The sequence below is a fragment of the Lampetra fluviatilis genome, chromosome 74 (genome assembly GCF_964198595.1).
Source record: "Lampetra fluviatilis chromosome 74, kcLamFluv1.1, whole genome shotgun sequence".
In the NCBI taxonomy this organism is placed as follows: Eukaryota; Metazoa; Chordata; class Hyperoartia; order Petromyzontiformes; family Petromyzontidae; genus Lampetra; species Lampetra fluviatilis.
The window spans coordinates 1,328,867-1,774,663 of record NC_136348.1 but is presented as its reverse complement, the minus strand read 5'-3'; the positions used below and the strand labels follow the sequence as shown (position 1 = coordinate 1,774,663).

The following is a 445,797-nucleotide window of genomic DNA, read 5'->3' as shown; positions in this document are numbered from 1 at the left end:
GTTTGTATGTATCTGTGTGTGTCTGTGTCTGTCTGTGTCTGTCTGTGGTGTATCTCTGTGTATGTCTGTGTGTGTATGTATCTCTGTGTGTGTCTGTGTGTGTCTGTGTGTGTGTGTGTAAGTGTGCGTGTCTGTGTGTCTCTGTGTGTCTGTGTGTGTATGTGTCTGTGTCTATCTGTGTCTGTCTGTATTTATGTCTGTATGTGCGTGTATGTATGTGTAATGTAGTAACTCGGCGGGAGACGACTTCACGGGTAGCACACTCTTTTATTTCACCAACTCTAGTTACACAGGTGACTAACACCAACTATCGTTACTCGGTTGACTAACACCCACTCAGTTACTCGGGTGACTAACACCCACTTAGTTCCTCGGGTGACTAACACCCCACTCAGTTACTCGGGTGACTAACACCCACTCAGTTACTCGGGTGACTAACACCCACTCAGTTACTCGGGTGACTAACACCCACTCAGTTACTCGGGTGACTAACACCCACTCAGTTACTCGGGTGACTAACACCCACTTAGTTCCTCGGGTGACTAACACCCACTCAGTTACTCGGGGTGACTAACACCCACTCAGTTACTCGGAACACACCCTGCCGGGGTGTCCGTCTCGACTATGGGTCCCACAGTCCCGACCCACGTGGGGCGTCGAACCACGGGTCCCCACAGTCTCGCCTCCGAGCCACACAGGGCCCCGGTCCCTACAAGGACAGCGGGACTAGGGGTCTCGGGGGCACTACGTCTTCAACTCCGTCTTCGATCTTCAACTGGTTAACAACCCCGAGTGCTCTCGCGCGTCACCCTTTATACCCCTCCTGCGGACGTCGCTGAGAGCACCCATCCTATTTGACCAATCACTGGGCGCTGGCTACGATCCTGTTTTCCCACATCTCAGCGCGCCTCACCACTCACGCCGCGCCGCCCCGTCATCTCTCACTCCCGGCGCGCGCGTCCACACCACGCCCACAACGCGTGCCCAACCCCGCACCCCGTGCCGCCCCGTAGATCCATCACTGTCGGCGCACGTCAACACCACCACTACATATGTATGTCTCTGTCTGTCTGTGTGTGTCTGTCTCTGTCTGTCTGTCTGTGTTGTCTGTCTCTGTGTGTGTCTGTCTGTGTGTGTGTGTCTGTGTGTGTTTCTGTGTGTCTGTGTGTCTGAGTGTGTGTCTGTCTGTGTGTGTCTGTGTGGTGTGTGTCTGTGTGTGTGAGTCTGTGTGTGTGTTTGTGTCTATATGTGTGTGCCTGTGTGTGTGTGTCTGTGTGTATGTGCGTTTCTGTCTATGTGTCTGTGCGTTTCTGTCTATGTGTCTGTGTGTGTGTCTGTGTGTATCTGTGTGTTTGTATGTTTGTATGTGTCTGTGTGTGTCTGTGTGTGTGTGTATCTCTGTGTGTGTCTGTGTGTGTGTGTGTAAGTGTGTGTGTCTGTGTGTGTGTAAGTGTGTGTGTCTGTGTGTTTGTGTGTCTGTGTGTGTATATGTCTGTTTGTATCTGTGTCTGTCTGTATGTATGTCTGTATGCGCGTGTATGTGTGTATGTCCTCTGTCTGTTTGTCTGTGTGTGTGTGTGTGTGTCTGTGTCTGTATGTATGTGTGTCCCCCCTGTGAGTCTGTGTGTGTGTGTTTGTGTCTGTGTGTGTGTGTGTCTGTGTGTGTCTGTGTCTGCCTGTGCGTGCATGTATGTGTCTGTATGTATGTCTTTATGTGCGTGTCTGTGTGTATGTCTCTGTCTGTCTGTGTGTGTGTCTGTGTGTGTTTCTGTGTGTGCGTCTGTGTGTGTCTATGTGTGTGTGTCTGTGTGTGTGTGAGTCGGTGTGTGTGTTTGTGTCTGTATGTGTGTGTCTGTGTGTCTGTGTGTGTCTGTGTGTCTGTGCGTTTCTGTCTATGTGTCTGTGTGCGTGTCTGTGTGTGTATGTGTGTGTATGTGTGTGTCTGTGTGTGTGTCTGTGTGTGTCTCTGTCTGTCGCACAGGGTTCCGGTATCGATACCCACGACCTCCTGCGTACCAGGCGAGGTAGTCAACATCGACTGATATCCCCCTGAGGCTCCGCCCCCCTCTCCGTGGCCCTGCCCCCTTTATTTCGCCACGCCCATCGCCACGCCCCACCCGCTTCAGCTTTACGATGGGTGGAGTAGACAAGGACCATCAGCCAATCGCATCGCTCGGATCCCCTGGGGGGCGTGGCGGTCCTTCCTATGAGGAGGGGCTCCGGTGAGTGAGTGGTTGAGTGGGTGGTTGAGTGGGTGAGTAGGAGGGTGGGTGAGTCGGTGGGTGGGTGAGTGTGTGAGTGGGTGGGTGAGTGGGTGGGTGGGTGGGTGAGTGGGTGGGTGGGTGAGTGGGTGAGTGGGTGGGTGGGTGGGTGAGTGGGTGGGCGGGTGGATGAGTGAGCGAGTGGGTGGGTGGGTGAGTGAGTGAGTGAGTGGGTGAGTGAGTGAGTGAGTGGATGGGTGGGTGGGTGAGTGAGTGAGTGAGTGGGTGGGTGGGTGGGTGGATGAGTGAGTGGGTGGGTGGGTGGGTGAGTGAGTGAGTGGGTGGGTGAGTAGGAGGATGGGTGAGTGGGTGAGTGAGTGGGTGGGTGATTGAGTGGGTGAGTGGGTGGGTGAGTGAGTGAGTGGGTGAGTTACCGAGTGAGTGAGTTCGACCTCACTATCCAATGACGCATTATCACAGCTGATCTCCGCTGATCACAGCTGATCTCCCCCCCCCCGTGTGAGTGATCTTCAGGGCCGGTATCTCCATCCTGGGTCTGCTCCTCGCCCTCTCGCTGTGTCTTCTCTTGTGCTGCTTCTTGAGGACGAGGAAGAGATGGTGGAGGAGGTCGTGGGTGGGTGGATACTCTGAGCTGATGGAGCAGCACCAGCTGGTGAGTCAGTCAGGGTGGGAGGGTGAGTGGGTGGGTGAGTGAGTTAGTAAGTGAGTCGGTGGGTGAGTGGGTGGGTGAGTGAGTGGGTAAGTGGGTGGGTGGATGATTGGGTGGGTGAGTGTGGTAGGTGGGGGGTGGTTAAGTGGGTGGGTGGTGGGTGAGTGAGTGAGTGGATAATCTGAGCTGATAGAGCAGCATCAGCTGTTGAGTCAGTCAGGGTGGGTGGGTGAGTTAGTAAGTGAGTCGGTTGGTGAGTGGATGGGTGGGTGCGTGAGTGGGTAAGTGGGTGGGTGGATGATTGGGTGGATGATTGGGTGGGTGAGTATGGTGGGTGAGTGGGTGGGTGAGTGGGTGGGAGGGTGAGTGGGTGGGTGAGTGTGTGGGTGAATGAGTGGTTGTGTGGGTGGGTGGGGTTCACGATGGGCGTGTCGCTGGCTCCGCTCCAATGGGCTGTCGTTCGCAGATGGGCGGCGTTCCTCCTGTAGACCAATCAGAGGCGGGGGGGCGTGGCATCGTGCCCACGGCCCCCGTCCACAAGGGGCGTGGCTTCGAGGCGACCAATGAGGTGCGTGTGCTGCTACTCGCTACTACTGACAGCACTTTCCCCTACAGCCTGCTAGAAGCAACACGGGGAAGCTTTGCATGTGTCTGTATGTAACAGCACTTACCCCTACAGACCTGCTAGAGGCTACTTGGGGGAGTTTTGCCTTTGTCTGTGTGTAACAGCTCGTGCCCCTGCAGCCCTGCTAGAGTCTACCTGGTAAAGCTTTGCCTTTGTCTGTGTGTAACAGCACTTGCCCCTACAGCCTGCTAGAGGCTACCTGGGGGAGCTTTGCATTGTCTGTGTGTAACAACACTTGCCCCTATATCCCTGCTAGAGGCTACCTGGTAAAGCTTTGCCTTTGTCTGTGTGTAACAGCACTTGCCCCTACATCCTGCTAGAGGCTACCTGGGGGAGCTTTGCATTGTCTGTGTGTAACAGCACTTGCCCCTATATCCCTGCTAGAGGCTACCTGGTAAAGCGTTGCCTTTGTCTGTGTGTAACAGCACTTGCCCCTACAGCCCTGCTAGAGGCTACCTGGTAAAGCTTTGCCTTTGTCTGTGTGTAACAGCACTTGCCCCTACATCCCTGCTAGAGGCTACCTTCGGGAACTTTGTCTGTGTCTGTGTGTAACAGCACTTGCCCCTGCAGCCTGCTAGAGGCTACCTTGGGGAACTTTGCATTTGTCTGTGTGTAACAGCACTTGCCCCTACATCCCTGCTAGAGGCTACCTGGTAAAGCTTTGCATTTGTCTGTGTGTAACAGCACTTGCCCCTGCAGCCCTGCTAGAGGCTACCTGGTAAAGCTTTGCCTTTGTCTGTGCGTCTGCAGATTTCACCTCCTCCATACGAGAAGACAGCTACCACTGGATGATTCCCCGCCGCCATATCCAGCTCACGACACAGACTAACCACCTGCGGTGCCACGCGACTCCCTCCCGGCCCCCGCAACTAAACACACAACCCGCACGCAGCGCACACACGTAGTGTCCTGGCCGGGGGTTGCCTGGCACATCGGGTTTTAATCCGAAGGGGCCCCTAGAGGGAGAGTCCCACGGTTTCCCGGTGCCAGGAGATTGACCAACCCTCACAGGACAGGTTACAATCCAGTGCCTCTAAATTGGCTTAAAATTGTATGGGCGCAAAAATAAAAAGGTGCCCTGGGCCAACAGCAATGAGTTACACACAACATTGTTTGGAGGACGGAGGGTGGAATAATAGGCGTAAAGACCCTAAGACGCGAACTTCTGGGCACGTGAGAACAATAGGAAAGGGGCGAAAAGAGCAAAACAAATCGAAGGCACGAACTAAGAAAACGATGGGTGGAGGTGGCTGCGCGACGCCCCCCCCCCCTCTCCCCCGGGCCTTTGAAGTTTAGAGTATAAAGGTGGGAGCCCCGGGATGATGTGGGCAGTTGTCTACAACCTTCGCGCCGTCACGATCCACTGCCTGCCTGCTGCCCTGCCTCCTCATGCCGCTCACAGCATCCGTGTGATGCCAGCGAGTGCTGCTGCGAGACAATGATTGGAACACGTTCTTTCGGAGTGGGCAGGTAGGAACTTGGTTGGACAGCGCATTCGTGCACGACAGACAGACAAATAATCCCTGGTGGGCAGTGTGGAACCTGTTGTTTCTACCTGTGTACAAGATAACTTGACTTGAGGTAGCCAGGCAGACAGCCCCCTTCACTATCGGCCCCTCCCCCTTGCTTAGGCACCTCCCCTTGCCCCCCCCCTCCCTTAGGCCCCTCCCATTACCCCCCTCCCTTAGGCCCCTCCCCTGACCAACCCCCCATATCCTTAGGCCCCTCCCCTGACCCTCCTCCCTCAGGCCTCTCCTCTGAACGCCCCCCCTCCTCAGGCCCCTCTCCTGACTCCCCCCTTCCTTAGGCCCCTCCCCTGACCCTCCTCCCTTAGGCACCTCCCCTCTCCGTACCCGGCAGTAGGTCTCCACCAATCAAAGAGCTGTTTGTAAGGTCTCCACCAATCAAAGAGCCGTGTGTATTATATATTTATTTATGCACGACAGACAGACAGACAGTCAGACAGACAGCTAAATAATCCCTGGTGGGCAGTGTGGAACATTGTTCCTCCCTGTATAAGTCTTCTCTCGTCCTTCTCCCTCCGACTCACTCAGCGTCCGTGGGATGCCGCGAGTCCAGTTTCGAGGTTCGTGGTAGGGCGTCTGAGTAGCTGGGTTCATAGGCAGAGTTACGCTAAGCTCGTCTCGCTTCATATTCTTCCTCCAGGTAATGCGTATTGGCGCCATTAATAAACTCTAGTACAGAATATTGGTTTATTGCGATTTATGTGTGTATGGGCAGAACTTCGGCATAGCGTCTATGATCTGTGTGTTGCGCGTTTGCGTGGAGAGACGGTGTGCCCGGTGTGAGCGCGAGCGCAGGGCTGCAGCGTGGGGGTGGTGTGAGTGATTGGAGTGTGCACGTGGGGGGCATGTACTGCAGCACACACGGCCGCCGTCGTTTACACGCGCTTGCGCTCGTGTGCGTGTTTACACAGCGCGCTTTACACAGCGAGTTTGCACCGCGTGTTTGCATTACGCTGCTGGGTCCTCCGGGGACCGTAGTGCTGACCGTTGAGGAACCACGCGCCTTCAGATATTCACACAGCCCTTTAGCATTAGCCTTTGTGTGCAAGCGGATTAGGGTTTAACCGCCGAAGGTGCACGCGCATTTTCATACTGCCGTTTTGATTAGCGCCAGCCTTTGTGAGGGAAATACGCGCCTGCAGGGGCGCGTATGTGCACGCCTCCGTATTCGTTTTTGTGTGGTGGGGGTACGTGTGCGTGTGGAAAATAACCCCGGGCGGTGGTGAGCCAGCGAGTGAGCGATGTCCGTCAGAGAGGGCGCTGGTGCGGGGGGGGCGATCACCCGACCGGCGGGGGCCTGGCGCGAGGCGGCGGAAGAGGAGGAGGTGGGAGTGGAGCTCACGGGGAGCAGAGAGTTGGACGTCGGCCTCCACATGTGCCGCACCCATTTTCACTGCTTGGTGCACAGAGGCAAGGGGATTTAAGATACTTAATCATTTGTTTCAACTGCTGCGGCAGATTGAGCAGAGGGGCAGTGGGGCAGAGGAGCAATTGGGCAGTGCAGCATTGGGGCAGAGGAGGGGCGGTTTGTTATGAAGAAGGCGAATCACATGAATATGTTTTCCCACCACCGCTTGTATGTATAATGACCATTTCCCAAAACGTCTCTTGTTGTCTATTGTCTTTGTACCGCCGCACACACAGCTGGGACACCGCACACACGAGCCAAGGCTCATTTAAAGAAACCCAGGCAGCACTCGCAAGCAATGCAACGTTATGTTGTATCCTCAAGGGTCGATTTCACGAAGTTTATAGTAACAACAACAACAACAATTATATTGATCATAATTCTTAACAGAGCATCCTTGAGACTTGACACTTGCAGGTTTTGTTAATTGTCTGCACCAGACCCCTCCAGCTCTCTCACCCTGGGTCAGCTGCCCCTTCCATGTCCTGGAAACCATGGCAAGGTCATCCCATGAGGACCGCCTGGATGAAAACCAGCATGGAAGGGGCCCAGTGTGGGGCCGGCTATGCTAATGACATAGTCCCGTGTGTGTGTGATGTGAGGTCTTCTGGCAGCAGTCATTCTCCGCTGTAGTCCTGGCATCTGCTGCTCAGCTTCATTTCCAGGCTGTGGTCCCAGTGGCACCGTCTCTCTGGGGACCCGTGTGGTGTGTGTAGCGAGTATCACGGGGTGGACGGGTAGTGTGGGGATAGTGGTCACGGTTGGCACCGATGCACGACCACCGCCACCACCCCTACTGGGCGGTGGACCTGCCACCACAAAGCAGCACGCGGCGGAGGAGTGAGGCGATCGCTCTCGCCACGCGAGCGAGGCCCCCTGGCTTCCTCTTCTTTTCGTGCATCTCCACCTGCACCTCTTCCATTAGCGGGAATTTTTTGCGTCTCGGTTAGACGCGAGTGTCGTTCTTGTTTTAGCAGTTAACAAAATCCAAAACTCAACGCTAAACACTTTAAATCGAGGCCGATTGCGTACTTTTGACTCGATAACACCGATGCTGTTACTACGCTCACATGGAGCAGAGACGCTCTCCACAGCCCCACGCACACGGAGGCAAGAAGCCATTCAATTGCTCTGTGTCCATATTACATACATACATTTAACATGCATACATGTTACATACAGACATATTACATTCATGCATATTACATACAGACATGTTACATACTCACGAGCATAGTGTGATTCTTAGAGGACCACGGTGTGAAGCTAAGAATTCGAATGAGATTCGAATATCACACTTCAATGTACGGTGTTCTAATCTGTAACACTAGTTTATGATGTTATTTTATAGCGTTATAATGTATCGATCATAGCTTATATTGTTAGAGTTCACAACATTATAGTTTACTATAACACTAGTTTGTAGTGTTATTTTAAAGCGTTACAATGTATAGCTCATAGTAAAAAGGTTATATTGTTAGAGTTTATAATGTTAGGGTATTCAATGTGAGTTTACAATTTGAGAGTTTATGGACGTGCCCTGTTCTCGTGGGACCCGACACGGATTTGGAAATAATTGCTATGATCATGTCCGAACTGGGATGAGCGACTAATATTTACTTTGTTTGATCATAACTGTGTGTAGGTTAGTGACATCGGTGCTAAGTGAATACTACTCGTGAATGAACTCATACTTCTTTCGGATAGACATTTTAAATTGTGTTGGTATAACAAGTCGCCTGCCTTTTCTAGACAAATTTGTTATCTTCATGTGTGTCCGTAAATATACTGCTAAAATATACAGCATAGGGAAGGCTGCCTTGTTGGGGAGATGTAGTTTGGCTAAGGCGCTGTGACCGGGTGATGACACGGATTCTGAAACAATGGAGTTAAACACTCGCTGCTTGGCCCCGTCGACAGCAGCGAAGGCTGTCATATACCGCCCCATTTACGAGTTGGCTGTATGATGTGTATAGTTGAAGGTGCTAGGTGTTGTCTTCTTCTAACAGCTACTAACGTGCGTGTGTTGTCTGTTTTTAGGATTTGCCTATTGATGTTGTTTTTTTTTATTGCGGCGTTTTTTGTTGAGTTCTGTCACTTGAGTGTTGCAGTTTGTTTAAGAATTCGTCACGTGAGCGTGGTGTTTTGCTTGTGGGAATTTCGCTTTGTCACAATTTGTGATTGTTATAATAATTGTAACGATTCATAATCTCATGAGTTTATGATGGGGTTGTGCGTGTATTTATATAAATATATTCCGTCATTTGTTATTCGATGACATCTAGCATAGTACCTTACCTCCGTTTATATGGTTATAAATTATAACACTAGTTTATAATCGTTTAATGTTTAGTGTTATCGTTTATAGTATTACAGTTTCCATGTTATAGTGTAGTTTATCCACGACATACTTCGGGATTAGGGACTGTTACGTTGATGAACGATTAACTACGGGGACCTTTCCCCTCAAGGAACACGTGTTAATCGGGTAGACAGCCAAGATGCTGCCGGTTAAGGGCACACTTGTGTGACGGAGATCCTCCACCTGAAACTCGCTTAACATGTTTTTGCGAGGAACATTATAACATAAAGACCGGACAAACATTTGTTAAAAATACGTTTTTATTCATCTGCAATCATTTTTACGTCAAAACTCGAAGGGAATATTTATTACATTTCCAGTGCAATGCAAACGATTTCCGTTCCAGGAATACCAAAGCGTTAAAGTATCATTCCCCATGATTTCCTTATTAGTTCACCACGTTTGTTCACTGTGCGTCTATGTTGAAGTAAAGGCCATATATCCAACGAACGCGTCATCAATGTACATCCTGAAATCGCTATCTAAAGTCGATTAATACCAATCAAAAAAAGCTATATACTTGAAAAAAAAACTTTTAAATGTTGAGTAAAGATGTACCTACATACGCATTCCAACTTTAGCTCAACAGGAACACTTAACGACTACAATTGAACCCTCTCACAACCAGTGCTCTTCACACCACTTCGGCAAGTAATCCAATAACATTACAAACCACCACTGTGCACGTCATTAAACTCTCACAAAAACTGTAAAACTAAAATGGTCAAAATAATAACCAAAAAGTACTCGATACGGATTAATAGGTATAACCACATGACTTAATATTTTTTCAGTCACCCAGAGCTCTCTGGTTGACTCTCGGGCCACTCCATTACATCCAGCCATCTCTCGGGATCCAACTGCATGGGATCGAAGGTGGAAACTTCTTCAGGACTCATTGCAGCACCTTGAATTTCAGCTTTTGATTTCAGTTTCCTATCATTGTGGACCTTCTGATGCCTGTTGATGTGTGACTTGTGTGCAAATGTCTTCCCACACACAGAGCACAGGAACGGCTTCTCGACTGTGTGTGTTTTCTTGTGACTCTGAAGATGTGATGACTGTGCAAATGTCTTCCCACACACAGGGCACAGGAATGGCTTCTCGCCCGTGTGTGTTCTCTGATGAGTTTGAAGAGTTGATGCCTGCGCAAATGTCTTCCCACACACAGGGCACAGGAATGGCTTCTCGCCTGTGTGTGTTCTCTGATGAGTATGTAATGAACGACTGGACCACGATGTCTGGCTCAGTGTCCTTTATTATTCGGTTCGTGCTGTACACCCACACGGCTGTCTTTACTCTGTAGCTTCTCCACGGTGCTGACTCCAATGTCGGCCCGATCCACAACAGCAGCTCCGCTGCTGTTTCTCTCAGCTTCTCCACGGTGCTGACTCCAATGTCGGCCCGATCCACAACAGCAGCTCCGCTGCTGTTTCTCTCACACAGCCTCCCTTGGCTGTACTCGCTGCTGCTCTTCTCCCTCCGCAGCTCTCACAGCTTCTTGCTCTCTCTCTCTCTCTCCGCAGCTCCCTCCTGGCAGCCACACCGCTGCCTCTAACAAGCAGCCCTCTCTCTCTCTCTCTCTCCGCAGCTCCTCCTGGCAGCCACACCGCTGCCTCTAACACGCAGCCCTCCTGGCTGTCTCCTCCGCAGCTGCACACCACTCCGCAGCTTCCTCTTATCTTCGGGGTTGGCTCCCGATGGCCGTCGGCGCCCCCCCTCTCCACACACGCCCGCGTGGCCTCACTCTTTTCCGCTCACACCCCGACTGCCTTCTCCTTCCGGTTTACCCGCTTAAGGACCCCCTACCTTTCACCCACGTCACCTGGCTCCACCTCCTCGTGACGTCACATCCGGAAGGTCGCTTTCGCCCGCATTACACCACCCTCCCCCATAGAAAAAACCCAGCCGACCTCGGCTGAACAACACCAAAGCGTAATGCGGTGAACCGACCTTCCCCCTTAAAGGACACTAAGCATGCAATATAACAACAAGAACAACACACAAGTAACATCGACGAACGTACGGAAGCATGCGATAAATACGACGGCAAGAACAAGAACAATAACAACATACAATCAACGAAACGTAAGCGATTTGGAACGAGTGCGGGTCGCCGGCCCGTCCCGGACGGTCGGCGGCCCGCTTGTAGAACGGGGACGCGATGGAACACGAGAAATGACAGGGGGTAATTCCCCTGCTGCGATTGGAAGTCCACCGACATCTCGTGTCCCTGACGAATCAGTCTTGGTCATATTCCGCGAATGCGCCTGCAGCGGGGTCGGAAGGGTCGCCGGGCTAGAAGGTCCCGCAGCCTTGGCAGGCGCCCTCCGAACAGGCCCACTCCTCCCCCGCGGTGTCACGGTCGGCCTGTCTGGAACAGGTACGACAGGCGCTCCAGCAAGATCAATGGACGCAGGCGGGGAAGAGTCAGAGTCAGCAGCAACAGACCCCGGCAAGGCAACATTGGGAGATGACGCATCACGTAGGGGAGCAACATATGGTTTCAACCGCGACGTATGAACAAACCAACGGCGAGAACCAAACTGAACGCGCGCCGACTGTGGATTGGGAACCTCAATGAGGCGCACAGGACCATGCCAAGGTTTGTGCAATTTAGGAGAGGTCCCCGGCCGCACCTGCGGGCAATGGAGCCAGGCCAGGTCTCCCACCTTCCAGGGGCACTCCCCCTCAGACCGCCGAGCATACCGCTCGTTCCGGGCCTGGGCTTTGGCCGTAGCCACGCGGGCGTTTTCCCGCGCCTCCGTAACCCGGCGAACCGTGTCCTGAATGTATTCAGGGAGTGGTTTACGAGGTCCCTTCACCCCAGTACCCAATTGCACATCCACCGGAGGCACGTTTTCCCGACCATACATAAGGTAAAACGGCGAATACCCTGTAGCCGCATGGGGCGTCATCCTGTACGCCGAAAGCACTCCGGGGATGTGCAGATCCCAATCCGATTGCTGTTCACTCACGGTATGGCAAAGCATGGCAGACAATGTCCTGTTCAGCCGCTCAACCATACCATCCGTCTGCGGATGGTATGGAGATGTCCGTATCTTCTTAGTCCCAAGGCCTGCGCACACTTCAGCCAATAATTTAGAAGAGAAATTTCGGCCCTGGTCCGTGAGGAGTCTCTCCGGCGCCCCCTTGTCCATAATGTACCCAAACAAAAAGGCGTCGGTGATGGCCGCGGCCGACTGATCGGGCAACGGCCAGGCCATCGGCCAACGGGAGAGATACTCAACCCCTACCAGCAAATATTTATTTCCCCTCGCCGATGGTGGGAAGGGTCCCAATATGTCCAGTGCCACCAATTCATTGACTCGAGACACCTGAATCGACTGGAGAGGCGGCACGTAAGGATGTTTAGGCGGCTTACGCCGGGCGCATTCAGGGCACGCGCGCACGTGCCCTACGACATCTGTCGCCATGCCGTGCCAAAAATAATGACGTTGTAACGTCAACAAGGTCTTCTGCACCCCTAAATGTAAGAGAGTGTCACAATGGAGGGTTCTAATCAACTCGAATCGCAAGGACGTTGGTACCACCAGGCGCCAACGTTCCTGGAACCCCTCCCGCCACATAAGCAGACCATCTCGGAGAGCGGTTTGCGGCCCCACAGCCGTACTCGGACTCCCATTGTCCTTAGCAGACCGCTTCCGCAAGGACACCAATGACTCATCCATCATCTGTTCCCGGATCCAGACAGACCGCGGCAGATTCAAAACCCCGTCAGCCGGTCCCGGTTCCATCGGAGTGTCCGACTTCTCGACGGCCAACGTAAGCGGCTGAGGGGGGTTTGGAATCGGCGAACACCTATGCGTCCCCGACTCACATTTACAAGGGGCGCGCCGCGGTAATCTGGAAAGTGCGTCAGCGTTCGCATGGCGCACTCCCTTCCGATGTTGAATTTGGAAGGAAAATTCCTGTAGCGTGTCCAACCAACGTGCCAACTGTCCGGATGGCTGGTCAATTTTAAGGGCATATTGCAAGGCCGCATGATCCGTACGCACAATAAAAGAACGACCGTAGAGGTATGGTCGAAATTGCCGTAGGAAAAAAACAACCGCCAATAATTCTCTGCGAGTGACACAGTAGCGGGTTTCCGCAGGAGACAAGACTCGGCTACCATACGCCACGACACGCTCTACACCCCCTTTAGACTGTGATAACACCGCCCCAATACCTGTGTCACTCGCGTCCGTATCAAGAATGAATGGGTGATCGAAATCGGGATAATCCAATGTTGGGGCCGTGGCCAATAGATCACGCAGACTCCGAAAGGCCGCCTCCTCCGGCTGTCCCCAAACAAACTTCCGTCCTTTACCCGTAAGGAGATGCAAAGGCCTCGCAATCGTCGCAAAACCCGGCACAAATCTTCGGTAATACGAGGCAAATCCCAAAAACCGCCGAACATCCCCCACGGTGGCCGGAGTCGGCCAATCCCGGACGCACGCCGTCTTTTCCGGATCCGTGGACACTCCCTCAGCGCTCACAATGTGCCCCAAATAGCGGACGGACCGTTGCAGTAGGTGACATTTCTTTGGTTTGAATTTCAATTTGGCAGAACGCATCCTCGTGAACACTGTCTCCAGCCGCGTCAAATGCTCATCAAATGTGCGGCTGAAGACAATGATATCGTCCAAATATATAAGACATGTCTCCCACTGCAACCCCGTCAAAACGAGCTCCATCAATCTTTGAAATGTAGCAGGGGCCGCATTCAATCCCATCGGGAGACAGTTGAATTGAAATAACCCCTGCGGCGTACGGAATGCGGTTTTCTCCCGTGAGGACTCGTCAAGGGGAAGCTGCCAAAATCCAGAAGAGAGGTCCAGTGTGGAAAAGAACTTAGCCCCCGACAATGCGTCGAGGGAGTCATCCATACGCGGCAGGGGGTACGCATCTGCCACCGATATCTTATTCAATTTGCGAAAATCAACACAAAATCGCAATTTGCCATCCTTCTTCTTAACCAAGACGACTGGAGCGCCCCATGGGCTGTTAGATGGCGATATAATGTCCGCAGCCAACATGTCTTCCACTGCCCCCCGTACGTGTTCTCGCTCCGCAGGACTCATCCGATGCGAATTTAATCGAATAGGGGCAGCATCGCCCGTCTCAATGTGATGGTAAAGCAAGGAAGTGCGGCCCAAATCCAAATCATCGGAGCTGAACACATCGGAATATGTCAACAACAATTTACGCAGCGCACCACGTTGCTCCATGGACAGGGAAGAATTTTCGTCACATAACTGAGCAACCCAACGATCATCCGAACTCCTTGGCTCGGAAACCCCAGCAACGACTCCCCGGCTATGTGGACAATCATGGGTCGCAAACGCCGTAGTGGCATGTGCCACAACCGTACCGGCCGGGACACGGACGTTTTCCCCCCCCGCATTAAGCACCTGTAAAAACGGTAATTGATCCGGCCGGACGATGGTCTGTGCCCCCACTAACGCCAACCCGGTTGTTATCGTGGCGGACGGTGACAACAAGACCCCTACTGCTCCTAGCCGATCAGGCAGGGGCTTCCGATACCGCAAGGGTATAAGCATCTGTGTACCAGGTGGGATGTCCACAGATGCGACGGACAGCGCCTGCACTTGTACGGCCGAAGCAGGTCGCCCCCAGGGCGACGGCAGAAACGAGATTTGACGGCCCCCCGGCAGTTCAATACAATTCTCATTGATTTTGATCAAAATGGGCATCTTAGCCAAAAAATCGGTGCCTAACAAACAAGGAACCGCCAAAGATCTCGATATCAACACAACACCCGAGGCCGACACATCCCCAATAGATATCTTAGCATCCACCTGACCCACGATACCCATGCTACCCCCGTTCGCAGCGACGCACGACCCATAAACCGGACGCACAGCCCCCGACGGAATGCCCAACAGATGGAAAATGACATCCGATATAATAGTCGCAGACGCCCCCGAGTCAACCAAAATGCGCACGTCCACACCTTGTATGGACCCCGGTACAGTGGACGAACCCGTAGCGGCCGCGACAACTCTCCGTGCCAATTTGCGCCACTGCGTAACTGAATGAAAAGGCCCCGTCGATGGCCTTTCTTTAACAACAACAATAGGATCGCGCAACACAGGTGGTGGGTGAGGTGGAAAGCCTTGCCGAGTGTCTGGTGCGTGCCGACATGCCTGTTTCGGAGGATCTTTAGCCGACTTGACCGGTGCCGAGGCCTCCTGCTGCGGCGGAGCCGGGAAGCGGGCCCAGCAGTCTCTGGCGTAGTGGCCCCTACGCCCGCAGCGGAAACATTCGGCCTCGTTGCGCCGAAGCGCAGGCCTCGCCTCCTGACGGCCCCGTCCTGGTAGCACCGCGCGCGGTCTCGGCCCGCCGCGTCCCGTCCATGGAGCGGAGGCGGCCGTCAGTTGTTGAGGGCCCCGGTCATCCGGAACATAGACGGCCTGCGCAGGGTTCCACCCCAGCGCCTCCCCTTCTTTGACGGGCCCCCCCGTCCACGCCGTCACTTGTTTCCAGCGACGGAGGTTGAATTGCGCATCAAGACACTTAGCAGCCATCCGGGAAGTTAGCTTCTCATGCCCACACACAGGCATGGGGATCCCTAGATCCCGAGACAGCTCCAACATTTTCCCTAATATGAGAGGCTCAAGCAGGTCCTGTGGCGTCTCAGGATAAGCTGCCATGGCCAGCTCCAGCACCGCACCCCTGAACGCCACGGGCGACTCCTCTGGTGCTCGTTGTCGTTGAGCGAATCGCCGATGCGCATCATCTGGTGGCTCATAAGCATCGGCCATTTCTTGAAAAACACCACATAAAGTTGCCTTCTTATCGGTCGCTATGGAACGGAAGAATCGGACAGATTCGTCGTCCAGGAGAGTCGGCAACACCTCCAAAGCCTCCGCATCGGTCCATCTTGCTGTGCGTACCGCCGCCAAGAAGCGGCAGGCGAACGCGCTCCAGTCCCCACCGACGGAAAATTCTTTAACCGTTGTAAGGTGGCGACTCCGACTCCTCTTCCCGCCGTCTTCCAATGGTGGTGGTTGTGATGGCAAATTCAAAATGGCGTCGGCCCGCGGCGTGGCCAAGATGGCGATTTGGCGCCACGGAGCGCGCAAAATGGCGGCCTCTTGCCGCGTGGGCAATGGCGGCGGCAGGACAGGCAACGTGGCGGCCCGCGGAGCACCACTTGCATCATCCATCGTCCCTGGCGCGACGAGATGGCATAGATGCGCCAGGACGTCCTTAAGTGCCTCCAGTTGTACCGCCATCGCTTGCCATCGTTGATCCGCGTCTGATGATGTCGACGGACCCGCCACCGCTCCAACATCCTCCACTCCCGTTCCCGTGGTCGCCTCAGCCGGGCTCTCCTCCACCACCCCAACAGGATCCGTGGTTGGAGGGAGTTCGTCGTCGTCGGACGAAGAAGCCGATGCAGGCGCCGGATTAACTTTCTTCCTCACTTGTTTCGACATGCCGTTGCACTTCCGACACCAGTGTAATGAACGACTGGACCACGATGTCTGGCTCAGTGTCCTTTATTATTCGGTTCGTGCTGTACACCCACACGGCTGTCTTTACTCTGTAGCTTCTCCACGGTGCTGACTCCAATGTCGGCCCGATCCACAACAGCAGCTCCGCTGCTGTTTCTCTCAGCTTCTCCACGGTGCTGACTCCAATGTCGGCCCGATCCACAACAGCAGCTCCGCTGCTGTTTCTCTCACACAGCCTCCCTTGGCTGTACTCGCTGCTGCTCTTCTCCCTCCGCAGCTCTCACAGCTTCTTGCTCTCTCTCTCTCTCCGCAGCTCCCTCCTGGCAGCCACACCGCTGCCTCTAACAAGCAGCCCTCTCTCTCTCTCTCCGCAGCTCCTCCTGGCAGCCACACCGCTGCCTCTAACACGCAGCCCTCCTGGCTGTCTCCTCCGCAGCTGCACACCACTCCGCAGCTTCCTCTTATCTTCGGGGTTGGCTCCCGATGGCCGTCGGCGCCCCCCCTCTCCACACACGCCCGCGTGGCCTCACTCTTTTCCGCTCACACCCCGACTGCCTTCTCCTTCCGGTTTACCCGCTTAAGGACCCCCTACCTTTCACCCACGTCACCTGGCTCCACCTCCTCGTGACGTCACATCCGGAAGGTCGCTTTCGCCCGCATTACAAGTATGAAGAGTTGATGAGTCTGCAAATGTCTTCCCACACACAGGGCACAGGAATGGCTTCTCGCCCGTGTGTGTTCTCTGGTGAGTTTGAAGATTTGATGCCTGTGCAAATGTCTTCCCACACACAGGGCACAGGAATGGCTTCTCGCCCGTGTGTGTTCTCTGATGACTCTGAAGATGTGATGAGTGTGCAAATGTTTTCCCACACACAGAGCACAGGAATGGCTTCTCACCCGTGTGTGTTCTCTGGTGTCTCTTAAGACTTGATGACCATGAAAATGCCTTCCCACACACAGAGCAATTGAATTGTTCCTTGCCCCCGTGTGCGTGGGGCTGTGGAGAGCGTTTTTGCTCCATGTGAGCGTAGTAACAATAGCGGTGTTATCGAGTCAAAAGTACGCTATCGGCCGCAAGGATGTTTAGCGTCGAGTTTTGGATTTTGTTAACTGCTAAAACAAGAACGACACTCGCGTCTAACCGAGACGCAAAAAAATCCCGTAAATTTGACGACGGTCACGTTTAAGATTTTATCCGCGAAAATAGATACTTACTTGGAGATTCACGATATATAAACCCGTCTGAAGATGTCGCCACGAACTCTCCGAACGAAGTCGCCTAACTGTCGACACAGCAATTCTGCTCGCCAGGCTGCGTTGTCTCGCGGTTGAAGGGCGATCAGCAGAGCGACGAGTCGAGCGTCCAACCTCATCAAGTTCCCTCTCTAAATGGCATTGAGCTCTGCTTCTGAGCCGCCTTATAACTCCCCCCCTAGGATCCAATCCTTTGTCTTTCAGGATATTTGCATTCGATTGTTAATTTTGGAAGGTACAATCCGCATGTATACTAACATATCGAAGGGTAATGTGCCCATTGTGCTTCATGCATGCATATGTAAGTGCATCTCAGTGTGTAATTATGCGCTTATTTTGAATAAATGGAAAAACACGTTCCCCATGCCCTCCATTGTCCTCGATTTGAAGTGAATGCAGCCCCGTGGCGTTGCCAAAAATCGCCGAGCTTCGGGAGTGAGCACGTACAGACGCGTAGTGACCACACTTGCAACACAATCACTCTAACATCAGTAACCAAAATCCGATCTGGTACATGGTCTCCGCTTGGTCTGGTTTGTATCGGTCATCATTCCGGAGACAAACAGCGAGGCATGGTTTGTCCAGCCACCACCTCGTTTGCCAAAGCGACTTTAATAGCTGCTCTCAAACAACACTATCACCAATGGTGGTTTACAGTCTAGGCTGTTAAGCGGACAATCAGTCGTTTTTGGCAAGGCGTATGGGAAAATACACACCTCTGTTATCCCATAAACATAATACACAGCATCGGTAAGGCTGCCTTGTTGGGGAGATGTAGTTTGGGTAAGGTGCTGTCACTGGAATTAGGCGATATGACTGGGTTATCACACGGATTCCGAAAAGCAGCTTAGACGATACGATCCACTGCGCTCCATCTCCCCACATGAACGACGACATTCTGAGTTTTAAAAAAGTGGAACATATATTTGTAAATACGTTTTTTAAATAATGTGTATTGTATCTATGTTACAATGTGTGATTGTTATACTCTTTATTTGTGTATACTGTATATACTTATATGGCTATTCGATTCCATTGATACGACACATTCATCCAACAGTGGAAAGTGTGATTCTAATACGAGTGGGATTCGAATAATTGTAATTCGATTCTAATCCTGCATATCCTACCCCCGGTTGGCATATTAACTTACCATACGTACAACCACAGTGTGATTCTAATTAGCTCAGTGCGATTCTAATGATTAATATGCGATTATAATCCCATACCTCCAATTATGTGGTTCTGCACTATAACAGTTAATCGCATTTTAAAGCGTAGCAATGGCTAGGTTGTAGTTCATAGGTTATAATATTATATTTCACTATGTTAGAGTTTAACATGTGAAAGTTTATAATGTCAGAGTTGATCAAGAGCGTCAATCTTGATCGACGCAGAAGAAAATACAGCAGCAGCAACATGACATGTCCTGTACAGCCCAAGTCTGGTGTGTCCAACGTGGTGGGGCACTCGGCAATGGAAACCGTACGCCAAATGAAATGTGTTGTGGCGCCCACAATTTCCGAGCCCCTGAGGCCCGGGGTGCCTCAAGGATCCGCCACGTGCGAAGATCCGGTGCCTGGAGTCTGGTCATATTCTTCAAAAGAAGCCAGGGACCTGCCTAATCCTTCAAGGCTGTGGTGCGAGCCCTTGACGCCCCGAAATGCACAAGAATCTACAATGGGCGCGGGACGGGCGTCGAGAACCAGGTCAAAATGCGCAAGGTTGCGCTTGTAGGCTCCACGCAAAATATCAATGCTGTATATTATTAACTAGCAGTAGTACCCGGCGTTGCCCGGGTGAAAAATATATTTCTTAATAACCTTACATATATACACACCCTCACCACTCAGCACTCACCCTCACCATTCACCCTCACCACTCTCCCTCACCACTCTCCCTCACCACTCATCCTCAGCAATCACACCCTCATGAATCACCACTCACCCTCAACACTCACCACTCACCACTCACCCTCACCATTCACCCTCACCACTCTCCCTCACCACTCTCCCTCACCACTCATTCTCACCAATCACACCCTCAACACTCACCCTCACCACTCACCACTCACCCTCACTATTCACCAGACAGATTTGCGATTTTATATATAAAGATTCTGACCTTACTCCCTCCCTTTGATGCTGCTAATCCTGCATAATGCATGGACATAATGACTTTGAAACCCCCCCGCCCACCTCCTACGCATTTCACAAGTAATGCAAATCACATATCTGCATTTCTCATAAATATGCTAAAATCCTATTGATATGCAAATTATTTTGTCAAGACGCTCTTCGCTCCTCCATCCCAGCATAAATAGTCGCTCCAAGCCTGGAGCGTGACATTCAGAGTCCGTCTACTTGACGGACCTGTTCTCCACCTGAGGACGGCTGCTTGCGTTGTGGCCGAAACGTCGTGAGAATTATTTTATTATGTTTTATTTTTATTATTTTATTACTTCTCTTCTACGTGACTTTACCGAAAGAACCAAGAAGATGTATATTGCTATTCGGTTCCATTGAGATGGAACATTCTACCAGCAGTTGGCAGCTTGATTCTAATACGACCATGGTGCTATTTTAATAATTTTGATGCGATTCTAAATCTGGCACCACCCAGGCCGCATTTACTACTCCCGATGTGCATCTACATTTAACATACATTCTAGCTCAGTGTTATTCTAATACGACCCTAGTGTTATTCTCGTCATTTTAATCCGATCATAATCCTGCACCCCCCCCCCCCGTTCGCATATCCGACCACCGGTTCGCATGTCCAAAGGCCATAGATGCATATTACATACGTTCATACGAGCACAGTTCGCTTGCACGTACACTATACATACATATGCGCAGAGTGTGATTCTAATACGATCACATTGTAATTCTAATACTTGTAAAGATGATAATACCGTACCTCTGTTTTTGGTGTTATAAATGGTTAATCTAGTTTATAGTATTTTAATGTTTCGTGTTATCGTTTATAGTGTTACAGTTCACTTGTCATAGCGTTCAGGATTCCCTGTATACTTGATGAATAGGGACCGTAACGTTGTGAATCGATTTATAATGGGGCCCTTTCCCCTCCAGGAACACATGATAATATGATGCCCGTTATGTGACAGAGATGCTCCACCTGAAAATCGGCTCCACACGTCTTTGCTATTAACATTTTAAAATTAAAACGGACAAGCAGTTGTTGAAAATAATGTCTTATTCATCTGCAAGAATATTTACAGTACTACAACTCGTATCGAAAGTTTATGATGTCCTATGTTCAAACAGTTACAGTACAATCTTGATTTGAAGCTTTCGTGACTGCAGGAATCCATACTTTTTGATTCTTTCGTTAAAGTCACGAAGGTCGAAAAATAATAGATCACATTATTGATCTATTATTATCTATTATTTTGTCTACCTATATGACGTTACCGAAAGAACCAAAGAGTATAGCTACAGTACAATGCAAATCAAGTCACTTCCAGGAATACCAAACCAAAGTATAATTCGCCATTGATCTCCTAATTAGTTCACCACATTTGTTCATTGTGCGTCTGTGTTTAAGTCCAAGCCAAACATGCAACAAACGCGTCATCAATGTACATCCTGAAATCGGTTATCTAAAGTCGCTTATTACCAACGAAGGGTAATGTGCCCATTGTGCTTCATGCATGAATATGTAAGTGCATCTCAGTGTGTAATTGTGCGCTTATTTTGAATAAATGGGTTTAGCGCTGGAAAAACACGATCTCCATGCCCTCCATTGTCCTCGATTTAAAGTGAATGCAGCCCCGTGGCGTTGCCAAAAACCACCGAGCTTCGGGAGTGAGCACGTACAGACGCGTAGTGACCACACTTGCAATTCAATCACTCTAACATCAGTAACCAAAATCCGATCTGGTACATGGTCTCCGCTTGGTCTGGTTTGTATCCGTCATCACTCTGGAGACAAACAGCGAGGAATGGTTTGGCCAGCCACCACTTCGTTTGCTAAAACGACTTTAATAGCTGCTCTGAAACAACACTGTCACCAATGGTGGTTTACAGGCTAGGCTGTTAAGCGGACAATCAGTCTTTTTGGGCAAGGCGTATGGGAAAATACACACCTCTGTTATCCCGTTAACATAATACACAGCATCGGTAAGGCTGCCTTGTTTGGGAGATGTAGTTTGGGTAATGTGCTGTCACTGGAGTTAGGCGATGTGACTGGGTTATCATAAGGATTCCGAAAAGCAGCTTAAACAATACAACGTGTTCGTCAATTCTTAGTGATTTGTTTGCGTCTCGGTTAGACACGAGTGTCGTTCTTGTTTTAGCAGTTAACAAATCCAAAACTCAACGCTAAACATCCTTCCGGCCGATAGCGTACATTTGACTCGATAGCACCGCTGCTGTTACTACGCTCACATGGAGCAGAGACGCTCTCCACAGCCCCACGCACACGGAGGCAAGAAGCCATTCAATTGCTCTGTGTGTGGGAAGTCCTTTTCACGGCCATCACATCTTCAGAGACACCAGAGAACACACACGGGCGAGAAGCCATTCCTGTGCTCTGCGTGTGGGAAGGCATTTGCACAATTGTCAACTCTTCAAACTCATCAGAGAACACACACGGGCGAGAAGTCATTCCAGTGCTCTGTGTGTGGGGAGGCATTTGCACACGCGTCAACTCTTCAAGACCATCAGAGAACACACACGGGCGAGAAGCCATTCCTGTGCCCTGTGTGTGGGAAGGCATTTGCACAGGCATCAACTCTTCAAAACCATCGGAGAACACACTCGGGCGACAAGCCGTTCCTGTGCTCTGTGTGTGGGAAGACATTTGCACAGGCATCAACTCTTCAAAACCATCGGAGAACACACTCGGGCGACAAGCCGTTCCTGTGCTCTGTGTGTGGGAAGACATTTGCACAATCGTCAACTCTTCAAGACCATCAGAGAACACACACGGGCGAGAAGCCATTCCTGTGCTCTGTGTGTGGGAAGACATTTGCACAGGCATCAACTCTTCAAAACCATCGGAGAACACACTCGGGCGACAAGCCGTTCCTGTGCTCTGTGTGTGGGAAGACATTTGCACAATCGTCAACTCTTCAAGACCATCAGAGAACACACACGGGCGAGAAGCCATTCCTGTGCTCTGTGTGTGGGAAGACATTTGCACAGGCATCAACTCTTCAAAACCATCGGAGAACACACACGGGGGAGAAGCCATTCCTGTGCACTGTGTGTGGGAAGACATTTGCACACTCATCAAAACGGAAGAAGCATCAGAAGGTCCACGATGATAGGAAGCTGAAATCAAAAGCTGAAATTCAAGGTGCCGCAATGAGTCCTGAAGATAATTCCACCTTCGATCCCATGCAGTTGGATCCCGAGAGATGGCTGGATGTAATGGAGTGGCTCGAGGATCAAACCGAGAGCTAGCGGTGACTGAAATATAATGTTGCATGCGGTTATACCTATTAAGCTGTCTTGAGTACTTTTGTGTGTAATTCTGACCCTTTGGTTTTGCAGTTCGTTTGAGAGTTTATTGACGTGCAGGTAGTGATTACTTGGTGAAGTGGTGTGATGAGCAGTGGTTGTGATATGGTTCAATTCCAGACAATATTGTTGTGTTTAAGTCTTCCTGTTGAGCTAAAGTTGGAATGCATCTGTAGTTAGATCTTTACTAAACATTTTTTTTACGTTTTTTTTTTCAAGTATAAAGCTTTTTTTGGTTGGTAATAATCGACTTTAGGATGTACATTGATGACGCGTTCGTTGGACTTCAACATAGACGAACAGTGAACAAACGTAGTGAACTAATAAGGAAATCATAAAAACGTATTTTAACAAATGTGTGTCCGTTTATTTATTTTATAATGTTTATAGCAAAAACGTGTTTTAAGCGAGTTTTAGGTGGAGGATCGTCGTCACACAAATCTGCCCTTAACCGGCAGCATCTTGGCTGTCTCTCCATTAACATGTGTCCCTGGAGGGGAAAGGTCCCCATTATAAATCTATTCGCAACGTTACGGCCCCTAATCATCAAGTATGACGTGTGAACTGTAACACTATCAACGATAACAAAAATAGTTAAAATAAATAATCTATTAACTAGTTTCATCATTTATAACACCAAAAACAGAGGTACGGTATTATTAGTTTTTAACAAAATAAATGTTAAGTGAATGCGAACCGGGGGTAGGATATGCAAGATTTGAACCTCATTACAATGATTAAAATCCCACTGTAGTCGTATTAGAATTAAACTGTCCACTGTTGGATGAATGTTATGTTAATTTAATCGAATAGCTATATACGCTATGTAAACATATAAAGTGTATAACAATCACATATTATAACATAATTGCATTTCATATGATTTGAAAAACATACGTTCATTTAAAAAAAAGAACTGAGAATTTCGTGTATAATAGTGTACGTGCAAGCGAACTGTGCTCGTATGTACGTATGTAATATGCATCTATGGCCTTTGGACATGCGAACCGGTGGTCGGATATGCGAACGGGGGGGGGGGGGTGCAGGATTATGATCGGATTAAAATTATTAGAATAACACTAGGGTCGTATTAGAATTACACTGAGCTACAATGTATGTTATATGTAGATGTACATCGGGAGTCGTAAATGCGGCCTGGGTGGTGCCAGATTTAGAATTGCATCAAAATTATTAAAATCGCACCATGGTCGTATTAGAATCAAGCTGCCCACTGCTGGTAGAATGTTCCATCTCAATGGAACCGAATAGCAATATACATCTTCTTGGTTCTTTCGGTAAAGTCACGTAGAAGGGAAGTAATAAAATAAAAAAAACAATATAAAATAATTCTCACGACGTTTCGGCCACAACGCAAGCAGCCGTCCTCAGGTGGAGAACAGGTCCGTCAAGTAGACGTAGTCTGTATGTCACGCTCCAGGCTTGGAGCGACTATTTATGCTGGGATGGAGGAGCGAAGAGCGTTTGACAAAATAATTTGCATATCAAGAGGATTTTAGCATATTTATGGGAAATGCAGATATGTGATTTGCATTACTTGTGAAATGCGTAGGAGGTGGGCGGGGGGGTTTCAAAGTCATTATGTCCATGCATTATGCAGGATTAGCAGCATCAAAGGGAGGGAGTAAGGTCAGAATCTATATATATAAATTCTAGATTTGAAGCTTTCGTGACTGCAATGATTCATATTCTCAGGTTTTTTCGGTAAAGTCACGTAGGTAAAACATTAAAAGTAATGAAAGTAAAATAAAACAAAACAAAAATAAAAATAAAATTCACGACGTTTCGGAGGCAACACAAGTCTCCGTCATCAGGTTGGCTGGCCTTCCTCAAGAGATGCCGCGATAACAAGGTAATACCCATCGCTTTCACACTCACATCCGCTGCTGTGTCCTCACCGAACTCCAAACAGATCTTATTTAAAGCTAGCCTATCACTAATCTCGGAGAGAATAAGGTTACTCCGATCTGAACTCGATAATTTAGACAAGACTCTCTTACAAACACATCTAATGTTAACACAAAAAATGTCACCTTCTGATTGGAACCACGTTGATAACATGACTTCTGCTTCTGCTGACTCAATGTCAGCCAAATGCAAAGCTAACCTGATTTCTAAATTCAACTTCCTATCTAAAAAGAAACCAGAGCCACACATCGCAAAGCTGGATGTTAACAAGACCGTGATTAATCAGAGTAACATTCCAATCTCTGACAATCTAAAAACGGTACTGGCCAAAGGACTAAATTTCGCCGTCACCCCTAAATATATACCAGTAGAGGATATGATTTCTCAGATTGATGTAGCCCTCAGAGGCATAGGACACATCCATGCTGATGTAGCAAGAGCTGAAATAGCTACTATTCTCAAGAATGCTAAGAAACCCACTAGTAACATCAGCAAAAACGAACGCTCTGAACTCGCGAATTTAAAAAAGAGAGATGATATAGTCATCCTCTCGGCAGACAAGGGCAATGCCACGGTCATCATGGATAAAGATTCATACAACAACAAAATCCTGGACCTTCTTAATGATGGGAGTTACTCCAAAATTAAAAACGATCCCACTAAAAGCCTAACGACAAAAACCAACAGTATCATCATGAGTTCGACTTCCCTAATCGAACCAAGCAAACGTCCCTCTCTAAAACCATCGGCGGCAAGACCTCCCAGACTCTATGGTCTTCCTAAAATCCATAAAGAAGGCACCCCGCTACGACCCATCGTGTCGACGATAAACTCTCCGACGTACAAACTAGCCCGTTTTCTATCAGATACTCTGCTCCCCTTCACAGGCAAGACCTCTTCGGCAGTACTCAACTCAACCCAATTAGTCTCTATGGTTAAGGACATGGTACTATCTCCTGATGACATTCTCGTCAGCTTTGATGTAGTATCTTTGTTTACCAAAGTCCCAGTACCGGACACCCTAACAATAATTGAGGACTTAGTCCAACAGGGATTGAATTCTGATGTACCTGCGCTGGTTAGGCATTGCCTCACCAACACCTATTTTACCTGGAATGGCACCTTCTACAAACAGAATGAGGGTACCCCTATGGGCTCCCCCTTGTCACCAGTTATAGCCAACATTTTCATGGAAAAGTTTGAATCAGACGCCATCCAGACATCCACCCTGCGTCCTTCCCTGTGGAAGAGATATGTGGATGACACTTTCGTCATCTGGCCACATGGCCTCCCAGCATTGAACCACTTCTTGGACCACATCAATTCTAGACACCCATCTATCAGATTCACCATGGAAGTGGAGAAAGACGGTAAACTACCATTCTTGGATATTCTGTTTAAGAGGAGGCTTGACGGATCCTTGGGACATTCTGTCTACAGGAAAGCCACCCACACAGATTCCTACCTGAAACCGGATTCCCACCACCACCCATCTCAAAAGAATTCTCTCATCAAAACGCTATACCACAGAGCCCATGGCATTTCTGACCAACACCACCTGACTGATGAATTAAGACATGTACATCGGGCCCTCAGGATGAACGGATACTCTGACCGTACTATCCGCCAAGCTGTCTCTCCCACCACACAGAAACAACCACATGAAACTCCGACCAAAACTATCACGTTACCATACATAGCAGGCGTGACCAAAAAGATCTCCAAAATTCTAAACAAACATAAGATCCAAGTCCGATTCAGCACAGTGCATAAAATCCGTGATCTGATTCCATCTGTGAAGGATGTCGTTCCTGACTTACAGTATCCTGGAGTCTACAAATTGAGTTGCATTTGTGGTGATTGCTACATTGGAGAAACAAAACGTCATGTTGCTGATCGTGTCCGCGAGCACAAGTCAGATCTGAAACACGGCAGAACTGATTCTTCGGCCGTTGCCGATCATTGCTACAACTCGGCGGGCTCTCATGATATTGTCTTTTCCGAGACCAAGGTTCTCTGCAAGCCTCCTGGCTACCATCAAAGGTTTGTACACGAAGCCATACAAATATACAAACACAGACATAATTTCAACCGTGATGATGGGTACAAACTCAGTAATCACTGGAAAGATGTTATTAACCACGCAAAAAAGACTTAATTACACTTTTTGGACCATCTTATCTGACAGGCACTATTTTAATTTACTTCACCGAGTGTTAACATCCCCAGTTATTTTTAACAGTACTCTCTTCATTTTTCAGCCTGCATTGGTATAAACATGGGCATTTTCGTTCCTTTGTTCTATCATGTGTATCAGACCTCCCCTCCCCCCTTTCTGCCCATTGTGTTGGCGTGCGCAGCAGCCGCGTCCAAGCCGTCGCCAAATGTTTTGTTGGCTCCCTCCCCCTCCCACCCCCCTCCCTCCCGATACGTTCCATTCATTGGCTACCACATTCTGATGAACTCCCCCCCCCTCTCCTCCCCCCCTTCAACTTGCTTATAAGGGATTACATTTTGAATCATTGCTTCACTTGATGCAGCTAATCTGGCTGTGACGGTCCCACCTGATGACGGAGACTTGTGTTGCCTCCGAAACGTCGTGAATTTTATTTTTATTTTTGTTTTGTTTTATTTTACTTTCATTACTTTTAATGTTTTACCTACGTGACTTTACCGAAAAAACCTGAGAATATATATATATATATAATCGCAAATCTGTCTGGTGAATGGTGAGGGTGAGTGGTGAGGGTGAGTGTTGAGGGTGAGTGGTGATTGGTGAGGGTGTGATTGGTGAGGATGAGTGGTGAGGGAGAGTGGTGAGGGAGAGTGGTGAGGGTGAATGGTGAGGGTGAGTGGTGAGTGGTGAGGGTGAGTGTTGAGGGTGAGTGGTGATTCGTGAGGGTGTGATTGCTGAGGATGAGTGGTGAGGGAGAGTGGTGAGGGTGTTATTGGTGAGGATGAGTGGTGAGGGAGAGTGGTGAGGGAGAGTGGTGAGGGTGAATGGTGAGGGTGAGTGCTGAGTGGTGAGGGTGTGTATATATGTAAGGTTATTAAGAAATATATTTTTCACCCGGGCAACGCCGGGTACTACTGCTAGCTAATAATATACAGCATTGATATTTTGCGTGGAGCCTACAAGCGCAACCTTGCGCATTTTGACCTGGTTCTCGACGCCCGTCCCGCGCCCATTGTAGATTCTTGTGCATTTCGGGGCGTCAAGGGCTCGCACCACAGCCTTGAAGGATTAGGCAGGTCCCTGGCTTCTTTTGAAGAATATGACCAGACTCCAGGCACCGGATCTTCGCACGTGGCGGATCCTTGAGGCACCCCGGGCCTCAGGGGCTCGGAAATTGTGGGCGCCACAACACATTTCATTTGGCGTACGGTTTCCATTGCCGAGTGCCCCACCACGTTGGACACACCAGACTTGGGCTGTACAGGACATGGGGATGAGCTGTCTGGGTGTGGACGGACATAACTACATGGGTACACACTGCGGCCATTTCACCTCTATGACTTCTACCTGTCGCCGCCGTGGGCGGAGCAACTTGGTGGACGTACCCGGTGTCACCTTTGGGCAATACAAACTGTCTACGACCGCCAATGGAAGCACGTGTTCCCGCCGCCCCGTGTTCTTTTAATTAGCGGCTTGCGCTCTGGCAGGGAAAGTTCCTCGTTATAAATCGTTTCACAACGTTCTGGTCCCGAAACCCGAAGTATACGGGGGATCACCTGTACTCTATAACATGTAAACTGATAACACTATGAACAATAACACTAAACATTAAACGACTTTAATTTTTTTTATAATAGATTCCACACTAAACGGAGTTACGGTATAATGTCATTAGAAGCATTTTGATCGCTCATATGTATGTAAAGTATACATTCAATCGAATCGGGGGACGGATATGCGAACTGGGGGTTTGCAGGGTTAGAATCGCATTAAAATTATTCTAGTAACAATATGTTCGTATGCGCATTTTACTGTGCTTGAATATATGTTATGTGCAAATGCGAATCGTTAGTCATAAATGCTAGACAGGGTTTAAAATGTGCATGTTTAATCCAGTGTTGACGTTAATCCAGTGTTAGCATTATATTTAAGGACAATATTGTTAATATCAATTCGTCTGGACATGGCACGTGCCTTGCTCGTCTCGATCAACCAAAATGAGTACAATGTCGATCATAAAGGTGTGCGAGTTCATTCATAAGCAGTATTCGCTGATCCCCGATGACACAGACCTACACACAAACAAAGTACTCTTTATTAAATTAATTCATCTCAATCATTTCCAAAGACGTGTGGGGTCCCGCGAGAGCAGGGCCTGGCAACAAATATCTGAGCAGCGGAAGCAGCAGAATCAGAAGTAGCTGCGTCGCCCTCGAAATGTGATGTTGCTGCTGCTGTATTTGCTTCTGCGTCGATCAAGATTGACGCTCTTGATCGTCGCATTTGATCAACTCTGACATTGTAAACTCTCACATGTTAAACTCTAACATAGTTAAATATAATATTATACGCTTTAAAATACGATTAACTGTTATAGTGCAGAACCACATAATTGGAGGTATGGGATTATAATCGCATAAGAATCATTAGATCGCACTGTGCTCATTAGAATCACACTGTGGTTGTACGTATGGTAAGTTAATATGCCAACCGGGGGTAGGATATGCAGGATTAGAATCGAATTACAATAATTCGAATCCCACTCGTCGTATTAGAATCACACTTTCCACTGTTGGATGAATGTGTCGTATCAATGGAATCGAATAACCATGTAAGTATATACAGTATACACAAATAAAGAGTATAACAATCACACATTGTAACATAGATACAATAAACATTATATAAAAAACGTATTTACAAATATATATTCCACTTTTTTAAAACTCAGAATGTCGTCGTTTATGTGGGGACATGGAGCGCAGTGGATCGTATTGTCTAAGCTGCTTTTCGGAATCCGTGTGATAACCCAGTCACATCGCCTAACTCCAGTGACAGCACCTTACCCAAACTACATCTCCCAAACAAGGCAGCCTTACCGATGCTGTGTATTATGTTTACGGGATAACAGAGGTGTGTATTTTCCCATACGCCTTGCCCAAAAAGACTGATTGTCCGCTTAACAGCCTAGCCTGTAAACCACCATTGGTGACAGTGTTGTTTCAGAGCAGCTATTAAAGTCGTTTTGGCAAACGAAGTGGTGGCTGGCCAAACCATTCCTCGCTGTTTGTCACCGGAGTGATGACGGATACAAACCAGACCAAGCGGAGACCATGTACCAGATCGGATTTTGGTTACTGATGTTAGAGTGATTGAATTGCAAGTGTGGTCACTACGCGTCTGTACGTGCTCACTCCCGAAGCTCGGTGGTTTTTGGCAACGCCACGGGGTTGCATTCACTTTAAATCGAGGACAATGGAGGGCATGGGGATCGTGTTTTTACAGCGCTAAACCCATTTATTCAAAATAAGCGCACAATTACACACTGAGATGCACTTACATATTCATGCATGAAGCACAATGGGCACATTACCCTTCGTTGGTAATAAGCGACTTTAGATAACCGATTTCAGGATGTGCATTGATGACGCGTTTGTTGCATGTTTGGCTTGGACTTAAACACAGACGCACAATGAACAAATGTGGTGAACTAATTAGGAGATCAATGGCGAATTATACTTTGGTTTGGTATTCCTGGAAGTGACTTGATTTGCATTGTACTGTAGCTATACTCTTTGGTTCTTTCGGTAACGTCATATAGGTAGACAAAATAATAGATAATAATAGATCAATAATGTGATCTATTATTTTTCGACCTTCGTGACTTTAACGAAAGAATCAAAGAGTATGGATTCCTGCAGTCACGAAAGCTTCAAATCAAGATTGTACTGTAACTGTTTGAACATAGGACATCATAAACTTTCGATACGAGTTGTAGTACTGTAAATATTCTTGCAGATGAATAAGACATTATTTTCAACAACTGCTTGTCCGTTTTAATTTTAAAATGTTAATAGCAAAGACGTGTGGAGCCGATTTTCAGGTGGAGCATCTCTGTCACACAACGGGCATCATATTAACATGTGTTTCTGGAGGGGAAAGGGGCCCATTATTTATCGATTCACAACGTTACGGTCCCTAATCATCAAGTATACAGGGAATCCTGTACGCTAAGACATGTGAACTGTAACACTAAAAACGATAACACAAAACATTAAACTACTATAAACTAGTTTCATCATTTATAACAGCAAAAACAGAGGTACGGTATTATAATCTCATTACAAGCAGTAGAATTTCAACGTGATCGTGTTAAAATCACACTCTGCGCATATGTATGTATAGCGTACGTGCAAGCGAACTGTGCTCGTATGCATGTAATATGCATCTATGGCCTTTGGACATGCGAACCGGTGGTCGGATATGCGAACGGGGGGGGGGGTGCAGGATCGGATTAAAATGACGAGAATAACACTAGGGTCGTATTAGAATAACACTGAGCTAGAATGTATGTTAAATGTAGATGCACATCGGGAGTAGTAAATGCGGCCTGGGTGGTGCCAGATTTAGAATCGCATCAAAATTATTAAAATAGCACCATGGTCGTATTAGAATCAAGCTGCCCACTGCTGGTAGAATGTTCCATCGCAATGGCACCGCCATGGGCGGAGCAACTTGGGGGATTTTCCCGGTGACACCTGTGGGCAATACAACCATGCCCTGTCACCGACCACTCATGGAAGCACGTGCTCCCGCCGGCCCGTGTTCTTTTCATTGGCGGCTTGCGCTCTGGTGGGGAAAGGTCCTCGTTATGAATCGTTTCGCAACGTTCAGGTCCAGAATACCGAAGTATACCGGGAATCACCTGTACTTAAAAACATGCAAATTGATAACACTATAAACAATACACTAAACATTAAACGACAACAAATTATAAACGGGTTTTATAATTTCTAGCACCATAAACGGAGGCTCGATATTTAAATCTCATTCTAAGTATTAAAATTGCACTCTACACATATGTAAATGATCTGTTCAATCGAACCGGGGGTCGGATATGTGAACTGTGGGGGGTAGAGGGCAAGAGTCGCATTCAAATTTTAGAATAACAATATGGTCGTATTAGCATTTTACTGTGCATGAATGTATGTTATGTGCAAATGCAAATCGTTAGTCCTAAATGCGAGGGAGGGGTTAAGAGGTGCACGTTTAATCCAGTGTTAACATTTATTTTAGCATCATACTTAAGGACACTGTTGTTGATAAGAATTCGTCTGGACATGTCATGTGACTTGTTCTACTCGATCAACCAAAATTATTACAATATCGGTCATACAGGAGTGTGATTTCATTCATGAGTAGTATTCACAGAGCCCCGATGACACTAACCTACCTAAAGTTATGGTTAAACAACGTAATCTTGAGTGACTTAATTCTCAGCTCAGACATGATCATCGCAATAATTTCCAAAGACGTGTGGGGTCCTGCGAGAGCAGGTCCCGACTACAAACAGCTGAGCAGCAGAATCGGAAGTAGCTGCGTCGCCCTGGAAATGTGATGTTGCTGCTGTTGTTGTCGCTGCTGTTGTTGCTGCTGTAGTTGCTTCTGTTGCTGTGATATAAGCAGGGAGGTGGTGTTCCGTGATGGGATGACGCATTTGATTAAAGCCTCTGATCAAACTCACCCGATTGACGCCCTTGATCGTCGCATTTGATCAACTCTGATATTGTCTACTCTCACATATTAAGCTCCATCATAGTGAAACATAATATTATAACCTATGAACTACAACCTATCCATTGTAACGCTGTAAAAGAATATTACTCATTGGGTTTCACTCCCTCGTCGAGAAGGCCGCTCTCTTCCTTTTCTAAAGTTACATGCTCATTTCTCTGCATTCACTTTAAATCGAGGACAAAGTTTTTCCATTTATTCAAAATAAGCGCACAATTACACACTGAGATGCACTTTCATATTCATGCATGAAGCACAATGGACACATTACCCTTCGATATGTTAATATACATGCATATTGTACCTTCCAAAATTAACAATCGAATGCAAATATCCTGAAAGACAAAGGATTGGATCCTAGGGGAGGAGTTATAAGGCGGCTCAGAAGCAGAGCTCAATGCCATTTCGATAGGGAACTTGATGAGGTTGGACGCTCGACTCGTCGCTCTGCTGATCGCCCTTCAACCACAAGATAACGACAGTTAGGCGACTTTGCGTCGGGAGAGTTCGTGGCGACATCTTCAGACGGGTTCCAGACATCGATATACCGTGAATCTCCAAGTAAGTGTCTATTGTCGCGGATAAACTCTTAAACGTGCTCGTCGTCAAATTAGCGGTATTTTTTTTGCGTCTCGGTTAGACGCGAGTGTCGTTCTTGTTTTAGCAGTTAACAAAATCCAAAACTCAACGCTAAACATCCTTGCGGCCGATTTTTGACTCGATAACACCACTGCTGTTACTACGCTCACATGGAGCAGAGACGCTCTCCACAGCCCCACGCACACGGAGGCAAGAAGCCATTCCTGAGCCCTGTGAGTGGGAAGGCATTTGCACAGTCATCACATCTTCAGAGTCATCAGAGAACACATACGGGCGAGAAGCCATTCCTGTGCCCGGTGTGTGGGAAGACATTTGCAGACTCATCAACTCTTCAAACTCATCAGAGAACACACACGGGCGAGAAGCCATTCCTGTGCCCTGTGTGTGGGAAGGCATTTGCAAAGTCATCACATCTTCATATTCACCAGAAAACACACACGGGCGAGAAGCCATTCCTGTGCCCTGTGTGTGGAAAGACATTTTCACAGTCATCACATCTTCAGAGTCATCAGAGAACACACACGGGCGAGAAGCCATTCCTGTGCTCTGTGTGTGGGAAGACATTTGCACACTCATCACATCTTCAGAGTCATCAGAGAACACATACGGGCGAGAAGCAATTCCTGTGCCCTGTGTGTGGGAAGACATTTGCAGACTCATCAACTCTTCAAACTCATCAGAGAACACATACGGGCGAGAAGCCATTCCTGTGCCCTGTGTGTGGGAAGACATTTGCACACTCATCAACTCTTCAAACTCATCAGAGAACACACACGGGCGAGAAGCCATTCCTGTGCCCTGTGTGTGGGAAGGCATTTTCACAGTCGTCAACTCTTAACAGGCATCAGAAGGTCCACAATGATAGGAAACTGAAATCAAAAGTTGAAATTCAAGGTGCTGCAATGAGTCCTGAAGATAATTCCACCTTCGATCCCATGCAGTTGGATCCCGAGAGATGGCTGGATGTAATGGAGTGGCTCGAGGATCAAACCGAGAGCTCGGGGTGACTGAAATATAATGTTGCATGCGGTTATACCTATTAAGCCGTATCGAGTACTTTTGTGTGTAATTTTGACCATTTTAGTTTTACAGTTTTTTTGAGAGTTTAATGACGTGCACAGTGGTGGTTTGTAATATTATCGGATTACTTGCCGAAGTGGTGTGATGAGCACTGGTTGTGAGAGGGTTCAATTGTAGTCGTTAAGTGTTCATGTTGAGCTAAAGTTGGAATGCGTCTGGAGGTATATCTTTACTCAACATTTTAAACGTTTTTTTTCAAGTTTATAGCTTTTTTCTTCTTGGTTCTTTCGGTAAAGTCACGTAGAAGGGAAGTAATAAAATAATAAAAATAAAACATAATAAAATTATTCTCACGACGTTTCGGCCACAACGCAAGCAGCTAATTTTATTATGTTTTATTTTTATTATTTTATTACTTCCCTTCTATGTGACTTTACCGAAAGAACCACGAAGATGAATCCCTGCAGTCACGAAAGCTTTAAATCGAAAAGTAAATAGCTTTTTTTGATTGGTATTAATCGACTTTAGATAGCCGATTTCAGGATGTACATTGATGACGCGTTCGTTGGATATATGGCCTTGACTTCAACATAGACGCACAGTGAACACATGTGGTGAACTAATAAGGAAATCATGGGGAATGATACTTTAACACTTTGTTATTCCTGGAAAGGAAATGGTTTGCATCCTACTGGAAATGTGTGAACCTAGGACATAATACATATTTCCTTCGAGTTTTGACATAAAAATTATTGCAGATTAATAAAAACGTATTTTTAACAAATGTTTGTCCGGTCTTTATTGTATAATGTTCCTAGCAAAAACATGTTCAGAGAATTTCAGGATCTCCGGCAGCATCTTGGCTGTCTACCCGATTAAACACGTGTTCATTGAGGGGAAAGGTCCCCGTAGTTAATCGTTCATCAACGTACCAATCCCGAAGTATGTCGGGGATAAACTGTTCTCTAAAACATGTAAACTGTAATACTATAAACGATAACACTAAACATTAAATTTCGATTTAAAGCTTTCGTGACTGCAGGGATTTATCTTCTTGGTTCTTTCGGTAATGTCACGTAGAAGGGAAGTAATAAAAGAATAAAAATAAAACACAATAAAATAATTCTCACGACGTTTCGGCCACAACGCAAGCAGCCGTCTTCAGGTGAAAACCAGGTCCGTCGAGGCGACAGAGTCTGAATGAAACAGCACACGTGCTTGGAGCATATATATAAGCTGGGAGCCTAGACAAAGGAATTTGCATATCAAGTGGAATTTAGCATATTTATGGAAAATGCAGGAATGTGATTAGTACTACATATGCATGTGCATTATGCAGGATTAACAGCATCAAAGGGAGCTGCAGTTGCTGCTGCAATTTCTGCTCCTGCAGAGTCTGCTGCAGCATCTGCCTGCAGCAGCAAGATGCTGCTGCAGCAAGATGCTGCTGCAGCAGCAGGCGGCCAGCTTATATATATGCTCCAAGCTCGTGTGCTGTTTCATTCAGACTCGGTCGCCTCGACGGACCTGGTTTTCACCTGAAGACGGCTGCTTGCGTTGTGGCCGAAACGTCGTGAGAATTATTTTATTGTGTTTTATTTGTATTCTTTTATTACTTCCATTTTACGTGACTTTACCGAAAGAACCAAGAAGACTAAACATTAAACCATTATAAACTAGTTTTTAATTTATAACCATATAAACGGAGGTAAGGTAATATTAGTAGAAGCATTAGAATCACAGTGTGGTCGTATAAGAATCGCACTCTGCTCATATGTATGTATAGTGTACGTGCAAGGATCGGATACAAATTATTACAATTACAACATGTTCATATTAAATCACGATTTTCACTGCTAGATGTCATCGAATAACAAATGACGGAATCTATATATATAAAATCGTGAATCTGTCTGTGTGTGTGTGTCGCCGGACCATACGCACTTTCATTGAACGGCGCTCTCTTCCTTTTCTAAAGTTACATGCTAATTTCTCACGTGAACATCACTAGTCCCGGCCACTTCTTTATGACCCGAGGTCTACACCCATTTGAAACGTTTTAAAACAGTCTGCCTCAGCAGCAGACCATGCTTTCTCACATGACGGACGCTTGTGTTGCGCACGAAATGTGATTTATTTTTTGCCTATGTGTATTTTACTGAAATAACCAAAGAGTATGTAATATTAAAAACTATGAACTATAACCTATCCATTTAAACGCTGTAAAATACTAATAATTGCAATAGTGTATGATCATATAAATGGAGCTAAGGGGTTATAATCGCATAAAAATGATTAGAATCGCACTGTGTTTATATTAGAATCACACTGGTCGTAAACTAGTGTTATAGCACACTCTAACAATATAACCTATAAGCTATACATTATAACGCTATACAATAACATTATTAACTAGTGTTATAAATTAGAATAACCTACACTGAAGTGTGATGTTCGAATCGCATTCGAATTATTCGAATCACTCTGTGGTCCTCTTCAAATCACACTACGGTCGTAAATATGTAACATGTATGTATGTAACATGTATGTATGTAACATGTCTGTTTGTAGTAAGTATGTATGTACCATGTATGCATGTATGTAATATGGACGTGCGAACCAAGGGTGGGATATATGAAACGGAAGGTGCAGGATCAGGATGGGATTCAAATTGTTTGAATAACACTTTGGTTGTATTAGGATCAAGCTGTCCACTGCTGGATGAATGTTCCATCTCAATGGTATCAAATAGCAATATTCAGTATGTATATATAAAATAATCGCACAAACCCAACATAAGCCCGTGCAATTATGAATCGTTACAATTGTAATGACTCGTTTGATAAAAGTATTTGATCAAAGTTTGTTATCCCATCACGGAACACCACTGGAACTGAAGCATATTAAGCAGCAACAACAGCAGCAACAGCAGCAGCAGCAACTGCAGCAGCTGCAGAAGCAGCAGCAACAGCAGCAGCAACTGCAGCAGCAGCTGCAGAAGCAGCAGCAACAGCAGCAGCAACAGCAGCAGCTGCAGAAGCAGCAACTGCAGCAGCAGCAACTGCAGCAGCAGCAACTGCAGCAGTTGCAGCAGCAGCAACAGCAGCAGCAGCAACTGCAGCAGCAGCAACTGCAGCAGCAGCAGCAACTGCAGCAGCAGCAACTGCAGCAGCAGCAACTGCAGCAGCAGCAACTGCAGCAGCAGCAACTGCAGCAGCAGCAGCAGCAACTGCAGCAACACAAGTCTGACCTTAACCGGCAACGTCTTGGCTGTCTCCACCATCAACATGTGTTCCTAGAGGGGAAAGGTCCCCGTTATAAATAGTTTAGCAACGTTCCTTTCCCTAATTCCGAAGTATACTGGAGATTACTTGTACTCTAAAACATGTAAACTGTAACGCTTTAAAGATAACATTAAATGAATATAAACTAGTTTTTTTATGTAATTTATAACACCGTAAACGGAGGGACAGTATTAGAATATCTACACTCTTTGGTTCTTTCGGTAAAGTCACGTAGGTATAAATAAAACAAAATAAATCACGACGTTTCGGACGCAACACAAGCGCCCGAAACGATGTCTGCCGCAGACATCGTGCTGCTCGCAGCAGACATCGCGGATATCGCGATTTTCACCTGAAGACGTGCGCTTGTGTTTCGTCCGAAACGTGATTTACTTTGTTTTATTTCTACCTACGTGACTTTACCGAAAGAACCAACGAGTATTAATTCCTGCAGTCACGAAAACTTCAAATCAATATCAGAATATCATTAGAAGTATTATAATCGCAATGTGATCGTATTCGAATCACACTGCACATATGTATGCATATTACATACATACATACTATGGTCGTATGTATGTAATATGTATGTCCGTTGGACATACGAACCGGGGGTCGGATATGCGAACTGGGGGATTAGGATCGGATTAAAATTATTAGAATTACACTATGGTCGTATTAAAATTACACTGAGCTAAAATGTATGTTATATGTAGATGCACATCGGGAGTCGTAAATGCAAAATGGGAGGTGCGCGGTTTTGATCGCATTAAAATTATTATAATAACAACGTGGTCCTATTAGAATCACGCTATCGACTGCTGTTGATGTTCGGGTGGCGGCTTCCGATTCGGGCTCAGCTCTTCCTTTACTCGCCTGGTTGGTGCCGCGGGACGCAACGTCTCATCCGACAGGCGTTGCAGCAGCTGAGTGGTGGCATCCGTGAGTTTGTCAACTTTCTCTTCAAGTTGAGGCCGTCTCCCTCGTGGTCTCCTCCCTCGTGCTGTGGGTTGCTCATTGCCGCGTTGGAACTGCGTGTTGAATTGGGTGTAGCCGTTATTTTAACAATATATTTAAGTACTGTGTTGTGTTTAGAATGCGTCTAGACAAGGAAGGTGACTTGTCCTACACGGGCAGCCAAAATGATTACAATTTCTGTCATCAAACAGTGTGAGTTCATTCATGAGTAGTATTCGATGAGTCATGATGACGCTAACCTACATAAAGTTATGGTTAAACAAAGTAATCTTAAGTCACTTAATTATCAGTTCAGACGTGATCATCGCAATCATTTCCAAAGACGTGTGGGGTCCCGCGAGAGCAGTGCCCGGCTACAAATAGCCGGGCAGCGGAAGCAGCAGAATCAGAAGTAGCTGCGTTGCCCTCGAAATGTGTTGTTGTTGCTGTTGTTGCTGCTGTAGTTGCTTATTTTGAAGTTATATACGCAGGGAGGTGGTGGTCCGTGATGGGATGACGCCTTTGATCAAAGACTCTGATCAAACTTAACCGATTAACGCCCTTGATCGTCGCATTTGATCAACTCTGATAGTTGTAAGCTCTCACATGTTAAGCTCTAACATAGTGAAACATAATATTATAACCTATGAACGCTGTGAAATACTATTAACTGTTATAGTGGGATTAAAATCGCATAAGAATAATTAGAATCGCACTGTGCTCAAATTATAATCACACTGTGGTCGTATGTATGGTAAGTGAATATGCGAACCGGGTATAGGATATGCAGGATTAGAATCGAATTACAATTATTCGAATCCAACTAGTCGTATTAGAATCACACTGTCCACTGTTGATGAATGTGTCGTATCAATGGAATCGAATAGCTCTATACAGTATATATGCTCGAATGTATGATATTTGTAAATGCGGATCGGGAGTCGCTAATGCGACTTTGGATATGCATGATTAGAATCCCATTACAACTATTACAATAGCACTATGGTCATATTAGGATCAGGATTGTGACTGCTAGATGAATGTTCCATCTCAATGACATCCAATAGCAATGTACACATATATATGTTTCAATAAACGCACAAAATCAATATATGCCCGTGAGATTATTGATCGTTGTAATGACTTCGGACTCAGACTGCAGAGGGTTATTTTATTTAGACTTTAACGAGGCTTAGGACCCAGGCGCCACGATATAGAAACGACGACGACGAGACGGCAACTAGTGTTCCTGTTGAGCTAAAGTTGAAATGCGTCTGTAGGTACATCTTTACTCAACATTTTAAACGTTTTAGTTTTCAAGTATATAGCTTTTTTTGATTGTTATTAATCGACTTTAGACGCACAGTGAACAAATGTGGTGAACTAATCAGGAAATCATGGGAAATGATACTTTAACGCTTTGGTATTCCTGGAACGGAAATGGTTTGCATTGTACTGGAAATGTGTGAACACAGGACATAATAAATATTCCCTTCGAGTTTTCACGTAAAAATGATTGCAGATGAATAGAATCACAGTGTGGTCGTATACGAATCGCTAATATGTATGTATAGTGTACGTGCAAGGATCGGATAAAAATTATTACAATTGCAACATGGTCATATTGCAATCACGATTTTCACTGCTAGATGTCATCGAATAACAAAAGACGGAATATATTTATATAAACACACGCACAAACCTAAAAAACAGACAACACACGCACGTTAGTAGCTGTTAGAAGAAGACAACACCTAGCACCTTCAACTATACACATTATACAGCCAACTCGTAAATGGGGCGGTATATGACAGCCTTCGCTGCTGTCGACGGGGCCAAGCAGCGAGTGATTAACTCAAATTGTTTCAGAATCCGTGTCATCACCCGGCCACAGCGCCTTACCCAAACTACATCTCCGTATATTTACGGACGCACTTGAAGATAACAATTCGTCTAGAAAAGGCAGGCGACTTTTTCTACCAACATGATTTCAATTTATATCCGAAAGAAGTATGAGTTCATTCATGAGTAGTATTCACTAAGCCCCGATGCGCTCTGGTGGTCCTCGTTATGAATCGTTTCGCAACGTTCAGGTCCAGAATACCGAAATATACCGGGAATCACCTGTTCTTAAAAAAAAACATGCAAATTGATAACACTATAAACAATAACACTAAACATTAAACGACTATAAACTATCAACTGGTTTTATAATTATACCACCATAAACGGAGGTACGGTATTTTAATCTTAGTAGAAGAATTATAATCGCACTCTGCTCATATGTATGTAAAATGTACTTTCAATCGAAGCGAGGGTTGGATATGCGAACTGTGGGGGGTGCAGGGCAAGAATCGCATTCAAATTTTAGAATAACAGTATTGTCGTATTAGCCTTTTACTGTGCTTGAATGTATGTTATGTGAAAATGCTAATCGTTAGTCGTAAATACGAGGGAGGGGTTAAGAGGTGCACGTTTAATCCAGTGTTAACATTTATTTTACCATCATAACACGGGCAACCAAAATTATTACAATTTCTGTCCTTAAACAGTGTGTGTTCAGTCATGAGTAGTATTCGCTGAGCCATGATGACACTAACCTACATACAGTTATGGTTAAACAAAGTAATCTTGAATGACTTAATGTCTCTGGAGTGATGACGGATACAAACCAGACCAAGCGGAGACCATGTACCAGATCGGATTTTGGTTACTGATGTTAGAGTGATTGTATTGCAAGTGTGGTCACTACGCGTCTGTATGTGCTCACTCCCGAAGCTCGGCGATTTTTGGCAACGCCACGGGGCTGCATTCACTTTAAATCGAGGACAATGGAGGGCATAATTACACACTGAGATGCACTTACATATTCATGCATGAAGCATAATGGACACATTACCCTTCGGTATGTTAAAAGACATGCGGATTGTGCCTTCAAAAATGTACAATCGAATGCAAATATCCTGAAAGACAAAGGATTGGATCCTAGGCGGGGAGTTATAAGGCGGCTCAGAAGCAGAGCTCAATGCCATTTCGAGAGGGAACTTGATGAGGTTGGACGCTCGACTCGTCGCTCTGCTGATCGCCCTTCAACCGCGAGACAACGCAGCATGGCCAGCACAATTGCTGTGTCGACAGTTAGGCGACTTTGCGTCGGGAGAGTTCGTGGCGACATCTTCAGACGTGATTCTCAAAGTAAGTGTCTATTTTCGCGGATATACTCGTTCTTGTTTTAGCAGTTAACAAAATCCAAAACTCAACGCTAAACATCCTTGCGGCCGATAGCGTACTTTTGACTCGATAACACCGCTGCTGTTACTGCGCTCACATGGAGCAGAGACGCTCTCCACAGCCCCACGCACACGGAGGCAAGAAGCCATTCAATTGCTCTGTGTGTGGGAAGTCATTTTCCCGGCCATCACATCTTCAGAGTCACCAGAGAACACACACGGGCGAGAAGCCGTTCCTGTGCTCTGTGTGTGGGAAGGCATTTGCACACTCATCAACTCTTCAAAACCATCAGAGAACACACGGGCGAGAAGCCATTCTTGTGCTCTGTGTGTGGAAAGGCATTTGCACAGGCATCAAATCTTCAAGATCATGAGAAAACACACAAGGGCGAGAAGCCATTCCTGTGCCCTGTGTGTGGGAAGACATTTGCACAATCATCAACTCTTCAAAACCATCAGAGAACACACACAGGCGAGAAGCCATTCCTGTGCCCTGTGTGTGGGAAGGCATTTGCACAGTCATCAACTCTTCAAACTCATCAGAGAACACACACGGGCGAGAAGCCATTCCTGTGCTCTATGTGTGGAAAGAAATTTGCACACTCATCAACCAGGAACGGGCATCAGAAGGTCCACAATGATAGGAAACGGAAATCAAAAGCTGAAATTCAAGGTGCTGCAATGAGTCCTGAAGAAGTTTCCACATTCGATCCCATGCAGATGGATCCCGAGAGATGGCTGGATGTAATGGAGTGGCTCGAGAGTCAAACAGAGAGCTCGGGGTGACTGAAAAAATATTACGTCACGTGGTTATACCTTTTAATCCGTATCGAGTACTTTTGTGTGTAATTTTGACCGTTTTAGTTTTCCAGTTTTTTTTAGAGTTTCGTGACGTGCACATTGGTGGTTTGTAATGTTATCGGATTACTTGCCGAAGTGGTGTGAAGAGGACTGGTTGTGAGAGGGTTCAATTGTAGTCGTTCAGTGTTCCTGTTGAGCTAAAGTTGAAATGCGTCTGTAGGTACATCTTTACTCAACATTTTAAACTTTTTTTTTCAAGTATGTCGCTTTTTTTGATTGGTATTAATCGACTTTAGATAGCCGATTTCAGGATGTACATTGATGACGTGTTCGTTGGATATATGGCCTTGACTTCAACATAGAAGCACAGTGAACAAACGTGTTGAACTAATAAGGAAATCATGGGGAATGAAACATTAACGCTTTGGTATTCCTGGAACGGAAATGCTTTGCATTGTACTGTAACTGTTTGAACATAGGATGTAATAAATATTCCCTTCGAGTTTTGACGTAAAAATGATTGCAGATGAATAAAAAGTATTCTTAACAAATGTTTGTCCGGTCTTTATTTTATAATGTTCCTACCAAAAATATGTTAAGAGAATTTCAGGTGGAGGATCTCCGTCACACAAGTGTGCCCTTAACCGGCAGCATCTTGGCTGTCTACCCGATTAACACGTGTTCCTTGAGGTGAAAGGTCCCCGAAGTTAATCGTTCATCAACGTACCAGTCCCTAATCCCGAAGTATGTCGGGGATAAACTGTACTCTATAACACCACGCTCACGTGACGAATTCTTAAACAAACTGCAACACTCAAGCGTTTTTTTGACTCGATAACACCGCTGCTGATACTACGCTCACATGGAGCAGAGACGCTTTCCACAGCCCCACGCACACGGAGACAAGAAGCCATTCAATTGCTCTGTGTGTGGGAAGTCCTTTTCACAGCCATCACATCTTCAGAGACACCAGAGAACACACACGGGCGAGAAACCATTCCTGTGTTCTGTGTGTGGGATAGCATTTTCACTTTCAGAAAACTGCCAACGCCATTAAAAATCACACACGGGCGAGAAGCCATTCCTATGCCATGTGTGTGGGAAGACATTTGCACAGTCATCACATCTTCAGAGTCACCAGAGAACACACACGGGCGAGAAGCCATTCCTGTGCCCTGTGTGTGGGAAGGCATTTGCAAGGTCATCAATACGGATCAGGCATCAGAAGGTCCACGATGATAGAAAGCTGAAATCAAAAGGAGTAATTCAAGGTGCTGCAATGATTCCTCAAGATTATTCCACCTTCGATCCCATGCAGTTGGATCCCGAGAGATGGCTGGATGTAATGGAGTGGCTCGAGGATCAACCCGAGAGCTAGCGGTGACTGAAATATAATGTTGCATGCGGTTATACCTATTAAGCTGTCTTGAGTACTTGTGTGTTTAACTCTGACCCTTTAGTTTTACAGTTCGTTTGAGAGTTTCTTGACGTGCAGGTGGTGAGTTTTGATGTTGTCGGATTACTTGGTGAAGTGGTGTGATGAGCAGTGGTTGTGAGATGATTACAGACAATATTGTCGTGTTTAAGTCTTCCTGTTGAGCTAAAGTTGGAATGCATCTGTAGTCAGATCTGTACTCAACATTTTAAACGGGGTTTTTTTCAAGCATAAAGCTTTTTTTGGTTGGTAATAATCGACTTTAGGATGTACATTGATGACGCGTTCGTTGGATATATGGCCTTGACTTCAACATAGACGAACAGTGAACAAACGTGGTGAACTAATAAGGAAATCATGGGGAATGATACTTTATCGCTTTGGTATTCCTGGAACGGATATGGTTTGCATTGTACTGTAACTGTTTGAGCATAGGACTTAATACATATTCGGTTGGAGTTTTAACGTAAAAATTATTGCAGATTAATAAAAGCGTATTTTTAACAAATGTTTGTCCGTTTATTTATTTTACAATGTTCATAGCAAAAACGTGTTTTAAGCGAGTTTCAGGTGGAGGATCTTCGTCACACAAATCAGGCCCTTAACCGGCAGCATCTTGGCTGTCTCTCCATTAACATGTGTCCTTGGAAGGGAAAGGTCCCCATTATAAATCTATTCGCAACGTTACGGTCCCTAATCATCAAGTATGACATGTGAACTGTAACACTATCAACTATAACCAGCCAACACAGCCCCAAACCTCGTTCCTCCCCCTCTCTCATTCTCGGCGTGAACCTCCGCCCACACTTGGTCTCGCCTTCCCTTCTCGAACTCTCTCTATCTTGTTGTCACCTCTTGTCCCTTAGTTGACGCACTGTCTTTACATCACCCACCTCTATGACCTCTACCTGACCCCGCCATGGGCGAAGCAACTTGGGGGATTTTCCCGGTGGCACCTGTGGGCAATACAACCATGCCCTGTCCCCCACTGCCCATGGAAGCACGTGTTCCCGCCGGCCCGTGTTCTTTTCATTGGCGGCTTGCGCTCTGGTGGGGAAAGGTCCTTGTTATGAATCATTTCGCAAAGTTCAGGTCCAGAATACCGAAGTATACCGGGAATCACCTGCACTTAAAAAACATGTAAATTGATAACACTATAAACAATAACACTAAACATTAAACGACAAAAAATTATCAACTGGTTTTATAATTTATAGCACCATAAACGGAGGAACGGTATATAAATCTCATTAGAAGTATTAAAATCGCACTCTACACATATGTATGTAAATTATCTGTTCGATCGAACCGGGGGTCGGATATGTGAACTGTGGGGGGTACAGGGCAAGAATCGCATTCAAATTTTAGAATAACAATATGGTCGTATTAGCATTTTACTGTGCTTGAATGTATGTTATGTGCAAATGCAAATCGTTAGTCGTAAATGCGAGGGAGGGATTACGATGTGCACGTTTAATCCAGTGTTAACATTTATTTTAGCATCATATTTAAGGACACTGTTGTTGATAAGAATTTGTCTACTCGATCAACAAAAATTAGTACAATGTCGGTCATACAGGAGTGTGATTTCATTCGTGAGTAGTATTCACACAGCCCCGATGACACTAACCTACCTAAAGTTATGGTTAAACAAAGTAATCTTGAGTGACTTAATTCTCAGCTCAGACATGATCATCGCAATCATTTCCAAAGACGTGTGGGGTCCTGCGAGAGCAGGTCCCGACTACAAACAGCTGGGCAGCAGAATCGGAAGTAGCTGCGTCGCCCTGGAAATGTGATGTTGCTGCTGTTGTTGTCGCTGCTGTTGTTGCTGCTGTAGTTGCTTCTGTTGCTGTGATATACGCAGGCAGGTGGTGTTCCGTGATGGGATGACGCTTTTGATTAAAGCATCTGACCAAACTCACCCTTGTTCGTCACATTTGATCCACTCTGATATTGTACACTCTCACATGTTAAACTCTAACATAGTGAAACATAATATTATAACCTATGAACTAAAACCTATCTATTGTAACGCTGTAAAAGAATATTACCCATTGGGTTTCACTCCCTCGTCGAGAAGGCCTCTCTCTCTTCTTTTTCTAAAGTTACATGCTAATTTTTCACGTGAACATCACTTGCCCCGGCCACTTCTTTATGACCCGAGGTCTACACCCGATTCAAACGTTTTAAAACAGTCTGCCTCAGCAGCAGACAATGCTTTCCCACATTACGGACGCTTGGGTTGTGCCCGAAACGTCGTGATTTATGTTATGCCTATGTGACTTTTAATTAAAGAACCAAAGAGTATGTAATATTTTAAATTATGAACTATAACCTATCCAATATAACGCTGTAAAATACTAATAATTGCAATAGTGTACAATCACATAAATGGAGCCAAGGGATTATAATCGCATAATAATCATTAGAATCGCAATGTATTTATATTAGAATCACACTGGTCGTAAACTACTGTTATAGTAAACTCTAACAATATAACCTATAAGCTATATATTATAACGCTATACAATAACATTATTAACTAGTGTTATAGATTAGAACAACCTACATTGAAGTGTGATATTCGAATCGCATTCAAATTATTCGAATCACTCCGTGGTCCTCTTCGAATCACACTACGGTCGTAAGTATGTAACATGCATGCATGTAACATGTCTGTATGTAGTAAGTATATGTGCATTTTATATGTCTGTTTGTAGTAAGTATATGTGCATGTAACATGTCTGTATGTAACATGTTTGTATGTAGTATGCATGCATGTAACATGTATGCATGTAACATGTATGTATGTAATATGGACATGCGAACCAATGGTGGGATATGTGAAACCGAAGGTGCAGGATCAGGATGGGATTAAAATTATTTATTAACACTTTGGTGGTATTAGGATCAAGCTGCCCACTGCTGGATGAATGTTAATCTCAATGGCATCAAATAGCAATATTCAGTATGTATATATAAAATAATCACACAAACTCAATACTACATACATACACGTTACATACATACATGTTACATGCACATATACTTACTACAAACAGACATATTACATACATACATGTTACATACTTACGACTGTAGTGTGATTCGAAGAGGATTACGGAGTGATTCGAATAATTCGAATGCGATTAGAATATCACACTTCAATGTAGGTTGTTATAATCTATAACACTAGTTAATAATGTTATTGTATAGTGTTATAATGTATAGCTTGAGGCCCGGCGTGCCTCAAGGATCCGCCACGTGCGCGGAACCGGTGCCTGGAGCCTGGTCAAATTCTTCAAAAGAAGCCAGAGGCCTGCCTAATCCTTCAAGGCTGTGGTGCGAACCCTTGACGCCCCGAAATGCACAAGATTCTACCATGGGCGAGGGACGGGCGTCGAGAACCAGGTCAAAATGCGCAAGGTTGCGCTTGAAGGCTCCACGCCCAATATCAATACTGTATAGTGCTATTCGGTGCCATTGCGATGTAACATTCTACCAGCAGTGGGCAGCTTGATTCTAATACGACCAATTATGAATCGTTACAATTGTAATGACTCGTTTGATAAAAGTATTTGAACAAAGTTTGTTAACCCATCACGGAACACCACTGGAACTGAAGCCTCATCATAATCCTGCACCCCCCAATTCTCATATCCGACCACCGGTTCGCATGTCCATAGATGCATATTACATACGTACATACGAGCACAGTTCGCTTGCACGTACGCTATTATACATTCATATGCGCAGAGTGTGATTCTAATACAATCACATTGTAATTCTAATACTTGAAATGAGATTATAATACCGTACCTCTGTTTTTGGTGTTATAAATTATTAAACTAATTTATAGTATTTTCATGTTTCGTGTTATCGTTTATAGTGTTACAGTTCACGTGTCATAGCGTACAGGATTCCCTGTATACTTGATGATTAGGGACCGTAACGTTGTGAATCGATTTATAATGGGGCCCTTTCCCCTCCAGGAACACATGTTAAATGGAGAGACAGCCAAGATGCTGCCGGTTAAGGGCAGATTTGTGACGAAGATCCTCCACCTGAAACTCGCTTAAAACACGTTTTTGCTATGAACATTGTAAAATAAATAAACGGACAAACATTTGTTTAAAAATACGTTTTTATTCATCTGCAATCATTTTTACGTCAAAACTCGAAGGGAATATTTATTATGTCCTATGTTCACACATTTCCAGTACCATGCAAACCATTTCCGTTCCAGGAATACCAAAACGTTAAAGTATCATTGATTTTCTTATTAATTTACCACATTTGTCGATTAATACCAATCAAAAAAAGCTATATACTTGACAAAAATCGTTTAAAATGTTGAGTAAAGATGTACCTACAGACGCATTCCAACTTTAGCTCAACAGGAACACATAACGACTACAACTGAACAGTCTCACAACCAGTGCTCATCACACCACTTCGGCAAGTAAACCCGTGTGAAGATGTCGCCACGAACTCTCCCGACGCAAAGTCGCCTAACTGTCGACACAGCAATTGTGCTCGCCAGGCTGCGTTGTCTCGCGGTTGAAGGGCGATCATCAGAGCGTCCAACCTCATCAAGTTTCTTCTCGAAATGGCATTGAGCTCTGCTTCTGAGCCGACTTATAACTCCCCCCCTAGAATCCAATCCTTTGTCTTTCAGGCTATTTACATTCGATTGTTAATTTTGGAAGGCACAATCCGCATGTCTATTAACATACCGAAGGGTAATGTGTCCATTGTGCTGCATGCATGAATATGTAAGTGCATCTCAGTGTGTAATTGTGCGCTTATTTTGAATAAATGGAAAAACACGTTCCCCATGCCCTCCATTGTCCTCTATTTAAAGTGAATGCAGCCCCGTGGTGTTGCCAAAAATCGCCGAGCTTCGGGAGTGAGCACATACAGACGCGTAGAGACCACACTTGCAATATAATCACTCTAACATCAGTAACCAAAATCCGATCTGGTACATGGTCTCCGCTTGGTCTGGATTGTATCTGTCATCACTCCGGAGACAAACACGAGGCATGGTTTGGCCAGCCACCACCTCGTTTGCCAAAACGACTTTAATAGCTGCTCTCAAACAACAATGTCACCAATAGTGGTTCATGGGCTAGGGTGTTAAGCGGACAATTAGTCGTTTTGGGCAAGGCGTATGGGATAATACACACCTCTGTTATCCCATGAACACAATACACAGCATCGGGAAGGCTGACTTGTTGCGGAGATGTAGTTTGGGGAAGGCGCTATGACTGGAGTTCGGCGATGTGACTGGGTGATCACACTGTGGTGCCACAGCGACGGGGCCGCTCGGCCGAGCCAGGGAGCCGCCCGGCTTCCACCGCCGCACTGCCCCCCATCACCACCCCCACATAAACACGCACCCGCACCCACGTAGGGCCTCGTGGTCGGGTCACCTACCCTGAGTTTTCACCCGAGGGCCCCCTAGGGAGGTTACCCCACGGTTTCTCAGGGCCAGGAAATTGGACAGGACCCTTCCCAGGCCAAGTAACACTGCGGCGCCGTGGGCGGATTTGAGATCGCACGACCACGGCGAGCTCAGAGAGCCCCGCAGTTAGAAACGCATACAAACACAAACACGGGTCAGCAGGGCAGATAGCTGGGATCCGAACCCGGGACGACTGATTGGTCGAAAGGTCAAAGGCCGGCGGGATCGCAAAAGAGCGGGAAATCCTAGGCTCAGGATTGGTCGAGAGACCAAGGCGGTCGGGACGGGGCGCCTAGCCTTTGATGCGAATAGTTTAAAAGAAAACGCAGGGGCAGTAGGGAACTCTCTTCTTCTGGGGTTTGGACACGGAGTCGGCGACGAAGGAGTCATCGGGCGAGCCGCTAGATCGTCTGCAGGACGATCTGAGCGCCGCAAGGTCACCAGGGACTACAGACGGTATCGTGTTGCGCGCCTTACAACACCTCAGAGCGGAGAGTAGGATCCGTAGGAGAGGATTAGTTCGGGGTAAGGACGAGTAGGAAAGCGGTTTAGCAGAGAGCGCAGCATAGAATAGGGCTACACGGCACCAGAGGGTGGGTTAGAAGCGCCTTGCTGGCCCGCACACACACACGGGTGGCTCGGTTGGTTAGCAAGGGCTAATAAAATCTCGAGCGTAGCAACGGAACCGTGTTGTTGGGTGTTTTTGAACGTGGTATTAGCGTGCACTGCATTCGCGGGTGTGTGGTCGTTGTGTGCATAAAGGCCGTGGTCTCTGTACGATTGTGCGGGTACGGAGGTGTGTGCGTTAACGCCCGGGGAGAGCACTTTTGTGTGTTGGCGTGACTACGCAGCCGTGTGAGAGGAGAATCGTCCTTGTACGATACTTGTGTTGACGTGCACGCGCGAGTGCGGGAGGGGACGAGTCGTTGTGTCGGCGTGTGCCCCGCTCGCGTGTGCTCGTGTGATCCTGTGGAGAGGTGTGTACGCGTGAAGCGCTGCGGCTCGCCTCGGGGGAGCGCTGCGCCGAGCGGCGCGAGAGTGGGTGTCGCGTGTAGAGCTGCGTGTGTGCGCGTGCGTTCGCTCCGTGTGCGATACAGGTGCGCGATCATAACGCGAGTATTCAGTGCGTGGGAGCGCTGCGTGAAGCCGTATGGGTAAGGGCGTCGTGTTCGAAGGCCGGCGAAACACTAGCGGGTGTTAGGGAGGTGGGGGAACAAACGGAATAGGGGATGATGGCGGGAGAGACCCCGGGGGCCAACGGCCCCCACAAATTGGTGTCGGAAGCGGTACGGACCCCCGCGTTACCTCACGCTAAAATAAGACTGATATTTACCGGCCGGGGGGCCCCTTCGTGGAAGGCATTCGCCCGCAATCTCTTAGGGGCCAAGGAAATTAATGGATGGACGGACGCGCAGGCAGTACGTCAACTTAATATGAATCTTGATGGGCGGGCAGCCGATTTTGTAGAAGCGTTACCCGCGAGCGCACAGACACAGCTAGAGGAGCTGATGCGCCGACTCGATCAGCGTTTTGGCACGCGTGACGAGGAGGAAGCAAAATCGGCCTTAGAGGCGCGCCGTCGCCAACCTGGCGAAGATCTACGTGATTACGCCGAGGATGTGCGCGAGTTAACAAAGATCGCACGCCCGGGGTACGCAACTAATGTTATTGAAGAACTGGCCGCCGAGAAAATCCAGCGGTACCTGTCTCGCACGGCGTGGTGGCAGCCAGACATGAGCTGCCCACGTCTTCCCTTTAACACCCTTGTCGAGCGCGCGCGTAAGTGTGAAATAATTCACAGCGAACGCGCGCAGCTCCGGGGGCTGGGACGAGAGCGCGCCATTGCGAGCCTGCTCTCGGAAGACGAGGAGGAGGAACAGGAGCTCGCGAGGACGGTAAGGGGCCGGGAAAGAGAGCCTCCAGTGTCCCGCGAGACAACCCCGGGATGGGTTGCCGGTATACAAACGGGTATAAAGGATGTCTCCGACCAGGTAACCCAAATAGACAACAAGGTAACCCAGGTAGGCGACAGGGTAACCCGGGCACACATGACTGCGCTGGAGACAATGGTAGAGACGGTCCAGGCCGAGGTAGGAGGATTAACTGGGAGAGTGGCTCGACTGGAGGCAGAGTCGGGGCAGCGGCGTGCCGGAGGGGGGTTAGGGAACGGACGGGGAGGCTCCTACGGGGCGGCCCCCCGTGCGTGTTACCTGTGTGACCGGCGAGGGCATCTCGTGAGAGACTGTCCGCAGATCGCCCGCGCTAGAAACGCGCCGGGGTTAAACCCCAAACGCCCCCTAGAGAGTGGACCATCTGGGGGTGCATTCGAAGCGGTCCCGATGCAAAAAGACGGTAATAATGGCGAGCGAGTGATCTCCACACAGGTTCCAACGACAACACCCAAGGGCGCGGGGACCTCGGGCGATTGGCTGCGGGAGCTGGTGGCAGGGATAACGGGAGCCACGTCGCTGGTGGAAGGCCAGGTGAACGGGCAGCGCACCCGGATCCTGCTGGACACGGGCGCCGTGGCCTCTCTCATGAGCGCCGCGCACTGCAGCATGCTCGGGGTGGACGTGGGCTGCCTGCAGGCGCCGGATCGCGCGCTGCACACTGCAAGCGGAGCCGGGATGGGGTTGCTGGGGAAGGTCTCCCTCGAGGTCCGTCTAGGAAACCAGGTGTGCACACAGGAATTCTACGTGTCGAGTGTGTTGTGCCACGAGTGCATTGCAGGAACGGACCTCCTGGAAAAGTTGGGACTTAACGTACAGCCCCGGCAACGATGCGCTACGGTGGAGGGCAGCGGGGAGCGGATTCCGTTCCTTGGACAGGAGCCGAATCGCCCACGCTTCACACCCGTGGCCGCTACGCTGGTGTCGGCCGTCACCATCGGGCCTCTCGCCGAGATGCTGGTGCCAGTGGCAACCCTCTCCACCGACCCAACCCATCGACCATCGGGCGAGGTAATGCTGACTCCTCACCCGGAGTTGGCATCGCGATACGGGGTGGTAGGGTCAGCTACACTGGTAAACGCAGATGGGGGCCGGCTGTTTATACGTGTGTTTAACCCACACAGTACCCCGGCAATGATACGACGACGCACCCCGGTAGCCACCGTACATCCCCTGCACGCTCGCCACTCGAACGACTCGGTGTTCGCACTCTGGGCGGAGGACCCTGGCCGCTCCGAGGACAGCCAGGATCTGGCCTGGCGGGTCGGCCCGACCCCCCGAGCCGAGATTGTTCCCCTGCAGGATGCGTTACATGTGCCTTGGGCAGCCTTACCTAAGGGGGAGGCCGATCAGCTGCGCGGGTTATTGCGGGAGTACGCCGACGTGTTCAGTGAGCACGATTCGGACGTGGGCCGGACCGACCTGGTCAAGCACCAAATTGACACAGGTGCAGCCCGACCCATCAAACTCCCCGCATACCGAGTGGGCGCGCCTGAACGGACCCAGATCAAAGAGGCAGTCACGGATATGCTACGCGATAACATAATCCAGCCCTCCGCGAGCCCTTGGTCTGCCCCGGTGGTACTGGTAACGAAAAAGGATGGGTCAACCCGGTTCTGCGTCGATTACCGTAAACTAAATGCAGTCACGCTCGGCGATGCCTTCCCCATACCCCGCATCGACGACACCTTCGACAGTTTCGCAGGAGCGCGGTATTTTTCCACCCTCGATCTCGCGTCCGGGTACTGGCAGGTGGAGATGGCGGAGGAGGATCGGCCGAAAACCGCATTCACCACCCCGATGGGACTATTCGAGTTTCGAGTACTCCCGTTCGGACTCACCAATGCGCCTGCGACGTTCCAGCGGCTGATGGAGTTGGTGATGCGGGGCTTGCAATGGGAACAGTGCCTGATTTACTTGGACGATGTGATAGTGTTCAGTAGATCTTTGTCTGAGCATTGGTCCAGGCTTCGAGAGGTGTTCCAGCGACTGCGAGCGGCTCATCTCAAGCTCAAGCCACGTAAGTGTTACATCGCACAACGCGAGGTGGGGTACCTCGGGCATCGCGTCAGCGAGGCAGGCGTGCACACCGATCCGGAGAAGGTACGCGCCGTAGTGGAGTGGCCACGGCCAAGGAATCTGACGGAGATCAGATCATTTTTGGGGCTCGCCACCTATTATCGTCGATTTGTAAAGGGATTCAGCGAGATTGCACGCCCTCTCACCCAACTCACCTCCCCTAAGCACCCCTACCAGTGGACGGGGGCCTGCCAGACGGCCTTCACCACTCTCAAAGATCACCTCACCCACGCCCCCACCCTCGCTTTCCCCGATTTTACCACCGATTTTATTTTGGACACCGACGCCTGCAGCAGCGGGCTGGGCGCGGTGTTGTCACAGGTACAGGATGGGACGGAACGAGTCATCGCGTACGCCAGCCGGACCTTGAGTGGGGCCGAGCTGAACTATTGCGTGACACGCCAAGAGTTGTACGCCGTGATTTTCGCATGCAAACAGTTCCGGCCGTATTTGTACGGCAGGAGATGTCGCGTACGCACTGACCATTATGCTCTGCAGTTTCTTCTTACATTCAAGGAGCCGCGGGGGCAGATGGCCCGGTGGTTGGCGCAGTTGCAGGAGTACAACCTGCAAATCGAGTATCGGGCTGGCCGGACGCATGCAAACGCGGACGCCTTGTCGAGGCGACCCACGGTGTACGCCGAGACGAGGGCAGAGGAGGCCTGTCCGTGTTTCACGGGGGGACGCTGCCGGCAGGCAACGGACCCCCGAGAGGCCGCGGCCACTGACCCCCCCCCAGCGAGAGAGAGTGCAGTGTGCGCCACAGAGATCCTCACAGGTGGCACTGAGGATCCCGTCGACCGCCCGGCAAGCACGGGACCCGCGGCTCGGGACCCGATCGGACGGATCCAGGAGGACGTCGGCTGCGCCTTCCCGGGCCTAAACGACGAGCAGCTGAGACAGACCCAGCAGCGAGATCCGGATCTGGCGGCGGTGGATGCGGCACTGCGAGAGAAGAAGGATGCACTACCAGGGCCCTGGAGCGGTTTGTATGCCCGGTTGTGTGTAGAAAACGGGGTGGTGAGGGAACTGGCCAACGCTGGGCGGCCGGGGTGCATCTGCGTTCCCGCCCATGTGCGACCCCAACTACTACGACTGGTACACGACCACCCGCTCGGGGGCCATGATGGGGAACGGCGCACCCGGGAGACTCTGCGTCGCCAGTATCTCTGGCCTAAATTGGCGCAAGATGTGGCCGCCTGGGTGCAGGGCTGCCGGGCCTGTCAGCAGTGCGGGCAAAAGCCGGCGAGGTACCAGGTACCCCTGAGGCCGTTCCGAGTCAGTCGGACGAATCAGTTGGTCGGAATCGACCTGCAGGGGCCCTTTCCACGATCCCACCGGGGCAACCGATATATTCTCGTAGCGGTGGAGTACTTCACCCGCTACCCCGTGGCGGTGGCTATCCCGGATAAAACAGCTCTCGTAGTGGCCCGGGCCTTCGTGGAAAACTACGTACTTAAGTGCGGGATCCCCGAACGAGTCATTACCGACCAGGGTAGTGAATTCGAGGCCGAACTATTCCAGGCGCTGTGCCGAGAGTTCGGGATCCAGAAGGACCGAACCACGGCGTATCACCCCCAGGCGAACGGGATGGTAGAGAGGATGAACCAAACTCTGGCCGGGAAGCTTAAACGCATGGCGGCCGCGAATCAACAGGACTGGGACGAACACCTCCCCTATGCCCTGTTCGCCTACACCACCGCCGTTCACACATCTACAGGACAGACCCCGTTCCTAATGATGTTTGGTCGCGAGTCTCGTCTGCCCGCAGATCTGCTGTTCGGTGTCCCTCCGCCGCAACGGGAGGAAGGGAGCCACCCCGTGGAGCACTTGCTGGAGACCCTGCGAGGGGCCAGGGGCCGAGCCTACCCGCACGGAGAGGCCGCGCACCAGCGGCAAGAGCAGGGCGCCCGACCCCGTATGGAGCCCCCCTTCTACACTGCGGGCTCCGAGGTGTGGCTGTACACTCCCCGCGTCGGTGCCGGACAGGTGGGGAAGCTGACCACCTACTGGCGAGGACCCTGGATTGTGAGACGGCAGATCTCACCATGGACGGTGCTGATTCAGGGAGGAGAGAGGGGCCGGGAGATGGTGGTCAACATCCGCCGACTGAAGCCGTGGCGAGCAGCCCCCGAGGGGGGGAGCCCCGCCGTCCAAGTACCCCGAAACCCCGGGGTCCCCCCACCCCCCGTGCCCGGGGGCCTCGCGCAGTATATGGGCCCCACAGAGCCCCGGGCTCCGAGGGGCCCCGGGCGGGGCCGGGGGCGACGAGGACGGCGACCCTTAAACCCCACCGCCTCTGAGTTTGTTCCCCAGCCCGCAGGTGCCAGAGACCGAGGGGAGCCATTGGAATGGAGGAGGAGACCACCGCCGGAGCCCCAGGAGACGGAGCCGCCACCCCCGAGGCCAGCCACAAGGGCCGGGCGAATCCCGCGGACCCCGCGGCGATACCTCGTGGGGGCAACCCAGGCGAGGTGCTCCAGTCAACCCGGGACGGGGACTGGCACCCCGGTGGGCTATGTGGTGCCACAGCGACGGGGCCGCTCGGCCGAGCCAGGGAGCCGCCCGGCTTCCACCGCCGCACTGCCCCCCATCACCACCCCCACATAAACACGCACCCGCACCCACGTAGGGCCTCGTGGTCGGGTCACCTACCCTGAGTTTTCACCCGAGGGCCCCCTAGGGAGGTTACCCCACGGTTTCTCAGGGCCAGGAAATTGGACAGGACCCTTCCCAGGCCAAGTAACACTGCGGCGCCGTGGGCGGATTTGAGATCGCACGACCACGGCGAGCTCAGAGAGCCCCGCAGTTAGAAACGCATACAAACACAAACACGGGTCAGCAGGGCAGATAGCTGGGATCCGAACCCGGGACGACTGATTGGTCGAAAGGTCAAAGGCCGGCGGGATCGCAAAAGAGCGGGAAATCCTAGGCTCAGGATTGGTCGAGAGACCAAGGCGGTCGGGACGGGGCGCCTAGCCTTTGATGCGAATAGTTTAAAAGAAAACGCAGGGGCAGTAGGGAACTCTCTTCTTCTGGGGTTTGGACACGGAGTCGGCGACGAAGGAGTCATCGGGCGAGCCGCTAGATCGTCTGCAGGACGATCTGAGCGCCGCAAGGTCACCAGGGACTACAGACGGTATCGTGTTGCGCGCCTTACAACACCTCAGAGCGGAGAGTAGGATCCGTAGGAGAGGATTAGTTCGGGGTAAGGACGAGTAGGAAAGCGGTTTAGCAGAGAGCGCAGCATAGAATAGGGCTACACGGCACCAGAGTGTGGGTTAGAAGCGCCTTGCTGGCCCGCACACACACACGGGTGGCTCGGTTGGTTAGCAAGGGCTAATAAAATCTCGAGCGTAGCAACGGAACCGTGTTGTTGGGTGTTTTTGAACGTGGTATTAGCGTGCACTGCATTCGCGGGTGTGTGGTCGTTGTGTGCATAAAGGCCGTGGTCTCTGTACGATTGTGCGGGTACGGAGGTGTGTGCGTTAACGCCCGGGGAGAGCACTTTTGTGTGTTGGCGTGACTACGCAGCCGTGTGAGAGGAGAATCGTCCTTGTACGATACTTGTGTTGACGTGCACGCGCGAGTGCGGGAGGGGACGAGTCGTCGTGTCGGCGTGCGCCCCGCTCGCGTGTGCGAAACCGCGGTGCACAGTGAAGCTGTTAGCTTTGTGCAAGCTTGCGTGTGCTCGTTACTTGCGTAAAGTGCGGCGCGGTGGTGGACCCCTGACCCCCAACCCCGCGGCTCGAGCGCGTAATCGGCTGCGCATTGTTGTACGGTTTATCTCGCGCGCACGGCGGCGGCAACTTGAGTCGTTGTGTCGGCGTGTGCCCCGCTTGCGTGTGCTCGTGTGATCTCGTGGAGTGGTGTGAACGCGTGAAGCGCTGCGGCTCGCCTCGGGGGAGCGCTGCGCCGGGCGGCGCGAGAGTGGGTGTCGCGTGTAGAGCTGCGTGTGTGCGCGTGCGTTCGCTCCGTGTGCGATACAGATGCGCGATCATAACGCGAGTATTCAGTGGTGAGTGAGTGCCGCGGGGAGCGGTGTGCGTGAGTGCGCATACAGCCGTTACGTGTCGGATACGGGTGCGCATTGGTAACGTGGGTATTCGACGTGGAGGCGAGGACCGCCCAGGGCTGTAGACGGGCGCACGCTCGCAGCGTGCGAGAGCTGTACGTAGCGGCGTAAAGAGGGGGAGGATGGCGTTTGATTGATTATGCCGTGCGCACGTATGCTTGCAGCGTGGGAGCGCGGCGTGAAGCCGTATGGGTAAGGGCGTCGTGTTCGAAGGCCGGCGAAACACTAGCGGGTATTAGGGAGGTGGGGGAACAAACGGAATAGGGGATGATGGCGGGAGAGACCCCGGGGGCCAACGGCCCCCACATTAGTAATGATCATGGGTGGTGGTAATGATTGGTGAGGTTACGATGATGGGTGGTGATGATGATGGGTTGTTGTGATTATGGGTGTTGATGATGTTTGATGATTGGTGGTGGTTATGATGAATGTTGGTTGTGATGGTTGGGTAGGGGTGGTGACGATGGTTGGTGATGGTGAGTTGATAGTGATAATGATGATTGGTGATGATAATGGTTGTTGATACTGATGATTTGTGTTGATGATTATGGGTGGTGATGAGTAAATGAGCCACCACCCGACACATAACAGCAACAGAAGGAACTACAGGAGCACCAATAACATCAGCGACAACAGCAGCAGCAACAACACATTTTGAGGGCGACGCGACTACTTCTGATTCTGCTGTTTCTGCTTCTTGGCTATTTGTAGTCAGGCCCTGCTCTCGCGGGACCAACCCACACGTCTTCGGAAATTATTGCGATGATCATGTCTGAGCTGAAAATTAAGTGAATAAACGTTACTTTGTTTAACCATAACTGTGTGTAGGTTAGTATCTGGGGGCTCAGCGAATATTACTCATGAAATAACTCGTACTCCTTTATGACCGACATTGTACTAATTTTGGTTGATCGAGACGAACACTGGATTAAAAACATGCACCTCTTAACCCCTGCCTCGCATTTACGACTAATAATTTGCATTTGCACTTAACATACAGTCAAGCATAGTAAAATGCTAATACGACAATATTGTTATTCTAGGAGTTTGAATTCGATTCTAACCCTGCACCCCACAGTTCGCATATCCAACCCCCGGGTCGATTGAACGTCAGGTTTCTTTTATATGAGCAGATTGCGATTTTAATACTTCTAATGAGATTCGAATACCGTATCCATACATTTCCTAAATATGAACATGTGTCATTAAACCCGCCACCACCCAACACACCCAATTAGTAAGGTTTGTCACGTAAACAGGACATGCTAATTCGTTACTAGTCCAGCACAATGGTGTGTTGGAGAGCCAATCCACAACATATACAATCTGAGTACGACGTTTCGCCAGTAATTACAACAATCTTCATTAGGCGACGGCCAGTTTTGTGGAGAAGTCCTCCTGTTTCGTTCCGTAAATAGAGAGGTAGATGTGATGACAAAACGTGTGTGCTCTTCTTGCGCGAAGTGGGGGAGGGCGGGGTGTTAATGGATACACATATATATATATGGCTATGGGTACCCATTGCCGTTTGGGTAATGTATATGGTAATCAACGTACATTAGGCATGCGAATTAAGTGAACCCATTGACCTTGTACTTCCTGTCGATTGTGTGTACTAAAATAGCCGTGCCAACGGTAATCCCAATTGAAGAATAGTGACCGGAATAAACATGCTTTACTAACGAATTGTCATGTTCTGTTTAAGTGACAACCCTTACTATTTTGATGTGTCAGGTGGTGGCGGGTTTAACAAAATATATTTTTTACTTACGCAATTTAACACAAAAACCTGTTCGATTGAACATATACTATACATATTTATTAGCAGAGTGCGATTCTAATACTTCAAATGAGATTTTAATACCGTACCTCCGTTAATGGTGTAATAAATTATTAAACAGTTTATAGTAGTTTAATGTTTAGTGTTATCGTTCATAATGTTGCAGTTGGCATGTTATAGAGTACAGGTGATCTCCAGTATACTTCGGGATTAGGGACCAGAATGCTGCGAAACGATTTATAACGGGACCATTCGCCTCTAGGAACATGTTAATGGGGAGACAGCCAATATGCTGCTCGTTAAGGGCAGACTTGTGTGACGGAGATTAGCGACTAATACTGAAGAATTATCTCACATTTATGATAGAATGTGTCATAATTTTGGTTGATTATGGAGAACAAGACACCTGCTATGTTGAAGAATTCTTAGTACATATAGTGTACTTACCTATATTGCTAAAATATCGTTAACACTAGAATAAACTTGAAGTTCTTAGCCATCTCATCACGTTGCTTCAAATATGCTCTAGGTTGAGTGTCCTGATGTGGTCTGAAGCATTTCCTGTGATTACATTGAAGCATTCAAAGCGGTCCACAACCCTGAATTGTGCAGCTTGGAATAATGGAGGAATTCGCATTAATTTTTTTTTTGTTTTTTTTTTAACCTGAGGCCATAATTAGGAGGTACATCACAAGCGAAAGCGATAGTATTTGCCAAAAATATCTTCATTAGTCGAGAACGAAAGTAGGAAGTTCGAATGGTGTCATATACCACCTAATTTTCGAGTTGGATCTTTGGGGCTGTATAATGTGTAAAGTTGAAGGTGCTAGGTGTTGTCTTCGTCTAACAGGTACTAACGTGCGTGTGGTCTGTTTTTAGGATTTGTCCATTGCTGTTGAACTTGTTGTCGTGCGCATTTCTTGTTGAGTTCTGCCACTTTAGTGTTGCAGTTTGTTAAAGAATCCGCCACGTGAGCGTGATATTTTGCTTAGTGGGAATTTCGCTTTGTTACAATTTGTGATTGTTATAATAATTGTAACGATTCATGAGCTCATGAGCTTATAATGTGTTTATGCGTTAATTTATGAATAGAAAACTGTCTATTGTTCTTCGATACCATTGAGATGTAACATTCATCCAGCAGTGAAAATCGTAATTCTATAACGACCGTAGTGTAATTGTAATGATTTTAATCCGATCCTTGCACGTACACTATACATACATATGAGCAAAGTGCTATTCTAATAAGACCACTGCTTATAATGAGATTCTAATACCTTACCTCCGTTCATATCGTTCTAAATTAAAACACTAGTTATAGTTGTTTTATGTTTAGTATCATCGTTTATAGTGTTACAGTTTACATGTTATAGAGTATAGTTTATCCCCGGCACACTTCGGGATTAAGGACTGGTACGTTGAGAAACGATTAACTACGGGGACCTTTCCCCTCCAGAAACACGTGTGAATCGGGTAGACATCCAAGATGCTGCCGGTTAAGGGCACACTTGTGTGACGGAGATCCTCCACCTGAAACTCGCTTAACATGTTTTTGCTAGGAACATTATAAAATAAAGAACGGACAAACATTTGTTAAAAATACGGTTTTATTCATCTGCAATCATTTTTACGTCAAAACTCGAACAGAATATTTATTACGTCCTATGTTCACACACTTCCAGTACAATGCAAACCATTTCCGTTCCAAAGCGTTAAAGTATCATTCCCCATGATTTCCTTACTAGTTCACCACATTTGTTCACTGTGCGTCTATGTTGAAGTCAAGGCCATATATCCAATGAACGCGTCATCAATGTGCATCCTGAAATCGGCTATCTAAAGTCGATTAATTCCAATCAAAAAAGCTATATACTTGAAAACGAAAACGTTTAAAATGTTGAGTAAAGATGTACCTACAGACGCATTCCAACTTTAGCTCAACTGGAACACTTAACGACTACAATTGATCCCTCTCACAACCAGTGCTCATCACACCACTTCGGCAAGTAATCCGATAACATTACAAACCATCACTGTTCACGTAATAAAAAAAACAGTAAAACTAAAATTGTCAAAATTATAACTAAAAAGTACTCGATACGGATTAAACGAATGTGGAACCTTTTTCAGGACTTTTTCAGGACTCATTGCAGCACCTTGAATTTCAGCTTTTGATTTCAGTTTCCTATCATTGTGGACCTTCTGATGCCTGTTCATGTTTGATGAGTGTGCAAATGCCTCCCCACACACAGGGCACAAGAATGGCTTCTCGCCCGTGTGTGTTCTCTGGTGACGCTGAAGATGTGATGAGTGTGCAAATGTCTTCCCACACACAGGGCACAGGAATGGCTTCTCGCCCGTGTGTGTTCTCTGGTGTCTCTGAAGATGTGATGGCCGTGAAAAGGACTTCCCACACACAGAGCAATTCAATGGCTTCTTGCCTCCGTGTGCGTGGGGCTGTGGAGAGCGTATCTGCTCCATGTGAGCGTAGTAACAGCAGCAGTGTTATCGAGTCAAAGTTCGCTATCGGCCGCAAGGATGTTTGGCGTTGAGTTTTAGATTTTGTTAACTGCTAAAACAAGAACGACACTCGCGTCTAACCGAGATGCAAAAAAATCTCGCTAATGTGACGGCGAACACGTTTAAGAGTTTAATCGCGAAAATAGACACTTACTTGGAGATTCACGGTATATCGATGTCTGGAACCCGTTTGAAGATGTCGCCACGAACTCTCCCGACGCAAAGTCGCCTAACTGTAATTGTGCTCGCCAGGCTGCGTTGTCTCGGGGTTGAAGGGCGAACAGCAGAGCGATGAGTCGAGCGTCCAACCTCATCAAGTTCCCTCTCGAAATGGCATTGAGCTCTGCTTCTGAGCCGCCTTATAACTCCCCCCCTAGGATCCAATTCTTTGTCTTTCAGGATATTTGCATTCGATTGTTAATTTTGGAACGTACAATCCGCATGTCTATTAACATACCGAAGGGTAATGTGCCCATTGTGCGTCATGCGTGAATATGTAAGTGCATCTCAGTGTGTAATTGTGCGCTTATTTTGAATAAATGGAAAAACTTTGTCCTCGATTTAAAGTGAATGCAGAGAAATTAGCATGTAACTTTAGAAAAGGAAGAGAGCTGCCTTCTCGACGAGGGAGTGAAACCAAATAGGTAATATTATTTTACAGCGTTACAATGGATAGGTTGTAGTTCATAGGTTATAATATTATGTTTCACTATGATAGCGCTTAATATGTGAGAGTATACAATATCAGAGTTGATCAAATGCGACGATCAAGGGCGTCAATCGGGTGAGTTTGACCAGAGGCTTAAATCAAAGGCGTCATTCCATCACGGAACACCACCTAACTGCGTTTATTAGAGCAACAGAAGCAACTACAGCAGCAACAACAGCAGCGACAACAACAGCAGCAACATCACATTTTGAGGGCGACACAGGTACTTCCGATTCCGAGTGGGGACCTGCTCTCGCAGGACCCCACATGTCTTTGGAAATGATTGCGATGATCATGTCTGATCTGAGAATTAAGTCACTCAAGATTACTTTGTTTAACCATAACTTTTGGTAGGTTAGTGTCATCGGGGCTGTGTGAATACTACTCATGAATGAAATCACACTCCTGTATGACCGACATTGTACTAATTTTGGTTGATCGTGCCATGTCCAGACGAATTCTTATCAACAACAGTGTCCTTAAATATGATGCTAAAATAAATGTTAACAGTGGATTAAACGTGCACCTCTTAACCCCTCCCTCGCATTTACGACTAACGATTTGCATTTGCACATAACATACATTGAAGCCCATTAAAATGCTAATACGACCATATTGTTATTCTAAAATTTGAATTCGATTCTTGGCATTTACCCCCCACAGTTCACATATCCGACCACCGGTTCGATTGAACAGATAATTTACATACATATGTGTAGAGTGCGATTTTAATACTTCTAATGAGATTTAAATACCGTACCTCCGTTTATGGTGCTATAAATGATAAAACCAGCTGATAAATGTTTTTGTCGTTTAATGTTTAGTGTTATTTTTATAGTGTTCATCTTCTTGATTCTTTCGGTAAAGTCACGTAGAATGGAAATAATAAAATAATAAAAATAAAACATAATAAAATTATTATCACGACTTTCGGCCACAACGCAAGCAGCCGTCCTCAGGTTGAGAGCACGTTTGTCGAGTAGACAGTCTGAATGACACACTCCAGGCTTGGAGCGACTATTTAAGCTGTTGGAGGGGGGAAGGGCGCCTTGACAAAATAATTTGCATATCAAGAGGAATTTAGCATATTTATAGAAAATGCAGATATGCGATTAGTACTACTTGTGAAATGCGTAGGAGGTTTGGCGGGGGGTTTAAAGTCATCATGCCCGTGCATTATGCAGGATTAGCAGCAACAAAGGGAGGGGGTAGGGGTAACATTATTAAAGGGATGGAATGTTAATATTATGTAGCTGCAGTTACTAGACCACCACGTAAACAACTAAAGTATAAACTACATATTTTTCGATTTAAAGCGTTCTACTATGTAGTTTATACTTTATATCAGTATACTAAATATACTGTTCAATAAGCTCAGCAACTAACAGTAAGTAATACATTACAATTCTACGTCGTAAAAAATATAATATGCTTCCAGCTACACTTTATTCTCTTACATCACACGAGTCTACACCGTACTATATACTACTTCGGTATTCTGGACCTGAACGTTGCGAAACGATTCATAACGAGCACCTTTCCCCACCAGAGCGCAATCCGCTAATGAAAAGAACTCGGAGCGGCGGGAACACGTGCTTCCATGGGCAGTGGGGGACAGGGCATGGTTGTATTGCCTACAGGTGCCACCAGGAAAATTCCCCAAGATGCTCCGCCCATGGCGGGGTCAGGTAGAGGTCACAGAGGTGGGTGATGTAAAGACAGTGCATCAACTAAGGGACAAGTGGTGACAACAAGATAGAGAGAGTTCGAGAAGGGAAGGCGAGACCAAGTGTAGGCGGAGGTTCACGCCGAGAATGAGAGAGGGGGAGGAACGAGGTTTGGGGCTGTGTTGGCTGGTTGCTGTCTCGTCGTCGTTGCTATATCGTGACGCCTGGGGTCTGAAACCGCGGTAAAGGCTAAATAAAAGAACCCTCTGCAGTGTGAGTCTTGAGTCATTACAATTGTAACGATTCATTATTTGGCGGGGGGTTATTTTACATATTCATACTGAATATTGCTATTTGATGCCATTGAGATTGAACATTCATCCAATAGTGGACAGCTTGATCCTTATACCACCAAAGTGTTATTCAAATAATTTTTATCCCATCCTGATCCTGCACCTTCCGTTTCACATATTCCACCCTTGGTTCGCACGTCCATATTACATATTTTACATGCATACATACTACATACAGACATATTACATTTATGCATATTACATACATACATGTTACATGCATACATGTTACATACAGACATTATATTCATGCATATTACATACAGACATGTTACATACTCACGAGCATAGTGTGATTCTTAGAGGACCACGGTGTGAAGCTAAGAATTCAAATGAGATTCGAATATCACACTTCAATGTACGGTGTTCTAATCTGTAACACTAGTTTATGATGTTGTTTTATAGCGTTATAATGTATCGATCATAGCTTATATTGTTAGAGTTCACAACATTATAGTTTACTATAACACTAGTTTGTAGTGTTATTTTAAAGCGTTACAATGTATAGCTCATAGTTTAAAGGTTATATTGTTAGAGTTTGTAATGTTAGGGTATACAATTTGAGAGTTTGTGGACGTGCCGTGCTCTCGTTGGACCCGACACGGATTTGGTAATAATTGCTATGATCATGTCTGAGCTGGAATGAGCGACTAATGTTTACTTTGTTTAATCATAACTGTGTGTAGGTTAGTGCAATCGGGGCTTAGTGAATACTACTCATGAATGAACTCATACTTCTTTCGGATAGAAATTTGAAATCGTGTTGGTAGAACAAGTCGCCTGCCTTTTCTAGACAAATTTGTTATCTTCATGTGTGTCCGTAAATATACTGCTAAAATACACATCATAGGGAAGGCTGCCTTGTTGGGGAGATATGACCAGAGGTCTACACCCATTTCAAACATTTTAAAACAGTCTGCCTCAGCAGCAGACCATGCTTTCCCACATGACGGACGCTTGTGTTGCGCCCGAAACGTCGTGATTTATTTTATGCCTATGTGTCTTTTACTGAAAGAACCAAAGAGTATATAATATTATAAACTATGAACTACAACCTATCGATTTTAACTCTGTAAAATACTATTAATTGTTATAGTGTATAATCACGTAAATGGAGGTATGGGATTATAATCTAGGACAATGGATGGCATGGGGAACGTGTTTTTTTCCAGCGCTAATTCCATTTATTCAAAATAAGCGCATAATTACACACTGAGATGCACTTACATATTCATGCTTGAAGCACAATGGGCACATTACCCTTCGGTATGTTAATAGACATGCGGATTGTACCTTCCAAAATTAACAATCGAATCCAAATATCCTGAAAGACAAAGGATTGGATCCTAGGGGGGGAGTTATAAGGCGGCTCAGAAGCAGAGCTCAATGCCATTTCGAGAGGGAACTTGATGAGGTTGGACGCTCGACTAGGGGTCGGCACGGTTTGGCTCAAACCACCAAACCGCGGTTTGAACCGAACCAAATCGGTTTGGTTTGGCTCTGTTTGAACTGGTTCGGTTTGGTTTGGGGCTACGAAAACCGACTCGGTTTGGCTCGGACAGGGTGGAACCGGCTCAAACTAGTTTGGTTCAAGCCAACTTAAGAGGTTTGGTTTAGCTTAGTTTGGTTTGGTTTTGGTTTGGTTTGGTTCAGTCGTCGCTGGTTTGGTTTGGATTGCTCAATTTGAAACCAGTTTGAGTCGGTTCAAACCGTGCCGACCCCTACGCTCGACTCGTCGCTCTGCTGATCGCCCTTCTACCGCGAGACAACGCAGCCTGGCGAGCACAATTGCTGTGTCAACAGTAAGGCGACTTTGCGTCGGGAGAGTTCGTGGCGACATCTTCAGACGGGTTACAGACATCGATATACCGTGAATCTCCAAGTAAGTGTCTATTTTCGCGGATGAACTCTTAAACGTTTTCGTCGCTAAATGAGCGGGATTTTTTTGCGTCTCGGTTAGACGCCAGTGTCGTTCTTGTTTTAGCAGTTAACAAAATCCAAAACTCAACGTTAAACATCATTGCGGCCGATAGCGTACTTTTGACTCAATAACACCGCTGCTGTTACTACGCTCACATGGAGCAGATACGCTCTCCACAGCCCCACGCACACGGAGGCAAGAAGCCATTCAATTGCTCTGTGTGTGAGAAGTCCTTTTCACGGCCATCACATCTTAAGAGACACCAGAGAACACACACGGGCGAGAAGCCGTTCCTGTGCTCTGTGTGCGGGAAGACATTTGCACACTCATCACATCTTCAGAGACACCAGAGAACACACACGGGCGAGAAGCGATTCCTATGCCCTGTGTGTGGGAAGGCATTTGCACAGTCATCACATCTTCAGAGTCATCAGAGAACACACACTGGTGAGAAGCCATTCCCGTGCTCTGTGTGTGGGAAGGCATTTGCACGGTTATCACATCTTCAAACTCATCAGAAAACACACACGGGCGAGAAGCCATTCCTGTGCCCTGTGTGTGGGAAGACATTTGCACAGTCATCAAACATGAACAGGCATCAGAAGGTCCACAGTGATAGGAAACTGAAATCAAAAGCTGAAATTCAAGGTGCTGCAATGAGCCCTGAAGAAGTTTCCACCTTCGATCCCATGCAGTGGCTCGAGGATCAAACCGAGAGCTAGCGGTGACTGAAATATAATGGTGCATGCGGTTATACCTTTTAAGCCGTATCGATAACTTTTGTGTGTAATTTTGACCATTTTAGTTTTACAGTTTTTGTGATAGTTTAATGACGTGCACAGTGGTGGTTTGTAATATTATCGGATTACTTGCCGAAGTGGTGTGAAAAGCACTGGTTGTGAGAGGGTTCAATTGTAGTCGTTAGGTGTTCCTGTTGAGCTAAAGTTGGAATGCGTCTGTAGGTACATCTTTACTCAACATTTTAAACGATTTTTTCAAGTACATAGCTTTTGTTTTATTGGTATTAATCGACTTTAGATAGCCGATTTCAGGATGTGCATTGATGACGCGTTCGTTGGATATATGGCCTTGACTTCAACATAGACGCACAGTGAACAAATGTGGTGAACTAATAAAGAAATCATGGGAATGATACTTTAACGCTTTGGTATTCCTGGAACGGAAATGGTTTGCATTGTACTGGAAATGTGTGAACATAGGACGTAATAAATATTCCCTTCGAGTTTTGACGTACACATTATTGCAGATTAATAAAAACGTATTTTTAACAAACGTTTGTCCGTTCTTTATTTTATAATGTTCCTAGCAAAAAATGCTAAGATAATTTCAGGTGGAGGATCTCCATCACACAAGCAGCATCTTGGCTGTCTACCCGATTAACACGCGTTCCTTGAGTGGAAAGGTCCCCGTAGTTAATCGTTCATTAACGTACCAGTCCCTAATCCCGAAGTATGTCGGGGATAAACTGTACTCTATAACATGTAAACTGTAATACTATAAAAGAAAACACTAAACATTAAACTATTATAAACTAGTGTTATAATTCATAACCATATAAACGGAGTTAAGGTATTATAATATCATTAGAATCACAGTGTGGTCGTATAAGAATCGCTAATCTTAAACAACTACGCTGGTTTGGTCGTCTGCGTGCGTATCTGGACGTTAATTTATTTACTTCCGGCAAAAAGCCACAGCTCACTTTGATTCGATAAAAATAAGTAATTAACACGCCCGGAAGAGAGCGATAGCATAGGTTTGGCAAGGTCTGCGCCGCAGTGCTGCAGTGCACTGTGGGCGCAGACCCTGCGCTGTGTGACTGTGGTGTGTATGCAAGTGTGCGAATGGTAGTTCCGCTAATATTACGTTTATTTATGTAAAAAATGGGTGCTGCGTTCTGCGATTAGTGGAGTCCCCAAACAACTTTACCTTACGAGTAGGCAGGGGTCGATATACATTAAGTCTTAGCGGACTGAGCTGGCAGCTTCACCTGCCGGGACCACGCCAGTTGCGTAGCGCACCCCTACAGTTTCGCCCATGGGTCAATACCCCCATGGGGCAACCCAGCTGACTGTTTGATGGGTACAATGGGTACTTTTCGGTTTATCCGGCTTATTACCATTATTATGTATTGACGTTGATCACGTCTCCATGGACGGCTTGCTGTCTACTTCGGTTGTGTAATTCAGATGTTGTGCATGCTGCTGCTGGTAAGGGCATGTGTTGCATAATATGCAGCATGTGTCCGCGTATCATGTTTGGCACGGATGCAGTTGGCGTTACTGTACATTTATCATGTTTTGGAGTGCCAATCCCATGCACTTTGAAATTTAATAAACTGTCAAAAAAGGTTGCAGCCCGCACCCGCCGCTGTCACTCTTTGGCCGTTGCACAAGCCATATCGGAATTTGCGACATGCTAAAACAATCAGTACAGTGTGACACCACCCGGGTAACTCCCGGGATCAAAATGGCCATTGGAAAGTGATCGCTTTATGGAGATGATTATGGTACTACCCAGAGGTGGGACAAAGTCATTGTTATGCAAGTCCAAGTCGAGTCGCAAGTCATCAAATTCATGACTCGAGTCTGACTCGAGTCCAAGTCACATGACTCGAGTCCACATCTCATAGGTGGGACAAAGTCATTGTTATGCAAGTCCAAGTCGAGTCGCAAGTCATCAAATTCATGACTCGAGTCTGACTCGAGTCCAAGTCACATGACTCGAGTCCACACCTCTGGTACTACCACAGGGTATTGTGAACGGTTCAGGAGGAGGAGAGGTCTGGATTTGTAAGTCTCACAGTACCGGTAAGAAGCGCCGGGTGGGGGATGCCCTCCACTGGGGTGCAAATTCTGTCATTATTAGTATACGATCATGCAATGTTTCTATCTGCAAGCTGCCATAACTTAAACGATCCCCGTTATTGTTCGATTGAGAAATGGAGTGACCCACACCTCTGATACCATATGTGACGAACCCAAAAATCTGATGCATGCGTAAAACACCCACAATGGGAATACGTAAACGTAAAAAAACCAACTAAATACATTTTAATATAATAAAAAATAGGTGGCCCCATAGCGGATCTGTCTGTGTGTGTACATACAGACGGAGGATGCAGGGGCCAACCTGTGTGCGATCGGAACGGTGCAATTGCTGACCAATGTCACTGTGGATGGCGCACACGCTGACGCACACCGGAGCTGTGTCTTTGCGATGCAAGGGCATGGTGGATGGTGGAGCGCATATGGATGGGGCGTTACAAATAAAATAAAACAAAACAAACCGCTGGAAGCAGCCATGTGAGCAGGCTACCTTGAGAGCGATCGCGAATGGGTTGCGTGTCTGGAAGAAGCCTCGCTCTTTCAGATGCCGTACCAGCTTCGTCAACTCTTCGCTACGATTCTGCTGTATTCCATGCCAGCAGATACGAAGGCTCTCTGGGATAAATTCTACGACGAATTGGCTCGCGATTACGAGTACCAGTACCGCCAGCTGACCAACAAAGAAGAAATGGTAAATCTTCTTGGTTCTTTCGGTAAAGTCACGTAGAAGGGAAGTAATAAAATAATAACAATAAAACATAATAACATAATTCTCAAGACGTTTTGGCAACAACGCAAGCAGCCGTCCTCAGGTGAAAAACAGGTCTGTCGAGGCGACAGCGTCTGAATGAAACAGCACACGTGCTTCGAGCATATATGTAATAATTCTCCGGAGACGGATTCGGAATCGGTCCTCTTTATTTTCACTTCACGGTACACTTGTTCCCACACGCTCCGTTGCTGGCAGACAACGTAGCGGCAGCGGACTCCCACCAGCTCCCACCGCGCACGTGGCACCCGGAGCCCCGTTCGCGCGTGGCTCTCGCCCCCGTTCAGTTCCCAGTCTCCTCTCGATCCTTCCACTCTCTCCCTCTTAATCCCTTCGTCACGTGGTCCTCCGAGCCAATCCTCCATGGGCAATCTCGACCGTTCTCGATGGTTCCCTGTCAATCCCGGGACCACGCCTCTTACCCGGATCCCCATTGGCTGGGGCCCCAAATGGCTGGGCCAATCACTCCTGATGACATGCCGTGATCACGCCGGCCCCACGCTCCCTATCTCGACCCTTATTGGCTACAAGCAGGACCGGCAAGCCAATCCCCCACGTGAACCCACCATAGCTGTTATTACATCACCCCCCCCCCCCCCCCCCGGTGAAAAAAACTAGCCGTCTCGGCTGGGAAAGGGTGATAAACCAATTCCGAAACATATTATTAGGGCACCAAGGTGCGTTTAACGATATGAGGGTGAACCGGCGTCCCTGCGCCTACAACATTTAAAAAAAGTCACCCATACAACAAAATCACGACATACATTAGGGCGCCCCTGCAGCGCAGTAACAACAGGGAATTAAACGAACGATCAAACGTTAACGAAACGGGAGAGATTTCGACCGCGTACGTGACGCGGGACCCCCTCCGCTTCCAGCGCCTGATCCCCTTGCTTCCGGATGGACAGGAGGTGGTAGGCTTGAAGAAGAAGTAGGTTGTGGATGCTTGGTCACGTCCAGGTCAGGTCTCATTGGAGGGGGGGCGGCTGGGGCCACCTCAGCCCTCAGAACCTGTTCATCTGTAGGAGGCACAACACAGTCCCCATTGGGATCAATGGGTGTGGCAATCGGCGTGGTCGGCTCGACGGAACCCGGCAGGTCAACTAATGGGGATGAAGGGCCGACACGCGCGTCAACATAGGGTTTAAGCCGTGAGGAGTGGACATACCACCGCCGATTTTCATACTGAACACGGATACTCTGCAAGTTGCAAACATCTATTAGTGTTACAGGCCCTCGCCACGGCCTGTGCAGTTTGGGGGATGTGCCCGCCGGTACCTGGGGGCATTGGAGCCACGCCCGGTCCCCCACTGACCAAGACATGTGAGTATGCGATCGACGCGCATAACGTTCGTTCCTTGCCTGAGCACGGGCTGTCGCACACCGGGCAGCCTCTCGCGCCTCCGTCACTCGTTCAAGCGAGTCACGCACGTGGTCAGGCAAGGAACGGGACGGTCGTTTGCTTGGCTCACCCAATTGCACGTCGATGGGTGGAACATTTTCCCGGCCATACATCAAAAAGAATGGTGAGTATCCCGTGGATGTGTGTGGAACCATGCGGTAAGCCGCTAAGACGCCTGGTATGTGCAGGTCCCAATCGGTTTGCTTTTCACTGACCGTGTGACAAAGCATAGCCAAGAGGGTGCGGTTGAATCGTTCCACCATACCATCTGTTTGTGGGTGGTAAGGAGAAGTGCAAATTTTCTTCGTACCCAACGCGTCACAAACTTCCTTAAGCAATTTGGAAGATAAATTCCGCCCCTGATCTGTGAGCAGCCTTTCAGGTGCCCCCTTGTCCATGACATACCCGTTCAAGAAAGCGTCGGTAATGGATGCTGCCGTCTGGTCGGGTAGGGGCCAGGCCATCGGCCATCGAGAAAAATATTCCACCCCGACGAGAAGGTATTTATTGCCCCTCGCCGACGGGGGAAACGGGCCCAGAATATCGAGAGCGACCAATTCGTTAATGCGGGACACCTCAATGGAACGTAACGGTGGTACATAGGGGTTCCGAGGCGGCTTCCTCTTTGCACAGTCCTGGCATGAGCGAATAAAGTCATTGACGTCCGCCGTCATACCGGCCCAAAAGAAATCCTTCTGCAGTGCGGCCAAAGTCTTTTGGACGCCGAGGTGCATCAATTTATCAGCGTGCAAAGCACGAAGCAGGTCGTAGCGAAGCGAAGTAGGCACCACCAAGCGTGGTCGGTCGGACAACCCGTCAGTACACATTAACAGTCCCGACTTGCCTCGGAACATCTGCCATTTCCAACCCGCCAATCGAGATTTTTGTTTCCCTATCAATTTCCGTAGTGGAGACAGCGAGGCATCAGCCTCCTGCTCACGTAGCCAGACCGCGTGCGGTAACCGTAAGATATCATCCGTGTCCACCGACCCTTGCTGGTCGTCCGCCTTCGCTTCCGCCCCTGCATCCTCATCCGCTATCGCCCCCATAACCGGACAAGGCGGAGCGGCCGGTGCCGCACAGCGGTGCGTGCCCGTCAGGCAAGTGCACGGAGGAAGGGGCGGCAGCCTTGAGAGCGCGTCAGCGTTTACGTGACGGGCCCCCTTTCTGTATGTAATATCAAAGGAAAATTCTTGTAACGATTCCAGCCACCTGGCCAATTGGCCAGACGGTTGATCTAATTTCAAGGAGTATTGTAAAGCCGCATGATCTGAGCGAACTAGGAATTTCCGTCCATACAGGTACGGCCGGTACAAACAGACAAAGTGAACAATTGCCAAAAGTTCCCGTCTTGTCACACAATAGCGTGTTTCCGCAGGGGACAAAACCCGGCTGCCGTACGCCACTACTCGCTCTACCCCGTCCTTACGTTGCGACAAAACGGCCCCAATGCCGATATCACTAGCGTCCGTATCGAGGATGAACGGCTGTGAGAAATCTGGGTAATCCAGCGTTGGCACCGTGGCGAGGTGGTTCCGAAGTGCCATAAAAGATTTTTCCTCTTCCGCTCCCCATTTAAACCTTTGATTTTTGCCAGTCAGAACGTGTAATGGCTTTGCCAACGTCGCAAAATTTTTAACGAAGCGACGATAATAGGAAGCGACCCCAATAAACCGCCGAACATCTCCCACCGAAGTGGGTGTGGGCCACTCTCGTACACATTTCGTTTTCAGAGGGTCAGTGGATACGCCGTCCGAACTGACGATATGACCCAAGTAGCGGACAGAGTGTTGCAGAAGGTGGCATTTTTTAGGTTTAAATTTAAGGTCAGCCGTACGCATTCTTTGAAAAACCGCCTCTAGACGTTGGAGGTGTTCTTCGAACGTGCGGCTGAAAACAATTATATCGTCAAGATATATGAGGCACGTTTCCCACTGCAGTCCAGTCAGCACCAATTCCATGAGCCGCTGAAACGTCGCCGGTGCCGCATTCAAGCCCATAGGCAACCGATTAAATTCAAAGAGACCTTGCGGCGTGCGGAATGCCGTTTTCGCCTTCGACTCATCGTCGAGGGGAAGCTGCCAGAACCCCGAGGACAGGTCAAGGGTAGAAAAAAACTTAGCACCCGATAAAGCGTCCAACGAATCATCCATCCTCGGTAAGGGGTATGCATCTGCCACCGAAATTTTGTTTAACCGGCGGAAATCAACACAAAATCTTGTACCGCCATCTTTCTTCTTTACCAGAACGACGGGCGCGGCCCAAGGGCTGTTGGACGGCGAAATGTCCGCCGCCAACAATTCATTTACCACTCCGCGCACGTGATCCCTTTCCGCCGGGCTCATGCGATGAGGGTGCATAGAGATGGGAGGCGTCGCACCGGTGTCAATATGGTGCGACAAAAGCGACGTGCGGCCGAGGTCCAAATCATTTTTACTGAAAACATCAGTGTACTGTATCAATAATGAACGCAGGGCGTTCCTTTGTTCGTTCGACAAGGAAGAATTTTCTCCGCACAAATCTGCGATCCAACGTTCTTGAGAGCGATCGTGTGGGGGCCTACCAGCGGGCATTCGTGCGCGCGGCGCTGCGTCGCAAGAGGCGAAGTCGGTAGTGGCGTGAGCCAACACCGACCCCTCTGGAACAATAACGCGGTCAGGTCCCCCATTTAACACCTGTATAAAAGGTGCTTGACCCGGTCGCACGATCGTTTGCGCCGCCGCTAAAGAAAATGATTTAGATGCCGAATTAGATGGGGATAGCAGCACGCCTTCTGCACCCTTCCCCATTCGAAGGGGTTTACGGTAACGCAACGGTATTAACATCTGTGCTCCCGGCGGTACTTCTACCGTAGCAGCAACAACGGCAGTGACTGCGTTACCTGTAGGCGCGCTGGCCAACAAGGAAGGCAGGAACGCCATACGACGACCCCCCGGCATTTATAAACAGTCCTGGTCGACTCGTATTTTCAGCGGCATCCGACGCAGGAAATCAGTACCGAGTAAGCATGGAACAGCTAGCGAGCGAGAGATTAACACAGGTCCTGCGGCGGTAATATTTCCGATAGCGATGCTCACATCCACCTGGCCACAGATACCCATGCTTCCCCCATTCGCGGCGACACACGCATCATTAACCCTACGTATCTGCGACGCAGGGATGGACAACAGATGGAAAATAACATCAGAAATGATGGTGGCCGACGCGCCCGTGTCCACCAAGATGCGCACATCAACGCCGTCGATGGTACCGCGTACCGTCGACGAGCCCGAAGCCGCAGCTACCACCCTGCGAGCCAATTTTTTCCACTGCGTAGCAGATCGCGTAACTGTAGCGGGGGAAGTAAATTTTTCCTGAGGAGTGTGAGAATGAGTGCGAATGGATGGGTGATGTGACAGGACCTGCCGGGTGTCCGATGTGTGCCGACTCGCCCGAGGTTGTTGCGGCTCCGCGGCAGGTGGAGGAGATGGAGGTTCCATCGTCGGAGGAGGCGACAGTAGAGGCCGACAGCGGCAGTCACGGGCGAAATGGCCCCGTCTGCCGCACTTGAAGCAAGCCGCTGACGTCGGCCGGCGGTCGGACAACCCAGCCCTTGCACGCGGACGGCCCATGTAGTTGCCACGCTGGTCGCGCAGCCGCCGTCCCGGAATCTCGTGCGAAACAGCAGCAGCCAGCATGTCGTCGTCGCCCGAGTCGTCGGAGCAGTGGACCACTAGTCGTGGAGACCACCCCAAAGGTGGCCCGTCGATCTCCGGTTTCCCCGTCCACGCCGCCATCTGGTCCCAACGCCTGATATTAAATTTTGCGTCCAGGCAGCGCGCCACCCATCGCGATGTAAGTGGTTCGTGGCCGCACACTGGCAGCAAAATCTTGAGTTCCTGAGCCAACTCCAGCATACGGGAGAGGATGAGAGGATCCAAATGGTCGGCCGTCGCGTCGGGGTAGGCAGCCATGGCCAGCGCCATCAATGCCCCACGATAGGCCAACGGCGATTCCTCCGATGCTCGGCGACGTAACATAAATTTTCTGGTGGCTGACGTCGGTGGGTCATAGAATTCCGCCATCTCCACGAACGCGTCCCGCAGTGTCTTCTTCTTGGCCGCCGGAATGGAACGGAAGACCCCCAGAGAAACATCGTCGAGCAGTGTGGGTAGCGCTCCCAGTGCTTCATCCTCCGTCCAATTGACGGATCTAAAAGCCGATTCAAAGCGCCATGTGAAAGCACTCCAATCACCCCCGGCGATGAATTATTTGATTTGTGGAAGGCGATGTCCGCGGTGGCAAGCGCGCGCCGCGGGCGTCTCCGACTGGCGTTCCCGCTCTCCACCCGTATCAGACAAAATGGCGGCCGGTGGCCGCGTGGCGGTAGGCGCGCCCAAAATGGCGGCCGACGGCTCCGGTGCAGCCGCTCCCCCCAGAATGACGGCGTCCTCTCGCGTAGCAGAAGGAATGGCGGACGCAGGTTCCTTGACCGGACTCCTTCCCGCGGCGTCCAGGTGGTCGGCAATCTGGCGGCCCGCGGCTGGTGAGGATGCCACCGCGGTCACCAGACTAAGCAGAATGGCGCGTAAAGACTCGATCTGCTCCGCCATCAGCCGCCACTCGCCTTTTGTTCCTGCAGCGGTCGCATCTTCCGTCGGTCGACGCTGAGAGACGTCGAGAAGTACTTCAGCAGGCGGCATAGGGGCAGTAGCTCCTAACAGCTCATCTTCATCCGTCTCGACCTCCTCCTCCGATAGAGGTACAGGTAGGTTCTTTTTTCTGGGGTGCTTGGACATCTTGACGATCGTCCAAACAGTCGCAGAAGTACTTCTGACACCAATGTAATAATTCTCCGGAGACGGATTCGGAATCGGTCCTCTTTATTTTCACTTCACGGTACACTTGTTCCCACACGCTCCGTTGCTGGCAGACAACGTAGCGGCAGCGGACTCCCACCAGCTCCCACCGCGCACGTGGCACCCGGAGCCCCGTTCGCGCGTGGCTCTCGCCCCCGTTCAGTTCCCAGTCTCCTCTCGATCCTTCCACTCTCTCCCTCTTAATCCCTTCGTCACGTGGTCCTCCGAGCCAATCCTCCATGGGCAATCTCGACCGTTCTCGATGGTTCCCTGTCAATCCCAGGACCACGCCTCTTACCCGGATCCCCATTGGCTGGGGCCCCAAATGGCTGGGCCAATCACTCCTGATGACATGCCGCGATCACGCCGGCCCCACGCTCCCTATCTCGACCCTTATTGGCTACAAGCAGGACCGGCAAGCCAATCCCCCACGTGAACCCACCATAGCTGTTATTACATATATATAAGCTGGGTTGGAAGGGGGAGAAAGGGAACCTTGACAAAAAATATTGCATATTAAGAGGAATTTAGCATATTATGGGAAATACTACTTATGCCCGTGTATTATGCATGATTAGCAGCATCAAAGGGAGGGGATATGGGAAATGCAGGTATGTCATTAGTACTACTTATGCCCGTGCATTATGCAGGATTAGCAGCATCAAAGGGAGGGGATATGGGAAATGCAGTTATGTGATTAGTACTACTTATACCCGTGCATTATGCTGGATTAGCAGCATCAAATAAAATAAAATAAATTGTAAAGTTCAAGACCCTTCACAGCCTCCACGTGGGATGGCTCTGTCGGACTTTGACGACCTCCCGCAGCTTTCTGAGTACCCACACTTGGTCTTGGACTCGCTGCTTGAGAACAACCATATCCGCCGCGAATTGGACACGAAGGACTTCCCATTTCGACTTCGGCGCAAACAGTTCCCCATTGTCCCAGCATTCGCGATGACCATCAACAAGGCGCAAGGGTAAACTGTTCACATCCTGGGATTATATCTACCAACGCCATGCTTGTCGCACGGCCAACTGTACGTGGCACTATCGCGAGTCACGGCAAGATCCAACATCAAGGCGCTTATTGAGGGACCTGACGACGAGGAGGAAGACGGAGTGTACACGAAGAATATCGTGTATCGCCAGATATTTCAATAAGTTGCATTGTATATTTTAATAAGTTGCATTATTGAATTTTGTCGATTGAGCGTCTCATTAAAATACATATAACCTCACAAAAATATACATAAAACAATCACCAAAACATGTCTATTGTATCCTGCCACTTTCAACTCCCCACCAACCAAGCACATACACACCACCCGCGAAGCGGGCGGCGACTGCTAGTACACACATATGAGCAAAGTGTGATATTAATATGACCACACTGTGATTCTAATGAGATTATAATACCTTACCTCCGTTTACATGGTTATATATTTAAACTCTACTTTATATTCGTTTAATGTTTAGTGTTATCGTTAATAGTGTTACAGTTTACATGTTATAGAGTATAGTTTATCCATGGCATGTTTCGGGATTAGAGACTGGTACGTTTAGAAACGATTAGCAACGGGGACCTTTCCCTTCAAGGAACATGATAATGGGGGAGTCAACCAAGATGCTGCCGATAAAGAGCAGACTTGTGTGACGGAGATCTTCCACCTGAAACTCGCTTAACACGTTTTTGCTATGAACATTGTAAAATAAATAAGGGACAAACGTTTATTAAAAATACTTTTATATTCATCTGCAATCATTTTTACGTTAAAACTCGAACCTAATGTTTAATATGTCCTATATTCAAACAGTTACAGTACAATGCAAACCATATCCGTTCCAGGAATACCAAAGCGTTAAAGTATTATTCCCCATGATTTCCTTATTAGTTCACCACGTTTGTTCACTGTGCGTCTATGTTGAAGTCAAGGCCATATATCCAACGAACTCGTCATCAATGTACATCCTGAAATCGGTTATCTAAAGTCGATCATTACCAACCAAAAAAGCTTTATACTTGAAAAAAACCGTTTAAAATGCTGAGTAAAGATCTAACTACAGATACATTTCAACTTTAGCTCAACAGGAACACTTAACGACTACAATTGAACCCTCTCACAACCATTGCTCAAAACATCACTTCAGCAAGTAATCCGATAACATTACCACCACTGTGCACGTCACGAAACTCTCACAAAAACTGTAAAACTAAAGGGTCAAAATTACTCAAAAAAGTACTCAAGACGGCTTAATCGGTAAACCACATACAACATAATTGTTCAGTCATCTCTGGCTCTCGGTTTGACGCTCGAGCCACTCCATTACATCCAGCCATCTCTCGGGATCCAACTGCATGGGATCGAAGGTGGAATTATCTTCAGGAATCATTGCAGCACCTTGAATTTCACCTTTTGATTTCAGTTTCCTATCATCGTGGATCTTCTGATGCCTCTTCCGTTTTTATTACTTTGCAAATGACTTTCCACACACAGTGCACAGGAATGGCTTCTCGACCGTGTGTGTTTGCATATGAGCTTGAAAATTAGACGACTGTGCAAATGTCTTCCCACACACAGGGCACAGGAATGGCTTCTCACCCGTGTGTATTCTCTGATGGTTTTGAAGAGTTGATGAGTGTGCAAATGTATTCCCACACACAGGGCATAGGAATGGCTTTTCACCAGTGTGTTCTCTGATGGTTTTGAAGATTTGATGAACGTGCAAATGCCTTCCCACACACAGGGCATAGGAATGGCTTCTCCCTAGTGTGTGTTCTCTGATGGTTTTGAAGAGTTAATGAGTGTGAAAATGTCTTCCCACACACAGGGCATAGGAATGGCTTCTCACCAGTGTGTGTTCTCTGATGGCTATGAAGATGTGATGAGTTTGCAAATTTCTTCCCACACACAGGGCATAGGAATGGATTCTCGCCCGTGTGTGTTCTCTGATGAATCTGAAGATGTGTTCTCTGATGTTCTTGAAGAGTTGACGAGTGTGCAAATGCCTTCCCACATACAGAACACAGGAATGGCTTCTTGCCCGTGTGCGTTTTTTTGTGTTCTTGAAGATATGATGACTGTGCAAATGCCTTCCCACATACAGAACACAGGAATGGCTTCTCGCCCGTGTGTGTTTTCTGATGGCGTTGGCAGTTTGCTGAAAGTGAAAATGCTATCCCACACACAGAACACAGGAATGGTTTCTCACTCGTGTGTGTTCTCTGGTGTCTCTGAAGATGTGATGGCCGTGAAAAGGACTTCCCACACACAGAGCAATTGAATGGCTTCTTGCCTCCGTGTGCGTGGGGCTGTGGAGATCGTCTCTGCTCCATGTGAGCGTCGTAACAGCAGCGGTGTTATTGAGTCAAAAGTACGCTATAGGCCGCAAGGATGTTTAGCGTTGAGTTTTAGATTTTGTTAACTGATAAAACAAGAACGACACTCGTGTCAAAGCGAGACGCAAAAAAATCCCGTAAATTTGACGACGAACACGTTTAAGATTTTATCCGCGAAAATAGACACTTACTTGTAGATTCACGGTATATCGATGTCTAGAACCCGTCTGAAAATGTCGCCACGAACTCTCCGGACGCAAAGTCGACACAGCAATTGTGCTCGCCAGGCTGCGTTGTCTCGCGGTTGAAGGGCGATCAGCAGAGCGACGAGTCGAGCGTTCAACCTCATCAAGTTCCCTCTCGAAATGGCATTGAGCTCTGCTTCTGAGCCGCCTTATAACTCCCCCCCTAGGATCCAATCCTTTGTCTTTCAGGATATTTGCATTCGATTGTTAATTTTGGAAGGCACAATCCGCATGTTTTTAACATACCGAAGGGTAATGTGCCCATTGTGCTCCATGCATGAATATGTAAGTGCATCTCAGTGTGTAATTGTGCGCTTATTTTGAATAAATGGAAAAACTTTGTCCTCGATTTATAGTGAATGTAGAGAAATTAGCATGTAACTTTAGAAAAGGAAGAGAGCGGCCTTCTCGACGAGGGAGGGAAACCCAATAGGTAATATTCTTTTACAGCGTTACAATGGATAGGTTGTAGTTCATAGGTTATAATATTATGTTTCACTATGATAGAGCTTAACATGTGAGAGTATACAATATCAGAGTTGATCAAATGCGACGATCAAGGGCGTCAATCGGGTGAGTTTGGTCAGAGGCTTTAATCAAAGGCGTCATCCCATCACGGAACACCACCTCCCTGCGTATATCACAGCAACAGAAGCAACTACAGCAGCAACAACAGCAGCGACAAAAACAGCAGCAACATCACATTTCGAGGGCGACGCAGCTACTTCCGATTCTGCTGCCCAGCTGTTTGTAGTCGGGACCTGCTCTCGCAGGACCCCACACGTCTTTGAAAATTATTGCGATGATCACTCAAGATTACTTTGTTTAACCATAACTTTAGGTAGGTTAGTGTCATCGGGGCTGTGTGAATACTGCTCATGAATGAAATCACACTCCTGTATGACCGACATTGTACTTATTTTGGTTGATCGAGTAGAACAAGGCACGTGCCATGTCCAGAGGATTTCTTTTCAGCAAGTGTCCTTAAAAATGATGCTAAAATAAATGTTAACTATGGATTAAACGTGCACCTCTTAACTCCTCCCTCGCATTTACGACTAACGATTTGCATTTGCACGTAATATACATTCAAGCACAGTAAAATGCTAATACGACCATATTGTTATTCTAAAATTTGAATGCGATTTTTGCCCTGTACCCCCCACAGTTCACATATCCGACCCCCGGTTCGATTGATCAGATAATTTACATACATATGTATAGAGTGCGATTGTAATACTTCTAATGATATTTAAATACCGTACCTCCGTTTATGGTGATATAAATTATAAAACCAGTTGGTATTTCTTTTTTGTCGTTTAATGTTTAGTGTTATTGTTTATAGTGTTATCAATTTACATGTTTTTAAGTACAGGTTATTCCCGGTATACTTCGGTATTCTGGACCTGAACGTTGCGAAACGAATCATAACGAGGACCTTTCCCCACCAAAGCGCAAGCCGCTAATGAAAAGAACTCGGGGCGGCGGGAACACGTGCTTCCATGGGCAGTGGGGGACAGGGCATGGTTGTATTGCCTACAGGTGCCACCGGGAAAATCCCCCAAGTTGCTCCGTCCATGGAGGGGTCACGTAGAGGTCATAGAGGTGGGTGATGTAAAAACAGTGCGTCAACTAAGGGACAATTGGTGACAACAAGATAAAGAGAGTTCGAGAAGGGAAGGCGGGACCATGTGTGGGCGGAAGTTCACGCCGAGAATGAGAGAGGGGGAGGAACGAGGTTTGGGGCTGTGTGGCTGGTTGCTGTCTCGTCGTCGTCGTTGCTATATCGTGACGCCTGGGGTCTGAAACCGCGTTAAAGGCTAAATAAAATAACCCTCTGCAGTCTGAGTCCGGAGTCATTACAATTGTAACGATTCATTATTTCACGGGCTAATATTGGGTTTGTGCGATTATTTTACATATTCATACTGAATATTGCTATTTGATGCCATTGAGATGGAATATTCATCCAATAGTGGACAGCTTGATCCTTATACCACCAAAGTGTTATTCAAATATTTGTAATCCCATCCTGATCCTGCACTTTACGTTTCACATATTCCACCCATGGTTCGCACGTACATATTACATACAGGCATGTTACATACGGACGAGCAAAGTGTGATTACTAGAGGACCACGGTGTGAATTCGAATATCACACTTCAATGTTCGGTGTTCTAATCTTTAACACCAGTTTATTGTTATTTTTTAGCGTTATAATGTATCGCTCATAGCTTATATGGTTAGAGTTCACAACATTATAGTTTACTATAACACTAGTTTGTAGTGTTATAGTAAAAATGTATATGTGAATGTTTTTAAGTTACCATTGTTGAAGTTCATAATGTTAAAGTTCACAGTGTGAGAATTTACAATGTGAGAGTATATCCAAGACAGTAACAGAAGCAACTACAGCAGCTACAAAACCATTCGTTGGCAAAGCAGCGACTTCTTCTTCAATTCTAGATTTGAAGCTTTCGTGACTGCAATGATTCATATTCTCAGGTTTTTTCCGGTAAAGTCACGTAGGTAAAACATTAAAAGTAATGAAAGTAAAATAAAACAAAACAAAAATAAAATTCACGACGTTTCGGAGGCAACACAAGTCTCCGTCATCAGGTGGGACCGTCACAGCCAGATTACCTGCATCAAGTGAAGCAATGATTCAAGATGTAATCCCTTATAAGCAAGTTGAAGGGGGGGAGGAGAGGGGGGGGGAGTTCATCAGAATGTGGTAGCCAATGAATGGAACGTATCGGGAGGGAGGGGGGTGGGAGGGGGAGGGAGCCAACAAAAAATTTGGCGACGGCTTGGACGCGGCTGCTGCGCACGCCGACACAATGGACAGAGAGGGGAGAGGGGAGGTCTGATACACATGATAGAACAAAGGAACCAAAATGCCCATGTTTATACCAATGCAGGCTGAAAAATGAAGAGAGTACTGTTAAAAATAACTGGGGATGTTAACACTCGGTGAAGTAAATTAAAATAGCGCCTGTCAGATAAGATCGTCCAAAAAGTGTAATTAAGTCTTTTTTGCGTGGTTAATAACATCTTTCCAGTGATTACTGAGTTTGTACCCATCATCACGGTTGAAATTATGTCTGTGTTTGTATATTTGTATGGCTTCGTGTACAAACCTTTGATGGTAGCCAGGAGGCTTGCAGAGAACCTTGGTCTCGGAAAAGACAATTTCATGAGAGCCCGCCGAGTTGTAGCAATGATCGGCAACGGCCGAAGAATCAGTTCTGCCGTGTTTCAGATCTGACTTGTGCTCGCGGACACGATCAGCAACATGACGTTTTGTTTCTCCAATGTAGCAATCACCACAAATGCAACTCAATTTGTAGACTCCAGGATACTGTAAGTCAGGAACGACATCCTTCACAGATGGAATCAGATCACGGATTTTATGCACTGTGCTGAATCGGACTTGGATCTTATGTTTGTTTAGAATTTTGGAGATCTTTTTGGTCACGCCTGCTATGTATGGTAACGTGATAGTTTTGGTCGGAGTTTCATGTGGTTGTTTCTGTGTGGTGGGAGAGACAGCTTGGCGGATAGTACGGTCAGAGTATCCGTTCATCCTGAGGGCCCGATGTACATGTCTTAATTCATCAGTCAGGTGGTGTTGGTCAGAAATGCCATGGGCTCTGTGGTATAGCGTTTTGATGAGAGAATTCTTTTGAGATGGGTGGTGGTGGGAATCCGGTTTCAGGTAGGAATCTGTGTGGGTGGCTTTCCTGTAGACAGAATGTCCCAAGGATCCGTCAAGCCTCCTCTTAAACAGAATATCCAAGAATGGTAGTTTGCCGTCTTTCTCCACTTCCATGGTGAATCTGATAGATGGGTGTCTAGAATTGATGTGGTCCAAGAAGTGGTTCAATGCTGGGAGGCCATGTGGCCAGATGACGAAAGTGTCATCCACATATCTCTTCCACAGGGAAGGACGCAGGGTGGATGTCTGGATGGCGTCTGATTCAAACTTTTCCATGAAAATGTTGGCTATAACTGGTGACAAGGGGGAGCCCATAGGGGTACCCTCATTCTGTTTGTAGAAGGTGCCATTCCAGGTAAAATAGCTGTTGGTGAGGCAATGCCTAACCAGCGCAGGTACATCAGAATTCAATCCCTGTTGGACTAAGTCCTCAATTATTGTTAGGGTGTCCGGTACTGGGACTTTGGTAAACAAAGATACTACATCAAAGCTGACGAGAATGTCATCAGGAGATAGTACCATGTCCTCAACCCAATTAGTCTCTCATTTCAACTTTAGCTCAACAGGGACACTTAACGACTACAATTGAACCCTCTCACAACCAGTGCTCATCACACCACTTCGGCAAGTAATCCGATAACATTACGAACCATCAATGTGCACGTTACGAAACTCTCAAAAAAACTGGAAAACTAAAACGGTCAAAATTACACACAAAAGTACTCGATACGGCTTAATAGTTATAACCACATGACGTAATATTTTTTCAGTCACCCCGAGCTCTGTGTTTGACCCTGGAGCCACTCCATTACATCCAGCCATCTCTCGGGATCCAACTGCATGGGATCGAAGGTGGAAACTTCTTCAGGACTCATTACAGCACCTTGAATTTCAGCTTTTGATTTCAGTTTCCTATCATTGTGGACCTTCTGATGCCTTTTAAGAGTTGACGACCGTGCAAATGTCTTCCCACACACAGAGCACAGGAATGGCTTTTCGCCCGTGTGTGTTCTCTGGTGACTCTGAAGATTTGATGAGTTTGCAAATTTCTTCCCACACACAGGGCACAGGAATGGCTTCTCGCCCGTGTGTGTTCTCTGGTGACTCTGAAGATGTGATGAGTTTGCAAATGCCTTCCCACACACAGGGCATAGGAATGGCTTCTCGCCCGTGTGTGTTCTCTGATGACTCTGAAGACTTGATGACCGTGCAAATGTCTTCCCACACACAGAGCACAGGAATGGCTTTTCGCCCGTGTGTGTTCTCTGGTGACTCTGAAGATGTGATGAGTTTGCAAATGCCTTCCCACACACAGAGCACGGGTATTGCTTCTCACCCGTGTGTGTTCTTTGGTGTCTCTGAAGATGTGATGGCCATGAAAAGGACTTCCCACACACAGAGCAATTAAATGGCTTCTTGCCTCCGTGTGCGTTGGGCTGTGTAGAGCGTCTCTGCTCTATGTGAGCGTAGTAACAGCAGCGGTGTTATCGAGTCAAAAGTACGCTATCGGCCGCAAGGATATTTAACGTTGAGTTTTGGATTTTGTTAACTGCTAAAACAAGAACGACACTCGCGTCTAACCCGAGACGCAAAAAAATCCCGTAAATGTGACGACAAACGCACAGACACAGCTAGACACTTACTTGGAGATTCACGGTATACCGATGTCTGTAACCCGTCTGAAGATGTCGCCACGACCTCTCCCGACGCAAAGTCGCCTAAATGTCGACACAGCAATTGTGCTCGCCAGGCTGCGTTGTCTCGCGGTTGAAGGGCGATCAGCAGAGCGACGAGTCCAGCGTCCAACCTCATCAAGTTCCCTCTCGAAATGGCATTGAGCTCTGCTTCTGAGCCGCCTTATAACTCCCCCCCTAGGATCCAATCCTTTGTCTTTCAGGATATTTGCATTCGATTGTTAATTTTGGAAGGTACAATCCGCATGCATATTAACATACCGAAGGGTAATGTTCCCATTGTGCTTCATGCATGAATATGTAAGTGCATCTCAGTGTGTAATTATGCGCTTATTTTGAATAAATGGAACAACACGTTCCCCATGTCCTCCATTGTCCTCGATTTGAAGTGAATGCAGCCCCGTGGCGTTGCCAAAAATCGCCGAGCTTCGGGAGTGAGCACGTACAGACGCGTAGTGACCAAACTTGCAATACAATCACTCTAACATCAGTAACCAAAATCCGATCTGGTACATGGTCTTCGCTTGGTCTGGTTGGTATCAGTCATCACTCCGGAGACAAACAGCGAGGCATGGGTTGGCCAGCCACCACCTCGTTTGTCGCAGCGACTTTAATAGCTGCTCTCAAACAACACTATCACCAATGGTTTACAGGCTAGGTTGTTAAGCGGACAATCAGTCGTTTTGGGCAAGGCGTATGGGAAAATACACACCTCTGTTATCCCATAAACATAATACACAGCATCGGTAAGGCTGCCTTGTTGGGGAGATGTAGCTTGGGTAAGGTGCTGTCACTGGAGTTAGGCGATGTGACTGGGTTATCACACGGATTCCTAAAAGCAGCTTAGACGATACGATCCACTGCGCTCCATCTCCCCACATGAGCGACGACATTCTGAGTTTTTAAAAAGTGGAATATATATTTGTAAATACGTTTTTAAATAATGTTTATTGTATCTATGTTACAATGTGTGATTGTTATACTCTTTATTTGTGTATACTGTATATACTTATATGGCTATTCGATTCCATTGATACGACACATTTATCCAACAGTGGAAAGTGTGATTCTAATACGAGTGGGATTCGAATAATTGTAATTCGATTCTAATCCTGCATATCCTACCCCCGGTTGGCATATTAACTTACCATACGTACAACCACAGTGTGATTCTAATTAGCTCAGTGCGATTCTAATGATTAGTATGCGATTATAATCCCATACCTCCAATTATGTGGTTCTGCACTATAAGAGTTAATCGTATTTTAAAGCGTAGCAATGGCTAGGTTGTAGTTCATAGGTTATAATATTATATTTCACTATGTTAGAGTTTAACATTTGAGAGTTTACAATGTCAGAGTTGATCAAGAGCGTCAATCTTGATCGACGCAGAAGCAAATACAGCAGCAGCAACATGACATGTCGAGGGCGACGCAGCTACTTCTGATTCTGCTGCTTCCGCTGCTCAGATATTTGTTGCCAGGCCCTGCTCTCCCAGGACCGCACACATCTTTGGAAATGATTGAGATGATGATGTCTGAGCTGATAATTAATTTAATAAAGAGTACTTTGTTTGTGTGTAGGTCTGTGTCATCAGGGATCAGCGAACACTGCTTATGAATGAACTCGCACACCTTTATGACCGACATTGTACTAATTTTCGTTGATCGAGACGAACAAGGCACGTGCCATGTCCAGACGAATTGATATTAACAATATTGTCCTTAATATAATGCTAACACTGGATTAACGTTAACACTGGATTAAACATGCACATTTTAAACCCTGCCTAGCATTTATGACTAACGATTCGCATTTGCACATAACATACATTCAATTAAAGCAAAATGCTCATACGACCATATTGTTATTCTAAGAATTGTAATGTGATGCTAACCCTTCACCCCCCACAGTTCGCATATCCGACCATCGGTGCGCATGTCCAAAGGCCATAGATACATATTACATACGTCCATACGAGCACAGTTCGCTTGCACGTACACTATACATACATATGCGCATAGTGTGATTTTAATACGATCGCGTTGTAATTCTAATACTTGTGTAGAGGAGTAGAGGAGAGTGGTGGCGTCGCGTGCGCTGTCCGGTGCGATGACATCACGGGACGTGGGGTCGCACGCGCTGGGCAGTGCACGTGACGTCACGCCTCCTAGGGTATTTAAGGGATACCCCGTGGCGTAGGCGGGGTCACTATAGGAATGGGGATAGTAAACAGGGTGAAGAGGGAACCAGTGGGTAGAGAGAGGGATCGAACAGGGAGTCTGGGGAGAAGCCGGTGGTAGCCGTAGATGTGCTTCTCTCTCCGGTCGGTGGAGTCGGTAGACTCCACGATCCGACACGAGAGAGAGAGACCGGAGCTAGCCGGCAGGGACCCGGACTCAGAGTAGGACCCCTAGCCCCTGGGAGTTGTGTACCCTGCTGTGTAGTATGGATAAGTGTTAATAAACCCTGGCGGAAGCCCCAAACTTACCTCCGTCTCCGAGTACGTCCGTCGGAACTACTCAATACTTGCAATTACATACATACGAGCACAGTTCGCTTGCACGTACCCTATTATACATACATATGCATAGAGTGTGATTCTAATACGATCACATTGTGATTATAATACTTCTAATGATATTCTAATATTGATTTGAAGCTTTCGTGACTGCAGGAATAAATACTCGTTGGTTCTTTCGGTAAAGTCACGTGGGTAGAAATCAAACAAAGTAAATCACGTTTCGGACGAAACACAAGCGCCCGTCTTCAGGTGAGAATCGCGATATGCGCGATGTCTGCTGCGAGCAGCACGATGTATGCTGCAGACATCGTTTCGGGCGCTTGTGTTGCGTCCGAAACGTCGTGATTTATTTTGTTTTATTTCTTCCTACGTGACTTTGCCGAAAGCACCAAAGAGTATAGATATTCTAATACTGTCCCTCCGTTTACGGTATTATAAATTACATAAAAAACTAGTTTATAGTCGTTTCATGTTTCATGTTATCTTTAAAGTGTTACAGTTTACGTGTGTTAGAGAACACGGGTGCCCGCTCCGTCTGTCGCCGTGGAGACTTGTGCGGTGTGAGGGCTCACACCCACCGTAAACACCCGTTCCGCGGTCCCTTTAAACGAACGTTATCACCCGCTCGCGGCGGTCGCGCGTGTGCGAGCAAAGTCATTCGCCCTCCGACCCCTGACCCCCGTTCAGAGCGTGTGATCGCTGCGCGGGGCTGTGTGAGGGGAGGCGTCGCATTTGATTGGCGGAGAGGCAACGATGTGTTTACAGGCGTACGGGAGCCGGCGACGAGCCATGCCCCTCTCGCGAACTCGCGGAGGTGCGAACCAGGGAGGTGAACCGTCGGGCGACAGTCCTTACCCCGCGAGCGATGAGCCCAGCGGGGGCAGCAGCTGTTCGCAGACCAGCGAGGGGTCGGGGAACGGCGGGACCCCTGCAGTCGGCGCCCAGCAGGGACAGACCTCGGGGGCCAGCGGCAAAGACAGGACCAAGGTGTGAAGCTAAGAATTCGAATGAGATTCGAATATCACACTTCAATGTACGGTGTTCTAATCTGTAACACTAGTTTATGATGTTATTTTATAGCGTTATAATGTATCGCTCATAGCTTATATTGCTAGAGTTCACAACATTATAGTTTACTATAACACTAGTTTGTAGTGTTATTTTTGAACGGTAAGGCGCTGTGACTGGAGTTAGGCGATGTGACTGGGTGATCACACGGATTCCGAAACACAGCGGAGACGATACATTCCACCGAGCTCCGTCCCCACATGGACAACCACATTCTCAGTTTTAAAAAATGAATAGAAATGTTCATATTTCTATTCATGTGTATTGTATATATGTTATAATGTGTGATTGTTATACTCTTTAAATGTGTGTATATACTGTAAATAGCTATTAAATTCCATTACCACACATTCATCTAACAGTGGAGAGTGTGATTCTAATACGACTATAGTGGGATTCGAATAATTGTAATTCGATTAGAACAACCTACATTGAAGTGTGATATTCGAATCGCATTCAAATTATTCGAATCACTCCGTGGTCCTCTAAGAATCACACTCCGGTCGTAAGTATGTAACATTCATGCATGTAACATGTCTGTATGTAGTAAGTATATGTGCATTTTATATGTCTGTTTGTAGTAAGTATATGTGCATGTAACATGTCTGTACGTAGTAAGTATGCATGTAGTATGTATGCATGTAGTATGTATGCATGTAACATGTATGCATGTAACATGTATGCATGTAACATGTATGTATGTATGTAATACGGACGTGCGAACCAATGGTGGGATATGTGAAACGGAACGTGCAGAATCAGGATGGGATTAAAATTATTTATTAACACTTTGGTGGTATTAGGATCAAGCTATCCACTGCTGGATGAATGTTAATCTCAATGGCATCAAATAGCAATATTCAGAATGTATATATAAAATAATCACACAAACCCAATATTACATACATACACGTTACATACATACATGCACATATACATATAATTTATAACACTAGTTAATAATGTTATTGTATAGCGTTATAATGTATAGCTTGAGGCACGGGGGTGCCTCAAGGATCCGCCACGTGCGATGAACCGGTGCCTGGAGCCTGGTCAAATTCTTCAAAAGAAGACAGGGACCTGCCTACAATACAATGCAAACCATATCCGTTCGAGGAATACCAAAGCGTTAAAGTATCTAAAGTCGATTAATACCAACCAAAAAAAGCTATATGCTTGAAAAAACCCGTTTAAAATGTTGAGAAAAGATCTAACTAAAGATGCATTCCAACTTTAGCTCAACAGGAAGACTTAAACACTACAATATTGTCCGGAATCACAACCACTGCTCATCACGCCACTTCGGCAAGTCATCCGATAACATTACAAACCACCATTGTGCACGTCATAAAACTCTCACAAAAACTGTAAAGGTATAACCACCTGACGCAATATTTGTTCAGTCATCCCTGACTCTCGGTTTGATCGTCGAGCCACTCCATTACATCCAGCCATCTCTCGTGATCCAACTGCATGGGATCGAAGGTGGAAAATTCTTCAGGACTCATTGCAGCACCTTGAACTTCAGCTTTTGATTTCAGGTTCCTATCATTGTGGACCTTTTGATGCGTGTTAAGATTTGACGACTGTGAAAATGCATTCCCACACACAGGGCACAGGAATGGCTTCTCGCCCGTGTGTGCTCTCTGATGAATCTGAAGATTTGACGACTGTGAAAATGCCTTCCCACACACAGAGCACAGGAATGGCTTCTTGCCCGTGTGTGTTCTCTGGTGACTCTGAAGATGTTATGGCCGTGAAAAGGACTTCCCACACACAGAGCAATTGAATGGCTTCTTGCCTCCGTGTGCGTGGGGCTGTGGAGAGCGTCTCTGCTCCATGTGAGCGTCGTAACAGTAGCGGTGTTATTGAGTCAAAAGTACGCTATCGGCCACAAGGATGTTTAGCGTTGAGTTTTGGATTTTGTTAACTGCTAAAACAAGATGCTGCCGGTTAAGGGCAGATGTGTGACGAAGATCCTCCACCTGAAACTCGCTTAAAACACGTTGTTGATATGAATAAATAAACGGACACACATTTGTTAAAAAAAACGTTTTTATTCATCTGCAATCATTTTTAAGTCAAAACTCGAACCGAATGTATTATGTCCTATGTTCAAACAGTTACAATACAATGCAAACCATATCCGTTCCAGGAATACCAACGCGCTAAAGTATCATTCCCCATTATGTCCTTATTAGTTCACCACATTTGTTCACTGTGCGTCTATGTTGAAGTCAAGGCCATATATCCAACGAACGCGTCATCAATGTACATCCTTAAATCGGTTATCTAAAGTCGATTAATACCAACCAAAAAAAGCTATATACTTGAAAAAACCCGTTTAAAATGTTGAGAAAAGATCTAACTAAAGATGCATTCCAACTTTAGCTCAACAGGAAGACTTAAACACTACAATATTGTCCGAAATTGAATCATATCACAACCACTGCTCATCACGCCACTTCGGCAAGTAATCCGATAACATTACAAACCACCATTGTGCACGTCATTAAACTCTCACAAAAACTGTAAAACTAACAAATATTACCTGACGTAATATTTGTTCAGTCATCCCTGACTCTCGGTTTGATCGTCGAGCCACTCCATTACATCCAGCCATCTCTCGGGATCCAACTGCATGGGATCGAAGGTGGAAACTTCTTCAGGACTCATTGCAGCACATTGAATTTCAGCTTTTGATTTCAGTTTCCTATCATTGTGGACCTTCTGATGCCTGTTCATGGTTGATGTCCGTGCAAATGCCTTGCCACACACAGAGCACAGGAACGGCTTCTCGCCCGTGTGTGTTCTCTGGTGTCTCTGAAGATGTGATGACTGTGCAAATGCCTTCCCACACACAGGGCACAGGAATGGCTTCTCTCCCGTGTGTGTTCTCTGATGGTCTTGAAGAGTTGCCGAGTGTGCAAATGCCTTCCCACACACAGAACACAGGAATGGCTTCTCACCCGTGTGTGTTCTCTGATGACTCTGAAGATGTGATGACTTTGCAAATGTCTTCCCACACACAGGGCACAGGAATGGCTTCTCGCCCGTGTGTGTTCTCTGATGAGTTTGAAGAGTTGATGTCCGTGCAAATGCCTTCCCACACACAGAGCACAGGAACGGCTTCTCGCCCGTGTGTGTTCTCTGGTGTCTCTGAAGATGTGATGACTGTGCAAATGCCTTCCCACACACAGGGCACAGGAATGGCTTCTCGCCCGTGTGTGTTCTCTGATGAGTTTGAAGAGTTGATGAGTCTGCAAATGTCTTCCCACACACAGGGCACAGGAATGGCTTCTCGCCCGTGTGTGTTCTCTGGTGAGTTTGACGAGTTGATGCCCGTGCAAATGCCTCCCCACACACAGAGCACAGGAATGGCTTCTCGCCCGTGTGTGTTCTCTGGTGACTCTGTAAATGTGATGATTGTGCAAATGTCTTCCCACACACAGGGCACAGGAATGGCTTCTCGCCCGTGTGTGTTCTCTGGTGACTCTGTAAATGTGATGAGTGTGCAAATGCCTTCCCACACACAGAGCAATTGAATGGCTTCTTGCATCCGTGTGCGTGGGGCTGTGGAGAGCGTCTCTGCTCCATGTGAGCGTAGTAACAGCAGCGGTGTTATCGAGTAAAAAGTACGCTATCGGCCGCAAGTGTGTTTAGCGTTGAGTTTTGGATTTTGTTAACTGCTAAAACAAGAACGACACTCTAACCGAGATGCAAAAAAATCTCGCTAATGTGACGGCGAACACGTTTAAGAGTTTATCCGCGAAAATAGACACTTACTTGGAGATTCACGGTATATCGATGTCTGGAACCCGTTTGAAGATGTCGCCACGAACTCTCCCGACGCAAAGTCGCCTCACTGTCGACGCAGCAATTGTGCTCGCCAGGCTGCGTTGTCTCGCGGTTGAAGGGCGATCAGCAGAGCGACGAGTCGAGCGTCCAACCTCATCAAGTTCCCTCTCGAAATGGCATTGAGCTCTGCTTCTGAGCCGCCTTATAACTCCCCCCCTCGGATCCAATCCTTTGTCTTTCAGGATATTTGCATTCGATTGTTAATTTTGGAAGGTACAATCCGCATGTATATTAACATACCGAAGGGTATTGTGCCCATTGTGCTTCATGCATGAATATGTAAGTGCATCTCAGTGTGTAATTGTGCTCTTATTTTGAATAAATGGAAAAACTTTGTCCTCGATTTAAAGTGAATGCAGAGAAATTAGCATGTAACTTTAGAAAAGGAAGAGAGCTGCCTTCTCGACGAGGGAGTGAAACCAAATAGGTAATATTCTTTTACAGCGTTACAATGGATAGGTTGTAGTTCATAGGTTATAATATTATTATGTTTCACTATGATAGAGCTTAACATGTGAGAGTCTACAATATCAGAGTTGATCAAATGCGACGATCATGGCGGGTTCAGGTACAGGTCATAGAGGTGGGAGATGTAAAGACAGTGCGTCAACTAAGGGACAAGTGGTGACAACAGGATAGAGAGAGTTTGAGAAGGGAAGGCGAGACCAAGTGTGGGCGGAGGTTCACGCCGAGAATGAGAGAGGGGGAGGAACGAGGTTCGGGGCTGTGTTGGCTGGTTGCTGTTTCGTCGTCGTCATTGCTATATCGTGACGCCTGGGTCCTACGCCACGTTAAATGCTAAATAAAATAACCCTCTGCAGTCTGAGTCCGTAGTCATTACAATTGCAATGATCACGGGCTTATATTGAGTTTGTGCGTTTATTGAAACATATGCAGATATTGTATATTGCTATTGGATGTCATTGAGATGGAACATTCATCTAGCAGTCACAATCCTGATTCTAATATGACCATAGTGATAATTAATTTAATAAAAAGTACTTTTCGATTTAAAGCTTTCGTGACTGCAGGGATTCATCTTCTTGGTTCTTTCGTTAAAGACACGTAGAAGGGAAGTAATAAAATAATAAAAAATAAAACATAATAAAATAATTATTATGTTAAAACATAATAAAATAATTATTATGTTTTATTTTTATTATTTTATTACTTCCCTTCTACGTGACTTTACCGAAAGAACCAAGAAGAAAAAAGAGTACTTTGTTTGTGTGTAGGTCTGTGTCATCGGGGATCAGCGAACACTGCTTGTGAATGAACTCGCACACCTTTATGACCGACATTGTACTAATTTTGGTTGATCGAGACGAACAAGGCACGTGCCATGTCCAGACGAATTGATATTAACAATATTGTCCTTAAATATAATGCTAACACTGGATTAACGTTAACACTGGATTAAACATGCACATTTTTAACCCTGCCTAGCATTTATGACTAACGATTCGCATTTGCACATAACATATATTCAAGCACAGTAAAATGCGCATACGAACATATTGTTACTAGAATAATTTTAATGCGATTCTAACCCTGCAAACCCCCACAGTTCGCATATCCGTCCCCCGATTCGATTGAACGTATACTTTACATACATATGAGCGATTAAAATGCTTCTAATGACATTCTCATACCGTAACTATTATACATACATATGCGCAGAGTGTGATTCTAATACGATCACATTGTAATTCTAATACTTAAAATGAGATTATAATACCGTACCTCTATTTTTGGTGTTATAAATAATTAAACTAATTTATAGTATTTTAATGTTTCGTGTTATCGTTTATAGTGTTACAGTTCACGTGTCATAGCGTACAGGATTCCATGTATACTTGATGATTAGGGACCGTAACGCTGTGAATCGATAAATAATGGGGCCCTTTCCCCTCCAGGAACACATGTTAATGGGGAGACAGCCAAGATGCTGCCGGTTAAGGGCAGATGTGTGACGAAGATCCTCAACCTGAAACTCGCTTAAAACACGTTGTTGATATGAATAAATAAACGGACACACATTTGTTAAAAAAAACGTTTTTATTCATCTGCAATCATTTTTAAGTCAAAACTCGAACCGAATGTATTATGTCCTATGTTCAAACAGTTACAATACAATGCAAACCATATCCGTTCCAGGAATACCAACGCGTTAAAGTATCATTCCCCATTATTTCCTTATTAGTTCACCACATTTGTTCACTGTGTGTCTATGTTGAAGTCAAGGCCATATATCCAACGAACGCGTCATCAATGTACATCCTTAAATCGGTTATCTAAAGTCGATTAATACCAACCAAAAAAAGCTATATACTTGAAAAAACCCGTTTAAAATGTTGAGAAAAGATCTAACTAAAGATTCATTCCAACTTTAGCTCAACAGGAAGACTTAAACACTACAATATTGTCCGGAATTGAATCATATCACAACCACTGCTCATCACGCCACTTCGGCAAGTAATCCGATAACATTACAAACCACCATTGTGCACGTCATTAAACTCTCACAAAAACTGTAAAACTAACAAATATTACCTGACTTAATATTTGTTCAGTCATCCCTGACTCTCGGTTTGATCGTCGAGCCACTCCATTACATCCAGCCATCTCTCGGGATCCAACTGCATGGGATCGAAGGTGGAAACTTCTTCAGGACTCATTGCAGCACATTGAATTTCAGCTTTTGATTTCAGTTTCCTATCATTGTGGACCTTCTGATGCCTGTTCATGGTTGATGTTCGTGCAAATGCCTTGCCACACACAGAGCACAGGAACGGCTTCTCGCCCGTGTGTGTTCTCTGATGGTCTTGAAGAGTTGCCGAGTGTGCAAATGCCTTCCCACACACAGAACACAGGAATGGCTTCTCACCCGTGTGTGTTCTCTGATGACTCTGAAGATGTGATGACTTTGCAAATGTCTTCCCACACACAGGGCACAGGAATGGCTTCTCGCCCGTGTGTGTTCTCTGATGAGTTTGAAGAGTTGATGTCAGTGCAAATGCCTTCCCACACACAGAGCACAGGAACGGCTTCTCGCCCGTGTGTGTTCTCTGGTGTCTCTGAAGATGTGATGACTGTGCAAATGCCTTCCCACACACAGGGCACAGGAATGGCTTCTCGCCCGTGTGTGTTCTCTGATGAGTTTGAAGAGTTGATGAGTCTGCAAATGTCTTCCCACACACAGGGCACAGGAATGGCTTCTCGCCCGTGTGTGTTCTCTGATGAGTTTGAAGAGTTGATGTCAGTGCAAATGCCTTCCCACACACAGAGCACAGGAACGGCTTCTCGCCCGTGTGTGTTCTCTGGTGTCTCTGAAGATGTGATGACTGTGCAAATGCCTTCCCACACACAGTGCACAGGAATGGCTTCTCGCCCGTGTGTGTTCTCTGATGAGTTTGAAGAGTTGATGAGTCTGAAAATGTCTTCCCACACACAGGGCACAGGAATGGCTTCTCGCCCGTGTGTGTTCTCTGGTGAGTTTGACGAGTTGATGCCCGTGCAAATGCCTCCCCACACACAGAGCACAGGAATGGCTTCTCGCCCGTGTGTGTTCTCTGGTGACTCTGTAAATGTGATGATTGTGCAAATGTCTTCCCACACACAGGGCACAGGAATGGCTTCTCGCCCGTGTGTGTTCTCTGGTGACTGTAAATGTGATGCCCGTGCAAATGCCTTCCCACACACAGAGCAATTGAATGGCTTCTTGCCTCCGTGTGCGTGGGGCTGTGGAGAGCGTCTCTGCTCCATGTGAGCGTAGTAACAGCAGCGGTGTTATCGAGTAAAAAGTACGCTATCGGCCGCAAGTATGTTTAGCGTTGAGTTTTGGATTTTGTTAACTGCTAAAACAAGAACGACACTCTAACCGAGATGCAAAAAAATCTCGCTAATGTGACGGCGAACACGTTTAAGAGTTTATCCGCGAAAATAGACACTTACTTGGAGATTCACGGTATATCGATGTCTGGAACCCGTCTGAAGATGTCGCCACGAACTCTCCCGACGCAAAGTCGCCTAACTGTCGACACAGCAATTGTGCTCGCCAGGCTGCGTTGTCTCGCGGTTGAAGGGCGATCAGCAGAGCGACGAGTCGAGCGTCCAACCTCATCAAGTTCCCTCTCGAAATGGCATTGAGCTTTGCTTCTGAGCCGCCTTATAACTCCCCCCCTAGGATCCAATCCTTTTGTCTTTCAGGATATTTGCATTCGATTGTTAATTTTGGAAGGTACAATATGCATGTATATTAACATACCGAAGGGTAATGTGCCCATTGTGCTTCATGCATGAATATGTAAGTGCATCTCAGTGTGTAATTGTGTGCTTATTTTGAATTAATGGAAAAACTTTGTCCTCGATTTAAAGTGAATGCAGAGAAATTAGCATGTAACTTTAGAAAAGGAAGAGAGCGGCCTTCTCCACGAGGGAGTGAAACCCAATAGGTAATATTCTTTTACAGCGTTACAATGGATAGGTTGTAGTTCATAGGTTATAATATTACGTTTCACTATGTTAGAGCTTAACATGTGAGAGTATACAATATCAGAGTTGATCAAATACGACGATCAAGGGCGTCAATCGGGTGAGTTTGATCAGAGGCTTTAATCAAAGGCGTCATCCCATCACGGAACACCACCTCCCTGCGTTTATCACAGCAACAGAAGCAACTACAACAGCAACAACAGCAGCGACAACAACAGCAGCAACATCACATTTCGAGGGCGACGCAGCTACTTCCGATTCTGCTGCCCAGCTGTTTGTAGTCGGGACCTGCTCTCGCATGACCCCACACGTCTTTGGAAATAATTGCGATGATCATGTCTGAGCTGAGAATTAAGTCACTCAAGATTACTTTGTTTAACCATAACTTTAGGTAGGTTAGTGTCATAGGGGCTCTGTGAATACTACTCATGAATGAAATCACACTCCTGTATGACCAACATTGTACTAAATTTGGTTGATCGAGTAGAACAAGGCACGTGCCACGTCCAGACGAATTATTATCAACAACAGTGTCCTTAAATATGATGCTAGATTAAACGTGCACCTCTTAACCCCTCCCTCGCATTTACGACTAATGATGTGCATTTGCACATAACATACATTCAAGCACAATAAAATGCTAATACGACCATGTCCTGGAAACCATGGCAAGGTCATTCCATGAGGACTGCCTGTATGAAAACCAGCATGGAAGGGGCCCAGTGTGGAGCCGGCTATGCTAAAGGCATAGTCCCGTGTGTGTGTGATGTGAGGTCTCCTGGCAGCAGTCATTCTCCGCTGTAGTCCTGGCATCTGCTGCTCAGCTTCATTCCCCAGCTGTGGTCCCAGTGGCACCGTCTCTCTGGGGAACCGTGTGGTGTGTGTAGCGAGTTTCACGGGGTGGGCGGGTAGTGTGGTGATAGCGGTCACGGTTGGCACCGATGCACGACCACCGCCACCACCCCTACTGGGCGGTGGACCTGTCACCACAAAGCAGCACGCGGCGGAGGAGTGAGGCGATCGCTCTCGCCACGCGAGCGAGGCCCCCTCGCTTCCTCTTCTTTTCGTGCATCTCCACCTGCACCTCTTCCGTTTTCTCCTCCGTCTCATCCTCCTCCATCCTCTCTTCTTCACCCTCCACCACCGTCTTCTCTTCCTCCTCCACCACCATTGTTTCCCCTTTGTCCGTCGTCTCCATGTCCTCCACCACGAACATCTGTTCATCCTTTGTTGTCTCCTTGTCCTCCATCTCCGTATTGTCTTTCTCCTCTCCCTCCGTGTTCTCCTCCAATGTCACCATCACAATCTCGTCCTCCTTTGCCTTCTCTTCCTCCGAGTTCTCCTCCTCCTCTGTCTCTACCTCATCCTCCATCATCTCCTTCACATCTTCCTTCGTCTCCTTCTCCATAACCTCTGTCTTCACTTCAAAGGCCTGGACGAGTGAGGAGGAGGGCTGAGCTGGCTCAGATCTGTGAAGAGACAACACGAAACCGTTCTAGATTTGAAGCTTTCGTGACTGCAATGATTCATATTCTTAGGTTTTTTTCGGTGAAGTCACGTAGGTAAAAAACATTAAAAAGTAAAATAAAATAAAAAATAAAAATCACGACGTTTCGGAGGCAACACAAGCTTCCGTCTTCAGGTGGTACCGTCACAGCCACGACAGCTGTATCAAGTAAATGAGAGATTGCAGAAGCTACCACTCCGTTTATATAATGGTTGGAGAAGGTGGTGGGGCAAGGGCCGCATACTTTTATTAATATGGTAAGGTGAGGCTTAAGACTAAGAATAGACTGCATAACAAAGGCTGAGCCTTTGTTATGGAGAGGTGCGGTTTGTGACTCAACCTGTAACAGGGAGACCACCACTAGACATGGTAAAACTGTGATGGTTGTCTGTCAAACACGACACCGTTCCACCTTCCTGCTACGGCAGACATCGCCATCTTCCCATCGTCCGTGGGTGGAATGTGTGGCGGATTAATTCGAGCTGATTAGAAACAGCAATAACGACATGGCCAGTGAGTGTGCTTAGTATTGGTGCTGTCATTCTCATGGCGCCAGGCTATCCTTGAGATAGGTGCAGCTGTGTCTCACACAGACTGCTGTAGTTTCACAGTAGTGGGTGGCGTTGCTGTGCAAATTTAGCTGAATAATTTGAAGTGACATTTTTTTGGTTCTTTCGGTAAAGTCACGTAGGTATAAAATAAATTAAATCACAACGTTTCGATTGCAACACAAGCAATCATCATGAGGTGAGAAACCCACAGCAAGAAACGTTCTTGCAATAACAACATGGCCATCGAAACGTCGTGATTTAATTTATTTTATTTCATACCTACGTGAATTTACCGATATAACAAAGAGTATGGATCCCTGTAGTCACGAAAACTTCAAATCTAGATTGAAACTTTCTATATGTATATTCTAATTGACCTCTTGCACATAATGTCCTAAGCATTTCAAATGGCATCGATAGAGATCCTGCACGTCCACTTTGACGGAATGGGTGTGGATCTGTGTGGTTAATGCAGCAGCAATAATAGCCAAGGCGGGAAGCAAGATCTGAACTGTAAGCGGTGAAGAATGAGTGCACGACAATTTGGTCGCTTCAACACATCCACGATTTCGAAAAAGTGTCCGACAGTAATTCGTGGTCGAGAGAGCCACCTCTTTTGACGTCGAAGGCATCTCAGAGTGCATTGCATGCGATGAGCTTCTCGCATCTCTCATCTCATCGCGTTTTAAATTGGACACCCCTCTCAGTGGTAGCTGTCGCTGTGCATTACGAGGCGACTTGGCAGCTGGCCTGGAAACAGTCGATAGAGAGCGAAAATCTCACGGTGGATGGAAGGTTACATGGTGAAGATATGCCCACTTCGTTATGTGGTCTAACCCAGAAACCAGTTATGAAAAATAAATCTGTCCACAGTATAGCGGAATGTACACGTGGGGTTTGCAGTGTCAGTGAATTTTGAGAGCGTGACAGGGCTTGAGCACCTGTGCGTCACAGCAACATTGACCTGGGTTTGATTTCCACGTTTGGCCACATTCTCCGTGTGGATTATGCAGCCCCCTGTTCTGGGAAGGTTCTGCAGCTTTCTCCCTGTTACTGAACCCACACAAGCAATGCAAATCGTTCAATTTGGATCGCAAACAGTAGCAACTTTCTTGCAAAATGCGAGCAAACTTGGCAGAATCCTCCTGAAAAAAAGTTTTGAGACCGAGTAAGGCTGATGCTGCGTGAGAAGCATGGCAATAAATAACAAAAATAAACACACAGGGCGCACACGCAGAGTGGTTTACCGTGGTTCAGCGACTCCGGAGTTTGCTTTATCTTCTTGGAAGCCCTCTTCTCCAAAGCTCGGAGCTATTGGGCCCCACACAGGATTGGAGGACGTGGTGGTGGTGGTGGCGGAGGTGGTGTCAGTGGTGGTGGTACTGCTGGAGGTAGCGGTCTGGAGCCATTGTCGCTCGATCTTGGCGAGGCGCTCTTCCTCCTCGAGGCTCTTTTGCTCCACAAGACGCTTCTCCTCCATCAAGTGCTCCTCCTCCTCCTCCTCTTGACGCTTCACCTCAACGAGGCGCTTCTCCTGCATGAGACGTTTCTCCTCGAGGAGCTTCACCTTGCGAAGGCGCCTCTCCTCAAGACGCTTCTTCTTCTTCTCGAGACGCTTCAGCTCTATGAGACGCTTCACCTCAAAGAGGCGATTCTCCTCCATGAGGCGCTTCTCTTCCTCGACCCGCTGCACCTCAATGAGGCGCTGCTCCTCGACAAGGCGCTTCTCTTCTTCCACCCGCTTCTCCTCCATGAGGCGCGTCTCTTCCTTGACCCGCTTCACATCTATGAGGCGCTTCTCTTCTTCCAGATGCTTCTCCTTGAGACGCTTCACCTCGCGAAGGCGCTTCTCCTCCATGAAGCGCGTTTCTTCAAGGAGGCGCTTTTCCATGACGCGTTTCACGTCGTTGAGGATATTGTTTCGAAGGCACTTCTGCTCCGTTTGGTGCTTCAACTTGGCGAGGCGCTTCACCTCATTGGGGCGCTTCTCTTCCATTGGGCATTTCTCCTTCGCAAGGCGCTTGTCCTCCTGGAGACGCTTCACTCCGCTGAAGTTCTTCACCTCCCCAATGCTCCTCTGTGCACGCGAAGATAAGCACATGACCATTCAGACATGTGCACTCAGGACAACATCCATTCTCGCAGGCACACAAACATGGACGGGCACATACACAAACAAAAATGCATACTGGCACATCTATGTACAGATGAAAACATGCACATTAACTCATGGTATGACGTGATGATGGAGGGATGGAGTGATGGTGTTGGGAGATGGTGTTGTGATATGGAGAGGTGAAATTGTGGAATGTTCTGGAGAGACGGTGCCTTGTGATGGTATTGACGCGTTATGAGGCTCTATGATATTGTATTGATTATCGATTTGAAGCTTTCGTGACTGCAAGGATTCATACTCACGTATGTGACTTCACCGAAAAAACCTAAGAAAGAGTCACATACGTGAATTTACCGAAAAAACTAAGAGTATATTGTATTGAGTTGGTGGTGGTGTGAAGAGATGGTGTGGTGATGTGAGGTGTAGTGATGTTTTGGTGCAATAGTGTGGGAGTGTGGAGAGAATGTGGTGTTTGACCCCCATAGACCCCCATACACACCTTTGGGGAGGGATGGTCGTAGCTTTGGCCTGGGAAAGGGTCCACTTCATCCATAATGTCCCCCCACGTGGTCGACTGGCGCCATGACTCCCGGGCTACGGAAATTAAAATTAAATCAAAAGACGAGTAATGTATTAGAGAACGAAGCACGTGGAGATTCACGGAACTAATTCTGAGATTCTTGTAATTACCTCTTAACACATACCATGACCTGCTGTTGAGAAACATTAGTCACATGGTAGTAAAACATTACAAGTCATATTTTTGTAAGCATGTTGAGATCATTAATTTCATAAAGTTGAGACCCCCGTTTAAACCAATATGGCTGAAACGCAGCTCTAAATCCATGCTGTCTGCCACCCTTGACCGTTTACCTTTTCCCATCAGGGAGCTGCCTCCTCTGCATAAAAGCAACGTGATGCAGGTAACTGGGACTTACCATCATAGTCATCCAAGATATCAGCCCACTTGCGTTGTCTGTCCATGTTTTGTGGTGAAGGAGTCGTTTCTGTTTGATGTTGGAGGGGCTGGAGAGGATGTAAAAACGCTCAGATTTATCAGCCTTTTGAATCACTCATCCTCACAATTATTCCATATTGACCACTCGCTGTACCAATCAAATCACTTTCGTGCCGTTTGTTTTACAAGTCCACTCACTCGCTTGTTTTCCAACTCACGCGTGCGTCAGATCACTCACTCATCCACCCACGCGAACATGTTTATTCCAACTGCCTATTGCATTAAACATAATCGCCAAACATAACCGTGATGTTTAACCTCTAATCCAGACAAGCATGTTGATGCACAGCCCATTTGTATTAATCTACTGCTTGATAAAGGCCCCCCTATGTCTTGTAGGTCATTGGGGTCAAATGACAATACTTAAATTATCTGTTATAACCCGAGAATGACGTCACTGGTCACGTGATGTCAGAGGTACCGCCCATGTGGCTGTGACGTCACAGATAGGAGACGTCTATGGCAGCAGCTAGGGTCTGAACTAAAAGGCAGACTCCTCCCCCGTGTTGGATAACATTCAAAACATGTAATGCAGGACACAATTATGCAGGCAATCAGAACACAATAATTATAGACATGTTAATCATATTATATGAGATTTAAACAGGTTAGTTATGAACGTTTTAAATGTTGACTTGCTTTGGGTCTAAACAATGACAGTAACAGCAACATATCAGAGCATGCCAAGTAACCTAACTAATAGTCCTAATTTGGTTGCAGAAAATCCAAATACCAACATACACAAAAATAATGAAGCTTTAGTTTGTAGTCAAAACGTGCAATAAAAATAAACAACACACATCGTCAACAGGGATGCTCTCACCTCGTTGAGAATTCGCTCTGCAAAGGCTTCTTCTGCTGCTCACTCGTGCGCATTCCTCTCGACTGCGGGTGGAGGCGTGGCTATGACGTAACAGAGGTGACGTCACTACAGCGAGGCTCCGCCCCCACGCGCTTGGCGGGCGCTCCACGTGGTGCAGTGCGGGTGTTGTGCGTCACCGGAAACAGCAGAGTCCTCGGTTCGACATTAAACATTTGCCCCCTCGCTTTGTGCTGTCTTTGATGTCGCCGTTACTGCGGCGAGGACTGAAGCGATGCCTGGCCATCAGGCCTGGCATATACCTAGGCCTCAGGCTTCATATTTGTTCGTAGTTATTTTTTGTTTAATTGGAATTATTCACTTGCATTTCATTAATTACATTTCAAGCGTATAAACACCATCCCATTGGTTTATTTAGTTTTAAATTCAGGTTTGTAGTATAGTTATTGATCTGTAGTTATATTTAAGTGAGTGAGGTGGTTGTACTAAGTGTGAATTTGAGTTACATGTAAATTATTATTGTGTAAAGGATTTGTCTGTGTGCAACTATCCTGGCAGTGGTAATATGGGCTTTTTATAATTAAGTTGTTAATGAGATTGTTTATTTGTATGTGTCTGTTATCTACCTCTGTGTCAGGTTACATATCTATGTTTGTAGCTGTGTGTGTTTGTTATTTATGATGGGTGGTGATGATGATGTTTCTTGATAATGGATGGTGGTTATGATGATGATGATGGGTGGTGATTATGAAGGGTTGTAATGATGATGGGTGGTGATGATGTGTAGTGATTATGATGGGTGGTAGTGATGATGATGGGTGGTGGTAATGATTGAGGAGGTTATGATGATGGGTGGTGATATTTATGGGTGGTGATGATGATGAGTTGTTGTGATTATGGGTGTTGATGATGATGGATGATTGGTGGTGGTTATGATGAAAGTTGGTTGTGATGGTTGGGTGGTGGTGGCGAGGATGGTTGATGATGGTGAGTTGATAGTGATAATGATGATAATGGGTGTTGATACTGATGATTTGTGTTGATAATTATGGGTGGTGATGAGTAAATGAGCAACCACCCGACACATAACAGCAACAGAAGTAACTAAAGCAGCACCAATAACAGCAGCGACAACAGCAGCAGCAACAACACATTTTGAGGGCGACGCAACTACTTCTGATTCTGCTGTTTCTGGTGCTCGACTAATTGTAGCCAGGCCCTGCTCTCGCGGGACCAACCCACACGTCTTCGGAAATTATTGCGATGATCATGTCTGAGCTGAAAATTAAGTGAATAAACGTTACTTTGTTTAACCATAACTGTGTGTAGGTTAGTATCTGGGGGCTCAGCGAATACTACTCATGAAATAACTCGTACTCCTTTATGACCGACATTGTACTAATTTTGGTTGATCGAGACGAACACTGGATTAAACATGCACATCTTAACCCCTGCCTCGCATTTACCACGAATAATTTGCATTTACACATACCATACAGTCAAGCACAGTAAAATGCTAATAAGACAATATTGTTATTCTAGGAATTTGAATTCGATTCTAACCCTGCACTCCCACAGTTCGCATATCCAACCCCCGGGTCGATTGAACGTCAGCTTTCTTTTATATGAGCAGATTGCGATTTTAATACTTCTAATGAGATTCGAATACCGTATCCATAAATCGCCTAAATATGAAAATGTGTCATTAAACCCGCCACCACCCACACACCCAATTAGTAAGGTTTGTCACGTGAACAGGACATGCTAATTCGTTACTAGTCCAGCACAATGGTGTGTTGGAGAGCCAAGCCACAACAATTTACAATCTGAGTACGACGTTTCGCCAGTAATTACAACTAGTTTCATTAGGCTACGACCAGTTTTTGTGGAGACGTCCTCCTGTTTCGTTCCGTAAATAGAGAGGTAGATGTGATGACAAAACGTGTGTGCTCTTCTTGCGCGAAGTGGGGAAGGGCGGGGTATTAATGGGTACATATATATATGGCTATGGGTACCCATTGCAGTATGGATTATGTATATGTTAATCAACGTACATTAGGCATGCGAATTAAGTGAACCCATTGACCTTGCACTTCCTGTCGATTGTGTGTACTAAAATAGCCGTGCCAACGGTAATCCCAATTGAAGAATAGTGACCGGAATAGACATGCTTTAGTAACGAATTGTCATGTTCTGTTTTATTGACAATCCTTACTATTTTCATGTGGCGGGTTTAACAAAATATATTTTTTACTTACGCAATTTAACCCAAAAACCTGTTCGATTGAACATATACTATACATATTTATTAGCAGAGTGCTATTCAATACTTCATATTTGCATAGACCACAATACCTGCAGTCATAATACAAACAAAAGACATAACTCTGATAATGTGCACTGTCCTTGAAGTTGATTGGTCCACACCCGAGACAGATTTCCTTAGAGCCTAGTCTCACATGGGTTGGACCAGATGACGCCAAAAGGCGCGTCCAACCCATGTGAGACTAGGCTCTAATGTATATCCTAAAGTCGATTAATACCAATCAAAAAAAGCTTTATACTTGAACAAAAACGTTAAAAATGTTGAGTAAAGATGTACCTACAGACGCATTCCAACTTTAGCTCAACAGGAACACTTAACGACTACAATTGAACCCTCTCACAACCAGTGCTCATCACACCACTTAGGAAAGTAATCCGATAACATTATAAACCACCACTGTGCACGTCACGAAACTCACAAAAACTGTAAAACTAAAATGGTCAAAATTACACACAAAAGTACTCGACACGGCTTAAAAGGTATAACCACATGACATAATTTATTTTCAGTCAACCCGAGCTCTCTGTTTGACTCTCGAGCCAATCCATTACATCCAGCCATCTCTCGGGATCCAACTGCATGGGATCGAAGGTGGAAACTTCTTCAGGACTCATTGCAGCACCTTGAATTTCAGCTTTTGATTTCAGTTTCCTATCATTGTGGACCTTCTGATGCGTGTTCATGTTTGATGAGCGTGCAAATGTCTTCCCACACACAGGGCACAGGAATGGCTTCTCACCCGTGTGTGTTCTCTGGTGTCTCTTAAGACTTGATGGCCATGAAAATGCCTTCCCACACACAGAGCAATTGAATTGTTCCTTGCCCCCGTGTGCGTGGGGCTTTGGAGAGCGTCTCTTGTCCATGTGAGCGTAGTAACAGTAGTGGTGTTATCGAGTCAAAAGTACGCTATCGGCCGCAAGGATGTTTAGCGTCGAGTTTTGGATTTTGTTAACTGCTAAAACAAGAACGACACTCGCGTCTAACCGAGACGCAAAAAATTCCCGTTAATTTGACGACAAACACGTTTAAGAGTTTATCCGCGAAAAAACACACTTACTTGGAGATTCACGGTATATCGATGTCTGTAACCCGTCTGAAGATGTCGCCACGAACTCTCCCGACGCAAAGTCGCCTCACTGTCGACACAGCAATTGTGCTCGCCAGGCTGCGTTGTCTCGCGGTTGAAGGGCGATCAGCAGAGCGACGAGTCGAGCGTCCAACCTCATCAAGTTCCCTCTCGAAATGGCATTGAGCTCTGCTTCTGAGCCACCTTATAACTCCCCCCCTAGGATCCAATCCTTTGTCTTTCAGGATATTTGCATTCGATTGTTAATTTTGGAAGGCACAATCCGCATGTCTATTAACATACCGAAGGGTAATGTGCCCATTGTGCTTCATGCATGAATATGTAAGTGCATCTCAGTGTGTAATTGTGCGCTTATTTTGAATAAATGGGATTAAAGTGAATGCAGCACTCCGGAGACAAACAGCGAGGCATGGTTTTGCCAGCCACCACCTCGTTTGCCGCAGCGACTTTAATAGCTGCTCTCAAACAACACTGTCACCAATAGTGGTTTATGGGCTAGGGTGTTAAGCGGACAATCAGTCGTTTTGGGAAAGGCGTATGGGATAATACACACCTCTGTTATCCCATAAACACAATACACAGCAGCGGGAAGGCTGCCTTGTTTGGGAGATGTAGTTTGGGTAAGGCGCTTTGACTGGAGTTCGGCGATGTGACTGGGTGATCACACGGATTCCGAAAAGCAGCTTAGACGATACGATCCACTGCGCTCCATCTCCCCACATGGACAACGACATTCTCAGTTTAAAAAAAATTACATTGATTCGACACATTCAGTGGACAGTGTGATTCTAATACGACTAGCGGGATTCGAATAATTGTAATTCGATTCTAATCCTGCACATCCTACCCCTGGTTGGCATATTCACGTATCATACGTACGACCACAGTGTGAGAGATTAGCATGATGTTAATGTAAGAAATAAGCATGTAACTGTAGAAAAGGAGGAGAGCGGCCTCCTCGACGAGGGAGTGCAACCCAACGGGTTTAATACAAAGGGCATGAGAGCATGATATATAATATTACATGTTTGAGTTTAACATGTGAGAGTTTACAATGTCTTAGTTGATCAAATGCGCCGATCAAGGACGTCAATCGGGTGCGATTGATCATAGTTTTTGATCAAAGGCATTATCCCATCACGGAACACCACATCCCTGCGTATATAACAGCAAATAAAGCAACTACAGCAGCAACAACGATATCAGCAACGACAACAGCAGCAACATCACATTTCGAGGGCAATGCAGCTACTTCTGATTCTGATTTTTCTGCTGCCCGGCAGGACCCCACACTTCTTTGTAAATGATTGCTATGATCATGTCTGAGCTGAGGTTTGAGCGAATAAAGTTTACTTTGTCTCACCATAACTGTGTGTGGGTTAGTGTCATAGGGGCTAGGCGAATACTACTCATTAATGAACTCGCACTCCTTTATGACCGACATTGTACTAATTTTGGTTGATCGAGTAGAACCAGGCACGTGCCATGTCCAGGCGAATGATTATAAACAATAGTGTCCTTAAATATAATGCTAAAATTAACGTTAACACTGGATTCAACGTGCACCTCTTAACAACTGCCTCGCATTTACGACAAATGATTGCATTTGCACATAACATACATTCAAGCACAGTAAAATGCTAATACTATTGTTATTCTAGGAATTCTAATGCGATTCTTACCCTGCACCTCCCACAATTCGCATATCCGATCCCCGGTTCGATTGAACGAACACTTTACATACATATGAGCAAAGTGCGAATATAATACTTCTAATGAGATGTGAATACCGTATCCATAAATTGCCTAAATATGAAAATGCGTCGTTAAGCCCGCCACCACCCAACACACCTAATTAGTAAGGGTTGTCACGTCCAGCACAATGGTGTGTTTGAGAGCCAAGGTCACAACATATACAATCTAAGTACGACGTTTCGCCAGTAATTACAACAATCTTCATTAGGCGACGGCCAGTTTTGTGGAGACGTCCTCCTGTTTCGTTCCGTAAATAGAGAGGTAGATGTGATGACAAAACGTGTGTGCTCTTCTTGCGCGAAGTGGGGAAGGGGGGGTGTTAATGGATACATATATATATATATATGGCTCTGGGTACCCATTGCCGTTTGGGTTTTTTATATGGTAATCAACGTACATTAGGCATGCGAATTAAGTTAACCCATTGACCTTGTACTTCCTGTCGATTGTGTGTACTAAGATAGGCTGCTAACGGTAATCCTAATTGAAGAATAGTGACCGGAATAGACATGCTTTAGTAACGAATTGTCATGTTCTGTTTAAGTGACAAACCTTACTATTTTGATGTGTCGGGTGGTGGCGGGTTTAACAATATATATTTTTTACTTACGCAATTTAACCCCAAAAACCTGTTCGATTGAACATACACTATACATATTTATGAGCAGAGTGCTATTCAAATACTACTAATGAGATTTTAATACCGTACCTCCGTTAATGGTGTAATACATTATTAAACCAGTTTATAGTAGTTTAATGTTTAGTGTTATCGTTTATAATGGTACAGTTGACATGTTATATAGTACAGTGGATCTCCAGTATACTTCGGGATTAGGGACCAGAATGCAGCGAAACGATTTATAACGGGGCCATTCGCCTCTAGGAACATGTTAATGGGGAGACAGCCAAGATGCTGCTCGTTAAGGGCAGACTTGTGTGACGGAGATTAGCGACTACTACCGAATAATTAGCTCACACTCATTTATGATAGAATTTGTCATAATTTTGGTTGATTACGGAGAACAAGACACCTGCTATGTTGACGAATTCTTAGTACATATATTGTACTTACCCATATTGCTAAAATATCGTTAACACTAGTGTAATAAACCTCCTTGAGACTGCTTCTGGAATCAGTCCTTTTTATTTTCAACTTCCACAGTTACACTTTACACACACTCCCCGTTGCTGGCAGACAACTGAGAGAGGGCAGACTTCTCGCAAAGTCCCCACCGCGCACGTGGCACCCAGAGCCCCGTACGCGCGTGACTCTTGCTCTTGTCGTCCCCAAGTCTGCTCACGACTGTCCTCTCTCCCTCTCTCTTAATCCCTTCGTCACGTGGTACCCCCCAGCCAATCATCTATAGACAGCGTTGACCGTTCCCGATGGTTCCCTGTCAATCCCTGGACCACGCCTCTGATCCGGCTCCCCATTAGCTGAGGCCCCGATTGGCCAGGCCAATGACCCCTGCTAACACGCCGCGATCACGCCAAGGCCATGCTCCCTGGCTCATCCCTTATTGGCTACAAAGCAGGACCGGCAAGCCAATCCCCACGTGAACCCTCTATGGCTGTTATTACACTAGAATAAGCTTGCAGTTCTTAGCCATCTCATCTCGTTGCTTCAAAGATGCTCGAAGTTGAGTGTCCTGATGTGGTCTGACGCATTTACTGTGATTAAATTGAAGAATTTAAAGCGGTCCACAACCCTGAATTGTGCAGCTTGGAATAATGGAGGAATTCGCATTTATTTTGTTGGTTTTTGGAACCGAGGCCATAATTAGGAGGTACATCACAAGCGAAAGCGATAGTATTTGCCAAGAATATCTTCATTAATCGAGAACGAAAGTAGGAAGTTCAAATGGTGTCATATACCGCCTAATTTTCGAGTTGGATATTTGGGGCTGTATAATGTGTAAAGTTGAACGTGCTAGGTGTTGTCTTCTTCTAACAGCTACTAACGTGCGTGTGGTCTGTTTTTAGGATTTGTCCATTGTTGTTGAACTTGCTGTCGTGCGCATTTCTTGTTGAGTTCTGCCACTTTAGTGTTGCAGTTTGTTAAATAATCCGCCACGTGAGCGTGATGTTTTGCTTAGTGGGAATTTCGCTTTGTTACAATTTGTGATTGCTATAAAAATTGTAACGATTCATAAGCTCATGAGCTTATAATGTGTTTGTGCGTTAATTTATGAATATAAAACTGTCTATTGTTCTTCGATACCATTGAGATGTAACATTCATCCAGCAGTGAAAATCGTGATTCTATAACGACCGTAGTGTAATTGTAATGATTTTAATCCGATCCTTGCACGTACACTATACATACATATGAGCAAAGTGCTATTCTAATAAGACCACACTGTGATTCTACTGCTTATAATGAGATTCTAATACCTTACCTCCGTTTAGATCGTTCTAAATTAAAACACTAGTTTATAGTCTTTTTATGTTTAGTATTATCGTTTATAGTGTTACAGTTTACATGTTATAGAGTACAGTGTATCCCCGGCATACTTCGGGATTAAGGACTGGTAGGTTGAGAAACGATTAACTACGGGGACCTTTCCCCTCAAGGAACACGTGTTAATCGGGTAGACAGCCAAGATGCTGCCGTTTAAGGGCACACTTGTGTGATAGAGATCCTCCTCCTGAAATAATCTTAACATGTTTTTGCTAGGAACATTATAAAATAAAGAACGGACAAACATGAGTTAATAATATGTTTTTATTCATCTGCAATCATTTTTACGTCAAAACTCGAATGGAATATTTATTATGTCCTATGTTCACACATTTCCAGTACAATGCAAACCATTTCCGTTCCAGGAATACCAAAGCGTTAAAGTATCATTCCCCATTATTTCCTTATTAGTTCATCACGTTTGTTCACCTGTGCGTCTATGTTGAAGTCAAGGCCATATATCCAACGAACGCGTCATCAATGTACATCCTGAAATCGACTATCTAAAGTCGATTATTACCAACCAAAAAAAACTTTATACTTGAAAAAAAACCTTTTGAAATGTTGAGTAAAGCTCTAACTACAGACGCATTCCAACTTTAGCTCAACAGGAACACTTAACGACTACAATTGAACCCTCTCACAACCAGTGCTCATCACACCACTTCGGCAAGTAATCCGATAACATTACAAACCACCACTGTGCACGTAATTAAACTCACAAAAACTGTAAAACAAAATTGGTCAAAATTATACACAAAAGTACTCGATACGGCTTAATAGGTATAGCCAAATGACATAATATTTGTTCAGTCACCCCGAGCTCTCTGGTTGACTCTCGAGCCACTCCATTACATCCAGCCATCTCTCGGGATCCAACTGCATGGGATCGAAGGTGGAAACTTCTTCAGGACTCATTGCAGCACCTTGAATTTCAGCTTTTGATTTCAGTTTCCTATCATTGTGGACCTTCTGATGCCTGTTCCTGGTTGATGAGTCTGCAAATGTCTTCCCACACACAGGGCACTGGAATGGCTTCTCGCCCGTGTGTGTTCTCTGATGATTATGAAGATTTGATGACTTTGAAAATGTCTTCCCACACACAGGGCAAAGGAATGGCTTCTCGCCCGTGTGTGTTCTCTGATGACTATGAAGCGTTGATGAGTCTGCAAATGTCTTCCCACACACAAAGTCGCCTAACTGTCGACTCAGCAATTGTGCTCGCCAGGCTGCGTTGTCTCGCGGTTGAAGGGCGATCAGCAGAGCGTCCAACCTCATCAAGTTCCCTCTCGAAATGGCATTGAGCTCTGCTTCTGAGCCGACTTATAACTCCCCCCCCCTAGAATCCAATCCTTTGTCTTTCAGGATATTTACATTCGATTGTTAATTTTGGAAGGCACAATCCGCATGTCTATTAACATACCGAAGGGTAATGTGTCCATTGTGCTGCATGCATGAATATGTAAGTGCATCTCAGTGTGTAATTGTGCGCTTATTTTGAATAAATGGAAAAACACGTTCCCCATGCCCTCCATTGTCCTCGATTTAAAGTGAATGCAGCCCCGTGGTGTTGCCAAAAATCGCCGAGCTTCGGGAGTGAGCACGTACAGACGCGTAGTGACCACACTTGCAATACAATCACTCTAACATCAGTTACCAAAATCCGATCTGGTACATGGTCTCCGCTTGGTCTGGTTTGTATCCGTCATCACTCTGGAGACAAACAGCGAGGCATGGTTTGGCCAGCCACCAGCAGCTATTAAAGTCGCCAAAGCGACTTTAATAGCTGCTCTCAAACAACACTATCACCAATGGTGGTTTACAGGCTAGGCTGTTAAGCGGACAATCAGTCTTTTTGGGCAAGGCGTATGGGAAAATACACACCTCTGTTATCCCATAAACATAATGCACAGCATCGGTAAGGCTGCCTTGTTGGGGAGATGTAGTTTGGGTAAGGTGCTGTCACTGGAGTTAGGCGATGTGACTGGGTTTTCACACGGATTCCTAAAAGCAGCTTAGACGATATGATCCATTGTGCTCCATCTCCCCACATGGACAACGACATTCTCAGTTTTAAAAAAATGAATAGAAATGTTTAAATACGTTTTTTTAATCATGTCTATTGTATAAATGTTATAATGAGTGATTGTTATACTCATTGATACGACACATTTATCCAACAGTGGACAGTGTGATTTTAACACGACTATTGGGATTCGAATAATTGTAATTCGATTCTAATCCTGCATATTCTACCCCCGTGTTCGCATATTAACTTATACGTACAACCACAGTGTGATTCTAATTAGCTCAGTGCGATTCTAATGATTAGTATGCGATTATAATCCCACACCTCCAATTATGTGGTTCTGCACTATGACAGTTAATCGTATTTTAAAGCGTAACAATGGATAGGTTGTAGTTCATAGGTTATACTATTATATTTCACTATGTTAGAGTTTAACATGTGAGAGTTTACAATGTCAGAGTTGATCAAATGCGACGATGAAGAGCGTCAATCTTGATCGACGCAAAAGCAAATACAGCAGCAGCAACATCACATTTCGAGGGCGACGCAGCTACTTCTGATTCTGCTGTTTCCGCTGCTCAGATATTTGTTGCCAGGCCCTGCTCTCGCGGGACCCCACACGTCTTTGGAAATGATTGAGATGAAGATGTCTGAGCTGATAATGAATTTAATAAAGAGTACTTTGTTTGTGTGTAGGTCTGTATCATCGGGGATCAGCGAATACTGCTAATGAATGAACTCGCACACCTTTATGACCGACATTGTACTAATTTTGGTTGATCGAGACGAACAAGGCACGTGCCATGTCCAGACGAATTGATATTAACAATATTGTCCTTAAATATAATGCTAACACTGGATTAACGTTAACACTGGATTAAACATGCACATTTTAAACCCTGCCTATAGCATTTATGACTACCGATTCGCATTTGCACGTAACATATATTCAAGCACAGTAAAATGCGCATACGAACATATTGTTACTAGAATAATTTGAATGCGATTCTAACCCTGCAAAACCCCCACAGTTCGCATATCCGTCCCCGGATTCGATTGAACGTATACTTTACATACATATGAGCGATTAAAATGCTTCTAATGACATTCTCATACCGTAACTCCGTTTATGGTGGAATCTATTATATAAAAAAATTAAAGTCGTTTAATGTTTAGGGTTATTGTTCATAGTGTTATCAGTTTACATGTTATAGAGTACAGGTGATCCCCCGTATATTTCGGGTTTCGGGACCAGAACGTTGTGAAACGATTTATAACGAGGAACTTTCCCTGCCAGAGCGCAAGTGGCGAATGAAAAGAACACGGGGCGGCGGGAACACGTGCTTCCATGGGCGGTCGTAGACAGGTTGTATTGCCCAAAGGTGACACCGGGTACGTCCACCAAGTTGCTCCGCCCACGGCGGCGACAGGTAGAAGTCATAGAGGTGAAATGGCCGCAGTGTGTACGCATGTAGTTATGTCCGTCCACACCCAGACAGCTCATCCCCATGTCCTGTACAGCCCAAGTCTGGTGTGTCCAACGTGGTGGGGCACTCGGCAACGGAAACCGTACTCCAAAGGAAATGTGTTGTGGCGCCCACAGTTTCTGAGCCCCTGAGGCCCGGGGTGCCTCAAGGATCCGCAACGTGCGAGGGACCGGTGCCTGGAGCCTGGTCAAATTATTCAAAAGAAGCCAGGGACCTGCCTAATCCTTCAAGGCTGTGGTGCGAACCCTTTACGCCCCGAAATGCACAAGATTCCACCATGGGCGTGGGACCGGCGTCGAGAACCAGGTCAAAATGCGCAAGGTTGCGCTTGTAGGCTCCACGCCCAATATCAATCCTGTATATATTCGGTGCCATTGCGATGGAACATTCTACCAGTAGTGGGCAGCTTGATTCTAATACGACGATGGTGCGATGTTAATAATTTAGGATCTAATCCTTTGTCTTTCTGGATATTTGCATTCAATTGTTACATTAGGAAGGTTAAATCCGAATATGTATTTACATACCGAAGGGAAATGTGCCTATTGTGCTTCATGCTTGAATATGTAAGTTCAAATTAGTTTGTAATTACATCTTTACTCAACAATTTTTTTAATTTTTTTCTTTTAAATAACCGACTGTAGATAACCTATTTCATTGATGACGCGCTTTTTTGGATTTATAGCTTGTACTTCACCACAGATGCACAGTGAACAGATGTGGTCAACTAATAAGGGAATCAATGGACCATCTGGAGAGATGGGGGGCAGTGGATCGGATCGTCCCCGCTGCTGTCGATGGGGCCAAGCAGCGAGTGTTTCGGAATCCGTGATATCACCCGGTCACAGCGTCTACCTCCTGAACAGCGTCTCACCCGAACTCCATCTCCCCAACAAGGCAGCCTTCCCTCTGCTGTGTGTTTTTGCAATATATTTACTGACGCTCTAGAATATAACAATTCGGCTAGAAAAGGCAGGTGATTTGTTCTACCACCATTATTAAAAAAATGTATCCTGAAGGATTATGAGTTAATTCATGAGTAGTTTTCACTAAGCCCCGATGGCACTAAACTACTCACAGTAATATTTTGATTTAAAGCTATTTTTCTAATTTTCTTGCTGTGGATTTCACACCTGATGACGATCGCTTGTATTGCAGTCGAAACGTCGTGATAATTTTTATTGTTTAATATTTATCTTATTTTATTATTTCACGTCTACGTGACTTTACCGAAAGAACCAATAATACTCACAGTTATGTTTAAACAAAGTAAACATTAGTCGCTCAAATCTCAGCTCATTCATGGTCATCGCAATTATTTCCAAATCCGTGTGGGGTCCTGCGAGAACAGGGCACGGCCACAAATTCTCACATCGTAAACTCTCATACTGTAAACTCTAACATTATAAACTCTATCTTGATTTGAAGCTTTCGTGACTGCAGGAACCCATACTCTTTGGTTATTTCGGTAAAGTCACGTGACTTTACCGAAAGAACCAAAGAGTATTATGAACTCTAACAATATTACCTTTAAACTATGACATATACATTGTAACGCTATAACAATAACATTGTAAACTAGTGTTAAAGTAAACTCTAATGTTGTGAACTCTAACAATATAAGCTATGAGCTATATATTACACGCTATTAAAATAACATTTTAAATTGAAATTTGATATTTGAATCGCATTCGAATAATTAGAATCACTCCATGGTCCTCTTATAATCACACTATGCTCGCAAGTATGTAACATGTTTGCATGTAACATGTATGCATGTAATATGGATGTATGTAATATGTATGCATGTAATATGGATGCATGTAATATGGATGCATGTAATATGCATGCATGTAATATGGATGCATGTAACATGTATGCATGTAATATGAACGTGCGAAAAAATGTGAAACAGAAGGTGCAGGGTAAGGATTGGATTAAAATTATGTGAATGACACTGTGCTCGAATCTATGTTATGTGTAAATTCGCATCGGGAGTCGTAAATGCGGCCCTGGGAGGTGCCAGGTTCATAATTGCATCAAAATCATTAGAATCACACCATGGTCATATTAGAATCAAGCTGCCCACTGCTGGATGAATGTTCTATCTCAGTGGCATCGAATAGCAATATACCAGTATGGTAATATATAAGTAATAATAATAAAACACAAAGCGCAACCTTGCGCATTTTGACCGGTTTCTCGACACTGGTCCCTCGCCTATGGTGGAATCTTGTGCCTTTCCGGGCGTCAAGGGTTCGCACCCCAGCCTTGAAGGGTTAGGCAGTTCCCTGGCTTCTTTTGAAGACTATGAAAGGGCTCCAGGCACCGGTCCCTCGCACGTGAACAAACCCAATATGAGCTCGTGAGATTTTGAATCGTTACAATTGTAATAACTCCAGAATCAGACTGTAGAGGGTTCTTTTATTTAGCCTTTAACACGGCTTAGGACCCCAGAATCACGATTTAGCAACGACAACGGGTGAGTGGGTGGGCAAGTGGGTTGGTGGGCGAGTGGCTGGGTGACTGAGCGGGTGGGTGGTTGAGTGGGTGAGAGAGTGGGTGGGTGAGTGAGTGAGTGAGTGAGTGAGTGAGTGAGTGAGTGGGTGGGTGGGTGAGTGGGTGAGTGGGTGGGTGGGTGAGTGTGTGGGTGGTTGAGTGGGTGGGTGAGTGTGTGGTGCCGAACGGGCAACTCTGTCATGGACAGTGCTGTGGGGGGAGGGCCTATGCCGATTGGCTTCTCCCATCATGGCGTCTATAACCACTACAGTGGCAATACGGGGGCTCTGGACGGGTGCGAGGGGCTGGTAACCCCTCCACCTTCAGTTAATTACCACTAAACCACGAATTAAATATGTAACGAATAAGCTTGTGCCGGAGGCCCCGGGGGACAGGCGTCTATGACGTCTCCTAGCCAAACCCAAATTGGCGGAGCCAGGAGATTTAATCTTTACTCTCGGGGCTTTTTCAGAAACAACGAAAAACCAATTCGTATGGCCACGTGAAATGTTCGAACGCTCACTGTGGAGGAGAGGCTGCCATTCCTCTGTCGGGAGCTGGACCGGTACCGTCTGGGTGTGGACCAACAACCATGCCCTGTCCCCGACCGCCCATGGAAGCACGTGTTCCTGCTGCCCCGTGTTCTTTTCATTAGCGGCTTTGCGCTCTGGCGGAGAAAAGTCCTCGTTATGAATCGTTTTGCAATGCTCCGGTCCCGAATCCCAATTGTACCGTGGATCACCTGCCCTCTATAACATGTAAACTAATAACACTAAAAACAATAACACTAAACGTTAAGCGACTATTAACTTTTTTCTATTTTTATAATTTATTCCACCATAAACAGAGGTACGGTTTGAGAACTTTATCAGAAGTATTATAATCGCACTCTGCTCATATGTATGTAAAGTGAACGTTCCATCGAATCGGTGGACGGATTTGCGAACTCTGGGGGTGCAGGGTTAGAATCGCATTCAAATTCCTAGAAACAATATGGTCTTATGAGCATTTTACAGTGCTTGAATGTATGTTATGGATGAGTGAGTGTGTGAGTGGGTGGGTGAGTGGGTGGGTGAGTGGGTGTTTGACTGGTTGAGTAGGTGAGTGGGTGGGTGAGTGAATGGGTGGGTGTGTGGGTGGGTGAGTGAGTGGGTGAGTGGATGGATGGGTGGGTGAGTGGGTGGGCGAGCGGGTGGGTGGGCGAGTGGGTGGGTGGGCGAGTGGGTGAGTGGGCGAGTGGGTAGGTGAGTGAGCGGGTGGGTGGTTGAGTGGGTGGGTGGGTGGGTGAGTGGGTGGGTGGGTGAATGAGTGAGTGAGTGTGTGGGTCGGTTGGTGAGTGGGTGGGTGGGTGAGTGTGTGGTGCCGGACGGGCAACTTTTTCGTGGACAGTGCTGTAGGAGGAGGGCTTCATGGCATCTATGACCACCACAGTGGCTTAACAGGGGCTCTGTACGGGTGCGAGGGGCTGGTAACCCCTCCACCTTCAATTAATTACCACTAGACCACAAATTAAATATGTAACTAATAAGCTTGTGCCGGAGGCCCTGGGGGGACAGGCTTCTATAACGTCTCCTGGCCAAACCCCAATTGGCGGAGCCAGGAGATTGAATCGACAGGGCTGTGTGCATATTCACACAGCCCTTTCGCATTTGCCTTTGCGTGCTTCTTGATAGCGCCGCCGTTTCTGTTGATTCGCGCCGGCCTCTGCGTAAAACACATGCGCCTGCAGGGGTGCGCGCGTGCACGCCACCACGTTCCTTTGGTGGTGGTGTACGTGGGGAGCGTGTGGGAGATAACCCCAGGCGGTGGTGAGCCAGCCACTTAGCCATGTGCCTCAGAGAGGGTGATGGCACGGGGGGGGCGATCACCCGATCGGACGGGGCCTGGCGAGAGGCGGCCGACAAGGAGGGGGGAGCGGGGAGTTGGACGTCGGCCTCCACATGTGCCACACCCATTTTTGACTGATTGGTGCACAGAGGCAAGGAGATTTATGATACTTAATCATTTGTTTCAACTGCTGAGGCAGATGGTGAAGCAGAGGGGCAGTGTGGCAGATTGGCAGTGGAGTTAAGGGGCAGTAGAGCATTGGGGCAAATGTGGGGCGGTTTGTTATGAAGAAGGCAAAACACCTAAATATGTTTTCCCAACACCGCTTGTAGAAGGACCATTTCCCAAAACCTTTCTTGTTGTCTATTTGTCTTTGTACCGCCGCACACACAGCTGGGATACCGCACACACGAGCCAAGACACATTTAACCAACACAGGCAGCACTCGCAAGCAATGCAACGTTACGTTGTGTCCTCATGGGTTGATTTCACGAAGTTTATAGTAACAACAACAACAATTATATTGATTCTAATTCTTAACACAGCATCCTTGAGACTTGGCACGTGCATGTTTTGTTAATTGTCTGCATCAGACCCCTCCAGCTCTCTCCCCCTGGGTCAGCTGCCCCTTCCATGTCCTTTAAACCATGGCAAGGTCATCCCATGAGTACTGCCTGGATGAAAACCAGCATGGAAGGGGCCCAGTGTGGGGCCGGCTATGCTAATGGAATAGTCCCGTGTGTGTGTGTGATGTGAGGTCTCCTGGCAGCAGTCATTCTCCGCTGTAGTCCTGGCATCTGCTGCTCAGCTTCATTCCCCAGCTGTGGTCCCGGTGGCACCGTCTCTCTGGGGAACCGTGTGGTGTGTGTAGCGAGTATCACGGGGTGGGTAGTGTGGTGATAGTGGTCACGGTTGGCACCGATGCACGACCACCGCCATCACCCTTACTGGGCGGTGGACCTGCCACCACAAAGCAGCACGCGGCGGAGGAGTGAGGCGATCGCTGTCGCCACTCGAGCGAGGCCCCCTCGCTTCCTCTTCTTTTCGTGCATCTCCACCTGCACCTCTTCCATTTTCTCCTCCGTCTCATCCTCATCCATCCCCTCTTCTTCATCCTCCACCACCATCTTCTCCTCTACCTCCTCCTCTTCCTGCGCCACCTCCATCTTCTCCATCTTCTTCTCCTCCGCTAGCACCATCTCTTCATCCTTCATCTCCTCCTCAACTTCTGGCACCACCATCTCCGACACCGTCTTCTCTTCCTCCTCTACCACCATTGTTGCCCCTTTGTCCGTCGTCTTCATGTCCTCCACCACGACCATCTGTTCATCCTTTGTTGTCTCCTTGTCCTCCATCTCCGTATTGTCTTTCTCCTCTCTCTCCGTGTTCTCCTCCATTGTCACCATCACAATCTCTTCCTCCTTTGCCTTCTCTTCCTCCGATTTCTCCTCCTCCTCTGTCTGTACCTCATCCTCCATCATCTCCTCCTTCACCTCTCCCTTCGTCTCCTTCTCCATAACCTCTGTCTTCACTTTAAAGGCCTGGACGAGTGAGGAGGAGGGCTGAGCTGGCACAGATCTGTGAACAGACAACACGACACCGTTCCACCTTGCTGCTACGGCAGACATGGCCATCTCCCCATCGTCCGTGGGTGGAATGTGTGGCGGATTAATTCGAGCTGAATAGAAACAGCAATCACGACATGGCCAGTGAGTGTGCTTAGTATTGGTGCTGTCATTCTCATGGCGCCAGGCTATCCTTGAGATAGGTGCAGCTGTGTCTCACACAGGCTGCTGTAGCTTCACAGTAGTGGGTGGCGTTGCTGTGCAAATTTAGCTGAATAATTTGAAGTGACATTTTTTTGGTTCTTTCAAAAAAGTCACGTAGGTATAAAATAAATCACAACGTTTCGATTGCAACACAAGCAATCATCATCAGGTGGGAAACCACAGCAATCCATTTTCTTGCAATAAAGACATGGCCATCGAAACGTCGTGATTTAATTTCATTTATTTGATTTCATACCTACGTGAATTTACCGATATAACCAAAGAGTATGGATCCCTGAAGTCACGAAAACTTAAAATCTAGATTGACATGTTTCTATATGTATATTCTAATTGACCCCTTGCACATAATGTCCTAAGCATTTCAAATGGCATCGATAGAGATCCTGAACGTCCACTGTGACGGAATGGGTGTGGATCTGTGTGGTCAATGCAGCAGCAATAATAGCCAAGGCGGGAAGCAAGATCTGAACTGTAAGCGGTGAGGAATGAGTGCACGACCATTTGGCCGCTTCAACACATCCATTGCATGTGATGAGCCTCTCGCATCTCTCATCTCATCGCGTTTTAAATTGGACACCCCTCTCAGTGGTAGCTGTCGCTGTGCATTACAAGGCGACTTGGCAGCTAGCCTGGAAATAGGCGATAGACAGCGAAAATCTCACGGTGGATGGAGGGTTACATGGTGAAGATATGCCCACTTTGTTACGTGGTCTAACCCAAAAACCAGTTATGAAAAATAAATCTGTCCTCAGTATAGCGGAATGTACACGTAGAGTTTGCAGTGTCTGTGAATTTTGAGAGCGCGACAGAGCTTGAGCACCTGTGCATCACAGCAACATTGACCTGGATTTGATTTCCACGTTTGGCCACATTCTCCGTGTGGATTATGCAGCCCCCTGTTCTGGGAATGTTCTGCAGCCTTCTCCCTGTTACTGAACCCACACAAGCAATGCAAATCGTTCAATTTGGATCGCAAACAGTAGCAACTTTCTTGCAAAATGCGAGCAAACTTGGCAGGATCCTCCTGAAAAAAAGTCTTGAGACCGAGTAAGGCTGATGCTGCGTGAGAAGCATGGCAATAAATAACAAAAATAACCACACAGGACGCACACGCAGACTGGTTTACCGTGGCTCAGCGATTCCGAAGTTTGCTTTATCTTCTTGGAAGCCCTCTTCTCCAAAGCTCGGAGCAAATGGGCTCAACACAGGATTGGAGGACGTGGCAGCGGTGGTGGTGGTGGCGGCGGTGGTGGTTGTGGCAGCGGCGGTGGCGGCGGTGGTGTCAGTGGTAGTGGTGCTGCTGCTGGTGGTATCGGTCTGGAGCCATTGTCGCTCGATCTTGGCGAGACGCTCCTCTTCCTCCTCGAGGCGCTTCTGCTCCACAAGACGCTTCTCCTCCATCAAGTGCTCCTCCTCCTCTTGACGCTTCACCTCAAGGAGGCGCTTCTCCTGCATGAGACGTTTCTCCTCGAGGAGCTTCACCTTGCGAAAGCGCCTCTCCTCAAGTCGCTTATTTTTTTTCTCAAGACGCTTCAGCTCTATGAGACGCTTCACCTCAAAGAGGCGATTCTCCTCCATGAGGTGCTTCTCTTCCTCGACCCGCTTCACATCTATGAGGCGCTTCTCTTCATCCAGATGCTTCTCCTTGAGACGCTTCACCTCGCGAAGGCGCTTTTCCTCCATGAAGCGCGTTTCTTCAAGGAGGCGCTTTTCCATGACGCGTTTCACGTCGTTGAGGATATTATTTCGAAGGCACTTCTGCTCCGTTTGGTGCTTCAACTTGGCGAGGCGCTTCACCTCATTGGGGCGCTTTTCTTCCATTGTGCATTTCTCCTTCGCAAGGCGCTTGTCCTCCTGGAGACGCTTCACTCCGCTGAAGTTCTTCACCTCCCCAATGCTCCTCTGTTCACGCGAAGATAAGCACATGACTATTCAGACATGTTCCCTCAGGACAAAATATATTCTCGCAGGCACACAAACATAGACGGGCACATAGACAAACAAAAATGCATACTGGCACATCTATGTACGGATGCAAACATGCACATTAACTCATGGCATGACGTGATGATGGAGGGATGGAGTGATGGTGTTGGGAGATTGTGTTGTGATATGGAGAGGTGAAATTGTGGAATGTTCTGGAGAGACGGTGCCTTGTGATGGTATTGACGCTTTATGAGGCTCTATGATATTGTATTGATTCTCGATTTGAAGCTTTCGTGACTGCAAGTATTCATACTCACGTATGTCACTTTACCGAAAAAACCTAAAAGTATATTGTATTGAGTTGGTGGTGGTGTGGTGTGATGAGAAAGGTGATGTGAAGAGATGGTGTGGTGATGTGAGATGCAGTGATGTTTTGGTGCAATTGTGTGGGAGTGTGGAGAGAATGTGGTGTTTGACTCCCATAGACCCCATACACACCTTTGGGGAACGATTTTCATAGCTTTGGCCTGGGAAAGGGTCCACTTCATCCATAATGTCCCCCCACGTGGTCGACTGGCGCCATGACTCCCGGGCTACGGAAAACAAAATTAATTCAAACGACGAGTAATGTCTTAGAGAACGAAGCACGTGGAGATTCACGGAACTAATTCTGAGATTCCTGCAATTACCTCTTAACACATAACATGACCTGCTGTTGAGAAATATTAGTCACATGGCAGTAAAACTTTACAAGTAAATATTTTTGTAAGCATGTTGAGACCATCAATTCCATGAACTTGAGACCCCCGTTTAAACAAAGATGCCTGAAACGCAGCTCTAAATCCATGCTGTCTGCCTCACTTGACCGTTACCTCTTTCCATTACCACCAAGCCACGTCCACTAAAAATAATTAATCAGGGAGCTGCCTCCTCTGCATAAAAGCCACGTGATGCAGGTAACTGGGACTTACCATCATAGTCCTCCAAGATGTCAGCCCACTTGCGTTGTCTGTCCATGTTGTTGGGAAGGAATAGTTTCTGTTTGATGTTGGAGGGCCTGGGGAGGTTGTAAAAACGCTCAGATTTAGCAACCTTTTGAATCACTCATCCTCTCAATTATTACATATTTGACCACCCACTGCATTAAATCGCCAGACATAACCGTGATGTTTAACCTCTAATCCAGACAAGCATGTTGATGCACAGCCCATTTGTATTAATCGACTGCTTGATAAAGGCCCCCCTATGTCTTGTAGGTCATTGGGGTCAAATGACCATACTTAAATTATTTGTTATGACCCGAGAATGACGTCGTAGGTCACGTGATGTCAGAAGTACCGCCCATGTGGCTGTGACGTCACAGATAGGAGACGTCTATGGCAGCAGCTTGGGTCTGAGCTAAAAGGCAGACTCCGCCCCCGTGTTGCATAACATTCAATACATGTAATGCAGGGCACAATTATGCAGGCAATCAGAACACAATCATTATAGACATGTTAATCATATTATATAAGATTTAAACAGGTTAGTTATGAACGTTTTAAATGTTAACTTGCTTTGGGTCTAAACAATGGCAGTAACAGTAACATATCAGAGCATGCCAAGTAACCTAACTAATAGTCCTAATTTGGTTTAAGAAAATCCAAATACCAACATATACAAAAATAAGGAAGCTTTAGTTTGTAGTCAAAACGTGCAATAAAAATAAACAACACACATCGTCAACAGGGACGCTCACCTCGTTGAGGATTCGCTCTGCAAATGCTTCTTCTGCTGCTGCTCACTCGTGCGCATTCCTCTCGACTGCGGGTGGAGGCGTGGCTATGACGTAACAGAGGTGACGTCACTACAGCGAGGCTCCGCCCCCACGCGCTTGGCGGGCGCACCACGTGGTGCAGTGCGGGTGTTGTGCGTCACCGGAAACAGCAGAGCCCTCGGTTCGACATTAAACATTTGCCCCCTCGCTTTGTGCTGTTTTTGATGTCGCCGTTACTGCGGCGAGGACTGAAGCGATGCCTGGCCATCAGGCCTGGCATATACCTAGGCCTCAGGCTTCATATTTGTTCGTAGTTATTTTTTGTTTAATTGGAATTATTAACTTGCATTTCATTCATTACATTTCAAGCGTATAAACACCATCCCATTGGTTTATTTACTTTTAAATTCAGGTTTGTATTATAGTTTTTGATCTGTAGTTAAATTTAAGTGAGTGAGGTGGTTGTACTAAGTGTGAATTTGAGTTACATGTAAATCTTAAACAACTACGCTGGTTTGGTCGTCTGCGTGCGTGTCTGGACTTTTATTTATTTATTTACGGCCCCACCCTGACAGCTCACTCTGATTCGATGAAAATAAAACAGCTGGCAAAAAGCCAAAGCTCACTTTGATTCGATAAAAATAAATGAATAAAACGCCCGGAAGAGAGCGATAGCATAGGTCTGGCAAGGTCTGCGCCGCAGTGCTGCAGTGCACTGTGGGCGCAGACCCTGCGCTGTGTGAGTGTGGTGTGTATGCAAGTGTGCGAATGGTAGTTACGCTAATATTACGTTTATTTATGTAAAAAATGGGTGCTGCGTGCTGCGATTAGTGGAGTCCCCAAACAACTTTACCTTACGAGTAGGCAGGGGTCGCTATACAGTAAGTCTTAGCGGACTGAGCTGGCAGCTTCACCTGCCGGGACCACGGCCAGTTGCGTAGCGCCCCCTACAGTTTCGCCCATGGGTCAATACCCCCATGGGGCAACCCAGCTGACTGTTTGATGGGTACAATTGGTACTTTTCGGTTTATCCGGCCTATTACCATTATTATGTATTGACGTTGATCAGGTCTCCATGGACGGCTTGCTGTCTACTTCGGTTGTGTAATTTAGATGTTGTGCATGCTGCTGCTGGTAAGGGCATGTGTTGCATAATATGCAGCATGTGTCCGCGTATCATGTTTGGCACGGATGCAGTTGGCGTTACTGTACATTTATCATGTTTTGGAGTGCCAATCCCATGCACTTTGAAATTTAATAAACTGTCAAAAAAGGTTGCAGCCCGGCTCCCGCCGCTGTCACTCTCTGCCCGTTGCACAAGCCATGTCGGAATTTGCGACATGCTAAAACAATCAGTACAGTGTGACACCACCCGGGTAACTCCCGGGATCAAAATGGCCATTGGAAAGTGATACATACATTTTACATGCATACATACTACATACAGACATATCACATGCATACAGTACATATTACATACAGGCATGTTACATACGGACGAGCAAAGTGTGATTACTAGAGGACCACGGTGTGAATTCGAATATCACACTTCAATGTTCGGTGTTCTAATCTTTAACACCAGTTTATTGTTATTTTATAGCGTTATAATGTATCGCTCATAGCTTATATTGTTAGAGTTCACAACATTATAGTTTACTATAACACTCGTTTGTAGTGTTATTTTAAAGCGTTACAATGTATAGCTCATAGTTTAAAGGTTATATTGTTAGAGTTTATAATGTTAGAGTATGCTATGTGAGTTTACAATTTGAGAGTTTGTGGACGTGCCCTGTTCTCGTGGGACCCGACACGGATTTGGAAATAATTGCTATGATCATGTCTGAGCTGGGATGAGCGACTAATGTTTACTTTGTTTAATCATAACTGTGTGTAGGTTAGTGCCATCGGGGTTTAGTGAATACTACTCATGAATGAACTCATACTTCTTTCGGATATAAATTTAAATCGTGTTGGTAGAACAAGTCGCCTGCCTTTTCTAGACGAATTGTTATCTTCAAGTGCGTCCGTAAATATACCGCTAAAATACACAGCATAGGGAAGGCTGCCTTGTTCGGGAGATGTAGTTTGGCTAAGGCGCTGTGGCCGGGTGATGACACGGATTCTGAAACAATGGAGTTAAACACTCGCTGCTTGGCCCCGTCGACGGCAGCGGAGGCTGTCATATACCGCCCCATTTACGAGTTGGCTGTATGATGTGTATAGTTGAAGGTGCTAGGTGTTGCCTTCTTCTAACAGCTACTAACGTGCGTGTGTTGTCTGTTTTTAGAATTTGCCCATTGATATTGTTCTTTTATTGCAGCGTTTTTTGTTGTTGAGTTCTGTCATTTGTTTAAGAATTCGTCACGTGAGCGTGGTGTTTTGCTTGTGGGAATTTCGCTTTTTCACAATTTGTGATTGTTATAATAATTGTAACGATTCATAATCTCATGAGTTTATAATGGGGTTGTGCGTGTATTTATATAAATATATTCCGTCATTTGTTATTCGATGACATCTAGCAGTGAAAATCGTGATTGTAATATGACCATGTTGTAATTGTGATCATTTTTATCCGATCCTTGCACGTACACTATACATACATATTAGCGATTCTTATACGACCACACTGTGATTCTAATGCTTCTAATTATATTATAATACCTTAACTCCGTTTATATGGTTATGAATTATAACACTAGTTTATAATAGTTTAATGTTTAGTGTTTTCGTTTATAGTATTACAGTTTACATGTTATAAAGTACAGTTTATCCCCGACATACTTCGCGGATTAGGGACTGTTACGTTAATGAACGATTAACTACGGGGACCTTTCCCCTCAAGGGTAGACAGCCAAGATGCTTCTGGGTAAGGGCATACTTGTGTGACGGAGATCCTCCACCTGAAATTATCTTAACATGTTTTTTCTAGGAACATTATAAAATAAAGACCGGACAAACATTTGTAAAAAATACGTTTTTATTCATCTGCAATAATTTTTACGTCAAAACTCGAAGGAATACCAAAGCGTTAAAGTATCATTCCCCATTATTTCCTTATTAGTTCACCACATTTGTTCACTGTGCGTCTATGTTGAAGTTAAGGCCATATATCCAACGAACGCGTCATCAATGTACATCCTGAAATCGCTATCTAAAGTCGATTAATACCAATCAAAAAAAAGCTATATACTTGAAAAAAAAACTTTTAAATGTTGAGTAAAGATGTACCTACATACGCATTCCAACTTTAGCTCAACAGGAACACTTAACGACTACAATTGAACCCTCTCACAACCAGTGCTCATCACACCACTTCGGCAAGTAATCCGATAACATTACAAACCACCACTGTGCACGTAATTAAACTAAAAAAACTGTAAAACTAAAATGGTCAAAATTATAACCAAAAAAGTACTCGATACGGATTAAAAGGTATAACCACATGACGTAATATTTTGTCAGTCACCCCGAGCTCTCTGGTTGACTCTCGAGCCACTCCATTACATCCAGCCATCTCTCGGGATCCAACTGCATGGGATCGAAGGTGGAAACTTCTTCAGGAATCATTGCGGCACCTTGAATTTCAGCTTTTGATTTCAGTTTTCTATCATTGTGGACCTTCTGATGCCTGTTCATGGTTGATGACCGTGCAAATGCCTTCCCACACACAGAGCACGGGAATGGCTTCTCACCAGTGTGTGTGCTCTGATGGTTTTGAAGAGTTGATGCCTGTGCAAATGTCTTCCCACACACAGGGCACAGGAATGGCTTCTCGCCCGTGTGTGTACTCTGGTGTCTCTGAAGATTTGACGACTGTGCAAATGTCTTCCCACACACAGAGCACAGGAATGGCTTCTCGCCCGTGTGTGTTCTCTGGTGTCTCTTAAGACTTGATTGCCGTGAAAATGCCTTCCCACACACAGAGCAATTTAATGTCTCCTTGCCCCCGTGTGCGTGGGGCTGTGGAGAGCGTCTCTGCTCCATGTGAGCGTAGTAACAGTAGCGGTGTTATTGAGTCAAAATTACGCTATCGGCCGCAATTATGTTTAGCGTTGAGTTTTGGATTTTGTTAACTGCTAAAACAATAACGACACTCGCGTCTAACAGTGACGCAAAAAAATCCCGCTAATTCAACGACGAAAACGTTTAAGAGTTTATCCGCGAAAATAGACACTTACTTGGAGATTCACGGTATATCGATGTCTGTAACCCGTCTGAAGATGTCGCCACGAACTCTCCCGACGCAAAGTCGCCTAACTGTCGACGCAGCAATTGTGCTCGCCAGGCTGCGTTGTCTCGCGGTTGAAGGGCGATCAGCAGAGCGACGAGTCGAGCGTCCAACCTCATCAAGTTCCCTCTCGAAATGGCATTGAGCTCTGCTTCTGAGCCGCCTTATAACTCCCCCCCTAGGATCCAATCCTTTGTCTTTCAGGATATTTGCATTCGATTGTTAATTTTGGAAGGCACAATCCGCATGTTTATTAACATACCGAAGGGTAATGTGCCCATTGTGCTTCATGCGTGAATATGTAAGTGCATCTCAGTGTGTAATTGTGCGCTTATTTTGAATAAATGGGATTAAAGTGAATGCAGCACTCCGGAGACAAACAGCGAGGCATGGTTTTGCCAGCCACCACCTCGTTTGCCGCAGCGACTTTAATAGCTGCTCTCAAACAACACTGTCACCAATAGTGGTTTATGGGCTAGGGTGTTAAGCGGACAATCAGTCGTTTTGGGCAAGGCGTATGGGATAATACACACCTCTGTTATCCCATAAACACAATACACAGCAGCGGGAAGGCTGCCTTGTTGGGGAGATGTAGTTTGGGTAAGGCGCTTTGACTGGAGTTCGGCGATGTGACTGGGTGATCACACGGATTCCGAAAAGCAGCTTAGACGATACGATCCACTGCGCTCCATCTCCCCACATGGACAACGACATTCTAGTTTAAAAAAAATTACATTGATTCGACACATTCAGTGGACAGTGTGATTCTAATACGACTAGCGGGATTCGAATAATTGTAATTAGATTCTAATCCTGCACATCCTACCCCTGGTTCGCATATTCACTTATCATACGTACGACCACAGTGTGAAAGATTAGCATGATGTTAATGTAAGAAATAAGCATGTAACCGTAGAAAAGGAGGAGAGCGGCCTCCTCGACGAGGAAGTGCAACCCAACGGGTGCAATCCAAAGGGCATGAGAGCATGATTTATAATATTATATGTTTGAGTTTAACATGTGAGAGTTTACAATGTCTGAGTTGATCAAATGCACCGATCAAGGGCGTCAATTCGGTGCGATTGATCATAGTTTTTGATCAAAGGCATTATCCCATCACGGAACACCACATCCCTGCGTATATAACAGCAAATAAAGCAACTACAGCAGCAACAACGATATCATCAACGACAACAGCAGCAACATCACATTTCGAGGGCAATGCAGCTACTTCTGATTCTGATTTTTCTGCTGCCCGGCAGGACCCCACACGTCTTTGTAAATGATTGCTATGATCATGTCTGAGCTGAGGTTTGAGCGAATAAAGTTTACTTTGTCTCACCATAACTGTGTGTGGGTTAGTGTCATAGGGGCTAGGCGAATACTACTCATTAATGAACTCGCACTCCTTTATGACCGACATTGTACTAATTTTGGTTGATCGAGTAGAACCAGGCACGTGCCATGTCCAGGCGAATGATTATAAACAATAGTGTCCTTAAATAAAATGCTAAAATTAACGTTAACACTGGATTCAACGTGCACCTCTTAACAACTGCCTCGCATTTACGACAAATGATTGCATTTGCACATAACATACATTCAAGCACAGTAAAATGCTAATACTATTGTTATTCTAGGAATTTTAATGCGATTCTTACCCTGCACCTCCCACAATTCGCATATCCGATCCCCGGTTCGATTGAACGAACACTTTACATACATATGAGCAAAGTGCGAATATAATACTTCTAATGAGATGTGAATACCGTATCCATAAATTGACTAAATATGAAAATGCGTCGTTAAGCCCGCCACCACCCAACACACCTAATTAGTAAGGGTTGTCACGTCCAGCACAATGGTGTGTTTGAGAGCCAAGGTCACAACATATACAATCTAAGTACGACGTTTCGCCAGTAATTACAACAATCTTCATTAGGCGACGGCCAGTTTTGTGGAGACGTCCTCCTGTTTCGTTCCGTAAATAGAGAGGTAGATGTGATGACAAAACGTGTGTGCTCTTCTTGCGCGAAGTGGGGAAGGGGGGGTGTTAATGGATACATATATATATATATATATGGCTCTGGGTACCCATTTCCGTTTGGGTTTTTTATATGGTAATCAACGTACATTAGGCATGCGAATTAAGTTAACCCATTGACCTTGTACTTCCTGTCGATTGGGTGTACTAAGATAGGCTGCTAACGGTAATCCTAATTGAAGAATAGTGACCGGAATAGACATGCTTTAGTAACGAATTGTCATGTTCTGTTTAAGTGACAAACCTTACTATTTTGATGTGTCGGGTGGTGGCGGGTTTAACAATATATATTTTTTACTTACGCAATTTAACCCCAAAAACCTGTTCGATTGAACATACACTATACATATTTATGAGCAGAGTGCTATTCAAATACTTCTAATGAGATTTTAATACCGTACCTCCGTTAATGGTGTAATACATTATTAAACCAGTTTATAGTAGTTTAATGTTTAGTGTTATCGTTTATAATGGTACAGTTGACATGTTATATAGTACAGTGGATCTCCAGTATACTTCGGGATTAGGGACCAGAATGCAGCGAAACGATTTATAACGGGGCCATTCGCCTCTAGGAACATGTTAATGGGGAGACAGCCAAGATGCTGCTCGTTAAGGGCAGACTTGTGTGACGGAGATTAGCGACTACTACCGAAAAATTAGCTCACACTCATTTATGATAGAATTTGTCATAATTTTGGTTGATTACGGAGAACAAGACACCTGCTATGTTGACGAATTCTTAGTACATATATTGTACTTACCCATATTGCTAAAATATCGTTAACACTAGTGTAATAAACCTCCTTGAGACTGCTTCTGGAATCAGTCCTTTTTATTTTCAACTTCCACAGTTACACTTTACACACACTCCCCGTTGCTGGCAGACAACTGAGAGAGGGCAGACTTCTCGCAAAGTCCCCACCGCGCACGTGGCACCCAGAGCCCCGTACGCGCGTGACTCTTGCTCTTGTCGTCCCCAAGTCTGCTCACGACTGTCCTCTCTCCCTCTCTCTTAATCCCTTCGTCACGTGGTACCCCCCAGCCAATCATCTATAGACAGCGTTGACCGTTCCCGATGGTTCCCTGTCAATCCCTGGACCACGCCTCTGATCCGGCTCCCCATTAGCTGAGGCCCCGATTGGCCAGGCCAATGACCCCTGCTAACTCGCCGCGATCACGCCAAGGCCATGCTCCCTGGCTCATCCCTTATTGGCTACAAAGCAGGACCGGCAAGCCAATCCCCACGTGAACCCTCTATGGCTGTTATTACACTAGAATAAGCTTGCAGTTCTTAGCCATCTCATCTCGTTGCTTCAAAGATGCTCGAAGTTGAGTGTCCTGATGTGGTCTGACGCATTTACTGTGATTAAATTGAAGAATTTAAAGCGGTCCACAACCCTGAATTGTGCAGCTTGGAATAATGGAGGAATTCGCATTTATTTTGTTGGTTTTTGGAACCGAGGCCATAATTAGGAGGTACATCACAAGCGAAAGCGATAGTATTTGCCAAGAATATCTTCATTAATCGAGAACGAAAGTAGGAAGTTCAAATGGTGTCATATACCGCCTAATTTTCGAGTTGGATATTTGGGGCTGTATAATGTGTAAAGTTGAACGTGCTAGGTGTTGTCTTCTTCTAACAGCTACTAACGTGCGTGTGGTCTGTTTTTAGGATTTGTCCATTGTTGTTGAACTTGCTGTCGTGCGCATTTCTTGTTGAGTTCTGCCACTTTAGTGTTGCAGTTTGTTAAATAATCCGCCACGTGAGCGTGATGTTTTGCTTAGTGGGAATTTCGCTTTGTTACAATTTGTGATTGCTATAAAAATTGTAACGATTCATAAGCTCATGAGCTTATAATGTGTTTGTGCGTTAATTTATGAATATAAAACTGTCTATTGTTCTTCGATACCATTGAGATGTAACATTCATCCAGCAGTGAAAATCGTGATTCTATAACGACCGTAGTGTAATTGTAATGATTTTAATCCGATCCTTGCACGTACACTATACATACATATGAGCAAAGTGCTATTCTAATAAGACCACACTGTGATTCTACTGCTTATAATGAGATTCTAATACCTTACCTCCGTTTAGATCGTTCTAAATTAAAACACTAGTTTATAGTCTTTTTATGTTTAGTATTATCGTTTATAGTGTTACAGTTTACATGTTATAGAGTACAGTGTATCCCCGGCATACTTCGGGATTAAGGACTGGTAGGTTGAGAAACGATTAACTACGGGGACCTTTCCCCTCAAGGAACACGTGTTAATCGGGTAGACAGCCAAGATGCTGCCGTTTAAGGGCACACTTGTGTGATAGAGATCCTCCTCCTGAAATAATCTTAAAATGTTTTTGCTAGGAACATTATAAAATAAAGAACGGACAAACATGAGTTAATAATACGTTTTTATTCATCTGCAATCATTTTTACGTCAAAACTCGAATGGAATATTTATTATGTCCTATGTTCACACATTTCCAGTACAATGCAAACCATTTCCGTTCCAGGAATACCAAAGCGTTAAAGTATCATTCCCCATTATTTCCTTATTAGTTCATCACGTTTGTTCACCTGTGCGTCTATGTTGAAGTCAAGGCCATATATCCAACGAACGCGTCATCAATGTACATCCTGAAATCGACTATCTAAAGTCGATTATTACCAACCAAAAAAAACTTTATACTTGAAAAAAAACCTTTTAAAATGTTGAGTAAAGCTCTAACTACAGACGCATTCCAACTTTAGCTCAACAGGAACACTTAACGACTACAATTGAACCCTCTCACAACCAGTGCTCATCACACCACTTCGGCAAGTAATCCGATAACATTACAAACCACCACTGTGCACGTAATTAAACTCACAAAAACTGTAAAACAAAAATGGTCAAAATTATACACAAAAGTACTCGATACGGCTTAATAGGTATAGCCAAATGACATAATATTTGTTCAGTCACCCCGAGCTCTCTGGTTGACTCTCGAGCCACTCCATTACATCCAGCCATCTCTCGGGATCCAACTGCATGGGATCGAAGGTGGAAACTTCTTCAGGACTCATTGCAGCACCTTGAATTTCAGCTTTTGATTTCAGTTTCCTATCATTGTGGACCTTCTGATGCCTGTTCCTGGTTGATGAGTCTGCAAATGTCTTCCCACACACAGGGCACTGGAATGGCTTCTCGCCCGTGTGTGTTCTCTGATGATTATGAAGATTTGATGACTTTGAAAATGTCTTCCCACACACAGGGCAAAGGAATGGCTTCTCGCCCGTGTGTGTTCTCTGATGACTATGAAGCGTTGATGAGTCTGCAAATGTCTTCCCACACACAGGGCACAGGAATGGCTTCTCGCCCGTGTGTGTTCTCTGATGACTATGAAGATTTGATGACTTTGAAAATGTCTTCCCACACACAGGGCACACGAATGGCTTCTCGCCCGTGTGTGTTCTCTGGTGTCTCTGAAGATGTGATGGCCATGAAAAGGACTTCCCACACACAGAGCAATTGAATGGCTTCTTGCCTCCGTGTACGTGGGGCTGTGGAGAGCGTCTCTGCTCCATGTGAGCGTAGTAATAGCAGCGGTGTTTTCGAGTCAAAAGTACGCTATCGGCCGCAAGGATGTTTAGCGTTTATCCGCGAAAATAGACACTTACTTGGAGATTCACGGTATTTCGATGTCTGGAACCCGTCTGAAGATGTCGCCACGACCTTTCCCGACGCAAAATCGCCTAACTGTCGACACAGCAATTGTGCTCGCCAGGCTGCGTTGTCTCGCGGTTGAAGGGCGATCAGCAGAGCGACGAGTCGAGCGTCCAACCTCATCAAGTTCCCTCTCGAAATGGCATTGAGCTCTGCTTCTGAGCCGCCTTATAACTCCCCCCCTAGGATCCAATCCTTTGTCTTTCAGGATATTCGCATTCGATTGTTAATTTTGGAAGGCACAATCCGCATGTCTATTAACATACCGAAGGGTAATGTGCACATTGTGCTTCATACATGAATATGTAAGTGCATCTCAGTGTGTTATTGTGCTCTTATTTTGAATAAATGGAAAAACACGTTCCCCATGCCCTCCATTGTCTTCGATTTAAAGTGAATGCTGCCCCGTTGCGTTCCCAAAAATCGCCGAGCTTCGGGAGTGAGCACGTACAGACGCGTAGTGACCACACTTGCAATACAATCACTCTAACATCAGTTACCAAAATCCGATCTGGTACATGGTCTCCGCTTGGTCTGGTTTGTATCCGTCATCACTCTGGAGACAAACAGCGAGGCATGGTTTGGCCAGCCACCAGCAGCTATTAAAGTCGCCAAAGCGACTTTAATAGCTGCTCTCAAACAACACTATCACCAATGGTGGTTTACAGGCTAGGCTGTTAAGCGGACAATCAGTCTTTTTGGGCAAGGCGTATGCGAAAATACACACCTCTGTTATCCCATAAACATAATGCACAGCATCGGTAAGGCTGCCTTGTTTGGGAGATGTAGTTTGGGTAAGGTGCTGTCACTGGAGTTAGGCGATGTTACTGGGTTTTCACACGGATTCCTAAAAGCAGCTTAGACGATATGATCCACTGTGCTCCATCTCCCCACATGGACAACGACATTCTCAGTTAAAAAAAAATGAATAGAAATGTTTAAATACGTTTTTTTAATCATGTGTATTGTATAAATGTTATAATGTGTGATTGGTATACTCATTGATACGACACATTCAACCAACAGTGGACAGTGTGATTTTAACACGACTATTGGGATTCGAATAATTGTAATTCGATTCTAATCCTGCATATCCTACCCCCGGTTGGCATATTAACTTACCATACGTACAACCACAGTGTGATTCTAATTAGCTCAGTGCGATTCTAATGATTAGTATGCGATTATTATCCCATACCTCCAATTATGTGGTTCTGCACTATAACAGTTAATCGTATTTTAAAGCGTAACAATGGATAGGTTGTAGTTCATAGGCTATAATATTATATTTCACTATGTTAGAGTTTAACATGTGAGAGTTTACAATGTCAGAGTTGATCAAATGCGACGATCAAGAGCGTCAATCTTAATCGACGCAGAAGCAAATACAGCAGCAGCAACATCACATTTCGAGGGCGACGCAGCTACTTCTGATTCTGCTGCTTCCGCTGCTCAGATATTTGTTGCCAGGCCCTGCTCTTGCGGGACCCCACACGTCTTTGGAAATGATTGAGATGATGATGTCTGAGCTGATAATAATTTAATAAAGAGTACTTTGTTTGTGTGTAGGTCTGTGTCATCGGGGATCAGCGAATACTGCTTATGAATGAACTCACACACCTTTATGACTGACATTGTACTAGTTTTGGTTGATCGAGACGAACAAGGCACGTGCCATGTCCAGACGAATTGATATTAACAATATTGCCCTTAAATATAATGCTAACACTGGATTAACGTTAATACTGGATTAAACATGCACATTTTAAACAGTGCCTCGCATTTATGACTAACGATTCGCATTTGCACATAACATATATTCAAGCACAGTAAAATGCGCATACGAACATATTGTTACTAGAATAATTTTAATGCGATTCTAACCCTGCAAACCCCCACAGTTCGCATATCCGTCCCCCGATTCGATTGAACGTATACTTTACAAACATATGAGCGATTAAAATGCTTCTAATGACATTCTCATACCGTAACTCCGTTTATGGTGGAATCTATTATATAAAAAAAAAATTAAAGTCGTTTAATGTTTAGTGTTATTGTTCATAGTGTTATCAGTTTACATGTTATAGAGTACAGGTGATCCCCATAAAAACTTCGGGTTTCGGGACCAGAACGTTGTGAAACGATTTACAACGAGGAACTTTCCCTGCCAGAGCGCAAGACGCTAATTAAAAGAACACGGGGTGGCGGGAACACGTGCTTCCATGGGCGGTCGTAGACAGGTTGTATTGCCCACAGGTGACACCGGGTACGTCCACCAAGTTGCTCCGCCCATGGCGGGGTCTTGTTGAAGTCATAGAGGTGAAATGGCCGCAGTGTGTACCCATGTAGTTATGTCCGTCCCCACCCAGACAGCTCATCCCCATGTCCTGTACAGCCCAAGTCTGGTGTGTCCGACGTGGTGGGGCACTCGGCAACGGAAACCGTACGCCAAAGGAAATGTGTTGTGGCGCCCACAGTTTCTGAGCCCCTGAGGCCCGGGGTGCCTCAAGGATCCGCCACGTGCGAGGAACCGGTGCCTGGAGCTCAGTCAAATTCTTCAAAAGTAGCCAGGGACCTGCCTAATCCTTCAAGGCTGTGGTGCGAGCCCTTGACTTACGACATTAGTGTGATTCTAAGAGGACCACGGAGTAATTCTAATAATTTGAATGCGAATCCAGTGTTAACGTTAATCCAGTGTTAGCATTATATTTAAGGACAAATTGTTGATAACAATTCGTCTCGACATGGCACGTGCCTTGTTCGTTTCGATAAACCAAAATTAGTACAATGTCGGTCATAATGGAGTACGAGTTATTTAATGAGTAGTATTCGCTGAGCCCCCAGATACTAACCTACACACAGTTATGATTAAACAAAGTAACGTTTAGTCTCTAAATTCTCAGCTCAGACATGATCATCGCAATCATGCTCCATGTGAGCGTAGTAACAGCAGCGGTGTTATCGAGTCAAAAGTACGCAATCGGCCTCGATTTAAAGTGTTTAGCGTTGAGTTTTGGATTTTGTTAACTGCTAAAACAAGAACGACACTCGCGTCTAACCGAGACGCAAAAAATTCCCGCTAATTTGACGACGAACACGTTTAAGAGTTTATCCACGAAAATAGACACTTACTTGGAGATTCACGGTATATCGGTGTCTGAAACCCGTCTGAAGATGTCGCCACGAACTCTCCGGACGCAAAGTCGCCTAACTGTCGACACAGCAATTGTGCTCGCCAGGCTGCGTTGTCTCGCGGTTGAAGGGCGATCAGCAGAGCGACGAGTCGAGCGTCCAACCTCATCAATTTCCCTCTCGAAATGGCATTGAGCTCTGCTTCTGAGCCGCCTTATAACTCCCCCCCTAGGATCCAATCCTTTGTCTTTCAGGATATTTGCATTCGATTGTTAATTTTGGAAGGTACAATCCGCATGTCTATTAACATACCGAAGGGTAATGTGCCCATAGTGCTTCATGCATGAATATGTAAGTGCATCTCAGTGTGTAATTGTGCGCCTATTTTGAATAAATCGAAAAGCTTTGTCCTCGATTTAAAGTGAATGCAGAGAAATTAGCATGTAACTTTAGAAAAGGAAGAGAGCGCCTTCTCGACGAGGGAGTGAACCCCAATAGGTAATATTATTTTACAGCGTTACAATGGATAGGTTGTAGTTCATAGGTTATAATATTATGTTTCACTATGATAGAGCTTAATATGTGAGAGTAGACAATATCAGAGTTGATCAAATGCGACGATCAAGGGCGTCAATCGGGTGAGTTTGATCAGAGGCTTGAATCAAAGGCGTCATCCCATCACGGAACATCACCACCCTGCGTATATCACAGCAACAGAAGCAACTACAGCAGCAACAACAGCAGCGACAACAACAGCAGCAACATCACATTTCGAGGGCGACGCAGCTACTTCCGATTCTGCTGCCCAGCTGTTTGTAGTCGGGACCTGCTCTCGCAGGACCCACACGTCTTTGGAAATGATTGCGATGATCATGTCTGAGCTGAGAATTAAGTAACTCAAGATTACTTTGTTTAACCATAACTTTAGGTAGGTTAGTGTCATCGGGGCTCTGTGAATACTACTCTTGAATGAAATCACACTCCTGAATAACCGACATTGTACTAATGTTGTACTAATTTTGGTTGATCTAGTAGAACAAGGCACGTGCCATGTCCAGACGAATTCTTATCAACAACAGTGTCCTTAAATATGATGCTAAAATAATTGTTAACGCTGGATTTAACGTGCACCTCTTAACCCCTCCCTCGCATTTACGACTAATGATTTGCATTTGCACGTAACATATATTAAAGTCCATTAAAATGCTAATACGACCATATTGTTATTCTAAAAATTGAATGCGATTCTTGCCCTGTATCCCCCCCCCACAGTTCACATATCCGACCCCCGGTTCGATTGGACAGATAATTTACATACATATCTGTATGTCCCCCAAGTTGCTCCGCCAATGGCGGGGTCAGGTAGAGGTCATAGAAGTGGGTGATCTAAAGACAGTGCATCAACTAAGGGACAAGAAAGAGAGAGTTCGAGAAGGGAAGTCGAGACCAAGTGTGGGCGAAGGTTCACGCCGAGAATGAGAGAGGGGGAGGAACGAGGTTTGGGGCTGTTTTGGCTGGTTGCTGTCTCGTCGTCGTCGTTGCTATATCGTGACGCCTGGGGTCTGAAACCGCGTTAAAGGCTAAATAAAATAACCCTCTGCAGTGTGAGTCCGGAGTCATTGCAATTGTAATGATTCATTATTTCACGGGCTAATATTGGGTTTGTGCGATTATTTTACATATTCATACCGAATATTGTTATTTGATTCCATTTAGATGAAACATTCATCCATTAGTGGACAGCTTGATATTAATACCACCAAAGGGTTATTCAAATAATTTTAATCCCATCCTGATCCTGCACCTTCCGTTTCACATATCCCACCCTTGGTTCGCACGTCCATATTACATGCATACATGTTACATACAGACATTACATTCATGCATATTACATACATGTTACATACTCACGAGTGTGAAGCTAAGAATTCGAATGAGATTCGAATATCACAATTCAATGTACGGTGTTCTAATCTGTAATACGAGTTCACAACATTATAGTTTACTATAACACTAGTTTGTAGTGTTATTTTAAAGCGTTGAAATGTATAGCTCATAGTTTAAATGTTATATTCTTAGAGGTTATAATGTTAGAGTATGCAATGTGAGTTTACAATTTGAGAGTTTGTGGACGTGCCCTATTCTCGTGGGACCCGACACGGATTTGGAAATAATTGGTATGATCATGTTTGAGCTGGGATGAGCGACTAATGTTTACTTTGATTAATCATAACTGTGTGTAGGTTAGTGCCATCGGGGCTTAGTGAATACTACTCATGAATGCACTCATACTTCTTTCGGATTTAAATTGAAATCCTGTTGGTAGAACAAGTCGCCTGCCTTTTCTAGACGAATTGTTATCTTCAAGTGCGTCCGTAAATATAGTGCTAAAATACACAGCATAGGGAAGGCTGCCTTGTTGGGGAGATGTAGTTTGGCTAAGTCGTTGTCGCCGGGTGATGACACGGATTCTGAAACAATGGAGTTAAACACTCGCTGCTTGGCCCCGTCGACAGCAGCGAAGGCTGTCATATACCGCCCCATTTACGAGTTGGCTGTATGATGTGTATAGTTGAAGGTGTTAGGTGTTGTCTTCTTCTAACAGCTATTAACGTGCCTGTGTTGTCTGTTTTTACGATTTGTCCATTGATGTTGTTTTTATTGCGGCGTTCTGTCACTTGAGTGTTGCAGTTTGTTTAAGAATTCGTCACGTGAGCGTGGTGTTTTGCTTGTGGGAATTTCGCTTTGTCACAATTTGTGATTGTCATAATAATTGTAACGATTCATAATGTCATGAGTTTATAATGGGTTTGTGCGTGTATTTATATAAATATATTCCGTCTTTTGTTTTTCGATGACATCTAGCAGTACACTATACATACATATGAGCAGAGTGCGATTCTTATACAACCAGTGTTCTTCTAATGATATTGTAATACCTTACCTACGTTTACATAGTTATAAATTAAACACTAGTTTATAATCGTTTAATGTTTAGTGTTATCGTTTATAGTATTACAGTTTACATGTTATAGAGTACAGTTTATCCCCGACATACTTCAGGATTAGGGACTGTTACGTTGATGAACGATTAACTACGGGGATCTTTCCCCTCAAGGAACACGTGTTAATCGTGTAGACAGCCAAGATGCTGCCAGTTAAGGGCACACTTGTGTGACGGAGATCCTCCACCTGAAATTCTCTTGACATAGGAACATTATAAAATAAAGACCGGACAAACATTTGTTAAAAATACGTTTTTATTCATCTGCAATCATTTTTACGTCAAAACTCGAAGGAGATATTTATTATGTCCTATGTTCACACATTTCCAGTACAATGCAAACCATATCCGTTCTAGGAATACCAAAGCGTTAAAGTATCATTCCCCATGATTTCCTTATTAGTTCACCACATTTGTTCACTGTGCGTCTATGTTGAAGTCAAGGCCATATATCCAACGAACGCGTCATCAATGTACATCCTGAAATCAGCTATCTAAAATCGATTAATACCAATCAAAAAAAGCTGTACACTTGACAAAAAAATCTTTAAAATATTGAGCAAAGATGTACCTACAGATGCATTCTAACTTTAGCACAACAGGAACACTTAACGACTACAATTGAACAATCTCACAACCAGTGCTCATTACACCACTTCGGCAAGCAATCCGATAACATTACAAACCACAACTGTGCACGTCATTAAACTCACAAAAACTGTAAAACTAAAATGGCTAAAATTACACACAAAAATACTCGATACGGATTAATAGGTATAACCACATGACATAATATTTTTTCAGTCACCCCGAGCTCTCTGGTTGACTCTCGAGCCACTCCATTACATCCAGCCATCTCTCGGGATCCAACTGCATGGGATCGAAGGTGGAAACTTCTTCAGGACTCATTGCAGCACCTTGAATTTCAGCTTTTGATTTCAGTTTCCTATCATTGTGGACCTTCTGATGCTTGTTCATGGTTGATGACCGTGCAAATGCCTTCCCACACACAGAGCACGGGAATGGCTTCTCACCAGTGTGTGTTCTCTGATGGTTTTGAAGAGTTGACGAGTGTGAAAATGCCTTCCCACACACAGGGCACAGGAATGGCTTCTCACCCGTGTGTGTTCTCTGATGACTCTGAAGATGTGATGACTGTGCAAATGCCTTCCCACACACAGGGCACAGGAATGGCTTCTCTCCCGTGTGTGTTCTCTGATGGTCTTGAAGAGTTGACGAGTGTGCAAATGCCTTCCCACACACAGGGCACAGGAATGGCATCTCACCCGTGTGTGTTCTCTGATGACTCTGAAGATGTGATGACTTTGTAAATGTCTTGCCACACACAGGGCACAGGAATGGCTTCTCGCCCGTGTGCGTTCTCTGATGGTCTTGAAGAGTTGATGAGTGTGCAAATGTCTTCCCACACACAGGGCACAGGAATGGCTTCTCGCCCTTGTGTGTTCTCTGGTGTCTCTAAAGAAGTGATGGTCGTGAAAAGGACTTCCCGCACACAGAGCAATTAAATGGCTTCTTGCCTCCGTGTACGTGGGGCTGTGGAGAGCGTCTCTGCTCCATGTGAGCGTAGTAACAGCAGCGGTGTTATCGAGTCAAAAGTACGCAATCGGCCTCGATTTAAAGTGTTTAGCGTTGAGTTTTGGATTTTGTTAACTGCTAAAACAAGAACGACACTCGCGTCTAACCGAGACGCAAAAAATTCCCGCTAATTTGACGACGAACACGTTTAAGAGTTTATCCACGAAAATAGACACTTACTAGGAGATTCACGGTATATCGATGTCTGGAACCCGTCTGAAGATGTCGCCACGAACTCTCCCGACGCAAAGTCGCCTAACTGTCGACACTGCAATTGTGCTCGCCAGGCTGCGTTGTCTGGCGGTTGAAGGGCGATCAGCAGAGCGACGAGTCGAGCGTCCAACCTCATCAAGTTCCCTCTGGAAATGGCATCGAGCTCTGCTTTTGAGCCGCCTTATAACTCCCCCCCCAGGATCCAATCCTTTGTCTTTCAGGATATTTGCATTCGATTGTTCATTTTGGAAGGTACAATCCGCATGTCTATTAACATACCGAATTGTAATGTGCCCATTGTGCTTCATGCATGAATATGTAAGTGCATCTCAGTGTGTAATTGTGCGCTTATTTTGAATAAATGGAAAAACATTGTCCTCGACTTAAAGTGAATGCAGAGAAATTAGCATGTAACTTTAGAAAAGGAAGAGAGCGGCCTTCTCGACGAGGGAGTGAAACCCAATGGGTAATATTCTTTTACAGCGTTACAATGGATAGGTTGTAGTTCATAGGTTATAATATTATGTTTCACTATGATAGCGCTTAAGATGTGAGAGTCTACAATATCAGAGTTGATCAAATGCGACGATCAAGGGCGTCAATTGGTTAAGTTTGATCAGTCTTTGATCAAAGGCGTCATCCCATCACGGAACACCACCTCCCTGCGTATATAACAGCAACAGAAACAACTACAGCAGCAACAACAGCAGCGACAACAACAGCAGCAACATCACATTTCGAGGGCGGCGCAGCTACTTCCGATTCTGCTGCCAAGCTGTTTGTAGTCGGGACCTGCTCTTGCAGGACCCCACACGTCTTTGGAAATGATTGCGATGATCATGTCTGAGTTGAGAATTAAGTCACTCAAGATTACTTTGTTTAACCATAACTTTAGGTAGGTTAGTGTCATCGGGGCTCTGTGAATACTACTCATGAATGAAATCACACTCCTGAATAACCGACATTGTACTAATGTTGTACTAATTTTGGTTGATCTAGTAGAACAAGGCACGTGCCATGTCCAGACGAATTCTTATCAACAACAGTGTCCTTAAATATGATGCTAAAATAAATGTTAACGCTGGATTTAACGTGCACCTCTTAACCCCTCCCTCGCATTTACGACTAACGATTTGCATTTGCACGTAACATATATTAAAGTCCATTAAAATGCTAATACGACCATATTGTTATTCTAAAAATTGAATGCGATTCTTGCCCTGTACCCCCCCCCCACAGTTCACATATCCGACCCCCGGTTCGATTGAACAGATAATTTACATACATATCTGTATGTCCCCCAAGTTGCTCCGCCCATGGCGGGGTCAGGTAGAGGTCATAGAGGTGGGTGATCTAAAGACAGTGCATCAACTAAGGGACAAGAAAGAGAGAGTTCGAGAAAGGAAGGCGAGACCAAGTGTTGGCGGAGGTTCACGCCGAGAATGAGAGAGGGGGAGGAACGAGGTTTGGGGCTGTTTTGGCTGGTTGCTGTCTCGTCGTCGTCGTTGCTATATCGTGACGCCTGGGGTCTGAAACCGCGTTAAAGGCTAAATAAAATAACCCTCTGCAGTGTGAGTCCGGAGTCATTGCAATTGTAATGATTAATTATTTCACGGGCTAATATTGGGTTTGTGCGATTATTTTACATATTCATACTGAATATTGTTATTTGATTCCATTTAGATGGAACATTCATCCATTAGTGGACAGCTTGATATTAATACCACCAAAGTGTTATTCAAATAATTTTAATCCCATCCTGATCCTGCACCTTCCGTTTCACATATCCCACCCTTGGTTCGCACGTCCATATTACATGCATACATGTTACATACAGACATTACATTCATGCATATTACATACATGTTACATACTCACGAGTGTGAAGCTAAGAATTCGAATGAGATTCGAATATCACAATTCAATGTACGGTGTTCTAATCTGTAATACGAGTTCACAACATTATAGTTTACTATGACACTAGTTTGTAGTGTTATTTTAAAGCGTTGAAATGTATAGCTCATAGTTTAAAGGTTATATTCTTAGAGGTTATAATGTTAGAGTATGCAATGTGAGTTTACAATTTGATAGTTTGTGGACGTGCCCTATTCTCGTGGGACCCGACACGGATTTGGAAATAATTGGTATGATCATGTTTGAGCTGGGATGAGCGACTAATGTTTACTTTGATTAATCATAACTGTGTGTAGGTTAGTGCAATCGGGGCTTAGTGAATACTACTCATGAATGAACTCATACTTCTTTTGGATAGAAATTTGAAATAGTGTTGGTAGAACAAGTCGCCTGCCTTTTCTAGACGAATTGTTATCTTCAAGTGCGTCCGTAAATATACTGCTAAAATACACAGCATAGGGAAAGCTGCCTTGTTTGGGAGATGTAGTTTGGCTAAGGCACTGTGGCCGGGTGATGACACGGATTCTCAAACAATGGAGTTAAACACTCGCTGCTTGGCCCCGTCGACAGCAGCGAAGGCTGTCATATACCGCCCCATTTACGAGTTTGCTCTTTGGGGCTGTATAATGTGTATAGTTGAAGGTGCTAGGTGTTGTCTTCTTCTAACAGCTACTAACGTGCGTGTGTTGTCTGTTTTTAGGATTTGTCCATTGATGTTTTTTTTTTATTGCGGCGTTTATTTGTTGAGTTCTGTCACTTGAGTGTTGCAGTTTGTTTAAGAATTCGTCACGTGAGCGTGGTGTTTTGCATGTGGGAATTTCGCTTTGTCACAATTTGTGATTGTTATAATAATTGTAACGATTCATAATCTCATGCGTTTATAATGGGTTTGTGCGTGATTCTTATACGACCACGCTGTGATTCTAATGATATTATAATACCTTACCTCCGTTTATATGGTTATAAATTAAACACTGGTTTATAATCGTTTAATGTTTAGTGTTATCGTTTTTAGTATTACAGTTTACATGTTATAGAGTACAGTTTATCCCCGACATACTTAGGGATTAGGGACTGGTACGTTGATGAACGATTAATAATGGGGCCCTTTCCCCTCCAGGAACACATGTTAATGGGGAGACAGCCAAGATGCTGCCGGTTAAGGGCAGATGTGTGACGAAGATCCTCCACATGAAACTCGCTTAAAACACGTTGTTGATATGAATAAATAAACGGACACACATTTGTTAAAAAACGTTTTTATTCATCTGCAATCATTTTTAAGTCAAAACTCGAACCGAATGTATTATGTCCTATGTTCAAACAGTTACAATACAACGCAAACCATATCCGTTCCAGGAATACCAAAGCGTTAAAGTATCATTCCCCATTATTTCCTTATTAGTTCACCACATTTGTTCACAGTGCGTCTATGTTGAAGTCAAGGTCATATATCCAACGAACGCGTCATCAATGTACATCCCTAAATCGGTTATCTAAAGTCGATTAATACCAACCAAAAAAAGCTATATTCTTGAAAAAACCCGTTTAAAATGTTGAGAAAAGATCTAACTAAAAATGCATTCCAACTTTAGCTCAACAGGAAGACTTAAACACTACAATATTGTCCGGAATTGAATCATATCACAACCACTGCTCATCACGCCACTTCGGCAAGTAATCCTATAACATTACAAACCACCATTGTGCACGTCATTAAACTCTCACAAAAACTGTAAAACTAACAAATATTACCTGACGTAATATTTGTTCAGTCATCCCTGACTCTCGGTTTGATCGTCGAGCCACTCCATTACATCCAGCCATCTCTCGTGATCCAACTGCATGGGATCGAAGGTGGAAATTCTTCAAGACTCATTGCAGCACCTTGAACTTCAGCTTTTGATTTCAGTTTCCTATCATTGTGGACCTTTTGATGCGTGTTAAGATTTGACGACTGTGAAAATGCCTTCCCACACACAGGGCACAGGAATGGCTTATCGCCCGTGTGTGCTCTCTGATGAATCTGAAGATGTGATGACTGTGCAAATGTCTTCCCACACACAGAGCACAGGAATGGCTTCTCGCCAGTGTGTGTTTTCTGGTGTCTCTTAAGATGTGATGGCCGTGAAAATGACTTCCCACACACAGAGCAATTGAATGGCTTCTTGCCTCCGTGTGCGTGGGGCTGTGGAGAGCGTCTCTGCTCCATGTGAGCGTAGTAACAGCAGCGGTGTTATTGAGTCAAAAGTACGCTATCGGCCGCAAGGATGTTTAGCGTTGAGTTTTAGATTTCGTTAACTGTTAAAACAAGAACGACACTCGCGTCTAACCGAGACGCAAAATAATCCCGCTAATTTGACGACGAGCACGTTTAAGAGTTTATCCGCGAAAATAGACACTTACTTGGAGATTCACGGTATATCGATGTCTGGAAGCAGTCTGAAGATGTCGCCACGAACTCTCCCGACGCAAAGTCGCCTGACTGTCGACACAGCAATTGTTCTCGCCAGGCTGCGTTGTCTCGCGGTTGAAGGGCGATCAGCAGAGCGACGAGTCGAGCGTCCAACCTCATCAAGTTCCCTCTCGAAATGGCATTGAGCTCTGCTTCTGAGCCGCCTTATAACTCCACCCCTAAGATCCAATCCTTTGTCTTTCAGGATATTTGCATTCGATTGTTAATTTTGGAAGGTACAATATGCATGTATATTAACATACCGGAGGGTAATGTGCCCATTGTGCTTCATGCATGAATATGTAAGAGCATCTCAGTGTGTAATTATGTGCTTATTTTGAATAAATGGAAAAACTTTGTCCTCGATATAAAGTGAATGCAGAGAAATTAGCATGTAACTTTAGAAAAGGAAGAGAGCGGCCTTCTCGACGAGGGAGTGAATCCCAATAGGTAATATTTTTTACAGCGTTACAATGGATAGGTTGTAGTTCATAGGTTATAATATTACGTTTCACTGTGATAGAGCTTAACATGTGAGAGTATACAATATCAGAGTTGATCAAATGCGACGATCAAGGGCGTCAATCGGGTGAGTTTGATCAGAGGCTTTAATCAAAGGCGTCATCCCATCACGGAACACCACCTCCCTACGTTTATCACAGCAACAGAAGCAACTACAACAGCAACAACAGCAGCGACAACAACAGCAGCAACATCACATTTCGAGGGCGACGCAGCTACTTCCGATTCTGCTGCCCAGCTGTTTGTAGTCGGGACCTGCTCTCGCAGGACCCCACACGTCTTTGGAAATAATTGCGATGATCATGTCTGAGCTGAGAATTAAGTCACTCAAAATTACTTTGTTTAACCATAACTTTAGGTAGGTTAGTGTCATAGGGGCTCTGTGAATACTACTCATGAATGAAATCACACTCCTGTATGACCAACATTGTACTAAATTTGGTTGATCGAATAGAACAAGGCACGTGCCACGTCCAGACGAATTCTTATCAACAACAGTGTCCTTAAATATGATGCTAAAATACATGCTAACACTGGATTAAACGTGCACCTCTTAACCCCTCCCTCGCATTTACGACTAATGATGTGCATTTGCACATAACATACATTCAAGCACAATAAAATGCTAATACGACCATGTCCTGGAAACCAATGCAATGTCAACCCATGAGGACTGTCTGGATGAAAACCAGCATGGAAGGGGCCCAGTGTGGGGCCGGCTATGCTAATGACATAGTCCCGTGTGTGTGTGTGTGTGATGTGAGGTCTCCTGGCAGCAGTCATTCTCAGCTGTAGTCCTGGCATCTGCTGCTCAGCTTCATTCCCCAGCTGTGGTCCCAGTGGCACCGTCTCTCTGGGGACCCGTGTGGTGTGTGTAGCGAGTATCACGGGGTGGGCGGGTAGTGTGGTGATAGTCACGGTTGGCACCGATGCACGACCACCGCAACCACCCCTACTGGGCGGTGGACCTGTCACCACAAAGCAGCACGCGGCGGAGGAGTGAGGCGATCGCTCTCGCCACGCGAGCGAGGCCCCCTCGCTTCCTCTTCTTTTCGTGCATCTCCACCTGCACCTCTTCCGTTTTCTCCTCCGTCTCATCCTCCTCCATCCCCTCTTCTTCATCCTCCGCCACCATCTTATCCTCCTCCTCTTCCTGCGCCACCTCCATCATCTCCATCTTCTTCTCCTCCGCTAGCACCATCTCTTTCTCCTTCATCTCCTCCTCAACTTCTGGCACCACCATCTCCGCCACCGTCTTCTCTTCCTCCTCTACCACCACTTTTGCCCCTTTGTCCGTCGTCTCCATGTCCTCCACCACGACCATCTGTTCATCCTTTGTTGTCTCCTTGTCCTCCATCTCCGTATTGTCTTTCTCCTCTCCCTCCATGTTCTCCTCCATTGTCACCATCACAATCTCGTCCTCCTTTGCCTTCTCTTCCTCCGATTTCTCCTCCTCTGTCTCTACCTCATACTCCATCATCTCCTTCACCTCTTCCTTCGTCTCCTTCTCCATAACCTCTGTCTTCACTTCAAAGGCCTGGACGAGTGAGGAAGAGGGCTGAGCTGGCTCAGATCTGTGAAGAGACAACACGACACCGTTCCACCTTGCTGCTACGGCAGACATGGCCATCTTCCCATCGTCCGTGGGTGGAATGTGTGGCGGATTAATTCGAGCTGAATAGAAACAGCAATACCGACATGGCCAGTGAGTGTGCTTAGTATTGGTGCTGTCATTCTCATGGCGCCAGGCTATCCTTGAGATAGGTGCAGCTGTGTCTCACACAGACTGCTGTAGTTTCACAGTAGTGGGTGGCGTTGCTGTGCAAATTCATCTGAATAATTTGAAGTGACATTTTTGGTTCTTTCGGTAAAGTCACGTTTCGATTGCAACACAAGCAATCATCATCAGGTGGGAAACCACAGAAATAAACTTTCTTGCAATAACGACAAGGCCATCGAAACGTGATTTAATTTATTTTATTTCATACCTATGTGAATTTACCGATATAACCAAAGAGTATGGATCCCTGCAGTCACGAAAAATGAAAATCTATATTGACATTTTTCTATATGTATATTCTAATTGACCCCTTGCACATAATGTCCTAAGCATTTCAAATGGCATCGATAGAGATCCTGAACGTCCACTGTGACGGAATGGGTGTGGATCTGTGTGGTCAATGCAGCAGCAATAATAGCCAAGGCGGGAAGCAAGATCTGAACTGTAAGCGGTGAAGAATGCGTGCACGACCATTTGGCCGCTTCAACACATCCATTGCATGCGATGAGCCTCTCGCATCTCTCATCTCATCGCGTTTTAAATTGGACACCCCTCTCAGTGGTAGCTGTCGCTGTGCATTACAAGGCGACTTGGCAGCTGGCCTAGAAACAGGCGATAGTCAGCGAAAATCTCACGGTGGATGGAGGGTTACATGGTGAAGATATGCCCACTTTGTTATGTGGTCTAACCCAGAAACCAGTTTTGAAAAATAAATCTGTCCACAGTATAGCGGAATGTACACGTGGGGTTTGCAGTGTCTGTGAATTTTGAGAGCGCGACAGGGCTTGAGCACCTGTGCGTCACAGCAACATTGACCTGGCTTTGATTTCCACGTTTGGCCACATTCTCCGTGTGGATTATGCAGCCACCTGTTCTGGGAAGGTTCTGCAGCTTTCTCCCTGTTACTGAACCCACACAAGCAATGCAAATCGTTCAATTTGGATCGCAAACAGTAGCAACTTTGTTGCAAAATGCGAGCAAACTTGGCAGGATCCTCCTGAAAAAAAGTTTCGTGACTGAGTAAGGCTGATGCTGCGTGAGAAGCATGGCAATAAATAACAAAAATAAACACACAGGGGATGCACAAGCAGACTGGTTTACCGTGGCTCAGCGACTCCGGAGTTTTCTTTATCTTCTTGGAAGCCCTCTTCTCCAAAGCTCTGAGCAATTGGGCCCCACACAGGATTGGAGTATGTGGCGGCGGTGGTGGTAGCGGTGGTGGCGGTGGCAGTGGTGGTGGTGCTGCTGGTGGTATCGGTCTGGAGCCATTGTCGCTCGATCTTGGCGAGACGCTCCTCCTCCTCCTCGAGGCGCTTTTGCTCCACAAGACGCTTCTCCTCCATCAAGTGCTCCTCCTCTTGACGCTTCACCTCAACGAGGCGCTTCTCCTGCATGAGACGTTTCTCCTCGAGGAGCTTCACCTTGCGAAAGCGCCTCTCCTCAAGACGCTTCTTCTTCTTCTTCTCGAGACGCTTCACCTCAAAGAGGCGATTCTCCTCCATGAGGCGATTCTCCTCCATGAGGTGCTTCTCTTCCTCGACCTGCTGCACTTCATTGAGGCGCTGCTCCTCGACAAGGCGCTTCTCTTCTTCCACCCGCTTCTCCTCCACGAGGCGCTTCTCTTCCTTGACCCGCTTCACATCGATGAGGCGCTTCTCTCCCTCCAGATGCTTCTCCTTGAGACGCTTCACCTCGCGAAGGCGCTTCTCCTCCATGAAGCACGTTTCTTCAAGGAGGCGCTTTTCCATGACGCGTTTGACGTCGTTGAGGATTTTGTTTCGAAGGCACTTCTGCTCCGTTTGGTGCTTCACCTTGGCGAGGTGCTTCACCTCATTGGGGCGCTTCTCTTCCATTGGGCATTTCTCCTTCGCAAGGCGCTTGTCCTCCTGGAGACGCTTCACTCCGCTGAAGTTCTTCACCTCCCCAATGCTCCTCTGTTCACGCGAAGATAAGCACATGACTATTCAGACATGTTCACTCAGGACAAAATATATTCTCGCAGGCACACAAACATAGACGGGCACATAGACAAACAAAAATGCATACTAGCACATCTATGTACGGATGAAAACATGCACATTAATTCATGGCATGACGTGATGATGGAGGGATGGAGTGATGGTGTTGAGAGATGGTGTTGTGATATGGAGAGGTGAAATTGTGGAATGTTCTGGAGAGACGGTGCCTTGTGATGGTATTGACACTTTATGAGGCTCTATGATATTGTATTGATTCGCGATTTGAAGCTTTCGTGACTGCAAGGATTCCAACTCACGTATGTGACTTTACCGAAAAAACTTAAGAAAGAGTCACATACGTGACTTTTCCGAAAAAACTAAGAGTATATTGTATTGAGTTGGTGGTGGTGTGGTGTGATGAGAAAGGTGATGTGAAGAGATGGTGTGGTGATGTGAGGTGTAGTGATGTTTTGGTGCAATGGTGTGGGAGTGTGGAGAGAATGTGGTGTTTGACCCCCATAGACCCCATACACACCTTTGGGGAGGAATGATCGTAGCTTTGGCCTGGGAAAGGGTCCACTTCATCCATAATGTCCCCCCACGTGGTCGACTGGCGCCATAACTCCCGGGCTACGGAAAACAAAATTAATTCAAAGGACGAGTAATGTATTAGAGAACGAAGCACGTGGATATTCACGCAACTAATTCTGAGATCCCTGTAATTACCTCTTAACACATAACATGACCTGCTGTTGAGAAACATTAGTTACATGACAGTAAAACTTTGCAAGTAATATTTTTGTAAGGATGTTGAGATCATCAATTTCATAAAGTTGAGACCCCAATTTAAACCAATATGGCTGAAACTCGGTTCTAAATCCATGCTGTCTGCACACTTGACCGTTACCTCTTCCCCTCACCACCAAGCCACGTCTACTAAAAATAATTAATCAGGGAGCTGCCTCCTCTGCATTAAAACCAAGTGCTGCAGGTATTTGGGACTTACCATCATAGTCCTCCAAGATGTCAGCCCACTTGCGTTGTCTGTCCATGTTTTGTGGTGAAGAAGTCGTTTCTGTTTGATGTTGGAGGGCCTGGGGAGGTTGTAAAAACCCTCAGATTTAGCAACCTTTTGAATCACTCATCCTCTCAATTATTACATATTTGACCACTCGCTGTACCAATCCAATCACTTTCGTGCCGTTTGTTTTACAAGTCCACTCACTCGCTTGTTTGCCCACTCACGCGTGCGTCAGATCACTCACTCATCCACCCACGCGAACATATTTATTCCAACTGCCTATTGCATTAAACATAATCGCCAGACATAACCGTGATGTTTAACCTCTAATCCAGACAAGCATGTTGATGCACAGCCCATTTGTATTAATCGACTGCTTGATAAAGGCCCCCCTATATCTTGTAGGTCATTGGGGTCAAATGACCATACGTACATCATTTGTTATAACCCGAGAATGACGTCGTAGGTCACGTGATGTCAGAGGTACCGCCCATGTGGCTGTGACATCACAGATAGGAGACGTCTATGGCAGCAGCTAGGGTCTGAACTAAAAGGCAGACTCCTCCCCCGTGTTGGATAACATTCAATACATGTAATGCAGGGCACAATTATGCAGGCAATCAGAACACAATCATTATAGACATGTTAATCATATTATATGACATTTAAACAGGTTAGTTATGAACGTACTTAAATGTTGACTTGCTTTGGGTCTAAACAATGACAGTAACAGCAACATATCAGAGCATGCCAAGTAATCAAACTAATAGTCCTAATTTGGTTGCAGAAAATCAAAATACCAACATATACAAAAATAATGAAGATTTAGTTTGTAGTCAAAACGTGCAATAAAAATAAACAACACGCATCGTCAACAGGGACGCTCACGATAATTGTTTTTTTACCCTTCTATCTGGCAACAAAACTGACACCTTTTTACAAGGAGTCATGTTTGCATAGACCGCAATAACTGCAGTCATAATACAAACAAAAGAACATAACTCTGATAATGTGCACTGTCCTTGAAGTTGATTGGTCCACATGTTGTATATGTTGGGTGTGAAAATTTTGATGTGTTGTATGCGTGCGTGGGTGAAATTATTATGTTGTATATGTGGGTTATGAATATTCAGTGAAAATAATAATAATCAATCGAAATTTGGCCAAAGGTGTAATTATCCGGAAATACTTTAATCCATGTAATTACGCACATTTAATTATGCCAATTCGAGAGGTAATTGTAGTAATTATGCGAGTGGGTGTAATTATGATAATGCAAGTCGTTATGATAACCAGACTCCGCCTCGGTGACGAGGGTGGGTTATCGATCGGAATAAGGCAATTAATCGTATGCAGTTATGCAGGTGTGGTGTAAGTATACAAGATTAACTTAGATTAACTCGGCCTCGTTGTCTAGGTTCGTCTCATTCTCGCTTATTTAGGTCCCCGGTTCGCCCCGTTATCGCTTTAACATTTACTGAGTATGTGTTAGTGTGTTTATTAAGGTCACCAAGTTCAGATCTCAACGCAGAAGCAGATCTTATGCATAGTTCAGGAAAGAATCACACAACCACTTCTGTATTAATCAATTTATTACTAATTCAACCTCAACTATGATATAGTATGCGAACTCTCAATCCCGGAACGTCAACACGGCATCAATACAGTATCATCAATGATTGTCTGATTTCACTTGACAACGGCACATGGATCCCTCGTAACGCGATGGTTGTTAGTGAGAGAGAGTCGTTAAAACATGCAAATACTATGCTAAGAAAACCTTAACGTTAATGAATGATTATACTTGAAAGATTATACGGCGATAAAACACAATCAAAAACAGTTATTATTCTTAAAGGCACCAATCTCAACAGATACATCGGCAGGTTATCTGACAACAGAATGCTCGGAGTAAAGGCCTGCAACGGCGCTCCTTTTCCGAAGATCTGCTGGGAATTTAAGCGATTAAGAGTACAGTCCACTAAATATTAAAGATAATACTCTTATAAATGACGGATGGCCATCACTCGGTCTCGAGTTTTTCTTCACAGCCACGGATGGCTTATGGGTTCGAGTGGGTTTGAGTGGTAAGAGTTGTCTTCAATAGTCAGTGTTCGGAGTCGGTTCTTTATGTCAAACAGACGCCAGGTGGTCGTGTGGTGAGGGGGCGGTGCGCGTCATACGTATTAGTCGCTCCTCTGTCGCCGTGGTGAATTTGGTTCGGATGTCCGTTGACACGCTGTCGTAATTCGGAACCCGGTCGGTAGGTGGCGCCCACAGCTCGCTCGCAGCGTCGTCGCCAAACCGCGATTCTCGCGGCAGCAGGGAAACCGCCGACTCGGCAGAGGTTGGCTGTCGCGGCCGAGTTGAGCTGTCAAGCGGGTCTTGCCCGCCTGCAGAGGAGATGGGGAGCCGCTTGAGTCGAGCCCCGAGAGCCGTCTGAACTCGGCTGAGTCCCAGAAGCTGAAGAGTCGAGCCGACCCGTTAGTCGCAGCTCGCCCTTGAGTCGACCCGCTCGGTCGAGCTGAAGATGAGTCGAGCCGACCCGCTCGGTCGAGCTCGCTCCGGAGCCGACCCACTGGTCGAACTCGTGATGAGTTGACTCCTGGTCGAACTGGTTTCCAATGCTCAGGGTCCTTTCTTTTATGCCGAAAAATCCCTTTGGGTCCTGCCCACAAGGCGGGGTTTTCTTTTGATTTACTGTGTCAGGATCTGCCCGTGTGTAGGTGTGTTCATGTGTGTGTCCGTACGTCCGTGTGTCCTTGTGTGCATCACCCATGGTATTTTCCGTTGTCATACTCCCTCCATAAAATCCATGAGCAAACAATCAGATGTTACAAATTGCCTCGAAGTCGTCTCTCTGTCTGGGTGCAATATTATCTCTTGTCTGGCCTCCTTCATGAACCAAAACACAGACGTTACAAATCGTCTCACCGGCGTTTCTGTCCGTGTTGCACGACCTGGAGGGAGGGGCACACTCCCTCCGACCCTCACAGACGCACACAGACATGGTTAAAAAGTTTTAAATTAACATTTGTCCCTTACCATTTCCCAGTTATGATTCTGTATGTAGCCTAAGGTGTGTCGTTTCCCATCGTGGTGCTTGACCCAAGTGGAGGTGCCTCCCCGAGCACATACACACTCCCATCCCGCGCTGCGGGGATACAAAGACGGCCGGGATCTCCCTTTCTCTCCGACCCTGGGTTTAACATCGCTATTTTATTATGTATTTTATTTCGACCTAGTGGTGATTTATCCCGCTATCCTGGCTTTTCATAAGTTTTACTTTTGTCTTTCATGCATAGGCTTATTATTATTAATTTCTTTCCGATATCTTAGGTTAAGGGGTAAGTTTCTTGATCCTAGGAATTCGTATTCCTTGGTGTCTGCATGGTTATATAAGCGGAATATAGTTGACGGTGAATAGCGTTAACATTGATGTTATGTACGATATTATGTATCGTGATGTTTTTAACTTAACTTGTTGGTCAGGCTTCACTGACATGAAGTTGTATTTCATAGCCTGGCAGTCTTTGCCTCACTCTGTCTCTGCTCGCCGGTGTTGTTGCTGTCCAGCTGACGCCGTTAACTCAAGGCCTCATTAATTTCCGTCACTTCTTGTAGGTGAGGGCGGTTGAACCTTGGAGTCAGTTCTGGTTTTTGTCTGCTTGCTTTTTCTGATGTCCCCTGACCCCGGGAGTTATCATTCCTACTTTATGGCCTGTCGCAGCCCGACTCGCTGTTGTTGGCTTGGTGTGTTGTTCCCGGCTTTTTGCTTACGTTTGCAGTTCGCCGTGCTCTTAATTTCCTTCCCTCTTCAACCTTATATCGACTATTCGCTCCTATCTGGGTGCGATTCAATTTTGACTTAGGAAGGTTCTGATTGTCATATGCTTCGGGTCGAGTTGTATATTAAAGTATGGAAATAACATTCATATTGACTTAATGATGGTGATGGTTCAGTAGGCGTAACTTGTGGCCTGGTTTAATTGGAGTGGGTGTGAATATCAATAACTTTAGCCTACCCTGTTGTTAAATTCTGATTTTAACGTTGCTTTAATAGCAATACAGAATAATTGAGCTTTTCGACTTAACTAGGCGAACACGAACTTTTGGTGACCTCCGCAGCCTTGTTATTCAGCTGAGTCTGCATCCTTGATATACAACGCTCTTATTCGTCTCACTGTGGTCATCCAACCTTCTGCTCTGGGAGTGTTATTCTTAATTTCAGGTCAAAGGCCCCCTCACGGTTCAGCCGGGCAGGGTTGTTAATCAGCTCCCTCCCCTGTGCACACAGCGTTGCTGACCCACTTCATTTGACCACTCACCCTGGATTTAATAATTTAATTCCTTAAAACCATGCAGGATGGTTGGCTTTTTGCCTTAATTATGTCTGGCTGACTCTCCCACTGTCTCTGCCGCCTGCACGGGTGACATATGCCCGTTCATCAGGCCCCCTCCTTCCTTGAAGCAAGGTTGCAAATTCTGTCATCCTAGCCCTCCTCCAGTCCATTACTTAACAACACCTGGTTTTTGCAGCCTGCTGCTTTTTGGGGTGTTTTCATTCATTATATATCAAGTAAAAAGATAATATATAAAAATATCAAGTTTGGAAGAAGGCTTAGGATACAACATTCCGCCCTTTTAAAAATGGCCAGTGGTCAAATGGCCACGGGTTATTTTTAAAAAAATGTATACCCTTCTTCCATCATGAACCATCGATTGTCCTCAAGTTTTGCTGCTATTTCCTTACAACGCGCGCGTACGTGTCACAACTTAACATGGTTATATGTGACAAAGAAAAAAATATTCTAAAGGAAGGTAAAACGATAAGGAAGGGAGAAATTATTCTATTGACTACGTGTTATAGGAGATATCGTTAAAAAGATAGTTTCTACGGTTATTCTTGGGTGGCATCATCAGGCCTTGGCTCCCTTCTAGCTTGGCAAGGTACGTTAGCAGGAGCGTGAGCAGGAGGGCTGCCATTTCCTGGAAAACATGTTACATATTATCGTAGTGTGATATGCCCATTAGTTTAGTTCCCCAGAGATTGGTGTTTTATTCTGAGTTAATTTTTTATGTCCTAAGGTTAAGTGTACTATGCACTTAAGCTTCCTGGAATTCGTATTCTTTAGTTTTTATTTTTTTTGGAAGGTCGTGTAGGTAGGAAACATATAATAATAGGAAAAAAAAAAATATTATTGTTTGTTGGTTAATTATCTTTGTTAAGTTTCTACTTTTCGGTACGGAAAACGTTAAGAAACGCGAAGTTTCAACCGTTATTTATTCTGCCCTTATCTGTATCTCTAGATGTCTTGGGAGGCTAGTCCATACATCTTTTGTCCATTTGGATGTCCATGACCTCTTTGTGACCGAACTCTCAACACTTTAACCGCCCTCCATGTTTCATGGATTCCTGGTGTTCTTGTGAGGAGAAGTGAGTTGTTTCATTAATTAATTAAAAAAAGGTATATATATATAAAAATTAAAAAAAAATTATTATATTTTTTTTTTGAATTGTTCTTAATAAAAAAAAAATAGACACAACAATCCGCCCGTTTGAAATTATCAGGGGTCGATTTGGCCACTGGCGAATTTCCAAACCAAGTAAATGCCCCTTTTTTGTGTTATGAATCTATAAGCCACCCTCACTCTCGGCGGTTATTTCTTACGACGCGCGCATATGTATCACAATCGTAACATGGTTACTTTTGAAATAAGCAAAAAAAAAATAAAACACCACGTTAAACATCGGTACTAATCCATAACGCATTCCTTCCAAAGCGCGCATGTATCACAATCTTAACAAGATTACATTTGAAATATCAAAAAAAAAAATACCACAAAACTTGAACATCGATATCACCAGTTACATGGTTCTCATCCCTCATAACTCCGACGGATATTAATTTTTCCCTGTTTTTGTTAAATCCTGGGAAACGCTATGTAGCGGTTTCGAACGCATTTTTGCGTTATTTCCCTCCTGTTACATCCTTGCAATCTTTTTACCAAGTTCTGAGTGTCTGGTTTACCACTTATCACTTTGATCATTCGATCACGGTTTTCCGGTTCGTTTTTGTAATTTCCCCTCTCACTCTCTCGCGTCGTGGGAGTGTGTGGTGTAAAATTGTGCTGCACATAATCAGAATTCGCGCACACAACCAACTTCTCTACTCCGTCATCACTGGCATTCGCTCTCTCTGCGATTACATGCACATTTGCCGAGTCAGTGTGTCGATTTAATTCTGTCCCTCGTAATGTTGCCCTCTTTGTTTTTACGAGTGTGTTGGATTCCAACACCATTCCCGATACGTCATGGACATTCGTCTCCATTTTAGCACTCCGATCCACATAAATTTTGGTTTCCCTTGGATATTTTCCATTCAAAGGCTCATGCCTGCGCTCCTCAGGGCGTGTCCCTGCTGTCGGTTTTGTACTGTCCGATCACGCTTCAATGCAACCCTGTCCTTGTATTCGATCCGCGCGTCATTTACGGGAGTACTGTCCACGCCTTTGCCCGCCCTGTCACCTGCAGCCTGCCCGTATTTCTCATTGAGTTTCGGGTTTAATATCTCGGCGGGTGGGGCGCGCGTTGGCCGCTCGCTCGCGCTCACTGTGGGTCGTTCATCATGTCTTTGGACCGCATCCTGTGTTATTCCTCTATTCCCTCCTGGTATAGCCGGTGGAGGAATTGGTCGGAATTGGATCAATTGTGTTTGACCTCCCATCCTGCGATTCCTCTGAATGTTCGCATCCATACCTCCGCGGTCTGTGTAACCCCTTCCCGCTGGATGGTTATCTCGCCATCTCTGTGCGTAATTTTGGCCTCGTGTGTGTCGTGGCATGGGGTGTTGATATGGTTCTGCTCTGAACCTCTCCCCCCTACGATTCTCCTGCATGTTCGCATCCATACCTCCGCAGTCTGTGTACCTTCCCGCTGGATGGTTATCTCGCCATCTCTGTGCGTAATTTGAACCTTGCGTGTGTCGTGGGATGGGGTGTTGATATGGTTCTGCTCTGAACCTCTCCCCCCTACGATTCTCCTGCATGTCCGGCTTTATGCCGCTCTCATTCTCGTGCCAACCTCTCTCTGGGTTATTTTGCCATGTGTGCGTGCGTGTTTGCTCCGCCCTGCATTGTGGGACTGCTCGGTGATTTTTATTCCTCTCTGAGAGGCTGGGTTCTTTATCCCTCTCCCTGTGTTCTGGATCCGAATTATGATTCTTAGCTCTGTATAACCATGCCATGTACGCCTTGCTCTCTATGCGGCGTAAGGATGCGGTTTCTGGATTCACAACCATTCTCACCCTTTCGGTAATCTCTGGGCTCAAGGATTCAAAAAACATAATTTTGAACATTTTATCTCCTTCGTGGTATTGATTCACATCGCCTGCGTAATACGCTCTTTTAAATTGTACGAGGTAGTCACGTGGATCTTGGTCCATGCCCTGGGTCATCGATTTTACAGCATAAAACCCCTCAGTGAGTGTCGAATATTCTCCAAACTTCCGAATCACTGCCAGGCTCAGTTGTTTAAAATCATTTCTAACCTTGTGTGGTAGTGACTTTACCCATGGGATAGAACCTTTATTTAAGCTTCGTTTCAACAAACTCGCTTTTTCATCCCGTCTCATCAACCCTCTAATCATTGCCTCCTCTTCCACTGTCGCGATATGTGTGTGGATATCCATAGTCTTATTGTGGGGGTCAAAATCGGGAATTCTGACTAGAGCCTTGTCCATCAATTTAAGGGTTTTACTGGTGAAAAAGTATTCCGAAAGTTGATCGCCGTCAGCGTCATCATCAAACAAGTTATCATCAGGCAATCTGTCACTTTTATCTGTTCTGTGTGGGGCGTGATTAAGCGGTGTGCATTTTCTGTGTGCGCGCCCAATGCCATGTCGCTCGTGTTGCCATTTCCCTTCAGTTTTTGCCTCTGCCCTTAGCGGAGCACGTCCCGTTAACTTTACTTTAACATTTTGCTTCCCTCTATCTGTGAAGTTGTCAATCTCACATGTTTTTGTTTGCATATGTATCTCTCCATCCCTTCTCTCGAATGAGTGTGATTTAATGTTACTTCCATATTTATTCTGTGGATCCACGTCTGTGAGTTCCGCTGGTGTCGCGAGCCCTGATTTCTCCTCCCTTACGATGGTGTGAGGACATTTTTCCTCGTTTATTAGAGACGATTTCTCTCCTGTTTCCTTTCCGAATTTTCCTTTATTCCACCATCCCTGACTGTATGCCTGTGTGAGGAGGAATGAGTCCTGTCCTGCCTTCTCTGCAGCTTTTGCATCGTGTTCGCCTTTGTTACATTTTATCCAGTCAATTAGTTTCCTCCGAGGTGTGTTCGTGTTATCGATACAGCTCCCTCCCCATATGTCTCTCTGACTGTACTGCTTTGTAACAGATTGGTCGGTACGTTTTAACACAAGTTCCCCATACCCCGTCACCCATTCAAAAATTATTCTTAATCCTATCATCTCAAGTGGCAGGAGTTACTCTAGAATTCCCCTTCAGAGCACTTATAAACAATTGTATCACAGAATGCGTCAGTTCAACTCGAGCAAATAATTTCAGCCCAGCTGTCTTTGTTATACTCTGCTACTCTGGTATTTCCCTTCAGAGCGCGTTTTGTTTTGTTTTACGCCCGTTTACAATCACAAGGCAACGTCAGTTCACAACACTTTGATTAACACAACAGTGATTCGTTCCTGAATTCATGCATAAACTGTCTGCGAGAAATCCCGGGCGACGCCCCCATTATGTTGTATATGTTGGGTGTGAAAATTTTGATGTGTTGTATGCGTGCGTGGGTGAAATTATTATGTTGTATATGTGGGTTATGAATATTCAGTGAAAATAATAATAATCAATCGAAATTTGGCCAAAGGTGTAATTATCGGAAATACTTTAATCCATGTAATTACGCACATTTAATTATGCCAATTCGAGAGGTAATTGTAGTAATTATGCGAGTGGGTGTAATTATGATAATGCAAGTCGTTATGATAACCAGACTCCGCCTCGGTGACGAGGGTGGGTTATCGATCGGAATAAGGCAATTAATCGTATGCAGTTATGCAGGTGTGGTGTAAGTATACAAGATTAACTTAGATTATCTCGGCCTCGTTGTCTAGGTTCGTCTCATTCTCGCTTATTTAGGTCCCCGGTTCGCCCCGTTATCGCTTTAACATTTACTGAGTATGTGTTAGTGTGTTTATTAAGGTCACCAAGTTCAGATCTCAACGCAGAAGCAGATCTTATGCATAGTTCAGGAAAGAATCACACAACCACTTCTGTATTAATCAATTTATTACTAATTCAACCTCAACTATGATATAGTATGCGAACTCTCAATCCCGGAACGTCAACACGGCATCAATACAGTATCATCAATGATTGTCTGATTTCACTTGACAACGGCACATGGATCCCTCGTAACGCGATGGTTGTTAGTGAGAGAGAGTCGTTAAAACATGCAAATACTATGCTAAGAAAACCTTAACGTTAATGAATGATTATACTTGAAAGATTATACGGCGATAAAACACAATCAAAAACAGTTATTATTCTTAAAGGCACCAATCTCAACAGATACATCGGCAGGTTATCTGACAACAGAATGCTCGGAGTAAAGGCCTGCAACGGCGCTCCTTTTCCGAAGATCTGCTGGGAATTTAAGCGATTAAGAGTACAGTCCACTAAATATTAAAGATAATACTCTTATAAATGACGGATGGCCATCACTCGGTCTCGAGTTTTTCTTCACAGCCACGGATGGCTTATGGGTTCGAGTGGGTTTGAGTGGTAAGAGTTGTCTTCAATAGTCAGTGTTCGGAGTCGGTTCTTTATGTCAAACAGACGCCAGGTGGTCGTGTGGTGAGGGGGCGGTGCGCGTCATACGTATTAGTCGCTCCTCTGTCGCCGTGGTGAATTTGGTTCGGATGTCCGTTGACACGCTGTCGTAATTCGGAACCCGGTCGGTAGGTGGCGCCCACAGCTCGCTCGCAGCGTCGTCGCCAAACCGCGATTCTCGCGGCAGCAGGGAAACCGCCGACTCGGCAGAGGTTGGCTGTCGCGGCCGAGTTGAGCTGTCAAGCGGGTCTTGCCCGCCTGCAGAGGAGATGGGGAGCCGCTTGAGTCGAGCCCCGAGAGCCGTCTGAACTCGGCTGAGTCCCAGAAGCTGAAGAGTCGAGCCGACCCGTTAGTCGCAGCTCGCCCTTGAGTCGACCCGCTCGGTCGAGCTGAAGATGAGTCGAGCCGACCCGCTCGGTCGAGCTCGCTCCGGAGCCGACCCACTGGTCGAACTCGTGATGAGTTGACTCCTGGTCGAACTGGTTTCCAATGCTCAGGGTCCTTTCTTTTATGCCGAAAAATCCCTTTGGGTCCTGCCCACAAGGCGGGGTTTTCTTTTGATTTACTGTGTCAGGATCTGCCCGTGTGTAGGTGTGTTCATGTGTGTGTCCGTACGTCCGTGTGTCCTTGTGTGCATCACCCATGGTATTTTCCGTTGTCATACTCCCTCCATAAAATCCATGAGCAAACAATCAGATGTTACAAATTGCCTCGAAGTCGTCTCTCTGTCTGGGTGCAATATTATCTCTTGTCTGGCCTCCTTCATGAACCAAAACACAGACGTTACAAATCGTCTCACCGGCGTTTCTGTCCGTGTTGCACGACCTGGAGGGAGGGGCACACTCCCTCCGACCCTCACAGACGCACACAGACATGGTTAAAAAGTTTTAAATTAACATTTGTCCCTTACCATTTCCCAGTTATGATTCTGTATGTAGCCTAAGGTGTGTCGTTTCCCATCGTGGTGCTTGACCCAAGTGGAGGTGCCTCCCCGAGCACATACACACTCCCATCCCGCGCTGCGGGGATACAAAGACGGCCGGGATCTCCCTTTCTCTCCGACCCTGGGTTTAACATCGCTATTTTATTATGTATTTTATTTCGACCTAGTGGTGATTTATCCCGCTATCCTGGCTTTTCATAAGTTTTACTTTTGTCTTTCATGCATAGGCTTATTATTATTAATTTCTTTCCGATATCTTAGGTTAAGGGGTAAGTTTCTTGATCCTAGGAATTCGTATTCCTTGGTGTCTGCATGGTTATATAAGCGGAATATAGTTGACGGTGAATAGCGTTAACATTGATGTTATGTACGATATTATGTATCGTGATGTTTTTAACTTAACTTGTTGGTCAGGCTTCACTGACATGAAGTTGTATTTCATAGCCTGGCAGTCTTTGCCTCACTCTGTCTCTGCTCGCCGGTGTTGTTGCTGTCCAGCTGACGCCGTTAACTCAAGGCCTCATTAATTTCCGTCACTTCTTGTAGGTGAGGGCGGTTGAACCTTGGAGTCAGTTCTGGTTTTTGTCTGCTTGCTTTTTCTGATGTCCCCTGACCCCGGGAGTTATCATTCCTACTTTATGGCCTGTCGCAGCCCGACTCGCTGTTGTTGGCTTGGTGTGTTGTTCCCGGCTTTTTGCTTACGTTTGCAGTTCGCCGTGCTCTTAATTTCCTTCCCTCTTCAACCTTATATCGACTATTCGCTCCTATCTGGGTGCGATTCAATTTTGACTTAGGAAGGTTCTGATTGTCATATGCTTCGGGTCGAGTTGTATATTAAAGTATGGAAATAACATTCATATTGACTTAATGATGGTGATGGTTCAGTAGGCGTAACTTGTGGCCTGGTTTAATTGGAGTGGGTGTGAATATCAATAACTTTAGCCTACCCTGTTGTTAAATTCTGATTTTAACGTTGCTTTAATAGCAATACAGAATAATTGAGCTTTTCGACTTAACTAGGCGAACACGAACTTTTGGTGACCTCCGCAGCCTTGTTATTCAGCTGAGTCTGCATCCTTGATATACAACGCTCTTATTCGTCTCACTGTGGTCATCCAACCTTCTGCTCTGGGAGTGTTATTCTTAATTTCAGGTCAAAGGCCCCCTCACGGTTCAGCCGGGCAGGGTTGTTAATCAGCTCCCTCCCCTGTGCACACAGCGTTGCTGACCCACTTCATTTGACCACTCACCCTGGATTTAATAATTTAATTCCTTAAAACCATGCAGGATGGTTGGCTTTTTGCCTTAATTATGTCTGGCTGACTCTCCCACTGTCTCTGCCGCCTGCACGGGTGACATATGCCCGTTCATCAGGCCCCCTCCTTCCTTGAAGCAAGGTTGCAAATTCTGTCATCCTAGCCCTCCTCCAGTCCATTACTTAACAACACCTGGTTTTTGCAGCCTGCTGCTTTTTGGGGTGTTTTCATTCATTATATATCAAGTAAAAAGATAATATATAAAAATATCAAGTTTGGAAGAAGGCTTAGGATACAACACACACCTGAGACAGCTTTCCTTAGAGCCTAGTCTCACATGGGTTGGACCTGATGATGCCAAAAGGCGCACTGTAAAAAGGTGTCAGTTTTGTTGCCAGATAGAAGGGTAAAAAAAAACAATTATCATATTTTTACTGGCAAATGAGGTTCCCATAGGGACGCTCACCTCGTTGACGATTCGCTCTGCAAAGGCTTCTTCGGCTGCTGCTCACTCGTGCGCATTCCTCTCGACTGCGGGTGGAGGCGTGGCTATGACGTAACAGAGGTGACGTCACTATAGCGAGGCTCCGCCCCCGCGCGCTTGGCGGGCGCACCACGTGGTGCAGTGCGGGTGGTGTGCGTCACCGGAAACAGCAGAGCCCTCTGTTCGACGTTAAACATTTGCCCCCTCGCTTTGTGCTGTCTTTGATGTCGCCGTTACTGCGGCGAGGACTGAAGCGATGCCTGGCCATCAGGCCTGGCATATACCTAGGCCTCAGGCTTCATATTTGTTCGTAGTTATTTTTTGTTTAATTGGATTATTAACTTGCATTTAATTAATTACATTTCAAGCATATAAACACCATCCCATTGGTTTATTTACTTTTAAATTCAGGTTTTTGTTAGAGTTTTTGATCTGTAGTTATATTTAAATGAGTGAGGTGGTTGTACTAAGTGTGAATTTGAGTTCCATGTAAACTATAATTGAATAAAGGATGTGTCTGTGTGCACCTATCCTGGCAGTAGTAATATGGGATTTTTATAATTAAGTTGTTAATGAGATTGTTTATTTGTGTGTGTCTGTTATCGATGTCTGTGTAAGGTTACATATCTATGTTTGTAGCTGTGTGTGTTTGTTAATTTATGATGGGTGGTGATGATGATGTTTCTTGATAATGGATGGTGGTGATGATGATGGGTGATGATTATGAAGGGTGGTAATGATGATGGTTGGTGATGATAATGTGTAGTGATTATGATGGGTGGTAGTAATGATCATGGGTGGTGGTAATGATTGGTGAGGTTATGATGATGGGTGGTGATGGTTATGGGTGGTGATGATGATGGGTTGTTGTGATTATGGGTGTTGATGATGATGGATGATTGGTGGTGGTTATGATGAATGTTGGTTGTGATGGTTGGTGATGGTGAGTTGATAGTGATAATGATGATTGGTGATGATAATGGATGTTGATGCTGATGATTTGTGTTGATGATTATGGGTGGTGATGAGTAAATGAGCCACCACCCAATACATAACAGCAACAGAAGTAACTACAGCAGCACCAATAACATCAGCGACAACAGCAGCAGCAACAACACATTTCGAGTGCGACGCAACTACTTCTGATTCTGCTGTTTCTGCTGCTCGACTATATGTAGCCAGGTCCTGCTCTTGCGGGACCCCACACGTCTTTGGAAATGAATGCGATGATCGTGTCTGAGCTGAAAATTATGTGACTAAACTTTACTTTGTCTAACCATAACTGTGTGTAGGTTAGTATCTGCATGGGGGCTCAGCGAATACTACTCATGAAATAACTCGCACTCCTTTATGACCGACATTCTACTAATTTTGGTTGATCGAGACGAACAAGGCACGTGCCATGTCCAGACGAATTTTTATTACTAATATTGTCCTTAAATATGATGCTAAAATAAACGTTAACACTGGATTAAACATGTACCTCTTAACCCCTGCCTCGCATTTACGACTAACAATTTGCATTTACACAAAACATACAGTCAAGCACAGTAAAATGCTAATACGACAGTATTGTTATTCTAGGAATTTGAATTCGATTCTAACCCTGCACCCCCACAGATAGCATATCCAACCCCCGGGTCGATTGAACGTAAACTTTCTTTTATATGAGCAGATTTCCATTATAATACTTTTAATGAGATTCGAATATCGTATCCACGAATCGCCTAAATATGAAAATGTGTCGTTAAACCCACCACCACCCACACACCCAATTAGTAAGGTTTGTCACGTAAACAGGACAGGCTAATTCGTTGCTAGTCCAGCACAATGGTGTGTTGGAGAGCCAAGCCACAACATTTACAATCTGAGTACGACTTTTCGCCAGTAATTACAACAATCTTCATTAGGCGACGGCCAGTTTTGTGGAGAAGTGCTCCTGTTTCGTTCCGTAAATAGAGAGGTAGATGTGATGACAAAACGTGTGTGCTCTTCTTGCGCGAAGTGGGGGAGGGGGGGTGTTAATGGATACATATATGGCGATGGGTACCCATTGCCGTTTGGGTAATTTATATGGTAATCAACGTACATTAGGCATGCGAATTAAGTGAACCCATTGTCCTTGTGCTTACTGTCGATTGTGTGTACTAAAATAGCCTGCCAACGGTAATCCCTATTGAAGAATAGTGACCGGAATAGACATGCTTTAGTAACGAATTGTCATGTTCTGTATTAGTGACAATCCTTACTATTTTCATGTGGCGGGTTTAACAAAATATATTTTTTACTTACGCAATTTAACCCCAAAAACATGTTCGATTGAACATATACTATACATATTTATGAGCAGAGTGCTATTCAATACTTCTAATGCGATTTTAATACCGTACCTCCGTTTATGGTGTAATAAATTATTAAACCAGTTTATAGTAGTTTAATGTTTAGTGCTATCGTTTATAATGTTACAGTTGACATGTTATAGAATACAGGTGATCTCCAGTATACTTCGGGATTAGGGACCAGAATGCTGCGAAACGATTTATAACGGGCACCATTCCCCTCTAGGAACATGTTAATGGGGAGACAGCCAAGATGCTGCTCGTTAAGGGCAGACTTGTGTGACGGTGATTAGCGAATACTACCGAATAATTAGCTCACACTCATTTATGACAATATTTGTCGTAATTTTGGTTGATTACGGAGAACAAGACACCTGCTATGTTGACGAATTCTTAGTACATATAGTGTACTTACCTATATTGCTAAAATATCGTTAACACTAGAATAAACTCTTAGCCATCCCATCACGTTGCTTCAAATATGCTCTAGGTTGAGTGTCCTGATGTGGTTTGAAGCATTTACTGTGATTACATTGAAGCATTCAAAGCGGTCCACAACCCTGAATTGTGCAGCTTGGAATAATGGAGGAATTCGCATTAATTTTTTTTTGTTTTTTTGAACCTGAGGCCATAATTTGGAGGTACATCACAAGCGAAAGCGATAGTATTTGCCAAGAATATCTTCATTAATCGAGAACGAAAGTAGGAAGTTCAAATGTTGTCATATACCGCCTAATTTTCGAGTTGGATCTTTGGGGCTGTATAATGTGTAAAGTTGAAGGTGCTAGGTGTTGTCTTCTTCTAACAGCTACTAACGTGCGTGTGGTCTGTTTTTAGGATTTGTCCATTGCTGTTGTTAGCTTTGTCGTGCGCATTTCTTGTTGAGTTCTGCAACTTGAGTGTTGCAGTTTGTTAAAGAATCCGCCACGTGAGCGTGATATTTTGCTTAGTGGGAATTTCGCTTTGTTACAATTTGTGATTGTTATAATAATTGTAACGATTCATGAGCTCATGAGCTTATAATGTGTTTGTGCGTTAATTTATGAATAGAAAACTGTCTATTGTTCTTCGATACCATTGAGATGTAACATTCATCCAGCAGTGAAAATCGTGATTCTATAACGACCGTAGTGTAATTTTAATGATTTTAATCCGATCCTTGCACGTACACTATGCATACATATGAGCAAAGTGCTATTCTAATAAGACCACACTGTGATTCTACTGCTTATAATGAGATTCCAATACCTTACCTCCGTTGGTACGTTGATGAACAATTAACTATGGGGACCTTTCCCCTCAAGGAACACGTGTTAATCGGGTAGACAGCCAAGATGCTGCCGGTTAAGGGCACACTTGTGTGACGGAGATCCTCCACCTGAAACTCGCTTAACATGTTTTTGCTAGGAACATTATAAAATAAAGAACGGACAAACATTTGTTAAAAATGCGGTTTTATTCATCTGCAATCATTTTTACGTCAAAACTCGAACAGAATATTTATTACGTCCTATGTTCACACATTTACAGTACAATGCAAACCATTTCCGTTCCAAAGCGTTAAAGTATCATTCACTGTGCGTCTATGTTGAAGTCAAGGCCATATATCCAATGAACGCGTCGTAAATGTACATCCTGAAATCGGCTATCTAAAGTCGATTAAAAAGCTATATACTTGAAAAAAAACGTTCAAAATGTTGAGAAAAGGTGTACCTACAGACGCATTCCAACTTTAGCTCAACAGGAACACCTAACGACTACAATTGAACCCTCTCACAACCAGTGCTCATCACACCACTTCGGCAAGTAATCCGATAACATTACAAACTACCACTGGGCACGTCATTAAACTCTCACAAATACTGTAAAACTAAAATGGTCAAAATTACACACAAAAGTACTCGATACGGATTAAAATGTATAACCACATGACATAATATTTTGTCAGTCACCCCGAGCTCTCTGGTTGACTCTCGAGCCACTCCATTACATCCAGCCATCTCTCGGGATCCAACTGCATGGGATCGAGGGTGGAAAATTCTTCAGGACTCAATGCAGCACCTTGAACTTCAGCTTTTGATTTCAGTTTCCTATCATGGTGGACCTTCTGATGCGTGTTAAGATTTGACGACTGTGAAAATGCCTTCCCACATACAGAGCACAGAAATGGCTTCTCACCCGTGTGTGTTCTCTGATGTCTATGAAGATGTGATGGCCGTGAAAAAGACTTCCCACACACAGAGCAATTGAATGGCTTCTTGCCTCCGTGTGCGTGGGGCTGTGGAGAGCGTCTCTGCTCCATGTGAGCGTCGTAACAGCAGCGGTGTTATCGAGTCAAAAGTACGCTATCGGCCGCAAGGATGTTTAGCGTTGAGTTTTAGATTTTGTTAACTGCTAAAACAAGAACGACACTCAAAATCCCGCTAATTTAACGACGAAAACGTTTAAGAGTTCATCCGCGAAAATAGACACTTACTTGGAGATTCACGGTATTTCGATGTCTGGAACCCGTCTGAAGATGTCGCCACGAACTCTCCCGACGCAAAGTCGCCTAACTGTCGACACAGCAATTGTGCTCGCCAGGCTGCGTTGTCTCGCGGTTGAAGGGCGATCAGCAGAACGACGAGTCGAGCGTCCAACCTCATCAAGTTCCCTCTCGAAATGGCATTGAGCTCTGCTTCTGAACCGCCTTATAACTCCCCCCCTAGGATCCAATCCTTTGTCTTTCAAGATATTTGCATTCGATTGTACATTTTTGAAGGCACAATCTTCATGTCTTTTAACATACCGAAGGGTAATGTGCCCATTGTGCTTCATGCATGAATATGTAAGTGCATCTCAGTGTGTAATTATGCACCTATTTTGAATAAATGGAAAAATACGTTCCCCATGCCCTCCATTGTCCTCGATTTGAAGTGAATGCTGCCCCGTGGCGTTGCCAAAAATCGCCGAGCTTCGGGAGTGAGCACGTACAGACGCGTAGTGACCACACTTGCAATACAATCACTGCAACATCAGTAACCAAAATCCGATCTGGTACATGGTCTCCGCTTGGTCTGGTTTGTATCCGTCATCACTCCGGAGACAAACAGCGAGGCATGGTTTGGCCAGCCACCACCTCGTTTGCCGCAGCGACTTTAATAGCTGCTCTCAAACAACACTATCACCAATGGTTGTCTACAGGATAGGCTGTTAAGCGGACAATCAGTCGTTTCGGGATTCGAAAATTTGTAATTCGATTCTTATCCTGCATATCCTACCTCTGGTTCGCATATTCACTTACCATACGTACGACCACAGTGTGAGAGATTAGCATGATGTTAATGTAAGAAATAAGCATGTAACCGTAGAATAGGAGGAGAGCGGCCTCCTCGACGAGGGAGTGCAACCCAACGGGTGCAATCCAAAGGGCATGAGAGCATGATATATAATATTATATGTTTGAGTTAAACATGTGAGAGTTTACAATGTCAGAGTTGATCAAATGCGACAATCAAGGGCGTCAATCGGGTGCGTTTGATCGGAGTATTTTATCAAAGGCGTCATCCCATCACGGACCACCACCTCCCTGCGTATATAACTTCAAAAGAAGCAACAACAGCAGCAACAACAGCAGCAACATCACATTTCGAGGGCGACGCTGCTACTTCTGATTCTGCTGCTTCTGCTGCCCGGCTATTTTGTAGCCGGGCACTGCTCTCGCGGGACCGCACACGTCTTTGAAAATGATTGCGATGATCATGTCTGAACTGAGAATTAAGTGACTAAATATTACTTTGTTTAACCATAACTGTATGTAGGTTAATGTCATCATGGCTCAGCGAATACTACTCATGTGATGAACTCACACTGTTTGATGACAGAAATTGTAATCATTTTGGCTGCCCGTGTAGGACAAGTCACCTTCCTTGTCTAGACGCATTCTAAACACAACACTGAATTAAACGTGCACCTCTTAACCCCTCCCTCGCATTTACGACTAACGATTTGCATTTGCACATAACATACATTAAAGCCCATTAAAATGCTAATACGACCATAGTGTTCTTCTAAAATTTGAATGCGATTCTTGCCCTGTACCCCCCACAATTCACATATCCCTCCCCCGGTTCGATTGAACAGATCATTTACATACATATGTGTAGAGTGCGATTTTAATACTTCTAATGAGATTTAAATACCGTACCTCTGTTTATGGTGGTATAATTATAAAACCAGTTGATAGTTTATAGTCGTTTAATGTTTAGTGTTATTGTTTATAGTGTTATCAATTTGCATGTTTTTTTTAAGAACAGGTGATTCCCGGTATATTTCGGTATTCTGGACCTGAACTTTGCGAAACGATTCATAACGAGGACCTTTCCCCACCAGAGCACAATCCGCTCATGAAAAGAACTCGGGGCGGCGGGAAAACGTGCTTCCATGGGCAGTGGGGGACAGGGCATGGTTGTATTGCCTACAGGTTCCACCGGGAAAATCCCCCAAGTTGCTCCGCCAATGGCGGGGTCAGGTAGAGGTCATAGAGGTGGGTGATGTAAAGACGGTGCATCAACTAAGGGACAAGTGGTGACAACAAGATAGAGAGAGTTCGAGAAGGGAAGGCGAGACCAAGTGTGGGCGGAGGTTCACGCCGAGAATGAGAGAGGGGGAGGAACGAGGTTTGTGGCTGTGTTGGCTGGTTGCTGTCTCGTCGTCGTCGTTGCTATATCGTGACGCCTGGGGTCTGAAACCGCGTTAAAGGCTAAAAAAAAGAACCCTCTGCAGTCAGAGTCTGGAGTCATTACAATTGTAACGATTCATTATTTCAATGGCTAATATTGGTTTGTGCGATTATTTTATACATTCATACTGGATATTGCTATTTGATGCAATTGAGATGGAACATTCATCCAATAGTGGACAGCTTGATCCTAATACCACCAAAGAGTTATTCAAATAATTTTAATCCCATCCTGATCCTGCACCTTCCGTTTCACATATTCCACAATTGGATCGCACGTCCATATTACATGCATACATGTTACATACAGACATATTACATTCTCACGAGCATAGTGTGATTCTTAGAGGACCACGGTGTGAAGCTAAGAATTCTAATGAGATTCGAATGTTACACTTCAATTTGTTCTAATCTGTAACACTAGTTTATGATGTTATTTTATAGTGTTATAATGTATCGCTCATAGCTTATATTGTTAGAGTTCACAACATTATAGTTTACTATAACACTAGTTTGTAGTGTTATTTTAAAGCGTTACAATGTGTAGCCCATAGTTTAAAGGTTATGTTGTTAGAGTTTATAATGTTAGAGTATACAATGTGAGTTTACAATTTGAAAGTTTGTGGACGTGCCCTGTTCTCGTGGGACCCGACACGGATTTGGAAATAATTGCTATGATCATGTCTGAGCTGGGATGAGCGTTTACTTTGTTTAATCATAACTGTGTGTAGGTTAGTGCACTCGGGGCTTAGTGAATACTACTCGTGAATGAAGCCAAACTAATTTCGGATATAAATTGAAATCATGTTGGTAGAACAAGTAGCCTGCCTTTTCTAGACGAATTGTTATCTTCAAGTGCGTCCGTAAATATACTGCTAAAATACACAACATAGTGAAGGCTGCCTTGTTGGGGAGATGTAGTTTGGCTAAGGCGCTGTGGCCGGGTGATGACACGGATTCTGAAACAATGGAGTTAAACACTCGCTGCTTGGCCCCGTCGACAGCAGCCAAGGCTGTCATATACCGCCCCATTTACGAGTTGGCTGTATGATGTGTATAGGTGAAGGTGCTAGGTGTTGTCTTCTTCTAACAGATACTAACGTGCGTGTGTTGTCTGTTTTTACGATTTGTCCCATTATGTGGTTCTTTTTATTGCGGCGTTTTTTGTTGAGTTCTGTCACTTGAGTGTTGCAGTTTGTTTAAGAATTCGTCACGTGAGCGTGGTGTTTTGCTTGTGGGAATTTCGCTTTGTAACAATTTGTTATTGTTATAATAATTGTAACGATTCATAATCTCACGCGTTTAAAATGGGTTTGTGCGTGATTCTAATGCTTCCAATGATATTATAATACCTTAGCTCCGTTTATATGGTTATAAATTAAAACACTAGTTTATAATCGTTAAATGTTTAGTGTTATAGTTTATAGTATTACAGTTTACATTTTGTGAAGTACAGTTTATCCCCCACATATTTCGGGATTAGGGACTGGTACGTTGATGAACGATTAACTACGGGGACCTTTCCCCTCAAGGAACACGTGTTAATCGGGTAGACAGCCAAGATGCTGCCGGTTAAGGGCACACTTGTGTAATGGGGATCCTCCACCTGAAATTCTCTGAACATGTTTTTGCTAGGAACAATATAAAATAAAGACCGGACAAACATTTGTTAAAAATACGTTTTAATTCATCTGCAATAATGTTTACGTTAAAATTCGAACCGAATATTTATTATGTCCTATATTCAAACAGTTACAGTACATTTCAAACTTTATCCGTTCCAGGAATACCAAAGCGTTAAAGTATCATTCCCCATGATTTCCTTAATAGTTCACCACATTTGTTCACTGTGCGTCTATGTTGAAGTCAAGGCCATATATCCAACGAACGCATCATCAACGTACATCCTGAAATCGGTTATCAAAGTCGATTAATACCAACCAAAAAAAGCTATATACTTGAAAACTAACTACAGACGCTTTCCAACTTTAGCTCAACAGGAACACTTAACGACTACAATTGAAGCCTCTCACAACCAGTACTCATCACACCACTTCAGCACGTAATCCGATAACATTACAAACCACCACTGTGCACGTCATTAAACTCTCAAAAATAACTGTAAAACTAAAATGGTCAAAATTACACACAAAAGTACTCGATACGGCTTAATAGGTATAACCGCATGCAACATTATATTTCAGTCACCCCGAGCTCTCGGTTTGATCCTCGAGCCACCCCATTACATCCAGCCATCTTTCGGGATCCAACTGCATGGGATCGAAGGTGGAATTATCTTCAGGACTCATTGCAGCACCTTGAATTTGAGCTTTTGATTTCAGTTTCCTATCATTGTGGACCTTCTGATGCCTGTTAAGAGTTGACGACTGTGAAAATGCCTTCCCACACTCAGGGCACAAGTATGGCTTCTCGCCGGTGTGTGTTCTCTGGTGAGTTTGAAGAGTTGATGAATGTGCAAATGCCTTCCCACACACAGGGCACAAGAACGGCTTCTCACCCGTGTGTGTTCTCTGGTGACTCTGAAGATGTGATGAATGTGCAAATGCCTTCCCACACACAGGGCACAGGAAAGGCTTCTCGCCCGTGTGTGTTTTCTGATGGCGTTGGCAGTTTTCTGAAAGTGAAAATGCTATCCCACACACAGAACACAGGAACGGCTTCTCACCCGTGTGTGTTCTCTGGTGGCTCTGAAGATGTGATGGCCGTGAAAAGGACTTACCACACACAGAGCAATTGAATGGCTTCTTGTCTCCGTGTGCGTGGGGCCGTGGAGAGCTTCTCTGCTCCATGTAAGCGTAGTAACGGCAGCGGTGTTATTGAGTCAAAAGTACGCTATCGGCCTCAAGGATGTTTAGCGTTGAGTTTTCGATTTGTTAACTGCTAAAACAAGAACGACATTCGTGTCTAACCGAGACGCAAACAAATCCCAAACACGTTTAAGAGTTTATCCGCGAAAATAGACACTTACTTGGAGATTCACGGTATATCGATGTCTAGAACCCGTCTGAAGATGTCGCAACGAACTTTCCCGACGCAAAGTCGCCTAACTGTCGACACAGCAATTGTGCTCGCCAGGCTGCGTTGTCTCGCGGTTGAAGGGCGATCAGCAGAGCGACGAGTCGAGCGTCCAACCTCATCAAGTTCTTTCTCGAAATGGCATTGAGCTCTGCTTCTGAGCCGACTTATAACTCCCCCCCCCCTAGAATCCAATCCTTTGTCTTTCAGGATATTTGCATTCGATTGTTAATTTTGGAAGGCACAATCCGCATGTCTATTAACATACCGAAGAGTTATGTGCCCATTGTGCTTCATGCATGAATATGTAAGTGCATCTCAGTGTGTAATTGTGCGCTTATTTTGAATAAATGGAAAAACTTTGTCCTCGATTTAAAGTGAATGAAGAGAAATTAGCATGTAACTTTAGAAAAGGAAGAGAGCTGCCTTCTCGACGAGGGAGTGAAACCCAATAAGTAATATTCTTTTACAGCGTTACAATGGATAGGTTGTAGTTCATAGGTTTGTAATATAATGTTTCACTATGATAGAGCTTAACATGTGAGACTCTACAATATCAGAGTTGATCAAATGCGACGATCAAGGGCGTCAATCGGGTGAGTTTGATCAGAGGCTTTAATCAAAGGCGTCATCCCATCACGGAACACCACCTCCCTGCGTTTATTACAGCAACAGAAGCAACTACAGCAACAACAACAACAGCAGCAACAACAGCAGCAACATCACATTTCGAGGGCGACGCAGCTACTTCCGATTCCGAGTGGGGTCCTGCTCTCGCAGGACCCCACACGTCTTTGGAAATGATTGCGATGATCATGTCTGAGCTGAGAATTAAGTCACTCAAGATTACTTTGTTTAACCATAACTTTAGGTAGGTTAGTGTCATCGGGGCTCTGTGAATACTACTCATGAATGAAATCACACTCCTGTATGACCGACATTGTACTAATTTGTGTTGATCGAGTAGAACAAGGCACGTGCCACGTCCGGACGAATTCTTATCAACAATAGCTTCCTTAAATAGTATGCTAAAGTAATTGTTAACACTGGATTAAACAAGGACCTCTTAACCCCTCCCTTGCATTTACGACTAACGATTTGCATTTGCACATAACATACATTCACGCACAGTAAAATGCTAATACGACCATATTGTTATTCTAAAATTTGAATGCGATTCTTGCCCTGTACCCCCCACAGTTCACATATCCGACCCCCGGTTCGATCGAACAGATAAGTTACATACATATGTGTAGAGTGCGATTTTAATACTTCTAATGAGATTTAAATACCGTACCTCCGTTTATGGTACTATTAATTATAAAACCAGTTGATATTTTTTTTTGTCGTTTAATGTTTAGTGTTATTGTTTATAGTGTTATCAATTTACATGTTTTTAAGTACAGGTGATTCCCGGTATATTTCGGTATTCTGAACCTGAACGTTGCGAAACGATTCATAACGAGGACCTTTCCCCACCAGAGCGCAATCCGCTAATGAAAAGAACACGGTGCGGCGGGAACACGTGCTTCCATGGGCAGTGGAGGACAGGGCATGGTTGTATTGCCTACAGGTGCCACCGGGAAAATCCCCCAAGTTGCTCCGCCCATGGCGGGGTCAGGTAGAGGTCATAGAGGTGGGTGATGTAAAGACAGTGCATCAACTAAGGGACAAGTGGTGACAACAAGATAGAGAGAGTTCGAGAAGGGAAGGCGAGACCAAGTGTGGGCGGAGGTTCACGCCGAGAAAAAGAGAGGGGGAGGAACGAGGTTTGGGGCTGTGTTGACTGGTTGCTGTCTCGTCGTCGTCGTTGCTATATCGTGACGCCTGGGGTCTGAAACCGCGTTAAAGGCTAAATAAAAGAACCCTCTGCAGTCTGAGTCCGGAGTCATTACAATAGTAACGATTCATTATTTCACGGGCTAATATTGGGTTTGTTCGAATATTTAACATTCACACTGAAAATTGCTATTTGATGCCATTGAGATGGAAAATTAATCCAATAGTGGACAGCTTGATCCTAATCCCACCAAAGTGTTATTCAAATAATTTTAATCCCATCCTGATCCTGCACCTTCCATTTCACATATTCCACCCTTGGTTCGCACGTCCGTATTACATACATACATGTTACATTCATGCATGTTACATACAGACATATTATATTCATGCATATTACATACAGACATGTTACATACTCACGAGCATAGTGTGATTCCTAGAGGACCACGGTGTGAAGCTAAGAATTTGAATGAGATTCGAATATCACACTTCAATGTACGGTGTTCTAATCTGTAACACTAGTTTATGATGTTATTTTATAGCGTTATAATGTATCGATCATAGCTTACATTGTTAGAGTTCACTACATTATAGTTTACTATAACACTAGTTTGTAGTGTTATTTTAAAGCGTTACAATGTCTAGCTCATAGTTTGAAGGTTATATTGTTAGAATTTATAATGTTAAAGTATGCAATGTGAGTTTACAATTCGAGAATATGTGGACGTGCACTGTTCTCGTGGGACCCGACACGGATTTGGAAATAATTGCTAAAATCATGTCTGAGCTGGAATGAGCGACGAATGTTTACTTTGTTTAATCATAACTGTGTGTAGGTTAGTGCCATCGGGGCTTAGTGAATACTACTCATGAATTAACCCATACTTCTTTCGGTAGAAATTTGAAATCGTGTTGGTAGAACAAGTCGCCTGCCTTTTCTAGACGAAATTGTTATCTTCAAGTGCTTCCGTAAATATACGGAGATGTAGTTTGGGTAAGGCGCTGTGGCCGGGTGATGACACGGATTCTGAAACAATTGAGTTAAACACTCGCTGCTTGGCCCCGTCGACAGCAGCGAAGGCTGTCATATACCGCCCCATTTACGAGTTGGCTGTATAATGTGTATAGTTGAAGGTGCTAGGTGTTGTCTTCTTCTAACAGCTACTAAGATGCGTGTGTTGTCTGTTTTTACGATTTGTCCATTGATGATGTTTTTTTTTGTTGCGGCGTTTATTTGTTGAGTTCTGTCACTTGAGTGTTGCAGTTTGTTTAAGAATTCGTCACGTGAGCGTGGTGTTTTGCTTGTGGGAATTTCGCTTTGTCACAATTTGTGATTGAGTTTAAAATGGGTTTGTGCGTGATTCTTATACGACCACACTGTGATTCTAATGCTTCTAATGATATTATAATACCTTACCTCCGTTTAAATGGTTATAAATTAAAACACTAGTTTATAATCGTTTAATGTTTAGTGTTATCGTTTATAGTATTACAGTTTACATGTTATAGAGAACAGTTTATCCCCGACATACTTAGGGATTAGGGACTGGTACATTGATGAACGATTAACTACGGTGACCTTTCCCCTCAAGGAACACGTGTTAATCGGGTAGACAGCCAAGATGCTGCCGGTTAAGGGCACACTTGTGTGATGGAGATCCTCAACCTGAAATTATTTTAACATTTTTTTTCTAGGAACATTATAAAATAAAGACCGTACAAACATTTGTTAAAAATACGTTTTTATTCATCTGCAATCATTTATACGTCAAAACTCGAAGGGAATATTTATTACGTCCTATGTTCACATATTTCCAGTACAATGCAAACCATTTCCGTTCCAGGAATACCAAAGCGTTAAAGTATCATTCCCCATGATTTGCTTATTAGTTCACCACATTTGTTCACTGTGCGTCTATGTTGTAGTCAAGGCCATATATCCAACGAACGCGTCATCAATGTACATCCTGAATACCAATAAAAAAGCTATATACTTGAAAAAAACCGTTTAAAATGTTGAGTAAAGATGTACCTACAGACGCATTCCAACTTTAGCTCAACAGGAACACTTAACGACAATTGAACCCTCTCACAACCAGTGCTCTTCACACCACTTCGGCAAGTAATCCGATAACATTACAAACCACCAATGTGCACGTTACGAAACTCTCAAAAAACTGTAAAACTAAAATTGTCAAAATTACACACAAAAGTACTCGATACGGCTTAATAGGTATAACCGCATGCCACATTATATTTCAGTCACCCCGAGCTCTCTGGTTGACTCTCGAGCCACTCCATTACATCCAGCCATCTCTCGGGATCCAACTGCATGGGAACGAAGGTGGAATTATCTTCAGGACTCATTGCAGCACCTTGAAGTTCAGCTTTTGATTTCAGTTTCCTATCGTTGTGGACCTTCTGATGCCTTTTAAGAGTTGACGACTGTGAAAATGCCTTCCCACAGACAGGGCACAAGAATGGCTTCTCACCCGTGTGTGTTTTCTTATGATTTTGAAGAGTTGATGACCGTACAAATGTCTTCCCACACACAGAGCAGAGGAATGGCTTCTCGCCTGTGTGTGTTCTCTGATGATTTTGAAGAGTTGATGACCGTACAAATGTCTTCCCACACACAGAGCACAGGAATGGCTTCTCGCCTGTGTGTGTTCTCTGATGGTTTTGAAGAGTTGATGAGTGTGCAAATATCTTCCCACACACAGGGCACAGGAATGGCTTCTCGCCCGTATGTGTTTTCTCATGATCTTGAAGATTTGATGCCTGTGCAAATGCCTTCACACACACAGAGCACAGGAACGGCTTCTCGCCCGTGTGTGTTCTCTGGTGACTCTGAAGATGTGATGGCCGGGAAAAGGACTTCCCACACACAGAGCAATTGAATGGCTTCTTGCCCCCGTGTGCGTGGGGCTGTGGAGAGCGTCTCTGCTCCATGTGAGCGTAGTAACAGCAGCGGTGTTATCGAGTCAAAAGTACGCTATCGGCCGCAAGGATGTTTAACGTTGAGTTTTGGATGTTGTTAACTGCTAAAACAAGAACGAGTATATCCGCGAAAATAGACACTTACTTTGAGAATCACGTCTGAAGATGTTGCCACGATCTTTCCCGACGCAAAGTCGCCTAACTGTCGACACAGCAATTGTGCTCGCCAGGCTGCGTTGTCTCGCGGTTGAAGGGCGATCAGCAGAGCGACGAGTCGAGCGTCCAACCTCATCAAGTTCCCTCTCGAAATGGCATTGAGCTCTGCTTCTGAGCCGCCGTATAACTCCCCCCCCCCCTAGAATCCAATCCTTTGTCTTTCAGGATATTTGCATTCGATTGTTAATTTTGGAAGGCACAATCCGCATGTCTATTAACATACCGAAGAGTTATGTGCCCATTGTGCTTCATGCATGAATATGTAAGTGCATCTCAGTGTGTAATTGTGCGCTTATTTTGAATAAATGGAAAAACTTTGTCCTCGATTTAAAGTGAATGAAGAGAAATTAGCATGTAACTTTAGAAAAGGAAGAGAGCTGCCTTCTCGACGAGGGAGTGAAACCCAATAAGTAATATTCTTTTACAGCGTTACAATGGATAGGTTGTAGTTCATAGGTTATAATATAATGTTTCACTATGATAGAGCTTAACATGTGAGACTCTACAATATCAGAGTTGATCAAATGCGACGATCAAGGGCGTCAATCGGGTGAGTTTGATCAGAGGCTTTAATCAAAGGCGTCATCCCATCACGGAACACCACCTCCCTGCGTTTATTACAGCAACAGAAGCAACTACAGCAACAACAACAACAGCAGCAACAACAGCAGCAACATCACATTTCGAGGGCGACGCAGCTACTTCCGATTCCGAGTGGGGTCCTGCTCTCGCAGGACCCCACACGTCTTTGGAAATGATTGCGATGATCATGTCTGAGCTGAGAATTAAGTCACTCAAGATTACTTTGTTTAACCATAACTTTAGGTAGGTTAGTGTCATCGGGGCTCTGTGAATACTACTCATGAATGAAATCACACTCCTGTATGACCGACATTGTACTAATTTGTGTTGATCGAGTAGAACAAGGCACGTGCCACGTCCGGACGAATTCTTATCAACAATAGCTTCCTTAAATAGTATGCTAAAGTAATTGTTAACACTGGATTAAACAAGGACCTCTTAACCCCTCCCTTGCATTTACGACTAACGATTTGCATTTGCACATAACATACATTCACGCACAGTAAAATGCTAATACGACCATATTGTTATTCTAAAATTTGAATGCGATTCTTGCCCTGTACCCCCCACAGTTCACATATCCGACCCCCGGTTCGATCGAACAGATAAGTTACATACATATGTGTAGAGTGCGATTTTAATACTTCTAATGAGATTTAAATACCGTACCTCCGTTTATGGTACTATTAATTATAAAACCAGTTGATATTTTTTTTTGTCGTTTAATGTTTAGTGTTATTGTTTATAGTGTTATCAATTTACATGTTTTTAAGTACAGGTGATTCCCGGTATATTTCGGTATTCTGAACCTGAACGTTGCGAAACGATTCATAACGAGGACCTTTCCCCACCAGAGCGCAATCCGCTAATGAAAAGAACACGGTGCGGCGGGAACACGTGCTTCCATGGGCAGTGGAGGACAGGGCATGGTTGTATTGCCTACAGGTGCCACCGGGAAAATCCCCCAAGTTGCTCCGCCCATGGCGGGGTCAGGTAGAGGTCATAGAGGTGGGTGATGTAAAGACAGTGCATCAACTAAGGGACAAGTGGTGACAACAAGATAGAGAGAGTTCGAGAAGGGAAGGCGAGACCAAGTGTGGGCGGAGGTTCACGCCGAGAAAAAGAGAGGGGGAGGAACGAGGTTTGGGGCTGTGTTGACTGGTTGCTGTCTCGTCGTCGTCGTTGCTATATCGTGACGCCTGGGGTCTGAAACCGCGTTAAAGGCTAAATAAAAGAACCCTCTGCAGTCTGAGTCCGGAGTCATTACAATTGTAACGATTCATTATTTCACGGGCTAATATTGGGTTTGTTCGAATATTTAACATTCACACTGAAAATTGCTATTTGATGCCATTGAGATGGAAAATTAATCCAATAGTGGACAGCTTGATCCTAATCCCACCAAAGTGTTATTCAAATAATTTTAATCCCATCCTGATCCTGCACCTTCCATTTCACATATTCCACCCTTGGTTCGCACGTCCGTATTACATACATACATGTTACATTCATGCATGTTACATACAGACATATTATATTCATGCATATTACATACAGACATGTTACATACTCACGAGCATAGTGTGATTCCTAGAGGACCACGGTGTGAAGCTAAGAATTTGAATGAGATTCGAATATCACACTTCAATGTACGGTGTTCTAATCTGTAACACTAGTTTATGATGTTATTTTATAGCGTTATAATGTATCGATCATAGCTTACATTGTTAGAGTTGACTACATTATAGTTTACTATAACACTAGTTTGTAGTGTTATTTTAAAGCGTTACAATGTCTAGCTCATAGTTTGAAGGTTATATTGTTAGAATTTATAATGTTAAAGTATGCAATGTGAGTTTACAATTCGAGAATATGTGGACGTGCACTGTTCTCGTGGGACCCGACACGGATTTGGAAATAATTGCTAAAATCATGTCTGAGCTGGAATGAGCGACGAATGTTTACTTTGTTTAATCATAACTGTGTGTAGGTTAGTGCCATCGGGGCTTAGTGAATACTACTCATGAATTAACTCATACTTCTTTCGGTAGAAATTTGAAATCGTGTTGGTAGAACAAGTCGCCTGCCTTTTCTAGACGAAATTGTTATCTTCAAGTGCTTCCGTAAATATACGGAGATGTAGTTTGGGTAAGGCGCTGTGGCCGGGTGATGACACGGATTCTGAAACAATTGAGTTAAACACTCGCTGCTTGGCCCCGTCGACAGCAGCGAAGGCTGTCATATACCGCCCCATTTACGAGTTGGCTGTATAATGTGTATAGTTGAAGGTGCTAGGTGTTGTCTTCTTCTAACAGCTACTAAGATGCGTGTGTTGTCTGTTTTTACGATTTGTCCATTGATGATGTTTTTTTTTGTTGCGGCGTTTATTTGTTGAGTTCTGTCACTTGAGTGTTGCAGTTTGTTTAAGAATTCGTCACGTGAGCGTGGTGTTTTGCTTGTGGGAATTTCGCTTTGTCACAATTTGTGATTGAGTTTAAAATGGGTTTGTGCGTGATTCGTATACGACCACACTGTGATTCTAATGCTTCTAATGATATTATAATACCTTACCTCCGTTTAAATGGTTATAAATTAAAACACTAGTTTATAATCGTTTAATGTTTAGTGTTATCGTTTATAGTATTACAGTTTACATGTTATAGAGAACAGTTTATCCCCGACATACTTAGGGATTAGGGACTGGTACATTGATGAACGATTAACTACGGTGACCTTTCCCCTCAAGGAACACGTGTTAATCGGGTAGACAGCCAAGATGCTGCCGGTTAAGGGCACACTTGTGTGACGGAGATCCTCAACCTGAAATTATTTTAACATTTTTTTTCTAGGAACATTATAAAATAAAGACCGTACAAACATTTGTTAAAAATACGTTTTTATTCATCTGCAATCATTTATACGTCAAAACTCGAAGGGAATATTTATTACGTCCTATGTTCACATATTTCCAGTACAATGCAAACCATTTCCGTTCCAGGAATACCAAAGCGTTAAAGTATCATTCCCCATGATTTGCTTATTAGTTCACCACATTTGTTCACTGTGCGTCTAAAGTCGATTAATAGCAATCAAAAAAAGCTATATACTTGAAAACTAAAACGTTTAAAATGTTGAGTAAAGATGTACCTACAGACGCATTTCAACTTTAGCTCAACAGGAACACTAGTTGCCGTCTCGTCGTCGTCGTTTCTATATCGTGGCGCCTGGGTCCTAAGCCTCGTTAAAGTCTAAATAAAATAACCCTCTGCAGTCTGAGTCCGAAGTCATTACAACCATCAATAATCTCACGGGCATATATTGATTTTGTGCGTTTATTGAAACATATATATGTGTACATTGCTATTGGATGTCATTGAGATTGAACATTCATCTAGCAGTCACAATCCTGATCCTAATATGACCATAGTGCTATTGTAATAGTTGTAATGGGATTCTAATCATGCATATCCAAAGTCGCATTAGCGACTCCCGATCTGCATTTACAAATATCATACATTCGAGCATATATACTGTATAGAGCTATTCGATTCCATTGATACGACACATTCATCCAACAGTGGACAATGTGATTCTAATACGACTAGTTGGATTCGAATAATTGTAATTCGATTCTAATCCTGCATATCCTATACCCGGTTCGCATATTCACTTACCATACATACGACCACAGTGTGATTCTAATTTGAGCACAGTGCGATTCTAATTATTCTTATGCGATTTTAATCCCACTATAACAGTTAATAGTATTTTACAGCGTTCATAGGTTATAATATTATGTTTCACTATGTTAGAGCTTAACATGTGAGAGCTTACAACTATCAGAGTTGATCAAATGCGACGATCAAGGGCGTTAATCGGTTAAGTTTGATCAGAGTCTTTGATCAAAGGCGTCATCCCATCACGGACCACCACCTCCCTGCGTATATAACTTCAAAATAAGCAACTACAGCAGCAACAACAGCAGCAACAACACATTTCGAGGGCAACGCAGCTACTTCTGATTCTGCTGCTTCCGCTGCCCGGCTATTTGTAGCCGGGCACTGCTCTCGCGGGACCGCACACGTCTTTGGAAATGATTGCGATGATCACGTCTGAACTGATAATTAAGTGACTTAAGATTACTTTGTTTAACCATACCTTTATGTAGGTTAGCGTCATCATGACTCATCGAATACTACTCATGAATGAACTCACACTGTTTGATGACAGAAATTGTAATCATTTTGGCTGCCCGTGTAGGACAAGTCACCTTCCTTGTCTAGACGCATTCTAAACACAACACTGACCTTTAATATGTTGCTAAAATAACGTCTACACCCTATTCAACATGAAGCCACATCACGCGCAGAGGGAGGAGACCACGAGGGAGACGGCCTCAATTTGAAGAGAAAGTTGACAAACTCACGGATGCCATCACCCAGCTGCTGCAACGCTTGTCGGATGAGACGCTGCGTCCCGCGGCACCAACCAGGCGAGTAAAGGAAGAGCTGAGCCCGAATCGGAGGTCGCCATCGAAACATCAGCAGCAGTCGATAGCGTGATTCTAATAGGACCACGTTGTTATTATAATTTTGATGCGAATCTAAACCGCGCACCTCCCAGGTTGCATTAACTCCCGATGTGCATCTACATATAACATACATTCTAGCTCAGTGTAATTCTAATACGACCATAGTGTTATTCAAATCATTTTAATCCGATCCTAATCCTGCACCCCCCGGTTCGCATGTCCAACGGACGTACATATTACATACATACGAGCACAGTTCGCTTTCACGTACCCTATTATACATACATATGCGCAGAGTGTGATTCTAAGACGATCACATTGTGATTCTAATACTTTTAATGATATTCTAATATTGATTTGAAGCTTTTATGACTGCAGCAATCCATACTTTTTGGTTCTTTCGATAAAGTCACGTAGGTAGAATTGAAGCAAAATAAATCACGACGTTTCGGAGGCAACACAAGCGCCTTCAGGTGAAAATCGCGATATCCGCGATGTCTGCTGCAGACATCGTTTCGGGTGCGCTTGTGTTGCGTCCGAGGCGTCGTGGTTTATTTTGTTTTATTTCTACCTATGTAGGGGTGTTACGGAGGGGCTGTTATAAAATGGGATCAGATAGGAAAAAAACACAGTGGGCGTGGCTATGTCGGTGCACGGGAAGGTGCTCCTAGCGACGTCCGCATCGGGCAGCCTGGGGGGCTGACTCGGAGCTGGGATCCCCCGGGGCCCCACCCCTCAGCGGGGGTTTTGGTATAAAAGGGAATGAGCTAGAGGGCTGAGGAAAAGATGTTGAAGCTAACCAGTGAAGGCTGAAGATCGTCGTAGATAGAGCCTTGGACTCCCCTGGATCGCCGCCCTTATCAGGGCCGAACAGGATCGAGCCAGCGGCGTGGTCCCGAGAGCCAGAGCCGGTGCTCTTGTAAGAGCTGGTCTGGGACTCCGGGTACCGTGAGCCCGACTTACCAGTGTCGGGCTAGCTAGCCTCCCCTAGCCCGTTAGTGGAGGACCCAGAGGTAGGCTAGGCGTAGCTAGAGAGTGTATCCCCAGTTAGACGGGTGAGGGGGCCGATACCCCCTCCAGTGTTGTATGTCAGTGTTGTGCTGTACCGACACGGAATAAATACGTGTGCCTCCAAACCCCGGCGTCCAGTCTCCTGGAACATTATTACACCTACGTGACTTTACCGAAAGAACCAAAGAGTATAAAATTTCTAATACTGTCCCTCCGTGTTAAAAATTACGTATTAAAAAACTATTTTATAGTCGTCTAATGTTGATTTTGCTTCTGGAGAATGTTATATTTGAATCTCATTCAAATTTTTGGCCAGCCACCACCTCGTTTGCCGCAGCGACTTTAATAGCTGCTCTCAAACAACACTGTCACCAATAGTGGTTTATGGGCTAGGGTGTTAAGCGGACAATCAGTCGTTTTGGGCAAGGCGTATGGGATAATACACACCTCTGTTATCCCATAAACACAATACACAGCAGCGGGAAGGCTGCCTTGTTGGGGAGATGTAGTTTGGGTAAGGCGCTTTGACTGGAGTTCGGCGATGTGACTGGGTGATCACACGGATTCCGAAAAGCAGCTTAGACGATACGATCCACTGCGCTCCATCTCGCCACATGGACAACGACATTCTAGTTTCAAAAAAATTACATTGATTCGACACATTCAGTGGACAGTGTGATTCTAATACGACTAGCGGGATTCGAATAATTGTAATTCGATTCTAATCCTGCACATCCTACCCCTGGTTCGCATATTCACTTATCATACGTACGACCACAGTGTGAGAGATTAGCATGATGTTAATGTAAGAAATAAGCATGTAACCGTAGAAAAGGAGGAGAGCTGCCTCCTCGACGAGGAAGTGCAACCCAACGGGTGCAATCCAAAGGGCATGAGAGCATGATTTATAATATTATATGTTTGAGTTTAACATGTGAGAGTTTACAATGTCTGAGTTGATCAAATGCGCCGATCAAGGGCGTCAATCGGGTGCGATTGATCATAGTTTTTGATCAAAGGCATTATCCCATCACGGAACACCACATCCCTGCGTATATAACAGCAAATAAAGCAACTACAGCAGCAACAACGATATCAGCAACGACAACAGGAGCAACATCACATTTCGAGGGCAATGCAGCTACTTCTGATTCTGATTTTTCTGCTGCCCGGCAGGACCCCACACGTCTTTGTAAATGATTGCTATGATCATGTCTGAGCTGAGGTTTGAGCGAATAAAGTTTACTTTGTCTCACCATAACTGTGTGTGGGTTAGTGTCATATGGGCTAGGCGAATACTACTCATTAATGAACTCGCACTCCTTTATGACCGACATTGTACTAATTTTGGTTGATCGAGTAGAACCAGGCACGTGCCATGTCCAGGCGAATGATTATAAACAATAGTGTCCTTAAATATAATGCTAAAATTAACGTTAACACTGGATTCAACGTGCACCTCTTAACAACTGCCTCGCATTTACGACAAATGATTGCATTTGCACATAACATACATTCAAGCACAGTAAAATGCTAATACTATTGTTATTCTAGGAATTCTAATGCGATTCTTACCCTGCACCTCCCACAATTCGCATATCCGATCCCCGGTTCGATTGAACGAACACTTTACATACATATGAGCAAAGTGCAAATATAATACTTCTAATGAGATGTGAATACCGTATCCATAAATTGCCTAAATATGAAAATGCGTCGTTAAACCCGCCACCACCCAACACACCTAATAAGTAAGGGTTGTCACGTCCAGCACAATGGTGTGTTTGAGAGCCAAGCCACAACATATACAATCTGAGTACGACGTTTCGCCAGTAATTACAACAATTTTCATTAGGCGACGGCCAGTTTTGTGGAGACGTCCTCCTGTTTTGTTCCGTAAATAGAGAGGTAGATGTGATGACAAAACGTGTGTGCTCTTCTTGCGCGAAGTGGGGGAGGGGGGGTGTTAATGGATACATATATATATATGGCTATGGGTACCCATTGCCGTTTGGGTAATGTATATGGTAATCAACGTACATTAGGCATGCGAATTAAGTGAACCCATTGACCTTGTACTTCCTGTCGATTGTGTGTACTAAAATAACCGTGCCAACGGTAATCCTAATTGAAGAATAGTGACTGGAATAGACATGCTTTAGTAACGAATTGTCATGTTCTGTTTAAGTGACAAACCTTACTATTTTCATGTGGCGGGTTTAACAAAATATATTTTTTACTTACGCAATTTAACCCAAAAACCTGTTCGATTTAACATATACTATACATATTTATGAGCAGAGTGCTATTCTAATACTTATAATGAGATTTTAATACCGTACCTCCGTTAATGGTGTAATAAATTATTAAACCAGTTTATAGTAGTTTAATGTTTAGTGCTATCGTTTATAATGTTACAGTTGACATGTTATAGAGTACAGGTGATCTCCAGTATACTTCGGGATTAGGGACCAGAATGCTGCGAAACGATTTATAACGGGGCCATTCGCGTCTAGGAACATGTTAATGGGGAGACAGCCAAGATGCTGCTCGTTAAGGGCAGACTTGTGTGACGGTGATTAGCGAATAGTACCGAATAATTAACTCACACTCATTTATGACAAGATTTGTCGTAATTTTGGTTCATTACGGAGAACAAGACACCTGCTATGTTGACGAATTCTTAGTACATATAGTGTACTTACCTATATTGCTCAAATATCGTTAACACTAGAATAAACTCTTAGCCATCCTATCACGTTGCTTCAAATATGCTCTAGGTTGAGTGTCCTGATGTGGTCTGAAGCATTTACTGTGATTAAATTGAAGCATTCAAAGCGGTCCACAACCCTGAATTGTGCAGCTTGGAATAATGGAGGAATTCGAATAATTTTTTTTTGTTTTTTTGAACCTGAGGCCATAATTAGGAGGTACATCACAAGCGAAAGCGATAGTATTTGCCAAGAATATCTTCATTAATCGAGAACGAAAGTAAGAAGTTCGAAGGCTGTCAAATACCGCACCATTTACGAGTTGGTTCTTTGGGGCTGTACAATGTGTCGAGTTGAAGGTGCTAGGTGTTTTCTTCTTCTAACAGCTACTAACGTGCGTGTGATGACTGTTTTTAGGATTTGTCCATTGTTGTTGTTTTTTTTTTTAGGCTTTTTTTCTTGAGTTCTGTCACTTGAGTGTTGCAGTTTGAGAATTCGTCTAGTGACAGTGGTGTTTTGCTAAGTATTACATATAAATATTCCGTATTTTGAAATATAATTTAATTTCGGGTTTGTCTATGGCAGTATATAGTGCGGGGTAGATCCGTGTGAGTTTAGCTGGAGGCATATTAAAAAAAGAAAAATTGCGGCCTAGAATTGTAATGTATGACTTACTGTTGGTAGCTCAGCTTATTGGAGAGTATATTTAGCATATTGATAATATTGATGTAGTTTATATTTTAGTTTTTTACGTGGTGGTATGGCAGCTGCAGCTCCTTATTATTTAAATTCCTTCCCTTTATTACTGCTAACCCCAATTCCTCCCTTACTTCCTGCTAATCCTACATAATGCACTGGCATAATATGACTTTGAGACCCCCCCCCACCTCCTACACATTCCACAAGTAGTGACTAATCCCCTATCTGCATTTGCCATAAATATTCTAAATTCATCTGTTGATATGCAAATTCCCTTGTCAAGGCGCCCTTCCCCCTCCAGCTTAAATATACGCTGCCAAGCTTGGTGGTGTTCATTCAGACGCTTTCCGACAGCCCTGTTCTTCACCTGAGGACGGCTGCCTGCGTTGTGGCCGAAACGTCGTGATAATTTTTTTATTCTGTTTTATTTGTATTATTTTATTATTTCCCTTCTACGTAACTTTACCGAAAGAACCAAGAAGATAACCTACACACAGTTATGGTTAAACAAAGTAATATTTAGTCACTTAATTCTCAGTTCAGACGTGATCATCGCAATCATTTCCAGCCCGGCCACAAACAGCCGGGAAGCAGAAGCAGCAGAATCAGAAGTAGCTGCGTCGCCCTCGAAATGTGATGTTGCTGCTTCTGTTGCTGTTATATACGCAGGGAGGTGGTGTTCCATGGTGGGATTACGCCTTTGATCAAAGACTCTGATCAAACGCTCTAACATAGTGAAACATAATATTATAACCTATGAACGCTGTAAAATACTTTTTACTGTTATAGTGGGATTATAATCGCATAAGAATAATTAGAAGCGCACTGTCCTAAAATTAGAATCACACTGGTGTCTTATGTATGGTAAGTGAATATGCGAACCGGGTATAGGATATGCAGGATTAGAATCGAATTACAATTATTCGAATCCCACTAGTCGTCAATTTGTGATTGTTATAATAATTGTAACGATTCATAATCTTATGAGTTTATAATGGGTTTGTGCATGATTCTTATACGACCACACTGTTATTCTAATGATATTATAATACCTTACCTCCGTGTTATCGTTTATAGTATTACAGTTTACATGTTATAGAGTACAGTTTATCCCCGGCACAATTCGGGATTAAGGACTGGTACGTTGAGAAACGATTAACTACGGGACCTTTCCCCTCAAGAAACACGTGTTAATCGGGTAGACAGCAAAGATGCTGCCGGTTAAGGGCACACTTGTGTGACGGAGATCCTCCACCTGAAACTCGCTTAACATGTTTTTGCCAGGAACATTATAAAATAAAGAACGGACAAACATTTGTTAAAAATACGTTTTTATTCATCTGCAATCATTTTTACTTCAAAACTCGAAGGGAATATTTATTATGTCCTATGTTCACACATTTCCAGTACAATGCAAACCATTTCCGTTCCAGGAATACCAAAGCGTTAAAGTATCATTCCCCATGATTTCCTTATTAGTTCACCACATTGGTTCACTGTGCGTCTATGTTGAAGTCAAGGCCATATATCCAACGAACGCGTCATCAATGTACATCCATAAATCGTATATCTAAAGTCGATTAATACCAACCAAAAAAAGCTATATACTTGAAAAAAACTTTAAAATGTTGAGTAAAGATATACTTCCAGACGCATTCCAACTTTAGCTCAACAGGAACACTTAACGACTACAATTGAACCCTCTCACAACCAGTGCTCATCACACCACTTCGGCAAGTAATCCGATAACATTACAAACCACCACTGGGCACGTCATTAAACTCTCATAAAAACTGTAAAACTAAAATGGTCAAAATTACCCACAAAAGTACTCGATACGGCTTAATAGGTATAACCACATTACATAATATTTTTTCAGTCACCCCGAGCTCTCTGGTTGACTCTCGAGCCACTCCATTACATCCAGCCATCTCTCGGGATCCAACTGCATGGGATCGAAGGTGGAAACTTCGTCAGGACTCATTGCAGCACCATGAATTTCAGCTTTTGATTTCATTTTCCTATCATTGTGGACCTTCTGATGCCTGTTCATGGTTGACGAGTGTGCAAATGCCTTCCCACACACAGAGCACAGGAATGGCTTCTCGCCCGTGTGTGTTCTCTGGTGACTCTGAAGATGTGATGAGTTTGTAAATGTCTTCCCACACACAGGGCACAGGAATGTCTTCTCGCCCGTGTGTGTTCTCTGATGAGTTTGAAGAGTTGATGCCTGCGCAAATGTCTTCCCACATACAGGGCACAGGAATGGCCTCTCGCCCAAGTGTGTTTTCTTATGATCTTTAAGAGTTGATGACCGTGCAAATGTCTGCCCACACACAGAGCAAAGGAATGGCTTCTCGCCCGTGTGTGTTCTCTGATGAGTTTGAAGAGTTGATGCCTGTGCAAATGTCTTCCCACATACAGGGCACAGGAATGGCTTCTCGCCCGTGTGTGTTTTCTGGTGACTCTGAAGATGTGATGAATGTGCAAATGTCTTCCCACACACAGAGCAATTGAATGGCTTCTTGCATCCGTGTGCGTGGGGCTGTGGAGAGCGTCTCTGCTCCATGTGAGCGTAGTAACAGCAGCGGTGTTATCGAGTCAAGGATGTTTAGCGTTGAGTTTTGGATTTTGTTGACTGCTAAAACAAGAACGAGTTTATCCGCGACAATAGACACTTACTTGGAGATTCACGGTATTTCGATGTCTGGAACCCGTCTGAAGATGTCGCCACGAACTCTCCCGACGCAAAGTCGCCTAACTGTCGACTCAGCAATTGTGCTCGCCAGGCTGCGTTGTCTCGCGGTTGAAGAGTGATCAGCAGAGCGACGAGTCGAGCGTCCAACCTCATCAAGTTTCCTCTCGAAATGGCATTGAGCTCTGCTTCTGAGCCGCCTTATAACTCCCCCCCTAGGATCCAATCCTTTGTCTTTCAGGATATTTGCATTCGAAAGTTAATTTTGGAATGCACAATCCGCATGCCTATTAACATACCGAAGGGTAATGTGCCCATTGTGCTTCATGTATGAATATGTAAGTGCATCTCAGTGTGTAATTGTGCGCTTATTTTGAATAAATGGAAAAACTTTGTCCTCGATTTAAAGTGAATGCAGAGAAATTAGCATGTAACTTTAGAAAAGGAAGAGAGCGGCCTTCTCGACGAGGGAGTGAAACCCAATAGGTAATATTCTTTTACAGCGTTACAATGGATAGGTTGTAGTTCATAGGTTATAATATTACGTTTCACTATGTTAGAGCTTAACATGTGAGAGTATACAATGTCAGATCAAATACGACGATCAAGGGCGTCAATCGGTTGAGTTTGATCAGAGGCTTTAATCAAAGGCGTCATCCCATCACGGGACACCACCTCCCTGCGTTTATCACAGCAACAGAAGCAACTACAACAGCAACAACAGCAGCGACAACAACAGCAGCAACATCACATTTCGAGGGCGACGCAGCTACTTCCGATTCTGCTGCCCAGCTGTTTGTAGTCGGGACCTGCTCTCGCAGGACCCCACACGTCTTTGGAAATGATTGCGATGATCATGTCTGAGCTGAGAATTAAGTCACTCAAGATTACTTTGTTTAACCATAACTTTAGGTAGGTTAGTGTCATAGGGGCTCTGTGAATACTACTCATGAATGAAATCACACTCCTGTATGACCAACATTGTACTAAATTTGGTTGATCGAGTAGAACAAGGCACGTGCCACGTCCAGACAAATTCCTATCAACAACAGTGTCCTTTAATATGATGCTAAAATAAATGTTAACACTGGATTAAACGTGCACCTCTTAACCCCTCCCTCGCATTTACGACTAATGATGTGCATTTGCACATAACATACATTCAAGCACAATAAAATGCTAATACGACCATGTCCTGGAAACCATGGCAAGGTCATCCCATGAGGACTGCCTGGATGAAAACCAGCATGGAAGGGGCCCATTGTGGGGCCAGCTATGCTAATGACATAGTCCCGTGTGTGTGTGATGTGAGGTCTCCTGGCAGCAGTCATTCTCCGCTGTAGTCCTGGCATCTGCTGCTCAGCTTCATTCCCCAGCTGTGGTCCCAGTGGCACCGTCTCTCTGGGGAACCGTGTGGTGTGTGTAGCGAGTATCACGGGGTGGGCGGGTAGTGTGGTGATAGTGGTCACGTTTGGCACCGATGCACGACCACCGCCACCACCCCTACTGGGCGGTGGACCTGCCACCACAAAGCATCACGCGGCGGAGGAGTGAGGCGATCGCTCTCGCCACTCGAGCGAGGCCCCCTCGCTTCCTCTTCTTTTCGTGCATCTCCACCTGCACCTCTTCCATCTTCTCCTCCGTCTCATCCTCCTCCATCCCCTCTTCTTCATCCTCCACCACCATCTTCTTCTCTACCTCCTCCTCTTCTTGCACTACCTCCATCCTCCTCGCCTTCTTCTTCTCCGCTAGCACCATCTCTTCCTCCTTCATCTCCTCCTCAACTTCTGGCACCACCATCTCCACCACCGTCTTCTCTTCCTCCTCCACCACCATTGTTTCCCCTTTGTCCGTCGTCTCCATTTCCTCCACCACGACCATCTGTTCATCCTTTGTTGTCTCCTTGTCCTCCATCTCCGTATTGTCTTTCTCCTCTCCCTCCGTGTTCTCCTCCATTGTCACCATCACAATCTCGTCCTCCTTTGCCTTCTCTTCCTCCGATTTCTCCTTCTTTGTCTCTACCTCATCCTCCATTATCTCCTCCTTCACCTCTTCCTTCGTCTCCTTCTCCATAACCTCTGTCTTCACTTCAAAGGCCTGGACGAGTGAGGAGGGCTGAGCTGGCTCAGATCTGTGAAGAGACAACATGACACCGTTCCACCTTCTTGCTACGGGAGACATCGCCATCTAATAATAATAATAGTTCAATTTGTAACGCGCGCAAATTTGCAGACGTAGTGGCCGCAACTCAGAGGCGCGGAGCCAAGCTCAGAGTCGCTCAAAAGCACGATTGTAGAGGTGAGTTTTTAAGTGTCTCTTGAAGGAGGCGATTGAGGTGATGCTGCGAATGTGCAGAGGGATATTGTTCCAGACTGTTGGGGCTGCCACCGAGAAGCGGCGCATAGACATGACCATCCTGGATCTTGGTATCGAGAGGAGGTCGTGAGTCGCGCTGCGCAGGCATCTGCCGTGTGCTGAGCAGCAAGTTGTCAATAATAAAGAAAGGTACGGCGGGCAGGCGGATATGAAGGCATCGTCCGTGGGTGGAATGTGTGGCGGATTAATTCGAGCTGAATAGAAACAGCAATAACGAAATGTCCAGTGAGTGTGCTTAGTATTGGTGCTGTCATTCTCATGGCGCCAGGCTATCCTTGAGATAGGTGCAGCTGTGTCTGACACAGACTGCTGTAGTTTCACAGTAGTGGGTGGCGTTGCTGTGCAAACTTAGCTGAATAATTTGAAGTGACATTTTTTTGGTTCTGTCGGTAACTTCACGTAGGTATAAAATAAAATAAATCACGACGTTTCGATTGCAACACAAGCAATCATCATCAGGTGGGAAACCACAGTAATACATTTTCTTGCAATAACGACATGGCCATCGAAACGTCGTGATTTAATTTATTTGATTTCATACCTACGTGAATTTATCGATATAACCAAAGAGTATGGATCCCTGTAGTCACGAAAACTTCAAATCGAGATTGACATTTTTATATGTATGTTCTAATTGACCCCTTGCACATAATGTCCTAAGCATTTCAAATGGCATCGATAGAGATCCTGAACGTCCACTTTGACGGAATGGGTGTGGATCTGTGTGGTCAATGCAGCAGCAATAATAGCCAGGGCGGGAAGCAAGATCTGAACTGTAAGCGGTGAAGAATGAGTGCACGACCATTTGGTCGCTTCAACACATCCACGATTTCAAAAAAGTGTCCGTCGGTGATTTGTGGTCGAGAGAGCTACCTCCCTTGACGTCGAATGCATCTCAGAGTGCATTGCATGCGATGAGCCTCTCGCATCTCTCATCTCATCGCGTTTTAAATTGGACACCCCTCTCAGTGGTAGCCGTCGCTGTGCATTACGAGGCGACTTGGCAGCTGGCCTAGAAACGACGTATCGGACGTAACGATGACTGCAGCAGACATCGTTTTGGTCACAGCAGACATCGCGGATATCGCGATTTCCACCTGAAGGCGTTTGTGTTTTGTCCGAAACGTGATTTATTTTGTTTTATTTCTACCTACGTGACTTTACCGAAAGAACAAACGAGTATTAATTCCTGCAGTTACGAAAGCTTCAAATCAATATTAGAATATCATGGGAAGTATGATAAGCGCAATGTGCTCGTAATAGAATCACACTGCACATATGTATGCATATTACATACATACTATGGTCGTATGTAATATGTATGTCCGTTGGACATGCGAACCGGGGGTCGGATATGCGAACTGGGGGATTAGGATCGGATTAAAATGATTAGAATAACACTCTGGTCGTATTAGCATTACACTGAGCTAGAATGTATGTTATATGTAGATGCACATCGGGAGTCGTGAATGCAACCTGGGAGGTGCGCGGTTTTGATCGCATTAAAATTATTATAATAACAACGTGGTCCTATTAGAATCACGCTGTCTACTGCTGCTGATGATCGGATGGCGGCTTCCGATTCGGGCTCTGCTCTTCATTTACTCGCCTGGTTGGTGCTGTGGGACGCAGCGTCTCATCCGACAAGCGTTGTAGCAGCTGGGTGATGGCACCCGTGAGTTTGTCAACTTACTCTTCAAGTTGAGGCCGTCTCCCTCGTGGTCTCCTGTCTCTGGGCGTGCTGTGGGTTGCTCATGGCCGAGTTGGAGCTGCATGTTGAATCGGGTGTAGACGTTATTTTAGCAACATATTTAAGTACAGTGTTGTGTTTAGAATGCGTCTAGACAAGGAAGGTGACTTGTCCTACACGGGCAGCCAAAATGATTACAATTTCTGTCATCAAACAGTATGAGTTCATTCATGAGTAGTATTCGCTGAGCCATGATGACATTAACCTACATACAGTTATGATTAAACAAAGTAATATTTAGTCACTTAATTCTCAGTTCAGACGTGATCATCGCAATCATTTCCAAAGACGTGTGCGGTCCCGCGAGAGCAGGGCCCGGCTACAAATAGCCGGGCAGCAGAAGCGGCAGAATCAGAAGTAGCAGCGTTGCCCTCGAAATGTGTTGTTGCTGTTGTTGCTGCTGTAGTTGCTTCTTTTGAAGTTATATACACAGGGAGGTGGTGGTCCGTGATGGGATGACGCCTTTGATTAAAGCCTCTGATCAAACTCACCCGTTTGAAGCCCTTGATCGTCGCATTTAATCAACTCTGATATTGTAGACTCTCACATGTTAAGCTCTAACATAGCGAAACAATATTATAACCTATGAACTACCACCTATCCATTGTAACGCTGTAAAAGAATATTACCCATTGGGTTTCACTCCCTCTTCGAGAAGGACGCTCTCTTCCTTTTCTAAAGTTACATGCTAATTTCTCACGTGAACATCACTAACCCCGGCCACTTCTTTATGACCCGAGGTCTACACCCATTTCAAACCTTTTAAAACAGTCTGCCTCAGCAGCAGACCATGCTTTTCCACATGACGGACGCTTGGTTGCGCCTGAAACGTCGTGATTTATTAAATGCCTAGAACCAAAGAGTATATAATATTATAAACTATGAACTACAACCTATCCATTTTAACTCTGTAAAATACTATTAATTGTTATAGTGTATAATCACGTAAATGGAGGTATGGGATTATAATCGAGGACAATGGATGGCATGGGGAACTTGTTTTTCCAGCGCTAATCCCATTTATTCAAAATAGGCGCACAATTACACACTGAGATGCACTTACAAATTCATGCATGAAGCACAATGGGCACATTACCCTTCGGTATGTTAATATACAAGCGGATTGTACATTCCAAAATTAACAATCGAATGCAAATATCCTGAAAGACAAAGGATTGGATCCTCGGGGGGGAGTTATAAGGCGGCTCAGAAGCAGAGTTCAATGCCATTTCGAGAGGGAACTTAATGAGGTTGGACGCTCTGCTGATCGCCCTTCAACCGCGAGACAACGCAGCCTGGCGAGCACAATTGCTGTGTCGACAGTTAGGCGACTTTGCGTCGGGAAAGTTCGTTGCGACATCTTCAGACGGGTTCTAGACATCGATATACCGTGAATCTCCAAGTGTCTATTTTCGCGGATAAACTCTTAAACGTGTTTGGGATTTGTTTGCGTCTCGGTTAGACACGAATGTCGTTCTTGTTTTAGCAGTTAACAAATCGAAAACTCAACGCTAAACATCCTTGAGGCCGATAGCGTACTTTTGACTCAATAACACCGCTGCCGTTACTACGCTTACATGGAGCAGAGACGCTCTCCACAGCCCCACGCACACGGAGACAAGAAGCCATTCAATTGCTCTGTGTGTGGTAAGTCCTTTTCACGGCCATCACATCTTCAGAGCCACCAGAGAACACACACGGGTGAGAAGCCGTTCCTGTGTTCTGTGTGTGGGATAGCATTTTCACTTTCAGAAAACTGCCAACGCCATCAGAAAACACACACGGGCGAGAAGCCTTTCCTGTGCCCTGTGTGTGGGAAGGCATTTGCACATTCATCACATCTTCAGAGTCATCAGAGAACACACACTGGCGAGAAGCCGTTCCTGTGCTCTGTGTGTTGGAAGACATTTGCACGGTCATCAACTCTTCAAGATCATAAGAAAACGCACACGGGTGAGAAGCCATTCCTGTGCCCTGTGTGTGGGAAGACATTTGCTAAGTCATCAAATCTTCAGAGTCACCAGAGAACACACACGGGCGAGAAGCTATTCCTGTGCCCTGTGTGTGGGAAGACATTTGCACACTCGTCAACTCTTCAAAACCATCAGAGAACACACACGGGTGAGAAGCCGTTCTTGTGCCCTGTGTGTGGGAAGACATTTGCACAGTCATCACATCTTCAGAGTCATCAGAGAACACACACGGGCGAGAAGCCATTCCTGTGCTCTGTGTGTGGGAGAGCATTTGCACGGTCATCAGCCATGAACAGGCACCAGAAGGTCCACAATGATAGTAAACTGAAATTAAAAGCTGAAATTCAAGGTGCTGCAATGAGTCCTGAAGAAGTTTCCACCTTCGATCCCATGCAGTTGGATCCCGAGAGATGGCTGGATGTGATAGAGTGGCTCGGGGATCAAACCGAGAGCTCGGGGTGACTGAAAAAATATTATGTCATGTGGTTATACCTATTAAGCCGTATCGATAACTTTTGTGTGTAATTTTGACCATTTTAGTTTCACAGTTTTTGTGATAGTTTAATGACGTGCACAGTGGTGGTTTGTAATGTTATCGGATTACGTGCCGAAGTGGTGTGATGAGCACTGGTTGCGAGAGGGTTCAATTGTAGTCGTTAAGTGTCCCTGTTGAGCTAAAGTTGGAATGCGTCTGTAGGTACATCTTTACTCAACATTTTAAACGTTTTTGTCAAGTATATAGCTTTTTTTGATTGCTATTAATCGACTTTAGATAGACGATTTCAGGATGTATATTGATGACGCGTTCGTTGGATATATGGCCTTGACTTCAACATAGACGCACAGTGAACAAATGTGGTGAACTAATAAGGAAATCATGGGGAATGATACTTTAACACTTTGGTATTCCTGGAACGGAAATAGTTTGCATTGTACTGGAAATGTGTGAACATAGGATGTAATAAATATTCCCTTCGAGTTTTGACGTAAAAATGATTGCAGATGAATAAAAACGTATTTTTAACAAATGTTTGTCCGGTCTTTATTTTATAATGTTCCTAGAAAAAACATGTTAAGATAATTTCAGGTGGAGGATCTCCATCACACAAGTGTGCCCTTAACCGGCAGCATCTTGGCTGTCTACCCGATTAACACGTGTTCCTTGAGGGGAAAGGTCCCCGTAGTTAATCGTTCATCAACGTACCAGTCACTTATCCCGAAGTATGTCGGGGATAAACTGTACTTTAAAACATGTAAACTGTAATACTATAAACTATAACACTAAACATTAAACGATTGTTAACTAGTGTTTTAATTTATAACCATATAAACGGAGTGAAGGTATTATAATATCATTAGAAGCATTAGAATCACAGTGTGGTCGTATAAGAATCACGCACAAACCCATTCTTAACTCATGATATTATGAATCACAAATTGTGACAAAGCGAAATTCCCACAAGCAAAACACCACGCTCACGTGACGAATTCTTAAACAAACTGCAACACTCAAGTGACAGACCTAAAAAAAACGCGGCAAAAAAAAAACAACCTCAATGGACACACGCACGTTAGTAGCTGTTAGAAGAAGACAACACCTAGCACCTTCAACTAGACACATTATACAGCCAACTCGTAAATGGGGCGGTATATGACAGCCTTCGCTGCTGTCGATGGGGCCAAGCAGCGAGTGTTTGACTCAGTCGTTTCAGAATCCGTGTCAAGGATTCATAATCTTAGGTTCTTTCGGTAAAGTAACGTAGGTAAAAATAATAATAAAAGAAAATAATAAATTAAAATAACTAAATTAAATCATGACGTTTCGGAAGCATCCGTGTGCGTGGGGCTGTGGAGAGCGTCTCTGCTCCATGTGAGCGTAGTAACAGCAGCGGTGTTATCGAGTCAAGGATGTTTAGCGTTGAGTTTTGGATTTTGTTGACTGCTAAAACAAGAACGAGTTTATCCGCGACAATAGACACTTACTTGGAGATTCACGGTATTTCGATGTCTGGAACCCGTCTGAAGATGTCGCCACGAACTCTCCCGACGCAAAGTCGCCTAACTGTCGACTCAGCAATTGTGCTCGCCAGGCTGCGTTGTCTCGCGGTTGAAGAGTGATCAGCAGAGCGACGAGTCGAGCGTCCAACCTCATCAAGTTTCCTCTCGAAATGGCATTGAGCTCTGCTTCTGAGCCGCCTTATAACTCCCCCCCTAGGATCCAATCCTTTGTCTTTCAGGATATTTGCATTCGAAAGTTAATTTTGGAATGCACAATCCGCATGCCTATTAACATACCGAAGGGTAATGTGCCCATTGTGCTTCATGTATGAATATGTAAGTGCATCTCAGTGTGTAATTGTGCGCTTATTTTGAATAAATGGAAAAACTTTGTCCTCGATTTAAAGTGAATGCAGAGAAATTAGCATGTAACTTTAGAAAAGGAAGAGAGCGGCCTTCTCGACGAGGGAGTGAAACCCAATAGGTAATATTCTTTTACAGCGTTACAATGGATAGGTTGTAGTTCATAGGTTATAATATTACGTTTCACTATGTTAGAGCTTAACATGTGAGAGTATACAATGTCAGATCAAATACGACGATCAAGGGCGTCAATCGGTTGAGTTTGATCAGAGGCTTTAATCAAAGGCGTCATCCCATCACGGGACACCACCTCCCTGCGTTTATCACAGCAACAGAAGCAACTACAACAGCAACAACAGCAGCGACAACAACAGCAGCAACATCACATTTCGAGGGCGACGCAGCTACTTCCGATTCTGCTGCCCAGCTGTTTGTAGTCGGGACCTGCTCTCGCAGGACCCCACACGTCTTTGGAAATGATTGCGATGATCATGTCTGAGCTGAGAATTAAGTCACTCAAGATTACTTTGTTTAACCATAACTTTAGGTAGGTTAGTGTCATAGGGGCTCTGTGAATACTACTCATGAATGAAATCACACTCCTGTATGACCAACATTGTACTAAATTTGGTTGATCGAGTAGAACAAGGCACGTGCCACGTCCAGACAAATTCCTATCAACAACAGTGTCCTTTAATATGATGCTAAAATAAATGTTAACACTGGATTAAACGTGCACCTCTTAACCCCTCCCTCGCATTTACGACTAATGATGTGCATTTGCACATAACATACATTCAAGCACAATAAAATGCTAATACGACCATGTCCTGGAAACCATGGCAAGGTCATCCCATGAGGACTGCCTGGATGAAAACCAGCATGGAAGGGGCCCATTGTGGGGCCAGCTATGCTAATGACATAGTCCCGTGTGTGTGTGATGTGAGGTCTCCTGGCAGCAGTCATTCTCCGCTGTAGTCCTGGCATCTGCTGCTCAGCTTCATTCCCCAGCTGTGGTCCCAGTGGCACCGTCTCTCTGGGGAACCGTGTGGTGTGTGTAGCGAGTATCACGGGGTGGGCGGGTAGTGTGGTGATAGTGGTCACGTTTGGCACCGATGCACGACCACCGCCACCACCCCTACTGGGCGGTGGACCTGCCACCACAAAGCATCACGCGGCGGAGGAGTGAGGCGATCGCTCTCGCCACTCGAGCGAGGCCCCCTCGCTTCCTCTTCTTTTCGTGCATCTCCACCTGCACCTCTTCCATCTTCTCCTCCGTCTCATCCTCCTCCATCCCCTCTTCTTCATCCTCCACCACCATCTTCTTCTCTACCTCCTCCTCTTCTTGCACTACCTCCATCCTCCTCGCCTTCTTCTTCTCCGCTAGCACCATCTCTTCCTCCTTCATCTCCTCCTCAACTTCTGGCACCACCATCTCCACCACCGTCTTCTCTTCCTCCTCCACCACCATTGTTTCCCCTTTGTCCGTCGTCTCCATTTCCTCCACCACGACCATCTGTTCATCCTTTGTTGTCTCCTTGTCCTCCATCTCCGTATTGTCTTTCTCCTCTCCCTCCGTGTTCTCCTCCATTGTCACCATCACAATCTCGTCCTCCTTTGCCTTCTCTTCCTCCGATTTCTCCTTCTTTGTCTCTACCTCATCCTCCATTATCTCCTCCTTCACCTCTTCCTTCGTCTCCTTCTCCATAACCTCTGTCTTCACTTCAAAGGCCTGGACGAGTGAGGAGGGCTGAGCTGGCTCAGATCTGTGAAGAGACAACATGACACCGTTCCACCTTCTTGCTACGGGAGACATCGCCATCTAATAATAATAATAGTTCAATTTGTAACGCGCGCAAATTTGCAGACGTAGTGGCCGCAACTCAGAGGCGCGGAGCCAAGCTCAGAGTCGCTCAAAAGCACGATTGTAGAGGTGAGTTTTTAAGTGTCTCTTGAAGGAGGCGATTGAGGTGATGCTGCGAATGTGCAGAGGGATATTGTTCCAGACTGTTGGGGCTGCCACCGAGAAGCGGCGCATAGACATGACCATCCTGGATCTTGGTATCGAGAGGAGGTCGTGAGTCGCGCTGCGCAGGCATCTGCCGTGTGCTGAGCAGCAAGTTGTCAATAATAAAGAAAGGTACGGCGGGCAGGCGGATATGAAGGCATCGTCCGTGGGTGGAATGTGTGGCGGATTAATTCGAGCTGAATAGAAACAGCAATAACGAAATGTCCAGTGAGTGTGCTTAGTATTGGTGCTGTCATTCTCATGGCGCCAGGCTATCCTTGAGATAGGTGCAGCTGTGTCTGACACAGACTGCTGTAGTTTCACAGTAGTGGGTGGCGTTGCTGTGCAAACTTAGCTGAATAATTTGAAGTGACATTTTTTTGGTTCTGTCGGTAACTTCACGTAGGTATAAAATAAAATAAATCACGACGTTTCGATTGCAACACAAGCAATCATCATCAGGTGGGAAACCACAGTAATACATTTTCTTGCAATAACGACATGGCCATCGAAACGTCGTGATTTAATTTATTTGATTTCATACCTACGTGAATTTATCGATATAACCAAAGAGTATGGATCCCTGTAGTCACGAAAACTTCAAATCGAGATTGACATTTTTATATGTATGTTCTAATTGACCCCTTGCACATAATGTCCTAAGCATTTCAAATGGCATCGATAGAGATCCTGAACGTCCACTTTGACGGAATGGGTGTGGATCTGTGTGGTCAATGCAGCAGCAATAATAGCCAGGGCGGGAAGCAAGATCTGAACTGTAAGCGGTGAAGAATGAGTGCACGACCATTTGGTCGCTTCAACACATCCACGATTTCAAAAAAGTGTCCGTCGGTGATTTGTGGTCGAGAGAGCTACCTCCCTTGACGTCGAATGCATCTCAGAGTGCATTGCATGCGATGAGCCTCTCGCATCTCTCATCTCATCGCGTTTTAAATTGGACACCCCTCTCAGTGGTAGCCGTCGCTGTGCATTACGAGGCGACTTGGCAGCTGGCCTAGAAACGACGTATCGGACGTAACGATGACTGCAGCAGACATCGTTTTGGTCACAGCAGACATCGCGGATATCGCGATTTCCACCTGAAGGCGTTTGTGTTTTGTCCGAAACGTGATTTATTTTGTTTTATTTCTACCTACGTGACTTTACCGAAAGAACAAACGAGTATTAATTCCTGCAGTTACGAAAGCTTCAAATCAATATTAGAATATCATGGGAAGTATGATAAGCGCAATGTGCTCGTAATAGAATCACACTGCACATATGTATGCATATTACATACATACTATGGTCGTATGTAATATGTATGTCCGTTGGACATGCGAACCGGGGGTCGGATATGCGAACTGGGGGATTAGGATCGGATTAAAATGATTAGAATAACACTCTGGTCGTATTAGCATTACACTGAGCTAGAATGTATGTTATATGTAGATGCACATCGGGAGTCGTGAATGCAACCTGGGAGGTGCGCGGTTTTGATCGCATTAAAATTATTATAATAACAACGTGGTCCTATTAGAATCACGCTGTCTACTGCTGCTGATGATCGGATGGCGGCTTCCGATTCGGGCTCTGCTCTTCATTTACTCGCCTGGTTGGTGCTGTGGGACGCAGCGTCTCATCCGACAAGCGTTGTAGCAGCTGGGTGATGGCACCCGTGAGTTTGTCAACTTACTCTTCAAGTTGAGGCCGTCTCCCTCGTGGTCTCCTGTCTCTGGGCGTGCTGTGGGTTGCTCATGGCCGAGTTGGAGCTGCATGTTGAATCGGGTGTAGACGTTATTTTAGCAACATATTTAAGTACAGTGTTGTGTTTAGAATGCGTCTAGACAAGGAAGGTGACTTGTCCTACACGGGCAGCCAAAATGATTACAATTTCTGTCATCAAACAGTATGAGTTCATTCATGAGTAGTATTCGCTGAGCCATGATGACATTAACCTACATACAGTTATGATTAAACAAAGTAATATTTAGTCACTTAATTCTCAGTTCAGACGTGATCATCGCAATCATTTCCAAAGACGTGTGCGGTCCCGCGAGAGCAGGGCCCGGCTACAAATAGCCGGGCAGCAGAAGCGGCAGAATCAGAAGTAGCAGCGTTGCCCTCGAAATGTGTTGTTGCTGTTGTTGCTGCTGTAGTTGCTTCTTTTGAAGTTATATACACAGGGAGGTGGTGGTCCGTGATGGGATGACGCCTTTGATTAAAGCCTCTGATCAAACTCACCCGTTTGAAGCCCTTGATCGTCGCATTTAATCAACTCTGATATTGTAGACTCTCACATGTTAAGCTCTAACATAGCGAAACAATATTATAACCTATGAACTACCACCTATCCATTGTAACGCTGTAAAAGAATATTACCCATTGGGTTTCACTCCCTCTTCGAGAAGGACGCTCTCTTCCTTTTCTAAAGTTACATGCTAATTTCTCACGTGAACATCACTAACCCCGGCCACTTCTTTATGACCCGAGGTCTACACCCATTTCAAACCTTTTAAAACAGTCTGCCTCAGCAGCAGACCATGCTTTTCCACATGACGGACGCTTGGTTGCGCCTGAAACGTCGTGATTTATTAAATGCCTAGAACCAAAGAGTATATAATATTATAAACTATGAACTACAACCTATCCATTTTAACTCTGTAAAATACTATTAATTGTTATAGTGTATAATCACGTAAATGGAGGTATGGGATTATAATCGAGGACAATGGATGGCATGGGGAACTTGTTTTTCCAGCGCTAATCCCATTTATTCAAAATAGGCGCACAATTACACACTGAGATGCACTTACAAATTCATGCATGAAGCACAATGGGCACATTACCCTTCGGTATGTTAATATACAAGCGGATTGTACATTCCAAAATTAACAATCGAATGCAAATATCCTGAAAGACAAAGGATTGGATCCTCGGGGGGGAGTTATAAGGCGGCTCAGAAGCAGAGTTCAATGCCATTTCGAGAGGGAACTTAATGAGGTTGGACGCTCTGCTGATCGCCCTTCAACCGCGAGACAACGCAGCCTGGCGAGCACAATTGCTGTGTCGACAGTTAGGCGACTTTGCGTCGGGAAAGTTCGTTGCGACATCTTCAGACGGGTTCTAGACATCGATATACCGTGAATCTCCAAGTGTCTATTTTCGCGGATAAACTCTTAAACGTGTTTGGGATTTGTTTGCGTCTCGGTTAGACACGAATGTCGTTCTTGTTTTAGCAGTTAACAAATCGAAAACTCAACGCTAAACATCCTTGAGGCCGATAGCGTACTTTTGACTCAATAACACCGCTGCCGTTACTACGCTTACATGGAGCAGAGACGCTCTCCACAGCCCCACGCACACGGAGACAAGAAGCCATTCAATTGCTCTGTGTGTGGTAAGTCCTTTTCACGGCCATCACATCTTCAGAGCCACCAGAGAACACACACGGGTGAGAAGCCGTTCCTGTGTTCTGTGTGTGGGATAGCATTTTCACTTTCAGAAAACTGCCAACGCCATCAGAAAACACACACGGGCGAGAAGCCTTTCCTGTGCCCTGTGTGTGGGAAGGCATTTGCACATTCATCACATCTTCAGAGTCATCAGAGAACACACACTGGCGAGAAGCCGTTCCTGTGCTCTGTGTGTTGGAAGACATTTGCACGGTCATCAACTCTTCAAGATCATAAGAAAACGCACACGGGTGAGAAGCCATTCCTGTGCCCTGTGTGTGGGAAGACATTTGCTAAGTCATCAAATCTTCAGAGTCACCAGAGAACACACACGGGCGAGAAGCTATTCCTGTGCCCTGTGTGTGGGAAGACATTTGCACACTCGTCAACTCTTCAAAACCATCAGAGAACACACACGGGTGAGAAGCCGTTCTTGTGCCCTGTGTGTGGGAAGACATTTGCACAGTCATCACATCTTCAGAGTCATCAGAGAACACACACGGGCGAGAAGCCATTCCTGTGCTCTGTGTGTGGGAGAGCATTTGCACGGTCATCAGCCATGAACAGGCACCAGAAGGTCCACAATGATAGTAAACTGAAATTAAAAGCTGAAATTCAAGGTGCTGCAATGAGTCCTGAAGAAGTTTCCACCTTCGATCCCATGCAGTTGGATCCCGAGAGATGGCTGGATGTGATAGAGTGGCTCGGGGATCAAACCGAGAGCTCGGGGTGACTGAAAAAATATTATGTCATGTGGTTATACCTATTAAGCCGTATCGATAACTTTTGTGTGTAATTTTGACCATTTTAGTTTCACAGTTTTTGTGATAGTTTAATGACGTGCACAGTGGTGGTTTGTAATGTTATCGGATTACGTGCCGAAGTGGTGTGATGAGCACTGGTTGCGAGAGGGTTCAATTGTAGTCGTTAAGTGTCCCTGTTGAGCTAAAGTTGGAATGCGTCTGTAGGTACATCTTTACTCAACATTTTAAACGTTTTTGTCAAGTATATAGCTTTTTTTGATTGCTATTAATCGACTTTAGATAGACGATTTCAGGATGTATATTGATGACGCGTTCGTTGGATATATGGCCTTGACTTCAACATAGACGCACAGTGAACAAATGTGGTGAACTAATAAGGAAATCATGGGGAATGATACTTTAACACTTTGGTATTCCTGGAACGGAAATAGTTTGCATTGTACTGGAAATGTGTGAACATAGGATGTAATAAATATTCCCTTCGAGTTTTGACGTAAAAATGATTGCAGATGAATAAAAACGTATTTTTAACAAATGTTTGTCCGGTCTTTATTTTATAATGTTCCTAGAAAAAACATGTTAAGATAATTTCAGGTGGAGGATCTCCATCACACAAGTGTGCCCTTAACCGGCAGCATCTTGGCTGTCTACCCGATTAACACGTGTTCCTTGAGGGGAAAGGTCCCCGTAGTTAATCGTTCATCAACGTACCAGTCACTTATCCCGAAGTATGTCGGGGATAAACTGTACTTTAAAACATGTAAACTGTAATACTATAAACTATAACACTAAACATTAAACGATTGTTAACTAGTGTTTTAATTTATAACCATATAAACGGAGTGAAGGTATTATAATATCATTAGAAGCATTAGAATCACAGTGTGGTCGTATAAGAATCACGCACAAACCCATTCTTAACTCATGATATTATGAATCACAAATTGTGACAAAGCGAAATTCCCACAAGCAAAACACCACGCTCACGTGACGAATTCTTAAACAAACTGCAACACTCAAGTGACAGACCTAAAAAAAACGCGGCAAAAAAAAAACAACCTCAATGGACACACGCACGTTAGTAGCTGTTAGAAGAAGACAACACCTAGCACCTTCAACTAGACACATTATACAGCCAACTCGTAAATGGGGCGGTATATGACAGCCTTCGCTGCTGTCGATGGGGCCAAGCAGCGAGTGTTTGACTCAGTCGTTTCAGAATCCGTGTCAAGGATTCATAATCTTAGGTTCTTTCGGTAAAGTAACGTAGGTAAAAATAATAATAAAAGAAAATAATAAATTAAAATAACTAAATTAAATCATGACGTTTCGGAAGCAACAAAAGCCTCCGTCATCAGGTGTAACTTCTGTAGCGTGTGAAAAAAGCTATTCAGGGAGGAGCCAATGAGTGGGGGGGGGGGGAGAAAACCATCCCCCCCCCCAGACTCATTGGCTCCTCCCTGCCCAGCACCCGATATAAAAAAACACGTGTCTTGAATAACTTACAGTAATTTTACTGGAGCAGTTACACCTGATGACGGAGCCTTGTGTTGCTTCCGAAACGTCGTGATTTAATTGAGTTATTTTCATTTATTTTTATTTTATTATAGCGAAAGAAAGCGTCAAAACAAAATTAGAATATAATTAGAAGTATTAGAATCACAATGTGATCGTAATAGAATCACACTCTGCGCATATTTACGTGTAGTGTACGTGCAAGCGAACTGTGCTCGTATGTATGTAATATGTCCTTGGGAACATGCGAACCGGAGGTCGTATATGCGAACTGGGGGGTGCAGGATTAGCATCGGATTAAAATGATTAGAATAACACTATGGTCGTATTAGAATTACACTGAGCTAGAATGTATGTTAAATGTAGATGCACATCGGGAGTCGTAAATGCGGCCTGGGTGGTGCCAGATTTAGAATCGCATCAAAATTATTAAAATCGCCCCATGGTCGTATTAGAATCAAGCTGCCCACTGCTGGTAGAATGTTCCATCTCAATGGAACCGAATAGCAATATACATCTTCTTGATTCTTTCGGTAAAGTCACGTAGAAGGGAAGTAATAAAATAATAAAAATAAAACATAATAAAATATTTCTCACGACGTTTCCAGCCACAACGCAAGCAGCCGTCCTCAGGTGGAGAACAGGTCCGTCAAGTAGACAGTCTGAATGTCACGCTCCAGGCTTGGAGCGACTATTTATGCTGGGATGGAGGAGCGAAGAGCGTCTTGACAAAATAATTTGCATATCAAGAAGAATTTAGCATATTTATGGGAAATGCAGATATCTGATTTGCACTTCTTGTGAAATGCGTAGGAGGTGGTCGGGGGGGGGGGGTTTCAAAGTCATTATGTCCATGCATTATGCAGGATTAGCAGCATCAAAGGGAGGGAGTAAGGTCAGAATTAATAATATACAGCATTGATATTGGGCGTGGAGCCTTCAAGCGCAACCTTGCGCATTTTGACCTGGTTCTCGACGCCCGTCCCTCGCCCATGGTAGAATCTTGTCCATTTCGGGGCGTCAAGGGCTCGCACCACAGCCTTGAAGGATTAGGCAGGTCCCTGGCTTCTTTTGAAGAATATGACCAGGCTCCAGGCACCGGTTCCTCGCACGTGGCGGATCCTTGAGGCACCCCGGGCCTCAGGGGCTCAGAAACTGTGGGCGCCACAACACATTTCATTTGGCGTACGGTTTCCGTTGCCGAGTGCCCCACCGCGTTGGACACACCAGACTTGGGCTGTACAGGACATGGGGATGAGCTGTCTGGGTGGGGACGGACATAACTACATGCGTACACACTGCGGCCATTTCACCTCTATGACTTCTACCTGTCGCCGCCGTGGGCAGAGCAACTTGGTGGACGTACCCGGTGTCACCTTTGGGCAATACAACCTGACTACGAACGCCCATGGAAGCACGTGTTCCCGCCGCCCCGTGTTCTTTTCATTAGCGGCTGGCTAATCGTTTCACAACGTTCTGGTCCCGAAACCCGAAGTATACGGGGGATCACCTGTACTCTATATCATGTAAACTGATAACACTATGAACAATAACACTAAACATTAAACGCCTTTATTTTTTTTTATAATAGATTCCACCATAAACGGAGTTACGGTATGAGAATGTTATTAGATGCATTTTAATCGCTCATATGTATGTAAAGTATACGTTCAATCGAATCGGGGGACGGATATGCGAACTGTGGGGGTTTGCAGGGTTAGAATCGCATTAAAATTATTCTAGTAACAATATGTTCGTATGCGCATTTTACTGTGCTTGAATATATGTTATGTGCAAATGCGAATCGTTAGTCATAAATGCTAGGCAGGGTTTAAAATGTGCATGTTTAATCCAGTGTTAACGTTAATCCAGTGTTAGCATTATATTTAAGGACAATATTGTTAATATCAATTCGTCTGGACATGGCACGTGCCTTGTTCGTCTCGATCAACCAAAATTAGTACAATGTCGGTCATAAAGGTGTGCGAGTTCATTCATAAGCAGTGTTCGCTGATCCCCGATGACACAGACCTACACACAAACAAAGTACTCTTTTTTCTTCTTGGTTCTTTCGGTAAAGTCACGTAGAAGGGAAGTAATAAAATAATAAAAATAAAACATAATAATTATTTTATTATGTTTTATTTTTATTATTTTATTACTTCTCTTCAACGTGTCTTTAACGAAAGAACCAAAAAGATGAATCCCTGCAGTCACGAAAGCTTTACATCGAAAAGTACTTTTTATTAAATTAATTATCAGCTCAGACATCTTCATCTCATTCATTTCCAAAGACGTGTGGGGTCCCGCGAGAGCAGGGCCTGGCAACAAATATCTGAGCAGCGGAAGCAGCAGAATCAGAAGTAGCTGCGTCGCCCTCGAAATGTGATGTTGCTGCTGCTGTATTTGCTTCTGCGTCGATCAAGATTGACGCTCTTGATCGTCGCATTTGATCAACTCTGACATTGTAAACTCTCACATATTAAACTCTAACATAGTGAAATATTTATATTATAACCTATGAACTACAACCTATCCATTGTTACGCTTTAAAATACGATTAACTGTTATAGTGCAGAACCACATATTTGGAGGTATGGGATTATAATCGCATACTAATAATTTGAATCGCACTGAGCTAATTAGAATCACACTGTGGTTGTACGTATTGTATGTTTATATGCCAACCGGGGGTAGGATATGCAGGATTAGAATCGAATTACAATTATTCGAATCCCACTCGTCGTATTAGAATCACACTTTCCACTGTTGGATGAATGTGTAGTATCAATGGAGTCGAATAGCCATATAAGTATATACAGTATACGCAAATAAAGAATATAACTATCACACATTGTAACATAAATACAAGAAACATTATTTAAAAAAACGTATTTACAAATATATATTCCACTTTTTTTAAAACTCAGAATGTCGTCGTTCATGTGGGGAGATGGAGCGCAGTGGATCGTATCGTCTAAGCTGCTTTTCGGAATCCGTGTGATAACCCAGTCACATCGCCTAACTCCAGTTGCAGCACCTTACCAAAAATACATCTCCCCAACAAGGCAGCCTTACCGATGCTGTGTATTGTGTTTGTGGGATAACAGAGGTGTGTATTTTCCCATATTGTTGTTTGAGAGCAGCTATTAAAGTCGTTTTGGCAAACGAGGTGGTGGCTGGGCAAACCATGCCTCGCTGTTTGTCTCCGGAGTTATGACGGATACAAACCAGACCAAGCGGAGACCACGTACCAGATCGGATTTTGGTTACTGATGGTAGAGTGATTGTATTGCAAGTGTGGTCACTACGCGTCTGTACGTGCTCACTCCCGAAGCTCGGCGATTTTTGGCAACGCCACTGGGCTGCATTCACTTTAAAAAATGCATCTCAGAGTGCATTGCATGCGATGAGCCTCTCGCATCTCTCATCTCATCGCGTTTTAAATTGGACACCCCTCTCAGTGGTAGCCGTCGCTGTGCATTACGAGGCGACTTGGCAGCTGGCCTAGAAACGACGTATCGGACGTAACGATGACTGCAGCAGACATCGTTTTGGTCACAGCAGACATCGCGGATATCGCGATTTCCACCTGAAGGCGTTTGTGTTTTGTCCGAAACGTGATTTATTTTGTTTTATTTCTACCTACGTGACTTTACCGAAAGAACAAACGAGTATTAATTCCTGCAGTTACGAAAGCTTCAAATCAATATTAGAATATCATGGGAAGTATGATAAGCGCAATGTGCTCGTAATAGAATCACACTGCACATATGTATGCATATTACATACATACTATGGTCGTATGTAATATGTATGTCCGTTGGACATGCGAACCGGGGGTCGGATATGCGAACTGGGGGATTAGGATCGGATTAAAATGATTAGAATAACACTCTGGTCGTATTAGCATTACACTGAGCTAGAATGTATGTTATATGTAGATGCACATCGGGAGTCGTGAATGCAACCTGGGAGGTGCGCGGTTTTGATCGCATTAAAATTATTATAATAACAACGTGGTCCTATTAGAATCACGCTGTCTACTGCTGCTGATGATCGGATGGCGGCTTCCGATTCGGGCTCTGCTCTTCATTTACTCGCCTGGTTGGTGCTGTGGGACGCAGCGTCTCATCCGACAAGCGTTGTAGCAGCTGGGTGATGGCACCCGTGAGTTTGTCAACTTACTCTTCAAGTTGAGGCCGTCTCCCTCGTGGTCTCCTGTCTCTGGGCGTGCTGTGGGTTGCTCATGGCCGAGTTGGAGCTGCATGTTGAATCGGGTGTAGACGTTATTTTAGCAACATATTTAAGTACAGTGTTGTGTTTAGAATGCGTCTAGACAAGGAAGGTGACTTGTCCTACACGGGCAGCCAAAATGATTACAATTTCTGTCATCAAACAGTATGAGTTCATTCATGAGTAGTATTCGCTGAGCCATGATGACATTAACCTACATACAGTTATGATTAAACAAAGTAATATTTAGTCACTTAATTCTCAGTTCAGACGTGATCATCGCAATCATTTCCAAAGACGTGTGCGGTCCCGCGAGAGCAGGGCCCGGCTACAAATAGCCGGGCAGCAGAAGCGGCAGAATCAGAAGTAGCAGCGTTGCCCTCGAAATGTGTTGTTGCTGTTGTTGCTGCTGTAGTTGCTTCTTTTGAAGTTATATACACAGGGAGGTGGTGGTCCGTGATGGGATGACGCCTTTGATTAAAGCCTCTGATCAAACTCACCCGTTTGAAGCCCTTGATCGTCGCATTTAATCAACTCTGATATTGTAGACTCTCACATGTTAAGCTCTAACATAGCGAAACAATATTATAACCTATGAACTACCACCTATCCATTGTAACGCTGTAAAAGAATATTACCCATTGGGTTTCACTCCCTCTTCGAGAAGGACGCTCTCTTCCTTTTCTAAAGTTACATGCTAATTTCTCACGTGAACATCACTAACCCCGGCCACTTCTTTATGACCCGAGGTCTACACCCATTTCAAACCTTTTAAAACAGTCTGCCTCAGCAGCAGACCATGCTTTTCCACATGACGGACGCTTGGTTGCGCCTGAAACGTCGTGATTTATTAAATGCCTAGAACCAAAGAGTATATAATATTATAAACTATGAACTACAACCTATCCATTTTAACTCTGTAAAATACTATTAATTGTTATAGTGTATAATCACGTAAATGGAGGTATGGGATTATAATCGAGGACAATGGATGGCATGGGGAACTTGTTTTTCCAGCGCTAATCCCATTTATTCAAAATAGGCGCACAATTACACACTGAGATGCACTTACAAATTCATGCATGAAGCACAATGGGCACATTACCCTTCGGTATGTTAATATACAAGCGGATTGTACATTCCAAAATTAACAATCGAATGCAAATATCCTGAAAGACAAAGGATTGGATCCTCGGGGGGGAGTTATAAGGCGGCTCAGAAGCAGAGTTCAATGCCATTTCGAGAGGGAACTTAATGAGGTTGGACGCTCTGCTGATCGCCCTTCAACCGCGAGACAACGCAGCCTGGCGAGCACAATTGCTGTGTCGACAGTTAGGCGACTTTGCGTCGGGAAAGTTCGTTGCGACATCTTCAGACGGGTTCTAGACATCGATATACCGTGAATCTCCAAGTGTCTATTTTCGCGGATAAACTCTTAAACGTGTTTGGGATTTGTTTGCGTCTCGGTTAGACACGAATGTCGTTCTTGTTTTAGCAGTTAACAAATCGAAAACTCAACGCTAAACATCCTTGAGGCCGATAGCGTACTTTTGACTCAATAACACCGCTGCCGTTACTACGCTTACATGGAGCAGAGACGCTCTCCACAGCCCCACGCACACGGAGACAAGAAGCCATTCAATTGCTCTGTGTGTGGTAAGTCCTTTTCACGGCCATCACATCTTCAGAGCCACCAGAGAACACACACGGGTGAGAAGCCGTTCCTGTGTTCTGTGTGTGGGATAGCATTTTCACTTTCAGAAAACTGCCAACGCCATCAGAAAACACACACGGGCGAGAAGCCTTTCCTGTGCCCTGTGTGTGGGAAGGCATTTGCACATTCATCACATCTTCAGAGTCATCAGAGAACACACACTGGCGAGAAGCCGTTCCTGTGCTCTGTGTGTTGGAAGACATTTGCACGGTCATCAACTCTTCAAGATCATAAGAAAACGCACACGGGTGAGAAGCCATTCCTGTGCCCTGTGTGTGGGAAGACATTTGCTAAGTCATCAAATCTTCAGAGTCACCAGAGAACACACACGGGCGAGAAGCTATTCCTGTGCCCTGTGTGTGGGAAGACATTTGCACACTCGTCAACTCTTCAAAACCATCAGAGAACACACACGGGTGAGAAGCCGTTCTTGTGCCCTGTGTGTGGGAAGACATTTGCACAGTCATCACATCTTCAGAGTCATCAGAGAACACACACGGGCGAGAAGCCATTCCTGTGCTCTGTGTGTGGGAGAGCATTTGCACGGTCATCAGCCATGAACAGGCACCAGAAGGTCCACAATGATAGTAAACTGAAATTAAAAGCTGAAATTCAAGGTGCTGCAATGAGTCCTGAAGAAGTTTCCACCTTCGATCCCATGCAGTTGGATCCCGAGAGATGGCTGGATGTGATAGAGTGGCTCGGGGATCAAACCGAGAGCTCGGGGTGACTGAAAAAATATTATGTCATGTGGTTATACCTATTAAGCCGTATCGATAACTTTTGTGTGTAATTTTGACCATTTTAGTTTCACAGTTTTTGTGATAGTTTAATGACGTGCACAGTGGTGGTTTGTAATGTTATCGGATTACGTGCCGAAGTGGTGTGATGAGCACTGGTTGCGAGAGGGTTCAATTGTAGTCGTTAAGTGTCCCTGTTGAGCTAAAGTTGGAATGCGTCTGTAGGTACATCTTTACTCAACATTTTAAACGTTTTTGTCAAGTATATAGCTTTTTTTGATTGCTATTAATCGACTTTAGATAGACGATTTCAGGATGTATATTGATGACGCGTTCGTTGGATATATGGCCTTGACTTCAACATAGACGCACAGTGAACAAATGTGGTGAACTAATAAGGAAATCATGGGGAATGATACTTTAACACTTTGGTATTCCTGGAACGGAAATAGTTTGCATTGTACTGGAAATGTGTGAACATAGGATGTAATAAATATTCCCTTCGAGTTTTGACGTAAAAATGATTGCAGATGAATAAAAACGTATTTTTAACAAATGTTTGTCCGGTCTTTATTTTATAATGTTCCTAGCAAAAACATTTTAAGATTATTTCAGGAGGAGGATCTCTATCACACAAGTGTGCCCTTAAACGGCAGCATCTTGGCTGTCTACCCGATTAACACGTGTTCCTTGAGGGGAAAGGTCCCCGTAGTTAATCGTTTCTCAACCTACCAGTCCTTAATCCCGAAGTATGCCGGGGATACACTGTACTCTATAACATGTCAACTGTACCATTATAAACGATAACACTAAACATTAAACTACTATAAACTAGTGTTTTAATTTATAACCATATAAACGGAGCTAAGGTATTATAATATCATTGGAAGCATTAGAATCACGCACAAACCCATTTTAAACGCGTGAGATTATGAATCGTTACAATTATTATAACAATAACAAATTGTTACAAAGCGAAATTCCCACAAGCAAAACACCACGCTCACGTGACGAATTCTTAAACAAACTGCAACACTCAAGTGACAGAACTCAACAAAAAACGCCGCAATAAAAAGAACCACATAATGGGACAAATCGTAAAAACAGACAACACACGCACGTTAGTATCTGTTAGAAGAAGACAACACCTAGCACCTTCACCTATACACATCATACAGCCAACTCGTAAATGGGGCGGTATATGACAGCCTTCGCTGCTGTCGACGGGGCCAAGCAGCGAGTGTTTAACTCCATTGTTTCAGAATCCGTGTCATCACCCGGCCACAGCGCCTTAGCCAAACTACATCTCCCCAACAAGGCAGCCTTCACTATGTTGTGTATTTTAGCAGTATATTTACGGACGCACTTGAAGATAACAATTCGTCTAGAAAAGGCAGGCTACTTGTTCTACCAACATGATTTCAATTTATATCCGAAATTAGTTTGGCTTCATTCACGAGTAGTATTCACTAAGCCCCGATTGCACTAACCTACACACAGTTATGATTAAACAAAGTAAACGCTCATCCCAGCTCAGACATGATCATAGCAATTATTTCCAAATCCGTGTCGGGTCCCACGAGAACAGGGCACGTCCACAAACTTTCAAATTGTAAACTCACATTGTATACTCTAACATTATAAACTCTAACAACATAACCTTTAAACTATGGGCTACACATTGTAACGCTTTAAAATAACACTACAAACTAGTGTTATAGTAAACTATAATGTTGTGAACTCTAACAATATAAGCTATGAGCGATACATTATAACACTATAAAATAACATCATAAACTAGTGTTACAGATTAGAACAAATTGAAGTGTAACATTAGAATCTCATTAGAATTCTTAGCTTCACACCGTGGTCCTCTAAGAATCACACTATGCTCGTGAGAATGTAATATGTCTGTATGTAACATGTATGCATGTAATATGGACGTGCGATCCAATTGTGGAATATGTGAAACGGAAGGTGCAGGATCAGGATGGGATTAAAATTATTTGAATAACTCTTTGGTGGTATTAGGATCAAGCTGTCCACTATTGGATGAATGTTCCATCTCAATTGCATCAAATAGCAATATCCAGTATGAATGTATAAAATAATCGCACAAATCAATATTAGCCATTGAAATAATGAATCGTTACAATTGTAATGACTCCAGACTCTGACTGCAGAGGGTTCTTTTTTTTAGCCTTTAACGCGGTTTCAGACCCCAGGCGTCACGATATAGCAACGACGACGACGAGACAGCAACCAGCCAACACAGCCACAAACCTCGTTCCTCCCCCTCTCTCATTCTCGGCGTGAACCTCCGCCCACACTTGGTCTCGCCTTCCCTTCTCGAACTCTCTCTATCTTGTTGTCACCACTTGTCCCTTAGTTGATGCACCGTCTTTACATCACCCACCTCTATGACCTCTACCTGACCCCGCCATTGGCGGAGCAACTTGGGGGATTTTCCCGGTGGAACCTGTAGGCAATACAACCATGCCCTGTCCCCCACTGCCCATGGAAGCACGTGTTCCCGCCGCCCCGAGTTCTTTTCATGAGCGGATTGTGCTCTGGTGGGGAAAGGTCCTCGTTATGAATCGTTTCGCAAAGTTCAGGTCCAGAATACCGAAATATACCGGGAATCACCTGTTCTTAAAAAAAACATGCAAATTGATAACACTATAAACAATAACACTAAACATTAAACGACTATAAACTATCAACTGGTTTTATAATTATACCACCATAAACAGAGGTACGGTATTTAAATCTCATTAGAAGTATTAAAATCGCACTCTACACATATGTATGTAAATGATCTGTTCAATCGAACCGGGGGAGGGATATGTGAATTGTGGGGGGTACAGGGCAAGAATCGCATTCAAATTTTAGAAGAACACTATGGTCGTATTAGCATTTTAATGGGCTTTAATGTATGTTATGTGCAAATGCAAATCGTTAGTCGTAAATGCGAGGGAGGGGTTAAGAGGTGCACGTTTAATTCAGTGTTGTGTTTAGAATGCGTCTAGACAAGGAAGGTGACTTGTCCTACACGGGCAGCCAAAATGATTACAATTTCTGTCATCAAACAGTGTGAGTTCATCACATGAGTAGTATTCGCTGAGCCATGATGACATTAACCTATATACAGTTATGGTTAAACAAAGTAATATTTAGTCACTTAATTCTCAGTTCAGACATGATCATCGCAATCATTTTCAAAGACGTGTGCGGTCCCGCGAGAGCAGTGCCCGGCTACAAAATAGCCGGGCAGCAGAAGCAGCAGAATCAGAAGTAGCAGCGTCGCCCTCGAAATGTGATGTTGCTGCTGTTGTTGCTGCTGTTGTTGCTTCTTTTGAAGTTATATACGCAGGGAGGTGGTGGTCCGTGATGGGATGACGCCTTTGATAAAATACTCCGATCAAACGCACCCGATTGACGCCCTTGATTGTCGCATTTGATCAACTCTGACATTGTAAACTCTCACATGTTTAACTCAAACATATAATATTATATATCATGCTCTCATGCCCTTTGGATTGCACCCGTTGGGTTGCACTCCCTCGTCGAGGAGGCCGCTCTCCTCCTATTCTACGGTTACATGCTTATTTCTTACATTAACATCATGCTAATCTCTCACACTGTGGTCGTACGTATGGTAAGTGAATATGCGAACCAGAGGTAGGATATGCAGGATAAGAATCGAATTACAAATTTTCGAATCCCGAAACGACTGATTGTCCGCTTAACAGCCTATCCTGTAGACAACCATTGGTGATAGTGTTGTTTGAGAGCAGCTATTAAAGTCGTTTTGGCAAACGAGGTGGTGGCTGGGCAAACCATGCCTCGCTGTTGATCTTCGGAGTGATGACGGATACAAACCAGACCAAGCGGAGACCACGTTCCAGATCGGATTTTGGTTACTGATGTTAGAGTGATTGTATTGCAAGTGTGTGTGGTGCCACAGCGACGGGGCCGCTCTGCCGAGCCAGGGAGCCGCCCTGCTTCCACCGCGGCACTGCCCCCCATCACCCCCCCCACATAAACACGCACCCGCACCCACGTAGGGCCTCGTGGTCGGGTCACCTACCCTGAGTTTTCACCCGAGGGCCCCTAGGGGGGTTACCCCACGGTTTCTCAGGGCCAGGGAATTGGACAGGACCCTTCCCAGGCCAAGTAACACTGCGGCGCCGTGGGCGGATTTGAGATCGCACGACCACGGCGAGCTCAGAGAGCCCCGCAGTTAGAAACGCATACAAACACAAACACGGGTCAGCAGGGCAGATAGCTGGGATCAGGACCCGGGACGACTGATTGGTCGAAAGGTCAAAGGCCGGCGGGATCGCAAAAGAGTGGGAAATCCTAGGCTCAGGATTGGTCGAGAGACCAAGGCGGTCGGGACGGGGGCGCCTAGCCTTTGATGTGGATAGCTTAAAAGAAAACGCAGGGGCAGTAGGGAACTCTCTTCTTCTGGAGTTTGGACACGGGGTTAGCGACGAAGGAGTCATCGGGCGAGCCGCTAGATTGTCTGCAGGACGATCTGAGCGCCGCAAGGTCACCAAGGACTACAGACGGTATCGTGTTGCGCGCCTTACAACACCTCAGAGCGGAGAGTAGGATCCGTAGGAGAGGGTTAGTTCGGGGTAAGGACGAGTAGGAAAGCGGTTTAGCAGAGAGCGCAGCATAGAATAGGGTTACACGGCACCAGAGTGTGGGTTAGAAGCGCCTTGCTGGCCCGCACACACACACGGGTGGCTCGGTTGGTTAGCAAGGGCTAATAAAATCTCGAGCGTAGTAACAAAACCGTGTTGTTGGGTGTTTTTGGAACGTGGTATTAGCGTGCACTGCATTCGCGGGTGTGTGGTCGTTGTAAGCGTAAAGGCCGTGGTCTCTGTACGATTGTGCGGGTACGGAGGTGTGGGTGTTAACGCCCGGGGAGCGCACAGTGTATTTGTATAAACGCGCGGCCGCGCAAGAGGGGGGTTTTACGTGCTCTCGCTCGAGCGTGTGCCCCGCTTGCGTGTGCGAAACCGCTGTGCGCATTGAAGCTGTTAGCTTTGTGCGATCGTGCGCGTGCTCGTTACCTGCGTAAAGTGCGGCGCGGTGGTGGGCCCCTGACCCCCAACCCCGCGGCTCGAGCACGTAATCGGCTGCGCATTGTTGTACGGTTTATCTCGCGCGCACGGCGGCGGCAACTTGAGTCGTTGCGTCGGCATGTGCCCCGCTTGCGTGTGCTCGTGTGATCTCGTGTTATAAGTGTGAACGCGTGTGGTACGGTGTATGCGTAAGCTCTCGGCGTGCGAAATCGGCGTACCCCAGGTGCGCGATCGTAACGTGAGCGGCCAGCGCGGCGCAGAGCGGCGCAGGAGTGGGTATCGCGTGTGGAGCTGTACGTGTGTGCGCGCACGTTCGCGACGTGTGTAATACAGGTGCGCGATCCTAACGTGAGTGGTCAGTGTTGAGTAAGTGCCGTGCAGAGCTGTGTGGGGGTGTGCGCGCACGTGGTTAACCATGCCTGCTACGCGGACCCGCGGTGGAGGGGAATCCTCGGGCGACGGCTCCCACACCATGGGTGAGGAGCCTAGCGGCGGTTCGCTTAGCCGCGGGGGGCGATTGATGATGTTAGCCCGGCCGTTAGCATTGTCGAGGGAGGGATGTCGGGGGCTAGCGACCCCCACATATTGGTGTCAGAAACGGGACGATCCCCCGCACCCCCAAGGGAAAGAGGCCCCCCAACCCAGGTTAAAATCAAATGCACATTTACGGGCAAAGGAATTCCATCATGGAAATCGTTTGCCCGCAGCATCAGGGGGGCTAAAAAGATTAATGGGTGGTCGGATGAGGAGGCGTTGCAGCAGTTAGAGATACATTTAGATGGGCGGGCAGCTGACTTTGTAGAAGCTTTGCCCGCAAGCGCACAAACTCAGTGGGAAAAATTAATGTGCGAACTCGAACGGCGCTTCGGCGCCTATGACGAGGAGGATGCGCAGGCGGCCTTAGAGGCACGCCGCCGCCAGCCCGGCGAGGATCTGCGAGATTACGCCGAGGATGTACGCATGTTGACCCAGCTCGCGTACCCAGAGTACGAGGCCAAAATAATTGAGGGCCTCGCCGCCGGTAAAATCCAGCGATATTTGGCACGCACCCCGTGGTGGCAGCCAAATGTAGACGGTGCACGCCTCTCCTTTAACACCCTCGTCGAGCGCGCGCGCAAATGCGAGAAACTCTCGGGTGAGCGCGCGCAGCCTCGAGGGAGGGGACGAGAGTGCGCCGTAGCGAGCCTACTCTCCGACGAGGAGGAAGAGATCGCCATCGCAGTAAGGGGACGGGCAAGGGAGCCCCAGAGACCCAGCGAGACCACCCCAGGGTGGGTAGCCGGGTTACAGGCTGGCATAGGAGATATACGCGAGGAAGCGAATAAAAATATGACCAAGCTGCAGTCCTCCGTAGAGACCATCCGATCCGAAATGGGGGACCTACGCGCCACGGTAGGGGGGTTATCTGGAAGGGTGGCCCGACTAGAGGCGGAGGGTGGACAGCGGCGTAATGGGGGGGGAGGGAGTGGGCAGGGGGCCCACTACGGAGCCGCCCCCCCTCCTCGGGCATGTTATATGTGCGATCGCCGAGGGCATCTAGTGAGAGACTGTCCTGAAATCACCCGAGCTAGGCAGGCGCGGGGGTTAAACTCCAACGCCTCCTAGTGAGCAGACCAACTAGGGGTGCAATCGACGCGGTCCCAATACAAATAGACGATAATGAGAATAATGGCGAGCGAGTGATCTCCACACAGGTTCCAGCAACAACGCCCACGGAAACGGTGACTCCTGGCGACTGGCTGCGGGAGCTGGTGGCGGGGATCACGGGGGCCACGTCGCTGGTGGAAGGGGAGGTAAACCGAGTGCGTACCCGAATCCTGCTGGACACGGGGGCGGTGGCCTCGCTCGTGAGCGCAGAGCACTGCAGCGCGATCGGGGTCGACGTGCGTCACCTGCAGGCCCCGGACCGCGCGCTGCACACGGCGAGCGGAGCCGGAATGGGGTTGCTAGGGAGAGCCACCCTAGAGGTCCGCATAGGCAGCCAGGTGTGCACCCAGGAGTTCTACGTGTCGAGTGCGTTGTGTCACGAGTGTATCGCAGGTACCGACCTCCTAGAACGGTTGGGACTCAACGTGCAACCCCGCCAGCGATGCGCCACCATGGAGAGCAACGGCGAGCGGATACCGTTCCTGGGACGAGAACCAACGCGCCTCCGCTTTGCACCTGTGGCCGCTATCCTGGCGACGGCAGTCACCATCGGCCCGCTCACCGAGATGCTGGTGCCGGTGGCAACATCCCCCACCGACCCCGCGCTCCGACCATCAGGAGAGGTAATGCTAACTCCTCACCCGGAGTTGGCAAAACGGTATGGGCTTGTGGGATCCGCCACGTTGGTAAACGCCGATGGGGACCGATTGTTTATGCGGATGTTTAACCCTCACAGTACCCCAGCGATACTGCGGCGGCGCACCCCGATAGCCACCGTACACCCCCTGCACGCACGCCACTCTGACGACTCGGTGTTCGCACTCTGGGCTGAGGACCCCGGTCGTCCTGAGGGTGACCAGGACCTGGCCTGGCGAGTCGGTCCGACTCCCCGAGCCGATGTCATTCCCCTGCTCGACGCGTTACATGTACCATGGGCGGATTTACCTAAGGGAGAGGCCGATCGGCTGCGCGAGTTACTGCGGGAGTATGCCGACGTATTCAGTGAACACGACTCGGACGTGGGTCGGACCGATCTTGTTAAGCACCAAATTGACACCGGTGCAGCCCGACCCATCAAACTCCCTGCGTACCGAGTGGGCGCACCCGAACGCGCCCAAATCAAAGAGGCAGTTGGGGACATGCTTCGCGATAACATAATTCAGCCCTCGGCGAGCCCCTGGTCAGCCCCAGTGGTGCTAGTAACGAAAAAGGATGGGTCAACCCGGTTCTGCGTCGATTACCGTAAACTAAATGCAGTCACGTTCGGCGATGCCTTCCCCATACCCCGCATCGACGACACCTTCGACAGCCTCGCCGGAGCGCAATATTTTTCCACCCTCGATCTCGCGTCTGGGTACTGGCAGGTGGAGATGGCGGAGGAGGATCGGCCGAAAACCGCATTCACCACCCCGATGGGGCTATTCGAGTTTCGAGTACTCCCGTTCGGACTCACCAATGCGCCCGCGACGTTCCAGCGGCTGATGGAGTTGGTGATGCGGGGCTTGCAGTGGGAACAGTGCCTGATTTACTTGGACGATGTGATCGTGTTCAGTAGATCTTTGTCTGAGCATTGGTCCAGGCTTCGAGAGGTGTTCCAGCGACTGCGAGCGGCTCATCTCAAGCTCAAGCCACGTAAGTGTTACATCGCACAACGCGAGGTGGGGTACCTCGGGAATCGTGTCAGCGAGGCAGGCGTGCACACCGATCCGGAGAAGGTACGCGCCGTAGTGGAGTGGCCACGGCCAAGGAATCTGACGGAGATCAGATCTTTTTTGGGGCTCGCCACCTATTATCGTCGATTTGTAAAGGGATTCAGCGAGATTGCACGCCCTCTCACCCAACTCACCTCCCCTAAGCACCCTTACCAGTGGACGGGGGCCTGCCAGACGGCCTTCACCACTCTCAAAGATCACCTCACCCACGCCCCCACCCTCGCTTTCCCCGATTTTACCACCGATTTTATTTTGGACACCGACGCCTGCAGCAGCGGGCTGGGCGCGGTGTTGTCACAGGTACAGGATGGGGACCTTGAGTGGGGCTGAGCTGAACTATTGCGTGACCCGCCAAGAGTTGTACGCCGTGATTTTCGCGTGCAAACAGTTCCGGCCGTATTTGTACGGCCGGAGATGTCGCGTACGCACTGACCATTATGCTTTTCAGTTCCTTCTTACATTCAAGGAGCCGCGGGGGCAGATGGCCCGTTGGTTGGCGCAGTTGCAGGAGTACAACCTGCAAATCGAGTATCGGGCTGGCCGGACGCATGCAAACGCGGACGCCTTGTCGAGGCGGCCCACGGTGTACGCCGAGACAAGGGCGGAGGAGGCCTGCCCGTGTTTCACGGGGGGACGCTGCCGGCAGGCAACGGACCCCCGAGAGGCCGCGGCCACTGACCCCCCCCCCAGCGATAGAGAGTGCAGTGTGCGCCACAGAGACCCTCACAGGTGGCACCGAGGATCCCGTCGACCGCCCGGCAAGCGCGGGACCCGCGGCTCGGGACCCGATCGGACGGATCCAGGAGGACGTCGGTTGCGCCTTCCCGGGCCTAAACGACGAGCAGCTGAGACAGACCCAGCAGCGAGATCCGGATCTGGCGGCAGTGGAGGCGGCACTGCGGGAGGAAAAGAGCGCCCTACCAGGACCCTGGAGCGGTTTGTATGCCCGGTTGTGTGTGCAGAACGGAGTGGTACGGGAGTTAACCGAGGCCGGCCAGCCGGGGTGCATCTGTGTTCCTGCCCAGGTGCGACCCCAGCTGCTACGGCTGGTGCATGACCACCCACTCGGGGGCCACGATGGGGAACGACGCACTCGAGAGACACTGCGTCGCCAGTATCTCTGGCCCAAATTGGCACAAGACGTGGCGGCCTGGGTACAGGGCTGCCGCGCCTGACAGCAGTGCGGGCCAAAATCGGCACGATACCAGGTACCCCTAAGGCCGTTCCGCGTCAGCCGCACGAATCAGCTGGTCGGGATCGACCTACAGGGGCCATTCCCGCGATCCCATCGAGGCAACCGGTATATCCTGGTCGCAGTAGAGTATTTCACCCGCTACCCCGTGGCAGTGGCCATCCCTGATAAAACGGCCTTGGTGGTGGCCCGGGCATTTGTGGAACATTACGTACTGAAGCACGGGATCCCAGAACGAGTCCTCACCGACCAGGGTAGCGAGTTCGAGGCCGAGCTGTTCCAGGCACTGTGCCGAGAATTCGGAATCCAGAAGGACCGAACCACAGCGTACCACCCCCAAGCGAACGGTATGGTAGAGCGCATGAATCAGACCCTAGCGGGGAAACTCAAACGTATGGCAGCCGCAAATCAACGGGATTGGGACGAACACCTCCCCTACGCCCTTTTCGCCTACGCCACCACCGTACACACGTCGACGGGACAAACCCCGTTTTTAATGATGTTCGGCCGTGAGTCTCGTTTACCCGCAGATCTGCTATTCGGCGTCCCTTCCCCCCAGCCGGAGGAGGGAAGCCGCCCCGTGGAACACCTGTTGGAGACCCTGCGAGAAGCCCGAGGCCGAGCATACCCGCAAGGGGAAGCCGCGCATCGGCGGCAGGAACAGGGCACCCGACCCCGCATGGAACCCCCCTTATTCCTGACAGGTGCTAAGGTGTGGCTACACACCCCTCGCGTCGGGGCCGGGCAGGTGGGGAAACTGACGACCTACTGGCGGGGACCCTGGACCGTGGTGCGGCAGATATCCCCCTGGACGGTACTAATTTATTGCGGGGAGAGGGATCGAGAGACGGTGGTCAACGTCCGCCGCTTAAAACCGTGGAAAGCGGCCCCGGCGAGAGAGAACCCCGTCACCCGAAGGCCCCGAAATCCCGGAGTACCCGCACCCCTCGTGCTGGGGGGCCTCGCACCCTACATGGGCCCCGCCGGGCCCCCGAGACGCCCCGACCCCGCCAGGGGACGGCGCGGACGACGGCCCCTAAACCCCTCCGCTTCTGAGTTTGTACCCCAGCCCGCAGGTACCGAGGGACAGGGAGAGCCGCTGGAGTGGAGGAGGAGGCCGCCGCAGGAGCTGCAGAGGACGGAGCCACCAGCCCCGAGACCAGCCACGAGGTCCGGACGGACCCCCCGGACCCCGCAGCGTTTCCTCGTGGGCGCGGCTCAAGCAAGGTGCTCCAGTCAACCCGGGACGGGGACCAGCACCTCGGGGGGCTATGTCATGCCGCCGCCACGAAGCCGTTCAGCAGGCGCCCCATCTCCGACCTCGCCACCACCAAGCGACGGAGCCGACCCCGCGTCCCCCTCACCTCACCTCACATGAACACACCCGCACGCATTTCCCCCCCCCCCATAGAGCTCCGAGGGGAGGTCACCTGGCCGACCGGTTTTTATCCGAGAAGCCCTTATCGGGATTAAACTTTCACGGTTTCCGGCAACCTAGGGAATTGGACGACCTCCCCCGACGCTACTTTGCACCGCGGCGCTGCGACCGGCCTTAAGATTGCAAGGTCGCAGCGAGGGGCCACTCGGCCACCGCGGGTGAAACGCATCCCACACACCCCACACACGCAAGTATCGATGGGGCAGGCAGAGGGAATAAGCATTGTGATGGAGGAGCATCATTAGAAAACACGCAGCGCATCTGAATTGCATAATCAGGCACCCCCGCACAGGGAGCAGAGGGACGGCATAATTACGCTCGGGCACGCAGGCACCATTGTTAGGGAAGTTAAAGGATAAGGCTGTTAGTATGACTAATCGGGAGAGCGGGGTCACGCGGGGAGCCGTGCACAAACTCCCACGGCGCACCTTTGTGACGGACGCCGCCGCATAAACTGCGATAATGGTGGGGCCTGCGTGAGAAAGGGATTGATTGGAATTTTCGCCGCGCAGGTTGAGCATTAAGTAGCATATCAAAAGCGCCCTGAACCGCGGTGCGCGTGCCAGAGGGTCGCGAGCCTATTGTCCAGAGCCGCATTCCCTTTGAGGTAAGGAGGATAAATGGGGAGCGCAAAGGGGAAATCGCGCTCTTACTCCTGCGCCAGGCGACCAGACGCAGCTCCAGCTCTGCCTCCGGACGTCCGCGCGACGTGCCCCGACGGCATAGAGGAAAAGCCACAGGACGACCGAATACTTCGACCCGTGAGTAGCAAGGTGACAGGGTATCGTAAGCCGATAAATAGGGAATAGGTCCAGGGGAAGTAGGATAGGCCAGCCTCGTCGACTCATACTGACATAACATTAAATTACCAGGTAGCAGATAATAAATCATTAATAGCGAAGCGTGGTCTCGCGTGATCTTGTCGTGCAGCGTGAGCGTGTGGGGGCGCGGGTGCACACAGTGGTTCGCCACGTGAGTGAGCGCTGCGCGGAGCTGAGCGCGTGGGGAAGCGTGTGTACGCAGTGGTTCTGTAGTGCTGCGGCTCGCCTCGGGGGAGCGCTGCGCAGAGCGGTGCGCGTGTGTTCACTACGTATATGATACAGGTGTGCGATCACAACGTGAGTGCTCCGTGGTGAGTGGGTGCCGCGGGGAGCTGTGTGTCGGATACGGGTGCGCATTGGTAACGTGGTTATTCGACGTGGTGGCGAGTGCCGCACAGGGCACGCTCGCAGCGTGCGAGAGCTTTACGTAGCGGCGTAAAGAGGGGGAGTATGGCGTTTGTTTGATGATGCCGTGCGCACGTATGCTTGCAGCGTGGGAGCGCTGCGTGAAGCCGTATGGGTAGGGGCGTCGCGTTCGAAGGCCGGCGAAACCCTAGCGGGTATTAGGGAGGTGGGGTAACATAAACGGAATAGGGGATGATGGCGGGAGAGACCCCGGGGGCCAACGGCCCCCACAGCTCCATTTATGTTCCATCTCAATGACATCCAATAGCAATATACAATATCTGCATATGTTTCAATAAACGCACAAACTCAATATAAGCCCGTGATCATTGCAATTGTAATGACTACACAGCCCCGAACCTCGTTCCTCCCCCTCTCTCATTCTCGGCGTGAACCTACGCCCACACTTGGTCTCGCATTCCCTTCTCGAACTCTCTCTCTATCTTGTTGTCACCACTTGTCCCTTAGTTGATGCACTGTCTTTACAGCACCAACCTCTATGACCTCTACCTGACCCCACCATGGGCGGAGTAACTTGGGGGACATACAGATATGTACGTAAATTATCTGTTCAATCGAACCGGGGGTCGGATATGTGAACCGCATTCCAATTTTACATCTCCCACCTCTATGACCTGTACCTGAACCCGCCATGATCGTCGCATTTGATCAACTCTGATATTGTAGACTCTCACATGTTAAGCTCTATCATAGTGAAACATAATAATATTATAACCTATGAACTACAACCTATCCATTGTAACGCTGTAAAAGAATATTACCTATCGGGTTTCACTCCCTCGTCGAGAAGGCCGCTCTCTTCCTTTTCTAAAGTTACATGCTAATTTCTCTGCATTCACTTTAAATCGAGGACAAAGTTTTTCCATTTATTCAAAATAAGCGCACAATTACACACTGAGATGCACTTACATATTCATGCATGAAGCACAATGGGCACATTACCCTTCGGTATGTTAATAGACATGCGGATTGTACCTTCCAAAATTAACAATCGAATGCAAATATCCTGAAAGACAAAACATTGGATCCTAGGGGGGGAGTTATAAGGCGGCTCAGAAGCAGAGCTCGATGCCATTTCGAGAGGGAACTTGATGAGGTTGGACGCTCGACTCGTCGATCTGCTGATCGCCCTTCAACCGCGAGACAACGCAGCCTGGCGAGCACAATTGCTGTGTCGACAGTGAGGCGACTTTGCGTCGAGAAGTTCGTGGCGACATCTTCAGACGGGTTCCAGACATCGATATACCGTGAATCTCCAAGTAAGTGTCTATTTTCGCGATTAAACTCTTAAACGTGTTCGCCGTCACATTAGCGAGATTTTTTTGCATCTCGGTTAGAGTGTCGTTCTAGTTTTAGCAGTTAACAAAATCTAAAACTCAAAGCTAAACATCCTTGCGGCCGATAGCGTACATTTGACTAGATAACACCGCTGCTTTTACTACGCTCACATGGAGCAGAGAGGCTCTCCACAGCCCCACGCACACGGAGGCAAGAAGCCATTCAATTGCTCTGTGTGTGAGAAGTCCTTTTCACGGCCATCACATCTTCAGAGACACCAGAGAACACACACGGGCGAGAAGCCATTCCTGTGCTCTGTGTGTGGGAAGGCATTTGCACAATTGTCAACTCTTCAAACTCATGAGAGAACACACACGGGCGAGAAGTCATTCCAGTGCTCTGTGTGTGGGGAGGCATTTGCACACGCGTCAACTCTTCAAGACCATCAGAGAACACACACGGGCGAGAAGCCATTCCTATGCCCTGTGTGTGGGAAGGCATTTGCACAATCGTCAACTCTTCAAGACCATCAGAGAATACACACGGGCGAGAAGCCATTCCTGTGCTCTGTGTGTGGGAAGACATTTGCACGCTCATCAACTCTTCAAAATCATAAGAAAACACACACGGGCGAGAAGCCATTCTTGTGCCCTGTCTGTGGGAAGGCATTTTCACAGTCGTCAACTCTTAAAAGGCATCAGAAGGTCCACAACGATAGGAAACTGAAATCAAAAGCTGAAATTCAAGGTGCTGCAATGAGCCTTGAAGAAGTTTCCACCTTCGATCCCATGCAGTTGGATCCCGAGAGATGGCTGGATGTAATGGAGTGGCTCGAGAGTCAACCAGAGAGCTCAGGGTGACTGACAAAATATTATGTCATGTGGCTATACCTTTTAATCCGTATCGAGTACTTTTGTGTGTAATTTTTACCATTTTAGTTTAATTACGTGCATAGTGGTGGTTTGTAATGTTATCGGATTACGTGCCGAAGTGGTGTGATGAGCACTGGTTGTGAGAGGGTTCAATTGTAGTCGTTAAGTGTCCCTGTTGAGCTAAAGTTGGAATGCGTCTGTAGGTACATCTTTACTCAACATTTTAAACGTTTTTTCCAAGTATATAGCTTTTTTTGATTGCTATTAATCGACTTTAGATAGACGATTTCAGGATGTATATTGATGACGCGTTCGTTGGATATATGGCCTTGACTTCAACATAGACGCACAGTGAACAAATGTGGTGAACTAATAAGGAAATCATGGGGAGTGATACTTTAACGCTTTGGTATTCCTGGAACGGAAATAGTTTGCATTGTACTGGAAATGTGTGAAAATAGGACGTAATAAATATTCCCTTCGAGTTTTGACGTAAAAATGATTGCAGATGAATAAAAACGTATTTTTAACAAATGTTTGTCCGGTCTTTATTTTATAATGTTCCTAGAAAAAACATGTTAAGATAATTTCAGGTGGAGGATCTCCGTCACACAAGTGTGCTCTTAAACGGCAGCATCTTGGCTGTCTACCCGATTAACACGTGTTCCTTGAGGGGAAAGGTCCCCGTAGTTAACCGTTCATCAACGTACCAGTCCCTAATCCCGAAGTATGTCGGGGATAAACTGTACTTTAAAACATGTAAACTGTAATACTATAAACTATAACACTAAACATTAAACGATTATTAACTAGTGTTTTAATTTATAACCATATAAACGGAGGTAAGGTATTATAATATCATTAGAAGCATTAGAATAACAGTGTGGTCGTATAAGAATCACGCACAAACCCATTCTTAACTCATGATATTATGAATCACAAATTGTGACAAAGCGAAATTCCCACAAGCAAAACACCACGCTCACGTGACGAATTCTTAAACAAACTCAAGTGACAGACCTAAAAAAAACGCGGCAAAAAAAACAACCTCAATGGACAAATCGTTAAAACAGACAACACACGCACGTTAGTAACGTAGGTAAAAATAATAATAAAATAAAATAATAAATGAAAATAACTAAATTAAATCATGACGTTTCGGAAGCAACAAAAGCCTCCGTCATCAGGTGTAACTTCTGTAGCGTGTGAAAAAAGCTATTCAGGGAGGAGCCAATGAGTGGGGGGGGGGGGGAGAAAACCACCCCCCCCCCCCGACTCATTGGCTCCTCCCTGCCCAGCACCCGATATAAAAAACACGTGTCTTGAATAGCTTACAGTAATTTTACTGGAGCAGTTACACCTGACGACGGAGCCTTGTGTTGCTTCCGAAACGTCGTGATTTAATTTAGTTATTTTCATTTATTTTTATTTTATTATCATTTTTTTACCTCCGTGATTTTAGCGAAAGAAAGCGTCAAATCAAAATTAGAATATAATTAGAAGTATTAGAATCACAATGTGATCGTAATAGAATCACACTCTGCGCATATTTACGTGTAGTGTACGTGCAAGCGAACTGTGCTCGTATGTACGTATGTAATATGCATATGTAATATGTCCTTTGGACATGCGAACCGGAGGTCGTATATGCGAACTGGCGGGTGCTGGATTAGGATCGGATTAAAATGATTAGAATAACACTATGGTCGTATTAAAATTACACTGAGCTAGAATGTATGTTATATGTAGATGCACATCTGGAGTCGTAAATGCAAAATGGGAGTTGCGCGGTTTTGATCGCATTAAAATGATTATAATAACAACGTGGTCCTATTAGAATCACGCCATCTACTGCTGCTGATGTTTGGGTGGCGGCTTCCGATTCGGGCTCAGCTCTTCCTTTACTCGCCTGGATGGTGCCGCGGGACGCAGCGTCTCATCCGACAGGCGTTGCAGCAGCTGGGTGATGGCATCCGTGAGTTTGTCAACTTTCTCTTCAAGTTGAGGCTGTCTCCCTCGTGGTCTCCTCCCTCTGGGCGTGATGTGGGTTGCTCATGGCCGAGTTTGAGCTGCATGTTGAATCGGGTGTAGACGTTATTTTAGCAACATATTAAGTACAGTGTTGTGTTTAGAATGCGTCTAGACAAGGAAGGTGACTGGTCCTATACGGGCAGCCAAAATCATTACAATTTATGTCATAAAACAGTGTGAGTTCATTCATGAGTAGTATTCGCTGAGCCATGATGACACTAACATACATACAGTTACTAGCAGTCCCCGCCCGCTTCGCGGGCGGTGTGTACATGCTTGGTTGGTGGGGAATTGAAAGTGGCTGGACACAATATACATTATGATATCTCTTTTACCAGTGGCAAAATATGATAGTAGGTTTTTACCCTTTTAACTGGTACAAAACTGACACCTTTATTCAACTGTCCAACTTCAAGGACAGTGCATATTATCATCCTTATCAGAGTTGCTTCTTTTTGTTTGCTTTTTTGACTACTTGTGTTGTGGTCATTGCAAACATGATGCCTTGAATAAAGGGTGTCAGTTTTGTACCAGTTAAAAGGGTAAAAACCTACTATCACAATATACATGTTTTGGTGATTGTTTTATGTTTATTTTTGTGAGGTTATATGAATTTTTATGAGACGCTCAATCGACAATATTCAAGAATGCAACTTATTCAATAATAGAATGCAACTCATTGAAATATCTGGCGATACACGATATTCTTCGTGTACACTCCGTCTTCCTCCTCGTCGTCAGGTCCGTCAATAAGCGCCTTGATGTTGGACCTTGCCGTGACTCGCGATAGTGTCACGTACAGTTGGCCGTGCGAGAAGCATGGCGTTGGTAGATAAAAAATCCCAGGTTGTGAACAGTTTGCCCTTGCGCCTTGTTGATGGTCATCGCGAATGCTGGGACAATGGGGAACTGTTTGTGCCGAAGTTGAAATGGGAAGTCCTTCGTGTCCAATTCGCGGCAGATATGGTTGTTCTCAAGCAGCGAGTCCAAGACCAAGTGTGGGTACTCGGATAGCTGCGGGAGGTCGTCAAAGTCCGACAGAGCCATCCCACCTGCCGTGAGGAACTCGTGGAGGCTGTGAAGGGTCTTGAACTTTACCATTTCTTTTATTTTCTTTGATGCTGCTAATCCTGCATAATGCACGGGTATAAGTAGTACTAATCACATACCTGCATTTCCCATATCCCCTCCCTTTGATGCTGCTAATCCTGCATAATGCACGGGCATAAGTAGAACTAATCACATACCTGCATTTCCCATATCCCCTACCTTTGATTCTGCTAATCCTGCATAATGCACGGGCATAAGTAGTACTAATCACATACCTGCATTTCCCATAAATATGCTAAATTCCTCTTGATATGCACATTTTTTTGTGAAGGCGCCCTATCCCCCCCTTCCAACCCAGCACGTGTGCTGTTTCATTCAGACGCTGTCGCCTCAACACACCTGGTTTTCACATGAGGACGGCTGCTTGCGTCGTGGCGGAAACGTCGTGAGAATTATGTTATTATGTTTTATTTTTATTATTTTATTACTTCCCTTCTACGTGACTTTACCGAAAGAACCAAGAATATTTACCATTTCTTCTTTGTTGGTCAGTTGGCGGTACTGGTACTCGTAATCACGATCCAATTCGTCGTAGAATTTATCCCAGAGAGCCTTCGTATCTGCTCTCATGGAATACAGCAGAATCGTAGCGAAGAGTTGACGAAGCTGGTACGGCATCTGAAAGAGCGAGGCTTCTTCCAGACACGCAACCCATTCGCGATCGCTCTTAAGGTAGCCTGCTCGCATGGCTGCGTCCAGCGGTTTGTTTTGTTTAATTTTATTCGTAACGCACCATCCATATGCGCTCCACCATCCACAATGCCCTTGCATCGCAAAGACACAGCTACGGTGTGCGTCAGCGTGTGCGCCATCCAGTGACATTGGTCAGCAATTGCACCGTTCCGATCGCACACAGGTTAGCCCCTGCATCCTCCGTCGGTATGTACACACACAGACAAATCCGTTATGGGGCCACCTATTTGTTTGTTATAAAAAAATATTTTGATGGTGTTTTTACGTTTACGTATACCCATTGTGGGTGTTTTACGCATGCATCAGATTTTTGGGTTCCTCACATATGATATCAGAGGTGTGGGTCACTCCATTTCTCAATCGAACAATAACGGGGATCGTTTCAGTTATGACAGCTTGCAGATAGAAACATTGCATGATAGTATACTAATAATGACAGAATTTGTACCCCAGTGGAGGGCATCCCCCACCCGGCGCTTCTTACCGGTACTGTGAGACTTACAAATCCAGACCTCGCGAGACAACGCAGCCTGGCGAGCACAATTGCTGTGTCGACAGTTAGGCGACTTTGCGTCGGGAGAGTTCGTGGCGACATCTTCAGACGGGTTCCAGACATCGATATACCGTGAATCTCCAAGTAAGTGTCTATTTTCGCGGATAAACTCTTAAACGTGTTCGTCGTCAAATTAGCGGTATTTTTTGCATCTCGGTTAGACGCGAGTGTCGTTCTTGTTTTAGCAGTTAACAAAATCTAAAACTAAACGCTAAACATCCTTGCGGCCGATAGCGTACTTTTGACTCAATAACACCGCTGCTGTTACGACGCTCACATGGAGCAGAGACGCTCTCCACAGCCCCACGCACACGGAGGCAAGAAGCCATTCAATTGCTCTGTGTGCGGGAAGGCATTTTCACGGCAATCAAATCTTCAGAGACACCAGAGAACACACACGGGCGAGAAGCCATTCCTGTGCTCTGTGTGTGGGAAGGCATTTGCACACTCATCACATCTTCAGATTCATCAGAGAACACACACGGGCGAGAAGCCATTCCCGTGCTCTGTGTGTGGGAAGGCATTTGCACAGTCATCACATCTTCAGAGTCATCAGAGAACACACACGGGCGAGAAGCCATTCCCGTGCTCTGTGTGTGGGAAGGCATTTGCACACTCATCACATCTTCAGAGTCATCAGAGAACACACACGGGCGAGAAGCCATTCCTGTGCTCTGTGTGTGGGCAGGCCTTTACACGGGCATCAACTCTTCAAACTCATCAGAGAACACACACGGGCGAGAAGCCATTCCTGTGCTCTGTGTGTGGGCAGGCCTTTACACGGGCATCAACTCTTCAAACTCATCAGAGAACACACACGGGCGAGAAGCCGTTCCTGTGTTCTGTGTGTGGGAAGGCATTTTCACTTTCAGCAAACTGCCAACGCCATCAGAAAACACATACGGGCGAGAAGTCATTCCTGTGCCCTGTGTGTGGTAAGACATTTGCACACTCGTCAACTCTTCAGACCCCTCAGAGAACACACACGGGCGAGACGCCATTCCTGTGCCCTGTGTGTGGGAAGGCATTTGCACGGTCATCAACCATGAACAGGCATCAGAAGGTTCACAATGATAGGAAACTGAAATCAAAAGTTGAAATTCAAGGTGCTGCAATGAGTCCTGAAGAAGTTTCCACCTTCGATCCCATGCAGTTGGATCCCGAGAGATGGCTGGATGTAATGGAGTGGCTCGAGAGTCAACCAGAGAGCTCGGGGTGACTGAAAACATATTATGTCACGTGGTTATACCTTTTAATCGGTATAGAGTACTTTTTGGTTATAATTTTGACCATTTTAGTTCTACAGTTTTTGGGAGAGTTTAGTGACGTGCACAGTGGTGGTTTGTAATGTTATCGGATTACTTGCCGAAGTGGTGTGAAGAGCACTGGTTGTGAGAGGGTTCAATTGTAGTCGTTAAGTGTTCCTGTTGAGCTAAAGTTGGAATGCGTCTGTAGGTACATCTTTACTCAACATTTTAGCTTTTTTTGATAGGTATTAATCGGCTTTAGATAGCCGGTTTTCAGAATGTACATTGATGGCGCGTTCGTTGGATATATGGCCTTGACTTCAACATAGACGCAGAGTGAACAAATGTGGTTAACTAATAAGGAAATCATGGGGAATTATATTTTAACGCTTTGGTATTCCTGGAACGGAAATGTGTGAACATAGGACATAATAAATATTCCCTTCGAGTTTTGACGTAAAAATGATTGTAGATGAATAAAAACGTATTTTTAACAAATGTTTGTACGGTCTTTATTTCATAATGTTCCTAGAAAAAACATGTTAAGAGATTTTTAGGTGGAGGATCTCCGTCACACAAGTGTGCCCTTACCCGGCAGCATCTTGTCTGTCTACCCGATTAACACGTGTTCCTTGAGGGGAAAGGTCCCCGTAGTTAATCCTTCATCAACGTACCAGTCCCTAATCCCTACTTATGTCGGGGATAAACTGTACTCTATAACATGTAAACTAATACTATAAACGATAACACTAAACATTAAACGATTATAAACTAGTGTATTAGTAGGTATTATAATATCATTAGAAGCATTAGAATCACAGTGTGGGCGTATAAGAATCGCTAATATGTATGTATAGTGTACATGCAAGGATCGGATACAATTATTACAATTACAACATGGTCATATTACAATCACGATTTTCACTGCGATATGTAATCGAATAACAAAAGACGGAATATATTTGTATAAATACACGCACAGAATCATAAACTCATGAGATTATGAATCGTTACAATTATTATAACAATCAAAAATTGTGACAAAACAAAATCCCACAATCAAAACACCACGCTCACGTGACGAATTCTTAAACAAACTGCAACACTCAAGTGACAGAACTCAACAAAAAAACGCCCAATAAAAAGAACAACATCAATGGCCAAATCCTAAAAACAGACAACACACGCACGTTAGTAGCTGTTAGAAGAAAACAACACCTAGCACCTTCAACTATACACATTATACATCCAACTCGTAAATGGGGCGGTATATGACAGCCTTCGCTGCTGTCGACGGGGCCAAGCAGCGAGTGTTTAACTCCATTGTTTCAGAATCCGTGTCATCACACGGCCACAGCGCCTTAGCCAAACTACATCTCCCGAACAAGGCAACCTTCCCTATGCTGTGTATTTTAGCAATATATTTACGGACGCACTTGAAGATACCAATTCGTCTTGAAAAGGCAGGCGACTTGTTCTACCAACACGATTTCAAATTTCTACCGAAATAAGTATGAGTTCATTCATGAGTAGTATTCACTAAGCCCCGGTTGCACTAACCTACACACAGTTATGATTAATCAAAGTAAACATTAGTCGCTCATCCCAGCTCAAACATGATCATACGAATTATTTCCAAATCCGTGTCGGGTCCCACGAGAATAGGGCACGTCCACAAACTCTCAAATTGTAAACTCACATTGCATACTCTAACATTATAAACTCTAAGAATATAACCTTTAAACTATGAGCTATACATTTCAACGCTTTAAAATAACACTACAAACTAGTGTCATAGTAAACTATAATGTTGTGTACTCGTATTACAGATTAGAACACCGTACATTGAATTGTGATATTCGAATCTCATTCGAATTCTTAGCTTCACACTCGTGAGTATGTAACATGTATGTAATATGCATGAATGTAATGTCTGTATGTAATATGTATGCATGTAATATGGACGTGCGAACCAAGGGTGGGATATGTGAAACGGAAGGTGCAGGATCAGGATGGGATTAAAATTATTTGAATAACACTTTGGTGGTATTAATATCAAGCTGTCCACTAATGGATGAATGTTCCATCTAAATGGAATCAAATAACAATATTCAGTATGAATATGTAAAATAATCGCACAAACCCAATATATATTAGCTCGAGCATCTACGAAGTAACAATATGAGGGCGAAGACCTGCAAGTTTATTCGAGTGTTGACGTTATTTTAGCTATATAGTTAAGTACACTGTATATGATAAGAATTCGTAGACAACCAAAATTATACCAAATTACGTCATAAATGAGTGTGAGCTAATTCTTCAGCAGTATTCGCTAAACACCGATGGCACGAACCTACACTAAGTTATGTTTAAACAAAGTCAACTTAAGTCGCTTAAATCTCAGCTCAGGATCATCTCTATTATTTCCATGAACGTGTGGGGTCCCACGAGAGCAGGGCCGGCCACAAAGATTCGGGCAGCAGTTTGAGCAGAAGCAGAAGTCGCTGCTTTGCCATCGAACGGTTTCGTAGCTGCTGTAGTTGCTTCTGTTACTGTTATATACGCAGCATGTTGATGTCCCGTGATGGGATAACGCCTTTGATGAAAAACTCTGATCCAACAAGTCACCTTTCTTGTCGAGACGCATTCTAAACACAATACTGTACTTAAATGTTGCTAAAATAACGTCTACACCCGATTCAACATGCAGTTCCACCTCGGCCATGAGCAACCCACAGCACGCGCAGAGGGAGGAGACCACGAGGGAGACGGCCTCAACTTGACGAGAAAGTTGACAAATTCACGGATGCCATCACCCAGCTGCTGCAACGCTTGTCGGATGAGATGCTGCGTCCCGCGGCACCAATCCGTCATCACTCCGGAGACAAACAGCGAGGCATGGTTTGGCCAGCCACCACCTCGTTTGCCTAAACGACTTTAATAGCTGCTCTCAAACAACACTGTCACCAATGGTGGTTTATGGGCTAGGCTGTTAAGCGGACAATCAGTCGTTTTGGGCAAGGCGTATGGGATAATACACACCTCTGTTATCCCATAAACACAATACACAGCAGCGGTAAGGCTGCCTTGTTGGGGAGATGTAGTTTGGGTAAGGTGCTTTGACTGGAGTTAGGCGATGTGACTGGGTTATCACACGGATTCCGAAAAGCAGCTTAGACGAAACGATCCACTGCGCTCCATCTCCCCACATGGACAACGACATTCTAAATTTTTAAAAAAATTAAAACATATTTTTAAATACATATTTGAAATAATGTGGTGTATATATGTTACCATGTGTGGTTGTTAAGATTTTTGTATGTGTATATATACTGTATATAGCATTTCGATTGTGTGTTGTAATTTTTATCATTTTTATCCGATCCTTGCACGGAGACTATACATACATATGAGCAGAGTGTGATTCTAATACGACCACACTGTGATTCTAATGCTTCTAATGAGATTATAATTCCTTACCTCCGTTTATATGGTTCTAAATTTAAACAATAGTTCATAGTCTTCTTGGTTCTTTCGGTAAAGTCACGTAGAAGGGACGTAATAAAATAAATCTCATTAGAAGTATTAAAATCGCACTCTACAGATATGTATGTAAATTATCTGTTCAATCGATCCGGGGGTCATATATGTGAACTGTGGGGGGTACAGGACAAATTTTAGAATAACAATATGGTCGTATTAGCATTTTACTGTGCTTGAATGTATGTTATGTGCAAATGAAAATCGTTAGTCGTAAATGCGAGGGAGGGGTTAAGAGGTGCACGTTAAATCCAGTGTTAACATTTATTTTAGCATCATATTTAAGGACACTGTTGTTGATAAGAATTCGTCTGGGCATGGCACATGCCTTGTTCTACTCGATCAACCAAAATTAGTACAATGTCGGTCATACAGGAGTGTGATTTCATTCATGAGTAGTATTCACAGAGCCCCGATTACACTAACCTACCTAAAGTTATGGTTAAACAAAGTAATCTTGAGTGACTTAATTCTCAGCTCAGACATGATCATCGCAATACTTTCCAAAAAAGTGTGGGTTCCTGCGAGAGCAGGTCCTGACTTCAAACAGCTGGGCAGCATAATCGGAAGTAGCTGCGTCGCCCTGAAAATGTGATGTTGCTGTTGTTGTTGTCGCTGCTGTTGTTGCTGCTGGAGTTGCTTCTGTTGCTGTGATATACGCAGGGAGGTGGTGTTCCGTGATGGGATGACGCATTTGATTAAAGCCTCTGATCAAACTCACCCGATTGACGCCCTTGATCGTCGCATTTGATCAACTCTTATATTGTAGACTCTCACATGTTAAGCTCTATCATAATGAAACATTATATTATATCCTATGAACTACAACCTATCCATTGTAACGCTGTAAAAATTAACCCGTCAAACAAAGTTTTTCACTATAAATCCTTTATATGCGTGGCGGCTAGAGTCCTCTCGTCCTATGGCTTGAGATTGCTGCCACCTAGGGGTCAGATGATTGCCTGCCACCATTAAGCAATTGGTAATTAAATATAATAATTTTTTTCCTTAAAAGTGTACAATTTTGGGGAAAAAAATTCACGAAAATAAATTGTCACGCACAACGAGTCTGTGTGCAAAATGTCAGCTCGATGGGATCACGGGAAGTGGGTAAAATAACGACTGAAAGATTTGCACGGTCGTAAGCAAGCAAGCAAGCGCGCAAGCAAGCAAGTGAACTTAATATAAAGGATTTAAAAAGAATATTACCTATTGGGTTTCACTCCCTCGTCGAGAAGGCCGCTCTCTTCCTTTTCTAAAGTTACATGCTAATTTCTCTGCATTCACTTTAAATCGAGGACAAAGTTTTTATTCAAAATAAGCGCACAATTACATATGCATGCATGAAGCACAATGGGCACATTACCCTTCGGTATGTTAATAGACATGCGGATTGTGCCTTCCAAAATTAACAATCGAATGCAAATAGTCTGAAAGACAAAGGATTGGATCCTAGGGGGGGAGTTATAAGGCGGCTCAGAAGCAGAGCTCAATGCCATTTCGAGAGGGAACTTGATGAGGTTGGACGCTCGACTCGTCGCTCTGCTGATCGCCCTTCAACCGCGAGACAACGCAGCCTGGCGAGCACAATTGCTGTGTCGACAGTTAGGCGACTTTGCGTCGGGAGAGTTCGTGGCGACATCTTCAGACGGGTTCTAGACATCGATTTACCGTGAATCTCCAAGTAAGTGTATATTTTCGCGGATAAAATCTTAAACGTGTTCGTCGTCAAATTAGTGGGATTTGTTTGCGTCTCGGTTAGACGCGAGAGTTTTAGCAGTTAACAAAATCCAAAACTCAACGCTAAACATCCTTGCGGCCGATAGCGTACTTTTGACTCGATAACACAGCTACTGTTACGACGCTCACATGGAGCAGAAACGCTCTCCACAGCCCCACGCACACGGAGGCAAGAAGCAATTCAATTGCTCTGTGTGTGGGAAGGCATTTTCACGGCCATCACATCTTCAGAGACACCAGAGAACACACACGGGCGAGAAGCCGTTCCTGTGTTCTGTGTGTGGGAAGGCATTTGCACACTCGTCAACTCTTCAAACTCATCAGAGAACACACACGGGCGAGAAGCCATTCCTGTGCCCTATGTGTGGGAAGACATTTGCACACTCGTCACATCTTCAGAGTCACCAGAGAACACACACGGGCGAGAAGCCATTCCTGTGCCCTGTGTGTGGGAAGACATTTGCACACTCATCACATCTTCAGCGTCACCAGAGAACACACACGGGCGAGAAGCCATTCTTGTGCCCTGTGTGTGGGGAGGCATTTGCACACTCATCTAACATGAACAGGCATCAGAAGGTTCACAATGATAGGAAACTGAAATCAAAAGTTGAAATTCAAGGTGCTGCAATGAGTCCTGAAGAAGTTTCCACCTTCGATCCCATGCAGTTGGATCCCGAGAGATGGCTGGATGTAATGGAGTGGCTCGAGAGTCAACCAGAGAGCTCGGGGTGACTGAAAACATATTATGTCACGTGGTTATACCTTTTAATCGGTATAGAGTACTTTTTGGTTATAATTTTGACCATTTTAGTTCTACAGTTTTTGGGAGAGTTTCGTGACGTGCACAGTGGTGTTTGTAATGTTATCGGATTACTTGCCGAAGTGGTGTGAAGAGCACTGGTTGTGAGAGGGTTCAATTGTAGTCGTTAAGTGTTCCTGTTGAGCTAAAGTTGGAATGCGTCTGAAGGTACATCTTTACTCAACATTTTAGCTTTTTTGATAGGTATTAATCGGCTTTAGATAGCCGGTTTTCAGAATGTACATTGATGGCGCGTTCGTTGGATATATGGCCTTGACTTCAACATAGACGCAGAGTGAACAAATGTGGTTAACTAATAAGGAAATCATGGGGAATTATATTTTAACGCTTTGGTATTCCTGGAACGGAAATGGTTTGCATTGTACTGGAAATGTGTGAACATAGGACATAATAAATATTCCCTTCGAGTTTTGACGTAAAAATGATTGCAGATGAATAAAAACGTATTTTTAACAAATGTTTGTACGGTCTTTATTTCATAATGTTCCTAGAAAAAACATGTTAAGAGATTTTCAGGTGGAGGATCTCCGTCACACAAGTGTGCCCTTAACCGGCAGCATCTTGGCTGTCTACCCGATTAACACGTGTTCCTTGAGGGGAAAGGTCCCCGTAGTTAATCCTTCATCAACGTACCAGTCCCTAATCCCTACTTATGTCGGGGATAAACTGTACTCTATAACATGTAAACTAATACTATAAACGATAACACTAAACATTAAACGATTATAAACTAGTGTATTAGTAGTTATTTTAATATCATTAGAAGCATTAGAATCACAGTGTGGTCGTATAAGAATCGCTAATATGTATGTATTGTGTACATGCAAGGATCGGATACAATTATTACAATTACAACATGGTCATATTACAATCACGATTTTCACTGCGATATGTAATCGAATAACAAAAGACGGAATATATTTGTATAAATACACGCACAGAATCATAAACTCATGAGATTATGAATCGTTACAATTATTATAACAATCAAAAATTGTGACAAAAACAAAATCCCACAATCAAAACACCACGCTCACGTGACGAATTCTTAAACAAACTGCAACACTCAAGTGACAGAACTCAACAAAAAAACGCCCAATAAAAAGAACAACATCAATGGCCAAATCCTAAAAACAGACAACACACGCACGTTAGTAGCTGTTAGAAGAAAACAACACCTAGCACCTTCAACTATACACATTATACATCCAACTCGTAAATGGGGCGGTATATGACAGCCTTCGCTGCTGTCGACGGGGCCAAGCAGCGAGTGTTTAACTCCATTGTTTCAGAATCCGTGTCATCACACGGCCACAGCGCCTTAGCCAAACTACATCTCCCGAACAAGGCAACCTTCCCTATGCTGTGTATTTTAGCAATATATTTACGGACGCACTTGAAGATACCAATTCGTCTTGAAAAGGCAGGCGACTTGTTCTACCAACACGATTTCAAATTTCTACCGAAATAAGTATGAGTTCATTCATGAGTAGTATTCACTAAGCCCCGGTTGCACTAACCTACACACAGTTATGATTAATCAAAGTAAACATTAGTCGCTCATCCCAGCTCAAACATGATCATACGAATTATTTCCAAATCCGTGTCGGGTCCCACGAGAATAGGGCACGTCCACAAACTCTCAAATTGTAAACTCACATTGCATACTCTAACATTATAAACTCTAAGAATATAACCTTTAAACTATGAGCTATACATTTCAACGCTTTAAAATAACACTACAAACTAGTGTCATAGTAAACTATAATGTTGTGTACTCGTATTACAGATTAGAACACCGTACATTGAATTGTGATATTCGAATCTCATTCGAATTCTTAGCTTCACACTCGTGAGTATGTAACATGTATGTAATATGCATGAATGTAATGTCTGTATGTAATATGTATGCATGTAATATGGACGTGCGAACCAAGGGTGGGATATGTGAAACGGAAGGTGCAGGATCAGGATGGGATTAAAATTATTTGAATAACACTTTGGTGGTATTAATATCAAGCTGTCCACTAATGGATGAATGTTCCATCTAAATGGAATCAAATAACAATATTCAGTATGAATATGTAAAATAATCGCACAAACCCAATATTAGCCCGTGAAATAATGAATCATTACAATTGCAATGACTCCGGACTCAGACTGCAGAGGGTTATTTTATTTAGCCTTTAACGCGGTTTCAGACCCCAGGCGTCACGATATAGCAACGACGACGACGAGACAGCAACCAGCCAAAACAGCCCCAAACCTCGTTCCTCCCCCTCTCTCATTCTCGACGTGAACCTCCGCCCACACTTGGTCTCGCCTTCCCTTCTCGAACTCTCTCTATCTTGTCCCTTAGTTGATGCACTGTCTTTACATCACCCACCTCTATGACCTCTACCTGACCCCGCCATGGGCGGAGCAACTTGGGGGACATACAGATATGTATGTAAATTATCTGTTCAATCGAACCGGGGGTCGGATATGTGAACTGTGGGGGGGGGGGGGGGGTACAGGGCAAGAATCGCATTCAATTTTTAGAATAACAATATGGTCGTATTAGCATTTTAATGGACTTTAATATATGTTACGTGCAAATGCAAATCGTTAGTCGTAAATGCGAGGGAGGGGTTAAGAGGTGCACGTTAAATCCAGCGTTAACATTTATTTTAGCATCATATTTAAGGACACTGTTGTTGATAAGAATTCGTCTGGACATGGCACGTGCCTTGTTCTACTAGATCAACCAAAATTAGTACAACATTAGTACAATGTCGGTTATTCAGGAGTGTGATTTCATTCATGAGTAGTATTCACAGAGCCCCGATGACACTAACCTACCTAAAGTTATGGTTAAACAAAGTAATCTTGAGTGACTTAATTCTCAGCTCAGACATGATCATCGCAATCATTTCCAAAGACGTGTGGGGTCCTGCAAGAGCAGGTCCCGACTACAAACAGCTTGGCAGCAGAATCGGAAGTAGCTGCGCCGCCCTCGAAATGTGATGTTGCTGCTGTTGTTGTCGCTGCTGTTGTTGCTGCTGTAGTTGCTTCTGTTGCTGTTATATACGCAGGGAGGTGGTGTTCCGTGATGGGATGACGCCTTTGATCAAAGACTGATCAAACTTAACCAATTAACGCCCTTGATCGTCGCATTTGATCAACTCTGATATTGTAGACTCTTACATGTTAAGTTCTAACATAGTGAAATATAATATTATAACCTATGAACTACAACCTATCCATTGTAACGCTGTAAACGAATATTACCCATCGGGTTTCTTTTCTAAAGTTACATGCTAATTTCTCTGCATTCACTTTAAATCGAGGACAAAGTTTTTCCATTTATTCAAAATAAGCGCACAATTACACACTGAGATGCACTTACATATTCATGCATGAAGCACAATGGGCACATTACCCTTCGGTATGTTAATAGACATGCGGATTGTACCTTCCAAAATTAACAATCGAATGCAAATATCCTGAAAGACAAAGGATTTGATCTTAGGGGGGGAGTAAGGCAGCTCAGAAGCAGAGCTCAATGCCATTTCGAGAGGGAACTTGATGAGGTTGGACGCTCGACTCGTCGCTCTGCTGATCGCCCTTCAACCGCGAGACAACGCAGCCTGGCGAGCACAATTGCTGTGTCGACAGTGAGGCGACTTTGCGTCGAGAGAGTTCGTGGCGACATCTTCAGACGGGTTCCAGACATCGATATACCGTGAATCTCCAAGTAAGTGTCTATTTTCGCGATTAAACTCTTAAACGTGTTCGCCGTCACATTAGCGAGATTTTTTTGCATCTCGGTTAGAGTGTCGTTCTTGTTTTAGCAGTTAACAAAATCTAAAACTCAACGCTAAACATCCTTGCGGCCGATAGCGTACTTTTGACTCGATAACACAGCTGCTGATACTACGCTCACATGGAGCAGAGACGCTCTCCAAAGCCCCACGCACACGGAGACAAGAAGCCATTCAATTGCTCTGTGTGTGGGAAGTCCTTTTCACGGCCATCACATCTTCAGATACACCAGAGAACACACACGGGCGAGAAGCCATTCCTGTGCCCTGTGTGTGGGAAGACATTTGCAAAGTCATCACATCTTCAGAGTCATCAGAGAACACACACGGGTGAGAAGCCATTCCTGTGTTCTGTGTGTGGGAAGGCATTTGCACACTCGGCAACTCTTCAAGACCATCAGAGAACACACACGGGAGAGAAGCCATTCCTATGCCCTGTGTGTGGGAAGGCATTTGCACAGTCATCACATCTTCAGAGACACCAGAGAACACACACGGGCGAGAAGCCATTCCTGTGCTCTGTGTGTGGGAAGAAATTTGCAAACTCATCACATCTTCAGAATCATCAGAGAGCACACACGGGCGAGAAGCCATTCCTGTGCTCTGTGTGTGGGAAGAAATTTGCAAACTCATCACATCTTCAGAGTCATCAGAGAACACACACGGGCGAGAAGCCATTCCTGTGCCCTGTGTGTGGGAAGAAATTTGCAAACTCATCAAATCTTCAGATTCATCAGAGAGCACACACGGGCGAGAAGCCATTCCTGTGCTCTGTGTGTGGGAAGAAATTTGCAAACTCATCACATCTTCAGAGTCATCAGAGAACACACACGGGCGAAAAGCCATTCCTGTGCCCTGTGTGTGGGAAGAAATTTGCAAGGTCATCACATCTTCAGATTCATCAGAGAACACACACAGTCGAGAAGCCGTTCCTGTGCTCTGTGTGTGGGAAGACATTTGCACACAAGTCACACATCAACAGGCATCAGAAGGTCCACAATGATAGGAAACTGAAATCAAAAGCTGAAATTCAAGGTGCTGCAATGAGTCCTGAAGAAGTTTCCACCTTCGATCCCATGCAGTTGGATCCCGAGAGATGGCTGGATGTAATGGAGTGGCTCGAGAGTCAACCAGAGAGCTCGGGGTGACTGAAAAATATTGTCATGTGGTTATACCTTTTAATCCGTAACGAGTACTTTTGTGTATAATTTTGACCATTTTAGTTTTACAGTTTAATTCCGTGCACAGTGGTGGTTTGTAATGTTATCGGATTACTTGCCGAAGTGGTGTGATGAGCACTGGTTGTGAGAGGGTTCAATTGTAGTCGTTAAGTGTTCCTGTTGAGCTAAAGTTGGAATGCGTCTGTAGGTACATCTTTACTGAACATTTTAAACGGGTTTTTTTTCAAGTATATAGCTTTTTTGATTGGTATTAATCGACTTTAGATAGCCGGTTTTCAGGATGAACATTGATGACGCGTTCGTTGGATATATGGCCTTGACTTCAACATAGACGCACAGTGAACACATGTGGTGAACTAATAAGGAAATCATGGGGAATGAAACTTCAACGCTTTGGTATTCCTGGAACGGAAATGGTTTGCATTGTACTGGAAATGTGTGAACATAGGACATAATAAATATTCCCTTCGAGTTTTGACGTCAAAATGATTGCAGATGAATAAAAACGTATTTTTAACAAATGTTTGTCCGTTCTTTATTTTACAATGTTCCTAGAAAAAATATGTTAAGATAATTTCAGGTGGAGGATCTCCGTCACACAAGTGTGCCCTTAACCGGCAGCATCTTGGCTGTCTACCCGATTAACACGTGTTCCTTGAGGGGAAAGGTCCCCGTAGTTAATCGTTCATCAACGTACCAGTCACTTATCCCGAAGTATGTCGGGGATAAACTGTTCTCGATAACATGTAGACTGTAATACTATAAACGATAACACCAACGATTAAACGATTATAAACTAGTGTATTAGTAGGTATTATAATATCATTAGAAGCATTAGAATCACAGTGTGGTCGTATAAGAATCGCTAATATGTATGTATAGTGTACAGTAACAACTGCAGCAGCAACTGCTGCAGCAGCAACACAAGTCTGACCTTAACCGGCAACGTCTTGGATGTCTCCACCATCAACATGTGTTCCTAGAGGGGAAAGGTCCCCGTTATAAATAGTTTAGCAACGTTCCTTTTCCTAATTCCGAAGTATACTGGAGATCACTTGTACTCTAAAACATGTAAACTGTAACGATTTAAAGATAACATTAAACATTAAACGAATGTAAACTAGTTTTTTTTATATAATTTATAAGACCGTAAACGGAGGGACAGTATTAGAATATCTATACTCTTTGGTTTTTTCGGTAAAGTCACGTAGGAAGAAGTAAAACAAAATAAATAACGACGTTTCGGACGCAACACAAGCGCCCGAAACGATGTCTGCAGCAGACATCGTGCTGCTCGCAGCAGACATCGCGGATATCGCGATTCTCACCTGAAGACGGGCGCTTGTGTTTCGTCCGAACCGTGATTTATTTTATTTCCACCTACGTGACTTTACCGAAAGAACCAACGAGTATTAATTCCTGCAGTCACGAAAGCTTCAAATCAATATTAGAATATCATTAGAAGTATTATAATCACAATGTGATCGTAATAGAATCACACTGCACATATGTATGCATACATACATACTATGGTCGTATGTATGTAATATGTATGTCCGTTGGACTTGCGAACCGGGGGTCGGATATGCGAACTGGGGGATTAGGATCGGATTAAAATGATTAGAATAACACTATGGTCGTATTAGAATTACACTGAGCTAGAATGTATGTTATATGTAGATGCACATCGGGAGTCGCGAATGCAACCTGGGAGGTGCGCGGTTTTAATCGCATTAAAATTATTATAATAACAACGTGGTCCTATTAGAATCACGCTATCGACTGCTGTTGATGTTCAGGTGGCGGCTTCCAATTCGGGCTCAGCTCTTCCTTTCCTCGCCTGGTTGGTGCCGCGGGACGCAACGTCTCATCCGACAGGCGTTGTAGCAGCTGGGTGATGGCATCCGTGAGTTTGTCAACTTTCTCTTCAAGTTGAGGCCGTCTCCCTCGTGGTCTCCTCCCTCTGGGCGTGATGTGGCTTCATGTTGAATAGGGTGTAGACGTTATTTTAGCAACATATTAAAGGTCAGTGTTGTGTTTAGAATGCGTCTAGACAAGGAAGGTGACTTGTCCTACACGGGCAGCCAAAATGATTACAATTTCTGTCATCAAACAGTGTGAGTTCATTCATGAGTAGTATTCGATGAGTCATGATGACGCTAACCTACATAAAGGTATGGTTAAACAAAGTAATCTTAAGTCACTTAATTATCAGTTCAGACGTGATCATCGCAATCATTTCCAAAGACGTGTGCGGTCCCGCGAGAGCAGTGCCCGGCTACAAATAGCCGGGCAGCGGAAGCAGCAGAATCAGAAGTAGCTGCGTTGCCCTCGAAATGTGTTGTTGCTGCTGTTGTTGCTGCTGTAGTTGCTTCTATTGAAGTTATATACACAGGGAGGTGGTGTTCCGTGATGGGATGACGCATTTGATTAAAGCCTCTGATCAAACTTACCCGATTGACGCCCTTGATTGTCGCGTTTGATCAACTATGATATTGTATACTCTCACATGTTAAGCTCTATCATAGTGAAACATAATATAACCTATGAACTACAACCTATCCATTGTAACGCTGTAAAAGAATATTACCTATTGGGTTTCACTCCCTCGTCGAGAAGGCCGCTCTCTTCATTTTCTAAAGTTACATGCTAATTTCTCACGTGAACATCACTAGCCCCGGCCACTTTTTTATGACCCGAGGTCTACACCCATTTCAAACGTTGTAAAACAGTTTGCCTCAGCAGCAGACCATGCTTTCCAACATGACGGACGCTTGTGTTGTGCCCGAAACGTCGTGATTTATTTTATGCCTATGTGACTTTTAATTAAATAACCAAAGAGTTCAGCAGGCGCCCCATCTCCGACCTCGCCACCACCAAGCGACGGAGCCGACCCCGCGTCCCCCTCACCTCACCTCACATGAACACACCCGCACGCATTCCCCCCCCCCCCCCATAGAGCTCCGAGGGGAGGTCACCTGGCCGACCGGTTTTTATCCGAGAAGCCCTTATCGGGATTAAACTTTCACGGTTTCCGGCAACCTAGGGAATTGGACGACCTCCCCCGACGCTACTTTGCACCGCGGCGCTGCGACCGGCCTTAAGATTGCAAGGTCGCAGCGAGGGGCCACTCGGCCACCGCGGGTGAAACGCATCCCACACACCCCACACACGCAAGTATCGATGGGGCAGGCAGAGGGAATAAGCATTGTGATGGAGGAGCATCATTAGAAAACACGCAGCGCATCTGAATTGCATAATCAGGCACCCCCGCACAGGGAGCAGAGGGACGGCATAATTACGCTCGGGCACGCAGGCACCATTGTTAGGGAAGTTAAAGGATAAGGCTGTTAGTATGACTAATCGGGAGAGCGGGGTCACGCGGGGAGCCGTGCACAAACTCCCACGGCGCACCTTTGTGACGGACGCCGCCGCATAAACTGCGATAATGGTGGGGCCTGCGTGAGAAAGGGATTGATTGGAATTTGCGCCGCGCAGGTTGAGCATTAAGTAGCATATCAAAAGCGCCCTGAACCGCGGTGCGCGTGCCAGAGGGTCGCGAGCCTATTGTCCAGAGCCGCATTCCCTTTGAGGTAGGGAGGATAAATGGGGAGCGCAAAGGGGAAATCGCGCTCTTACTCCTGCGCCAGGCGACCAGACGCAGCTCCAGCTCTGCCTCCGGACGTCCGCGCGACGTGCCCCGACGGCATAGAGGAAAAGCCACAGGACGACCGAATACTTCGACCCGTGAGTAGCAAGGTGACAGGGTATCGTAAGCCGATAAATAGGGAATAGGTCCAGGGGAAGTAGGATAGGCCAGCCTCGTCGACTCATACTGACATAACATTAAATTACCAGGTAGCAGATAATAAATCATTAATAGCGAAGCGTGGTCTCGCGTGATCTTGTCGTGCAGCGTGAGCGTGTGGGGGCGCGGGTGCACACAGTGGTTCGCCACGTGAGTGAGCGCTGCGCGGAGCTGAGCGCGTGGGGAAGCGTGTGTACGCAGTGGTTCTGTAGTGCTGCGGCTCGCCTCGGGGGAGCGCTGCGCAGAGCGGTGCGCGTGTGTTCACTACGTATATGATACAGGTGTGCGATCACAACGTGAGTGCTCCGTGGTGAGTGGGTGCCGCGGGGAGCTGTGTGTCGGATACGGGTGCGCATTGGTAACGTGGTTATTCGACGTGGTGGCGAGTGCCGCACAGGGCTGTAGACGGGCGCACGCTCGCAGCGTGCGAGAGCTTTACGTAGCGGCGTAAAGAGGGGGAGTATGGCGTTTGTTTGATGATGCCGTGCGCACGTATGCTTGCAGCGTGGGAGCGCTGCGTGAAGCCGTATGGGTAGGAGCGTCGCGTTCGAAGGCCGGCGAAACCCTAGCGGGTATTAGGGAGGTGGGGTAACATAAACGGAATAGGGGATGATGGCGGGAGAGACCCCGGGGGCCAACGGCCCCCACAGCTCCATTTATGTTCCATCTCAATGACATCCAATAGCAATATACAATATCTGCATATGTTTCAATAAACGCACAAACTCAATATAAGCCCGTGATCATTGCAATTGTAATGACTACACAGCCCCGAACCTCGTTCCTCCCCCTCTCTCATTCTCGGCGTGAACCTACGCCCACACTTGGTCTCGCATTCCCTTCTCGAACTCTCTCTCTATCTTGTTGTCACCACTTGTCCCTTAGTTGATGCACTGTCTTTACAGCACCAACCTCTATGACCTCTACCTGACCCCACCATGGGCGGAGTAACTTGGGGGACATACAGATATGTACGTAAATTATCTGTTCAATCGAACCGGGGGTCGGATATGTGAACCGCATTCCAATTTTACATCTCCCACCTCTATGACCTGTACCTGAACCCGCCATGATCGTCGCATTTGATCAACTCTGATATTGTAGACTCTCACATGTTAAGCTCTATCATAGTGAAACATAATAATATTATAACCTATGAACTACAACCTATCCATTGTAACGCTGTAAAAGAATATTACCTATCGGGTTTCACTCCCTCGTCGAGAAGGCCGCTCTCTTCCTTTTCTAAAGTTACATGCTAATTTCTCTGCATTCACTTTAAATCGAGGACAAAGTTTTTCCATTTATTCAAAATAAGCGCACAATTACACACTGAGATGCACTTACATATTCATGCATGAAGCACAATGGGCACATTACCCTTCGGTATGTTAATAGACATGCGGATTGTACCTTCCAAAATTAACAATCGAATGCAAATATCCTGAAAGACAAAACATTGGATCCTAGGGGGGGAGTTATAAGGCGGCTCAGAAGCAGAGCTCGATGCCATTTCGAGAGGGAACTTGATGAGGTTGGACGCTCGACTCGTCGATCTGCTGATCGCCCTTCAACCGCGAGACAACGCAGCCTGGCGAGCACAATTGCTGTGTCGACAGTGAGGCGACTTTGCGTCGAGAAGTTCGTGGCGACATCTTCAGACGGGTTCCAGACATCGATATACCGTGAATCTCCAAGTAAGTGTCTATTTTCGCGATTAAACTCTTAAACGTGTTCGCCGTCACATTAGCGAGATTTTTTTGCATCTCGGTTAGAGTGTCGTTCTTGTTTTAGCAGTTAACAAAATCTAAAACTCAACGCTAAACATCCTTGCGGCCGATAGCGTACTTTTGACTCGATAACACAGCTGCTGATACTACGCTCACATGGAGCAGAGACGCTCTCCAAAGCCCCACGCACACGGAGACAAGAAGCCATTCAATTGCTCTGTGTGTGGGAAGTCCTTTTCACGACCATCACATCTTCAGATACACCAGAGAACACACACGGGCGAGAAGCCATTCCTGTGCCCTGTGTGTGGGAAGACATTTGCAAAGTCATCACATCTTCAGAGTCATCAGAGAACACACACGGGTGAGAAGCCATTCCTGTGTTCTGTGTGTGGGAAGGCATTTGCACACTCGGCAACTCTTCAAGACCATCAGAGAACACACACGGGAGAGAAGCCATTCCTGAGCCCTGTGTGTGGGAAGGCATTTGCACAGTCATCACATCTTCAGAGACACCAGAGAACACACACGGGCGAGAAGCCATTCCTGTGCTCTGTGTGTGGGAAGAAATTTGCAAACTCATCACATCTTCAGATTCATCAGAGAGCACACACGGGCGAGAAGCCATTCCTGTGCTCTGTGTGTGGGAAGAAATTTGCAAACTCATCACATCTTCAGAGTCATCAGAGAACACACACGGGCGAGAAGCCATTCCTGTGCCCTGTGTGTGGGAAGAAATTTGCAAACTCATCAAATCTTCAGATTCATCAGAGAGCACACACGGGCGAGAAGCCATTCCTGTGCTCTGTGTGTGGGAAGAAATTTGCAAACTCATCACATCTTCAGAGTCATCAGAGAACACACACGGGCGAAAAGCCATTCCTGTGCCCTGTGTGTGGGAAGAAATTTGCAAGGTCATCACATCTTCAGATTCATCAGAGAACACACACAGTCGAGAAGCCGTTCCTGTGCTCTGTGTGTGGGAAGACATTTGCACACAAGTAACACATCAACAGGCATCAGAAGGTCCACAATGATAGGAAACTGAAATCAAAAGCTGAAATTCAAGGTGCTGCAATGAGTCCTGAAGAAGTTTCCACCTTCGATCCCATGCAGTTGGATCCCGAGAGATGGCTGGATGTAATGGAGTGGCTCGAGAGTCAACCAAAGAGCTCGGGGTGACTGAAAAATATTGTCACGTGGTTATACCTTTTAATCCGTATCGAGTACTTTTGTGTATAATTTTGACCATTTTAGTTCTACAGTTTTTGTGAGTTTAATTCCGTGCACAGTGGTGGTTTGTAATGTTATCGGATTACTTGCCGAAGTGGTGTGATGAGCACTGGTTGTGAGAGGGTTCAATTGTAGTCGTTAAGTGTTCCTGTTGAGCTAAAGTTGGAATGCGTCTGTAGGTACATCTTTACTCAACATTTTAAACGGGTTTTTTTTTCAAGTATATAGCTTTTTTGATTGGTATTAATCGACTTTAGATAGCCGGTTTTCAGGATGAACATTGATGACGCGTTCGTTGGATATATGGCCTTGACTTCAACATAGACGCACAGTGAACACATGTGGTGAACTAATAAGGAAATCATGGGGAATGAAACTTCAACGCTTTGGTATTCCTGGAACGGAAATGGTTTGCATTGTACTGGAAATGTGTGAACATAGGACATAATAAATATTCCCTTCGAGTTTTGACGTCAAAATGATTGCAGATGAATAAAAACGTATTTTTAACAAATGTTTGTCCGTTCTTTATTTTACCCGATTAACACGTGTTCCTTGAGGGGAAAGGTCCCCGTAGTTAATCGTTCATCAACGTACCAGTCACTAATCCCGAAGTATGTCGGGGATAAACTGTTCTCGATAACATGTAGACTGTAATACTATAAACGATAACACCAACGATTAAACGATTATAAACTAGTGTATTAGTAGGTATTATAATATCATTAGAAGCATTAGAATCACAGTGTGGTCGTATAAGAATCGCTAATATGTATGTATAGTGTACAGCAACACAAGTCTGACCTTAACCGGCAACGTCTTGGATGTCTCCACCATCAACATGTGTTCCTAGAGGGGAAAGGTCCCCGTTATAAATAGTTTAGCAACGTTCCTTTTCCTAATTCCGAAGTATACTGGAGATCACTTGTACTCTAAAACATGTAAACTGTAACGATTTAAAGATAACATTAAACATTAAACGAATGTAAACTAGTTTTTTTTATATAATTTATAAGACCGTAAACGGAGGGACAGTATTAGAATATCTATACTCTTTGGTTTTTTCGGTAAAGTCACGTAGGAAGAAGTAAAACAAAATAAATAACGACGTTTCGGACGCAACACAAGCGCCCGAAACGATGTCTGCAGCAGACATCGTGCTGCTCGCAGCAGACATCGCGGATATCGCGATTCTCACCTGAAGACGGGCGCTTGTGTTTCGTCCGAACCGTGATTTATTTTATTTCCACCTACGTGACTTTACCGAAAGAACCAACCAGTATTAATTCCTGCAGTCACGAAAGCTTCAAATCAATATTAGAATATCATTAGAAGTATTATAATCACAATGTGATCGTAATAGAATCACACTGCACATATGTATGCATACATACATACTATGGTCGTATGTATGTAATATGTATGTCCGTTGGACTTGCGAACCGGGGGTCGGATATGCGAACTGGGGGATTAGGATCGGATTAAAATGATTAGAATAACACTATGGTCGTATTAGAATTACACTGAGCTAGAATGTATGTTATATGTAGATGCACATCGGGAGTCGCGAATGCAACCTGGGAGGTGCGCGGTTTTAATCGCATTAAAATTATTATAATAACAACGTGGTCCTATTAGAATCACGCTATCGACTGCTGTTGATGTTCAGGTGGCGGCTTCCAATTCGGGCTCAGCTCTTCCTTTCCTCGCCTGGTTGGTGCCGCGGGACGCAACGTCTCATCCGACAGGCGTTGTAGCAGCTGGGTGATGGCATCCGTGAGTTTGTCAACTTTCTCTTCAAGTTGAGGCCGTCTCCCTCGTGGTCTCCTCCCTCTGGGCGTGATGTGGCTTCATGTTGAATAGGGTGTAGACGTTATTTTAGCAACATATTAAAGGTCAGTGTTGTGTTTAGAATGCGTCTAGACAAGGAAGGTGACTTGTCCTACACGGGCAGCCAAAATGATTACAATTTCTGTCATCAAACAGTGTGAGTTCATTCATGAGTAGTATTCGATGAGTCATGATGACGCTAACCTACATAAAGGTATGGTTAAACAAAGTAATCTTAAGTCACTTAATTATCAGTTCAGACGTGATCATCGCAATCATTTCCAAAGACGTGTGCGGTCCCGCGAGAGCAGTGCCCGGCTACAAATAGCCGGGCAGCGGAAGCAGCAGAATCAGAAGTAGCTGCGTTGCCCTCGAAATGTGTTGTTGCTGCTGTTGTTGCTGCTGTAGTTGCTTCTATTGAAGTTATATACACAGGGAGGTGGTGTTCCGTGATGGGATGACGCATTTGATTAAAGCCTCTGATCAAACTTACCCGATTGACGCCCTTGATTGTCGCGTTTGATCAACTATGATATTGTATACTCTCACATGTTAAGCTCTATCATAGTGAAACATAAGATAACCTATGAACTACAACCTATCCATTGTAACGCTGTAAAAGAATATTACCGATTGGGTTTCACTCCCTCGTCGAGAAGGCCGCTCTCTTCATTTTCTAAAGTTACATGCTAATTTCTCACGTGAACATCACTAGCCCCGGCCACTTTTTTATGACCCGAGGTCTACACCCATTTCAAACGTTGTAAAACAGTCTGCCTCAGCAGCAGACCATGCTTTCCAACATGACGGACGCTTGTGTTGTGCCCGAAACGTCGTGATTTATTTTATGCCTATGTGACTTTTAATTAAATAACCAAAGAGTTTATAATATTATAAACTATGAACTACAACCTATCCATTATAACTCCGTAAAATACTATTAATTGTTACAGTGTATAATCACGTAAATGGAGGTATGGGATTATAATCGAGGACAATGGATGGCATGGGGAACTTTTCCAGCGCTCATCATGAAGCACAATGGGCACATTACCCTTCGGTATGTTAATATACATGCGGATTGTACGTTCCAAAATTAACAATCGAATGCAAATATCCTGAAAGACAAAGGAATGGATCCTAGGGGGGGAGTTATAAGGCGGCTCAGAAGCAGAGCTCAATGCCATTTCGAGAGAGAACTTGATGAGGTTGGACGCACGACTCGTCGCTCTGCTGATCGCCCTTCAACCACAAGATAACGACAGTTAGGCGACTTTGCGTCGGGAGAGTTCGTGGCGACATCTTCAGACGGGTTCCAGACATCGATATACCGTGAATCTCCAAGTAAGTGTCTATTTTCGCGGATAAACTCTTAAACGTGTTCGTCGTCAAATTAGCGGTATTTTTTTGCGTCTCGGTTAGACGCGAGTGTCGTTCTTGTTTTAGCAGTTAACAAAATCCAAAACTCTAAAACGCTAAACATCATTGCGGCCGATAGCGTACATTTGACTAGATAACACCGCTGCTTTTACTACGCTCACATGGAGCAGAGAGGCTCTCCACAGCCCCACGCACACGGAGGCAAGAAGCCATTCAATTGCTCTGTGTGTGAGAAGTCCTTTTCACGGCCATCACATCTTCAGAGACACCAGAGAACACACACGGGCGAGAAGCCATTCCTGTGCTCTGTGTGTGGGAAGGCATTTGCACAATTGTCAACTCTTCAAACTCATGAGAGAACACACACGGGCGAGAAGTCATTCCAGTGCTCTGTGTGTGGGAAGGCATTTGCACACTCGTCAACTCTTCAACACCATCAGAAAACACACACGAGCGAGAAGCCATTCCTGTGCACTGTGTGTGGGAAGGCATTTGCACACTCGTCAACTCTTCAAGACCATCAGAGAACACACACGGGCGAGAAGCCATTCCTGTGCCCTGTGTGTGGGAAGGCATTTGCACACTCGTCAACTCTTCAACACCATCAGAAAACACACACGAGCGAGAAGCCATTCCTGTGCACTGTGTGTGGGAAGGCATTTGCACACTCGGTAACTCTTCAAGAACATCAGAGAACACACACGGGCGAGAAGCCATTCCTATGCCCTGTGTGTGGGAAGGCATTTGCACAATCGTCAACTCTTCAAGACCATCAGAGAATACACACGGGCGAGAAGCCATTCCTGTGCTCTGTGTGTGGGAAGACATTTGCACGCTCATCAACTCTTCAAAATCATAAGAAAACACACACGGGCGAGAAGCCATTCTTGTGCCCTGTCTGTGGGAAGGCATTTTCACAGTCGTCAACTCTTAAAAGGCATCAGAAGGTCCACAACGATAGGAAACTGAAATCAAAAGCTGAAATTCAAGGTGCTGCAATGAGCCTTGAAGAAGTTTCCACCTTCGATCCCATGCAGTTGGATCCCGAGAGATGGCTGGATGTAATGGAGTGGCTCGAGAGTCAACCAGAGAGCTCAGGGTGACTGACAAAATATTATGTCATGTGGCTATACCTTTTAATCCGTATCGAGTACTTTTGTGTGTAATTTTTACCATTTTAGTTTAATTACGTGCATAGTGGTGGTTTGTAATGTTATCGGATTACGTGCCGAAGTGGTGTGATGAGCACTGGTTGTGAGAGGGTTCAATTGTAGTCGTTAAGTGTCCCTGTTGAGCTAAAGTTGGAATGCGTCTGTAGGTACATCTTTACTCAACATTTTAAACGTTTTTTCCAAGTATATAGCTTTTTTTGATTGCTATTAATCGACTTTAGATAGACGATTTCAGGATGTATATTGATGACGCGTTCGTTGGATATATGGCCTTGACTTCAACATAGACGCACAGTGAACAAATGTGGTGAACTAATAAGGAAATCATGGGGAGTGATACTTTAACGCTTTGGTATTCCTGGAACGGAAATAGTTTGCATTGTACTGGAAATGTGTGAAAATAGGACGTAATAAATATTCCCTTCGAGTTTTGACGTAAAAATGATTGCAGATGAATAAAAACGTATTTTTAACAAATGTTTGTCCGGTCTTTATTTTATAATGTTCCTATAAAAAAACATGTTAAGATAATTTCAGGTGGAGGATCTCCGTCACACAAGTGTGCTCTTAAACGGCAGCATCTTGGCTGTCTACCCGATTAACACGTGTTCCTTGAGGGGAAAGGTCCCCGTAGTTAACCGTTCATCAACGTACCAGTCCCTAATCCCGAAGTATGTCGGGGATAAACTGTACTTTAAAACATGTAAACTGTAATACTATAAACTATAACACTAAACATTAAACGATTATTAACTAGTGTTTTAATTTATAACCATATAAACGGAGGTAAGGTATTATAATATCATTAGAAGCATTAGAATAACAGTGTGGTCGTATAAGAATCACGCACAAACCCATTCTTAACTCATGATATTATGAATCACAAATTGTGACAAAGCGAAATTCCCACAAGCAAAACACCACGCTCACGTGACGAATTCTTAAACAAACTCAAGTGACAGACCTAAAAAAAACGCGGCAAAAAAAACAACCTCAATGGACAAATCGTTAAAACAGACAACACACGCACGTTAGTAACGTAGGTAAAAATAATAATAAAATAAAATAATAAATGAAAATAACTAAATTAAATCATGACGTTTCGGAAGCAACAAAAGCCTCCGTCATCAGGTGTAACTTCTGTAGCGTGTGAAAAAAGCTATTCAGGGAGGAGCCAATGAGGGGGGGGGGGGGGAGAAAACCACCCCCCCCCAGACTCATTGGCTCCTCCCTGCCCAGCACCCGATATAAAAAACACGTGTCTTGAATAGCTTACATTAATTTTACTGGAGCAGTTACACCTGACGACGGAGCCTTGTGTTGCTTCCGAAACGTCGTGATTTAATTTAGTTATTTTCATTTATTTTTATTTTATTATAATTTTTTTACCTCCGTGACTTTAGCGAAAGAAAGCGTCAAATCAAAATTAGAATATAATTAGAAGTATTAGAATCACAATGTGATCGTAATAGAATCACACTCTGCGCATATTTACGTGTAGTGTACGTGCAAGCGAACTGTGCTCGTATGTACGTATGTAATATGCATATGTAATATGTCCTTTGGACATGCGAACCGGAGGTCGTATATGCGAACTGGCGGGTGCTGGATTAGGATCGGATTAAAATGATTAGAATAACACTATGGTCGTATTAAAATTACACTGAGCTAGAATGTATGTTATATGTAGATGCACATCTGGAGTCGTAAATGCAAAATGGGAGTTGCGCGGTTTTGATCGCATTAAAATGATTATAATAACAACGTGGTCCTATTAGAATCACGCCATCTACTGCTGCTGATGTTTGGGTGGCGGCTTCCGATTCGGGCTCAGCTCTTCCTTTACTCGCCTGGATGGTGCCGCGGGACGCAGCGTCTCATCCGACAGGCGTTGCAGCAGCTGGGTGATGGCATCCGTGAGTTTGTCAACTTTCTCTTCAAGTTGAGGCCGTTTCCCTCGTGGTCTCCTGTCTCTGGGCGTGCTGTAGGTTGCTCATGGCCGAGTTGGAGCTGCATGTTGAATCGGGTGTAGAGGTTATTTTAACAATATATTTAAGGACTGTGTTGTGTTTAGAATGCGTCTGGACAAGGAAGGTGACTTGTCCTACACGGGCAGCCAATTTTTTTACAATTTCTGTCATCAAACAGTGTGAGTTCATTCATGAGTAGTATTTGCTGAGCCATGATGACATTAACCTACATACAGTTATGATTAAACAAAGTAATATTTAGTCACTTAATTCTCAGTTCAGACATGATCATCGCAATCATTTCCAAAGACGTGTGCGGTCCCGCGAGAGCAGTGCCCGGCCACAAACAGCCGGGCAGCAGAAGCAGCAGAATCAGAAGTAGCAGCGTCGCCCTCGAAATGTGTTGTTGCTGCTGTTGTTGCTTCTTTTGAAGTTATATACGCAGGGAGGTGGTGGTCCGTGATGGGATGACGCCTTTGATTAAATACTTTGATCAATCGCACCCGATTGATGCCCTTGATCGTCGCATTTGATCAACTCAGACATTGTAAACTCTCACATGTTAAACTCAAACATATAATATTATAAATCATGCTCTCATGCCCTTTGGATTGCACCCGTTGGGTTGCACTCCCTCGTCGAGGAGGCCGCTCTCCTCCTATTCTACGGTTACATGCTTATTTATTACATTAACATCATGCTAATCTCTCACACTGTGGTCGTACGTATGGTAAGTGAATATGCGAACCAGGGGTAGGATATGCAGCATAAGAATCGAATTACAATTATTCGAATCCCGCTAGTCGTATTAGAATCACAGTCAACTGTTGGATGAATGTGTCGTATCAATGTAATAGAATAGCTATATACAGTATATACACATACAAAGAATATAACAATCACACATTTTTACATATAAACAATACACATGATTTAAAAAACGTATTTTTAAAATACATGTTCATTGTTTTTGAAACTGAGAATGTCGAGGTTCATGTGGGGAGCCTACCAAGTGATGCGCATTCGCTCCACCTCACGGGACATTTACTTTTACGCGTTTAACAGCCAACACATACACACATGACGCTGCGGATATTTCTTCACAGTTTCATGTCCTCTTCGCCCCTCCCCCCCAACACGATGTGTCCAGTTTATACTACAGACTCCGTAGATAATAATATTTTACTGCTTACATACCATTATTCTTGCAAGGGCGGGGGATGCTGGGTGGGGGGGTAGCGGCCCAGCCCCTAGCCTGGCAACGTGCCAACTCCGCCTCCTCGCCAATGTAGGCCAGGAGGGGGGCTACGCATGGCACAAGGCCTCAACACGCCTATGGTAAGTACAAAGTTCCAAGTTTCTTACACTAACAAATCAAGTCCAATGTTTTCTATTATTAAACACATTAGTTGACAAACATTACAATAATAATGTTTGTGTGCACAAAACTCCTTATTTTTAGGTTGCTAAATTTTCCATTTTTTGCTGCGCTTTTATGACGCTGCGACGGTCTGCCTGTCTGTGATGTGGCCATGTACGCCCATGTGTATGTGTGTGTCAGTCCATATGTGTGTGTTAGTCCACATGTGTGTGTGTTAGTCCACATGTGTGTGTGTTAGTCCACATGTGTGTGTGTTAGTCCACATGTGTGTTAGTCCACATGTGTATGTAAGTCTATACATGTGTGTGTCACTCAATATGTGTGTGTAAGTCAATGCGTTTGTGTGAGTCCATATGTGTGTACATCCATGTCTGTGTATCTCAAGTAGATGTCTGTGTGTCGTATGTGTGTAGGGCTGTGTGTGTATCAGTCTATCTATGTGTGTCTAAGCCCATGTGTGTGTGTCTTAGTCCACATGTGTGTGAGTAAGTACATATGTGTGTTTACGCGATTTTTGGCAACGCCACGGGGCTGCATTCACTTTAAATCGAGGACAATGGAGGGAATGGAGAACGTGTTTTTCCATGTATTCAAAATAAGCGCATAATTACACACCGAGATGCACTTACATATTCACGCATGAAGTACAATGGGCACATTACCCTTCGGTATGTTAATATACATGCGGATTGTAACTTCCAAAATTACCAAATAGAATGCAAATATCCTGAAAGACAAAGGATTGGATCCTAGGGGGGGAGTTATAAGGCGGCTCAGAAGCAGAGCTCAATGCCATTTCGAGAGGGAACTTGATGAGGTTGGACGCTCGACTCGTCGCTCTGCTGATCGCCCTTCAACCGCGAGACAACGAAGCCTGGCGAGCAAAATTGCAGTGTCGACAGTTAGGCGACTTTGCGTCGGGAGAGTTCGTGGCGACATCTTCAGACGGGTTCTAGACATCGACATACCGTGAATCTCCAAGTAAGTGTCTATTTTCGCGGATGAACTCTTAAACGTGTTCGTCGTAAAATTTACGGGAATTTTTTTGCGTCTCGGTTAGACGCGAGTGTCGTTCTTGTTTTAGCAGTTAAAAAAATCCAAAACTCAACGCTAAACACTTTAAATCGAGGCCGATTGCGTACTTTTGACTCGATAACACCGCTGCTGTTACTACGCTCACATGGAGCAGAGAAGCTCTCCACAGCCCCACGCACACGGAGGCAAGAAGCCATTGAATTGCTCTGTGTGTGGGAAGTCCTTTTCACGGCCATCACATCTTCAGAGACACCAGAGAACACACACGGGCGAGAAGCCATTCCTGTGCTCTGTGTGTGGGAAGGCATTTGCACACTCATCACATCTTCAGATTCATCAGAGAACACACACGGGCGAGAAGCCATTCCCGTGCTCTGTGTGTGGGAAGGCATTTGCACAGTCATCACATCTTCAGAGTCATCAGAGAACACACACGGGCGAGAAGCCATTCCCGTGCTCTGTGTGTGGGAAGGCATTTGCACACTCATCACATCTTCAGAGTCATCAGAGAACACACACGGGCGAGAAGCCATTCCTGTGCTCTGTGTGTGGGCAGGCCTTTACACGGGCATCAACTCTTCAAACTCATCAGAGAACACACACGGGCGAGAAGCCATTCCTGTGCTCTGTGTGTGGGCAGGCCTTTACACGGGCATCAACTCTTCAAACTCATCAGAGAACACACACGGGCGAGAAGCCGTTCCTGTGTTCTGTGTGTGGGAAGGCATTTTCACTTTCAGCAAACTGCCAACGCCATCAGAAAACACATACGGGCGAGAAGTCATTCCTGTGCCCTGTGTGTGGTAAGACATTTGCACACTCGTCAACTCTTCAGAACCCTCAGAGAACACACACGGGCGAGACGCCATTCCTGTGCCCTGTGTGTGGGAAGGCATTTGCACGGTCATCAACCATGAACAGGCATCAGAAGGTTCACAATGATAGGAAACTGAAATCAAAAGTTGAAATTCAAGGTGCTGCAATGAGTCCTGAAGAAGTTTCCACCTTCGATCCCATGCAGTTGGATCCCGAGAGATGGCTGGATGTAATGGAGTGGCTCGAGAGTCAACCAGAGAGCTCGGGGTGACTGAAAAAATATTATGTCACGTGGTTATACCTTTTAATCGGTATAGAGTACTTTTTGGTTATAATTTTGACCATTTTAGTTCTACAGTTTTTGGGAGAGTTTAGTGACGTGCACAGTGGTGGTTTGTAATGTTATCGGATTACTTGCCGAAGTGGTGTGAAGAGCACTGGTTGTGAGAGGGTTCAATTGTAGTCGTTAAGTGTTCCTGTTGAGCTAAAGTTGGAATGCGTCTGTAGGTACATCTTTACTCAACATTTTAGCTTTTTTTGATAGGTATTAATCGGCTTTAGATAGCCGGTTTTCAGAATGTACATTGATGGCGCGTTCGTTGGATATATGGCCTTGACTTCAACATAGACGCAGAGTGAACAAATGTGGTTAACTAATAAGGAAATCATGGTGAATTATATTTTAACGCTTTGGTATTCCTGGAACGGAAATGGTTTGCATTGTACTGGAAATGTGTGAACATAGGACATAATAAATATTCCCTTCGAGTTTTGACGTAAAAATGATTGCAGATGAATAAAAACGTATTTTTAACAAATGTTTGTACGGTCTTTATTTCATAATGTTCCTAGAAAAAACATGTTAAGAGATTTTCAGGTGGAGGATCTCCGTCACACAAGTGTGCCCTTAACCGGCAGCATCTTGGCTGTCTACCCGATGAACACGTGTTCCTTGAGGGGAAAGATCCCCGTAGTTAATCCTTCATCAACGTACCAGTCCCTAATCCCTACTTATGTATGGGATAAACTGTACTCTATAACATGTAAACTAATACTATAAACGATAACACTAAACATTAAACGATTATAAACTAGTGTATTAGTAGGTATTATAATATCATTAGAAGCATTAGAATCACAGTGTGGTCGTATAAGAATCGCTAATATGTATGTATAGTGTACATGCAAGGATCGGACACAATTATTACAATTACAACATGGTCATATTACAATCACGATTTTCACTGCGATATGTAATCGAATAACAAAAGACGGAATATATTTGTATAAATACACGCACAGAATCATAAACTCATGAGATTATGAATCGTTACAATTATTATAACAATCAAAAATGTGACAAAAACAAAATCCCACAATCAAAACACCACGCTCACGTGACGAATTCTTAAACAAACTGCAACACTCAAGTGACAGAACTCAACAAAAAAACGCCCAATAAAAAGAACAACATCAATGGCCAAATCCTAAAAACAGACAACACACGCACGTTAGTAGCTGTTAGAAGAAAACAACACCTAGCACCTTCAACTATACACATTATACATCCAACTCGTAAATGGGGCGGTATATGACAGCCTTCGCTGCTGTCGACGGGGCCAAGCAGCGAGTGTTTAACTCCATTGTTTCAGAATCCGTGTCATCACACGGCCACAGCGCCTTAGCCAAACTACATCTCCCGAACAAGGCAGCCTTCCCTATGCTGTGCATTATAGCAATATATTTACGGACGCACTTGAAGATACCAATTCGTCTTGAAAAGGCAGGCGACTTGTTCTACCAACACGATTTCAAATTTCTACCGAAATAAGTATGAGTTCATTCATGAGTAGTATTCACTAAGCCCCGGTTGCACTAACCTACACACAGTTATGATTAATCAAAGTAAACATTAGTCGCTCATCCCAGCTCAAACATGATCATACGAATTATTTCCAAATCCGTGTCGGGTCCCACGAGAATAGGGCACGTCCACAAACTCTCAAATTGTAAACTCACATTGCATACTCTAACATTATAAACTCTAAGAATATAACCTTTAAACTATGAGCTATACATTTCAACGCTTTAAAATAACACTACAAACTAGTGTCATAGTAAACTATAATGTTGTGTACTCGTATTACAGATTAGAACACCGTACATTGAATTGTGATATTCGAATCTCATTCGAATTCTTAGCTTCACACTCGTGAGTATGTAACATGTATGTAATATGCATGAATGTAATGTCTGTATGTAATATGTATGCATGTAATATGGACGTGCGAACCAAGGGTGGGATATGTGAAACGGAAGGTGCAGGATCAGGATGGGATTAAAATTATTTGAATAACACTTTGGTGGTATTAATATCAAGCTGTCCACTAATGGATGAATGTTCCATCTAAATGGAATCAAATAACAATATTCAGTATGAATATGTAAAATAATCGCACAAACCCAATATATATTAGCTCGAGCATCTACGAAGTAACAATATGAGGGCGAAGACCTGCAAGTTTATTCGAGTGTTGACGTTATTTTAGCTATATAGTTAAGTACACTGTATATGATAAGAATTCGTAGACAACCAAAATTATACCAAATTACGTCATAAATGAGTGTGAGCTAATTCTTCAGCAGTATTCGCTAAACACCGATGGCACGAACCTACACTAAGTTATGTTTAAACAAAGTCAACTTAAGTCGCTTAAATCTCAGCTCAGGATCATCTCTATTATTTCCATGAACGTGTGGGGTCCCACGAGAGCAGGGCCGGCCACAAAGATTCGGGCAGCAGTTTGAGCAGAAGCAGAAGTCGCTGCTTTGCCATCGAACGGTTTCGTAGCTGCTGTAGTTGCTTCTGTTACTGTTATATACGCAGCATGTTGATGTCCCGTGATGGGATAACGCCTTTGATGAAAAACTCTGATCCAACAAGTCACCTTTCTTGTCGAGACGCATTCTAAACACAATACTGTACTTAAATGTTGCTAAAATAACGTCTACACCCGATTCAACATGCAGTTCCACCTCGGCCATGAGCAACCCACAGCACGCGCAGAGGGAGGAGACCACGAGGGAGACGGCCTCAACTTGACGAGAAAGTTGACAAATTCACGGATGCCATCACCCAGCTGCTGCAACGCTTGTCGGATGAGATGCTGCGTCCCGCGGCACCAATCCGTCATCACTCCGGAGACAAACAGCGAGGCATGGTTTGGCCAGCCACCACCTCGTTTGCCTAAACGACTTTAATAGCTGCTCTCAAACAACACTGTCACCAATGGTGGTTTATGGGCTAGGCTGTTAAGCGGACAATCAGTCGTTTTGGGCAAGGCGTATGGGATAATACACACCTCTGTTATCCCATAAACACAATACACAGCAGCGGTAAGGCTGCCTTGTTGGGGAGATGTAGTTTGGGTAAGGTGCTTTGACTGGAGTTAGGCGATGTGACTGGGTTATCACACGGATTCCGAAAAGCAGCTTAGACGAAACGATCCACTGCGCTCCATCTCCCCACATGGACAACGACATTCTAAATTTTTAAAAAAATTAAAACATATTTTTAAATACATATTTGAAATAATGTGGTGTATATATGTTACCATGTGTGGTTGTTAAGATTTTTGTATGTGTATATATACTGTATATAGCATTTCGATTGTGTGTTGTAATTTTTATCATTTTTATCCGATCCTTGCACGGAGACTATACATACATATGAGCAGAGTGTGATTCTAATACGACCACACTGTGATTCTAATGCTTCTAATGAGATTATAATTCCTTACCTCCGTTTATATGGTTCTAAATTTAAACAATAGTTCATAGTCTTCTTGGTTCTTTCGGTAAAGTCACGTAGAAGGGACGTAATAAAATAAATCTCATTAGAAGTATTAAAATCGCACTCTACAGATATGTATGTAAATTATCTGTTCAATCGATCCGGGGGTCATATATGTGAACTGTGGGGGGTACAGGACAAATTTTAGAATAACAATATGGTCGTATTAGCATTTTACTGTGCTTGAATGTATGTTATGTGCAAATGAAAATCGTTAGTCGTAAATGCGAGGGAGGGGTTAAGAGGTGCACGTTAAATCCAGTGTTAACATTTATTTTAGCATCATATTTAAGGACACTGTTGTTGATAAGAATTCGTCTGGGCATGGCACATGCCTTGTTCTACTCGATCAACCAAAATTAGTACAATGTCGGTCATACAGGAGTGTGATTTCATTCATGAGTAGTATTCACAGAGCCCCGATTACACTAACCTACCTAAAGTTATGGTTAAACAAAGTAATCTTGAGTGACTTAATTCTCAGCTCAGACATGATCATCGCAATACTTTCCAAAAAAGTGTGGGTTCCTGCGAGAGCAGGTCCTGACTTCAAACAGCTGGGCAGCATAATCGGAAGTAGCTGCGTCGCCCTGAAAATGTGATGTTGCTGTTGTTGTTGTCGCTGCTGTTGTTGCTGCTGGAGTTGCTTCTGTTGCTGTGATATACGCAGGGAGGTGGTGTTCCGTGATGGGATGACGCATTTGATTAAAGCCTCTGATCAAACTCACCCGATTGACGCCCTTGATCGTCGCATTTGATCAACTCTTATATTGTAGACTCTCACATGTTAAGCTCTATCATAATGAAACATTATATTATATCCTATGAACTACAACCTATCCATTGTAACGCTGTAAAAATTAACCCGTCAAACAAAGTTTTTCACTATAAATCCTTTATATGCGTGGCGGCTAGAGTCCTCTCGTCCTATGGCTTGAGATTGCTGCCACCTAGGGGTCAGATGATTGCCTGCCACCATTAAGCAATTGGTAATTAAATATAATAATTTTTTTCCTTAAAAGTGTACAATTTTGGGGAAAAAAATTCACGAAAATAAATTGTCACGCACAACGAGTCTGTGTGCAAAATGTCAGCTCGATGGGATCACGGGAAGTGGGTAAAATAACGACTGAAAGATTTGCACGGTCGTAAGCAAGCAAGCAAGCGCGCAAGCAAGCAAGTGAACTTAATATAAAGGATTTAAAAAGAATATTACCTATTGGGTTTCACTCCCTCGTCGAGAAGGCCGCTCTCTTCCTTTTCTAAAGTTACATGCTAATTTCTCTGCATTCACTTTAAATCGAGGACAAAGTTTTTATTCAAAATAAGCGCACAATTACATATGCATGCATGAAGCACAATGGGCACATTACCCTTCGGTATGTTAATAGACATGCGGATTGTGCCTTCCAAAATTAACAATCGAATGCAAATAGTCTGAAAGACAAAGGATTGGATCCTAGGGGGGGAGTTATAAGGCGGCTCAGAAGCAGAGCTCAATGCCATTTCGAGAGGGAACTTGATGAGGTTGGACGCTCGACTCGTCGCTCTGCTGATCGCCCTTCAACCGCGAGACAACGCAGCCTGGCGAGCACAATTGCTGTGTCGACAGTTAGGCGACTTTGCGTCGGGAGAGTTCGTGGCGACATCTTCAGACGGGTTCTAGACATCGATTTACCGTGAATCTCCAAGTAAGTGTATATTTTCGCGGATAAAATCTTAAACGTGTTCGTCGTCAAATTAGTGGGATTTGTTTGCGTCTCGGTTAGACGCGAGAGTTTTAGCAGTTAACAAAATCCAAAACTCAACGCTAAACATCCTTGCGGCCGATAGCGTACTTTTGACTCGATAACACAGCTACTGTTACGACGCTCACATGGAGCAGAAACGCTCTCCACAGCCCCACGCACACGGAGGCAAGAAGCAATTCAATTGCTCTGTGTGTGGGAAGGCATTTTCACGGCCATCACATCTTCAGAGACACCAGAGAACACACACGGGCGAGAAGCCGTTCCTGTGTTCTGTGTGTGGGAAGGCATTTGCACACTCGTCAACTCTTCAAACTCATCAGAGAACACACACGGGCGAGAAGCCATTCCTGTGCCCTATGTGTGGGAAGACATTTGCACACTCGTCACATCTTCAGAGTCACCAGAGAACACACACGGGCGAGAAGCCATTCCTGTGCCCTGTGTGTGGGAAGACATTTGCACACTCATCACATCTTCAGCGTCACCAGAGAACACACACGGGCGAGAAGCCATTCTTGTGCCCTGTGTGTGGGGAGGCATTTGCACACTCATCTAACATGAACAGGCATCAGAAGGTTCACAATGATAGGAAACTGAAATCAAAAGTTGAAATTCAAGGTGCTGCAATGAGTCCTGAAGAAGTTTCCACCTTCGATCCCATGCAGTTGGATCCCGAGAGATGGCTGGATGTAATGGAGTGGCTCGAGAGTCAACCAGAGAGCTCGGGGTGACTGAAAACATATTATGTCACGTGGTTATACCTTTTAATCGGTATAGAGTACTTTTTGGTTATAATTTTGACCATTTTAGTTCTACAGTTTTTGGGAGAGTTTCGTGACGTGCACAGTGGTGTTTGTAATGTTATCGGATTACTTGCCGAAGTGGTGTGAAGAGCACTGGTTGTGAGAGGGTTCAATTGTAGTCGTTAAGTGTTCCTGTTGAGCTAAAGTTGGAATGCGTCTGAAGGTACATCTTTACTCAACATTTTAGCTTTTTTGATAGGTATTAATCGGCTTTAGATAGCCGGTTTTCAGAATGTACATTGATGGCGCGTTCGTTGGATATATGGCCTTGACTTCAACATAGACGCAGAGTGAACAAATGTGGTTAACTAATAAGGAAATCATGGGGAATTATATTTTAACGCTTTGGTATTCCTGGAACGGAAATGGTTTGCATTGTACTGGAAATGTGTGAACATAGGACATAATAAATATTCCCTTCGAGTTTTGACGTAAAAATGATTGCAGATGAATAAAAACGTATTTTTAACAAATGTTTGTACGGTCTTTATTTCATAATGTTCCTAGAAAAAACATGTTAAGAGATTTTCAGGTGGAGGATCTCCGTCACACAAGTGTGCCCTTAACCGGCAGCATCTTGGCTGTCTACCCGATTAACACGTGTTCCTTGAGGGGAAAGGTCCCCGCAGTTAATCCTTCATCAACGTACCAGTCCCTAATCCCTACTTATGTCGGGGATAAACTGTACTCTATAACATGTAAACTAATACTATAAACGATAACACTAAACATTAAACGATTATAAACTAGTGTATTAGTAGTTATTTTAATATCATTAGAAGCATTAGAATCACAGTGTGGTCGTATAAGAATCGCTAATATGTATGTATTGTGTACATGCAAGGATCGGATACAATTATTACAATTACAACATGGTCATATTACAATCACGATTTTCACTGCGATATGTAATCGAATAACAAAAGACGGAATATATTTGTATAAATACACGCACAGAATCATAAACTCATGAGATTATGAATCGTTACAATTATTATAACAATCAAAAATTGTGACAAAAACAAAATCCCACAATCAAAACACCACGCTCACGTGACGAATTCTTAAACAAACTGCAACACTCAAGTGACAGAACTCAACAAAAAAACGCCCAATAAAAAGAACAACATCAATGGCCAAATCCTAAAAACAGACAACACACGCACGTTAGTAGCTGTTAGAAGAAAACAACACCTAGCACCTTCAACTATACACATTATACATCCAACTCGTAAATGGGGCGGTATATGACAGCCTTCGCTGCTGTCGACGGGGCCAAGCAGCGAGTGTTTAACTCCATTGTTTCAGAATCCGTGTCATCACACGGCCACAGCGCCTTAGCCAAACTACATCTCCCGAACAAGGCAACCTTCCCTATGCTGTGTATTTTAGCAATATATTTACGGACGCACTTGAAGATACCAATTCGTCTTGAAAAGGCAGGCGACTTGTTCTACCAACACGATTTCAAATTTCTACCGAAATAAGTATGAGTTCATTCATGAGTAGTATTCACTAAGCCCCGGTTGCACTAACCTACACACAGTTATGATTAATCAAAGTAAACATTAGTCGCTCATCCCAGCTCAAACATGATCATACGAATTATTTCCAAATCCGTGTCGGGTCCCACGAGAATAGGGCACGTCCACAAACTCTCAAATTGTAAACTCACATTGCATACTCTAACATTATAAACTCTAAGAATATAACCTTTAAACTATGAGCTATACATTTCAACGCTTTAAAATAACACTACAAACTAGTGTCATAGTAAACTATAATGTTGTGTACTCGTATTACAGATTAGAACACCGTACATTGAATTGTGATATTCGAATCTCATTCGAATTCTTAGCTTCACACTCGTGAGTATGTAACATGTATGTAATATGCATGAATGTAATGTCTGTATGTAATATGTATGCATGTAATATGGACGTGCGAACCAAGGGTGGGATATGTGAAACGGAAGGTGCAGGATCAGGATGGGATTAAAATTATTTGAATAACACTTTGGTGGTATTAATATCAAGCTGTCCACTAATGGATGAATGTTCCATCTAAATGGAATCAAATAACAATATTCAGTATGAATATGTAAAATAATCGCACAAACCCAATATTAGCCCGTGAAATAATGAATCATTACAATTGCAATGACTCCGGACTCAGACTGCAGAGGGTTATTTTATTTAGCCTTTAACGCGGTTTCAGACCCCAGGCGTCACGATATAGCAACGACGACGACGAGACAGCAACCAGCCAAAACAGCCCCAAACCTCGTTCCTCCCCCTCTCTCATTCTCGACGTGAACCTCCGCCCACACTTGGTCTCGCCTTCCCTTCTCGAACTCTCTCTATCTTGTCCCTTAGTTGATGCACTGTCTTTACATCACCCACCTCTATGACCTCTACCTGACCCCGCCATGGGCGGAGCAACTTGGGGGACATACAGATATGTATGTAAATTATCTGTTCAATCGAACCGGGGGTCGGATATGTGAACTGTGGGGGGGGGGGGGGGTACAGGGCAAGAATCGCATTCAATTTTTAGAATAACAATATGGTCGTATTAGCATTTTAATGGACTTTAATATATGTTACGTGCAAATGCAAATCGTTAGTCGTAAATGCGAGGGAGGGGTTAAGAGGTGCACGTTAAATCCAGCGTTAACATTTATTTTAGCATCATATTTAAGGACACTGTTGTTGATAAGAATTCGTCTGGACATGGCACGTGCCTTGTTCTACTAGATCAACCAAAATTAGTACAACATTAGTACAATGTCGGTTATTCAGGAGTGTGATTTCATTCATGAGTAGTATTCACAGAGCCCCGATGACACTAACCTACCTAAAGTTATGGTTAAACAAAGTAATCTTGAGTGACTTAATTCTCAGCTCAGACATGATCATCGCAATCATTTCCAAAGACGTGTGGGGTCCTGCAAGAGCAGGTCCCGACTACAAACAGCTTGGCAGCAGAATCGGAAGTAGCTGCGCCGCCCTCGAAATGTGATGTTGCTGCTGTTGTTGTCGCTGCTGTTGTTGCTGCTGTAGTTGCTTCTGTTGCTGTTATATACGCAGGGAGGTGGTGTTCCGTGATGGGATGACGCCTTTGATCAAAGACTGATCAAACTTAACCAATTAACGCCCTTGATCGTCGCATTTGATCAACTCTGATATTGTAGACTCTTACATGTTAAGTTCTAACATAGTGAAATATAATATTATAACCTATGAACTACAACCTATCCATTGTAACGCTGTAAACGAATATTACCCATCGGGTTTCACTCCCTCGTCGAGAAGGCCGCTCTCTTCCTTTTCTAAAGTTACATGCTAATTTCTCTGCATTCACTTTAAATCGAGGACAAAGTTTTTCCATTTATTCAAAATAAGCGCACAATTACACACTGAGATGCACTTACATATTCATGCATGAAGCACAATGGGCACATTACCCTTCGGTATGTTAATAGACATGCGGATTGTACCTTCCAAAATTAACAATCGAATGCAAATATCCTGAAAGACAAAGGATTTGATCTTAGGGGGGGAGTAAGGCAGCTCAGAAGCAGAGCTCAATGCCATTTCGAGAGGGAACTTGATGAGGTTGGACGCTCGACTCGTCGCTCTGCTGATCGCCCTTCAACCGCGAGACAACGCAGCCTGGCGAGCACAATTGCTGTGTCGACAGTGAGGCGACTTTGCGTCGAGAGAGTTCGTGGCGACATCTTCAGACGGGTTCCAGACATCGATATACCGTGAATCTCCAAGTAAGTGTCTATTTTCGCGATTAAACTCTTAAACGTGTTCGCCGTCACATTAGCGAGATTTTTTTGCATCTCGGTTAGAGTGTCGTTCTTGTTTTAGCAGTTAACAAAATCTAAAACTCAACGCTAAACATCCTTGCGGCCGATAGCGTACTTTTGACTCGATAACACAGCTGCTGATACTACGCTCACATGGAGCAGAGACGCTCTCCAAAGCCCCACGCACACGGAGACAAGAAGCCATTCAATTGCTCTGTGTGTGGGAAGTCCTTTTCACGGCCATCACATCTTCAGATACACCAGAGAACACACACGGGCGAGAAGCCATTCCTGTGCCCTGTGTGTGGGAAGACATTTGCAAAGTCATCACATCTTCAGAGTCATCAGAGAACACACACGGGTGAGAAGCCATTCCTGTGTTCTGTGTGTGGGAAGGCATTTGCACACTCGGCAACTCTTCAAGACCATCAGAGAACACACACGGGAGAGAAGCCATTCCTATGCCCTGTGTGTGGGAAGGCATTTGCACAGTCATCACATCTTCAGAGACACCAGAGAACACACACGGGCGAGAAGCCATTCCTGTGCTCTGTGTGTGGGAAGAAATTTGCAAACTCATCACATCTTCAGAATCATCAGAGAGCACACACGGGCGAGAAGCCATTCCTGTGCTCTGTGTGTGGGAAGAAATTTGCAAACTCATCACATCTTCAGAGTCATCAGAGAACACACACGGGCGAGAAGCCATTCCTGTGCCCTGTGTGTGGGAAGAAATTTGCAAACTCATCAAATCTTCAGATTCATCAGAGAGCACACACGGGCGAGAAGCCATTCCTGTGCTCTGTGTGTGGGAAGAAATTTGCAAACTCATCACATCTTCAGAGTCATCAGAGAACACACACGGGCGAAAAGCCATTCCTGTGCCCTGTGTGTGGGAAGAAATTTGCAAGGTCATCACATCTTCAGATTCATCAGAGAACACACACAGTCGAGAAGCCGTTCCTGTGCTCTGTGTGTGGGAAGACATTTGCACACAAGTCACACATCAACAGGCATCAGAAGGTCCACAATGATAGGAAACTGAAATCAAAAGCTGAAATTCAAGGTGCTGCAATGAGTCCTGAAGAAGTTTCCACCTTCGATCCCATGCAGTTGGATCCCGAGAGATGGCTGGATGTAATGGAGTGGCTCGAGAGTCAACCAGAGAGCTCGGGGTGACTGAAAAATATTGTCATGTGGTTATACCTTTTAATCCGTAACGAGTACTTTTGTGTATAATTTTGACCATTTTAGTTTTACAGTTTTTGTGAGTTTAATTCCGTGCACAGTGGTGGTTTGTAATGTTATCGGATTACTTGCCGAAGTGGTGTGATGAGCACTGGTTGTGAGAGGGTTCAATTGTAGTCGTTAAGTGTTCCTGTTGAGCTAAAGTTGGAATGCGTCTGTAGGTACATCTTTACTGAACATTTTAAACGGGTTTTTTTTCAAGTATATAGCTTTTTTGATTGGTATTAATCGACTTTAGATAGCCGGTTTTCAGGATGAACATTGATGACGCGTTCGTTGGATATATGGCCTTGACTTCAACATAGACGCACAGTGAACACATGTGGTGAACTAATAAGGAAATCATGGGGAATGAAACTTCAACGCTTTGGTATTCCTGGAACGGAAATGGTTTGCATTGTACTGGAAATGTGTGAACATAGGACATAATAAATATTCCCTTCGAGTTTTGACGTCAAAATGATTGCAGATGAATAAAAACGTATTTTTAACAAATGTTTGTCCGTTCTTTATTTTACAATGTTCCTAGAAAAAATATGTTAAGATAATTTCAGGTGGAGGATCTCCGTCACACAAGTGTGCCCTTAACCGGCAGCATCTTGGCTGTCTACCCGATTAACACGTGTTCCTTGAGGGGAAAGGTCCCCGTAGTTAATCGTTCATCAACGTACCAGTCACTTATCCCGAAGTATGTCGGGGATAAACTGTTCTCGATAACATGTAGACTGTAATACTATAAACGATAACACCAACGATTAAACGATTATAAACTAGTGTATTAGTAGGTATTATAATATCATTAGAAGCATTAGAATCACAGTGTGGTCGTATAAGAATCGCTAATATGTATGTATAGTGTACAGCAACAACTGCAGCAGCAACTGCTGCAGCAGCAACACAAGTCTGACCTTAACCGGCAACGTCTTGGATGTCTCCACCATCAACATGTGTTCCTAGAGGGGAAAGGTCCCCGTTATAAATAGTTTAGCATCGTTCCTTTCCCTAATTCCGAAGTATACTGGAGATCACTTGTACTCTAAAACATGTCAACTGTAACGCTTTAAAGATAGCATTAAACATTAAACGAGTATAAACTAGTTTTTTTATATAATTTATAAGACCGTTAACGGAGGGACAGTATTAGAATATCTACACTCTTTGGTTCTTTCGGCAAAGTCACGTAGGTATAAATAAAACAAAATAAATAACGACGTTTCGGACGCAACTCAAACGCCCGAAACGGAGGAGGGAAGCCGCCCCGTGGAACACCTGTTGGAGACCCTGCGAGAAGCCCGAGGCCGAGCATACCCGCAAGGGGAAGCCGCGCATCGGCGGCAGGAACAGGGCACCCGACCACGCATGGAACCCCCCTTATTCCTGACAGGCGCTAAGGTGTGGCTACACACTCCTCGCGTCGGGGCCGGGCAGGTGGGGAAACTGACGTCCTACTGGCGGGGACCCTGGACCGTGGTGCGGCAGATATCCCCCTGGACGGTACTAATTTATTGCGGGGAGAGGGATCGAGAGACGGTGGTCAACGTCCGCCGCTTAAAACCGTGGAAAGCGGCCCCGGCGAGAGAGAACCCCGTCACCCGAAGGCCCCGAAATCCCGGAGTACCCGCACCCCTCGTGCTGGGGGGCCTCGCACCCTACATGGGCCCCGCCGGGCCCCCGAGACGCCCCGACCCCGCCAGGGGACGGCGCGGACGACGGCCCCTAAACCCCTCCGCTTCTGAGTTTGTACCCCAGCCCGCAGGTACCGAGGGACAGGGAGAGCCGCTGGAGTGGAGGAGGAGGCCGCCGCAGGAGCTGCAGAGGACGGAGCCACCAGCCCCGAGACCAGCCACGAGGTCCGGACGGACCCCCCGGACCCCGCAGCGTTTCCTCGTGGGCGCGGCTCAAGCAAGGTGCTCCAGTCAACCCGGGACGGGGACCAGCACCTCGGGGGGCTATGTCATGCCGCCGCCACGAAGCCGTTCAGCAGGCGCCCCATCTCCGACCTCGCCACCACCAAGCGACGGAGCCGACCCCGCGTCCCCCTCACCTCACCTCACATGAACACACCCGCACGCATTTCCCCCCCCCCATAGAGCTCCGAGGGGAGGTCACCTGGCCGACCGGTTTTTATCCGAGAAGCCCTTATCGGGATTAAACTTTCACGGTTTCCGGCAACCTAGGGAATTGGACGACCTCCCCCGACGCTACTTTGCACCGCGGCGCTGCGACCGGCCTTAAGATTGCAAGGTCGCAGCGAGGGGCCACTCGGCCACCGCGGGTGAAACGCATCCCACACACCCCACACACGCAAGTATCGATGGGGCAGGCAGAGGGAATAAGCATTGTGATGGAGGAGCATCATTAGAAAACACGCAGCGCATCTGAATTGCATAATCAGGCACCCCCGCACAGGGAGCAGAGGGACGGCATAATTACGCTCGGGCACGCAGGCACCATTGTTAGGGAAGTTAAAGGATAAGGCTGTTAGTATGACTAATCGGGAGAGCGGGGTCACGCGGGGAGCCGTGCACAAACTCCCACGGCGCACCTTTGTGACGGACGCCGCCGCATAAACTGCGATAATGGTGGGGCCTGCGTGAGAAAGGGATTGATTGGAATTTGCGCCGCGCAGGTTGAGCATTAAGTAGCATATCAAAAGCGCCCTGAACCGCGGTGCGCGTGCCAGAGGGTCGCGAGCCTATTGTCCAGAGCCGCATTCCCTTTGAGGTAGGGAGGATAAATGGGGAGCGCAAAGGGGAAATCGCGCTCTTACTCCTGCGCCAGGCGACCAGACGCAGCTCCAGCTCTGCCTCCGGACGTCCGCGCGACGTGCCCCGACGGCATAGAGGAAAAGCCACAGGACGACCGAATACTTCGACCCGTGAGTAGCAAGGTGACAGGGTATCGTAAGCCGATAAATAGGGAATAGGTCCAGGGGAAGTAGGATAGGCCAGCCTCGTCGACTCATACTGACATAACATTAAATTACCAGGTAGCAGATAATAAATCATTAATAGCGAAGCGTGGTCTCGCGTGATCTTGTCGTGCAGCGTGAGCGTGTGGGGGCGCGGGTGCACACAGTGGTTCGCCACGTGAGTGAGCGCTGCGCGGAGCTGAGCGCGTGGGGAAGCGTGTGTACGCAGTGGTTCTGTAGTGCTGCGGCTCGCCTCGGGGGAGCGCTGCGCAGAGCGGTGCGCGTGTGTTCACTACGTATATGATACAGGTGTGCGATCACAACGTGAGTGCTCCGTGGTGAGTGGGTGCCGCGGGGAGCTGTGTGTCGGATACGGGTGCGCATTGGTAACGTGGTTATTCGACGTGGTGGCGAGTGCCGCACAGGGCTGTAGACGGGCGCACGCTCGCAGCGTGCGAGAGCTTTACGTAGCGGCGTAAAGAGGGGGAGTATGGCGTTTGTTTGATGATGCCGTGCGCACGTATGCTTGCAGCGTGGGAGCGCTGCGTGAAGCCGTATGGGTAGGAGCGTCGCGTTCGAAGGCCGGCGAAACCCTAGCGGGTATTAGGGAGGTGGGGTAACATAAACGGAATAGGGGATGATGGCGGGAGAGACCCCGGGGGCCAACGGCCCCCACAGCTCCATTTATGTTCCATCTCAATGACATCCAATAGCAATATACAATATCTGCATATGTTTCAATAAACGCACAAACTCAATATAAGCCCGTGATCATTGCAATTGTAATGACTACACAGCCCCGAACCTCGTTCCTCCCCCTCTCTCATTCTCGGCGTGAACCTACGCCCACACTTGGTCTCGCATTCCCTTCTCGAACTCTCTCTCTATCTTGTTGTCACCACTTGTCCCTTAGTTGATGCACTGTCTTTACAGCACCAACCTCTATGACCTCTACCTGACCCCACCATGGGCGGAGTAACTTGGGGGACATACAGATATGTACGTAAATTATCTGTTCAATCGAACCGGGGGTCGGATATGTGAACCGCATTCCAATTTTACATCTCCCACCTCTATGACCTGTACCTGAACCCGCCATGATCGTCGCATTTGATCAACTCTGATATTGTAGACTCTCACATGTTAAGCACTATCATAGTGAAACATAATAATATTATAACCTATGAACTACAACCTATCCATTGTAACGCTGTAAAAGAATATTACCTATCGGGTTTCACTCCCTCGTCGAGAAGGCCGCTCTCTTCCTTTTCTAAAGTTACATGCTAATTTCTCTGCATTCACTTTAAATCGAGGACAAAGTTTTTCCATTTATTCAAAATAAGCGCACAATTACACACTGAGATGCACTTACATATTCATGCATGAAGCACAATGGGCACATTACCCTTCGGTATGTTAATAGACATGCGGATTGTACCTTCCAAAATTAACAATCGAATGCAAATATCCTGAAAGACAAAACATTGGATCCTAGGGGGGGAGTTATAAGGCGGCTCAGAAGCAGAGCTCGATGCCATTTCGAGAGGGAACTTGATGAGGTTGGACGCTCGACTCGTCGATCTGCTGATCGCCCTTCAACCGCGAGACAACGCAGCCTGGCGAGCACAATTGCTGTGTCGACAGTGAGGCGACTTTGCGTCGAGAAGTTCGTGGCGACATCTTCAGACGGGTTCCAGACATCGATATACCGTGAATCTCCAAGTAAGTGTCTATTTTCGCGATTAAACTCTTAAACGTGTTCGCCGTCACATTAGCGAGATTTTTTTGCATCTCGGTTAGAGTGTCGTTCTTGTTTTAGCAGTTAACAAAATCTAAAACTCAACGCTAAACATCCTTGCGGCCGATAGCGTACTTTTGACTCGATAACACAGCTGCTGATACTACGCTCACATGGAGCAGAGACGCTCTCCAAAGCCCCACGCACACGGAGACAAGAAGCCATTCAATTGCTCTGTGTGTGGGAAGTCCTTTTCACGACCATCACATCTTCAGATTCATCAGAGAACACACACAGTCGAGAAGCCGTTCCTGTGCTCTGTGTGTGGGAAGACATTTGCACACAAGTCACACATCAACAGGCATCAGAAGGTCCACAATGATAGGAAACTGAAATCAAAAGCTGAAATTCAAGGTGCTGCAATGAGTCCTGAAGAAGTTTCCACCTTCGATCCCATGCAGTTGGATCCCGAGAGATGGCTGGATGTAATGGAGTGGCTCGAGAGTCAACCAGAGAGCTCGGGGTGACTGAAAAATATTGTCACGTGGTTATACCTTTTAATCCGTATCGAGTACTTTTGTGTATAATTTTGACCATTTTAGTTCTACAGTTTTTGTGAGTTTAATTCCGTGCACAGTGGTGGTTTGTAATGTTATCGGATTACTTGCCGAAGTGGTGTGATGAGCACTGGTTGTGAGAGGGTTCAATTGTAGTCGTTAAGTGTTCCTGTTGAGCTAAAGTTGGAATGCGTCTGTAGGTACATCTTTACTCAACATTTTAAACGGGTTTTTTTTTCAAGTATATAGCTTTTTTGATTGGTATTAATCGACTTTAGATAGCCGGTTTTCAGGATGAACATTGATGACGCGTTCGTTGGATATATGGCCTTGACTTCAACATAGACGCACAGTGAACACATGTGGTGAACTAATAAGGAAATCATGGGGAATGAAACTTCAACGCTTTGGTATTCCTGGAACGGAAATGGTTTGCATTGTACTGGAAATGTGTGAACATAGGACATAATAAATATTCCCTTCGAGTTTTGACGTCAAAATGATTGCAGATGAATAAAAACGTATTTTTAACAAATGTTTGTCCGTTCTTTATTTTACCCGATTAACACGTGTTCCTTGAGGGGAAAGGTCCCCGTAGTTAATCGTTCATCAACGTACCAGTCACTAATCCCGAAGTATGTCGGGGATAAACTGTTCTCGATAACATGTAGACTGTAATACTATAAACGATAACACCAACGATTAAACGATTATAAACTAGTGTATTAGTAGGTATTATAATATCATTAGAAGCATTAGAATCACAGTGTGGTCGTATAAGAATCGCTAATATGTATGTATAGTGTACAGTAACAACTGCAGCAGCAACTGCTGCAGCAGCAACACAAGTCTGACCTTAACCGGCAACGTCTTGGATGTCTCCACCATCAACATGTGTTCCTAGAGGGGAAAGGTCCCCGTTATAAATAGTTTAGCAACGTTCCTTTTCCTAATTCCGAAGTATACTGGAGATCACTTGTACTCTAAAACATGTAAACTGTAACGATTTAAAGATAACATTAAACATTAAACGAATGTAAACTAGTTTTTTTTATATAATTTATAAGACCGTAAACGGAGGGACAGTATTAGAATATCTATACTCTTTGGTTTTTTCGGTAAAGTCACGTAGGAAGAAGTAAAACAAAATAAATAACGACGTTTCGGACGCAACACAAGCGCCCGAAACGATGTCTGCAGCAGACATCGTGCTGCTCGCAGCAGACATCGCGGATATCGCGATTCTCACCTGAAGACGGGCGCTTGTGTTTCGTCCGAACCGTGATTTATTTTATTTCCACCTACGTGACTTTACCGAAAGAACCAACGAGTATTAATTCCTGCAGTCACGAAAGCTTCAAATCAATATTAGAATATCATTAGAAGTATTATAATCACAATGTGATCGTAATAGAATCACACTGCACATATGTATGCATACATACATACTATGGTCGTATGTATGTAATATGTATGTCCGTTGGACTTGCGAACCGGGGGTCGGATATGCGAACTGGGGGATTAGGATCGGATTAAAATGATTAGAATAACACTATGGTCGTATTAGAATTACACTGAGCTAGAATGTATGTTATATGTAGATGCACATCGGGAGTCGCGAATGCAACCTGGGAGGTGCGCGGTTTTAATCGCATTAAAATTATTATAATAACAACGTGGTCCTATTAGAATCACGCTATCGACTGCTGTTGATGTTCAGGTGGCGGCTTCCAATTCGGGCTCAGCTCTTCCTTTCCTCGCCTGGTTGGTGCCGCGGGACGCAACGTCTCATCCGACAGGCGTTGTAGCAGCTGGGTGATGGCATCCGTGAGTTTGTCAACTTTCTCTTCAAGTTGAGGCCGTCTCCCTCGTGGTCTCCTCCCTCTGGGCGTGATGTGGCTTCATGTTGAATAGGGTGTAGACGTTATTTTAGCAACATATTAAAGGTCAGTGTTGTGTTTAGAATGCGTCTAGACAAGGAAGGTGACTTGTCCTACACGGGCAGCCAAAATGATTACAATTTCTGTCATCAAACAGTGTGAGTTCATTCATGAGTAGTATTCGATGAGTCATGATGACGCTAACCTACATAAAGGTATGGTTAAACAAAGTAATCTTAAGTCACTTAATTATCAGTTCAGACGTGATCATCGCAATCATTTCCAAAGACGTGTGCGGTCCCGCGAGAGCAGTGCCCGGCTACAAATAGCCGGGCAGCGGAAGCAGCAGAATCAGAAGTAGCTGCGTTGCCCTCGAAATGTGTTGTTGCTGCTGTTGTTGCTGCTGTAGTTGCTTCTATTGAAGTTATATACACAGGGAGGTGGTGTTCCGTGATGGGATGACGCATTTGATTAAAGCCTCTGATCAAACTTACCCGATTGACGCCCTTGATTGTCGCGTTTGATCAACTATGATATTGTATACTCTCACATGTTAAGCTCTATCATAGTGAAACATAATATAACCTATGAACTACAACCTATCCATTGTAACGCTGTAAAAGAATATTACCTATTGGGTTTCACTCCCTCGTCGAGAAGGCCGCTCTCTTCATTTTCTAAAGTTACATGCTAATTTCTCACGTGAACATCACTAGCCCCGGCCACTTTTTTATGACCCGAGGTCTACACCCATTTCAAACGTTGTAAAACAGTTTGCCTCAGCAGCAGACCATGCTTTCCAACATGACGGACGCTTGTGTTGTGCCCGAAACGTCGTGATTTATTTTATGCCTATGTGACTTTTAATTAAATAACCAAAGAGTTCAGCAGGCGCCCCATCTCCGACCTCGCCACCACCAAGCGACGGAGCCGACCCCGCGTCCCCCTCACCTCACCTCACATGAACACACCCGCACGCATTCCCCCCCCCCCCCCATAGAGCTCCGAGGGGAGGTCACCTGGCCGACCGGTTTTTATCCGAGAAGCCCTTATCGGGATTAAACTTTCACGGTTTCCGGCAACCTAGGGAATTGGACGACCTCCCCCGACGCTACTTTGCACCGCGGCGCTGCGACCGGCCTTAAGATTGCAAGGTCGCAGCGAGGGGCCACTCGGCCACCGCGGGTGAAACGCATCCCACACACCCCACACACGCAAGTATCGATGGGGCAGGCAGAGGGAATAAGCATTGTGATGGAGGAGCATCATTAGAAAACACGCAGCGCATCTGAATTGCATAATCAGGCACCCCCGCACAGGGAGCAGAGGGACGGCATAATTACGCTCGGGCACGCAGGCACCATTGTTAGGGAAGTTAAAGGATAAGGCTGTTAGTATGACTAATCGGGAGAGCGGGGTCACGCGGGGAGCCGTGCACAAACTCCCACGGCGCACCTTTGTGACGGACGCCGCCGCATAAACTGCGATAATGGTGGGGCCTGCGTGAGAAAGGGATTGATTGGAATTTGCGCCGCGCAGGTTGAGCATTAAGTAGCATATCAAAAGCGCCCTGAACCGCGGTGCGCGTGCCAGAGGGTCGCGAGCCTATTGTCCAGAGCCGCATTCCCTTTGAGGTAGGGAGGATAAATGGGGAGCGCAAAGGGGAAATCGCGCTCTTACTCCTGCGCCAGGCGACCAGACGCAGCTCCAGCTCTGCCTCCGGACGTCCGCGCGACGTGCCCCGACGGCATAGAGGAAAAGCCACAGGACGACCGAATACTTCGACCCGTGAGTAGCAAGGTGACAGGGTATCGTAAGCCGATAAATAGGGAATAGGTCCAGGGGAAGTAGGATAGGCCAGCCTCGTCGACTCATACTGACATAACATTAAATTACCAGGTAGCAGATAATAAATCATTAATAGCGAAGCGTGGTCTCGCGTGATCTTGTCGTGCAGCGTGAGCGTGTGGGGGCGCGGGTGCACACAGTGGTTCGCCACGTGAGTGAGCGCTGCGCGGAGCTGAGCGCGTGGGGAAGCGTGTGTACGCAGTGGTTCTGTAGTGCTGCGGCTCGCCTCGGGGGAGCGCTGCGCAGAGCGGTGCGCGTGTGTTCACTACGTATATGATACAGGTGTGCGATCACAACGTGAGTGCTCCGTGGTGAGTGGGTGCCGCGGGGAGCTGTGTGTCGGATACGGGTGCGCATTGGTAACGTGGTTATTCGACGTGGTGGCGAGTGCCGCACAGGGCTGTAGACGGGCGCACGCTCGCAGCGTGCGAGAGCTTTACGTAGCGGCGTAAAGAGGGGGAGTATGGCGTTTGTTTGATGATGCCGTGCGCACGTATGCTTGCAGCGTGGGAGCGCTGCGTGAAGCCGTATGGGTAGGAGCGTCGCGTTCGAAGGCCGGCGAAACCCTAGCGGGTATTAGGGAGGTGGGGTAACATAAACGGAATAGGGGATGATGGCGGGAGAGACCCCGGGGGCCAACGGCCCCCACAGCTCCATTTATGTTCCATCTCAATGACATCCAATAGCAATATACAATATCTGCATATGTTTCAATAAACGCACAAACTCAATATAAGCCCGTGATCATTGCAATTGTAATGACTACACAGCCCCGAACCTCGTTCCTCCCCCTCTCTCATTCTCGGCGTGAACCTACGCCCACACTTGGTCTCGCATTCCCTTCTCGAACTCTCTCTCTATCTTGTTGTCACCACTTGTCCCTTAGTTGATGCACTGTCTTTACAGCACCAACCTCTATGACCTCTACCTGACCCCACCATGGGCGGAGTAACTTGGGGGACATACAGATATGTACGTAAATTATCTGTTCAATCGAACCGGGGGTCGGATATGTGAACCGCATTCCAATTTTACATCTCCCACCTCTATGACCTGTACCTGAACCCGCCATGATCGTCGCATTTGATCAACTCTGATATTGTAGACTCTCACATGTTAAGCTCTATCATAGTGAAACATAATAATATTATAACCTATGAACTACAACCTATCCATTGTAACGCTGTAAAAGAATATTACCTATCGGGTTTCACTCCCTCGTCGAGAAGGCCGCTCTCTTCCTTTTCTAAAGTTACATGCTAATTTCTCTGCATTCACTTTAAATCGAGGACAAAGTTTTTCCATTTATTCAAAATAAGCGCACAATTACACACTGAGATGCACTTACATATTCATGCATGAAGCACAATGGGCACATTACCCTTCGGTATGTTAATAGACATGCGGATTGTACCTTCCAAAATTAACAATCGAATGCAAATATCCTGAAAGACAAAACATTGGATCCTAGGGGGGGAGTTATAAGGCGGCTCAGAAGCAGAGCTCGATGCCATTTCGAGAGGGAACTTGATGAGGTTGGACGCTCGACTCGTCGATCTGCTGATCGCCCTTCAACCGCGAGACAACGCAGCCTGGCGAGCACAATTGCTGTGTCGACAGTGAGGCGACTTTGCGTCGAGAAGTTCGTGGCGACATCTTCAGACGGGTTCCAGACATCGATATACCGTGAATCTCCAAGTAAGTGTCTATTTTCGCGATTAAACTCTTAAACGTGTTCGCCGTCACATTAGCGAGATTTTTTTGCATCTCGGTTAGAGTGTCGTTCTTGTTTTAGCAGTTAACAAAATCTAAAACTCAACGCTAAACATCCTTGCGGCCGATAGCGTACTTTTGACTCGATAACACAGCTGCTGATACTACGCTCACATGGAGCAGAGACGCTCTCCAAAGCCCCACGCACACGGAGACAAGAAGCCATTCAATTGCTCTGTGTGTGGGAAGTCCTTTTCACGACCATCACATCTTCAGATACACCAGAGAACACACACGGGCGAGAAGCCATTCCTGTGCCCTGTGTGTGGGAAGACATTTGCAAAGTCATCACATCTTCAGAGTCATCAGAGAACACACACGGGTGAGAAGCCATTCCTGTGTTCTGTGTGTGGGAAGGCATTTGCACACTCGGCAACTCTTCAAGACCATCAGAGAACACACACGGGAGAGAAGCCATTCCTGAGCCCTGTGTGTGGGAAGGCATTTGCACAGTCATCACATCTTCAGAGACACCAGAGAACACACACGGGCGAGAAGCCATTCCTGTGCTCTGTGTGTGGGAAGAAATTTGCAAACTCATCACATCTTCAGATTCATCAGAGAGCACACACGGGCGAGAAGCCATTCCTGTGCTCTGTGTGTGGGAAGAAATTTGCAAACTCATCACATCTTCAGAGTCATCAGAGAACACACACGGGCGAGAAGCCATTCCTGTGCCCTGTGTGTGGGAAGAAATTTGCAAACTCATCAAATCTTCAGATTCATCAGAGAGCACACACGGGCGAGAAGCCATTCCTGTGCTCTGTGTGTGGGAAGAAATTTGCAAACTCATCACATCTTCAGAGTCATCAGAGAACACACACGGGCGAAAAGCCATTCCTGTGCCCTGTGTGTGGGAAGAAATTTGCAAGGTCATCACATCTTCAGATTCATCAGAGAACACACACAGTCGAGAAGCCGTTCCTGTGCTCTGTGTGTGGGAAGACATTTGCACACAAGTAACACATCAACAGGCATCAGAAGGTCCACAATGATAGGAAACTGAAATCAAAAGCTGAAATTCAAGGTGCTGCAATGAGTCCTGAAGAAGTTTCCACCTTCGATCCCATGCAGTTGGATCCCGAGAGATGGCTGGATGTAATGGAGTGGCTCGAGAGTCAACCAAAGAGCTCGGGGTGACTGAAAAATATTGTCACGTGGTTATACCTTTTAATCCGTATCGAGTACTTTTGTGTATAATTTTGACCATTTTAGTTCTACAGTTTTTGTGAGTTTAATTCCGTGCACAGTGGTGGTTTGTAATGTTATCGGATTACTTGCCGAAGTGGTGTGATGAGCACTGGTTGTGAGAGGGTTCAATTGTAGTCGTTAAGTGTTCCTGTTGAGCTAAAGTTGGAATGCGTCTGTAGGTACATCTTTACTCAACATTTTAAACGGGTTTTTTTTTCAAGTATATAGCTTTTTTGATTGGTATTAATCGACTTTAGATAGCCGGTTTTCAGGATGAACATTGATGACGCGTTCGTTGGATATATGGCCTTGACTTCAACATAGACGCACAGTGAACACATGTGGTGAACTAATAAGGAAATCATGGGGAATGAAACTTCAACGCTTTGGTATTCCTGGAACGGAAATGGTTTGCATTGTACTGGAAATGTGTGAACATAGGACATAATAAATATTCCCTTCGAGTTTTGACGTCAAAATGATTGCAGATGAATAAAAACGTATTTTTAACAAATGTTTGTCCGTTCTTTATTTTACCCGATTAACACGTGTTCCTTGAGGGGAAAGGTCCCCGTAGTTAATCGTTCATCAACGTACCAGTCACTAATCCCGAAGTATGTCGGGGATAAACTGTTCTCGATAACATGTAGACTGTAATACTATAAACGATAACACCAACGATTAAACGATTATAAACTAGTGTATTAGTAGGTATTATAATATCATTAGAAGCATTAGAATCACAGTGTGGTCGTATAAGAATCGCTAATATGTATGTATAGTGTACAGCAACACAAGTCTGACCTTAACCGGCAACGTCTTGGATGTCTCCACCATCAACATGTGTTCCTAGAGGGGAAAGGTCCCCGTTATAAATAGTTTAGCAACGTTCCTTTTCCTAATTCCGAAGTATACTGGAGATCACTTGTACTCTAAAACATGTAAACTGTAACGATTTAAAGATAACATTAAACATTAAACGAATGTAAACTAGTTTTTTTTATATAATTTATAAGACCGTAAACGGAGGGACAGTATTAGAATATCTATACTCTTTGGTTTTTTCGGTAAAGTCACGTAGGAAGAAGTAAAACAAAATAAATAACGACGTTTCGGACGCAACACAAGCGCCCGAAACGATGTCTGCAGCAGACATCGTGCTGCTCGCAGCAGACATCGCGGATATCGCGATTCTCACCTGAAGACGGGCGCTTGTGTTTCGTCCGAACCGTGATTTATTTTATTTCCACCTACGTGACTTTACCGAAAGAACCAACGAGTATTAATTCCTGCAGTCACGAAAGCTTCAAATCAATATTAGAATATCATTAGAAGTATTATAATCACAATGTGATCGTAATAGAATCACACTGCACATATGTATGCATACATACATACTATGGTCGTATGTATGTAATATGTATGTCCGTTGGACTTGCGAACCGGGGGTCGGATATGCGAACTGGGGGATTAGGATCGGATTAAAATGATTAGAATAACACTATGGTCGTATTAGAATTACACTGAGCTAGAATGTATGTTATATGTAGATGCACATCGGGAGTCGCGAATGCAACCTGGGAGGTGCGCGGTTTTAATCGCATTAAAATTATTATAATAACAACGTGGTCCTATTAGAATCACGCTATCGACTGCTGTTGATGTTCAGGTGGCGGCTTCCAATTCGGGCTCAGCTCTTCCTTTCCTCGCCTGGTTGGTGCCGCGGGACGCAACGTCTCATCCGACAGGCGTTGTAGCAGCTGGGTGATGGCATCCGTGAGTTTGTCAACTTTCTCTTCAAGTTGAGGCCGTCTCCCTCGTGGTCTCCTCCCTCTGGGCGTGATGTGGCTTCATGTTGAATAGGGTGTAGACGTTATTTTAGCAACATATTAAAGGTCAGTGTTGTGTTTAGAATGCGTCTAGACAAGGAAGGTGACTTGTCCTACACGGGCAGCCAAAATGATTACAATTTCTGTCATCAAACAGTGTGAGTTCATTCATGAGTAGTATTCGATGAGTCATGATGACGCTAACCTACATAAAGGTATGGTTAAACAAAGTAATCTTAAGTCACTTAATTATCAGTTCAGACGTGATCATCGCAATCATTTCCAAAGACGTGTGCGGTCCCGCGAGAGCAGTGCCCGGCTACAAATAGCCGGGCAGCGGAAGCAGCAGAATCAGAAGTAGCTGCGTTGCCCTCGAAATGTGTTGTTGCTGCTGTTGTTGCTGCTGTAGTTGCTTCTATTGAAGTTATATACACAGGGAGGTGGTGTTCCGTGATGGGATGACGCATTTGATTAAAGCCTCTGATCAAACTTACCCGATTGACGCCCTTGATTGTCGCGTTTGATCAACTATGATATTGTATACTCTCACATGTTAAGCTCTATCATAGTGAAACATAAGATAACCTATGAACTACAACCTATCCATTGTAACGCTGTAAAAGAATATTACCGATTGGGTTTCACTCCCTCGTCGAGAAGGCCGCTCTCTTCATTTTCTAAAGTTACATGCTAATTTCTCACGTGAACATCACTAGCCCCGGCCACTTTTTTATGACCCGAGGTCTACACCCATTTCAAACGTTGTAAAACAGTCTGCCTCAGCAGCAGACCATGCTTTCCAACATGACGGACGCTTGTGTTGTGCCCGAAACGTCGTGATTTATTTTATGCCTATGTGACTTTTAATTAAATAACCAAAGAGTTTATAATATTATAAACTATGAACTACAACCTATCCATTATAACTCCGTAAAATACTATTAATTGTTACAGTGTATAATCACGTAAATGGAGGTATGGGATTATAATCGAGGACAATGGATGGCATGGGGAACTTTTCCAGCGCTCATCATGAAGCACAATGGGCACATTACCCTTCGGTATGTTAATATACATGCGGATTGTACGTTCCAAAATTAACAATCGAATGCAAATATCCTGAAAGACAAAGGAATGGATCCTAGGGGGGGAGTTATAAGGCGGCTCAGAAGCAGAGCTCAATGCCATTTCGAGAGAGAACTTGATGAGGTTGGACGCACGACTCGTCGCTCTGCTGATCGCCCTTCAACCACAAGATAACGACAGTTAGGCGACTTTGCGTCGGGAGAGTTCGTGGCGACATCTTCAGACGGGTTCCAGACATCGATATACCGTGAATCTCCAAGTAAGTGTCTATTTTCGCGGATAAACTCTTAAACGTGTTCGTCGTCAAATTAGCGGTATTTTTTTGCGTCTCGGTTAGACGCGAGTGTCGTTCTTGTTTTAGCAGTTAACAAAATCCAAAACTCTAAAACGCTAAACATCATTGCGGCCGATAGCGTACATTTGACTAGATAACACCGCTGCTTTTACTACGCTCACATGGAGCAGAGAGGCTCTCCACAGCCCCACGCACACGGAGGCAAGAAGCCATTCAATTGCTCTGTGTGTGAGAAGTCCTTTTCACGGCCATCACATCTTCAGAGACACCAGAGAACACACACGGGCGAGAAGCCATTCCTGTGCTCTGTGTGTGGGAAGGCATTTGCACAATTGTCAACTCTTCAAACTCATGAGAGAACACACACGGGCGAGAAGTCATTCCAGTGCTCTGTGTGTGGGGAGGCATTTGCACACGCGTCAACTCTTCAAGACCATCAGAGAACACACACGGGCGAGAAGCCATTCCTGTGCCCTGTGTGTGGGAAGGCATTTGCACACTCGTCAACTCTTCAACACCATCAGAAAACACACACGAGCGAGAAGCCATTCCTGTGCACTGTATGTGGGAAGGCATTTGCCCACTCGGTAACTCTTCAAGAACATCAGAGAACACACACGGGCGAGAAGCCATTCCTATGCCCTGTGTGTGGGAAGGCATTTGCACAATCGTCAACTCTTCAAGACCATCAGAGAATACACACGGGCGAGAAGCCATTCCTGTGCTCTGTGTGTGGGAAGACATTTGCACGCTCATCAACTCTTCAAAATCATAAGAAAACACACACGGGCGAGAAGCCATTCTTGTGCCCTGTCTGTGGGAAGGCATTTTCACAGTCGTCAACTCTTAAAAGGCATCAGAAGGTCCACAACGATAGGAAACTGAAATCAAAAGCTGAAATTCAAGGTGCTGCAATGAGCCTTGAAGAAGTTTCCACCTTCGATCCCATGCAGTTGGATCCCGAGAGATGGCTGGATGTAATGGAGTGGCTCGAGAGTCAACCAGAGAGCTCAGGGTGACTGACAAAATATTATGTCATGTGGCTATACCTTTTAATCCGTATCGAGTACTTTTGTGTGTAATTTTTACCATTTTAGTTTAATTACGTGCATAGTGGTGGTTTGTAATGTTATCGGATTACGTGCCGAAGTGGTGTGATGAGCACTGGTTGTGAGAGGGTTCAATTGTAGTCGTTAAGTGTCCCTGTTGAGCTAAAGTTGGAATGCGTCTGTAGGTACATCTTTACTCAACATTTTAAACGTTTTTTCCAAGTATATAGCTTTTTTTGATTGCTATTAATCGACTTTAGATAGACGATTTCAGGATGTATATTGATGACGCGTTCGTTGGATATATGGCCTTGACTTCAACATAGACGCACAGTGAACAAATGTGGTGAACTAATAAGGAAATCATGGGGAGTGATACTTTAACGCTTTGGTATTCCTGGAACGGAAATAGTTTGCATTGTACTGGAAATGTGTGAAAATAGGACGTAATAAATATTCCCTTCGAGTTTTGACGTAAAAATGATTGCAGATGAATAAAAACGTATTTTTAACAAATGTTTGTCCGGTCTTTATTTTATAATGTTCCTATAAAAAAACATGTTAAGATAATTTCAGGTGGAGGATCTCCGTCACACAAGTGTGCTCTTAAACGGCAGCATCTTGGCTGTCTACCCGATTAACACGTGTTCCTTGAGGGGAAAGGTCCCCGTAGTTAACCGTTCATCAACGTACCAGTCCCTAATCCCGAAGTATGTCGGGGATAAACTGTACTTTAAAACATGTAAACTGTAATACTATAAACTATAACACTAAACATTAAACGATTATTAACTAGTGTTTTAATTTATAACCATATAAACGGAGGTAAGGTATTATAATATCATTAGAAGCATTAGAATAACAGTGTGGTCGTATAAGAATCACGCACAAACCCATTCTTAACTCATGATATTATGAATCACAAATTGTGACAAAGCGAAATTCCCACAAGCAAAACACCACGCTCACGTGACGAATTCTTAAACAAACTCAAGTGACAGACCTAAAAAAAACGCGGCAAAAAAAACAACCTCAATGGACAAATCGTTAAAACAGACAACACACGCACGTTAGTAACGTAGGTAAAAATAATAATAAAATAAAATAATAAATGAAAATAACTAAATTAAATCATGACGTTTCGGAAGCAACAAAAGCCTCCGTCATCAGGTGTAACTTCTGTAGCGTGTGAAAAAAGCTATTCAGGGAGGAGCCAATGAGGGGGGGGGGGGGGAGAAAACCACCCCCCCCCAGACTCATTGGCTCCTCCCTGCCCAGCACCCGATATAAAAAACACGTGTCTTGAATAGCTTACATTAATTTTACTGGAGCAGTTACACCTGACGACGGAGCCTTGTGTTGCTTCCGAAACGTCGTGATTTAATTTAGTTATTTTCATTTATTTTTATTTTATTATAATTTTTTTACCTCCGTGACTTTAGCGAAAGAAAGCGTCAAATCAAAATTAGAATATAATTAGAAGTATTAGAATCACAATGTGATCGTAATAGAATCACACTCTGCGCATATTTACGTGTAGTGTACGTGCAAGCGAACTGTGCTCGTATGTACGTATGTAATATGCATATGTAATATGTCCTTTGGACATGCGAACCGGAGGTCGTATATGCGAACTGGCGGGTGCTGGATTAGGATCGGATTAAAATGATTAGAATAACACTATGGTCGTATTAAAATTACACTGAGCTAGAATGTATGTTATATGTAGATGCACATCTGGAGTCGTAAATGCAAAATGGGAGTTGCGCGGTTTTGATCGCATTAAAATGATTATAATAACAACGTGGTCCTATTAGAATCACGCCATCTACTGCTGCTGATGTTTGGGTGGCGGCTTCCGATTCGGGCTCAGCTCTTCCTTTACTCGCCTGGATGGTGCCGCGGGACGCAGCGTCTCATCCGACAGGCGTTGCAGCAGCTGGGTGATGGCATCCGTGAGTTTGTCAACTTTCTCTTCAAGTTGAGGCCGTTTCCCTCGTGGTCTCCTGTCTCTGGGCGTGCTGTAGGTTGCTCATGGCCGAGTTGGAGCTGCATGTTGAATCGGGTGTAGAGGTTATTTTAACAATATATTTAAGGACTGTGTTGTGTTTAGAATGCGTCTGGACAAGGAAGGTGACTTGTCCTACACGGGCAGCCAATTTTTTTACAATTTCTGTCATCAAACAGTGTGAGTTCATTCATGAGTAGTATTTGCTGAGCCATGATGACATTAACCTACATACAGTTATGATTAAACAAAGTAATATTTAGTCACTTAATTCTCAGTTCAGACATGATCATCGCAATCATTTCCAAAGACGTGTGCGGTCCCGCGAGAGCAGTGCCCGGCCACAAACAGCCGGGCAGCAGAAGCAGCAGAATCAGAAGTAGCAGCGTCGCCCTCGAAATGTGTTGTTGCTGCTGTTGTTGCTTCTTTTGAAGTTATATACGCAGGGAGGTGGTGGTCCGTGATGGGATGACGCCTTTGATTAAATACTTTGATCAATCGCACCCGATTGATGCCCTTGATCGTCGCATTTGATCAACTCAGACATTGTAAACTCTCACATGTTAAACTCAAACATATAATATTATAAATCATGCTCTCATGCCCTTTGGATTGCACCCGTTGGGTTGCACTCCCTCGTCGAGGAGGCCGCTCTCCTCCTATTCTACGGTTACATGCTTATTTATTACATTAACATCATGCTAATCTCTCACACTGTGGTCGTACGTATGGTAAGTGAATATGCGAACCAGGGGTAGGATATGCAGCATAAGAATCGAATTACAATTATTCGAATCCCGCTAGTCGTATTAGAATCACAGTCAACTGTTGGATGAATGTGTCGTATCAATGTAATAGAATAGCTATATACAGTATATACACATACAAAGAATATAACAATCACACATTTTTACATATAAACAATACACATGATTTAAAAAACGTATTTTTAAAATACATGTTCATTGTTTTTGAAACTGAGAATGTCGAGGTTCATGTGGGGAGCCTACCAAGTGATGCGCATTCGCTCCACCTCACGGGACATTTACTTTTACGCGTTTAACAGCCAACACATACACACATGACGCTGCGGATATTTCTTCACAGTTTCATGTCCTCTTCGCCCCTCCCCCCCAACACGATGTGTCCAGTTTATACTACAGACTCCGTAGATAATAATATTTTACTGCTTACATACCATTATTCTTGCAAGGGCGGGGGATGCTGGGTGGGGGGGTAGCGGCCCAGCCCCTAGCCTGGCAACGTGCCAACTCCGCCTCCTCGCCAATGTAGGCCAGGAGGGGGGCTACGCATGGCACAAGGCCTCAACACGCCTATGGTAAGTACAAAGTTCCAAGTTTCTTACACTAACAAATCAAGTCCAATGTTTTCTATTATTAAACACATTAGTTGACAAACATTACAATAATAATGTTTGTGTGCACAAAACTCCTTATTTTTAGGTTGCTAAATTTTCCATTTTTTGCTGCGCTTTTATGACGCTGCGACGGTCTGCCTGTCTGTGATGTGGCCATGTACGCCCATGTGTATGTGTGTGTCAGTCCATATGTGTGTGTTAGTCCACATGTGTGTGTGTTAGTCCACATGTGTGTGTGTTAGTCCACATGTGTGTGTGTTAGTCCACATGTGTGTTAGTCCACATGTGTATGTAAGTCTATACATGTGTGTGTCACTCAATATGTGTGTGTAAGTCAATGCGTTTGTGTGAGTCCATATGTGTGTACATCCATGTCTGTGTATCTCAAGTAGATGTCTGTGTGTCGTATGTGTGTAGGGCTGTGTGTGTATCAGTCTATCTATGTGTGTCTAAGCCCATGTGTGTGTGTCTTAGTCCACATGTGTGTGAGTAAGTACATATGTGTGTTTACGCGATTTTTGGCAACGCCACGGGGCTGCATTCACTTTAAATCGAGGACAATGGAGGGAATGGAGAACGTGTTTTTCCATGTATTCAAAATAAGCGCATAATTACACACCGAGATGCACTTACATATTCACGCATGAAGTACAATGGGCACATTACCCTTCGGTATGTTAATATACATGCGGATTGTAACTTCCAAAATTACCAAATAGAATGCAAATATCCTGAAAGACAAAGGATTGGATCCTAGGGGGGGAGTTATAAGGCGGCTCAGAAGCAGAGCTCAATGCCATTTCGAGAGGGAACTTGATGAGGTTGGACGCTCGACTCGTCGCTCTGCTGATCGCCCTTCAACCGCGAGACAACGAAGCCTGGCGAGCAAAATTGCAGTGTCGACAGTTAGGCGACTTTGCGTCGGGAGAGTTCGTGGCGACATCTTCAGACGGGTTCCAGACATCGACATACCGTGAATCTCCAAGTAAGTGTCTATTTTCGCGGATGAACTCTTAAACGTGTTCGTCGTAAAATTTACGGGAATTTTTTTGCGTCTCGGTTAGACGCGAGTGTCGTTCTTGTTTTAGCAGTTAAAAAAATCCAAAACTCAACGCTAAACACTTTAAATCGAGGCCGATTGCGTACTTTTGACTCGATAACACCGCTGCTGTTACTACGCTCACATGGAGCAGAGAAGCTCTCCACAGCCCCACGCACACGGAGGCAAGAAGCCATTGAATTGCTCTGTGTGTGGGAAGTCCTTTTCACGGCCATCACATCTTCAGAGACACCAGAGAACACACACGGGCGAGAAGCCATTCCTGTGCTCTGTGTGTGGGAAGGCATTTGCACACTCATCACATCTTCAGATTCATCAGAGAACACACACGGGCGAGAAGCCATTCCCGTGCTCTGTGTGTGGGAAGGCATTTGCACAGTCATCACATCTTCAGAGTCATCAGAGAACACACACGGGCGAGAAGCCATTCCCGTGCTCTGTGTGTGGGAAGGCATTTGCACACTCATCACATCTTCAGAGTCATCAGAGAACACACACGGGCGAGAAGCCATTCCTGTGCTCTGTGTGTGGGCAGGCCTTTACACGGGCATCAACTCTTCAAACTCATCAGAGAACACACACGGGCGAGAAGCCATTCCTGTGCTCTGTGTGTGGGCAGGCCTTTACACGGGCATCAACTCTTCAAACTCATCAGAGAACACACACGGGCGAGAAGCCGTTCCTGTGTTCTGTGTGTGGGAAGGCATTTTCACTTTCAGCAAACTGCCAACGCCATCAGAAAACACATACGGGCGAGAAGTCATTCCTGTGCCCTGTGTGTGGTAAGACATTTGCACACTCGTCAACTCTTCAGAACCCTCAGAGAACACACACGGGCGAGACGCCATTCCTGTGCCCTGTGTGTGGGAAGGCATTTGCACGGTCATCAACCATGAACAGGCATCAGAAGGTTCACAATGATAGGAAACTGAAATCAAAAGTTGAAATTCAAGGTGCTGCAATGAGTCCTGAAGAAGTTTCCACCTTCGATCCCATGCAGTTGGATCCCGAGAGATGGCTGGATGTAATGGAGTGGCTCGAGAGTCAACCAGAGAGCTCGGGGTGACTGAAAAAATATTATGTCACGTGGTTATACCTTTTAATCGGTATAGAGTACTTTTTGGTTATAATTTTGACCATTTTAGTTCTACAGTTTTTGGGAGAGTTTAGTGACGTGCACAGTGGTGGTTTGTAATGTTATCGGATTACTTGCCGAAGTGGTGTGAAGAGCACTGGTTGTGAGAGGGTTCAATTGTAGTCGTTAAGTGTTCCTGTTGAGCTAAAGTTGGAATGCGTCTGTAGGTACATCTTTACTCAACATTTTAGCTTTTTTTGATAGGTATTAATCGGCTTTAGATAGCCGGTTTTCAGAATGTACATTGATGGCGCGTTCGTTGGATATATGGCCTTGACTTCAACATAGACGCAGAGTGAACAAATGTGGTTAACTAATAAGGAAATCATGGGGAATTATATTTTAACGCTTTGGTATTCCTGGAACGGAAATGTGTGAACATAGGACATAATAAATATTCCCTTCGAGTTTTGACGTAAAAATGATTGTAGATGAATAAAAACGTATTTTTAACAAATGTTTGTACGGTCTTTATTTCATAATGTTCCTAGAAAAAACATGTTAAGAGATTTTCAGGAGGAGGATCTCCGTCACACAAGTGTGCCCTTAACCGGCAGCATCTTGGCTGTCTACCCGATTAACACGTGTTCCTTGAGGGGAAAGGTCCCCGTAGTTAATCCTTCATCAACGTACCAGTCCCTAATCCCTACTTATGTCGGGGATAAACTGTACTCTATAACATGTAAACTAATACTATAAACGATAACACTAAACATTAAACGATTATAAACTAGTGTATTAGTAGGTATTATAATATCATTAGAAGCATTAGAATCACAGTGTGGGCGTATAAGAATCGCTAATATGTATGTATAGTGTACATGCAAGGATCGGATACAATTATTACAATTACAACATGGTCATATTACAATCACGATTTTCACTGCGATATGTAATCGAATAACAAAAGACGGAATATATTTGTATAAATACACGCACAGAATCATAAACTCATGAGATTATGAATCGTTACAATTATTATAACAATCAAAAATGTGACAAAAACAAAATCCCACAATCAAAACACCACGCTCACGTGACGAATTCTTAAACAAACTGCAACACTCAAGTGACAGAACTCAACAAAAAAACGCCCAATAAAAAGAACAACATCAATGGCCAAATCCTAAAAACAGACAACACACGCACGTTAGTAGCTGTTAGAAGAAAACAACACCTAGCACCTTCAACTATACACATTATACATCCAACTCGTAAATGGGGCGGTATATGACAGCCTTCGCTGCTGTCGACGGGGCCAAGCAGCGAGTGTTTAACTCCATTGTTTCAGAATCCGTGTCATCACACGGCCACAGCGCCTTAGCCAAACTACATCTCCCGAACAAGGCAACCTTCCCTATGCTGTGTATTTTAGCAATATATTTACGGACGCACTTGAAGATACCAATTCGTCTTGAAAAGGCAGGCGACTTGTTCTACCAACACGATTTCAAATTTCTACCGAAATAAGTATGAGTTCATTCATGAGTAGTATTCACTAAGCCCCGGTTGCACTAACCTACACACAGTTATGATTAATCAAAGTAAACATTAGTCGCTCATCCCAGCTCAAACATGATCATACGAATTATTTCCAAATCCGTGTCGGGTCCCACGAGAATAGGGCACATCCACAAACTCTCAAATTGTAAACTCACATTGCATACTCTAACATTATAAACTCTAAGAATATAACCTTTAAACTATGAGCTATACATTTCAACGCTTTAAAATAACACTACAAACTAGTGTCATAGTAAACTATAATGTTGTGTACTCGTATTACAGATTAGAACACCGTACATTGAATTGTGATATTCGAATCTCATTCGAATTCTTAGCTTCACACTCGTGAGTATGTAACATGTATGTAATATGCATGAATGTAATGTCTGTATGTAATATGTATGCATGTAATATGGACGTGCGAACCAAGGGTGGGATATGTGAAACGGAAGGTGCAGGATCAGGATGGGATTAAAATTATTTGAATAACACTTTGGTGGTATTAATATCAAGCTGTCCACTAATGGATGAATGTTCCATCTAAATGGAATCAAATAACAATATTCAGTATGAATATGTAAAATAATCGCACAAACCCAATATTAGCCCGTGAAATAATGAATCATTACAATTGCAATGACTCCGGACTCAGACTGCAGAGGGTTATTTTATTTAGCCTTTAACGCGGTTTCAGACCCCAGGCGTCACGATATAGCAACGACGACGACGAGACAGCAACCAGCCAAAACAGCCCCAAACCTCGTTCCTCCCCCTCTCTCATTCTCGACGTGAACCTCCGCCCACACTTGGTCTCGCCTTCCCTTCTCGAACTCTCTCTATCTTGTCCCTTAGTTGATGCACTGTCTTTACATCACCCACCTCTATGACCTCTACCTGACCCCGCCATGGGCGGAGCAACTTGGGGGACATACAGATATGTATGTAAATTATCTGTTCAATCGAACCGGGGGTCGGATATGTGAACTGTGGGGGGGGGGGGGTACAGGGCAAGAATCGCATTCAATTTTTAGAATAACAATATGGTCGTATTAGCATTTTAATGGACTTTAATATATGTTACGTGCAAATGCAAATCGTTAGTCGTAAATGCGAGGGAGGGGTTAAGAGGTGCACGTTAAATCCAGCGTTAACATTTATTTTAGCATCCTATTTAAGGACACTGTTGTTGATAAGAATTCGTCTGGACATGGCACGTGCCTTGTTCTACTAGATCAACCAAAATTAGTACAACATTAGTACAATGTCGGTTATTCAGGAGTGTGATTTCATTCATGAGTAGTATTCACAGAGCCCCGATGACACTAACCTACCTAAAGTTATGGTTAAACAAAGTAATCTTGAGTGACTTAATTCTCAGCTCAGACATGATCATCGCAATCATTTCCAAAGACGTGTGGGGTCCTGCAAGAGCAGGTCCCGACTACAAACAGCTTGGCAGCAGAATCGGAAGTAGCTGCGCCGCCCTCGAAATGTGATGTTGCTGCTGTTGTTGTCGCTGCTGTTGTTGCTGCTGTAGTTGCTTCTGTTGCTGTTATATACGCAGGGAGGTGGTGTTCCGTGATGGGATGACGCCTTTGATCAAAGACTGATCAAACTTAACCAATTAACGCCCTTGATCGTCGCATTTGATCAACTCTGATATTGTAGACTCTTACATGTTAAGTTCTAACATAGTGAAATATAATATTATAACCTATGAACTACAACCTATCCATTGTAACGCTGTAAACGAATATTACCCATCGGGTTTCACTCCCTCGTCGAGAAGGCCGCTCTCTTCCTTTTCTAAAGTTACATGCTAATTTCTCTGCATTCACTTTAAATCGAGGACAAAGTTTTTCCATTTATTCAAAATAAGCGCACAATTACACACTGAGATGCACTTACATATTCATGCATGAAGCACAATGGGCACATTACCCTTCGGTATGTTAATAGACATGCGGATTGTACCTTCCAAAATTAACAATCGAATGCAAATATCCTGAAAGACAAAGGATTGGATCTTAGGGGGGGAGTTATAAGGCAGCTCAGAAGCAGAGCTCAATGCCATTTCGAGAGGGAACTTGATGAGGTTGGACGCTCGACTCGTCGCTCTGCTGATCGCCCTTCAACCGCGAGACAACGCAGCCTGGCGAGCACAATTGCTGTGTCGACAGTTAGGCGACTTTGCTTCGGGAGAGTTCGTGGCGACATCTTCAGACGGGTTCCAGACATCTTTATACCGTGAATCTCCAAGTAAGTGTCTATTTTCGCGGATAAACTCTTAAACGTGTTCGTCGTCAAATTAGCGGTATTTTTTTGCATCTCGGTTAGACGCGAGTGTCGTTCTTGTTTTAGCAGTTAACAAAATCTAAAACTAAACGCTAAACATCCTTGCGGCCGATAGCGTACTTTTGACTCAATAACAGCGCTGCTGTTACTACGCTCACATGGAGCAGAGACGCTCTCCACAGCCCAACGCACACGGAGGCAAGAAGCCATTCAATTGCTCTGTGTGTGGGAAGTCCTTTTCACGGCCATCACATTTACAGAGCCACCAGAGAACACACACGGGCGAGAAGCCATTCCTGTGCTCTGTGTGTGGGAAGGCATTTGCACGGGCATCAACTCTTCAAACTCATCAGAGAACTCACACGGGCGAGAAGCCATTCCTGTGCCCTGTGTGTGGGAATGCATTCGCACAATCGTCAACTCTTCAGAGTCATCAGAGAACACACACGGGCGAGAAGCCATTCCTGTGCTCTGTGTGTGGGGAGGCCTTTACACGGGCATCAACGCTTCAAACTCATCAGAGAACACACACGGGCGAGAAGCCGTTCCTGTGCTCTGTGTGTGGGAAGAAATTTGCAAACTCATCAAATCTTCAAACTCATCAGAGAACACACACGGGCGAGAAGCCGTTCCTGTGCTCTGTGTGTGGGAAGGCATTTGCACAGTCATCAACTCTTCAAGAGCATCAGAGAACGCACACGGGTGAGAAGCCATTCCTGTGCCCTGTGTGTGGGAAGAAATTTGCAAACTCATCAAATCTTCAGAGTCATCAGAGAACACACACGGGCGAAAAGCCATTCCTGTGCCCTGTGTGTGGGAAGGCATTTTCACAGTCGTCAACTCTTAAAAGGCATCAGAAGGTCCACAATGATAGAAAACTGAAATCAAAAGATGAAATTCAAGGTCCTGCAATGAGTCCTGAAGAAGTTTCCACCTTCGATCCCATGCAGTTGGATCCCGAGAGATGGCTGGATGTCATAGAGTGGCTCGGGGATCAAACCTAGAGCTCGGGGTGACTGAAAACATATTATGTCATGTGGTTATACCTATGAAGCCGTATCGATAACTTTTGTGTGTAATTTTGACCATTTTAGTTTCACAGTTTTTGTGATAGTTTAATGACGTGCACAGTGGTGGTTTGTAATGTTATCGGATTACGTGCCGAAGTGGTGTGATGAGCACTGGTTGTGAGAGGGTTCAATTGTAGTCGTTAAGTGTCCCTGTTGAGCTAAAGTTGGAATGCGTCTGTAGGTACATCTTTACTCAACATTTTAAACGTTTTTTTCAAGTATATAGCTTTTTTTGATTGCTATTAATCGACTTTAGATAGACGATTTCAGGATGTATATTGATGACGCGTTCGTTGGATATATGGCCTTGACTTCAACATAGACGCACAGTGAACAAATGTGGTGAATTCCTGGAACGGAAATAGTTTGCATTGTACTGGAAATGTGTGAAAATAGGACGTAATAAATATTCCCTTCGAGTTTTGACGTAAAAATGATTGCAGATGAATAAAAACGTATTTTTAACAAATGTTTGTCCGGTCTTTATTTTATAATGTTCCTAGAAAAAACATGTTAAGATAATTTCAGGTGGAGGATCTCCGTCACACAAGTGTGCTCTTAAACGGCAGCATCTTGGCTGTCTACCCGATTAACACGTGTTCCTTGAGGGGAAAGGTCCCCGTAGTTAACCGTTCATCAACGTACCAGTCCCTAATCCCGAAGTATGTCGGGGATAAACTGTACTTTAAAACATGTAAACTGTAATACTATAAACTATAACACTAAACATTAAACGATTATTAACTAGTGTTTTAATTTATAACCATATAAACGGAGGTAAGGTATTATAATATCATTAGAAGCATTAGAATCACAGTGTGGTCGTATAAGAATCACGCACAAACCCATTATAAACTCATCATATTATGAATCACAAATTGTGACAAAGCGAAATTCCCACAAGCAAAACACCACGCTCACGTGACGAATTCTTAAACAAACTGCAACACTCAAGTGACAGACCAAAAAAAAAACGCGGCAAAAAAAACAACCTCAATGGACAAATCGTTAAAACAGACAACACACGCACGTTAGTAACGTAGGTAAAAATAATAATAAAAGAAAATAATACATTAAAATAACTAAATTAAATCATGACGTTTCGGAAGCAACAAAAGCCTCCGTCATCAGGTGTAACTTCTGTAGCGTGTGAAAAAAGCTATTCAGGGAGGAGCCAATGAGTGGGGGGGGGGGAGAAAACCACCCCCCCGCAGACTCATTGGCTCCTCCCTGCCCAGCACCCGATATAAAAAACACGTGTCTTGAATAGCGTACAGTAATTTTACTGGAGCAGTTACACCTGACGACGGAGCCTTGTGTTGCTTCCGAAACGTCGTGATTTAATTTAGTTATTTTCATTTATTTTTATTTTATTATAATTTTTTTACCTCCGTGACTTTAGCGAAAGAAAGCGTCAAATCAAAATTAGAATATAATTAGAAGTATTAGAATCACAATGTGATCGTAATAGAATCACACTCTGCGCATATTTACGTGTAGTGTACGTGCAAGCGAACTGTGCTCGTATGTACGTATGTAATATGCATATGTAATATGTCCTTTGGACATGCGAACCGGAGGTCGTATATGCGAACTGGCGGGTGCTGGATTAGGATCGGATTAAAATGATTAGAATAACACTATGGTCGTATTAAAATTACACTGAGCTAGAATGTATGTTATATGTAGATGCACATCTGGAGTCGTAAATGCAAAATGGGAGTTGCGCGGTTTTGATCGCATTAAAATGATTATAATAACAACGTGGTCCTATTAGAATCACGCCATCTACTGCTGCTGATGTTTGGGTGGCGGCTTCCGATTCGGGCTCAGCTCTTCCTTTACTCGCCTGGATGGTGCCGCGGGACGCAGCGTCTCATCCGACAGGCGTTGCAGCAGCTGGGTGATGGCATCCGTGAGTTTGTCAACTTTCTCTTCAAGTTGAGGCCGTTTCCCTCGTGGTCTCCTGTCTGGGCGTGCTGTAGGTTGCTCATGGCCGAGTTGGAGCTGCATGTTGAATCGGGTGTAGAGGTTATTTTAACAATATATTTAAGGACTGTGTTGTGTTTAGAATGCGTCTCGACAAGGAAGGTGACTTGTCCTACACGGGCAGCCAATTTTTTTACAATTTCTGTCATCAAACAGTGTGAGTTCATTCATGAGTAGTATTTGCTGAGCCATGATGACATTAACCTACATACAGTTATGATTAAACAAAGTAATATTTAGTCACTTAATTCTCAGTTCAGACATGATCATCGCAATCATTTCCAAAGACGTGTGCGGTCCCGCGAGAGCAGTGCCCGGCCACAAACAGCCGGGCAGCAGAAGCAGCAGAATCAGAAGTAGCAGCGTCGCCCTCGAAATGTGTTGTTGCTGCTGTTGTTGCTTCTTTTGAAGCTATATACGCAGGGAGGTGGTGGTCCGTGATGGGATGACGCCTTTGATTAAATACTTTGATCAATCGCACCCGATTGATGCCCTTGATCGTCGCATTTGATCAACTCAGACATTGTAAACTCTCACATGTTAAACTCAAACATATAATATTATAAATCATGCTCTCATGCCCTTTGGATTGCACCCGTTGGGTTGCACTCCCTCGTCGAGGAGGCCGCTCTCCTCCTATTCTACGGTTACATGCTTATTTATTACATTAACATCATGCTAATCTCTCACACTGTGGTCGTACGTATGGTAAGTGAATATGCGAACCAGGGGTAGGATATGCAGCATAAGAATCGAATTACAATTATTCGAATCCCGCTAGTCGTATTAGAATCACACTGTCAACTGTTGGATGAATGTGTCGTATCAATGTAATAGAATAGCTATATACAGTATATACACATACAAAGAATATAACAATCACACATTTTTACATATAAACAATACACATGATTTAAAAAACGTATTTTTAAAATACATGTTCATTGTTTTTGAAACTGAGAATGTCGAGGTTCATGTGGGGAGCCTACCAAGTGATGCGCATTCGCTCCACCTCACGGGACATTTACTTTTACGCGTTTAACAGCCAACACATACACACATGACGCTGCGGATATTTCTTCACAGTTTCATGTCCTCTTCGCCCCTCCCCCCCAACACGATGTGTCCAGTTTATACTACAGACTCCGTAGATAATAATATTTTACTGCTTACATACCATTATTCTTGCAAGGGCGGGTGATGCTGGGTGGGGGGGTAGCGGCCCAGCCCCTAGCCTGGCAACGTGCCAACTCCGCCTCCTCGCCAATGTAGGCCAGGAGGGGGGCTACGCATGGCACAAGGCCTCAACACGCCTATGGTAAGTACAAAGTTCCAAGTTTCTTACACTAACAAATCAAGTCCAATGTTTTCTATTATTAAACACATTAGTTGACAAACATTACAATAATAATGTTTGTGTGCACAAAACTCCTTATTTTTAGGTTGCTAATTTTTCCATTTTTTGCTGCGCTTTTATGACGCTGCGACGGTCTGCCTGTCTGTGATGTGGCCATGTACGCCCATGTGTATGTGTGTGTCAGTCCATATGTGTGTGTTAGTCCACATGTGTGTGTGTTAGTCCACATGTGTGTGTGTTAGTCCACATGTGTGTGTGTTAGTCCACATGTGTGTTAGTCCACATGTGTATGTAAGTCTATACATGTGTGTGTCACTCAATATGTGTGTGTAAGTCAATGCGTTTGTGTGAGTCCATATGTGTGTACATCCATGTCTGTGTATCTCAAGTAGATGTCTGTGTGTCGTATGTGTGTAGGGCTGTGTGTGTATCAGTCTATCTATGTGTGTCTAAGCCCATGTGTGTGTGTCTTAGTCCACATGTGTGTGAGTAAGTACATATGTGTGTTTACGCGATTTTTGGCAACGCCACGGGGCTGCATTCACTTTAAATCGAGGACAATGGAGGGAATGGAGAACGTGTTTTTCCATGTATTCAAAATAAGCGCATAATTACACACCGAGATGCACTTACATATTCACGCATGAAGTACAATGGGCACATTACCCTTCGGTATGTTAATATACATGCGGATTGTAACTTCCAAAATTACCAAATAGAATGCAAATATCCTGAAAGACAAAGGATTGGATCCTAGGGGGGGAGTTATAAGGCGGCTCAGAAGCAGAGCTCAATGCCATTTCGAGAGGGAACTTGATGAGGTTGGACGCTCGACTCGTCGCTCTGCTGATCGCCCTTCAACCGCGAGACAACGAAGCCTGGCGAGCAAAATTGCAGTGTCGACAGTTAGGCGACTTTGCGTCGGGAGAGTTCGTGGCGACATCTTCAGACGGGTTCCAGACATCGACATACCGTGAATCTCCAAGTAAGTGTCTATTTTCGCGGATGAACTCTTAAACGTGTTCGTCGTAAAATTTACGGGAATTTTTTTGCGTCTCGGTTAGACGCGAGTGTCGTTCTTGTTTTAGCAGTTAAAAAAATCCAAAACTCAACGCTAAACACTTTAAATCGAGGCCGATTGCGTACTTTTGACTCGATAACACCGCTGCTGTTACTACGCTCACATGGAGCAGAGAAGCTCCCCACAGCCCCACGCACACGGAGGCAAGAAGCCATTGAATTGCTCTGTGTGTGGGAAGTCCTTTTCACGGCCATCACATCTTCAGAGACACCAGAGAACACACACGGGCGAGAAGCCATTCCTGTGCTCTGTGTGTGGGGAGGCATTTGCACGGGCATCAACTCTTCAAACTCATCAGAGAACACACACGGGCGAGAAACCATTCCTGTGCCCTGTGTGTGGGAAGGCATTTGCACAGTCATCACATCTTCAGAGTCATCAGAGAACACACACGGGCGAGAAGCCATTCCTGTGCCCTGTGTGTGGGGAGGCATTTGCACGGTCATCAACTCTTCAAACTCATCAGAGAATACACACGGGCGAGAAGCCATTCCTGTGCCCTGTGTGTGGGAAGGCATTTGCACGGTCATCAACTCTTCAAACTCATCAGAGAACACACATGGGCGAGAAGCCATTCCTGTGCCCTGTGTGTGGGAAGGCATTTGCACACTCGTCAACTCTTCAAGACCATCAGAGAACACACACGGGAGAGAAGCCATTCCTGTGCCCTGTGTGTGGGAAGGCATTTGCACAGTCATCGCCTAACTGTCGACACAGAGAACACACACGGGCGAGAAGCCATTCCTGTGCTCTGTGTGTGGGGAGGCCTTTACACGGGCATCAACTCTTCAAGAGCATCAGAGAACACACACGGGCGAGAAGCCGTTCCTGTGCTCTGTGTGTGGGAAGGCATTTGCACAGTCATCAACTCTTCAAGAGCATCAGAGAACGCACACGGGTGAGAAGCCATTCCTGTGCCCTGTGTGTGGGAAGAAATTTGCAAACTCATCAAATCTTCAGAGTCATCAGAGAACACACACGGGCGAGAAGCCATTCCTGTGCCCTGTGTGTGGGAAGGCATTTTCACAGTCGTCAACTCTTAAAAGGCATCAGAAGGTCCACAATGATAGAAAACTGAAATCAAAAGATGAAATTCAAGGTCCTGCAATGAGTCCTGAAGAAGTTTCCACCTTCGATCCCATGCAGTTGGATCCCGAGAGATGGCTGGATGTCATAGAGTGGCTCGGGGATCAAACCTAGAGCTCGGGGTGACTGAAAAAATATTATGTCATGTGGTTATACCTATTAAGCCGTATCGATAACTTTTGTGTGTAATTTTGACCATTTTAGTTTCACAGTTTTTGTGATAGTTTAATGACGTGCACAGTGGTGGTTTGTAATGTTATCGGATTACGTGCCGAAGTGGTGTGATGAGCACTGGTTGTGAGAGGGTTCAATTGTAGTCGTTAAGTGTCCCTGTTGAGCTAAAGTTGGAATGCGTCTGTAGGTACATCTTTACTCAACATTTTAAACGTTTTTTTCAAGTATATAGCTTTTTTTGAATGCTATTAATCGACTTTAGATAGACGATTTCAGGATGTATATTGATGACGCGTTCGTTGGATATATGGCCTTGACTTCAACATAGACGCACAGTGAACAAATGTGGTGAATTCCTGGAACGGAAATAGTTTGCATTGTACTGGAAATGTGTGAAAATAGGACGTAATAACTATTCCCTTCGAGTTTTGACGTAAAAATGATTGCAGATGAATAAAAACGTATTTTTAACAAATGTTTGTCCGGTCTTTATTTTATAATGTTCCTAGAAAAAACATGTTAAGATAATTTCAGGTGGAGGATCTCCGTCACACAAGTGTGCTCTTAAACGGCAGCATCTTGGTTGTCTACCCGATTAACACGTGTTCCTTGAGGGGAAAGGTCCCCGTAGTTAACCGTTCATCAACGTACCAGTCCCTAATCCCGAAGTATGTCGGGGATAAACTGTACTTTAAAACATGTAAACTGTAATACTATAAACTATAACACTAAACATTAAACGATTATTAACTAGTGTTTTAATTTATAACCATATAAACGGAGGTAAGGTATTATAATATCATTAGAAGCATTAGAATCACAGTGTGGTCGTATAAGAATCACGCACAAACCCATTCTTAACTCATGATATTATGAATCACAAATTGTGACAAAGCGAAATTCCCACAAGCAAAACACCACACTCACGTGACGAATTCTTAAACAAACTGCAAAACTCAAGTGACAGACCTAAAAAAAAACGCGGCAAAAAAACAACCTCAATGGACAAATCGTTAAAACAGACAACACACGCACGTTAGTAACGTAGGTAAAAATAATAATAAAATAAAATAATACATTAAAATAACTAAATTAAATCATGACGTTTCGGAAGCAACAAAAGCCTCCGTCATCAGGTGTAACTTCTGTAGCGTGTGAAAAAAGCTATTCAGGGAGGAGCCAATGAGTGGGGGGGGGGAGAAAACCACCCCCCCCCGACTCATTGGCTCCTCCCTGCCCAGCACCCGATATAAAAAACACGTGTCTTGAATAGCTTACAGTAATTTTACTGGAGCAGTTACACCTGATGACGGAGCCTTGTGTTGCTTCCGAAACGTCGTGATTTAATTTAGTTATTTTCATTTATTTTTATTTTATTATAATTTTTTTACCTCCGTGACTTTAGCGAAAGAAAGCGTCAAATCAAAATTAGAATATAATTAGAAGTATTAGAATCACAATGTGATCGTAATAGAATCACACTCTGCGCATATTTACGTGTAGTGTACGTGCAAGCGAACTGTGCTCGTATGTACGTATGTAATATGCATATGTAATATGTCCTTTGGACATGCGAACCGGAGGTCGTATATGCGAACTGGCGGGTGCTGGATTAGGATCGGATTAAAATGATTAGAATAACACTATGGTCGTATTAAAATTACACTGAGCTAGAATGTATGTTATATGTAGATGCACATCTGGAGTCGTAAATGCAAAATGGGAGTTGCGCGGTTTTGATCGCATTAAAATGATTATAATAACAACGTGGTCCTATTAGAATCACGCCATCTACTGCTGCTGATGTTTGGGTGGCGGCTTCCGATTCGGGCTCAGCTCTTCCTTTACTCGCCTGGATGGTGCCGCGGGACGCAGCGTCTCATCCGACAGGCGTTGCAGCAGCTGGGTGATGGCATCCGTGAGTTTGTCAACTTTCTCTTCAAGTTGAGGCTGTCTCCCTCGTGGTCTCCTCCCTCTGGGCGTGATGTGGGTTGCTCATGGCCGAGTTGGAGCTGCATGTTGAATCGGGTGTAGACGTTATTTTAGCAACATATTAAGTACAGTGTTGTGTTTAGAATGCGTCTAGACAAGGAAGGTGACTGGTCCTATACGGGCAGCCAAAATCATTACAATTTATGTCATAAAACAGTGTGAGTTCATTCATGAGTAGTATTCGCTGAGCCATGATGACACTAACATACATACAGTTACTAGCAGTCCCCGCCCGCTTCGCGGGCGGTGTGTACATGCTTGGTTGGTGGGGAATTGAAAGTGGCTGGACACAATATACATTATGAGATCTCTTTTACCAGTGGCAAAATATGATAGTAGGTTTTTACCCTTTTAACTGGTACAAAACTGACACCTTTATTCAAGGCATCATGTTTGCAATGACCAGTGCATATTATCATCCTTATCAGAGTTGCTTCTTTTTGTTTGCTTTTTTGACTACTTGTGTTGTGGTCATTGCAAACATGATGCCTTGAATAAAGGGTGTCAGTTTTGTACCAGTTAAAAGGGTAAAAAGCTACTATCACAATATACATGTTTTGGTGATTGTTTTATGTTTATTTTTGTGAGGTTATATGAATTTTTATGAGACGCTCAATCGACAATATTCAAGAATGCAACTTATTCAATAATAGAATGCAACTCATTGAAATATCTGGCGATACACGATATTCTTCGTGTACACTCCGTCTTCCTCCTCGTCGTCAGGTCCGTCAATAAGCGCCTTGATGTTGGACCTTGCCGTGACTCGCGATAGTGTCACGTACAGTTGGCCGTGCGAGAAGCATGGCGTTGGTAGATAAAAAATCCCAGGTTGTGAACAGTTTGCCCTTGCGCCTTGTTGATGGTCATCGCGAATGCTGGGACAATGGGGAACTGTTTGTGCCGAAGTTGAAATGGGAAGTCCTTCGTGTCCAATTCGCGGCAGATATGGTTGTTCTCAAGCAGCGAGTCCAAGACCAAGTGTGGGTACTCGGATAGCTGCGGGAGGTCGTCAAAGTCCGACAGAGCCATCCCACCTGCCGTGAGGAACTCGTGGAGGCTGTGAAGGGTCTTGAACTTTACCATTTCTTTTATTTTCTTTGATGCTGCTAATCCTGCATAATGCACGGGTATAAGTAGTACTAATCACATACCTGCATTTCCCATATCCCCTCCCTTTGATGCTGCTAATCCTGCATAATGCACGGGCATAAGTAGAACTAATCACATACCTGCATTTCCCATATCCCCTACCTTTGATTCTGCTAATCCTGCATAATGCACGGGCATAAGTAGTACTAATCACATACCTGCATTTCCCATAAATATGCTAAATTCCTCTTGATATGCACATTTTTTTGTGAAGGCGCCCTATCCCCCCCTTCCAACCCAGCACGTGTGCTGTTTCATTCAGACGCTGTCGCCTCAACACACCTGGTTTTCACATGAGGACGGCTGCTTGCGTCGTGGCGGAAACGTCGTGAGAATTATGTTATTATGTTTTATTTTTATTATTTTATTACTTCCCTTCTACGTGACTTTACCGAAAGAACCAAGAATATTTACCATTTCTTCTTTGTTGGTCAGTTGGCGGTACTGGTACTCGTAATCACGATCCAATTCGTCGTAGAATTTATCCCAGAGAGCCTTCGTATCTGCTCTCATGGAATACAGCAGAATCGTAGCGAAGAGTTGACGAAGCTGGTACGGCATCTGAAAGAGCGAGGCTTCTTCCAGACACGCAACCCATTCGCGATCGCTCTTAAGGTAGCCTGCTCGCATGGCTGCGTCCAGCGGTTTGTTTTGTTTAATTTTATTCGTAACGCACCATCCATATGCGCTCCACCATCCACAATGCCCTTGCATCGCAAAGACACAGCTACGGTGTGCGTCAGCGTGTGCGCCATCCAGTGACATTGGTCAGCAATTGCACCGTTCCGATCGCACACAGGTTAGCCCCTGCATCCTCCGTCGGTATGTACACACACAGACAAATCCGTTATGGGGCCACCTATTTGTTTGTTATAAAAAAAATATTTTGATGGTGTGTTTACGTTTACGTATACGCATGCATCAGATTTTTGGGTTCCTCACATATGATATCAGAGGTGTGGGTCACTCCATTTCTCAATCGAACAATAACGGGGATCGTTTCAGTTATGACAGCTTGCAGATAGAAACATTGCATGATAGTATACTAATAATGACAGAATTTGTACCCCAGTGGAGGGCATCCCCCACCCGGCGCTTCTTACCGGTACTGTGAGACTTACAAATCCAGACCTCGCGAGACAACGCAGCCTGGCGAGCACAATTGCTGTGTCGACAGTTAGGCGACTTTGCGTCGGGAGAGTTCGTGGCGACATCTTCAGACGGGTTCCAGACATCGATATACCGTGAATCTCCAAGTAAGTGTCTATTTTCGCGGATAAACTCTTAAACGTGTTCGTCGTCAAATTAGCGGTATTTTTTGCATCTCGGTTAGACGCGAGTGTCGTTCTTGTTTTAGCAGTTAACAAAATCTAAAACTAAACGCTAAACATCCTTGCGGCCGATAGCGTACTTTTGACTCAATAACACCGCTGCTGTTACGACGCTCACATGGAGCAGAGACGCTCTCCACAGCCCCACGCACACGGAGGCAAGAAGCCATTCAATTGCTCTGTGTGCGGGAAGGCATTTTCACGGCAATCAAATCTTCAGAGACACCAGAGAACACACACGGGCGAGAAGCCATTCCTGTGCTCTGTGTGTGGGAAGGCATTTGCACACTCATCACATCTTCAGAGTCATCAGAGAACACACACGGGCGAGAAGCCATTCCCGTGCTCTGTGTGTGGGAAGGCATTTGCACACTCATCACATCTTCAGAGTCATCAGAGAACACACACGGGCGAGAAGCCATTCCTGTGCTCTGTGTGTGGGCAGGCCTTTACACGGGCATCAACTCTTCAAACTCATCAGAGAACACACACGGGCGAGAAGCCATTCCTGAGCTCTGTGTGTGGGCAGGCCTTTACACGGGCATCAACTCTTCAAACTCATCAGAGAACACACACGGGCGAGAAGCCGTTCCTGTGTTCTGTGTGTGGGAAGGCATTTTCACTTTCAGCAAACTGCCAACGCCATCAGAAAACACATACGGGCGAGAAGTCATTCCTGTGCCCTGTGTGTGGTAAGACATTTGCACACTCGTCAACTCTTCAGAACCCTCAGAGAACACACACGGGCGAGACGCCATTCCTGTGCCCTGTGTGTGGGAAGGCATTTGCACGGTCATCAACCATGAACAGGCATCAGAAGGTTCACAATGATAGGAAACTGAAATCAAAAGTTGAAATTCAAGGTGCTGCAATGAGTCCTGAAGAAGTTTCCACCTTCGATCCCATGCAGTTGGATCCCGAGAGATGGCTGGATGTAATGGAGTGGCTCGAGAGTCAACCAGAGAGCTCGGGGTGACTGAAAACATATTATGTCACGTGGTTATACCTTTTAATCGGTATAGAGTACTTTTTGGTTATAATTTTGACCATTTTAGTTCTACAGTTTTTGGGAGAGTTTAGTGACGTGCACAGTGGTGGTTTGTAATGTTATCGGATTACTTGCCGAAGTGGTGTGAAGAGCACTGGTTGTGAGAGGGTTCAATTGTAGTCGTTAAGTGTTCCTGTTGAGCTAAAGTTGGAATGCGTCTGTAGGTACATCTTTACTCAACATTTTAGCTTTTTTTGATAGGTATTAATCGGCTTTAGATAGCCGGTTTTCAGAATGTACATTGATGGCGCGTTCGTTGGATATATGGCCTTGACTTCAACATAGACGCAGAGTGAACAAATGTGGTTAACTAATAAGGAAATCATGGTGAATTATATTTTAACGCTTTGGTATTCCTGGAACGGAAATGGTTTGCATTGTACTGGAAATGTGTGAACATAGGACATAATAAATATTCCCTTCGAGTTTTGACGTAAAAATGATTGCAGATGAATAAAAACGTATTTTTAACAAATGTTTGTACGGTCTTTATTTCATAATGTTCCTAGAAAAAACATGTTAAGAGATTTTCAGGAGGAGGATCTCCGTCACACAAGTGTGCCCTTAACCGGCAGCATCTTGGCTGTCTACCCGATGAACACGTGTTCCTTGAGGGGAAAGATCCAAGTAGTTAATCCTTCATCAACGTACCAGTCCCTAATCCCTACTTATGTATGGGATAAACTGTACTCTATAACATGTAAACTAATACTATAAACGATAACACTAAACATTAAACGATTATAAACTAGTGTATTAGTAGTTATTTTAATATCATTAGAAGCATTAGAATCACAGTGTGGTCGTATAAGAATCGCTAATATGTATGTATAGTGTACAGCAACAACTGCAGCAGCAACTGCTGCAGCAGCAACACAAGTCTGACCTTAACCGGCAACGTCTTGGATGTCTCCACCATCAACATGTGTTCCTAGAGGGGAAAGGTCCCCGTTATAAATAGTTTAGCATCGTTCCTTTCCCTAATTCCGAAGTATACTGGAGATCACTTGTACTCTAAAACATGTCAACTGTAACGCTTTAAAGATAGCATTAAACATTAAACGAGTATAAACTAGTTTTTTTATATAATTTATAAGACCGTTAACGGAGGGACAGTATTAGAATATCTACACTCTTTGGTTCTTTCGGCAAAGTCACGTAGGTATAAATAAAACAAAATAAATAACGACGTTTCGGACGCAACTCAAACGCCCGAAACGGAGGAGGGAAGCCGCCCCGTGGAACACCTGTTGGAGACCCTGCGAGAAGCCCGAGGCCGAGCATACCCGCAAGGGGAAGCCGCGCATCGGCGGCAGGAACAGGGCACCCGACCACGCATGGAACCCCCCTTATTCCTGACAGGCGCTAAGGTGTGGCTACACACTCCTCGCGTCGGGGCCGGGCAGGTGGGGAAACTGACGTCCTACTGGCGGGGACCCTGGACCGTGGTGCGGCAGATATCCCCCTGGACGGTACTAATTTATTGCGGGGAGAGGGATCGAGAGACGGTGGTCAACGTCCGCCGCTTAAAACCGTGGAAAGCGGCCCCGGCGAGAGAGAACCCCGTCACCCGAAGGCCCCGAAATCCCGGAGTACCCGCACCCCTCGTGCTGGGGGGCCTCGCACCCTACATGGGCCCCGCCGGGCCCCCGAGACGCCCCGACCCCGCCAGGGGACGGCGCGGACGACGGCCCCTAAACCCCTCCGCTTCTGAGTTTGTACCCCAGCCCGCAGGTACCGAGGGACAGGGAGAGCCGCTGGAGTGGAGGAGGAGGCCGCCGCAGGAGCTGCAGAGGACGGAGCCACCAGCCCCGAGACCAGCCACGAGGTCCGGACGGACCCCCCGGACCCCGCAGCGTTTCCTCGTGGGCGCGGCTCAAGCAAGGTGCTCCAGTCAACCCGGGACGGGGACCAGCACCTCGGGGGGCTATGTCATGCCGCCGCCACGAAGCCGTTCAGCAGGCGCCCCATCTCCGACCTCGCCACCACCAAGCGACGGAGCCGACCCCGCGTCCCCCTCACCTCACCTCACATGAACACACCCGCACGCATTTCCCCCCCCCCATAGAGCTCCGAGGGGAGGTCACCTGGCCGACCGGTTTTTATCCGAGAAGCCCTTATCGGGATTAAACTTTCACGGTTTCCGGCAACCTAGGGAATTGGACGACCTCCCCCGACGCTACTTTGCACCGCGGCGCTGCGACCGGCCTTAAGATTGCAAGGTCGCAGCGAGGGGCCACTCGGCCACCGCGGGTGAAACGCATCCCACACACCCCACACACGCAAGTATCGATGGGGCAGGCAGAGGGAATAAGCATTGTGATGGAGGAGCATCATTAGAAAACACGCAGCGCATCTGAATTGCATAATCAGGCACCCCCGCACAGGGAGCAGAGGGACGGCATAATTACGCTCGGGCACGCAGGCACCATTGTTAGGGAAGTTAAAGGATAAGGCTGTTAGTATGACTAATCGGGAGAGCGGGGTCACGCGGGGAGCCGTGCACAAACTCCCACGGCGCACCTTTGTGACGGACGCCGCCGCATAAACTGCGATAATGGTGGGGCCTGCGTGAGAAAGGGATTGATTGGAATTTGCGCCGCGCAGGTTGAGCATTAAGTAGCATATCAAAAGCGCCCTGAACCGCGGTGCGCGTGCCAGAGGGTCGCGAGCCTATTGTCCAGAGCCGCATTCCCTTTGAGGTAGGGAGGATAAATGGGGAGCGCAAAGGGGAAATCGCGCTCTTACTCCTGCGCCAGGCGACCAGACGCAGCTCCAGCTCTGCCTCCGGACGTCCGCGCGACGTGCCCCGACGGCATAGAGGAAAAGCCACAGGACGACCGAATACTTCGACCCGTGAGTAGCAAGGTGACAGGGTATCGTAAGCCGATAAATAGGGAATAGGTCCAGGGGAAGTAGGATAGGCCAGCCTCGTCGACTCATACTGACATAACATTAAATTACCAGGTAGCAGATAATAAATCATTAATAGCGAAGCGTGGTCTCGCGTGATCTTGTCGTGCAGCGTGAGCGTGTGGGGGCGCGGGTGCACACAGTGGTTCGCCACGTGAGTGAGCGCTGCGCGGAGCTGAGCGCGTGGGGAAGCGTGTGTACGCAGTGGTTCTGTAGTGCTGCGGCTCGCCTCGGGGGAGCGCTGCGCAGAGCGGTGCGCGTGTGTTCACTACGTATATGATACAGGTGTGCGATCACAACGTGAGTGCTCCGTGGTGAGTGGGTGCCGCGGGGAGCTGTGTGTCGGATACGGGTGCGCATTGGTAACGTGGTTATTCGACGTGGTGGCGAGTGCCGCACAGGGCTGTAGACGGGCGCACGCTCGCAGCGTGCGAGAGCTTTACGTAGCGGCGTAAAGAGGGGGAGTATGGCGTTTGTTTGATGATGCCGTGCGCACGTATGCTTGCAGCGTGGGAGCGCTGCGTGAAGCCGTATGGGTAGGAGCGTCGCGTTCGAAGGCCGGCGAAACCCTAGCGGGTATTAGGGAGGTGGGGTAACATAAACGGAATAGGGGATGATGGCGGGAGAGACCCCGGGGGCCAACGGCCCCCACAGCTCCATTTATGTTCCATCTCAATGACATCCAATAGCAATATACAATATCTGCATATGTTTCAATAAACGCACAAACTCAATATAAGCCCGTGATCATTGCAATTGTAATGACTACACAGCCCCGAACCTCGTTCCTCCCCCTCTCTCATTCTCGGCGTGAACCTACGCCCACACTTGGTCTCGCATTCCCTTCTCGAACTCTCTCTCTATCTTGTTGTCACCACTTGTCCCTTAGTTGATGCACTGTCTTTACAGCACCAACCTCTATGACCTCTACCTGACCCCACCATGGGCGGAGTAACTTGGGGGACATACAGATATGTACGTAAATTATCTGTTCAATCGAACCGGGGGTCGGATATGTGAACCGCATTCCAATTTTACATCTCCCACCTCTATGACCTGTACCTGAACCCGCCATGATCGTCGCATTTGATCAACTCTGATATTGTAGACTCTCACATGTTAAGCACTATCATAGTGAAACATAATAATATTATAACCTATGAACTACAACCTATCCATTGTAACGCTGTAAAAGAATATTACCTATCGGGTTTCACTCCCTCGTCGAGAAGGCCGCTCTCTTCCTTTTCTAAAGTTACATGCTAATTTCTCTGCATTCACTTTAAATCGAGGACAAAGTTTTTCCATTTATTCAAAATAAGCGCACAATTACACACTGAGATGCACTTACATATTCATGCATGAAGCACAATGGGCACATTACCCTTCGGTATGTTAATAGACATGCGGATTGTACCTTCCAAAATTAACAATCGAATGCAAATATCCTGAAAGACAAAACATTGGATCCTAGGGGGGGAGTTATAAGGCGGCTCAGAAGCAGAGCTCGATGCCATTTCGAGAGGGAACTTGATGAGGTTGGACGCTCGACTCGTCGATCTGCTGATCGCCCTTCAACCGCGAGACAACGCAGCCTGGCGAGCACAATTGCTGTGTCGACAGTGAGGCGACTTTGCGTCGAGAAGTTCGTGGCGACATCTTCAGACGGGTTCCAGACATCGATATACCGTGAATCTCCAAGTAAGTGTCTATTTTCGCGATTAAACTCTTAAACGTGTTCGCCGTCACATTAGCGAGATTTTTTTGCATCTCGGTTAGAGTGTCGTTCTTGTTTTAGCAGTTAACAAAATCTAAAACTCAACGCTAAACATCCTTGCGGCCGATAGCGTACTTTTGACTCGATAACACAGCTGCTGATACTACGCTCACATGGAGCAGAGACGCTCTCCAAAGCCCCACGCACACGGAGACAAGAAGCCATTCAATTGCTCTGTGTGTGGGAAGTCCTTTTCACGACCATCACATCTTCAGATTCATCAGAGAACACACACAGTCGAGAAGCCGTTCCTGTGCTCTGTGTGTGGGAAGACATTTGCACACAAGTCACACATCAACAGGCATCAGAAGGTCCACAATGATAGGAAACTGAAATCAAAAGCTGAAATTCAAGGTGCTGCAATGAGTCCTGAAGAAGTTTCCACCTTCGATCCCATGCAGTTGGATCCCGAGAGATGGCTGGATGTAATGGAGTGGCTCGAGAGTCAACCAGAGAGCTCGGGGTGACTGAAAAATATTGTCACGTGGTTATACCTTTTAATCCGTATCGAGTACTTTTGTGTATAATTTTGACCATTTTAGTTCTACAGTTTTTGTGAGTTTAATTCCGTGCACAGTGGTGGTTTGTAATGTTATCGGATTACTTGCCGAAGTGGTGTGATGAGCACTGGTTGTGAGAGGGTTCAATTGTAGTCGTTAAGTGTTCCTGTTGAGCTAAAGTTGGAATGCGTCTGTAGGTACATCTTTACTCAACATTTTAAACGGGTTTTTTTTTCAAGTATATAGCTTTTTTGATTGGTATTAATCGACTTTAGATAGCCGGTTTTCAGGATGAACATTGATGACGCGTTCGTTGGATATATGGCCTTGACTTCAACATAGACGCACAGTGAACACATGTGGTGAACTAATAAGGAAATCATGGGGAATGAAACTTCAACGCTTTGGTATTCCTGGAACGGAAATGGTTTGCATTGTACTGGAAATGTGTGAACATAGGACATAATAAATATTCCCTTCGAGTTTTGACGTCAAAATGATTGCAGATGAATAAAAACGTATTTTTAACAAATGTTTGTCCGTTCTTTATTTTACCCGATTAACACGTGTTCCTTGAGGGGAAAGGTCCCCGTAGTTAATCGTTCATCAACGTACCAGTCACTAATCCCGAAGTATGTCGGGGATAAACTGTTCTCGATAACATGTAGACTGTAATACTATAAACGATAACACCAACGATTAAACGATTATAAACTAGTGTATTAGTAGGTATTATAATATCATTAGAAGCATTAGAATCACAGTGTGGTCGTATAAGAATCGCTAATATGTATGTATAGTGTACAGTAACAACTGCAGCAGCAACTGCTGCAGCAGCAACACAAGTCTGACCTTAACCGGCAACGTCTTGGATGTCTCCACCATCAACATGTGTTCCTAGAGGGGAAAGGTCCCCGTTATAAATAGTTTAGCAACGTTCCTTTTCCTAATTCCGAAGTATACTGGAGATCACTTGTACTCTAAAACATGTAAACTGTAACGATTTAAAGATAACATTAAACATTAAACGAATGTAAACTAGTTTTTTTTATATAATTTATAAGACCGTAAACGGAGGGACAGTATTAGAATATCTATACTCTTTGGTTTTTTCGGTAAAGTCACGTAGGAAGAAGTAAAACAAAATAAATAACGACGTTTCGGACGCAACACAAGCGCCCGAAACGATGTCTGCAGCAGACATCGTGCTGCTCGCAGCAGACATCGCGGATATCGCGATTCTCACCTGAAGACGGGCGCTTGTGTTTCGTCCGAACCGTGATTTATTTTATTTCCACCTACGTGACTTTACCGAAAGAACCAACGAGTATTAATTCCTGCAGTCACGAAAGCTTCAAATCAATATTAGAATATCATTAGAAGTATTATAATCACAATGTGATCGTAATAGAATCACACTGCACATATGTATGCATACATACATACTATGGTCGTATGTATGTAATATGTATGTCCGTTGGACTTGCGAACCGGGGGTCGGATATGCGAACTGGGGGATTAGGATCGGATTAAAATGATTAGAATAACACTATGGTCGTATTAGAATTACACTGAGCTAGAATGTATGTTATATGTAGATGCACATCGGGAGTCGCGAATGCAACCTGGGAGGTGCGCGGTTTTAATCGCATTAAAATTATTATAATAACAACGTGGTCCTATTAGAATCACGCTATCGACTGCTGTTGATGTTCAGGTGGCGGCTTCCAATTCGGGCTCAGCTCTTCCTTTCCTCGCCTGGTTGGTGCCGCGGGACGCAACGTCTCATCCGACAGGCGTTGTAGCAGCTGGGTGATGGCATCCGTGAGTTTGTCAACTTTCTCTTCAAGTTGAGGCCGTCTCCCTCGTGGTCTCCTCCCTCTGGGCGTGATGTGGCTTCATGTTGAATAGGGTGTAGACGTTATTTTAGCAACATATTAAAGGTCAGTGTTGTGTTTAGAATGCGTCTAGACAAGGAAGGTGACTTGTCCTACACGGGCAGCCAAAATGATTACAATTTCTGTCATCAAACAGTGTGAGTTCATTCATGAGTAGTATTCGATGAGTCATGATGACGCTAACCTACATAAAGGTATGGTTAAACAAAGTAATCTTAAGTCACTTAATTATCAGTTCAGACGTGATCATCGCAATCATTTCCAAAGACGTGTGCGGTCCCGCGAGAGCAGTGCCCGGCTACAAATAGCCGGGCAGCGGAAGCAGCAGAATCAGAAGTAGCTGCGTTGCCCTCGAAATGTGTTGTTGCTGCTGTTGTTGCTGCTGTAGTTGCTTCTATTGAAGTTATATACACAGGGAGGTGGTGTTCCGTGATGGGATGACGCATTTGATTAAAGCCTCTGATCAAACTTACCCGATTGACGCCCTTGATTGTCGCGTTTGATCAACTATGATATTGTATACTCTCACATGTTAAGCTCTATCATAGTGAAACATAATATAACCTATGAACTACAACCTATCCATTGTAACGCTGTAAAAGAATATTACCTATTGGGTTTCACTCCCTCGTCGAGAAGGCCGCTCTCTTCATTTTCTAAAGTTACATGCTAATTTCTCACGTGAACATCACTAGCCCCGGCCACTTTTTTATGACCCGAGGTCTACACCCATTTCAAACGTTGTAAAACAGTTTGCCTCAGCAGCAGACCATGCTTTCCAACATGACGGACGCTTGTGTTGTGCCCGAAACGTCGTGATTTATTTTATGCCTATGTGACTTTTAATTAAATAACCAAAGAGTTCAGCAGGCGCCCCATCTCCGACCTCGCCACCACCAAGCGACGGAGCCGACCCCGCGTCCCCCTCACCTCACCTCACATGAACACACCCGCACGCATTCCCCCCCCCCCCCCATAGAGCTCCGAGGGGAGGTCACCTGGCCGACCGGTTTTTATCCGAGAAGCCCTTATCGGGATTAAACTTTCACGGTTTCCGGCAACCTAGGGAATTGGACGACCTCCCCCGACGCTACTTTGCACCGCGGCGCTGCGACCGGCCTTAAGATTGCAAGGTCGCAGCGAGGGGCCACTCGGCCACCGCGGGTGAAACGCATCCCACACACCCCACACACGCAAGTATCGATGGGGCAGGCAGAGGGAATAAGCATTGTGATGGAGGAGCATCATTAGAAAACACGCAGCGCATCTGAATTGCATAATCAGGCACCCCCGCACAGGGAGCAGAGGGACGGCATAATTACGCTCGGGCACGCAGGCACCATTGTTAGGGAAGTTAAAGGATAAGGCTGTTAGTATGACTAATCGGGAGAGCGGGGTCACGCGGGGAGCCGTGCACAAACTCCCACGGCGCACCTTTGTGACGGACGCCGCCGCATAAACTGCGATAATGGTGGGGCCTGCGTGAGAAAGGGATTGATTGGAATTTGCGCCGCGCAGGTTGAGCATTAAGTAGCATATCAAAAGCGCCCTGAACCGCGGTGCGCGTGCCAGAGGGTCGCGAGCCTATTGTCCAGAGCCGCATTCCCTTTGAGGTAGGGAGGATAAATGGGGAGCGCAAAGGGGAAATCGCGCTCTTACTCCTGCGCCAGGCGACCAGACGCAGCTCCAGCTCTGCCTCCGGACGTCCGCGCGACGTGCCCCGACGGCATAGAGGAAAAGCCACAGGACGACCGAATACTTCGACCCGTGAGTAGCAAGGTGACAGGGTATCGTAAGCCGATAAATAGGGAATAGGTCCAGGGGAAGTAGGATAGGCCAGCCTCGTCGACTCATACTGACATAACATTAAATTACCAGGTAGCAGATAATAAATCATTAATAGCGAAGCGTGGTCTCGCGTGATCTTGTCGTGCAGCGTGAGCGTGTGGGGGCGCGGGTGCACACAGTGGTTCGCCACGTGAGTGAGCGCTGCGCGGAGCTGAGCGCGTGGGGAAGCGTGTGTACGCAGTGGTTCTGTAGTGCTGCGGCTCGCCTCGGGGGAGCGCTGCGCAGAGCGGTGCGCGTGTGTTCACTACGTATATGATACAGGTGTGCGATCACAACGTGAGTGCTCCGTGGTGAGTGGGTGCCGCGGGGAGCTGTGTGTCGGATACGGGTGCGCATTGGTAACGTGGTTATTCGACGTGGTGGCGAGTGCCGCACAGGGCTGTAGACGGGCGCACGCTCGCAGCGTGCGAGAGCTTTACGTAGCGGCGTAAAGAGGGGGAGTATGGCGTTTGTTTGATGATGCCGTGCGCACGTATGCTTGCAGCGTGGGAGCGCTGCGTGAAGCCGTATGGGTAGGAGCGTCGCGTTCGAAGGCCGGCGAAACCCTAGCGGGTATTAGGGAGGTGGGGTAACATAAACGGAATAGGGGATGATGGCGGGAGAGACCCCGGGGGCCAACGGCCCCCACAGCTCCATTTATGTTCCATCTCAATGACATCCAATAGCAATATACAATATCTGCATATGTTTCAATAAACGCACAAACTCAATATAAGCCCGTGATCATTGCAATTGTAATGACTACACAGCCCCGAACCTCGTTCCTCCCCCTCTCTCATTCTCGGCGTGAACCTACGCCCACACTTGGTCTCGCATTCCCTTCTCGAACTCTCTCTCTATCTTGTTGTCACCACTTGTCCCTTAGTTGATGCACTGTCTTTACAGCACCAACCTCTATGACCTCTACCTGACCCCACCATGGGCGGAGTAACTTGGGGGACATACAGATATGTACGTAAATTATCTGTTCAATCGAACCGGGGGTCGGATATGTGAACCGCATTCCAATTTTACATCTCCCACCTCTATGACCTGTACCTGAACCCGCCATGATCGTCGCATTTGATCAACTCTGATATTGTAGACTCTCACATGTTAAGCTCTATCATAGTGAAACATAATAATATTATAACCTATGAACTACAACCTATCCATTGTAACGCTGTAAAAGAATATTACCTATCGGGTTTCACTCCCTCGTCGAGAAGGCCGCTCTCTTCCTTTTCTAAAGTTACATGCTAATTTCTCTGCATTCACTTTAAATCGAGGACAAAGTTTTTCCATTTATTCAAAATAAGCGCACAATTACACACTGAGATGCACTTACATATTCATGCATGAAGCACAATGGGCACATTACCCTTCGGTATGTTAATAGACATGCGGATTGTACCTTCCAAAATTAACAATCGAATGCAAATATCCTGAAAGACAAAACATTGGATCCTAGGGGGGGAGTTATAAGGCGGCTCAGAAGCAGAGCTCGATGCCATTTCGAGAGGGAACTTGATGAGGTTGGACGCTCGACTCGTCGATCTGCTGATCGCCCTTCAACCGCGAGACAACGCAGCCTGGCGAGCACAATTGCTGTGTCGACAGTGAGGCGACTTTGCGTCGAGAAGTTCGTGGCGACATCTTCAGACGGGTTCCAGACATCGATATACCGTGAATCTCCAAGTAAGTGTCTATTTTCGCGATTAAACTCTTAAACGTGTTCGCCGTCACATTAGCGAGATTTTTTTGCATCTCGGTTAGAGTGTCGTTCTTGTTTTAGCAGTTAACAAAATCTAAAACTCAACGCTAAACATCCTTGCGGCCGATAGCGTACTTTTGACTCGATAACACAGCTGCTGATACTACGCTCACATGGAGCAGAGACGCTCTCCAAAGCCCCACGCACACGGAGACAAGAAGCCATTCAATTGCTCTGTGTGTGGGAAGTCCTTTTCACGACCATCACATCTTCAGATACACCAGAGAACACACACGGGCGAGAAGCCATTCCTGTGCCCTGTGTGTGGGAAGACATTTGCAAAGTCATCACATCTTCAGAGTCATCAGAGAACACACACGGGTGAGAAGCCATTCCTGTGTTCTGTGTGTGGGAAGGCATTTGCACACTCGGCAACTCTTCAAGACCATCAGAGAACACACACGGGAGAGAAGCCATTCCTGAGCCCTGTGTGTGGGAAGGCATTTGCACAGTCATCACATCTTCAGAGACACCAGAGAACACACACGGGCGAGAAGCCATTCCTGTGCTCTGTGTGTGGGAAGAAATTTGCAAACTCATCACATCTTCAGATTCATCAGAGAGCACACACGGGCGAGAAGCCATTCCTGTGCTCTGTGTGTGGGAAGAAATTTGCAAACTCATCACATCTTCAGAGTCATCAGAGAACACACACGGGCGAGAAGCCATTCCTGTGCCCTGTGTGTGGGAAGAAATTTGCAAACTCATCAAATCTTCAGATTCATCAGAGAGCACACACGGGCGAGAAGCCATTCCTGTGCTCTGTGTGTGGGAAGAAATTTGCAAACTCATCACATCTTCAGAGTCATCAGAGAACACACACGGGCGAAAAGCCATTCCTGTGCCCTGTGTGTGGGAAGAAATTTGCAAGGTCATCACATCTTCAGATTCATCAGAGAACACACACAGTCGAGAAGCCGTTCCTGTGCTCTGTGTGTGGGAAGACATTTGCACACAAGTAACACATCAACAGGCATCAGAAGGTCCACAATGATAGGAAACTGAAATCAAAAGCTGAAATTCAAGGTGCTGCAATGAGTCCTGAAGAAGTTTCCACCTTCGATCCCATGCAGTTGGATCCCGAGAGATGGCTGGATGTAATGGAGTGGCTCGAGAGTCAACCAAAGAGCTCGGGGTGACTGAAAAATATTGTCACGTGGTTATACCTTTTAATCCGTATCGAGTACTTTTGTGTATAATTTTGACCATTTTAGTTCTACAGTTTTTGTGAGTTTAATTCCGTGCACAGTGGTGGTTTGTAATGTTATCGGATTACTTGCCGAAGTGGTGTGATGAGCACTGGTTGTGAGAGGGTTCAATTGTAGTCGTTAAGTGTTCCTGTTGAGCTAAAGTTGGAATGCGTCTGTAGGTACATCTTTACTCAACATTTTAAACGGGTTTTTTTTTCAAGTATATAGCTTTTTTGATTGGTATTAATCGACTTTAGATAGCCGGTTTTCAGGATGAACATTGATGACGCGTTCGTTGGATATATGGCCTTGACTTCAACATAGACGCACAGTGAACACATGTGGTGAACTAATAAGGAAATCATGGGGAATGAAACTTCAACGCTTTGGTATTCCTGGAACGGAAATGGTTTGCATTGTACTGGAAATGTGTGAACATAGGACATAATAAATATTCCCTTCGAGTTTTGACGTCAAAATGATTGCAGATGAATAAAAACGTATTTTTAACAAATGTTTGTCCGTTCTTTATTTTACCCGATTAACACGTGTTCCTTGAGGGGAAAGGTCCCCGTAGTTAATCGTTCATCAACGTACCAGTCACTAATCCCGAAGTATGTCGGGGATAAACTGTTCTCGATAACATGTAGACTGTAATACTATAAACGATAACACCAACGATTAAACGATTATAAACTAGTGTATTAGTAGGTATTATAATATCATTAGAAGCATTAGAATCACAGTGTGGTCGTATAAGAATCGCTAATATGTATGTATAGTGTACAGCAACACAAGTCTGACCTTAACCGGCAACGTCTTGGATGTCTCCACCATCAACATGTGTTCCTAGAGGGGAAAGGTCCCCGTTATAAATAGTTTAGCAACGTTCCTTTTCCTAATTCCGAAGTATACTGGAGATCACTTGTACTCTAAAACATGTAAACTGTAACGATTTAAAGATAACATTAAACATTAAACGAATGTAAACTAGTTTTTTTTATATAATTTATAAGACCGTAAACGGAGGGACAGTATTAGAATATCTATACTCTTTGGTTTTTTCGGTAAAGTCACGTAGGAAGAAGTAAAACAAAATAAATAACGACGTTTCGGACGCAACACAAGCGCCCGAAACGATGTCTGCAGCAGACATCGTGCTGCTCGCAGCAGACATCGCGGATATCGCGATTCTCACCTGAAGACGGGCGCTTGTGTTTCGTCCGAACCGTGATTTATTTTATTTCCACCTACGTGACTTTACCGAAAGAACCAACGAGTATTAATTCCTGCAGTCACGAAAGCTTCAAATCAATATTAGAATATCATTAGAAGTATTATAATCACAATGTGATCGTAATAGAATCACACTGCACATATGTATGCATACATACATACTATGGTCGTATGTATGTAATATGTATGTCCGTTGGACTTGCGAACCGGGGGTCGGATATGCGAACTGGGGGATTAGGATCGGATTAAAATGATTAGAATAACACTATGGTCGTATTAGAATTACACTGAGCTAGAATGTATGTTATATGTAGATGCACATCGGGAGTCGCGAATGCAACCTGGGAGGTGCGCGGTTTTAATCGCATTAAAATTATTATAATAACAACGTGGTCCTATTAGAATCACGCTATCGACTGCTGTTGATGTTCAGGTGGCGGCTTCCAATTCGGGCTCAGCTCTTCCTTTCCTCGCCTGGTTGGTGCCGCGGGACGCAACGTCTCATCCGACAGGCGTTGTAGCAGCTGGGTGATGGCATCCGTGAGTTTGTCAACTTTCTCTTCAAGTTGAGGCCGTCTCCCTCGTGGTCTCCTCCCTCTGGGCGTGATGTGGCTTCATGTTGAATAGGGTGTAGACGTTATTTTAGCAACATATTAAAGGTCAGTGTTGTGTTTAGAATGCGTCTAGACAAGGAAGGTGACTTGTCCTACACGGGCAGCCAAAATGATTACAATTTCTGTCATCAAACAGTGTGAGTTCATTCATGAGTAGTATTCGATGAGTCATGATGACGCTAACCTACATAAAGGTATGGTTAAACAAAGTAATCTTAAGTCACTTAATTATCAGTTCAGACGTGATCATCGCAATCATTTCCAAAGACGTGTGCGGTCCCGCGAGAGCAGTGCCCGGCTACAAATAGCCGGGCAGCGGAAGCAGCAGAATCAGAAGTAGCTGCGTTGCCCTCGAAATGTGTTGTTGCTGCTGTTGTTGCTGCTGTAGTTGCTTCTATTGAAGTTATATACACAGGGAGGTGGTGTTCCGTGATGGGATGACGCATTTGATTAAAGCCTCTGATCAAACTTACCCGATTGACGCCCTTGATTGTCGCGTTTGATCAACTATGATATTGTATACTCTCACATGTTAAGCTCTATCATAGTGAAACATAAGATAACCTATGAACTACAACCTATCCATTGTAACGCTGTAAAAGAATATTACCGATTGGGTTTCACTCCCTCGTCGAGAAGGCCGCTCTCTTCATTTTCTAAAGTTACATGCTAATTTCTCACGTGAACATCACTAGCCCCGGCCACTTTTTTATGACCCGAGGTCTACACCCATTTCAAACGTTGTAAAACAGTCTGCCTCAGCAGCAGACCATGCTTTCCAACATGACGGACGCTTGTGTTGTGCCCGAAACGTCGTGATTTATTTTATGCCTATGTGACTTTTAATTAAATAACCAAAGAGTTTATAATATTATAAACTATGAACTACAACCTATCCATTATAACTCCGTAAAATACTATTAATTGTTACAGTGTATAATCACGTAAATGGAGGTATGGGATTATAATCGAGGACAATGGATGGCATGGGGAACTTTTCCAGCGCTCATCATGAAGCACAATGGGCACATTACCCTTCGGTATGTTAATATACATGCGGATTGTACGTTCCAAAATTAACAATCGAATGCAAATATCCTGAAAGACAAAGGAATGGATCCTAGGGGGGGAGTTATAAGGCGGCTCAGAAGCAGAGCTCAATGCCATTTCGAGAGAGAACTTGATGAGGTTGGACGCACGACTCGTCGCTCTGCTGATCGCCCTTCAACCACAAGATAACGACAGTTAGGCGACTTTGCGTCGGGAGAGTTCGTGGCGACATCTTCAGACAGGTTCCAGACATCGATATACCGTGAATCTCCAAGTAAGTGTCTATTTTCGCGGATAAACTCTTAAACGTGTTCGTCGTCAAATTAGCGGTATTTTTTTGCGTCTCGGTTAGACGCGAGTGTCGTTCTTGTTTTAGCAGTTAACAAAATCCAAAACTCTAAAACGCTAAACATCATTGCGGCCGATAGCGTACATTTGACTAGATAACACCGCTGCTTTTACTACGCTCACATGGAGCAGAGAGGCTCTCCACAGCCCCACGCACACGGAGGCAAGAAGCCATTCAATTGCTCTGTGTGTGAGAAGTCCTTTTCACGGCCATCACATCTTCAGAGACACCAGAGAACACACACGGGCGAGAAGCCATTCCTGTGCTCTGTGTGTGGGAAGGCATTTGCACAATTGTCAACTCTTCAAACTCATGAGAGAACACACACGGGCGAGAAGTCATTCCAGTGCTCTGTGTGTGGGGAGGCATTTGCACACGCGTCAACTCTTCAAGACCATCAGAGAACACACACGGGCGAGAAGCCATTCCTGTGCCCTGTGTGTGGGAAGGCATTTGCACACTCGTCAACTCTTCAACACCATCAGAAAACACACACGGGCGAGAAGCCATTCCTGTGCCCTGTGTGTGGGAAGGCATTTGCACACTCGGTAACTCTTCAAGAACATCAGAGAACACACACGGGCGAGAAGCCATTCCTATGCCCTGTGTGTGGGAAGGCATTTGCACAATCGTCAACTCTTCAAGACCATCAGAGAATACACACGGGCGAGAAGCCATTCCTGTGCTCTGTGTGTGGGAAGACATTTGCACGCTCATCAACTCTTCAAAATCATAAGAAAACACACACGGGCGAGAAGCCATTCTTGTGCCCTGTCTGTGGGAAGGCATTTTCACAGTCGTCAACTCTTAAAAGGCATCAGAAGGTCCACAACGATAGGAAACTGAAATCAAAAGCTGAAATTCAAGGTGCTGCAATGAGCCTTGAAGAAGTTTCCACCTTCGATCCCATGCAGTTGGATCCCGAGAGATGGCTGGATGTAATGGAGTGGCTCGAGAGTCAACCAGAGAGCTCAGGGTGACTGACAAAATATTATGTCATGTGGCTATACCTTTTAATCCGTATCGAGTACTTTTGTGTGTAATTTTTACCATTTTAGTTTAATTACGTGCATAGTGGTGGTTTGTAATGTTATCGGATTACGTGCCGAAGTGGTGTGATGAGCACTGGTTGTGAGAGGGTTCAATTGTAGTCGTTAAGTGTCCCTGTTGAGCTAAAGTTGGAATGCGTCTGTAGGTACATCTTTACTCAACATTTTAAACGTTTTTTCCAAGTATATAGCTTTTTTTGATTGCTATTAATCGACTTTAGATAGACGATTTCAGGATGTATATTGATGACGCGTTCGTTGGATATATGGCCTTGACTTCAACATAGACGCACAGTGAACAAATGTGGTGAACTAATAAGGAAATCATGGGGAGTGATACTTTAACGCTTTGGTATTCCTGGAACGGAAATAGTTTGCATTGTACTGGAAATGTGTGAAAATAGGACGTAATAAATATTCCCTTCGAGTTTTGACGTAAAAATGATTGCAGATGAATAAAAACGTATTTTTAACAAATGTTTGTCCGGTCTTTATTTTATAATGTTCCTATAAAAAAACATGTTAAGATAATTTCAGGTGGAGGATCTCCGTCACACAAGTGTGCTCTTAAACGGCAGCATCTTGGCTGTCTACCCGATTAACACGTGTTCCTTGAGGGGAAAGGTCCCCGTAGTTAACCGTTCATCAACGTACCAGTCCCTAATCCCGAAGTATGTCGGGGATAAACTGTACTTTAAAACATGTAAACTGTAATACTATAAACTATAACACTAAACATTAAACGATTATTAACTAGTGTTTTAATTTATAACCATATAAACGGAGGTAAGGTATTATAATATCATTAGAAGCATTAGAATAACAGTGTGGTCGTATAAGAATCACGCACAAACCCATTCTTAACTCATGATATTATGAATCACAAATTGTGACAAAGCGAAATTCCCACAAGCAAAACACCACGCTCACGTGACGAATTCTTAAACAAACTCAAGTGACAGACCTAAAAAAAACGCGGCAAAAAAAACAACCTCAATGGACAAATCGTTAAAACAGACAACACACGCACGTTAGTAACGTAGGTAAAAATAATAATAAAATAAAATAATAAATGAAAATAACTAAATTTAATCATGACGTTTCGGAAGCAACAAAAGCCTCCGTCATCAGGTGTAACTTCTGTAGCGTGTGAAAAAAGCTATTCAGGGAGGAGCCAATGAGGGGGGGGGGGGGGAGAAAACCACCCCCCCCCAGACTCATTGGCTCCTCCCTGCCCAGCACCCGATATAAAAAACACGTGTCTTGAATAGCTTACATTAATTTTACTGGAGCAGTTACACCTGACGACGGAGCCTTGTGTTGCTTCCGAAACGTCGTGATTTAATTTAGTTATTTTCATTTATTTTTATTTTATTATAATTTTTTTACCTCCGTGACTTTAGCGAAAGAAAGCGTCAAATCAAAATTAGAATATAATTAGAAGTATTAGAATCACAATGTGATCGTAATAGAATCACACTCTGCGCATATTTACGTGTAGTGTACGTGCAAGCGAACTGTGCTCGTATGTACGTATGTAATATGCATATGTAATATGTCCTTTGGACATGCGAACCGGAGGTCGTATATGCGAACTGGCGGGTGCTGGATTAGGATCGGATTAAAATGATTAGAATAACACTATGGTCGTATTAAAATTACACTGAGCTAGAATGTATGTTATATGTAGATGCACATCTGGAGTCGTAAATGCAAAATGGGAGTTGCGCGGTTTTGATCGCATTAAAATGATTATAATAACAACGTGGTCCTATTAGAATCACGCCATCTACTGCTGCTGATGTTTGGGTGGCGGCTTCCGATTCGGGCTCAGCTCTTCCTTTACTCGCCTGGATGGTGCCGCGGGACGCAGCGTCTCATCCGACAGGCGTTGCAGCAGCTGGGTGATGGCATCCGTGAGTTTGTCAACTTTCTCTTCAAGTTGAGGCCGTTTCCCTCGTGGTCTCCTGTCTCTGGGCGTGCTGTAGGTTGCTCATGGCCGAGTTGGAGCTGCATGTTGAATCGGGTGTAGAGGTTATTTTAACAATATATTTAAGGACTGTGTTGTGTTTAGAATGCGTCTGGACAAGGAAGGTGACTTGTCCTACACGGGCAGCCAATTTTTTTACAATTTCTGTCATCAAACAGTGTGAGTTCATTCATGAGTAGTATTTGCTGAGCCATGATGACATTAACCTACATACAGTTATGATTAAACAAAGTAATATTTAGTCACTTAATTCTCAGTTCAGACATGATCATCGCAATCATTTCCAAAGACGTGTGCGGTCCCGCGAGAGCAGTGCCCGGCCACAAACAGCCGGGCAGCAGAAGCAGCAGAATCAGAAGTAGCAGCGTCGCCCTCGAAATGTGTTGTTGCTGCTGTTGTTGCTTCTTTTGAAGTTATATACGCAGGGAGGTGGTGGTCCGTGATGGGATGACGCCTTTGATTAAATACTTTGATCAATCGCACCCGATTGATGCCCTTGATCGTCGCATTTGATCAACTCAGACATTGTAAACTCTCACATGTTAAACTCAAACATATAATATTATAAATCATGCTCTCATGCCCTTTGGATTGCACCCGTTGGGTTGCACTCCCTCGTCGAGGAGGCCGCTCTCCTCCTATTCTACGGTTACATGCTTATTTATTACATTAACATCATGCTAATCTCTCACACTGTGGTCGTACGTATGGTAAGTGAATATGCGAACCAGGGGTAGGATATGCAGCATAAGAATCGAATTACAATTATTCGAATCCCGCTAGTCGTATTAGAATCACAGTCAACTGTTGGATGAATGTGTCGTATCAATGTAATAGAATAGCTATATACAGTATATACACATACAAAGAATATAACAATCACACATTTTTACATATAAACAATACACATGATTTAAAAAACGTATTTTTAAAATACATGTTCATTGTTTTTGAAACTGAGAATGTCGAGGTTCATGTGGGGAGCCTACCAAGTGATGCGCATTCGCTCCACCTCACGGGACATTTACTTTTACGCGTTTAACAGCCAACACATACACACATGACGCTGCGGATATTTCTTCACAGTTTCATGTCCTCTTCGCCCCTCCCCCCCAACACGATGTGTCCAGTTTATACTACAGACTCCGTAGATAATAATATTTTACTGCTTACATACCATTATTCTTGCAAGGGCGGGGGATGCTGGGTGGGGGGGTAGCGGCCCAGCCCCTAGCCTGGCAACGTGCCAACTCCGCCTCCTCGCCAATGTAGGCCAGGAGGGGGGCTACGCATGGCACAAGGCCTCAACACGCCTATGGTAAGTACAAAGTTCCAAGTTTCTTACACTAACAAATCAAGTCCAATGTTTTCTATTATTAAACACATTAGTTGACAAACATTACAATAATAATGTTTGTGTGCACAAAACTCCTTATTTTTAGGTTGCTAAATTTTCCATTTTTTGCTGCGCTTTTATGACGCTGCGACGGTCTGCCTGTCTGTGATGTGGCCATGTACGCCCATGTGTATGTGTGTGTCAGTCCATATGTGTGTGTTAGTCCACATGTGTGTGTGTTAGTCCACATGTGTGTGTGTTAGTCCACATGTGTGTGTGTTAGTCCACATGTGTGTTAGTCCACATGTGTATGTAAGTCTATACATGTGTGTGTCACTCAATATGTGTGTGTAAGTCAATGCGTTTGTGTGAGTCCATATGTGTGTACATCCATGTCTGTGTATCTCAAGTAGATGTCTGTGTGTCGTATGTGTGTAGGGCTGTGTGTGTATCAGTCTATCTATGTGTGTCTAAGCCCATGTGTGTGTGTCTTAGTCCACATGTGTGTGAGTAAGTACATATGTGTGTTTACGCGATTTTTGGCAACGCCACGGGGCTGCATTCACTTTAAATCGAGGACAATGGAGGGAATGGAGAACGTGTTTTTCCATGTATTCAAAATAAGCGCATAATTACACACCGAGATGCACTTACATATTCACGCATGAAGTACAATGGGCACATTACCCTTCGGTATGTTAATATACATGCGGATTGTAACTTCCAAAATTACCAAATAGAATGCAAATATCCTGAAAGACAAAGGATTGGATCCTAGGGGGGGAGTTATAAGGCGGCTCAGAAGCAGAGCTCAATGCCATTTCGAGAGGGAACTTGATGAGGTTGGACGCTCGACTCGTCGCTCTGCTGATCGCCCTTCAACCGCGAGACAACGAAGCCTGGCGAGCAAAATTGCAGTGTCGACAGTTAGGCGACTTTGCGTCGGGAGAGTTCGTGGCGACATCTTCAGACGGGTTCCAGACATCGACATACCGTGAATCTCCAAGTAAGTGTCTATTTTCGCGGATGAACTCTTAAACGTGTTCGTCGTAAAATTTACGGGAATTTTTTTGCGTCTCGGTTAGACGCGAGTGTCGTTCTTGTTTTAGCAGTTAAAAAAATCCAAAACTCAACGCTAAACACTTTAAATCGAGGCCGATTGCGTACTTTTGACTCGATAACACCGCTGCTGTTACTACGCTCACATGGAGCAGAGAAGCTCTCCACAGCCCCACGCACACGGAGGCAAGAAGCCATTGAATTGCTCTGTGTGTGGGAAGTCCTTTTCACGGCCATCACATCTTCAGAGACACCAGAGAACACACACGGGCGAGAAGCCATTCCTGTGCTCTGTGTGTGGGAAGGCATTTGCACACTCATCACATCTTCAGATTCATCAGAGAACACACACGGGCGAGAAGCCATTCCCGTGCTCTGTGTGTGGGAAGGCATTTGCACAGTCATCACATCTTCAGAGTCATCAGAGAACACACACGGGCGAGAAGCCATTCCCGTGCTCTGTGTGTGGGAAGGCATTTGCACACTCATCACATCTTCAGAGTCATCAGAGAACACACACGGGCGAGAAGCCATTCCTGTGCTCTGTGTGTGGGCAGGCCTTTACACGGGCATCAACTCTTCAAACTCATCAGAGAACACACACGGGCGAGAAGCCATTCCTGTGCTCTGTGTGTGGGCAGGCCTTTACACGGGCATCAACTCTTCAAACTCATCAGAGAACACACACGGGCGAGAAGCCGTTCCTGTGTTCTGTGTGTGGGAAGGCATTTTCACTTTCAGCAAACTGCCAACGCCATCAGAAAACACATACGGGCGAGAAGTCATTCCTGTGCCCTGTGTGTGGTAAGACATTTGCACACTCGTCAACTCTTCAGAACCCTCAGAGAACACACACGGGCGAGACGCCATTCCTGTGCCCTGTGTGTGGGAAGGCATTTGCACGGTCATCAACCATGAACAGGCATCAGAAGGTTCACAATGATAGGAAACTGAAATCAAAAGTTGAAATTCAAGGTGCTGCAATGAGTCCTGAAGAAGTTTCCACCTTCGATCCCATGCAGTTGGATCCCGAGAGATGGCTGGATGTAATGGAGTGGCTCGAGAGTCAACCAGAGAGCTCGGGGTGACTGAAAACATATTATGTCACGTGGTTATACCTTTTAATCGGTATAGAGTACTTTTTGGTTATAATTTTGACCATTTTAGTTCTACAGTTTTTGGGAGAGTTTAGTGACGTGCACAGTGGTGGTTTGTAATGTTATCGGATTACTTGCCGAAGTGGTGTGAAGAGCACTGGTTGTGAGAGGGTTCAATTGTAGTCGTTAAGTGTTCCTGTTGAGCTAAAGTTGGAATGCGTCTGTAGGTACATCTTTACTCAACATTTTAGCTTTTTTTGATAGGTATTAATCGGCTTTAGATAGCCGGTTTTCAGAATGTACATTGATGGCGCGTTCGTTGGATATATGGCCTTGACTTCAACATAGACGCAGAGTGAACAAATGTGGTTAACTAATAAGGAAATCATGGGGAATTATATTTTAACGCTTTGGTATTCCTGGAACGGAAATGGTTTGCATTGTACTGGAAATGTGTGAACATAGGACATAATAAATATTCCCTTCGAGTTTTGACGTAAAAATGATTGCAGATGAATAAAAACGTATTTTTAACAAATGTTTGTACGGTCTTTATTTCATAATGTTCCTAGAAAAAACATGTTAAGAGATTTTCAGGAGGAGGATCTCCGTCACACAAGTGTGCCCTTAACCGGCAGCATCTTGGCTGTCTACCCGATTAACACGTGTTCCTTGAGGGGAAAGGTCCCCGTAGTTAATCCTTCATCAACGTACCAGTCCCTAATCCCTACTTATGTCGGGGATAAACTGTACTCTATAACATGTAAACTAATACTATAAACGATAACACTAAACATTAAACGATTATAAACTAGTGTATTAGTAGGTATTATAATATCATTAGAAGCATTAGAATCACAGTGTGGGCGTATAAGAATCGCTAATATGTATGTATAGTGTACATGCAAGGATCGGATACAATTATTACAATTACAACATGGTCATATTACAATCACGATTTTCACTGCGATATGTAATCGAATAACAAAAGACGGAATATATTTGTATAAATACACGCACAGAATCATAAACTCATGAGATTATGAATCGTTACAATTATTATAACAATCAAAAATGTGACAAAAACAAAATCCCACAATCAAAACACCACGCTCACGTGACGAATTCTTAAACAAACTGCAACACTCAAGTGACAGAACTCAACAAAAAAACGCCCAATAAAAAGAACAACATCAATGGCCAAATCCTAAAAACAGACAACACACGCACGTTAGTAGCTGTTAGAAGAAAACAACACCTAGCACCTTCAACTATACACATTATACATCCAACTCGTAAATGGGGCGGTATATGACAGCCTTCGCTGCTGTCGACGGGGCCAAGCAGCGAGTGTTTAACTCCATTGTTTCAGAATCCGTGTCATCACACGGCCACAGCGCCTTAGCCAAACTACATCTCCCGAACAAGGCAACCTTCCCTATGCTGTGTATTTTAGCAATATATTTACGGACGCACTTGAAGATACCAATTCGTCTTGAAAAGGCAGGCGACTTGTTCTACCAACACGATTTCAAATTTCTACCGAAATAAGTATGAGTTCATTCATGAGAAGTATTCACTAAGCCCCGGTTGCACTAACCTACACACAGTTATGATTAATCAAAGTAAACATTAGTCGCTCATCCCAGCTCAAACATGATCATACGAATTATTTCCAAATCCGTGTCGGGTCCCACGAGAATAGGGCACATCCACAAACTCTCAAATTGTAAACTCACATTGCATACTCTAACATTATAAACTCTAAGAATATAACCTTTAAACTATGAGCTATACATTTCAACGCTTTAAAATAACACTACAAACTAGTGTCATAGTAAACTATAATGTTGTGTACTCGTATTACAGATTAGAACACCGTACATTGAATTGTGATATTCGAATCTCATTCGAATTCTTAGCTTCACACTCGTGAGTATGTAACATGTATGTAATATGCATGAATGTAATGTCTGTATGTAATATGTATGCATGTAATATGGACGTGCGAACCAAGGGTGGGATATGTGAAACGGAAGGTGCAGGATCAGGATGGGATTAAAATTATTTGAATAACACTTTGGTGGTATTAATATCAAGCTGTCCACTAATGGATGAATGTTCCATCTAAATGGAATCAAATAACAATATTCAGTATGAATATGTAAAATAATCGCACAAACCCAATATTAGCCCGTGAAATAATGAATCATTACAATTGCAATGACTCCGGACTCAGACTGCAGAGGGTTATTTTATTTAGCCTTTAACGCGGTTTCAGACCCCAGGCGTCAGTCATCAACTCTTCAAGAGCATCAGAGAACGCACACGGGTGAGAAGCCATTCCTGTGCCCTGTGTGTGGGAAGAAATTTGCAAACTCATCAAATCTTCAGAGTCATCAGAGAACACACACGGGCGAGAAGCCATTCCTGTGCCCTGTGTGTGGGAAGGCATTTTCACAGTCGTCAACTCTTAAAAGGCATCAGAAGGTCCACAATGATAGAAAACTGAAATCAAAAGATGAAATTCAAGGTCCTGCAATGAGTCCTGAAGAAGTTTCCACCTTCGATCCCATGCAGTTGGATCCCGAGAGATGGCTGGATGTCATAGAGTGGCTCGGGGATCAAACCTAGAGCTCGGGGTGACTGAAAACATATTATGTCATGTGGTTATACCTATTAAGCCGTATCGATAACTTTTGTGTGTAATTTTGACCATTTTAGTTTCACAGTTTTTGTGATAGTTTAATGACGTGCACAGTGGTGGTTTGTAATGTTATCGGATTACGTGCCGAAGTGGTGTGATGAGCACTGGTTGTGAGAGGGTTCAATTGTAGTCGTTAAGTGTCCCTGTTGAGCTAAAGTTGGAATGCGTCTGTAGGTACATCTTTACTCAACATTTTAAACGTTTTTTTCAAGTATATAGCTTTTTTTGAATGCTATTAATCGACTTTAGATAGACGATTTCAGGATGTATATTGATGACGCGTTCGTTGGATATATGGCCTTGACTTCAACATAGACGCACAGTGAACAAATGTGGTGAATTCCTGGAACGGAAATAGTTTGCATTGTACTGGAAATGTGTGAAAATAGGACGTAATAACTATTCCCTTCGAGTTTTGACGTAAAAATGATTGCAGATGAATAAAAACGTATTTTTAACAAATGTTTGTCCGGTCTTTATTTTATAATGTTCCTAGAAAAAACATGTTAAGATAATTTCAGGTGGAGGATCTCCGTCACACAAGTGTGCTCTTAAACGGCAGCATCTTGGTTGTCTACCCGATTAACACGTGTTCCTTGAGGGGAAAGGTCCCCGTAGTTAACCGTTCATCAACGTACCAGTCCCTAATCCCGAAGTATGTCGGGGATAAACTGTACTTTAAAACATGTAAACTGTAATACTATAAACTATAACACTAAACATTAAACGATTATTAACTAGTGTTTTAATTTATAACCATATAAACGGAGGTAAGGTATTATAATATCATTAGAAGCATTAGAATCACAGTGTGGTCGTATAAGAATCACGCACAAACCCATTCTTAACTCATGATATTATGAATCACAAATTGTGACAAAGCGAAATTCCCACAAGCAAAACACCACACTCACGTGACGAATTCTTAAACAAACTGCAAAACTCAAGTGACAGACCTAAAAAAAAACGCGGCAAAAAAACAACCTCAATGGACAAATCGTTAAAACAGACAACACACGCACGTTAGTAACGTAGGTAAAAATAATAATAAAATAAAATAATACATTAAAATAACTAAATTAAATCATGACGTTTCGGAAGCAACAAAAGCCTCCGTCATCAGGTGTAACTTCTGTAGCGTGTGAAAAAAGCTATTCAGGGAGGAGCCAATGAGTGGGGGGGGGGGAGAAAACCACCCCCCCCCGACTCATTGGCTCCTCCCTGCCCAGCACCCGATATAAAAAACACGTGTCTTGAATAGCTTACAGTAATTTTACTGGAGCAGTTACACCTGATGACGGAGCCTTGTGTTGCTTCCGAAACGTCGTGATTTAATTTAGTTATTTTCATTTATTTTTATTTTATTATAATTTTTTTACCTCCGTGACTTTAGCGAAAGAAAGCGTCAAATCAAAATTAGAATATAATTAGAAGTATTAGAATCACAATGTGATCGTAATAGAATCACACTCTGCGCATATTTACGTGTAGTTTACGTGCAAGCGAACTGTGCTCGTATGTACGTATGTAATATGCATATGTAATATGTCCTTTGGACATGCGAACCGGAGGTCGTATATGCGAACTGGCGGGTGCTGGATTAGGATCGGATTAAAATGATTAGAATAACACTATGGTCGTATTAAAATTACACTGAGCTAGAATGTATGTTATATGTAGATGCACATCTGGAGTCGTAAATGCAAAATGGGAGTTGCGCGGTTTTGATCGCATTAAAATGATTATAATGACAACGTGGTCCTATTAGAATCACGCCATCTACTGCTGCTGATGTTTGGGTGGCGGCTTCCGATTCGGGCTCAGCTCTTCCTTTACTCGCCTGGATGGTGCCGCGGGACGCAGCGTCTCATCCGACAGGCGTTGCAGCAGCTGGGTGATGGCATCCGTGAGTTTGTCAACTTTCTCTTCAAGTTGAGGCTGTCTCCCTCGTGGTCTCCTCCCTCTGGGCGTGATGTGGGTTGCTCATGGCCGAGTTGGAGCTGCATGTTGAATCGGGTGTAGACGTTATTTTAGCAACATATTAAGTACAGTGTTGTGTTTAGAATGCGTCTAGACAAGGAAGGTGACTGGTCCTATACGGGCAGCCAAAATCATTACAATTTATGTCATAAAACAGTGTGAGTTCATTCATGAGTAGTATTCGCTGAGCCATGATGACACTAACATACATACAGTTACTAGCAGTCCCCGCCCGCTTCGCGGGCGGTGTGTACATGCTTGGTTGGTGGGGAATTGAAAGTGGCTGGACACAATATACATTATGAGATCTCTTTTACCAGTGGCAAAATATGATAGTAGGTTTTTACCCTTTTAACTGGTACAAAACTGACACCTTTATTCAAGGCATCATGTTTGCAATGACCACAACACAAGTAGTCAAAAAAGCAAACAAAAAGAAGCAACTCTGATAAGGATGATAATATGCACTGTCCAACTTCAAGGACAGTGCATATTATCATCCTTATCAGAGTTGCTTCTTTTTGTTTGCTTTTTTGACTACTTGTGTTGTGGTCATTGCAAACATGATGCCTTGAATAAAGGGTGTCAGTTTTGTACCAGTTAAAAGGGTAAAAACCTACTATCACAATATACATGTTTTGGTGATTGTTTTATGTTTATTTTTGTGAGGTTATATGAATTTTTATGAGACGCTCAATCGACAATATTCAAGAATGCAACTTATTCAATAATAGAATGCAACTCATTGAAATATCTGGCGATACACGATATTCTTCGTGTACACTCCGTCTTCCTCCTCGTCGTCAGGTCCGTCAATAAGCGCCTTGATGTTGGACCTTGCCGTGACTCGCGATAGTGTCACGTACAGTTGGCCGTGCGAGAAGCATGGCGTTGGTAGATAAAAAATCCCAGGTTGTGAACAGTTTGCCCTTGCGCCTTGTTGATGGTCATCGCGAATGCTGGGACAATGGGGAACTGTTTGTGCCGAAGTTGAAATGGGAAGTCCTTCGTGTCCAATTCGCGGCAGATATGGTTGTTCTCAAGCAGCGAGTCCAAGACCAAGTGTGGGTACTCGGATAGCTGCGGGAGGTCGTCAAAGTCCGACAGAGCCATCCCACCTGCCGTGAGGAACTCGTGGAGGCTGTGAAGGGTCTTGAACTTTACCATTTCTTTTATTTTCTTTGATGCTGCTAATCCTGCATAATGCACGGGTATAAGTAGTACTAATCACATACCTGCATTTCCCATATCCCCTCCCTTTGATGCTGCTAATCCTGCATAATGCACGGGCATAAGTAGAACTAATCACATACCTGCATTTCCCATATCCCCTACCTTTGATTCTGCTAATCCTGCATAATGCACGGGCATAAGTAGTACTAATCACATACCTGCATTTCCCATAAATATGCTAAATTCCTCTTGATATGCACATTTTTTTGTGAAGGCGCCCTATCCCCCCCTTCCAACCCAGCACGTGTGCTGTTTCATTCAGACGCTGTCGCCTCAACACACCTGGTTTTCACATGAGGACGGCTGCTTGCGTCGTGGCGGAAACGTCGTGAGAATTATGTTATTATGTTTTATTTTTATTATTTTATTACTTCCCTTCTACGTGACTTTACCGAAAGAACCAAGAATATTTACCATTTCTTCTTTGTTGGTCAGTTGGCGGTACTGGTACTCGTAATCACGATCCAATTCGTCGTAAAATTTATCCCAGAGAGCCTTCGTATCTGCTCTCATGGAATACAGCAGAATCGTAGCGAAGAGTTGACGAAGCTGGTACGGCATCTGAAAGAGCGAGGCTTCTTCCAGACACGCAACCCATTCGCGATCGCTCTTAAGGTAGCCTGCTCGCATGGCTGCGTCCAGCGGTTTGTTTTGTTTAATTTTATTCGTAACGCACCATCCATATGCGCTCCACCATCCACAATGCCCTTGCATCGCAAAGACACAGCTACGGTGTGCGTCAGCGTGTGCGCCATCCAGTGACATTGGTCAGCAATTGCACCGTTCCGATCGCACACAGGTTAGCCCCTGCATCCTCCGTCGGTATGTACACACACAGACAAATCCGTTATGGGGCCACCTATTTGTTTGTTATAAAAAAAATATTTTGATGGTGTGTTTACGTTTACGTATACCCATTGTGGGTGTTTTACGCATGTATCAGATTTTTGGGTTCCTCACATATGATATCAGAGGTGTGGGTCACTCCATTTCTCAATCGAACAATAACGGGGATCGTTTCAGTTATGACAGCTTGCAGATAGAAACATTGCATGATAGTATACTAATAATGACAGAATTTGTACCCCAGTGGAGGGCATCCCCCACCCGGCGCTTCTTACCGGTACTGTGAGACTTACAAATCCAGACCTCGCGAGACAACGCAGCCTGGCGAGCACAATTGCTGTGTCGACAGTTAGGCGACTTTGCGTCGGGAGAGTTCGTGGCGACATCTTCAGACGGGTTCCAGACATCGATATACCGTGAATCTCCAAGTAAGTGTCTATTTTCGCGGATAAACTCTTAAACGTGTTCGTCGTCAAATTAGCGGTATTTTTTGCATCTCGGTTAGACGCGAGTGTCGTTCTTGTTTTAGCAGTTAACAAAATCTAAAACTAAACGCTAAACATCCTTGCGGCCGATAGCGTACTTTTGACTCAATAACACCGCTGCTGTTACGACGCTCACATGGAGCAGAGACGCTCTCCACAGCCCCACGCACACGGAGGCAAGAAGCCATTCAATTGCTCTGTGTGCGGTAAGGCATTTTCACGGCAATCAAATCTTCAGAGACACCAGAGAACACACACGGGCGAGAAGCCATTCCTGTGCTCTGTGTGTGGGAAGGCATTTGCACACTCATCACATCTTCAGAGTCATCAGAGAACACACACGGGCGAGAAGCCATTCCCGTGCTCTGTGTGTGGGAAGGCATTTGCACACTCATCACATCTTCAGAGTCATCAGAGAACACACACGGGCGAGAAGCCATTCCTGTGCTCTGTGTGTGGGCAGGCCTTTACACGGGCATCAACTCTTCAAACTCATCAGAGAACACACACGGGCGAGAAGCCATTCCTGAGCTCTGTGTGTGGGCAGGCCTTTACACGGGCATCAACTCTTCAAACTCATCAGAGAACACACACGGGCGAGAAGCCGTTCCTGTGTTCTGTGTGTGGGAAGGCATTTTCACTTTCAGCAAACTGCCAACGCCATCAGAAAACACATACGGGCGAGAAGTCATTCCTGTGCCCTGTGTATGGTAAGACATTTGCACACTCGTCAACTCTTCAGAACCCTCAGAGAACACACACGGGCGAGACGCCATTCCTGTGCCCTGTGTGTGGGAAGGCATTTGCACGGTCATCAACCATGAACAGGCATCAGAAGGTTCACAATGATAGGAAACTGAAATCAAAAGTTGAAATTCAAGGTGCTGCAATGAGTCCTGAAGAAGTTTCCACCTTCGATCCCATGCAGTTGGATCCCGAGAGATGGCTGGATGTAATGGAGTGGCTCGAGAGTCAACCAGAGAGCTCGGGGTGACTGAAAACATATTATGTCACGTGGTTATACCTTTTAATCGGTATAGAGTACTTTTTGGTTATAATTTTGACCATTTTAGTTCTACAGTTTTTGGGAGAGTTTAGTGACGTGCACAGTGGTGGTTTGTAATGTTATCGGATTACTTGCCGAAGTGGTGTGAAGAGCACTGGTTGTGAGAGGGTTCAATTGTAGTCGTTAAGTGTTCCTGTTGAGCTAAAGTTGGAATGCGTCTGTAGGTACATCTTTACTCAACATTTTAGCTTTTTTTGATAGGTATTAATCGGCTTTAGATAGCCGGTTTTCAGAATGTACATTGATGGCGCGTTCGTTGGATATATGGCCTTGACTTCAACATAGACGCAGAGTGAACAAATGTGGTTAACTAATAAGGAAATCATGGGGAATTATATTTTAACGCTTTGGTATTCCTGGAACGGAAATGTGTGAACATAGGACATAATAAATATTCCCTTCGAGTTTTGACGTAAAAATGATTGTAGATGAATAAAAACGTATTTTTAACAAATGTTTGTACGGTCTTTATTTCATAATGTTCCTAGAAAAAACATGTTAAGAGATTTTCAGGAGGAGGATCTCCGTCACACAAGTGTGCCCTTAACCGGCAGCATCTTGGCTGTCTACCCGATTAACACGTGTTCCTTGAGGGGAAAGGTCCCCGTAGTTAATCCTTCATCAACGTACCAGTCCCTAATCCCTACTTATGTCGGGGATAAACTGTACTCTATAACATGTAAACTAATACTATAAACGATAACACTAAACATTAAACGATTATAAACTAGTGTATTAGTAGGTATTTTAATATCATTAGAAGCATTAGAATCACAGTGTGGTCGTATAAGAATCGCTAATATGTATGTATAGTGTACATGCAAGGATCGGATACAATTATTACAATTACAACATGGTCATATTACAATCACGATTTTCACTGCGATATGTAATCGAATAACAAAAGACGGAATATATTTGTATAAATACACGCACAGAATCATAAACTCATGAGATTATGAATCGTTACAATTATTATAAGAATCACAAATTGTGACAAAAACAAAATCCCACAATCAAAACACCACGCTCACGTGACGAATTTTTAAACAAACTGCAACACTCAAGTGACAGAACTCAACAAAAAAACGCCCAATAAAAAGAACAACATCAATGGCCAAATCCTAAAAACAGACAACACACGCACGTTAGTAGCTGTTAGAAGAAAACAACACCTAGCACCTTCAACTAAACACATTATACAGCCCCAAACAGCCAACTCGTAAATGGGGCGGTATATGACAGCCTTCGCTGCTGTCGACGGGGCCAAGCAGCGAGTGTTTAACTCCATTGTTTCAGAATCCGTGTCATCACACGGCCACAGCGCCTTAGCCAAACTACATCTCCCGAACAAGGCAGCCTTCCCTATGCTGTGCATTATAGCAATATATTTACGGACGCACTTGAAGATACCAATTCGTCTTGAAAAGGCAGGCGACTTGTTCTACCAACACGATTTCAAATTTCTACCGAAATAAGTATGAGTTCATTCATGAGTAGTATTCACTAAGCCCCGATGGCACTAACCTACACACAGTTATGATTAATCAAAGTAAACATTAGTCGCTCATCCCAGCTCAAACATGATCATACGAATTATTTCCAAATCCGTGTCGGGTCCCACGAGAATAGGGCACGTCCACAAACTCTCAAATTGTAAACTCACATTGCATACTCTAACATTATAAACTCTAAGAATATAACCTTTAAACTATGAGCTATACATTTCAACGCTTTAAAATAACACTACAAACTATTGTCATAGTAAACTATAATGTTGTGTACTCGTATTACAGATTAGAACACCGTACATTGAATTGTGATATTCGAATCTCATTCGAATTCTTAGCTTCACACTCGTGAGTATGTAACATGTATGTAATATGCATGAATGTAATGTCTGTATGTAATATGTATGCATGTAATATGGACGTGCGAACCAAGGGTGGGATATGTGAAACGGAAGGTGCAGGATCAGGATGGGATTAAAATTATTTGAATAACACTTTGGTGGTATTAATATCAAGCTGTCCACTAATGGATGAATGTTCCATCTAAATGGAATCAAATAACAATATTCAGTATGAATATGTAAAATAATCGCACAAACCCAATATTAGCCCGTGAAATAATGAATCATTACAATTGCAATGACTCCGGACTCAGACTGCAGAGGGTTATTTTATTTAGCCTTTAACGCGGTTTCAGACCCCAGGCGTCACGATATAGCAACGACGACGACGAGACAGCAACCAGCCAAAACAGCCCCAAACCTCGTTCCTCCCCCTCTCTCATTCTCGACGTGAACCTCCGCCCACACTTGGTCTCGCCTTCCCTTCTCGAACTCTCTCTATCTTGTCCCTTAGTTGATGCACTGTCTTTACATCACCCACCTCTATGACCTCTACCTGACCCCGCCATGGGTGGAGCAACTTGGGGGACATACAGATATGTATGTAAATTATCTGTTCAATCGAACCGGGGGTCGGATATGTGAACTGTGGGGGGGGGGGTACAGGGCAAGAATCGCATTCAATTTTTAGAATAACAATATGGTCGTATTAGCATTTTAATGGACTTTAATATATGTTACGTGCAAATGCAAATCGTTAGTCGTAAATGCGAGGGAGGGGTTAAGAGGTGCACGTTAAATCCAGCGTTAACATTTATTTTAGCATCATATTTAAGGACACTGTTGTTGATAAGAATTCGTCTGGACATGGCACGTGCCTTGTTCTACTAGATCAACCAAAATTAGTACAACATTAGTACAATGTCGGTTATTCAGGAGTGTGATTTCATTCATGAGTAGTATTCACAGAGCCCCGATGACACTAACCTACCTAAAGTTATGGTTAAACAAAGTAATCTTGAGTGACTTAATTCTCAGCTCAGACATGATCATCGCAATCATTTCCAAAGAAGTGTGGGGTCCTGCGAGAGCAGGTCCTGACTACAAACAACTTGGCAGCAGAATCGGAAGTAGCTGCGCCGCCCTCGAAATGTGATGTTGCTGCTGTTGTTGTCGCTGCTGTTGTTGCTGCTGTAGTTGCTTCTGTAGTGGTGATACGCGCTGGGTGTATATGTCGTGTGCCAGCGCGTATGTACGGGTGTGTGTGTGGTGACGCGCGCTGACGGGGAGGAGCAGGCGTCAGTGCGCGGGTGGGGGTAGTGCTGCTGATTGGCTGTGTGCCGGTGACGCGCCCAGAGGGAGTGATCGGGTAGCAGCGCGGTGTGATTGGTCGGGGAGTGGAAACACGCGCTGAGCGGAACCGGATCGTAGGGATAGCGCGTGTGGATTGGGTAACTGAGGAGCGGTGCCGACGTTGAGGTCCGCATCCGCTCCGTCTCCCGGGAAGAAGGGGTATATAAGGTGATGCACAGAGGAGCAGGGGGCAGAAGTGGAACCATCTAAGAATGAAGACGAAGGTGCAGAGATAGAGCCCGGAGAGGAGAGTAATGGAGAGTAGAGGAGAGTAATGTATAGTGTGTAGCCAGCGAGAGAGAAAGGTCTACACGAGCTGAGTAATGTATAGTGTGTAGCCAGCGAGAGAGAAAGGTCTACACGAGCTGAGTAATGTATAGTGTGTAGCCAGCGAGAGAGAACGGTCTACACGGGCTGAGTAATGTATAGTGTGTAGCCAGCGAGAGAGAAAGGTCTACACGAGCTGAGTAATGTATAGTGTGTAGCCAGCGAGAGAGAAAGGTCTACACGAGCCGAGTATGCATACGGTGTAGCCAGAGAGAGATGCAAAGTCTACACGAGGCGAGTGGAGAGTGTAGCAGAGGCGCAGAGTCTACACGAGGCGAGAGAGGAGTGTAGCCGAGGCGCGGAGTCTACACGAGGCACAGAGAGCCGGCAGCACAGAATCCAGAGTCAAGAGAAGCGCATTGTGAAGAAGAGAGGCCACGCGTTGTATTGTTACAAGTCAAGATTTAATAAAAGAAGTGTGTTCCCGTCAAGGAGTTTCCTGCCGTCATTTTCCAATACTTCATCTGGCGTCAGAAGTGAAACGGGCTTCCAAGCATGGAGACAAGGAAGACCCGTAGGACCCACGGGATTGACCGCGAGGAAAACCTGGACGACTCGGGGCCGCTGGTGGCGGGGGGCGAGGAGGAAGACTTGCCCACGCTACAGGATCCGTCGACGGCGCCGGCCGAGCGACCGGGGACCGAGGCCGTGCTTCGTGAGGCGCACTCCCGACTGGCGGAGCTGCTGCTCGCCGCCGCGTCCATCTTGGCGGAGATCAGCTCGTCGGGAGGAGCGGGGACGGTGGGGGACATTTTACAAGGTCGCCCCGCAGATTCCCGCCAAAACGAATGTGGGATTCCCGCCATTGCGCCTGGGCCTACTTTTGGCGGGAACGGCGAGCGCCACGTGGTGGTGGGTTCCCAAGCGCGCGCATCGACGTCATCAGCGCGCGAGGGGGTCCGCCATTTTACGTCTGCCGCTGGAGCCGCCATCTTACACACCGACGGAGAGGCGGAGAGGAACCACGAGGCGGATGACTTCATTTTTCAGCAGCGTCTGCCCACGTTGTCAGCCTTCAAGGCGGAAGGCGGAGACTGGGGCAAATTTCAGCGAAGGTTTTTGGCGCATCAAGAGATGTCAGCGTGGTCCGATGCTACGGCGCTGGGGGCGTTGCCTGCCCTGCTGGACGACGACGCGCTCGCGGCCTTCAGGTCTGCACGGAAGTCGGACCGCTCCACGCTGAAGGATGCGCTGGGTTTGTTGGCCAGGGTCTACGGACTTCCCTCGGCGTGCCGCCATCATTTCTACGCAAGACGGAAAGCGGCCACGGAGACCGCGCTGGCCTATCGCGCGGCGTTGCTGGCTCTTGCTGATGCTGCGTTCCCTCGGATGGACGAGGAGGGCCAAGACGCGATGGTTTTGGAGCAGCTGCTTAAGTTGGCGCAGGACCTGGGGGTCCCTATCAACACAGCTGACGAGATTGATATTTCTTCTTTGAGAGTCGCCACGAGTATTCAAGCGCACGAGGCCCTACAACGGAAACAAGGAGTTGGTTGCAACGCTGCTGTCGTCGCAGCTCCGGGTTCGGTGGTCACCGAACCCCAAGTCGTCAGCCCACGAGAGGAGGCGTTCGCCACGGGACGACCAGGGGACTGGAGGCCGGGGGCTCGGTCGCCTCTGCGATCGGGCCGAAAGTCGGAGCATCCAAGATCTACTCCGACCCTCGTCACGTGCTATAACTGCGGCCTCCGGGGCCACGTGGCGTCCGGGTGCCGCGCTCCGCGTCAGCGCGCCATGGGTGCTCGGCTGGACGACGACCGAGATCCCAAGTCATCTCTACAATCCCCGGCAAGTCGCGGCACCTCACACGCTCGGCCTGTTTATTCGGCACACATGGGACGCCGCGTTGCGGCGGAGGAGGGCCGGTTAAGGTTCGGGGATTCGGTTCGGTGAGGGGGGTTCGGCCGGGACCAGGGAGACATCGAATGGGCGGAATTGGGGCATAGAATTGTGGCTGCTTCGGCGGGTTCGTCCGTTGTTACGGGATCTATTGATGGGGTCGCGATTAGGGTGTTAGTGGACACGGGGGCATCGGCAACTATTATATCGGACCTCATTTATGATATTCTCCCAGTCCAATGTCGTCCGCTGCTTCCAGTGGATGTGCCATTTTACGCCGCTAATGGGGGATCGTTGGGCATTATCGGTCAGATTAGGGCGTCCATTTGCATTGGAAATATCAAATTGTCGGGACCCGTTTTCGTTTCGTCTTCTTTGGCGGTTCCGTGTCTTTTGGGCACTGATTTTTTGGCTAAAATGCCCATTAAAATTCTTATCGATCAACGATGCATTGAACTGCCATCGGGTCGCCGGATTGCATTTTTGACGAGCCCTACTGACATTCGGACGGCGTGCGCTACGATACAAGCGGTGGCGACACAGACCGTGCATGTGCCCCCGGGTTCACAGATGTTGATTCCCCTCCGGTTGCGGAAACCATGGGTGAGGGAGGCTTCGGAACAAAGTATGCTTTTGGGTCCTTCTAACAAGGCTGTCGGGGGTCTTGATTTATCGGTGGCTCACACTTTGGTGCGGGCTGACAGGGATCCGTTTGTGATGGTTTTGAACGCGGGGTCGCGGCCAGCTGTCATTCCACAGGGCACCGTGCTGGCTCACGCGGCGCGGGTCCCTGTGGATGATGGGTTGGTTGCGCAGGTGGGCTCGAGCCCCGCGCGGAACGTTGAGCCAGGGGAAGACCTTGAGTGGGTCCATTCGCTATGCGCCGCCTCGGACGATTTGTCGGCGGCGCAGTTGGGTGCGCTGCGCGAGTTGCTCATAGAATTCTCTGATGTGTTCAGTAAACATGAGTATGACATTGGGTGCACAGATTTGTTGCACCACCACATTGAAACGGGCGATGCGGCGCCGGTCAAGCTAAATCCCTTCCGACTGAGTCCCGTGGAGAAGAAACATGTTCAGTCGGCTGTTAACGAAATGCTAGAAGCCGATATTATTTCGCCCTCCTCTAGCCCGTGGGGAGCGCCTATTGTGCTGGTTAAGAAGCAGGACGGGTCCCTGCGATTCTGCGTTGATTTCCGTCGCCTGAATAAGATCTCTGTGGCTGACGCGTATCCGCTCCCCAGGATGGATGAGTCCCTCGATGCATTGTCTGGTGCGCAATATTTTTCGACTCTTGATTTGTTATCGGGGTTTTGGCAGTTGCCGCTCGACGAAGAGTCGAAACCTAAGACAGCATTTCGGACTCCAGGGGGGCTGTTCCAGTTTAACCGGTTACCCAGGGGACTTCACTCCTCTCCAGCGACGTTTCAGCGACTTATGGAGTTGGTTTTGTCGGGCTTGCAGTGGGATACATGCTTGATTTATATGGACGATGTCATTGTTTTCAGTAAAACGTTTGAAGAACACCTCCAGCGATTGAGAGGGGTGTTCTTGCGAATGCGATCGGCTAAGCTGAAATTTAAACCGGCCAAATGTCACCTCCTTCGGAAGTCGGTTAGATACTTGGGTCACATTGTCGATTCTTCGGGGATCTCCACCGATCCCGCGAAGACGGATTGTGTCGGTTCGTGGCCGACACCTACGTCCGTTTCCGACGTGCGTAGTTTCATCGGGTTTGCTTCTTATTATCGGCGGTTCGTTGAGCACTTCGCCACTATTGCAAAACCCTTGCACGCTCTAACGGCGAAGGGAGTGAAGTTCAAATGGGGACCGGAGGAGGAGGCCGCGTTTCGCTCCCTCCGGGACGCCTTGGTGGGTGCCCCACCCTTGTGTTATCCCGATTTTGCCAGTCCCTTTTTGCTGGACACGGATGCTAGCAACACGGGCATTGGGGGGGTGCTATCCCAAGTCGTTGGGGGTGTCGAAAGAGTTGTCGCCTACGGTAGTAGGGTGTTGTCTCCGGCGGAGCAGCGCTACTGTGTCACCCGTCGCGAGCTGCTTGCCATTGTTTTTTTTGTGCAGCAGTTTAGGCCATATCTTTATGGTCGTCACTTTACAGTCCGAACGGACCACGCGGCGCTACAGTATTCATTGAGGGTCGCCCAGCCCTCGGGCCAGTTGTCGCGTTGGTTGGAAGTCCTCCAGGACTATCAGTTTACGACTACGTACCGTAAGGGGTTGCGACACACGAATGCCGATTGCTTGTCGCGGTTGTTGCCTTGTGATGAATGCGCGTGTTTGTCGGGATCGGCGCGCTGTAAACCGACGCTTGCGGGGGAGATGGGGGCACTGGCTGCGACAGCGGGCGCACCGATCAGGGATGATTCCACTGCCTCTCAGGGTCGGGACTCGCTGCTCTCGCTGTCGCTCAGCGAATGGGGCCGCCTCCAGATGGCGGACAGCTCGCTGCTAGCATTGCGCCGCAAGGTTGGGGGTCCCGAGGGGGACCAGGAGCGTACCGGCTCCTATGTACTTGAGCAGGGAGTGTTATTGAAATGGGACAGTTTGTCCCGGCGGAACGCACTCGTGGTGCCTTCCGCTGTGAGGGGGAGGGTTGTCTTGGCGGCACACGAACGCCTCTTGCACTTGGGAGTTAACAAGACGCTTGCCCTGCTTCAGCGTGACTATTACTGGCCGGGAATGGGAAGTGATGTGGTGCATATTCTGAAGGGGTGCGTTGAGTGCGCCAGGCGTAAACCACCGGCCGTGGCAGCTAATCCACCGCTGCAATCTATTCAGGTCTCGCGTACCAACGAGCTCGTTGCACTCGATATTTTGGGGCCCTTCCCAGTCACGCCGAGAGGGAATAAATATTTGTTAGTGGGGGTCGAATACTTTACCCGATGGCCTATGGCGTGGCCTCTCGCTAACCAGTCGGCAGCGGCTGTGACGGATGCCTTCGTCCAGGGCTATGTCCTGGACAAGGGGGCTCCCGAACGCCTGCTGACCGACCAAGGTAAAAATTTTTCGAGTAAATTGTTGCAAGAGGTGTGCGATCTGTTGGGTACCAAGAAGGTGCGTACCTCCCCGTACCACCCGCAGACTGACGGGATGGTGGAGAGACTCCACAAAACCTTGACTTCCATGCTGTGCCAGCAGGTGTGCGAGGCACATGTAGATTGGGACCTGCAGGTCCCGGGAGTCCTTGCCGCGTATAGAATGGCCCCCCATGCAGCTACGGGGTTTTCCCCATTCTATTTGATGTACGGTCGGGAAGCTGACCCGCCAATAGAAACGCAACTTGGCCTGTCCGCTCCACGAACTAATTCTAATTTGGCAGAACATATTAAGTTTAATATTCATAAGCTGACAGAGGCGAGGGAGGCCGCACGGCTTAATTCGCGGGCTCGCCAAATTGCTAATGAACGGTTGCGGGCACGGAAGGTGTCCATGCACGAATGGAAACCAGGTGACAGGGCCTGGCTGCATTGCCCTCAGGCACCCTTGGCTACGTCGCCTAAATTGTTGAGACCGTGGAGGGGACCCGTGGAGGTCGTGCGCGTTGCACGGCCCCAGTGCGTTCAGATAAAGTGGGGAAAGCGCCGTTGGTACGTTCACCCCTCCCGACTGAAACCGTTCTCGCCTCCATATGGCCTCCCCGTGTGTCGTGATGGCCGGGCGTGTGACGTGACCGGCGACCCAGAGGGGGAAATGTCTCTGCCTGATCCACACGTATTTTCGCCTGATCTGCTCCCAGGTGTCTCGGAACTGACAGCTGCCGATCACCGGCGGCCGGATCTCCGCGGCGGGGCCGGCCCCTTCAGGCCCGTTCCGCGCCGTCTGGAGCAACCGGAACCGCCGGACGGTCGTCAGTGTCCCGCCCCATATGATGGACCAGCCAGACGGACTCGCGCCAGGTCGTGCTACTTTGCATGACCTGCCTCGTGAGGAGTCGGGGCAGTTGGAGCGCCTCGTCACTGCGTGTAGTCGCAGGGACGTGGGGCGCGTTCGTTTCGAATTTGCTCGTATCGGGTTATTGTTGACTTTTCGTGTTCATTGTCAATCTGTACATAGTTATTCTTGTCGTTGTTGTTGTTGTGTTATGTTACGGGGCACACTCGGGGGGTTACGGGGTTTTTTTTTTGTTGGTTGTCGTTTTATCATCGTGGTTGGTTGTTGTTAGCAGCCGGGCCGGCTGCGAGCTATGTGGGAGGGGGTGATGTAGTGGTGATACGCGCTGGGTGTATATGTCGTGTGCCAGCGCGTATGTACGGGTGTGTGTGTGGTGACGCGCGCTGACGGGGAGGAGCAGGCGTCAGTGCGCGGGTGGGGGTAGTGCTGCTGATTGGCTGTGTGCCGGTGACGCGCCCAGAGGGAGTGATCGGGTAGCAGCGCGGTGTGATTGGTCGGGGAGTGGAAACACGCGCTGAGCGGAACCGGATCGTAGGGATAGCGCGTGTGGATTGGGTAACTGAGGAGCGGTGCCGACGTTGAGGTCCGCATCCGCTCCGTCTCCCGGGAAGAAGGGGTATATAAGGTGATGCACAGAGGAGCAGGGGGCAGAAGTGGAACCATCTAAGAATGAAGACGAAGGTGCAGAGATAGAGCCCGGAGAGGAGAGTAATGGAGAGTAGAGGAGAGTAATGTATAGTGTGTAGCCAGCGAGAGAGAAAGGTCTACACGAGCTGAGTAATGTATAGTGTGTAGCCAGCGAGAGAGAAAGGTCTACACGAGCTGAGTAATGTATAGTGTGTAGCCAGCGAGAGAGAACGGTCTACACGGGCTGAGTAATGTATAGTGTGTAGCCAGCGAGAGAGAAAGGTCTACACGAGCTGAGTAATGTATAGTGTGTAGCCAGCGAGAGAGAAAGGTCTACACGAGCCGAGTATGCATACGGTGTAGCCAGAGAGAGATGCAAAGTCTACACGAGGCGAGTGGAGAGTGTAGCAGAGGCGCAGAGTCTACACGAGGCGAGAGAGGAGTGTAGCCGAGGCGCGGAGTCTACACGAGGCACAGAGAGCCGGCAGCACAGAATCCAGAGTCAAGAGAAGCGCATTGTGAAGAAGAGAGGCCACGCGTTGTATTGTTACAAGTCAAGATTTAATAAAAGAAGTGTGTTCCCGTCAAGGAGTTTCCTGCCGTCATTTTCCAATACTTCACTTCTGTTGCTGTTATATACGCAGGGAGGTGGTGTTCCGTGATGGGATGACGCCTTTGATCAAAGACTGATCAAACTTAACCAATTGACGCCCTTGATCGTCGCATTTGATCAACTCTGATATTGTAGACTCTTACATGTTAAGTTCTAACATAGTGAAATATAATATTATAACCTATGAACTACAACCTATCCATTGTAACGCTGTAAACGAATATTACCCATCGGGTTTCACTCCCTCGTCGAGAAGGCCGTTCTCTTCCTTTTCTAAAGTTACATGCCAATTTCTCTGCATTCACTTTAAATCGAGGACAAACTTTTTCCATTTATTCAAAATAAGCGCACAATTACACACTGAGATGCACTTACATATTCATGCATGAAGCACAATGGGCACATTACCCTTCGGTATGTTAATAGACTTGCGGATTGTACCTTCCAAAATTAACAATCGAATGCAAATATCCTGAAAGACAAAGGATTGGATCTTAGGGGGGGAGTTATAAGGCAGCTCAGAAGCAGAGCTCAATGCCATTTCGAGAGGGAACTTGATGAGGTTGGACGCTCGACTCATCGCTCTGCTGATCGCCCTTCAACCGCGAGACAACGCAGCCTGGCGAGCACAATTGCTGTGTCGACAGTTAGGCGACTTTGCTTCGGGAGAGTTCGTGGCGACATCTTCAGACGGGTTCCAGACATCTTTATACCGTGAATCTCCAAGTAAGTGTCTATTTTCGCGGATAAACTCTTAAACGTGTTCGTCGTCAAATTAGCGGTATTTTTTTGCATCTCGGTTAGACGCGAGTGTCGTTCTTGTTTTAGCAGTTAACAAAATCTAAAACTAAACGCTAAACATCCTTGCGGCCGATAGCGTACTTTTGACTCAATAACAGCGCTGCTGTTACGACGCTCACATGGAGCAGAGACGCTCTCCACAGCCCCACGCACACGGAGGCAAGAAGCCATTCAATTGCTCTGTGTGTGGGAAGACATTTTCATGGCCATCACATCTTCAGAGACACCAGAGAACACACACGGGCGAGAAGCCATTCCTGTGCCCTGTGTGTGGGAAGACATTTGCAAAGTCATCAACTCTTCAAGATCATAAGAAAACGCACACGGGCGAGAAGCCATTCCTGTGCCCTGTGTGTGGGAAGACATTTGCACGGTCATCAACTCTTCAAGATCATAAGAAAACGCACACGGGAGAGAAGCCATTCCCGTGCCCTGTGTGTGGGAAAGCATTTGCACACTCATCAACTCTTCAAAATCATAAGAAAACGCACACGGGCGACAAGCCATTCCTGTGCCCTGTGTGTGGGAAGACATTTGCACAGTTGTCAACTATTAACAGGCATCAGAAGGTCCACAATGATAGGAAACTGAAATCAAAAGCTGAAATTCAAGGTGCTGCAATGAGTCCTGAAGATTATTCCACCTTCGATCCCATGCAGTTGGATCCCGAGAGATGGCTTGATGTAATGGAGTGGCTCGAGAGTCAACCAGAGAGCTCGGAGTGACTGAAAAAATATTATGTTATGTGGCTATACCTATTAAGCCGTATCGAGTACTTTTGTGTATAATTTTGACCATTTTTGTTTTACAGTTTTTGTGAGTTTAATTACGTGCACAGTGGTGGTTTGTAATGTTATCGGATTACTTGCCGAAGTGGTGTGATGAGCACTGGTTGTGAGAGGGTTCAATTGTAGTCGTTAAGTGTTCCTGTTGAGCTAAAGTTGGAATGCGTCTGTAGTTAGATCTTTACTCAGCATTTTAAAAGGTTTTTTTTTCAAGTATAAAGTTTTTTTTGGGTGGTAATAATCGACTTTAGATAGTCGATTTCAGGATGTACATTGATGACGCGTTCGTTGGATATATGGCCTTGACTTCAACATAGACGCACAGGTGAACAAACGTGATGAACTAATAAGGAAATAATGGGGAATGATACTTTAACGCTTTGGTATTCCTGGAACGGAAATGGTTTGCATTGTACTGGAAATGTGTGAACTTAGGACATAATAAATATTCCATTCGAGTTTTGACGTAAAAATGATAGCAGATGAATAAAAACGTATTATTAACTAATCTTTGTCCGTTCTTTATTTTATAATGTTCCTAGCAAAAACATGTTAAGATTATTTCAGGAGGAGGATCTCTATCACACAAGTGTGCCCTTAACCGGCAGCATCTTGGCTGTCTACCCGATTAACACGTGTTCCTTGAGGGGAAAGGTCCCCGTAGTTAATCGTTTCTCAACCTACCAGTCCTTAATCCCGAAGTATGCCGGGGATACACTGTACTAATGAAGATTGTTGTAATTACTGGCGAAACGTCGTACTCAGATTGTATATGTTGTGGCTTGGCTCTCAAACACACCATTGTGCTGGACGTGACAACCCCTAATAATTAGGTGTGTTGGGTGGTGGCGGGTTTAACGACGCATTTTCATATTTAGGCAATTTATGGATACGGTATTCACATCTCATTAGAAGTATTATATTCGCACTTTGCTCATATGTATGTAAAGTGTTCGTTCAATCGAACCGGGGATCGGATATGCGAATTGTGTGAGGTGCAGGGTAAGAATCGCATTAAAATTCCTAGAATAACAATTGTATTAGCATTTTACTGTGCTTGAATGTATGTTATGTGCAAATGCAATCATTTGTCGTAAATGCGAGGCAGTTGTTAAGAGGTGCACGTTGAATCCAGTGTTAACGTTAATTTTATCATTATATTTAAGGACACTATTGTTTATAATCATTCGCCTGGACATGGCACGTGCCTGGTTCTACTCGATCAACCAAAATTAGTACAATGTCGGTCATAAAGGAGTGCGAGTTCATTAATGAGTAGTATTCGCCCTAGCCCCTATGACACTAACCCACACACAGTTATGGTGAGACAAAGTAAACTTTATTCGCTCAAACCTCAGCTCAGACATGATCATAGCAATCATTTACAAAGACGTGTGGGGTCCTGCCGGGCAGCAGAAAAATCAGAATCAGAAGTAGCTGCATTGCCCTCGAAATGTGATGTTGCTGCTGTTGTCGTTGCTGATATCGTTGTTGCTGCTGTAGTTGCTATATTTGCTGTTATATACGCAGGGATGTGGTGTTCCGTGATGGGATAATGCCTTTGATCAAAAACTATGATCAATCGCACCCGATTGACGCCCTTGATCGGCGCATTTGATCAACTCAGACATTGTAAACTCTCACATGTTAAACTCAAACATATAATATTATATATCATGCTCTCATGCCCTTTGGATTGCACCCGTTGGGTTGCACTTCCTCGTCGAGGAGGCCGCTCTGCTCCTTTTCTACGGTTACATGCTTATTTCTTACATTAACATCATGCTAATCTCTCACACTGTGGTCGTACGTATGATAAGTGAATATGCGAACCAGGGGTAGGATGTGCAGGATTAGAATCGAATTACAATTATTGGAATCCCGCTAGTCGTATTAGATTCACACTGTCCACTGAATGTGTCGAATCAATGTAATTTTTTTTAAAACTAGAATGTCGTTGTCTATGTGGGGAGATGGAGCGCAGTGGATCGTATCGTCTAAGCTGCTTTTCGGAATCCGTGTGATCACCCAGTCACATCGCCGAACTCCAGTCAAAGCGCCTTACCCAAACTACATCTCCCAAACAAGGCAGCCTTCCCGCTGCTGTGTATTGTGTTTATGGGATAACAGAGGTGTGTATTATCCCATACGCCTTGCCCAAAACGACTGAGTGTCCGCTTAACACCCTAGCCCATAAACCACTATTGGTGACAGTGTTGTTTGAGAGCAGCTATTAAAGTCGCTGCGGCAAACGAGGTGGTGGCTGGCAAAACCATGCCTCGCTGTTTGTCTCCGGAGTGCTGCATTCACTTTAATCCCATTTATTCAAAATAAGCGCACAATTACACACTGAGATGCACTTACATATTCATGCATGAAGCACAATGGGCACATTACAATTCGGTATGTTAATAGACATGCGGATTGTACCTTCCAAAATTAACAATCGAATGCAAATGTCCTGAAAGACATATGATTGGATCCTAGGGGGGGAGTTATAAGGCGGCTCAGAAGCAGAGCTCGATGCCATTTCCAGAGGGAACTTGATGAGGTTGGACGCTCGACTCGTCGCTCTGCTGATCGCCCTTCAACCGCGAGACAACGCAGCCTGGCGAGCACAATTGCTGTGTCGACAGTGAGGCGACTTTGCGTCGGGAGAGTTCGTGGCGACATCTTCAGACGGGTTCCAGACATCGATATACCGTGAATCTCCTAGTAAGTGTCTATTTTCGTGGATAAACTCTTAAACGTGTTCGTCGTTAAATTAGCGGGAATTTTTTGCGTCTCGGTTAGACGCGAGTGTCGTTCTTGTTTTAGCAGTTAACAAAATCCAAAACTCAACGCTAAACACTTTAAATCGAGGCCGATTGCGTACTTTTGACTCGATAACACCGCTGCTGTTACTACGCTCACATGGAGCAGAGACGCTCTCCACAGCCCCACGTACACGGAGGCGAGAAGCCATTCAATTGTTCTGTGTGTGGGATGGCATTTGCAGAGTCATCAAAACTGAACAGGCATCAGAGAACACACACGGGCGAGAAGCCATTCCTGTGCCCTGTGTGTGGGAAGGCATTTTCACACTCGTCAACTCTTCAAAACCATCAGAGAACACACACTGGTGAGAAGCCATTCCCGTGCTCTGTGTGTGGGAAGGCATTTGCACGGTCATCAACCATGAACAAGCATCAGAAGGTCCACAATGATAGGAAACTGAAATCAAAAGCTGAAATTCAAGGTGCTGCAATGAGTCCTGAAGAAGTTTCCACCTTCGATCCCATGCAGTTGGATCCCGAGAGATGGCTGGATGTAATGGAGTGGCTCGAGAGTCAACCAGAGAGCTCGGGGTGACTGAAAAAATATTACGTCATGTGGTTATACCTATTAAGCCGTATCGAGTACTTTTGTGTGTAATTTTGACCATTTTAGTTTGATAGTTTTTTTGAGAGTTTAATGACGTGCACAGTGGTGGTTTGTAATGTTATCGGATTACTTGCCGAAGTGGTGTGATGAGCACTGGTTGTGAGAGGGTTCAATTGTAGTCGTTAAGTGTTCCTGTTGAGCTAAAGTTGGAATGCGTCTGTAGGTACATCTTTACTCAACATTTTAAACGTTTTTTTCGTCGAAGAAATAGCATTTTTCGATTGGTATTAATCGACTTTAGATAGCCGATTTCAGGATGTACATTGATGATGCGTTCGTTGGATATATGGCCTTGACTTCAACATAGACGCACAGGTGAACAAATGTGATGAATTAATAAGGAAATAATGGGGAATGATACTTTAACGCGTTGGTATTCCTGGAACGGATATGGTTTGCATTGTATTGTAACTGTTTGAACATAGGATATAATACATTCGGTTCGAGTTTTGACTTAAAAATGATTGCAGATCAATACATTTTTTTTTTAACAAATGTGTGTCCGTTTATTTATTCATATCAACAACGTGTTTAAAGCGAGTTTCAGGTGGAGGATCTTCGTCACACATCTGCCCTTAACAAGCATCATGTTGGCTGTCTCCCCATTAACATGTGTTCCTGGAGGGGAAAGGGCCCCATTATTAATCGATTCACAACGTTACGGTCCCTAATCATCAAGTATACAGGGAATCCTGTACGCTAAGACATGTGAACTGTAACACTATAAACGATAACACGAAACATTAAAATACTATAAACTAGTTTAATCATTTATAACAGCAAAAACAGAGGTACGGTATTATAATCTCATTACAAGTATTAGAATTACAACGTGATCGTATTAAAATCACACTCTGCGCATATGTATGTATAGCGCACGTGCAAGCGAACTGTGCTCGTATGCATGTAATATGCATCTATGGCCTTTGGACATGCGAACCGGTGGTCGGATATGCGAACGGGGGGGTGCAGGATTATGATCGGATTAAAACGATTATAATAACACTTTGGTAGTATTCGAATAACACTGAGCTAGAATGTATGTTAAATGTAGATGCACATCGGGAGTCGTAAATGCGGCCTGGGTGGTACCAGATTTAGAATCGCATCAAAATTATTAAAATCGCACCATGGTCGTATTAGAATCAAGCTGCCCACTGCTGGTAGAATGAATAGCAATATACACTATTGATATTTTGCGTGGAGCCTACAAGCGCAACCTTGCGCATTTTGACCTGGTTCTCGACGCCCGTCCCTCGCCCATGGTAGAATCTTGTGCATTTCGGGGCGTCAAGGGTTCGCACCGCAGCCTTGAAGGATTAGGCAGGTCCCTGGCTTCTTTTGAAGAATTTGACCAGGCTCCAGGCACCGGTTCCTCGCAGGATCATCTCTATTATTTCCATGAACGTGTGGGGTCCCACGAGAGCAGGGCCGGCCACAAACATTCGGGCAGCAGTTTGAGCAGAAGCAGAAGTCGCTGCTTTGCCATCGAACGGTTTCGTAGCTGCTGTAGTTGCTTCTGTTACTGTTATATAGGCAGCATGTTGATGTCCCGTGATGGGATAACGCCTTTGATGAAAAACTCTGATCCAACAAGTCACCTTCTCTGTCGAGACGCATTCTAAACACAACACTGTACTTAAATATGTTGCTAAAATAACGTCTACACCCAATTCAACATGCAAGGATTCATACTCTTAGTTTTTTCGGTAAAGTCACGTTGGTAAAAATGAAATTAAAATTAATAAAAATAAAACAATAAAAATCACGACGTTTCGGAGGCAACACAAGCTTCCGTCTTCAGGTGAAACCGTCACAGCAAAATATCTGTACCTTATATAGTGGTTAAGGGGGGAGGAGCCAGGAAGGGCAGCGGGGGAGGAGGAGTTGTGAAGTGGTCAATTACTGCTTTTGTTATACTGCTGGGTGGGTAAATGAATTAGATACGATTACGCCGCTCTTTGTTATGTTGTTTGTGCGCAAGTCACTGTGGGATGAATGGACTCGTGGTCACTGTTTATACCAGTGTTGGCTGTTAGAGTTTACTATAACACTAGTTTACAGTATTTTGTATATTCTTCAAATGTATATGTTAATGTTTAAGTTATATTGTTGGAATTCATAATGTTAACGTTCACAGTGTGAGAGTTTACAATGTAACAGTATATCAAAAGGCGTCGATCGATGGCTTCGATCTGGTAGGTTGCATCAGAGTTTTTCATCAAAGGCGTTATCCCATCACGGGACACCAACATGCTGCGTATATAACAGTAACAGAAGCAACTACAGCAGCTACAAAACCGTTCGATGGCAAAGCAGCGACTTCTGCTTCTGCTCAAACTGCCTCTCGGCTGTTTGCAGCCGACTCTGCTCTCGTGGGACTCCACACGTCTATGGAAACAATTGAGATGATCCTATCTGAGTTGAGATTTGAGCGACTAAAGTTTACTTTGTTTAAACATAACTTAGTGTAGGTTAGTGCCATCGGTGTTTAGCGAATACTACCGAAGAATTAGCTCACACTCATTTATGACATAATTTGTCATAATTTTGGTTGATTAAGGAGAACAAGACACCTGCCATGTCGACGAATTCTTATCATAAATGAACTTAACTATCTTGCTAAAAAAACGTCAACACTCGAATAAACTTGCAGGTCTTAGCCCTCATATCGTTGCTTCGCAGATGCTCGAGATTGAGTGTCCTGCTGTGGTCCGAATTGTTTATTGTGATAACATTTGGCTGTTCAAAGCAGTCTGCAACCGTGAATTGTGCAGCTTGGAATAATTGAGGACATCACATCTATTTTGTTGGTTCTCGAAAACTGAGACCAATAATTAGGAGGCAAATCACGAGCGAAAGCGATAGCACTTGCCAAGAATGTCTTAATTAATCGAGAACGAAAGTAAGAAGTTCGAAGGCTGTCATATACCGCTACATTTACGAGTTGGCTTTTTGGGGCTGTACAATGTGTATAGTTGAAGGTGCTAGGTGTTGTCTTCTTCTAACAGCTACTAACATGCGTGTTATGACTGTTTTTTGGATTTGTCCATTGTTGTTCTTTTTTTTAGGCTTTTTTTGTTCTGTCACTTGAATGTTGCAGTTTGAGAATTTGTCATGTGACAGTGGTGTTTTTCTAAGTATTAATATAATAATATTCCGTCTTTTGCTATTCGATGACATTGAGATGAGACCTTCATCTAGCAGTGAAAATCGTGATTGTAATACGACCGTGTTGTAATTTTTTTTTTTTTATCCGATCCTTGCACGTAGACCATATATACATATGAGCAAAGTGCAATTCTAATAAGACCACACTGTGAATCTAATGCTTCTAATGAGATTATAATATCTTACCTCCGTTTATATCGTTCTAAATTAAAACACTAGTTTATAGTCGTTTTATGTTTAGTATTATCGTTTATAGTGTTGCAGTTTACATGTTATAGAGTACAGTTTATCCCTGGCACACTTCGGGATTAGGGACTGGTACGTTGAGAAACGATTAACTACGGGGACCTTTCCCCTCAAGAAACACGTGTCAATCGGGTAGACAGTCAAGATGCTGCCGGTTAAGGGCACACTTGTGTGACGGAGATCCTCTACCTGAAACTCGCTTAACATGTTTTTGCAAGGAACATTATAAAATAAAGAAAGGACAAACATTTGTTAAAAATACGTTTTTATTCATCTGCAATCATTTTTACGTCAAAACTCGAAGGGAATATTTATTATGTCCTATGTTCACACATTTCCAGTACAACGCAAACCATTTCCCTTCCAGGAATACCAAAGCGTTAAAGTATCATTCCCCATGATTTCCTTAATAGTTCACCACATTTGTTCACTGTGCGTCTATGTTGAAGTCAAGGCCATATATCCAACGAACGCGTCATCAATGTACATCCTGAAATCGGTTATGAAAGTCGATGAATACCAACCAAAAAAAGCTATATACTTGAAAAAATCCTTTTAAAATGTTGAGAAAAGATCTAATTACAGACGCTTTCCAACTTTAGCTCAACAGGAACACTTAACGACTACAATTCAACCATCTCACAACCAGTACTCATCACACCACTTCAGCAAGTAATCCGATAACATTACAAACCACCACTGTACACGTCATTAAACTCTCAAAAAAACTATAAAACTAAAATGGTCAAAATTAAACACAAAAGTACTCAAGACAGCTTAATAGGTATAACCGCATGCAACATTATATTTCAGTCACCCCGAGCTCTCGGTTTGATCCTCGAGCCACTCCATTACATCCAGCCATCTCTCGGGATCCAACTGCATGGGATCGAAGGTGGAAACTTCTTCAGGACTCATTGCAGCACCTTGAATTTCAGCTTTTGATTTAAGTTTCCTATCATTGTGGACCTTCTGATGCCTGTTCATGGTTGATGACCGTGCAAATGCCTTCCCACACACAGGGCACAGGAATGGCTTCTCGCCCGAGTGTGTTCTCTGGTGACTCTGAAGATGTGATGAGTTTGTAAATGTCTTCCCACACACAGGGCACAGGAATGGCTTCTCGCCCGTGTGTGTTCTCTGATGAGTTTGAAGAGTTGACGACTGTGCAAATGTCTTCCCACACACAGAGCAAAGGAATGGCTTCTCACCAGTGTGTGTTCTCTCGTGACTCTGAAGATGTGACGAGTGTGCAAATGTCTTCCCACACACAGGGCACAGGAACGGCTTCTCGCCCGTGTGTGTTCTCTGGTGTCTCTGAAGATGTGATGGCCATGAAAATGTCTTCTCACACACAGAGCAATTGAATGGCTTCTTGCCTCCGTGTGCGTGGGGCTGTGGAGAGCGTATCTGCTCCATGTGAGCGTAGTAACAGCAGCGGTGTTATCGAGTCAAAAGTACGCTATCGGTCGCAAGGATGTTTAGCGTTGAGTTTTGGATTTTGTTAACTGCTAAAACAAGAACGACACTCGCGTCTAACCGAGACGCAAACAAATCCCCTAAATTTGACGACGAACACGTTTAAGAGTTTATCCGCGAAAATAGACACTTACTTGGAGATTGACGGTATATCGATGTCTGAAACCCGTCTGAAGATGTCGCCACGAACTCTCCGACGCAAAGTCGCCTAACTGTCGTCACAGCAATTGTGCTCGCCAGGCTGCGTTGTCTCGCGGTTGAAGGGCGATCAGCAGAGCGACGAGTCGAGCGTCCAACCTCATCAAGTTCCCTCTCGAAATGGCATTGAGCTCTGCTCCTGAGCCGCCTTATAACTCCCCCCCTAGGATCCAATCCTTTGCCTTTCAGGATATTTGCATTCGATTGTTAATTTTGGAAGGCACAATCCACATGTATATTAACATACCGAAGGGTAATGTGCCCATTGTGCTTCATGCATGAATATGTAAGTGCATCTCAGTGTGTAATTGTGCGCTTATTTTGAATAAATGGGATTAGCGCTGGAAAAACACGTTCCCATGCCCTCCATTGTCCTCGATTTAAAGTGAATGCAGCCCCGTGGCGTTGCCAAAAATCGTCGAGCTTCGGGAGTGAGCACATACAGACGCGTAGTGACCACACTTGCAACACAATCACTCTAACATCAGTAACCAAAATCCGATCTTGTACGTGGTCTCCGCTTGGTCTGGTTTGTATCCGTCATAACTCCGGAGACAAACAGCGAGGAATGGTTTGGCCAGCCACCAACTCGTTTGCCAAAGCGACTTTAATAGCTGCTCTCAAACAACACTATCACCAATGGTGGTTTACAGGCTATGCTGTTAAGCGGACAATCAGTCGTTTTTGGCAAGGCGTACGGGAAAATACACACCTCTGTTATCCCATAAACATAATACACAGCATCGGTAAGGCTGCCTTGTTGGGGAGATGTAGTTTGGGTAAGGTGCTGTCACTGGAGTTAGGCGATGTGACTGGGTTATCACACGGATTCCGAAAAGCAGCTTAGACGATACGATCCACTGCGCTCCATGTCCCCACATAAACGACGACATTCTGAGTTTTTAAATAGTGGAATATATATTTGTAAATACGTGTTTTAAATAATGTTTATTGTATTTATGTTACAATGTGTGATTGTTATACTCTTTATTTGTGTATACTGTATATACTTATATGGCTATTCGATTCCATTGATACGACACATGCATCCAACAGTGGAAAGTGTGATTCTAATACGACGAGTGGGATTCGAATTATTGTAATTCGATTCTAATCCTGCATATCCTACCCCCGGTTGGCATATTAACTTACCATACGTACAACCACAGTGTGATTCTAATTAGCTCAGTCCGATTCTAATGATTAGTATGCGATTATAATCCCATACCTCCAATTATGTGGTTCTGAACTATAACAGTTAATCGTATTTTAAAGCGTAACAATGGATAGTTTGTAGTTCATATGTTATAATATTATATTTCACTATGTTAGAGTTTAACATGTGAGAGTTTACAATGTCAGAGTTGATCAAATGCGACGATCAAGAGCGTCAATCTTGATCGACGCAGAAGCAAATACAGCAGCAGCAACATTACATTTCGAGGGCGACGCAGCTACTTCTGATTCTGCTGCTTCCGCTGCTCAGATATTTGTTGCCAGGCCCTGCTCTTGCGGGACCCCACACGTCTTTGGAAATGATTGAGATGAAGATGTCTGAGCTGATAATTAATTTAATAAAGAGTACTTTGTTTGTGTGTAGGTCTTTGTCATCGGGGATCAGCGAACACTGCTTGTGAATGAACTCGCACACCTTTATGACCGACATTGTTCTAATTTTGGTTGATCGAGACGAACAAGGCACGTGCCATGTCCAGACAAATTGATATTAACAATATTGTCCTTAAATATAATGCTAACACTGGATTAACGTTAACACTAGATTAAACATGCACATTTTTAACCCTGCCTAGCAATTATGACTAACGATTCGCATTTGCACATAACATATATTCAAGCACAGTAAAATGCGCATACGAACATATTGTTACTAGAATAATTTTAATGCGATTCTAACCCTGCAAACCCCCACAGTTCGCATATCCGTCCACCGTTTCGATTGAACGTATACTTTACAAACATATGAGCGATTAAAATGCTTCTAATGACATTCTCATACCGTAACTATTATACATACATATGCGCAGAGTGTGATTCTAATACGATCACGTTGTAATTCTAATACTTGCAATGAGATTATAATACCGTACCTCTGTTTTTGCTGTTATAAATGATTAAACTAGTTTATAGTAGTTTCATGTTTTGTGTTATCGTTTATAGTGTTACAGTTCACGTGTCATAGCGTACAGGATTCCCTGTATACTTGATGATTAGGGACCGTAACGTTGTGAATCGATTTATAATGGGGCCTTTTCCCCTCCACGAACACATGTTAATGGGGAGACAGCCAAGATGCTGCCGGTTAAGGGCAGATGTGTGACGAAGATCCTCAACCTGAAACTCGCTTAAAACACGTTGTTGATATGAATAAATAAACGGACACACATTTGTTAAAAAAAACGTTTTTATTCATCTGCAATCATTTTTAAGTCAAAACTCGAACCGAATGTATTATGTCCTATGTTCAAACAGTTACAATACAATACAATGCAAACCATATCCGTTCCAGGAATACCAAAGCGTTAAAGTATCATTCCCCATGATTTCCTTAATAGTTCACCACATTTGTTCACTGTGCGTCTATGTTGAAGTCAAGGCCATATATCCAACGAACGCGTCATCAATGTACATCCTTAAATCGGTTATCTAAAGTCGAATAATACCAACCAAAAAAAGCTATATGCTTGAAAAAACCCGTTTAAAATGTTGAGAAAAGATCTAACTAAAGATGCATTCCAACTTTAGCTCAACAGGAAGACTTAAACACTACAATATTGTCCGGAATTGAATCATATCACAACCACTGCTCATCACGCCACTTCGGCAAGTAATCCGATAACATTACAAACCACCATTGTGCACGTCATTAAACTCTCACAAAAACTGTAAAACTAAAACGGTCAAAATTACACACAAGTTATCGATACGGCTTTAAAGGTATAACCACCTGACGTAATATTTGTTCAGTCATCCCTGACTCTCGGTTTGATCGTCGAGCCACTCCATTACATCCATCCATCTCTCGGGATCCAACTGCATGGGATCGAAGGCGGAAAATTCTTCAGGACTCATTGCAGCACCTTGAACTTCAGCTTTTGATTTCAGTTTCCTATCATTGTGGACCTTCTGATGCGTGTTAAGATTTGACGACTGTGAAAATGCCTTCCCACACACAGAGCACAGGAATGGCTTCTCGCCCGAGTGTGTTCTCTGGTGACTCTGAAGATGTGATGAGTTTGTAAATGTCTTCCCACACACAGGGCACAGGAATGGCTTCTCGCCCGTGTGTGTTCTCTGATGAGTTTGAAGAGTTGACGACTGTGCAAATGTCTTCCCACACACAGAGCAAAGGAATGGCTTCTCACCAGTGTGTGTTCTCTCGTGACTCTGAAGATGTGACGAGTGTGCAAATGTCTTCCCACACACAGGGCACAGGAACGGCTTCTCGCCCGTGTGTGTTCTCTGGTGTCTCTGAAGATGTGATGGCCATGAAAAGGACTTCCCACACACAGAGCAATTGAATGGCTTCTTGCCTCCGTGTGCGTGGGGCTGTGGAGAGCGTATCTGCTCCATGTGAGCGTAGTAACAGCAGCGGTGTTATCGAGTCAAAAGTACGCTATCGGTCGCAAGGATGTTTAGCGTTGAGTTTTGGATTTTGTTAACTGCTAAAACAAGAACGACACTCGCGTCTAACCGAGACGCAAACAAATCCCCTAAATTTGACGACGAACACGTTTAAGAGTTTATCCGCGAAAATAGACACTTACTTGGAGATTGACGGTATATCAATGTCTGAAACCCGTCTGAAGATGTCGCCACGAACTCTCCGACGCAAAGTCGCCTAACTGTCGTCACAGCAATTGTGCTCGCCAGGCTGCGTTGTCTCGCGGTTGAAGGGCGATCAGCAGAGCGACGAGTCGAGCGTCCAACCTCATCAAGTTCCCTCTCGAAATGGCATTGAGCTCTGCTCCTGAGCCGCCTTATAACTCCCCCCCTAGGATCCAATCCTTTGCCTTTCAGGATATTTGCATTCGATTGTTAATTTTGGAAGGTACAATCCGCATGTCTATTAACATACCGAAGAGTAATGTGCCCATTGTGCTTCATGCATGAATATGTAAGTGCATCTCAGTGTGTAATTGTGCGCTTATTTTGAATAAATGGGAAGAGCGCTGAAAAAACACGTTCCCCATGCCCTCCATTGTCCTCGATTTAAAGTGAATGCAGCCCCGTGGCGTTGGTAAAAACCGCCGAGCTTCGGGAGTGAGCACTTACAGACGCGTAGTGACCACACTTGCAATACAATCACTCTAACATCGGTAACCAAAATCCGATCTGGTACGTGGTCTCCGCTTGGTCTGGTTGGTATCCGTCATAACTCCGGAGACAAACAGCGAGGCATGGTTTGGCCAGCCACCACCTCGTTTGCCGCAGCGACTTTAATAGCTGCTCTCAAACAATACTATCACCAATGGTTGTTTACAGGCTAGGCTGTTAAGCGAACAATCAGTCGTTTCGGGATTCGAATAATTGTAATTCGATTCTTATCCTGCATATCCTACCTCTGGTTCGCATATTCACTTACCATACGTACGACCACAGTGTGAGAGATAAGCATGATGTTAATGTAAGAAATAAGCATGTAACCGTAGAATAGGAGGAGAGCGGCCTCCTCGACGAGGGAGTGCAACCCAACGGGTGCAATCCAAAGGGCATGAGAGCATGATTTATAATAGTAAATGTTTGAGTTTAACATGTGAGAGTTTACAATGTCAGAGTTGATCAAATGCGACGATCAAGGGCGTCAATCGGGTGCGATTGATCAAAGTCTTTAATCAAAGGCGTCATTCCATCACGGACCACCACCTCGCTGCGTATATAACTTCAGAAGAAGCAACAACAGCAGCAATAACAGCAGCAACAACACATTTCGATGGGGACGCTGCTACTTCTGATTCTGCTGCTTCTGCTGCCCGGCTATTTGTAGCCGGGCACTGCTCTCGCGGGACCGCACACGTCTTTGGAAATGATTGCGATGATCACGTCTGAACTGAGAATTAAGTGACTAAATATTACTTTGTTTAACCATAACTGTATGTAGGTTAGTGTCATCATGGCTCAGCGAATACTACTCATGAATGAACTCACACTGTTTAATGACAGAAATTGTAATCATTTTGGCTGCCCGTGTAGGACAAGTCGCCTTCCTTGTCTAGACGCATTCTAAACACAACACTGTACTTAAATATGTTGCTAAAATAACGTCTACACCCAATTAAACATGCAGTTCCACCTCGGCCATGAGCAACCCACAGCACGCCCAGAGGGAGGAGACCACGAGGGAGACGGCCTCAACTTGAAGAGAAAGTTGACAAACTCACGGATGCCATCACCCAGCTGCTGCAACGCCTGTCGGATGAGACGCTGCGCCCCGCGGCACCAACCAGGCGAGTAAAGGAAGAGCTGAGCCCGAATCGGAAGCCGCCACCCGAACATCAGCAGCAGTAGATAGCGTGATTCTAATAGGACCACGTTGTTATTATAATTTTGATGCGAATCTAAACCGCGCACCTCCCAGGTTACATTTACAACTCCCGATGTGCATCTACATATAACATACATTCTAGCTCAGTGTAATTCTAATACGACCATAGTGTTATTCAAATCATTTTAATCCGATCCTAATCCTGCACCCCCCGGTTCGCATGTCCAACGGACGTAAATATTACATACATACGAGCACAGTTCGCTTGCACGTACCCTATTATACATACATATGCGCAGAGTGTGATTCTAATACGATCACATTGTGATTCTAATACTTTTAATGATATTCTAATATTGATTTGAAGCTTTTATGACTGCAGCAATCCATACTTTTTGGTTCTTTCGATAAAGTCACGTAGGTAGAATTGAAGCAAAATAAATCACGACGTTTCGGAGGCAACACAAGCGCCTTCAGGTGAAAATCGCGATATCCGCGATGTCTGCTGCAGACATCGTTTCGGGTGCGCTTGTGTTGCGTCCGAGGCGTCGTGGTTTATTTTGTTTTATTTCTACCTATGTAGGGGTGTTACGGAGGGGCTGTTATAGAATGGGATCAGATAGTAAAGAAACACAGTGGGCGTGGCTATGTCGGTGCACGGGAAGGTGCTCCCAGCGACGTCCGCATCGGGCAGCCTGGGGGGCTGACTCGGAGCTGGGATCCCCCGGGGCCCCACCCCTCAGCGGGGGTTTTGGTATAAAAGGGGATGAGCCGGAGGGCTGAGGAAAAGATGTTGAAGCTGACCAGTGAAGGCTGAAGATCGTCGTAGATAGAGCCTTGGACTCCCCTGGATCGCCGCCCTTATCAGGGCCGAACAGGATCGAGCCAGCGGCGTGGTCCCGAGAGCCAGAGCCGGTGCTCTTGTAAGAGCTGGTCTGGGACTCCGGGTACCGTGAGCCCGACTTACCAGTGTCGGGCTAGCTAGCCTCCCCTAGCCCGTTAGTGGAGGACCCAGAGGTAGGCTAGGCGTAACAAGAGAGTGTATCCCCAGTTAGACGGGTGAGGGGACCGATACCCCCTCCAGTGTTGTATGTCAGTGCTGTACTGTACCGACACGGAATACATACGTGTGCCTCCAAACCCCGGCGTCCAGTCTCCTGGAACATTATTACACCTACGTGACTTTACCGAAAGAACCAAAGAGTATAAAATTTCTAATACTGTCCCTCCGCTTATGGTGTTAAAAATTACGTATTAAAAAACTATTTTATAGTCGTCTAATGTTGATTTTGCTTCTGGAGAATGTTATATTTGAATCTCATTCAAATTTTTGGAATCATTCCGTCGTCCTTTTCGAATCACACGATGCTCGTAGGTATGTAACATGTATGCATGTAACATGTATGCATGTAACATGTATGTATGCAATATGGACGTGCCAACCAACAACAGTTGATGTTGCTGCTGTTGCTGCTGTTGTTGCTGCTGTTGTTGCTGCTGTTGCTGCTGCTGCTGTTGCAGCTGCTGCTGCTGTTGCTGCTGCTGCTGTTGCAGCTGCTGCAGTTGCTGCTGCTGCTGTTACTGCTGCAGTTGCTGCTGCTGTTGCTGCTGTTGCTGCTGTTGTTGCTGCTGTTGCTGCTGCAGTTGTTGCTGCTGTTGTTGCTGCTGTTGCTGCTGTTGCTGCAGTTGTTGCTGCTGCTGTTGCTGCTGTTGCTGCTGCTGTTGCTGCTGCTGTTGCAGCTGCTGCAGCTGCTGCAGCTGCTGCTGTTGCTGCTGTTGCTGCTGCTGTTGCAGCTGCTGCTGCAGTTGCTGCTGTTGCTGCTACTGTTGTTGCTGCTGTTGTTGCTGCTGTTGCTGCTGTTGTTGCTGTTGCTGCTGCTGTTGCTGCTGCTGCTGTTGTTGCTGTTGCTGCTCAATATTATTCAGTCCCAGTGGTGTTCCGTGATGGGATAACAAACTTTCATCAAATATTTTTATCAAACGAGTCATTACAATTGTAACTATTCATAATTGCAGGGGCTTATGTTGGGGTTGTGCGATTATAATTTATATATACATACTGAATATTGTTATTTGATGCTATTTATGGAACATTCATCCAGCAGTGGACAGCTTGATCCTAATACCACCAAAGTGTTATTCAAATAATTTGAATCCCATCCTGATCCTGCACCTTCCATTTCACATATCCCACCCTTGGTTGGCACGTCCATATTACATACATACATGTTACATGCATACATACTGTGTGTTCTCTGGTGACTCTGAAGATGTGATGAGTTTGTAAATGTCTTCCCACACACAGGGCACAGGAATGGCTTCTCGCCCGTGTGTGTTCTCTGATGAGTTTGAAGAGTTGACGACTGTGCAAATGTCTTCCCACACACAGAGCAAAGGAATGGCTTCTCACCAGTGTGTGTTCTCTCGTGACTCTGAAGATGTGACGAGTGTGCAAATGTCTTCCCACACACAGGGCACAGGAACGGCTTCTCGCCCGTGTGTGTTCTCTGGTGTCTCTGAAGATGTGATGGCCATGAAAATGTCTTCTCACACACAGAGCAATTGAATGGCTTCTTGCCTCCGTGTGCGTGGGGCTGTGGAGAGCGTATCTGCTCCATGTGAGCGTAGTAACAGCAGCGGTGTTATCGAGTCAAAAGTACGCTATCGGTCGCAAGGATGTTTAGCGTTGAGTTTTGGATTTTGTTAACTGCTAAAACAAGAACGACACTCGCGTCTAACCGAGACGCAAACAAATCCCCTAAATTTGACGACGAACACGTTTAAGAGTTTATCCGCGAAAATAGACACTTACTTGGAGATTGACGGTATATCGATGTCTGAAACCCGTCTGAAGATGTCGCCACGAACTCTCCGACGCAAAGTCGCCTAACTGTCGTCACAGCAATTGTGCTCGCCAGGCTGCGTTGTCTCGCGGTTGAAGGGCGATCAGCAGAGCGACGAGTCGAGCGTCCAACCTCATCAAGTTCCCTCTCGAAATGGCATTGAGCTCTGCTCCTGAGCCGCCTTATAACTCCCCCCCTAGGATCCAATCCTTTGCCTTTCAGGATATTTGCATTCGATTGTTAATTTTGGAAGGCACAATCCACATGTATATTAACATACCGAAGGGTAATGTGCCCATTGTGCTTCATGCATGAATATGTAAGTGCATCTCAGTGTGTAATTGTGCGCTTATTTTGAATAAATGGGATTAGCGCTGGAAAAACACGTTCCCATGCCCTCCATTGTCCTCGATTTAAAGTGAATGCAGCCCCGTGGCGTTGCCAAAAATCGTCGAGCTTCGGGAGTGAGCACATACAGACGCGTAGTGACCACACTTGCAACACAATCACTCTAACATCAGTAACCAAAATCCGATCTTGTACGTGGTCTCCGCTTGGTCTGGTTTGTATCCGTCATAACTCCGGAGACAAACAGCGAGGAATGGTTTGGCCAGCCACCAACTCGTTTGCCAAAGCGACTTTAATAGCTGCTCTCAAACAACACTATCACCAATGGTGGTTTACAGGCTATGCTGTTAAGCGGACAATCAGTCGTTTTTGGCAAGGCGTACGGGAAAATACACACCTCTGTTATCCCATAAACATAATACACAGCATCGGTAAGGCTGCCTTGTTGGGGAGATGTAGTTTGGGTAAGGTGCTGTCACTGGAGTTAGGCGATGTGACTGGGTTATCACACGGATTCCGAAAAGCAGCTTAGACGATACGATCCACTGCGCTCCATGTCCCCACATAAACGACGACATTCTGAGTTTTTAAATAGTGGAATATATATTTGTAAATACGTGTTTTAAATAATGTTTATTGTATTTATGTTACAATGTGTGATTGTTATACTCTTTATTTGTGTATACTGTATATACTTATATGGCTATTCGATTCCATTGATACGACACATGCATCCAACAGTGGAAAGTGTGATTCTAATACGACGAGTGGGATTCGAATTATTGTAATTCGATTCTAATCCTGCATATCCTACCCCCGGTTGGCATATTAACTTACCATACGTACAACCACAGTGTGATTCTAATTAGCTCAGTCCGATTCTAATGATTAGTATGCGATTATAATCCCATACCTCCAATTATGTGGTTCTGCACTATAACAGTTAATCGTATTTTAAAGCGTAACAATGGATAGTTTGTAGTTCATATGTTATAATATTATATTTCACTATGTTAGAGTTTAACATGTGAGAGTTTACAATGTCAGAGTTGATCAAATGCGACGATCAAGAGCGTCAATCTTGATCGACGCAGAAGCAAATACAGCAGCAGCAACATTACATTTCGAGGGCGACGCAGCTACTTCTGATTCTGCTGCTTCCGCTGCTCAGATATTTGTTGCCAGGCCCTGCTCTTGCGGGACCCCACACGTCTTTGGAAATGATTGAGATGAAGATGTCTGAGCTGATAATTAATTTAATAAAGAGTACTTTGTTTGTGTGTAGGTCTTTGTCATCGGGGATCAGCGAACACTGCTTGTGAATGAACTCGCACACCTTTATGACCGACATTGTTCTAATTTTGGTTGATCGAGACGAACAAGGCACGTGCCATGTCCAGACAAATTGATATTAACAATATTGTCCTTAAATATAATGCTAACACTGGATTAACGTTAACACTAGATTAAACATGCACATTTTTAACCCTGCCTAGCAATTATGACTAACGATTCGCATTTGCACATAACATATATTCAAGCACAGTAAAATGCGCATACGAACATATTGTTACTAGAATAATTTTAATGCGATTCTAACCCTGCAAACCCCCACAGTTCGCATATCCGTCCACCGTTTCGATTGAACGTATACTTTACAAACATATGAGCGATTAAAATGCTTCTAATGACATTCTCATACCGTAACTATTATACATACATATGCGCAGAGTGTGATTCTAATACGATCACGTTGTAATTCTAATACTTGCAATGAGATTATAATACCGTACCTCTGTTTTTGCTGTTATAAATGATTAAACTAGTTTATAGTAGTTTCATGTTTTGTGTTATCGTTTATAGTGTTACAGTTCACGTGTCATAGCGTACAGGATTCCCTGTATACTTGATGATTAGGGACCGTAACGTTGTGAATCGATTTATAATGGGGCCTTTTCCCCTCCACGAACACATGTTAATGGGGAGACAGCCAAGATGCTGCCGGTTAAGGGCAGATGTGTGACGAAGATCCTCAACCTGAAACTCGCTTAAAACACGTTGTTGATATGAATAAATAAACGGACACACATTTGTTAAAAAAAACGTTTTTATTCATCTGCAATCATTTTTAAGTCAAAACTCGAACCGAATGTATTATGTCCTATGTTCAAACAGTTACAATACAATACAATGCAAACCATATCCGTTCCAGGAATACCAAAGCGTTAAAGTATCATTCCCCATGATTTCCTTAATAGTTCACCACATTTGTTCACTGTGCGTCTATGTTGAAGTCAAGGCCATATATCCAACGAACGCGTCATCAATGTACATCCTTAAATCGGTTATCTAAAGTCGAATAATACCAACCAAAAAAAGCTATATGCTTGAAAAAACCCGTTTAAAATGTTGAGAAAAGATCTAACTAAAGATGCATTCCAACTTTAGCTCAACAGGAAGACTTAAACACTACAATATTGTCCGGAATTGAATCATATCACAACCACTGCTCATCACGCCACTTCGGCAAGTAATCCGATAACATTACAAACCACCATTGTGCACGTCATTAAACTCTCACAAAAACTGTAAAACTAAAACGGTCAAAATTACACACAAGTTATCGATACGGCTTTAAAGGTATAACCACCTGACGTAATATTTGTTCAGTCATCCCTGACTCTCGGTTTGATCGTCGAGCCACTCCATTACATCCATCCATCTCTCGGGATCCAACTGCATGGGATCGAAGGCGGAAAATTCTTCAGGACTCATTGCAGCACCTTGAACTTCAGCTTTTGATTTCAGTTTCCTATCATTGTGGACCTTCTGATGCGTGTTAAGATTTGACGACTGTGAAAATGCCTTCCCACACACAGAGCACAGGAATGGCTTCTCGCCCGAGTGTGTTCTCTGGTGACTCTGAAGATGTGATGAGTTTGTAAATGTCTTCCCACACACAGGGCACAGGAATGGCTTCTCGCCCGTGTGTGTTCTCTGATGAGTTTGAAGAGTTGACGACTGTGCAAATGTCTTCCCACACACAGAGCAAAGGAATGGCTTCTCACCAGTGTGTGTTCTCTCGTGACTCTGAAGATGTGACGAGTGTGCAAATGTCTTCCCACACACAGGGCACAGGAACGGCTTCTCGCCCGTGTGTGTTCTCTGGTGTCTCTGAAGATGTGATGGCCATGAAAAGGACTTCCCACACACAGAGCAATTGAATGGCTTCTTGCCTCCGTGTGCGTGGGGCTGTGGAGAGCGTATCTGCTCCATGTGAGCGTAGTAACAGCAGCGGTGTTATCGAGTCAAAAGTACGCTATCGGTCGCAAGGATGTTTAGCGTTGAGTTTTGGATTTTGTTAACTGCTAAAACAAGAACGACACTCGCGTCTAACCGAGACGCAAACAAATCCCCTAAATTTGACGACGAACACGTTTAAGAGTTTATCCGCGAAAATAGACACTTACTTGGAGATTGACGGTATATCGATGTCTGAAACCCGTCTGAAGATGTCGCCACGAACTCTCCGACGCAAAGTCGCCTAACTGTCGTCACAGCAATTGTGCTCGCCAGGCTGCGTTGTCTCGCGGTTGAAGGGCGATCAGCAGAGCGACGAGTCGAGCGTCCAACCTCATCAAGTTCCCTCTCGAAATGGCATTGAGCTCTGCTCCTGAGCCGCCTTATAACTCCCCCCCTAGGATCCAATCCTTTGCCTTTCAGGATATTTGCATTCGATTGTTAATTTTGGAAGGTACAATCCGCATGTCTATTAACATACCGAAGAGTAATGTGCCCATTGTGCTTCATGCATGAATATGTAAGTGCATCTCAGTGTGTAATTGTGCGCTTATTTTGAATAAATGGGAAGAGCGCTGAAAAAACACGTTCCCCATGCCCTCCATTGTCCTCGATTTAAAGTGAATGCAGCCCCGTGGCGTTGGTAAAAACCGCCGAGCTTCGGGAGTGAGCACTTACAGACGCGTAGTGACCACACTTGCAATACAATCACTCTAACATCGGTAACCAAAATCCGATCTGGTACGTGGTCTCCGCTTGGTCTGGTTGGTATCCGTCATAACTCCGGAGACAAACAGCGAGGCATGGTTTGGCCAGCCACCACCTCGTTTGCCGCAGCGACTTTAATAGCTGCTCTCAAACAATACTATCACCAATGGTTGTTTACAGGCTAGGCTGTTAAGCGAACAATCAGTCGTTTCGGGATTCGAATAATTGTAATTCGATTCTTATCCTGCATATCCTACCTCTGGTTCGCATATTCACTTACCATACGTACGACCACAGTGTGAGAGATAAGCATGATGTTAATGTAAGAAATAAGCATGTAACCGTAGAATAGGAGGAGAGCGGCCTCCTCGACGAGGGAGTGCAACCCAACGGGTGCAATCCAAAGGGCATGAGAGCATGATTTATAATAGTAAATGTTTGAGTTTAACATGTGAGAGTTTACAATGTCAGAGTTGATCAAATGCGACGATCAAGGGCGTCAATCGGGTGCGATTGATCAAAGTCTTTAATCAAAGGCGTCATTCCATCACGGACCACCACCTCGCTGCGTATATAACTTCAGAAGAAGCAACAACAGCAGCAATAACAGCAGCAACAACACATTTCGATGGGGACGCTGCTACTTCTGATTCTGCTGCTTCTGCTGCCCGGCTATTTGTAGCCGGGCACTGCTCTCGCGGGACCGCACACGTCTTTGGAAATGATTGCGATGATCACGTCTGAACTGAGAATTAAGTGACTAAATATTACTTTGTTTAACCATAACTGTATGTAGGTTAGTGTCATCATGGCTCAGCGAATACTACTCATGAATGAACTCACACTGTTTAATGACAGAAATTGTAATCATTTTGGCTGCCCGTGTAGGACAAGTCGCCTTCCTTGTCTAGACGCATTCTAAACACAACACTGTACTTAAATATGTTGCTAAAATAACGTCTACACCCAATTAAACATGCAGTTCCACCTCGGCCATGAGCAACCCACAGCACGCCCAGAGGGAGGAGACCACGAGGGAGACGGCCTCAACTTGAAGAGAAAGTTGACAAACTCACGGATGCCATCACCCAGCTGCTGCAACGCCTGTCGGATGAGACGCTGCGCCCCGCGGCACCAACCAGGCGAGTAAAGGAAGAGCTGAGCCCGAATCGGAAGCCGCCACCCGAACATCAGCAGCAGTAGATAGCGTGATTCTAATAGGACCACGTTGTTATTATAATTTTGATGCGAATCTAAACCGCGCACCTCCCAGGTTACATTTACAACTCCCGATGTGCATCTACATATAACATACATTCTAGCTCAGTGTAATTCTAATACGACCATAGTGTTATTCAAATCATTTTAATCCGATCCTAATCCTGCACCCCCCGGTTCGCATGTCCAACGGACGTAAATATTACATACATACGAGCACAGTTCGCTTGCACGTACCCTATTATACATACATATGCGCAGAGTGTGATTCTAATACGATCACATTGTGATTCTAATACTTTTAATGATATTCTAATATTGATTTGAAGCTTTTATGACTGCAGCAATCCATACTTTTTGGTTCTTTCGATAAAGTCACGTAGGTAGAATTGAAGCAAAATAAATCACGACGTTTCGGAGGCAACACAAGCGCCTTCAGGTGAAAATCGCGATATCCGCGATGTCTGCTGCAGACATCGTTTCGGGTGCGCTTGTGTTGCGTCCGAGGCGTCGTGGTTTATTTTGTTTTATTTCTACCTATGTAGGGGTGTTACGGAGGGGCTGTTATAGAATGGGATCAGATAGTAAAGAAACACAGTGGGCGTGGCTATGTCGGTGCACGGGAAGGTGCTCCCAGCGACGTCCGCATCGGGCAGCCTGGGGGGCTGACTCGGAGCTGGGATCCCCCGGGGCCCCACCCCTCAGCGGGGGTTTTGGTATAAAAGGGGATGAGCCGGAGGGCTGAGGAAAAGATGTTGAAGCTGACCAGTGAAGGCTGAAGATCGTCGTAGATAGAGCCTTGGACTCCCCTGGATCGCCGCCCTTATCAGGGCCGAACAGGATCGAGCCAGCGGCGTGGTCCCGAGAGCCAGAGCCGGTGCTCTTGTAAGAGCTGGTCTGGGACTCCGGGTACCGTGAGCCCGACTTACCAGTGTCGGGCTAGCTAGCCTCCCCTAGCCCGTTAGTGGAGGACCCAGAGGTAGGCTAGGCGTAACAAGAGAGTGTATCCCCAGTTAGACGGGTGAGGGGACCGATACCCCCTCCAGTGTTGTATGTCAGTGCTGTACTGTACCGACACGGAATACATACGTGTGCCTCCAAACCCCGGCGTCCAGTCTCCTGGAACATTATTACACCTACGTGACTTTACCGAAAGAACCAAAGAGTATAAAATTTCTAATACTGTCCCTCCGCTTATGGTGTTAAAAATTACGTATTAAAAAACTATTTTATAGTCGTCTAATGTTGATTTTGCTTCTGGAGAATGTTATATTTGAATCTCATTCAAATTTTTGGAATCATTCCGTCGTCCTTTTCGAATCACACGATGCTCGTAGGTATGTAACATGTATGCATGTAACATGTATGCATGTAACATGTATGTATGCAATATGGACGTGCCAACCAACAACAGTTGATGTTGCTGCTGTTGCTGCTGTTGTTGCTGCTGTTGTTGCTGCTGTTGCTGCTGCTGCTGTTGCAGCTGCTGCTGCTGTTGCTGCTGCTGCTGTTGCAGCTGCTGCAGTTGCTGCTGCTGCTGTTACTGCTGCAGTTGCTGCTGCTGTTGCTGCTGTTGCTGCTGTTGTTGCTGCTGTTGCTGCTGCAGTTGTTGCTGCTGTTGTTGCTGCTGTTGCTGCTGTTGCTGCAGTTGTTGCTGCTGCTGTTGCTGCTGTTGCTGCTGCTGTTGCTGCTGCTGTTGCAGCTGCTGCAGCTGCTGCAGCTGCTGCTGTTGCTGCTGTTGCTGCTGCTGTTGCAGCTGCTGCTGCAGTTGCTGCTGTTGCTGCTACTGTTGTTGCTGCTGTTGTTGCTGCTGTTGCTGCTGTTGTTGCTGTTGCTGCTGCTGTTGCTGCTGCTGCTGTTGTTGCTGTTGCTGCTCAATATTATTCAGTCCCAGTGGTGTTCCGTGATGGGATAACAAACTTTCATCAAATATTTTTATCAAACGAGTCATTACAATTGTAACTATTCATAATTGCAGGGGCTTATGTTGGGGTTGTGCGATTATAATTTATATATACATACTGAATATTGTTATTTGATGCTATTTATGGAACATTCATCCAGCAGTGGACAGCTTGATCCTAATACCACCAAAGTGTTATTCAAATAATTTGAATCCCATCCTGATCCTGCACCTTCCATTTCACATATCCCACCCTTGGTTGGCACGTCCATATTACATACATACATGTTACATGCATACATACTACATACATACATATTACATTCATGCATATTACATACAGACATGTTACATACTCACGAGCATTGTGTGATTCTTAGAGGACCACGGTGTGAAGCTAAGAATTCGAATGAGATTCGAATATCACACTTCAATGTACGGTGTTCTAATCTGTAACACTAATTTATGATGTTATTTTATAGCGTTATAATGTATAGCTCATAGCTTATATTGTTAAAGTTCACAACATTATAGTTTACTATAACACTAGTTTGTAGTGTTATTTTAAAGCGTTACAATGTATAGCTCATAGTTTAAAGGTTATATTGTTAGAGTTTATAATGTTAGAGTATGCAATGTGAGTTTACAATTTGAGAGTTTGTGGACGTGCCCTGTTCTCGTGGGACCCGACACGGATTTGTAAATAATTGCTATGATCATGTCTGAGCTGGGATGAGCGACGAATGTTTACTTTGATTAATCATAACTGTGTGTAGGTTAGTGCCATCGGGGCTTAGTGAATACTACTCATGAATGAACTCATACTTCTTTCGGATAGAAATTGAAATCATGTTGGTAGAACAAGTCGCCTGCCTTTTCTAGACGAATTGTTATCTTCAAGTGCGTCCGTAAATATACTGCTAAAATACACAGCATAGGGAAGGTTGCTTTGTTGGGGAGATGTAGTTTGGGTAAGGCGCTGTGACCGGTTGATGACACGGATTCTGAAACAATGGAGTTAAACACTCGCTGCTTGGCCCCGTCGACAGCAGCGAAGGCTGTCATATACCGCCCCATTTACGAGTTGGCTGTATGATGTGTATAGTTGAAGGTGCTAGGTGTTGTTTTCTTCTAACAGCAACTAACGTGCGTGTGTTGCCTGTTTTTACGATCTGTCCATTGATGTTGTTCTTTTTATTGCGGCATTTTTTGTTGAGTTCTGTCACTTGAGTGTTGCAGTTTGTTTAAGAATTCGTCACGTGAGCGTGGTGTTTTGTTTGTGGGAATTTCTCTTTGTCACAATTTGTGATTGTTATAATGATTGTAACGATTCATAATCTCATGAATTTATAATGGGTTTGTGCGTGTAACATGTTATTGCTAGGAACATTATAAAATAAAGAACGGACGAACATTTGTTAAAAATAAGTTTTTATTCATCTGCAATCATTTTAACGTCAAAACTCGAAGAGAATATTTATTTTGTCATATGTTCACACATTTCCAAGAATCGCCGAGCTTCGGGAGTGAGCACATACAGACGCGTAGAGACCACACTTGCAATATAATCACTCTAACATCAGTAACCAAAATCCGATCTGGTACATGGTCTCCGCTTGGTCTGGATTGTATCTGTCATCACTCCGGAGACAAACACGAGGCATGGTTTGGCCAGCCACCACCTCGTTTGCCAAAACGACTTTAATAGCTGCTCTCAAACAACAATGTCACCAATAGTGGTTCATGGGCTAGGGTGTTAAGCGGACAATTAGTCGTTTTGGGCAAGGCGTATGAGATAATACACACCTCTGTTATCCCATGAACACAATACACAGCATCGGGAAGGCTGACTTGTTGCGGAGATGTAGTTTGGGGAAGGCGCTATGACTGGAGTTCGGCGATGTGACTGGGTGATCACACGGATTCCGAAACACAGCGGAGACGATACAGTCCACTGCACTCCATCTCCCCACATGGACCTCGACATTCTCAGTTTAAAAAAAATGAACATGTATTTTAAAAATAAGTTTTTGAAATCATGTGTATTGTTTATATGTAAAAATGTGTGATTGTTATATTCTTTGCTTGTGTGTATGTGTCGGGGTCGCTGGCCCCCGAAGTCCCTCCATGCTCCGTGCGTGTGGCAGGGGCCCCGCCCGACGGCTCCCCTCCCTGGTCCGTCCCTCCGCGAGCTCGTGTGAGAGGCATAGCTCGCCGCCCGCTCTCGTTCACCTGCAAACGCTGCGTTGTCTCTCCACGGCTCACGCGCTATTAAACGGGGGTCAGGGGTCGGAGGGCGAACGACGCTGCCCTCACACTGCGCGAGTCCCGGCGGCGACAGACGGAGCGGGGACCTGCGGGCGCACCGACCCCTTCCCCCACACTACGAGCGCACACACCTGCACACACGCGACACCCACTCGTGCGCCGCTCTACGCAGCGCTCACTCACGTGGCGAACTACTGTGTACACACGCGCACCCACACACGCCACTCCGCGCACTCCAACTCAACTCACGTTATGATCGCGCACCTGTATCACACACGGAGTGAACCCACGCGACACCCGCTCTCGCGCCGCTCTGCGCAGCGCTCCCCCGAGGCGAGCCGCAGCACTACACTCACCCCTGACTACTCGCGTTATGATCGCGCACCTGTATCGCGCACGGGGCGGACGCACGCACCCACACGCAGCTCCCCACGCGACACACTGCTCAACAAGATCACGCGAGACCACGCTTCGCTATTGATGATTTATTATCTGCTACTCGCGAATTGATGCTAAGTCAGTGAGTCGACGAGGCTGGCCCACGCCTGCGCGCTCAAGCGTAATATCCCAACCATCCGTGACTATGCGCAAGAGCCCCTGCGGTCCCGCTACTCATGCTGTCCCGTCCCTCCCCTGCTTGCCCCGTCGACACGTGGGTGGTGTGTGTGGGGGATGCGCTTCAACCGCGGTGGCCGAATGCCCCTCGCCGCGGCCACACCATCTTAAGGCAGGTCGCAGCGCCGCGGTGCAACGTAGCGTCGGGGGAGGCCGTCCAATTCCCTGATCGCCGGAAACCGTGAGAGTTAATCCCGATATGGGTTTCTCAGATAAAAACCGGTCAATCAGGTGACCTTCCCTTCCAGCTCTATGGGGGGGGGGGAGGAATGCGTGCGGGTGTGTTCATGTGAGGTGAGGTGAGGGGGACGATGGGTTGGCTCCGTTGCTTGGTGGTGGCGAGGTCGGGGATGGGGCGCCTGCTGAACGGCTTCGTGGCGGCGGCATCACATAATCAACGTACATTAGGCATGCGAATTAAGTGAACCCATTGTCCTTGTACTTCCTGTCGATTGTGTGTACTAAAATAGCCGTGCCAACGGTAATCCTAATTGAAGAATAGTGACCGGAATAGACATGCTTTAGTAACGAATTGTCATGTTCTGTTTAAGTGACAAACCTTACTATTTTCATGTGGCGGGTTTAACAAAATATATTTTTTACTTACGCAATTTAACCCCAAAAACCTGTTCGATTGAACATATACTATACATATTTATTAGCAGAGTGCTATTCAAATACTTCTAATGAGATTTTAATACCGTACCTCCGTTAATGGTGTAATAAATTATTAAACCAGTTTATAGTAGTTTAATGTTTAGTGCTATCGTTTATAATGTTACAGTTGACATGTTATAGAGTACAGGTGATCTCCAGTATACTTCGGGATTAGGGACCAGAATGCTGCGAAACGATTTATAACGGGGCCATTCGCGTCTAGGAACATGTTAATGGGGAGACAGCCAAGATGCTGCTCGTTAAGGGCAGACTTGTGTGACGGAGTTTAGCGAATACTACCGAATAATTAGCTCACACTCATTTATGACAAGATTTGTCGTAATTTTGGTTCATTACGGAGAACAAGACACCTGCTATGTTGACGAATTCTTAGTACATATAGTGTACTTACCTATATTGCTAAAATATCGTTAACACTAGAATAAACTCTTAGCCATCCCATCACGTTGCTTCAAATATGCTCTAGGTTGAGTGTCCTGATGTGGTCTGAAGCATTTACTGTGATTAAATTGAAGCATTCAAAGCGGTCCACAACCCTGAATTGTGCAGCTTGGAATAATGGAGGAATTCGCATTATTTTTTTTTTGTTTTTTTGAACCTGAGGCCATAATTAGGAGGTACATCACAAGCGAAAGCGATAGTATTTGCCAAGAATATCTTCATTAATCGAGAACGAAAGTAAGAAGTTCGAAGGCTGTCAAATACCGCACCATTTACGAGTTGGTTCTTTGGGGCTGTACAATGCGTCGAGTTGAAGGTGCTAGGTGTTTTCTTCTTCTAACAGCTACTAACGTGCGTGTGATGACTGTTTTTAGGATTTGTCCATTGTTGTTGGTTTTTTTTTAGGCTTTTTTCTTGAGTTCTGTCACTTGAGTGTTGCAGTTTGAGAATTCGTCTAGTGACAGTGGTGTTTTGCTAAGTATTACATATAAATATTCCGTATTTTGAAATATAATTTAATTTCGGGTTTGTCTATGGCAGTATATAGTGCGGGGTAGATCCGTGTGATGTAAGAAAAAGTTTAGCTGGAGGCATATTAAAAAAAGAAAAATTGCGGCCTAGAATTGTAATGTATGACTTACTGTTGGTAGCTCAGCTTATTGGAGAGTATATTTAGCATATTGATAATATTGATGTAGTTTATATTTTAGTTTTTTACGTGGTGGTATGGCAGCTGCAGCTCCTTATTATTTAAATTCCTTCCCTTTATTACTGCTAACCCCAATTCCTCCCTTTCTTCCTGCTAATCCTACATAATGCACTGGCATAATATGACTTTGAGACCCCCCCCCCACCTCCTACACATTCCACAAGTAGTGACTAATCCCCTATCTGCATTTGCCATAAATATTCTAAATTCATCTGTTGATATGCAAATTCCCTTGTCAAGGCGCCCTTCCCCCTCCAGCTTAAATATACGCTGCCAAGCTTGGTGGTGTTCATTCAGACGCTGTTTTTCCGACAGCCCTGTTCTTCACCTGAGGACGGCTGCCTGCGTTGTGGCCGAAACGTCTTGATAATTTTTTTATTCTGTTTTATTTGTATTATTTTATTATTTCCCTTCTACGTAACTTTACCGAAAGAACCAAGAAGATAACCTACACACAGTTATGGTTAAACAAAGTAATATTTAGTCACTTAATTCCTAGTTCAGACGTGATCATCGCAATCATTTCCAGCCCGGCCACAAACAGCCGGGAAGCAGAAGCAGCAGAATCAGAAGTAGCTGCGTCGCCCTCGAAATGTGATGTTGCTGCTTCTGTTGCTGTTATATACGCAGGGAGGTGGTGTTCCATGATGGGATTACGCCTTTGATCAAAGACTCTGATCAAACGCTCTAACATAGTGAAACATAATATTATAACCTATGAACGCTGTAAAATACTTTTAACTGTTATAGTGGGATTATAATCGCATAAGAATAATTAGAAGCGCACTGTCCTCAAATTAGAATCACACTGGTGTCTTATGTATGGTAAGTGAATATGCGAACCGGGTATAGGATATGCAGGATTAGAATCGAATTACAATTATTCGAATCCCACTAGTCGTCAATTTGTGATTGTTATAATAATTGTAACGATTCATAATCTTATGAGTTTATAATGGGTTTGTGCATGATTCTTATACGACCACACTGTTATTCTAATGATATTATAATACCTTACCTCCGTGTTATCGTTTATAGTGTTACAGTTTACATGTTATAGAGTACAGTTTATCCCCGACATATTTCGGGATTAGGGACTGTTACGTTGATGAACGATTAACTACGGGGATCTTTCCCCTCAAGGAACACGTGTTAATCGGGTAGACAGCCAAGATGCTGCCGGGTAAGGGCACACTTGTGTGACGGAGATCCTCCACCTGAAATTCTCTTGACATGTTTTTCCTAGGAACATTATAAAATAAAGACCGGACAGACATTTGTTAAAAATACGTTTTTATTCATCTGCAATCATTTTTACGTCAAAGCTCGAAGAGAATATTTATTATGTCCTATGTTCACACATTTCCAGTACAACGCAAACCATTTCCGTTCCAGGAATACCAAAGCGTTAAAGTATCATTCTCCATGATTTCCTTATTAGTTCACCACATTTGTTCACTGTGCGTCTATGTTCAAGTCAAGGCCATATATCCAACGAACGCGTCATCAATGTACATCCTGAAATCGGCTATCTAAAGTCGAGTAATACCAATCAAAAACAGCTATATACTTGAAAGAAAAAATGTTTAAAATGTTGAGTAAAGATGTACCTACAGACGCTTTCCAACTTTAGCTCAACAGGAACACTGAACGACTACAATTGAACCCTCTCACAACCAGTGCTCATCACACCACTTCAGCAAGTAATCCGATAACATTACAAACCACCACTGTGCACGTCATTAAACTCTCAAAAAAACTGTAAAACTGAAATGGTCAAAATTACACACAAAAGTACTCGATACGGCTTAAAAGGTATAACCGCATGCAACATTTTATTTCAGTCACCCCGAGCTCTCGGTTTGATCCTCGAGCCACTCCATTACATCCAGCCATCTCTCGGGATCCAACTGCATGGGATCGAAGGTGGAAACTTCTTCAGGACTCATTGCAGCACCTTGAATTTCAGCTTTTGATTTCAGTTTCCTATCATTGTGGACCTGCTGATGCCTGTTCATGGTTGATGACCGTGCAAATGCCTTCCCACACACAGGGCACAGGAATGGCTTCTCGTCTGTGTGTGTTTTCTGATGATTCTGAAGATGTGATGACCGTGCAAATGTCTTCCCACACACAGGGCACAGGAATGGCTTCTCGCCCGTGTGTGTTCTCTGATGACTAAGAAGATGTGACGAGTGTGCAAATGTCTTCCCACACACAGGGCACAGGAATGGCTTCTCGCCCGTATGTGTTCTCTGATGGTCTTGAAGAGTTGACGAGTGTGCAAATGCCTTCCCACACACAGGGCACAGGAACGGCTTCTCGCCCGTGTGCGTTCTCTGATGAGTTTGAAGAGTTGACGATTGTGCAAATGCCTTCCCACACACAGGGCACAGGAATGGCTTATCGCCCGTGTGTGTTCTCTGGTGACTCTGAAGATGTGATGACCGTGCAAATGTCTTCCCACACACAGGGCACAGGAATGGCTTCTCGCCCGTGTGTGTTCTCTGATGACTAAGAAGATGTGACGAGTGTGCAAATGTCTTCCCACACACAGGGCACAGGAATGGCTTCTCGCCCGTATGTGTTCTCTGATGGTCTTGAAGAGTTGACGAGTGTGCAAATGCCTTCCCACACACAGGGCACAGGAACGGCTTCTCGCCCGTGTGCGTTCTCTGATGAGTTTGAAGAGTTGACGATTGTGCAAATGCCTTCCCACACACAGGGCACAGGAATGGCTTATCGCCCGTGTGTGTTCTCTGGTGACTCTGAAGATGTGATGACTTTGCAAATGTCTTACCACACACAGGGCACAGGAATGGCTTCTCGCCCGTGTGCGTTCTCTGATGAGTTTGAAGAGATGACGATTGTGCAAATGTCTTCCCACACACAGGGCACAGGAATGGCTTCTCGCCCGTGTGTGTTCTCTGGTGTCTTTTAAGATTTGATTGCCGTGAAAATGCCTTCCCACACACAGAGCAATTCAATGGCTCATTGCCTCCGTGTGCCTGGGGATGTGGAGAGCGTCTCTGCTCCATGTGAGCGTAGTAACAGCAGCGGTGTTATCGAGTCAAAAGTACGCTATCGGCCGCAAGGATGTTTAACGTTGAGTTTTGGATGTTGTTAACTGCTAAAACAAGAACGACACTCGCGTCTAACCCGAGACGCAAAAAAATCCCGTAAATGTGACGACAAACACGTTTAAGAGTTTATGCGAAAATTGACACTTACTTGGAGATTCACGGTTTATCGATGTCTGGAACCCGTGTGAAGATGTCGCCACGATCTCTCCCGACGCAAAGTCGCCTAACTGTCGACACAGCAATTGTGCTCGCCAGGCTGCGTTGTCTCGCGGTTGAAGGGCGATCAGCAGAGCGTCCAACCTCATCAAGTTTCTTCTCGAAATGGCATTGAGCTCTGCTTCTGAGCCGACTTATAACTCCCCCCCTAGAATCCAATCCTTTGTCTTTCAGGATATTTACATTCGATTGTTAATTTTGGAAGGCACAATCCGCATGTCTATTAACATACCGAAGGGTAATGTGTCCATTGTGCTGCATGCATGAATATGTAAGTGCATCTCAGTGTGTAATTGTGCGCTTATTTTGAATAAATGGAAAAACACGCTCCCCATGCCCTCCATTGTCCTCTATTTAAAGTGAATGCAGCCCCGTGGTGTTGCCAAAAATCGCCGAGCTTCGGGAGTGAGCACATACAGACGCGTAGAGACCACACTTGCAATATAATCACTCTAACATCAGTAACCAAAATCCGATCTGGTACATGGTCTCCGCTTGGTCTGGATTGTATCTGTCATCACTCCGGAGACAAACACGAGGCATGGTTTGGCCAGCCACCACCTCGTTTGCCAAAACGACTTTAATAGCTGCTCTCAAACAACAATGTCACCAATAGTGGTTCATGGGCTAGGGTGTTAAGCGGACAATTAGTCGTTTTGGGCAAGGCGTATGGGATAATACACACCTCTGTTATCCAATGAACACAATACACAGCATCGGGAAGGCTGAATTGTTGCGGAGATGTAGTTTGGGGAAGGCGCTATGACTGGAGTTCGGCGATGTGACTGGGTGATCACACGGATTCCGAAACACAGCGGAGACGATACAGTCCACTGCACTCCATCTCCCCACATGGACCTCGACATTCTCAGTTTAAAAAAATGAACATGTATTTTTAAAATAAGTTTTTGAAATCATGTGTATTGTTTATATGTAAAAATGTGTGATTGTTATATTCTTTGCATGTGTGTATGTGTCGGGGTCGCTGGCCCCCGAAGTCCCTCCATGCTCCGTGCGTGTGGCAGGGGCCCCGCCGTGCGCCGACCCCTCGCTCCTCTGCGAGTAGCTGCTGCCGTCGCTGGGCTCATCGCCCGACGGCTCCCCTCCCTGGTCCGTCCCTCCGCGAGCTCGTGTGAGAGGCATAGCTCGCCGCCCGCTCTCGTTCACCTGCAAACGCTGCGTTGTCTCTCCACGGCTCACGCGCTATTAAACGGGGGTCAGGGGTCGGAGGGCGAACGACGCTGCCCTCACACTGCGCGAGTCCCGGCGGCGACAGACGGAGCGGGGACCTGCGGGCGCACCGACCCCTTCCCCCACACTACGAGCGCACACACCTGCACACACGCGACACCCACTCGTGCGCCGCTCTACGCAGCGCTCACTCACGTGGCGAACTACTGTGTACACACGCGCACCCACACACGCCGCTCCGCGCACTCCAACTCAACTCACGTTATGATCGCGCACCTGTATCACACACGGAGTGAACCCACGCGACACCCGCTCTCGCGCCGCTCTGCGCAGCGCTCCCCCGAGGCGAGCCGCAGCACTACACTCACCCCTGACTACTCGCGTTATGATCGCGCACCTGTATCGCGCACGGGGTGGACGCACGCACCTACACGCAGCTCCCCACGCGACACACTGCTCAACAAGATCACGCGAGACCACGCTTCGCTATTAATGATTTATTATCTGCTACTCGCGAATTGATGCTAAGTCAGTGAGTCGACGAGGCTGGCCCACGCTGATACCTTTATGCCTATTCCCGATTTATCTGCTATGATTATAATTCACCTCCTTACTCACTGTTAGGTGCTCACGGCGGTCCGTTGATCCCCTGCTCGCAGCGTACCTCGGTGCGTCACACGGACGTCCGGGTCGCTGGGCTGGAGCTGCGTATCGTCGCCTCGCGCTGGAGTGAGAGACCCCGATTTCCCCTTTGCGCCCACTATTTATCCTCCCTACCTCAAAGGGTGTCGGCTCTGAACAATGGGCTCGCGCCCCTCTAGCACGCGCACCGCGGTTCCGGGCGCCTGTGATATGCTAATCAGTGTGCGGCGTAAATTCTAATTAATCCCTTTCCCTCCCTAACAATGGTGCCTACGCGCTCAAGCGTAATATCCCAACCATCCGTGACTATGCGCAAGAGCCCCTGCGGTCCCGCTACTCATGCTGTCCCGTCCCTCCCCTGCTTGCCCCGTCGACACGTGGGTGGTGTGTGTAGGGGATGCGCTTCAACCGCGGTGGCCGAATGCCCCTCGCCGCGGCCACACCATCTTAAGGCAGGTCGCAGTGCCGCGGTGCAACGTAGCGTCGGGGGAGGCCGTCCAATTCCCTGATTGCCGGAAACCGTGAGAGTTAATCCCGATAAGGGTTTCTCAGATAAAAACCGGTCAATCAGGTGACCTTCCCTTCCAGCTCTATGGGGGGGGGGGGGATGCGTGCGGGTGTGTTCATGTGAGGTGAGGTGAGGGGGACGAGGGGTTGGCTCCGTTGCTTGGTGGTGGCGAGGTCGGGGATGGGGCACCTGCTGAACGGCTTCGTGGCGGCGGCATCACATAATCAACGTACATTAGGCATGCGAATTAAGTGAATATGAACCCATTGTCCTTGTACTTCCTGTCGATTGTGTGTACTAAAATAGCCGTGCCAACGGTAATCCTAATTGAAGAATAGTGACCGGAATAGACATGCTTTAGTAACGAATTGTCATGTTCTGTTTAAGTGACAAACCTTACTATTTTCATGTGGCGGGTTTAACAAAATATATTTTTTACTTACGCAATTTAACCCCAAAAACCTGTTCGATTGAACATATACTATACATATTTATTAGCAGAGTGCTATTCAAATACTTCTAATGAGATTTTAATACCGTACCTCCGTTAATGGTGTAATAAATTATTAAACCAGTTTATAGTAGTTTAATGTTTAGTGCTATCGTTTATAATGTTACAGTTGACATGTTATAGAGTACAGGTGATCTCCAGTATACTTCGGGATTAGGGACCAGAATGCTGCGAAACGATTTATAACGGGGCCATTCGCGTCTAGGAACATGTTAATGGGGAGACAGCCAAGATGCTGCTCGTTAAGGGCAGACTTGTGTGACGGAGTTTAGCGAATACTACCGAATAATTAGCTCACACTCATTTATGACAAGATTTGTCGTAATTTTGGTTCATTACGGAGAACAAGACACCTGCTATGTTGACGAATTCTTAGTACATATAGTGTACTTACCTATATTGCTAAAATATCGTTAACACTAGAATAAACTCTTAGCCATCCCATCACGTTGCTTCAAATATGCTCTAGGTTGAGTGTCCTGATGTGGTCTGAAGCATTTACTGTGATTACATTGAAGCATTCAAAGCGGTCCACAACCCTGAATTGTGCAGCTTGGAATAATGGAGGAATTCGCATTAATTTTTTTTTGTTTTTTTGAACCTGAGGCCAGAATTAGGAGGTACATCACAAGCGAAAGCGATAGTATTTGCAAGAATATCTTCATTAGTCGAGAACGAAAGTAGGAAGTTCGAAGGCTGTCAAATACCGCACCATTTACGAGTTGGTTCTTTGGGGCTGTACAATGTGTCGAGTTGAAGGTGCTAGGTGTTTTCTTCTTCTAACAGCTACTAACGTGCGTGTGATGACTGTTTTTAGGATTTGTCCATTGTTGTTGTTTTTTTTTTTAGGCTTTTTTTCTTGAGTTCTGTCACTTGAGTGTTGCAGTTTGAGAATTCGTCTAGTGACAGTGGTGTTTTGCTAAGTATTACATATACATATTCCGTATTTTGAAATATTATTTAATTTCGGGTTTATCTATGGCAGTATATAGTGCGGGGTAGATCCGTGTGATGTAAGAAAAAGTTTAGCTGGAGGCATATTAAAAAAAGAAAAATTGCGGCCTAGAATTGTAATGTATGACTTACTGTTGGTAGCTCAGCTTATTGGAGAGTATATTTAGCATATTGATAATATTGATGTAGTTTATATTTTAGTTTTTTACGTGGTGGTATGGCAGCTGCAGCTCTTTATTATTTAAATTCCTTCCCTTTATTACTGCTAACCCCAATTCCTCCCTTTCTTCCTGCTAATCCTACATAATGCACTGGCATAATATGACTTTGAGACCCCCCCCCCACCTCCTACACATTCCACAAGTAGTGACTAATCCCCTATCTGCATTTGCCATAAATATTCTAAATTCATCTGTTGATATGCAAATTCCCTTGTCAAGGCGCCCTTCCCCCTCCAGCTTAAATATACGCTGCCAAGCTTGGTGGTGTTCATTCAGACGCTGTCTTTCCGACAGCCCTGTTCTTCACCTGAGGACGGCTGCCTGCGTTGTGGCCGAAACGTCGTGATAATTTTTTTATTCAGTTTTTTTGTATTATTTTATTATTTCCCTTCTACGTAACTTTACCGAAAGAACCAAGAAGATAACCTACACACAGTTATGGTTAAACAAAGTAATATTTAGTCACTTAATTCTCAGTTCAGACGTGATCATCGCAATCATTTCCAGCCCGGCCACAAACAGCCGGGAAGCAGAAGCAGCATAATCAGAAGTAACTGCGTCGCCCTCGAAATGTGATGTTGCTGCTTCTGTTGCTGTTATATACGCAGGGAGGTGGTGTTCCATGGTGGGATTACGCCTTTGATCAAAGACTCTGATCAAACGCTCTAACATAGTGAAACATAATATTATAACCTATGAACGCTGTAAAATACTTTTAACTGTTATAGTGGGATTATAATCGCATAAGAATAATTAGAAGCGCACTGTCCTCAAATTAGAATCACACTGGTGTCTTATGTATGGTAAGTGAATATGCGAACCGGGTATAGGATATGCAGGATTAGAATCGAATTACAATTATTCGAATCCCACTAGTCGTCAATTTGTGATTGTTATAATAATTGTAACGATTCATAATCTTATGAGTTTATAATGGGTTTGTGCATGATTCTTATGCGACCACACTGTTATTCTAATGATATTATAATACCTTACCTCCGTGTTATCGTTTATAGTATTACAGTTTACATGTTATAGAGTACAGTTTATCCCCGACATATTTCGGGATTAGGGACTGTTACGTTGATGAACGATTAACTACGGGGACCTTTCCCCTCAAGGAACACGTGTTAATCGGGTAGACAGCCAAGATGCTGCCGGGTAAGGGCACACTTGTGTGACGGAGATCCTCCACCTGAAATTCTCTGAACATGTTTTTCCTAGGAACATTATAAAATAAAGACCGGACAAACATTTGTTAAAAATACGTTTTTATTCATCTGCAATCATTTTTACGTCAAAGCTCGAAGAGAATATTTATTATGTCCTATGTTCACACATTTCCAGTACATCGCAAACCATTTCCGTTCCAGGAATACCAAAGCGTTAAAGTATCATTCTCTATGATTTCCTTATTAGTTCACCACATTTGTTCACTGTGCGTCTATGTTCAAGTCAAGGCCATATATCCAACGAACGCGTCATCAATGTACATCCTGAAATCGGCTATCTAAAGTCGATTAATACCAATCAAAAACAGCTATATACTTGAAAGAAAAAATGTTTAAAATGTTGAGTAAAGATGTACCTACAGACGCTTTCCAACTTTAGCTCAACAGGAACACTTAACGACTACAATTGAACCCTCTCACAACCAGTGCTCATCACACCACTTCGGCAAGTAATCCCATAACATTACAAACCACCACTGTGCACGTCATTAAACTCTCAAAAAAACTATAAAACTAAATTGGTCAAAATTACACACAAAAGTACTCGATACGGCTTAATAGGTATAACCACATGACGTAATATTTTTTCAGTCACCCCGAGCTCTCGGTTTGATCCTCGAGCCACTCCATTACATCCAGCCATCTCTCGGGATCCAGCTGCATGGGATCGAAGGTGGAAACTTCTTGAGGACTCATTGCAGCACCTTGAATTTCAGCTTTTGATTTCAGTTTCCTATCATTGTGGACCTTTCGATGCCTGTTAATGCCTTCCCACACGCAGGGCACAGGAATGGCTTCTCGCTCGTGTGTGTTTTCTTATGACTCAGAAGATATGATGAGTGTGCAAATGTCTTCCCACACACAGAGCACAGGAATGGCTTCTCGCCCGTGTGTGTTTTCTTATGATCTTGAAGAGTTGATGAGTGTGCAAATGTCTTCCCACACACAGAGCACAGGAATGGCTTCTCGCCCGTGTGTGTTCTCTGGTGACTCTTAAGATATGATGGCCATGAAAATGACTTCCCACACACAGAGCAATTGAATGGCTTCTTGTCTCCGTGTGCGTGGGGCTGTGGAGAGCGTCTCTGCTCCATGTGAGCGTAGCAACAGCAGCGGTGTTATCGAGTCAAAAGTACGCAATCGGCTGCAAGGATGTTTAGCGTTTGGATTTTGTTAACTGCTAAAACAAAAACCGAGAGGAAAAACAAATCCCGCTAATTTGACGACGAACACGTTTAAGAATTTATCCGCGAAAATAGACACTTACTTGGAGATTCACGGTATATCGATGTCTGGAACCCGTCTGAAGATGTCGCTACGAACTCTCCCAAAGCAAAATCGCCTAACTGTCGACACAGCAATTGTGCTCGCCAGGCTGCGTTGTCTCGCTGTTGAAGGGCGATCAGCAGAGCGATGAGTCGAGCGTCCAACCTCATCAAGTTCCCTCTCGAAATGGCATTGAGCTCTGCTTCTGAGCCGCCTTATAACTCCCCCCCCTAGGATCCAATCCTTTGTCTTTCAGAATATTTGCATTCGATTGGTAATTTTGGAAGGTACAATCCGCATGTCTATTAACATACCGAATATGTAAGTGCATCTCAGTGTGTAATTGTACGCTTATTTTGAATAAATGGAAAAACTTTGTCCTCAATTTAAAGTGAATGCAGAGAAAGATTTAAAGTGAATGCAGAGAAATTAGCATGTAACTTTAGAAAAGGAAGAGAGCGGCCTTCTCGACGATCATATTTAAGGACACTGTTGTTGATAAGAATTCGTCTGGACATGGCACGTGCCTTGTTCTACTCGATCAACCAAAATTAATACAATGTCGGTCATACAGGAGTGTGATTTCATTCATGAGTAGTATTCACAGAGCCCTGATGACACTAACCTACCTAAAGTTATGGTTAAACAAAGTAATCTTGAGTGACTTAATTCTCATTTCCAAAGACGTGTATGTATGTAACATGTCTGTTTGTAGTAAGTATATGTGCATGTATCATGTATGTATGTGACATGTATGCATGTAACCTGTATATATGTAACATGTATGTATGTAGTATGTATGTATGCAACATGTATGTAATATGGACGTGCGAACCAATCGTTACCATTGTAATGACTCGTTTGATAAAAGTATTTGATCAAAGTTTATTATCCCATCAGGGAACACCACTGGAACTGAAGCATATTAAGCAGCAACAGCAGCAACAACAACAGCAGCAACTGCAGCAGCAGCAACGGCAACAACTGCAGCAACAGCAACAACAGCAGCAACTGCAGCAGTAACTGCAGCAGCAACTGCAGCAGCAACTGCAACAGCAGCAGCAACTGCAGCAGCAACTGCAGCAGCAACAGTAGCAGCAACAGCAGCAACAACAGCAGCAACAGCAGCAACAACAGCAGCAACAGCAGCAACAACTGCAGCAGCAACAACTGCAGCAGCAGCAACAACAGCAACAACAGCAGCAGCAGCATCACCTTCAGAGATGCTGCGTCCCGCGGCACCATCCAGGCGAAGAAAGAAAGAGCAAAGCTCGAATCGACGGCCGCCACCAGAACATCGGCAGCAGTAGATAGCGTGATTCTAATAGGACCACGTTGTTATTATACTAATTGATGACATTCTAAACCGAGAGCCTCCCAGTTTGCAATTACGACTCCCAATGCACATCTACATATAACACTAGCAGTCGCAGCCCGCTTCGCGGGCGGTGTGTATATGCTTGGTTGGTGGATAGTTGAAAGGGGCTGGACACAATAGACATGTTTTGGTGATTGTTTTATGTTTATTTTCGTGAGGTTATATGAATTTTTATGAGACGCTCAATCGACAATATTAAAGAATGCAACTTATTCAAATATAGAAAGCAACTTATTGAAATATCTGGCGATACACGATATTCTTCGTGTACACTCTTAATCCTCGTCGTCAGGTCCCTCAATAAGCGCCTTGATGTTGGATCTTGCCGTGACTCGCGATAGTGCCACGTACAGTTGGTCGTGCGAGAAGCATGGCGTTGGTAGATATAATCCAAGGTTGTGAACAGTTTGCCCTTTCGCCTTGTTGATGGTCATCGTGAAGGCTGGGACAATGGGGAACTGTTTGCGCCAAAGTCGAAATGGGAAGTCCTTCGTGTCCAATTCGCGGCGGATATGTTTGTTCTCAAGCAGCGAGTCCAAGACCAAGTGTGGGTACTCGGAAAGCTGCGGGAGGTCGGCAAAGTCCGACAGAGCCATCCCACCTGCCGTGAGGAACTCGTGGAGGCTGTGAAGGGTCTTGAACTTTACCATTTCGTTTATTTTCTTTGATGCTGCTAATCCTGCATAATGCACGGGCATAAGTAGTGCTAATCACATACCTGCATTTCCCATATCCCCTCCCTTTGATGCTGCCAATCCTGCATAATGCACGGGCATAAGTAGTACTAATCACATACCTGCATTTCCCATAAATATGCGAAATTGCTCTTGATATGCAAATTATTTTGTCAAGGCGCCCTTTCCCCCCCTTCCAACCCAGCTTATATATATGCTCCATGCACGTGTGCTGTTTCATTCAGACGCTGTCGCCTCGACAGACCTGGTTTTCACCTGAGGACGGCGGCTTGCGTTGTGGCCGAAACGTCGTGAGAATGATTGTATTATGTTTAATTTTTTTTTATTGTATTACTTCCCTTGTACGTTACTTTAGCGAAAGAACCAAGAAGATTTAGCATTTCTTCTTTGTTGGTCAGCTGGCGGTACTGGTACTCGTAATCGCGAGCCAATTCGTCGTAGAATTTATCATAGAGATTCTTGGTATATGCTGGCATGGAATACAGCAGAATGGTAGCGAAGAGTTGACGAAGCTGGTACGGCATCTGAAAGAGCGAGGCTTCTTCCAGACACGCAACCCATTCGCGATCGCTCTCAAGGTAGTCTGCTCGCATGGCTGTTTCCAGCGGTTTGTTTTGTTTAATTTTATTCGTAACGCACCATCCATATGCGCTCCACCATCCACCATGTCCTTGCATGGCAAAGACACAGCTCCGGTGTGCGTCAGCGTGTGCGCCATCCACAGTGACATTGGTCAGCAATTGCACCGTTCCGATCGCACACAGGTTGGCCCCTGCATCCTCTGTCTGTATGTACATGTAGTGGTGGTATTGACGTGCGCCGACTGTGACAGTGATGGATCACGGGGCGGCGCGGGGTGGTTATTCAGGAGTGTGATTTCATTCATGAGTAGTATTCACAGAGCCCCGATGACACTAACCTACCTAAAGTTATGGTTAAACAAAGTAATCTTGAGTGACTTAATTCTCAGCTCAGACATGATCATCGCAATCATTTCCAAAGAAGTGTGGGGTCCTGCGAGAGCAGGTCCTGACTACAAACAACTTGGCAGCAGAATCGGAAGTAGCTGCGCCGCCCTCGAAATGTGATGTTGCTGCTGTTGTTGTCGCTGCTGTTGTTGCTGCTGTAGTTGCTTCTGTTGCTGTTATATACGCAGGGAGGTGGTGTTCCGTGATGGGATGACGCCTTTGATCAAAGACTGATCAAACTTAACCAATTGACGCCCTTGATCGTCGCATTTGATCAACTCTGATATTGTAGACTCTTACATGTTAAGTTCTAACATAGTGAAATATAATATTATAACCTATGAACTACAACCTATCCATTGTAACGCTGTAAACGAATATTACCCATCGGGTTTCACTCCCTCGTCGAGAAGGCCGTTCTCTTCCTTTTCTAAAGTTACATGCCAATTTCTCTGCATTCACTTTAAATCGAGGACAAAGTTTTTCCATTTATTCAAAATAAGCGCACAATTACACACTGAGATGCACTTACATATTCATGCATGAAGCACAATGGGCACATTACCCTTCGGTATGTTAATAGACTTGCGGATTGTACCTTCCAAAATTAACAATCGAATGCAAATATCCTGAAAGACAAAGGATTGGATCTTAGGGGGGGAGTTATAAGGCAGCTCAGAAGCAGAGCTCAATGCCATTTCGAGAGGGAACTTGATGAGGTTGGACGCTCGACTCATCGCTCTGCTGATCGCCCTTCAACCGCGAGACAACGCAGCCTGGCGAGCACAATTGCTGTGTCGACAGTTAGGCGACTTTGCTTCGGGAGAGTTCGTGGCGACATCTTCAGACGGGTTCCAGACATCTTTATACCGTGAATCTCCAAGTAAGTGTCTATTTTCGCGGATAAACTCTTAAACGTGTTCGTCGTCAAATAAGCGGTATTTTTTTGCATCTCGGTTAGACGCGAGTGTCGTTCTTGTTTTAGCAGTTAACAAAATCTAAAACTAAACGCTAAACATCCTTGCGGCCGATAGCGTACTTTTGACTCAATAACAGCGCTGCTGTTACTACGCTCACATGGAGCAGAGACGCTCTCCACAGCCCCACGCACACGGAGGCAAGAAGCCATTCAATTGCTCTGTGTGTGGGAAGTCCTTTTCACGGCCATCACATTTACAGAGCCACCAGAGAACACACACGGGCGAGAAGCCATTCCTGTGCTCTGTGTGTGGGAAGGCATTTGCACAATCATCACATTTACAGAGTCACCAGAGAACACACACGGGCGAGAAGCCATTCCTGTGCCCTGTGTGTGGGAAGACATTTGCAAAGTCATCAACTCTTCAAGATCATAAGAAAACGCACACGGGCGAGAAGCCATTCCTGTGCCCTGTGTGTGGGAAGACATTTGCACGGTCATCAACTCTTCAAGATCATAAGAAAACGCACACGGGAGAGAAGCCATTCCCGTGCCCTGTGTGTGGGAAAGCATTTGCACACTCATCAACTCTTCAAAATCATAAGAAAACGCACACGGGCGACAAGCCATTCCTGTGCCCTGTGTGTGGGAAGACATTTGCACAGTTGTCAACTATTAACAGGCATCAGAAGGTCCACAATGATAGGAAACTGAAATCAAAAGCTGAAATTCAAGGTGCTGCAATGAGTCCTGAAGATTATTCCACCTTCGATCCCATGCAGTTGGATCCCGAGAGATGGCTGGATGTAATGGAGTGGCTCGAGAGTCAACCAGAGAGCTCGGAGTGACTGAAAAAATATTATGTTATGTGGCTATACCTATTAAGCCGTATCGAGTACTTTTGTGTATAATTTTGACCATTTTTGTTTTACAGTTTTTGTGAGTTTAATTACGTGCACAGTGGTGGTTTGTAATGTTATCGGATTACTTGCCGAAGTGGTGTGATGAGCACTGGTTGTGAGAGGGTTCAATTGTAGTCGTTAAGTGTTCCTGTTGAGCTAAAGTTGGAATGCGTCTGTAGTTAGATCTTTACTCAGCATTTTAAAAGGTTTTTTTTTCAAGTATAAAGTTTTTTTTGGTTGGTAATAATCGACTTTAGATAGTCGATTTCAGGATGTACATTGATGACGCGTTCGTTGGATATATGGCCTTGACTTCAACATAGACGCACAGGTGAACAAACGTGATGAACTAATAAGGAAATAATGGGGAATGATACTTTAACGCTTTGGTATTCCTGGAACGGAAATGGTTTGCATTGTACTGGAAATGTGTGAACATAGGACATAATAAATATTCCATTCGAGTTTTGACGTAAAAATGATTGCAGATGAATAAAACCGCATTTTTAACAAATGTTTGTCCGTTCTTTATTTTATAATGTTCCTAGCAAAAACATGTTAAGATTATTTCAGGAGGAGGATCTCTATCACACAAGTGTGCCCTTAACCGGCAGCATCTTGGCTGTCTACCCGATTAACACGTGTTCCTTGAGGGGAAAGGTCCCCGTAGTTAATCGTTTCTCAACCTACCAGTCCTTAATCCCGAAGTATGCCGGGGATACACTGTACTCTATAACATGTAAACTGTAACACTATAAACGATAATACTAAACATAAAAAGACTATAAACTAGTGTTTTAATTTAGAACGATCTAAACGGAGGTAAGGTATTAGAATCTCATTATAAGCAGTAGAATCACAGTGTGGTCTTATTAGAATAGCACTTTGCTCATATGTATGTATAGTGTACGTGCAAGGATCGGATTAAAATCATTACAATCACACTACGGTCGTTATAGAATCACGATTTTCACTGCTGGATGAATGTTACATCTCAATGGTATCGAAGAACAATAGACAGTTTTATATTCATAAATTAACGCACAAACACATTATAAGCTCATGAGCTTATGAATCGTTACAATTTTTATAACAATCACAAATTGTAACAAAGCGAAATTCCCACTAAGCAAAACATCACGCTCACGTGGCGGATTATTTAACAAACTGCAACACTAAAGTGGCAGAACTCAACAAGAAATGCGCACGACAGCAAGTTCAACAACAATGGACAAATCCTAAAAACAGACCACACGCACGTTAGTAGCTGTTAGAAGAAGACAACACCTAACACGTTCAACTTTACACATTATACAGCCCCAAATATCCAACTCGAAAATTAGGCGGTTTATGACACCATTTGAACTTCCTACTTTCGTTCTCGATTAATGAAGATATTCTTGGCAAATACTATCGCTTTCGCTTGTGATGTACCTCCTAATTATGGCCTCGGTTCCAAAAACCAACAAAATAAATGCGAATTCCTCCATTATTCCAAGCTGCACAATTCAGGGTTGTGGACCGCTTTAAATTCTTCAATTTAATCACAGTAAATGCGTCAGACCACATCAGGACACTCAACTTCGAGCATCTTTGAAGCAACGAGATGAGATGGCTAAGAACTGCAAGCTTATTCTAGTGTAATAACAGCCATAGAGGGTTCACGTGGGGATTGGCTTGCCGGTCCTGCTTTGTAGCCAATAAGGGATGAGCCAGGGAGCATGGCCTTGGCGTGATCGCGGCGTGTTAGCAGGGGTCATTGGCCTGGCCAATCGGGGCCTCAGCTAATGGGGAGCCGGATCAGAGGCGTGGTCCAGGGATTGACAGGGAACCATCGGGAACGGTCAACGCTGTCTATAGATGATTGGCTGGGGGGTACCACGTGACGAAGGGATTAAGAGAGAGGGAGAGAGGACAGTCGTGAGCAGACTTGGGGACGACAAGAGCAAGAGTCACGCGCGTACGGGGCTCTGGGTGCCACGTGCGCGGTGGGGACTTTGCGAGAAGTCTGCACTCTCTCCGTTGTCTGCCAGCAACGGGGAGTGTGTGTAAAGTGTAACTGTGGAAGTTGAAAATGAAAAGGACTGATTCCGGAAGCCGTCTCAAGGAGGTTTATTACACTAGTGTTAACGATATTTTAGCAATATGGGTAAGTACAATATATGTACTAAGAATTCGTCAACTTAGCAGGTGTCTTGTTCTCCGTAATCAACCAAAATTATGACAAATTCTATCATAAATGAGTGTGAGCTAATTATTCAGTAGTAGTCGCTAATCTCCGTCACACAAGTCTGCCCTTAACGAGCAGCATCTTGGCTGTCTCCCCATAAACATGTTCCTAGAGGCGAATGGCCCCCGTTATAAATCGTTTCGCAGCATTCTGGTCCCTAATCCCGAAGTATACTGGAGATCCACTGTACTATATAACATGTCAACTGTACCATTATAAACGATAACACTAAACATTAAACTACAATAAACTGGTTTAATAATGTATTACACCATTAACGGAGGTACGGTATTAAAATCTCATTAGAAGTATTTGAATAGCACTCTGCTCATAAATATATATAGTGTATGTTCAATCGAACAGGTTTTTGGGGTTAAATTGCGTAAGTAAAAAATATATTTTGTTAAACCCGCCACCACCCGACACATCAAAATAGTAAGGTTTGTCACTTAAACAGAACATGACAATTCGTTACTAAAGCATGTCTATTCCGGTCACTATTCTTCAATTAGGATTACCGTTAGCAGGCTATTTTAGTACACACAATCGACAGGAAGTACAAGGTCAATGGGTTCACTTAATTCGCATGCCTAATGTACGTTGATTACCATATAAATAACCCAAACGGCAATGGGTACCCATAGCCATATATATATATATGTATCCATTAACACCCCCCCTTCCCCACTTCGCGCAAGAAGAGCACACACGTTTTGTCATCACATCTACCTCTCTATTTACGGAACGAAGCAGGAGGACGTCTCCACAAAACTGGCCGTCGCCTAATGAAGATTGTTGTAATTACTGGCGAAACGTCGTACTCAGATTGTATATGTTGTGGCTTGGCTCTCAAACACACCATTGTGCTGGACGTGACAACCCTTACTAATTAGGTGTGTTGGGTGGTGGCGGGTTTAACGACGCATTTTCATATTTAGGCAATTTATGGATACGGTATTCACATCTCATTAGAAGTATTATATTTGCACTTTGCTCATATGTATGTAAAGTGTTCGTTCAATCGAACCGGGGATCGGATATGCGAATTGTGGGAGGTGCAGGCTAAGAATCGCATTAAAATTCCTAGAATAACAATAGTATTAGCATTTTACTGTGCTTGAATGTATGTTATGTGCAAATGCAATCATTTGTCGTAAATGCGAGGCAGTTGTTAAGAGGTGCACGTTGAATCCAGTGTTAACGTTAATTTTAGCATTATATTTAAGGACACTATTGTTTATAATCATTCGCCTGGACATGGCACGTGCCTGGTTCTACTCGATCAACCAAAATTAGTACAATGTCGGTCATAAAGGAGTGCGAGTTCATTAATGAGTAGTATTCGCCTAGCCCCTATGACACTAACCCACACACAGTTATGGTGAGACAAAGTAAACTTTATTCGCTCAAACCTCAGCTCAGACATGATCATAGCAATCATTTACAAAGACGTGTGGGGTCCTGCCGGGCAGCAGAAAAATCAGAATCAGAAGTAGCTGCATTGCCCTCGAAATGTGATGTTGCTGCTGTTGTCGTTGCTGATATCGTTGTTGCTGCTGTAGTTGCTATATTTGCTGTTATATACGCAGGGATGTGGTGTTCCGTGATGGGATAATGCCTTTGATCAAAAACTATGATCAATCGCACCCGATTGACGCCCTTGATCGGCGCATTTGATCAACTCAGACATTGTAAACTCTCACATGTTAAACTCAAACATATAATATTATATATCATGCTCTCATGCCCTTTGGACTGCACCCGTTGGGTTGCACTTCCTCGTCGAGGAGGCCGCTCTGCTCCTTTTCTACGGTTACATGCTTATTTCTTACATTAACATCATGCTAATCTCTCACACTGTGGTCGTACGTATGATAAGTGAATATGCGAACCAGGGGTAGGATGTGCAGGATTAGAATCGAATTACAATTATTCGAATCCCGCTAGTCGTATTAGAATCACACTGTCCACTGAATGTGTCGAATCAATGTAATTTTTTTTAAAACTAGAATGTCGTTGTCTATGTGGGGAGATGGAGCGCAGTGGATCGTATCGTCTAAGCTGCTTTTCGGAATCCGTGTGATCACCCAGTCACATCGCCGAACTCCAGTCAAAGCGCCTTACCCAAACTACATCTCCCAAACAAGGCAGCCTTCCCGCTGCTGTGTATTGTGTTTATGGGATAACAGAGGTGTGTATTATCCCATACGCCTTGCCCAAAACGACTGAGTGTCCGCTTAACACCCTAGCCCATAAACCACTATTGGTGACAGTGTTGTTTGAGAGCAGCTATTAAAGTCGCTGCGGCAAACGAGGTGGTGGCTGGCAAAACCATGCCTCGCTGTTTGTCTCCGGAGTGCTGCATTCACTTTAATCCCATTTATTCAAAATAAGCGCACAATTACACACTGAGATGCACTTACATATTCATGCATGAAGCACAATGGGCACATTACCCTTCGGTATGTTAATAGACATGCGGATTGTGCCTTCCAAAATTAACAATCGAATGCAAATATCCTGAAAAACAAAGGATTGGATCCTAGGGGGGTGGAGTTATAAGGCGGCTCAGAAGCAGAGTTCAATGCCATTTCGAGAGGGAACTTGATGAGGTTGGACGCTCGACTCGTCGCTCTGCTGATCGCCCTTCAACCACGAGACAACGCAGCCTGGCGAGCACAATTGCTGTGTCGACAGTTAGGCGACTTTGCGTCGGGAGAGTTCGTGGCGACATCTTCAGACGGGTTCAAGACATCGATCTACCGTGAATCTCCAAGTAAGTGTCTATTTTCGCGGATAAACTCTTAAACGTTTTCGTCGTCAAATTAGCGGTATTTTTTGCGTCTCGGTTAGACGCGAGTGTCGTTCTTGTTTTAGCAGTTAACAAAATCCAAAACTCCTTTCGGCCGATAGCGTACTTTTGACTCAATAACACCACTGCTGTTACTACGCTCACATGGAGCAGAGACGCTCTCCACAGCCCCACGCACACGGAGGCAAGAAGCCATTCAATTGCTCTGTGTGTGAGAAGTCCTTTTCACGGCCATCACATCTTAAGAGACACCAGAGAACACACACGGGCGAGAAGCCGTTCCTGTGCTCTGTGTGCGGGAAGACATTTGCACACTCATCACATCTTCAGAGTCACCAGAGAACACACACGGGCGACAAGCCGTTCCTGTGTTCTGTGTGTGGGGAGGCCTTTACACGGGCATCAACTCTTCAAACTCATCAGAGAACACACACGGGCGAGAAGCCGTTCCTGTGTTCTGTGTGTGGAAAGGCATTTTCACTTTCAGCAAACTGCCAACGCCATCAGAAAACACATACGGGCGAGAAGCCATTCCTGTGCCCTGTGTGTGGTAAGACATTTGCACAGTCGTCAACTCTTCAGAACCATCAGAGAACACACACGGGCGAGACGCCATTCCTGTGCCCTGTGTGTGGGAAGGCATTTGTACGGTCATCAACCATGAACAGGCATCAGAAGGTCCACAATGACAGGAAACTGAAATCAAAAGCTGAAATTCAAGGTGCTGCAATGAGTCCAGAAGAAGTTTCCACCTTCGATCCCATGCAGTTGGATCCCGAGAGATGGCTGGATGTAATGGAGTGGCTCGAGAGTCAACCAGAGAGCTCGGGGTCATGTGGTTATACCTATTAGCCGTATCGAGTACAATTGCTGTGTCGACAGTTAGGCGACTCTTAAACGTGTTCGTCAAATTTACGGGATTTTTGTGCGTCTCGGTTAGACGCGAGTGTCGTTCTTGTTTTAGCAGTTAACAAAATCCAAAACTGAACGCTAAACATCCTTGCGGCCGATAGCGTTCTTTTGACTCGATAACACCGCTGCTGATACTACGCTCACATGGAGCAGAGACGCTCTGCACAGCCCCACGCACACGGAGACAAGAAGCCATTCAATTGCTCTGTGTGTGGGAAGTCCTTTTCACAGCCATCACATCTTCAGAGACACCTTCGATCCCATGCAGTTGGATCCCGAGAGATGGCTGGATGTAATGGAGTGGCTCGAGGATCAACCCGAGAGCTAGCGGTGACTGAAATATAATGTTGCATGCGGTTATACCTATTAAGCTGTCTTGAGTACTTTTGTGTGTAATTCTGACCATTTAGTTTTACAGTTCGTTTGAGAGTTTCTTGACGTGCAGGTGGTGATTTTTGATGTTGTCGGATTACTTGGTGAAGTGGTGTGATGAGCAGTGGTTGTGAGATGGTTCAATTCCGGACAATATTGTAGTGTTTAAGTCTTCCTGTTGAGCTAAAGTTGGAATGCATCTGTAGTTAGATCTTAAACGGGTTTTTTTCAAGTATAAAGCTTTTTTTGGTTGGTAATAATCGACTTTAGGATGTACATTGATGAAGCGTTCGTTGGATATATGGCCTTGACTTCAACATAGATGAACAGTTGTACTGTAACTGTTTGAACATAGGACATAATAAATATTCCCTTCGAGTTTTGACGTAAAAGTGATTGCAGATGAATAAAAACGTATTTTAACAAATGTGTGTCCGTTAATTTATTTTACAATGTTTATAGCAAAAACGTGTTTTAAGCGAGTTTTAGGTGGAGGATCTTCGTCACACAAATCTGCCCTTAACCGGCAGCATCTTGGCTGTCTCTCCATTAACATGTTACGGTCCCAAATCCTCAAGTATGACATGTGAACTGTAACACTATCAACGATAACAAAAATAATAAAAAAATAATCTATTAACTAGTTTCATCATTTATAACACCAAAAACAGAGGTACGGTATTATTAGTTTTGAACAAAATAAACGGAGGTTCGTGATAATAATAATTATAATCGCACTGTGATAATGCTAGAATCACACTGTTGCTATATGCAAGTCACGTAGAAGGGAAGTAATAAAATAATAAAAATAAAATAATTCTCACGACGTTTCGGCTACAACGCAAGCAGCCATCTTCAGGTGAAGAATGAAACACTGCCAAGCTTGGAGCGTATATATAAGCTGGGTTGGAGGTGAAAGAAGAGCGCCTTGACAAAATAATTTGTATATCAAGAGGAATTTAGCATATTTATGGGAAATGAGTAGGAGGTGGGCGGGGGGGTTTGAAAGTCATATTATGCCCATGCATTATGCAGGATTAGCAGCATCCAAGGTAGGGGGTAGCATTAACAAAAGGAGGGAATGTTAATAGTATGTAGAAGCAATGAAACATGTCAATGGGAGAGCGATGAAAGGAGACCCGCAGCGGAGCAAATAATGCATTCCCTGTGGAGAACACAAGATGCACAGTTAATGCCAGTGAGTGGACTGCGGTCTGAAAGTCACCGTAAACATGAACAACAATCAGTTAAGATCCGAAATGGTTTATTACGTCCTTCCAATGATTGTTGAGCCAGAATCTATCTTCTCGGTTGAAATTGTCTCTGTGTTTGTATATGTGGATCGCCTCATGAACGAATCTCTCATGGTAGCCAGATGGCTTGCAGAGAACCTCTGTCTTGGAGAAGTCAATGTCATGTGAGCCTACTGAATTGTAACAGTGATCTGCCACGGCTGAGGTGTTTGTCCTACCGTGTTTCAGGTCTGCTTTATGTTCACGGATGCGGTCCGAGACATGTCGTTTGGTTTCTCCAATGTAACTGCTACCACAGAGGCAACTTAGTTTGAAGACGCCAGGGTACTGTATGTCTGGAACCACGTCTTTTACAGACGGGACCAGATCACGGATTTTATGTACTGTGTTGAATCGGACCTGTATCTAAGAATCACACTATGCTCGTGAGTATGAAACATGTCTGTATGTGATATGCATGAATGTAATATGTCTGTATGTAACATGTTTGCATTTAATGTGTATGTATGTAATATGGACGTGGCGAACCAAGGGTGGAATATGTGAAATGGCAGGTGCAGGATCAGGATGGGATTAAAATTATTTGAATAACACTTTGGTGTTATTAGGATCAAGCTGTCCACTATTGGATGAATGTTCCGTCTCAATGGCATCAAATAGCAATATTCAGTATGAATATGTAAAATAATCGCAAAAACTCAATGTTAGCCGGTGAAATAATGAATCATTACAATTGTAATGACTCCGGACTCAGACTGCAGAGGGTTCTTTGATTTAGCATTTAACGCGGCTTAGGACCAAGGCGTCACGATATAGCAACGACGACGACGAGACAGCAACCAGCCAACACAGCTTCAAACCTCGTTCCTCCCCCTCTCTCATTCTCGGCGTGAACCTCCGCCCACACTTGGTCTCGCCTTCCCTTCTCGAACTCTCTTCATCTTGTTGTCACCAATTGTCCCTTAGTTGACGCACTGTCTACCTGTCCCCCACTGCCCATAGAAGCACGTGTTCCCGCCGCCCCGAGTTCTTTTCATTAGCTGATTGCGCTCTGGTGGGGAAAGGTCCTCGTTCTGAATCGTTTCGCAACGTTCAGGTCCAGAATACCGAAGTATACTGGGAATCACCTGTACTTAAAAAACATGTATATTGATAACACTAAAAACAATAATAATAAACATTAAACGACAACAAATATCAACTGCTTTTATAATTAATAGCACAATAAACGAAGGTACGGTATTTAAATCTTATTAGAAGTATTAAAATCGCACTCTACAGATATGTACGTAAATTATCTGTTCAATCGAACCGACGGTCGGATATGTGAACTGTGGGGGGTGCAGGGCAAGAATCGCATTCAATTTTTAGAATAACAATAGGGGCGTATTAGCATTTTACTGTGCTTGAATGTATGTTATGTGAAAATGCAAATCGTTAGTCTAAAATGCGAGGGAGGGGTTAAGAGGTGCACGTTTAATCCAGTGTTAACGTTTATTTTAGCATCATATTTCAGGACACTGTTGTTGATAAGAATTCGTCTGGACATGGCACGTGCCTTCTTCTACTCGATCAACAAAAATGAGTACAATGTTGGTCATAAGTGAGAACGGATGTTAGAGTGATTATGGTCACTACGCGTCTGTACGCGTTCACTCCAGAAGCTCGGCGGTTTTTGGCAACGCCACGGGGCTGCATTCACTTTAAATCGAGGACAATGGAGGGCATGGGAAACGTGGTTTTCCAGCGCTAATCCCATTTATTCAAAATAAGCGCACAATTACACACTGAGATACCCTTACATATTCATGCATGAAGCACAATGGGCACATTTCCTGTTAATAGACATACGGATTGTACTTTCCAAAATTTGCAATCGAATGCAATTATCCTGAAAGACAAAGGATGCGATTCCTACCCTGCATCCCCCACAGATCGCATATCCGACCCTCGGTTCGATTAAACGTACATTTTATATACATATGAGCAGAGTGCGATTATAATACTTCTAATGAGATTAAAATACCGTACCTCCGTTTATGATAGTATAAATTATAAAACCAGTTGATAGTTTATAGTCGTTTAATGTTCAGTGTTTTCAGTTTACGCGTTTTAAGTGCAGGTGATTCCCGATTACCTCCGTTTATATGGTTATAATTTTAAACACTAGTTTATAATCGTTTAATGTTTAGTGTTATCGTTTATAGTATTACAGTTTACATGTTATAGATTACAGTTTATCCCCGACATGCTTCGGGGATTAGGGACTGGTACATTGATGAACGATTAACTACGGGGACCTTTCCCCTCAAGGAACACGTGTTAATCGGGTAGACAGCCAAGATGCTGCCGGTTAAGGGCACACTTGTGTGACGGAGATCCTCCACCTGACATTATCTTCACATGTTTTTGCTAGGAACATTATAAAATAAAGACCGGACAAACATTTGTAAAAATACGTTTTTAATTCATCATTTTTACGTCAAAACTCGAAGGGAATATTTATTATGTCCAGAACAATGCAAACCATTTCCGTTCCAGGAATACCAAAGCGTTAAAGTATCATTCCCAATGATTTCCTTATTAGTTCACCACATTTGTTCACTGTGCGTCTATGTTGAAGTCAAGGCCATATATCCAAAGAACGCGTCATCAATGTACATCCTGACATCGGCTATCTAAAGTCGATTAATACCAATAAAAAAGCAATATACTTGAAAAAACGTTTAAAATGTTGAGTAAAGATCTAACTACAGACGCATTCCAACTGTAGCTCAACAGGAACACTTAACGACTACAATTGAACCCTCTCACAACCAGTGCTCATCACACCACTTCGGCAAGTAATCCGATAACATTACAAACCACCACTGTCATTAAACTCACAAAAACTGTAAAACTAAAATGGTAAAAATTACACACAAAAGTACTCGATACGGATTAAAAGGTATAACCACCTGACGTAATATTTGTTCATCCCTGACTCTCGGTTTGATCCTCGAGCCACTCCATTACATCCAGCCATCTCTCGGGATCCAACTGCATGGGATCGAAGGTGGAAACTTCTTCAGGATTCATTCCAGCACCTCGAACTTCAGCTTTTGATTTCAGTTTCCTATCATTGTGGACCTTCTGATGCCTGTTCCTGGTTGATGAGTCTGCAAATGTCTTCCCACACACAGGGCACAGGAATGGCTTCTCGCCCGTGTGTATTCTCTGATGACTATGAAGATTTGATGACTTTGAAAATGTCTTCCCACACACAGGGCACAGGAATGGCTTCTCGCCCGTGTGTGTTCTCTGATGACTATGAAGAGTTGATGAGTCTGCAAATGTCTTCCCACACACAGGGCACAGGAATGGCTTCTCGCCCGTGTGTGTTCTCTGATGACTCTGAAGATGTGATGACTGTGCAAATGCCTCCCCACACACAGAGCACAGGAATGGCTTCTCGCCCGTGTGTGTTCTCTGGTGAGTTTGACGAGTTGATTCCCGTGCAAATGCCTCCCCACACACAGAGCACAGGAACGGCTTCTCGCCCGTGTGTGTTCTCTGGTGTCTCTGGAGATGTGATGGCCGTGAAAATGACTTCTCACACACAGAGCAATTGAATTGCTTCTTGTCTCCGTGTGCGTGGGGCTGTGGAGAGCGGCTCTGCTCCATGTGAGCGTAGTAACAGCAGCGGTGTTATCGAGTCAAAATTACGCTATCGTTCGCAAGGATGTTAAGCGTTTTTTGTTAACAGCTAAAACAAGAACGACACTCGCGTCTAACCGAGACGCAAAAAAATACCGCTAATTTGACGACGAACACGTTTAAGAGTTTATCCGCGAAAATAGACACTTACTAGGAGATTCACAGTATATCGATGTCTGGAACCCGTTTAAAGATGTCGCCACGAACTCTCCCGACGCAAAGTCGCCTAACTGTCGACACAGCAATTGTGCTCGCCAGGCTGCGTTGTCTCGCGGTTGAAGGGCGATCAGCAGAGCGACGAGTCGAGCGTCCAACCTCATCAAGTTCCCTCTCGAAATGGCATTGAGTTCTGCTTCTGAGCCGCCTTATAACTCCCCCCTAGGATCCAATCCTTTGTCTTTCAGGATATTTGCATTCGATTGTTAATTTTGGAAATCACAATCCGCATGTCTATTAACATACCGAAGAGTAATGTGCCCATTGTGCTTCATGCATGAATATGTAAGTGCATCTCAGTGTGTAATTGTGCGCTTATTTTGAATTAATGGAAAAACTTTGTCCTCGATTTAAAGTGAATGCAGAGAAATTAGCATGTAACTTCAGAAAAGGAAGAGAGCGCCCTTCTCGACGAGGGAGTGAAACCCAATGGGTAATATTCTTTTACAGCATTACAATGGATAGGTTGTAGTTCATAGGTTATAATATTATGTTTCACTATGATAGAGCTTAACATGTGAGAGTATACAATATCAGAGTTGATCAAATGCGACGATCAAGAGCGTCAATCGGGTGAGTTTGATCAGAGGCTTTAATCAAAGGCGTCATCCCATCACAGAACACCACCTCCATGCGTATATCACAGCAACAGCAGCTACTTCCGATTCTGCTGCCCAGCTGTTTGTAGTCGGGACCTGCTCTCGCAGGACCCCACACGTCTTTGGAAATGATTGCGATGATAAGGTCTGAGCTGAGAATTAAGTAACTCAAGATTACTTTGTTTAACCATAACTTTAGGTAGGTTAGTGTCATCGGGGCTGTGTGAATACTACTCATGAATGAAATCACACTCCTGTATGACCGACATTGTACTAATTTTGGTTGATCGAGTAAAACAAGGCACGTGCCATGTCCAGACGAATTCTTATCAGAAAGTGTCCTTAAATATGATGCTAAAATAAATTTTAACACTGGATTAAACGTGCACCTCTTAACCCCTCCCTAGCATTTACGACTAACGATTTGCACTTGCACATAATATACATTCAAGCACAGTAAAATGCTAATACGACAATATTGTTATTCTAAAATTTGAATGCGATTCTTGCCCTGTACCCCCCACAGTTCACATATCCGACCCCCGGCTCGATTGAAAAGATAATTTACATACATATGTGTAGAGTGAGATTTTAATACTTCTAATGAGATTTAAATACCGTACCTCCGTTTATGGTGCTATAAACTATACAACCAGTTGATATTTCTTTTGTCGTTTAATGTTTAGTGTTATTGTTTATATTGTTATCAATTTACTTGTTTTTTAAGTACAGGTGATTCCCGGTATTCTTCGGTATTCTGGACCTGAACTTTGCGAAACGAATCATAATGAGGACCTTTCCCCACCAGAGCGCAATCCGCTCATGAAAAGATCACGGGGCGGCGGGAACACGTGCTTCCATGGGCAGTGGGGGACAGGGCATGGTTGTATTGCCCACAGGTGCCACCGGGAAAATCCCCTAAGTTGCTCCGCCCATGGCGGGGTCAGGTAGAGGTCATAGAGGTGGGTGATGTAAAGACAGTACGTCAACTAAGGGACAAGTGGTGACAACAAGATAGAGAGAGTTCGAGAAGGGAAGGCGAGACCATGTGTGGGCGGAGGTTCACGCCGAGAATGAGAGGGGGAGGAACGAGGTGTTGGCTGGTTGCTGTCTCGTAGTCGTCATTATATCACACTTCAATGTAAGGTGTTCTGATCTGTAACACTAGTTTATGATGTTATTTTATAGCGTTATAATGTATCGCTCATAGTTTACAATAGCACTAGTTTGTATTGTTGTCCCGCCTTCCCTTCTTGAACTCTCTCTATCCTATTGTCACCGCTTGTCCCTTAGTAGATGCACTGTATTTACATCAACAACAGTTTTTTAGACAAACACGTGCGTCAGGGCAGCAGCTGCATCAAAATGTAATACTCAACTGTAGGTGTAAGCGGTGTGACCACACTCACCTGTCAACAACAAGAAAACAACACAATAACCACAACAACAATCCTAACACGCTTCCACGTTGTTCAACTGGACCCTTCAACTGTCCGTGTGTTGGGCTTGGATTCAACGAGCGCAACCTTGCGCATTTTGACCTGGTTCTCGACGCCGGTCCCATGGTGGAATCTTGTGCCTTTCGGGGCGTCAATGGTTCGCACCACAGCCTTGAAGGGTTAGGCAGGTCCCTGGCTTCTTTTGAGAAACATGACCGGGCTCCAGGCACCGATTCCTCACACGTGGGGGATCCTTGAGGCACCCCGGCCTCAAGGGCTAGGAAACTGTGAGCGGCAAAACACATTTCCTTTGGCGTACGGTTTCCGTTGCCAAGCACCCCACTACGTCGGACACACCAGACTCGGGCTGTACAGGACATGGGGATGAGCTGTCTGGGTGGGGACGGACATATGTCTTGAGGCGGGATGGGTGGACGAACCAGCGGCGACGCCCTATCTACATTCGTACACACTTAGGCCGTTTCATCTCTATGACTTCAGCTGTATCACTATAAACGATAACACTCAACATTAAACGACTATAAACTGGTTTCCTAATTAATTAAAACATAAACGGAGGTACGGTATTCAAATCTCATTAGAAGTATTATAATCGCACTCTGCTCATATGTATGTAAAGCGAACGTTCCATCGAACCAGGTGTTGGATATGCGAACTGTGGGGGGTGCAGGGTCAGAATCGAATTCAAATTCCTAGAATAACAATATTGTCGTATTAGCATTTTACTGTGCTTGACTGTATGTTACGTGTAAATGCAAATTGTTAGTCGTAAATGCGAGGCAGAGGTTAAGAGGTGCATGTTTAATCCAGTGTTAATGTTTATTTTAGCATCATATTTAAGGACAATATTGGTAATACAAATTATTCTGGACATGGCACGTGCCTTGTTCGTCTCGATCAACCAAAATGAGTAGAATGTCGGTCATAAAGGAGTGCAAGTTCTTTCATGAGTAGTATTCGCTGAGCCCCCAGACACTAACCTACACACAGTTATGGTTAAACAAAGTAACGTTAAGTCACGTATGTATTGAATGGTGGCTCATTTACTCATCACCACCCATAATCATCAACACAAATCATCAGTATCAACACCCATTATCATCACCAAATCATCATTATCACTATCAACTCACCATCACCAACCATCGTCACCACCACCACCCAACCATCACAACCAACATTCATCATAACCACCAATCATCCATCATCAACATCCATAATCACAACAACCCATCATCATCACCACCCATCATCATCACCACCCATCATCATAACCTCACCAATCATTACCACCACCCCTGATCATTACTACCACCCATCATAATCACTACACATTATCATCACCAACCATCATCATTACCACCCTTCATAATCACCACCCATCATCATCATCATCACCACCATCCATTATCAAGATACATCGTCACCACCCATCATAAATAAATAAACACAAACAGCTACAAACATAGATATGTAACCTGACACAGACATCGATAATAGACACACACAAATAAACAATCTCATTAACAACTTAATGATAAAAAGCCCAAATTACCACTGCCATGATAGGTGCACACAGACAAATCCTTTACACAATAATAATTTACATGGAACTCAAATTCACACTTAGTACAACCACCTCACTCACTTAAATATAACTACAGAACAATAACTATAATAAAAACCTGAATTTAAAAGTAAATAAACCAATGGGATTGTGTTTATACGCATGAAATGTAATTAATGAAATGCAAGTTAATAATTCCAATTAAACAAAAAATAACTACGAACAAATATGAAGCCTGAGGCCTAGGTATATGCCAGGCCTGATGGCCAGGCATCGCTTCAGTCGTCGCCGCAGTAACGGCGACATCAACGACAGCACAAAGCGAGGGGGCAAATGTTTAATGTCGAACCAAGGACTCTGCTGTTTCCGGTGACGCACACCACCCGCACTGCACCACGTGGTGCGCCCGCCAAGCGCGTGGGGGCGGAGCCTCGCTGTAGTGACGTCACCTCTGTTACGTCATAGCCACGCCTCCACCCGCAGTCGAGAGGAATGCGCACGAGTGAGCAGCAGCAGAAGAAGCCTTTGCAGAGCGAATCCTCAACGAGGTGAGCGTCCCTGTTGACGATGTGTGTTGTTTATTTTTACTGCACGTTTTGACTACAAGCTTCATTACTTTTGTATATGTTGGTATTTGGATTTTATGCGACCAAATTAGGACTATTAGTTAGGTTACTTGGCATGCTCTGATATGTTGCTGTTACTGTCATTGTTTAGAACCAAAGCAAGTCAACATTTAAAACGTTCATAACTAACCTGTTTAAATCTCATATAATATGATTAACATGTCTATAATTATTGTTTTCTTATTGCCTGCATAATTGTGCCCTGCATTACATGTATTGAATGTTATCCAACACGGGGGAGGAGTCTGCCTTTTAGTTCAGACCCGAGCTGCTGCCATAGACGTCTCCTATCTGTGACGTCACAGCCACATGGGCGGTACCTCTGGCATGACGTGACCTACGACGTCATTCTCGGGTCATAACAAATGATTTAAGTATTGTCATTTGACCCCAATGACCTACAAGACATAGGGGGGCCTTTATCAAGCAGTCGATTAATACAAATGGGATGTGCATCAACATGCTTGTCTGGATTAGAGGTTAAACATCACGGTTATGTCTGGCGATTATGTTTAATGCAATAGGCAGTTGAAATAAACATGTTCGCGTGGGTGGATGAGTGAGTAATCTGACGCACGCGTGAGTGGGCAAACAAGCGAGTGAGTGGACTTGTAAAACAAACGGCACGAAATTGATTTGATTGGTACAGCGAGTGGTCAAATATGTAAAAATTGAGAGGATGAGTGATTCAAAAGGTTGCTAAATCTTAGCGTTTTTACAACCTCCCCAGGCCCTCCAACATCAAACAGAAACTATTCCTTCCCAACAACATGGACAGACAACGCAAGTGGGCTGATATCTTGGAGGACTATGATGGTAAGTCCCAAATACCTGCAGCACGTGGTTTTTATGCAGAGGAGGCAGCTCCCTTATTAATTTATTTTAGTAGACGTGGCGGTGATAGGAAGAGGTAAAGGTCAAGTGTGGCAGACAGCATGGATTTAGAGCTGCGTTTCAGCCATATTGGTTTAAATTGGGGTCTCAACTTCATGAAATTGATGATCTCAACATGCTTACAAAAATTATGACTTGTAATGTTTCACTGCCATGTGACTAATGTTTCTCAACAGCAGGTCATGTTATGTGTTAAGAGGTAATTGCAGGGATCTCAAAATTAGTTGTGTGAATATCCACGTGCTTCGTTCTCTAATACATTACTCGTCCTTTGAATTAATTTTGTTTTCCGTAGCCCGGGAGTCATGGCGCCAGTCGACCACGTGGGGGGACATTATGGATGAAGTGGACCCTTTCCCAGGCCAAAGCTATGAAAATCGTTCCCCAAAGGTGTGTATGGGGTCTATGGGAGTCAAACACCACATTCTCTCCACACTCCCACACCATTGCACCAAAACATCACTACACCTCACATCACCACACCATCTCTTCACATCACCTTTCTCATCACACCACACCACCACCAACTCAATACAATATACTCTTATGAATCCTTACAGTCACGAAAGCTTCAAATCTAGAATCAATACAATATCATAGAGCCTCATAAAGCGTCAATACCATCACAAGGCACCGTCTCTCCAGAACATTCCACAATTTCACCTCTCCATATCACAACACCATCTCCAACACCATCACTCCATCCCTCTATCATCACGTCATGCCATGAGTTAATGTGCATGTTTGCATCCGTACATAGATGTGCCAGTATGCATTTTTGTTTGTCTATGTGCCCGTCCATGTTTGTGTGCCTGCGAGAATGGATGTTGTCCTGAGTGCGCATGTCTGAATAGTCATGTGCTTATTTTCGCGTGAACAGAGGAGCATTGGGGAGGTGAAGAACTTCAGCGGAGTGAAGCGTCTCCAGGAGGACAAGCGCCTTGCGAAGGAGAAATGCACAATGGAAGAGAAGCGCCCCAATGAGGTGAAGCACCTCGCCAAGTTGAAGCACCAAACGGAGCAGAAGTGCCTTCGAAATAATATCCTCAACGACGTAAAACGCATCATGGAAAAGCGCCTCCTTGAAGAAACGCGATTCATGGACGAAAAGCGCCTTCGCGAGGTGAAGCGTCTCAAGGAGAAGCATCTGGAGGAGGAGAAGCGCCTCATAGATGTGAAGCGGGTCAAGGAAGAGAGGCGCCTCATGGAGAAGCGGGTGGAAGAAGAGAAGCGCCTTGTCGAGGAGCAGCGCCTCATTGAGGTGCAGCGGGTCGAGGAAGAGAAGCGCCTCATGGAGGAGAATCGCCTCTTTGAGGTGAAGCGTCTCATAGAGCTGAAGCGACTCGAGAAAAAGAAGAAGCGTCTTGAGGAGAGGCGCTTTCGCAAGGTGAAGCTCCTCGAGGAGAAACGTCTCATGCAGGAGAAGCGCCTCGTTGAGGTGAAGCGTCAAGAGGAGGAGGAGGAGCACTTGATGGAGGAGAAGCGTCTTGTGGAGCAAAAGCGCCTCGAGGAGGAGCAGCGCCTCGCCAAGATCGAGCGACAATGGCTCCAGACCGCTACCACCAGCAGCACCACCACCGCTTCCACTGCCGCCACCGCAACCACGTCCTCCAATCCTGTGTGGGGCCCAATAGCTCCGAGCTTTGGAGAAGAGGGCTTCCAAGAAGATAAAGCAAACTCCGGAGTCGCTGAGCCACGGTAAACCACTCTGCGTGTGCGCCCTGTGTGTTTATTATTGTTATTTATTGCCATGCTTCTCACGCAGCATCAGCCTTACTCGGTCTCAAAACTTTTTTTCAGGAGGATTCTGCCAAGTTTGCTCGCATTTTGCCAGAAAGTTGCTTCTGTTTGCGATCCAAATTGAACGATTTGCATTGCATGTGTGGGTTCAGTAACAGGGAGAAGGCTGCAGAACCTTCCCAGAACAGGTGGCTGCACAATTCACACGGAGAATGTGGCCAAACGTGGAAATCAAACCCAGGTCAATGTTGCTGTGACGCACAGGTGCTCAAGCCCTGTCGCGCTCTCAAAATTCACAGACACTGCAAACCCCACGTGTACATTCCGCTACACTGAGGACAGATTTATTTTTCATAACTGGTTTCTGGGTTAGACCACGTAACAAAGTGGGCATATCTTCACCATGTAACCCTCCATCCACCGTGAGATTTTCGCTGTCTATCGCCTGTTTCCAGGCCAGCTGCCAAGTCGCCTCGTAATGCACAGCGACAGCTACGACTGAGAGGGGTGTCCAATTTAAAACGCGATGAGATGAGAGATGCGAGAGGCTCATCGCATGCAATGCACTCTGAGATGCCTTCGATGTCAAGGGAGGTGGCTCTCTCGAACACAAATCACTGAGGGACACTTTTTTGAAATCGTGGATGTGTTGAAGCGACCAAATGGTCGTGCACTCATTCTTCACCATTACAGTTCAGATCTTGCTTCCCGCCTTGGCTATTATTGCTGCTGCATTGACCACACAGATCCACACCCATTCCGTCAAAGTGGACGTTCAGGATCTCTATCGATGCCATTTGAAATGCTTAGGACTTTATGTGCAAGGGGTCAATAAGAATATACATATAGAACATTTTCAATCTAGATTTGAAGTTTTCGTGACTACAGGGATCCTTACTCTTTGGTTATACCGGTAAATTCACGTCGGTATGAAATAAAATAAATTAAATTAAATCATGACGTTTCGATGGCCACGTCGTTATTGCAAGAATGTTTCTTGCTGTGGTTTTCCCACCTGATGATGATTGCGTGTGTTGCAATCGAAACGTTGTGATTTATTTTATTTTATACCGACGTGACTTTACGGAAAGAACCAAAAAAATGTCACTTCAAATTATTCAGCTAAGTTTGCACAGCAACGCCACCCACTACTGTGAAACTACAGCAGTCTGTGTCAGACACAGCTGCACCTATCTCAAGGATAGCCTGGCGCCATGAGAATGACAGCACCAATACTAAGCACACTCACTGGACATTTCGTTATTGCTGTTTCTATTCAGCTCGAATTAATCCGCCACACATTCCACCCACGGACGATGCCTTCATATCCGCCTGCCCGCCGTACCTTTTTTTATTATTGACAACTTGCTGCTCAGCACACGGCAGATGCCTGCGCAGCGCGACTCACGACCTCCTCTCGATACCAAGATCCAGGATGGTCATGTCTATGCGCCGCTTCTCGGTGGCAGCCCCAACAGTCTGGAACAATATCCCTCTGCACATTCGCAGCATCACCTCAATCGCCTCCTTCAAGAGACACTTAAAAACTCACCTCTACAATCGTGCTTTTGAGCGACTCTGAGCTTGGCTCCGCGCCTCTGAGTTGCGGCCACTACGTCTGCAAATTTGCGCGCGTTACAAATTGAACTATTATTATTATTAGATGGCGATGTCTCCCGTAGCAAGAAGGTGGAACGGTGTCATGTTGTCTCTTCACAGATCTGTGCCAGCTCAGCCCTCCTCACTCGTCCAGGCCTTTGAAGTGAAGACAGAGGTTATGGAGAAGGAGACGAAGGAAGAGGTGAAGGAGGAGATGATGGAGGATGAGGTAGAGACAGAGAAGGAGAAATCGGAGGAAGAGAAGGCAAAGGAGGACGAGATTGTGATGGTGACAATGGAGGAGAACACGGAGGGAGAGGAGAAAGACAATACGGAGATGGAGGACAAGGAGACAACAAAGGATGAACAGATGGTCATGGTGGAGGACATGGAGACGACGGACAAAGGGGAAACAATGGTGGTGGAGGAGGAAGAGAAGACGGTGGTGGAGATGGTGGTGCCAGAAGTTGAGGAGGAGATGAAGGAGGAAGAGATGGTGCTAGCGGAGAAGAAGAAGGCGAGGAGGATGGAGGTAGTGCAAGAAGAGGAGGAGGTAGAGAAGAAGATGGTGGTGGAGGATGAAGAAGAGGGGATGGAGGAGGATGAGACGGAGGAGAAGATGGAAGAGGTGCAGGTGGAGATGCACGAAAAGAAGAGGAAGCGAGGGGGCCTCGCTCGAGTGGCGAGAGCGATCGCCTCACTCCTCCGCCGCGTGCTGCTTTGTGGTGGCAGGTCCACCGCCCAGTAGGGGTGGTGGCGGTGGTCGTGCATCGGTGCCAAACGTGACCGCTATCACCACACTACCCGCCCACCCCGTGATACTCGCTACACACACCACACGGTTCCCCAGAGAGACGGTGCCACTGGGACCACAGCTGGGGAATGAAGCTGAGCAGCAGATGCCAGGACTACAGCGGAGAATGACTGCTGCCAGGAGACCTCACATCACACACACACGGGACTATGTCATTAGCATAGCTGGCCCCACAATGGGCCCCTTCCATGCTGGTTTTCATCCAGGCAGTCCTCATGGGATGACCTTGCCATGGTTTCCAGGACATGGTCGTATTAGCATTTTATTGTGCTTGAATGTATGTTATGTGCAAATGCACATCATTAGTCGTAAATGCGAGGGAGGGGTTAAGAGGTGCACGTTTAATCCAGTGTTAACATTTATTTTAGCATCATATTAAAGGACACTGTTGTTGATAAGAATTTGTCTGGACGTGGCACGTGCCTTGTTCTACTCGATCAACCAAATTTAGTACAATGTTGGTCATACAGGAGTGTGATTTCATTCATGAGTAGTATTCACAGAGCCCCTATGACACTAACCTACCTAAAGTTATGGTTAAACAAAGTAATCTTGAGTGACTTAATTCTCAGCTCAGACATGATCATCGCAATCATTTCCAAAGACGTGTGGGGTCCTGCGAGAGCAGGTCCCGACTACAAACAGCTGGGCAGCAGAATCGGAAGTAGCTGCGTCGCCCTCGAAATGTGATGTTGCTGCTGTTGTTGTCGCTGCTGTTGTTGCTGTTGTAGTTGCTTCTGTTGCTGTGATAAACGCAGGGAGGTGGTGTCCCGTGATGGGATGACGCCTTTGATTAAAGCCTCTGATCAAACTCACCCGATTGACGCCCTTGATCGTCGTATTTGATCTGACATTGTATACTCTCACATGTTAAGCTCTAACATAGTGAAACGTAATATTATAACCTATGAACTACAATCTATCCATTGTAACGCTGTAAAAGAATATTACCTATTGGGTTTCACTCCCTCGTCGAGAAGGCCGCTCTCTTCCTTTTCTAAAGTTACATGCTAATTTCTCTGCATTCACTTTAAATCGAGGACAAAGTTTTTCCATTTATTCAAAATAAGCGCACAATTACACACTGAGATGCACTTACATATTCATACATGAAGCACAATGGGCACATTACCCTTCGGTATGTTAATAGGCATGCGGATTGTGCATTCCAAAATTAACTTTCGAATGCAAATATCCTGAAAGACAAAGGATTGGATCCTAGGGGGGGAGTTATAAGGCGGCTCAGAAGCAGAGCTCAATGCCATTTCGAGAGGAAACTTGATGAGGTTGGACGCTCAACTCGTCGCTCTGCTGATCACTCTTCAACCGCGAGACAACGCAGCCTGGCGAGCACAATTGCTGAGTCGACAGTTAGGCGACTTTGCGTCGGGAGAGTTCGTGGCGACATCTTCAGACGGGTTCCAGACATCGAAATACCGTGAATCTCCAAGTAAGTGTCTATTGTCGCGGATAAACTCGTTCTTGTTTTAGCAGTTAACAAAATCCAAAACTCAACGCTAAACATCCTTGACTCGATAACACCGCTGCTGTTACTTCGCTCACATGGAGCAGAGACGCTCTCCACAGCCCCACGCACACGGGGGCAAGAAGCCATTCAATTGCTCTGTGTGTGGGAAGACATTTGCACATTCATCACATCTTCAGAGTCACCAGAAAACACACACGGGTGAGAAGCCATTCCTGTGCCCTGTATGTGGGAAGACATTTGCACAGGCATCAACTCTTCAAACTCATCAGAGAACACACACGGGCGAGAAGCCATTCCTTTGCTCTGTGTGTGGGCAGACATTTGCACGGTCATCAACTCTTAAAGATCATAAGAAAACACACTTGGGCGAGAGGCCATTCCTGTGCCCTGTATGTGGGAAGACATTTGCGCAGGCATCAACTCTTCAAACTCATCAGAGAACACACACGGGCGAGAAGCCATTCCTTTGCTCTGTGTGTGGGAAGACATTTGCACAGTCGTCAACTCTTCAAACTCATCAGAGAACACACACGGGCGAGAAGACATTCCTGTGCCCTGTGTGTGGGAAGACATTTACAAACTCATCACATCTTCAGAGTCACCAGAGAACACACACGGGCGAGAAGCCATTCCTGTGCTCTGTGTGTGGGAAGGCATTTGCACACTCGTCAACCATGAACAGGCATCAGAAGGTCCACAATGATAGGAAAATGAAATCATAAGCTGAAATTCAAGGTGCTGCAATGAGTCCTGACGAAGTTTCCACCTTCGATCCCATGCAGTTGGATCCCGAGAGATGGCTGGATGTAATGGAGTGGCTCGAGAGTCAACCAGAGAGCTCGGGGTGACTGAAAAAATATTATGTAATATTATGCGGGCGGCGAGCTATGCCTCTCACACGAGCTCGCGGAGGGACGGACCAGGGAGGGGAGCCGTCGGGCGGGGCCCCTGCCACACGCACGGAGCATGGAGGGACTTCGGGGGCCAGCGACCCCGACACATACACACATGCAAAGAATATAACAATCACACATTTTTACATATAAACAATACACATGATTTCAAAAACTTATTTTTAAAATACATGTTCATTTTTTTTAAACTGAGAATGTCGAGGTCCATGTGGGGAGATGGAGTGCAGTGGACTGTATCGTCTCCGCTGTGTTTCGGAATCCGTGTGATCACCCAGTCACATCGCCGAACTCCAGTCATAGCGCCTTCCCCAAACTACATCGCCGCAACAAGTCAGCCTTCCCGATGCTGTGTATTGTGTTCATGGGATAACAGAGGTGTGTATTATCTCATACGCCTTGCCCAAAACGACTAATTGTCCGCTTAACACCCTAGCCCATGAACCACTATTGGTGACATTGTTGTTTGAGAGCAGCTATTAAAGTCGTTTTGGCAAACGAGGTGGTGGCTGGCCAAACCATGCCTCGTGTTTGTCTCCGGAGTGATGACAGATACAATCCAGACCAAGCGGAGACCATGTACCAGATCGGATTTTGGTTACTGATGTTAGAGTGATTATATTGCAAGTGTGGTCTCTACGCGTCTGTATGTGCTCACTCCCGAAGCTCGGCGATTTTTGGAAATGTGTGAACATATGACAAAATAAATATTCTCTTCGAGTTTTGACGTTAAAATGATTGCAGATGAATAAAAACTTATTTTTTAACAAATGTTCGTCCGTTCTTTATTTTATAATGTTCCTAGCAATAACATGTTACACGCACAAACCCATTATAAATTCATGAGATTATGAATCGTTACAATCATTATAACAATCACAAATTGTGACAAAGAGAAATTCCCACAAGCAAAACACCACGCTCACGTGACGAATTCTTAAACAAACTGCAACACTCAAGTGACAGAACTCAACAAAAAATGCCGCAATAAAAATAACAACATCAATGGACAAATCGTAAAAACAGACAACACACGCACGTTAGTTGCTGTTAGAAGAAAACAACACCTAGCACCTTCAACTATACACATCATACAGCCAACTCGTAAATGGGGCGGTATATGACAGCCTTCGCTGCTTGCGACGGGGCCAAGCAGCGAGTGTTTAACTCCATTGTTTCAGAATCCGTGTCATCAACCGGTCACAGCGCCTTACCCAAACTACATCTCCCCAACAAGGCAACCTTCCCTATGCTGTGTATTTTAGCAGTATATTTACGGACGCACTTGAAGATAACAATTCGTCTAGAAAAGGCAGGCGACTTGTTCTACCAACATGATTTCAATTTCTATCCGAAAGAAGTATGAGTTCATTCATGAGTAGTATTTACTAAGCCCCGATGGCACTAACCTACACACAGTTATGATTAATCAAAGTAAACATTCGTCGCTCATCCCAGCTCATACATGATCATAGCAATTATTTCCAAATCCGTGTCGGGTCCCACGAGAACAGGGCACGTCCACAAACTCTCAAATTGTAAACTCACATTGCATACTCTAACATTATAAACTCTAACAATATAACCTTTAAACTATGAGCTATACATTGTAACGCTTTAAAATAACACTACAAACTAGTGTTATAGTAAACTATAATGTTGTGAACTTTAACAATATAAGCTATGAGCTATACATTATAACGCTATAAAATAACATCATAAATTAGTGTTACAGATTAGAACACCGTACATTGAAGTGTGATATTCGAATCTCATTCGAATTCTTAGCTTCACACCGTGGTCCTCTAAGAATCACACTATGCTCGTGAGTATGTAACATGTCTGTATGTAATATGCATGAATGTAATATGTATGTATGTAGTATGTATGCATGTAACATGTATGTATGTAATATGGACGTGCCAACCAAGGGTGGGATATGTGAAATGGAAGGTGCAGGATCAGGATGGGATTCAAATTATTTGAATAACACTTTGGTGGTATTAGGATCAAGCTGTCCACTGCTGGATGAATGTTCCATAAATAGCATCAAATAACAATATTCAGTATGTATATATAAATTATAATCGCACAACCCCAACATAAGCCCCTGCAATTATGAATAGTTACAATTGTAATGACTCGTTTGATAAAAATATTTGATGAAAGTTTGTTATCCCATCACGGAACACCACTGGGACTGAATAATATTAAGCAGCAACAGCAACAACAGCAGCAGCAGCAACAGCAGCAACAGCAACAACAGCAGCAACAGCAGCAACAGCAGCAACAACAGTAGCAGCAACAGCAGCAACTGCAGCAGCAGCTGCAACAGCAGCAGCAACAGCAGCAACAGCAGCAGCTGCAGCAGCTGCAGCAGCTGCAACAGCAGCAGCAACAGCAGCAACAGCAGCAGCAACAACTGCAGCAACAGCAGCAGCAGCAACAGCAGCAACAACAGCAGCAACAACTGCAGCAGCAACAGCAGCAACAACAGCAGCAACAGCAGCAACAGCAGCAGCAACTGCAGCAGTAACAGCAGCAGCAACTGCAGCAGCTGCAACAGCAGCAGCAGCAGCTGCATCAGCAGCAGCAGCAACAGCAGCAACAACAGCAGCAACAACAGCAGCAACAGCAGCAACATCAACTGTTGTTGGTTGGCACGTCCATATTGCATACATACATGTTACATGCATACATGTTACATGCATACATGTTACATACCTACGAGCATCGTGTGATTCGAAAAGGACGACGGAATGATTCCAAAAATTTGAATGAGATTCAAATATAACATTCTCCAGAAGCAAAATCAACATTAGACGACTATAAAATAGTTTTTTAATACGTAATTTTTAACACCATAAGCGGAGGGACAGTATTAGAAATGTTATACTCTTTGGTTCTTTCGGTAAAGTCACGTAGGTGTAATAATGTTCCAGGAGACTGGACGCCGGGGTTTGGAGGCACACGTATGTATTCCGTGTCGGTACAGTACAGCACTGACATACAACACTGGAGGGGGTATCGGTCCCCTCACCCGTCTAACTGGGGATACACTCTCTTGTTACGCCTAGCCTACCTCTGGGTCCTCCACTAACGGGCTAGGGGAGGCTAGCTAGCCCGACACTGGTAAGTCGGGCTCACGGTACCCGGAGTCCCAGACCAGCTCTTACAAGAGCACCGGCTCTGGCTCTCGGGACCACGCCGCTGGCTCGATCCTGTTCGGCCCTGATAAGGGCGGCGATCCAGGGGAGTCCAAGGCTCTATCTACGACGATCTTCAGCCTTCACTGGTCAGCTTCAACATCTTTTCCTCAGCCCTCCGGCTCATCCCCTTTTATACCAAAACCCCCGCTGAGGGGTGGGGCCCCGGGGGATCCCAGCTCCGAGTCAGCCCCCCAGGCTGCCCGATGCGGACGTCGCTGGGAGCACCTTCCCGTGCACCGACATAGCCACGCCCACTGTGTTTCTTTACTATCTGATCACATTCTATAACAGCCCCTCCGTAACACCCCTACATAGGTAGAAATAAAACAAAATAAACCACGACGCCTCGGACGCAACACAAGCGCACCCGAAACGATGTCTGCAGCAGACATCGCGGATATCGCGATTTTCACCTGAAGGTGCTTGTGTTGCCTCCGAAACGTCGTGATTTATTTTGCTTCAATTCTACCTACGTGACTTTATCGAAAGAACCAAAAAGTATGGATTGCTGCAGTCATAAAAGCTTCAAATCAATATTAGAATATCATTAAAAGTATTAGAATCACAATGTGATCGTATTAGAATCACACTCTGCGCATATGTATGTATAATAGGGTACGTGCAAGCGAACTGTGCTCGTATGTATGTAATATGTACGTCCGTTGGACATGCGAACCGGGGGGTGCAGGATTAGGATCGGATTAAAATGATTTGAATAACACTATGGTCGTATTAGAATTACACTGAGCTAGAATGTATGTTATATGTAGATGCACATCGGGAGTTGTAAATGTAACCTGGGAGGTGCGCGGTTTAGATTCGCATCAAAATTATAATAACAACGTGGTCCTATTAGAATCACGCTATCTACTGCTGCTGATGTTCGGGTGGCGGCTTCCGATTCGGGCTCAGCTCTTCCTTTACTCGCCTGGTTGGTGCCGCGGGGCGCAGCGTCTCATCCGACAGGCGTTGCAGCAGCTGGGTGATGGCATCCGTGAGTTTGTCAACTTTCTCTTCAAGTTGAGGCCGTCTCCCTCGTGGTCTCCTCCCTCTGGGCGTGCTGTGGGTTGCTCATGGCCGAGGTGGAACTGCATGTTTAATTGGGTGTAGACGTTATTTTAGCAACATATTTAAGTACAGTGTTGTGTTTAGAATGCGTCTAGACAAGGAAGGCGACTTGTCCTACACGGGCAGCCAAAATGATTACAATTTCTGTCATTAAACAGTGTGAGTTCATTCATGAGTAGTATTCGCTGAGCCATGATGACACTAACCTACATACAGTTATGGTTAAACAAAGTAATATTTAGTCACTTAATTCTCAGTTCAGACGTGATCATCGCAATCATTTCCAAAGACGTGTGCGGTCCCGCGAGAGCAGTGCCCGGCTACAAATAGCCGGGCAGCAGAAGCAGCAGAATCAGAAGTAGCAGCGTCCCCATCGAAATGTGTTGTTGCTGCTGTTATTGCTGCTGTTGTTGCTTCTTCTGAAGTTATATACGCAGCGAGGTGGTGGTCCGTGATGGAATGACGCCTTTGATTAAAGACTTTGATCAATCGCACCCGATTGACGCCCTTGATCGTCGCATTTGATCAACTCTGACATTGTAAACTCTCACATGTTAAACTCAAACATTTACTATTATAAATCATGCTCTCATGCCCTTTGGATTGCACCCGTTGGGTTGCACTCCCTCGTCGAGGAGGCCGCTCTCCTCCTATTCTACGGTTACATGCTTATTTCTTACATTAACATCATGCTTATCTCTCACACTGTGGTCGTACGTATGGTAAGTGAATATGCGAACCAGAGGTAGGATATGCAGGATAAGAATCGAATTACAATTATTCGAATCCCGAAACGACTGATTGTTCGCTTAACAGCCTAGCCTGTAAACAACCATTGGTGATAGTATTGTTTGAGAGCAGCTATTAAAGTCGCTGCGGCAAACGAGGTGGTGGGTGGCCAAACCATGCCTCGCTGTTTGTCTCCGGAGTGATGACGGATACAAACCAGACCAAGCGGAGACCATGTACCAGATCGGATTTTGGTTACTGATGTTGCAGTGATTGTATTGCAAGTGTGGTCACTACGCGTCTGTACGTGCTCACTCCCGAAGCTCGGCGATTTTTGGCAACGCCACGGGGCTGCATTCACTTTAAATCGAGGACAATGGAGGGCATGGGGAACGTATTTTTCCATTTATTCAAAATAGGTGCATAATTACACACTGAGATGCACTTACATATTCATGCATGAAGCACAATGGGCACATTACCCTTCGGTATGTTAAAAGACATGAAGATTGTGCCTTCAAAAATGTACAATCGAATGCAAATATCCTGAAAGACAAAGGATTGGATCCTAGGGGGGGAGTTATAAGGCGGTTCAGAAGCAGAGCTCAATGCCATTTCGAGAGGGAACTTGATGAGGTTGGACGCTCGACTCGTCGCTCTGCTGATCGCCCTTCAACCGCGAGACAACGCAGCCTGGCGAGCACAATTGCTGTGTCGACAGTTAGGCGACTTTGCGTCGGGAGAGTTCGTGGCGACATCTTCAGACGGGTTCCAGACATCGAAATACCGTGAATCTCCAAGTACGTGTCTATTTTCGCGGATGAACTCTTAAACGTTTTCGTCGTTAAATTAGCGGGATTTTGAGTGTCGTTCTTGTTTTAGCAGTTAACAAAATCTAAAACTCAACGCTAAACATCCTTGCGGCCGATAGCGTACTTTTGACTCGATAACACCGCTGCTGTTACGACGCTCACATGGAGCAGATACGCTCTCCACAGCCCCACGCACACGGAGGCAAGAAGCCATTCAATTGCTCTGTGTGTGGGAAGTCCTTTTCACGGCCATCACATCTTCATAGACATCAGAGAACACACACGGGTGAGAAGCCATTCCTGTGCTCTGTATGTGGGAAGGCATTTTCACAGTCGTCAAATCTTAACACGCATCAGAAGGTCCACCATGATAGGAAACTGAAATCAAAAGCTGAAGTTCAAGGTGCTGCATTGAGTCCTGAAGAATTTTCCACCCTCGATCCCATGCAGTTGGATCCCGAGAGATGGCTGGATGTAATGGAGTGGCTCAAGAGTCAACCAGAGAGCTCGGGGTGACTGACAAAATATTATGTCATGTGGTTATACATTTTAATCCGTATCGAGTACTTTTGTGTGTAATTTTGACCATTTTAGTTTTACAGTATTTGTGAGAGTTTAATGACGTGCCCAGTGGTAGTTTGTAATGTTATCGGATTACTTGCCGAAGTGGTGTGATGAGCACTGGTTGTGAGAGGGTTCAATTGTAGTCGTTAGGTGTTCCTGTTGAGCTAAAGTTGGAATGCTTCTGTAGGAACATCTTTTCTCAACATTTTGAACGTTTTTTTTCAAGTATATAGCTTTTTAATCGACTTTAGATAGCCGATTTCAGGATGTACATTGACGACGCGTTCATTGGATATATGGCCTTGACTTCAACATAGACGCACAGTGAATGATACTTTAACGCTTTGGAACGGAAATGGTTTGCATTGTACTGTAAATGTGTGAACATAGGACGTAATAAATATTCTGTTCGAGTTTTGACGTAAAAATGATTGCAGATGAATAAAACCGCATTTTTAACAAATGTTTGTCCGTTCTTTATTTTATAATGTTCCTAGCAAAAACATGTTAAGCGAGTTTCAGGTGGAGGATCTCCGTCACACAAGTGTGCCCTTAACCGGCAGCATCTTGGCTGTCTACCCGATTAACACGTGTTCCTTGAGGGGAAAGGTCCCCATAGTTAATTGTTCATCAACGTACCAACGGAGGTAAGGTATTGGAATCTCATTATAAGCAGTAGAATCACAGTGTGGTCTTATTAGAATAGCACTTTGCTCATATGTATGTATAGTGTACGTGCAAGGATCGGATTAAAATCATTACAATTACACTACGGTCGTTATAGAATCACGATTTTCACTGCTGGATGAATGTTACATCTCAATGGTATCGAAGAACAATATACAGTTTTCTATTCATAAATAAACGCATAAACACATTATAAGCTCATGAGCTTATGAATCGTTACAATTATTATAACAATCACAAATTGTAACAAAGCGAAATTCCCACTAAGCAAAACATCACGCTCACGTGGCGGATTATTTATCAAACTGCAACACTAAAGTGGCAGAACTCAACAAGAAATGCGCACGACAACAAGTTCAACAACAATGGACAAATCCTAAAAACAGACCACACGCACGTTAGTAGCTGTTAGAAGAAGACAACACCTAGCACCTTCAACTTTACACATTATACAGCCCCAAAGATCCAACTCGAAAATTAGGCGGTATATGACAACATTTGAACTTCCTACTTTCGTTCTCGATTAATGAAGATATTCTTGGAAAATATTATCGCTTTCGCTTGTGTTGTACCTCCTAATTATGGCCTCAGGTTCAAAAAACCAAAAAAATAAATGCGAATTCCTCCTTTATTCCAAGCTACACAATTCAGGGTTGTGGACCGCTTTGAATGCTTCAATTTAATCACAGTAAATGCTTCAGACCACATCAGGACACTCAACCTAGAGCATATTTGAAGCAACGTGATGAGATGGCTAAGAACTTCAAGTTCATTCTAGTGTTAACGATATTTTAGCAATATAGGTAAGTACACTATATGTACTAAGAATTCGTCAACATAGCAGATGTCTTGTTCTCTGTAATCAACCAAAATTATGACACATTCTATCATACATGATAGATAATTCTTCAGTAGTAGTCGCTAATCTCCGTCACACAAGTCTGCCCTTAACCAGCAGTATCTTGGCTGTCTCCCCATAAACATGTTCCTAGAGGCGAATGGCCCCGTTATAAATCGTTTCGCAGCATTCTGGTCCCTAATCCCGAAGTATACTGGAGATCACCTGTACTCTATAACATGTCAACTGTAACATTATAAACGATAGCACTAAACATTAAACTACTATAAACTGGTTTAATAATTTATTACACCATTAACGGAGGTACGGTATTAAAATCTCATTAGAAGTATTTGAATAGCACTCTGCTCATAAATATGTATAGTGTATGTTCAATCGAACAGGTTTTTGGGGTTAAATTGCGTAAGTAAAAAATATATTTTGTTAAACCCGCCTCAACCCGACACATGAAAATAGTAAGGATTGTCACTAAAACAGAACATGACAATTCGTTACTAAAGCATGTCTATTCCGGTCACTATTCTTCAATTTTGATTACCGTTGGCACGGCTATTTTAGTACACACAATCGACAGGAAGCACAAGGACAATGGGTTCACTTAATTCGCATGCCTATTGTACGTTGATTACCATATACATTACCCAAACGGCAATGGGTACCCATAGCCATATATATATGTATCCATCAACACCCCCCCTCCCCCACTTCGCGCAAGAAGAGCACACACGTTTTGTCATCACATCTACCTCTCTATTTACGGAACGAAACAGGAGCACTTCTCCACAATACTGGCCGTCGCCTAATGAAACTAGTTGTAATTACTGACGAAACGTCGTACTCAGATTGTATATGTTGTGGCTTGGCTCTCCAACACACCATTGTGCTGGACTAGTAACGAATTAGCATGTCCTCTTCACGTGACAAACCTTACTAATTGGGGGTGGGGGTGGTGGCGGGTTTAATGACACATTTTCATATTTAGGCGATTCATGGATACGGTATTCGAATCTCATTAAAAGTATTATAATCGCAATCTGCTCATATAAAAGAAAGCTTACGTTCAATCGACCCGGGGGTTGGATATGCTAACTGTGGGGGTGCAGGGTTAGAATCGAATTCAAATTCCTAGAATAACAATATTGTCGTATTAGCATTTTACTATGCTTGACTGTATGTTATGTGTAAATGCAAATTGTTAGTCGTAAATGCGAGGCAGGGGTTAAGAGGTGCATGTTTAATCCAGTGTTAACGTTTATTTTAGCATCATATTTAAGGACAATATTAGTAATAAAAATTCGTCTGGACATGGCATGTGCCTTGTTCGTCTCGATCAACCAAAATTAGTACAATGTCGGTCATAAAGGAGTACGAGTTATTTCATGAGTAGTATTCGCTGAGCCCCCAGATACTAACCTACACAAAGTTATGGTTAAACAAAGTAACGTTTAGTCACTTAATTTTCAGCTCAGACATGATCATCGCAATCATTTCCGAAGACGTGTGGGTTGGTCCCGCGAGAGCAGGGCCTGGCTACAAATAGTCGAGCACCAGAAACAGCAGAATCAGAAGTAGTTGCGTCGCCCTCAAAAATGTGTTGTTGCTGCTGCTGTTGTCGCTGATGTTATTGGTGCTGCTTTAGTTCCTTCTGTTGCTGTTATGCGTCGGGTGGAGACTGATTTACTCATCACCACCCATATTCATCAACACAAATCATCAGTATCAACACCCATTATCATCACCAATCATCATTATCACTATCAACTCACCATCACCAACCATCGTCACCACCACAACCCAACCATCACAACCAACATTCATCATAACCACCACCAATCATCCATAATCATCAACACCCATAATCACAACAACCCATCATCATCACATCATAACCATCACCACCCATCATCATAACCTCACCAATCATTACCACCACCCATCATCATCACTACCACCCATCATAATCACTACACATTATCATCAACAACCATCATCATTACCATCCTTCATAATCACCACCCATCATTATCATCACCACCATCCATTATCAAGAAACATCATCATCACCACCCATCATAAATTAACAAACACACACAGCTACAAACATGGATATGTAACCTGACACAGACATAGATAACAGAAACACACAAATAAACTATCTCATTAACAAGTTACTTATAAAAAGCCCATATTACCACTGCCAGGATAGGTGCACACAGACAAATCCTTTACACAATAATAATTTACATGGAACTCAAATGCACACTTAGTACAACCACCTCACTCACTTAAATATAACTACAGATCAATAACTATACTACAAACCTGAATTTAAAACTAAATAAACCAATGGGATGGTGTTTATACGCTTGAAATGTAATGAATGAAATGCAAGTTAATAATTCCAATTAAACAAAAAATAACTACGAACAAATATGAAGCCTGAGGCCTAGGTATATGCCAGGCCTGATGGCCAGGCAACGCTTCAGTCCTCGCCGCAGTAACGGCGACATCAAAGACAGCACAAAGCGAGAGGGCAAATGTTTAATGTCGAACCGAGGACTCTGCTGTTTCCGGTGACGCACACCACCCGCACTGCACCACGTGGTGCGCCCGCCAAGCGCGTGGGGGCGGAGCCTCGCTGTAGTGACGTCACCTCTGTTACGTCATAGCCACGCCTCCACCCGCAGTCGAGAGGAATGCGCACGAGTGAGCAGCAGCAGAAGAAGCCTTTGCAGAGCGAATCCTCAACGAGGTGAGCGTCCCTGTTGACGATGTGTGTTGTTTATTTTTATTGCACGTTTTGACTACAAACTAAAGCTTCATTATTTTTGTGTATGTTGGTATTCGGATTTTCTGCAACCAAATTAGGACTATTAGTTAGATTTCTTGGCATGCTCTGATATGTTACTGTTACTGTCATTGTTTAGACCCAAAGCAAGTTAACTTTTAAAACGTTCATAACTAACCTGTTTAAATCTCATATAATATGATTAACATGTCTATAATTATTGTGTTCTGATTGCCTGCATAATTGTGCCCTGCATTGCATGTATTGAATGTTATCCAACACGGGGGAGGAGTCTGCCTTTTAGTTCAGACCCAAGCTGCTGCCATAGACGTCTCCTATCTGTGACGTCACAGCCACATGGGCGGTATCTCTGACATCACGTGACCTACGACGTCATTCTCGGGTCATAACAAATTATTTAAGTATGGTCATTTGACCCCAATGACCTACAAGACATAGGGGGGCCTTTATCAAGCAGTCGATTAATACAAATGGGCTGTGCATCAACATGCTTGTCTGGATTAGAGGTTAAACATCACGGTTATGTCTGGCGATTATTTTTAATGCAATAGGCAGTTGGAATAAACATGTTCACGTGGGTGGATGAGTGAGTGATCTGACGCACGCGTGAGTGGGAAAACAAGCGAGTGAGTGGACTTGTAAAACAAACGGCACGAAAGTGATTTGATTGGTACAGCGAGTGGTCAATATGTAATTATTGAGAGGATGAGTGAATCAAAAGGTTGCTAAATCTGAGCGTTTTTACAACCTCTCCAGCCCCTCCAACATCAAACAGAAACGACTCCTTCACCACAAAACATGGACAGACAACGCAAGTGGGCTGATATCTTGGAGGACTATGATGGTAAGTCCCAAATACCTGCAGCACGTGGTTTTTATGCAGAGGAGGCAGCTCCCTTATTAATTTATTTTAGTAGACGTGTGCAGACAGCATGGATTTAGAACTGAGTTTCAACCATATTGGTTTAAATGGGGGTCTCAACTTAATGAAATTGATGATCTCAACATGCTTACAAAAATATTACTTGTAAAGTTTTACTGCCATGTGATTAATATTTCTCAACAGCAGGTCATGTTATGTGTTAAGAGGTAATTGCAGGAATCTCAGAATTAGTTCCGTGAATCTCCACGTGCTTCGTTCTCTAATACATTACTCTTCCTTTGAATAAATTTTGTTTTCCGTAGCCCAGGAGTCATGGCGCCAGTCGACCACGTGGGGGGACATTATGGATGAAGTGGACCCTTTCCCAGGCCAAAGCTATGAAAATCGTTCCCCAAAGGTGTGTATGGGGTCTATGGGAGTCAAACATCACATTCTCTCCACACTCCCACACCATTGCACCAAAACATCACTACACCTCACATCACCACACCATCTCTTCACATCACCTTTCTCATCACACCACACCACCACCAACTCAATACAATATATTCTTAGGTTTTTTCGGTAAAGTCACGTATGTGACTCTTTCTTAGGTTTTTTCGGTGAAGTCACATACGTGAGTATGAATCCTTGCAGTCACGAAAGCTTCAAATCGATAATCAATACAATATCATAGAGCCTCATAAAGCGTCAATTCCATCACAAGGCACCGTCTCTCCAGAACATTCCACAATTTCACCTCTCCATATCACAACACCATCTCCCAACACCATCACTCCATCCCTCCATCATCACGTCATGCCATGAGTTAACGTGCATATTTTCATCCGTACAAAGATGTGCCAGTATGCATTTTTGTTTGCATATGTGCCCGTCCATGTTTGTGTGCCTGCGAGAATGGATGTTGTCCTGAGTGCGCATGTCTGAATGGTCATGTGCTTATCTTCGCGTGAACAGAGGAGCATTGGGGAGGTGAAGAACTTCAGTGGAGTGAAGCGTCTCCAGGAGGACAAGCGCCTTGCGAAGGAGAAATGCCCAATGGAAGAGAAGCGCCCCAATGAGGTGAAGTGCCTCGCCAAGGTGAAGCACCAAACGGAGCAGAAGTGCCTTCGAAACAAAATCCTCAACGACGTCAAACGCGTCATGGAAAAGCGCCTCCTTGAAGAAACGCGCTTCATGGAGGAGAAGCGCCTTCGCGAGGTGAAGCGTCTCAAGGAGAAGCATCTGGAGGAAGAGAAGCGCCTCATAGATGTGAAACGGGTCAAGGAAGAGAAGCGCCTCATGGAGGAGAAGCGACTCTTTGAGGTGAAGCGTCTCATAGAGCTGAAGCGTCTCGAGAAGAAGAAGCGTCTTGAGGAGAGGCGCTTTCGCAAGGTGAAGCTCCTCGAGGAGAAACGTCTCATGCAGGAGAAGCGCCTCGTTGAGGTGAAGCGTCAAGAGGAGGAGGAGGAGGACTTGATGGAGGAGAAGCGTCTTGTGGAGCAAAAGCGCCTAGAGGAGGAAGAGCGCCTCGCCAAGATCGAGCGACAATGGCTCCAGACCGATACCACCAGCAGCACCACCACCACTGCCATCGCCACCACCGCTACCACCACCGCCACCGCCGCCACATCCTCCAATCCTGTGTGGGGCCCAATTGCTCCGAGCTTTGGAGAAGAGGGCTTCCAAGAAGATAAAGAAAACTCCGGAGTCGCTGAGCCACGGTAAACCAGTCTGCGTGTGCATCTCCTGTGTGTTTATTTTTGTTATTTATTGCCATACTTCTCACGCAACATCAGCCTTACTCGGTCTTAAGACTTTTTTTCAGGAGGATCCTGCCAAGTTTGCTCGCATTTTGCAAGAAAGTTGCTACTGTTTGCGATCCAAATTGAACGATTTGCATTGCTTGTGTGGGTTCAGTAACAGGTAGAAAGCTGCAGAACATTACCAGAACAGGTAGCTGCATAATCCACACGGAGAATGTGGCCAAACGTGGAAATCAAACCCAGGTCAATGTTGCTGTGAGGCACAGGTGCTCAAGCCCTGTCGTGCTCTCAAAATTCACAGACACTGCAAACCCCACGTGTACATTCCGCTATACTGAGGACAGATTTATTTTTCATAACTGGTTTCTGGGTTAGACCACATAACGAAGTGGGCATATCTTCACCATGTAACCCTCCTTCCACCGTGAGATGTTCGCTGTCTATCGCCTGTTTCCAGGCCAGCTGCCAAGTTGCCTCGAAATGCACAGCGACAGCTACCACTGAGAGGGGTGTCCAATTTAAAACGCGATGAGATGAGAGATGCGAGAGGCTCATCGCATGCAATGCACTCTGAGATGCCTTCGACGTCAAGGGAGGTGGCTCTCTCGACCACGAATCACTGTCGGACACTTTTTAGAAATCGTGGATGTGTTGAAGCGACCAAATTGTTGTGCACTCATTCTTCACCGCTTACAGTTCAGATCTTGCTTCCCGCCTTGGCTATTATTGCTGCTGCATTAACCACACAGATACACACCCATTCCGTCACAGTGGACGTTCAGGATCTCTATCGATGCCATTTGAAATGCTTAGGACATTATGTGCAAGAGGTCAATTAGAATATACATATAGAAAGTTTCAATTTAGATTTGAAGTTTTCGTGACTACAGGGATCCATACTCTTTGGTTATATCGGTAAATTCACGTAGGTATGAAATAAAATAAATTAAACTAAATCACGACGTTTCGATGGCCATGTCGTTATTGCAAGACAGTTTCTTGCTGTGGTTTTCCCACCTGATGATGATTGCTTGTGTTTCAATCGAAACGTTGTGATTTAATTTATTTTATTTTATTCCTACGTGACTTTACCGAAAGAACCAAAAAATGTCACTTCAAATTATTCAGCTAAATTTGCACAGCAACGCCACCCACTACTGTGAAGCTACAGCAGCCTGTGTGAGACACAGCTGCACCTATCTCAAGGATAGCCTGGCGCCATGAGAATGACAGCACCAATACTAAGCACACTCACTGGCCATGTCGTTATTGCTGTTTCTATTCAGCTCGAATTAATCCGCCACACATTCCACCCACGGACGATGCCTTCATATCCGCCTGCCCGCCGTACCTTTCTTCATTATTGACAACTTGCAGTTCAGCACACGGCAGATGCCTGCACAGCGCGACTCACGACCTCCTCTCGATACCAAGATCCAGGATGGTCATCGTGTCTATGCGCCGCTTCCCGGTGGCAGCCCCAACAGTCTGGAACGATATCCCTCTGCACATTCGCAGCATCACCTCAATCGCCTCTTTCAAGAGACACTTAAAAACTCACCTCTACAATCATGCTTTTGAGCGACTTTGAGCTTGGCTCCGCGCCTCTGAGTTGCGGCCACTACGTCTGCAAATTTGCGCGCGTTACAAATTGAACTATTATTATTATATGGCAAGGTGGAACGGTGTCGTGTTTGACAGACAACCATCACAGTTTTACCATGTCTAGTGGTGGTCTCCCTGTTACAGGTTGAGTCAAGACTAAGAATATGCAGTCTATTATTAGTCTTAAGCCTCACCTTACCATATTAATAAAAGTATGCGGCCCTTGCCCCACCACCTTCTCCAACCATTATATAAACGAAGTGGTAGCTTCTGAAATCTCTAATTTACTTGATACAGCTGTCGTGGCTGTGACGGTACCAACTGAAGACGGAAGCTTGTGTTGCCTCCAAAATGTCGTTATTTTTATTTTTTTATTTTATTTTACTTTTTAATGTTTTTTACCTACGTGACTTTACCGAAAAAACCTAAGAATATGAAACATTGCAGTCACGAAAGCTTCAAATCTAGAACGGTGTCGTGTTGTCTCTTCACAGATCTGAGCCAGCTCAGCCCTCCTCCTCACTCGTCCAGGCCTTTGAAGTGAAGACAGAGGTTGTGGAGAAGGAGACGAAGGGAGAGGTGAAGGAGGAGATGATGGAGGATGAGGTAGAGACAGAGGAGGAGGAGAAATCGGAGAAAGAGAAGGCAAAGGAGGACGAGATTGTGATGGTGACAATGGAGGAGAACACGGAGGGAGAGGAGAAAGACAATACGGAGATGGAGGACAAGGAGACAACAAAGGATGAACAGATGGTCGTGGTGGAGGACATGGAGACGACGTACAAAGGGGCAACAATGGTGGTAGAGGAGGAAGAGAAAACGGTGGTGGAGATGGTGGTGCCGGAAGTTGAGGAGGAGATGATGGAGGAAGAGATGGTGCTAGCGGAGGAGAAGAAGATGGAGAAGATGGAGGTGGCGCAGGAAGAGGAGGAGGTAGAGGAGAAGATGGTGGTGGAGGATGAAGAAGAGGGGATGGAGGAGGATGAGACGGAGGAGAAGATGGAAGAGGTGCAGGTGGAGATGCACGAAAAGAAGAGGAAGCGAGGGGGCCTCGCTCGCGTGGCGAGAGCGATCGCCTCACTCCTCCGCCGCGTGCTGCTTTGTGGCGGCAGGTCCACCGCCTAGTAGGGGTGGTGGCGGTGGTCGTGCATCGGTGCCAACCGTGACCGCTATCACCACACTACCCGCCCACCCCGTGATACTCGCTACACACACCACACGGTTCCACAGAGAGACGGTGCCACTGGGACCACAGCTGGGGAATGAAGCTGAGCAGCAGATGCCAGGACTACAGCGGAGAATGACTGCTGCCAGGAGACCTCACATCACACACACACACGGGACTATTCCATTAGCATAGCCGGCCCCACACTGGGCCCCTTCCATGCTGGTTTTCATCCAGGCAGTCCTCATGGGATGACCTTGCCATGGTTTCCAGGACATGGTCGTATTAGCATTTTATTGTGCTTGAATGTATGTTATGTGCAAATGCACATCATTAGTCGTAAATGCGAGGGAGGGGTTAAGAGGTGCACGTTTAATCCAGTGTTAACATTTATTTTAGCATCATATTTAAGGACACTGTTGTTGATAAGAATTCGTCTGGACGTGGCACGTGCCTTGTTCTACTCGATCAACCAAATTTAGTACAATGTTGGTCATACAGGAGTGTGATTTCATTCATGAGTAGTATTCACAGAGCCCCTATGACACTAACCTACCTAAAGTTATGGTTAAAAAAAGTAATCTTAAGTGACTTAATTCTCAGCTCAGACATGATCATCGCAATTATTTCCAAAGACGTGTGGGGTCCTGCGAGAGCAGGTCCCGACTACAAACAGCTGGGCAGCAGAATCGGAAGTAGCTGCGTCGCCCTCGAAATGTGATGTTGCTGCTGTTGTTGTCGCTGCTGTTGTTGCTGTTGTAGTTGCTTCTGTTGCTGTGATAAACGCAGTGAGGTGGTGTTCCCTGATGGGATGACGCCTTTGATTAAAGCCTCTGATCAAACTCACCCGATTGACGCCCTTGATCGTCGCATTTGATCAACTCTGATATTGCATACTCTCACATGTTAAGCTCTATCATAGTGAAACATAATATTATAACCTATGAACTACAACCTATCCATTGTAACGCTGTAAAAGAATATTACCTATTGGGTTTCACTCCCTCGTCGAGAAGGCCGTTCTCTTCCATTTCTAAAGTTACATGCTCATTTCTCTGCATTCACTTTAAATCGAGGACAAAGTTTTTCCATTTATTCAAAATAAGCGCACAATTACACACTGCGATGCACTTACATATTCATGCATGAAGCACAATGGGCACATTACCCTTCGGTATGTTAATAGACATGCGGATTGTACCTTCCAAAATTAACAATCGAATGCAAATATCCTGAAAGACAAAGGATTGGATCCTAGGGGGGGAGTTATAAGGCGGCTCAGAAGCAGAGCTCAATGCCATTTCGAGAGGGAACTTGATGAGGTTGGACGCTCGACTCGTCGCTCTGCTGATCGGCCTTCTACCGCGAGACAACGCAGCCTGGCGAGTACAATTGCTGTGTCGACAGTTAGTCGACTTTCCGTCGGGAGAGTTCGTGGCGACATCTTCAGAAGGGTTCTAGACATCGAAATACCGTGAATCTCCAAGTAAGTGTCTATTTTCTCAGATAAACTCTTTATCGTGTTTGTCGTCAAATTTATGGGATTTTTTTGCGTCTCGGTTAGACCCGAGTGTCGTTCTTTTCTTAGCCGTTAACAAAATCCAAAACTCAACGCTAAACATCCTTAGGGCCGATAGCGTACTTTTGACTCGATAACACCGCTGCTGTTACAACGCTCACATGGAGCAGAGACGCTCTCCACAGCCCCACGCACACGGAGGCAAGAAGCCATTCAATTGCTCTGTGTGTGGGAAGTCATTTTCATGGCCATCATATCTTCAGAGACACCAGAGAACACACACGGGCGAAAAGCCGTTCCTGTGCCCTGTGTGTGGGATAGCATTTTCACTTTCAGCAAACTGCCAACGCCATCAGAAAACACACACAGGCGTGAAGCCATTCTTGTGCTCTGTGTGTGGGAAGGCATTTGCACACTCGTCAACTCTTCAAACTCATCAGAGAACGCACACGGGCGAGAAGCCATTCCTGTGCCCTGTGTGTGGGAAGACATTTGCACAGTCATCAACCATGAACAGGCATCAGAAGGTTCACAATGATAGGACACTGAAATCAAAAGCTGAAATTCAAGGTGCTGCAATGAGTCCTGAAGAAGTTTCCACCTTCGATCCCATGCAGTTGGATCCCGAGAGATGGCTGGATGTAATGGAGTGGCTCGAGAGTCAACCAGAGAGCTCGGGGTGAGTACTTTTGTGTGTAATTTTGACCATTTTAGTTTTACAGTTTTTGTGAGTTTAATTACGTGCACAGTGGTGGTTTGTAATGTTATCGGATTACTTGCCGAAGTGGTGTGATGAGCACTGGTTGTGAGAGGGTTCAATTGTAGTCGTTAAGTGTTCATGTTGAGCTAAAGTTGGAATGCGTCTGTAGGTACATCTTTACTCAACATTTTAAACGGGTTCTTTTTCAAGTGTATAGCTTTTTTTGATTGGTATTAATCGACTTTAGATAGCCGGTTTTCAGGATGTACATTGATGACGCGTTCGTTGGATATATGGCCTTGACTTCAACATAGACGCACAGTGAACACATGTGGTGAACTAATAAGAAAATCATGGGGAATGAAACTTTAACGCTTTGGTATTCCTGGAACGGAAATGGTTTGCATTGTACTGGAAATGTGTGAACATAGGACATAATAAATATTCCCTTCCAGTTTTGACGTCAAAATGATTGCAGATGAATAAAAACGTATTTTTAACAAATGTTCGTCCGTTCTTTATTTTATAATGTTCCTAGAAAAAATATGTTAAGAGAATTTTAGGTGGAGGATCTCCGTCACACAAGTGTACCCTTAACCGGCAGCATCTTGGCTGTCTACCCGATTAGCACGTGTTCCTTGAGGGGAAAGGTCCCCGTAGTTAATCGTTCATCAACGTACCAGTCACTTATCCCGAAGTATGTCGGGGATAAACTGTTCTGGATAACATGTAGACTGTAATACTATAAACGATAACACCAAAGATTAAACGATTATAAACTAGTGTATTAGTAGGTATTATAATATCATTAGAAGCATTACAATCACAGTGTGGTCGTATAAGAATCGCTAATATGTATGTATAGTGTACAACAACAACTGCAGCAGCAACACAAGTCTGACCTTAACCAGCAACGTCTTGGCTGTCTCCACCATCAACATGTGTTCCTAGAGGGGAAAGGTCCCCGTTATAAATAGTTTAGCATCGTGCCTTTCCCTAATTCTGAAATATACTGGAGATCACTTGTACTCTAAAAAATGTAAACTGTAACGCTTTAAAGATAGCATTAAACATTAAACGAATATAAACTAGTTTTTTATATAATTTATAAGACCGTAAACGGAGGGACAGTATTAGAATATCTATACTCGCGTAGGTATAAATAAAAAAAAAAAAATAACGACGTTTCGGACGCAACACAAACGCCCGAAACGATGTCTGCAGCAGACATCGTGCTGCTCGCAGCAGACATCGCGGATATCGCGATTTTCACCTGAAGACGTGCGCTTGTGTTTCGTCCGAAACGTGATTTACTTTGTTTTATTTCGACCTACGCGACTTTACCGAAAGAACCAACGAGTATTTATTCCTGCAGTCACGAAAGCTTCAAATAAATATTAGAATATCATTAGAAGTATTATAATCACAATGTGATCGTATTCGAATCACACTCTATGCATATGTATGTATAATAGGGTACGTGCAAGCGAACTGTGCTCGTATGTATGTAATATGTATGTCCGTTGGACATGCGAACCGGGGGTCTGATATGCGAACTGGAGGGTACAGGATTAGGATCGGATAAAAAATGATTAGAATAACATTATGGTCGTATTAGAATTACACTGAGCTAGAATGTATGTTATATGTGGATGCACATCGGGAGTCGTAAATGCAACCTGGGAGGTGCGTGGTTTAGAATCGCATTAAAATTATTATAATAACAACGTGGTCCTATTATAATCACGCTATCTACTGCTGCTGTTGTTCGGGTGGCGGCTTTCGATTCGGGCTCAGCTCTTCCTTTACTCGCCTGGATGGTGCCGCGGGACGCAGCGTCTCATCCGACAGGCGTTGCAGCAGCTGGGTGATGGCATCCGTGAGTTTGTCAACTTTCTCTTCAAGTTGAGGCCGTCTCCTTCGAGGTCTCCTCCTTCTGCGCGTGCTGTGGGTTGCTCATGGCTTCATGTTGAATAGGGTGTAGACGTTATTTTAGCAACATATTAAAGGACAGTGTTATGTTTAGAATGCGTCTAGACAAGGAAGGTGACTTGTCCTACACGGGCATCCAAAATGATTACAATTTCTGTGATTAAACAGTGAGTTCATTCATGAGTAGTATTCGCTGAGCCATGATGACACTAACCTACATACAGTTATGGTTAAACAAAGTAATATTTAGTCACTTAATTTTCAGTTCAGACGTGATCATCGCAATCATTTCCAAAGACGTGTGCGGTCCCGCGAGAGCAGGGCCCGGATACAAATAGCCGGGCAGCAGAATAAGAAGTAGCAGCGTCGCCCTCGAAATGTGTTGTTGCTGTTGTTGTTGCTTCTTTTGAAGTTATATACGCAGGGAGGTGGTGGCGAGTGATGGGATGACGCCTTTGATTAAAGACTTTGATCAATCGCACCCGATTGACGCCCTTGATCGTCGCATTTGATCAACTCAGACATTGTAAACTCTCACATGTTAAACTCAAACATATAATATTATAAATCATGCTTTCATGCCCTTTGGATTGCACCCGTTGGGTTGCACTCCCTCGTCGAGGAGGCCGCTCTCCTCCTATTCTACGGTTACATGCTTATTTCTTATGTAATGTAGTAACTTGGCGGGAGACGACTTTACGGGTAGCAAATGACGAACAGATGGTCGTGGTGGAGGACATGGAGACGACGGACAAAGGGGCAACAATGGTGGTAGAGGAGGAAGAGAAAACGGTGGTGGAGATGGTGTTGCCGGAAGTTGAGGAGGAGATGAAGGAGGAAGAGATGGTGCTAGCGGAGGAGAAGAAGATGGACAAGATAGAGGTGGCGCAGGAAGAGGAGGAGGTAGAGGAGAAGATGGTGGTGGAGGATGAAGAAGAGGGGATGGAGGAGAATGAGACGGAGGAGAAGATGGAAGAGGTGCAGGTGGAGATGCACGAAAAGAAGAGGAAGCGAGGGGGCCTCGCTCGCGTGGCGAGAGCGATCGCCTCACTCCTCCGCCGCGTGCTGCTTTGTGGCGGCAGGTCCACCGCCCAGTAGGGGTGGTGGCGGTGGTCGTGCATCGGTGCCAACCGTGACCGCTATCACCACACTACCCGCCCACCCCGTGATACTCGCTACACACACCACACGGTTCCACAGAGAGACGGTGCCACTGGGACCACAGCTGGGGAATGAAGCTGAGCAGCAGATGCCAGGACTACAGCGGAGAATGACTGCTGCCAGGAGACCTCACATCACACACACACACGGGACTATTCCATTAGCATAGCCGGCCCCACAATGGGCCCCTTCCATGCTGGTTTTCATCCAGGCAGTCCTCATGGGATGACCTTGCCATGGTTTCCAGGACATGGTCGTATTAGCATTTTATTGTGCTTGAATGTATGTTATGTGCAAATGCACATCATTAGTCGTAAATGCGAGGGAGGGGTTAAGAGGTGCACGTTTAATCCAGTGTTAACATTTATTTTAGCATCATATTTAAGGACACTATTGTTGATAAGAATTCGTCTGGACGTGGCACGTGCCTTGTTCTACTCGATCAACCAAATTTAGTACAATGTTGGTCATACAGGAGTGTGATTTCATTCATGAGTAGTATTCACAGAGCCCCTATGACACTAACCTACCTAAAGTTATGGTTAAAAAAAGTAATCTTAAGTGACTTAATTCTCAGCTCAGACATGATCATCGCAATTATTTCCAAAGACGTGTGGGGTCTTGCGAGAGCAGGTCCCGACTACAAACAGCTGGGCAGCAGAATCGGAAGTAGCTGCGTCGCCCTCGAAATGTGATGTTGCTGCTGTTGTTGTCGCTGCTGTTGTTGCTGTTGTAGTTGCTTCTGTTGCTGTGATAAACGCAGGGAGGTGGTGTTCCCTGATGGGATGACGCCTTTGATTAAAGCCTCTGATCAAACTCACCCGATTGACGCCCTTGATCGTCGCATTTGATCAACTCTGATATTGCATACTCTCACATGTTAAGCTCTATCATAGTGAAACATAATATTATAACCTATGAACTACAACCTATCCATTGTAACGCTGTAAAAGAATATTACCTATTGGGTTTCACTCCCTCGTCGAGAAGGCCGTTCTCTTCCATTTCTAAAGTTACATGTTCATTTCTCTGCATTCACTTTAAATCGAGGACAAAGTTTTTCCATTTATTCAAAATAAGCGCACAATTACACACTGCGATGCACTTACATATTCATGCATGAAGCACAATGGGCACATTACCCTTCGGTATGTTAATAGACATGCGGATTGTACCTTCCAAAATTAACAATCGAATGCAAATATCCTGAAAGACAAAGGATTGGATCCTAGGGGGGGAGTTATAAGGCGGCTCAGAAGCAGAGCTCAATGCCATTTCGAGAGGGAACTTGATGAGGTTGGACGCTCGACTCGTCGCTCTGCTGATCGGCCTTCTACCGCGAGACAACGCAGCCTGGCGAGTACAATTGCTGTGTCGACAGTTAGTCGACTTTCCGTCGGGAGAGTTCGTGGCGACATCTTCAGAAGGGTTCTAGACATCGAAATACCGTGAATCTCCAAGTAAGTGTCTATTTTCTCAGATAAACTCTTTATCGTGTTTGTCGTCAAATTTATGGGATTTTTTTGCGTCTCGGTTAGACCCGAGTGTCGTTCTTTTCTTAGCCGTTAACAAAATCCAAAACTCAACGCTAAACATCCTTAGGGCCGATAGCGTACTTTTGACTCGATAACACCGCTGCTGTTACAACGCTCACATGGAGCATTTTGATCCCGGGAGTTACCCGGGTGGTGTCACACTGTACTCATTGTTTTAGCATGTCGCAAATTCCGATATGGCTTGTGCAACGGCCAGAGAGTGACAGCGGCGGGGGCCGGGCTGCAACCTTTTTTGACAGTTTATTAAATTTCAAAGTGCATGGGATTGGCACTCCAAAACATCATAAATGTACAGTAACGCCAACTGCATCCGTGGCAAACATGATACGCGGACACATGCTGCATATTATGCAACACATGCCCTTACCAGCAGCATGCACAACATCTGAATTACACAACCGAAGTAGACAGCAAGCCGTCCATGGAGACGTGATCAACGTCAATACATAATAATGGTAATAAGCCGGATAAACCGAAAAGTACCCATTGTACCCATCAAACAGTCAGCTGGGTTGCCCCATGGGGGTATTGACCCATGGGCGAAACTGTAGGGTGCGCTACGCAACTGGCCGTGGTCCCGGCAGGTGAAGCTGCCAGCTCAGTCCGCTAAGACTCACTGTATAGCGACCTCTGCCTACTCGTAAGGTAAAGTTGTTTGGGGACTCCACTAATCGCAGCACGCAGCACCCATTTTTGACGTAAATGAACGTAATATTAGCGTAACTACCATTCGCACACTTGCATACACACCGCACTCACACAGCGCAGGGTCTGCGCCCCCAGTGCACTGCACCACTGCGGCGCAGACCTTGCCACACCTATGCTTTCGCTCTCAGGCGGCTGTTTTATTTATTTATTTTTATCGAATGAAAGTGAGCTTTGGCTTTTTGCCAGCTGTTTTATTTGTATCGAATCAGAGTGAGCTGTCAGGGCGGGGCCGTAAATAAATAAATAAGCGTCCAGATACGCACGCAGAAGACCAAACCAGCGTAGTTGTTTAAGATGCTCATCTTCATCGATCCAGACCCCCTCCCTGCCGTCCTGCCTCCTCAAGCCGCTCGTAGCATCCGTGTGATGCCGGCGAGTGCTGCTATGAGGCAGTGATAGGCGAGGTTTTCGCTCGTCATTTTCCCTCCGACTCTCACAGCGTCCGTGCAACGCCTTGAGTAGAGCTACGAGGTACGTGGTAGAACGTTTGTGTTACTGGGTTCATAGGCAGAGTTAGGCTAGGCTCTTCTTGAGAAATATTCCTCCTACAGGTCGCGTGTATTTGCGCCGTTAATAAACGCTAGTTCAGAGTATCGGTGCAGTGTGTGTGTGTGGGGGTAGAAGTTGGGCGTGGTGTCTGTGATTTTTGTGTGGAGCGACTGCGTGGGGAGACGGTGTGTGGGTGAGAGAGCGAGCGCAACGCTGCAGAGTGTCGGAGCGGGGTTGGTGTGTGAGGCGCGCGTAGATTATGAAATATTCTGCCGCAGTTGATTGCGTCTGTTTGCGCGCGCGTGTGGAAAACGAGCGCCTGATCGCCACGTAAGTAATTAAGGGGCGGGAAACTCTAAATCCACTCACCCTTGTTTGCGCGTGTATATTCATACAGCCGGGTAGCATTTGCCTTTGCGTCCACGCGGATTAGGGCTTAACCACCCGGGCGCGACGCTTGCATATTGATAGCGCCGCCGTTTCCGTTGATTAGCGCCGACCTAAATTTCGATTTAAAGCTTTCGTGACTGCAGGGATTCATCTTCTTGGTTCTTTCGGTAAAGTCATCACGTAGAATGGAAGTAATAAAATAATAAAAATAAAACATAATAAAATTATTTTATTATGTTTTATTTTTATTATTTTTATTGTATTATTTTTATTTTTATTATTTTATTACTTCCCTTCTACGTAATGACTTTACCGAAAGAACCAAGAAGATAGCGCCGACCTCTGCTTAGCACATTCGCATGCAGGGGCGCGCGCGTGCACGCCACAGCGTTCGTGTTGGTGGTGGTGTACGTGTGGGAGATAGCCAGCCAGTAAGCCATGTCCCTCAGAGAGGGCGCTGGCGCAGGGGGGCCGATCACCCGATCAGAGGGAGCTCGGCGAGAGGCGGACAACGAGGAGGAGGTGGGAGTGGAGGGGATGGACGTCGCGACCCGCCCGCTCACGGGGAGCAGCGAGTTGGACGTCGGCCTCCACACGTGCCGCACCCATTTTCACTGCTTGGTGCACAGCGGCAAGGAGATTTAAGATACTTCATCATTTGTTTCAACTGCTGCGGTAGATGGAGCAGAGGGGCAGTGGGGCAGAGGAGCAATTGGGCAGTGGAGCAGTGCAGCATTGGGGCAGAGGAGGGGCGGTTTGTTATGAAGAAG

The 445,797-nt window shown here is 45.4% G+C and overlaps 6 protein-coding genes across 6 annotated transcripts; 3 read left to right on the top strand and 3 right to left on the bottom strand.

The window, feature by feature from the left end:
- Positions 1-2,856: 2,856 nt before the first annotated feature.
- On the top strand, positions 2,857-57,791 carry LOC144953341 (uncharacterized). The gene is made up of 5 exons (XM_078883904.1): positions 2,857-2,874; positions 3,338-3,439; positions 22,045-22,701; positions 33,532-34,189; positions 57,760-57,791. The coding sequence occupies exons 1-5, from the start codon at positions 2,857-2,859 to the stop codon at positions 57,789-57,791; spliced, it is 1,467 nt and encodes a 488-aa protein (XP_078740030.1).
- Positions 57,792-66,934: 9,143 nt separating this feature from the next.
- On the top strand, positions 66,935-343,202 carry LOC144953340 (uncharacterized; the record flags this gene model as incomplete). Its single annotated transcript, XM_078883903.1, is given in 25 exon segments — positions 66,935-67,157; positions 83,193-83,200; positions 197,430-198,099; positions 205,520-206,194; positions 213,746-214,368; positions 228,429-228,887; positions 233,744-234,505; positions 240,123-240,548; positions 244,766-245,594; positions 251,505-252,236; positions 256,013-256,694; positions 261,565-262,246; positions 267,885-268,271; positions 272,584-273,368; positions 284,784-285,055; positions 294,374-294,793; positions 299,344-300,005; positions 304,770-305,324; positions 310,571-310,787; positions 322,268-323,097; positions 326,700-327,303; positions 332,174-332,891; positions 335,373-335,574; positions 340,496-341,216; positions 343,198-343,202. Coding segments are annotated over 25 exon segments (13,149 nt in total), but the record flags the coding sequence as incomplete, so codon positions are not given.
- LOC144953321 (uncharacterized) lies at positions 84,383-193,829 on the bottom strand. The gene is given in 14 exon segments (XM_078883887.1): positions 84,383-84,399; positions 84,591-85,127; positions 90,627-90,730; positions 91,731-92,515; positions 95,620-96,514; positions 111,966-112,133; positions 127,929-128,234; positions 133,759-134,120; positions 141,380-141,973; positions 146,073-146,279; positions 173,878-174,184; positions 178,725-179,173; positions 191,061-191,546; positions 193,515-193,829. Coding segments are annotated over 14 exon segments (5,532 nt in total).
- Positions 343,203-356,423: 13,221 nt separating the features above from the next.
- On the top strand, positions 356,424-400,263 carry LOC144953339 (uncharacterized). Its single transcript, XM_078883902.1, has 3 exons — positions 356,424-356,705; positions 396,615-396,902; positions 400,231-400,263. The coding sequence occupies exons 1-3, from the start codon at positions 356,424-356,426 to the stop codon at positions 400,261-400,263; spliced, it is 603 nt and encodes a 200-aa protein (XP_078740028.1).
- LOC144953320 (uncharacterized) lies at positions 359,226-392,213 on the bottom strand. Its single transcript, XM_078883886.1, has 9 exons — positions 391,887-392,213; positions 384,547-385,524; positions 375,738-375,887; positions 373,548-373,952; positions 369,776-370,103; positions 366,909-366,911; positions 365,169-365,578; positions 361,320-361,745; positions 359,226-359,300 (listed from the first exon to the last, which is right to left on the bottom strand). The coding sequence occupies exons 1-9, from the start codon at positions 392,211-392,213 to the stop codon at positions 359,226-359,228; spliced, it is 3,102 nt and encodes a 1,033-aa protein (XP_078740012.1).
- A 5,865-nt stretch (positions 400,264-406,128) lies between the features above and the next one.
- Positions 406,129-408,489, bottom strand: LOC144953319 (uncharacterized). The gene is made up of 2 exons (XM_078883885.1): positions 407,913-408,489; positions 406,129-406,157 (listed from the first exon to the last, which is right to left on the bottom strand). Exons 1-2 carry the CDS (start codon positions 408,487-408,489, stop codon positions 406,129-406,131), a joined length of 606 nt encoding a protein of 201 aa, XP_078740011.1.
- Positions 408,490-445,797: the final 37,308 nt, after the last annotated feature.

Bases quoted from the DNA above. Each gene is read 5' to 3' on its own strand.
- LOC144953319 (XM_078883885.1), bottom strand. From the start codon at position 408,489: ATGGAGCAGAGCCGCTCTCCACAGCCCCACGCACACGGAGACAAGAAG. The intron at 406,158-407,912 runs GTGCTGGAATGA...CACCCCCCACAG, and splicing joins ATCAAAAGCTGAAGTTCGAG to TTCACATATCCGACCGTCGG.
- LOC144953341 (XM_078883904.1), top strand. The intron at 22,702-33,531 runs GCATCAACTCTT...GCATTTGCACAG, and splicing joins GTGGGAAGACATTTGCACAG to TCATCACATCTTCAGAGTCA. The intron at 34,190-57,759 runs GTGCTGCAATGA...GTATGCTTGCAG, and splicing joins ATCAAAAGTTGAAATTCAAG to CGTGGGAGCGCGGCGTGAAG.
- LOC144953320 (XM_078883886.1), bottom strand. From the start codon at position 392,213: ATGGAGCAGAGACGCTCTCCACAGCCCCACGCACACGGAGACAAGAAG. The intron at 375,888-384,546 runs AAACTGAAATCA...ATTCGGGCTCAG, and splicing joins AGCAGGTCCACAATGATAGG to CTCTTCCTTTACTCGCCTGG. The intron at 370,104-373,547 runs GTCCACAATGAT...CACGGAGGCAAG, and splicing joins ATCTTAACACGCATCAGAAG to AAGCCATTCAATTGCTCTGT.
- LOC144953339 (XM_078883902.1), top strand. From the start codon at position 356,424: ATGGAGCAGAGACGCTCTCCACAGCCCCACGTACACGGAGGCGAGAAG. The intron at 356,706-396,614 runs GTCCACAATGAT...CAGAGCCACCAG, and splicing joins CCATGAACAAGCATCAGAAG to AGAACACACACGGGCGAGAA. The intron at 396,903-400,230 runs GTGTGTGGGAAA...GGAACGAAGCAG, and splicing joins AGAAGCCATTCCCGTGCCCT to GAGGACGTCTCCACAAAACT.